General features: G+C 39.6%; 2 protein-coding genes across 3 annotated transcripts; one reads left to right on the plus strand and one right to left on the minus strand.

Moving 5' to 3' along the window:
- Nucleotides 1-35,760: 35,760 nt before the first annotated feature.
- Nucleotides 35,761-446,525, plus strand: DSCAM (DS cell adhesion molecule). 2 transcript variants are annotated; one of them, XM_059818552.1, is made up of 33 exons: nucleotides 35,761-35,788; nucleotides 45,729-46,046; nucleotides 51,237-51,383; nucleotides 258,983-259,129; nucleotides 264,705-264,983; nucleotides 267,228-267,503; nucleotides 269,968-270,264; nucleotides 271,058-271,333; nucleotides 283,976-284,254; nucleotides 294,192-294,311; nucleotides 297,952-298,125; nucleotides 330,436-330,632; nucleotides 333,697-333,793; nucleotides 335,235-335,363; nucleotides 341,880-342,047; nucleotides 345,940-346,010; nucleotides 353,037-353,277; nucleotides 354,943-355,089; nucleotides 356,852-357,007; nucleotides 365,377-365,510; nucleotides 383,530-383,683; nucleotides 390,066-390,183; nucleotides 391,019-391,182; nucleotides 394,570-394,668; nucleotides 395,226-395,414; nucleotides 397,770-398,060; nucleotides 403,365-403,541; nucleotides 410,194-410,224; nucleotides 415,875-415,990; nucleotides 418,757-418,906; nucleotides 422,692-422,889; nucleotides 426,327-426,629; nucleotides 446,185-446,525. In XM_059818552.1, exons 3-33 carry the CDS (start codon nucleotides 51,281-51,283, stop codon nucleotides 446,523-446,525), a joined length of 5,622 nt encoding a protein of 1,873 aa, XP_059674535.1. In that variant the 5' UTR covers nucleotides 35,761-35,788; nucleotides 45,729-46,046; nucleotides 51,237-51,280. The 2 variants fall into 2 exon arrangements, with proteins under 2 accessions (XP_059674535.1, XP_059674545.1); XM_059818562.1 differs by lacking the exon at nucleotides 35,761-35,788 and adding an exon at nucleotides 434,250-434,257 and having other exon boundaries at nucleotides 45,737-46,046; nucleotides 446,247-446,525.
- A 36,928-nt stretch (nucleotides 446,526-483,453) lies between these two features.
- PCP4 (Purkinje cell protein 4) lies at nucleotides 483,454-484,508 on the minus strand. Its single transcript, XM_009816471.2, has 2 exons — nucleotides 484,472-484,508; nucleotides 483,454-483,581 (listed from the first exon to the last, which is right to left on the minus strand). The coding sequence occupies exons 1-2, from the start codon at nucleotides 484,506-484,508 to the stop codon at nucleotides 483,454-483,456; spliced, it is 165 nt and encodes a 54-aa protein (XP_009814773.2).
- Nucleotides 484,509-556,301: the final 71,793 nt, after the last annotated feature.

A 556,301-nucleotide genomic window follows, 5' to 3' on the forward strand; every position in this document is an offset into this window, starting at 1 on the left:
GCCACACTATTTCTGATACAGGCCAGGATGCCGTTGGCCTTCTTGGCCACCTGGGCACACTGCTGGCTCATATTCAGCAGGCTGTCAATCAACACCCCCCAGGTCCTTTTCCACCAGGCAGCTTTCCAGCCACTTGTCCCCAAGCCTGTAGCCTTGCATGGGGTTGTTCTGACTGAAGTGCAGGACCTGGCACTTGGCCTTGTTGAACCTCATACCCATTGTTGAGCCTCGGCCCATCGATCCAGCCTGTCCAGATCCCTCTGCAAAGCCTTCCTACCCTCAAGCAGACCAACACTCCCGCCCAACTTGGTGTATGATTCTGTCATCAATTTTGACCTACAAACCACAAATTTAACTTGCACCCGCATACTTGTCACCTAAGCAGCAAATGTAGAACCGACCCACTTACCAGTTCTGGGAAGTGGGAGTCATGCAAGCAGTTGCTCTGCTGCCTGCCAGTCGGCTGACCGGTCTGATTGGGGTTACCAGATTAGTCGGTGGTGATTCAGCCCCAGCACACAGGATGGTGCTGCAATGAGGGAGGGGGTGGGATGCTCTGGCAGGCCACTTGCTGCTCTTCTGAGATGCAAATTGCAGTGGGACTGCGCTCAACTAGATAGGACATGGCAGCCGTGGCTACCACCAGCAAAACTCTGTGCTATTGCTTACATGCAATGTCTTCTTCCAACTTTTCATCTGCTTGGCATTAAAATGGACACATCTAAATCATTCTGCTCATTTTTTAAATATGCTTGTGTTTTAATGTGAACATCTCAAAAAGTATGCACTGTCTCTGGTCGCATGTTCCTGTGTGTGACGCTTGTTTCTGAAAACTGTTTTGGTAGACTTGGAAAAAATCCTTTTAACAAAACGATATCTTTTTCTAAATTGCTGATGTTGTTATACTTAAGCATATTTTGCTGCCTTTTTTTTTTTTTTAAGTTTGTACTAGTAAAAATTCTTTGCAGCTTCCCAGTCTCAAAATGTGGCAAAAAGGTATATGTGGACAGCTGCAGAAAAAAGAGGAAGATAGGGTAAAACTACACTGTACTTTTGATTCACAGTAGCTCTTCTATTGGCTAATTCAAGTTATACATAGAATCATAGAATCATTTAGGTTGGAAAAGACCTTTAAGATCTTTGAGTCCAACTGCCTAATTATGTTGCCTGAAATTGCTGTTAATGTTGATGAGATAAATGTATTTATCAAGGGAAGAATAGGCTCTGTTTTAGGTATATAAATAGTTGAACGTTTTAAATGTACATTACATGATTTGTAGAGGCAGTATCATGTCAAAAAGACAGGGTGGATGAGGGATGGATGAGTTTTCTGGCACCTGTAATATGCTACCATTTTAATTCTTTCTAAGAGCGATTCTTACTAACCTGAAGTTGTTACCGTGTGATGGAAAGTCACTGCTCTGCATCCTTATTTGTGGTCTTCTCACAGCCTGTAGGCTGTGTGCCTATGTGGGCGCGTCCTCAAGAGCAGGGCAAGTGGGAAGTTGCCCCTGGTGATAAAAAAATACCTCTTTTCACCAAGTAATCTAGCTCTTGATGAGATTGGGCATTTGAGGAAGCCTATGGTATCACTTGTATGATTGCATCATAGGTGCTTGCAAATATACCATCTCTCTAAAGGAAACTTCACTGATTTGCTTTAAATGTTGTTGGGCTTTAAAACAATGGAGATTTGAGTTCTTAAGTAGAAGTAAGGAAAAGGACTGATTGGAGTGTTGTGACATTTTGAATATAGTTGGGGGGAAGGATCTGAATAGATACTGCCTTTTTTGTTGGGGAGTGGATTTTCTTCCAGTCTTCCCCTGACACTTTCCTCTCCTTTTCTTTATAACTGTAGAATTTGAGCTAGTATGAAGGATCACCTTTTTTCAACACTTAAAAATCAGGGAGAAGACTTAACAACTGCCAGTTGTGGTCCCATCTGTATCTATTTGGACTGCAGGTCAACTGTATGATCTAATTAAAACAAACAAAAAACCCCCACAAACAAACAAAAAGGCTTTTTCCTGTAAACTTCTCTAGTGAAGGTGCCCAGACATGAGGGAGTCACCCCTTCCTTTCTACAGGTGCTTTCGTTTCGTAGTAGCACTGGACTGTGTTCTGCAAATTTTGTTCCATAAACAAAAAAAGCTAACGATGCTGTTGAGCCTTTCTCTTCTGACAAAAAGGACATTGACTTCCACCCCAGCCCTGGCTCCCCTTCCCAAGGAACGTTCTCTCTTATTTTTTTGATTGGGAGATTTGTCTGAGGCCAGTGTTCAGAAACAGTAACTCAATTCCACAACATAATCTTCAATTCTTTTAAAAAGTCAACACTTTAGATGAAATAGTTGTTAATTCTGTTATGCAAGATTTAAATTTTTCTTTCTGGTATGATTTACACTGTTCTATTAATTATTGCCATTATCTGTTTCATCATTCCTCAAAATTCAGCAGGATTGCAACAGTGATCCGCTGGGCTAGCGTTAGTGTTGGACACTACTTTGACTTGCCCCAGCAGTTAATGAATGTTTTGCCTGGGTGCTTTCTGAGTTTCAAAGATGCCTCCACTAATTTGGATACTGAAAGGTGTTGTACAGGGGGTCTCCAAGTGTTTATGACTGTTCAGTTCATGGTGTTATTTTAGTCTATTTCTGCCTGAAAGTGCCTGTTAAAAGCTGAGACGTGTAATGTGGTGTAAGTCAGGTACCAATATCACAAGAGAGTTTCTTCTTTTCCTTTCTTTCTATCCTGCTCTCCATCCTTCCCTTTTTTTAAATGCAGGCGAAACAGGAGTGGCCAATGACCTTGAGTTGTCCCCTTGTAACCAACAGGATTATGTGTATCACATACAAGTCAATATAAAACCTTAATCCACTATATAGGGCTACTTGCCAGGGACTCACTGTGAGAAAGGGAAGCATAAGTCTTCTCCCCTAACAAGGGAAGCTCTTCAATGTTTCAGGGTGGCTCCTGCAGCTGCTGGTAGAACAAGGGGTTCAGAATCAAACTCTAAACCTGTGACAACAAAAATACCTGCAAATGGTAGGAGAGCACTTGAAATCCCTCCAGCACTGTACACCATCACCAGGCAGACTGCCAAAACCACAGCTTTTTAACTAAACAAACAAACAAAAGAAGCCCTTAGGCCATGGAACAAGAAAGTTTGTGCTTCTAACAAAGAAAAACAAAAATTGTTTTTGGAAAGGTAGGGTTTGTGTAACCAACCGAATTAAAATATTGTAGTACCTGAGGGCATGGGAATCCCTATGGGTTGTTTGCTTCAAGCCTTATTTACATGAGGAACTGTAAAACTATTCTTGACCTACATAAAGCATCAACCGTAATAAGCCTTTATTTTAGGAGGAAGATTCAATAGGAGATTGTCTGCTTTGAAAACATTTCTAATATGGTGAGGGAAACATCAAACAAGATTACATCAAAAGGTGAACTAGAGCCCCCCTAAGGGGAGGAAGAACTGCATGCAATTCTATATAACTTTCACATTAGAAATAAACAATGCAATATAGCAGCTTTGCATAGAAGGGCTGAAAATCTTTTTTTTTTTTTTTTTTTTTTTTTTTTTTTTTTGAAGAACTGAATTGTTCTTGCATTTCAGGTATGGCAGTATGGCGTATCACTCACCTTGGGTTCAGATTTACTTGTGTCCTACAGAGTTGTGTCCCTCATGTTTTCATGGCTGCTAAAAATTCTGAGCTAGCTGTGACAGTAAAACATACGCTGTGGAGGAAAGATGGGCCCCCAAACCTGAACTGGTCTGTTTTCATTGTCCTTCATTTTATATTTGGTTTGCCTGCTGACCTTTAGCATCCTGACACTCGACTGATTCACTCTACTCAGCGGATGTGCTTAGGAGCTATACTAAAAAGGTGATGGTGGTAGGTATATAGCTGAGTTTACTCTTGTTCTGGGGAGGGGTGAGGCTTGTAAATTTTTCTTTTTTTTTTTAATTTTTCTTTTTTTCCTGTGTGTGAGATAATGCCCCCTTTTTGGGCAGCAACAGTCAGGGCTTCAAACCTCATGAGCAGCCAGTGATCCCTGGTGCTGGGGAGCTGTGAGCTCCCATGGAGGAGAGCACCTGTATGAACTCTGATGTGCTGGTGAGCTGTGGCTCTGATGAGGAACGGGGCAGGCAGTGAGAGAAGAAGCTGCAGGTTTGCTGTGAAATGCTTCCTATTAGCTCAGGTCCTGGGGCCACGGCCGTCTTGCACGAATGATGTCAGATGTGGCAGGGGTGAGGACTGGGGATGTGTGGTCTCATGGAGCCAACGCAGAAGTGGTGTGTGTGGATAGCTAATGCTTGAATCTAGCAGATGAAAAAGGAGTGAATTTCTTACAGGACAGAGAGTAATTTGAGGGGATCAGAGGGATGGCATAGGGAGTGTTCAGGTTATCGTGGCTGTTTACTGGATTTGCACTGCCAGGGTCCCTGTGGGCTTGCTGCCAGCTGGGCGAAAGTGAAGCTGAGCCCCCCTGCAGCCTGCCTCGAGCTGGGAGTGCACCAGGATGCTGCTGCTTTCCCCTCTGCTCAGCTGATTTAGGATCAAGAAGCTCAATCCTCCTCTCTCCTTCCTTGCAGCAGCTCAACCATCCTTCTGCGCACCACAGTCGCGTTTGCTGGCCGAGGGCACCTGCCCCTTCACCATGTGCTTGCAGCAGAGGGTATTGCACCTTCCATCACACCCCATGCATTAATTTTGCGTTAGTCCTACGTGACTGGTAGGCTTATTTCCTCAGAGCCGTAGCGTGCCCGGTTCACCTCCTGGTGCAAAGAGGGAAATAGCAGGCGCCAGCCCCAGTGATCACCGTTGGAGCTGCGCAGCTTTGCTGCCCCTTCCTGCTCTTCCTCTGTTTGCTATAGCTGGAGCTCCTTGTGCTGTTTTGTAAAACTTGGTATTTCTTGAGAGATACTCTTCTCTAGCTTCTATAAGACATGGCTATCTTTGTTACTCTTTTTCAATGATTATCATTAAAATCCTGATTTCCTCACCCCCTCCCCCCCAATTCAATGGTGCAGATTTTAATACATCTGTCTATTATTCTTTACATTTAAATCTCACTGGTTTTAACTGAATTGTAAAATTTAGGCATGGTATTATTACTGCTAGAAAATCTTATAAGATCTCTATATGAAAACTAGCGTGTTACTTCTGCATGCTGAGATCTTACCAGCTTTGCAGTATTTACCACTTTCTCAAAACCTCAGATTCTGACTTTAGTGATTTATACAGGAGAAATGCAGCTTTTGTTGCAGTGTTACTAGATGCCTTGGGAGAAAATGAGGTTTAACGATTTCTAACCCTTTCTTTAAAAATAATACATTTGTGAAAATTATCCAGCCCAACTTTTTGGGGGTTTCTGTTTGGGTTTGTTTTTTTTTTTTAATATTTCTCTTGTTCCATAAGTGCAGCACCTTTTATTTGTCTCTTACAAAAACCCCTTTTAAGCTGCCTTGGATTTTTATTGCACAGCATAATACTTTTCCTTGAAAAGGCCCACCTGTGTGTGGAGCACTGTAATTACATCTGCCTGTCAGCCTTTGTTTAAAAAGAGGGATGTTTCTGACCCTTAAGACCAGCGAACAAATCTTAAAACCATGATCTCTTGTTTTTAAGTGTAAAAATATTCTGGTGGTTTTGGTTTTTTTTTTTTTACTTAGGATTTTAAAGCTAATCTTTTTAACTGGGGGCAAAAGGTAAAACTGGAAACCTTATGAAATTCTTAATATTTTTTTTTTTTTAAGATGGCCCTCCTGGGATAAAGTTCCTGCCAGTTATCCTCTCAACAGCAGTGTGCAAAAAATCCCCTTGTCCCTATTTCCTTCCAGCTAGGAAAAACATGGTAGGACAGCAAGGGTGGTTGGTACTTAGTGCTGTGCTGAGGGTGGTTTGGTGCAGGCTGGTGCAGGCAGCTGCAGGCAGCTGTGAGGAGCAGCTCCCAGTGCCGCCTGCCTGGGCTGGTCTGTGCCATGTGGGGAAGTTCTGCTGCTCCTCACATCCCGTGCAGCGTGGGATGGAGCTGCCCCCAGAGCACCTTCTTGGGAGAAGAATGGTCTGGAGGACCTTCTTTTCCCTATTTTCCTTCATAAGTTCTTGCCTCCCATGCTTTTTGTAAGCAGTTCCCCTCTTTCTTTTATTCTTGTTCCTCAGGTGAAGAGAAGAAATTGCTCAATTTGCTGAAAATCAGAAGTGTCCAGGGGACAACTTTCTCCTCTTGTCCTTCAGTGGAGAGGAAAAGACTTATGTTTAACGGGGACTGATCCCAACTTTGCCTTCCTTGTCTCTACGCCTAGAGCAGCTTGTATACTTGCAGTCTGGCACATAGCTCTGCCTAATGCCTCTCACTGGAAAGGTTCTAGCTGTCGTATGTGATTTGAGAGGGTTAATGCATTAAAGTCGACCAAGATGTGAATGGGAGGTGTCTGAATCTCTAGAGCAAACTAAAACAAGAGTGACATGAGAAAAGCAGTCATCCATTGTTGCCTGATGATAGAGAAGGTTTTAAAAATCAAACACTCTAGTATAGCCTGACTGTGCACAGAGAAAACCTAATTAATTATAAATAAGGTGAATAAATAATTTAAATGTATCACTTATTTCTCCTTTATAGTTTAACTCATGAAAAATCATTTCAATTAGAAATTTCAACTCAATCAGAAATGCAGAGAGGCATGATGGTTCAAGATGGATGTGAAGTCCTTTATGATTTTCCTTCAAAAATGTGACACTTTTTTTTTTTTTTACAGCTTGGGTGATTAAAAAAAGAAAAGGAAAAAAAGATTTCTGAAAGACACAGAAACAAGCAAATTTTCCTTTGATAGGGTAACAGAATGTATTTTTAATTTATGAATTAATAAGTATGTTGTGTGCGATGTCCAATTTGTCAAAAATGTCCCGGTTCCCTTAGCATTCATGTTATATGCATGAAATAGATGCAGTTTTTCCCATTAATTATAATATCCCATTTCCTCAAGAGTAACGAAAGATGATTCATTTTTCTTCTCTGGCCCTAACTGGATCCTTGGTATTACTGATGAGGGTTTTTTCCATTCATTTTTGACCTTGTGAAACTATTTATGTTGGACTCAGTCATAATGAATGGAGTGAGAACCAGGCAGATAAGGGGTGAGAGCATTGAACTGGGGGGCTTGTGTCTCCTCTACTCAGTGATACTAGTTTGCATACTGCTCTTAATACCCCAGTGATGTACCTGAGCTCAACTTGGCTCTTCTGGAAGATCTTGAACCTTGAAAAATATGTCGCTTTTCTATAACTATAAAAATAATTTATGATGCTAATATCCCTGATGCTGATTTTTTTTTTTTTTTTTTTACTCCCTCTACTCCTATGTCTTGCTTTTAATAATTTCAAGGGTGCTATAGTTAGGACTATATTTATTTCTCCATAGATCTATGTCTTTATACATTTCTGTTTATTTTCCTCAAGTTTAAAGAGGTATGTGTGTTATCTGTATGCTGATGACTCTCTTCTCAAGCACAAAATATGGACTAATTGCTTCAGATTACTGCTTTTCCTTTCAGTAAACAGTCTCCTGTTCTGTTTTTCAGTTTCTGCTATGCAATTTTCCTGTTCAATGGGAACTATGACTATAGTACATGCAAAATACATATATGCTTACATCTGTGGACGATTGCAAGTGAGATATATTGAATGTGGTGTGAAACAAAGATTTTATTAGAACTCGACTGGAATAATGCTGAGAGGAGACCAAAATTAGCAGAGATGGAATCAGAACAGCAGCATCCTGTGACCATTATTGAACAGGGAGGCATGCATAACTATAATACCTAGGAAAGCAAGACGAAGTTATTTATACAACTGTCTTAAGGGCAGTGAGTGATTAGCATACAGACATGTACTTCAGGTGAAATTTTAGCACCAGATAAATAGGTCCTAGTTTTTCTATTGCTTTCCGGAGGGGTGGACATTTATTTCCTGATGTTTTCTATAGGGTGAGTAGCAGGCAGGTGTTTGGCCACTTTCATCTATGTCTTTCTATTTAAGATCACATATTTAAAAAGTTAGATAACAGGTTCTGTAGACCATTTGGTGATACAGTGGTTTGATTAAATGAAGCCTACAGTAAGGAAGGGGTGATAGTCAATCTGAGATCAAAATTAAGACATTTAGGTGTCTGTCTATACGTGACTGTCCACTTGCTAGTTAGTTAAGTGAAAAGCTGTGATTGTAGTCAGCCATTACAGCCAGTGGGGACCAGAGAGCTACTCAGCCCATCCTGAGGCAGACCTCAAGCTGGGGATTCAGTTGTCTAAACCTGGAAGGTTAGTGTCCCTTTCGAGTTCAGTGGCTTATCCCACCTTGCCAAGAGTAGCTGTCCTGGAAGGGGTGGGTCCTCCTGCAGGTCCTGTAGTTACCTGCTAGCTCTGTGTGGGTGTCTTATAGAGCACTAGATGATGACCTTTAGGCAGCTGAGTTATTTCCCCATTTCTCCTTCTCTCCTCCCCCCACCTTGAAGAGGTCAGCTGCATCTCTCCACACATGCACTGGAGAGCTAATTAAACAGTGATTAGGCTATGATAGGAGTTAGACTCTCAGATTTTGATGTCTAAATCACAAATTGAATTGAAACCTACAAAGAATAATACAGCTTTTAATATAAAAGAAGTCTTTTCGGTACCAGCTCACCCAAGATAAATTTGAGAGAAAGACCTGGGTTGTTCCCAGCCTGCTCTTGGGTGTTGGAATCCATCCAAGGTTGCAAAATTTTTCTTTGGTCTCCAGAGGTCTTGCATTAACTAGTCACTGATATTCCAAATAAATATTTTCATTTCACATTCAGTGCTTCTGCCGGTGTTTTATCAGATCAGTTACTCACTGCTTTTTGGGGATGGTAGTTTAGCAGCAGGAGTGGATACATCAACCATTGGTTCTGTCCTGTATCACCTTACAAAACAGAGACCTGTTTATGTATTGAGGAGTTTCAGTATTCTTAAAATGATTTTATGATCATTTTTCTATAACTCTTAGAAACAAAAGACTTAATGCAAAAATTTTTAATATTCCAGTTTCCATTTGAATTTAATCTTGTGTTGTCTCTTTATGATACACGGAAGTCCTGATGCCCAACAGGCCAGATGTGCACATCTATGTTTAATGATTTGATAAGCCTCTTCCACCTTCTTCTGTTCTGAATTTCCTGAGAAGAGCTCACGAGCATGCATTTCTGATGAAGCATTTGATGGAAAAGCATTGCGATTCCCGCGCGTGCCCCCCACCCCCCCCACCCCCAAAGTACATTTTTGTGCAGATCTGGAAAACCTAATTTTCAGCTTATAAAAGAATCAGACAGGGAATGGAGGTGGGGGTGGGGGAATGAGGTTTTAGAATTAAATTGAAGCTAAAAGTATACCGGAGGAGAAGTGCTAAAGAATAAAAGCTCTTTGCTGTTAGGCTTCCTTCTGCTCTTATGTGATCTGTTGAGGCTTTTAAATCCAAGTGCTTACTTAGTTAGTTGGAGGTCTGAGATTTTAGCATTTTCCCAAGACTGTATTATAGCCTCATGGATCACATGTTAATCACACAAATATTTTGTTTTGTGGCTAATAAAACAAATGTAACTTATGGTAAAGTTACCCTATATGTTTATCTAGTTCAACAGCTGCTTTAATGTCCTCTGACAATCATATTAGCCCATATTAATAGCTAGTGCATGAAAAGCGGCAAAAGCATCTCTTGAGTACCACTTCAGGTCATCTGTTCAAGGGCCCGTGTACCAACAGGCTGCACTGTGTTGCTGGTTTTATTCTGTGATAAACTGGCTGGAGAACAGTTTTCCCTTCATATAATAATTCTTCCGATTTCACGATGGGAACAGTTGGTTGTTTGTTGTTTTGGTTTTTTGTTTTTTTTTATGAGGAAAAATAAAGGGGAAAGGTTATTCTTCAATGAAGATTTCTATACAGTATATAGCATCATGTAGTTGAATTGTTTGTTATTAATTTGTTTGCAACCCTAGTGAGCACCCCAGTTACAGAGCTGGTCTCTTCAGTCTTGGGTTCAACAATAGTTTCTGATTAGCTCTATTTGAAAATGAGCTTCAGCTGGTAGTTTACACAAACTGATGCTCATCAGTCTTGCAAATCTGGTCAAGTAGTCCTAATATGGTGAGTCTCCAAATGGAATATTTTCAAAATGTGGTGTAACCAGTGATTTGTAGCTGTATGTTGAAATCTTGCTATTAAGAAGAAACACTGTGATATTGCTAAATTCTATAGCAGAATCTTCCAGCAGACTGAAAGAGAAACAGCAGTGCTGGGGATAGACTGACAGACCAGGACAGAAATTAGAAAAATCTCTTGTGGATTTTTATTTCTCCCTACTGGACTTGAACCAGCAACTTCAAAGTGAGGACGGAAAAGGAAAACAGACAAAGTTCTGAGGAGAGTGTACAAACTGAGTAGTTTAGGCCAAAATCTTTTCTCTAAAAAACGTTAAATGGAATGGATAAAATAAGAACGGATGAAGATTTGATCAAATTAATTAAAACACTTGGGAAGCTGGGGATAGGTATAGGAATAACTAGAATGATGTGAAGATTTCAGAAGCTCAGAAAAAAATTATTAACAAGAACATTTTACTTTATTTTCCCACCTTATCTGTTTAGTGTAGTTCAAGCATCATATAAAGAAAACCTTGAATGCCTGGAGATATTGAAGACCTTTGTTAAAGTCTATACCCAAGCTTTTAATCACTGCTATAACTTCCACCCCTTTATGTTTTTCTTTTTTTTTTTTTTTTTCTTAAAATCATGTTCTGTTTATGGAGAGGCAAGATGACCTTTGAGTAATATCGTAAAATTGTATTGAATTGGACTTTTCTCTAAGGGGTGAAGGTGAATGTTCTCTGCAGTGGTTGCATCTACAGGAGCTGCTGGACTGAAGGGAGGGGAGCTGGCTGCTAAAGAGAAGGCAGATAGTATTACTGCATGGGAGAAAACCTCTAAATTATAGCTGAGATTTCTGCTCCATTGAAAAATAGATGCTTATCTGCTAAATACTACCTAAGGTCCGTATGTCAGGCCTTCTGTGCTTGACCTCAGACCTTGCAGCAGCATAAATGCTTGGAGAGGTTATTTTTGCTGTTCTGGCTTGGGGTTCTTCCATAAGCAGTGAGCAGAGCTCCTAATGCCTCTTGAGTAATTTTATTAACAGCTTTGATGTGAGGCTGTTACATGTCAGGCAGATTTCCAGCAAGTGGTTGTGCCTGTTCTAGCTGCAGCGTAGGAGATCATTGTATATTGATTGCATGCTATTGCATATTCAGAAATAAGTTCAGTGTAGGCCAGACCCCATTAACCTTTTGGGATCTTGGAGATGAAATGCATTCATTGCCTGTTTCCTTTTGTTTGTTAATTTGCTTTGTCTTCTTTCAGAGAAGTATGTCAGCGTACTCATGGTTTAGTAGTTCTAGCAGTGAAATGTTTGGCTGAATCTAGCTTACTCGGTACATGGAGTAGTATGGACTATATCCCTACCTCCAAAACATTTCCTCCTTGGGCTTACTGAATTTTAAAAATGTTTCTTTAGTTTGAATTAAATGTAGAGATAAGCTTTTTTGTGGTTGTTTCACTTGCGACTCTGGTGTCATATTCTTGTGTGATATTTGTGAGAATGTGAAACTGGAGCTAATTCCCGTTTCTTCAGCTCCAGCCCTCTATGACAGCAGGCAATTGTATTATCATCATGTAATCTTCCTCTTGAATTTACTAGACGTGTTGTTTGTCCCTCTTGGTTGTATGGAGAGAACTTGCTTTATTTTGTCTTTAAAACTGTCTTCTAATTTCCACCCCAAATATTTTCACAGACAGCTTTGTTCTTCTACCAATATTATGCTTCAACTTAAAAATCTCTCCTACTTCTTCAGTATGCACCTCTCTGATATAATTATGCTTGGAGGAGGATAGTATTTATATCTCTCCATTGACTTCTGTGCATTAGAAATCAGATACAAAAATAATTGATCAAAATCAGATGGATTTTCTTCAGAAGAGTGTCATAGAGTAAAAAATGAATCACTGAGCATTTTATTTTACTTCGGTGTGGGATTTTCCTGGCACCTTTTGACACTTAATTTAATTGTGTTAAATATGATATTGAAATATACATGAAAATTGTTTGATAAAACACTGCTTTCTTTCAATCACACCTTTTAAAAGAATCAACTGTTTTGTTTGTGTTTATAACAATTAATATCCCTTTTTAAGCGGCTGTTTTAAAATGCAAGGGCAAACACTTATTTCATTTAGTAGCATGTAAATATACTGTTTTGATTTTACAAAAGTATCTGTCAGTGCCCTTAAAATGATTCCAACTTTTATCCTGGCATTGAGGCTCACCTTTTTAGTGCAGGAATGAATATATTACCTCAGGAAATAGGGTGGAAAATTTGCCTGTATCGCTGTATCGTCTGACATTCTAATCGCATAAGAAGCTCATCAGTGCATGTTAAGGTAGTGGTTGATTTTTGCCCTAAAATATTCCCAGTTTTACAGCTGCTTTAGTTTCCTTATCAGCCCTCTACTGTTTTGTAGTTGCACTGTCCCTGAATATGACCATTTGTTGTACACTGAGAGAACCTGCAACAGCCTCTACATGCCTTCTCCTTGCACCCTGTAAAGGGCACAGATGCTGCAGGAGCCTGTGGAAATATTCTTTAAGACAAAAAAACCCTATGTCTTAAAATTATCACTCAAAAGCTGTCCTGCTAAGATCATTTTACATCTTGGAAACATGCCCCCGTCCTTCTCCATTCCCCTGTGTCTCCACTTCAGTTTTAAAATATCAGTAAATGTTACATTAGTATCTCCCTTAAAATCAATCTTTAATATATGTGTTCATCAGGGTAAAATACAGTACCCTAAAACATTGCTAGCACTGAGTATTTACATCAGGAAAAAATGTATAAGTTCTACTTAAATGAATACTAAAAGTTGTAATATTATTTTAAGGCAAGTCACTGGTGTATATTCTTCTCTGGTACTTTCTACTTCTAGCAATTTTTGTCCACACCCTGCATTAAACTGAAGCTAAATTTTTGATAAATTTTGCTGTTAATTTTATTATTCAAAGATTAATGAAACTTAGGCATTCAAAGTAATGGGCATGCTTAAAACTCTCTATTAAGATGTTAGGCATAACACATATTCACTATATCATAATGTAACGCTTATCTCACCTTCATAATGCAACAGCATAATGGTATAATAATATTTTGTAAATCATAGTAAGGTATCTAACATCTCTTCTAACATCTATATGTAAACTGAATAACGAGTAGATGCTTCTTTTGTCTATATGACTATTTCTGATGGTATATGAGATTCTGGTTGACCTATATACGTGTCCTTCTCCTTGGTAATCAAATTTCTGTCACTGCACACCTGCCGTGTTCATCCATGGGCCTGTACTTTGCTGGGTTTGCCTGTGGAGTTAGAAGGCACTAATAAAGCATATATTTTTAAGGTTGTTTCTGGTTTAGGTAGGCGTGTAGTATTTCAATCCTGAGTCCCTCCCAGTGGCAAGAATTCATGTGGAATAAAAGATTTGGAATGAAAGCTTTTTAAATGAACATCTTTTAGTAGTTTTATATTTCTAAATCGTTGTCTCTGCACTTGAAGTAACCTAAAAGCATTTATTAATATTTGATGGCATGGTGAAAGCCCTAGGTATGTAGATTTATGCAACCCACAAATGGTTCATCTGGACTTAAACATTTTTGGTCCCTGTCCTTTAGCCAAACCTTGGTAGGTGTAAAGGCAGGGGTGATGAGACGAATGTGTCCCTTAGAAGGGGGCTGCCCATAAGTGGACTCAACCTGATGACAATATACTCCATTGCGTACTTATTCTGATAACTTGTAGGAGATGCTGGTATGAGACGAAAGGCTTTGCATTTCATTTAGTGAACAATATAAGAAAAAGTCAGGTGTGGGGGGGTTTTTTGGTATAGTTTGGCAAAACTTCTTAAGAATCTCTATAGATGTTAGCTTGTTGTCTGAATCTGCATGCTAAAGATGAGTTTGCTGTGTTTTTAACAGCTAGCAGTAAGATCTGTTAGTATTTTTGATGGGAGTGCACTCTGATTTTCTACGATAATGATTTGTAAGAAATTAGATTTGGGATCTGGGAAATTTGGGTGAAGGAAAGGTCAAGGAATTAAAACATTATTATAGGCAATAAAAACCAGATGGAATACAACATTATGCAGTGAAGAGGAATTTCTGCCAGCGCAGGGCATAGGAAAGGCAAAGTACCCAGTGAAAGAATGAATGTGGGTTTTGGCGTTAAAAAGCTAGGATCAGCAAAGCAACTGGTTTCCACATAAAGCAAGCATGAGCTACCTTCTGCCTTTGTTTCGGCCATGTAGGTGCAATAACTGATCTCAGACTGACACCTGTAGTATGTGTTACTGTTATGCACTGGCCTCAGCCATACTGCTTTCCTCCACTAATATTTTCCCATCCTGGTGAGCAATTCAATTTATAAGCACGAAACCAAAGCTGAGGTACTAACTTGCGCAGCACCCTGATCGTACTTGCCTGTAAGCACACGTGCCAGATATCCAGGCTAGCTGCCTTTCACCTGTGCCTTTCCTCCCCACAACCTCTCTTGTGTGGGGCTGTGGGACCAAGAGATACAGTTGTGCTGTGTTGTACACGTGTGTCCAGAGGCGTTAGCAGCTGGGTGGGATGCGGTGGGGCTGAGCTGTGAGATGTGCCTGGCCTGAGCATTGTGCCAGTGCTGGCCTTGCGGCTCTGTCATACACTGCTCTGGGAGAAGAGGGTAAAGGGGTGGAGGGAAGAGGGGGCACAGGGTGGGTAGGCACCCTCGTGAGCCAGCACTCGCATGCAGGCAGCACTAGCAACCAGGCAGCCTGTAGACAGACCCGTTAATCTGTTCAGCCTTGCTACCCATCAAAGATGAAAGCCAAACTTGCTGCGGGAGTGCTGCCAGACTGGGGTCATCCTCGTGCATATGGGGCTTGCACTAGAGAAGATTGCTGCTTGCCCTGGGAAGATTAGGCAAGAGTGACACAATTATATTTTTGTTCTGGCTGTGCTACACAAAATATTGCCAATTACACATTTGTCCTTGCTATTTGCTGTGATGATGAGATGGTGTGTGTTGCTGATTCTCAATGGGTATGTCTCCTTGGTGCTTCTGCAGGAAATTATTAGGACAGTATTTCTCCGATTATGTAATGCAGGTTACTTAATCCCATGTATGTGTTGTTGGCTATAATGAGACGAGGGATTAGAAGCAGCATGTGTTCCAGGATAAACGAAAAGCTTTGGACTGACCCAGAAATAGTTTATTTTGACCTTATCCAGCGATAGGAGAATTTAGGTAAAGGTGAACTTTAGCTGATGTTAACCTGTAATGTCTCTACTGACTTCTTACTTACAAAAAGAGACGAGACTTTGCTCTAACCAGTAAGAGGACAAACTCCCTAGAGCAAAATCTCTTGTTTCTCAAATGGAAAATCTATAGGCTGAAATAAAAATGTTACCAGTTTGTATACCTGTTAATTTTAAGACAGAGAGGAGGCAATACAAGCTGTAACAATGCACGCAGCATGTGCCCTTGGATTAGGTTAAAGGTGCCAAAGTGGGGCATGTGTCCCACTGGAATTCGCAGTGATACGGGCTGCCAGCTCCTTACCCTGTAACATGCAGGTAGGGGCGTCTGAGTTGGCAATGTGGAGACCTGAATGTGATGCTGTGCACAGCCATGCTCCAGCCTCCCCATGGATCTGCTAAGCTCAGATCCACACCTCTGGCCCAGGGCATGTCAGCAGAGCTGACTGCAGGGGGTGAAGCTGGATAGGTGGGGGGTGATGGATGAGGAGAGGTGCCTGGGTGTCTACTCTCCGTGCTCAGAGGCTGATGATAATGTGGGTTGTGCATACAGGTGGGATCCTAAATTGGAGCAGTGGAGTAGGCATGCATATGTATGTGGAGGCATCTTGGTGGGCTCGGTTGTTAGTTGGGAGCCTGTGGAGCGGTTGGGTTGGGTTCCCCTTCTGAGGGCATAAGGGCATGGACTTTTGTCATGAGGAGAAAGGATGAGAACTCCCTCCACCCCATCACATGCATGGAAGTTACTGCCAGTGCTGTTGAATTTGTCCTTCCCATGGTTTGTGGTACTCAAGCAGACAGAGTTTAGACTTGCCTCCTCAAAACTCAGTAATGAACCTTGCAGGAGCACCTTGTTGTGGTCACTTTCATGATGTGAGGGGGTGTGTGTTTTTGTTTTTCAGTTTAGCAACTGCAAAAATTGAGGGAAAAGAAAATCCTGTCCTTATTGGAGAAAACCCAAAATATCCTTTTTTCCCTGCTATGGTTTAACCCCAGTCAGCAACTAAGCACCACACAGCCGCTCACTCACTCCCCTCTGGTGGGATGGGGGAGAGAATCAGAAGAGTAAAAGTGAGAAATCTCATGGGTTGAGATACAGACAGTTTAATAAGTAAAGCAAAAGCCGCGCAGGCAAGCAAAGCAAAACAAGGAATTCATTCACCACTTCCCATGGGCAGGCAGGTGTTCAGCCATCTCCAGGAAAGCAGGGCTCCATCACATGTAATGGTTATTTGGGAAGACAAATGCCATCACTCCAAACATCCCCCCCTTCCTCCTTCTTCCCCCAGCTTTATACGCTGAGCATGACATCATATGGTATGGAATATCCCTTTGGTCAGTTGGGGTCAGCTGTCCCGGCTCTGTCCCCTCCCAACTTCTCGTGCACCCCCAGCATACTCGCCGGTGGGGTGGGGTGAGAAGCGGAACAGGCCTTGACTGTGTAACTGCTGCTCAGTAGTAAGGAAAACACCCCTGTATTATCGACACTGTTTTGAGCACAAACCCCAAACCTAGCCCCATACTAGCTCCTGTGAAGAAAATTAACTCTACCCCAGCCAAAAGCAGCACATCCCCTTGCTAATACGCAATGACTTTCTTTTCTTAATTGTATTTGCTATTGAGACTTGCTCCACGTGTAACTTGTCAAAACTTTGTCAAAATAGTTTTCCACATTAAAAACATAGTTCTAATTAATAACATATTCAGTAAAGTTGCATTTTTTTACATCACTTCTTTTTTAAAAGAAGTGCAACAAAAATGAGTGCAGATGAATTCTTACATATGCTTTCAGAATAAAGTTAGGTTCCATTGTGCCATCTTTAATACAAAACTTCATTTTTATTTTTTGTTTAGTTCAGAATAAAAATGTTCTGTATGGATTTTTTTTTTTTCCTTGTGAGCAAAATAAAATCTTTCCTTTATACCCTCATTTGGGGAGAAGAAGGGGTCATTTTAAAAACTGTTATTGCCTCTTCCCTTATTTAGTAACACAGAAGATTTATTTCCTGAGCAGCTCCAGGTCTCCTGAACATTTTTTTTATACTTTTTTCCTAAGATCTTTTTTTCCCCCTCCATACAGCTAATGCTTGATTATTAGTGGCCTAACTTACATAGGCAGCCAGTCTTGATTTTTAAGACTCCAAGTGATTAGCAGTTCAGTAACCAGTTTGGTGCACTGTCCCAATGGCTAATGATTCTTGGTTTTGTTTCTTTGTTTTAAATGTATCTTATTTCTTGCTTGAGTTTTGCTGACTTGCACTTTCAGTACTGTGGCTGAAATGACTAGGATCTCCTTAGCTTGAAATCCTACAGCTAGAACACATACAGTGCAGCAGTCGGGTCTCCATCACAACTTAGCACTGGATGTCTCCATATTTATTGCTTGAGCAGTCTCTTGGGTAAGATGACAAACTAAGAGTAAAAGTGAGATTAAAATATATTTGTCATTCATTTTCACAGCAAAGCAATAAGGTCATGCTTTGTGCGGGTCTTGTTTTTCAGAAGGTGTCTTTCTGAGGACTCTTAGGTACATGCTTGAGAAATGGCAGTGAAGTAAAGGTTTTGGAACTAGTTCAGTTGGCCTAAGTCTGGAATTCTGATCTCTTTTAGAATTAAAATCTGATAGAAATACTCTATGTATTTTCATAACAACTGTTCTCTCACCCCGTTTTCATTTTCACTTCCTCCCACCCCTTTTTTCATCCTCTTCTTTTCCTTCCTTTCTTCCGCTTATATCTTTCACCTTCTTCCCTGTCTCTTTTGTATGTTAACACCCCTCCTGCTTGTATCTATCTCCAATGAAGCAGCAACAGAATAAAATTGGATGAATTGTGAGTTCTTTATAGTAAATTAAATGTTAGAAATAAGGAAGAAAAGTTTGTTTAGTTTTGGTGGATGAACTTCTGAGTTAAGAAAAAGGAGGTGGAATTAAATTACATTATGTTTAATCTGTAAATTAATTTGAATATTGTCTTAAACTTGGGGCCAAATGGCTTGAACTTATTGGGGGGGATAAGCTTTTTCCTCAGTCAAAACTCTTTGCAATACTTGACCTAAGCTAGTTGAATCCCTCCACCACTGTCTGCTTCTCCCAAAAGGGGTCCCTGGCACTGTATGTAGTAAAGGCACAAAGCTGCTTTCAAGCTGGGTGGCCCCCAGCATGTACTGATGCATGGGGTTGTTCCTCCATATGTGCAGGACTTTGCACTTCCCCTTGTTGAACTGCATGAGGCTCCTGTCAGCCCATTTCTCCAGCCTGTCAAGGTCCCTCTGGATGGCAGCACGACGCTCTGGTGTATCAGCCACTCCTCCCGGTTTTGTGTCATCTGCAGACTTGCAGAGGGTATGCTCTGCCCCACCATCCAGATCATTAATGAAGATGTTGAACAGGACTGGACCCAGTATTCACCCGTGGGGTACACCACTAGTTACTGGCCTCCAGCTAGAATTTGTGCCACTGACCACCACTCTGGGTGCAGTCGTTCAGCCAGTTTTCAATCCACTTCACTGTCTGCTCATCTAGCCCACACTTCATCAGCTTCTTTATGGGGATCTTATGGGAGACAGTGTCAAAAGCCTTGCTGAAGTCTAAACAGACAATATCCACTCTTCTCCTTCTGTATACCAGGCCAGTCACTTCACTGTAGAAGGCTATCAGGCTGGTCAAGTGTGACTTCCCCTTGGTAAATCTATACTGACTATTCCTGATCACCTTCTTGTCTTCTGTGTCTGGAAATGGTTTCCAGGATTAGCTGCTCCATCACTTTACCACAGATGGAGATGAGGCTAAGTGGAATTTAGTTCCCTGTGTCCTCCTTCTTGCCCTCCTCGAGGATAGGAGTCACATTTGCTTTCCTTTAGTCTCAGTTATGTTTCCCAATTGCTGTAACCTGTCAAAGATTATCAAGTGTGGGGCCAGCCAGCCACCTCAGCACTCCATCAGGGCCCAAAGTTTTATGTCTGGTTTGCCTAAGTATTCCCTTACCTGATCCTCTTCCACCAAGGGTATGTCTTCCTTACTCCAGCCTTTCCCTTTGGTCTCTGGGGCTTGGGATTCCTAAAGGCTAGTCTTGCTAGTAGTGACTGAGGCAAAGAAGGCATTCAATGCCTCAGCCTTTTCTAATGAAGATGTCCAAATATTTGACAGCATGCCTTTTTCTGTCAATATGCAACTTCTCTTTAAAAGTAAACGTATTTTCAGGCAAATATCTTTTTCTGGAAGAGACATCTGTGTTTAGAGATTCTGCTGAGAAGAGGACACAGCAAGTGGTGGTCCTGATGGCAAATTCTTTCTTCTTGCAAAATAAAAGCATCTGGTCTGCGTTTGTTCTGGGTTTGGGTATTTTTTTGTCTTCAGTTCCCTCCTGCTGGATTTTGCACTGTACTGGAAGACTCTTGTGTGACACAGCCCAGATTTGGTATCTTTCTGCCTTTTCTGCTCTTTTTTTCGTCTCTCAAGTTGAAAGCAGCACCATTCTTTGCAGAGCTAAATATAATGAAAATGAATCATCTGTTCACAGACACTGGCTTTCTGTTTCCACTACTAGTAAAATGAGGACACATGTACTAAGGATCAGTTTTGGCCAAAGGAGAAGTGTAGCTCTAACAATATGGCACTATTATTCTATTGTGGTGTTTATTTCCTATTAAACACATTTATTCTGTTTTCTCCTAGTACCTATTTCTGCTTACCTCTTTCCCATAATCCTATTTTCCATGTAAAATCTCTACCATTTACAACTTTGCTGTACTGTCAAATGCATAAATATCTGGTTTTCTGGGACATTTGACCTCTAAATCAGTCCCTCTGTTTTTTATATTCATACTGAAAGGAGAGTTGCTGGCTTACACCTGTGAGGTAGTGTGCTATAAATATGATCAATAGTTGTTTGCATCCTATTATTTTTATTCTAGCTATATTCCTATGGACAGGATGTCAGATTCAGTGTAATGTAGTATGTTGTCTAATCAATAATAATAATGATAATACAGCTTTTTATCCTGATGGCAGCTTCATGGAGGAATTTGGAAACCATTTGTTTTCTGAATAGTGAAATGAAACCTTAACATTAACGCCAACTATGCTGCATGTTCCCTTCAAGTTTTTAGTGCGTTGTGTGTCACCTTCCATTAAGTTTAAACATGTCATGCAGCTGCACTTTAAAGCACTTTACTTGTTCCTATATTAAAAATTTGAGGCAGAAGAATATATTTTGGTCTTCCCATGCTGCCAATGGATCACAGGAAGAATCCAACTTTCCTTGGATTGTGGTCTAATTGCTACTTATTAAAAATAATGAACTATCTTACTAGTTGTACTTTTCTGCTGCAGATTTAATTAGTGTTCACCTCCTTCCCCCCCAACTCCTTTGTTAGGCTGACAGAGCTGAGAGGAGGGAAACCGAAGCAATTTGAAACCTTGTTAGAAATTTATGAAGTGCTAAAATGTTTTATTCCCAGAGGCTGGTTTGCCAGCTGTCACTGGTAAGCCATTCGCTGCCTGCCTCAGAGTGAATATGCCTGTGATAGCAGGGGGAGGCAGCAGGCCACAGCCAACATGAGTGTGTACATTGTTTGGCAGATTATACACTCTGTAATTAGCAGGAAGTAGAGTGAAACTAATTATTTTTCCCCTCAATTGGGCCAATGACATTTGAGAGGAGGACGGATGTGGCACAGTATGGGGAAGGTGCAGAGAGGCCACGGTGGTCCTCCATCTCCCCAGCCACTGCTCTGGCACCCTCTGAGCCAGTGGTGATCCCACTGCTGGCCGTGCTGTGAGGCACGGAAAGGCACCTGCACCTCTCCCTTGTGCACAGTCTGTGGCCAGGGGGAGAAAAACTGTGTATTTGCTCTGTAAACCTTTTTTTGTACTATGTATTGCTAGCACTGGTCTGCGGAAATTATCCCTTTTGACAATAGAAAAGTTTGGCATAGGCATTGCTGTAGGCAACTCCTTGAGTGATGTTGTGTAGGACAGGATGCAAGTCTTAGGAGGAAAGGTGCAATTGCTCTCATAAAGTCTGCAACGGCTCTGCACGTGAATCTGAAATGACTGATTTGGCTGAAAAGTGCACTTCCAATGGACTATTTATCTAGTAAAGTCTGTTTGTGGCAAAGAGATAAGGAGTCTATTAGGACTTTTAGTTTAGGTTTCCTTAACTAAAATGAAAATCAGTCTGTTTCCATTTTATAGTTCTTATTTGCAAGCAACGCAGTCACCCCTTACCTGCACACATAAGTTGCAGCTTGGAAACCAGATTTTTTTTTCTCCCCTATAAGGCTGACCTTTAAAGTTCATTTCTATCTGTGCATTTCTAAGGGAAGACTTTTACAAGGTCAGTTCAAAGACCTTATTGTTTAAGTGGAGTCACTTGAAGTACAGTGCACAAAAAGCATACTGCTAGAAGATGAACCACTAGAAAATGCATTAAGGGGGTGTAGAAACACAAAAATAGCTGCTGCTTTCTGCCTTCAACACTAGGTGAGCTTCAGTGTTTTAAAAAAAGTTATTGTTTTTTGGCTTTGTATTTGTTTCTTTCCTATAGCTAGATAAAAATGCTGCTTTATATTTTTAGGTTCTGGGCCTGGATTCTGTTCTCCACCTCCTGGGTCATTTGGTCTGTCCTTTAATTGGAGCAAAAAATGTGTTGGGTGGGGTTTTTTCCCCCCTTTCTTTTTTTTCTGCCCCCCCATCTTGTGTTGGTCCCTCAACTATTGTATTGATCATTTTCTTAACACGTCTAATGACAGTCCTCCAATTCCCTACCTAGGCAGATCATTTCTTTGCTTAATTGTCGTTAAAGTTAGTAAAAGCATAATGTGTGTAGCCTTATTTTCTTCCCCTCATTTGGTTTCAAAGCATTTTCTCCTCATTATGCCAAATAGGACTGAGGAAGTCATATCCAGTGAGATATTAAGACCAGGAAAAAAATATGTCTTTGTGTGTACTCAAAAAGGGAAGTCAACAATAACAAAGCATTTAAGTGTCAGCTATGTATAAGTTAAAATGCATGTTTCAAGTAGACAATACACATCCTTTAATAATGATCTATTTGTAAAAATGCATTTTTTTTAAACTAGTGTGTCTGTCTTAAAAGCATTAGGCATTTCTTCAAAGTAACAACTCTTTTGTGTGAAAATGTTAGTTTATGTTGACTCTACATTGTAAAAATCACAAAGGAGTCTGAGCTTCTGAGGCTTTGGTCTTGAATGCATCAAAGAGGCCATGCTGCATTTGCATTAGACTGATGTTTACTGGGCCTTCAGAAGCCAGAAACTTAAAGTGTGCTTAAGACCCTTGACTTCCCCCTCTTTACCTACGAGCTGTTTGTGTATGTACAGACAACTGTCATCTATGGAATGCTCTTGCCTAGTTTTCAGCTACCAGTGTTTGTGTTACAACTTCTCAACATGGCCCCTAGGAGAACCTCAAGGTTCCTCAGCAGTGTGGGTAAAACTCAAGTGTGGTGAGTCCTGCTTCTTCAGGCACCAAAATTCAGTTTTTTATCACAGTGTCTCTCAAATATCTTTAAGTGGCTTAGGGTGCCCAGACGGGGTGACCTCCCTGTCCTCCTATGGGCACCTGTGATGCCCTGTGCTCCTTGTCTATGTTTGGCCCTACAGAAGTTTGCTCTGCTATCACAGGTGGGGTGGAGCTATGATGACCGAGCAGGGGTGGGTATGCAATGGCTAGGGGCTCACCTGCCTCTGTTGTGAGCCCCACAAGGCTGCAGGAGGAAGGCAGGCAAGCTGGCACTGCTGGGTAAACTAGCACTGGTCAGGCAAGGAGTCCCGCTGCAAAACAGAGCATGTCTCTTTGTCTCCTACTTAACGCCATGCGTTCACTGTCCCTGTTGTTCTGGGCAACTGGCTGAAGCTTGCCTGGGAAATACATGGTGTTGGTACCCGCTGGCTGCGCACACACAGGGCTTCCTTGTCTCCTTACTGGTGGGAGGTTAGTGCAGCTTAAGGGACAGCGGAGAAATGAAGGAGTAGTCAAAACTGTTCTTCTGGGGAAATGGGTCTCCTTCTGGTAGCTCTCGGAGAAGGCAGTGCCACTGGGTAGGATCGCTGGCCATATTTAGGGTGCTGTGAACAACAGTTCTTGCCTGTTCTCTGCTCAGGAACCCCAAGCAGTCTACTGGTGTTGCCAGGACAGTACAAAAAAAACCAAAACCAAAACTTCCTGCTCAGGATCATGAACTAGGATCCAAGTAGAGAAATGCAAGATGGGGACAAAAAAGTGATAGTACTGCAAGCAAAGGAGACCAAATGGAGGTTGACAGCAAAAGGAAGGCTTGCTATCAGAAAAAAAAAAAAAAAGCATGTATATTCAAAAGTGTGGGAAAAAATGGCAAGAAGAAGCGAGACTGTGTAAATACTGAATGATATCCTAGCACTAGTGAAATCAATGGCAGAACTCCCACTTGACTTCACTGAGCCCTGAATTCATCTAGCAGTGAGTTTTGTTCACCCCATTTCTAAAAGAAGTCCAGAGACACAATACAAATGATTGAAAATGAAAGGACACTTCCAAGTGGTGGGGAAAGACAACAGTATGATTACAGTGCTTTAGTTGAAGAGGTGACATGACTGAGGTGAAAGATGTAGAAAATCTATAGCATAGAGAAGATAAAGTGGATTGCCTTTACTTAAGAGCCAGGAACAATAGGACACTGAATGAAATGAAAAAGAAATATCTCTTTCCTCAGTATATAGCTTACTCAGCTCATGACCACAAAATATTTTGGAGTGAGAGTTTAGCAGATACAAAACAAGAAGAGCTGTTTTTATAAGATGGAGAGAGCTGGCTGAAAAATTTCTGTCAAAAATGAAGAATGAGGTGAGGTTATAAAATATCCCTTTGTTTTCTGAGGGGATGGAGGGCAAATCTCTTAATTATTCTGACTGAGAAGATCCCAGAAATAGAAAACAAGATCAACAATAAGAACAAAACCTAGATATGGATAGGAAAAAAGACAAGTGTAAAGAAAGAAAAGAAATAAATATATCTCACCTTTTATTTTTTTTTAATTAACCAAATTATGCTTTGCATTGATTTGATGGAAATTTCTGGTCTTTAAATTTGAGTAAAGACATGAGATGATGAGAAGTTTCCTCACACTCAGCTTGTATAGGAGATTTCCCCCAAAATGTAAGTCTGTCTGGTACGAAGTATCCATCTTCACAGGTGACACACATGCCTCTCTGGTGGGCTGTTGTTATGTTGATAAGAAGGTGCAGCTCCTGACCCCTGAGGGATTTCCTGCTGGAGCTGAGGAGTCTTTCCTGTGTATGGGTGTTGTCCTGAGACCAGCCCAAGTTGATGCCTGCAGGATGTATAGGGAAACATAGTTCTTAGCACTGTTTTACTGAGTGATCAAAATTCTTGTTTTTCTGCTGAGTACCGAAGTTATTTGGAGCTTTTTCTTAGCTCTATCACCCCCATTTATTTGCACATGTGTATATGCCTCTAATTCAAATTAGAAAGTGGTCTTTAAAGAATGCTTCTGCCTAAAATGCTGGGCTAGGGTTTGTGAGGATGCGAGCTGACTGCGATGTTCTGTCATTTTTAGTCTCCAGGATGCTTGTTTTGTGCCTCTCTTGCTATGCTTGCCTTTGCTTTTATTTTTCTTTCGTCCCCCGTTTTGAGCATTCCCTGTACTCCATCCTGCACTGTTACTTGCAATAACATTTGCATAATGCTCTTTGTACAGTACTTAGACCTTTGTACAGTTAAAATCTTAGCCTAACTTTAAGATTAAATATATTTTAGATGATACCTTAGGTGACCATGCTCATAAATAAAATACACTTAAAATACAATCAAATTTTGTGAGAAGTTTTTGAATTACTTCACTTTCAGCACCTCAGTTATGTACTGAGGCAAAATGTTTTTTTTATTAGTGCAGAATGAGAATGAGGGTCTCATTTCATCACTTGCTCAGCAAGACAGATCTGGTATGATTTGCTACCAAAAGGGTGGCACCAGCGGCCAGATGGTGGAAGGGTTGCCACCAGTGGCTGAGCTTCCTGGAGCAAAGGTACACCTGAAGTTAGGAAGTAATTCAGTGTAGACATTGCAAAGTGAACTTTAAAATAGTTTACTTGGTAGCAGAATGGCTCAGTGGTTGCAGAGTAGCCACAGCATAGGGGAGCTCCAAGCAGCTAAATCTACTTGAGCATGAAAGCATGCTGTACACACGGTTGTGCTGCAGCAAAACTCCTGTTGCTATGTGAGATGGCTTAAAATGAGTTTTGCATGGGCCTGTGTAAAGCTGCAGTCGCAGCAGTGACTGCAGTGTAGGTACGGAGCTGTGCTACTCCTATGCTTTGCAAAGGCTGATGCTGCCCTGATCTAGGGAGAAGGGAGCTGCACTTTTTATTCTTTTACATGACTAGAGGTGCTTGCCTGTGTCAGACTGGGCAGTGCCCATAGTGGAATTTGCAACTACCTTAATTCTTCCAGTAAATCCTCACACAATTCGTATAGTTTTTATCCATCTGCCTCCCATTCCCCTCCTTTACATCAATTCTAGAGTCTTTATGTAGACCTGAAAACAGTGTTGCTTCTGAGTTTATTTTATCCACTTAGATGGTTGCTCTCAGACTGCTTCCTGTGAAGGAACTTTCTGGTGTCTACTGCAGAAAGTTATGATGTCTGAGTAGGCCTTCATCCTCCATAGGGAAGCCCTCCTCTTATGTGATTAAAACATACAGTTGGAATTGTAATAAATATTGTGCTGAAATAAATTGTTCTGTAAAGATATGTTTCCTTTAATAATGAGGTCTACAGCAAACCAACTGAGATAAAAACTTTTTTATATAGTCGCCTCTCTTATTTTGTCCCCAGTTTTAACATCAAATATATTCTTGTCCTTTACACGGTTAATGAATCATCCTACCGTTCTGCTGAAAGTTAATACACATATGCTTTGCAGAAAACCTGTATAAAATTCTAGCATTTACAGAGAGTTGGCAGAATGTAGTTGCTAAATCTGTTGTTTTATTAATATTCTGAAATCCATACGAACTGTTTAGGCATACCCTTGCTTTCTGTTATGAATGTTACCTGTGCTTGCTATCAGGATAAAACCAAATTTCAGCCATATAAACAATACCAATGATCATATTGCATACTGTAAAACTGTACTTACATGTCAACAAAATATAGATAACTTAGAGAGCTTTTCCTGCTTGCACAGGTCTCACTGGGAAATTCGGGCTATTTTCTTTCTGATCATTTTTAGTTTCCTACGTCTTAAGATCTATTCTCTAAGTTTAACATTTCAGATGAAGAAGAGGCTCATGACATCATCTGAGGATAGGTTGCTGGGAACTACAGACTGGGGCTGACGTACCATCCCCAAAGTAGTTCTAGCGGTCGTCAGAAATTTTATTTGTGCATTTTAAAAAGAGAGAAACTAATTATGCTTTTAACAACAGCATTCAGTTAAAATACTCAGTTTGGTGTAGTGCTTATGATCTGTGTAGCATGATTTACTTGCCTTTTTCCCACCAGATCGATCGCATTTGTTAGTGAGATATATATGCACAGTATAAAGATCCCAAGGGCTGGAGCCTGGAAGAAAGAAGTTATTGCCAAGCTTCTTAAGGATAAGAAATACAGAATTTAAGACCCTTTTAAAATCCCTGTTGAAACTGTCGTATCACTGAACAATGAAAGCATCAGGTTTCTATATGCAGTATATCTGCGCGGTATGATACATCCTACTGTTGTGTTGTTTTAAGTAATGTGAAAAATAGTTCTTGTGTGTATGTGCATCTTGTTCAGGATGGGGAGGTGCTGTGCTGATGAATCATTGACTAGAAAAACCTAAAAATACCTGCTCGCCACTGTTGTTCTTGTTCTACCCTTCTGCAGTCATCTGTATTCTCAAAATTTTATTCTATTTTTTTATTGGATAATAATATTCTAAAGGAAATCATATGCAAAAGTAAGACTGTTCCCCAGGGTGACCTTTTGTTTAATTCAAACATAGAATCACTTTATTTCCCCACTTTCAGGGTTAACATTCTGGGAGGCTGAAAAGGACACCTAAGCTCATGAAAACTGATACAAAGGTCAATTTATCCCCTTCCTCCCCACTGAGCCTTTCATGTAATTAAATGTGCAGTGCTTGAAGCTTACTCTACCTGCTATTCTTTTTTTGTCATCTTGATTAAACATGACAACAGATCAATGGGAGAGTAAAATCAGGCCATTGAAAATATGTACAGGCTTAAGCCACATGTTTGGTTTCAATATGGAATAATAAAGCAAACCAAAATGTTAACAATCTTTTCAGCAAAATTCTGAAACTAGCTGTATGCTATAGTACCTGACAATTTAGCTGGAAATGTTTAATTGAGAATATTTTGAATTGGACAAATCTGGATGTGAATTGTATATGTTATGGGATGGGGTCGTTTGGTTGGGTGGCATTTTATTTTATCTTATTTTTTATTTTTTATTTTAAAGCTGGGAACCTTAAAACAACCAAAGAGGGAGTGACATTCTCTACTGGTAGCCAGAATATCCCAAGTTGTGGCTGATGCAAACAAATTATGGAGGGAATATAAACTATCAGTTCTCTTGTGGTTCAACTATAGAGAAGAAAATAGGGTTAAGGCCTTTGTGGGGGAGTTGTGATTATGCACCTGTATGTCTGTGGCTTCTTGCACTGTCATGTCCAGCCATGCAGCACTGCCGGTGGGCCATTAGTTTGATCTAGCAAAATAATCTTTGTGTTACCAGGCATTGTACATTTGGCCATTAATTTTCCTGTTTTAATGTACCAGGTGTTTGGAGTGTACTCCTTTGCAGGTGATAAAGCAAAGTGAAAAATTCCAGACTTTTTGATGAGAAAATTTAAGTATTTGTACTTTGTTCTGTTTTTTTAACTCTTTCCTCACCAACTCTGTCACTAAGGGGGACTATTATGATTTCTTCCTTTCTTAATTTACTGATCAGCTTATCTTATCTGTGTGTTCAGTTCATGCAAGGAAATGGCTTAAGGTGATCATAATTAATAATGGCAGATACCTTACCACTGTTCACATTATCATTCCCAGAATGGTGGAATAGAGATATTGTCTCTGTTTCAAGAAGCATGGCTTTTGGGGGGAGAAAAAGATATTCCAATTCTCCACTCCCCATTTCAAGATATGCAGGAAAGGGGAAATTTCTGAAAAATCTGGATGAAGAAAGGAGAGACAGGGAGAGGTGAAAAAAATTTCTCAGGATTTACCCTCAAAATTGAGGTGACTGACTCATGTGCTCTTGTACATCAAGAGCTCCGTGTTCGGACATGCAAACAGGCCCTAGGGATACCTGTGGTATTAGTCTATGCTCTGAACTCAACTGATGCTGCTGTACAGTCTGATATTTCTAAAGATTACATAAGGTGTTTTCTGATTAACATGTCCTTTGTGTTCTGTCCCCTTCACATAAAGTTTTGGGTGAAATGACAGCTTGGAAGTCGGTATTTTTTTGTCATTGAGTTTTCATGGCCTTCTCTTTTATTTACTTTGTTCTTCTCATGCTGCTTTCTCTATGCTGTATTGAAATATTAGTAAAACCACTTTCAGGAATTGATCCCCTGGGAAATGCTAGTCATAGAAATACTTGCTATCAAGAAACCTATTCAAGTCAATGAACTTACTGATGGTTGCAAACCTACTGCCTGCTAAAGTCATGATGCTGGACAAAATGGATTCCTATTTTAATTATCCTTTGAACTGGTCATAAAATAAAAGTTTAAAAGCAGATAGAATTTCTCCTTGCTTTCTTCTGTTGTCATGATGTGCTGCTTATCAGGTCTATAGGGGCAAAAGAGTCTTATTCTTCCTTCATCTGCCTCCCCTTTACCCCTTTAATCAGGGTTTGTAAATTACTGTCACATCTACTTGTGGTTACCCATATATACTAGGTGTGGATTTGTTTGTGTGATGGGATAGCAGGCTCCTATTGTAACTTTCTAGTCTTAACCTTGTTACTTACAGATACAGCAAGTTTAAAAGGATAAATATTGGAATCTTTGCCACAACACGACCTCCTCACATCCCATGTCCACTGCCACTGCAGTTGGCTTGGATACTGTGTTTGCAGCAGACTGACCTGCTGAAGATACAAGAGAAGGCTGATGTTTTGTTAACCAGTTGGGTCAAACATATGGTTAAAAAAAAAAAAGGGAATATATTAGGCAGTTTAATTCCTGTTCGTATTCCTGTTCCAGCACAAAATGTCATTAAATTGTGATAGTGATTACACATAATGACTACTTGATACTTTGATTTTGCTCAAAAGATCTCTTTTATCTCATCATTATTTACACTTTAAACTCTGCTTCAGAATCTACATTGCTGTCAATTTATATGATGCAGATACTTAATTAGCACTGATTAGCAGCAGGAGTGTGTGTGGGAGAAGCTATTTTGCCACATACAGTCATTTTATTAAGCCTTAAATATTATGATTTAATGTGACTGATGAATGAAAAGGTGTATTTGCAGCTTGTTAGGGTTAGCTTGGTTGCACCAATTTGAGTGCTGTCCATGAAGCTGATGAGTGAAAGGTGGTTGAATGCTGTGGTTGGGAAAGGTGCTTCCTCACTGCTTTTGCCCTGGTCTGGCATAGGATGTAGAAGCTTCAACTGTAACATTATAAGAAATGCCAACAACACAGGAAACAATAGGGAAAGACTGGCTCTAAGTAGACTGTTTTAATAAAAGGCTGAACAGTAGGACCCTATATTTAGCCTTTTCTTGTAGGCTCTTGTATCATCTGCCCAGCCTCAATAACTGAACTGAAAAAAAAAAAATGGTTTTGAAAGGAAGGAATAATATCTATGGGAGGAAAGGGAAATCTCTAAAGGTAAGTTGGGGCATGATATATACCAAAACAGGACAAGGAAACAGCTGATTTGAAACTTAAAGATAAAGGGAGTTGACAAGTGTGGAAGAACACATGATTCATGAGAACTTGTCTTCCAGGGCTAAAATGTTGAAGAACATCCATGTTCAATCCTTCAATCTTGGACAAATGGTGATAAAGTCAAGGTGAAAAACAGTGAACCTAAAAAATTCCCAAATAACCCAAGTATTTGAAAATGGGCATCTGGGGCAAAGCAACTCAATCCCTAAGGAATTGATACTAGAAAATTAATTTAAAATAATTTTTAAAACTTCTGAAAGGGCCAGGCATTAGATATAGTCTTTCCTGTACACCCCACATGAATGTGGTTGACCAGGAGAGTACACAGAGGTATTAGAAGCATCCTTCTCAATGTGTGTTGTGTCCCAACATGTAAGAAAAAAGTTATTAAACCTTATGAAGTGAAATGTCTGTTCACTGTGAAGAAGCAGATCAAAACAGATCTTGAAGTAGCTCACCTTATGCATAAAAGATTAGGTGTACCTGATAAAAGAGCAAAGAAGTATTTATGGAGCTAAAGCTGTTGCAGAAAAGCCACATGAATTCTCTGCACTGAGCTCTCCTTGACTTTCTGTTATGATACTCCCACCAGCAGAGATGTGTTAAGGTTGGGATTGTCAGTCTCTGGTTGCTCTGTGGTCCCAGGTGTAGTGTACAGAAGATCCAAAACTAGACATGTCAGACCTACTGCACGTGAGTTGCAAGATCTGTCTGCAGTGGCAGTTCTCAAGATCTAAACTGCCTGCAAATGGGTGGGTTTCACAGGAGCAGTTTTTCAGTCCATGGCTGGGAAAAGTGTGCTAGATTTTTGCTGCACAGCTTACCTAGAAAACCCAATGACTCTCTGCACCTTGTGTCTCAAGCATCATTGCAAATGGAAGAAATTCTAGAAGGAACTAATCCATTGAATGCCAATGAATTGCCAGCCATGGATGAGATTCCTCCAAGACTTATAAATAAAAATAGATCTATAATTACCTGGAGAAATGGTGACTGCTGTAACCTTTTGTTTATGTAGACTTAGAATTGCTATTTTTCTTTGGGTAGTTAATGTCAGGGGTTTTTGTTGTTTTAAAGGGCTGCGGTAGACAACTGTAGGCTAGCAGGTCTTAAGAAAGAACCAAGGTTTTAGAACACGTAGGTAAATGCAATATACTGGGAAAAGAAGTCTGACACAGCCTTAGTAAAGGAAAGCCATGCCTTGCAAATTATCACAGGTTTTTTTGAGGGAATTGAAGCAGCTGGGCAAGGAGAATGTATTCAGTATAACATAATTAGATCTTTAAAAAGAGTTCATCAAAGTGTCATATCAAATAGTATGAAAGAAAGATGCTATGGGCTAAGAGGGGTCCTCATGTAGATTAATGATAGGCTAGGAAAGAAATAGGAAACAAATAATTGATTTTCATGCTGGAGAGAAAACACTGTCAGGGATCTGTGCTGGTTTATGGGTTGTTCAACATATGCATAAATGAACTGAAGAAGGTTATAAATATCAAAGTCTTCTGATGGAACTGTATTCAAGATAGCCCAACTTGCACATAAGTAGAACTGGAAAGGGTTATGAAGTTCATGCAATAATGTGGGAAAAAATGGCATGTGGGGGAAGAAAATGCATGCAGAACACTACAAACAGAAAAGGTAATTCTAGTTAGTTGTGTAATATTGGACTTTAAATTAGCTGTCACACCTAGGAAAGGATTGTGACAGACTCTTCCCTAAACATCCTTTATCAGCCAGTGTTGGAGCAGAGATGATGGGTATATGGACATTTGGTATAATATCCTGTTCTACTGTTATGCAAAAAATGGTACTGATTTTTTTTTTTTTTTTTAAGAAACTGAAGACTTAAGAATTCTTTTTCCTTTCACTAGGATTTATATAAAATATTGTCATCCTACTGCCAAAAGTGATAACAAAATAAATGAGTCCGTGCAGCTATTCTTAAGGGTCGGTCTTTGTAAACTATCCTGCTAGGGAAGCTGGAAGGGAACAGATTTGTTTAGACTGAACTTTAGAATGTAGTGAGAGATACATATTGCTGTTACTTTAGTATTGTAAGTTTTAAGCAATATTTCAGTTGGGTCAGTCCCTCACTGTAGGTCATTGATGCTACTTACTATACTTTTGCATACATTTATCAAAAAGCTTCTGTAGACCAACTGTTTTAGTGTTATGTAATTAGAGAAGACAAATACATATGAAAGCTGAGTCCACAATGTAAAGATGATAACCTTACATAGTGGACTGGTAGATATTTATAAGTTCAGCCATGATGCATATTACTTTATCTAATGATATTATAAAAACTAAGAAATTTGCTGCAAAGAAGGTGCAAGGACTTTTTTTCTCATTGCACTTGAGTGAGGAAGTGATGTGTTGTTATTTATATTTTAAATTGCTGGAAAACACAGGAAAGGCCCAAGCACAAATTATTACTGGTATTTAAGTGTTCAAATTTCACTGAAGTTCAAAGAAAGCTGGGTTTTGCTATTGTTGGGTTTGAGGCTCATGATTGCCTTGATGTGGTACAGGAAGCTTGATGGGGGGAATAAAACGGACCCCAGGAATTTCCACATCACAGTTCAGCGTTTCATGTGCTTATTTTTCATGTAAACAAAGAGGCCTTCAAGGCAAACTAGTCTTGTATTTTGTCAAGAGTATCTAAAATGTTATATGTGTGTTATACACTCATTCTGTAGCCATCTTCATAGTATTTTCATATATATTTCTATTCCTCAACTGATTAGCATGCTGAACTTGCCGTTTCCAAACTCTGAGTGTTATCGTGGGATCATTCAGAATGTTAAAATATTTGTAGAACTGATTTTTATGTTGGTAGTATCTATTCTCCATTTTAGATACTATACAAAAATTGAGGGATGTTGTCATTTTAATTTATTTTAGATATATTTAAGTTCTTCTTAAAACCTTTCCTCCTCCAGCAAAGCCCAACTTCCTGAGATTTTTACCTCTCAAGTAAAAGAAATTTAATGGATTGTGTATGTTTTGGAAAACTAACATTTTCTGTGCATGCTATATTGTATGAATTATATAGTAAACCCACGACAAAGAGAGTACTAGACTGCAGCTGTTCAAGTACTGAGCATTCCATAAGTTATAGTTTGTTTGGTTTTGTTAAGAAACAGAATTAAATCCTGAAAACTTGTTTCAGATCTGCCTTTTTTTTTCCTCCAAGTGGTAGATAGACTGAAAATCTAGTTTTGTTTTTGATGGTTTTTTAATTAAGGTTACAGTAATTTGTCATAGCTGTGATCTTCTATAGCAGTAGCCATGAATGCCAGTACATTTTGCTTTCTTCCATTTAGTGAAATCTAAACAAAAATTAGTACATCATGGTGATCTCGGAAGGAGTTTAGGAAAAAATGTGAGCAATAACCAAATGCTAATGATGCTTCTTCTCTTCATTATGCCTTGTTGGGTTGTAGTATTTCAGCTACTTAGTGCCTACGTAAGTACTGGTTTTATTTTGATGCTTACTAGGGCCAAATCACTTCAGGAATGTTTCAGCAATTTCATTATTATAATAGTATTATGTACAAGTTCCGCTTTCTTTGCGGAAGGGTGACTATCTGCTTAGATCTATTGGTACTGGCTGTTTGTGCTGGCCAGAAGTAATTGTTATGTGGTTTTTGTGGGGTTTTTTTCCTCCTTCTTTCTCCTCCCTCCCCCTTTTTTGAACTCTGTATTACTTGAGAGCCATCCCTCAAGCAAGACAGGCAGCTGTGCCCTCTTCACTCCGTGTTCCTCTGCTGGTGCTGCGTACGGTGCATGGGGAAGGGCTGCTTTTGTTCTGCAGTTGGGCTGTTGCTGTGACTCAGCCCAGGCCAGCATCGTCTAATATGACAGGCAACTGTCAGAAAGAATACAGTCAAATTGAGAACTTGTCCCCACGGGTGGAAAAATCTAGCACAGTTGTGAAGGAGCATTAGTGCAGCAAAATGCTTAAGATATGCTGCATGTTCTATCGTGGTTTGAAAACATATAGCAGACCAGGAAATTCAAATCCCAAGTAGCCATGCTCTTGAAGTGGTTTCTAATCCAGGCAAGGGTTTGCTCCACAGAGCCATTTCTAGAATGCAGGGGTTTGCTCCATTCAGAGTCATCCGAAAGGGTATGTATTGTCTTGCCTGTGACTCAGGAGTTTTTTTCCATTCCTGCATTTTCAGGTGCCCTAACTTGTTCTGCTTCTGCAGACTTGTGGAATAAGGACTTTTTCTTGGTTAAATCACTTGCAGTTAAGTTTGAGATGAAAGGGAAAGAATCATGGAGGGGAGGTGAGGAGCAGTAAACATGCTTCCTGAATGGAAATGCTCTTATACCACAGTATTATATGGTGTGTGATGCAAATGATGCACCACACTAATATTACGTTTTGTCCTTGATGTGCTAGTGGCGGTGGTGGTGACTCAGGACCATTAAGACTACAGGTTTTGTTCAACATTTCCTAATTAGGAAATACAGTAGAGTTCAGTACTACTAGACTCTTTAGTAGTGTCTGGAAGAACTCTGTTTTTTAGGCAGTGCTGCAGAGGTTGCTCTGCTTATACCCATGGCCCTGGTGGGCAGATTTTGCTTTTTCCTTTAGCAGGGACTAACAAGTGAGAAAAACGGTGTCTCTGTTGGAAATAGCGTACCACAAAGCTTTGACCCAATTCTTTCTCCATTTTCTTTTAATGCCAAGGTATTTAGCAATCTTTCTGTGTGACCTCTTACAGTAAAACCTGGTACTTCGTATGCTGATGGCTGTCAGCATGTGTTTCAGATTCTCATGCTTGTACTTACTGGATGAGCTTGCTGATGGTGTCTGGGTAGAAGCTGTGCAGGCTCAGCCAAACCCCAGACCTCCATTCTTATCTTTCTTTCAGGGCAATATTGTTTCTCCCAATGCTGAGTCCATCCAAGGAGAACATACTTTTCCCTCCAAGTGGCTGAGCATGGAGGGGGAATGGGATACAGCTGGGCATCATCCAGACCTTTCCTTCTGTTTTACTTCTCCTTTCTCTCCTCTCATAGTTTTCTGATGGAGCTTTCTGTGGTACAAGTTCAACTCTGCTTTGGATTTATAGAAACTTTTAACAGAGTCAACTTTCAGCTATGATATCAATGTTTACTTCCAGGCTGTAGATGCAGGCACCAGCTGAATTTGTAATTGTTACTACTGAGAGCTCCTGAAGGCTTCTTGAGGGCGTGAGAGGAGTTAGCTGACTTAGCTTTTGTGGGCCACTTTTGAGGACACTCAGCAATAATCATCATGTGGTATAACAGAACTGAGAGGATGGGGTTTACAAATATTTGACATTTTGGGGTTTTTTTCCTTCTCTAGTTTCCTATAGCTTGGTGGTTGGAAGGCTTGCTTGGTCTGGTGGGAGACTAACTCTGGCAGTAGCGCTCACTCACTCACTCACTGCAAGTGGAGGTCACCCACATGAAAAATCAGAGAATAAGAACCCATCCCAGAAGGGTGTGCTGGCTGTTTTCTGCATCCAGATGAAAGATCTGGCAGGCTCTGGCTTGCGTGAGTATTAGAACATTCATCTGGGGTGTGGGAAAGATGACAGAGAAGTGACCAGATTGTGGGACTCATAATGTAGCTGACTGCTCTGGTCTAAAATATACCCTCATTTAATTTTGTGAAGCATCCTGCCACTTAATTACTTTCACTGAAAATTTTGATCTGATTTACTTTCATCTTTGTATGGAAGAGATATTTTTGAAATTTTGACTCTTTCCTGCACAGGCCCAATGAGAAGTATGCTAGCCTTTGCTGTTGTTTAGTTGTAAAATTCTGTTGTCCTATTAGGATGTGATGTAGGTGGCCAGCAGGACACTATAAGACAGCATTAGGTCAGCAGCAGCATTTGCAGACAAGCTCCAGACTGAAAGCTGTTAGATCTTAGCCAATGAATCCTTGCAAGTAATGACTGTTTATGGAAAAAGTGATAATTTTGTAAATAAGTAAAAAAAAAAAGCTATACAAATATTGATTAATTCAGTTTTTCAGAACTCTGTGACACAGCTAATTATCTTTATTTCTCTTGTTCATAAAATATTTTTGTGAGAAAAAAATAAATCCAAGACTCTTCTCTCATTTCTGTCTGGTTGCTTTTGGTGTTCTTGCAATGTGTTCTTTATGATAGGAATGAGTGGAGTTGAGGTTATGCATCGGCTCTTGCTTCAAGAAGCAAAGATGCACATTTTTTGCACCCAAGTTGACGATTATTTATTTGTCTTGTTTTTCAGTTTCTCTCTATTCACTTAAATAAGGGAAAAGAACCTTACCTACACATCTTACTCTGATAGTTTGTAGCCCAAACTGGAATGCTTATCCCATATGAATATCTACCCTTTCATTCAATCCATTATTGAACACACAATTAAAATTAAGCATTTAAATCACAAACAGATTATTCCTTTTTAGCTCGTTAAAGGCTCTAATCAATTGCATCTATTGTATTTACCACTCAGCATTTGTCTGTGCACTCAGGTCTCTACAACGCACTCCACCAAAATCCACACTTCTCTGCCTTCCAGAGATGCAACTTGTTTGTGAGTTCTGCTTCTTTTTATGGTTTCACCTGAGGACCTTTTCTTTTAATTGTGGAAGCCTGCTTTGATTTAATGGAAGTTTCTGTCCTGTGAGAATGATAATGTAATGCTGTGTGCTTTTTTCTGTAGTGATCATTTTTTTGTAGGCAGAAACAATTGCATATTTAATTATACTCATTAGTGGTTCTGATTTTGAAACTGATTCAAATGAATACCCCTTTGCAATAAAAGGTTGAGCACTGGTACATTGAATCAGAGTAGCAATTTGAAAAAGCATAATTTATTTTTTTGTTCCTTTTGGTGGACACATCGTAATTTTATACTGTTTAGCCCTAAAATACTGGCTACCATTATGCAGCACACTACTTGGGAAGCAGTTCTGCATTGGGAGATTACATACTGTGGAAAGAATTTTGGCTTTCTGTGTGATACTGATTACGCAATCATATACGTTAAAACAGTGCAAAAACTAACCAGCTCATCTGTACTTGTAGTAGATGATATACTTTTGAATTTTTTTCCCATTGCTTTGTACTGCAGTAGCAATCATAACAATTTACAAGACTGCTTCAACATCAAAAAGTCAAACATCCAAGAAATGTTTTTTACTTCAAGTTTTTATTTTACCATATGTTAAGCCAAGTCTCTGCAATGACCACTCAAAGTAGGCACCTGCTAGAGTGAAGGTAGTGAATAACTCAATTTCTTTGTACAGGACAACTTTGGAATGCTATGTTTTGCAAGTTAACACTCTCCTGATTCCCTTAGAGCTTTTCTTTATATGAGGAAGACATAAATAACTGATAACGGGCCTGTCCCAGGCTTTGTCCAGGCTCTCCATCCTAGCTATAGTGCCAACCCTTTCTTGTTCCCTTACGCTCTCCCCTCAGGAGGTGGGAGGAGGAGTTCCAGGGTCAGAGGGAAGGCCTCTGCCTGCAACTGCCCCTCATCTCCTTATTCCTGGATGCCATTTTCCCATCGCCTCTCTCCTGGGGCACCCTCTGCCGCTATGCCGGCATGTCAAGTCTGCGAGGAATGCCTGGCAGGGAGCATTCAGGATTCACTTTGCCATCGGGCTTCTTCAGGGTCTCTGAAAGCCACCACAAAGAGAAAGCAAGGAGCGTTTTTGTCAAATTCGGAGATTTCAGGTTTCAAAGTGCCACTCTGAGGTGCGCTGGGTGTCTGCCCTTTCCCTGTGGTGACTGAGGCCCCTGCAGGTGCTGGGGCCCCCTTTGAGCCCAGCAGGTCAGCCTGTCGAGGACGACTAGCAGCTCACCCATGAAAAGCTCACGTTCCAACAAAAATCAGAAAAAATTGTTTTGTCAGAGCAATGGATGCTTCATCATTTGCTGCTGGAAGATGTATTTTCTGGGGGAAACAAAAAAAGGTTTTTCTGCCCATTGTTCTCATGAACACCTGTGATCTGACCAGTGCAGAATTGTCTTCGTTTTGTAGGAGATGACACCTGCAGACAAAAACTTGGGCTGCTTTTCTGCTTTTCTCAGCAGTTTACAAAAAGTAACATTGATCAAGGAGATCAAACTGGCTAACAGCAAACAAATGTTTTTCCCTTGACTCTGTTGTTGACTTGACTTAAAACTGTTGTGGGTGGTGGTGTTTAATTGGTGCTTTTGTATTAATTTTTACCAGTGTAGTAGTTTAATATACTCATCTCTTTGGTAATTATATTTGTAATCTCAAGTCAGTTTGTGCAATTGATTTCATTTTGTTTTCCATATTAGAGCTATTTTGTGTTGATTTTAGCATTGTCTCATAATCTTTCTTTAGTGTTGTTTCCTCTGTTCTTTTAGTTCTTTTTAGTAAGATTTACTTTGGAGTCTGGTCAAAGTGTCTTTATCCAGTGCTGTTTCCCTGTTCTTGAAGATACCCATCTTGCCTCAAACTGAAACTTATTCCTTGTGTGAGTTGTGTTTTACCCTCCCTTCCCTCAAATAGTGAGGGATAGTCAATCCTTATCGATTTAGAGGGGCATATGAAATTCCTGTCTGGAGTCAGAATCAAAGCCAAAATTGTAAAAGGGCATTTGTTTTGCCCTTAGTCTAATAAAATTTATAATATTTATCAGCCTTGTATGTTAGTCATTAGATAAAACCCCTAGAGGGAGACGTGATCACAGATGGATTATTGTAATGCCACATCACTCTGATCTTTTCACAATAGCTGAAGTAATTTCTCTAGGTCACTTTGCATAGCCTGTTACTTGATAATTGAGTAGTGATAACAATAGTATTGTTTGTAGGTGTCTAATCAGTTTTTTCTTCCTTTAAAATAAGGGTCCTTTTTTTTAATTTGGCAAGGGGAGACATATTGGAAGAAAGGAGAAAAGGCCTATCTAGCCTTTTTTTTCCCCTTTTTTTTTAAATCTCAGTCATGGTGATACATTATGGATTCTTGGAAAAAAATCATCTTAAATAGTGATATATCTCACTACCATTGCACCCTACCACTCACCCAGACTGTCTTCCTCTGCCTGTGTTCTGTACTGAGTAATCTGCATATTTGTGATTGCATTTGTAATGCTTCTACTACTGGTTTGAAAGGCACAGCAATGCACTCTGAAATGTTTCATTTATCAGTTCTCTGTGTGTGTTTATGCAAAAAAGATTATCCTAGCATACTATATTGTTTGGATGTCAACAGGGTAATTAACCTGTAGTATGATCCTGTTAATTCAGTTTCCTTAAACATAATTTATTGTTTAGATGTCTTCAGCCGTTTTCTTACAAATGTTTTGGGGTTTTTTTGATTGCTTTTTAAATGAATTCCATTAAATTGTCTTACAAAATATTTGTCTTTTACCTTACAGTGAATAATCAATATTTTATTTTCCATTGGCAATGAGGATTTCAATAATTTTCACTGACCATAAGGAAAATGGGGCTTAAATTCTGTTCTTCAAATTTCTCAATTGTTTAGTTATATTTGGGTCCCAAAATTTCACAGAGAAGTTCAACCTCTAAAAAGCAAATGCATATTTTAGTAATGCCAAGTGGAATATTGTCCTGTAGATGTGCATACTTTTTTCTTAGCTTTAAATAAAATAAGATGCAAAGGCATTCAAATGAAGGATAAACTCTACCTTTAAGGTTTTTAAGGGTTATGATCAAGATGATGTTTTCTTGCCTGCTTCCTACACTGATTTCAGGCCAGTGAAAAAGGAGCTGTCTCACTGATACCAGATCTCTCATGAGATACAGGATCCTGAGGAGTTCCTTTAAAAATCCCTCCTTGAATGTTAACATCCTTCTGACTTCCACCAGTCTTGTTAACTTTTTTCCCTTCCCTTCCATTTTAGCAGATAATCTCTCTTTTCTGCCTTTTTTTTTTTTCCCTCCTTCCCACCCACCCTGCCCTCTTTTGGGGGTGAATGGGAACATCTTTGTCTTTTGCTATAATTCTACTATTGCTTTTTATGTGCCACCTCCCCCACCAAAACAAAATGAAAACCACAAAAAAAGCCTTGTTTTTAAATTTTCTGAAACCTGGAGATGTATTATGGAATTGCTGGTATGAGGACTGGCAAAGGATGTGATGCTTTTAGGCTAATGCATGTGCCAGACAGACTGGACTCACAGTAGAAGGACCTGTAACTGTAGACAACAAACAACCACCCAGAAGCTAAAAATATTGGGGCAGCTGAGCTAGCCTTCTCCAGTTAACCAAGGTCTTCAAGAAACATGGAGAGCTGTCCTAATCTCTTTCTAACTGGTGGAGATGAAGGACCAAGTGAAGTGAGTGATTTGCCCCACCAAAGTGGGATCTAAACTGCCTTAAGGCTGTTTTTGTCATCCTACATTAGCTGTGCAGGAGGCTCAGAAAAGCTGCTCTCCTAACCTAGGCACAATGCCTGGGGTCTCTCAGCAAAAGGCATCCTCCAGAAGGCACACAGGCTGTTGATATTTTTTTATTTTTCTTAAACTTTGATTAGAGCTTGATGCGTTGATGAGACTATCTGGTTTCCTAGTCACTTAACTGCTCAAGGGTCGTTTCCTAGTCACTTAACTGCTCAAGGGTCTGTCTCTTATCCTGCTTTGCACCTGCTTTACCTGGCTGAGAAGATGCCTGCAGCAATTTTTCCCAACTGTCAGCTTTTGCTGGAGTGTGTTGTGCCATCATGGTACAAAGCTGTCCCAGGTGTCTACCATTCCAAGCGCAGACTGCAAGAGTCGGCACCTGGAAGGAGCTTTCTGAAAAAGGGGTGTTCTTGGATCACTGATTTCCAACAGAGGCAAAGTTTAGACTTTATTCTATACTCTCCTTTTTTATTTTTATTTTTTTAAGTCTTTATTATACTCCTTGGGTTTGCTTCTAGGTTGCTTGTGTTCACGTTGCTGGTATTTAACAGTGAGAAACTTAAATTTTTAGGTGACACCTTATACGATCTATTAAATCTAAAGAAAATACTTGATTGTTGCCCAGTTCATCAATCACAACGTCACTGAGGAGAAAAGGAGAGGAAATATTAATGTCCAGGGCTGTGGCAAACATGACATTCCACTATAAGACAGTTAAGGCTGTTTCTATAAACCTGCTGTAGTGCAGGAGAGCAGGCAACTGCTTAATTACATAATTTATATTTTCTACTTTGATTTTTATTTTATCTCAATAATCTCAGTGGTCTCTTTGCTCCAGACTTTCACTTTGATTCATATCTTTTATTTTATCTATATAAATATTTCATGCTGGATTTGATTAATCAAAGGGATAAGAAATAATTTTCCCTTTGTTTTGAAATTGTTATTCATTTAGGACCAAATTTTTTCCTTGCATAAGCATTACAGGAATAGTATTTAGCCTTTGAAAAGGACACAGAAGGTAATTTAAATATAAAGATAAATCAATTTTTCAGAGGCATTTTATTAATATTTTTGAATATGTTGAGTTGTCTGTTGCCCAAAGGTATCTCAGCTCTTCCAAGAACAGAGGAGAAAACTGCGTCTTCAAGTGATCAGTTGCAGAATACGGAAAGAGGGCTTTGGAAGGATGTGAGGCATAAAAAGTTAGCTTCAAAAATTACAAACATGTTATTTAAACTTGCTAAAACATGAAAGAGAATATGATGAAAAGGAAATGCACAACACCAAGCCTGTGTACTGCATTCTGGCACCGAGTTCAACAGATATAAATTTTTCTTACGTTACATGCAAACTCCATGAAACCTTTCACTTTTGGCCTCATTATGGTAAAAGTCCTCCTTCCCTCCTTCCCTCCTTCCCTCCTTCCCTCCTTCCCTCCCTCCCTCCCTCCCTCCCTCCTTCCCTCCCTCCTTCCCTCCCTCCTTCCCTCCCTCCTTCCCTCCCTCCTTCCCTCCCTCCTTCCCTCCCTCCTTCCCTCCTTCCCTCCTTCCCTCCTTCCCTCCTTCCCTCCTTCCCTCCTTCCCTCCTTCCCTCCTTCCCTCCTTCCCTCCTTCCCTCCTTCCCTCCTTCCCTCCTTCCCTCCTTCCCTCCTTCCCTCCTTCCCTCCTTCCCTCCTTCCCTCCTTCCCTCCTTCCCTCCTTCCCTCCTTCCCTCCTTCCCTCCTTCCCTCCTTCCCTCCTTCCCTCCTTCCCTCCTCTACCTAACCTGAGATTCAAGAAGTGTCTCTTGATCTGATAAACTGTTTGTGTGCTCCTGTAACGACACAGTTAAGGGCAGAGGTCTTTGCCTCATTGCCCTGAAAGTGCTTGCAACCGCAGACTGTTTGTCACCTTGTCATTTCAGTTGGGGTGTCCACTGAGTGCTGCTGAGGTTCCTCCTGTTTCCGTCAAGTATTATTGGTTTCAGTAATAATAAATCTTATTCAGGAACAATCTTTGACTTTCCATCCCTTGGACTGCTAAGTGATGTCATGTCTTTGAAAATGCTGATGTCATACCTGTCCAGGCCAAGTGTAGTCAGGCTCAAGTGCAAGCCATTTCAGTTCTGGCTTAGAGGCGTTGTAGAGGTCCCTTCCTGCAGAGCAGACTGTGAGGGCAGCCCTGTGCCTGTTTGCTTGGGCCCTCGCAATTTTAGCCATTGTTCTGGAGACAAAATACTTCAAAAGCCTTGTTTTCAGTATAGCATTTAGGCAGTCGGTAGAGCCTGTCTAATTTTTTTTTTCCTTCTATGCTTAACTTTTTTTTGGTTCTTCAGGTATTTTTCTTCACTGTTTTATATCTATAACTTTCACCAACTTTCCCTGCCGCTCTCCCTTGCAAATTTTAGTCTGAGCTGGCTTCTGCTTACTGTAAAATATGGTATTTAGTTGGATCATATTTTACCATTAAGTAACATATAATTACATATTGTCTTTGACTTGTCTCAGTTTCAATTAGGTTTTGATATATCACTTGTTCTGTTATTCAGCTAATCACTTTCTTCCTATGGAACATTGCAGAGAAATATCTTTTTAATAAAAGATTCTGAAATCCCATTTTTGTTGTTGAATGTATCCAAGTAGCTTACACATTTTTTTTTCCACCGCAAAACACATCTGGATTGTCAGCATTGTGTATATGTGTATGTATTATAGCACTGCAATTATTTTCCAGGGATCTTCGTGTGTTTGTGTCTGCCATTAAGATGAATGTGTACCAGATGCTGTTTTAAAATGAAGCACTATTGTATAGGCTGATGGATGGAAAGTTTGTCAAAAGTAGTGAAAGCTTCTACAGGGGATACAAAGCAGCTGGAAAAATTCATTGTTATGTGCTGCTGGTATGAGTCTCTAGTTCTGCTGTGCTGCATTTTGATTAGAAAGTTAGATTCTATGGAAGTGTCAAACATAGTTCCTAATATTCTCTATTTTTATGGCATTTGCAATTTGGTATTCACCTCTTTATTCTCGGCCAGCAAATCTACTGTTTTTACATGAATGTCTGTTAAGAAGCAGTACAGCATAATAAAAGTTGGCATATGTGAACTGTGTTTATTACTTCTGTGTGAATGTCTTGTTGGCCAATGGAAATTAAAATGCCCTGTTGATTATTTCACTTGTATTTGTACGGAATAGCTTGTACAGCAGATGAACAATGGCAATTTTTTTTTTTTTTGGTTCTCTATTATGTTACCAACAATACTGTTCTCTGCTTCAAAGTACAGCTATAATTAGAAATGTGATTATGTAAAAGTGGCACCATCTTATTCAGCCGTGCTTCTTCCTGCGCTTAGTCCTATTATGCCTATTTTTGCTTTCCAGATACCCAAGTTTCTCCTAGGGCTGCGCCAACTAAGAAGAATTTGTTTCTTGCAAAGGACTTTATTCTGTACTAGCACCTATCTCATCTACACGCAGGGACTTGTCAGCTCCAGTGCTTGAAATTTCTTCTTTCTGAATCTCCCAGTGCCTTTCCTCCTGCTCTGTGATGCCCATTTATCTGTCTGCCTCCTGCACACCAGACATCTTTCCCTATTGCTTTAGGAAGTTCTCTCTTACCTTTTTCTTCCTATGAATTCCCAGAACCAGTTCCGCTCTCTTTTGAGGTGGTCTCCTCTGTTGGTCAATACCAAGATGCTATTTAGAAGATAATGTCTTCCCATCTTACGTCTCCTCAACATGTCAAAAGAGAGATGGAAACAATAGTCCATTTTGTGCTCCAAGCTACCACAAGACTAAGTGGCAGAGGTAGAGGAGGCACTTCATGACTTAGCATTGTGATTGCAAGTTATTTCTACAGGATAATAGCATCCATCTTGTGCAAATGAAGGCTAATCTTGAAATCTGTCTCACTGATGCTCACTTGGGCCTGATGCACTATGGTCACCTTTTCAAAAACTTACTCCTTACCGGACTTGCTTTAGAAAATCATGTCAGAATCTACTGCATTCAAGATATAGTGAAACACACAAGTTTCTGTTTTTGTGTCAAGCAAAACTGGTGGTTTTTACAAGTGAGCAGTATATGCAAATGTACAGCAGAGTTGTGGTATGAGTAATGTCTCCTACTGTTTATTGGAAAACAAAAATCATGCCTTATGCTGATATGCTCTCAGACAAGGGAGGGTTAGGAAGGTATTTTGGATGAAATGTTGGGGAAGCTTCAAGCTACCTGGAGCCTTCAAGCCCTCTGGGTAATAGCTGAATAGCCCATGGCAGAAGTGTTCAGAAGAATGAGAGCTAATCTTGTGCTCTGACCAATACCAACATTTTTGGTGTTACAGAATCGGCAGTTTAAGGTTGGGAGGGGGATTATAGTCACATGGATAGCAGAATGAAGATTACCATAAGTGTGCTTTGTACCTAGGTTTAAAGGTCTTTGTTAGAAAGACCTATAAACCAATGATCGAATTATATAAGGTATTTAATAAGTTGTATCAGTATTAAGTATAGGTGTGTATTATTATTAAGGAACTATGGGGATTTTTTTCATTGTTTCTCAGTTCTTTTTATTACTTTACAAATCATTTTACCATGGAAAGACTGTAAAAATAAATTTATAAATGCTAACAGAAGCTGCTTGTGTTCCAGGCAGAAATTTAGTTGCTAGAAATTTCGTGGAAGTAGATTACTGCTAGATTTTTGCTGGCCTTACAAAGAACACTGCATCAGCAAATGCAAAAGTGATGAGATCTGTTTCAGTTTACACTACAAAGAAAGGGATTTCCCATTTTATTTTTGGATGTAAACCATTTAGTATGTTTAATCTGGTGATATTTTATTCTAAAATGAGAAACATTTTATTAGAGTTTGCATTAGGATCCAGATGTTTTGATTACCTTCTCTAGGCATTGCGTTTGATTTTGTGGCAAGTAACAGTCAAATTGTTTTATGCGTAGCTGAAATTTCTTAGGTTTTCAAGGTCTGTTCTTTTTCTTTTTTGTCTTGCAGTTTTCAGTGAAGATCTACATGCCAGTCTATATTTTGTCAATGCATCTCTGCAAGAGGTAGTGTTTGCTAGCACCACAGGGACATTGGTACCCTGTCCGGCAGCAGGGATCCCCCCTGTGACGCTCAGATGGTACCTAGCAACGGGCGAGGAGATCTACGATGTCCCAGGGATCCGCCACGTCCACCCCAATGGCACTCTCCAAATTTTCCCCTTCCCTCCTTCAAGCTTTAATAACTTAATCCATGATAACACTTACTATTGCACAGCTGAAAATCCTTCAGGGAAAATCAGAAGTCAGGATGTTCACATTAAGGCTGGTAAGTATAGTCTTTTATTGGGTTCAAATGGGCTTGAGGAGGGAGGAAACTTGGTTGTTTCACACAAAGAGTAGTAGCAGCTGCGAATCAAAGGAGAATGGCTAGAAGTGTAACCTCTGAACTCTTCACAGTATTAAGTAAAATAGTGGATTCTTCCCTCTCTTCCCTGATTTGATTTATTTTGGTGGTGAAAAGTTAGTTTTCCAAAGATCATAATCAGTTGAGCTTCTGCACAAGTATAAGGAAAAATGAACTGATAATGAAATCATTAATCAGACCATGCTTACTCATTAAAGAGCTGTGAGAGAAAAAGATGCAGTCTTTGGATTTTGTATAGGGGCTGGAAGAAATGAGGAATGCTTGCCTAATCACATCCCTTCTCATTTGCTTGTATTCAGTTGTGCTTTGTTTTGAGAGAGAAACTTGTGTCCTGTGTAACGATTCAGCAACTGATGTTGGTCCATAGGCAGTGCTTTCTGTTTAAGCTAGAAGAAGCAAATTAGCGTAATAGTTTTACGTCTGTTTTCTATACTGACTGTGTGCAGACTGGGTCAGCCAGTGGAGAACTAGAGTTCCTAGATCTGGGAACTAGGCCTTTTGTTACAGAACATAAACATGATTTCATAGTTTTTGAAGGTTTTGTCTACCCCCTTCAGTTAGTTAAAGTATTCAAACAAACAAACAAAAGCTAGTCTGGGAGCTGACCCTTGGCTAATGCAAAATCCTTATAACCTCTTTGTTGTTATTGGAACTATGTTAGTCTTTTCTCAGAAGAGAAGCATCTTTCCTTTGGAGATATGCCTTCACAGGAGTTTACGTAGGGAAAACCGTGAACAGATAGTAACTAGATTTGTCTGTGACTCTCTTTTTAAATAAGAGAATGTATTCACTTAATGATAAATTAATATTCAGAGATCTGTAGTTTGTAGACAATTAGAAGGCAAGAATAAAAAACAGCTTTCCATGAAATTCATGTCTCATTAAAATTTTAGTCTAGAAAAGTGGGTTTTCTTGCACGAGAAGTGACTAGTAGGAGCAAGTTCACGTTATGTATATGTAGAGTTTCTATAATGGTCTATGCTTCTGAAAAATTTTAGTTGTCCACAGATCAAAAAAGTTTGAAAACCAAAGATTCGTAAGAATACATAGTATCAACTTTATGTTTGGAACTTGGTTCTGGTTTTTGTGCTTTTGGTTTTACTTTAATGGATTTGTGGACAAGTTGTCTGGCAGAATTATATTTAGAGAGAACATAATATATTTTTGTCCTTTGTGGATTTGTTAATATATCTCAATTTTGAGCATCTTTTGGGTAGCATTTTTTCCAGTATTAGTTTCCAATTTTTCTATTTCTTAGATAACATAATGTAGTGATGTAGAAGAGGCTAACTAATGCTCTGAACTGGTGTTCATTTAGCTGTAAAAGCATATGATATGGATGACAGGATGCAGCTATGTCCATTGCTCAGCATTGACCCATTTACCCATGGAACCCCAAAACAAGTCTTCCTCCTCTGCTTGAAAAATAAACTTCACAAATGGAAGAAGGACCTGAATAAAAGCCTTTGCAGTAGGTGGCTGTTGCTGCTTGACTCATAAGCTAACAAGTCTTTTTGGCCAAGTCAGAAATGTCCCTTTTACCCCTAACCTTCCCGTTTTAGCCTTTTACTGCAATCCGTTCATTTCTCCATATGATTCAATTTCTCAATTAATCTGAGATTTGAATAACAAGTTAAACAAGTCCCCTTCGTTCATATGAACTGTCATTGTGCCTGATGGCAGACAATAGCTGTTAGTGAGTATCTCTTCCAAAGGCTTGTGTAATCCCCCAATCATAGGAAAACACAGTTTTTGAGAGAGTCTTCTGTGCATAACAGTATGTGTGTTTTATGTTCGGATGATAAACTCTGTGCTGCTCAAATACAAAGTGATAAACTTCATTCATTTCTGTTCATGTGAAATCCATACACTGTTTCAGACTGGCCCTAATTAGCATGGTTTTGGGGAGGCTATCGTGGTTTAACCCCAGTCGGCAGCTAAGCACCACACAGCTGCTCAATCACTCCCCTCTGGTGGGATGGGGGAGAGAATCAGAAGAGTAAAAGTGAGAAATCTCATGGGTTGAGATACAGACAGTTTAATAGGTAAAGCAAAAGCTGCGCAGGCAAGCAAAGCAAAACAAGGAATTCATTCACCACTTCCCATGGGCAGGCAGGTGTTCAGCCATCTCCAGGAAAGCAGGGCTCCATCACACGTAACCGTTACTTGGGAAGACAAACGCCATCACTCCAAACATCCCCCGCTTCCTCCTTCTTCCCCCAGCTTTATACGCTGAGCATGACATCGTATGGTATGGAATATTCCTTTGGTCAGTTGGGGTCAGCTGTCCCGGCTCTGTCCCCTCCCAACTTCTCGTGCACCCCCAGCATACTCACCGGTGGGGTGGGGTGAGAAGCGGAACAGGCCTTGACTCTGTGTAACTGCTGCTCAGTAGTAAGGAAAACACCCCTGTATTATCGACACTGTTTCGAGCACAAACCCCAAACCTAGCCCCATACTAGCTCCTGTGAAGAAAATTAACTCTACCCCAGCCAAAAGCAGCAAAGGGGCCTTTTCTAATCTCTTTTCTTCATCTCCTCTTCCTTCCAGTGCCTTCCAACAGCAATAGGGTTTCCTAGGAATACAGAAGCAATCAGTGGAGCATCCTATCATAGCACAGTCACGGAAAGACTAATATAGTTCTGCCCATTCTCACAGTTATCTTGAGAAAGTCTGAAGCTCATTTGCCTGCTTCCCCTATAATATGGGCAGCAGATATAAAGGTTCCAGCTCACAGATAATTGTAATTGTAGTTTTGCATGTAATTTTGCATATAGTGCAACACACATCCTCAACCCCCAATTAACTATATAACCCCCACACCTAGACACCCAAACCCAATCCTCTTCCAGGCCACTCACACATAGGAGTAAAGGTGCATGTCTCCATTTCATCTTCAAGCTTTCCTGTGCAATCATGGCAGGGAAGAATATATCTTTTTAGCAAAGGCTGAAATTTTCATATAAATTCATGACTGAGGGACTTGGGATTTTAAAAAAATAAATCAGCAAGTCATTCATGGGAACTGGCAAAACTATGATCTGGAAGTAACTGAGGGGCCTCTGAAATCACAATAATGTAAACTTTTTAAGCAAAGAAATGAATAAACCTCTTTCCAGTTTTTGTCCCCCACGTATGGTTCCTGTGTTTGCTTTTACTAAAATGACCAACTGGGCAGATTTTCAAAATGGCCAACTGCTCCGAAAACATACAAATACATTTAGCAGTGTGTTAGGATATTGCTGCTAAACACGACTTTTCTGTAAATGGTAGTTGGAGCATGAGCATTAGACAAAAGTCAGCCTCATTAAGATGATCTATGTGCCATTCCCTCCAGCATAGAACAAGATAAGGGGGCTGTTTTATCACAGGGCAGGCAGTGTTGTAAAGTCACTGCATTAAAGGTGCCTATAATACCAGTTCAGCAGTTATAACAGAGTTAAGAAACTTAACTTTTGATTTAAAATAAATTATTGACTTTTTAAAAAAACTTGTGGTGTCTATTTTATCATAAAGATGGGTTTGCTTCGATTTTAAAAAAGATATTTAATTTATAATTAAATTTATTTACTTTTAATTAGAGTTCCTAATTGTTATATTGCTACAGTCTTGTTTAGGATGGAGAACTGCAGTCTTCCTTTTTGCAGTGGTAGCACTGTACCTGAAAACTTGATGCTGTTTGCATTTGTGAAAACTACAGTTACATTTCAGTACTCTACCTTTTTTTCTTGAAATACATTTTAAGTGGGCCTGACATTTAGAAATTCCAATCCTCCTGGTGTATAGAAATACTTTTGGAAACTGCAAAGGATTTACTGACTCTTCAGTCTAGAATCAATGTGGTTAAATGTAATTGGTAGAGCTTGGTATATGTTAGTGGGCAGGATAGGTAGGTAAGAAATGTCACTGTAATGTGGCAGTTCAGCATTGCTGACTTGGTTACACTGCTGCACTGGGGTTGTTCTTCCCAATAAATTTTACCCTCAGGCATATACATGCCTCAGACACACACATCATTTTCCAATACGTTCATCCCTATTTTCATTGAAACGGTTTGTCACTTCAAGATCCATAACTTTGTTCGCCACCTCAGGATACATAACTATGTTGGCTGTGGTCATTTCTTTTTTTGCACCTTGACCTTATGGTCCTGTTGCTGCTTGTCCTTCCTGTCTTACCCATTTACTCCTTGTAGTAGACATCATCTGTTTCTTCTCTGCTCTACCACCTTCTCCATTAACTGTTGCTCACAGGATTTTTCAACCCTCATTCTTTATTGAATTGTTTCAGTGCCAGGGTCTTCCTTCCTTCCATTCTCCTACCCAGTGCAACTTCATCTCATCCCAGCAATACTAGTTTTATGTGAATGATTTCTCCAGTTGTTCTTTTTTTGCTCTTCATCCATTAAATTAATTCTTCCAGTTGCTAGACCAATCATATCCTGGATCTAAGTGCCCCCATGCTGTTTTTAAATACAACTCTGAATCATAGTTTCTGTTCTCTTAGCATCAACTTATTTCTTTTGGTGCTGGTCAATTGAATGCAGCTCTCACCTTACCTACTATCATTTCTCTGTGTTTCTGAGACACCTTGCTTTTTCTCTGGCTGTCACCTCCATTGATTTTCTCCTTTGGTTCTCACTTCTTCAAAATCCTAAATGACACTGACCTACTCTTCTACCTTCTGGGTGTCTAATTCAAACACAGTACTTGTATGTACTTTATACCTTTTAATAGAGCAGAAACCAATTTGTGATGGGAAACGTGGCTTGAGAAACTAGACAAGAGAAGACATAGCACCATTTACCTATATAAAGACGCAGTTCTTGCAAAAGTCTTTCTCCTTGTCCCCAGAATTAAGTAGGGGAAGAACAGAGATATATGGTAAAATGCAGATTTTGAGGAAACGAAAAGATCTGGGAGTGCTTTCATATTCATTTGTGGTCAGCCTTGCAAAACTGTATCATTTACTGAGACAAAAGAATTCACAACCTGAGTAACCTTCTTGGGGGAACTTTGCAAGGCTAACTGAGGAAGTGGATGGGATGTGTGGTTACAACTTGTGTAACAAAACCTCTTTTTCTGTCTTCAGTTTTACGGGAACCCTATACAGTCCGTGTGGAGGACCAGAAAGCCATGAGAGGCAATGTAGCAGTGTTCAAGTGCATTATCCCCTCCTCTGTGGAGGCATACATCACTGTTGTCTCATGGGAGAAAGACACAGTCTCGCTTGTCTCAGGTAGGCTGTTATGGCTTTTTTTTCCAATTGCCAGTGGCAGCTATGGTTCCTGTTTTTTTTTTTCCCCCAAATGCCTGATGTTTACTTTGAGTCAATTATAGCTGAATGGTATGTCATCCTTCCAAGTAACATATTTCACATTAGCATTGCTGCATCCCTATGACTGTGTGTGACATGAAGGTTTTAGACAGTCCTGCTTTTTCTAGCATGCTTGAGGGGAAAATAGCATGGTTTTTTGTTTTTATATCAGACGTAAAACCAGCTTCCTGGTGCTGTGGCAATGGATTCACATTTTAACTTTGATAAGGAACTCCTATGTGCCAGAGAAATTTGAGTGTCATAAAGCATGTGTTGGATTGTAATTGTTTCTCAGTAGTAATGTTACTCATGGATTAGAAGAAATCCAGAGTCTAAATTTGTTTGGTTATGTTTAAATGAGGTATGTAATCGATATTTATACTTTCATAACATTTTAATCTCAAATATCTTCATGATAACACTGGAGGTTTAAGCACACGGTAAACTGTGCTGTAAGCCGAACATATTGAGGTGAAACAATCTATTCTGAAGCATTTATATGCATTAATCTATTTACTGACAAAGTGAGGAAGAGTGAGGCATTGTTCAGGAACTACAGGGAATTCAGACAGAGAGTAGCCAACATTTTAAAGCATAAACACTGTAAGAAATTCATCGGAGAAAGTATATGTGGGAAAAATATTTTCAGTATAGTACATATCTAAATTATATATTACACACAGTGCAGCTGTTGTTACACATACCAATGATTTATGTGTGCAGAAATTTGAAATATATTGTTCCAGTGTAATGCAGAATGGAAAAAAAATAGTTTGAGTTAAATGTTGCTGCAGAGTATAATTAAGAATGTGTTTGTGTTTATGATCCTACAACGTGTGGAAATGTTTTTGTACTTCTCAGTATATTAATAATTTTTCCTTTCTCACAAGTGTGGCATTGATGGAAATATCTATGTTTCTATATGACTCACATTATAGATTTTATTTCTCTGTGTTTTATTCTTTACATAAGCTTGTTCTATTTTTTAAAAAATATATTTCAAATAGCTAAGGTAGATATCTAAATACCATGTAACTGATTATCATTTGTCCTATACTACTGGTGCACTGTTTAAGCTTGGTAAATCCACTTCCTTGTTATGCTCTTGGATTTTGATATGGTGTATTTTTTTGTCATTGAGCAACTGAAACTGAGTGTGTTTCCACAAAGAGGTCTGTAATATCTGTATTGTAGGACTTACCAACACTACAGCCAATATAGTCAGGTCAGAGTTGTATTTAAATACTCAAATAAGCTTTCCATTGTTCTGTATATAATGATACAGGACTGTGCTTAAGATTATCTAAAATATGATTAAGATTGCCTAATGCAACAGTGGATGGATGTGTTTACTTTGCTTCATCTTAAAATAGGCTACTACGTGGTGCACATACAGCTGTACATGTGAGTATTGGCTGGAGGAAAAGAATGTGTATACCTGTGTGGTTAATTACCTTATTATTTTTTTAAGTTTATTCATGCTATATTATAAGAAAACATGCATATTTTATCTCTCAACATAAACTGTGTCCTCTTAATCGGTGTTTGGTTTTTTTTTTTTTTTTTTCTTTGACTTGAGCATTAGTACCTAGGTTCTATGTGATATCTTTGAGTGGCTCAACCCTGCCCTTCACGCTGGAATGAGGAACAGGGCACACAGGTCTCTGTAACCCCTTTAGAGAAGAAAGTGTGGCATTTCTGCAGACCATCATGGCTGTTATTTTAAGACAATTTCATTCTGGTTAGTCTATATTGATTTTAGCTGCAAAATTTTGGGGGATAGAAGTGTGTAAATGGATCTAAATTTAATCTTTTTTTTTTTTCCTTAATGCAACTTCTGACTGTAGTTGACTAGGCTACAATCATTAAATTAAAAACTTCATCACTTAAAACTCAGTTTCTAATTATCTCCCAATCCCTTAATTCAACAGTTAGAATTCTAAATAGAAATAAAACATAATTCATTAAAACTGATGCTATTAAAAATCTCAGTTTATCATGTTGGATCACATCACAGAAAATATTTGTTTTCAGAGATGAAATCACAGGTTAGATTACAGGTCGATGCTGCCTGTCATGCAAGGGCAAAAGTGAGGCAGGAAAACATTGCTCCAGTTTAACCACAATGATTGCAAGATTTGTTTGTTCATTATTTATACTCTTTAACTGCAGCTTAATAGTGAGAGCATTTAAAATCCAGAACCCACATGTATTTCATAAAACAATTGCCTTGAGTTTTACCCATAATCAATTTTGCAATAATCTGGCCATGAACTCAAATGGTAGATATTGATCAAGCCTGTCTTCTTAGAATGCCAGTGCTGATGAATAGGATGCAAGACAGAACATGACTATTGAGCTGGTTTTCACTAATGAACAATATTCTGAAGAAATGCATATGCTTGCTCATACAGCCACTGCTAGCATGGGTTTTTTTCTGTGTTCTAGACCAGATTAATTGGTATGCTTTTTGTCTCACAGTTTAATATTGGAAAACATCAAGTTCTGATTTGTTTTGTTCTTGTTTCACAATATAACTGATTTATTGGTTACTCATTAACGTCAGCAAAAATGAGAACCATCTTGAGGGGAAACCTCTACTGTGAAAGAGCAAGAATATAAAAAGATATACACTTCACAGTGTGATAATTATGATGGTTTGAGGTGGACAAGGCTTCTGTGGGGAAATTAGACAGTGTTTACTTGAAAAGAAAGAAAAAAAAGAGAAAAAGGAAGGGGGAGAGAGAGAAAAAAGATGAGAAGAACTGAGATGATATATCCATTTCAAATAGAAGACACAAGTAGCTCAGGAAGCTTACACCTTAAAGGAGGGAATGGGAGACCCCCTGTGACAGAAAGCAGGGCAGCTTTTAAGTGGGGAATCTCTATATGCAAGTGGTCCAAGAGAAGCTTTTTTTTTGTTTCCCTGAAAGGCTTAAACCCCAGTGCAATACTTTCAAGTACAATTTAGAGTAAATATTTCATGTACTTCTCTATCTGTAGTCCCATTGTGACTACAAGGATAGAGAGATCTGTAGATGAACCAGAATCCTTTATTTCAGCTGTTACTTACTGTTGGAGATATCGGTTCTCTTTTTACACAAATTCAGCATTTTAAAGAAGAAAGCAAAGTGGTTTTACTTTTATAATGTAAAAAAAAAAAATCTAGCTTTTTAGAAAGGGTGTTTAAGAGGCGTATTCCTTGATTTAAGACAGTGAGATTTTTTTGCTCTTGCAACAGTGTACTATCCTGGACATATCTGGTTTTGTCTGTATGTTTAGTTCTCAGAAAGCACAGTGATGTCCATAGTAATCTAAGTGTGTAATAAATATGGCTGGGCAAAAGCATCTTCTGCTTCCTGGCTGCAATTTTATGTCATGCCTCCAGGTTATTTGTAAAGAAATTGGGAGTTGAAACATATTAAGACATATTGCTAGAGCGTTTCCAAGGAGTGTCCACGTAGGTCAGACTCCCTGTTCAATAAAGGGGAAGGTGCCCATGTCTGGAGCCAGAAATACTCAATTCTATGAAGTTTCCATGTGCAAGGACAGCTGTGGACTGAAAAGGTATGCATGTGCTTGTCTGTCTGTCAGGGGAACAGCTAAATAATTGGGGTTTTGCTTCTACACTTTGACTTTCAATGTGACAGCAAATCTGAGGCCAAAAACTTTTTCATGGTGTCCTCTAGGGGCCAAGGTAGTGGGAAAAAGATTTTTAAAGCAAGGCAAAGCTAATTATTTGGATGACTCTATTCTGGGGAAAAGTAGAAAACCCCAACTTCCAACAACAAATACACAGAAATCTTTTCATACTGGAAAGATCCATTTTGAATAATAATTGTTAGATGAAATATTCAGCCACCTCCACTAGATACAGGTGTGTTACAAACTCTCATGATAAACAAGGACAGCAGCAGACCTCTGCAGTTATCAATCTGCTACAAATGCATAAAGTGTATCTTATCTGTCCATCTGCATCTTCTAGTAAAAGCAATCAAACTTTCCAGTGGTGTGTGTCTTGCCTAACAATCTCTGAGATGCTGGCAACATAGAAGGACTAATGGTAACTCTGAGCAGTCTTAAGGGGCTCACAAAGTGCAGGTTACTGCTGTACCAAGCTCTACAGCTGTAACTTCAGGATCTTTTTTCTGAAGACCCCTCTTTTCTGAGGAATTGTATACTGTCAGTTGACTTGAAACTGAGTCTGAAATTCATGTGAATAATAATAAGTAACGTAATGATGTGCAGTTTTCTCTTGTATCAGTAACCAACCCTTATGCATTTTCATTACATGACACTAAACATAAAAGCTTAAATAATCCTAGAATGTTGTATGACTGATAGCTGCCTATGGTTTGCTCAAAGGTCAGGTTTCCTTTCCTCCTTACTGCTTTCCTCCACAAACCATTCCCAAAGAAAGACCCTTTTGGAATCAGCTTTGTGTTGACCTTGTAACCATTGAAAACAGCCTAGGCCCTGCGGGACCAAAGAATGCAGCAAAGTATGTTTTTGTAACAGCCATAAAAACAAGGAACAATAGTATAGAAAAGTGCCACAGTACAGATTGTGTTTCTGCTGCTGTTGAGCAACTGCAAGGCAGACAGGAGACAGGTTTGGTTCATAGCATTTCTTCACACACAGAACAGTGAAGCTGGACTAGAAGGGAAGGTAAAGACAAAATAACTGCTGATTCTGCTCTGCCTAGGTGAAAGCAAAGAACAGAGTCCATTCATGTGTTAATTAGCCCCGGAGAGAGCAAAGGATGGGTGTGGTTATAGGGGAACGAGGTCAGAAAGGGATTATTAAAAATAAAGGTCAGTGTAAGGGATCAGCAAAGAGACAGAAAAGAGGAGAATGAAGAGCAGATGGAAACAAAGAGAAAGGCTGAAGAATTAAATTTAGTCTGTCACTACATACTGTACTCCTGTTACGAAAGCCTCCTATCCTGATGCTCATAACTACGAGGGATTTCAAGTTTTTCCATGTATCTGAATAGCTTAGTGCCAAGAGCAGGATCATGAATAGGTTCATACCCCGACCTTTCTGAATTCCCATTTTCCTGTCTAATGACATACCATGCAAGAATCTGTCTGATTTATGCATAGAGTGTGACTGCTTACAAAAGGTAGAAAAGGAGACAGATAATAACGACTGTGCACAATGGCATATTTAAATCTGCACTGAAAGAATAGCAGCTTTAAGGGAAAGGTGTGTAAGCATGAATGAAATGCAGTTCCCTGAAGGGCTGTGACTGATGTGCAGATGACAGCTGATGAGCCTTCCAGCAGTATACCTTCCATCGGCCAGAAATTAGACACACTGGACTACAGCTTGAGAAGTGTCACTGATGTACGATGACCTACATTTGATGTAATGAATTGCATTATTTATTTACACACAGTTCCTCAAGTCTTGTCTTTAAAAGGCTCAGGGGCTCTTGGATCTTTTTCTGCACAAAGGGCTTTTCTGAACTGCTGCGGTTGACAGTAAGCAGTCAATGTTTGCCAGTAGTTATCACGTGGTGGCATCTAAAATACAGCACTGCACTTTTCATTTGTGCTGGGGTTTGGAGAATACAGCCATGAGGTTTGTACATAGTGGGGAAAAAAAAAAATCTCTCTCTTTATGGAGAGTGGTCCTGTGTGCAGAGTCCCGTGTTCAGAATTAGATTATTGCTGATGATCACAGGGATTAAGTCCAGCCATTTGATTGAGGCTGTGTGTGGTAGAGATGAGCTGTGATCTTTCTTGTTTTGGTTTGATGTCGGGGCTTAATCACAGTTGCCAACCAGCAAGCATTCAGCAGACACTTAACCTGTGCCACTGAACGCTCTAAATGCAAGACTTTTTCCGGTTCCTGGTGGAGTGGGTGGAAGAGTACAATTTTTTATGCTTAAATATTAGCAACATATATAAAATAAAAGAATTCTGAATGTAAACTACCTTCTACCAGAAATATGTCAGTGAGATTTGATTCTGCTCTTCAAAGTTGTGATAGCACACAGAAAGTAAAGCAGTCAAACCCCTACATTTGCTGAGCTTCCTTGACTCCCTGGAAAGCTAATGTGAGTAGTGTTCAGCAATGCTCAGTTCAGACTGCAGGTTTGCTGTTAGAGTAACATGCCTTCTAAGCTTCTTGAAGACATGTAAAATGCATTTGCCCATCTATAAAGACAATACATTGCTTCCTCACTTTCCCTTTCAACAAGGTTATTTTCCTAAGGGACCTAGGAAAAAGTAATTTACTACATTATTTAAGAAATGTCTAGTTATCTGAATTTTTTCTGCGAGCACTATTCTTTTAAGATGAGTGTCTTACAATCCTAGAAAGTGGAGGTGGTAAAAACTTAGCACTTCCTGCTTGTGCAAACATGTTTCGCACTCTCCTTTGACTCATTGTAAACTAAAATTGTAACTAAGCAAGGCAAAGTACTTACAACTGTTTGTTGGATGACCTTTCCTCTGGCTATTCTGCAGCCTATGCTCTGGGTTTGCTTCCTACTCTGTTACACCGGAGTATTTTGATCAGGAGAATCATTCTAAAATTATGGCTGTGGGATCAGTAGGATTGGATGCAAGGATTTCAACAGCTTTGTGGGATGCAGGTGTTTAGAGTGACTGGAAGGGATGAAAACAGAAAGCACCTGATCCACATGTCAAAGAATCACATTTTCATAGCACAGAGGAAAGTGAGCAATATGATTGTAGTCAAAGGAGTGGTTTCTGATCATTTAATTAGCACAGGGAAGCATGCATGTGAAACTGAGGTGTTAATATCAGAGAGACTGTTGTTTTCCTGTAGAGGGAACTTGCGGATTTTTCCTCAGCATGACTGGACATTTGGGATGCTCTGAGGTTGTAGAACATTGGTGGCTGTTTGTGAGAGATGGAGGTGGAGAAAAATGTATTTGAGTGGGGTGTCTTGGTGCTTAAAGTGCAGAACGCCAAAATTTGCTGTCTTACTACATCCAGCAATTTTAATACTAATAGCATTCACAAAAAGTAGCAGTGTTTTTGGCATTTCAGTAATGAAGCGTGGCTAGGAGACAAGTGTATGGCAACTTTTTTCCCCCTTCTGTTGCTGCTTTGTTTTGGATAGCCCTCCATTTCCATCAATTGGAGGGATCCTTTCCCTCTACTCACTTTAAAACCCAATAAAACCCCTCCCAACAACCCCCCAATCCTCTTTATTTTTTTCTCAACCCTTTATTTTTTTTTCTCCCTACTTATACAATTAAAGCACATGAAAAACTTGATTGCATTCAGCCCCCCTTCAGAATCGCTTCTTGCATTCTTGTGAATTAAAAAGAGAGAGAGAAGGAGGTTGTAACTCTGCTTTCTGTGTTAAGGTTTCAAATATTTGAGTTTTCTTTAATATATGCCTTTCTTTCTCTTCCCCTCTCTGTATCCATGAGTGTGGGTACCTATCACGTCTCTCTATGAGCCTGAGGGGTCTGTTGGACCATGCATAACATTATCCAATCTGATGCCCTAACTGTTCTGTTTTACCACCTTGTTATTGATGTTGCCAGTCATGAAGAGGTTTCTTTCAGCATGGTTGAATTCAGTGGCACAGTTAGTCTCTTGCTGGAAATATCTGTGTCACATTATTTTCTCTCCAGATGTACTTGAAATTTCTTTAATTTTCCTGGGGTGAATCCCATTTTATCATCTGCCCAGCTTTTTCTAGCCCCCTTCAGTTCCTGTAATATTAATTTTCTCTGGGGTTTGTAAAACCTTCAAATAAATATGGCCTGCATTTTAATTAACTTGATGTTTACCAGATCTTTATTAAAGGTGAAATAAGAGCAGACTGACTGCTAACCTTCACAGGTGTTCACTCAACGTTTTTCCATTTTGTCTTTGCTCTTTGCTTACAATTCTTCAGGCAGTTTTTGGTTCATATAATTTTTCTTGAATTGAATATTTGAAGCAATGTTTTTATTGTTTTGGTTTGATATGTAGGATTTTTGGGGGTCTGATTTGTAGACAGCAAGGCTCAGTGTTATCATATTTGATATCAAAGAGCTAGGAGCAGGAACATACTTCGGTGAACCAGTGTGCTGCTTTTAGGTCTAATTTTATTATTTATTTTAATTTTTACTTTTTGAAATAGTGGTTGTAGCATCATTTTCTTCCTTATAAATCTTCTCTGCTAGTGGCTTGTGATCTTGTCACCCTGAATGGCAGTGGATAAATAGATAAGCACATTAAGCACTGTATGCTTGAGGTTTCCCATCAAAACTCTGTCTAACCTGAGCAAACAGCCAATGAGCTCTGACAGTTTTGATATGAGGGTACAAAATTGGTGCATGAGATTCATTTTAATGAGTGCGTGCCTCACTACTCAGAATGTTTTATACCATACAGCTTTTGCCTGTGTACGTGGCTTAGCTGCACTCTGAGAGGGGTAGAATGTCAAAATTTCCACCAGCTGCAATTTTTTTGGTTATTTTTAATACAGCAAGGAGATACCTACAGATGACATCTGGAAGAAACAGATACAGTATTTTCCAGTGCTGTGTGTTGTACCAGGTAACTGATTTCAACTAAAACATCATTGTGGAGTACAGTGCTATTAAGTAGATAAACCTGCAAGTTTTTAGGGCTGTAGATGGCCATATAGATGCGCCTTGGGTTTGTCTTCCCTGTCGAGAGCCCAATTTTAATTGAAAGGCTCATTAGAAGAATGATTCATTAGAAAAAATTGGAAGTACCTATCTGATAGAGCCTCATTTTGTTTGCTGTGACATCAGCATCGTATCTCTGTTGCTTCACCTGGGTTGCTAAACTGTAAAGGCACATTTTAATAGCAAGTATGTTTTCTCTTTGGAGAAAGGTTACAATGAAGGCTAGGTGATCTTTTAGTTAGAATCAAGTGAATTTTTAAAGCCTGTGATCTGGTAGGTGAGCTCAAGCTGTGTAACTGCACTGGGGTGACATAGGGGCAGATGCTCTGTCCTGCTGCAGAAAGGTGGTGGATGCAAAGGCTAAATATTTTTTGTTGTAAACAGTTGCTATACCAAAAATGCCTTTGGTTTTGCTAGAAAACTAAAAGCTACTGAATTTCTGATAAAAGTGAGAGTACAGGAGAAGAAAGATTGAACTGTTTAGATGTTCTTTCCCACTATCAAAATTGCATTATAATTGTAATTACGGATATTTTTCACAGCAAAAATAGCCTACCAGTTTGTTAGTTCATGTTTGTTTGTTTTGAAATGAGCTCTGCATGTTTTTACCATGCACTCAAACGCTGTTTGTGTTGAATGCGTTGAAATGTTTACTGCAGGCCATGGAGACTGACGTGATACCATGCTTTCAACTGGTAGAGGAGTGTGATCCACACAGACCTGTCAACAAAAGCAGGTCAGCAGGATTGAGCAAGGAAAAAAGAAAAAAAATCAATAAATCTTTGAATTAATCATGCAGCTGCCAGAGAGAATTATGGGTGCATGAAATGAAGCATGTAGGTATATATCTATGGCAACTTATTCTTTCCTACCTCATTGTGTCCTGTTCTTTTCTACGCCTGCAAGTTTTCTTTCCCCTACCGCCATCTGAACGGCTCTGTGTTTACTCAGATACTTTCATGGAATACTCACCGTTCATTTTAAAGTAACTAATTCAATATGGATCACAGAGATCCCTCTTCTCTCCCGGCACTGCCGGTTTTCTCACTGACTGTTGTGCACACTCAATATGAATTAATATAGGAATTTCACCTCCACATAAAACTAAGATTGCACATCTTGTGCAGTGAATTGGACCGAAAGCAACTGCTGCTTCGGTGAACAGAGGAGTTAAAAATTCATGCTGCGCTGCTGATGTCTCAGGTGAGCAGCAGTCCATGTTGAGCCCTTCTGCAACAGTGCGGTTGGGGGATGAGCCCTGACCTGGACAGGGCTAAACCCACCCAACCTGGGCCACATCCCCCTCCCTGGGGCTGGTTCCCACCTCTGCCTCACAGGCAGCTGTGGTCAGTAAACATTACTATCAAGAGGGAGCGTTTCACAGCCTGCTCTCCGAAGCTGGGCAGCAATCACATGCAACCATGGAGAACTAAAAGGGCAGCTCAAGAGGGAGGAATTTGACACTAGGGACATGCTTGAGAGGACTGTGAGGAATTATGAATTAAGAGATGCATTCTGTGTACATCTTCAAAGCACGGAGCTGAAACCACGGTTTTGTTCTCTCCTTCTCCTGAGAAGGATTTATCCTTCATTGCGGTGCCCTGGAGGGGATTGTTCTGCATAGCTTCCCCATGCAAAACTTGAGTGTTTTACTGCTGCCCCGCTTCTGGGTCTGGTAGTGAGGAAAGATGCTAAAATTAATGCCCCAGCATCTTTAAATCTTCATCTGCTCTGAAGACAGTGCAGAGTTCCCTCCTTTGTGCCCAGCTTGACTCTCCAGCTGCAGAACTTGGTTGTGCACCACGGCAAGGATGTCTCCTTGGCTCTCTGCCCGGGGATCAAGTCTGGCTCTCTTCCAGTTGGGGAGCAGCCCAGTACTGGATGCTCACTTTCACTGCAAATTCAAATTCATTTTCCTCTTTTACCCATGGCTTTCTTTGCAAATAGATAGTGATATTCATTAAATCCCCGAGAACAATTACCCTGCTACTTGTGGAAGGTCAGGGCAAGCTCTGTTCAGGGATTATGTATTCCAGCAGGGAAAACAGAGCTGACATACAGCACTCTTGTTTTTCAATAGCATGTCTCATGAATTTTTTTTTTCCTAAACATTTTTCTCCCTTATCCATTAAAACAGAGAACCAAATTGATGACACACTCAGAAAATACATTTGGGTTCAGCTGTGGAGCTGATTTTTTTAATTTTTGAACTAACAAAGAGACAAATAGACTATAATTTTCTAGGGGCAGAGAATTTTTTTTACTGCCCTCCCTTTGTAAAATGTCCTGACCAGCTGTATCTAGTTAAATATCATTGTTTAGTAAACCCACATTTTATTCTTTAAAGAGACATAACCCATACAAAAGTAATATCTTTTTTTCTCCTGATATTTTTCTTGCAACTGATCCTCCAGGCAATACCTGAGTGATAACGATGGAAGAAAATATTTATTTCTGTTTTTTAGACTTACATTTGTTTTGTGTCTCTAAGAGTGTTTTGTCTGTATTGAGGGCTGAGAATCCTTCCATGTACTCCACTTTCTCTTCTGATTTTTAACTGTTTTTCACAAAACACTGACAAGAAAGGCATTTGTTTAAAAACTAAAAAGTATTTTTAAGATGAAAAAGAAAAAATGGCACCAGCTGAAATGCTAAATATTGCTATATGGAAATATACAACTATAGTGTAAGTAAAACTGATGCTTTAAATGTACAAAACAATATGCAGATTTTAAAAAATTAATAAAAATGCATAGGTATATTCTATACAAAGAAATACTCATTATAGTCAGTGTGTTTTGAAAGCAAAACATTTCTGTGAAATAAATTGTCAATTTGGAATTTCGCAAGAGTGCAAGAGGCTCAACAAGAATAACAATTTTTACATGTATGCACAACAATTTAAAATACTTTGAGATTATAATGTATTTATCTGAAACATTTTGCAATTCATTCTGAATTATAATAAAATATGGAAACAGCTGCTGATGTGAAGGGAGAGGTTAGGAAAAAGAAAAGACTGGAAAAAAACAGGAAAAAACAAATGCTAACATTGTATTGTATTTAAATGTGGAAGTCTTCTGGAATAATCCAGAGAAATAAGGGGATTAATCATCTATGTAATCCTTTTTGTTCTGCTTATATGTTTTTTGAATTCATAAATGTGCTGGATATCTTGAAATCTTTTTTGCTGAAAACAAATAAGACATGGATTTTCTTGGAAAAATTCAGTTAGAACAAGAGAAATAAAACTGATCTTTTCAAAGTGGATGCTTGTGACTTGCTGAAAAGCAATTTCAGGGCTGAGAAGCAAAAGCGCACCCATAAATAAGAAGTGATAGGATAATGCATGCTGTGTCACAGCATCCATTCAGCACTTTTACAGAATGAGTGAGAAAAAGAGAACCCCTCTAAATGTCAGTGGCCCAACAAGATTTTGTGAGATGCTGTGTGCATTTTCAAAAGGGATTTAAGGAAAAGAATTTATTAACTGGATTTTGCTTTCCTTCTCTTTCATGCGTCTTCTCCTTTCTTGCATGAGTTCTATTTATTGATAGTAATTCTTTGCATCCTTATCAATGGTTTTTCATAGCACTTTCTAGAACTGGCTTTTTTTTTTAAGTGCTAAAGAAATCAGGTGTCTTGAGCCCTGTAGAAAATCAGGGAAAGCTTTATTCCAGCCTGTTTTGACATATCTCTTCCCTTATGACAAACCCAAACCCCTTTGAGTTAACTAGAATTATTACCCTCATTTCACATAGAGGGAAACTGAAAAACAAAGAAGCTTCAGGATTTCCTCTGTTTCTCATGGAGGCTGCTGCAAACACTCAGGCAGGATCTCCTAAAACATAGTTCTTTACTTGGGAAGAAACAGAAAGCATGGATCCAAGTACTGGAATAGGAAAAGGCATAGAATTAAGTGTGAAGGAAGTTTAGGAACCCTTGATAATTTGGAGGGGATGTTTTATATTCTCATTAAAAACCCAAATACTGCATGTAGTCAGTGCTTCAGATTTCTGTTTATGGAGATCTTATTGCCTTGGACTGGAACTCCCTGTGTGACGATGTAGAAGGTGAAGCTCAGTGGGAGAGGTGGGCTTGGAAAGCATTGCTTGTAATTGTAGTCAGCTAAAAGAAGATGAAATGCTTTGCCTTCGCTGTGTCACTTTAGATTTATTTTCTTAACTACATATGATACCTAATAATAAATTGTTGTAAGGAAACCACAGGAACATAAGACCATAAACTTAAATGCCCTAGATTTGTCAAAAACAAAAAACCAACATTTTGTGTGGTTTTAATCAATAAAAATTAATTGCATTTAAAATCAGAAATGTCTTCCTTCTTCCTGTTTCTCTCTTGTGAGTGACATCATTTGCAGGAGCCTTGTGGAATTTAAGGTGTATCTGAGTTATTTAGGCATTTTTTCTGTCAATTACTTTGTTAGGAAAATGTGTACTTGTGTTGGATAAAAATTATGTCTTCCTATTGAAAAAGTCATGTTTCAGCCAAAACAAACAAAGAAATAAAAGTCTGCAAGGGATGCAGAAAATGCCAGAACTTTTCCTTTTCAATATTTTCAAAATAAAGTATTTTCCTGTTTCAATTTCAAAGTGAAAACTGTTCAAAAATTACTCATGTATTTTTACAGGAAAAAAAAAATTATTGGGATAAAAAAGTTGCATGACTTTTGGTTGATTGTTTGGTCCTATTATCAATCTTAGCAGTGTTTTTTTGATGTGCTCCTTATTTTTCACTTTCCTCCATGAATTCCTATTTTAGGAAAAAGAGTAGTGAATATTTTGGTTTAATTAACATATGGATGCTAACAAACTCCTCCATAAGATCCAGATAGGATACTTTCTGTGAAAAAAAATTGCCAGAGTTCAGAAAAATTTTGTGTGCGGCCATTTAACTGCACCATTAATCTGAGATGTTCTTAAATAAAATCAATGCTATTTTTGCATTTCCCTAATGGGAACCTATTAAGCTAAGCACACAGGCATTTTTAAGCTCAGACACATTGCAGGGGCAAGATAGTATTGGATTCAATCCAGTGTATTAATGAGGACCACTGAAATACATGATCCTGTGTCTGGGCAGTTTGGTTACTGGATTTGGAAGTACTTTGGTGCAATGTCATGTCGAGATTCTAGTCTAGAGCATAATTTAAGCCATTCCCTCTGTAATACTCCACCCAGTATCTCTTTGCCTACTTCACAGTTATTATGGAGCACCTTTTAATGCTTCTGTTCAGGATTCTTGCATTCTGGAGTTCATAGATGCCCATAAAAAAATTCTGGGTTGAAACTTGGCTTCCAATGATTTTAATTTGAATGATGAACAATCTATTAGGCTATTGAAGATTTACTGTCTTTAAAGTCAATAGGGACGGGAACTGCAAAGCAGTCTAGGAAAGACTGGCTATATGAGTGTATACCATGTGAACAGAACGGAGCAGGAAATCAGAAGAGTAGGGGAAGAAAAAGTGGTTTAGATTTATTCTGATTTGGGAAGTGCCTTTTTAGAACAAGGAATAGAGCAATCAATTTCAGAATGGAACAGTAGCAAAATGTGTAGAAGAGATACAAGACGATATACTGCCAGCAAAAAAAGAGCAACTTTGTGCTTCTCACACTGCGCTAGGTTATCTCATTAGTTTTCTGTAATGTCACCCTAGAATCATTGGAAAGACACCTAGGAGAAAGTAATCAGGCCAGGCCTCAGCATAACCGGCTGCCTCTGACACAGTCCAAATCTGTCTCTCTATTCCAAAAAGAAGAGAGAGTGTTTTTTTCCACTTCCAAAATATCAAGGGAGAGGTCAAACCGGGAGTGCTGGGGGCTCAGAGGAGCAGGGGATTCAAATAGAGTTGTTTTTCAGTTAAAATCTTTTCAATGAAAACTTTCATGTTTCAAATTTTACATTTTCACACTTTTGAAAAAAAATCCCTGCTTCCTTTTTATCTCCTCTCCCACAGTGTCTTTCAACATTTTTGTTAGCACAGAAGTCTGAATTTAAACAAAGGTATTTGTTGTAACACCACCCCCACCTTACATCCCCGAATTAAGGAAATTTTAAGAAATTGCATGATGTCTGCAAATGAGAAGAGAGGGTTTGTAAAGAAGAAGGGGTGGGAAGAAGACACTGCACACATATTCTGTTGCATTCAGTAACTGAAAGCTGGAGGGGAAAGTTGGGACAAAATCAACATATTATCCAAATTATCTCCACTGTGGGTTTGTGTTGTGGCTGGGGAAGAGGCAGTGGCGAACAATGCTGGATAGGGGCCGAGGAGAACTTTCTGTGAATTATTTCCTTTACTGAACTTTGGTAGCCCTATGTTGTTGCTTGATGGTGTCAGATTGTGTCTTCTGGGTTTAATTATTTGGAAAATCTTTGACTTCCACACTTAGGTTAGAATTCCTAGGCAAAGGGATTAGGATGCCATCCCCAACCAACATGGGATGGAAAAGGAGGAGCTAAACATGAGGTTCTGTCCCATTTTTTGGCAACTTTTCACCCAAAATGACCAGCATACATGTATTTAAAAATTCCTAAAATAATAAAATTCAGTTAAAAAATGCTGAAACTAGTACATTCCCTCAAAATACTGCATTGCTTAAACAGCATAGACTCAAGCAACTGAGTCATGAGCTGTGTTAAAACACTTTAAAAAGCTGATGCAAAGCTTTGTTACTTGCTGCTCTGCTGAGTCAACTTATTTCATCAATAGGGCTCAAACTGATAAAACATGTTGGTTTGATCTTCCTCTAGTTGTTATGACCCCTATCACTTAGAGAGAGTTGGTAACACTGTTATTGCTATTCATAGGGATCTAGTCAGCCAGGCATTGGAAATAATCATTAGCATTTAGGGGAAAAGGTGTTTAACATTGTTAAGTATAAGAAATGTATCAGAACCTCATGTGAAGCTCTACCTGTTGATCACGGTAAACCAAGAGCCAGCAGTGGGATAAAAGCAGGTTCCAACTATTGCTCCACTGTGTACTTCAAGCACATGTGCTCCCAAACCCTTGAGAAAGGATGCAGCAGTGCCTCCACGTGTTCTCCAAAAGGTGTCTTCAGCTGCCTCCTAGCAGCTGGAGGTTTGGCCCTTTGAAAATGTTGAGCCCAGGACTCCTGAGCAGAAACCACATAGTTGCTGTGGTCGCTAGGAGTACGTAGGACTCAGGCCCTCTGCAGAACTGTTTTCTGATTTATGTTTGTCTACTTAGGCAAATTCCAGCTCTTGCAGGCAGGAAGCTGAATTAACTGCGAAGAGCTCACCCTTGAAAAGTTTACGGCCTGCTGTCTTTATGGGCCTAGCACGTCATAAAATATAGGGTTTGCATTCCGATGTGCCATCTAGGATGGTGGCTATGTGAGGGATGTTAAACTTGAATATGGGGGTGATTTATGGATGGTAGCATGGCATTTATTCTGCAGCCTTGGGAAGGGTGTGCACCATCCTTGGAGGAGTGTTTACCTGTGACACAGCCCCTCCAGAGCATCTCTAACAGCCACAGGTAAGGGTGCAAAAGGCAGATAGAGTTGGATGCAGTTCGGCATCTGTTGCAGCTGGCTACTTGCTTCCTGCTATCCTGCCCTGTAACTTTTTCTTGCTCCAGTGTTAGGTGGAGTTGCATCTGTAAATACCAAGTTGTTTTGAAGGAATCCTTTTCATTGATTTCTTGCTGAGGGGTTCAGTTGAAGCCTGCATCTCTGAACATCTGGCTAAACTTTGGGAAATTACTCTATAATATGGAGAGCAAAGCAATGGACTGAATTTTGATGAAGAGGTTTGCCAGTGCTAATGATAGAAGGCCCAACTGGCTGAAGAGCCCTGCAACAGACCAGCTGTAGCTCAGTTAAGCAGCAAGTAACATGGCCCTCAAGTGGCCTGCATTGGCTAAAATTTGAGCTCCCATGCCTGGTTTTTTTGGTCCCTTGTCAAGATCCAGAATAACTATGGGGCCACAAACTCTTGTACTGCTTTCATGTTGAGTGAGCTGTCTCAGATGCCTGCACTCTTGGGTCCCCATATAATAGCAGTGGGCATGACTCAGTTTTTCTAAAAATAAGCACTTTTTCACTTGATCTGCTGTAATTACAAGGGTGGCTGTAAAGGTATCTTAAGACACTTTAAAAAGCTAAAATGTAGTCGGTACCCCTCCCTCTCCCCCTTGGACACTAGTGCATGTAAGTCCTTGGGTGTATAAAATGTTGAATTTGCAGAAACGTGAAAATGTTGTTTTGATAAATCACAAGCATCTTTCAGTGGCTCAAAGAATATTAAAATGTCACAGTGAAGCAAATCAGCATTCTCATTCTTTATTCTTGTCTTTGAGGATACACTTTGCAAACTATGGAGAAAACTGATAATTATGTCTAGGAATTAGGAAAGTCGGAATATTGCTGTACTGCAGTGAACAATTAATGATATTTATCTCTCGCATAAGGCTTTACCATTTTCCTATACAAATCTCTTCTTATGCAGTAAGCAGTAATTCAGTAAGTGCTATCTTCATTTTGCACATACAGAAACCGAGACACCGCGTGAGCATGAGGAAAAATCAAATCTGCCTCAAAGCTTTTGCTAGATTTAAGTTCTGTACGTAGGCATTATCTTGGCCCTCCTTGTACAAACTTTAGGCCACATGTTCAAAAATATTTCTCTCACTAAGTTTGTGTTTTATGTTTGATTTAATAGAGCTCTCTTAATTTTGGCTCTTTTGGGATTTTACTTTGAATACTTTAAGAGATGAAAAAGTAAGAAATTATCCATTTTATGTTCATACTTGTTTGCTCCCAGCTATGAATTTTTATAATATTTATCAATCTACCTAAACATTACAAAATGCAATACAAACAAAGCAAGGAATTATAAAACAGAAGCTTAACTGGGGGGAGGAGGAAGTGAGCAAATTAAGGAAAAAATGGAGGTATACTGATTTTTTCCATGTGCTTATTTGACTTGAAAAATGTCAAGCTTAAATCTACATTTCAAGGTTTTGTGAACGCTGTAGAAAAATCCTGAGCTCTTTGAGGCAAAGAGTAACTTTTATGTTTTGTCAGCACTGTACTCTCTAAAGATGAATAACTACTTGTTTCGCATAGCTCCATTTAGCTGTAGCCTAAAATCTGTTTTAGGAAACAGTAAGCTGCCAGAGCGAAGCTTGAAGCCATTTAAGGTATTTGATATTGGACTTTCAGCAGGAATCTCCTCCTTACACACTTTCATTATTTTTTTTAAATACTCACAGTACCCAAAATAAGAGAGTTATTATTTCAGAAGACACAAAAGAGTAACTCGTAGTCTAATAAATGTCCCTATATATATATTTTTTTTTTTAATCAGCACTGACCTTTTGAAGTAATTATCTATGATTTAGAGAAGGAGGACCTGTGAAAGAGCTCAGACACTGACGATTTAAGGGATTAAATGACTTGCATTTATAAAAACAAGCACTTTACAATACTAATTGAAAGAGCTACAGCAGAAGCAGGAAGCGATGATTTAAACTTTTTGCAAGTTGGTAAACATTCAATGCTGATGGCTTTTTTTTTTTTATAAATGGTGTTACATGTTTCTTGACATTGTAGGTGACGTGACTAGTGGCATCCAGTTTAGATGAAATTATTAGTCTATAGATGGCTGTGCTTCTCAAAGAGCCTTAACCTGTAAATAAAGACAATAAATCAGATCTATTGATTAGCCTTCCACCTGTTAAACATCTTATGTAGAGCTATCCTGGCTCCAGGTTGAAGATCTAGCAATGCATAGATCAGCAAATGGCAATTTTTACTGCTGTAGCTGTTTGGCATTGGCCCTCCTATTCTAAACGGGTGACACAGCTGCTCGTTTCGGGGCATGTGGCTCCTTTTTTTATGTTTAACCTGCCTATCTGAGGAAAAGCAGCATGTTCCTTCAGTGAAGAATAAGGAGCCTTTAGGGGATACTTGCGTAACTGAGGTAAATATGTGTCCCTGTAGACAAGCACAAGACTCTTCCTCAGAAATTCTCGTGATGACAGATGAAGCTCACTTCTGTGAAGTGAAATTCTGAAGCCTGTCTCATATCTTTCAAGTGGAAAGCACCTAGATCAGGAAGCTGTGGTGAAGAAAATTGCCTGGTTGAGTTGGAATTTACTCTTTACATACCTTATTCTAAGTTGACTGTCTGATGTTCCAAAAAAAAAAAAAAAAAAAAAGATTCTCTTCTCTGAGGAAAGAATATTGTTTCCTTACAAAAATAAAGATGTGGAATAGGAAAGAGAGAAAGACACATTCAGAAAAGTGGACCTCAACTTAGTGGTAGGCATTTTATTCCTCAAGTAATACTGCCAGTTCATGCATATGGGAAGTCATAAATGGCATTATGGTTGCTTAACTGTAGGTTTTGTATTACCATTGTCTGGTAAAGCTTTTAGAGAAACTCTGCTGATGACAATTAGGGAACATGACATTTTTATCTATAGTATTCCTAATCTAACAGATTTCGTTGTCTTGATTTCACACCTAATTTCTGAAAATATTGTGACTAGACAGGACTATAAAGAGCACTATAATATAATACCTGTTGACAGAGCTGATTAAGACTGAAAACAGAGGAAAGTAAGTACCCTAGTATGTGTCAGAGGTCACTGAAAAAGCTTATTCAAGGCTGCTGATATAAAGCAGCTAGATACTCTGCTATCTATGGATGTTTTGAAAAGCGAGTTGCTCTTTAATGGAATCCTCTTTTCATTGGACTGTCACCACTGACTGCTCTATTATGTGTTCAATTATTATACATGTAAAAAAATATGACTTGTTCTGAAGAATGATAGTTAAAAAAAATTGAAACGATGAAAGTTTGGAAAAATGTTGTAGCTGTTACACAATATGCTAGCTGACTTTCCTATTGTGAACCAAAGTAGTTATTGTAGAGGTCCTATTTTATGCAAAGGCATAGTTCCCTTCTTTTGGCTCAAAGGATGGATAATTTCTATTTTAAAAGGGAAAGATCCACTTGACCTCTGTAATCGTTTTGCATTGGAAAGACCAAATCATCCAGATTTAGAGCTGTTACTACCGCTTCCTCTTTCACCAATGTGTGCATTCCTCCCTTTTTACATTGTGTGCTGTATTTTAGTTTGTGAACAACCAGACTTCACATTGATAGGAAAATTCACATTAATTACATACAAGAGTGAAGAGGAGGGCAGAAAAGAACAATAGGATTACATATACTGAACATTGCAGCAGACAAGTACCTGACTTGACTTGGTGCAATGTCATGCTAATATATAACCTTGATGATGGACCCCATGTAGCCCCCTTCTTACTGGAAATGTCAAACATTTTTTCCTGTGTAAAAGTCAGGTTCCCTATTTTTGTTTTGCTCAATTTCATCAAAAAATATGTATTATAAAACCTCCTCAGGTGCTTAATATTTGTGTTAAAACCATGGTTATTAATCGGAGTGAAAATTAATAGAGTGACCTCATTTTGCAAAGCTTCTCAATAGTTTTGTTGTGCAATGAAAATAATTCCAGCAGTATTTTCTTCCTGTAGTAAGCATGGGGACAGGTATTGTTATTCACCACAGTATCCTGATGAGACAAGTAAGTCTCTAGGCTTCAGCAAATGAGGCAACTGCCTAGGGCAAAGACTGCCAGAAGGGGCTAAATGTCCTTGGCCACACTACATGTTTTCCCACAGCACGGATGAGTCTTGGGAGGGGTTAGGAACAATTTGCATTCCACCATCACGTCCAGCAGTAGGGATCTGCAATGCACACTTTTGCTTTTTATTGTGTATCGTAACAGTGATCACTTGAGGTGTTGCTGCATGATGGGATGGTCTGGATCAGGACCACGAAAGAAATTTTTCTGGACTCCACCAAGGTCTCAGGCGTGTTATCTTCTGCAGTTCCTCTGGGAATCCTGTATTTTTTTGTCCTACCTCTAAGGAGCAAACACAACGTGCTATTGTGTCTCTCAGCTCAGCAACTGCCTGCCCTTCGGGAAGGGAGCTGTTGTATTGCTCTCTACTGAGCAGACTTTGAGAAAAATTACCTGGCATTCCTTACTAAAGATTGAGTACCATGGGACTGTGACCTATGCATGCGTGTGTGTGTATACACATATAGGTGAAGGGAAGGCAGAGGAGAGAAAGATGAATGGGAGTGTGTTCCTATTAATTGCTCCTGCTCCTCCTTGCTGAAAAAAGTCTACATGGAGAGATGCTTCAGCAATAGGTGACTGCACCAGAATATGAATGGGGACAATATGGTCTTTATGTTGCCCTTTGTAAATGGATTATTGCCTTCTGGCTGTGGCTTACTGTCACTAGTGTGTTCTGCTTGTAAGCAGAAGGTTGTGCCTTCCAATCAATTGTCTAAAAATGGAATATATCTCTCTTGTGTATCCGTATTTAAAAAAGAGATCCTGGCTGGTTTTATGCAGACAGAACACATACAAAGGTAGACGGTGGCTTCATATAACACAGTTATCTTTGAATTTTGCTTTTAAACAATGCAGGCAAAATTTGGAGCATATTTCAGTGCGGAGGTCAGAGAAATGTGTGTCTCATCTAATGATAAGCAAAGGACATCTGGTTATACCATCCATCAGTCTATCGCCTACAGCAAGAGATATTCAAGTTTGACATGTCTGTTTTGGGAGGAGGAGGGAGGAGAGGAGAGATAACAGACTGTTTTATCAAAATGCAGGACCTGAAGTTGTTGTTTTTCTTTGTTTTGTTTTGTTTTTTTTCCTGAATCACTTTTAATTGTATTTACTGTGTTCACTGTTTGTGGATGCTACCCACAAATCTGATCATGGAACACTTCCCAAAAGGTAATATTAAATTAAAATAATTTGAACATTAAGAATGTTTGAACACTATTTTTTAATATCATTCTAGCTTTAAGTTACAGAGGATTCTTTAAGTGTGAAGTTCCTTCTCATTAATATTAAAAAAATATCCTAAAAGATAAAACTCATTTACTTACACTTAAAGATATTGACAATGCTCCCCTAGATTTGAACATGGGTCAGTATGGCAGTCTGGCTTGCTTGTGATTTAGAGTTGCTACTGTATTATTGATTAATTCACAATATTCATATCATGTTGCTAATCCCAATGAAAATAAGAAAAATTGGGAATTAAAAAATAGTTCATCGTTTTTAAATAATATTGTGTATTACAAAAATATATTATTTTCTAACATTCTGATATTTTCCCCTGGAATCAGTTCATACAGATTTCTAATTTTTTTTAAAATGTGAAATGGATATTAAGTAGTCTTTTTTCTGGGTGGTTTGTTTTTAATTTTTTTAGTTTCCTTCACAAAATATTCCGGTAACATGCTACATTGTGACATTTCTTTCAGATTATGTTAGTTACATCCCTTTTAAAGTAGTCTTTTGACACCAAGGAAGTTGCTTGTTGCCTCGGTTGTGTTTTCTTTTCTTTCCTCTTCTCTTCAAATGAAGAATACTTTTAGAACAGGCTTTCTGGTTTTATATCTAAATATCTTCGAATGCTCCTGATTTATTTTATGGAGCTGCTTATTAAAGCCTGCTCTATGTACCTTGTCTGAAAGCGACCTTCTAGAAAAGGAATGTGTTTAGTATATGAAGAACAGCTGACAACTTCCTGTGATCCTTTTTTGATTATAGACTTGTACTTGTCTATATGGTCCCACTGGTGACCAGAGAGTTGGTCAAATTATTGTGGTATAGGTATGAATAACTGGAATTTGGGCAAATAAAGACTTGGCTTCCTTGTAATCTCTAAAACTCTTCTTTTTTTCACTTTCCAACGCTGATAAAAAATGAATATATGTGAGTGGAGTTTTTCATTTAAAGATTCAAAACTTTATATTTTTTCAGTTATTAAACTTGAAGTATTAAGTTTTATTTCTGTGTATGAAATCTGAAATAAGTCTTTCAGGAAAATTAAAGTAGATTTACTGTTGGGATTAAAGATTTGAGAGAGGAAAATATAGAAGACATTATTTTTATGAAGATGAACAGCAGAAAGAAATTGATCCTTCAAAAGAAGAAAGTAGAAAGTGGTGGGATTTTTTTCCTTTACTTTGCTTTTAAGATTACGTGAATTATTAATAAACCTAAAATGGTTCTGCCATTGGAGATTCTGCCTGTTATGGATCAGAGCTAGAGCAGTTATTCCTAATGGTGAAGCCCAGGCTCTATACCCCTAACATCTGTGAGGGTCAGGACCCAAAAAGACTAGCCACCACCCATCTCAAAGGTCAGGAGAAGACCTGGGGAAACAGCCACCACATCATTTGTGGAGCCACCAGAGAAGAATATCAAATTGTAACTTGGGCAGAGCTGCGGCTCCAGCGCAGCACACTGTTGGGCACCCATGGTGTTACTTGCTCCATTGGCAAACGCTAGCAGGATTTGCTCATCCACCAATCTTTCTGGTAAGGGAAAGTGAGAAGTCTGTTCCATTCAGAAAATTGCCACCAGGCCAGCTCTTGCTATCTTTGTGGATTGAATGAAAAAGTATAAATTTGTGAAATATATTTCATTTTGTGTATTCACTAGGCATTGCTAAAGAGGCGTGTGTCACCTATGTTAGACTGAAACCCAAGAAATTTGTAATACTGACGCTCTGGAAAAGTCCTGTGCTTTCTGTGTTATTGTCCAGAGTGCCTATGCTGTATAGGCAAGGGAGTATCAGAAATCTTTCTCCTGGATATACTGATTGGAATTACTGAAATCAAGAAGAAACTTTCCCTGCATGGTGATGTTCGGTTACAGATAGCATCAAGTATGTGATGTGGGCAAATGGCTTGCATATAGCTCCTCTGTGGGCAGTTCACATCGGGTCAAGGGGCTGCCAGCATGGAAAATCTATTGTGTTCAGTTTTGTGGAAGGTCGCATCAGAAATGGATGTCATTGGTTTTAAGAGAGATTTTATTATTGAATTTTAGCTGTAAAAGCATGTCTGCATATATAAGTGAAAATTTTCTTCCGAAGCTAAAACTTTCAGTGCCAAACCTGTCTAGCTCATGACAGAAGCATTTTTAAAGATAACTCAGTTTTTTACAGCTAACATTTGTTTCCTGTCTGTATTTTGGTGCGAAGGGCAAAGATGAGTTTGTACTTGCACATATAATAGAACCAGATGTGGAAATGACTGATTTGTTTCTTAAGTAATAGGTAAAACAAGTCTGTAACTGGGGTTTTTATTGCAACTGCATGAATAATTGAATTTTTTTCAGTTTGGCTACAAAGCCAAATAAATGCTTGTTTAGATTATTGTTTCTTTTTTAACAATATGAATCAAAATTGGCTTTTTCCAATTTTTCCCCTGGCTGTGGGATAGAAAAGACAAAATGCTTCCTGTGAGTAGCACAAAGTGTTTAATTCACACTGAAAAAAACCCTTTTTTTGCCCTATCAGCGTATTTTTAGCTAAAGCAATAAACTACAAAGGATTAAATTTGAACACAACTGATTGATCTTGGTATCTAAGACATAGAATGTATTACTGTATATTATGTTCTTCAGAATTGCACTTCTTTTTTGCCTCAGATCCATTTTGAAACCTTACGCTATTTTGAACCATACATCTACTCTGGTTTCTCTGCACTAGGTGGTAAGCTCCTTAGGCAGATGTCTGTCTTTTTTTTTTCTTCCTGTTTTTTATAGCCCTGATGGAACAATTAATACTTTTCTGTTTGTATTGTAATGAGCACCTAGCACTGTCTGCTGTGGGAACAGTTTTATAATCATAAATACTATGGTCTCCTATTTCACAGGTGTAAAAATTATAATAAGCAAAGACCAGAGTTAGCCTGTTTTTTTTCTATTCAGCACTTGCTACTGAGACAGGGATTTATAAAATCCCCCTAAAATATAAGTAACTTAGTTTCTGCCCTTCAGAGCTTAATTGCTGCAGTTTAAATGCAAATGTTATTATTTCTTTTATATTTAAATGAAAATTAGCATTTCAATAACAGGTGTTGTTGCTTGGGAAGTTGGGCTTTCCTTTTTTCCAATGTCTAAAGTTACAGAACAAAAATCTTGAAGGTTAGAAAATAGGTATTGGAATCATCCAAAAACATTACTACTCCGTGTAGGTAATGAAGTCACAGGCTTTATGACTCATATTTTGTGAAAGAAGAATGGTTTTCATAATACAATGTGTTTCAAAATATATGTAGCTCACATTTTTTCACTTTCAGGTTTAAGCTGCTGAAAGTACAGCTTTTGCATTGCTCAGGATGTTACTAAAGTGCAAAAAGTTGATGATGAATTAAATAGCGGAATATAGGGGGGGTGTGGTTGTTGGTAGGTGGTTTTGGAGGACTTTTAAAAAACATTATGCATTTCTACATGAGTGAAGATAAAACCCCTCCAGGTGGAAAAAAAAAAGTGGAAAACATAAAGATATGCTATTGGAGAGGTCATATAACTGTCGATAAAATTTAGCCCCAAGTGATATATCATGGACTAAATTAAATGACTTGCAAGCAAAATTCCACTTAGTACTTAGAAACCTGCAAACTCTGGGTCAGTCTAAGATAGGTATTGGGGCTGGATATTAGAAATTGGAGAGCTTCTGAATAAATTAAAAACATCTCATTTCCAAGGGCAAATATTTTTCTGACTTCTGTTACTTATTTAATCAAAAGTAGTTTGCAAGCTACTAACGTATGTCCAAAGAAGGGCAACGAAGCTGGTGAGGGGTCTGGAGCACAAGTCTTACAAGGAGCCACTGAGGGAACTGGGGTTGTTTAGCCTGGAGAAAAGAAGGCTCAGGGGAGATCTTATCGCTTTCTACAACTATCTGAAAGGAGCTTGTAGCCAGGTGGGTGTTGGTCTCTTTTCCCAAGCAACAAGCGATAGGACAAGAGGAAACTGCCTCAAGTTGTGCCAGGGGAGGTTTAAATTGGATATTAGGAAAAATTTCTTCGCTGAAAGGGTTGTCAAGCATTGGAACAATCTTCCCAGTGAAGTGGTTGAGTCACCATCCCTGGAGATATTTGAAAGACACATAGATGTAGTACATAAGGACGTGGTTTAGTGGTGGACTTGGCAGTGTTGGGTTAACGGTTGACTTGTGACCTTAAAGATCTCTTCCAACCTAAATGATTCTATGATTCTATGAATATCTAGCTACTCTTCTATGAACTCAAAAATAGCCGTATCTAGTGTGCTTATAATAAATGCAAAAAGCTTAGAGGTACTTCATATTTAAGTAGTGCTGTTACGTTGTCACAAAGGCAGAACTAATTGCCACAACAGCGGCAACTCAGGATTTTGTTTCAGTAATGGAAGTAAAAGCTGGAACCTCCAGGACCCAAAGAAGGTCCCTCAACCTCACAAGTCTCCTAGCTGTCTGGGCGTGTGCTTGGCATGCCAGAGCAGTCCCGGTTCCCTCTGACTGAGGGCAGCACTCAGAGGCACTGGATGGTGACAGATATTCGGTCGGAAGGAAGGCCTTTCCTCAAACCGTGGATCACCTTTAGCATCATGTAAGTACCTGATGCTTTCTTGCCTTAATTAAGCTAGTTCACGTGTTGCAGTTGCAGTTTGGGTTTCAAAAGAAGAGCAAATCATCACCCAAAGCAGACTTTTGCATGAACATCTGTCTGTGAAAGTCTGAGGAGGAGTCTCTGAAGGATGCGTGGAAGCAGGGATTAGGGCAAAAAAGGATTGCAGTGCCCAAGGGAGGACAAGACTCTTGCAAAGATGATCATGGTGTTTGACTTGAAGGTATCTGGTAAGGAAAGAAAGCTGAAGCAGGAAAATTAGCTCCAAGCTTTGGATGAAGGATGTTGCTGGACACTGACCAGAGCAGTTTCAGTTGGATGCAAGGTGAGAAGGTAGCAAGGAGAGTATCTGGGATGAGGACAGGAAGAGAGAAACTCCAGCCATGATTGTAAACAATGAATTTGGAGAGCTTTGGGATGAAAAGGTCTCCAGATGGAGAGAGCACTGGGTTGTGGAGTTTACTAAAATGTAAGTAAATTATCCGTAATTTTAAAAGGTGAGCCTGTGCTCCCACACAGAGTGGATGGGCAGAGGGTGGATATTTTTAGTGCATTCAAAATAAGAAAAACAAAGTTTTTGTTATCTTACCTTCAAAAAATTCAGTGTTTTCTATGCTCTGTAAAGCCCCTTCTATGCTGCAGCTGTTGCAAGCAATTAGTCAATCCCTCATTTCTGACTTAAGAAATTCTTGCTTCGTTGTTCAAAATTATAGCATTGTGGGGTAAGTATACTACTGTGGTAAGATCACCACGGTAAAATAGACGTACAAAAGTTAATAATGCAGATGGCCTTAAGGCAGGCCTCCTTTTAAAATAAAATGCTGGTGCCAAAGCATATCAGTTCTGTTTGGTTTGATGGAGACAGTGACAAAAAAAATTGTACAGGTAGAGACACTAAGGAGCTTGCTTACAGACTTAAATTTGACAGACTTTTCTGAGGGTTGTTCCTACAGTGAAATTTGTATCTTTAGTAATGTTCGTGGAAACAAATACTGCTCCTGGCTTATGTTTACTACTCAGTGCAAATATAAGTCAAGAAATATATGAACACATTTGAGCTTGTAAATCTCTGAATTTTTAGTGAAGACAGTTCTTAAGCCCTTTGTGCAACAAAAGCTGTCTGGAGCTAGGAAGTAACTTTTTTTGTGTGTGTGTAGGAAAGCTGAAAGAAACTATGGTTCATTAAGAAAAATTTCATCATGCACAGTAGAAACCAAGGTTTAGGAAAAAGCTCAATGCTCTGTAGAGGATTGAAGATTGAGATCCCTCATTTTGCCTTGTGGAACCATTCTTCCTCTGCTAGAGCTAACACTGAGACAACACCCATTATTTTTCTCCCTTGCACTGCTACCATTGTATTTTAAGAATTACTGATAATGTTGTGTGTGTTTTGCATTTTAGACTTGTAGAATAAATAATCCCCAAGGAAAGATCAGTTTTCTTCTGCATTTCTTTTCCCCTGAGCTAACCTTCTATTCTCTTGTTCCTGTTGATGTGCTTTTTGAAATAGGAAAGTGCAAGGATGCACCTCACAGACACCTTGCCAGCAGCTAAATCTTGCTGGACTTAGTGCTGGTCCCTTCTGAAATTATAGGATTTATGGCTAGTTCTTGCAAGTCATCTCTCTGATGTGTAGGCATTTGTTGGGATTTTTTGTTCATTCAAAGTTGTGATCTGGTATGTAATTATTTTCTAAAATTGCCTTATCTATAATAATGTAAGGAATAGTTTGTTAGTTACATTCTAAATGAGAAGGTTTGAGTGATATTCATAGGAATAGAAAAGTAGCACTAAATATTTCTTAATTTTTGTACAGTCAATCACTTTTTATGTTAATCTGGCTGAAAGATTTTCTTGGGAAGGTGGGTAAAGAATGGCATGTTTCAAAACAAGTAAGGTGGAAATAGTACCTTAGGGGAACAACAAATTCAGTTTGTTAACCACAGGTTAATGAAATGCAGATTCAAATCTTACAGTCCCTGTCCCTTTCTAGGACCTGAAGTGCCTCGAAGAGGTTATTTAGATATTTACTACTTAAAAGCATTTGCTGTCTGGAGAAGTATGAGTCATGGACTTAGGATTGGATAGAACACTTTTACTAGTTACTGTGGAGAAATTGAGCCTAAACTTTTTGGACTATGGGCCAGTTGCCAACCCTTGCAGACAACTGCATCCTCACCAAGTGACTTTTCCTTGAAATCACTTGTATAGTGACAAAGTTTTTCTGTTCCACCTGAAAGAGAGAGGGTGCTGCCAGGGGAATATTCTTTCCTGGCATCCTCCCAGGCCGTCATCTAGTACTGGGTCAGAGGAAGAAGTCTTATGGATCTATTCATTCCCTCCTCTGCCTCCTTCCCCCTGCTTTCTTCCTGCAACTACTCTTCAGGATATTTGGTTATTGTCTGTCTTTATCCACTGAAGTTTACATAGGTTAAATTTAGGTATTCAAGTACTCTTCAATACCACCAATGTTTGGCCACCTTTGGTCACACTGATTTAACTTATGTCTCCATTTGTTTCTCAACTTTCTGTTTCACTATGTTATTTACTTCAGATCCAGTGCCTGGATCCTGGACTGAGCTTTCTGCCCTTCACAATCGCAGGTTCACATCAAAGTGTGTTACTCTGAAGCTGTCCCCTAGCGAGTCTCCAGCCTACACTTTGCTGCCTTTCCAGGGTTTTCAGTGGCAAATGAGTGTCATACACTCTCTGTTCCCACCCTACCATAATATATAGTGACAATGTATCTGCACACCTGGTTTAATTGTTCTGTCTTCAGACTGAAATGATGCATCCAGTCTGGGACTTTCATATTGTCCCCTTTCACATTAATTCCTATGTCCTGGCTAACATTGGCAGCATCTGAAGCAATGGCAAAAACTGATGAATCACTAGGAATGACATCATACGCCCTGTTTGACCACTCTTTTAGAAAATTTAACTTATGAGGAGTGTGTGCCCACTTGCTATTGTTCCTGGCAAAGAAACACATGTTCTTTGACCCCTGATGCTTTGCAATCTTTCCAATTTGTGCTTTACTTGCTGTTTTTTGTGACAGCCAGGTAACATGCAGTGCAGCTGCTGTAGAACTTTTATGCCATACAGATATACTGCATTTTAAACTCTCTTAATTCCCAAATGTATGTTAATTCTTTCCTTGGCTGCTGCTCTAGTTCTTCCATGTTATAGTATCTGTTGATCTGTCTTTTTTGATTTTTGCTTACATCTGTGCCTCTGCACATCTTGTAGACCAATCTCCTGGGAAACATCTTCTCTTTGTTCATGTTTTAGTCTTGAAATCAGTACTTGAATGTAGATGTATTTTACAGATTGGCTATTTTGCTATAATTAATCTTCATGAATATGAAGATTCATGTAGTATTCCCATGGTGTCCTAGAGTTAGGTTTAGAAATAGGATTCTATCTCATCTTACTGTAGCCCATTATCATGTCACTTTTGCTAAATTGTAGCATCATATTGATTCTCAAGAAATGCAGAGTATGTACTTGCTAATTTTTGTTTTTATTTTTCAGCACGGGTAGATGGGCTGTGATGATTGTTTGCTGGAGAGTTGGGAGAGAAGTTTGCTGGGGGAGAGAAAAGGAGGAAAAAAAGGGTTGATGAAAATCTTAAAGTCACTTTATTTGCAAATTTATCATGAGTTTGGGATTTAATAAAACCTGTAATGGTAGATAGTGTAGTTTACTGAACAAAGCCATTGATTGGAAGTTTTGAGACTTGATTATATTTTTAGGACTATCCCTGGCTTTCTGTGTGTTTGTTTTGGGTAGAGGCTCTTTACGTCTTTGCCTTTGGCCTTGGTTCCACCTTGCTATCTTTCTCTATTTCCCCTCTTTTTTTTTTTCTTTTTTCTTTTTAAAGAGTATAAGATTCTCAGAGCAGGTACCACCTTTCATTACATGTGTGTACAGCATGCAGTACAAAGAACACCAATCTCATCTAGCTTTTAGGCAGCAGTGTCATGCATATGCTGATAATACCGGAAAACTCAAAAGTATGTTTGTAAAAGTGATTCTATGGTTTCTATATAATGGAGTGGTTATTAGTTCATTGACTGCAGTGGAAGAATAAATAGAAATAAATCTAAGGAAACTGGACACAGTGCTTAAGGCTGACTGAAAACCTCTGAGTTCCAACAAAAGCTTGCTGGATTCTTGTTAATGGTAAAATATAGGTTTATTATTGTACTTTGCTCTATTTCTTTGCCTCTATAACTGTTTGCTTTGCAATTTGCTCTTGCTGTAAAGTATTAGTGATTATTGTTAGCTCTGACTTGAAAATTAAAGCGTTGCAATACTTAGTTCTTTGGAAAATTATCGCGTTAAAGTTGGCTGAAACCTGGACCATGTATTAAGAATGGCATTTAAGCTTTTATAAAGCAAGTGGCTTACGTGACCAAAGGCCAGTTTTATTGTTTTACCCAGCGCAAGATTCCTTCAGTCAGGTCCCGGGACATTTCTGAATATGTTGGGCATAAATTTATCCTCTGAACAGGAATGAATCAAACCCCAAGCAAAAGCCTGCTTTGGTATCATGTTGACATAAGAAAAAAGGTGTTTTCTCTCTACCAAACTTTCAATGAAAATATAGCAATAACGAAGAAAGAGGTTGAGAAATACTCTCAAAGTATTGTATCATGTAAAAGTGAAGGAACAGTGTTGCATTTTTTAAATCCAAGTATACATAGCTATGCATAAATTTCTTTTTATTCTGCTTTTCCAGATTGACTTAGTGACTTCAAATTTGTCCTTCAGCAATTTCTTTCAACCCTCTAAAGTTAACTAGAGTAAGAATAGGGAACTTTCCCACCCTTAAACCAATCTGCTTTTTTTTCCCCTCAATTATATTTCTGACTCAAAATATTGCTATAACTAGTTAACAGATAATTATATATAGTTCTACATAACTTGCTGATCACTTTCATAAGTTTCAGCTAGTTTATATTCCAGATATTGTTCTAGCTTTCAGCAAAGTGCAATTGCAGTGCACGATAGGGAGGTCTCGTACTAATCAGATTTACTTATTCCCTCAAAATATAGTATAGAACATTAATTTCATGGTACTTCAAAATGTATTAGCCAAGTGCCAATTTCATTCTGAATCACAGAAAGGCTGATCTGGGATTAAAAAAAATAAAATACAAACCCTGAAAGATGGCAATATTATTTTCAGTTTTATGGAAACTAGGTCTTGTCAGAAAACTTGATCTTGCTCTTTTTTCTCTCTTTTTTTTTTTTTTTTTTTTAAGTTTTTTGAGATTCAGAAATATGCTAGAAAAGGAGTACTGTGATAATGGACTGTAACATTAAGTAATTGACTTACTGCCGTGGAAGTAATTAAAAACATTTATCAGCATACAAAAGCTACACAGAACTTTATTAAATAGATTACAAAAACAACCCCCCGGCCACATGACATACCTCAAAATTAATATGTTCTGTGGGTCTCTTCTTGGCATCGTGCCTGTCAATATTTTTATCTATCACCCAAAATAAAACATGAAATGGTTCTTGGCAAATTGCTCAGGCAGCACAAGGACCTGCATGCTAGGCAATGAAGAAGGAAAATCTTGTACTGACAGGGTGGCACTTGATAACATAGGATATGCTGTGCACAAGCATTACCCTGAAAGAAAGTGAGCACTAGCTCCAAACTAGGCTTAAAAGGTATTACAGTATTCCTGCATCTGTGAGGACAACCTTAAGTGTCAAGTAAGGAGGGGCAGAGCTTAGGTGTCTGCTTCCTGCTCCATGTCTTAGGATGGCCCAATGAATGGAAGCTAGTGAGGATTTGCCCTGCTACCAGCCATCAGACTGACCACATTTGGAAGAAGGAATAACAATGATGTTCCAAATTATGCAGAACATCTCAATAGACTAGGCTTCTTTGAATGCTTTGGCTGCTTTAACATAACTGAACACAAGATCATCCTGTTAGGAACAAAGGATGTGTGTCAAGCATATAGGCTGGAATGGGGTCTCACTTGGAAGGTGCTCTGGAGTGGTGCGCATGCAGCCTGCCCTGCAATGGTGTGGTTAAACAATTAAGCTGCCATGGGATTAAGTGAATATTAAGTAGAATTGAGGACATGATAATATTTTTGCTTTTAGCTTCGTGAAACATGCAGCTGAATTCTGTGTTCTGAATGATGAAATGTCTGAGAGAGTTTAGAAAATGGTCTGGGTTCTGGAAAAACTATCCCAAAATGAAAGACTGAAGGAACTCACTCTTCAGCTTCTTACTGATTATCTAGGCAGAAATTATTTACTCACAGCTATTTTTCACGGTATTGGCAATGGCTAGAAGGTGTGTGATGATAAAATGCAAAAACTGAAGCTAGTTACAATGACAGAAAGAATAAATGCAAGGTTTTAACAATGCAAACAATTCTTTAACAGTTAGCATTTATCTCAAGGTGGAATGACTTGCAGAAAGATGTGCTTTAGCACAACCAGGAACGATGAGCTTGAATCACTGGGGTAAAGTTATGAGCTGTGCTGAGACAGATGATTATTTCTGTTCTTCAGAGCAATGGGTCTCTCTTTAAATGAAAACAAAAAAGAAACCTGGTGGTATCCGTGCGCTCTCCAGGGTACTGAACACGAGAGCCATTTTTGTCATGCAATATGAAAATACTGCTCAAAAACTTGAAATGCAACGTCAGTTTAATATAGGAGAAGTGCACATTGAAAAAAAAAATAATGATAGTTGTATCACCCTCCCATGGGTTAGTGTATTTGCTTCTGTGACTGTTTTGTTTGCTGTGAGACATGCCCCACCCTTCCTCATCCCCCTGCCTTCCCAACTTCCTCTGTGCATTAGGATATTTGCTTCTGTGTAACCATTTGTTTATTCATTGGCCGAGCGTAGACAGATGCATAAATTGTGCAAAAAACTAATTTCAAAATAATAGCCTTATTTCTGTCCTAGAGTGAACAACTTCTCAAGGGCTGATTTTGATATATTATTCATGTCAGCTGTAAAGAAAGTTTTGTGGAGAAGAGATCATCTGATCTGTCACGCTATATGAAAAATAGTTCTTCTTGTGATGTGCACTAGTGTCCTGGAGGGGCGGAGCTGGGACTTTTCCACTCATTCTGCTCCTCTGAATGTAAATTCTAAACTGTATTTCAGAAGTACTGCCTACCTCTGAAAAGATGTTTTTCAGACAGTAATTTCTGCATGCAAGCTGGATTGCAGAATGAAGTCTGCAGAATGTTACAGAATACAAGTATTCTACAGTCCTGCAGTAATTTGCCTTGCCTTCTTGGGAAAGTAATAATTTTGTTCTTTTCAGAAAAATTTGTAAGAAAAAGTTCTTTTGCTGAGTTGTGATCATACATCAAGCATATTCTGTACTGCTTATATTTGCCTTTTAACTCTGCTGTCTCTCTTTGGCTTGGGAAGTCACAGTATCTGAGAGCCCAGAGAAGGTCATGCTCTGTACATTTGTCAGGCTTGATTGTAATACCACGCTTCGTTTTCGACTTTTCTTTACCCTGAGGACAGACAGGCGGAAAGACCGTGTTTAATATCACAATTAGCTTTCCTGAAGCAATCATGCTGGAAGAAAGATACAGGCAATTGATGGTAGTGATATTGTAAAAATAAACTGCCCTGTTCTCTGAAAAAGTGTGTGTAGGAAACTGCAGGAATTGTTCAGACCATCTTTTTGCACTGAAGTACATAATAGTGCAATTTAGTTCAATCTTGTCAGCTTGAGGAGGTATTAAAAAAATAATGCTCCTCCAGCTTTTTTGACAGCCCAGTGACTGATAGAATAAGTGACAATAGCTTTTTGCTCAATGCACACCAGGGAATGCCTAGAAACTTTGTGAAAATAGACAGAAACACAGTGGTATCAGGTGGGTTAAGGGAGCTGAAGGGACTGGTGGTGTCACTGGGACGTAAATGGAACAAGTAGAATTAAGCCTGTGGAACAATGAAACCAAAAGTAATGAAAACAAAAAATAATGATGATTCTTGGTTGCAGGTGACCAACAGCATGAGGACATGATATAGCGGCCCCAGTTTGATCTAACTGGTTTAGACAGTTCAGAATAGCAGTAAAATAAAGAAATAGATAGGCTGTCTTCATAGCTGCTGAGCTTATGATCCTACAGCTTAATGAATATATTTTCCTTATGTTGCAGGTATGGGGTGAGGGCTTAAAGAAAGCAGACATTTTACCTGAAAAGAATATGGAACTACATTTAAAAGTGATTGCTACAAATTGAAATACTAGAATTTTGACAGAATTACTTCAAGGGATTTTGTTGTTCAGGCTAACCATTTAGGCCAATGAGGTAGTTTCTGTCAAGAACTTTCCTGGTTTCACGATATTTATTAAACTCAGCATGCAAATGTGTACTGAGTTGTATTACAAGACTTGATATGTGAATGTGACAGTTTGTGTCACGTCGGTACGTAAGTGATGTTATTTTCCTTCTTCCTTGGATGGAAAGGGGCAAAGTTTAGTCACATAGACCTAAATACATCCATCAAAATGGAAGAGTTGGATGAGCAGGATTGATATAGCACGGAGACAGCTTAGATTTTCTAAAAATAAGACTTAGACTGGGTAGGAATACCTCACAGACCAAAAGTAGATCTTATTCTTGTAGGATTTTCCAATGTATTTGAAATCTATGTGGAAAGGACTATAGAGCTTTTATAGACATTTTGCAATACCTCTGATCAGGCAGCAAAAAGCAGTTTTCTTTTCAGTTCATGCCAAACCATACTTCCACTCTGACACATTCTCAACACATTGCCATGGAGTTTGAAACTGAATAACTCCTATGATCTGGTTACAACCCTAACAAATCTCTGAAGTGCATTAAAGAACATTTTGCACTGCTCAGTGTTAGGAATGCATAATTACTCCCTAAAATATACAAAAGCTGCACAGTCTCTAAACAAAATGGATCCTCATTCTTTACTGGAAATTATAGTTTATATGCACTGTGCAAAGTCTTTTTGTCATTGCATTACCTATTAAATACATGAGGTCACTGAAGTGATATGAGCTTTAGATTTGCTTATAGAACCGTATTTGAACTTTTGTCCCTGAACTGCCTGCAGATGTTCTCGTATAATAGCTTAAATAAAAGTATAAAATCTAAGCTGTGTGTTGGTGGAGGTTCAGTAGCATTTAATTGATAGGCTTAAATGACAACTCTACCTGTTCTTCAGATGGCCACCACTGGAAGCATAACTCTATCTGATGTCTTACGATGTTCTTGGTAAAATACAATGTTGATAGAAAAGGTCTGATGGTCTTGACAAAGCTTGGCTAAAAGCAACTGCCTGAACAGACTGCAATTGTTTGAAGATGTAGCATCTTGCCACAGGGAGGTGAAGAATTTTTCAGTATTTATAGTTGCTTCAGGTATACTTCACTTTCCAGGTATACTTCACTTTCCAGGTATACTTTCCTCAGACTTTATCACAGGGAATAAATGCCTGCACCCTTCTAGAGACAGCTGATGTATGCTGAGTTGTTAATGCTAACTGAGTTACATAAGGCTGGTTCTTTATCATCCAAGACAATGAACTTTGTCATTGATGCCAGGGAGAGCTGCTTTATGCCAAACACCCTGGGCTGGGGGCAATGGCTCACAGGCCACTAAAATGTGGGGTATTATTTAGCATGTGGCTCCCCGCTACTGCTGTCGGGGGACTGGCACTGAGGTGATTTTAGGATGGCAAAGGGTGAAAGAGGAGACCAAGGGAGGGAGGGCAGGGGTCCTTGGCTCCAGGAGGTATAATGGACGGGTGGGAGGAAAGGTTCTGGGGCTGAGGTCCTGCTTTGGAGTGATGCAGTGTTGGTGTGCAGTGGGAAGGGGGTACGGTGCACTGGGTGAAGGGTGTGGTTTGGGACTCTAGGGACGACACGTCAAGAGGGTGCAGAAAGGGTTGACTGTCAGATAAAATTTTGGAACATTTGTAGAGGAAGTGCCTTGGCTGTCCCTATACATCCTTATGTGGTACTTGGTGCTTTCTATTTTTTCCTTTTCCTGTGTCTGCATAATGGTATCACGAATAATTGTCCCTGATGGGATATTAATGTTAGCAGACTAGTTTAACAGATCTCCTATTTGTACTTTGGTATTTCTGGGAAGTCAACCAGATTCACTCTTGCTGACAAATACTTACATAAATTCACCCATAAATCCACAACGTTCTTATCTTCTACCATCAGTTCAATCAACGCACATTATTTACTTGATAGTCAGCTTCTTTTTCCCCCAGTTAACCTTGTCCGTCTTACTCAAGTCTTTCCATATAGAGTATATTTGAAAGCTGATGTACTCCGTACTGGGTAGGGAGTACATGGAGGTTCCAATTCTATGCATCATACAGATTATTTTTATTAAATCAGCCATGAATATCAATAATCAAAAGAAAGACAGTTTTCCAATTCTGTGGACTCCTCATCTGGGTCCTCAGCTATATAATCCAGTATCTGTGTTCAATTTCCTAGGCACCCATTGCCTTTGAAGCTAAGAATCCTTTCAAAGTTTTGCATCTTTATCTAATGTCAACCTTTCTACCTATCCACAGCCCTGTGTAAAATACGGAATACACTTTGCCCTTTAAAATGGACTTTGTTTAGTTTGACTATCTTTATGTTTCTTCAGGCACATATTCATATCTACCCCAACTAATTAATATGACACCATCTTATGCCCATACATGCCATATTTACCGGGTGAGGCATTAACATACCAGTTTCCAAATGTTGGACAGAGAATGGTGTGAGTCATTCAGAAATAACAGATAAATAGCTATTGTGTGGCTTTGCTGATTCCAGAATACCACCTTGCTTTCATTTTTCTGTTAAAGTCTGAAAAAGGTGTGATATCTCACTTCTTTATCTGCTTTAGATCTGGCCTGTTCTACCAAATTTTGTTGCCGTAATTTTTTTTTTTTCACTGCAACCTTACCAAATCAATTGCAAGCAACATAAACTATGTAGAAGCATCTTCCCTATTTTTCTCCTTTCCCCCAAAACAAGCTCTCCTGTGACTGTCAATCAGTGGTAAGGTACCTGTATGGATGAGTTTTGGTAACAAGGCTGTGAAGCCAACCAACAAAAGCTGTGGCTATGAGCATTTCTAATGCATTCCTGTTTAGAGAAGGACATTATGAAACCAAAGATTAGATCTTAGTTAGACCATGATTCTGACTTTGCCTTCCAACTCTTTTGCACAGGAAGTGTGACTAAAATTCTGTTTGTACTTGCCAGGGAAGCTACCTGTTCACCCACAATTATTCTGTTTTAACCTTGAAGAGGAAATGAGCCAAAAATATTTTTATATATATATATTTTCATGAAAAAGTCTCCATGAAAAACCATCTAATGGTAATTTCTTTTTCTTTTCTGAGACAGGGCTCATAATTCAGTTTTGAGAGGCAGCAAGTGAATCAGCAGAAACTGTCTTCAGCTTTTTCTGGAATAGATGCTGCACTTTTGACAAAGGACCTTATTTTATTTAATTTTACTGGAAAGCTCTCTTCTCAGGTTGCTTTTTGTACTCCAGGGCAAAAGTAGCTAGTTGTTTATCTAAGAACATTTCTGCTTATAATCCCACAAAAAAAAAATAAAATGACCTTTAATACTCAGCTATATTTCATAGCAGTGAATAGTGTGAAATGCTGATCGCAGGGAAAATGTACGGAGAATCATCATCTGGTTCAGAGCAGCTCAGAAAATCTGGGTTCCATTCCCAACTTTTCCACTGGTCTTCTCTATGACCTTTAGGTAGGCAGTTAAATAAATGGGACACAAGTGCCTAACTTCCCTCCAGCTATTTTGAAAACCTTGCTGGGTGCCAGCCTTTATGTCTAGGTGCAAAATAGGATAATGTTTCTGAAAATGTGGCCACCACCATGTGGCTGATTTCTCTTTGGGACTTCTGTCTGTTCCTGTCCTGCATGTGCTGGCTACTAATAAGTGGAATAAAAAAATGCCTCTCGTCTACATTTTGTCCTATGCCTAATTATTTCTTTTTCTTTTCTGATAGCAGACAGGGGAATGAAATGCTCTTGTGTGTGACAGTGGACTAGTTCATAATGAAGCAAGTTTTTCAAAATACACTAGATTTTGACAATTTTCCCAGAGAATTGCATATTAAAATGCTACTAGCTGGCTGAAAAGCGTAAGTACTGTATTTGTCAGAAATTTCTGACAGAACAATGGTACAATATGTGACACAGTACAATTAGTAACATCAATAATTTTATATTAGCTGTTATACTGGTGTCTGGTTTAGAGCAGCTATTACAAGAGTCAGCTGGCAAGGCAGCGTCTGTTCAGTTTAACATTCACCTGCATCCCGTCATCCTGCTTGTAAATTTATCTCTCTTTTTTTTTAAAGTAATATTTTCTCCTCCCCATTCTTTTTGTGTAACACCTATTGATATAACCCGTACCTGTTCCAAAACTTACCCATGCATCAATTTTTGCAGTCCATAAAATCAAAAACATTTGTTGCTGTCTTCACCATTGTTTAGCACCTGCCTGATCTTCACTGTTACCAAAGTTCTAGGTGGAAGACAAAAAGGGGAGAAAAATGTTAAAATGGACAAGGGAAGCAAGCAGATTAATTCTTTATGAAAGAAAGGACATTAAGTGGTTATACTTGGAACACATCTGTTTTACATTTGTCAACTCTATCAGAAACTCTTCTTATGTTAAAAAAAAAGGTGTTAAAAAGACAGCTTTCCTTTGCTAACCTTCCCTCCATCACAGTGGTAACATAGTCTCTGTAAAACTCATTTCTTTGGTTTGTTTTTCCTCTTGGCTTCACTTCACTCTGTGCATTTCTAACTATGCATTTTCTAAAGAAGCTGTAGAACAGGCTGGCAAAGATTTCCTTTGATTCCTCTTGGTAATAAAAACTGGAGCCTACTGATGAAGCTATGCTAAGTAATTGACCTGTACTCAGTATGACTAGTCAGCAAGTGGGTGTAAGGAATTAGAAGTGTTACCTCCTGCTCTTCCTTCAGCTGCAGTGAAGGTCTGCAATGGTCCGTGCTCAAGGGAAGGGACCATGGGAACAGTCAGACAGTGTTTCTCTATGTAGTATAAGAGAGAAAAATTACATGAGGAGGTATGAGGGAAAAGGAGTTGTATCAGCTCAGCAGGGCAGGTGAGTGCCTTTTCTTTCTGAGTGTGGAGACGGAAGTGAGTTATAAATGTCCTTTGACTTCAGTGGGGACATAATTCCATCCTATTTTTGTTAGTTAAACATTGCTATTCACAAGGAGGCCACTTACACTTGAACCCTGGAAACTCTCTGTGCTAATAGTGCCCTTCATTCATACATACACTTCAACTGAAATGAGTTGGCTTCCTTAAGGAAAAAAAAAGAAAAAAGAAATATCAGTCTGGAGTGGCAAACAGGATTGGGCTCAACTGTCTTTCCAATTCCAGCAAATTATGTTGCTGATATTAATTACTCTTTTAAAATACAACAGATATGTTTAGATGTATTAGTACAAGAACTGCTGCAGACACATGTACAGCACAGTCTGAGCTTAAAGCTGTTGAAACCCTTTACAAACCAGCTTCTTAACTGCATGTTGAAATATTTATGGGTAGGGCTTTTATTTGGGATGATGAAGAGAATTTAAAAGTTAAGACTAGCAGTAACAATCCTATTTTGTCTGTAGAGCAAAGCTGAATAGCTAATTGTACCACTAGCAATTATGAACAGGTTCCAAGAGGAAAGATCCTTTTTCACTTTAATCCCTCAGCATAAAATTGGAGAAACAAATATAAAAGAATGACAGTCTCCTCAACCAGTAAGTCATACCAGAACATTATCCAGATCTTTGAGGAGTATATTAATTTCTTCAAGAAGGATTTCTACTCTTTCATGTTGTTGGTAATTAAATATTGTTGGTTTGCATCCAAAGGGACTTTTAAAGACCATATAGTTCAACCCCCCTGCCATAGGCAGCAACATTTTTCACTGGATCCGGTTGCTCAAAGCCCTGTCCAACCTGGCCTTGAACACTTCCAATGATCGGACATCCACAACTTCTCTGGGCAACCTGTTCCCCTGTCTCACCACCCTTATCATAAAAAAATTCTTCCTTATGTCCAATCTAAGTCTAACCTCTTTCTGTTTAAAATCATTGCCCTTTGTCCTGTCATTTACAGGCCTTGGTAAGAAGTGTCTCTCCATCTTTCTTGTAAGTTCCCTTTAAGTATTGAAAGGCCACAATAAGGTCTTCCTGGAGCTTTCTCTTCTCCAGGCTGAACAACCCCAACTCTCTCAGCCTGTCCTCACAGGAGAGGTGTTCCATCCCTCTGATCATTTTTGTTGCCCTCCTCTGGATCCAGTCCAACAGGTCCAAGCCTTTCTTGTACTGGAGACGCCAGAACTGGATGCAATACTCCAGATGTTGTCTCATGAGAGTGCAGCAGAGGAGGAGAATCACCTCCCTTGACCTGCTGGCCATGCTTCTTTTTATGCAGCCCAAGATACAATTGGCTTTCTGGGCTGGAAGTGCACATTGCCGGCTCATGTCCAATTTTTCATCCACCTGTACCCCCAGGTCCCATAAAAGGGATGAAACTAAGCAAATCCCATCAACCAGAGGTATCTTGGCACCCAGGAAAGTCATGAGGGAGAGTTGAGCTTGAGTTTACTGGATCTACCAAAAGTTTTTAATAATCACCTTCATTTACTGAATGTACAAGTAACTGTGGGATGCTTTTCCTCTCATTAATTTTATTTTAATTTTAAGATGAAAACTTGAATACCCTTTAACTTAAGACACAGTCTTAATGGATAATGGTTAATAATTAAAGTTAATAAAGCACATTAATAAAACAGATGATTAATGGTGTTACCTTGGATCAATCTTTGAAAGAAGTTGGCAGTGAAATTACATTGGTCGTGCATCTCTAATAATTGGAAAAAATATTTTACTCATAGCTGAGTCAGAACTGGGGAATATATATGCTTTAATAGTGGAAGAATAATTTGTTTAGTTTGCTCAGCAAAGAAGTTGGTGTTCTAGCACAGTCAGCAATAACCGGTTCATAAATACTTGCTCTGACTTTGTGTGAGTGTTGCATAGAAGAGTAAAGGGAAATTTAACTGTGTTGTGCTTCCACTGGAGTAAACATTATGTGTAAACGTTACTTGGTTGGTGACCTCCTGTTTTCTCCGGTCATGCTTTTCTCTGTAACAAACTGCTACTCATTCAAGTTTTCATGTTATTTAAAGCACTTTTTCTCATATTTGGAACTGAGATAAGCAGTCACATTTTGATAGTTTGGGTTAGGTTGGCTGGATTTAGGCTTTATAAATGCTGTATCAGTGTAAATGTTTCAATCAGAAAAGGTGAACTAACCTACCTTAAAATGGTCTCCAAATAAGCTATCATTAAACATCTAGCAAAAGATTCTATTTTATTGTAAAACAGGTTTTTAACTGTCTATTCTCATTCATAATTTATCCATGCATTAGCTTTGTTTTTGTGTTTCTTGTGCTTAAAATAAAAAAACTTGCTTTGTATAATAACCTAAAGTTTCAATTTGTGTGCCATGACTTGCAGTCAATTTGCCAAGGAATAATTTTGTTTTCTCAAAACTTGTTTGACTTGTAGCACTGTTTGTAGTGGTGTGATGATAAACTGTGTGTCTATAACTTTTGTAATGAAAGTGAGGGTTTTTTCACTTTTGTAAGCTGAAATACATTGCACATTGTTGAAGTTCTTACGAAGGAACCAGACGATGGCTGCTTATTTCCCAGATGGTTTATTTATCGAACAGATTATGTCAGCTGGGTTTGGGGTTTTTTTAATTTTTTTTTTTTTTTTTTCCTAGCCAGTGGGATTCTGTGACTGCTGCTACAGTTGTAGATGGGCTGGAAGTAGAGCAAAGTAGTTTTAGGTACCTTTTTGTTTCAAAACATACATAAAATTATCTCTGTAAAAACATAGTATGTTATCTGGTGAACTGGGACACTGGAATGTAGATTTCATTTTATCTTATGCAACCCAGATGCAAGAATTGAGCATCACAAATCTCATGCAACTCAAACAACATCCTTAGTCTGGAATCATATTTCAACTTTCTGTTACATGGCCCAGTGTTATTGCTGCAAAATCTTTTAGTAAGTCTGTCTTATTGTTGCCTCTGCCTTAATATATATTAACTTTTCCATCCTGCTTGTACTATTTTTAAAGCAAAAAACCTCTGGTCAAAACAGGTCACTCCTTATGGACTTCTAAAATTCAAATTTATCCTCCAGGACATAAGTGGGATATTCTAAAAATTGCTCTGAAAGCCATGCAGGAATACTATTCAAATGTTATATAGCATGTAATTAATAATGCAGGTTCCTGTGGAGGCCCTGATGAAACACAATTCTGATGCTCTGAGCATCTCCCTTTGCAAAACTACTACATACTGGAGCAGAATAGAAATTAGAGGTTTATAAACTGAAAACATAGGCAAGAGAGATGTCTTTGGGGTCTGCCAGCTAACAAGAAGTTGGTCGTACTTATTTGAGGTTTTTTGAGGTTTACTGAATGCAATTTATATCACTCAATTATTATAGCACATTTATAAAAATTGCTATTTTTATTAAACTATCCATGTGTAGATCTAACGAACAGTGTCTGAAATCTGGGCTTCAGCTTGGAGTCCTGGTGCAAAACCTTAATTAGGGAAAATAAACCAAAAAACTTGAAGCAAATATCACAGGACACAAAAGTAATTAGAGCTCTTTTTACTACTGTGTGTAATGTATATATGTTATCAGCATACCATTGTATTGATACAGTACAATAAAGAAATGAAGCCCAGGTATAGATGTACAGGTGTGTGAGTTTACCATACATTAGTTCCAAGGTTAAGCAACTCTCAAAGCCCTAGCTTTGAAATTTTCCACACTTATATGCACATTAATCATCTGACTAGGAAAACCCTTAGGAGCCAAAGATAGAGAGTGCCAGGTGTAATTAAGCATGTGTAATTAAATATCATTAAAAGCATAGCTTTACAACTAGACAGAAATTCTTTTTCTTCTGTTAATATGAGGGAAATGCTTTTTTCCAAATTTTATTGAAAATGAGAAAAGTGAAATTGCTAGTGGTTTTATTCCTTTTAGAGCACAGCTAAAATGAAATATCAACTGCAGTTATTATGAATTTAGTATAAAAAAATGCAGTGCCCTGACCTTGATGTTATATCTTGTGTTTGGCAGAAGTGTGCTCCCAAGTGTTCAAGTAGTGAATAATACTGCAAGGACAATTTCCAGTTGCTGTTTGCTGGGCAGAAGCTTGACTTGATGTAGTGTCTTAGCTCCGTTGGATCGTGTTGGTTTCAACTGCAGAAATAAGGGACAGTTAGCTTACAGTTCCCCACCTGGTTAAAATAGCTTTCCATCATAAGACTGAATAAATATAACCTTGATGCCACACTCTTCTTTTTTTAGAAATTTCTGTGATAGCTGCATACGTAGCACTTGCCTAAATACATGAAGGCGTCAGTGCCTTGCAGTTATGATCTTGCTATATCATTTGAAGTCCTCTGTTATTGCACAGACTTTGCTCTTTCAGCCGTTTTTTCATGCTTTCCATTTCTTCGCCATTACTATTTTGTTGCTTTCTCCTGCCGCGGCAAGCTACCGCTCTGCCTCGTTACTGTAGTGACATTACAAATCATGCAGCATTGGCTTTTTTTTCCTTACCATCTCTGCCCTTTACGGTTTTTAGAGTCTCTGTTTGGTCTTTCAGATGGCCGTATAGAAGAAGGTATGTATCCAGTGCTCATTACTCTGGGGAAAGACTTGAAGATATAACTAATGGGTACTCAGAAGTGAAAAGACTTAAAAATCATATACATTCAAAGCTTATCTTACTTTTTTTGGGGAAACCTGTCTCATGGTGACCGTGTGTTTCAGGCCTTGCATATGCTGCTTCATGTGATGCCACGTGCTGTAGAGCTTATTTAAGTTCAGTTTACTCCTATGGCATAATAGAGAACCCGCTTACTTTCTCAGTTGCTGAGAAAACCACTGGCTATGAATTGTGAGAGGGAGAGGTAGCCTAGCAGCCTAGCAGCTTTGTACCAGACAAAAGGGCTGGCAGTAGGAAAATCTTCACAGCTATAAGGTTGTTCATGCCACATGGCTAATAGTGGATTTACTAGTCATGCGGAAATTTTGTTGCTTTAAAGATGCTACCATGAAATGAGGAAAATTTTTCGAGACGTTACACAGCAAATGGGAGATTACCCACTGCTGCTTCATATAGAGTTAGCAGCCTTATTTTATAATGGGACTAGTTCAGATTCTCTTAGGACTTCACTAGCATCATAATTCTTTCAACTGTGTAGGGTTGTATGTGTCAGTACCAGTGAATTTATTAGTGATGCACTTCATCCCCAACATTCAAATCCCATGCTAATTGCTGGGAAATTCATCAGCCTGTTTTTCAGGTTTGGTGCTTTGACCCTTTAGTTAAAAAAAAAAAAAATTTAAAGAAGGAAGGAGTGGTTAGAGGCTTGATGAAGAAAATGGTGCTGGAAATAGTTGAAGGGAAACAGAGGATGTCTTCACATAAGTGGTTGTTTGGACTTTGGCCTTTAGACCTATTCAATCACTGAATACATTCCTGAGGCAAAGCAGGCTTGATCTACCTCATACTCCCTACCACCTTGTTACAAGATGTGTTAAGTTTATAATGTCAGAAGGATATATTGATATGAACATTTGAATTGCTTTTTTCCTCATCCACTACTCTATAAAAAACCACATCATTATTAGCAATATCCAGGAGACTGGTGCAGGGCAGGCAAAGGCTGTGCAAGCATCTCAGTGATGCTGGGACTGTGTAAGAAAGAAAGCGAGCTGTGACCTGAACACTTCAGTGTGTTTTTCTGTATCTGTTCCAGTCTTAGAAAATTTTCTCGTGAACAGAATTCAAATAGGAGGTTGACGCTTTGCACCAGGGATAACAATACTTAGAAATCTTTCCAAGTGCCTGGTTTCCACTCTAGATACTTTGCTCTGCAGCTCAGTCTATCCACAGATGACACCCACTCGCTCCCTTCCCTAAGCTATCCCCAAAGATTGGGAGTAAGGCATGATTTGTGTAACATGAAGGTTCAGAAATCCAGAATTAGATGGGATGGGTAAGGGAAGCAAACTCTAACAACTTGGCATGAAGAAGGTCTTGCCTCCAGCCTCTTGTGTTTTCCGTACCTGCTTACCTGGGGTAACAGCACCGACGGTTCTCTGCAGCTCCCGCCCTGTGGTCTGTGATCCAGCTCAGGTGCCGCTTTTGACTAAAGCCTAGTAGCTGCAATAAATATAAACCAATTTGTGCAATAGTTTAGCAATATGGAGCAGTGCCCACTAGGGAAGCTGACTGTGAGACAATTAGTGTTTGAGCCAGACGTTCTGCAGAAAGTGGCCTTTCCTGTGTCAACTTACCCCACTTTCTCACCAAGCTCTGTAAGGCGCAGCCTGATTTCAATAAAGGTTTAAAAAGAGGGTTTGTTTGTCTTGGAGAAACTGGGGGAAGAAATGGTTGTATTGCTTTAAAGATGTAAAAATGAAAAGGCTGTTCATTTCTTTCATATTTTTCCTAGCCTGTAATTATTCCTAATCAAACTACAACAAACAGTAAACACTAAAAATGAAATAAACGCAGTGACAGTTTGCCAATAACGAGCAGAAAATGTTCCATCTGTCTAGCAGTGAGTAAAATGTGTGTAATTACTGCTCATTTTTCTTCTAATTGCTGAGTTATTAGTTTAAAGCTTACGCACAACTGGTGAACAGTGCCGACTACCCATTCTCTAATTACAGCCCCTGCTTTGCTGTGCTTGAAATCAAGAAAAGCAAAAAGCAGAAAATTTGCATTTTAGAAGAGTTGTCTGAATTAACCCCTCTGGTAAAAGCATCATTTCAGTTTTGGCCTCACAGGTCAGATCCTTGGCTGACAGAAAACAGCGCCTAGTTATAATAACTGAAGATTTGTCTCTCAGTGAAATTATCACCTCTCTTTTTTTTTTTTTCTTCTTTTTTGAAGCCTACATTTTAGTTTCTAATTTAAAGAAGATTAAAGAACACTCTGAAATGGATGGTAGGTCAAGGGAAATAATTCCAATGAGGAAGCAAAGGTTACGATACCCATGAGTTAGTAATACTTGCTTCACTTTATGCTTCTTTTTCTTCATCTGATTGTTTCAAAGTGGGTCAGATGAGGGTATGTCTATGCTTCAGCCTGCTCTTTAGCACCGAGATAGCTAAGCCACCTTTATCTGCTCTCCCTAGGCTAACTCTGTTAGAGCCAGGATGTGCCTGTGGTGACAGAGATGTGGCCACACAATCCTGTGCCACCTTTGCCTCTGTCAGGTGTCAGAATCCATCCTCCCACGGGGGCTTTGAAGTCCGTGAGGGTTGACTTACCTTTTTTGGGGACAGTTCAGTGTGAGACATGAAGGACAGAGAACAGACAGTTTGTTCATTTTCAAAAGCCTAAATATACTGTTCTTGCATGTGATTTTGATTCTTAAAAATAATGGTAGAAAATACAGAATGAGAATAGCAAGAAGACTGAGGAAGATTCAGAAAGTCAAACAACAGAGCTGTCAACCTAGCAGTTTCTGGGATCACACCTCAGAGAGATCTGAGCAGGACAGCAAATCAACGCAGACTTACTAGCCAACAGACTGAAATTCACAATGTGGGGTCCACACTTTTACTGGGGGATATTTAGGGATTCACAAATGGGCAAAGACTGAAAACTGGTGTGCTAGGCTCTTGTAGCAAACCTTTAGCCACTTGCTGTCTTTTTTGGGTCTTGTAGGATGAAGCCACAGGTGCAAATTATGAAATAAGATACTAGAAAAATCTGATGCAGAAGTGTAACAGTAACATTCATTTCTCTGTGTGAGCTCTGCACTGATATGGTTTAGGTGGGGAAATATCCCACTTCAGAAGCTCAGCACTTAGTCCTACCAGCAGTGCCTCTAAGTGGATTGTCTGTAACTGCAGAGTAGTTAGGATATCCCTAGTCTTCTCGGACACCAGTGATATCCTAGTTGTGGCAGCATGGACTTCAATGCAGATGGCAAAACCGCTTCTGGAAGCTGAGCAGGTGTGTAGGCTTCATGTTGTCTTGACCTGATTGCTATCAGCACACAAGCCACTCAGTTTAAAGCCTTCTGTTTGAATTTGCCCATAAAATAAAAACTCATCTTTCTCTAGATAGCGTTATTGCTGGTGCACAAAGTGTGAGCTAAACTCTGTGGGGAATCCAAACAGCACAAAATATGATAAAAATCCAACCAGCTGCCATGCCTCAATACAGGATTCCTTGCAGAGTTTTTAGTTCTGATCTTTCAAAACAAGCCATCTGTTTCCAAAGAGGGAGTGGAGGAGGAATGTACCCACCCACATTCACGTTCCCTGAGGACTTTTGACAATGAACTGAAATACTTAGGCAAAACTACACATCATAAAAGTTGGAGTTTGGGCGCTATATTTAAGGGTTTGTCCTAGCTGTGGTAATAGTATTTTTAAAACAGTGATGAATGATGCAAAGTATTGATTGCTTGGGATAAGCAGTCAATGAAAAAACAGCAGCTTTTTTTGCTTTAGCTGTAGCTTCTGGGTTTAGAATAGCATTTGCACATTTTCTTGCCCAGGAATAAGTTTGAGGAGAATGAATTATTCTCTTGGATACTGGCAGATGTGGATGCACAGCAGCCTTGTCTCGACTGGCATCTGTAACTCTCACAAATGTCAGTGACAAATGCTTACCTAAGAGGAGGAAAGAAAAGATTCTGTACATCAATCCAGTTTTAAGAAAAAAAAAGCATCCAGAAACCCCCAAAAAAGCCTTTTCAAGTATGCTCTGTTTTGGCAGTGAGCAGGGTGGTTTTGGTAATGCTTTAACCTTGCCTTGAGAATGGAGGTGCAGGTAGCAAGAGGTTGGGATTTGAGGAAAAGAATGGAAGAAAAATAAAAATTTATTTAAGCGTTTTTGGTCTGTGGCTAGAGAACTGAAGCTTTCCTACTTTTTTTCAGTTCTGAATAAATGTATTTGCTTCATGGGCTCACATGCATATTGTGCATAATCCTTTAGATATGCTTGCCAGCTGTGTGGTAGAGATAGGGGCTGCTGGGACTTTGCTACATTAAAAATGGTGGAGATACTTCACCAAAAAAGAGGAGAAATGAAATAATTATTTGCATAATCTTTCAAGAGTCACCTAGATTTCTTGAAAGCAGCTTAACACATTTGGAATAATCTATTAGGGAAACATTAAGGAAAAAAAAATACCCCCTTCTCCTTCTGACTATATACATTTTGATTTTTCTCTCTCGGTCTAACAGATTTAAACTGCTTTATACTCATTTTAAGAATATTTTATTCCAGAAGAATAGCTCCTATTTTAAATACTGTAGGTTCATTCTCCTCCTCCAGAACAACAGGGAGAGATTAAATTTTTTTGCAAAATGAGCTCAACAGCAACTTATTTTACCATAGGTACTGTGCTTCCAAATATTGTTTCTTTTCCACTCAGTATATATGACCTTTTGTTCTTTGTTGTACTGTTTGTGATGTTTTACCTGGAAGAGAATACCCATGTCTCTGCCAAATCTCAAGGAAGAATCACAGGACTGTGTGAACGTTATGCAGATACGTAATTTCCACTATATTTAGCTAGTCTACTTTCATACAATAAAGACTGTTTGTGTAAAGGTCTTTATTTTTGTTTTCTATCTCAAACATCATTCTGTTCCATGTTTCTTTGTCTTTTTTTCCTCCTTCCTCCTAGCGATCGAGATGAAAATTAAGTCACAGAGGAGAGGCAGATATTTTTCTGAGATATTCAGATCCCTGTGTAGTTTTGGGTCAGAACTACAAAGAACAGCTGTTCTTCCAGAAAAGAAAAAAAAACCACCAAAACCCACAACACATTTTCTGATGTTTAGGGTCTATTTTTGTGCTTGCAATGTAAATAACCAAAATTTATAGTATAAATGTCCAGTACAGCAGTGTAAATATCCAATACAAAATCAAAACCTATGTAGCTCACAGATGGTTTTTTTAATAAAAAGTTCAAACACTCTTCTGGTGCACTGATAAGACTGCATCATTCATAAATAAGGACACAATATTTTGCACAGCTTTCCACCTAACACCTCCACTTTAAACTGTGGTTCACTTGAATATTATGTTGTGGCATTATATTTGCATATTCCCTTTAAAGTAAGAATGAAAAGGGCTGGTAGGTGTTTTTTAGTCATCTCCGTATGTTCCAAGTTGAACAGCTCTTTAATAGCTGTTAAATTAATTCCTTTAGAAAGACTGCTACAAGTGGCTAAAACTGATTTGGCTATTCATAGAGTATCATTTGCCATCAGAATAGATCTACTTTCAAACCATCCTGCTTTCACAAATTAAATGCATTTCATATCTCATGGCTTTGCAGCCATGGACATCTAAATGGAAAGCTGGAGCTGAATGCACAGATCTGGCCTAAGTGGCACTGCAGCATTTGCCCACAAAGGAGCAGGCCACTCATTGCAAAGAAAGTACTTGGAACCGTGAAACAATTGTCTTGTGCATCTCCATGAGAGTAGGCCTTTCTTGCTCTCTGGAGCTACATCATGGGCTCCACAGCTTTCTTGCACCTGCTTGATTTGCCAGGGTTAATCTGTTCATAGGCTGTAGTTTTGTTTGCCCAAGAAAGTTGCATTTATCTTAACATCAAGCATTTTTATGTCAATTGGCTTGTCTGGTGTTTAGGACCGTTTGAAAAGTGTTTATTTTTGTTCTAACTGGAAGTGATTCTTGATCACTTTAAATGAAAACAAAACGAGTCTTGTATGCAACCTCACAATCCTTGCATTGGTTTAAATAAACCAGTATGAAATAATAAAAATAAAAATGATTGTAGAATTCTATGATGATATCATCCACTAAGAAAAAAACATTGACAATAACTATAGCAGTACTTTCAGCACTACTGGAGACTGGGGAAGAGTGAGGAATTTAGCGGTAGCAAATATTTTTTTGCCATTGTTAAAAAACCAAAAAACCTCCCAAAACCCCCCAAAAATTGTTGACTTCAGGCTTCTGAGATGGTGTTACAAACCATACAGTATCGAAAACAGTAATAAAAGCTATAAAATGTAGCTTTGTGTCCTCATAAAATTTTAAGAAAAATAAATTTGCAGGAGAGTTAACATCCTTTATAATACAAAGATAACTATCACTTTTATTGTAACTGTAACATATGTGAGGATGTTTGTTTAATTCCCCAGTTGTCAGACATGAGGTTGAAAATTTTTAATAGCCTCTGGGTATCAAATCTATAGCCTCAGGCTGCTGTTTGTAATTTAATATGAGTAATTTATTATGAAGAGAGAAAAAACAAGAATTGCCCAGTAGCTGTGAAAGCACATTTACATTATAATTATTAGGCACATAACAGCTTGAAAAAAGATAAAAGGAATTTTAGAGTAGCATTGGCAGCAGCAATAGTATCATCAGCTAAGATAAAGCAGAGAAATACAGCTCTGGAGAAATTACTTGTAAGGGGAGCAGTGGTTATAGTCAAAAGGTCATCCTCATCTCAGCTGCTGACTTGGTTGTAATGTAAACCACTCTTGGGAAGTTGTGTGTAACTTGGAAACATCATCTTTCTGAGCTCTCTGAGGCTGTGTGGTGATAGTTATGCATCAGAAAGAGTGGCATTTTCAGGGCATACTACTTTGACATCAGTAGACCTGGAGGTGATTTTTAATTTTGCTTTTCTTTTGAATTTTTCCACTTTCAGTAAACTCAATTTCAAAAAGTAACTAATATTGCAAAGTATGTAGTGGTCCTCCCCTGAAAACTAAACCCTATGGACTAGATTTCCCAGAAGAGCTTGGTGCTGAGAAGACCCCGAGTAACCAATCACATTTTTTCCAGCAGGAGAACAGCTGAAAACCTTGTCCATGTTAATACAGTGGCTGAATCTCTGTTGTGACTGATTATTCCCAGAGAGTTATGCTGGCATTTCCATGTATCTTCTCCACGTTTTAATGTCTCAGTAACTAAGATAAAATTACACAAACAACCATTCAGGTAGTTAAGAAGATGGCAAGTGTCTGCTTTCTGTATGTGATGCAGATTTACCTCTCTGTTCATCTGTGGCATCTTAAATAACCACAGATGCATATGGCAGCCTGAGAGTTTCTGGGACTGTTCCCTGTAGTGATTTGTCTTCTCCCCCTTATCCACCTCCCCCCCTTTTTCTTGTTGTTTCTTCTGCTAAGGACTGCCATTCCTACCTCGTAGCCCTGGGCATGGCCACTAGCATGTGTCCTCAGAAGAACCCTGAATGCTTGCTCATGGTCCTCATGCATGATGCTTTCTTGGAGGAATTATTTGCTGTCTTTCAAAAGTCCCGGGGTGCACTTCCACCAGTTGACGCAAGTTGATATTTTTGTTCTCCCCTTGCTCCCCACCCTGGTCACTACAGCAATTCACTAGTGCCAATCATTGCTATGCGTCCTGCCTTCTGGAGCAAATGTTGATACCCAAGATGCAGACTAAATTCAAGGATAGGAATATGGATCTCCTTTGTAATTGTGAAATAAAGTTCAGGAATGGGGATATTTTGCCAGTACTTTGAAAACAGTGTGTCTGTTTTTTCCCCTTGCCTTAAAATGAGAAAAGTGCCATGAGTAGGGCATAGTTGTGCTCACAAATGTGTACCTGTTCAATTGTAAGACAGTTATCCCATCTCTGGTGCACTCAGCAGGAAGGTTATCACATCTCTTTCCAGGTCACAGTGCTCTTATGGAGGCTTCACTGACCATCTTGCCAAAATAGCTGCTGTGCTAAAACTCTGTTTTTTCTGTCGCTGTGTGTACGGCAACGTGCATGTACTTGCTCCTGTCAGGGTCCTTCAGAGGCAGGCTCATAAGCTCTCAAGTTCCTGTGTGATTTCATGATTTCTTGGAAGTGTGGTGCACAATGATATGTGTCTATGCATTACCTGGCTACAACAGAAGTAGAGACTAATTCCTATCAAGGGGCTTTAAGAACAAAGGATCAAACCTACCCTTAGTGACTATCACTAAAAATATATCTCTTAATTTAATTTTATTTTTGCTTTTGACCATAGACAGACCACATTTTTTTTTAAGACTGGAAGAGCTAGAATGTGTCCATTTTATTCCTGCAGTGAATCTGTCCTTATGCAACAATGACCTAGGGGAAAGCATATCCAACAAGGTAGTGAAATCTGCAGGTACGCATCTGGGGATGGCAAGGGGACAATAACATTCAAAATTACTAGAATAAAGTAGGAGGCTGTGGCAGAAAGACGATGCATGCAATTCAGTTCAGAAAAAGTGAGAGCAATGAAACTATGAAGGAAAAAACAGAAGTAAATAAGATTTTTAAAAGATGCTCATAACAGAACCCTAATCAAGATAATGGAAGTACTAAGCAAACCCTTAAAATCATTCTCACAGATATTACACGCCACTTGTCACATCATTAAATGCAATTTGGAAATGGCTATCAGGTATACAGTGGGATCTGTATTCTCTCTGTTTACACAGAATACTCATAGGCTTTAAATAGAAAAAAGAAAAAAGCGCTGTTATTCAAGATAGAATCTGATTAAGGGAAGCAGTCCTGGCCACTGCAGACCACTAAGTACATGCCTAAATGCCTTTCTGCACTGGAGCCTTCATTCTTTAATTCAGCTTCACTTTTATGAATCATTGTAAATACTTCCATCTGCTCTGTACCTTTAATAAGAAACTCTGAATAGTAAAGCAAGCACTTTTGTCAAGAATTAAAGCATATTGGCTTCAGTTTATGTTGGTTTAATATTACTTGTGATGAAAATGAGCAGTATAGAAATGTTTTTCTTGAAGTCCCTTCTTTTCTCCAAGTTTCCAAGACACGTCTGTCTTAAAATAGTCAGTCACATTACTATATCATGCTAAACAACTGTTCTCTGTTTCTGTTAATAGAGACATGAACATATCTTGAGTGAGACTTAGAAGCAAATCAGCTTCATTTGACTGGATACTTCAATTACTTAATTCACAAAGTAGTGGAAAAGCTAGAATACATACCACAATGCAATGAATTTTTTGAAGAACAAACACACCATAAACCTTTCTAAACAAGATGAAACAGTAGAGGAGAATAGCCATTGCTACCTTCAATAACTTCTGTAGTGGTAATATTGATTTGCATTTTTAGAGGGCTGATTAGCAGAGATTTTCACTCTTTAGAGGCACCCATGTCATGTAATTTTAGTGTATGCTGGATTTAACTGAAACTCTTCCCTTCATTTGGGGTACATCTTAATGTCATAGGTGAATTTGAGTTGCCTGCTGATGTGTGACAGCCTCATTCCTTCCTTTTACAATGCAAAGAGCATCAAGAACAGGGTGGCCAGACATGTATGTTTACTTTAAGGTATTAGGGGTTTTTTCCTGGTGGCTAGCGGAGGATATGAAATTCCCTATTTACTGTACCTTGTGGATGCTCGCTGACCATATCCAGCCAGTCTGAAGAGTGCTTATTCTGAGTATTTAGTAAGTACTGATTGCCACTGGCTTGCCTCACAGAAAAAGCTTTAAGAAAGCAGACTTATTTTGAACCAGGCTTATGATGACCGCTGGCAGTACAGAGAGATTCAGCGCCGCCTGTGGGGCAAAGCCGCCTGCTTTGGTTTTTCATCACTGGTTTCTGAGGGGTGCTGCACTGCAAAGCCTCCTACCCCCAGCGCAGTGCCAGCACTGCTCTTGGAGCACGGATGCCATTGCTTGGCCACTGCCAAGCTGAGCCCTGGCAGTGGGATAACCTTCAACTGCTGTGAGGATCTGAAACCTCTCCTACGCATGGTGCTGCTATTCCGCCCACTGGCAACCTGGCAGTCCCAGATTCCCCTGGCTTGGCGCTCAGCTGATCATTTGCAGAGTGTGGAGTTTCCAAAACAGAATAAATTTGTATCTTTGAGTTTCAGTACCACTTGGAAAGAGGTCCAACAGGATATGTCTTTCGGTCTCTCCTTTCTGGTATCCAAAGTTTCTGGCTCTCTGGTGTGCTGCAGGCAGAGTTTTTCCCCTCTGTGTTTCTATTATGGTCTTGAAACTCCCTGTACACATCATTCAGAAGTTGCCTTGCTGTCTTTGGTCATTTATTTATGGCAGTGGAAAGAGACCCATAAGTACTCATACTAATCTGATACAGGGGACTTTTATAGCACTTCAGTGTCACCAAATCAGCTATTGGACTACTGGGTTTTTGTTGTTTGCCTGGTGGTGGGAAAACCAACCATGACCTTTTCATTCATGTGTGCTGTGGAAGAGTCTGGAGCCACCAATGAAGGATCTGGTCTGTTTGGTGGTATCTACAAAATATTTCTGTGATCCTCTTATTAGCATAACATAAGACTTTGTTTGATGACTTGGACAAAGATATAAGGATGGATATCAGCAGTATGTCACGCATAGAATTTGAGGTATCCCAAGGGAGGTGGAGTGTGCCTGTATCATATGGGGAGAAAGCTCTTGTATCTGAGGGCTTCTTTAACTTTTGATTGAAGTAGGTTGTAGGTCTGTGAGCATCTACTTACTACATACAGAAGGTCATTGTATTGTTCTAATTGGGCCCCACCATACAATTAACTGCAACTTTTTAGAAATACTGATGTAAAGTCTCTTGTCTGCTATGAGAAGTTTGTCATTGCTGAGTTAACTGTGTGCAGAAGAAGCTTTGCAATGGTAACCTCCATACCACTGGTTTAAGAGTGCTTGAGACTATTTTGGGGAAAGCAAATATGCTTAATAACCAAAAAGCAATTACAGAAAAAAAACAGCTGGGTGCCCAAAATAAAGTTTTAATGAGAATCAAATTGTCTAGGTAGAAGAAACTACTTCAGATATGAGAAGATTTTTTTTTTTTTAGTGTGAATAGCTATGAAAATAATTTACCTGAACTAATCATTATAGGTCAGGATCAAAATGAGACTTCAGAGTATAAAAAATAGATTTAAATTATTAAAAAAGGAGTAATTGGTGTAAGAGCAGCTTGGGACAGAGGAAGTTGACTAATGTAATGCCACAGAATTGCCATTATAGGATGACTGCTGTTAATTTTTTGATTACTCAGTAATAGAACAAGCAGTACAGTGATTAACTGGCTCATAGAAAAATAGGAAGCAGTTAATCTGAAGCAGTGCTGTCATAAAGTCCAGAAAAAATCTGAGCTGGATTGCTGCAGATAAGTAGCTGCTGCATATGCTATGTAGGGCATATGAAGTAAGGAGTAGCTTCCAGCAAAATTAATGTAGGCCCAGCAGGGACCCAGAGAAAAAGAGTTAAACAAAGAGTGCCAGGCCATTATGGTCTACCATTGTGTCAGACGTTTTAAAACAGTTGCGTAATAAGCATCTTTGTACAGTTTTCTATGCCTACCATCTTAATCAATCTTTTATTGCAGAACAGAACGGATTGTATACGCAGAGCTAATCCTTTTGAAAGTCTGCCTGTTGGGCTTTTGTGCATACTGATCAGAAGCAGCGTGACAAAATCAGTAATTCCTACCTGACCGTAGTTTCATAAACAAGTTGGAGAGAGGAAAGAGAAGATGAGTACTTAGGTTTATTTTTGCTTTCTTTTAATTTAAAGAAATAATTTACTTTGTATTAAGTAAATGTTTTGAACATAAAGTAGCTTTTTTACTCTTTCTTCCATCATTGAGCATTGTTGCTTGTACTTGAATTAAATGGCCATACATAGGTCATTGGAGCATAGTTGAGAAAACAATAGACCTCTTGCATGCTTGAGGTGAAACATTCTGTTGACAAAAAAATATTCTTGGTGGATGTCGTTCCAGCCCAACTGGTGGTGAGAATCACCTGAAACTATAACCTTGCCTGATTTATGCACCATGTGCAGTTGTTATTCTGTCATAGGCAGAGGATGTTGCCACCTTCCTCCTCCCCATTGTCATCCTCACTGGAAAAGTGCTGATAAATGTTCCTTCTCTTGCCACACATAATGGGACAATAAATCACCCTGCCCAAAATTTCTTCTGAATGATGGAACCACTGTTGAAAACATCTGTGATGCTCTCACCTGAAAAACCTGAGTTATGGGGATACAGCGGAAATACTGGCCAATGGTGGCATGGTTACTATGAAATTATAGAACATAATTCTTAGTGTCTAAATTCCCCCCAGCTCAGCGCCATAAACCTGCAGTACCTAAGGCAATACCTAAGGCCCCCAGCTGATGGCAGAAGCCAGTGAATGTACAGCCAACACTTCAAAGGACTTACTTTACCCCATTACAGGTGTCTTGCCTTGGCAGCTGCAAGTTTGAGGAGAAAGCGTACTGTTAAATGAGCCTCACGTGGTATATAAGTCAAAGTTGCAATGAGGACTGAATCTTTAGGCATTGTCAGCTTCAGAGGTGTGTTACATTGGTTGCTTAGCTGAATGTTGAATATTCAAAAAATTATCTGTTTGTCACCCAAAGTTAGCACCTGCGTGTCTATTTATCAAGCACTTATACCTATGTGCACTGGTGATAGGGCTTACTTGCACAAAACTCATTTAGAAATAGTGCAGACTGCATATTTAGCTTCGGTAATTCATATGCTTAGAGATGAATATTGGAAAAGGGGATGAGCAGGTGTTGGTGGGAGTAACACCACTCATGCACAAGTGAGAGCTTGGCTTGGAACAACCTGGAAGTGTTTTGACGTTCATGTTTTGGTGGTATTTACTTTTTATGGTCCTATATGAAAGCAAGATTAAATAGCTTTCACACTGTGAACGTTATTTTTATAGTTTGGCTTCTACATATCACCCTTCTAAACTCTAAAATTTCCTTCAAAGAGATGATTAATTTGTTGCAGATGAAGCCTCTATTAATTTTTCCTTTGTTCAAATCAGATTTCCAGAAACTTCGAGCATTCATTTTATTTCAAAATAATGCAAAGAATTCTGAAATATATACAGTACATAAACATTAACCTTTATTAACTGCTTTAACTAGTAAATAAATGGAGAAGAAAATATTATCTTCTAGCAAACTCTTTACAATATCTGTACCTTGCAACTTTTCTTGCTTATGTTTCTCTAAATCTCTAGGTATCTCTTATTGTTGAAAAAGACACTCTCATGTTTATTATTTATTCTGATTAACTGTAAGTGAATTCTATCTAGAAACACCTTCAGGGCTTATTTTCTCATTGTTGCTAGGTAAAACAGAAAATTATCATAGTGAAGAGCAAATTTCATATGTTAAGACAAAACGGTATTTTGAAGTACCAGTTCTCAACATCACACCCAATTTTTTTATTATTTTAATGGAAAAAAATAAAATTAGGAAGGGATTTTATGAAGACAGAAGTGCCTTTGTCTTTCTAAATTGCAGTCTTGTAACAGAATACATCAGAGATGGTCTTTCTCTTAACATTCAAAGTCTGTATTCATTTTACTGTTGGTCTGAGACTCTACCAACCCTGCAAAATGAAGGAGTGATCTCATTATATATTTCCTCATATCTGCTGGTTTAGTTCAGTTATTCCAAGTGCAGCCAGCAGTGGAGCAAGATTTTCTTCAATTTGCGATACCTGAGAAACACAGGTAGCGTGGTGTGATCTCCTTGAGGTAGTTTCACCTGGTGTCAATGCTCATACCCCTCAAAAAAGAAAGAAAATAATAAATATGCACTGCACTATTATTAAATAAGTCGTGCTAGGCCAGGAGGACTGATCTGCCTGGATTGCCAGGAGTTCACCAGTAGTTTAGTATTGCCAGGTGAGTGTTGCTGGCAAGGAAGAGTCACCTTCCCTTTCTGACCCAAGAGCCATCTGGGACCTCGGCGCCCTCGGGGGAACTGCTGACCCACACTCCCTGAGCTCCCCAGGGTCGTTCCTGAATTTCACTGTCAAGGAGTCAAAGTCAAGAAAACCCCCACAACCGGGCTGTATTTGCATACCTCTGGTACTTTGCTTTGAGGAGGGCATGTGTCAGTGCTGCCTCTGATGTCCAGGAACTCCATGCAACAGAACGACTGAAATGTGCTTGGGAGTGTCCCCTGCCAACACACTGCTCTCCTCTGTTCCCTGTAACTGATTTTGATCATGCATTGATCATTACGTTGCACCGTTAAGCACCAGATACAACAGTTTTGCCCCCCAGCTGCCAGTGCCAGCTGCATGTGGGATAATAACACATAAATCATGTGGAGGGTGCATACAAGCCACGTGTGGATAGATACTTTTAAAGTGCAGTTTAAATACTTCTTTAAGGTAATAAATGGAAAATGAATATAGGATGAAAATGCAGAATAACATAGAAAACTTGGTGGCCTGGAAAATTTGTATTGACTTGACACGGGGTTTTATAGAAAGAGTTCAATGTGTGGTTCATGTTGAGCCAGTTTGAGGACCCTTATTTTAGAGCTGGAGGAGAAGGTGTATTTTCTACTGTGCTGATAGTACGTTACCTGTTGAGCTGTGTGTAAACTGACCTTTTTTGGCTGGTCACAGAGCAGCTGGGTTGCCATCTGCATAGAGTAAGATGGCAGGTGATCAATGAGGGAAGAGCAAATACTCTTAGCCAGCAGCAGCAGCAGGAGCAGCAGCTAGGACCTTTCAGTTGTGTTTGCTTTACTTTCCCTGGTGTTTGTCAACAGCAGATGTGCTCAGGAAGTTTCAGTCTTGGAAACTCGACTGGAAGGGAAGACATGAGACTCATTGTGTGATTATTGATTTATAGCTTCGAATAAAAAAAATGTCCACCTTGCAAAAAAACAGCATAATAGGAGAAAAGCCAGGCTGACAACACAGCGTTCTTTATTAATGATCTATTTCTTTCATACTGCTTTTATGTTTTTATATAGAAGTAAGTCAATGTTTATCACCAGCTTGTCTTACCCTTCAAATCATGCAGTTTAGTCTGTATATCGAGAATTTCTTTACTACGTAAGAGTTATTGCTGTACATTCAATATTTTAACACATTCATATATTTTAGCTTACTAAAACCACAGAAAGCACTATTGCAACCTAAACAAAGTATGTTAAAATTAACTTATTATGGTTCCAATCCTTGCAAAAATTGTATTAGCCGATATTTTCACCTCAGAGATTCTTTCAGGGAAACTCAAAATTTTCCAATTTCCTTTTAATTATCATATAAATTAGCTATGCTTTTGAGAAGGATGGAGTTGGAGGGTCAAATTGTAAAGGTTTTGGTTATTTCATTCAGTTGTTAACATTTTAACATTAGCTACCATCCGTAGCAGAAAATGAGAGTGTAAATATTCCTGTTGAGGCATATTCAAACGCCTCAGTGACAGGTCAAGAATAAAAATCTAATAGATATTTAGCCATTGCAGGACCATGCTATAAATTACAAAATATTAAAAGGTGCAATCTTCTTTGTAGCGAGGCAAGAGTAATATGAATGCAACGATTAAGAGTACGAAATGTGAAATTGAAAAAAACGTCTACTTCAGCAGCTCATATTGCAAACGAGGAGAATAGAAGAAATGTCATCCACTTTATGGAAAAGTTGCCAGCTACGCAGGTTGTAGTACTTAAATTGCAATTTTCTGTACTGATGTGTAACCTCATTTAGAATAATCTGAACTGGGGTTTTAGGAGGGGGATGTATTCCTCTATCAAAAACTTCAACAAAGAAATAAGTTATGGAAGGGAAGCACAGGGCCTGCATCACCTTAGCAATTGCTCCTCTGCTTGTGAATATTAGAAGTGAAAGCTTTTTGCCTTGTGACCACGGAAGGAATGCTTCTATTTTGCAACAAAACATCTGGTGCCCAAAGGATCTTCTTCTGTTCCTTGTGATTCACAGCAAACTTCATGCACAATTTGTGCCCCTGACATTAATGTTCTATTATGAGTGTGAGGAAATTTCCAACTATTCACTTGGTTTGTTGGCTTTATTTTTGCAGTATACAGCTGGTTAAAGCAACAGAAATGCCCCAGATGTCTAGGAAAAGGTAAAAGGACAGCCTTGTGCCTTAGGGTCAACAACAATATAAAACTGTCACTTTCTTTCTCCTCCCTCTACCTTTCTTCACATTTTTTTCTACTGATTTCTTCCTCCAGCATCCTTTGAAACCCTTCAAGGCAACTGAAAGCTGATGGTAAAAAGGAAGCAATAGAAAAAAGAAAAAGGAGTGTGTAAGAAAGGTTTAAAAGGGATGATAAGAAAAAGAAGTAAACCCATAAGCTGGCCTGCCATGTCAACAAAAGCAAGAAGGTTGATACTACTAAAGCAGAAAACTGTATCCAACTGGAAGCTGATGGGAAGTTTGGTACAGAGAATTGTGCATGTGTGCAAACCCAGACACGTGCCACATGAAGCAAAAAGCCAGTTTTCAAAGACACAAGGGAAGAAAAAAAAGAACAGATTTAGAGATTTCTTTTTCCCCTCCTGATTTATGAAGGGTGTTATTTTCTTTTCCTTTTGAAGGTGTTAGATTCTACAGAGAATTGCAGGAGCTGGTGTGCAGATGTCATGTCACCAAAATACAGCAATCTGCAAAGCAGGATACCTCTCTGGACTGTCAGCGTGGGATTTAGCTCATCACATATAAACATCTACAGCATAAATGCCTATCACTGAGCTAGTCATCTTATCTTCTCATTAAAAGACAAGAGAAACAGACATTTCTAGGATGTGATCTATCTTTTCAAGAGTAAGACATTTCTATTTGGTTAGAGAAATCATGCCCTAACAGCATCTGTTTTTATCCATTTGGTTTCAAGCAAGCCTGGACTGAAGAGCTTCAGATGTAGACATTAACAGTGAAGACATGTAACATTAAAGGAGATGAATGCTGTTTTTACCTTTAGTTCTGAGGGGTCATGATTACCACATGAAGAAGGGATCTCCTGACTCTTCTTGAAGCGTTGTGAGGGCAGGTAAAGGGACTTTATCTCTTCCCTATTCTCTTTCCGGTCCCTGTGGGAACACTCCTGTGCACTCGTGCCAATAAGATTTTTATAGTAAACTACATTACTCCAGACAAACAAGGTACTGTGGAAAACAGAGTAGTCAGCCTCAGCCAGCCTGGTCTTACATCAACAACTTGCTTTGTCAGTAGTCCCCTAATGAATACCATGGAAAAATATTTTGTCTTCCATACCACACTCCTGCTTGGAGATGCACAACGCTCCCCTGATTGCATAGGTTTCAGTAATGGCTACAGGTGATTTAAACTGAGGAGTGTAGAGACAGTGATACTTCGTGAGCCAGCACTCTCCTTTGAAAGCGTAATTTGACTGTGTAATCCAAAGACATTTTGAGGATATTGAATTTCCTTGCTACTTTAGAACGAACTATGGGGCAAGGTGGTGGCCCCAAGCCACTATCATTACTTCAAAAAGAAAGCAGTCCAATTTCCAGAAAAATTGTAATGCATTGTGGTTATTCATAGCAGCTATTTGTTTCCTTAGAAGTAATTTCTAGGATGTGGTTTTATTTGTAAGAGAATCTTTTGAGTAAAGGAGGGGAGAAAAGGGATGTCCTGTGTCCTAATCTGTCATTGCTGTCAGTTATTTCTGGGTCAACCAACTAAACACCTACTACAGAAATGAACCGCTTTTGCTTCTTACTTTCCTATCAGTTATTCTAAACAAAACAGCACACAAACAAACAGAAAGATACACTAGTATAGTTAGGGCCTACCCATCAATTTGTGTAATCTGTGGCTCGGCAGACCTTTGGTAACTTATGCTATTTGAGGATGTGACCTGCACCTTTTAGAGTCTCTTAAAATCTAAACAAAGACTTTTATTTCAGATTTAACATCTTCTTAATTTGAAAAAGGTATTCAGCTTCAATGCTGCTAGTGAGGGAAACGTTCCTCCAAGTGTGACACCTGTGGAAAACATCAGAGAACTTCTCTGGGGCCACCTCAAATCCCATTCTGCATTCAGCATATATTTGAATCTGCTAATGACAGACAGAATACATTTTCCCCCTCTTACCCGTCCCTCAGAGGCAACCACTGATGAGTTACATTTTTCCTCTTTTAATGAAAAGGTCCTACATTAAAGACTGCCTTCTCTGTACATTTTCTTGCTTTTAAGCAGGAAATGAATTCAAAGCAACAGCCCTCGCATGCAGAAAAACATTTGTTTGCAGAGAATAATTCCTCCCTAGTGTTTGCCACATATTTATTTTGTCTCAGCACTATGAAAAAGGGTCTTGTTGCTGACTCAGAAGGAGCTCATTACAGAAAGACTTCACCTTTCAGTTGCAAAAGATGTTTCCTTGAAATGATAATGTAATGAGTGTTAGATCAGCTTTATGTAGCCGTTAGGCTATTCTTTTGATCGGTTGGAAATGCATTTGTTAAAAAGCTGCTTTATTGATTTCCTGGCTGGTTTTTATACTGTTTGGATCATCTGTACACACACATACATCACATTTTTACCACTTCAAAGTAGTTCATAAATTCACACTACTCGGGAGATTGAACATGAAATGGAGTGAACCCTTTCTATGGAGAACTCTGTTGTTCAACCTTTGATAGAAAGAGTCTTAGCTGCATGCTGAGTGTCTCCTTTAAAATGTTTTTAAAACAATCTGCCACAAAGAGAACAGCATACAATAATGAAAAAAAAAAAAAAAAAGGCTCCCAGGGATATAAACATAGTGAGGGGCTGTGATTAAGATTTCAGTAAGTCCAGATGAGAAAATATTACTGAGCTTGTACAGGCTCAATGCAGATATTCTTTCCTGCTAACCTATCCACATTTATTATTTCCACTTTGTTGTTTTTATGATGTATTAGCAGTAAAAGTTTGAGACATATTAAGTGTTAAAGATAAAACATATGCCTCTGTATAAATTGCTAGAACTATGCAAAATATCTGTAGTTAAACTTAAATGTCATGGACTTTGTTGGTCTTGGATGTCTCTTGGGTCACAGTTTTAGAAGTAAGTTATTGCATTGAAGTGTGCATCAAAATTTGTTTGATAAAGTTTTATCAAAAAAGATAAAGATATTTTATCTTTTTTTTTCTTTCTTTTTTATTGTTTTGGTTTGGTTTACTAACCTGCTAATATCCCTTTGTGATCACAAATCTGAGCAGCCATCACTGAATTACTTAGATGAGCCTTGTGAATGGAAATCTTAAGGAACTGTTTTAACTGCTGTGTTGTAATTAATCTTTGATTCCCTGTCTAAAGACACTCAAACTTCCTTTCCTCTCTCTGAATAGAGTTGCTAACCTGCATTTCATATCAATATGATGCTAGTGTTAGCAGCAAGCTTTTACACCCCTGTGAGGTCTATAAAATATAATCTACGACTTGACTACGTATTTATCAGGGCATTCAAATGACTGTGCTACTTATTTAAGTGTTTGGCTTTGGCTGTGTCCAGGGTAGGATATCAAGTCAGAAGATGCTGTCTTGACACGAGCTTTAAGTTTGTTCAAATGGTTAAATTAAAATGCCTGAACTGGAGCTTTCTACTGTTGTGAAGTTATTGAAGTTATCAGGTATGAAATTATGAAAATTAAATTACCTAGAGGACTTAAGAATATTTTTAGTGTTTTATGCATAAATGTCCACATATATGCAGCATTCGAGGAACCTTGAGCATGAGGAATAGAATAAAAATATTTAACAAAAAGCAATTAAATTTCTGTACCTGAGTCCTGTATCTATAAAATAGGGATAATAGACTGTCTTGCCTCTCAAAAGGATTGTGAAAATAAATATATTAAAGATTTCAAAGAACTGCAGTATTACGGTAATTGATACCATATGCCCAACTAAGATAGCTGGGCACAATTTATGAAGAGACAGGAGTTTTATTCATAAACTCCCAGAATCATTAAGGGTGGAAGGGACCTTTAGAGTTCTTCTGGTCCAACTCCCCGCTCAAAGCAGGGACAGCAAATCTTTCCTTTCTCAATCTAATTCTGTGAGTAGTAGGTATCTGACCTTGGAAAAGATGTCACTCTTGAAGCTCATTAAACAAGTGCTTTTTTATTTTATTCTGTTGGCTAAATTGAAACAAAGCCAGTTAGAAAATAAAAAATTATTTTCAATTCTTGAAAAGGTATAGCAAGCAATACAGAACTGAGCTTGATGCTTTGTTTCTTTAATTTGTAAAGTCTTAAATATTAAAGTTTTTACATTAATAATGACTTATTAAAATTTTTGCAATGTTAAAATTGGTTGTTTTTTTATTCTTTAATTTGAGGAAATCTAGCCTGCTGAATGCAATCCCAGAGCATTTTGACATCTGCAAGTCAGTATTTTTCACTGGAAAATGGATATTTTTCACAGAAAAATATTGCCAGTTTCTGTCCCTTTGTTTATTCCTTTTCCTCTAAAAATAATTAAGATCTCTTTTCTTCTAGGATGCTCCTTTAGTTAACTAGATTTAGATGTATAGACAGAATGAAGAAAACCACTGTTGTTTCTGAGGGAGGGGTTTTATTTCTGGACTTGTAGCAGCTTTTTAAGTAGTAGAGTTTTTCTTTATTTTACAGCATATAACTCCTCCTTGATCTCAGGAGCTGTATTTCACAGCATTTACAAAAAATTTAAGATTTATCTTTTGGGCTAGTGAAGGGCTTTTTGCCAGTCAGTCTTTAAAGTTTATCCTCTTGATGTTGCAAGGATAGCAGAGAAGGGCATCTTGTTATCTGATTCCGTATTTCTGCAGATGACTATATTCCCTTCTTCGGTGGAATGCTCATCTGAGTCTTGAAGTGAGAAATCTCTCTATCATATAACCCGTACCTGAAAGATGGCACATGTTCTGATGTACCTGTTCGGCAAAGTGGTGGGATAACATGCAGTGGTTTACCAGGCTGCTTTGGCCAACGATTATCAGGAATTGACCTCCTCAGTATATGGTGAAAGCAATTATTCAACAAATGGACAGACTCTGTCCTGTGTGTTGTGTACAGCCTGCACTTTTGTCGATGTACTGAAGGCCTGCATGCCTTCCTCTCCTTATTGATCAGAACAACAATTGATCACGTTGAATTGCCGATATTTCTGAACATGAGGGTTTGTCTTTCTCTCTTTTCATTGAAGACACCTATTCCTGTGATTAGCTTGATAAGAGATATGTGGATATGAGTTTTGTGTGTAAACAGTGCTAAGTGCTTTAGACAGCTGCCGTATTTGTCAGTAGGTGAGAAGGAAACGTGAAGGCATCAAATGCAAGATAGAGATCACTCAAACTAACCCTACATATGCTTACCAGTAATTTAGTTCTATCAAATTGGTGTTGATCTTGAGACAATTATTTAATAATTGTTTATTCCTTAATATTTTAAGACAGTGACATGGTTTTTAGATTCTGCTTAACCCTTGGCTGTCACTGAAATGTCTCTCAAAGTCACTCAAATGCTTATGCTGCAAATGCTGCCTATTCTTTTACACTGTGGATATTCATCTATCTAACCTAGTCCAATGTATTACTCATCGTCTTATGATCAAGGTAGTTTCTAGCTTAACTCTCATATAAAGACAAAACAAACAAAAAAAGCAAACAAAAACACCCAAACTAATGTTCAGTTTTAATAAATACTTTCCTGAATATTTATATTAAACTGTGATAGTTTATGAGAAAGTTATTCATCTGATGGGTGTACTTTTTAAAAATGCATGGTATACCTGTTTTGAGCAGTAGATATGTTTGTACTCTTTCACCTTTCAGGGTCTGAAGCATCACTTTTATAATTAATAATTTTACCCTTTGATCAGCTGTCAGTCTCATTTCCCTACATTTCTTTTTTAGACCATTGAGTCCTTTGAATGCTTAGTGGTCTCCATAGAGCTTTGGCCCCACGTTGCAAGCTTCGCTCTCTGTTGCTATGCCTCATTAAGCAAATAAAAATATATTAATATATTTTTAAATATATGTAATGTTCTTAGTGTTACTTTTCCATATAAACAGCTGCTTTTCTTGCCACAGGTGCGTCATGAGTGTAAGGGGAAGTATTTGATCCTGAGGTGGGATTAATGCCCCAGGAGACAATCTCTTTCTCTCTTGCATACACTGGGTAATATCCACACTGGGAAGAAGTTTTTGAACCAGTACTTCAAAGCAGAGGGGTTCATTAGCTTTGGAAATCAACTCATCCAATATATAATGAATGGACCACTGCATTCTGAGGCCAAACAGTGCTCATGATCTAGTTCTTTATTATTATTTCTTTTTAGATTTTGTACTACTGCTACTTCATCATCTTGTTTATTCTTTTCATTGTTTGAACTATGCGGGAAGTGCTGTGTGTTTCCCATTGGAATTAGAGATGCAGTAAGGCCATGTTATCTTGTTTTTGATAAAACTACTGTTGTTTTTGTTCTGACAACTGAAAATTGTGATGCGTCTGATCAGATTACAAACATCAAGGAATATTTATGAATGTGTGCTGTGACTTGGAAATACAATGGGAATGCTAAACAGAGTTTCAAGTGCGCATGTTAACTGACAGAGAGAGGGAGGGAGGAAGAATGTGAGGAAAAGTTAGCTTCTCTGACTGATGTGTGATGACTGCTAAGAAGCTGGAGGGTGGTATGATCAGCTACGAACTTGGAGGCCCAAAAGGCCCTGGATCTCAAAGGTTGCAAAGCTCTGAGTGCTCAGCAGGATGACACAGAGTACACAGTAGTGGTTTAACTGGGGACTTCATTGTCATTCCCAGACTGTGTAAGTCTCTCTACTGATTTCTGCAAGAAAAAGGTTTTCTTGATCTATATTAAGTGTGCATTTCTATTGCAAACCTGTGATAGAAGGAACCGCTATTGTTCTTGAATTGTTCCTAGGTGTATCAAACAGCAATAGTCTACAAGCAGCACTGGTGAGATCATGGCTGAAATCGCATCTTACTCAGTCTCTATGCTAAAAAGGATGTTGAAAATTAGAGCTCAGATAAAAGCTCTAAAAAAAGCTCCCAAATAATCTGACATCCTGAAAATGCACCTTACTGTGAGTAAGTTAAAGAGCAGGATCTATTTTGCTTATCAAAGACAATGTTTAGCTTTCAAGAATGATTTTACCGTGATACAAGTATATACTCAGGGAGAAACTCTGCTAATTTCATGAAAGTGCAATAAAATCTGGAAACTGCAGACTTGAACATTAGAGTGTTTACATTTGTTAATTTTTAGAGTATGTCCTATCTCAAAGGTAGCTTTGGGTGATTTAACCATTGGAACACATTGTGAAGTGTTGTGGTCATTTCCCTACTCTCTTGTCTTTCAGTCCACTCCTTGGGTAGCCTTCTAAAATATAAGTTTGGGACAGCTAAGAGGTACTGAAGGGAATGCAGAAATCACCAAGGCAAAATTTCTGTGCCCTGTGATAGGGGGGATGAGTTTAGATGTTGATAACGTTCCTGAGAAATGTTCTTATCGAGATTAATCTCTTTTTTAAAACAAGGGTGAGAATGTTTCTTACTCCACCTGGCCTTTTTCCAGTTTGCTTAAAGTAACCAAAGCTGCATTAGGGTGAACAGAATGATTGCAACTAACTTAAATGGTTGTTAGATAGGGCTCAGTGGCCACGTCTCTACTGTTAAATAAAACAGGAGTAGGGAGTAAGCTGGAGTGCCAGGCTGTCCAGTGCTGGTTGTGCAAACACTGCCTAGTCATTAGCAGGCTCTCCGGCATGATTTTGGCCAGTGCCAGCCAGATGCTATGGCTCAGAGGAGACCATATACTTCCCAGGCAAGTAGTATGGACAAGACTGCACCCGGGATGGTTCCCACCATCTTACCCTGTGTGCAGATGGCATTGGAACTGGTGGACCTCTGATACTACTCCAAAAGTACGTGAGAAATCCCATTTTACATTTGTTTCACTGAATCCCATTTATCATTTATTACCTAAGTAGTAAAATGGATTATGGAAAAAGGTTACTAAAAAAACATAGGTCCTGTGTTATTTTGGTAGGAAGCATGTTTAGATATGGTCACCAGGGCAGGTGGAACACTGCTGGTGGGCAGCATTGCAGCAGTTTGCTTCATGAGCCATACCGTGTCCTGCTGACTGAATATGACAGCAGTGCTGCATTTCTAATGCTGACACTGTTCAGGGGCTTGAAGGGGGCAGGCTTTTTCTCTATTTGTATTTCAGTGCTGTTTTTCATGTTCTGTCATTTGTGTATGATTCCACGATCAAAATGACTTGTTTTCTAAACCTCTCGCCAATAGCTGGGGCTGTGGCAGAGTGAGGCTTGTATGTTCTGGTGTATTCCATGTTCCTCGCCTCAGTTTGGCCCTTCATACAATGGTTCTTGAAATAACCCTTTGACTGTTATTGGGTGGGTTGGGCACTGGCTGCTGATGCTCCGAATGAAGGGGCGAGATTGTGCTCTTGCAGGAAATGCATAGTTTGCTTTCTTGAAGGCAGCTTTTCCCTGGGCAACTGGACTCTTCTTCTCCCTGGTATGTAACATGTGGTACAAAGCTAGCATTTGACTCCTGCAGGAGCATAGTGTGCTTAGCTGCTCACGCTAGCTGAAAAAAGGCTGTTTATTCCACTTACCTAAAGTACTGCAGTGATGCAGCTCTGTAAGTGCTGCTTGCCTGTTGGCATTTTGATAGAGATGCCTCTACCAGTTCACAGAAGCAGACAGGCAAATAGCATATTTGTGTTTGTTCAGCATTGTTCTCACTTTATTTCCTCATGGAGTCATTCCTTGCCAGATAAGAACTAGAGAAAGGATGGAAGTCTAAACAAATAATGCCTTTGGGGAGAAAAACCTTATGATTCAAAGGAGTTACCTACAGTCGGTTTAGCATGTTCTTGGGTTGCAAAGCACTGTTAATATCTGTCTGATAGCAATTCTAATATTATTCTCTCTGTTGGGGCCTTTTTTCCATCTGAAGTAGGTTTTCTAGAAATCAACACTAAAACAAAAAGGCAAAATATACCATTTCTGTAAACAGCAGAACTGAGCAACAAATGGAGCAGTGAGCAGTGGAGTTACTGCCCCTTTTTCAGTCACTAAAGTAACTTAACAAAAGACTGCAATTATATCTGTGATTACTCTTTTAAGGCATATGAGGTCTTGTTTAAATTTATGGGTTTTGACACGTGGTGAAGCTGAAATACCTCATTTAAAATGTTAAAAAGACCCCTAAAGAAATCCCAGAGGAAATAAACTAAAAGAGTGACTCAGGGAATCTGATACAATTTCACTATCCCATAGAGACTTTTTGTGTTGGGGAAGATGTTTTATTAATGAATATGTTAAATCCTGGGACAATCCCATTTTTTAACTCCATTTTCACACGTTGTTTTCAGGCACAAATATGTTGTACACTTAGTTTACCTTTGCCTTTCAAACTCATAGGATACACTTACTGGAAATAAAGAACAGAGCTCAAGGCCAGAAACCTGTCAGTATTATAATGAGGAGATGTTTTGTACTTCCTAACCCTTTCTGTCTCCAAGGGAATGTTTTCTCATCCAAGGTGAAATTTTGGAAGTTGAGTACATGTGCATGTGCACACATACATGCTAATGACAAAGACTCTGTATCAAATTCTGTTCGTTCTTTTTTCTCATTTTCCAAGCTGAAGTACACTGGATTAATAGTCAGTGTTCTGCTGCAGTTAACACTTGCTTGGAAAATAGCCACATGTAAGAATTAACTGACTCAGAAATGGGAGAAACAAAATCAGTCATTGAGTCGGTGACAGTGAATCTGATGGACCTCTGAGGACTGCTAGCATGGATGATGTTCTCTACTTGCAGGTTCAGCCTTAATGCTAACACCAGTAGGGAGACAAAATTGGAAAGAGTGTGTTGTATCTTTGCTAGCTCTTTTCCCATGTTCTGCAATCACTGGAAACAGATCTGGGTAAACAAAATTCTCAGCGCTAGTTTATCTGTCTGTACAGTCTCAGAAGCTTTGTAAAAGGAGGACAACGGCCTCTGTGCTTAATACCTTGAAGGATTAGTGAAATTAAGTGGCAGCATCCTCAACATCTCATTCCTTTCCTCTTTTTCTCAGTTTTATGGGTTTTTTTTATGTTTTGGTTTTGCTTTTGTTGGGGTCTTTTGCCATGCAAGTGTTTCGGAAAAGCATATCGTACATGTATGTATATAGCTCATATGTGTATTCAGAAAGTTGCAAAGTGGGGAGACTTCTACCATATACACGGGCATCTTTTTGCAAAGGTACCTGTTACAAATAGCCTTTATGTGAGCAGTAATGCAGTTTCATGCACCTGTATAGCAAAGTATGGCTAGTGCCAAGAAGTCATCAGATAGTACTGGGTTATATGGCAGACTGTAAACATGTTCTGTATGACAGTACTGTAAACACAGCACTTAATAGCCAGAAAACACACCGAGTACTTTGTGTGAGAAAGAAGAAAATGGTGTTGGCAAATTAACCTGTTAAATGCTGGAAAGATTAAAACATACCTTTGTAAAAAGTCAAATAGGTGTTTTGATGCATATATATTTTCTCTCGAACTTCCTAAAGAAAATAATGGTAGTGACTTGTTGGCTATGAGACTGGAAAATATGGCATATAACCATCATGCACGTGTGTATGAATTTTTTTCCCCCCATGCCACTTTTGTTTCTTTCTGTCTCTGTACTCTTGTTGTTTCCTATTAAAAGTGAATGAGCTGGGTTCCCTTGCCCTGGTAAATGGCCTGTGTAATTGCCACATGTTTTAATTTCTTTCTCTTGGTCTTATTCTTTCTATGGTAAATTTTGAGGAGCTGTGTGCTTTTCCCCATGTTGAGTAGGTGCTAAAAGAAGATAAATAAAGAAATGTCTGATTAACTTTGCAACTTCAGTGTAAAACTATTGCTGACCCAAATGTTGGAGGAATGGAATAGTTCCTCTTTCTCCCTTTCCCTAACTTGAAAAATGTTGATTCTTTTGAAGAGATGAATGCACCTCTGTTTGAATTTTTCAACTTTGAGGAAACAATTAATTGAATTGAGTGCCAACATAGATGTTTTCACATGAAACAGTGTGCGTGCACATGCCAAGAAAATCCATGAAAGTTGTAGTAGGTGGCTGAATGCATCAAAAGAAATCAGATTTGATGTACACTGAATTATAGCAATGTGTTAACTTTTTATACTGTGACTGGAAGGGAAAGAGATCTGTTGGTATGCAAATTGACTTCATGCTAAACCAAGCATCTTCTAGTAGGCAAAATTAAGCTGTATGTATGAGCGTTGTAGTACTATTCAGGTTCAAAGGGTTACTTTGAAGTACTGTGTATTAAATGAATGGAAATTGCAATGAGTAAGTAAAGAGCAAACATCTGCTGGTGCCAAGTTGTAAGGAAGGTAGGATATGCTGATATATTTTCTTAAAAAGCAAATAAGAGTAACTTTTGACAAGATGACCAGATGCTGATTAAAAATGTTCTAATATAGCCACAGAGCAACTACACCAGGAATGTTGATAGCTAGAGGGTGTTAGCAAAAGGAGCAGAATTGGGATGAGCAGCAGAGGTAGCACTTTATCTTGTTGGTGAGAGGACCTCTGCATTCAGAACGTGCTGCATAAACCTGCTGTGGTCATTCAGGCGCATGGGAAATACTAAGTGTACCTTCATGAACAGGTAATGTAGAGATGAATTCAGTGACGGGATGGAGCAAACTGTACATCAAAGGAAACTGCAGCAGAAATAAGCACAGGACCTTATGCGCCACTCTGCCTACCTCTTAAATCACAAAGAAGAAACAGAAATCAAAATGCTCCTTGGAGCTTTTCCGGATTTGCTGATGCTAAAAGTTAGAGGTGGTATAGCCTTCTGGAGTCTGAATGTTTCTATTCTGAGAGTGGCAGGGAAGTATTTCCTCTCAGTTTAACATTCAGGAAAGCTGGGAAATCTTACCATGCTGGCAACTGACTGGCCACATGAAATACAGCCCACTGTCATAGATCATATCTCTGTTTAACTCAGTGAAGTTATTTTTGGACCTGTCATGATAGCTGCCCCTTCTTGTGCTTTAAAGTACCTAATGACAGAAGAATGGCACAGAGTGCCCTGTATGCATATGTTTCAGTATGTCCGTATAACATGTATGCCTCTCTGTGCCTATACATGAGTGTTATTCTCTTGTATTTTATTTTAAAGCAATAGGTGAGGGATGCACAATGTGGGTGACATCAGTTTAATACAGTGTTTTGCTACTTCAGCTAGCCTAGAATATGCTTCAGAATTCACTTTTTGCAGAGAAAGGAGGACAGACTCGTCCAGCTGTGATTTTTAGAAGCTGCCTCTTACAGTGCACAGGACGCTGTGGGGAACGAACTTTCTGCAGCCTCAGTTCTAGGACAGAGCAGAGAGTCATTATCCCATTTAACTACCTGTTCTGACAACCAGGCGTGCCTGTCTCCTCTGGTAATAAAGATTTGGTTTTATGGCACCTGCTTTGGGAGGTAGCCAGATTACTTTCCTATTGCTAACTATAACCTCTGCATTAGTGTGTGTCACATCCAGGTATAAGATTTTGTTTCTGGAAAAACAGCAAAGCATTCTGAGACAATAATCAATTTGCAAGCAAGAAAGTTATTAGTGGGTAGTGAAGTGCACCATCTTCTATTTATTTCTGGTGTGTATCTGAGTTCATTAAAAAATGCTACAGTTCTGCTAAGAATGATAAGCCCCTTCCCTGCTTTTCTTTATTTATTTTTATAAATGGCGGTATGCCCACTGATTACAGGATCTGAGTATCTGGACTTGTTCTTCTAATAATTTCACCAACCAGCCACTCAGTGTTTGAATTTAACAGTGGCAACACAGGTTAAATAAAGCCATTATTAGATGGTTTAATCGTTTTTCATATTACTTAGTCTTGCATTTTAAATGGTACTGACAATGCAGAATATTATCTTTCATGTTTGGTGGATCATATTGCTCAAATGATGTTTCATGAGTGAAGTAAAACTGACAAGAGCATAACAAAGTACAAATAGATTATAAACCTTCACTGAGCATGAACTGTGTGTGTTGTATACCATTTTATGAAGGGAGTCTTCTTTGTTTTTACAAATGGTTTGCATGTTTCAAATTCTTTCTTTTTCCTAATGAAAAGTACCTCATGAAACATGCTTTAGGTCTAAGATCAGTGCACATTTAACTGAGAGTTAATTAAGTTAACAGGGTTTAGAAATGAACATAATGCACACTTTGGAATTTTCTTTCTGGCATGATTGAATACATTTGGCTGAAATATCGTGTAATTGGCAAGCACCAGGAAGGTGTTTTGCTCTTTTCATGCTGTAAATGAATGCTAACTATGCTCAGGGCTTTGGATGACTTAATTAGCTATTTTTTTCTGGACATCCCTAGAACTTGGGTGTGTCCAAAATGAAAAAGAATCCAGCTGTGGAGGTAGTCACAGTAAGAAGAAAATAGGTTACTGGGTTAAAAGCCAAGTTTGGGGAAAGAAGGGAGGGAAGAGATGCTGCATTTGTATGCATTTAGTTGCAGAGGAATTGGTAGGAAAATGAGACCACATAGACTAAGTATTCAAACTGTGTCTTTTTGCTAAGGGCAAATAATGCCTTCTGATTTACTCATTAAATAGAGGCTTTTTACTTGTCTTGAACCCTTAAATAGACACATAGTGCTGGAAAAAAATGTTTGACATTTCAGACAATTCTCTTTTCAGTATTTGCCATGTTCCACCATTTTTTACATTTTTCTAGCTCTGTGCAATAAGCAAACCAATAATGAAACGGTGATGCCCCGCCAAGAACATGATGGACTCTGCTATTACAAATAACAGGAGCATAGCGAGTGATATTCACTGGGCTTCTGGGAGACCTGAGGAAAGCTCTGAAGGCCCACGCTGCCTAAGGGAGCAGACTACATGTGCAGCCTGGCCTCTGAACTGGGATCAGTACTGGGTATTGGCAGTGCATGATGTGGTTAATGTCACTTTCTGTCTGTGATGTACGTCAGGGATGCCCAGCTCAACAGAGCAGGTGCCCAAAGAAAATCCAGGTTGTCAGGACAGGTCCCAGTTTCCGTCTCTTACCAAAGTCTGCTTCCTCATTTCCCTCCTGCAGTAATAACCTTATGGCAAGGTCCTGCCCCACTGACCTTCACATGATCTGTCTTCTCTCATCTTATCCATAACTGTACCAGTTTTCTTATCAAGAGGAGAGATCTAGCTTTCTTCTGGGGCTTTCTGCTTTAGAGCTGGTTTTGTTTACCCATTCACACTTTGGCCAGCTCACCTAGCAGCTAGCCAAGAGTGCCCTTCTCTTGTGTGCTGTGAGCCAAACAGTACCTGTGCCCTTTCCGGATGGGTACAGGCTCACTGCAAGGGTGTCACTGTCTATGCAGGAGACTCTCCATCCCTGGGCAGGAGAGAGCCAGCATGTGGGATGTCCCACACTGTTAGCAGGCTTCACAAACTACTTCATTAAGTCTGAGTGTTGGCATGGTTGGGAGCGACTGCATCATGCCATCGGTCTATGTGTGTGGTTATACTTAGTTTTCTGGGTGGCTGAGAGCAATTTAAAGCTGCTTTCCTAGAATATAGGGTTGTAAAGTTTGAAAACAAAAGAACAAGGCCAGTTCCATGTGCAGAAATGCTATTTTTGTGCATGGGGTCCTGTGTATTTTGTTGTTTATCGCTTCATGTTCCTCCTTACCCTGTTTATTTCTGGTTTCTTTGTGTTTATGGCCTCCCTGGCTTATTAACTGTGCAGTGCCATCTTACTTTGCTGGTGGTGACAGGCTGTCACACCGCTGTAGATTTCCCCATTACAGAGCCCTGTTAGTGACAAACACTGACTCATCACCCGGCGCTGGTCCAAAATCACAATTGGAACAATCAGAAATCCAACCTCTGAAGCTTCCCTCTGAGGACTACCCAAACTCCTTCGGCTCTTGCCCTCCTCTCTGTCTGTCTCTTCTACTCACCGCTGCTACCACAACCTGGGCTCCCAACATGACTGAATCACAGTACCTCAGCTGCAGCGAGAACTGCAGGTGTGCGCTTCGGCACCGTGTTAAGCCAGTACAACGTGGCAAGCCGTTGTGGGCTTCTCAGAGACCGTGTGACAGAGCAGTCATTAACGGATGTTAATTTCATCTGCCGTTTTCTTTTTCCCAGTTGCACTTAATGCTTCTCTCCATGAAGCTGGGCTCTCTAGGAATACCATCGTTCGCGATGTGTTAGCTGTAAGCCTGTCAGGTACTTGGAGAAGACCGGAAGAGAGCTGTAGTGGTGCATTTTGCACACCCTTAGGAAGGGTTACAGACAGGGACATTGTGGCTTGGTAGGGTGTGTTACTAGTGTTGATGCAGATAGTAATGCAGCTTATAGCAACTGAAAAAATCTGAAAACTTCATTGCATTTTGTGTCTTAAAAAAAAAAAATCAGTTGTGTCATTATTTCTTTACTGAAAGTTATGGATGGTGGTCTTACTGTAGCAGAAAACACTATATCAAGTTGATGGGAAGAACCTAGAGGAGGTGAATAATGTCACTTGCCAGGGGAACTAATTTTATTTTCCAAAGAGGGAGGAAAAAGGAAGGTCATCCAGTACAAAGGTGGGAAGAGGCAGAAATTGCGTTTTGCCACTTAATTAACAACCAGCCAATCTATAGCTTGTAGCTTTCCTGCAGACACATCACTGGGAGCAGAACCCATATATTTCAACCTTCAGACCTTCCAACACATGATGTGAGGTATCAGTGTGTGTGCCAAAACACCAGTGTAGGGCACCTGTGCTGTCACATGTGCTACCCCTAGCTGATCAATTTAATTCCTTAATTAATTATTGATAGATTCTGATGCCTCCATTGCTTTTATTTTTAAAATTTAATTGTAATTAATTATTGGTGGAATGCAATGGTTTATTTGAAAAAAAGAGGGATTCCAATAGCTTTACTTAATTAACCCTGTTATTCAGAGGGGTCTTTTTGTGAAGCATTTGAATGAATATTTCAGAAGACTTCATTTAAAGAAAAAGAAAAAACCCCACAAAACATTAATCTTATTATAAAAATGGAAGAAACACTGATGAAAAGCACTAAGAAAGAGAGGGGAGATGAATATCGGGGGAAGAGCATTTCAACAAATGGATCCTTGTTCTTCTCAGAAGGCCTGCTGCCTAACCTGCATCTGCAGACAGTACTGACTGGAGAAATGGGATGACAGCTTTTCCCTTCCCCCTCTGACTCTGCCCCTGAGGACTCGAAGATGTTTAATTTGATATGCTTTTGAGTCCTCCCTTCCTCCCTCTCAAATCTCCAGGGATATTTTATCACTCAACATTGCTGAAATTTAGATGTTGTTAACCCACTACCTCAGCTGAGCTTGTATTTCACTGCTTTCTTCATCAAAAGGTAAAGCAAGTAAAGGATTCAAAATATACACATAGTTTTTTATAGGCAAGCTATAAGCAAATATAGGTTTCAGTAAGCAAACACTTCTGCAGGCTCCAGATTCTGCTTTTCCATGGATCAGTGGGTTAACTAAAGCCTATGAGAAGGCTCTTGGTTGTGTGATGGTTGTGACAGGTATTTGATTGGAGAGGAAAAGAGACAAAAAGAACTGTCATTCAAAATGGCACAAGGTTGGTGCTTACAAAATACAAGAAAAAAACTGAGCTTAGTCAGAAAATGTTACTGATGGTTTACTACCATTTCACAACATTGGTAGGTACTAGTAAATCAGTTGGATGTTCAGCCTTTCGTCCTCAAGTTCATTTATTAATACATTTTTAAAAAAGCACAATCACCCCCTCCTGAATGAGAAAAAGAAAGAGCTAAAATTAAACCCAACAGAAAAACCTCTTGGGGTGATCACAAACACCTCCTGATATTTATAACTTTTCAGAACAATCAGCAATACCATGAGGTTCAGCGTATGGATACCCTTAATGCTCTTTGATGAGCCAATATTCGGGTGGGCATTTCATTACAGGAGGAGCTGATGGTAAACAGGGGAATGATACTCTGTAAAAATAAGCTTAATGAAGTTGGCAGAAGAAGCCCTAGTTTTGAAAAGCTGGCAGAAACTGCCCTTGCAGCAATTAAGACCTGCTTGGATGGCGGTGGAATATCAACTCCATTAGCCATTGTTTTTAATGCTGTTGCATACTGACAGGAAAGGAGAGAAAGCAGTCTGGCACACAGCGAGCTGGACCTAAGACCTGCATAAAAATGTCTGTATTGTGTGGTTTTCAGCTGTGGAATTTTGCCAGCAGCTTATTTTACCTTAAATAAAATGGAAGGTGGATGGGAATTGTATAGGAAAGTGAGCAGCAACATCGTGCCTGCAGTCCCATGAGGTACCTTGTGTGTTCAGTTCCAGTCTTGGTATTATGATTTCATAATTTCAAGTCTCAACACTCTAACGATTTTTGTCTGTTGAGAATGCATAGCTGACTCCTATAAAACCATGAGAGAAATCTGGAGATGGGGAAGTTAGGGCTTTCGATAACAGAGAAGACCTGAATAAGCACGTTACCCATGCTTTTGTGAAAACAGGTTATCAGTGACGCTCTAGCAAAGCTCGCATTTCACTGTCATCTTTTCTGTTTAGATTTAGCACATCAATGAAATTAATAACTAGTCATATGGCTATTCATACTAATGCAATACAAAGCTGAGAGGACTGAGATTCAGGTTAGCATATGGACTTTACAATTTCATTATTATTTTTTGTATTAGCTATCATATTGCGGCCTTGTTTCTAATTTCTGTTGTAGTCTCAGAAATGACACTGCCTGAGTTTATATTCACATTTCATTTTTTAAAGCTGTGTTCACAGGCTAGAAAATAATTCAATAATGAAGCTTTAGAGGCAGTACTGCTGTAGGGGAAAGGTTCAGCAGCAAATTCTACAAGCGTGGGGTCAGAACATACAATGTTTTTGAGCTTACGCTTAATTTTGGGGAAGCATAGAGGTGCAGGAAGAGATGCATAATCCAGAGACTAAAAAAAAATACTTTATTTGCCTTCCATACTTCTGTTAGGGATTGAACCTATGTGGATGCACAGGCTTCTTTTTTCTTTAATGCTCAAATGTTTAGTGTTTACTTGAATTGAAAGGTTCTTTTAGAAATGCATGGTGTGCAGGCTGCAACCAGTAACTGTGCTGTGGGGGATGCAGAAAGAAAAAACTCTGTATTTGAATTCCTCTGGTTATAGAGACTGCTCAGTGTGAGCTGGTTTAGATTTTTTTTCTTTCCCCTGGAACATTGCAATAAGGAGCCTATCTCCTTTTTGATAAGATTGACTTGCAAATGTATTAGTTTGAAGAACTAGGAATAAATGAAATCTGCAAAGGTTTCTCTTTCCTCTTAGGGTTAATTCCCTCCCCACCTTTCATTTTCATGCTGCAATATCAACAAAGTCTATACTACACTAAAATCAAAGCAGCTGGGGTAGGGGGAATAGAGAAAAACAAACACAAGGTCAGTAGTTGTATTTATTCCTGCACACATCTGGGTTTTTTCCTCTCTCTCTCTCCTTATGCTGCCTTTATATGTTTTTTAGCAGTTTCCATCAGGCAGTATATTATCTGATGCAGTGTCATTATACTGTAGAAATTGCAGCAGTTCTACAGTTTTCTAGATGTCATCCCGCCAGATATGTGAACCTACAGCAGTTTGTATTTGTTACCCTTTCTGGTGTGCTCAAAATATCTTCTAGTATTCATATACAAATATGAAAGATTGCTTCACATAGAGATGAATTGAACCAGCTTGTCATACCTATAAAAATCAATGTATTTTTGGAAAGGGTAGACATATGAGGAATAAACCAGAATCTGGGGATTCTCAGTTTCTTATAGTGCTGTCAAAACTCTGAATTATTACGATAGAAGTTATGGGTCCTAAAATGAGCATATTCAGTATACTCTCCATTTTGGTCAAAGGAGATCTCCAATTAGGAAAGGTGGGATTTGTGATTCCACTGATAATGTATACCTTTCACATACACATCACACTACATTTCTTGTTCCATGACACCTGGCTATGATTAATCACTGCTTTTCTCAAGGCTCAAAAACAAATACAAATGTCTGAAAAATAAAAGGTGTTTTCCTCTACACTTCCCCTTTCTCTTTAGGTCTTTGCAGAATATGTAAGTCTGCATTTTTTGTCAGTACTGTGTTTTCTGTTACTTTTTTACTTAATGCCAGTGCTATTATGCAGTGGTAGTGAATGCACAAACGCTGCAAAGCACCTGGGAAAAAAACCTCACCTGCAGTATGTTCAGCTAGTGGTCCCTGCCTAGCATAAAACTAGAAGCAAGCTGAGAAAAAGGAAATAAAAAACCAATGTATTTTACGGAGAAGGCAGTTTGTTACAACAGATATATCCCATTAGTGCTGTGATGACATTAGATGCCAGGATATTCCATTTTAACTAGATCATAAATTTGACTTTGCCTAAAGGATTTATCATCAGTGATGTCTGTGTCCCAGAAGTTTCTTTACAGTTTGCAATCTCAACCTCGGCCTCCCTCCTAAGACATCTTCTATCTAGAAATTGGAACTTGGTACTCTTGTAAATTAGGATTGGAGTGCAAAGCTGGATTTTTGCTGCCTCCCTCCCCTCCTGTTGACAAATGTTCTTTCTTTTAATCTAGCTAGCAGACAAGGAAATGAATTAAACATTGGCTGAATTGGTGAGCTGAGTGTTGAAATACTTTCCTTATGAAGGGAAAAAGCATTTCACCTAGCAGGTGTTTAACAGCCATCTGGTTGGTCAAGATTGAGGCAAATAAGATTATTTTGTTTTATTAAAAATTAAAGAAACCAGCAATTTTTTTTTCTTTATCATATTTTATATAGCAATTTTTTTCCTTATAAAAATCTCATTCTCCATTTGCAGCAATTACAAATGTCATTTTACACCCTTCAGGGAAAAAAGCAGACAGAGAGAGACACAAGAATAACTACTCTAAACTTAGTAATTAATCAATGTAAAGAGAAGCGATATGGCAAAATGTTGGATACTGGTAGGTTTACCTAACTACCACTACAGAACTATTGATAAAATTCTCGAATATTTATCAGAATTTTAATTTATCAAGTGAATCCCATGCTAACACTATTGGTTTAAATGCACACTTGCTTGTATAGCTGCCTAACAGGGTGGAAGTGAGGTTTATGATGGGGGCTTTCCTCTTGAGTAGGATCTCACAGTGCTTCTATAAGCCAAATGTTTGAGTAATTTCAGCTGACTGATGTTATAAGGTGCCCACTTCACAAGTTAGATTAAGTATAGACATGGACAGAGGTAGATGAAATATTCTAAATCATATGTGGCTTTTTTCTCCCCGAAACCCAACTGATTTCAATTTAGTTTCCTGTACAGATGAGCTGTTTGTTACTGCTGTAAAAATTCTGTTATTAATTTATTTTTTTTATCTCTTTACAGAAAAGTGTGCAGAAAGGCAAAATTGAAAACATGGGGTTAGAGAGTAAATTGAAGATGCCAAATTCACAGTTAATACAAAATCCTTTAATTTTGCCATAAGTAGAGCTGGATAATTTTAGGATTGTAGGTATAACATAAAAAAAATATAACTGCAGTGACCACTTTCGCAGTAGACAAGTGCAGGACTCTTCTCTTTTTTTCCGTGTGATGCTTTACTGCGGAGTTACTAGACGTACTTGCCCGCTCACAATTCAGTGGGGTTCTTTTTGGTTTGTTTTATTCTCTCATCACTTTGGCAGGTTTGACTCCTCCAGCTTGTGCAAGCCCTTCTGATCTAGGAAATCCCAAGAGATGGAAGTTGCATTGGGCTTCCCTTGGAACAAGGGCTAATTTTCACACCCTAACAATCCAGGAGAATATAAAGGATGCTCTTTGAAGCACAGCCCATCAACGTATAAGGCTGTGTGTATTAACGCTGTGACACCCTCTTCCAGACAATATCAGCTCTGTCAGGGCCTATGGCAGTCTTTCTCCCTGCAAGAAAGTGAATCAGTGTCTTACTTTTCTATGGGCATATGTGAAAGGTAGCCTCCAATTAAGATATCAGACAATATTTCAGAGAAAACGTTGATGTCTATACATAAGGGAGAGAGCTCTTGGCAGCTGAATAACAATACTTCCTCAGTCCATTGCCTTTTGAAAGGGAAGCACAACTTCCCTTTTTATCCTTATCTGAACTGTGCTTATGAGACAAGAAACATCCTTTCTGCTTTTATTTTCTCATGTACTCAGCATAATCTGATAAAAGTGAAAGAATCAAAATCCATCACCTGATGTGGAGAAGTATCATTTACTGCCTTATTGCGCTCTCCGTTTTGCAGCTGCCTAGACAGGCTTTTCCTCAGGAGCTTTTTACTTGAGTCTGGCTGGTCTTTTCCATCCAGGTGACACATGTCCCATACTGGTTGCTGTGGAGATAGTGGTCTTCTAGGCATTGCTACCTTTACGCACATGGGCTGTTTTAAAAAAAAAAGTAAAAAACTGTATTTTCTTTCAAGCATTTTCCTTGGAATGGGATTCTTTTTAAAACACATTTGGCTGTGATCCCATTCATCCTGCCTCCCAAACTATCTGGTGGGCTAAGGACCATGAGGACCAGGCAAGTATTATGGCTGTGTCCCTTAACATGTGGCCTGACATGCCAGGTTCATCCTTTTGTATGTGAAAGATTGATGCATGGTCATCCACCCCATTCCGTAGGGAAAAGGTTTGTTAGGCGTGTGACTGGCCCCTGGTAAATCACTCTTGTGTGATCATGCTCTTTACACATACAGCTATTTCCCTCAATGTTTTCCCTTCTATTGGTAGATTTGTTCTAATTATCCAGACAACATACTGAACTCTGTGCTCTTCAGCCTACACCAAGTTCTTCATTATCCAGGGGTCTGCACTGGATAGGATGTACACTATGGATGTCATCTATGAATGGATGTCTACACTCGATGTCATCTGTTCTTGCTAATGGTCTGTGCAATCCTACAATTAGAGTAGTCTGGAAAGGATCTTGACAGATCACCTGACCCATCCCCCTGCCTGAGAGTAGGATCACCTGATGTCTATGCCATTTCTGAGAGATGCTGGGCCAACTTGTGAAAGAGACACCTTCAGGTCACCTGTTCCTTCCCCATGCATCGTACTCCCAACTGAACTGTTCTTCTGAACTGAACCTAAATCCACCTTGTCAAGCCTATGGTGGATGAAGCAAAAGTTTTCTCTCTTCCACTTTCTACCTGCCTTTTACACATTCAGTGTGTTTGAAGACTGCTATTTTCTCTTTCAAAATATTTTCTTATTTAGACTAAACAACATCCACTCCTTCAGCCTTTCTTCCCGTGTCCTGTTTTCTAGACCTTCTGATGTTTTCATTTGTCTCACCCAGAATATCATGTCCTGCTTGATATATTAGTTACTTGTTGATCCAGGTCAGTGCTCTCAGCAATTTGCTAATAAATTTTCATGATACATGCCCAAATTTAGATATGTCTTCAGGAAGAGATGAAAAAGAGCAATGTGCTTATTGATGTCTGCAGTTGTCTCTGGTGGGATTTCCAAACCCTGGAATGAACATTTCTGAATGCTGTTGCTTGTACTTGTTGTGTACCTCAACACAGAACTGCTGCTGCTATGCTGCTATAAAACCATTTTCTTTCCAAGGTGGTGTTAACCAAGCAAAACTTCACATGGTACCTCCTGCTCTAATCAACCTTTGGTCAGTGGCGTTTTGGTCTCTTGGCATGTGCTGTAGACTATGTCTTCAGTACAGAATGATGAGATGACCTTTGTGTAAAATGCTTTGTCTGGTACTCTGAGAAGCATGTAAAAACATCGCTTGCCTTTCTTCTGTCATTTCCACTGGTCCAGCACCTAATGCAAAGCATTTTTCATTCTGCTTCGTTGAAATCTCCAACCTTTTGATATGAGAAGTTTCAAGATAATGGGCAGTGCATATTTTGTACTAAACTATCACAGCTGATCAAAATATTGAAGATGCTCATTATATAAGATAGCCCTGGTTTGCTTGTGCTCTCTCTTCACCCGTCTTTCCTGGTGAATGACTTGGATTCATGTTGGAGTTTAAGAGATTAATGTGTAACTGCACTGTGAATAACCCTATCTGCTGGTTAAGCAGAAGAAGCTAGAAAGGAAGCAAAGAAAAAGCATTTACTGAAGCCTTCTGGGTGATTAGGTGGGCCGTACACATTAATTAGATTTTAAACTCTTATTTTTTAGAGTCTTGGATGTTTGAGTCAAGCCTGCCATGGAGATAAACACTCTGTATCTTCAGCAAGACAGATGCTTGCTGTTGAGAGAGGGATCATGGCAGTTCAGCAGGGAGCTCTTTGCCAGTCTCTTAGGAGCAGTCAGCATTCACTTCGATGACCAGCAATCTAGCTGATAAACAGAAATAAGCAGGACAGAAAAGATTTTTAGTGAGACTGAGTTTATAGCTGACATGCACTTAAATATGATGGGGTTGTGTATAGTTTCCAGAGTATCTTCACTGAAAATAACAAAATTGGCTATATTTTGCTTCAGTTTGGCTGCTGCATTTGCTGAAGAATTCCCTTCACCATATATTTTTACACTATTTTTATTGAATCATCTGCAGAACTTAATCCAGCTCTGGAAAATAAATGGCAGATGACATTTTGGCTTTTCTTGGATATAGTGCCTTGCATCTCAAAAAGATGGTAATATTGGAACAAATAGTGTTTGGTTTTGCTGTAGCTCTGCTGTTGATAAATGTTCTGTCTTTTCATCTTGCTTCAGGAAGAAAACATGAATTAAACATTAATTGAACTGTATTGACTGCCAACATGTAGAAATCTTATTGTAGATGTTAGAGAGTGCAGAAGGCTGCAGGGCAGATTGCTGTTTCTTCATTGATTATTTCAGTGGTAAAAAAGACTTGTTGACAGAGTGCTGTTCTTATGTGAATGATATTTACTTCCCATAGTATTCCAACAGAAGTGAGAAGTATAGGAAAGACACAGTGTGCAACATAACGTTCTATATGACACTACGGGGTAGGAAATGCTGATGTCTCATTCAATTTTTCTTTGGTTCTAACTACATTAAGATTTTCAGCTTTTCTAAGAGAAAGATATTGTACAAAATTGTATCTTACTAGCTAGTGGCCGTGAATTTTCTTCCCCTTTGCCTTTTTTTTTTTTAGTGCTACAAATCTATATGCCTTTTCTTTCTTGTGGCTCTTCTCTGTGTACTGTAATAGGCTTTCCAGTACCCATAGTAACGCATATTGAAGGTGACGGGTAAAGAATCCCAAAGCTGAGATTCTTGGCCTAGATGACAGCACTAGAATTTAAACGAAACATACAGTAGACTCTGTATGAGAGACCCCTTAAGCACTGAATCAGGGGGGTGAATGGAGGATTTTAAAATATGCTGTGACTTGAAGACTTCTATAATGTATCCATAGAAGGGAATCTGAATAAAGTGATGCTTTTGCTTTTGTGGTTGGACAGCCAGCTTTTGCAAACAGCCTAAAAATAAATACGGCTCTGAAAAATTGCTAGTGCTCAGAGCAGGTGGTCATATACTGCATATAAAAAACAATGAAACCCCCACAAAAATTGCACAAAAGGTCTTTCCAGATGAAAGTTTTGCTTTTTTCTGTGGAGCTGTTACCATTAATCCCGTATGACACAGGAGCATTTTAACATAGTAAAACACAAACAATTTTCATTGTTTCCATCTGCAATACAGGCCACTAAATAATCCTTTTTCCCCTGTTATTTATTTCTTTTTAACATAAATATATAAGCATTGAATACTTGAAATTCTGAAGGAATTTTGATTTTGGTGGTACTGAACATTTTAACACCTTTTGTGTTGACAAATCCTTTAGAGCCACAGTAGGAACAAATTTTATTTTTCCATTCAAATTGCGGTCATCAACACCTTGCTTAAGTTTTAACAGTTGGTAACAAGTGAGTAATGCACCTTGTATATCTGTACATGCTTTTCATATTACTGAGGCTGGATTTTTTTGGGTTTTTTTCTTCCTCCCCTACATTTTCTGATTACATTCACTCCTTGTTGAGTTGCTGGAACACCAGATGCAAATACTTGCTGTTAGTCTCAGGCCAAGAACGATGCATGAATCAGTGGACTTAAATCTCCCTGTACATCTCATGAAATCAACCCTAAGTATAAGCAAACACCTGTAGGTATAAGAAAGATGACTTTCTACCTCCATGTTTGCATTCAGAGAAGTCCATCTTCCACGATTGTCCGTAAGGTTGATCATTGGTGAATTACTGATGTAGAAATTCAATAGTTTCATATGCCCGTAGTGCACTTGCTATAACTCTAACATACTTGTATTTTATCCAAATGACATGTGCAATAACACTTAGTGATACAAATATATTTCCACTAAGGTGCCAGTTCTACCCCATGTTCATCTCAAATTTGCTGTGCTACCTGGTGGAAATAAATTTTCAGATATTGAATATAAAGATGAAGTTTTCTTATCCAAATAAGACTTTTTTCCCTTCTGTCTTACCTTATCTCTTTTCCTTCAGGAATATGAGGATTGAGGCATTGATAAGCAAGAGCTATAAGAAAGGGCATTTGTGACGCTGGCATTTTTTGCAGGTTCTCTTATGTCTATTTTTGGATACTTCTGGCATCAGGTGCTCAGCCCTAGTGTGAAAAGGTATTCTTGACTTTGTCTGCATCATTTTGGGCAAAGAGAATGGATGCCCCTGCATAAAAAGCCAGTCATTTAATTTTTTTTGGAGAACTATATGAGATAGTTTGAATCTGAATGGCCTCCTGACTTGTATCTTTCCCTACTAGAGGAGAAAGGGCACAGATTGCAGGCAAATCCAAATGTACCAGATACAGACAACAAATTAACGTGTCAGTCTACATCCAGCTCTGCCTACATTATTGCACAGTCTCCTTCCTGAAAACATAATTCCTTTATTAAGGTTAGGTGATTTAGCTTGTATTAAAATAGAATGCATTCCAACACTACAAGTCTGAGGGATCTAGACCAAATCTGATTGTTTACTAAATTTCAGCTGCCTTAGGAAAGTGGTGAAAGATTAGTGAAGGTGAATGTGTGCTATTTTTCAGTTGTGGCCCTACTCGTTCCATCCTCTGAAAGATCAGTCAGTGTTACCAGCCCAGGTGCTTGAGACTGGGGAAGCAGACTGAGGGCTCGCCTTTACCTAAGGAGTTTTCTGACATACGGGGTTTTTAGGCAAACTTTTGCCCTTGGATGGATGAAGGGTTCTGTATCTAGAAGAGGTCTTTCCCAGCTGAGCCAGGCTCTGAGCAAGTCCGAGGTCTGCAGGTGCCCAGCGATGTTCACTACAAGTCTTCTAGAGAAATGGCTGCAGTGGGGGAAACTCAGCTCACAGGGCTCATGGTCCAATTTCTTGATCTCACCACAGCAAAGCATATTCTAGGCTTGTGTGCTTTCCCAGCAGGCCCTTTTGATCATATCTGCCAAGTAAGGGTGTATTTGTCTTTATTTGTGGTTTGAGCCAATGGACCTTCAGGGGCTGGTAAAGTCTTTGTGTGGATCTAGTGACTCCATCACATACTTCCTACCGAAGAGATGCAGGTCAAGCCAGGAAAAAGCTCTTTTGCTGTTTTAACTAGTCCCCCCAAAAAAGCTCTACAGAAAAAGGGGGTTTTCTTCTTGAGACAGATTGATGCAAAGTAGGCCTCTGCCATCACAGCTACATGTTTGCGATGTTTAACTCTTCCAAATCTGTCTGCATTCAGAAACGACTTCTGCAAGCCTGTCTTCGGAGAGCACATGCTTGTTATGCCTCAGTCATGAAACTAAATTGTCAGCTCTTATTTTTAAGTTTCACGTTTTAACATCTTCTTTTCTATATGTTTAATTCAAAGATTTCAGTTCTTAAAGGTAGCACATCAGTGCCATGATTCATACCCTGGTATTGAGGTCCCTGTTCAAAATTGTGGCCAGCCTGTCAGATTTTACACCAGAGACGTCACGTTTGTGAAATATAAGCTGAAGCCTTATATACCAATACCTCAGATTGTGCCGTACCCTACTTTACCCTTAAAAATTGGGGGCCAGGTGATAATCTAGGCATCTTGCTCATTAGCAACACCAAGTGTTTGGTATGGTGGCAGATCAAATTAGGGAATGCAATGTTACTTTTTTGACTGTCTTGTGTGAAGTAGAATGAACTGTTTTCATCTCAGTTCACTTATCAGTTTTCATGGTTGCATTTCTTTATTATTTCATGCATCTGATTTTCTATTCACTGCCATGGATTTTGTAGCATGGTAAACACAAAGACGTGAACCAGGATCAGTAGCTGGAGAAAAAGACCCCTCAATTTTTGTTTATTCTGTGCATTTTGTGGCATTTTGTGGGTTGTGTTGCGGTGATTTTACTGGATTTCATGTACGAAGGGAAGGAGGCAGCCTCAGGTGTGTATGGGGGAGGTGGATCGTTCCCGGCACCCCAGCCCAGGTGATGTGGCAGGTGTCCTACGCTGTCTTTTCCCTTTCAGTCCTTGCTCCTGGTGCACAGGTCAACGGGAGCACAGGCAGGCCGGGGTGCTGTACTGGGAGATGGGGGGGAAACCCCTTTCCCTTCAGGCTGGTAGGCAGATTTGTGAACCCAGCTTTGCTTTAACCTTTCAGCCAGTCCCAGGTCTGGCAGCTGGAGCACGGGGTCCCCAGGAGCCGCGAGCAGAGGGCTGCGGACAGCCCAGCACGAGTGGTGGCTCCGCAGCTGCCAAACCTTTGCCTCCCTCGTAGGCTGGGGTTGTGCTGCCGCCGGGGACTGAGCAGCGATGCACTGCTATTTCTTCTCTCTGCTACCATCTACCGTGTGTGGCTTTTCGTTTAAAAAGGGAAATTCGGTGTGGGCTGAAGGTAATCATGCCACCCTTTGCTTCCAGCTACCCACCTTTTTTCAGCTTTTGTACTCACACCCTTGCCATTATTTAAATTAGTATTTGTCTGATAAGTACTTTGCTTGGTCTGACTTGTAAAATGTCTGAGTTCATTCAATCAAACATTAATTCAGTCCTCAAAAGATATTTACATTATGGACTGATTGTATAGTTTGCATTAAACTAGCATACCGGCATCACCCCAACTGCTAGAAGCTGCTGCTTTTAATTGTCACCAGTGGTGACCTGTCAAAAATTGATCCTCATCTTATTCTGAAACCACAGTGACTACTTTCTAATGTAGTTACCCGTGTGAGTCCCAGAAAGGAAGATAAATGCATGATAATAAATTCTAGCATACAGAATCAGGTGGTTATCAGCACAAAGCATAATAACCTGAACTGTGCTTTTTTTCTTTTTTTTTTTTTTTTGGCAGATGTTTATGATAGAATAGTGAACTGGATTTTAAGTTCTACAGCAAATATCTTTCTGTTTGAATGAGCAATAAGATGCTGTATAACTTTGAAATCTGCAATGTATAATGTTGCTTAAATGAAAGTGTTAGGCCTTTTGAAAGTTGATTTTGCAATATCAGGAAGATAGTGATTACACAGTGATTTTTTTTTCTGTTAACTGCAAATGCTTCACATGAGATTTAGAGAGGATGATTTGAATGCAAAGTCACAGGTCTGGCTGCATTTTAGGCATGACGTGACTAATCATTTTTCCAAAGTCAGTAACTCTATGATGCAAAGGAGTCTGGAAGTCGTTGTGAATTTTGACCGGCACTAATTTTTACCTGAAAAAGCATTTCGGGCTGTGGTATTGGGCATATTTCTTTCTATTACCTTGAAGTCTGTGGGATGTGCTGTTTTAATTTGAGAAAATAAATATTTACTTTGTTTTGAGAATCTTGCTCTAATTAGTCAAGATATTTACCAGTGGTTAGCGTAAGAAAAGATGCTTACGAAATTATATATATGTTGCAGGCCAGAAAGGTTCCTCTCCAACTGCAATTCTGTGTCAGGCCATTTTAAATACATAGAGATGAATATTTAAAGCCAAATGGTATTTGCTATCATTTACCAAGCATTGTTAACGATTAATGTCCCTACCTTTGCATTTCATGGACTAGTCCTCTAAATATGTAATTTTCTGCTAAGACCCTTCAGTTGAATTCTCTAATCTTCAAGGCCTAGAAAGTGCAGAAATTTGCGGTCGGGAGGCATTGGAGAAGTGAGCACTGAAGTTGGCTGTAGTTTTCCTTGTTCAGGGATGAATTCACCACTATGCAAGAACGATTTTTTTAAAATTTATTTACTAATTAATTTAATAAGGCTCAAATGCCATCAGCATAATGCAGTGTATCATTAAATATGAAAAATGAGAGGGATATGTGCCTTTGAAACTCTTGATGGGTAGAGATTATAATAGTGCTCTTACCTTATGCTTTTTGTATAGTCTGCTCTCTGTATGTGTAGAATTGCCATCAATGTTTCTTTTTTGTGTTAGAAAAGTGTAACCAGACCCCTTATTGCAAACCGAACATGGATGGAGTTCATAGCCCAGTGGAAAACATTTAGCTTCAGTGTTGCTGAAAATTCGTTTTCTTAGTGTCACTAATCTTTTAACCTATTTAACAGTTAGAACATTCCAGAAGCTGATACTATTTCTGCAAGGAAAATGTCCTTGTACAAAGTGAATCTGCTTGTGATCAATGCTTTTTGGCTTTTTTCCCCTTTTTTTACTGGTAGCCTTAAAAAAATAGAACTACTTTTCCATTTCTTCTACTGTGATTTAGATTTTCTCTTATTTTTGTGTTTTGCTGCATATTCATTACAGTACATCTGTTTCATTCCAATGTTTCTGGGGTTTTTTGTCTCATCTTTCTATTTATTTGAAAATAAAATATGTGATCTAAACCGGCAGCATTCTTAATTGGCTAAATACATTCACTTGCTGTGTCCTGAAACACTATTCTTTGCTCTCTAGATCAGATTCATTGCAGGTATCTGCTTCTGCCAGTAACAGTTGAAAAGTCCTGATATTTTTGTGTTTTTTTTCTTCTCGGCTAGCAAGTTAGTGGTATTAAACCTGTTTTTTTTTTTTCAGGCAGCTTCAATCTGCAAAGGCTGAGCAGGTCAATCTATTGTCCTTGCTGACGGCCCAAGATGCTGCTGGCCTGCCGCACAATAGGCAGCCTTTGGGGGTCAAAGCCTGCATGTGGCTGATAACGGTGCTATTCTTGGCTGGAAAACACCATGATTAGTGAGCTTCAGTCTGCCTCAGCGTGGGACTGGAGCTCAATGGCAAATCCTAAAGAAGGCATATTCAGGGATCTCTTCTCTCCCTATCTTTTTCTTTAAGAATGGAAGCTGCAAACTCAGAAATCAAAACGCTGCTTTTTTTTAATATTTTTTTAAACTTATTTTTATTGAAACCTATAATAAATAAGAGCATGGGTGTGTGTGAAGGGAGCAAACTTCACGTCTGCTGCCTCATCTGTATGCACAGCGTCTGTACAATTCTGCTATTTCCGACAAGTAGGAGCTGTGCTTCCTGATCTCCACCCGCATGAACCCACCTTCCTCTCCCTGGCCCTGGGATGGACCAAGCCCCTGGCAGGGCACGGGCTGGGGACTGCCTGGCTGGGGAGCAGGTGTGTGGGCATTGGGCATTGGGGCAGGAAGCTGGACAGGAGGCCACAGCGTGTCCCGGCGGCCGGGGGCACCGACAGCAGGCCATTCTCAGGTGCGTGGCAGGAGGATGAGCAACAACAAGAAATGAGAGCTTCAGCCCAAGTGTGAGGAAAAACTTTTTCCCCGTGAGAACAGCTGGGCGCTGGAGTAGGTTGCCCAGAGAGGTCGTGCCATCTCCGTCCTTGGAGGTTTTCAAGACCCAGCTGGAGCAACCTGTCTCAGAGCTGACCTTGCTTTGACCATGAGGTTGGACTAGAGACTTCCTGAGGTCCCTTCCTACCCAAAGTATCCTATGCTCCTATCTTCTTCTTCCTTTAAATACCTTTTGAAAATAACCACCTTGAGCCTAACGAGTGATGGAAGAAAAAATATGTGTAAAGTGGTGTAAGTCAAAATGTGGGGAAAGACTTATTATTTCTGCAGATCTAAAATTAAAATAGAGTTTCAAGTGCTCAGATTACCTTCAGTTAGGTAGGAACCATAGAGAACCTTATAAATTGGATTTAAAACACATGGCCACTTGGTGGATGACTTAAATGTGGGAAATTGAGCCTTCCTTTAGGCTTAGAGAGCGGTTATATCATGACCCAAACAACAGAGATTTCAAGCAGAGGTGGGAACCATCTTGGACCTGTAAATTATTAATAGAATATCTGGTTAGAAATGTAAAATTTTAATGACAGTAGCCCTAAGTTTATTAAATGCAGTGCACTAAGCAAGACTGAATACAGTACCACAGCAGCATAGTATAAGCTTTCACGAATTTGAATAGGCAGAAATGAATGACTATAGGGAGCATGTGTGGTGTAGTGGAAAGAAAGCAAATGTTACAGCAACCTAGAGCACTCTACAGTTTAGTCATTGGTGTTACTACAAAAGAAAAATTCAAAAACCAGTGAGTAATAAAGTAACTCTATAGAGCGCTTTTGTGAAATCAAAAGATAAAGCAGGCAAAAATAAAGAAATATGGTGAAAACAAAACAGAAAGGGATGGTTTTGAAGTCTTATGTGGGAAAATTGGAGTATAGAAGAACAGCTTTTACTGGTGGGGAAAAAATATCAAAAGGAAAAAAAAAGATCAAAGAAAAATCACCATATTCTAGAAACCTATAAATACAGAAGTATATCCTGCAGAATAAAAATCATTCGCATCATATGAGCAAGCATGCCAGAGGAAAAATAAAGACTAAACTGAAAATCGTTTCAGTAATAAATGAAAGAGGTAAAATACTGATGGGTTTAGATGTTTAAGCTAATTAAGCACTTCAAGAAGTATCTTCAAGTGGAGTAATATGGAATACATACAAGAATGAATTAAGTGTATCTAGTGTTTTGGTCTAAGGTTATGCAAAACTGAAAAAGACAGTGTCTCTGTTTTGTGGTATTGACACATTGCTATTCTCTTCTCCACTTGCTAGGTAAGGTTAGGTAACCCAATGTCTTTGGAGGAGCGCATTCCCAAGTTCCTCATTGCTTTGACAAAATCTACAGCATTACTAGTACACTATAAAGCCAGAGAATTAAAACTGTACCACAGTGGTCAAATAAGCAGGGGGGACAATTGATGTTTGCTGCATTATTACTACTAGGTGTGTTGTAACTTTAAGATACATATAGCTTCCCTTTGTGTTATATGCTCAATAAAGCACCACCTAGAGCAGATTGCACAGGAATATGTCCAGGCAAGTTTTGAATATCTCCAGAGAAGGAGACTCCACAACCTCTCTGGGCAGCTTGTTCCAGTGCTCTGCCACCCTCAAAGTCAAGAAGTTCCTCCTCATGTTTAGTTGGAACTTCATATGACCAAGTTTGTGCCCATTACCTCTTGTCCTGTCACTGGGCACCACTGACAAAAGACTGACCCCATCCTCCTGGCACCCACCCCTTAAGTATTTATACACATTAATAAGATCCCCCCTCAGTCTTCTCTTCGCCAGACTAAAAAGACCCAAGTCCCTCCGCCCTTCCTCATAAGAAAGATGTTCCAGTCCCCTAATCATCTTGGTAGCCCTTTGCTGTACCCTCTCCAGCAGCTCCCTGTCCTTGAAGCAGGGAGCCCAGAACTGGACACAGTACTCCAGAGGCGACCTCCCCAGGGCAGAGTAGAGGGGAAGGGTAAATGCAGAATATTATTCTTGTTAAGGCTTGTGGTTCTGTGTATGTGTCAGAGGAAAGTGTACTGTATAAACCTGAGTTGGCTTTTTGTTAATGAACTTTCAAAGAAGTGTACCAGGTAGTCGGAGCCCTAGCATGAGGTATGAGTAAAGTGAACAATAAACAGGAAAGATGTAGAGATAACAGGTTATTTCATACAAGTAAAAAAATTTGGGAGGAGTTATAAAATTAGTGACTGAACAGTTTTTAGGAAATTTTGCAATCTTAGTTAAATAGATCTTGATATAATTTTTGAGAGGTCATTGAAATGGCATGAATTTAAACACTGAGGTATGTTACAAAATTTTTTCCAGTAATTAGAGAGAGGTACTTTTCCTATCAAATGAATGGACTCAAGTGCTGTTTTTAGCCTTTTTGTCTAAGATACAGTTCTGTTATGATTGACCTAGTTTTATACCTTTACCACGAGGCAGAAGCCAAAACAAAGCTTGCACTTCAATGTCCTCTGCAATCTAGTTTATGCTAACTTTAAATCAATAGATCCTTACAGTTACTGACTGGGTTGTTTTCCATCTTGAATAAAAAATCCATTAGATGTTTAACTGAAGTTTTACACCTCTGATGAGCTCTCATACAGTGTCATCTTCCTGGTCAGATTTCATCAGTTTTCTTTGTGTTGCCTGTCGAGAATCATCAAGGAATGTAAATCCAATGTTATACATGTCGTCACCATATTCTATCTTTCCAAGTTCGTTTTCGTGTTTCCAAAGCAAAATATCTGCTGAAGGGAGAAAAATAAAGTTATCTAGGAGAACTAGAAATCTTATCAAATGGTGTCTTTGGAACTTCCCTTGAAAGTTTTCCTTGAAATGTACCGCAAGTTTCCTATCTGAAGCACTTAACCTGTAAGGTATTATTGACTGGAGGAAGGAGGGAAATGTATAATAATATTAATGTTCAACTACAGTCCTATTTAATTAGACAGAAATAGCAGTACTGAGTTAAGGGACCAGCAGCTAAATGATATCTAAATTCCTGGAAAATAAAGTCTAGGAGGGAAACAAAAATAGCAAGGGAAGAAAGTATAGTATCTCCTATTGGAGCAGAAGGTGTCTGATTACCTATGATGAGGAATCTTACTGTACTAAAATGTATTTCTTGAAAAAAATCTGAGGAAAATAAATTGTGAGGTGGCTTTTTTATGAAAGCTGAAAAAAAAGCAGTCATGAAATGTTTTCTTGACTGTGTCTAAATAGAATCAGCACAAAATCTGTTCCAAGACTACAAATGAATAATTATGGTATGAATTTCTGGTTTCAAAAACTTCAGGTCTAATAGCAGAAAAACATAAGGCAAAGACCAGCTGGCATAATGTTGTTCTCCCTGGCACATTTCTTTTTACACTGGACTAATTTTACTTCTTTCTTTGAAGCTATTTACAAACAGCTACAATGAGAAGACAATGAAGTCCATAAACTTAAAAATACCATCACATACCTCTTAGTCATATCACAACCTTTCTGCCTGTCCTAAACCATATATTATATACCCTTGTGGCAGGAGGGTTGTGCAACTCTGATATAGACAATGTTCTCAAGTGAAATTCTAGCACCGCTGAGACAGCAGGAGAGATTTGTGTGGGTGTGTAGACGCTTTGAGCATAGTGGTATTTTCAGAAATACTTAACTCTATCATACTTACCTGTATCTTTGATATCTCAATACATCTACAAATATGACACTTTGTTCTGTTTCCCTCTGTTCCCAGTTGTTTCCTAAGCACAGACTTTTAGTTTTCAGGTGGACACTTTGAGCAGACAATAGTGATTTTTCTTCTGAAAAAAAAAATTCCTTTTGTACGGTCCTTCAACTGTTCAGAGAAGGGTGAAAAACAGAGCTATATGTGAAAGGAAAGCACTCACTGGTAGCACTATGAAACAGTTGCAGCAAATCTAATCTTCTCAGAATACATCTCCGCTTTATTGTTCTTGCCCTCAATAAATATTTAGGTTCAAGATACACTTCAAATTGAGTCCGATTCTGCCTGACACAAATGATTTCTTTTGAATAGCTGAGTACTTTAGGAAAAGGAGGTTATTTGCTATATGGTGAAAGGCTGCTCAACCAAAGCTGGTAATAAAGCAAAAACAGAGAAGCTCCAGATGACTACAGATCATCAAAAGCTAATCCTGCAATCATGCCCATTAAACAAATCACCGCTTGTTACTGGAGTGTCATTTCGCAGTGCAGCTGCACTCACTCACTCACTCAGGTCAGTGCAATTCAGAGCTCTAGTTGACCAGCAAGGGAGTTCTAGCTCTAGATGTCTACTTGGGTCTCTTTGAGTTTCCTGCCCCACTGCAGGGTTGTCTCAGCTGGTTTAGCTCAGTGCATGAGGCTGTGCATTGTAGCAGGCTACAGTGGAACGACCCTGCAGTGGGATTAAATGTTCAAGTTGGGTATTAGGGCAGGAACTGGTCCTGCCTTTCCAAGTAAGCGATCCCTGCTCATCACAGTCCTTGTTCTCTTTTTCCATGTAGTTACTAGTCCTCCAACAGCAGATATGGCCAGAGGAGTTTCCCATTCAACCTTCTTCCCACTCTCCCCAAGTGACTTGTTCCTTGTTCCCTCCACAGGAGATTACCCACCAGTTTAACTGTTTCTCTTGTGTGATTGCTAATACCTGAATAGTAAAAAGGCTTCCTAAAATATCTAGAGCTGTACTTTCAGGTTAGGTTTCTTCTCTCAGCTGCTCACCCCTTTCACTTTGCAGGAGAATATGGCCAGCTCTGCTGTGTGATCAGCTTTGCATGACAAGACTCTAAATACGAAATGTTCCCTTTTAAGCAATGATAAAAAAGGCTTGTTTTGGTATTAGATTGCTTTGCGATGTGACAGTCAGTAGAACCCGTCATGGACATGGCAGGGAGGGCATAAAACCATCTGATAGGGAGGATCTTCTAAAGTGGATCTGCCAACAGAGGAACTGTAATGTAAAAATGGCATTTGATATGTGTGGGAGGGAGGTGGTAGCAACATTTCAAGCTTCCAGGTCATCTCTTGTTTCTCCCTTTTTGCAGTGTGAGTTTGTGTTTTTCCTTAAAATCTCCCCAAATTCCTTCTCTTTGCCAAAGTTATTTTGTGTTGAGTCTTCATTGTTGTTTTCCTCTCTATTCTTCACAATATTTTATAAAATAATTACAGGAAAACCCCTGTAACTGAGGTTGTTCATATAGCAACAGGTACAAGAATTATAGTAGTTAAAAGAGTTATTTTAGGATAGATCCATCAGGTTGTGATGTCTCAAAACATACCTTTAAGGCAACGGCAAGGTGTATTAATTGCTACAATCATATTTTGGTAGAAAATATCAGCTATCTTTATTAAAACCTGTAATAATAACGCCTTTGAGACCACCTTGATTACTCTCAGAAATGTGATTGAAGTAAAGTCATCAAGAAAACTTCTTTGACTCATGTCCCTTTAGAGTTATTGAAAGTCTCATCTTCAGTATCTAAGTGGGTTTCAATGTTTATTTTACAGAAAATATTTTTGTTAAATTTGCTTTTTTATGAAACATAAAAACTAAATATCCATGGTGTTTCAGTTATCCCTTCCATTCTTAGGTAAGTCAAAGTGAAAACCTACATAAAAGTCACTAAAATCAAGCACCAAACTACAGGCATTATTCTCTTGTCTAAGGTGTTGGATTGGTTGTCATCTTGAGAAATGTAGTTGTCCTTTAATCCAAACACCATTTTATGCACATAATAAAAGTGATTTCTACCCAGTAGTCACATCTAGCCATAGGCTCATAAATTCTCACCAACCCCATCTTGTTGTCCCTGATGAAGGACGTTCCTTTACTTGAAGCCAAGAGCAATCAGGTATTAAAATCACTTAAAGCAGGCACTCACATGGTGAATTATGAAACAAACAACTGTAGGCATCAGAATTAACAGAGAAGAGCTGACTGGAACAGTTAAACAAAAGCAGACTTAGCACCTAAGCCTTTTCTCTGCTGTGATGTCTTCTGAAATAAAATATAAAATTGTGTGTGTGTGCCTATGTATATAAATAAATGTGTGTGTGCATGAAAATGCAATGCTTCTCAAAATATTTTAGAAAATATTTTCACTGTGAAAGACAGATGAAAGTCTTTTGGCAATTTTATTTATCTGTTAACCATTACTAAATGAAGAGTGAAGTCAGGTGATAGTAAATAATAATAATCATACTGCAGACTGATTACTAGACAACTACTCAATAAACCTGGTTTACTGCAGCAGAGAAACTACTTTCCTGGAGCAGTTATGACCACCTCTAAATCAGTTTTCTAAGTAATGTGTCAATTCAGATTCCATAAAACTGTATTGCTCCGACTCAGAACACAGTGTTTTTTAAAGATGCAGTTAAAACATGGCCAGATAGGGCTGACTCTCCCTAGAAGTTCATTGTCTTACAGTTTAAATCAAGCTTAGAGAGCCCTCATTGTCATTGCCTGAAGTTTTATTGCATCCAAACAACATATGAAGTTCTTTTAATGCTTTCTGCAGTATATTTTTCCACCCTAGATAACAACTTTCTGCTTCACTTGGAAACATTGGAAGGTAGGAGTGCTTGCTATGCCAGGGTAGTGTTTCAGAGCAGGAAGTGGCACACTGTCTGTTGTGGAAAGGGTCCGTCTTCTCCAGTGGTTTAACCAAAACTAGCCATTTTGGTCTCCTCTCTCTTATGAGCTATAGAAATAGGTGAGTAATTATATAAGGCACCTACCTTAGAAGAACATACATCCCCTTTTGGAAAAGTCCTACTCTCTCCATTGATTAGAGGTTGCCCACCTGATCATCTCAGACTGCCAAAGTTGGATGAGGTGAATCTCATTCTAGATTAGCATGTTTTTTAAGGTCGTTCTCTGATGTAACTGCATACAAGAATGCAGTTGGAAGACTTTGTTCTGAACCACTTTGCTGGTGTTTTCCAAGTCTGTAGTGTGGTCTTAGACTGACGTTGATGGGGCAATCATTTCCAAGGAATTTTGGCAAGTTGGGCTGGTCTCTTCCTTGGGATATTCAGCTGACCCAGCTCCTGTAGTCATTTTTTTGTTGCCCTTGGTCTGCCATCAGAATAAACAAACAGAGCTTCCCATACACTTGATCTGTGCCCTAGCACTCCTTAGTATTTCTTAGGCTAGTTACGTAGTCTGTCTCTTCTTCCATTTTGGGTAGGAAAATTAACAATCCCTTGCATGATTTCCCCAGCAGGTGGATGGAAAGGAATGGGGAAGAACAGCTACCCCTCTGTTTCTTCACCTCAGTAACAAGCAGTTCTTGAGGAGAGTGGACTGACACTGGTCCCCTGCTCAGAGATCTATATCCTATTTAGGGAATATGATATAATTTATTTGACAGATGTGACAGGGTCAGGGAGAGACAGAGACAGTTATTGGGAGCAGAACTGTGAGTGTATATACGTGGGGGAGGGAATTCAGTGCCCTGGAAGAAAATGCAGGAGTGTGGGGGAGAAAGGAGTGGTGGTAGATGAGTTGAAAAGGAAGGGAAAAAGGTGATTTGGGAAAAACAGAAAAGTGGGAGAACAAAAACTGAGGTAGGTAAGACCAGAATGAGCTGCTGTGGAAAAGAACAGTTTTAGGGAGGAGAAACACCCTGGGGGAAATGAGAGTTGAGGGGTAATGATATCAGTTCCTAAATTAAGGAGAAACTGACCTAAGGGTAAAATATCTCCTAAAAAAGAAGGGAAGGCTCACAAAAACACATACTAAATGGAAAGGAGAAATGAACGCAGTTAAAAGGTGACTTTCTAATTTGATAGAGCAGTTAATGCCAACATTTTACAATAACTTGAAATCTGTATTAACATTGCATGCACTGCAGAATTTTACTGTTTTGACAAAATGCTATTAAAACTGCCCCAGACAACAGTACTAGTGTGGGTGTCTGATTCTACTTAGTGCCAGGATGTTAGAGTAGGCAAAGGCAGTCCTCAAGCTTTTGGCAGTCTTTTAGGGATCCCAGTTGCTGATCGTTAAGCATCTTGAAGTTTAGACTGAACTCATACTTGACATGATATCCAGGAGGGAGCCAATTTAGAAAGCAGGGAACAGGTGCATTATGCCCAGGCTCTAGCTTCCTCCAGGCTGATAGTTTTATGCCTAGGTTGATTGTGTTGCGTTAAGCCAGTCAGGAGATAATGATGACTTTAATGAATCTGAAACCCTTTTTTTATCTTTCTTTCTTCTGTGTGGGCAGAGGTGATATTAGGAAATGAGTCAGGACTCATGAAAAAATCCCAGCTAGCACTTAGGGACTGTAAACTCAGATTAGGAGCTATTCATAGCTGCTGGGGGTGGTGTTTACATTGGAATACTAGTGTAACCAGGTAATTGGAATTGTTGTTCTTAACAATTGTTAAAAAGGCAAGCTGTATGTTTCTGATGTGCCGTTTATGTTCCTTTTCTTGGGGGTTGGGGTGTTATTTCATAATAGTTTTTAGCCATAGAAAGAGACCTCTCATCTTTTAATTTTTATGAAGATCAACTTAATTCCTCCATTGCACTGAATTCCAGAACCTAAGGGGTAAAGTTAGAAAGAATACAATATAAGCAAGTCAATTATTAAATAAATATTCATGTTATTATATTGCTCTTAAGCGGTATCTGCAAACCCTTCATTGTTATGTAATAACCATCACAACAAATACTGCAGTGCTTGTCTTGCACATCACAGTTTTATAAGATTTTACGACTTCTGTTCTGTTAGCTTTCCATGCATAAATAGTGTTTTTACTTACTTGGGTCCACAAGATCAGTCATTTTATGACCTTGAATGTCTGTGTGTCTTTGTATAGCAGAAAACAGAACAGGATCTGGCTGGCATACTTAGTAATTATAAAGATTATAAGATTTTAACAATACTTAGTTATTATAAGATTTAACTGTAATAGGTTAACCCTTTCAAAGTGTCACGAATGTCTTTGTGGACCAGCTTTCTTCTCTGAGCAGCATCTTTTATAAGGCAGGAGGGAAACACATTGCCATGAGTCAGCATGGCTCATCCTGTGAGATGCATCCAGGACTGCAGGTACTGGTTTGGAAAGGAATAAGAAGTATGAAAACCTCTGAACTCCCTCAGTGCAGCTCAAACGCCCCCTGAACAAAGCATTCACTACCTTGCTTTGACAAGCCTAAATATCTCAGTTGGCTTAGGCTTTTTTTTCTAATGGAAAATTTCAGCAAATCTTTCATTTTGAGGAGCTTCAATGAATGGAAGTTTTTTGGGGTTTTAGGTAGTTTTTTTTTCTCCAGACAGTTTTCTGTTTTACAGTCTGTGTTATTCTGCAGTCTTTGATGATAAGCCAATGTTTATCTGAATTTTAGGGGTGTCCAGCAGCCCTGGAGTAGGTCCTCTAGAATAAGTGAGAATTTTTCAAACTAGTCACTGTGGTTAGCATCTACACTGAATCCTAGAGAAATTTTGGAAGCTGGAAGTTATCAGTTATTCCTGGAGTTCCTGACCCACTTTAAGCAACCTAGACAATTTGGAAGTTCATTGATTTTGAGTTAAATGACCAGATTAATATTTGCAGGATACACAAACATTTACTGGTATTTTTAATTGCTTTTCCTCAGGGGCTGAGAGGAATCTCAGCAGTTAGGGCTTGGAAGCCAAAACTCAGTTTGGTGTTGTGCCTCTCACTTTTTTTCCTTTTTTTTTTTTTTTAATTCCCCGCTGTGGGTTGCAACATTTTCATTGACAGAAGTGTGCTGTACACATATGGGAACTATAACATTATTTGGTATGATCTGTGTAGAACATGCCTTAGCATATGGACAAGAGTGAAGTTGCTGTTTGGGTTTGTCAGCTGTACATATTTGTGAGCTGTGTTTTATTAAACAGATAGCTAACTTTTTTTTACACTAAATCGTACAAACAGTCTTTCTCATAATTCCAAATGAAAAAGAAATGCAAGAAAATAATGAAAAAATGTTTTAAGAAATAGATAAAACAGCCCTTCACTTTGACAAGATCTTCCTTGTCTAACTAAAATAAATCAGTGAAGTCTAAAATAAGTCAGTGAAGTCTAAAATAAGTCAGTGAAGTTCAATTAGAGGTATACAGTGGAACTAACAATTAACAGTGAAAAAATACCTGAATAAAAATTACTTCATATTATTCACTGTTTCATTTTGTAATAATATGTAACAGGCATGAAAAATGAAATTAATTATTAGAAGAAATGTCCTCCAGAGCATTAGAAGTTCTTTTTTTTTTTTGTTATGTTTCCTAAAGAAATGAAATTTTTAAAATTTATTTCTTGAAAATACTACTAGGTGTATAATTTTCATCTTCTATATTAAATGTGGACTAGGATCTGGTTTAAAAGTATGGAAGTATAAACTGAGGGTTGTAGCTATTTTAAAAATTCAGGAAGCTCTGTCTTGCCCGGGAGGTATGGACATAATGCACTTTTTTAGCGTATCTATACAAATTTGCCTTAAAAAGATTACTTCTCAGAACAGTTTGGCATGTCTATAGATATAAAAGAGTGCAAAAAATCAAATTAAACAGCTTTGTTTGAGACAAAGACGTTACAAGGCCACAGATATTTGCCCTGGAGGATGTGCTGCTTTGTAGGTGTACACATTGACTTTTTAGCTTCTAAGATGGAGTCTGAAATCTTAATTGGACCTATGAGTTGTGAAAGCCAGTAAGGCAGTGTGCTTAAGCAGAGCGATGAATCTCAGCAGAAATTCTGAAATAATCTTCACCTCAGTACACAGGGAAGTTATGCTATTATACCTGAAACTGGATCACTGTAACTCTTCCTTTTGTCATCTTTTCAAATTAGAAGTAAAATTAAATTTTATTTAAATTTAATCTTGTAAAGCTACCTTTGCTTAAAAAGAAATAATTGTCTGTATGCCAGGCACATAATTATTTATTGCTATATTAAAAAATGTGCACGTTTATTTTAAGTAGTAGATTATTTAGTTGTAACATCTTACTCATCTTTAAATATTTTACCAGTTATTTTTAAAGCATATTCATTTCATTCACTGCATAAGAGCTCCCAGGAGGCATGCCACTTAAAGCTTTTTCAGTTTTTGCTGTGTTTTATAGAATGCTTGAATTTCCTTTTTTCCTAAAGATTTTTTTTTATCTTCAAAATGTTATCTTTGAAAAAACTTTGGAAGATTCTGTAAAGGTCTTGATTGTTGCAGCACATTTCCTGCTCTCTTTCTCAGTTTTACAGCATTTCCTTTTTGTGAAAACAAATACATAGAATGTTAAAGAATGGAGCGGGAGAAGATAAGCAGCAGCAAGGGTTATAAGTACTGTGGCCAGCTGGGATAGATGGACCTGAAAAAGGAAGGGGTAGAGCTTATAAAGAGAAAGAATAGAGATCTAAAAGAATAAAAGAATTAAAAGAGGAGCTTAAAGACATGAAGAAAGAGCCCCAAAAGGAAGTTGCTAGTGGCAGATGTGCAGGTTTTTCTCTTCTGCAGATACAGATGTCTTTGGAAGATACACCAAGTGATGTTTTAATGAAGAGTGATGTAGTTGGCATGTAGGCAAACTGCTGACTTTGACTGGTAGATGTTATTTATTCTTCTCATGAATTGTTATTTAATTGCATAATACTACTTTCTATCCAGTGATTGAAACAAATCATGGCTAGCAAATAGAATAAATTAAAAAGAGTGCAAGCATAGCTGAATGGGCATGACACATGAAAAATTTTTGGAGCTTCTCAATATATTTCAGGTATTCATCAGGAGGAGATTGACATAATGCCGTTCACGCCAAAGAGTCTGTGCTTGAGTGACCCATTTAGTGATTGTCGTCTCCATTTCTCCCCTTCCACCCAGCTGTAATCAAATCTCTGTTCCTCATTCTACATAAATGAAATTATTTCCTTTGCTATATGTGAAGCATGGTATGCAAAACGCCTCCCGTCCTACTCTACTGGCCCAGTTTCTCCAGTTCTGGGAGTCAGTGGAGCAATGGAGGTCAGTAGTCGGTCTTCTTGCCCAGCATGAACTTTAGGAGTAAATGTCAGCAGGCCCTTAAGCTAGCAGTGGATTTCTCATGGAAGTTTAAGACCCTGATAAACCTCTTACTGATGCTGTGGCAACAATCAACATGCTGTCAGTATTTCCATTTTAGAAGAAGATAAACATAGGGACTTGACTGAAATAAAACAAGTACAGAAGTGCTGTGATCTTAGCATTCTTTAAATTTCTTTAATATAAACTGTCCATAAGAAGCTTTGTCCTCTTAATCCTCACTGGTTTTTAGACAATTTGTTGTCTTACAATTAAGTACAGATGGTTTGGAGCTGTAATGCTGATAAAAAAAAAGATGCTTAGGATTGCTTCAATTTCCGGGTTGGATTTTAACAGTAATCCATGTCTGAAACATAACAAATCTGTTTTTATCTGATCTTTAATGCTCGTTTACAGATAGCTGACATATTTCAGTGATTACAGTATGTATATAAAATAATACCATTATCATATTTAGTGAAGGAATAAATCTGTAAGAAGGCTGTATAATAGCATCCAGCTCTTAAGTTTGTGCTATTTGTGGCATAACTTGCTGCTTTAATTTAACCATGCAAGAAGGGTCTTATGACACAGGGGAGGTTTGATTTTACAGTTGGAATACCACTGTCAAGAAATTGGCTAACATGTGGGAAACTCTTCAGGATTATTTTTTAATGTGGAGAAAATAGCTGAAGACTCCCAGAATGATTCACTTGCCAACATCTTTTTAGGAAATTCTGTCTTCCTCTTCTTAAAACACAGACGTGATCAAACATGTAAGTCTTAAGGCTGTGTAATACTTTTAACTGTTTCAAAGCAGGATGGGAACTCCTGATAGGTTTCAAATATCACCTTTGCCATGACTCTATTAGATAGACATTTTAAGCTGTTAAACGAAACCCACTCCCTAACTATTTGCTCCTTTAACTGTAGACAGTCCTGTCCCCCTGCACCCTCTTTCAACAAATACTCTTGCCTTGCTCTTTATCGGGAGCTGAGCTGATAGAAGGAAAACAGCGTTTTCAGCAAGAAAATAACCCCACCTAAGACATGCCCCAAAGTTTGGATGTAGCTTTGGCCTTTTGATGATGCTTGAAGGCAGTGATTCCCAATGTTAGGTGTCTAAAGTTAGCAGGGAGGAGTAATGGAATAAATGAGAGCCCAAGAAACCACCTTCCTATATTTTTATTCATGTTGGATAACATGCTGTGCTCTATGAATATTTAAATTTTCAGCTGCTAGTTGAACTGTTAGTAGAATAACATCTATTAAACTTTAAAGTAGTGGAACATGGCAACTTTTTCCTAATCCAGAGTTGAACATTTAGTGTAGGTAGCTTCCGTCCCTGATGAAATAACTGTACAAACACAGGGAGAACATCATGCCAGATCATTTTAAAAGATATGTGAGGAATCACCTCTGTGTGATTTCTGACTGATGGGGCTATATTTTACAGCAGCAGTAAACTGTCAGTCATAGTTTCTGTGTTGAACCCTAAACCCTCTGTAGCTCTTAGCTTAGTCAAGAGCTTTTGTGTCAGCAAGAACCACACCAATGCTACTGTATTAGCAAGCTGTTGCATACACATTGCATACGTGTTCAGTGCAATTTGCCTGAGATTGTACTTCGTTTGGGCCTGATGGGTACCATGTGAGGAGGTATAAAATACCCGTGATGGTGGACGCTGATGTTGAATTAGTTCTCATGTTCAAAACATTCTTTTGGTGAAACATATGCTTGCCCTTTGGTAGAGGTGTTAAAGGCCATCTATTATGATGGAGCAAAATTGTGAGGCTTTGTTAGCTAAAGACAGCAGTGTTGTTTCATATTCATTGAAGATCTGATTCTTTAATGATTGGGTATCAAAATTTAAGGGTTATTTGATGTGAATTTACTTGTTTTTATTAACTTGAAACATCGAGATATAATGAATTTTGTTGATGCTGTTGTAAATTCTTTCATATCAGTGATTTAATAACATGTGAAACCCAATTAGCTCCTTGACTGCTTCTGGATGAGAGCAGCAGGAAGTTGCTTAGGGAAGTAGCCAGCAGAGGATAGTCCACAGATAAACAGCAACCCAGCCAAGAGCATTTTGAACAAGCTGTGATGGAGGATCCCTGCTCCCTTCGCTCTCCTGGCAGCTCTCCACACTGACAGGTGCTTAAAGTCCAGAAAATATGGAAGCTTTCACTGCTGCTCTTCAGCGGCAGCCATCCCTCGTGGCGGCCTTTCTCTGCTTTACTGTCCTTCTAGGTTGGCTGGCTCAAGGTCTCTTGCTGGCTTCCATGCTGTTTTGGGCATTCCTGCTAGCTGCAGTGTTCCTGCCCTTACCTCCAGGGACAAACACGCAAAATGAGGAAAGTCACCTTTCCCTTCATAATCATTGCAATAGTCATCTCTCTCACTTTTGTCCCCACAAGCAGATCCTGAGCATCTATTTACACCTCACTTCCAATGTTTTTCCCAACATTTCACTCTCACCCTGCTCCCTTGCAGGGGTGAGAGTGCAGGCTTAAAGAGGAGGTGCCAGGCTGCGTGGCCATGGGCAGGCCAGCAGAGGAAACACCCACACAAATTAGTCCCTTTGGTAATACAATCACATAGAAGTCTGAAAGGGCACCCAGCTCGGGAGAAACTTCTTTTTAATTTTATTTTTGTTCAGTGTTCAAAATCTGCATGCCATGGAGAACAGAAGCAATAGCTGATCTGTGTCCAGGATCCATGTATCAGGGTATCTTTGTCAGCATCAGCTGTCTTGTTCAAAGCGGTGTACTGGCAGCAGAGCACCTGTTATGATGCCATTCTCCAAATCTGGGTGAGCCAGTGAAGGATCTTCTCGAAGGAATGGGCAGAGTCTGTGTTTGGACATAATTTCTGTACATTTATGTTGTTTCAAAATGGTGATTCAGAGTTAAAACCACATACAGGAAGAGGTAGCCATGTCCTTCCACTGAAATTATCATGAATGATTTTGTCTAAGGAAAAAGAAAAAAAAGCAAATCACTTGCCTGGCTTTGCTTTCCCACAGTAACTAAACAAACCCTGCAACATGCATGGGAGTTGACAGGTGAAGAAATGCGTGCTTAGTTTTCGTTTTAGTTAGCATTTGAAAAGGAAGGAATCGTCATGTTTGTAAAACACCCAAGTGCTCTCTCTTGTGAGGAACACAATATTAAAATAAAAGCTTCAACATGAGGAAGAACCGGTTTCATTCAACTACAGTTCACACCTTCAGAGAGCCAGTACCTATTTTAAGGATATTCCTGGTTTTTGATGCTTATAAATGCAAATAACGGAAAATCAAAAGGAGGAAAATTATAGCAAAATGTTGCCGGAGGCCTGCTACCATAATAACCATACATCCATAATTCATGGGAAGCCTGCAAGAAACTGTAGCTTTCTGCTTTCTTCTGAAGACGGTGAATCTGTTGTGAACTCCATTTGCTTGGAAGCTTGCATAGTTTTCCAACTTGATGCACAAACAAAACACTATTTTCCCCTCTCTATGTTAAATGGAAGTACTTTTATTTAGTCCAGAACATTATGATTAGAGATCTTACATTCTGTACCACAGTGGAAGAAAGTGCTTTCTTGCAACTGGTACAAAAAACTTCATTATGTTTATATAATTATATGCTGAAAAGTTTCATTTTAAGCTCGGACCCGCTCTTCTTTAAAGCCACTCTGATGGTAGAGCCTGAACTTTGTTTCTGAAGCCAGGCACAAATCCCAGAGAGACATTCACAATATCATTTGCAACATGTGCTGAACAGTACCATAGAAACCACAGCCAACATCTAGGCCTTTTGAAATAATGAAGTGTCGTGATTACTACTCTGGTAGGATATGCCAAAAGTGGGTTATTTTCCGGCTAGCAGAGAAGTACGGTGAAGCAGATCACCTGGTCCATTGCTTTCCAGCTCAGTCAGGGCTGTGTATGCTGCATTGAAGTATAGATGTTGCAAGGAGCGTATACATCATATCTCCTTCACAGTGTTTGCAACAGCTCTTTGCTGATTTGCAGTGCTCTATCTCCTCCCTGTTTCTTGGTTTGCTGAGTGACTGGCACTTACAAAGATACTGTTGGGTCCTAGATTATTGTTCAATTGTCTCTCACTGGCTTTTTTGTGTGCTGGGGGCCACTGTGTATTTGGGTACAGGATCCTAAGAACTAGGATCATCTTTTCTGTCTGTAGCTGCTTTGTAATACTGCTGTGCCTCAAAAATAATAACTGGTTGTGCCAATTTTTGTAATTTCCTTCTTTAAAAGAAAGGTCTGTTTAAATTCCTGTTTCTACAGACACTGCTGAGTCTCTTAGCCTCTGTGTCTTGCCTAGTAGCTTGTCTTGTTACAGAATTAAGTGCATCTATGTTGACCCATTTTAAGTCTTGGATATTTATTTCGAGGGAATGAATTGTTTTGTAATACTACTATTCTATTACAGAGCTGGTAGAAAGAAATATGAGAAGATAATTTAGAGGAGTATTGTAGCAAATGCAGGCTGTATAGAGTGCAGTAGCTGTGTAAGGCACTTACAGATGATGTAACTGCATACAAGAGGCTCTTGTTTCAGTGATTTATGTCTGCCTATAGGTAATGATGTAGGATAATTGAGCACAAGAAATAGCAAAGGAAAAAAGTTTTCCACTTTTTAAATCCTCTTTCTAGTTTATATCAGAAATGAGATTTATAACTGAGATCTCTAAATTCAACATGTCTTGCTGCCAGTGAGACGCAAATCAGAGCCTGGCTTCTGCAGGCTTCAAAGCTGGGCAAAAAACAAGACACTGCATCTTTAAGAAGTGCTTATTTGGCATTTACTTATTTAGTTAAAGATCACTGCCAGGCAGAACTCCCGTGGGAGGAGTGGATGGCTCATTGGGCCTCATGGGGAGGGCGGTAATTAAACTCTGAAGGCAAGCAATGATGTTAAGCTAAAAGCTCATCTTTAAATAGTAATACACTTGCAATGTAAAGTGGAAGGCCCTCGGGTGCCTGTTGACATAGCGTTAGGAGCTGGCACTTTTTTATATAAAAGCTAAATTGAAGAAACTGTTATGAGCTCATCTGCATAAAGCAATATGATTCTGCCTGAGGGTGTGGGCAACAGGGAGTGATTAGCAAAACGTCTTTTTCCCTGCTACTCTGTTGCTCTGCTAACATGCCACTTGTCACCGAGAAATCTTAGATACCATATGCCAACCTGCATCTACAGAGACCCCCTTGCTGATTGCACATTGAAGAATTCCTTTTCAACACATGAGGAACTGTCAAAAAGCATTTCTGAGACTGCATGAAACATGCTGGAAAGAAAAATCTCATGTTGCCTTCCCATTTCTTCCTCTTGTGTTGCATCAAGCCTTTCCTAGTCACAACTGTAGATGTGAAGCAAAACACGTTTACAGAGAAAGAACTGGGTATTCTTTGCTGACCTTCATCTCCTCCTCATCCCATGTGGGCTGGACTTGCTTATACAAACTAACCTTCAGCAATTTGAGGCTCTGGTTCCCATAGAGAAGTATGAGCCAGCTTGATTTCCATGGAGATCTAGATGGGGCATTCGCTTTGCTTAACAGCAGTTTGAATTCCTTGTAGCTATGCCTCCTGGGGCAAGGAGGGGGTGCCCAAAGGAATCATATTAATAATTAAGAGAAAATGAAAATCAAGCAATAATATAATTTCCTGACATATCAGTTGCAGAGCTCAATTACTTAAAATAAATGAAATAAAGAATACCATAAACTTTTGTTCGAGTGGCAATTTTTTCTTTTGAGGTAAAAATCACTTTTTCTGTCTTAACAAAACAACCCTAATTTTCTTTCTCAACATTTTGATTTTCATATCTGGTTCTGAGTGAAAGATTTAATTAGTATGTGCAGTATGTGCACATCAAACTCTTCAGAAACATATTTTAATGTAACATTTCAATATCCTAGGTAAGTGTTCTACCTGTAGTTCAGAACAGAAAAAAAAATGTAGGAGTGTTTTCATTTTCAGGTTATTTTGGTTTTCTTTGAGTGAATGTACAGATGTGGTAAAATGCAAGGCTCTCTTAAGTCTTCTCTTCACAAAAGGTATCCTGGCGGTTATTCTAGAAATTAGCCTGTGAAGCCATGGAATTATTTACTCAGGATTGCTGCCATTATTGTAAAATGTACCCTATCTGTCAGCTATTGTGCAGATTTTAATATAGACCTGGGCTGTCCAAATGGTGGCTTGCTAGATGACTCAGTCTAGACTCCAAATTATTTTGGATGCATCCTAGCAAACTTGTACCTGTTCACATGTTGTGCCTCACTGTGCTTGTGCTTGTGCTGTGGAAATGCTGAAGTTGGTCACTTCTAGTTTTTGTTACATGGAAAGAGACTGGCTTTATTGCACTGCATACTGAAGGTAATTTCCTAAAAACAGTCCCTTGGACCTTTGGAACACCCTGTTTCAGAATACAAGGAAAACCACTTCTTTACTTGTGTGAACATCCTTGCAGTTGAAATACCAAACCCAGCGTGACTCAGTAGTTGAACAATGATGCCTGGACATTCATCATTAAGTCATTGATTCTCATACAAGACTGATAGGGAGTAAAACCTTTTCCATCTCTTCAGTACTAGGTGAGCAGTCTAAAATGATCGCATAGAGATCCTGTCCCTAATGACAAGATGCCTATATCTCAGATACATACATGGCTTCTACTCTTGATGATTGTTCCAGTAATAAATCCAAATACTGGCAGGATGCTGAGGACAAACTAGGCTTTCATCTTTGAGAAGTTTAGTTCAAGCGTTTAGCACCAATTCAGAGAATTCGGGGCATGAAGTCAGTCTGAAAGGAATATGAAAGAGAATCCCCTCCTCCTAAACCAGACTGAAACATAATGATGGGTTAGATTTGGAAAGCTGGTGTAGCTATCGTGCCAATGCTGTTTCTAGCCTATGCATAGAGAGTTTCAGTGCCCTAGGCTGCCTGTATGCTGAGTGTGAGGGGGAAGGCTTGTTTATTCTTATTCCCCTGTCATGCCACTCATGACAAGAAGAGACATGAAAAGCTTAAGGGGCTAATCAGTTTTTAGGCTCTGACCCATATTTAGAGTTAGCAGTAATTATGAAATATAGGAATTCTCATGTCTTATTATACCCATATAACCCCATGGCTTCCACAATTGCTCCAGACTTAACTCTGTGTGAATGAGAAGTTAGCAGGCGCTGCATTTTTGAAAGAAACTAAACTGGAAAGGAATGAAAATGAAATGTGGGTGATGATGCAAGTGAAAAGGTTTGGGGTTTTTTTGGTTTGGTATTTTGAGTTTTTTTTTTTTTTTCTTTCTTTTTTAAGCTGTGTGGGGTACATTGGAGGTAGCTAGGGAAAGGAAGACAAGTGCACAGGCTGGCTGCCAGCACTTCCAAAAGATAAGATCAAGTTGCTTTTGTCAACATGGTAGAACAGACCTGATAACCTGCTTTCCACTCTGAAACATGAGAAACACCTGCATCTCTTGACCTCTAATGCGTTCACATGTTAACAAGGGTCCATTTTGCACAGTCAAAGCTGGAAAAAACAAGCAAACATACATCCAATCCAATTTCCAATGAATGTGATTGCTGCAACAGTAAGATTCCCCATTTTGTGAATCTATAAAACTCACTTGACTGTAAAAAGTGTGAAGACAAAAACTACACAGTCATGTGGACTTATTCTCTTTGCAAGGTTCTTTAACTGTACTTTTATCTTTTCCCTGTGATATGGGGTGTGGGCTGAACAGTCCTGAAGTAGGACCCAAAAGTGCTCTCAAACATGACAAGGAGGTTTCTGCTTCATTTTATGCTATAGAACTGCTGATTTCTTCTTTGGGAAAACTCTAGGAAGAGGCAGTTTCTGCTGTGGCTTTTCTCTGTGTTCTATTAGACTTGATTTTAGAGCAGATTGAGAAGGGCATCTGCTCATAGTGCTTGTAAGCTTAGGACATTATATTGAAAGAAAAATATCCTTTAATGTATCATGAGGCAAAGCTTAAAAAAAATCCTGTTAGTGTCAGTGATGGTACTTATTTCTCTTGTTCTCCCTCTCTCTGTTCTCCTTTTGCTCTAGCGGCTTTGACCATTGATGCTAATTAGTACTGAAAAGGACATTTTTGGCAAGGCTTTTAAATACAGCTTTTATCTGCTCTAGCAACAGACAAAGTTGGTTTTAATGGTGTTTGACATCTAAGAGTGACTGCAAGGTCTTTTATCTGTTGATTTTTTTTTTCCTAAAGGATTTCCTTATTCTTCTAATTTATTAAGAAATCAGATGTACTTTTATTCTCAGCATACTTCTATACTTGGCTGAAAACATGCTGTGTTTATGTGAGTGTATGATATTAAAAAGCAAATGAGAATTGTATCAGTGATGCACTGAGTGTTCAACATCAGGAAATTTCCTTTTATTAGTTTTACACTGCATATTCTGTTGAGCTACTGCTTTTGACATACATATCTTTTAAAATGATGAAATGGTGTATTTTCTCCTTTTAAAGGTTTTAAGACAATTCCTCTCAGGACCATCTAGTTATTGGCCTATATAGTATAGTTGGTATACAGTTGCAAGAGACTCATAAGAAATAGTTGATCCAAATGATTACTGTAGGTATTTCCTACTTGCCTATTTGCAGTGGTATTTTTGCCATACATCACTGTAACTGTTTTCTTTAGAGGGGTGTTTCTGTGTGGATATTGATTTTGGCCAGGCAGCATTGCCAGTTGTAACTGCCGATGTTAGATTATAAGTACTGCCATTGGATAAAAATTTCTAGAAACAGTAGCAACAAAATTACTACAGCTTTCAGAAATAATGAACTGACTAGGTATTTAACATGAATCCTGCTCACAGACATCTTTCTGTTTCACGATAGGTGTGTTCCAAATCTAGGCAATCTACTTCTGCTGCCCCAAACCATTAATTTTTTCTGCTTTTAATCATTTATATTGTAAACTGCTAGAACTCAGCTGAACAGGATGTAGAACACAGGATGGAAAGAACATCTCCTGGTAAGATACGAGACTTAGATTCAGTTCATGTGGAGGTCTAGACTTGGTTATAGGGTGGCAATCAGTAGTCTGTAGAAATAAATGCATTCTCCTTTGGCCATCTTCCTCTTTCATTGTTTCCCGTAATTCTTCGAAATTGCTAGAGCTCATGTTAAGACTGGATTTTGGGAGGCAGGGTAAGTGCTTTGCATCTCTACTAGAGAAGGCAGTTCTGCAACGTGTAACTCTCAAGCTACTTTCAAACTCTTTCACTCTCCGTGTGTCTCTGGCGTTTAGCTGCCCAAACCAAAAGCATGCGATGTCAGTGCAAATCCTCATGTGGACTTTGGTGAACTTTTGGCTAGGGTTCTTGGCCCTCCAGGGGTTATAGCCATCTGTCATCAGAGGATGATCTAACTTACACTGGCAAACTGGCCCAAGGAAAGGAAATCTAAAGATGAGCTTGCTTTCATTTTTTGCATTTCTCAGCTGTGCAGCATGCTCTGCCACAGCCTAGAGGTATGATTATGGCCCTAAATGTTGGACTAAATCATGGATATGGCATGTCAGCAAATCTCAGGATTTCTTGTCCCCCGATTCTCTGTGTGCAGATCTGACTTTTGAGGCTGGTTCCACTGAAATAGTTTTCAGTTAAATTCTATTATTTTCCCATGAATACTTTTTTTTCAAAGCAGTTAAGCAAAACACACTTCCCTAGCTCTGCACTGCCTTATTGAAGTTTCAGCTTGGATGTTTCCCCATAGGCCAGGCTTGCTTGATCACCATATTTCTAGGAAGACAGCAGAGATTTATTTTGGTCAGCAGATACAGCTGGATTAGAAAGCTCTGTACAGGAAATATAAAGCCATTCAGCTCTCAAATTTCAGTTCCCACAAAGCAGCATGTGGGCCCTGCTAGAACGAGAGCTACATTACCCCTGGGAAGTGCAAATCTTCAAGGAATTTGTCCGTAGGTGAGAATGATGATCCAAACCTCAGCTTCCATAATACCTGTTCCTTTTTTTGAACTGACAGAAAACAAGAGTCAGTAAAAATAAAAATTAAAAAAAAATGTTTTGGGAATACTGAAATGTTTCATTTTGGTTGGGGCCTTAAAATGACATATTTCAGATTCTAGAGCCTTTTTTCCATGAATACCTGTTCAGTGAAGAACATGGACGTGCCAGCATTTAGCCCCATACAACATTAAGAGATGCTGAAAAGTGATAATCTGTGATGTGCTGGAAATTCAGTATTTTGCTTACTATCAGAAGCTGGCTGCTTTTTGTTGGTTTTAATTTTTTTCATTTTAAATGTGTCCATATTAAATGTGTGATACATCAGGAGCACATGGTAGCTGATGCACATGCTAACTAATAATTGGCATGGTGTACATAATTGTTCACATACTGAATTAGATATAAAATATTCCCCATATGAAATGTAATTACTGTGAATCAATAATCAATGTGAAAATAACTGTTTTGCCTTTCTGTATGTATAGCTTTTCTTTGGGTATGAGAATAATATAATAATCAGCATTTGCCAGATGGGACAATCGCTATATTCTGGAGTTGAAATCTGTAGCAGTTAACATCAACTCAGGTGTTAAATGAATATTGGGTTGTTGCTTTTGGGAGCAGCAGAATTTGGGATAACGCTCTCTTATGAAATTCTCTCATGAAAGACCTTTAAATTAAGCTTTTTGAGCCCAATGCAATAATCTAATGGAGTCACTGAAAAGTCTCCCATTGAGTCAAATAGGCTTTGGGCCAGTAGCTTTCAGAGCAGCAGTCGTGTATTGGAGTTTCTCAGGAGTGTGGCAACTAAAAAAATTCTCTACTGTCGGATTATAGAGCCAGCTTTTCATCTAGCTTTTGGTCAGGATCATATTTCCAAACAGGTGTCTAAAGTGTTCCTATCAAATCAGGGTGCAGAAACATTTTATATGCCCAGTGCAGGTGCCTGCATTTGAAAATTTGGTTCTAAGAGTCATTACTCTTTGATTTGTAATACCTTATATATACCAAATAATTCTCTTTTAGGGTGATTCTCTGCAGTCAGAATTATGATATCCAGTCAGGAAAAGTCAAAGAATCAAAAAGGACAAGTGTTTGAATGTCTTTTTACTTCCTAGTTCTGCTCATTAAAGCCAAATATTCCTTCTGGGTGAAAAGGAAACAAAGGAAGAAACCTTGAAACTTTAGGAAGTAAAGAGATCTCCTCCACTTCCAAATATCATCCATCAGCATTTTTACTTGTAGTTTCTGCTTGGGTGATTTTTGGGCTTTTTGGGGGTTTTGATTTTTTTTTTTAAATACAGCAAATATGTTCTTCCATCACTTCTGACTTCCTGTCTTTTTTTTTTTTAAACCCTGCTATACTAAACCCATAAACACATTTGGTCCCAGAAGGAACGAGACTATATACGCTTTTTTTCCAACTTTCTTTGTGGGTTGATAGAATTTTGTCTATTTGTATTTCTAACATTTACAGATCTGCCAACTCGTCATTACCATTGGGAGATACTTTTATTTCATGCTTATTTTAAGCCCTCTTTGAAGAAGTTTCTCTTTACATATGACCGCAAATATTGTTATCCTTTAATCACAGTAGCCTGATGGACCACTAAGCTTGAGATGGACCTTTGAACTTGTCCCTAAACGGTTGCAATTTTAGATACAATTTGATTCCAGGCATTTCCATGGATTACATGGTAATGGAATTTCAGTACCTGTAGTAGTAACGTAGAATAGACATTTATGGGCAAAAAGGTCTTCAGCGTTCCAAAGGTCTGTTGGAGTATGGCAGTAATCTGATTAATTTTCAGCTATTTTTTCAAAGGGATAAGGAATTTTCCTGTTAAGTTTTCAGAGCTTCGTTTTCAGAAGCGTTGTTCTGCCTCGTTCAGAATAAAGTAATTGATGTTCAGAGCGTTTGCCTATACAGTCAACTGGAAAACACAGATACCTCATGGTCTTCAAAAAGATTGACTAAATTGTATATATTGATTATTTAAAAGGGTTGGAATTAGAATTTCAAGATCTCTTGGAATCACCTCAACACAAGAGAGAATGAAATGCTAAAAATATAGAACATTTAAGCAATAAATTTAAATAATGAAGAGTATGGAAAGAGAGGAATATAAAAAGACTTTTACAGGCATTAAAGAACCTTTTGCAATTGTGGTATGTAATTTCAGGTAAGTATGTGTATCAATTCCTGATTTTCTGGATCTTTGCCAGAACTCACTTGAGTTTTTAGTGAACCTATCAAATAGAAGAGTTCTAGACATACATTATGCATATACATAAGTTCATATACAAAATAAGAGGGAAATGAAATATGTGTCTGGAAAAGAATCTTACTTTTAAAGTTTTGTTGATTATTTCATCTTACTGATAATACCTAATATTATTCTTAATAGCAATGAAGTTATTGGCTTTATCTAATATCCAGGATTTCTGCATAAAGATGAGAGTAAAACTATTTTGTTTCACATTGATAAGAGATGGAATATAGCAGAATAATCATTACTATCAGGAATGACTGAAATAAAAAACTTCAACCAACTTTTCCCCAGAGCTAGGATATTATTTGAAGACTTTTTGTTCTCTACAACGCTACTGTGGTCTTATCTCAGGGCTCTTTCAAATGGAGTTCCACTGTTTATAGGAGGTAATAAAAGAAAGTACAAAGCATGAAGACCACTCTCATATGAATCAATGCAATTAACATGAAAGAAAGAAAACATAAAACATGTCCTCTTTTTACATTTATATGAGGCATACATTCTCAGGACCCACAGACCAGCTTCTTCCAAATGTGCAATGCCACTAATAGCTACAGAAAATAGGAGGTGATGGAGGGAAATATGTGAATATTACCGGGTACTTAAGAGCTTTTATTGCTCTGTGAAATGCGACGCCCAGTGATTTCCTGGAAATCCCACCAAGTGCACAGTTCTGTTCCCAGCTTATACAGTCTCTGGGAAAACGTCAATGGGTTGCAAGGTGACCTAAGTTTCGTCATGTATACAAAGATCTAAGTGTGTTATGAAAATTTGGGATGTCTTTGCATTTGTAGCAGGGCAAGGAGATAATCCTGAAATTGGAAAGGATCCTTCTAATGTCTTAATGAAAGGCTGTTCAAAATTGGCTGAGCTGTAATCTGTAAAACTTGCCATTTGCAGTAGATGTTATACTCCACAGAGCTTCTTAGATCCTTGCTGTTAAGAGAAAATTAGAACCTTCTGTTTGCACTGAACATGCCTCAACCACACTAAGCCTTTGCAATGACACACCCTACAGACAATGGTCTCAGGTGTTTCCCTGCAACTTGTTAGAGGTGTCAGAGAAAACCACTGAGGTGTTCATGATGAGGCATTGCCCCACGTTTGCTGTAGATTGTCCGTAGCTTTTGCTTTTTTGTTATGTCTGGCCTTCCTACAACTTTGGCAACAATCCTTACAAGAGATAATACGTGCCTTATTGCTTTTCATCTAATGCTTCCTAGATCCAGTCATATCTGTTTGCAGTCTTACCTAGAGCTTCTGGGGCCATTCCTGCTGTGCAATGAAAAGGAGATTGCTTAAGGCAAAGACAGGAGGTAAGTGTAGCAGCATTTAATGGTGATGAAGAACTTGAGGACGTGAGGAAAAAGGAAAGAACAAGATTACACTGGCTTTTTCATCTCTGGTGTTGTCCAACTTCTGGTTGCCTGCTTGCTTTTGTAACCCAAATAAAACGTCAATATAAATTTTTAAGTGCGTTTCCCTACACAGAAAACAATACTTAAATAATAGCTTTATCATATGCACCACTTTAGGTCCCATATGAGTTATCAGTTGGGTTTTGGACATCTAGCTGCACAACAACATTGTCCTTGAAGGACTTATGTGTGAAAAAGGTGGCAGCAAAAGTGTATTTTTCTTTATAGGGCTTCAACAACTACCTGGGCATTAAGAAAATTCTGTGTGCCAATGATTTCAGAAAGGAATCCCAAGATACATTCAAGTTCAGAGAAAGACCTTTCTGCACTGGTTATAGACCTTTTCCATCCTTGTTTCTTTTCTGGTTTTGCTGCATTTTGTCCTTTTTTGTTTTGCTTGTGCCCTTTATGTGATCTACCTGCTATGACTCCTTCTGTTCTTCAGACCTCTGTATCAAGGTCAGCTGTTTTTCCCTTTACTTCCACATGACCGGTTTGGGAGCAGAGAAGAATATCAGTTACACAAACAATGGGGTGTCTATCTGACCTGCTGACACCTTGCTCCCATGGAGGGGCAGTCACAGGAATTGCCCTATTTGCCCCCAGATTACGGAACACCCAGTACAGGTTGAGTACTGGAAGCTTTTTCCACTAACTTCTACTGACCATAGAGACCTCTATTTTGGTTTAAGGACAAAACATCAAACATTTATTTTCAGTGACAAAGGGATAGTTGTACACAGTAATCCAGAAGTAACTGTATTGCAAAATATTTTTTGTTTCACAGTGAATTTTCCTATTTGTAGAGAAGCTGTCGTTGTGTTTCAACATCCTAAGACCATCTTTTTGTTTCCTTGTGGCACTGCTGTTACCTGTTTGTTTTTGTATTAGTAAGGACATGTACACAGCATGCAAAGATGAAAAAAATAAAAAAGACTGCAGAATATTTTCTTGCTTTCTTATTGCATATACACAAATCTTCTTGGGGTTATCTACTACTTCAGAACTTACAAAGAGAGTATGTGAGAGGCATGTATTATGGTGCAGAAATAAGAGAGAGAGAGGCGAGTTAGAGAGGAAGAGAAAGGGAGTTGGACCAAATCTCACGTTCTACCATTTTAGTCTCTTTGTTCCTGCATTCTTGTTGCTGATGTCATGCTGGTCTAATTTTCTTTGGTTGTCAGAGTAACTATCATTTTGGGGCATCCAGTCATATTAAATAAATAAGGATGTCAAGTGAAGGAGAGTCAAAGACACTAGACAGGAGGGAGCATTAAAAAGGCAAATGAGTCATATCAGTAAACCTGTCATGTAAACTTTGATAATTAATTTGCACCAAGGTTGAGTTTTGTGCCTGGATCTCTAAGACATTTTTATTAGACTCTAAATGGGTATCCTCATGCATCCAGTTTAGCTCTGATTTTCATTTTAGATGCTGTGTTTTAATGGGAGCCCAAACCAATGAATTTTGCCATAGGTACAAATTACAACCTTTAGTTTATTCAGTCAAGTGATATCAATTGCGTGAAACACTGCCAGAATTGTGGAAAATTGAGAACAATTAAATAACTGAAACAGAAAACATAATACCCTTCTGACTCGTCTGTAGATAGATCACAATCTCCGAAGATGTTAATAGCTATTCACAGCTTCGTTGTCACTATTATTTGTTTCTCTTTCACTTGTGAATGCATATGGTTTCAGAATGTCAAGCTTGTTCCTAAATGCCTGCCCAGGTACGATGTCATTTTAGGACAAATGAAGCTTATTCCAGAGGAGGGGAAGATTTCTCTTACTTCTGGTACAAGTAAACATGGTCAAGGACAGGGGAAAAGACCCCAAGCAGGCGAGTTGTTTATTCCCTAATTTCCTATTCAGATGTTATTTGAATTTCTGTTCATTTGGTTTAATTCTTCAAGATAGTTTTATGTTTAAGTCCCTATTAGGAATGCTAATGTTCATAACAGCTTTGAACTTTGAACCAGAGTTTTTTCGTAGTGTCATAGTGCATATATATTAAATGGGTAATATTTTATACTAGTTTGGAAATTAGGTTAGAGATGCCAAATCTTTCCCTCCTTCTCATGTCTCACAGAATCATAAATTATGTTGAAAGGGTCCTCCAGAAGCTAATCCAATTCAGCCCCCTGCTCAGAAAAGGTCTAATTGGATCAGATTTCTCAGGGACATGACTAGTCAGATCTTGAACACCTCCGACGACAGAGGTCGTAGGACCTCTCTGGGCCTCTGTTCCGATATTTAACCATCCTCATGGCAAAAAAACCCCTAATTGTCTTATCACTACACACCTCCAAAAACATGTATCTCCAGTGTCTGTGTATTCTCTGATTAGGGAGGTCCAGACAGCAATAAGGTCTCCCTTTCACCTTCTCTTCTCCAAGCTGAATGGGCCTACTTCTTTTAGCCTCTCCTCAAGCACCATGTTCTCCATCCCCCGACCTCCCCTGAGCTCACTCCAGTACGTCAATATCATCCTGGTACTGGGGAACCCAAAGCTGGTCACAGCTCTAAGGATCTAAGAAGTGCTTACTTAAATGGAGTATTTCCATCTCTAATTTCCTTCTGTGGAATCTCTCTGCCCTGTTCCCTAACACTTTGGGCACCTCTCTTGACCTTTGTTTATCTGGCAAGCTACAAGAAACTTAAGATACATTGCATTATACATTACCCATGGCCAGGAGCAATAGCTGTTGCTGCACAGCAATATGCTGTGTGTGGGTGGAGTAAAGATTTCTACCTGCTGGGAAAATTTCCATTAAAAGCTTCCAAGCATATGAGAATTTGCTGCTTTATTGCCATAAACAAATAACATCTCCTCCTCGGCAATACTGATATTAGAAGTTTGCATTTAAGTGCAAAAAGCTGAATCAAAACTTTACTGAAGTTCAGTTTTGAAGAAGCTGATGGCAAACCATGCTTTTCAGCTTTCAAGGGAACTGCCTCCAACTCCCACTACTTTCCTTTTTTTCTACTCAGCGAGAACTGTAGGTGAGTGGTTCAGAGTTTTGCTGACACACCAACACCTATAAAACAGTATGTTGTACTGATGCGTGAAAAGCACTCAGCATTAAGTTCTTGAAATAATCAATTATTTAGCAGCTCATCACATTTACTGTCCACTGAAGGATCTTTATAGCAATAATGAGGTCACTGCAATCAGATTCTCGGGTTTTTGGCATTTCATCTACGAAGCCTGCACACAGCCACCAGAAAACAAAAGACTGCAGTTTGGAATCTGGTCTAGTATCAGCAGGAGGTGATTGCTTTTTAATTCTCCCTATCTGGATACCTTCTTGTACAATACAGTGCTCTGACTTGCAAAAGAGAGGGGCCCCTGGTCATTAGAAACACTGGCTGTGTATTGATTTCACTGGCCTTGAATCAGGCCTGTGGAATGATGTTAGATATTCCCTGCTAGGTAGGAAATCTAGTTGGAAAATTGCATTCAAGGAGGTTTTGGAAGCAGCCTTTCTGAGTTAAAAAAGGAATACTCTCTAAGTATTTTATGGTGTATTCTCCCTAAAGGAAGAGATGCTTTTGGAAGAACAGCAGTCAAGAAATGAGTCCAAAATATTGGCATTTACTCCTTTTTCTGAAATTTTTGAGGATTTATCTTTTTTTTTAAGCAAAAAGGAATAACTTTCAAGGACCTATGATTCACAAATAATGTTTATTTTGCTAGACTTCTTAAGAGGGCTGCATCTAGTGTTAGTGAGACTATATGGGATTGGAGAATTATCCTCATGAGGCTGGGTAAAGAATTATTTTATATTAATTGTTAGATGAAGGGTATGAAAATCAGTGAAATTTGGGGAGGGTTTTTGAAATGACAAGGTCATTTGCAGTGTTGCTGTGTCTTCGTGCTTTTCTGACAAGGGAGGTTTGTGGATGGTGAAGTTGCATTAGCAGAGTATGCAGGTGCAGACACATGCCCACAGCTGTAGGATTGACTGTTCTTCCTTATGGTTACAACGTACTTCTGCAGACCTACCTTCATTTGTTACTGGTCCAAAATTTCTAAACATATCTTAAGGAGCTAAAAAATGGACGTTCGTGTTCTTTTTTCTTCTCCTTCCCCTGTTTCCTCTGCAATATATGAGGAAGATTTGAAACTTGGTTTGCTCTAACCTGAGATAGTTCTTGTTCTTTTCACAACAGGAGTTGAAGTATTTGACGTAGCATGGTTGATGGCTGCAGGAGAGCTAACAACAAAATGGTGTGGGAGGAGATGGGAAGTTCTTAAACTGAGAATAAAGAAGAAAAAAAGGCATAATTGGAGTTACTGTTTATTTTCAGTTTGCATATATTAAATATCAACATCTAATAGATACTCTAGAGAAAATTTTATTTGTGAAAATTTTCAGAAAGTTCCAGAGATTTTCTGCAGAATAAGTAAAGCCCAAGTCAGACTTTTCTAAGGTTAAAAATGCAAGCAGAAACAGATGTATTAGCTTGTAGTCAGACAGACTGATAGGTTGACAAAAAGTGTGATGCATGGTTGCAGTGAGAATTCTGCATTGCATGTCAACAGAGAAATATTTATTGACACTACATTATATTTATGGATGCAATACCACGGCCTGAATATAGTGCCATTTTAAAATACAGTGCTAGAACTCATTAAATACAAGTAGGAAATTTGAAATACAGTTTACTCTTAGAGATTTCTTGCTATTCACTAGTCCTTCATGTTGAAATCATAATAAATGCAGGAGGTTGGATTCAAGTTCATCACCACGGAACTCCACTAAAGCTGATGAATTTACCATAAGATTATTTTGGCCCTGAATCAGTCAAAAGCAACAAGGGGTGTTGGTAAATGTCAGCTTGAGTTTACAGGTCACAATTCTAGAACTAAAGCAAAAGCATTTATGCTGATATGGGGAAAGAGTGACCTTGTTGATAAATAAATCTGAGATAGTATGGCTCCTGAAAGAATCTGAATATTACATAGCTGTAATAAATGCAATTTCTTGTTATATACAGCGTGCTGAAATGGCCCAGGATCCTGGAAAGTCTGATTGGCAGTGAGTTACAAATATGCCCCCAAGCCTTTTCAGAAAGCAAACCCTCTTATTTGCATTATTAGATTAGAAAAAAAACTCTGGTGGCTTTAAAAATATTGTTTTTAACTAGTAGAACATGCAGATAACTTGCACAGATTTGAAAACTAAACTGTGAATAGTCATGGCTCTTGTATGTACCGGTATATAATTTCCAGACAGACATATCTCCAGTTCAATAAATAAGATGAATTTGTATTAAATTAGAGGTATACCTGAGCTGACTTCAGTTACTCAGGGACTAAATGTACAGCTTTATTCTTAGGTATTGCACATCTCGGACAGGTTTGTGTGTTCTCCTAGGGTTTTGTGGGTGCCAGTGCCCCAACCAGACAGGTTACAGCCGCACCAAAGAGGCTTAGGCATGCTGCAGTCATGCTTTAGTTTGTGCACAGGGTCAATGCGTGTACAGTGCTTTCTTTGTCCTTGATGTGTCTGGTAGAAAATTTAGGCCTCATTTGTATATTGGACTGTCATTTCATCCTTTGCACTGGGAATATAAAAGAAAATTATGGAACTCAGCAGGTATGCTCATTTATGGGGAAAAATAAAAGCAATAACCAAAACAGGAATGAAATTCTTGTCCTGCTGGAGACCATGGCATTTTTCGTGTTGAATCCAGTGTGACAAGATTTCAATCAGAATCATAAATGAGTCAATAAGAAGTTTTCTCAGAGAAATATCCTTTCCTCATCTTTCTTTCAATATTTTCTGACTCTTAGGTTAATACACAGTTGTGAAATCTTCTATCCCATTAAGCAAATCAGGTAAACATGGTTGTGTCTAACTGTATGTATAAACAAAATGATTTTTCCATGGTTTTAAGCTAAGATGTTTCTTCCGATATCTACATTAATCTTTAAGCTAAGAAGAGAGTAAATGGGAAGTGCTGGTGCATGTAGTTAAATATTTATTAAAGTAGATGTGGAACTAAATGAGGAAAAGTGAAGAAAATGCAAAGACCTGGAGGGACAACAGTGTTTAGATTTATCTAAATCCAAAGAATATTTCATCAGGAAAAAAAAGCCTCATTTCCCTTCCTTGATCAGTTTGTAGCTGTTAAAGTGCTGACAGCCAGTGTATTGGAACATCTTGTCTCTTGCCACGACAGGAGAAACAGTGGGATCTAAACTACACTAAAAAAAAGAAAAAAACAGACCAACAAAACCCCAAAATCCTATATACTGTGCCACAAAGCGCTTATCAGTTTTTAAGTTCTTATACGAAAGGCACAAGCCCTACTGGCTTCTGGCAAGACTTGTGCTTCTAATCTGTTTAGATGAAAATCCCAACCTGTTATGGATTTGTCTCTCACCAGCACCCCCGCCTCCACAGAAATGTGTATGGGCCGTATTCCTCTTAGTGTAGAAATCATATGGTAACCACTTGTGCTTAACCGATGCACTTTTAACTTCTTATTGTGGTTCGTCTGTCTGCAATGAGCATGGTTGTACTCTGCAGACATGGTGAGTTCTTGGCTTTTTGTCAAACTGAGGTAAATTCTGAGGTTTACAGCTCCTTTGCTTTTTGCTGAAGTCTTTAAACTAGTAGAGAAAATAAACATTACTTGCTGTGTCAATAATACTTGCCTTTTCTGAAATCGTCCCCATGTGAAAAAATGATTTGCAACACTTTCAGTGACTTCATACTTAGAGGATTTGAAGAGTCCAAGGTTAACATACTGTCTGATAAAACAACAATGATTTTTTGACTGGATGGAAATGTGTCCTTGACTTTTTTTAAAGATGGAGACAGGCTGGGGTGGGGAGGTCTTTCTTGGAACTGCATCATCTCAAGGCACATAAATTTCATTTCTAGGACTACTGTTGTCATGCAGTTGGAGAGTCTGTTTTTTGCATAGCTCTGTGGCTCTAGATCATATGCAAAAGTGTAAATTCCTTTATTACAAGTAAGCCTTATGTGCATTTATTATATTTTTTATAATACAGAATGTGTAAAAGAAAGCAAAGAGAACTGTCCCCTCTGTCTTGTGAAATAGGCATATCTTTGTGAAGTTTGGTCAGTATGAAAAATGCAATGGAAAATATATAGCAGTCAACAACAGACAAGGATGAAATGTCGATCTTTATTTTTCACCTATTTCCCATTTAGGAAGAGAAAATCAAGTGGTTTGTTCATAAATGACCATTATCTGAAATAGATGCAAATAACTTTTGATCTCTCTCCAAGAGGCCGCCTTGTCTTCCGTTCAGTTCTTGAAGATTCTTCCCAAACTGACTTCTGTACTAGGGCAAATACAAATATGCAAAGACAGAACAAAAAAAAAAGTTATTCTATTTCCATGGCAACATCAATTCACATTCTGCAGGTACAACAGCTGCCAGTTAGTCCACTCACTAAATTAAAGCTCCTGAAGGCTTTTTATACTGTAACATTTGGCCAAAAATAACTTGGCATGCCACAGTTTTCCCACAAACCCACAGAGAGAGTGAGATTAAACTGACTGGCAAGCAGACTGTCAACTCGTTTAGTGTCTCTATGCTAAGAGGAAGAAAAGTCTCTCTAAACATATGAGAGGGAAAAAAGGGATGTTTATGGTTGGCACATTATTTTCATGGCCTTAAAGGTAAAATATTTATGCTGTTGAAAGGAATATGAAATATCTTCTCTCTCGTTTACCCCAAGGGCACCAGGTAATTTGTTTTCCAGCAGAAAACTATTATAATTACCTACATTCTGATTTAGAATTAATTAGCATTTTTTGATGTTACAGTGACAAAACTAGGCAGCTACTTGAAATGAATTTTAATGGAAGTAAATCAGTGTCTCTTAGTCAGGCTTGGACTTTCTAGTGGTATTTTCTGAGGGAGACATAAAATTATTACTTTCATAACCATTTTATGATGAAGTTCTGTCAGTAATTAGGTATTACCACATGATACTAAAATTGGTATCACTGTTATCTGTCTTGAGCAGATCTTAATGTGAAGCAGGTGTTGTATGAGCACTTCATAGGAGTATTTGATATGAGGCCGTATGAAAAAAATGTAAGGCTTCTTTTGGCAAGTGCATAGGTAGTGTTTGGACCTGTAATTACAACTGATTAACTTAATTAAAACTGGGACAGACAATCCTGAGCTGATTTTTTAGGAACCTGTGCAAATAGACCATCATCAAGAAGGAGTTGGTGCGATGTGTTTTTTAATGGTACTCTTGGGAAAGTGACTACAGTGCACTGAAAATCAGCTCCTGCTGGAGAAAAAGTGGGCATCTTACCATTTAAACCTAGGCAGAAATAAAAGTATTCCTGAAGGAGAGTGGTTACAATCTTTCTAATTTAAATTTGTAAAGCAAATAATTTAAATTAATGATAATATTTTCTTGAGGGATTTTTGCCTTCATTTATCTCCAAAGCTCTGCAGACCTGCCAGCCAGTTGAGTTTACTGGTGGGTTACTGCTTTGGGAGGTAGCCGACCTGCCAGATGAGTTAGATTTGGGTATAAGTTAGATTTAGGCCCATGAAGCAAGCTGATTTAGCTTATGTTGGAATTAGGATTTTAAAACCTCTCTGCCCATGTTAGCAGATTTATACATCATTCTGAGCTGCCATTGTAAACTCTAAGCATCCCCACCACGAGCATGTTCAGGTAGTTAAAAGGCTACATTCAAACACTGAAATTTTCTACATCTGCAGAAGAAAAGATTGTTTACACACAGGCATAAAATTGTAGCCCCATGTTATTTTTCTTTTTTATGTATTCATCGCTGCTGGTGGATGATATTACAATATTGTACAGCGTATTCAAACCACTACAAGTGATGTTTAGTACAGTAATGTATTCACTGTGTGTTTTTCACCTTAACTGTTGAATTGCTCACTAATTTTTGGCAATGTTTGAGGCTTTTGATAATGTAATTTTTCATACATAATAATGATTAATGTAATTTCTTTCACTTTTGGCCAATTTGTTTACATTACTTTTACCTGTAACATAGCCAATAGTAGGAACCCCACTTTGATGTTTTGAAGATGCAGTGTGCACATATTGCCACCTTAACTTAAACAGATTCTCCGGGGAATCTTCTGTACTGGCATATCTTTCAGCTAATGTATTTCTTTAGAAATACTCCTTTTGAAACTCTTGTCTCATATGCCTTGGGAATGCATCCAGGAATACTAGTGTGCTTATTTTGTTTTAAGAGCTAATGTATACAGTGACCATATTTTTAAAAATTATTATTTTTTTTTTATTTGTGGCCTGAGTAGCAGAGCGTGTACCATGTATCCTTTATCTGAACATGGGGTCACTCACAAGTATGCATTAAACACAGGCCTGCTAGTATGACATCTAGTGGGCAGTCCTCACAGATAGTCCTGGAATGCTCTTCACATTAAGCAAGGATGATTAGCTTTTATCAAATCCACAAACACGGCATGTGAGAATAGTATGTGAAGAAGGCATAAACATTTCCAGGGGATCCTTACTGATGGCAGCCTGCGTAACTTCCATGACCTGCAATGCACCATTCTTCTGTCATTTAAAGGAACATCAGGTATTTCCCACCTTGTTCACACCATTAGATGCTACCATTGACCATTAGAACACACATCAGTGCAACCTGGCTGCTTTTAATGGTATCTGCAAATACAGGAGAAAGTCGGAGAAGGCAGTTTACACTTTGGTAATGCACCGTTAAAACACAGAAAGAAGAATAACAGTGAAAACAGTAAGGCTATTCATTCACCTCATTTTCATTAGGAAAGGCAATATGCTGCATTTCTGGTCATTCTGCGAAAAAAAACAACCTTGTCAAATAAAGTGTCCTTATCTCACTCATTAAGTTGAAGTAACTTGATTCTACAGGGTGCTCAGAAATATTACAGCCTCCCTTTCTGGTTCTGCAAAACCAGAATCTTCGTCTCTTTCCAACCTGTCTTTCCTATTTTCTATAGGAATTTTTATATCCTATTTACCAATAGTATTTGAGAGACCTTACTGTATTTTGTGTATTGAGTACTGGTATTTAGCCTTCCAGTGCTCTGAGAAGTAGAGGTGAACCGTGGGCTGTGCTGGAAATGATTAATTTTCTTTATAAACGTTTAAGCAATTCAAAATGGTAGTCAACTGCAGATATTAAAATGCATACAAAAAAAAGAGCTCTCTGTACTTACCAGTAATAGGAAATAAATGAAGGGAAAGCCAGTAGGAAGGAGTTCACATCTGGAATACTTGGAAGCGGAGCGCCTGATGGAGATTTAGCCCCTACAGCTATGCCTGCACCTGTTATCCCACCACCACCTCTTGCCTGGTGCTGTGCTTGGGGTCAAGTGAGGATCTTCTGCCTCTCTCTCACACAAATACCAAGTATAGATTGCCACTACTGTTGAACAGTTTGCGAGAGACTGACCTAGATTTTCTTGTGGATCTTCCTGCATAGAATGGCTTAAAGGCTGTAACCTCATCCTCTCTAGGCTACAGATCCCATCCTCTTTGAGGCAGAATGTCTGTCTGAATTTCGCTAATCTTTAACTCACAACTTTTCAAAGCCATTTTTCTCTCTTTGTTTCTTTACCACTATGCTGTTCTGTCTCCTCCAAATACAGACAAAAAAATAAATATCCCAAATCAGTGTACTTTAAAATATGTAAATTTTTTTAATGGCATTCATGGGTTAGAAATGAGGCTTAAGTAATGGGAAATGAGGTACATATAGCAATAAATGAAAATATAATTTTATGCCAGGTAATGAGAAGTTAGACACAAGATAAAGAGAATGGACAGATATAGAGATAGGAGTTTGTTCCATGAAGAACAACTGCCCCAGCATATGTGCCATTAACTTAAGAAATAAACCCGAGCAGCAAATTTAAATATATTTATTTAAAATTATTTATTTATATTTATTTATTCATATTTAACCCTAATAGCAAATTTAAGTACATTGGTCTTAGGATCCCCAAATACTGGTGTTCTATAGTCTATTCTCCACCAACCCTCTCATTTCACCTCAGAAAACATTTAATTTTCACTGCTGTTTCTTCCAAAGTTGAATATTTTTTTTCAGGGATAGTCCAGTTGTTGCTAAACTTACATGCCACATTTCTCCCATGGGTCTAATAAAATAATCAGAGCAAAATCATGATAATGGCACACATTCCCCAAAATAATTAGGAGCACAATTTAATTTAAACATAGAGTGATTGTAGGAAAGATTAAGTAGAACATATTGAACTACAGTATTCACTGTTAACAGGAAGCAGACATTTTTGGAAGTATTGAAAAAGTAATTGCAGTAATATACTGGCTTTATAGAAATAAACCAATTTTTGTTACTGATTTAATGTTATGTTTCTATTCAATACACTTTCTAATATAGTCATCATTTTCACAACAGAATGAAATATTTTTTCTTTGGAATCTATTTTTTCCACTCTTTTTGACTGCAGGAAAAGTTAAAAGGTCACTTTCTTTTATAAACTATTTATCTCAGTAATTTGTGACTTACTAAAATAATGCTGTCTGCCATTCTTAGACCCAATTCCACAAATCTCCCAAGTGCTTAGTTAACAAGATGGTCACCACATTCGTGTGATGTGAACTCATATCCACATTAAAATTTGTGCTATTAGATCCCAGGCTGGACTTGTAGACTGGGAAACATGTTCCCTGAAGCTTTCAGTTCCCTACAGTCCCAGCGTGTTAGCAGAGAGAGCTTGGGGATCTAAGTGAACTATGTAGTTGAATGTAGCCCATTTTGGTGTTTGCCCAGTCCATCCTGAACTTTGACACATCACTTCACTCATGGAGACTAAAACAGACAAGTGTAAGTATGTGACAAGACGATCACAAGAATTCAAATTCAGTTTGCAAGACTTTGCTTTTCCTTTTTGCTATTTTGCAAAGCCAACATTTTAGGTGCACATTAATCTGATCTGACCAGGAATGGAACTCCAAAAAAAAAAAGTCCAAGCATATGAACATGGCTGTTAAGCCAAGTTCTCTGCAGAGCAGTGCATTCAAAAGATAATTACAGCTGAATCTTTCTTGACCATTGACCTTTTTCTCTCTTGAAGTTTATGTAGATTTGTTTCTGGCTGAAAGGAAGAAGATAAAGACACTGGTTAAAAGCCCACAATCACATAGTATCATTAATTGCTTCTCCTGCAGGTTAAAAATTTGTAGGTTAGTACTGGTGTTTGGAACTTGCAATGACTCATTAGTGAACATATAGTACCAGCTCCTGGAAAATAAGATCAACTGTCTAAATTGAGTATCTTTAATTACTTGGAATATTCATTCTTCCTCCCCTTTCTCAAGACCAAATGCAATGTTGCTGTTATTGTTTCAGCGCACAAGTGTTGGTGGTAGAGATAAGTCTGTAACAAAGCCCTGACAATAGTCATTCATCTTTAAGATTAATGGAGCCATTCTATACATTGGTTATGTATTAATGAAACATGAGTGTGGTACATTGTAATGCATGTTTCTCCAGCAGCCTGTAAAGATATTTTGCAGCAACACAAGTCCACCGAGTGTGGTTGGTTCCATTCACTGTGAGAGACTGTCACCGGTACTCCTAATTTATATGATCTTATGTCACCATGCACATGAATGAAATTAAGGCCAAATGTTTATTATTGCCTATCCTCATTAATTACAAATATATGTTTATGTCATAATAATCAGCAAAGTGTGAGGCTAAAATATTTTTCTTACTGGTCCCTGAGAAACTGCAAATAGCACTAACAATGGTTTGGGTTTCTTTACTTAGAAGCGCTGTTTGTCACTGTCACTGGGCAGGCCCCAAGTGACCTTGCTTTGTGAGTGGAAGTCCCAGGAGAATATTTTAATTGGAGTACTCGAAACTGAAAGTTACTCTCTGACCACCATCTGTGCTTTAGCCTGGTTGCTTGTCAGCATAGGGTACTGTGATTACTATAAGGAGGTATGAAATGAAGGAAACTCAGCCAGGACAATGCTATTATAGTCAGAATTTACGGTTGTGAATTAGAGCACAGAAAAAAATAAAGTAGATGTTACTGTGAGGAAGACTGCCATATTTTCAAAATGATGGAAAAGCAATTTAGGTTAAGTCCCTTGTTTCTAAAGATTACGAAGTATTTAGTGTGAAATTCATTAACAGATTTGGGAAACAGCTACCACTTCTCTCAGCCCAAAGGATTTATGCAAAGTATTGTAACAGTAAGCAATTTTTTAAAAATCTAACTTTTGTTCCCAAAGTGCCTGACGGAAGAGGTGAAATCTCCACAACGCAACATGGGAACTTTAATTGAAGTTCAACATTTTCAAAGGTTTCTAAGGGATTTGACTTGCTGATTCTACCCAAAACCCTCTACCTAGTTTTAAAGATTATGAGAAATATAATGCCAGTGAAACAATAATTTTTTGTTCAAAGGTGATGTAGTTGTTCTTCTTTTGAAAAGATGATAAGTTCAGAAAGAGTGCTGCATGATTCAGTCACTGGTGTTATATACTCAAATCTGCACTTATCACCAATGAAGATCATTCTAAATGTGTATTTTCAAAATAATGAGAACAGGAAAACTGTTGTCTCTTCCCAGATGTCTTCCTAGAGTTGACAGATGATATAAAAATATCCATCCAGGGTTATCACCATCATCACTAGTAACAATATTTGGGGAACCTCTGTGCATACATATATAACTTGTTGCTATCACATTCATGATGGGCATGACAGAGAAAAAGTTCTCCTGTAATATGAAAATACTTTTAGTTTGTAGCTGGATGAATGAGACATCTTTTGGAAATTAGGCATGAGGAGATTTGAAAAAGGCAGTGAAAGACAGACAGACTATCCCCATATTATTAAAAATAAACATCTGGGTGTCCTTTCCCTTCACTAATTTAGGTATTCACCCAAAGTGAGACAAAGTCCTTGAATTAGGCTGAAGAAGAGTTCATTGTTTTAAAGCAAACATCCATGACACTATCTACATATGTAAACTTAGGCAAATACAGAGGTACTTCACTATATCTGGGCAAAAGTCACTGGGGAAGCTCTTCTGCTGACATTGTTTTTATCTGAATCGTGATGTCTCAAGCTTTGCAACGTCTCAAGCTTTGATTTGCTTCAGGCTTTAGAGCTGTAAGTAAAGGAGAGGAGGTTAAACCAAAAAGTTTCCTTGTCCTACAGCTTTCACCTATCAGATGCCTGCAACCTCCAAATGCCATTTCTGCAAGTATAGAACATCACAGGGTTTTAAACTGAATTGGAACTTTCGTTGGAAAAGTTTTCCATTTTAAATTTCATAGTTCTTGTAGGTATGTGACACACTAAGTGTCGAAGCTCAGATAGGTAAGACTAAAGACATATGTCAGCTCAATGAGAAAATGAGCACTTGCTTGCTTGCTTATTCTAGTTATTGCATGACAATGACAAGAGGCAGTATTTCATGTCAGAAATTTGTTAATAGTTTTCCTTTGGTAATTCAGAATGGTTGATGACTAAAGTAACTGGAATTTGCCTGTCAAAGTTATAATCCCAGCCAAGGCTGCTGTGTCTACAGTAAAGCAGAGGTAGATCAAATCAAAATAACTCACTGTAGTAAGTTACTGATGTTCTGATGTAAGCCTTCTGGGACAAAAGAAGACAGAGAAAGGGGAAAAAAAGAAGAAAAAGCAATTAGATATTGTGATATGTCAGAAGACTATATATTTTCAGAAATAGTAAAGACAGAAGGAATAAATTATAATCTAGTTTGCCCTTATGGATAGCATAAGCCATATAATTTAATGCAGATCTCGATAACTACACAGTTTAACTCAAGTATTGAAATATGTTTCCTTGACACTATTAATGTTGAGATAATACTTCCCCTCATATTTCAGTGTAATTAATTTTTAATTTACATTTTTAAAGATGTCAATTGCAGATATGCAAATATACTGAAATCTAACTTACAGCAATAAATAATGGTCAACTGATAAAACACTGAAATGAGGAAAATTTTTAGTGTTTCTTCTGTGAAAACTGCTGATATTAGGGCTGGGGAATAGTTGTCTCTTGGCTTGAGTGCAAACTTGAAAATGGAAGAGGAAAAAAAAAGCTTGGCTTTTTTTGCATCTCCCACAATCCCCTACTGAAATGACACTCAGAAAATGATCTGTTGGGCACATACTGGAGAACCAGACAGAGTAAAATGAGACACTGTCTTTCCCGAACCCTTTGAATCATGGTATTACAAAATAGGTCATGTTGGTATGAGTGTTAGAGAAAGCTTAGTGTTAATTCACATCACTAAAGTGAAACAACGGGCAATGCAGTTTCAAATCTCAGACCTGGACAGGAATGGCAAGGCTTCCCTGCTGCCTGCACTGCCACAAACAGCTAATTCATGGAGAGAAACCCAGGAGAGGAAATGTCAGCTTTGCTTTGGGCCAGAAGCATGCAAAAGCACTGTCCAAAGTGCTGTGGACATAGAGGTGCTCCCTTGCAGTGACCGTGTGGCCTGTCCATGTGTTATTGCAGGAGTGAGAGAGGCCAGCATTCACTTTGCATACACTTGATGGCAAAAAGGGAGCTCCAAGAAAAACGAGGAAGCACTTTAAAAAGGGAAACTAAAAGAGGCAGCTAAAAGCACAAAATCTTTGCAGGTGGCATGGCGACTGCTGAAAGACCACATGTTGGAAACAATGTCATCTATTAAAAAGACTATGGAAAGACTATCACAAGCTGCTGTGGTCAAGCAAGGGGGTAAGAGAGGTTGACAGAAGAAAGAAGGCATCCTTCAGAAATTTAATGTTATGTCCAAAAGAGGAAAACAGGAAATAACTTAACCTCTGGCAGTTTTTATTGTGTAGAAACATAACATGCCAGGCAACAAAGATTTTTAGTAGCAACTTGAAAAGGTATTGAGAGAAGAATACATCTACTTACAGACACAATAGAAACAGAAATTCTGCCAGAGTATGCAGAGGGCCAATAGATTAGGAACATGTGAAAGGACTGCTAAGAGAAGATAAGACTGTAGCAAAAGAACCGTAAAGGATCAGTTGCCAAAGGGGAGGTCTATGGAACAAATAGACAAAAGAATGTTAGCAAATTGCTAGCACCAGACACTCACAAGCATTCAGATACCAAAAACCCCCAAGACAACATAAGAAGTGCCAAAAAAAGCACCAACAGAAAACCAAAACTGGTGGGGAAGAAGAATTGCCGAGAAATCACCAAGGCAAAACCAAAACTGTTGAGGAGGAAGAGGATAGTTCCTCACCCGTATAAAAACCTGTCTAAAAGCAGGTCACAGTTTTAAGAGACTTCTTTGGGAAGTCACCAGCAAGAGTGTGAAAGGGTGTAAAGAATAAGGTGACAGAGGCTGCTGACAGTGTGCAGGTTTTCTGAGTAACATGAGGGAGGGCTGAGTCTGAGAATTTAAGTAACAGTGTCAAAAAAACAGGCAAAACTCAGTAATATAAATACAAAGTAGTGTATGTATGTGCAGTGTAGCAGGCCATGAGCTAAATGTTAACATTCAGTTGTCAGATCTGAGGTTATGGTAGCTCTCAGCTTAGCATTCTTTCAGGTCAAAAATGAAGTACATTTTAGGACCTGAGAAAGGGTTAGGCTCCAAAGCAACTGTTACTACACTGCTCCGTAAATCCACGATGTATGTGTATATCAATCCGTGCTGTATCTGAATGCTGTGTGCAATTTGGTTCACTTCCATCTCAGGGAAGAGGCAGTGGATTCAGGACAGATTCAGAGAAAGGTGACAGAGTTGGTTGGTATGGATCTGCTTGTGCATACAGAATTATTATATAGTGTAATACTTCTGTCTGGGAACAGGACAGCTGAGGGAGCGTATGACAGAAGACTACAAAATCCCAAGTGCCATGGAAGATGTGGTAGTGAATTATTATCGTCTTTCTCTCTCCTCCCTCCTTCTCCCCCCATAAGAACAAGCTAGCAGATTGCATTATCTGGTGGCAGATTTGAATGAGCAATGAGATGTACATCCTCACACCTCGCATAATTAAGCTGAAAAACTTATTGCACAGGATGTCACAGATACTACAAATGTACATGGATTTAAAAAGTTGTTGAACAAATTCATGGCAGGAAACATTCCATCAGGGACTACTAAATACAAAGATGCCATCAGAAGCTCAGGAGCTCCCTAAGTTACAGACTTCTAGAAAATTGGAAAGTATTCTGCTGAAATATCAGTATATGCTTGCCCTGTTCTTACAGTTTTTATTGAGCCGTCCACTACCATTTGCCATCAGAGATTGGATGGTCTGATCTAGCCTGGTTACCTCTTTTTTTTTTAAAGTGAAAAGTCTGGCTTTTATTATGATTTTTTTTTTTTTTTTTCAAAACTGTTGAAAAAAGGTGCCCCTTTATGCAGTAGATCAGATATAAAACATATAGGGCACATGGGTCCAGATCATTCCCTGTCAGAAGGTAATCAAACCCATATTGTCTACCTATTCAGGAGGAACACCGTAGTCACATAGCTATTTAGGTTCAGAGGAAGGTAAAGTGCATTCTCTGTCTCTCCTGTTAACACTTCCATGTTATGTAAAATTCTGGAACCATTAAATCCTCCTAAGTGATTTTTGAAACTACTAAACCAGAGAATCACTCCTTCCCTCTCCCCGTCTCTGCTTCAGTTACTACTTTCATATTTCAAGACTAGTGTGAAGAGACACCTTAAAAAAAGAAAGCAACAAAACCCAACAACAACAATGGATACTTATTGCAGATATGAAAGAATTATCACCTTCATGCAAAGTAGAGAAAAAAATTCAAATAGGCTTACAGGCTGTTAGTCAGGATAGTCTCCAAGGAGGGGAAGATTTGTGTTTTGAGTTTCTTCAGTCAGAGAAGAAATTGATCATCTGTGTATTGAAGTGCTCAAACCACTAAACCATAGTTTTGTGAAAATCAGCCTTTAACACTTTTTTCACTTAGTTGAAAACCTTTGGTGAGTTTCAGCCAAATTTGCAACCAGCTTGAGTCTGACTAAATTGCTTTTTTTTTGGAAGATACACCATTTTCAGAAAACCCTTGCCTAGATCTATTTGGAATTTTCTTATTCAGTGGCTCCAGGAAGAAAAAAATCTTATTTATTTTATTAGGATTAGAGAGCAAACCTAAGTTTTCCCTATTTCTATCAGGAATTCCAAAACAAAGTTATGTCAAACTCTGGTAGAGTAGTAATAACAGCACAGAAAATTTCCCTAGCATCTAAAATTTTCAAAGATGTAAACAAGGGGAGTGAGTAATGCTTAGGATTGTACATTACCACTTGTAATACTGATTTCACAGTTTGAAATTTGTCATCAGGTTGTTAAGGTTTTTTTGATTGTTTGTGTATGATCAATGCAAGGTTTTGCAACTTCATTTTCTTCAGATTGTGCTTAGGTTATCAAAATACAAATGAAAGCAGAATTTGGCTTCAGGTGAAAGAGAAATTAAATGTAATTTTTGATGAACAAATCTCAGTATAACCCAGGACATTGTCCATAGCTGTTTTGACTCTCCAAGATTAGCCAGACAAAATCCAGCATAAACCAAGGCTGTTCCCTGCCAAATTAAGTTCGATGTGGAATCATACATAAGGATCTACTGAGAAAGGAGATAGCATTTCTCTGTAATTTTCTGTGTAGCAACCCATAATATTTGAGTTTGAAATTATTTTGCTTGCTTGTTAGAAATTGCTAGAATAAAGCAAACACTTATGTACAGAGCTGGACATTGAAGTACAAACATTGTGTCATGGTAATTCCAAGGGTAGCTCTCAAGCCTCCTTACAAGGTGCTTGCTGGTGACAACCAATTTCTACAACATAACAGTTGTGATCCCACTGCACCATTTGAAGGACTTCCGCTGTTATTCTCACTGCAGAACTCAGACCTCTGTGAAAAACTTACCTAGAAATGAGACTAACCTGTACGCTGGTATACTACGCGAAGGCCAAGCACTCTTCTCAGGTTTTTGCAGGTGCTGTTTGTCTCTACCCAATAGAAGAAGGTAGTTTGTGCCTCTTTGTTTTGAAGACTTGCAGAAAGGATGCTAGTTTACTGTATGTGTAAATGCTTCCTGTTATGACAGGGTCCTGGTATCGATGGAGCCTTTCCACTAATGTAACATTTCCCTAGCATAACTGACAATTTGTTCTTCAAGTGACTTGAAATTAGTGTACAATTTATGATTGTATCTTTTATACTGGTCCACCTTGACAGGGAAGTAAGAGAATGGACTTTTCATGCTATGAGGTCTGTAGATGGGGAAAATACAGGTAGGGGAGAGTAGTGGGAGTGGAGGGAGTGTGGATGTATAAAGGCTTTACTCAGGGGGAAGAACATTTTTACTCTCTGCTTCCAAAAAGTAAACACACTGTTCTTGCCAATATGAAGGAAGTTCCATGAAAGATGCACAAGCATTAATTTCCTAAATAATCTCAAGTTACTACAATGCTTGAAGGCTTTTTAGTAAAGGAAGTCAGTAAAAAAGGGAAAAACAGAGCTTTTTTTGCATACATGAAGAGGCACAAAGCAGGATTTTCAACTGGCACTGGAGTGATGAGAGCAATCCCCAAAGAATGCTTCCTCCGGACCAGTCCTTGAATATTTAATAATGGTGAATTACCAGAACCCTTCAACCATAATGAAGGAATAAGCAGGCAATTAGAGCAAACTGCAAATCCCTTGCCCTAAAAACCTTCCAGCCTTTTAACTCTCTCTGTGCATATAGCATTCCCTTCTGATTTTTCCCACTTATTTAAAAATCACAGTGAGAAAAGGCTTTTTACCATCTCTTAGAAACACTCTCCATCCCACTCCTTCTCAGAAAGAAACTGTATTAGTATCTTCTCTTGCAAAATTCAAAGCCACTACCACTTACTGAAGTTTACTGTAGCATCTTGAGTTGATATCACAGCCATTCTCATATGAAATGTATTATATACTTCAGAAACCCACTTTCATCTGTAGAAAGTGCAATGCTTAATCCTTGCAGGATATCAGTAAAGCAACTCATGTTGTCAGGAGCACCTGAGGACATGAGCAGACAGTTATATGTTGGCCTTCTTTTTGTTAGTTAGTAGTTAGTTAGTGTTAGACAAATCTGGCAAACCTGAGAAGGCAAATACTTCAAAAATATCTCTGAAATCCTTAAAAGTGAGGAATAGGCTGAAAGATGAATGAACATTTGGACCTAAACTTGAAAATAAGCCAGAAGTTTCCTATATATACTGGCTAGTATCATCTTTTATATCATTTGAAGACATAATTGTCCAGTGCATCAGATCTAGAATATTCTTCAGTGGGATCTGACCCTCTAGACTGCAGTCTTAAGATCTACTGATATATCGATGTAGAATGGAAAATAAGCCCTCATGGCTTATGGATGTTGCTGAAATGGAAGTTAAAGCAAATAATGAGAAACTGCAACCAGGCTGAAGAGGATTTAGATTATTTAGGTAATTGGGTCAACAGATGGTAAATACAGCGTGGTATAGAAATATGTAAAATAATTAGTCTGGGAAAAAGAAACCAATCATCCAGTACACTGATGAGGAAAGAAGTGTTGATTATTGTGGAAAAGTCATTGAAATAATCAAGACAGTGCACAGCAGTAGGGAACAATGCAAACAAGTCATTAGGCTGTTGTAGAAAGAGGGTAAAGAGAAAACAGGTGATTTAATTTCTGTTTGGAAGATCTGGCTTTTACATATGGCCATAAGATTAAGAAGCAAAATCAGTATTTCCTTATAAGTGATGCTTAAGGTCTTATCTTAATAGAGATGTGCTGCACTAAGTATTCACTACTAAGAAGATGACATACACCTGCATAAGAAATTCTTGGACACCATCTAGTATTTTTTATGTGGCATTGCTCTATTGTAGGAACAATATTACGGTCTTGGAATGACCATTTAATGGAACAAACTAGCACAAATAGTAAGGGATATTATGCCATGCACAAAAGTTACTGTAGTTAAATTTGTTCTGTGTGGCTCTAATTAAAGATTTTGAGATATTCAGAATCATGGTTGTTGTTGGAAGTACCTTGTTTTTCACACTGACAGGTGAGAAGCCTCTTCACATTCAAAGAAATACAAATTAAGAGCAACAGTTTAACAATTCCTAGTATTTATACACCTCTAGATGGACTAAATTCTCCGCAGTTGTAAATTCTTGAGCTGTTGAGAAGCTCTGTAGTTTGTATTAGGCTAGGCTTGGGCACTGTGCCTTTTACCAGCTGCAGAGATGTTTTTTGAAAACACTCCTTTGACAAAGCTTCATCTTTAAAGTCTGCTTTCCTTTTGTACTGAGACTGGATGACGTGCTAAAGAGATCTGCACCAAAAGCCACTGTCAGGTTTTGAAATCAGAACCTCTTGTTTCTAGTATTTACATGCATGTTTTTAAATTACATTATTTTCCAACACGTGTCGTGTCCTAAGCCATTGCAGCTATGTGAAATATGTTAACAGATCAGGACAGGAGAGACAAGAGTATAGCTGAACCTAAGGGCAGGTCTATGGAGGTGAGTGCAAAGGTGAGCTTTTCTGTCCATGGTCTGAACAGGCTACATGCAAGTGAGACCCAAGTCATAAGTTTCGTAGCCATGATGGTTTATCTTTATAGCTAGGGAATAAGCTCTATTGAAAGGTAAGGCAGATTGTTTTTAACATGGTTCTCCACTTAACGTGGATAGACATCTCTCAAACTGTACCTGATTCTGCTCCAGCCTGAAGAAAACATGGACATATGGACTTAGATCTATCCATACCCATCTGAAAAGTCATTTCTCCTGAAAGAGAGGAAGTTGGTGAAGGTTTGTGGAAAATGAAGGAACGGAAAATGAAGGACAGGAAACAAAGGCATGCAGCTGTCGCACGCAATGGACTTACATGATAGGAACTTTGGGATGTGTGGCTCCCTCATTGTATGTATTTTAGGGGTATCGGCAAGAAGCTAACGACCAGCCATATAAAGGGCGATGAATTGAGTACCCTAGTACTAGTCCACAGTTCCAAAGGGGAAAATAACCACCTAAAACTCAAAACACCTCATTTCCTGGGTTATGGTGGAAGAGTAGGTATCAAAACAGACATTATGTTTTGCAGGAGGCACATTAGATTGCCAGCCCTGTCTTATTAATTGCTGGCCTTGATTTTTATTCCAATATCATCTGCATTATATGTTTGAAGTGAACTCTTTTTCACTAGTAATTTTCCAATACCTTACTCTAATATGTTGTTGAAATGGTTACCTCTAATTCTGCATTGCATTCTCAGGGTCTTTGGATTTCTTCATTCTGGGCTGCTGTTCTCGCAAAGAAAAAGGATGTCTCTTTAGAAAATAACTGTTGTTGACTGGAGCTTCTGGATTATCTATGATTTACAGTTATAACTTTTTATGTGAAAGGACATTTTTGAGTTCTAATTCATTCTGAAAATCATATACAGCAGTTGGCTTAAACTGCAGTTTCTGCAGCCTAGAGAAATGAAAATAAATATGAACATAAATTCCCTTTCCAATATATATTACTTTCTCTTCTCATGTGAAGTTGCATTTCACGTTGTAGTATGCAGAAAAGAAACATGGTAGATTTGAAGTCAGATAGAGAGATGGGATTATTGAAGATTTCGCAGAAACTGAAGTGATAATATTTATGATTTGAGTATTCCAAAGCCCATGCAACATTTATTAGAAATTAATTGTATCAGGCAGGACAGTCCTTTCATTAAGAGCTTGGATTCTTCATCTTAAACCAGCACACATACATGAACCTTATCTACCACCTTCCATAAAATGAAGGGTTTCTCTCCCTGCTCGTTCTGTTGATCTGTAACAGAAAAACGTATTCTTAAAGCTATTGCTGCTATTATATACGTGAATCTTTATGTTTGCAGTAACTTTTCTAGACAGCAGATAAAATTCTTTTCCCTTTCTCAATCTATTAATGCTTCCCATGAGTGTATTGCATGGGGTTATCTAAAATCACAGGGCTGACAATGTTGTTTCCTCTTACTTTTATAGACTTTAGGGAACAAATCCACACTTCCATCTTCTTCTTTAGATAAACAGTAGAATATGTTGCAAGCAATTATTTTGAAGTAACTTGTTTTATTGTTGTAGCAAAGATTTTCTAGTTCCTTTCCTGTTTGTCCTCAATATCATATTATTGCGGTTATTTCAACATGGTTTTGTAACAGTATTTTGCTAGAAATTATATTCCATCTAAAACTGGTTTGTTCAGGGCTCTGAATCTCTCATTTGATGATTATAATAATAGAACAATAAACAACTTTACACATTCCTGTAATGTGCTTTCATGTTGCAATTGCTACCAGCTTTCTTGCAGCATATTGAGATGTTTTGCATGTTTCACTGTTTTGACCATTAGGTACTGGAGCCAGAAATATTTCTACTACTTACCCTTTCTTCTTACCCCTTCCATTCTTTTGCATCTTTCTTCAGAGCAGTTGTGAATGGAGGTGTAATAAGGAATAACAAGGCCATTAATGAGACTTTGTTAATGTTGGCAACAACTCTAGGAGACTCTTCTTATTGCTTGAAATAAATTCATTTGTAAATCTGAGTACTGAGAAGATTAATACTATTTTTTAACATTTTAACATCTAGCTGCTTGCTGTTTCTCCTGTTTGGTAACTTGTCAGACTGGAGTAATAGTACTTAAATTGCAGGAGACCTCCTATCTTCTCTTCCAATGACTAACCAACCCTATGTTGCTACTTTCAACATATTTGAAAGTTGATTAGCAGCATGGTCCCATGGATAGAGCTATAGGCTAAAGCTTAAAAAATATGGGAAATTTTAGTAGCGCTGCCAGTACTGACTCCATTGTGTCAACACAGTGATTTTAGACAGCTGCGGTGTGACCTTGGACAAGTTGTCTTCTGTATAATTCAGTTTTCTCTCTATTTTCCTCTCTGTCTTGTCCATTTAAACTCTCTGAAGAAGATTCTGTGACAGACTGTGCCTATATTTATACAATGTGGATGATAATGGTTTCCTGCATATCTACTGCAATGCCTAGGAGCTACCCTGCTATAAGTATTAATTTTCTGTTTTCTTATGTTTTTAGCATTTACAGAAATAACTGTGAGCTGACTTTTTTTTTCCCCAGAAAAAGCTGTTACAGTGCAATTGTACTGGACATAGTAAAACATAAGAAGAAAATAAATAGTTTTCTTGAGGCCCAAGGTTAATGATATTTAAGGCAGAGGAAAAGCAAAAATGGCAGGTGGCAAACTTAAAGGTCATGGCATGCTCTCTTGCATCACTTGATGCATCTGCAGGTATATGAAATCCTGGGGGGCATAAAGCCTTTTAACACCCCGTGTAGCATAAGGTTCTGCAGCCTTTTGTATTCTTTCAATTCTTCTTCATTTCATAATTTATTCTTATTGTCTAATTGTCTCATGATGAAATCCTTCTAATTGTCTCATGACGAAATCCTGGCTCCCTTGATAAAGGTAGCAAACCTCCCTTGCATAAGTTTCAGTCAAGTTAGAGTTGTACAACCACTCAGTCTTCAGATGGGATATTTGGAAGAGATAAGAAAGTCAAATGGTTTTGTCAGTGCCAAAACTGTGCTATGTATGTATAGAAGGGGTTATTGTCCTTTCCAACTAGAAAAAAAACTCAGTTGTTTTAGCTAGAATATGTGGATATCTCACTCTAACATATCTTTAAAACACTTAAAAAGAAAAGTTTATGTTTTTGAAGTCTGTTTTCGAAAACATTTGTAGAATGTTTGTCCAAAGGGAAGTTCTTGTTTAATTGATGTACATGAACCTCAGAGAGTCCTCCTTGAAAGGAACATTGCCAGAATATCCTTTTGAAAAGGAAGGGGATGAGAATCACTCAGCTTCAATTTTCACATAAAAATGGGATAAAATATTTCATTATTCTACTTCAGTAACAAAGGTGAGATAAGCTGCTGTATTAATCATTAACTTCGTAACACTGAATAAACAAAGCATTGCACAGGTGGTCTAGTTCCATTGCACAATCTTAGTAATATGTTGTGTATTTGTATTAACTATGATAACGCTCCAGCCTAGTGATTGATTGGCAAAGCAGCCACAGAAAAGTCTCACCTTGAGAAGTAAAGCCGTAAACTTCAAAACACAGAGCACGCATTACATTGGTATAACATTTCATCTGAGTTCTGCAGTGTTGTACTCTGGGTTGTGCCATTGCACAAGAAACCTTAGTGCTTCGGTCAATAGAGTTACACACTGTAGTGTGTAATGTGATTCTCTTATTTACACTTCTGTAAATCAGGAATGACTTCCGTGCAGTCAATGGAGTTGTAGCAGTACAAACGACTAGAGAACTGGCACTGCAAATGTTGGCTTCATTATCTAAAAGCAAAAATTTATGTTAAAGCTGACAGTACAGCATCTAAGTCCATTAAATTACAGAAATGAAGAACTTTTACTTCCTTTTTAGGTGAACAGAGCTTTCGAAATGGTGTGATGAAACCAGGGATGGAACACTAATAATAGGAAATAATACAATATGGAAGAAATTTGAAATCCAGCAGTACAAAATGTTACATTAATTTTATCAGGCTGTAGTCTGCAATATTTATAAAATAACACTGCTTCAAATTTTTGACATGTTTGTTGAACCAAAAAACCCTCATAATGGAGTAACAAAATATTTTGAGGAAAAAAATTAGCAAAACATAAGTAGAATCACAGTTAGCAGCAGGTCATACAAAGAAATTACCACAATTTGAAAATGTTTTAGAGGCTATAATTATTTTTTGTTAATGTAAATGCTCTTGTAGCATGTTTTATTTCCCTTCATTTGGGGAAGTAAAAAGGAGAAGAAAGGCAGAAATATAAACAAGTGTGAAATATGTTTGTCTTTATATGGCTTGCTTCTGATCCATTCAGGACTCAAGATGGTCAGCAATACCTCTCAAGAAGTGCTGTTACTCATTTTTTTTTTCGGCCTTGGCCATTTTCTCACTCACAGCAAGACTTGAGACTTTCCATGATCACAAAGAGTTTTTCAGCTCACTTTTATTAAGCCAAACTTACTTAAATTCACTAGTGAAAGACCATATTTCACATATTTGTATCAGGCATAATGCCTTTGCAAGATCCTGATCATTCATAATGAGGAGGGAAATTTATAGTTCATTCTGTTCTATTTTTCTTCCTAAATGCAATCTTGTATGGCAATATAGGGATAGATTATAATTGCAAATTACTTTTCAACAAAATGATTCTTGAACATTGAGATTTTCTATGCCATAAAAGGGAATTTTACAGGCTTAAAGAAAACTGAAATTATTTTTATTGTGCTTACCACAAAGAACCCTAAGGACAATTTTCCAAAGGGATACATCTGTAAATGGCTCATAATTGAATGTTGGGATATCCTAACCTTCTTGGGCAACCTGGTCCAGTGCTGCACTACTCTGTTATTAATTTTTTTCATAAATGAGGAGTAACTTCACTGATGTCAATGGACTCCTAGTGGTACAAATGACCAATGAACTGACACTATACACTTTGTGTCTAAAAGGAAAGAACTTATGTTAAAGCTAATGTTATAGGGTCTAAGCCCATTAAATTACAGAAAATCAGTGAATCCTCTTAGAAGACATTTCTGGGCACAAGAAGTGAGAAGGTGGTGATTGACAACAGCCAGCATGGATTGACACCTGGTCAATCCAACCTTTTGTGGCCAACGTTATTGTCTTCCGTGATAAAATGGCTATATTTGTAGGTGAGGAGGGACTGTCAAATGTCATTTACCTTCAACTTTATCAAGGTTTTCAGCAATGTTTGAGAAAATGTTCATGTATCCTGGACAGGTCATTATGGTCTGGATGCATGTGCAACTGCATGGATTGCAACAGGCTGGATGGCTGGGCTTAGGCAGTCGTAGTTTGTACTCTAATTGAAGGCTAGAAATAATGGAGTACCACAGGAGTCTGTGCTGGGACCTGCCCAGTTTAACGTTTTTATCAGTGACCTGGAAGAGGCAACGGAGTGCACTCTCATCCTGTCTGCACATGACACCAAACTGGTATCAATATACTCAAGGGCAGGGCTGCCATACAAAGGGACACAGACAGGCTACAGGGATGGGCCAGCAGGAACCTTATGAAATTCAACAAGGACAAATGCAAAGTCCTGCCCCTGCAATGGACCAACCTTCTGGCAGGGCACAGGCTGGGGACTGCTTGGCTGGGGAGCAGCTCTGCGGGAAAGGCCCTGAAGGTGGAATGGGCAGCAAGCTGAACATGAAACCACTGTGTGCCCTGGCAGCAAAGAGGACCAACTGCATCCTGACTGTGTGAACAGGAACAGTGACTATTCCCCTCCACTGAGTGCTTCTTAGACCTCATCTGGATAACTTTCTGAAGTTAAGTGGTGATCTAATAGCAACCTACAGCTTGAAGGGTGGGTACAAAGATGACAGATATGTCCCAGCAAGGGACAAGGGCCACAAGCTGCACCTTGGGAGATTCACGTTGGGCATTAGGGAAAAAAAGAAAGTTAATAACAGGGAAATGCAATACAACTGTGTTGTATACAGCAATGACTATCAAATCACTATGCTAATGAGTTATTCTTCCAGATGTGGAAATTGCTACAGTTTTTCATGGTTTCATGTTAGCTGTCCCAAACCCACAGCAGAGGAGTCCTATTAGAGGTCCAAAGAAAGTTAGACTGAAAGATTAGTACTATGAAGCAGAATCCTGAATTTTGAGCAAATTCTTTTATGGACACTATTTTTGTTCAGTGTTTGCACACGGTCTGTTAAAACAGAGTTATGGTACACAACAGTAGCTCTGTGCCAGAGTGGCACTACCATTACCAATAATTATATTTCTAAATCAGCAGCGAGTATAGTTGCTCATCCACATAAAACTTCGCAGGATCAAGCCATTAGCTTAACTACAGCTGAATATGGAGAAATAGTAAGACTTTGGATGAAGACTTGTCCTTTTAAATTTATTGGGAGTTTTGTAATTTATTTCAATGGGGCCATATTTTTACCTTGCAAATAGAAGTCATTGCCAGTACAAGCACAACCTGTTTATGTCACTTGTTTTACAGATGAAGAATGCAGTGGAACAAATTTGGTATCGCAGATAAGATAAAAGTTGTGTTTGGACAAGTTACCCTCTGATAAAACCAAGCAGTTTGCTTCACATAAAAAAAGATACAACTGCAATTTCTCCATTAGCTTATTTTGCATCTCTCATTTTCTTTTCTGTGTCCCTATTTATTTCCATCTCTCTAATTCTGTCTTTGCATTTTCTGTGTGAAAGTGTTGCCTGAGATAGACAGGATGTCTAGATTTACATAGAGAAACTATTTAAATTGCAACTGATCCTGAGAGTTGTTTCATCATGTGTTTATCCAATATAGCTGTTCTGCTTTCTTTAATAGCTTCTGGGGTGAGGGCACTTGCAGACTGTACGGAACCAATTCCTTTCTTTTCTTTGAAACACAACTAGTTACATTTGGAAGAGAGAAGGAAAGTGACAGGAATCTTTTTTTCAGTCTTCTGAAACAGAAAGGTATTTTTTCATTCTGATTTCTTTCTGAAATTTTAAATTCCATTGTGATTTTACCTAGAAGAAGAAATACCTTTTTTAAAGACATCTTCATTTTGCAAATACAAGAGAAGTAAACCCAGAATTTTTCTAAGACTTTTCCTTTTGCTTAAGCAAGTTGTGACTGACTCTTCTCCTCAACTCTTAAGGGAGAAAAAAAAATAGCTTCCCATTACAGATGTCCTGGAATTTGTGATGCCCTCTGATGTCAGAGTTGTAAAGTCTTTGTGAATCCACAAGCCCCTTGCGGCTTCATAGTTTACCAGTAGTGTCTTCTGGGAATTTGATAACTTCCAATATTTTCAACCATATTTTTGATCTGGACAGCATATGGATTCTGGCTTTGATCAGCAGAGAAGTACTTAAAGGAGAAGAAATCAGTATTTAGTTTAAACTACAAAATGTATTTCTTCATCAGCTCACCTATGGACCCCAGGAAAGCAAACAGCTACTTCTCCTTCTCCCCCACCCCGATACTCCACCTGTGTCAAGTATCGTAGGGCGGTGTTAGAGCAAGTCTTTAGTATCCCATCTCATGCCATTGGCAGAACAATCAGGAAACAGGAACTCAGCCCATGTTGTCTTGCCTTTCAATGTTTCAAAACTTCATAATTCTGGCTAAACTTTACTCAACAATTTTCAGTCCTTCCTGAACTAGGACATATCAAGCCAATTTCTTACAGGAAGTTCTTTGTCAATGTCAGTTCCTAATATTTTGCTCATTCCACAAGCAAATGTGCACTATCAATTGTGGTGGCATTTAACATGGCACAGTATGATGGGAACAAATACAGCCATCACTAGAGCTCAAAGGCCACCACAAATAGATTTTTTGCATGACTTTAACAAGCTAGAAAGAATTGGAATGAATTTTTTAAAAAAGTGGATGTACTGAGAGCAAAGCCTCTCAGATCTGTTTTCAGAAGTAAGAACAAATGAGCTAGAAAGGAGGAAAGCAAGGTAGTGAAAGACAGTTTGGGGCAGAATAGACTGAGATTTCATTCAACTTTAGAGTACATGTTTAAAAGGCAGTAAGCAATGCAAGAGTAAGACTCCTTTTTTGTCATTTCTATTTAATTCAACTGTTGAAAACTAATTCTGTAAATAATAAAGAAGACTCTCCACTGTTTTTCTGACACTCGTGAAAGTTAATTTGTGCAATCTTTTCATGCTCAAGAGCAGCCTTTAAATCATGCTCTCCTTGGAGCTATTGTTACTGATGGTGATGCTGAAAACAAGATGTCTTAACATAACAAAGTGGTAGAATAAATTGGGATGTACAGGTCCTGAGTAAAGTGTTGAAGGGGTGAGGACAGTATGTCTGAAAGACAGTATGTGAAGGCAGGACAATATTTGACAAGCTGAAAATGGATGAAACCTTAGGGGGATGTTCTTTCTAATGTGTGGGATCAATTAATCCAAAATCCAGAGTAAACGGAAACTCTCAAAGCCGTTTGTTGGGGTGAAATCACTGGACAATCTAGTGGTTAGGAGATATGAATCCCATTGCCTGTAGGCTACCATCTCAAGCCTATAACTCTAAAGATAGAAAACCACTTCTAAATTATTTCTCTGGCTTATGTAAAATGTTGGTTTTCTCCCTTTCCCTCCTTGGCTCTAAATATTATGGTATTCATAGCATCAAATCAGAACCAAACCTTCTGTAAAATTTGGGACCACAGCTATATGTTCATTTCTGGTTATTAGCTAGAATGGGAAATGCTGAAATAACCAGGAAAGATATAACTGTGATTGGAAGGAAAAAGAATGAAAATCGCATGTGAAAGTATTAAAATAGACTTTGAATGACTATCCAAATGACTAATAGTTCATATACCATCTGCTGTTAATTTTTTTTATTGCTTTGTACAGGGACAAGGGAAAAGAAGCTTTCCTCCACTGGTGAATTTTGCTTAATTTGAATTAGAGAATGATAGAATTTATATTATCTCTTAAGTACCTGCATTTGGGATATTTTAAACCAGTCTATATAGGATGCTTTTATAAAGCCCTATTTTGTCCTTAAAGCCTTTGGGCCACTCAATGGTAATATCGCAAAGCAAGACAGAGGAGATATCCTTGCCTTACAAGGTGATTAACAGGCTTGAGCGTGGGCACAGACATGTTGTTCCCCATGATTCTGCTTTCTCTCCATATTGTTGGCTGATAGTCCATCTGTAGAGGAACCTTAAGGTGAGCATATAATTTTTAAGAGAAAATTATGTGGTGGGCTGCGCTGTAGCATGTTTGCTTTTCCACCACTGATCTGTCCAGATGACATGAGATTTTTGGACCTATAGTAAGATATCAAGTGCACTTCGGCTCTCCTATTGCGGAGGTATGCAGAACTGTGTCATTCCTGTGCAACAGGTGAGTCTGTTTTTCAAAACAATCTTAAACCTGGATTTAATTGACAGTCAAAATCCCCACAGCATAAAGGTATTGATGGGGTTAGACAGGGTGCAAAAATTTACTCCTTATGAATAAGGAAATCAGTGGAGGGAAAGGAAAGGGTCATGTTAGGACTTCTGAGTCATGTTACAGCAAGTAGGTCTTGCACCTTTTAACACTTTCCAAAGAGACATGCTGACCGAATTCCTTGAGCATAGCAATTATTAAGATCACCATGAAGTGGAAACCAAGGCAGTAAATATATTGAAAAGGGAATAAAAAGGAGAAAGTGCAAGTGCTGAAGTAGGCATACAGGACAGCAAGTATCAAGGTGACAGCAGATACAAGAAAAATGCTTCATTTGAATTGGCTAGCAGTTTTCAAGCAAAAATTTCTGGGGACTGAGCCCAGACATGTATGTATCCTTCCAAACCCATGCCTTATATTTGAGCCACCCAGGGAAGATTGGACATTGGGACTAGACTGAAAGGAGAAACAATGAGGAAATCTTACCATCTACTTAAGTTTCTAGATCAGTGTTTCTTAAGCTGGGTCCCTGCTCTAAATTATTAACTGAAGGGAGTGTGTAGCTTTTCACTGACGGTGCAAGGACACTAAGGAGAAATCTGCTTCATTAGTGTCCTGGAAGTCAGGTTCTAGTGTCTAACACCTATTAGCTAATGCCAAATAGCATATGGTGCTAGTTACAGTTGCAAATATAATTCAATGGGAAAGAACTGAGAGGTCCTTTAGAGTTGTCACAAGCCACCTAACCTTATAATAAAATGTTGTTGTGTGTTTTGCAGTTTGTCATTCATCCAGCTTTTTTATCATTCATGCAATCTTGTCTATAAAAATTTCAGGCACTAAGTGTGTTGCAGAATGGCAGGAACTTAACATACAAGGTGCTTCTGAAGCATCTCAGAAATACCATTTTTTTGCTCAACTCCATTGATATACTCTCAACCCAAAGTAATTAAGTAGATTAAAATATTTATATGATATGCTAGGATCTAGACCTTTTTAAGGTCTAGATTGTATTATTTTGAAACAGCATCTTGATCTGACACAGAAAGCCGGATATTCTCTTAATAATTGCATCAGCATCACAGCATCTCTGCTTTAATTAAATCTTTGCAATTAGACAGGCTTGTTATTGTATGTCATTAGTCTTCTTAATACCATTTTACCTATTATCACCTCATTTTCAAGCACGCATCTGTCACAGGGAAGCTACTTTTCCACCTCACTTCATTGCTTACTGATTTACACCTAAAAAGCTTTAGGCAGTTATGTTAACAATTATGAATTGTCTTGGTGAAAGTCTAAGAAATGGAAAAAAATGTGCTGGTGCATTGAGCTGAATATAAACATGAAGAACAGATTTTGGAATTCGGTAAGCTCTTTCCTTTTGGGGTTTGCATTGCCATTTGACTTAATTCTTTCAGAAATGTCCCTTCCAGGAGACATCTCAGTACAAACTCTTCACTGAGTTTGCTTTCTGAACACAAGGGATGCAGTGAAATTGTTACATTCATTGGCTAGAATGGTAGCTGAGCACCAGTGCTTTTCTCAGTTTTACATCTCTGAAAAAACAGTTAAGATATTTAATAACAATATAAAAAAATCTATGGTACTTTGATTTTGAGCATGTCAAATACCATGCAACTCTCCATTTGTCCTAGTGTCTGATAATCAGCTTGTGCACAGCTTTAAGATATGTTTGTGGTGTGAAAACTGGGCAGAGTTATTGTTCAGCCTGGCTCTATATTCTTTGGGTTTTATGATCTTCCAGTAAAGCTCATGGCAAAATTACAATGCCAGTTACAGAATCATAGAATCATAGGCTAGTCTGGGTTGGAAGGGACCTTCAAAGATCATCTAGTCCAACCCTCTGCTATGGGCAGGGATATATTTCACTGGATCAGGTTGCTCAAAGCCCCATCCAACCTGACCTTGAGCACTTCCGATAACGGGACATCCACAACTTCTCTGGGCAACCTGTTCCAGTGTCTCACCACTCTTATCATGGAAAATGTCTTCCCTATGTCCAATCTAAGTCTACCCTCTTTCAGTTTAAAACTTCTGCCTCTTGTCCTGTCACTACAGGTCCTGGTAAAAAGTCTCTCTTCATCTTTCTTATAATCCCCCTTTATATATTGAAAGGCCACAACAGGGTCTCTCCAGAGCCTTCTCTTCTCCAGCCTCTACAAACCCAACTCTCTTAAGACTTTCTTTATAGGAGAGGTGCAAGTGTGCAGTTGTGCTCTTATTTTATTGTCACTGTCTTCAAAGAATAGAATAAAATAGCAATCCAGAACCCACTAAGCGAAGTGCTAATAACACTTTCCCACTTGCAAATCTGTACGTCTTATTTCCCCTTGTGCAGGAAGAGTTTCTTTGGGTTTCTCTCTCCTCTTGCACACCACCTGTGGGTGTAGTTAAGTAGCACAATTTTTTTTCTGATGGAACAATTACAATAGTACAATTAAACTAATAATTAAAGTGTTAATTTATGTAACTCTCAAGCAACGTATCTTGCAGGTAGTAAATAAGCAAGATTGGCATAGACTGTAGTAGGATACTGAGAAATTATTGCCATTATGGGAAAAATAAAAATATTAAAGGTATTTTTCATTTCCTATAGTAACTGTTCAGCAATTGCATATTCTAACTGACTTCCAGTCCCAAAGAACAAGTAGTGAGCCGTGGCTACAATACTAATTTCAGTGCTACTAATGTCATCTAAGCTGTTCAGTCTCTTTATTTGTCAACCCTTCAATAATTCATGCATCTTCTAAGATTGTACATTTTGTATATCACAGTAAATTGATTCCTGGCTGTAAAAATACTTTGCTGGCAACTCCATACGTTTGAAGGGAATTCCCCTGCAGTCATTAGTCCTGTCCCATTCTCAAATCTTCACTGGGATCAGCAGCAACATGGAGCCTAAGGTGTGAATACCAGAACTGCTGAAACTATCCTGACCTCCCTTTGTGGATAAGCTGTTACTGTTGTGTCCTATTGCAGGGTCCAAGTTCATCCTCTCTAATAATGTTAACTCTATTCAGAAACTGAAGGTAGCAGGTGACCTTGTACATAATAGGTGTTTCTCTAAATAAGAATGTAAAAAATGGCCAGTAATTACCATCCTACCTCAACCCCTACTTTTTCCTCAGTAAGGCAAACTTCACTACTTTTTCCAGATATGAACACTTCTTTTTTGTTGGCTGTGTGGGATTTGCAATCTTCTGTATAATCCTATACTGTTAGGATGGTAGCATTTAATCTCTCTGTCTTTAAGGGTATAAGAAAGGCAATATTTGTAATGAGAGAAAGCGGGGGTTTTCTTTAGACCAAATGAAAAAATCAGTAGACCTGAAGAAGTACCCAAAAGCTTACCTGTTTCTTCCATTTGTTTTAGTTGATCTAATAAAGGATATTACCTTTCCTTAAAATCCTTGCTTCTCTGAGGCTCTGTACAAACACAGAGCAACATGACAGCCACATAAGACAAGGCAGAGAAGATGGTTGCAGATAGAGGGGGGGAACAAGGAAGCAGCGAGACAGTACTGGTCAACATGGTAGGTGCAGCGTGCAGCAAAAGCTAACTGCTGCTAAGTTTTGAAGGGCATCAGAGCAGAAGGGAGCCTTAGGAGGAAGGCTGAAGGAGGCTCGTGTTTGGAGATGGCTGAGGAAATCCTCCCAGGTGTGAGTTTGGGAGTTGGCACCGCAGGGCAAGTGGATACCAAAATCACCCTTCCAAGGTGGAGTGAGAGGTGATGGGGAAGAAGTGGATGGGAAATGAAGTGCCTTGATGGGAGTGCCAAGTAACTTCTGTTTGATATGACTGAGAAAGGGGAAGCCAGTGGAAGAGAAAAGTGACAGAGTGAAAGCAGCAGACAAGGAAAAGATTTCTCCCAGCAGCACTCTGATTAGATATGAGAAAGACAAAGTTATGTTTGCCAAGGCCAAAGAAAAGTAACTGCAGTAAGTATTATATGAAATGATGGGAACCTGGAATTTGGGAATCTGGGTGAAGAAGAGGCTCATGAAAGGACACACTGAAAAATAAATTAGAAAGGTAGGAAGGGAAGGAGAGCTTGGAGCCATGGAAATGAAGAAAGACAACATAACAGGAAGAGGAGCAAGGATGACTGGTTTTGCCAGAGCTGTGGGGTCAAGAAGGATGAGGATGTAGCCCTGATTTTGTGGTTTCGTTAAGATTATCTTGTTAGAAGTTAAGAAGTTAGAACAAGTCTTAAACATGTTGCAGTTCTGTGCTGCTAGCTAGCTTATTTTCCGGCTTCTGGCTTTACTGAATGTAAGTTGTCTGCAAAGACAGCATTGGATCATTCCCATTGCCCACTTCATATTGTCCTTTTTTCCCTCGAGCTCCACCATTGACAGGCATAGAGCTATGCATGGGTCTCATCCCAGCCTGTTTTCTGCTGTCCTGTTAATTAGCAGGTCCTTGGCCTTCTCCTTGGTCACATAATAGATACATCTGTGGGGTGTAGGGCCCATATATAGGTGACCCCAGGATGGAAATGTAATGGTAAGACACACAAACTTCCTGCCACGTGCTAAGGGGATTCATTATCAGCTATTGTCCATCTTTCAAGGTCAAGCTGGGAGTATAGATCTGTAGAAGCTCTTTTAATGGCATTAGAAGAGGAGAACAGTGTTTTCCCAGAATTTAGCTTTTCAGAACACATTAATGTATGCTTTCATACTGCTGATTCCAGCCTGTTGTGATCTTGGATTTTCTGATGTTTCAGTATATACTACACAGTATGCCATAGTCTTTCAGAGAGTGATTTAACAACTGTGATTATGAAATCTCTGTTTGTATGTAATATGACACATGCAGATTTAGTGGAATTCAGAAAGTAATTAAAGTAATTCAAAGCCCAGTGCCATAATGAGTATGTAAGAAAAAAACCAAAACTTATGCCTTCTCTTTGACTCCAAAAGATTTATTTTTCTGTATGTTTTTTTAAAATGTCCTCCATCTGAAAAGTTTTAAATCAAGAGAGATTAAACAACACAGCATTATAGCCTCTGTTAAAAGTTAAAATCTCTTCTATGTGCATAAAAACCACTTGCTAAATGCTCTAGAGCCATGAGTTTTAACTGTTGTAAAGAACAGGGTCTTCCAAGAAATCTGTACAATTTAAACAGACAAATCAGTAAACAAACACCATCTGTATATCAGTGCTTCAGATTGGTAGTCTCTGACTAAAGAGATTACTAGTGGTCCACCTTATTTACACAACACCTGATATATATTACAATATTTGGCCCCAAAAAACAGGGAAAAGAAGAAAAATAATAGCTTGGTTTTTTCATTTTTACAGTACTGATGGAGGCCAGTCCCTGTCTCGTTTCATTAGACTGCAAACTCTCTTTTGTGCAAATTCAATCTTTTTGTTTATAAGAGAAGAAGAACATTCAAAAACCACATTTTTTGCCTTTCTCTTTTAAACAGGCACTTGGCAGGCTGAAAAGACATTTCAAAACCCCAGAAACCCAACATTGTGAAGTGCAATAGAGCAGATATGTAACACACCCATGAGAACAATGCTTAAAATTTAAAAAGCTGACAGAACACATACTACAGTGACCCGAGTAGGTGTTATGATACGTACAAGGAAACCAGAATATAAATATGAACCACAGCCTTTTTTCTTTTTTTTTTTTTTTTTTTTTAAATAGTCATACATTACTAAGCAACTGAAATTATGTTAAAAAAAAATATCAAGAAAAACAGATGCCATTTTTGGTGTCCGGCAAAGCTTCATCAAGTTTACCCGCTGTTCCACCTTCACCACGGGTTTTAGGTGTAGGTTAAGAACTGTGACTTCAGTCTTTAAGAATGTCCTTCTTTTATAATTTCTAAAAGTTAAATTCAAGGGGATTTGACTGCTATGGTATCAATTAGAGCCTCTCTTATATTGCAATGAACCTGGAGGCTCCCAACTGATATACAAAAATGCTGATCATTCTTCAAAGGCAAGATTTGGGCCTGTCTTACATCTCTTTCTTGGATTTATTCCTCTTTTAAATTTGAAACATAGAACTAAATATGCAATTTTGCTTCTTTTTCTATCCAATGCAGTAGGAAGGAATAGGAAAATAATTAACACCTTAAATAAACCCCTTAAAAATAAACAAAACAAACCTTATTGCAACTAAGAAAATTCTACAGGGAACAAATGAGAAAACTGGAGAAAAGCTGGAGAAGTTCCATAATGTTTTAAAGCTCCATGAGGTCATAAAACTCCATAAAATGCAAAGAAAGAAGAAAATATTTTTATTGTTCATTGCAGACATTGTGCAATTTGCCATTCATTTGCCAGCAGTAGTGAAAAATACACTGACATTCTAGTAGTCAGGTTGTCAAAGTGACCTTTTTTAATGTCACATGTCACAGAATTTCATGTCACACTAAGACAACATGACAGGACAGAGCCAAGCTTTGCTAATGTCTCCCCTTCACCTTCTCAAAAGTGCTTCCTAAAGAAGAAGAGGAAGGTATGGTATATTCATTGCTTGATGATTCAATGACCACTCTAAAGAGAAAGGTCACACGACAAAACAACTTGTGCGTTGTAATTTTTTTTAAAAAAGAAGCACTATAAAATAGAACTGTTTGGCAAAACAGTTGTGGTGCCAAGAAGAAACCTGAAACGTCAGTGCTGCTTAGGAATGTCACTCAGATGCTTTATGCAATTACCGCTGTACATGTAACAAATGCAAACTAGATGAAAATGCCCTATTCCAGCTCCAGTTTGCAGTTGTTGACTGTGAGAACACAGAAGGACATGGACTGTGCAAATAACAGATCAATTTTCAGAAACGCACAGTATGGCTAACTTTATCACAGAATGTGGAAGTCAGCTTTTCTAAGTCCCACTATTGGCACTGAATGGATTACAGATACACAGATTATAAGAATTTCCATTAATGATTTTTCAGATCTTTTTGTTGTTGTATTTAAAGCAGTATGACTGAAACTATGACGTGAAGAAGATCCTTGATTTGGTACTTTATTTTTCATGTTATTCACCTCAATGTAAATGCACAGCAGAACACAGTTAAAATTAATAAGGTTATACTAGATTTTTTCTGTTCTAAATGTAACAGGCAGATGGTCATTTTTATCCATGATCACTATACCACATTATGACCAGTTCTTTAATTAGTGTAAAAGCAGTTCATAATTCATGCACAGATGCGTATTATATTTGTGTTTTCAAATGTCTGGATATAAACAGATACAGCAGAGATAGCATACTTAGTATAGTTTGCTACTGTTTTCTAAACTTAACTTGTACTATTAAACCAATTTCTCTCACCACGAAGAAAACTCAGCCCAATCCACGTAAAAAACAAAGGGATATTTTCAAAGATTAATTTCCAAAGAAAACAAGAGCTATCTGATCTTGTTGCTGGTATTTCCATCTGTACCCATATCCTCCTAGCTCTCTCCCCCAGGCCCAGCAGCTTTTGAACCTGCTGACCAATAGGGTCTCCTACATTTGACAAATACAAATGACTCCAGGAATGCTATACATCTTTACAAGTTTTGAGGAAATACAAAGAGGGGTAGAAGCCATAACCAGTGTTCCTGCTGAGGCAAAGAGTACACCATGGGTTCAACTCTCATTAGGCTCCCAAGGATCTGAATGGGAGATGGTTGCTGTCAATACCCCAATGGTGGGAAGAACTTCACTCAGTACTGATGCTCTATTACACACCAGAGAAGCCAGCACAAATAAGAAAATTAGTTTCATTGTTTTTGCTGCTCATGTAACAAATTGTCAAGTCTTGGACTGGGTATATTTTCCACTTCATGTATAACATACTTTTCTTCTTTTCCTCCATTAAAGTCAGAAAGGCCAGATTCTCAGATAGTTTAGATTACCAGTAGGAACTTCTTATTGAAAATCTGGATCTTGATTTTTTTCTCTGGAAGGGTTTGAGTTCAAGTCTGTGTTCCTTTAAATGTCTTAAAGGATTATGTAGTTGTAGGAACCCTTCCCTCAGACAGGATATTCTGTTCTTTGAGGGCAGAGACAGAGCAAAGTTTCATTCCTGTGGGCTTGAATGAAAGCAAGAAGATGATTCTCATCCCAGCTGTGCATCATACAATGAGGCAGGGAAGGCTGCTCATCATTTTCCAGAGTCATGGACCACTCAGGGGTGGTAGTGGAGGAACCCAGAGAGCAGGAAATAGCTGTGTGGCAACTGCTTGTTAACCAGACTGTCAGAGGAGCTGGACATGGTCTCTGTACCTCAATGGTCCTGACTGATCCCATGGTGGGGATAAAATAACAACAGAAAAATAAAGTAAATCTAGCATGTAATTCCTATTTCCTCTTATTCTACTTGTTTTGTGTTTTGTTCATTTGGAAAACCCTCTGATGATATATGTCTTAATTAAAGCTTGTGGAAGTCAGGCTTATATGATCTTGATGCTAGAGGAGAAAATTGGAGCCCAGCAATTGTTAATATGAATAGAGCATACAACTAGCAAAAAGCACAGAATTATCACATTCAGTAGTAGCTCAATATATTAGTTGTATATAGTACTGGTTTATACTCAAAATACTATTGGGAAACTTATTTTTTTACTATTATTATTATTAAAAAACCCCTTTTTTGAGAAGAGAGGAAGAATGCATTCAGTTTTTAATCTGCCAAGTTATGATGACTGAGCTATAGCTACCGCTGGGAGTGAAAACGGTCAAAAATTATCAAGAATCTCTCCTAAACTTACAGTCACACCATTTTCAGAGAACCATAGAACAGTTTGGGTTGGAAGGGACCTTTAAAGATCATCTAGTCCAACCCCCAATTTCTTTTCACCAGTTCTTTAACTGAAATTGTCATTTGCTGTTCCTGGTATCTGCTATCACTTCCCTTTCCACATAGCATTTTGGGATGTTTACAAATGCTTAAACATTGCCAGAGCAAAAGCATGGAAAAGTTTTTAAATTGTAACAACTGGCTTCCAGCTGATTTGCAAGGAGGGGTGCCTTCCTACATGTTTATCCTTATTCATCCTGTAATTATAGCAAACTGATTATAGGAGCTTTAAAAAACACCGAAAAGAACCCTTTGCATGTGTAGCAAATAATTTCCAGGCTTTAAAGGGAGTCAGTTTAATGATCTTGATTGGAATTTGAACTTTCATATAGTAGTTTACAATGAGAAACTCAGAAATATAGTGAATTCGGGTAGGTTTATGAGTTGAGTAATTGGCCTTATTTAAACTAGGCTTGGCTAGATACAGTTTTTAAAACAGATACTTTGTTTTTCTGCATTTTCCCTTTAGTACCTGCATTTCAGTACAGAATCTGTTTTATTTTTAAATCAGTGGTACACTCTGGGGAAACAGAAAAGCCATCATATATTTTAAAATTTGCACCAAATTGAAATAATTTGGCAAAGGTTCCGCAAGAAGACACATAAGTCTGGATCTGCTTTTAAAAATTTGATTTCAGGAATAGATGTTCTGGGATCCTGAGGGCAGATCTCAGTGGGCTGATTGATCTCAGTCCATTGGATGCCACAGTCTGAGCTGCAGATGAGAAAAGACTGGTGGTAGTGATTGTCAGGAATACCTTCTCAAGGTGATTTTTTTTTTCTTTCTTTGTGTGCTGGCAACAGTGAACAGAAAAGCTAATATAATTTAATAGTTTGAGCGTCCACAGGTATGCTATCTCTGATTTATTATGGAATTTCATGGCTCTCAGGACCATCAAGAAACTGTTCCAGGAATTTTTTTTCACACCCTTTGCAGATGGCCATGCTCTGAATATGGATATCTGTAGGACAGATTGCAAAAATACCATTTAAAAATATGTATTTCCATTAGTGCCTGTGATGAGTTGACATGTTCAAACAATGCCTCTCCATGTTAATTTTCGTCAGGTACTCAGAGCATGTGCTAAATAAATCCTGTGTTTTCCATCACCACTAATTCAGTGAAAACTTGCCCGTGAAAGATGAGCAAACTAAGCACTAAATCAGACAACTCCAACAGCCATGGCAGCCAGAAGCAGTACTGAAAAGGTATTTGTAACCTTCTACGCAGAAACCCAACAGCACTTTCAGTTAGACTTGCAAGTTCAGGGTTTGATTACAGTCTGGGCTGCTCTTATAAGAACCAGTTGCAGATGCAGCCTGACCGGTGTCCTCACAGCTGTGCCTGGTGAGAAGGGTCTGTCTTTCCCTCCTAATTCAGCTTTTCTGTGCTCATGTAAGTCTCAGCTGCCTCAGGACTTGGATATTGTACTGTACTTGAGTGGGACTTGGGATCTCAAATGGCGTAGCTTCCTGCTTGCTTGGTAATTTACCAGGTGGGGAAAATGCAGTGCCAGTTTTTTCAGTTTTTGTGTCAGTCCCAATCTGTTTCTGGATTGTATGGTTTCTCATGCGTCACAGCTAAATCATTCATATCTTGGTGATTTGAGGGGTTACTGCTCTCTCCCGGTGATAGCAGCTCAGTTGTGATTCACTGAAGTGCGCAAGGCTCTTGAATATAAAGAGGTGCAAACTGCTGACAGGGTGTTACCAGTGACTACTCCTCAGCCTCCCTCATTGTTTGAGCATTAGACCGGTATATTGGCATTGCAATTTATAAAGCCCAGATTTTCCTTGGCAGCTTTCTGAGTTTGGACAAGAAGGAGCTAGAAAATGAAGGTAAGCTCAGGTAGTATCTTACAGCATGTCTGGGATTCTTACTAGGACAATCTGTGTAGCTGTAAACCTTGTGATAGAAATCAGAATAAAAAACCACAATATGTCTTTGCATTATGAATCCTGTAAAATCACTTTTTGGCCAATAATAACCTTACTGTGCTCTCAGGAATCTGTGTGAATCTGTTTTCCTTTAGCCACAAGTGTTAGGCTAATACTTTGACTACTACCTGACAAAACTCTTTTTCTTACTAATGTTAAAAATTCAGACATGAAAGTAACCTTTTTGGTACTGCATAAGCAGAGTTTCATGAAATACATATGTACTATTCCATTTCTCTGTAATGAAAGCATTTCCCAAATAACAGTGATGTGCAAAGAAGCAATGCACTGATTTCTGCTGTGTTGTTTTGAGTAATGATATCCAGCAATTCCTTGGTGGCTGAGGCTTTGCTGCAGTCTTTTGTAAGGGAGCTTTATGCTCCAAGTTTGAGAATGACAAGAAGACTGCTAGACTCCCAGGAAAAAGAGCTCAAAGCCGTCACTCCTTTGTGTATTGGTGTAGCTTGGAGGAAGCTTTAGGCATGTCAGTAAAGCAAGCAGAATTGAATTATGCTGCCCTAAAGATGAGGGACCTGAATCACAAGAAGTGACTAGTGGTAGAAGGAAGGGGCAGATGACCTCAGAGGGTCCTGAAACAGGCCTTGCTGCAGCAGGGGAGGAGGCAGGAACAAGAAGTGTTGGTGCACCGCTGAGGTTTCCCTGCGAGTGGTCTCCCTGCACGCCCCAACATGATGATTGGCAGCATCCAGCAACTATTCTTTAGCATATGTTATGAATGGCCACTGCTTTACATTAAGTCTAAAGAGGACCCAAAATACTTGAACATTACGGTCTTGGTCCCGAAGACCTAAAAAGTAAATAAACTTTACTAATATTATTGCTCAACCATGAAGCATCATTGAATATAACAATTCTAATTTTCCATGACACACACTCAAATTGTTGGAAACAAATTCATGCTTTGTCACTTCAGTATTTTAATTCTGCAAGTGACATGAAAACATTTCTCACTCATTATAACATAACTTGCACTGTAAGCAATCATATACTTTTTAGTATAAAATGTGGAAAAAGATATGGTGATGAAATTAAACTGTAAATTTTGAACATTATTGTGATCGTTATTTTCCTCTAAAGCTATTTGGATCCTTGTTTTGGCTTATTGCTACTTTACAGAGGAAAATCAAACTAGAAATCACATACATTTCTTCCAATCCCAATTTTTATAAGTCTTTTGGCTAAGGAAAAGGGAGTTCAGAGTCAAAGAAAAAAAAAAATTCATTTACTCCTTACTTTCTGTACCTGCATCTGTGCAGGAATTTTTACGTAAACAGATGAAGGGCTGTACTGTACTTCATGTTCCCTTCCTCTTTCTCAAGCTCTTAGACTTGCAGCAGTCCATGAGAAACAGCATGACGTCATTATAATCACAGAACAATTTTCTTCCTACTGGAAAGAAACACATTGTTCCCCCTCAATGAAAGCAAATTGATGCTTTCAGTGTTGCAAATAAAATAAAATACACTTAAGTTGCTATTTATCCTTAATTACCGTAGGTCTCTGAGAAGCAAGCAAGAGATGTTGCATTTCAAAAGCAAATATCTTTCCTCAGTCTCTGTTCTATTAAAAACTGTGGGTTTGGTTTTGTTCCTCCCTACCACCTGCACAAGTGTTGTATTTGTTTGTGTGCATGTGTGTAGATTTTTTGTTGCAGTCCAGGCAGCACCAACATAGCACCCAGGGCTGTTTCAGACAACAGGACTGACTGGTCCCTGAATGTCTGTGGGTCAGGTAATCTTCACACCTGAAGCACCTAAGTAATTACCTGGGGTGACACACAGTGTCTCATCAGCATTCAGAGCCAGTGCTGAAGTAGGAAAGGGAAGGGGTGTGGGGGGTAAATCACTCCGAAGTAAGACAAGATAAAAGGGGCATGCTGAGAAGAGAAGACAGTTGTTTCCTAATTGAGCTGGAGAGGAAAATTAAATGGCCTGTGGCATGCTCCCTCTGATCCATCCTTCCTTTGCACAGAGGAATGATGCTGTACCTGGTAAGTTGTCAGCCCAGTGATTATACATAAGAACAGTCACAGATGTCTTATGTCGTAGGTGGTTAAAAAAATACTATCATCCTCCTTTGCAATATTTGCTATGCAAGCACTGGTGCTCAATAAGAGATTTATACATATGCTATGAACTTTCTGAGAAGGTTTGTTCCTTCCTCAAACCAGGACGTTTTTTGCGTGCTGTGTACAATTGGTATATGAGGTGTGAGGGGTTGCATCTCTCCTTCTCATGGGGTAGGTGAATATTATGAGGAAAACTGAGAGCTTAGCTGTTGACAAGATGATGATGTTTTGACTGTAAATTACTTACCCTGAGGCTAGCTCTATGGTTTCCTAATGGCTGTTCGAACTGGAGGTCCAAGTAGGAGTGAACCAGCTGAGACTGAAACACAGTGGTCTCCGTGGTCTCCAATGTAGTCCTTGCTAGAGCAAATACCTTTTCATCCAGCTCAGGCATGTGGGATGTTGTCACCATTCTTTGATAAAGCACAGCTTTAGCACCTCCAGTTTACAATATTGTAACTGTATTGTATTGTATTCTTACGATATGCTCTCCTTGGGCGTAAATTTATTGTTGGCCACTGAGAGGCTTTCTGCTGCTCTGAAAATCAGTGGCCTGCCTCCTGCATGAGGCAAGCTGCCTTGCCTACAAACTGCACCTCCAAGGAAAGGTTAGGTTTCTTTTCTAGATGGTGCTCAAAGAGTTCTCCAGGATTTTTAGGTGGATGAATGATCTAGAACTTACTGATTTGACTTGCTTGACTTTAAAAAGAGATTGGAGAGCTGTGTGTAACCTTGTCATTACTAAATTAGTGTAACTGTTCATTCTCTGTGAACCTGATTACTTGCTTTCTGGCTGTAAAGAGAGATCATCAAACTGGGAATACATGTTTCTTTGTGGCTGAAATTAATTTCAGCTCCACAAACACAGAACCTAGTGATACTTGAACATGGCAGTTGCTTCCTTAGTCCTTTGTTATGGCTTTGTTATGGATTTTCTAGCCTGTAGTGAGTGCGTGGGCACCTATTGTTATATGGAGCAGATGAAGATTAAGAACTTGCTGCTTGTGCAGCGTAAGAAGGGAGGGCTTTAAACCTGAAAGACAGTGTGTGTGAAAATAGACTGGCTAAAAAGTTATTTCGAAGGAACAAATAAGGCTTATTGTTTGCAAAAATGAAAACCTTCTTGCAGTAAAGACCCAGCAGTGCTGAGCTGACTCTGAAATGCAAAACCTGCAGGGAACACTGAACAGAGTGCAGAATTAGGACCTCAGTGGAAATAGCTTTCAATCTTTATTCTGAGAGTGGCCATGTTAGTTAACTCTATAATATGCTTTGTGAAAACCAAAAAGAATGATGCTGTATCTTAGCCAGGACAACAGAGTGACTAGTTTTACATGAAGTGTGAAATTAGCTTTAGTGTGTCCGAATTTTACCTCTGGGGAAAATGTGCTGCAATTGCAAGCTAGTAGGGCACAGGTCATCTTGTATATAACCATAACTACACAGGGCTGCTGTACTGACAATATAATGCAATATGCTCATATTTTTGTCCTAGCTATGAGATACTACGTTTATCTAATGTATAAGGACCCGTCTTCAATTAAAATAAACACCTTAGCTTGTCAAAAATGTTAGGGTTGTATAGATGTTGGGGTGCAGAATTTATGATAGCAGAATTCAGACTTATGATAAAGAACTGGAAGAAGTATTGAATGCAAGAACGTGTAATTTCTTGGACCACATAAATAAAAGACAGATGATATTATTTTGTTTAAATGCAGAAAACAAAATATGCCTTGACGATTGCGTAACACTGATTTATTTTCTTTGCATTGCATTCAAATTCTGCAAAATTCCCATGGAATTTAAGGGTCATTTGTTCTTTCCTTGTTTATAGGAAGTTTTGGGTAGTTAAACAAATAGGTTGTTTTGCAAACTATCGTGAGACTTGCTTCAATTCATCACAATGTCTTTAATATTTCTGTGTTACTGAAAATAATATAATGTCTACAAGACAACTGTACAGAATTAGCTGTTTAAATCAGGCTCATGTTTTAATCCCTTAGAATAGGTAAGAATGCGAGATAAAATCAGTCAAGCCACAGAAACAGAAATCAATTTCCAATTTAAAAAGACATGAACTGCTTTGAATTATGTTTCAATGGATCTTTGGAAAAGAACTGTTTTGTAATTACAAGCTCAAAACTGCTCAGTATAGTTAAATGACATTTTCTTTCTGTTCTTCCCCCCCTTCTCTTTTTCTTGGACTTACAGCTACAGCCCTTTTCTTGAAACGCAGCTAAAACATAGGAGCTCCACAATCGTCCCCATCTTACAAAAGCTATCTCTTTTTAACTGCTTCCAGCATGGTGCACCTGCAATTGCAGCATCACTCTCGGATTTTTGGGTTTTGTTTTGTTTTAGGTTTTGGTGGGGAGTGAGGAGAACAAGGAATAAACATGCTTTCTTTTATTACTGTCTCTAAACCAGCCTGCAGACCAGGCTTCATTAGGAAGCAAGGAGGTTGAAAAGAGCTGGCTGCAGCAAGTTACTTGTTGCCTAGTGACACCATCAGACCTATAAACTCAGGCTTAACTCCAGTTCTCTTAACCCTCTAGAGTCCAGAAGCTGCATTTTATTTCTGGCCAATTCCTGTTTTGATCAAGAAAGAATTCGCATTTTTTACAAAAACAGTACTGTACCACTAGATGCCAGTAAGAATCAGAGAGAGGGATGGACAGCTTGCCAGTGAAATCAAAAAATAGTTCGTTCTTTAATGTAGGACTGAGATAATTGTTTATGTCCTCTTCCAGCACAACTGAACCTGGAAATGCCATAGAAATGTAACATGTAAATACAAGTCTGAGGCTAGCTTTGCAAACAACATCCTGTCAATGAAAGACGAAGGGATCATCCTCTCCTAGGCTCTGGCTTGACTCCTGATAACTGGTAGTACATGTTTCTTTCCCAGTCATATGTGTGATAAATTGTTTTCTGTAGTTTTGTTGCTTGGTGATAATGTGCCCATTGTTGATGAGGGCAAAATCCCTTTTTCTTTTGTAGAAGTTAGAAAACTTACTCAAACCCCACCTAATTAACAAGTGGGATGTCCATTTGCTGACAATTGCCAGGGGAAGGTTACAAGGCAGAGGTGTTATGTCTATGCTTCATAAAGCCATTTTTTAAGAACTACTACCTCTGCTAGTTAGGCTGTAGGAGCTAATAGTAATTTTATAGGATGTGCTTTCATATCATAATAACTTAAATAACTTCAGGTTTTGGTATTTTTCCTGTTGACTTAGTTTCAGTTTTTCTACTAAACTGTATTTTGAAAGACTGTAGAACATTTAGAAACTTAGCAAAAAGTTCATAACTCAGCTGCTGTCTTTCCCCAAGTAAGTATCTTTGCAAGTGATTTTTAGCACTACTAACTGTTGTGGCAGTTAGATTTGGGAATTCTTTAAATTTGAAATTAAAAAATCACACTGTTAGTGTAAGTGAGGTCCTTCAATCAGTATTGGCAAAAGCAATGAGGCCTAGATCTCTCTTCTGTTGGAAGAACACATACTAGATGCATATAACAAATCACAAAATTACAGGTCCAAGGTAGAGAAATGTACTGATTGGAATTGCCTTTTACCAATCTGTTTCTGTTTCCAGAATATCTGAGTTATTCTATTATTCTTTGCTTTAAGGTAGTTGGCAATGAGGAACCCACAGGCCACATACCCTCAGTACCTACAAGGAGGTTAACCTCTGCCCTCCACCACCTTCCTCGAGCCTCCTCCTGCAGGCGCCTTTGCCCTGAAGTGTTTTTTCCCTCTCCTGAGGGACCAGAGGACTTGGCTCCCCGCATGCCTCTCCACTAACTGCTATTCTCCACCATTTCTTGCTCAGCACTTAAACAGAAAGAGGGTTTCTGAGCTTGCTAACAGGATGGATATGCATGAAATGAAAAACCTTTCCAAGGCCTACTGTGGGCCAGAGGAGCTTTCAAGTGTTCAGATATAATATATACAATCTGTATTTGGGTAGAAATAATTTGCAACTGGGTAGAAAGGATGGGGTTGCTGTTTCATTTTTTGTTTTGCTTTGTTCTCCTGAAAACTTCTTTCCCCTGTAGGATTACTCGGGAAGAGGGGGTTTCTCTGGCTTTCCAAAGTACAGAGAGGTGAATTTCTGGTCCCTATCTTACTGCTGGAAACTGCACAGCTGAGTTACACTGGTTCTGTGCCAGAGTTAAAAAAACCTCTGCTTCACCATGCCGGCTCAGATCCGAAAGATACACAGTGGCATTGATTTAGTGGTACAGCTGAGATAACAAGCTCAGGTTGGACATAGATAACTTTGGAAAACTTAAGCTGAGAGCAACAGGGAAGACAAATTTCTGAACCTACCCCAAACCTTATTGGGGGTGTGAAAATCCAAAGTTTTGGCCTAAGCTCACTGAAAAATGAAATATTTCTCAGACTAATTTTTTATAGAATTACCTGACCCAAGGGCTCTAAGCCTTCTGTAATCTAATGTATTTCACACAGATGCGGGTCAGATAGTAACTAATGGAAATTAAACATTAGTTTAATTACTTACATGCTAGTTTAATCAGTAACATGTTAGAGGTTAACATGCATGCATGTAACTAATGGATATTAAACATGAAAGAAGAGATAAACTGAAACTTCTGCTTCATTAATTTTATTTTCTGCTTTTTTAGCCTGTTCTTTTTGGTAGTGGCTGGTTAGCAATTAAAATGTGATTAGCATGTAATGGTAACTGTTAATGTGGAAGCACTGAAATTCCTTGTCCTGGTGATTGCTTTCTCATTAGCAGCAAGAATTATTGTGTGTTTTAACTGCTAGCTAAAGCTTAGGAGACATGGAACACTGAAGTTTCCTTTGAAATCATGGAAATTGGTAATTTCTGTGTCACAGGATTTGGATTTACAGAAGGAATAAAAATGCTTTTCAGTGACTAACAGGCAGTCATTAGAGAGGAGGAGTGAAGAAGAATTTCTAGGCTTCTGATGGGGCAAGGCCATTCAGCTCCATAAGGGATAATCTTCCAGTAAAAATAATCTCTGTTTTTAACTCCAGAAATCCCATGACTTCCAGACAACAGATAGCCTAGCTTGCTAGACATTCAGAAAGTCAGTAGATCACCATCCAAAGCACAGAGAATAATTGGTAGAAGTTGTATTTCTAAATGAGACATGGAAACATGAATATTGTTATGCGAAGGAATGCACAATTTTGTTTGTAGTATTGTCTTTATGGTTGGTCATCAACAGAGATAAATGAGGGGAGACCTTGTCGCTCTCTACAATTACCTGAAAGGGGGTTGCAGAGAGGTGGGTGTTGGCTTCTTCTCCCATGTAACTAGCGATAGAACGAGAGGAAATGGCCTCAAGTTGTTCCAGGGGAGGTTTAGACTGGATATTAGGAAAAATTTCTTTACTGAGAGAGTGGTGAAACACTGGAACAGGCTGCCCAGGGAGGTGGTGGAGTCACCACCACTGGAGGTGTTCAAGGAAAGTGTGGACGTGGCACTGCGGGACATGGTTTAGTGGGCATGGTGGTCTTGGGTTGATGGTTGGTCTTGATGATCTTACAGGTCTTTTCCAACCTTAATGATTCTGTGAAATTCACATTGGAATAAGTGTAGAGAAGGCCTACTGACAGGACTTAGGGATGAAGAATATTTAATAGGAAACAATGTTAAAAGAGTGTGGTTGGTTGAATTAATTAGAATAAATATGGCAGGGAAGGGGTAAATAGCATTGCCTTCTCTAAAAAGAGTACTGTGAAAACGTCAGGGAAGGTGAAAAGCTGTTTAAGCTAAAGGAAAGCATCAATATAAATTGATCCCAAACACATTTAGCCTGGAAACTGGAAGACAGCTTCCAGGCATCAGCAGAAGCAAAGTTCTGAAACAGACTTTCAAGAGAAAGCAGTGTGGATGTGAAAGAGATCTGTACGGTGCTTCCTTGGTCTATAAAAAAGATTAAATGTTGTGTTTGCCTACTAAAGCAGAAGCCAGTGATGGGTTACACAAGAAAGTCCATTCAACTTCCACTTTCTTTTGAATAATCTTTAAAGAACTGTTGTGTGAACTGAATGAAAGTGTATTGTAATGACCAAAAGGTATTTCAGGTTAAATAGCACATTTTCTTTATTTTAACTGCAAGAAAGAACATGGTAAATGTACAGGAGAGAAATTACTAGTTAAAGAAATGGAAAGAGTTGGAAACTTGACACATACAGTTTATGTCATTATTTCATAAGTAAGCTCCACAGCTATTGCAAATGTAAGATGTCACTTAAATGTTTCCATCTCAAGGTGGTTTTCTAAAGGACTTACTGACATGGATTATAGCTTTGTATGTTAAAAAAGCCCCAAGTTATTAATCAGGTAACTTCAATATTTAATTATGATTTTCCAATTAGGTATTTTGCTCTTTGTCATGATCATTTTCCCCCTTTCCTTGGCTACATGAAACATTCATTTGAAATAGGAAATACTTTTTATGTCCTAGACAAACTACAATTTAAAGTTTCTTCTCTCCATCCTGTAATAAGATATCTATAGGATATATATCTGATTCTACACTGGGTTGGTTTGTGTGTGTGTCATCCGAAGTTTTCCCTCCACAATATTTAAATTAATTACTACAGTTATCTTAGATTTTAAAATTAAATAACATTTTGAAACACAAATTTCTGTTTTAAAATGGGCCATTTGGATAGGTTCAGAACACCTTTTTTAAGGAGGAAAAAAAAGTAAAGATTAATCCATATCAAGCTTTCAAAGTTTGTTTTACAAATTGGTTTATTCCAGTGAAATACCGTTTTCATTGCAGTTGCTAACTGGCTCTATCTGTATCAGTGAACAGCTCACGTTCCTCAAATAGCTCTGCCTTTTTTTATTGTCTGGACCATCTGCTGTGCTGTGAGCAGCTACTATTTTGAGCCTTTTCCCTTTAAGTACAAGTTTAAGATTAAATTAAGCCTTTGTAAAAGCTTAAATTATTGCCAAAGCATGTTCATAACTGATGTTCTTTTGTGGGTTTTTTAAAGCATTTTCAGAAATTTCAGGCAGTAATGGTAGCACATCCCTTCTAATGGTAGCAGCATGAAGGATGGAATGATGTAATCATTCTTGAACTGTCTCTGAGGATGCATTTTAATAAGCTGGTTACAAATCATTTGTTAAAAAAAAATGTTAGCTGAAAACAATAAAACAAATCTTGAGGAAGTGTTGTGGTGAAAACCTATTAAGGAGTCCAGTTATTTGTGGCATCATTACCGTAACAAATAAAAAGCAGAGAAATTGAGGTTGGGGCAGCAGTTGTTATGCATATCTGATGGCACCTGGGTATTTGCAGGCCTGCATGCCTTCCCACACAGCTAGTAAATCATCTTTCATTAAGATCTTTGATGGATGTAGTGAATGACATATGAAGAACACATAGAGTCCAGTGCCAACTCTCTGGATGATCTGCCACTAGTAATACTGCTAATATCACAGCTTGTAAGGGGGAGTCTATCTTGCCCAGTTCAGTGATGTATGGGGATGGGTGCGCTTGTCCAGATACGGGAAGCATTATAGCCTTCTGAGCTTGGCACTTGGCCGGGACTAATATACCATCCTTCTTTTGCTCAGTACCCTTTCCAACATCTGGATGAGTTCAGGTACATGGCAGAATACTGAGCAGTGCAGACACACTTGTAACCAGGAAGTCTTTTTTACCAGATGTAGAGACCAGGTAAAGACATTTTTATAGGTGCAGTAACAGATTGACCACAATGGGTCCATTTAGGCAGAAGAGGGAATAAGACAAAAGAAACAGCATAATTCAAGCCTTTAATATGAGACACTTAAGTTTCAGGTTTGACACGTTGTATTTTAGGTCAAAACTGTAAACTGGGATTTAAGGCCCTGTGTACCCTCGTTTTAGCCTACACCTTAGTGTAGCATAAAACATAAACTTTACTTTTCGTATTTTGTTCCCCAGTTCAGGCGTAGGACTTAAAAGTCTTGATTTTTGTTACTGCTAGTTGTGTAGTCTCTCTGTGGGGTGCTTCAAATAGAGGATACCAGCCTCTGCTATTTCCCCCTGCCTTTGCACTTTCCAGCTGCACCTAGAGGTAAAGTGGGAAGACCTGTACATGTGTTCCAAGAAATTACTGGTGTGGATCTGATGGTGTATGTGAAATAGGATGGATGTTTTGATGTAAATGTTGTAAAAGTCTTTGTCTGAGAGGATATATCTGGATATGAATTTGAAAGTCAAATTAATATTTGCTTTTCATTTTTAGCTAATATTTCATGTTAAAGATGCCACATCATAAGTAGTTGATCCTAGCCTGAAACTGAGGAAAATGTACTAGTTTGCTTACCCTTGGAAAAGTGTACTAGTGTAGCTATGCAGCACTTGTATCCAGGAGAAATGCTTATTATAAATCACGGTTATGGGTAATATCCAACCCATGGGTAACATGATGTCAGCAGAATTGTTTTAATGAAAAGTGCTTTTCTTTTCTGCAAGGGTTTTACTACAGGTTCCCTTCAGATTTCTTCAGTGCATATGTGTTGATTGTCTTCTATTTGATGCATTAATCTAAAACTCAGAGAAATACTGCATGTAAATAGAGTATATATCCAGCAGTTCTTCCCTTACTTGAAACCTCAAAGATTAAAACTGTGAATTACCTAAACAATATCAACTAATGCTTCTTTTAGATGTCTATGAGCACTGAAACATAGTGTTTATTTATCCCTCACTACTTGAAAACTTAATGCATTGTGTCTTGGTTTATTTGTCCCATTTGTGAAATTGCCTTTGAATGTTTTGCAAATAAAATGCTCTGTCATTGTGATTTCAATAACTTCGTGATGCACAAAAATGTAACATAATTTTATTTATTTTCTTGATATATATAAGCCAAAAAAAAATCCCAAGTGGGCAAAATATGCTACCTAATGTGCTACTCAGTAAGTCTATTTTTAATAGACATGTAAGTATGTTAAACTACTTCAGCATTTGTCAGTAACACATGGGAGATTAGTGCACTATATCCACAAGCTCCACGGTGTGGTTTTTTTGCTAGTATTTCAGCTCTGTTAGTGCTGTTGTTTTGCTACTCACATCTCATACTGTTGTTGGTACTGTTGTTCCACCTGTACCTGTAGGTAGCAATCTGCACTTGTTTACTCTAAAAGCCTGCATCTCTTAGCACTTAATGTACTTCAAAACTTAAGCAGGTGTAGTGCATGTCAGTACTTGAGCAGGTAGCTGTTGAAGAAAATCAACACTTCTGCTGTAAGTAGAACAGTTGGGTTTATAGATGACTCAAATACTTGTGTTTCTAGATTTATACTCCTCCCGAATAATGAAACCTCTGAGAAAGCAGTGCTTTCTCAGCGCACAACTACAAGCTCACCCCATTTTGGCTGATGCTGTGGGGCTGTAATTGGAGGGATTAACCAGTCATCCGATAGCTTTGCACTTTGTGATAGTCACTAATATTTTGATTTTGCATCAATTCCAGCTACTACAGTTTCTTCAAATGCTTCAGTATTCAATTTTAAAGGTATCCTGGCAGAAGAACTTCTTCCAGATGATAGCTTGAAAACCATGATAGAATTCATTTATGTTGTTAATGCTATATATAGTCTAAGATACTAGTAATTATTACTGGGTTCTGGCAAGTTATGCTTTGTCCCATCTGAATGCATAATACTTTGGCAAGCAGTTAAGGTCTTCAAAACCAGGTTATTAGGTATTTTCTCTGCATAATTTTGACTGTGAGACAAATGGGATAGATATGGATTTTGGGGCTGTTCAGCAGAAAGCGAGAGCTCTTCATATTCCCTGTTTCTCAGGTGACTTGTTTCCTTTCTGTTTGGCTGTTGTTTTTGAGAGATAATAAACAGATGATATCTAAGTAAATAGCAATGAGTGGCTCTTGACAGCTTTATTATGGCTATTATGTTATGGTACATTAAGTTTTTAATGAAATAAAATATGGCAGATTGCCAAATTATGTGATGATAATTTCAGGAAGCTGTAAACAGGTTACTCAGTAGTTTGTAATTGCTGCAGGTAATTTAACACTCAGGAAACTTCCACCCACTGATAGTAATTAAGATTGCGTTTTGGCTATGTGCTTGATTATGAGTATATATCTGATCAAGAGAATCTCTCTTTTTCTTTCTTGTGGTATTTCACACTTAGTATTTTACTCTGCTGGGAGCAAATCTTGCCTTTTTATTTCATATCATGGAATGTGTCAGTGGAAAATATTGTAACAATATGTAATCTACCTGTGAATAACCTCGCTGCATGTGACTGGAGTTTTACTGTCAGAAAGCTGTGCTTCTGCTTAAAATGAAAATTTCCTTTATGGGGCTGCCTGGTGGAAAGCAGTCCTCTAGAAAGCACACCTTTCAGGTCTAGTCTGCCCAAAATAAAGCCTTCAGCACTCCTAAATCTTGCATTAAGGTTGTGTGCGAGAAAGCGGCCAACCCAGCAGGTGTGTAGGGATGCTGTCAGAATAATCAGAAAACGCAGGAACTTCCCACCTGCCGTGGGCCCCACGTGGAAGCTGGCTGCAAGAGGGCTGGCAGCAAGGTGCCAGAGCCAGGGTGATCCGGATGGTGCATCCCCAGGGATGTGGCTTTGAGGTTGCTGATAGCAGGGGATCTGAGGCACGCTTGAGGCTGGGGAATGGCACACCTGAGCTGACCATCACGGTACGGACCACAGCCCCAATTCGAGCCCCAGGAATCCCAGCATTGGTAGTGTTAGGCAATACCGTGCAACCCAAGTTGGGGAAGAAGGTAACTGCATTACCGCGGCAGAGCATCCTCTGCCTCCCAGACATGTGTGACTTGCTGGAGTTGAAGCCCACACCAGGAGAAACAGGGCTGCTGCGTTGCCACAGCAACGGCAGGGACCTGTCAACACCTCTCTCCCTAATAGTGACAAATAGTACTTATTACATCAGCACTAATTTCATCCGATCCCTTTCAGATGAAGATACTTAGTCCTCACTGATCAAATTGTGTCGCTGTAATTACTGAGAACAGACCTTATTAAATGACAGTGCTCCTTACTCATTGCCTTGTCTCATGCTGACGCTTATCACTTTCCCTGTTTCCCTACTTTTTTGGTGGTGCACTTGGCTGCCCTCAGGGCACACTCCCCATCCAAAAGTGGTGAATTTTCACTTAGGCCATGGACAGTGCAAGTGGTGGGTAGGAGGCTGCATCTGGTTCCTATATTTTAATACATATGAAAATATTAGCGCCACACCGTCAGAGCACGAGAAGCAAAACTGTTAAATGCTGTATGAAACAGCATGGTCCTTGATACAAAAAGAAAAAGTACCTGTCTACCTGTTTGTGGAAAGCCTAACTTTAGGTTAGGCTAACTGCTTTTAGTGGAGAGCATGTGCTGCAGTTATCTTCTTACTGCACTACTTGATGTTCCAGGTTTAACAAAAGACTTTATACAAGTGCAGCAAAACAAGTACAGAAAATTACCTAGGGAGGAGAAATTTAGACTGGAAATCCAGAGGATGCAAACCACACATAACTCATAGTAGTCTGCAAAGGACTTGGAAGTTCTATGCATGAAGACAACAATTTGTAGGGCATCAAGAAGCTCCACTCACAGATCAGGAACCCCTTGTCACACAGAAATTTGAAAAGATGTTCTCCCCCCACATGGACTTTTCAATTTAAAGTACCATTATGGTTTTCCTTCTTTTTCTGCTGGTGTTTGATGCAATTGTTTATTTCTAAGGGCAATTGTTTATTTCGGAGGGCAGACTTTGGCCTGTTAAGGAGCCCGGTGGACAGAGTCCCTTGGGAGGCAGTCCTGAAGGGCAAAGGAGTCCAGGAAAGCTGGACATTCTTCATGAAGGAAATCTTAAAGGCACAGGAGCAGGCCATCCCCACGTGCTGGAAGATGATCCGTCAGGGAAGAAGACTGGCCTGGCTGAACAGAGAGCTTTGGCTGGAACTCAGCAAAAAAAAGAGTTTATGACCTTTGGAGGAAGGGACAGGCAACTCAGGAGGACTACAAGGATGTCGTGAGGTTATGCAGGGACAAAATCAGTAGAACCAAAGCCCAATTAGGACTTAATCTGGCTACTGCTGTAAAAGATAATAAAAATGTTTCTATAAATACACTAGCAACAAAAGGAGGGCTAAGGAGAATCTCCATCCTTTATTGGGTGCAGGGGGAAACAGTGACAAAGGATGAGGGAAAGGCTGCGGTACTTAATGCCTTCTTTGCCTCAGTCTTTAATAGTAAGACCAGTTGTTCTCTGGGTACCCAGCCCCCTGAGCTGGAAGACAGGGATAGGGAACAGAATGAAGCCCCCATAATCCAAGGGAAAATGGTTAGTGACCTGCTACACCACTAGACACACACAAGTCTATGGGGCCTGATGGGATCCACCCAAGGGTACTGAGGGAGCTGGTGGAAGTGCTCACCAAGTCACTTTCAATCATCTACCAGCAGCCCTGGCTAACTGGGGAGGTCCCAGTTGACTGGAGGTTAGAAATGTGATGCCCATCTATAAGAAGGGCCAGAAGGAGGACCCGGGGAACTACAGGCCTGTCAGTCTGACCTTGGTGCCACGGAAGGTTATGGAGCAGATTATCTTGAGTGCCATCACACGGCACGTACAGGACAACCAGGTGATGAGGCCCAGTCAGCATGGGTGCATGAAGGGCAGGTCCTGCTTGACCAACCTGATCACCTTCTGTGACCAGGTGATCCCCTTAGTGGATGAGGGAAAGGCTGTGGATGTTCTTTACCTGGGCTTTAGTAAAGCCTTTGACACCATTTCCCACAGCATTCTGGAGAAACTGGCTGCTCATGGCTTGGATGGGTGCACTCTTTGCTGGGTAAAAAATTGGCTGGATGGCTTGGCCCAAAGAGTTGTGGTGAATGGAGTTAAATCCAGTTGGTGGTTGGTCACAGGTGGTGTTCCCCAGGGCTCAGTTCTGGGACCGGTCTTGTTTAATACCTTTATCAATGATCTAGACAAGGGGATCAAGTGCATCCTCAGTAAATTTGTAGACGACACCAAGTTGGGCGGGAGTGTTGATCTGCTTGAGGGTAGGAAGGCTCTGCAGAGGGATCTGGACAGGTTGGATCGATGGGCCCAGGCCAATTGGATGAAGTTCAACAAGGCCAAGTGCTGGGTCCTGCACTTGGGTCACGGTAACCCCAGGCAACGCTACAGGCCTGGGGACAAGTGGCTGGAAAGCTGCCCCGCAGAAAAGGACCTGGGGGTGGTGGTCAACAGCCGGCTGAATATGATCCAGCAGTGTGCCCAGGTGGCCAAGAAGGCCAACGGCATCCTGGCCTGTATCAGAATTAGTGTGGCCAGCAGGAGCAGGGAAGTGATCGTGCCCCTGTACTGGGCACTGGTGAGGCCGCACCTCGAATACTGTGTTCAGTTTTGGGCTCCTCACTACAAGAAGGACATTGAGGTGCTGGAGAGCATCCAAAGAAGTGCAACAAAGCTGGTGAAGGGTCTAGAGCGCAAGACTCATGAGGAGCGGCTGAGGGAACTGGGATTGTTTAGCCTGGAGAAAAGGAGGCTCAGGGGAAACCTTATTGCTCTCTACACATACCTGAAAGGAGGTTGCAGAGAGGTGGGTGTTGGTCTCCTCTCCCAAGTGACAAGTGATAGGACAAGAGGAAATGGCCTCAAGTTGCACCAGGGGAAGTTTAGGCTGGATATTAGGAAAAATTTCTTTACTGAGAGAGTGTTGAAGCACTGGAACAGGCTGCCCAGGGAGCTGGTGGAGTCACCATCCCTGGAGGTGTTTAAAACACCTGTAGATGTGGCACTTAGGGAGACTTGGCAGTGTTAGGTTAATGGTTGGACTTGATGATCTTAAAGGTCTTTTCCAACCTAAATGGTTCTATGATTCTAGCTTGCAGGTTCACATGTGATTTTTCCCCAAAGTTTGGATGGCAGGTTTGATGCCTTTCTGCTTCAGAATAAACAAAGCAATGAATGGAAGAATACTTTAGAAAAGAACGGCCTTTTGTTGTGGAGTAAACAAACTGCTGGCAAGGGAGGTTAAGTAGCATCCCAGTTAGCACTCTCATTCAGATACTGTTTTACAAAAGATGAGTCTGAACAAAGTGTAACAACTTACACAGCAAGTCACAGGGCAAAGAGAACTTCAAATAAGAATGTCCTTCACTTCTGTCATTGTTTTTAAAAGGAGTGTTACTTCTCTTTTACAGATGTCATATGACAATGAATGTGCAACTATTATTTTTCACAATGTTATCACCTTGGCATTATACAAAAACTTCAAGATTACTGTTAGTATTATTGCTTGGTCATCTAATAAGATTGACTAAATCATGCAAGACTTCTCTTTCAAATTTGCATTGGGGTTTGGTCATTTCATAGACTTCTTTGAGTCTTCTCTGCTGGACTAACTTCTAATGTGTTATGTAGTATATTTATGAAAACTTAAAAACTAGAAAAATATTTTGAAATTAGACTTACAAACTTTTGTCTTTGAACATGTGAATAATTTTTAGAGGTTCTGAGGGTGAAACAAAACAAATACAACTAATATGCTAAATTCCTTAAATATAAATGCAAAAATAATAAACAAGAAGCTATTACGTGTCCATTTGATGGACTATGAGTCAGGAAATGTGATCTTACCAATGTAATCTGTCTGCTTTCCCTCCTAGTGAATTGTATGAGGTACAGTACAAGAATTTAGATATTAGGAGAAAATGGTTTTGTTTTTTTAATTGTATGAAAAATGAGCTGGAGAAACACAGAAGATGTCTCCTAGTATAATGTAGTTTGTTATAATGGAATCAAATTTTAAAAGTTTACACTTGTTACGATAATCTGATTTGTGTTTAATTTTGAAAATCATGTGTGGGTATAGAATATACAGTCCTTGCAAGGGTTTTAGTGGTTTTTTGAAATCCAGATAACAACAACAATTTTAAAATATTAAATTGCTTAATATCTTGATTTTGTTGTCTTTCTTTTCAGACTATTAACAGAATTACCTGTGCAATTTGAAAATGCAGTACAAGCAGTAGATATGTTTCCTTGGAACTCTGTTCAGAACAGTATGAACAGTATGTAGCTCTTCTATACAAATTCCATAAGGGCAGCAAAAAACCTTGTCCCAGGAGCTAGTTTCAACTCAGTTTCTCCTTCTCTTACCCAGTGATGTCCACAGATGAAATATGGAAGAATCCCAGTATTTACCGTTGTTAATCATAGATGCTAAACCTCATTTTCTATATACGAGATATATTTTTTGAGTTGCTCTTTTATTTTGTGGTAGCTCTCTGAGCAAGATTCACATAGATTCTCTTGTAATATCTAATAATCAGTTCACAAATATGAGGATATTTTCTAGGTCCTTTGATTAGAATTCGTCTCATTTTCTTCAAAAGCTTTATTTGTTCTCCAAGTGTCATTTCTTTTCCCCTTCTGTCGGCTTTGACCTTAATCAGTTCCAAAAAGTAAACACTTCTTTTTAAATCGTCTGATCATTTCTCTTACTATTAATCTTTTCTATTACTTCAATACTTGCAAAACAAGTGGCTTAAGATATGCTAAGAGTTAAGTTTTGAATTTGAATCTTTTTTCTTTTATTACACGAGTTGGGTGGGATGTCATAAGGTTAACTACAAGCCATATTTAATGCCCATTGAAGCCAAAGACCAGAATCCTTGTGACTGCAGTGCATTCTGCATGAGGCTGGTATAAATGGGGTAACGGAGAGAACTTGATGTTTTCAAACATTTGGAAGATAGAAGCAGCTGTGTTTTGTATTAGGTCAACATTTGCAGAATTTTTATGTAGCTCATTTTCATCCATGTTAAGGGAATTCTCTTGTAAGTAAGTGTACAAATATCTCAGATTGTTGAATACCATGCACAGATTCTATGCCTACCATGCAATTTTTTTTAATCTTCATTTAATTACTGGAACATAACAGTGGTATTTCAAGGCAATGACATTTGGTCGGTCCTCTGGGAAAATGCAGCCACAAATCATCTCAACACAAGAGTAGGTCAAATGGTAATAATCAAGTCATATTCATAACTCATAGGAAATAGACTATTCTGAAATTGTTACCTGATATAGAACTAATGCCTCATTAATCAGAAATATATCAACCTAGGAACACTAGTTGTGTCAGCCAGAATTTGAATGAGATTACAGGGAATGCCATGTACAGTGTTACATTTAAGTAGACGCAGTCTTTTGTAGCCTCCTACATGCGTAGAGGACTTGTTTTCATCATGGAAATGAGGTATGAACCTAAAAGTATGCAAAAAATGCATTGTGTGAGAAAGCAAGTTATGCAGCTTTACACACTCAGATAGTTTAAATAACCTAATAAGTCATACACTGTGTTGTAAGATACCCTAAAGAGGGTTGTTTTAATTTCAAATGAGGGACTCCCAAAGTCCTCCCTGTGGTAGAACTCAGACTGCAGAGAAGGGGGAGCTTAGCTAGAGCAGAAACGACCTCAGAACTATATTATTTTTGTATGTATATACACACACAAAAAATATATATTTGCCTAAACTGGCATGCATGTAGTCCAGAGCTTGCTTTTTCTGTGCTTTGGGCAGAATGCAATTGAGCTTTTGTACACAACCCAACCAGCTACTGTGTTCGCATATGCTGAGTCTAATTTAAAATCCTTAACCTTTCAGCAAAACTTCATCTCCAAGCTCAGTAAAATTATGCAGCTACTAGTTCAAAGAGAGTGGAAGTCCAGATATCTTAGATTATAGGTAATACTTACTTTTATGTGCAATGGACTAGGCAGATGGACTGCGGGAATGCTAGTCCTGAAATCATTTATTTGGTTGGTGTTTCAGACACAGCTTTGAAATATACCTGATGTCCCTTAAATATGAAACATGTAACTTACACATGTGTATTTCAAGCCAGAAAGTTGCATTTTTGTCAAGGCCTCGGACAAATAAAAGAAATATCGCCACTACCAAAACCGTTGCCATCCAGCTTTCGTTTTAGGCATTTTGGTGACTAAAATGAAAGTAGAGCAAAGTTGTCTTGATTCTGTAGTTACATTTTGTGTGCAAGATCCCTAATTTTTCACCCATGAGGTTCTCTAAACATCTAAATTTCATTGTGTATGTGTCCAGAGTTACCTTCCATTTCACAGCAGTGAACAGTCTGGTTCCTCCTGACTCCCTCAGGGTCTTCAGTTGAAGTCCAAGCTCTTACACTTGGTTCAGGTCTTTGAACCCTGTACCACAACATAACATCCAAAGCCACTTTCACACCACCGCACAGCTGTGGCAAGTGCTCCTCTTGTCCTTAGGGACTCCTTAGTGTTGCCATGTTTTCCCTTAGAAGTCCATATATGTACACAGCATGATGCTTTCCCATTGCCGCATCTGGGGTGCTGTGAAACTTTTTTCCCAGACACCTTGCTTTTTAGGCAGCTCTGGGCTGAACAGTACTGTCTCCATGTATCGGTGGGCTCTGCTACAGGACTCTTTCATAGATTTAGGTTTTATGCATCTCGTACATCTCAAATTCTTCTGACCTTTCCTTGTAGTGCCAAAGTTGGGCTTAGAAAGAAAGACTTTTCTTAAAATGGCAAAAATTTTGAAAGGTAAATGACTGACTAGGTTTATATAGAAGTGAAATGCTTCAGAAGTGTTTTTATACAGACATCTCATCTGTATTGCATGAAGACCTTCTCGCAGCCATGCACAGGAACACATAAGGTATCTCTTCCTGTCTGTCGCTCACAGAGGGACTAGTTTACTGCAGTTTATTGCTGAAATTCAACTATCTGTATTGTGTTGGCTTTTGAAAACTCTCAAGTTATGTCTAAACTGTGTGATGACAAGAGTGTTTCTGAGCTCCTGGGTACGGGTGTGTGCCTTGGTGGCACTGACTCCAAATCAAGGTGATAAGCAAGTGCCTGTAATTGTCACCTTCCACTTGCCCCCAGTGGTCTTCCCTTGGAAAAGAAGCTCAATGAGGAACTTGAACTGTAAAATAGCATGCCACTACTGCATATTCTCTGCATAGCTTGGCGTGCCCTGTGATATAAATCCTTCAGTATAAAAGGAAATTTCATTTTAATAACATTTCAGAACTATACTAGTAGTTTGAAGACTCACTGTGGAGGAAAATACCAGCTGACATGTAACAAAATGGTAGAAAAGATGTAAAGTTTAGAACTACTGTAAGCTGAATACTATAGTCTTTGGTTTAAAACCACAGGAAGATCATTCCAGCTGTTAAGCACTGAAATAGCAAATTCTTCCATTTCCCCATAAATTCTTATATGGATGGAAATATGACATTGCTATGGACATATAGTATTAAACCGGGATAAACACTAGCTTGATCCTTTTGCAAAATGTAATCAATGAACTAATTTATTTTTCGTCTCAATAGTGAAATTGATTGTCTAGTTTTCCCATGTTAATTCTTCAGCCTTCCTATCAGTGCAGTAACTTCAGAAATATTTGTACCAAAAATTAAGCCTTCTCTAATTAAAATATTAAACTTCTGAAATTCCCACAGTATCACATTTCTTATATATCCTTGCTTAACTGTGTATTTGTTCTGAGATTTCTAGTCTCTGGCTACAAGTCAGTTTACTTGGAATATGATAATATTTTTAGTAGAAGGAGGTAAAAACAAGTCATGCTACATTTCAGGATACAGTCTTTACTTCAGGATGCAGCACTTTTACAGTCCTTTGACAACACAAGCTGCGGTGCCAGCTCTAAAAAATATGGTCCTTGTGTGTTTTAACCATTGTAGCACTGGTTAGTTTATTTATAAACCTATATTGTCTTGGTGACTAATATCTGAAAAAATTATGGAGGACCGTAAAAATTCAGAAGACCTGCTGTTTTTCCTCTTCTCTTTCCCTTTGGTAGCATATGTCAATTTAATATGTGCTTCATGCACATTTTTTTTATGGGCAGCATTTAGAAAAGACATTATGTTTGGCAAATGTGTTTTGTAAAATACATGTAGCTTCGTATATGTAGGAGAGAAATGGAAACACTGAGAGTAGATTAAAAAAATGAAAAAACACATAAGAAAACATTCTGAATATGCTGTCTGTTATCTGTATGGACAAGATGGCTGATACGTATGGTTTTATGTCACAGAATCACAGAATCACTAAGGTTGCTAAAGACTTGTAAGATCATCAAGTCTGTCCTTTATATATATTGCAATATATCATGAATTTTATGTCTTTTAATATGTATTCTAATACTGATGGAAAGTCAAAATGTTAAAAGTAGTATTTTATGCCACAGGCATGATTAAAGATATTCTATTGTTGGGGAACTAGAATTATTAATATTAATAATATTTAATACTATTTCACAAAAGAAATTACTGATTAGGTGTTTGCTAAAGGTCCTCAGCCCTTGCCATTTTTTGCTGCCTAGCCCTCAGGATAATTCTCAGAGAATAGGATCCTTTTGTTTCAGGTTCTGCATTACCTGTTTTGTGCACTGTGACATCATCCAGCTGTGATAACTGCTCACACAAAGGGTTGTATTTAAATAAGTGAGTTCTTAAATACTAAATTTCGGGATTCCATATTCATACTGCCTTCTGCCAATGCCTAATCCAGGTGTTGTAACTACTAGCATGTAAGTTAGGTACTGACAATAAGCAGCTGAAGAAAGTTACCAATACATGGCTGGTGAAACGTGGCTCTCTGTGCAGTCAGCTGAAGAGAAGTAGGTCTTTTGCTTGATTTAGACACCTGTGATGCACTGCCCAAATATGACACTATGTCTCAATGTCAGGCTAGCAGCATTGAACTGCACTCGCAGAATCACAGAATGATAGGGGTTGGAAGGGACCTCTGGAGATCATCTAGTCCAACCCCACCACCAGACCAGGTTCACCTGGAGCAGATTGCACAGGAATGCGTCCAGGCGAGTTTTGAATATCTCCAGAGAAGGAGACTCCACCACCTCTCTGGGCAGCTTGTTCCAGTGCTCTACCACCCTCAAAGTCAAGAAGCCCCTCCTCATGTTTAGATGGAACTTCCCATGACCAAGTTTGTGCCCATTACCTCTTGTCCTGTCACTGGGCACCACTGACAAAAGACTGGCCCCATCCTCCTGGCACCCACCCCTTAAGTATTTATAAGCATTAATAATAAATGCTCAATAATCAATAATTAATAACTCCCTGTGGTTAATGTCCACAGTCCTTCCAAATGATCCCCAAAGCAATTCTTGCTTATTTGAAATATTGCATTTTAAGAAAACATCTATGCTGTAGATCAGAATGCAAAATGCCCCACTCTTGGGTTTCTCAGAGGCATTCCTTTGTGCAAGGAAAAGCTTACATGTGGAAGCACTGATAATTCTCAGTAGAAAAGAAATTTGGTAAAGAAGAAAAGCTTCTGGTCAAAACAGGTGCAAAAGGCCTCAGTAACAGGGGAAAATGTGTCTCTGGCTTTCAGCTTTGTGTTTGAGTGAGTTTATTGCCATTTGTGTTGTTAAAAGCTGAGGATGCATCTCACAGACAGCTTTGACCATGCTGGAAGAAGGTTCTGCTGGTAGACCTGGAGCTAGAGCTCAGCCAGCCCAAGGGAAGCCATGCCTGGAAATGAAGGCAAAGAGCTTGCTTTGTAAGCAACCCACTATGCACATTGGTACATAGGATGTGCTCTGTGGCAAAGTGTAAACTAAGGAGCAGAAAGGAGGGGAATAAAGGAAGAACTTTAAATTGAGAGATAAGTATAGAAGATACCCACTGATAAATATTTTTACCATGACTTAGAAATATGTGCTACTTACATATCTGATTTGCTTAAAAACCATGGAATAGATCTTAAATACTTACATAGGATTACTGAAGCACATAGCTTGGAAGAGTATCCTTAAAAAAATACAGTTAAGAATAATTATGCCACAAAATTAAGATCTAGATAACTTTTTAGCACTCTAAACCTCAAATAAAGTTGTTTAGTTCAAATCTAATTCTACATCATTTTCAAACCTAGTAAAAATCTTTTTGAAAAAGAAAGAAGAGAAACCTTTTGATCTTTAAAGGGGAAAAATCATGAATAATTTCAAGCGAAGAGTCAGTTCTAGGACTGTGGGATCTTACTAACGCATTGTGAGCAGAAAAAACAGTGAAATTGGATAAATAAATTATTTGTTATAAATTATTTGCAGGGAATGGTGCATCTTCTAGTTACCTGTCTATCTTGCTGTCTGGCATTTATAATGATTTCTTCTGCTGTTGTTGCTACAGGACCTCTTCATTTTGTGAGGATTTGTTCTGGTTTCTCAATCAGTTGAAGATAAATAACCTTGGCGTATTATGTTCCAATTACAGAATGGAAAACCACATGATAGACATTGCCCACGCAAATAAATGAAAAGTTAGTAATTTGCTCAATTGTACAATAGGAGGAGATGGTAACATGGCTGAGAGCTGAATTTCTATAAGAATATTCATGAAACGTACTGTTTCCTACGTTTTTAGTCAAGAGGAAACTAAGCAGGTGGGGGTTGTTCAGCTTCCCACCCACACGCACTTTGTGAATGGGTCTGTCAGTGCATGCTGGAGAGTCATCCAGTGTCTTTTACAAGCCTGGGTAGCCAAGTCAGGCACCTAAATCCATACCTCTGTGACATTAGAAACGATGGGATTAAGTATTTTCCATGGTAATTGTAATACTCCACTCTTCAAAGTCATGTATTCATATGTCAGCATGTAGATAGCAGGACACAGCTCAAGGTATCCCAAGGATCATCTTTTTGAGTCTGGATCATGAAGACAGCAGGGTTGCTCATTGGTCACATTTGATACAGGACGATGAAGAAATACAAGGTCTAACAAGCTGATAAATGTGTGTGCATCTGAAATATACATAAATTGTGTGATTAAATGAAATATGCTTTTTGAAGAATAGAGTACTGGGATTGCCTTGAAGCTGTGCTGATAATGGCCATTTTGATTCCAAAGAACTGTGAGAAGGAAGAGCATAGATGTGGTATTTCATTACCACTTTCAAAGAGGGAGGACCATGTAAAGACAACCTGTCCTCATCTTTTTTTTTTTTTTTTCCTAGCAGATTCAAAATGGCTTGTGCTGAGGAATCTCAGCATGTAGAGATTGCTTCATAGAATAGCCCCAGTTGGAAGGGACCTCAAAAAATCATCTGGTCCAACATTTTGTGGGAAAGGGTGCCTAGATGAGATTATCTAGCACCCTGTCCAAACACATCTTGAAAACCTCCAGTGATAGGGACTCTACTATGTCCCTGATGAGACTATTCCAGTGAGTAACTAGCTTGACAACTAAGAAACCAGAAAACACATTTTATGTTTGGTGGCCAGTCCTGATTACCTCAGCTCAATACCTGTCAATGTTCCTCTGTGAGCTGTTTGTCTTCGTAATTTGGCGTGTTCCTGGAGTGAAGGCTGGGCTGGAAAGTGAGTCAACATCTAGCTAGGTTCAATTGTAATTCTCTGCAGAAAATCATACATGTGCTGAGTTTCATTTCTCAAAATCAGTGTGTGGCAAATATAAAGTGTTTACAACTTCTTTACAAAATATGGCCCTGGATGAATGTTGTTCAAGATTCATCTCATCCACTCCTGATCAGACGGAAGTAGTCACCATATACTCCATAAAAGAAGGATGTCTGGTAGATATTGATAGCACAGTTTGATTGCAGTCTAGTTGTACTTTTCCAAGAAACTGCCAGTAAATCTCTTTTGCACATACTAGCAGAACAACTACATTTGAAATACGTAATGGATAGATGTACATAGAAGAGAAATGTACATGTGAGCATATCTTTGAAAAGTTTCCTTAAATAAGGATGATTTCTGAAAAATTAGCAAATTCTGACTTGTCTTTGAAGTTTAACACTATAAATACTATCCAGAAGTGCAACGAATCACCACATAAACACAGAACCACTGGTATGGTAGATTTACATGCACTTGGGGAAAAAAGAGACACAGCTTTTCAAACAGACTAATAGCTTGGAAGTAGCTTCAGGAAGAGTGCTGGTAATCACATTTGACTGTCTGAATTGATGGCTGATGGCTTGTAAAGGGCAATGCACTGGAGTGATTTCAGGGAGCTTTTAATAATGCTTAGCAAATGATCAGGCTGCACGGTCAATCGCTTTGTAGATGCCAATATTCTTTTCCCCTTCCCAGTAAGTTCAAAGCAGAGGAAAAAAAAAAAGAAATCAAATGAAAGCACAGAATTGCATACTTAGTCAATATAATCACAGTATCCAGAAGAAAAACAAACAAACAAACAAAAAGTCAGATTTAAGGAATAAGCTTAATATAGACAAAGAATAATTGTGATTTGCACTTGAGATTTGGATGCTGCTTATGGATTCTTCTAGGATCCATTTTCTGCTTATAGTTACACTGTAGTAAGTCTTAAAACCTGCTAAATCCTAATGCATGACCAATATTAAGTAAGACGCAATCAAAGCAGTGTTACCCAGCAGAAAGGTGTTGAGGAACAGATTCCAATTTGTGCTTCCTGTCTGTGGATGCAAAGTTTGCAAGATTTTTCATGGCCCTCTTCTCTAGGGGCAAGTGGTAATGCTTGTGGGTGGCCATAACCCCTTAAAAGTAGGATCCACACCCTCTCTATTCCCTCTCATGAGATCTGAGAAGAACTTTTTCTCTTTTTCCATTCAGTTACTTTCTGAGCAAAACTTATTGGAGTAGCTGAAAATCCAAATGAAACTAGGTCAGTGACTTCTCCAGAAGATCCAAGGTCAAGAATTTTTAAAATATTAAAGATTTTTTAATGTCTCCACTTCAAGATGACTTGTAACACTCAAACCAATATTTTTAGAAGTCACAGTGCTCTACAGGAGATCAACTTAATTGTATGCATTATGACTATTCCCTATCATGCTTTGCTCTCACAGTCTTAGTTTTAACTTTTTGAGCACCCTGTTGCCAAGAGCAACATCAGAGACACTTGCTGGTACTGTATTACCTGTGGGGAATGGTTTGGGGAACAGTACTGTAAGGCTCTCAGCACAAAGAAGCTATGGTATTATCTACAACCTGTAATAACATTTTAATTTCTGATGTATAGAAGGTAAAGAATTTTCCAAGTAGCAGTGATTAGCAAATTGGAGTATTGCCATTGAATGAGGTAGATTACTCACTCACCTGTGAACTGTTGAGCCCATTTTCTTTCTTTAAAAATCAGTAGGAGACAACCTAGCTTTGTGAGTCATTATTGTCCCCAACTTATTTAGATGATGGACTGCTGGGACATTACATATTAATTTTGACTAGCACTTCATAAGATTTAAATCTTTTTATGGTCATCCATTTTGCATAGTTTACAGCTTTGTTCTGCTGATTCTGAGAGTGGAAGAGTGTCTTCTTCCAGCGGAAAGGTCCCCAGTAGATTGTCTTTTTCTCAAAAGCTAAATATGGAGGGTCCACTGTACATTTCAGTTTTAAGGGAATTGATTGTGAATATTTATTGGGTGTGAAACAAAACCAATGAATGTTGTCCAAGAATCCCTTAGGAAACTTTAGAATCACCCATGCCAACATTTTGTGTTATTGGTTTGACTGGATAAATATGATATTTTACAGTTTGTTTATATACATGCTCTATGTCTCTGCAGCTCCAAGAAAACTTGAGGAACAAGCTTCTATTTTGTTGTATTTTCCTGAGGTTTACATTTACATGTTGGAGATGAGATGTATTGAGTTCTGCTTCATCTCATGTTCACCTGCATTTCTAGCAGATGTATTGGCATTAGTTATTACTAATCAATAGGTGTTAATAGAAGGGTTGTGAATAGACTGGAAATATGTTTTAACTTTCTCTGGTGGTAAAGCTGATTTTATTAAAATAATATTGGTGTTTTTTTCTATTAATATTATTTCCTAATAGCCTGAAGCATGGGTCTTAAGGCCATGAGCAAGTTATTGCGGCCATTGGCTTCAGTCAGTGGTTTGGGTACTGTTTTTGGCGAGATGTTTTATAGAGAGAATTTTAATGAAAATCAGAGAAGGAAGAACCCTTAGAGTTTTCTTGCTAACCAAACTTGTACAAATAACCATTGAGCAAATTATTCCCTGTTATTCTAAAGGCAGATCTTCACTCAGTTTAAGTTGTTCTTACACTGTTGTACTCCTAAGACCTACACTACATTATACCATGTTATTACTGCCTCCTGGGAATCTAGCTGCTTCCCTACTTCCTCAGAATTTCCCTTCCACCCAGTGATGCACAAAAATAGTGAATTCTTGTCTTTCCACATTTCTTCATTTTCCCTTAAAACAGTAAATCTACCACATCAGTGTATATTCATTTTAGGTGACTTGGATCTTCAAAATTGGGACGTTTACATTAGCTTATTGGTGGTTTTGTTGATGTTGTTACTGGTAGATATAAAAATAGTAATATTACACTCCAAATTTCTATTTTTGGAACAGTTTGAAGGGCAAGTTGTTTTATTTGTCTATTGGTTACATTTCTTAAAGGACACTCCTGCATCTTAGTCTCCTTTATGTCTGCATAACTTGTGATTAGTATGCTTTATTTCAACTGCTCCTTAAAGGTGTCTGGAAATCAAGACAACTGCATTAAGAACAGGTGAGCCTAATACCTGTCCAGTGGAAATATTCTGGTGGCTGTTTTTTTCAGTGACACTGTGACAAAAATAGCCACAGTATCCAAGCTGTAAATTGGAAAAAAAAAAAAACCCAAAGGTTTTCACTGTGTACAGGCTCCTTTGGTGGCTTGCCAAACCCTGTAGTTTTGCAAAGTATGACGTAGTGCATGAATGGAGATATTCATTATAATCCTCCTTGTACACACACCTCACAGTATAATCTTCATGTGAAGATCTTATATTTATTTACAAGAAGTACCAGATGGTTTAATTTTCTGTTTTCAGGGTGCATCACTCTTAACTTACTGCAAATAAATGCAAGAACTATGTCATATTAGACATTCAGTTTTTCTGTTAGAAAGTGAAGCTCCTCAACCAAGTTCCAAAAGCATTTAGTCTTTATAATTCCTTGCACAGAACTGGAAAGGGGAAAAAAAAAAAACTCATGATAAAAAGAAAATTGATCTTTTGCTTTATTCCCAGCTGTGAAACCTTCCATGGTCAGAAACTCAGTTGAAGTGGGAACATAAAAGCAAAAACTAACTGTGGTTTCCATTAGAATTTATGAAAAGAATGATGTGGGTCATCATGTTCAGTTCCATGAACATAAATACATAATATTGAAGAGTTCACAGAATGTCTATTCTCAATCTCCCCCCCAAAAAAAAAACAATAAAAAGCACTCCCTAAAATGATCTTGAAACCTTTGGTATACAGAATCTAAAACCACAAAAAAAATCCAAACAACCCAGCCCTAAACAATGTTACACAATGAAGACGGGAGATGAAAAAATTATATCCTACAACCCTCCAGTGGCAGGATAGCTCTCATAAAAAACTTCCAAGTACCACAGAGGAAAGTTAAAAACCCAGAGGACCTTGCCAGTCTAGTTGGTATCATAACTCTTTATTGTTCCCAAATTAGGAGACTGTCTAATCCTGAACATGCAAACAACAGATGCCAACCAAGCACCTCAGGTTTTTTGAAGCCTTTCCACTTAGAATGTTGTTGTTTTCTGCCCATCATCTTGCTGCTAAGGAAGCAACCTGCTTCTGTCAGATGACAATAGATACATCAAAGAACAGCCTGGGGGATGAAATCTTCCTGAACCCTACAAATAATGATCAGAAGATCTGAATCATAGAATCAACAAAATATAACTCAATATGTGCTGAGAAACATTAAAAAATACCAGTTTCTTGCTTGAATTTAATGTCCAAAGCTTTACCTCACAAGCTTTCCAAACTCCCAGATCATGTTGCACAGTCACTTCCATCTCTGCCTCAGGCTCCGTCTTGAAACAAGCAGATTTCCCTACTGCTCTGTTTAGGAGGCTCTCCATCTTCTCCAAATCTTCTTCTAATCTTCTCCAAATGTCTAGACTAAGTTTTCTTCATGGATAATTCAAAGCTATTAAATCTCATTCCAGTAATGCTCTTTAAATTGAATAATTGTTCTCTCTCTTTCCCTGGTATATACTCCCAAATGTATTGATCTTGTTATTTACTGTGGTATTATTATTGACACATTTATTACTACCTTTATTTTAGTAGCATAAATAAACCAACTTTTTAAAGTCCACTCTAAATGACTAGGTTCTCTTTTTCCCTAAGCACTTATAAAGTTGATTTTTTTATTCTTATTTGCAATGTTCTTTGTGGACAAGATCAACTTGGATTACAGATGGTATCCTAAATGAGCTCTTGCCTGCATCTTATTCAATGGTACTACTGCTTCCCTGTGTCCACCAAAACTCCTTACCTGTTTAATCTTAGAATCCTATTAGGTTGTTTCATGCCTACGCGTTACTGGTAACTCACAGTTGTCCTATCATCCAACAATAAATTTATGTTCCTCTTTTACTCCATCCCTTGAAATTGATGGACTTCTATCTTGTTTCAAAAAATGGTCATTGTATAGTTAGTTACCTGCTCCACTTTCAGCTTTCTCTGTTTTCCTGAATAACTCTCTTGTCCTCCTCAAATTGAACAGAAAAATAATGCTGCTCTTAAAACCAAGGGGAAGGAACACAAACAAGGTGGATGAGGGTAGGTTCATGCAGTGTATTCTCCTGTCAGCCTTTGCAAGTAAATTTGAGAAAGACGGTAGCATATTTATGCCTCCTCTTTGGGATTATGACATTTTTATAAAGTGGATACTATGGGCACAAAATTGCATTGTGCGTACCTGGCATTGTTAATGAGAACTGATCATGTTCCCGACTACATGGAACTTCCCTAGATTTAACAGAAATTACTTCAAGCCCAAAGAGCGCAATCAAATGCCCACATGTTCAATTCTTGATTTCAGTCTAATTTTAATCTCTGGGACTCTAGAAAAATCCTGGCTGGAAATTGTGTTCCAAAAGGTTTCAGTTCTCAGGTTTATTATAAAAGGACCAAAAATAAATGAGTGATTTCATAGTTTCAGAATAAAGCTTCCCCACACTTAGGGCCAATGCTAGGAATTAATATTCACAGCAAACATCAAGGATGTTTTCTGAGAAAAGAAATTAAGCACAAAGTATTTTTCTATTGTGTTTTTGCACACATTCTTTAAGAGACGTCTGTGATCGCTTCTCCACAAAAATGTGAAGTAGACCAATGTGAAAAATATCAGGTTGGTTTCGGAGCAAAATATGGCTTTTATGTTAACATGAAAAAGACTTTTAAGTTGAAAAAGAGAACATTTATGCTTTCATAATTCTGAAAGAATGAGTAGTAGGAAATCATAAGTATCTCTACTAATTTTGTAACATAGATTAGGTCCTAATGCAGACTGAAAGCAGGAATTACAGAAATTAGAAGGAAGACTATAAAGAAGAGATGGATCTAAAATTAACATACATTCCTCATCCCCACCCCTCCAAGTCTCAGAAGAAATTTGGTTGATGGTTGGTTCACATTATGCTTGGATCAAGCTATCAGCAACTGTTGAGACCAGTTCTTGTTCTATGTGAGCAAGTTTGCCACTGTGTGCATTTTTTTATATTTGCTCCGTTCATTTTTTGAAAGGTGGTGTTTCTTTCAAGCCCCTACCTCTTTATTTTAGCATAGGTTGTTCTGATATTCTTGCGTGAATGCAATACATTTGATCTGGTCAGGAACCCAGAAGTAATGATAAAGTCAGAGAAATGGTTGCTCACACGTTCTGGGAGTTTCTTTACTCAGAGGCTTTTTAGCGCAGAAGGGAACAGATGTATCCAGCAATGTGCAGAGAGGTAATTCCATAAAATTTTGATTAATACAAATTAGAAACCAAAGACAGGTGTCTTTAGATTATTAGCTGGCTTCACATGTGGAAGTGGATACCTCTGAAGGAAGACACTGTAATGGTGTGTTCCCCAGGTGCCTTCCAGGCACACAAGTAAAGGGGCCGGGATGCTCAGAGGGAGGTGATGGGGCCAGAGTTTCAGTAGTAGTTCACTCTAATTCTACCACAGCAAAGTGTTTAATTCCTACACATCTGCAAATTCTCATAGGAAAGACAAATGTTCTTTTTTCTAAACAATCTTTTAACCTGCTTTGACCTTCCACGTTTCTGTCTAGAATTTACCCTACAGTTCCTATACCTACTTTGTAAATTCTGGATAAACTGTGGTATTTTTTGTGAATAACCTATTACTTAAATTTTCTATCTTCTATGTATTCTTAATCAATTTAGTTTTCACCTTCTGACAGGGTATGCTGTTGTACCTTGACATGCCAATTTTAAAGATCTTTTTACAATGAGAAGTTTTCCCTGTCATCCCTCAGGCCATGATCAAGACTCTTTACAAGCTCCTTTTTCATAACCTAATGTCTTTGGTTCTTAAGGCTACCACTGTAAAACCGGACTTCCAGTTCTTGATTCATTCTTGCAGCTCTTTCCTGAATCCTACCAAATTTTTACCATTATTTCAGTATAATGAGACTTACTACTTTCATATTTCTTTTCTTCCAGTTGCTTTTAGAGAAAATGTTTCCATAAACAGAGCAGACAAAGCTATACAGTTATGAAATCTTCAGATCTATTGTTCTGAACTAAAATTTTATTTGTACGCCACCTCCCTCTGGCAGGTAGTGGGACTTCACTGAATTCTACCCCCCAGCTTCTTGCGTGTGAATGATTTTTCCTGTCGTTAACTCTTGTTCATATATTATACATCTCATCTATAATTTATCATAAAGAGGGACTTTCTATTATTTATCACCTGCATGAGGACATGCATGTGCACACATGCATATATGGGATACTTTCTTACATAAAGACTAAAGATTAAGCTATGAATATTTAACTGAGGTTATAGTCTAAGCAAATATTGCTCCTAAAAGTTTTGGAAAATACTTTTTTCAGTATCTCTAATATGTACCACAGGGTATGGTGTGGTAAGAAACAAGTGATGCCTCTCCACAGAATATTATTTTAAATGTGAAGAATAATTAAGATCATTAAAAATTTTATCATCTTATTAAAGGTATGCTCTACTTCCATTTATTCCAATTTCTTCTTCAAAGCTTTTAAAGAGCTAGTATTGGCCTTAAAGATAAGTAATATTTTAAAAAGAGACAGGATTTTTTTATAATAAAGCACTGGAGACTATTTCAGTTCTATACAGTATGTGCTATGGTCCAGCGTTAAGTTGGGACTAGAATATAGTGAGATGACCAGGACTGTTCTGAACAATCATATTGTTTTTCATTTAAGTGGTGTCTATTGTTCAGAAGACAAGTTATCAAACAAGCTTTAAAATATGGACTTCTCAGTCAGCTAGCCTTCCCATGCATAGTAAAATTAAGTGAGAATTTTGTCTGAATAAGGGGAGAGAGAAGCCTGGGTCTTATGAAAAATATTTGTTATTCACCACTGAAAAGATCTCAGTTTCCCAAGATAGAGTACAGCAAGCGTTTACCAGTTAACTGTAGCAAATACTCCTTCAAAAGACAGAATCAGCATTTGACTACACATTCTCAGACCTTGGCCAGCCTCGAAGAGCAATCTTTCTTTCTCGTATTAAAAGATGTATATGAACTTTAGCAATCAGAAATTATTGGGTACCTGCTATTTCTGTCATCCAAGTATGGTGAATGGTGGTTAAACAAAGGTTTATTTTGCCACCGATACATGAGCGTTGCTGATGCAGAGAACGCAGCATCTGAGCTAAAAGGCGATGCTATGTTGAAGTCTTCCATTTTAACATATTATGTCCCTAGAAAAAATAAGTGCAGATTATGTTTGAAATGGCATTAATCACATAGCTTGCCTCTGAATGTCTGGCTGTTTGCAGCTTCTATTTAAATGGTAAATTATTCTAGGAAATGTTGGCTAAAAAGTATCTCAGAAATGAAGTGAGAAAAGGTAGCTTTTTATTTAGCTTTTTTTTAAGGTAGGAAGAAATTCATTAGTGAATAGGTGTTACCTTTGGTAATGTCACTTTCTTTCCCCATCCCTGTTTTTTCTGATGGCTGCAACTGTAGAGTAGAACTTAAAAGTACTTTTTATAGAGACCAGGCAGGCCTACAGTACAGAGTCCTAGTCACCCAAGTGAAACCAAGCCTCTCTTTTGGCACCTATCATCTCATGGGTATACTCTCCAGACTATGCCACAGAAGAAGAGCTAGCCAGGTAATAGGAAAAAACTTGTAGAAGAGTTTCAGCTTTAATATCTCATTTTGAAAGATTAGGTCAAAGCAAGTCAATGTAACAGGTTGGTCACACAATCAGATCACATCCAACCATTTACAATTAATTATTCAAGCCATTCTTTGTGCTCTTGTCAATTTGAACAGAAGAGCTGTCAGCTGTTGAGTCTCTATTGAAGACCAACCTTAGATCATTATTATTGAACTGCTCCTTACTAGACTCTGGGGCCAATGCTGCTCTCAGAAAGAAAAAGAAATGAAATGCGGTATATTCACTTTTGGATCTTCTGGATATTAGTTATTTATTTTTTCTCCTATCTTATGTGTTCTTTGCTCTGTCATGTGCTGTGCTTTGTACAATGCTCCCTTTGCTCCAGAAAGGACGTAAAGTCAACAAGGCTCAATTTACAGGGATTGCATATATGTTCCAACTTTTTAATGAAAATGCTCTAGGGAGGGAGATAATCTCTCTTGACTGTGGACATGGTGTAGAATGCAAATCCTAGGGTCAGTGATACAAACTCTTGGGGTTCTGCCTAAGAGAATTGGAGTGAAGAAAAATTGGCTTTCTCGTGGGAGATAAGGACTGTGAACTATGAAAGCAATAATGTCGACCCAAATAACAGTTGCTCAAGAGATTGAACCAATCCAGAATTTGCTTAGAATAAATGCCATACAGCTGTTAAATTTCACTACATTAATTTTCTTTTTTAAAATTAATTTATGGCTGTTCACATCCCTCAGCCATTGGCTGCATAAAAGAGTATACCCTGATTCAAGTTGAATATCAAGAAAAGAGAAGAAAAATAGTCTTAGTTCAGGGCTCTTTCTTCGTTACTTTTTTGCTGCCTGGTTTTGAAAAATAGGGATAATTATTTTTAAATGTTCTCACCTAAGTGACACTAAGTGACACTAGCATTTTTTGAATGTGCACATAAAAAGTCAAGTCCCCAAAACTGCACTGCACTTTCTCAGGCGAAAGAAGTACATTGAAGCAAATTGGGTGAATATCCTTACATTAGATGAATTTGTCAAAAAAAGGAGTACTTTTAGACCTTATGCATTTAAAGAATGCATAAGAGAGTTACATCTCTCTTGAGGCAACTGTCATGCACAAGTAAGAACAACAGACCACTGGTACATTACTTTAAATCCCTTTTAAGCCATGCTCTGATGGCTTAAATGAGACACACTTATATGGTTCACAGGTTTCATAATGCTCCTCTACTTAAAGATGTGTTTTATGCCAATGTGCTAATCCTTTAAGGACAAATTCCATGCATGCAGTTGGCCATTGTTGTTCTAAATCTACAGTTGTTCAAGAGGTCATGGATGTGTCTGACTTACATCGTGTATGCTACAACGGTTGTACTACACTGATCATTGGTACAAAGCACGCACTTTAGATTCTGCACATCTTGGATGGACTGAACATGCTGTACATGTGCAGGTATTTCTGTCGGGTCAATCCTGTTTAGGCAACTTTATGCTGCTTGCATTTTCTGGGAATGCAAGAAATGTCAATTATATAGATCTTCATGAATAAATGCTATTAGCATGGTCAAGGCCATCTGTACTAACTTCATATGATGCTGACAAGCAAGGGCACTCTGTGACCTAACATGTTCTTTAGTGGCCTGTGGAGATAAAGAAAGAGGATGACCATTCAGGAAGACTGCTTAGGGTCCAGGCAATGCTGTTCTCTGGCTGCTTTGACATTTTTGTGGTGTTGGGTTTGTTTTTAATCTAATGCTATGCTTCTTCAAAAATAAGTTTTAGAAGTGGAAAAAATGGTTTGTGTGACTTTCAGCCTAAAGTCTAATGTTTAGAATATGACTTTGCAGTAGTTTGTTCTAAAACACTTCTATTTTCTTAGCATTCATAATTTAAAAGATACAACGAAACTCATTATAGTGGCTCTTGTTGCTGAATAAATGGTACCATGCAACCCTAAAGCAGAGGTGTAAGCGTTAACAGAATAGATGCTTTTCATCATTCATAGAACTAGTTGTATCTCTAAGTACAGGAAAAGCTCAGGGAAAGCAGAAGAATGTTTAACACAGGCTTGCCTGAAATGTTAGTCTGGCAAAAGGCTATATTTTCAAAATAATTTATTCTGAGGTCTTCATTCCAAATGAGCAACAGTGCAAACAAAACAGATACAGTGTGCTTGTGAACACTCTGACAACTGAAATAGTAGAATGGTAGTATCATTTAGATCATACATAGAGCTCTACATATTCAAACTGTGTCTTTGTTGTGTACCTACACAAAGGGTTGAATAGTATCTAGCAGGTCTTCAGGCACAGGATGTAAAATGAGGAGTGTGAAAAGATGTTTTTATGTTCAAAGCCCAGGACTGGGATTCAGGATTCCCAAATCTGCCACAAATATGCAAGGTAAGGTTAGGCAAATCAATTAGCTTTACTGTGCCTCAATTTCCCAATCAAATAAAAATAAACAAATGATGAAAATTAGCTGAGAAATTTATTTGGGCATATTTGCGTAACGTTCCTCATTATCTGGACAGGCTTCCAAGTCATGATTCTCTGAGCAGTTCAGAGAAGGCAACAAAACTCCCGAAAATACTTAAATTTATTCTAAAGGAATGCTGCTTGTTGTGCTTATAATGATATTTCTCTTTGTGCTGCCAGTCTGGGGAAAGTAATAGTACACAATCAAAGTAATCTTTATGAGAAGGTCTGGAACTACACATCCTTCCTAGTTTTATCTCACATATATCTTTGAAATTAAGTTGGACTGAAATACCCTGTAATCTTGACTTGATGCTTAGCATAAATCATACTGTGAATTTAATCCATACTGCAAAGTTGTATTTACTGAACCCTTTTTATTTATAAAAAGTTAGTTTGCCAAAGATGTCAGCAAAGACCCTAACTTGACAAAGCACAGAAAATAAACAGCATGATAACCCTATCTACTTACAACATTCACAGAATCACAGAATCATTAAGGTTGGAAAAGACCTGTAAGATCATCAAGTACAACTGTCAATCCAACACCACCATGCCCACTAAACCATGTCCCATAATGCCACGTCCACATGTTCCTTGAACACCTCCAGGGATAGTGACTCCACCACCTCCCTGGGCAGTTTATTCCAGTGTCTCACCACTCTCTCAGTAAAGAAATTTTTCCTAATATCCAGCCTGAACCTCACCTGGTGCAACTTGAGGGCATTTCCTCTTGTCCTGTCACTAGTCACTTGGGAGAAGAGACCAACACCCACCTCTCTGCAACCCCCTTTCAGGTAATTGTAGAGAGCGATAAGGTCTCCCCTGAGCCTCCTCTTCTGCAGACTGAACAACCCCAGTTCCCTCAGCCGCCCCTCATAAGACTTGTGCTCCAGACCCCTCACCAGCTTCGTCGCCCTTCTCTGGACACGCTCCGGCACCTCAATGTCCTTCTTGTAGTGAGGGGCCCAAAACTGAACACAGTATTCGAGGTGCGGCCTCACCAGCGCCGAGTACAGAGGCATGATCACCTCCCTGCTCCTGCTGGCCACACTGTTTCTGATACAGGCCAGGATGCCGTTGGCCTTCTTGGCCACCTGGGCACACTGCTGGCTCACATTCGGCCGGCTGTCAACCAGCACCCCCAGGTCCTTTTCTGCCGGGCAGCTTTCCAGCCACTCGTCCCTAAGCCTGTAGCGTTGCCTGGGGTTGCCGTGACCCAAGTGCAGGACCCGGCACTTGGCCTTGTTGAATCGCATACAGTTGGCCTCAGCCCATCAATCCAGCCTGTCCAAGATCCCAATACAGTCCTCAATCAGATTCTTAGGAATTACTAGCAGTTACTTCTCTTTAAAATCAGTGTGTGGGGTTTTTTTCTTCCAGCAAAGTTGCTTATATGTGATTTATCTTGTATAATACTTAGTTGCTATTTTTCTAATATTCCTTTATGGGATAATTTCATTATATCAGGGTCTGCAGGAGTTCTTTCGTTTCATTACACAGTACGGACTAGTCTTTACATTTGTTCTTACTAGTGTCATGCTGATGCTCTGTCTCTTCTGTTTAAAACACTGCTTCATGAGTTGTTCTGATGCTATGCTGTATAGAAACCCAATGAAGGTTCTGTATGTTTCTATACTGAGGAAAATGTGTATTGAGTCCTAAAAGATGGGGCTAGCTTGTCAGGAGACTATTTTTAAATGGTAAGTGTGTGAGTGGCAGTCAGAGCTGAAAGAAGTTAAAAACAGAAAATATATGAAATGGAGCTCTGCCTCACCTATGTTGTGTGGAAGGGTAAACTAGTGACTGAAGTAGGTTCCCATCATGTTCCATAGTGGAACTTCCACTCTAAACATAGCATGTTCACAGTATGTTCAGAGTGGAAATCAGTGTGTATGAGAGAGAGCAATTTTCTAGAGGAAAAGTAGTATGCAGCTAATGGTAGGGGAAATCTTAAGAAGTATTTTGGTATTTAAAGAGCTGTTGAAAAGTGACTCCATAGACTTAACATTATTGTCGTATTCCAAGATATAGAAGAGTACATAATTAATTGCTTTTTTCTTCCTTTTAAAAATCATTCACTGAACACTGGACTCTGTCCCCAGGGGACTGGCCAAGAGTCTCCAGGGGAAACTATTTAATTAAGCTCTAATTCCTACTGGAGCTACTTCCTCCCACAGTGAATATTTTTAATATTTTTTATCCAAACAACATAGGTTTACTTTTTCAAATTGAACAAGGAAGATAATAACTCCTTCCCAAGTCATTAGCCTAAAACCAAATTAACCTGTTTAGGTTTCCCTAATTTTACACTCTCAAAATCAGTCGTTAGGTGAAAATACTGCACTAGAATGCACCATATGAGGCTTTGTCTGTTAGTTATTGCATGTACCTTAAATAAAAATTCTGAATACTCAGATGTCTTGTGAATCTTTGAACAGATTTTTTTCATGAAGGGAAGTGGGTACTGTTCTAAATTTCTCATAAAACTGTTCCTTCAGGTTGAGATGCTTCATTACCTTCACAGTTACCTGCAGAATAAATGTGGCTAAACATGTGGGGCCACAAGGCTGCAGCTGCTCTAATTAATGTAGCATAATATTGATTATTTGCAGTTAGTCAAAATAATTCTGCTGCTGGTGGCACTTGTAATTCTGTGTATGCGAGGCTGTGATTTATTCTGATCATATTGCCTGTAACAGTACGTATTCTGCATATACAATGACTTCTAAGCTGTAAACTATTAAGGTGCACATTTGATGATGGTGACATAAACCAACTGCTGTTCAAGCCAGAGGAGATGGAGGTTCACCCTTTGCTTAACAAGCTTGTGTTTAAATTTACATGGAGATAGAAGGAGAGATGGGTTATGTTCCTTTATGTTGTAAAGAGTAAAGCATAAGTTTATCTGTGCTGGTCAGCTGCAGCCTATTTACTTAGTTGGGATGCACCAGGAAAAGCCTGAGAGAAGAAATTTTAATCCTCCAGACAGGTCCATATATCATGGGCAAAGCCGAATCCTCTCTAATCAGAGCCCTTAAAACTGGCTAGTGATTTAAAATTATCTGCTTTCGTTCTAGCTGAAATAAGGAAAACAGCTTCTACAGCAGCATGTGCAAGGACTCAAATCATCTAAAACTGCTGTATTATGGCATTTTTATTTAATATCCTGGAGGACTGACAGTTAACAACAGTGGGTAGAGTACTGTAACTGTTCATGCCTAATATATTCATAAAAGATTAAAAGGGTGAACAATTAAATATAAACATTATGTGATCAGTCACATTTATACTATTCAATAATAAAGTAGTAACAATTAACATAACCTAGTCTGTGTACACAAAAATACAGCTCCTGCAACTGTTTATGCTTTAAAAAAAAGAAGAGTGTGTTTATTCCTCCTTTATAAAACTTGAATACTGCATACATAATATAAGTGAATTGGTGCAGACAATTGGCATGAAATACATTTTGCAGTCTCAGAAACATGGAGGGGGCAATAAAAAGCGTTCTGATTTGTGTAATTTGTCTAACAATCTGGTTTGCAGAACGGCCATTATCAGAGTATCCAAACTTATTCAGAAAACGATAACACTGTGCATATAATGGCACTGATACTCATATGTCTTTCCTTATTCTGTGATTACAGAAACACAAATGAACTCACGTTACAGTTGAATTTAAAGCAGCTAAAACCGTGAATACAGATACTAACAGCTTTTATAACCCACTTGATTTTTAAGCATTGTGTTCAGGCCTCATCCTCTCTGAATATGAACCCAACAACTCTTGTTCCTATGGTAATGCTGTAATTGACTCAGCAGATAATCTCTCTTAGCTCAATTATAAAGTCAAAACTGGAGCTTCGTTTCCCTCCCCCCACCTTCCTGGTTTTCTCTTCCTTGCTTTTTTTGCTTTCTTTTTTTCTTTTTCTTTCTTATATTTTTCTTTCTCTTTGTTTCTTTCTCCCTTTCTCTCTCATTTTAATTTTTTTCACTTTACGGTTCTATGTGCAAGGTATTGGCAGGTTTGTTGTCTTAGCATAGTAATATTGCATGAAAAACATTAAGAGAAATGTGGAAACTATAGCTATGGCAAAATCTCAAGTTTTATGAGACATTAAACCTTTTTGGAATGGAGAAGTGAACACCACAGTATCTAGATTTCACTAAATCCATTTTGTCTGGAGAGACGCAGAAAGACATGGTTGGAGCCTAACGTTCCTTAGAGATATAAGTGCCAAAATAATAGTAATTCTATGTTAACTGTTTTTCTCTTTAAGCTTTTCAACTTTCAAGGATTAAGTGGCAAATATTTCATGACCTTGCTCCTTAGAGAGACGGTGATGCTGATTGGACCTCCCAGACTTTGAGCAGCTCTAATCTCCACTGGCCAAGGTACAGGGTGACTGATCAGTAACAGGTTTACTTGCATCCCCTGATTCAGACTGAGCTACCATCAAAATAGATGTTTCCTGAGAAGGGACTTGGCTAACGTAGAGGAGGTGAGGTGGGTAAAGACTGACAGTGTAAGAAAAAATCTGTCTTAGTTTTGAGCTATCAGTTCTACATAAATTTTGCCAAGTTAAGAATCCATCTATGGTACAATTGGAACCATGTGAGGCCATAGGATTGGAAATGTTTATAAACATCCTTAACTCTTTGCAGAGAGATAACCTCAGTTATTTTTTATTGAACTCAAAACAGATTATTTGCCTATATAAAATAGAAAAATACCTCATGTGAGGCTGCTGGCTCGTTTTATAAATTCTTAGATCTAATTCTGGGAAAACAACCAACCAACCAACCAACCAAACGAGAAACCAGAAGGAAAAGAGAAAACTCTGTCTGCTCTGGAACTGAAGCAAACTTCAGACCTGAAAGCTCAGTCTTATGATAGAGATACATCTCTGTAAGCTTTGAGGAGCCTAGAACAATAGCTCAAATATGGCAGCAGCCTCCCTTGCCTCAGACAACTCCCTATGTCTTTTATGCTTATTTGTTTCCTCGTGTCAGGGAAAAAAATGGGAAGATCAAAGACCTTAATTCCTCATGAGCAGCATTATACTATGGTGCCATTTGAGAAGCTTTGCCACTGAATTTTTCGCCCAGAAATTGAGTCATGCTCGTGGTGACGTCTCCAGCTATCAAAACAAAGGCAAAGCCATGTAATGCAAATGTGTATTTGGTTCTTTGACAGGTGTGCCGGGAGGGTGGGCTAATTTCATTGTAATTGATTCAGGAAGTTAATTGCCCTCGGGCTGTAGGGCAGTGCTGTGGCTTCCCTCCTATTCTCCTGGAAGTCAGCTGCAGGTTGTGTCCCAGATGGGGAAAGAGGCAGTGGGCAACACACTCCAAAGGTGCCATTTATTGACTCCAGAGCTGAGGGAATATGAGGAGCTAAAAAAAATCAGTTTTATCCTCTGTAAGGTCTGCTAGCAGGGCCTGTGAGCTTGGCTACATCCCTGGGGGAGAGGCTGTGCTGCTCAGAGGAGCGCAGTCATGTTTTGACCATCTGCACCACCTACTGTGAGCAGCACCCCAGGTGTCTCATGTAGGTTGAGTACATTTTGTGAGTGGTGCTTGGAAAGGTGAAATCCTTACCTTCCTCTTTCCCTACACTGCTCTCTCCTCATCTAATCGTTGGTTTGTGTATCAAAAGCATTCGCAGGACTGTGACTTCAGGGCCCAGTTTAAGCATGGCTGCTTCTAGCACATTTTCCATGCTTAGACCAGCAGATTGTTTTGCTTTGAGGATGATGTTGTAGCAGTGCTATAAAACTGAGTTATAGCTTACTCTGTACTTTGGCTCTGTGGAGAGGTTTCTCCCCTTGCGTGCACAGGTCACGCTAGAAACTTGCTTAACAGAAGCAGTTCTATCTGGCGGAGGTGACAAGTACAGCTGATAAAAGTTTATTTGTTCTATATTATCATTTGGCACATGATTAGAACAGCCATCTGTTCTCTTAATTTCTATCAACCCAATTTAGACTGCAATAACATAATGCCGTTAGATGTGTTTCCAACAACGTGAAAATCAAATATGATTTTTTAAACCATCTTGAGGATAACATTACCCCTATTTAAAGACTAACAGCATGCTTGGGGAAAAAGGCATGATAAAAGAATAATTAATGATACAGTTTTAAAATATTCTCATTTTCATACAAGAATATTATGCACTAATTCTACAGGAAAGTGTTCACATTTTCTTATGAATTATACATGAGAACAATTTCACATAGGAAACCTAAACAGAATTATTTTAACTTATTACTCAGACCTGTAAAATTTTATTTTAATCTCTGATATTATACAGTCTAATGGAAAGCATTAAATACCTTACATAAGAGCAATTTCGTAATTGTTAATGTGACCTCTTCTCACTTAGAGAGTTGAACACACAATTGGCTAATGCAGCTCAACTTTAATGAAGTCACCAGGTTATTTAGGGCTCTAGTCAGCAGATAGTAAAATGAGAGGTAGGCTTCTAAAATGTCATGGGATTTGGGGCCCTTAGTTCAGGTTGATCAAGCCTAGGTATGACCCAGTTTCCTCCCCCTCTTCCCCGTTTGTTCTCTTCAGGGTCATACTACTTTGAAATATGTATCTTCAAAACAAGTGGTTTGGTAATATCTCAGATGAAAACATAAATTTAAAGCTTCAATTAATGACTGAAATTTAAGGAAGCACATGTCAATAAAGTATACAAACTGTTCAAACATCGGTGTAATGGCAAATGATGATACGGCTTGGTGAGTTGCATAGGGAGATCGGATTGTGTGATAAAGAGGTCTGATTTGAACATGCAGTTTTTCATACAGCCAATTCTAGTGTCAAGACAGACAGACATAGGTTGTATCTACAGAATGGGGTAAATCTATTTTCTAAGTCCATGACTCTGAAAAGGAGATCACCATTTTCGATAAATAACTAAAGCAAGTTAGCATTGATAAGAGGACTCCTGTAATTCCTGGATACATAAGTGGAAGGAAAATTTCTGTAGAGGAGAGTGGTGACATTTTGCATTCACTATGACCAGAACCATTACTGAACTTATATGCATGATCCAAACTTGAAAAAGAACTTCAAAAAGTTGTTAAGGTATTGGGCAAAGACTACAGGAATATTTCAAGATATGAATAATTCACAGTAAATTATTCAGGAAGTTCAATCTGTATAACTAATTAAGGAGAAAGATGGTTTAAGAGGTAATTTCCTCATGTTCTGTAAGTACTTAAATCGACAGAAGATTTCTGGCTGCAGAGGAAATCTTTAATGAAGGCACAGTAAGATCGATAGCTGGGGTCAAAGCCAGATAGACCACAAACAATACAATAATTTTCAAAAGTGAGAATAATTAGCCTTCTTAAAAAAGCTATAGCTTAACTTCCAGATGTGGACTTGGTGCAGGAGTTAATGGGTGAAGCATGAAAGGTGAGAATAAATGAGTTTAATGGTTTTTCTAGTCCTTGGACCTCTCTATATTTTTTTTTTCAGTCTCGCAGTGAGGCAAAGTTATGTATTAATGACAGACGGGATGTTGGAGAAAGACTTATGAGTTCCATTCCCTGTTTTTCCACTGACTTGTGTACATCAATCCACGTATCTCAGTAAGCTTCTCTGTAAAACATTTACATTTTAAATAGTAATATGTTACTATGCTTGCCCACCTCACCAAAGCAAATGGTAGTAAGGGTTCCTAACATCTTTTGCACTCTTTGAATGAAATACATACTACAGATATTGGGCCAGTTTTTCAAAGGCACCAAGCATTGAAAACCAAAAAATATGTAAGCTTTCAACATCTCTGAAAATCAAATGCTGAAATTATTATAATCAAGTTTTCAAGGCATTAATACAAACACTACTGAGAAGGAATAATAAATAGGAATTATGAGCTATATTTTGACAGTGTTCTTTTTAATTGTTGTGAAGGAGGCTTATCTGCCTTCCTCCCTTGAAGCCTGCTAACAGCCAAACAAACAAAAAGCTTCAGTTTATCTGAAAGGATGTTCCATTAAAAAAAATCCTTATTTGGCATATTAAGTAGGTGAGTCAAAAAAATTAGACTTTGTTACAGCAAAGCAAGAGCGATTAAATTAAATGCGCTTCAAGAAGAAAGCACTCCCCTAGATCAACAGGGCAATAAGAGCTTGTCGATCCCCATCCTGGTACATTTCTAAACACTTTTTGAAGTACAGAAGGCAGAACACTCAACACTTTGGCTTTGTCACAGCTGACAGCCTGTCGGTTTTAATGAAAATGCTCTCTGTTTAGAAGATGACAGAAATTACATGCATTTCCCCTTTTATTTTTCTGTCATCTTTTCTGTCTCGCGTTTTTACAGTAGAAGGAGGGGTTGGTTATTAAAGCATTACATAAGTATGCAAAATATATTAAGAAGAGGAGAGGAAAAGGAAAAGCTTTAGCCCTGCAATTATACACAATGTGTGTTGGTGAGAAATGTATACTGGGGGATAACATCTGATGTGTGACAATAACTATTTACTTTTAGTTATATTCAAAGAGGGTGAGGCAAAAGTCTCTAGATAATGCATTAAGTGAAGGTTTTATTATACAATTGCCTGAGTAATTTCCAACAGGAAGATGATCTAAGCAGTGTTAGATAGCTCAAATATGTTCATAACTTCTCTAGAAAATACAGCAAGATAACACTGAACAATTTCTTGGCTCTGCACAGCTTTCACAAACCTCTTTTATTAAGTGGCAGGCTTTTAGTAAGTGTACCCACTCTCACTGACCCAGATGTATAACTGCATCTGACGAAACACACACCCAGGACTGAGGAGGGAAGTCTTCATTTGCAAATATAAGTCAGTCCTATGAGATCTGGAAATAGTCCACAAATCTATACATATTCTTCAACCCAGCAGTAGCCACTCCATATATTTCGCCAGCTTTGATTCTAGCACCTGTATTAGCGGCAATAACGTGTCCAAGGTAGAAATACAGATGAAGTGAGCTTTCGCAGTTTTAAGGGAAGCTCTGAATTGGATCTTCTAACTTAATTTCTGTGACAGTTGCTTCATGCTTATCCTAAGAAGAGAGACAAATTTAATTATTAATGATGGCCTGTATAGACCATATCTCAAAATTGTGCAGAGGATCTGAAAATAGTGAGAGCTTTAGAAAAGCATGGAGAAAGGAATTAACTTTTAAGCTTTGGACACATTGTATGATATTAAACTTGTGCATACTAGTAGTCTCCAACAGTGTGACTCTGTAGAAATGGAATTATGTATATTTAGTGAATGTGAAACTGGATCCCAGAAAAAGAAAGCTGCATGAAGGCATTGTACAAGGAGCATATTTATTCCTCTCAGCTGTTTAGGTTCAACTTGCTTGACACAAATGCACAGCATGTGCAGATTTACTGGAGGGACCAAGATGGTCACAACCATCCCATTAGCACCTTTTTATGCGTTTGTGGTCCTGTGATGTGACAGCAGCTGAGCAGCGTCTCCACCAACATCTACCCCTGCATAGTTTGGTAATGGAGTTACATGCCAGCTTGAAAAGTCTGATCTAAGTCTTGACTGGGCTAAAGAGGACATGTCTGCACAGTATACACAGCACTGGTTCAGCAACCTGGCAGCCCTGCCAGCCGAGTGGCATTGCTGTGGGCAAGCACGTGTCTGAACTGGCTGTGCTGTCTGAAATACAGAGCTGGTTAACGCTCACACAGCTGGAAGCAGAAGCAAGAAGAGATTGCCTTTGCCATATACCCATCACTAACCCCAAGTCAAGTCCTTAAATGTGATTCCCATCTCCTGAAGCTGTCATTTTATGCTGCCTACAGACTAAGGGATACAACTGTGCTTCAATTACCTGTAGTCCTTATAATATATTTCTTGGCTAAGGCAGATTTGCTTTATGAATATTTCAGTAGTGCAGAATCTGCATGTGACACAGAAGTCAAACAGCCCGCCGTTTTCACACCAAAATTCTAAATGTCTTTCTAACCTAGATTTAGGGGTAAAGGTAAACCTTGTTGGAGGGTGCAGACATTGAGGACCTATGTGATGAGGAGATAGGGTGGAATGGGACAAGTGTTTATGTCTGAGTAATTGGGGACTGTGAAAGGAAAAGGAAGAAATACTCAGCATAGGACATTACATTATATCTAGGAGTTACAGTGTGAGAATCAATAACAACAACAAAAAAGTATTCTCTGACCAACAGGCAGTACTTCTTCTCTGTGAATCATTATGAGCCTGCCTCCCTAAGAGGCAGTAGGATTCCCCTTGCTGTGGCTTTGGAGCTGGGCTGTATGACTGACAGCAGGTAAAGAACAATCCTGTGATTGTTAGGGGGGTTCACTAAGTAATTGCCTGCACACTTGCAGACTATGCTTTCTGGTTGCTAGCAGGTAGCTGTTAGCTGCCTAGTATTTGTAGAAAACCTTGTTAGCATGTTTGGTCAAGCTAAGCTATTTTGTGACTAGCAAATACATAACTTACCAGTAATTGAGAAGCTAGGTAAAACATATTGTATGGGTTTAACTTAGTCTTATTAACTCTCTATATAATTTCCTCCAAGCATTACAACTAACATATTAAAATACAAGTTGCAAGATAGCTTTGCTTTTTTTGTGTAACCTTTTCAATGCCATATTTCAGACACCTGGCTGTGAAACTGAAATATTACCTATTCAGGTGCTTTTCCTACTACACCTAACAGTACATTTGCTTATAAGTAATTTGTGTTGAAACACAAGCCTTCTGTATGCAAGCAATTAAATGTTCAGGGGCAAATGAAGTCAATATGGCCTCTGTATAAGAAGGAACCTCCCTAGCCTGTGAACCCCTCTAGGCTGGAATACAGTGTGGTTCATGGCTGAGGAGAGTGCTCTTGCTATCCAGTCTTCCCTCCTCCTTCACATCTTCCCTTGCCGAGCACTTCTTCAGTAGCAGGCAAGTAGCTCAACATCTTCTATGCCTCCATTCTGGGGATTTGTTTTGTTGATATATGTCTTAGTAATAGCACATGTTATTTGAACAAACAAGATACTTCAGAAGGTTATATGCAGTGTGGCTTATGCTTTTCCAAAGTTGTGACCTAACTGATTCTGTGCTTGTGCCTTGACTTTCAGGAGAACAGGGTCAGCCAAGACAAATCACCAGTGTGGTTATTTTATAATTCAGTATGCATACAAGGATGAGAGAGGTGGGCTGATGTTGCTTTATTCAATATTCTCTGCTCTAAGGGTCAGTCCTGTCCTGTGACATTAAATGGTTGTTAAAAAAATTTTTTCCCATTTCTTTTAGATTGTGGTTTAAAGGAGATTGCCCTCTGTAATGATACCATTTCCTTTCTGTCTTTTCTCTGCTGGATTGCTTTCCCACTGATGCATTTGTGAGCAAGCACCCTGACTACATTTAATTATTAAAAAGTCATTGCTCAAATAGAGCTCTGAAGAAAAGGAAATATTTCTTACTGCATATCACTGACTATTAGTTCATAATGGGTTTCATCTTTGTGTATTCTCTCCCTTAATTTGGGAGCTAGATATTTTTTATAATACATAGGTACAGGTATGTATATTGTAAGAGCTACCAATTACTAGAGAAAAAATAGCGGACCTAACAAAGAAAATATATTAACATTTTCTCCAGTTTAATGGTTTTAGAAAAGCATCCATAGCTTAGACTGCAGTATTTTTTAAACGGAAATAGTGGCCAGGTGAGGCCCAAGTTTGCTATGCATTCTAACCACATTACTTCCATTTATTGTAATATGGGAAAAGCTTTAGAGTAAACATGTACCAGGCAGGTGTTAGGTTTTTTTGTGTCCTTGCTTTTAGAACGTGCACTTACAACAGAACAGAGGCATCTGTGCAGGTGTCAAATGATCAAAACTGCAAATGTCTACATATGTACCATGATGTTTTCCACATATTCTAGAGTTAATAATAAGAAATACACATTTGAAGAGAATTTCCACTATATAATTTTCAATTTGAATGAATACTAGGAGAAATACTGACCATGAACATGTCAGTCTTGTTCAGTTTTAGGGGGTAGTCACTTTGGACCTAATTTTCTTCCTGAAATGAACGTTTCTGTGCAGAATTAAAAAAAAAAAATAAAAATTGGATATTAAATAACACGTCCTGTGCTGTTTATTTAAACTCTTCTTTTAGACACAGAGTCTGTCTACCTGCTTATGCTGTGCTTCTCTAATCACAGACTGCAATACTATTAAAAAAAAAAGTCCACAGCAGATTAAATAATGTATTAACTCATCTTCTGCCAGTAGCTTGGCTGTGGAAGTACTGAGCTGCAAAGAGCTCAGCCCATCCTGCTGAGGCCTGGAGTGCATTAACCCACAGGAAACATGGACAGGGTGGGGTGGGACCGTTCCTGACACTTGTGCTGTCTAGCTTGGAGCTAGAGCAGGTGTGTACAACTTCATTGGGGTCAGCGGTGTAGGTAACATCAACAAGGCTGGTTCTGCTGTCCTTGCTTTCCCATCACACCTGAAGCAGGCTGTGGAGCAAGGCTGTGCAGTACCTGGCTCTTATGGTGAGAATCTTTTAGCAAATACATCCCATATTCTTGGGGTAAAACCTTCCTCCTTTTGTGAGTTTGTCTTGCTTTCACTGATCCCTTTAGTTTTACTTTTTATGACCCTTTCTGTCTCAATTTTCTGGTGTACCTGGACAATAAATGCCATTTTGGTTAATATTGTTTAATTATGAATGCTGTCCCAGACCGTCTTTCTAACATACACAGCTCTTCTGGTGAATTGCCATCATATCACTCTACAATATTGAATTTAACTGGATTAAATTCTGCATTGGTTCTTTACCCTGTATTTTATTCCAGATGCCTCCTGGATATTGTTTGTTGATTGTGATTTAAACCATGGCACATTTCTTTCCTTCATTCCTCATATTTTCCTTACAGATCCCTACATTTTTTATAAGGAGTGCACATGAATTAATATCTTTATATGCATTTGCAGTGAGTACTTAGTAAACTTAGACTTGGCAGCTTCTAGACTCTGGCAAAAAAACCTTCAGGATCCTCCAGCCTGTGTCGTCCATCCCCCAGTGTGAGCAAGCAGAACACAGTAACAACCTGCAGATATTTTAAACACTGCAAATTCTTGTGTCTTTCAGGACCTAGATTTCTCATCACATCCACGGGAGCCTTGTATATTTTAGACGTACAGAATGAAGATGGACTGTACAACTACCGATGTATCACAAGGCACAGATACACTGGAGAAACACGACAAAGCAACAGTGCAAGACTTTTTGTATCAGGTGCTCCTTTATATATCATGTTAAATTAAGTATTGTATACGCCTCTCTCTAGTGTGCTAAACTGGAAAGGCAGGTTCTTGTGCCTGTATGCACTAACAACCAAGTCGTCTATCAAATGGAAGATAGAAGTGGCCAGCTGTGAGCTGCTGCTGCAAAATAAAATGTCCCACTTTAAAATCCTTTTTTCTGTTTTTCACCTCCTGTTAGATATTTCCAGAGAGCCTGTAGGGTGCACCGGCATTTAGTACAGTGATTTTTAGTAGGTTTAGAGTACTTTATAAAAAGGACTGTGGATGGGATTCATCCCATTAAAAGTAGACACGTGCAGTGAAAGTATCTAGTCACCTTCACTTCCCTTTGTAACCAAAGGGGAGGAACACTTTTAGGGGTAGTGTATCTGACCTACTTCAGCTGCCCACTTCAGAGTGAGATGAATTGCCCCATGGTGCCTGTTTCTCTCTTAATCATAGCAGGAGCTCAGGACACTTAGCTCAGCTGTAGATATTTCCACTGCAGGAGTCTCAGGTGCAGCTGAGGTGCATTTCAGGTGCAGCTGAGGTGCATTTCAGCCTTCCTTTTCATTCACCACACTCTTTCCCTGGGGAAAACACTGTGTTCCAGGAGGGATCTCCAGCCTGAAGGGGTACGTGACCTGTCCCAGGCCACGCAGGGTGCTGCAGGCAGACAGGGGGGTTACATGGTGGCTGTCCATGGGTAGAACTGAGTCCCAGGGCAAACAGCCTTGTGCAGCAGGTAGGAAAATGAGAGGTATATGAGGTATTTTAACTTTTCCTTGTAATTTTAAATCATCTCCTGATTGTTTTGTGTGTGTGATGGACTATTGGGTTTCCCCACACACACACACACCAAACACTTAGGGCTGTCAGTACAGTGCTGCTCCAATCCCACCTTCTCCACATTTTGTCTTGGTGAGAGGAGGTGCCAGTTGTGAGTGAGGTGAGAAGGAGGAGCAGACCCCAGGCCTGGGTTTGGAACTTGCTTTCAAACATCTCTGTATAGGATTAGCTCTTCTCCATCTTCCCTTCCTCTCCCTCATTTGCTGGGTGGCTGTAACTGCACCCTGTGTTTGCATGTGAGCAAATCTGCAATTGTTTTACCTCATCCATGGAGTTAGCTAAGACTGTATCCCAGACTCTCTATTCTTTATCCCTGTATCCTTGCCTTACAGAAGACATGCCCACCATCCCACTGAAAGCTCCACAGAGCTTTTTCTCCTTTTCACTGTTAGTAAGTTGTCCTAAAGATCCTAACCCTAAAGATCAATCAGGGTACGGTGACCTTCACAATCTAAGTCAGTGGGATCATTCTCCTTTCGACCTTCTCCTCTTATCTTTTGGTCTTTTTGTCAGAAAAAAATCTAGTGATTAGGTCTCAGCTCTCCACCCTCTGTTTGAGATCCCTAAGGGAGACAGAGGTGGGCACAAGGTTCTGCATTAGTAACATACTTCCTGCCCTCCTCCAAAATGGTCATTGCTGAAGGATTCTGGAGCCCTCTGAACATATAACTCAGTACTTCAATATACTAATGATAAAAAAATAGTGTGATTGTTCAGGTTAGAATCACTTACCAGTCAGATCCAGGAGTTTCTTCCTTTGATATGTGTCCCCTGTGGGTAAAACTCTTGCCTCTGCTATTTCCAGCCAGATGAAGAAATAGTTCTCCTGCACAATAATCTGCCTGCTTTGGTCTTATAAATATAGGCAGGGTCCTATCCTTCTAGCTGGCTCCATAATATGGTCTGCTTCCGTATGAAATCATGCTAAGGCTGAGCCAGTGGTAACATAAATGAAATCAGGCTTGTATCTTGGTTACCACAGGAAAATTTTTAGTTATTTCACTGAACAAAAGGGGAAAAATGAAAGCTCTATTGTGTTTGTAATTCAGGACAAGCACCCTAAAAGATGTGCTCTGTCTGGAGTTCCCTTTTCTGTTTTCCTTCACAGACCAAATCAAAATAGGAAATTTCACATGTGTGCAATAGCTGGCTTTTTAAATTCAATGGGGTTAATTATTCTCTATTAGAGTTATAGTGGGCTCTGATTTCCAGTCCTGTTAGTCTACTGAACAAATGAAGCAATTATGTACAGAGTTTTTCTCTTAATATTTCTCTAACAGGTTTTCTTTTTTTCTTTACTGGAATTTATATTTTTAAATAGTGAGACATTTAAGAACTGAGATCAGAGAATCCGTGAACATAGTTGTGAAAGGTCTGCTTGCATGAGACCTACATTTTTGTCTGCCTTTCACATCCATAAATATTCTTTGGTTATTTGGGGATGAAATAGTTTGTGGTGCATATTTATCATAGCCTCTTGGCCACATTTTTAATACGAGTTAATCTTCATTATTGTTTGAAAGAGTAAGAAAGGTAATGTGCATATACTAGCAAATACATATGTGAATAATTAGTATGCCTATGACCAAAGCAAGTTCCAAATTTCATTTAGAGTAAGAATATCTCCTTAAAATCATGTGGCCTTTCTAAATAAAATTAAAACCAAGGCCATTAACGCACTACAGAATATTCCTGTAATGCCCATTATAGTGTGCTTTTCCAAAAATAATTTTGTCCAGCCGTGAATCCTAGCTCACAAAATCTTTACTGGTTTTTAACCACCACCCTCCAAAAAATCCTTATGATTTTGAAAGCATAACGAGTTTCTTGCTTTGTCCTTCAAAGAAGATCCAAAGTAGAATATTTTAGAACAGTATTTTGCCTCAGTGTTTCTGCTGTTGTCCTTGCTAGAAGTCATTTGCAGCTGACTGTTAAAGCATAGTAAAATAATAATTCAAAATTCTATACCACATATTGGAATTGGGTTATATTACTTTGCTATGTGCCTCATTGCAGGTGATTGGAAATGAACCCTGGGATTTCTTTTGTGCTTTTTTTCCTCTTCTTTTCCTTTTTTTTTTTTTCTTAACTGGAATATATGCACTGTAGGAGCTCTAAGTAGGAGTCTGTTCCAGGGACATCCCAAAGAGATGTTTTTACCACCCATTTAAATATATAAGTACAGAGTGCAAGAAAGGAGGTCACTGGAATCATATTTTGTGTATCCCTGAATATATTTTACATACCTCCCTCTATAAGAACCAGCTCAAGGCTTCTCAAGTACGTAGGCAAATCTCAGTTTAGCTGTTCCACAGATGGCACTCCAGGCTGAGCTGCTCCTGCCAAGGCTCAGTTGGAGAAGGGAAAGAGTGAAGTGAAGTGAACCTGGGATAGAGGACCTGGGGACTGTTGTGCTGTTCCTGAAGGGTGAGAAACGGTAGCTGCAGAAGGGGGCTGTGCCTCCCATGGCATCTGCTGCCGTAGCACCCAGCTCCTGGGGGCAGCCCACCTGGCTTCCTGGGCTTCTGCCCAGGCATGGGGACAAGAGGGCAGCGGGGGCTTTGCTGTCGCCATCAGTTTGTTGTGTGAGGTGGTTTTGCACTTTGCCTGGGCCCAGCATCGAAGCATATACGGTTCTCTGCAGCAAACTAGGACACTGTTGGAGTGTGATATTTACTAGCCACAACTTCTCCTTACCATTACTTTAATTCCTCCCCCAGTGGCCCCCATCCTGTTGCAAAGTCCACATGGTACTTTGTATTTTTGTACTTAAAGGATCACAGATGGGACCACATATATCCTTCACAAACTCTTTTGAAGTTAAATGCATACGGAGAAGATATAAAGCTGCTGTGAATTTTGAGTAGGAATGCACAGACAATACCTTTAAAAGTCAGTTCTACTTTTTAATTATTTAATTATTACTTTCAATTGAAGAAATTAATTTTGTGTAGGTGTAACCTTCCTAAGAGCCAGAGCTGTAATTTCTCGCATGCTTATGTTTTTAGTCATTCCTCAGTCTGCATAAAAGAATCCATGCACTGAAAACATAGGTGCCTGATGACCCAAAAGGCGAGAAAGAAGCTGGCTAATCAGTTAGTCAAATTGACATTGGCCTTCCCAAGAGCATCCTGGCAGATTATGCTTTCAGTAAGCCAGACATAAACACCATGGCAAGCTTAAAAATATAGCCCATCTTGATGCCAAATGTGGACCTTGAGACTACTGATACATGCAAACCCATTTGTTTAACTACTGGCTGGCATGTTTCTAATGAGACAGACAGTAATTTGCTGTAAACCAGATATGATTTTGCCTTCAGTGGCTAAACTTTTTGCTGGCACCTAAAGAGCAGAAAAACCTCTGTGGTCACCTTTCATTGAACCTGGCATTTAGGGTTTTATCTAGGTATTCACATAAAATTTACTTAGCCCATTTGTTTGCAATCACAGTTTTAGTTTCTGGATTGATAGTATAACTTGCATAGCGCTTCTAGCTATTTCCTCTCAAGTGTACCTTCCCAGATGTGGCTGCAGTTCATGAAGTTATATCTGAGCTAGCTTTAAATTAGCTACCTCAGGTACTGATTCCACTATCGCTTGAGTAGCTTGAATTCAGCATGAACTGCTCCTTTAATCTCTCCAGCTCCTAACAGGAACCTGCTGCAGCTGTCCTGCGAACAGCACCTGAGCTAGCTAAGTCAAAGACCCCTTGAAAATGTTAAAATGGTTGCAATCACACCTACACCCAGGCAACTATGATGGAGATATACCCAAAAAGAGATCAGTGTGTCAGATAGGAGTAAAAGGAGTTGATCAGCATGTGGAGTTTCTTTGTGACACAGAAGTCTTAGCAAAGTGGGTGCATGTGATGAGAAAATACTTAGATGAATATTTGTTGAGTTGGTGGTCAGTATTTACGTTGCAATAGCTCCAGGATGGGCTTCCGTCATGCTGCATGTTGCACAAAACTGTAAATCACATCAGCCTCTTCCTCCAAAAGTTTTCAAACTTAAAAAGCCAAAATCACAGAGTACTATTTCTGGTGGGTATGTGCACCTCTGGTGAAGGCACTCTGCTAGAGTTCTGTGAGATGCATAAATACATGCCAGGTGATACACAAGTGTGTTCGTCTGAAAGCTGCTTTTCTCAGTAAGTTGTGCACAGAAAGTTGGAGTATTAAGTTGTATGTTGATCTAGTCACGTTAAGTTCTCTTTCCAGAGAAGAAGAAAAGGCTCATCTGTCAGTTAGACTGCAAATAGAAATTCTGTGTCTTTGCCCATTTCTCTCCTGACAAAGCAATAAATCGCTCCTTTAAGTCAAAGCCTTCAGACCACTGAGAAGCATGGAGAATGTGCTAGCTTCAGTCTAGTCGAATAGTGCAGGGATAACAGTAATAAATAAGGCAACAAATTTCTGGCTCTCCATTCCTCTGATAGGGGACATGAAGGATGACCAGAGAAATGATTGCCACTTGGAAAAATTCCAGAGAGAGGATTTCCAAGTAGTCACGAGATGCTTCAGTAGTACATGCTGCTGGATCCCAGCCACCACTACTGAGCTATTACAGACTGATGGCTGGGTCACAGTAGCAATCTGTAGTACATAAAACACTGGGCTAGTGACTAAAAAAATGCAGGAGAAAAAATATTGGCTTATTGCTTAGTGAATGAAAGAATTTTAATGCTCCCATTGAAAACTGCTCTTTGTTCTTTCAGATCCAGCGAATTCAGCTCCATCTATTCTAGATGGGTTTGACCATCGTAAAGCCATGGCAGGACAGCGAGTGGAGCTGCCTTGCAAAGCATCAGGGCACCCTGCACCAAAGTATCGTTGGCTGAAGGACAACGTTCCCTGGGAGCCTGACAGCAGGTTTCGGCAGACAGTTACAGGTTTGCTGATCGAGAACACGCGACCCTCAGACTCAGGCAACTACGTCTGCGAGGTGTGGAACAACTATGGGACTGCTGAGATGATAGGGCGACTGTATGTAAAACGTAAGTCCTGGACTGAGCTAAGCTCTCAGGCCACTTCTTGCCTTGGTGTTTGCATCAGGGAAGATATTGCTGTATCTTGCTGTACCTTCTGTTTTGTTACTTTACCTTAGCAATTCTTAAACTTCTCAGAGTTGTGGAACAACAGAAAGTAGGCTCTGTGATGAGTTCGTTGGACAACTGAGCCATCAGAAGTGCAAATAGATGCAATTTATAATGTAGCTATATAATTTATCACATGGAGGATATGTAATTTAGAAGCTTGAATTGGATGCTTAAAAAGAAATTGCAAATGTTCTCATGAATAAAGCTGCCAAACTCTCATTGCCGTGACTCATGCTGTTCGGTAATATTGAATACTCATACTTCCCCTCAGCTGAGTATTCATGTGTGAATATTCTGAATGTTTCACAAATTCTACAAAGATAATTATTACTCAGAAGCACTGCACTGGAAAAGTGTTATGCTTCTATTGTTAAAAGAAAATTATTTCCTGGAATAGAAATAATACTTTGTGAACTAACGTTTCCACCTATACAGCATGACTAGCAAACTGAAAAGGGAGAAGTTTGTGAACAGTTCGGGCCATAAGAATGTCTTCACAAACAATTACACATAATGTATTTGGACAAAATAAAACCGAGATCAAAGATCAGTAATTCATGAATTATAACAGAGGAGCTTTGCTTCTAAATGTATTCACAAAAATTAGTGGAATTCAGTCTGCATTGTATGATACAAAGGCAACACTTCCAGGGACATGATGTAATGTATTGCTAGCAACACCGGAAGTATCCCCAACGCCTGGTGATACATTTTACTTAAAGATTCAGTGGTCAAACAGCCAGGAGATATCTTCTGGATCAGGTTGGCAAGAAGAAACAGCTGGGCGAAGGAGTTTTACCCTCCTCTGCAATGGAGGATGTGGTTCACGTTCTTGCATCATCATGGCTCTGAGATGGTGGTGGTGCACTTGAGTGTGTCTATTTTGTTTAATGAGTCGTTGACCGTTTTGAGCCTTTGTGGTCTTTTGGATAGGAAACATGGAGATGTTCAGTGACTTGTAACATGCATATGAGCACAGATTAACTGTTGCTCTGGACCATTGCAGGGGAAAGGTCTGTTACATACATGTCAGTTACCCAGAACGACTGAGGCCACTGACCTCTGTGGTTTTTTCCAGGCCTCTGTTTCCAATGGGCCATTAAAGATTTATTCCATACGTATGTTATAAAATGTTCTGTAAAGTGAATGAGTTAGCTGAGGAAATTTTTATGTATAAGCATGTGTATACATGTGTGCGTATGCATGTATGCAAGCTGGTTAAAAAAATAAATAGGTTGGTATCAGAGATGGTATTGCTGTTGATAGTAGTCCCTTATCTTTATTATTAAGTAAAATCAAACTATGCAAAGCATGAGATGAGATCTGCATCCAGTAATGCCAGTAACTGTTAGGTGGCAGAATAAAGCTTGTTAACCTTGCATTTACATTTATGACTTTTTTTACAACACTGTTCATCCTCTTTTTTTTTTTTCAGTATGAAACTTGCATTACCTATGTCATACTGTTTTTTAAGGCTGATTTGAAAATACCATAGTCTTCCCGTGTCGAAGGAGAAAATTTAGTGAGCCCACACACAGAAACACTTACACGTGGACAGATCCTACAGATGTCTATGAGTGCACCTATATTAAAATTTTTGTGTAGATCTTCCACTCTTAAAAGCTAATCTCCTGGTTATTGACAGTTACTGCACTTCTTCACATCAGGGCGTGATTTTGAAATATGTGAACTGGGTTCCTTTTGCAGGAAATTAAACCAGAAGATCCGCTGCAGGAATGCACCTAATTTATCAGTTCAAATGTTCACACTGAACTAATGTGAAGTTATGTCCTACCCTCCCAAAACACATGTAGTGCCATTGTTAGGCCCTCAGCACCAACGGTGTTACTCAGTAGATTTGCTCTTACTGTTCATCTAGGCATGGTCTAGAGGATTATATCACGTTAAGTAGGTTATCCCTGTAGATCTATGTTTTGTGTCATGGATATTGGTGGTGAAAGTGCTTGTTTAGAGCACAGTCATCTGTTGTTTGTTTGTAGTTTTTTTTCAGAAAGGTATGGCTGTGATTTTTATTGTTCTCCTTAACTGAGAATTAATTTGTTACTTGCACATAAATGCACATGCATACTTAATGTTCTCTATTTCCCTTTCCATCTCCCTTGTTTTGATTTAAATCTTCAGAACCACTAAAAGCCACGATTAGCCCACGGAAAGTAAAAAGCAGTGTTGGTAGTCAAGTCTCCTTGTCCTGCAGTGTGACGGGAACTGAGGACCAGGAGCTTTCCTGGTATCGTAATGGTGAAATCATCAACCCTGATAACAATGTCCGGATCACTGGCATCAACCGGGAGAACCTTATTATGGATGGCATGGCCAAGAGTGATGGGGGAGCTTACCAGTGCTTTGTGCGCAAGGACAAGATGTCTGCTCAAGACTATGTTCAGGTGGTACTAGAAGGTCAGTCACTACCTGGTTAGTGATTCTGGTCTCCATAATATATATGTCATCTTTAAGTGTCATTGTTGTAAAGTGAGGGATAGCAGACCCTAGACAGGAGAAGAGAGTACTCATGAACTGTCAGAGGGGTTTATTGTGCCCCACTGTGAGCAAAAACTATTGGAATGAAAAAATTGATTTGAAAACAAAAAACCCTTTTCTGATTTTTCTGATTTTTGACATTAGCTTTCAGAGAGACATGAGAGAAGAGGTCTCTATTCAACTCCAAACATCTCCTTCTGGGCATGGCTTTTCTGGTTGGGTGTATTGGCTGAAGGCTTGGACATCATCTTAACTAACTGACACAATGTTCCACATGATAATCAAGTGAGGAAAGTAATCGATTTGTACAGAGCCAGCTCACTAATGAGGCTGTAGTGCAGTTGTGGCATGGACACTATTTTTAGAGTCTTTATAGAAAAAGAAGAGATTACCTGCCTGGACTGAGTTACCTCGGCAACCATTTCCCGTGACTAAGAAAGCCTAAAGAGCGTATTGATAATCTATCATGATGTCGAGAGAGAGTGCAGGTTATCAGAGAGCAACAGCAGGAAAGATTTCAAAGACACTCAGGTCTCACTAGGAGAATAATGTCTGCTTTCATCTCCAAAAAAAGCCTGTCACTTGAATTAAAAAAAAAGAGGAGGAGGTGTGGCAGAGGTACATAGCGTGCACACTCACATATTTATTGGTCCTGTGTCAATTTTCTTTCAGTATAAAAAAAGCTTTTTTTTTTATTACTGTTGTTTTGTTTTCTGAGAGATGATGGTATCTAATACATAGCAAAGGAAAAGATGACAGTCAGAGATGAAAATAAATAAATAAATAAGAACTCTGTCACACAACCAATGGGACAGAAATGAAAGGGAGGGAGGGAAGAGGAGAAAATTATCAAATCAAATCAAATGCTCCTCCAGGGACGCTGAGGTCTTTCAGGAGCCTGAGAGTGGCAGTGCCTTACGTTTTTGACTACGGTGCAAGCAAGGGAATTTTGCAGCCCTGTCTTTAATGCTGCTATGACTCCACACATTTCGTGGGGAGTCTTGCATACATCATGCCAGTTCCTTCAGCTTCGTGGGTGAGATTGCATTGAAATTACAATGTAAGAATTGTGATTTCCAGGGGAGTCATCATGGTTCAAGCCTCCCAAACATACGGGTAACACACAGCAGAGTGTACAGGAAGAGGCAGTACGTAGTGTGCAAAAACAAGTAGTGCATCACACAGATCATGAGACTTGTCAGTGCTATCCTGACACCTTCTGTCCTGTGCAACACTGAAATGAGGTGCCCTTAAAGGGCTTTGTGTACAAGGTGAGTTTTCAAGTGTCTTTGGTCCCTCTCTAGGTAATAAGGTGCCTTTTCCTTCTTGCAGACACTAATATGGTAGGAACACTGAAGTTAGTGTACTTGCCCCTTGGCTCTTTAAAACCAGACAGTAGCCTACAGCACTGCTGTCCGAACTTCAGACTGGATTGCTTCCTGTGTTCTGCATACTGCTCTTGGTGTGTGGCCTTTTGCTCCCGATTACACTGAAATTCCTTCTAGATACAGCTTTGAAAGTATGATTTTCAAACGAGAACGAACATGCATTACACGATCTCAGAAAGAACTTCCTAATAGCAGAGTGTCGGCCCTCCTAAATGTTACCCCACTGAACTCTCTGGATAGGTGGTTAGTTAATCCTGCTACCTACTTACAATCTCAAAGTTTCTGTCTCCATCCATTCTCCTTTTTCACTTGCCTGCTAGAGGCTGAGTAAATTGTGACACAGATCACAAGAGAAAGCATTTGAATGCTCTCATTTCAGAGGAATATTTATCTGTAGCACAAAATGACCACAGAAAGAAACTGGCATCACTGCTGCTACTGGCAATCTGTATTCAGAAAAGCTTGATTTAATACTTTTCTAAATGGTGTATTGTGGGTCAGGACTAAACTGCATTGGCACAGCTGTGTGAAATCAGACTATGCAAGTCATGCCTGGCTCTTGCCAGCAGGATTCATCCTTAGCTTTCCAAGGAGCTGAAATCTACCAGCAGAAGAAAAATTCCAAATATGTAGAGGTTTTGCTGTATGTCTTTTGTGATGAACTGTGTATGACTTTAACACTTTTCTGCAAGAACCTGGCAGTGCATATAGCTGTGCAGAGCCCTGGTCCATCTATTCAACTGCTTTTCCTTCAGCAGAGTCAGTACCGGGTTTCTCAGAAGATGAAAAAGAAACCTGCAGTAAGCAAAGGATCATTTAAGTAGTCAACTACCAAAATTTGTTTCCCTCTCTCAATAATTAGAGTTACGTCCTGGAACACAACTCTTTGCATTGCTTCTAAAAAAGATCTTGGCTCATATGATAGGCTCCAGGATAGAGGGAACAAGCTTTACACCATGTAAGTACTATTCTCCTGCTTTTCTTTCCCTTGGCAGATGGAACTCCCAAAATAATTTCTGCCTTCAGTGAGAAAGTGGTGAGTCCAGGAGAGCCAGTCTCCCTTATGTGCAACGTGAAGGGGACTCCTCTGCCTACAATCACTTGGACACTGGATGAAGATCCCATTGTGAAGGATGGCAGTCATCGTATCAGCCAGATTATCACCTCCGAAGGCAATGTGGTCAGTTACCTGAATATCTCTAATGCTCAGGTCCGAGATGGTGGAGTTTATCGCTGTACTGCCAACAACTCTGCTGGAGTCGTCCTGTACCAGGCTCGAATAAACGTAAGAGGTGCTTGTCAAATCAGCTCCTCAAAAAAACACACATAACTCATTGTAGTGGAGAAGAAGATTGTTGCATGTGATGAAAACCAACTTACTGTTTTTCCTCTCCTTTTCTTCCCCCCTCTCTTTTCCCACCCTGCCTCTCCAGCCCCATCTAGAAAGCGTATGGTATGGTTAAATGTTGGAAGAACCCTTTGGCTTATGTTCTATAGTCTTTTTTTCCTATACTCATCTCTATTAGTTCACAGTTTCTTTACTTTAGTCCTGCTGTGCATGGGGTTTTTTTTTTTCCTTTCCTCCTTTATTTGTCCAACATTCATTGCAGTTATCCATGTATACAGTACTTTAGCTTGCATTTCTAGCTCTACATGGCATAATACCCATCCTCATGGTATTATACTTTATTTACATCAAAAAGAGAAGCTAACTTTATCAGTGTTCTCATGTGTAACAGGATTCTAGCTTTGTCTTAGTTTTAGTATTTCACATTAATTAAATCATCCTCAGCCTTTTAATTTGTAATGCAGCAAAGATTTTATCAGGCAAGGGTTAGATAATTCAAACATATACCCCCACATAATTAGTATGTATGCTGCAGGGTGAGGAAAAACTAGAGCATATAAAGATTAGGGAAACTGCTTAAGTAGCTCTTAAAAGCAAAAACTGTCAAATGCTAAAAAGTGTGTGAGCCGCATCTGTAAATGTTGTTAACGTTTGTATATTTGAAAAATTATATGCATGTTTCTTCAAGCAAATGTGCCTTTAAATTGTTTTCAAGAGTTTTCTTTTTACCTTTCTAGGGCCAGCAAGCATTCGACCAATGAAGAACATCACAGCAATAGCTGGACGGGACACTTACATCCACTGTCGTGTGATTGGCTACCCCTATTACTCCATCAAGTGGTACAAGAACTCTAACCTGCTACCATTTAACCATCGTCAAGTGGCGTTTGAAAACAATGGGACACTGAAGCTTTCAGATGTGCAGAAGGAAGTAGACGAGGGTGAATACACGTGCAATGTCCTCGTTCAACCCCAGCTGTCCACCAGCCAGAGTGTGCACGTGACCGTAAAAGGTGAGGTCAGCTCAGAAAACTAGAGCCAAGCTAATGGCTGTGTCTTTCCTAGAAACTCAGAATTGCACACATGGGATTGTGCTGCCACTTAGATAATAAGCACTTAAGAAGGTTAATCCAGACTTGTGTTTATTTTTAATGATGAGATAGATGCTAATCAGTCACTGTGTCTTGTTCTCTCTTGACTTTCAACCTCCTTCATTCAACTAGCAAAGTATTGCCTTCTAAGCGGAAGCCTTGCAGAAGCAAGCTTTCTATGAGCAGTTTTCACTACAACAACAACTAAGGCAGTAAATAATGTTTTGTCATCTGAGTTTCACTGGTGACTGTTTCTCTGCTGGATGACAAAGTTCACATTTTCATTACCCAGTGACTTCCCAGCTTTTAAAAAATAAGATGAGAATTTTTCTGTATGTGTTTCTGCCAGTAAGCAGAGACAGGAACTAAAAGCATTAACCTTGCTTTCCTGTTATCAAGGTTGCTTTTCTGAGTGTTCTTGATGCGTAGAAAGGTAGCACTGTAAATAAATGTGACTTGAAATTCTAATAGGATGCTTAAAATCTATTCAAATAGTCCCAAACAAGGATGTTCAGATGGACCTGAAAGACTTCAGCTGTAGATCAGACGAGGAATTTTTTAGCATTGTGTTCTGACTATCCTGATATTGGCAATGTTCAGACCTATTCACAAGGACACAAAAGACAGAAAACCTGATTGCAGTAGCACCTAGTTTTGAGCAATGGGGCCACTAAATAGTGCACTTCATGTGAACCTGTAGGAAGAACTGAGGTATAATTTCACTGTTCCTGAAGTTCTTAGAAACCTTTCCTGGGCTTTTTTTTGGGGGGGAGAGGAGAGACTGGAAGGAAGGTTGATTTCATATCTGTTCTCAGATAAGATACAGAGGAGAACACTAAGGTAAAATGAGTTTGTTACAGGCATCTGATCTTTTAACTCCTTTCTGTTTTGTTTGTTTAGCCCTTTCTTATTTTCAGTCTGGAGTGATGTAATTGCTAATTATTTCAAGGGATTAGGGGATTAGCTTTAAACCACCAGCAATTTGGACTCTGAAAGGCATGACTCCTTATACACCTGAGACCATCAGGGGCACTGGTGACACACTGCAGCATAAAAAGATAATTTCACCATTTCTTTTCATGTATGTGGTACGTTGCTTGACATTACAGTAATATCTCAGGTCTATTGATGCAGTTTAGGAACTGAATGCCAAAGTAGTAATTGTGTTGCTGCTGCACCAGCAGTTCACCATTGTAAATCTGATCGGCAATGCTGACTCTTAAGTGATACTGTTCTTCAAATGACTATCAAAATGAATGTAGCTAGGCAAAAAAAATCCAGCAGTCTATCCTTACAGCTTGGGCATTCAGATCATGCTAGCTGGTACCTCAGGGGCAATATTATTTTTACTTCCATTAGGTTACAATTTCAAACTTGACAATTCCTCCCTCAGAAAGCAGATTGCCAGCTCTATCAATTTTGATTGAACTGTAGCTTTTATTAATGGTTTGACTTCCTTGAAGGTATTCTACTGCATTTCTGGGTATTCAGCTGCCAGGGCCATTGGCTGTTCAGAAATCTCAAACAGCGACTGCATATACTCTGTATAACTTGCATAAACATGCGGCACATTTGAAGAGTGCCAGTGGGCTGAGCTGCCCTGCACCTGTGATACAGCCTCATCCTGCATGTGCTCCATAAGGCAGATGCATTGGAGCAGTGCAAGTTGCAGTGTCAAAAGTGATCCATGGCATATGCAAAGCATACATGTCAGTGTGGCTCATACCTATTGATCTGGAGTTGCCAAAGTTGGCTGTAAAGTGCCCTAGCTACTTCAGCATGCCCTGGCCTTGACAAGACATTATTATTTTAAAAAAAGGTTAATATCCTGTCCTAATATGCTAAGCCCAAAATGTCAGAGGTGAGCTTTGTATGTCAGACCTGAACAATTCTCAAGGTTCTGCTGTTGTAGCTGGAGGTCAGCATTGCCACAGTGGTTTTTTAGGTGGCTACGCATTGTTTTCTTCCATAACTACATAATGATTTTATCTAACATATTAGCAGAGAGTCAAAAGTGGTCTGCTGCTTCAAAATATTAATGTTTTTGCTGTTTTTTCATTTTATAGATGCCAAAGTTGATGTGATGAGTTTTCTGGCACTTATGTTTGATTCCAGAAAATACAAAATATGTGCCAGCTTGCATACAAGAGTATTAAAGTACTCTGAAATATGACATTATAAGGGGGGTTAATATCAGTGCCTAAATCTCCTTATTTATAGTTCAGCTTCTCATACCATCAGTATACTTATTTCTTCTCCAGAGAAACAGAGGGAGAATTATTGCCCATCTTCAACATGGGTCCTTTGGTTTGTTCTCATTGTTCGTCATGAACTTCTCTGAGATGATAATCTCTGCGGTATCAAAGTGTTTCAGAAACAATGCGTTCATTTTCAAAGTCCACCTGGATTATCAGGAGCCCTTTGGCAAGTGGCAACTGAAGCACAGACTGAACTTAAAAGTACCCACAAATTTTTGTGTGTTCAATTTCAGAAGCCTATAGCTTGATTTTTCCAGTTCACCTGCTGTTATATAACATTCATATGTTCAAAGCTCTGGTCCCATTGAAATGAAGTTGCTTCTGAGAGTTCTTTTTCCTTCTTCAGATCAGTCATGTCACCCAGCTTAGCAACCCTCTGGTAAAGACAGATATAAGTAATTTAATTAGCATTATCTGAGAGATCTGTGGCAAAGGTGAATACAGAATTTGGCTCTACAGGGCAACATTTGTCTGCGTTATGCATACAACTGTCCTTTCTTGTCTGCAGTCCTCTGCTACATTTACTGCTCACTTTCCAAACTCTCCAGTACATGAAGCATTCTCGTTCTGTCTTGAATGAGGGCTTGCTAAAAGCAGCATCAAATACAGGTATGCAACAGCATGAGCATGTAATGAAATACAAGAGGGCTGCCCATTCTGTAGAGTATTTTGAGATTTACAAACATCCAAATGAAAGCCAAATCTTAAGGACATTCTTTGGAAATCACTGTGAGATCTCATATAGGTGAATAGAAAGTTTCTTGACAATAACTTCAGAATTAAATCCTGGCTGCCAGAGAACCCAAAAGTGGGGCTTATAGACCCTTGCTGTGCAGCCTCCCACCTGGCAGGCTGTCAGGAAGGCAAAAGCTTGGGAGCTGGGCACTTAAGTGCTATTTGACCTTAGGCCAGCTATTTCTTTGCATTGCTGATCAGAAGAATCAATTAGACACCACATGAAATCAGTTGTCCCATTTTTTTAGGAAAAATTGGTGCCCTTGTCTGCATAGCCACCTACCCCAGAGGTCTGCAGACTCCAGATAACTCTGTCCCACAGAGATGTGGCATGCCACCCCACCACCATCCCTTGCCTGTCCCTTTTCTCTGTCCAAAAATCTGGATCTTGGAAGCTAGCAGTCCCATAAGCTGGCTGCTGGGAGCTGAGTGGATAAGCTGGCAGGAAAATACGCAGGTTTCTGCTTGGCAGACATAGCTCTGTTGGAACCGTGCCCGAGTCCTAACGGAGCTTTTTGGAAATCAATCCATCTTGGCATTATTTTTTTATATTTAGGCAAATGAATTGGCCAGTTCTGAGTTCTGACAAAAAGCCATGAATACTACTCACCCTGTAATGCATACCTAACGGGCAGAAGACTATGGCTGTACTTACTTAATTTCTGGTATTTTATACCTGTCGACCACTTGCCTTTGCAACTGTAATAACACCCTTTAAACGTGTTTTGCTTTGGCCTGGGTTAAATGCGATTTGCTTTCTAGCTTTTTTGTAAAGTAAACTGAACCCCCTTTCCTCCCCCTCCTGCAAAGTGGAAACAATAGTTACTGACATCCTCAGAAGTAATCATTGAGATTAGCCTTGCTAAGGATACTGCATAGGTCCTTGCCAAGAAGAGAATTATTCTTAGCAGCACTAGTTTCTTACTCTGAATTTGGCCCAGTTCTAGTGGTTTGCGAGTGGGGTTCATATACATCTGCCAGTAGCAGAGGACTATTGAAGTCAGACATCCTAAGGAAAAGAATATTCTGTAGAAGATGTGGGGTTTTGTGTTCATTGCTCCTAATTATGACCTGTCCTCCTCAGTCTGCTCCAGCTCATCCTTGCCCTAGTCTTGACTCTTCTGCTCTGGGTTCCAAAACCAGTCTGTCCTCCACATCTTTCCCATCTCAGTCCTCATTTCCTTGGTGCCTTGTTCTCATGACTCAAAACTAGTCTTCCCTTTCAGAGCTCCCAATCTTCCTTTCAGCCTCCAGTCCTCTCTTTCTGCCAGTCTTCATTTTCTCCATCTCCACTGGGTTTTAGTCTGTTTCCCCTTCATGTGGGTCTTTGTTCCCTCTCAGTGCTGTACCTCGCCGCCCTGCTTCCTTGTCCCAGTTTGGCATCCCCAGCTAGTTTTCCAACTCCACTTTACCAACCCCCATCACCTCTGCAATCCCACTGCAAGCCTGCTCCCAAATTCTGACTTCCACCCACAGCCCCTAAATCCAATTCTATAATTCCCTTTTGTTATCCTGGACAGCGCTTTGAGCTTCTACTCCATCGCTTGCTGCTGCTATCTGCGTGCCCAGCAATGCAGGCTGGTTCCCCACTCTGATCCCTTGGCCCCCCCATATCCTTTCTTTCTCTCTTCATTGAAATAACTTTTTTCATGCTTCCTGGGCCCAGCATGGGCAGCTGTATGAGCACTAGAGACACAAATCTGTCTGCTTTGATTTCTGACATCTCACCAGACAGCACCTGCCCCACGTGGCTGGAACTGATTCAGCCACTGAAGGTAGTGCTAAGCTGTGTTCAGTGCTGCTCGAACTCTGGGAGCTCTTAGCTGATAGTCACTGGAAAAATCTCTTCTCAGGATGTAATAACTGTGGGGGTTTTGTCTATTTATTTACTTATTTTTGCTCAGACTGCAAAATTTGGGCACCCTTGTGATGACTTTTCATAGGGACTGCAAGAGTATCTGATGCTAGTGCCATCACCTGCCGAACTTGAAAAACATGCTGCTAACGATGGGGCAGGTGGGACTTCTCAGTTTCTCACAATGCCTTTTTTTTTTTTGCTTTTATGCTAGGATCAATATATACTGCATCCTTATTTTTCCACCCTCCTGCCTTATTCTTGGAAATGGCCAAACAGTTGTAGCTGAAACTTTCCAGCTGAAATGACTCAGCCCGAGGCAGACACCTGGCCTGGAAAAATACTACCCAAACAAAAATCAAACTGCAAGCAAACGAAAATAGCCTTATAATGAGAAATGTTGGCAAACAAAGAAAGAGGTTATATTACCCACCCCATCTGTAAGTTTCGTATTTCTATTGAAAAACAACCCTTCAAGAGGCAAGATGGTAAAATAATAATAGCAGCATCTCTTCTACAGCATTTTAGTAGATCTCAAAGCATTTTAAAAAGAGGAGTGAGTCATTATCTCCATTTTTTTATTATTATGTAATTTATAGTAATAGTTTTCTCAGCTACAGTAAAAGCCATCAGTAGTAAGTGATGATTTTCTTTTCATCAGTCTCATGGGACACACTTCTCATGTAAACAGCCTGCTGCTATTCACACTTCTCTGACAGAAATTAATTGAAAAAGAAGCCCCTGAGAGGGAAGGGTGCAGCATCATTAAAATAAAAAGTGCGGTGTTCAAAAGGACTGTTTCTGATCTTGTAGAGCTTATATATCTCATTGATTTAGAAGGCTTCTCATTGCCTTATGCCAAAGTGATAACACTTCACCTGTTGCGAACCGCATAAAAGAATTGTACAAGCCTGTTGCTTTTTGGAAAACAAGCCAACCAAGCACAGGCTATTTCTAAGCAACTTCAGGTTGCAACTATTTGAATAGATTTGAAAAGATTCTCCTCATCTTTCCTGAGAAGTATCTACTTTTTTGAATATATACAATGTTATTGGTGGACTTGCATTGCAGATCAGTTCAGGGAGGGCTCATTTAGATAGTGAAAAATATGCAGGCACAAAAGGGAAAAAACATCAGGGGAAATCTTTCCAGGGTTCTTGGAAACATGGTGCATGCTGTCATCAAAAAATCTGCTAATCTGTTTATGCTTCAGTCTGTGGCATGGATTATGGCAAGTGTGAATTCAGTTTCACGCGTGTATCTAAGATGTAACTTCTTATCTGTCCTACTGACTGAACCTTGCCAATAATTTGAGTCAGAAAAAACTTTTGGCCTTGACGTCCTTCAGATAATTCTTTCATTATATTACTTTCTGCCATTCTTTCACTCTCCCACGCAATATCTTTTTGGATTCCTCAAGCTTGTTGCAACTTCTTCAGGAAGAAATACTCAGATCTCTCAAAGTGACTGGAGTTGTCATGTGCAGGAATCCTGCAAGGACCATGTGGATGAGAATGTCCAGCTGTGCAAAAGAACCTGCAAAAATCCACTTAACAGTCATTTTCAGGTCACATAATGGGCATGGGGACTTGTTATGGGGAGCAAGCAGTGGCAGCAGTCTGGTTTAAGGGTACGTGCACTTTGGTAGTGGTATCTCCAATGTGAGAACCCCAGCATCTAGCCCATAGAAGTACCTGAAGAAAAGACTAAAACAGTCTGATATTTTTTGCCGTTCAACATACAACAACTCAAGGTTAGCCTTGCATTAAAATAGCTGACTTACATTCTTTAAAAGCTCACGTGTCATGTGGATGCTGCAGTTAAGAAGTGTCTTATTTTGTAGCAGTACACTTCTAATATAGTATACTCTTAATAACTTCCTCTCTGACACTGCAGAAAATGGTCACCCAAAAATGTATGTTTAAGTTGTTTCATTACTATCCTAGTCTTCATGATGAGGAACTGGTATGTACAAATATAAAACTTTTCACTTAAATCTAAAATAAAACTCACTGCTTTTGTGCACAGTCTTATATCTTTCAAACACAATTTAAGTTGGTGTATGGATGTGTTTGTTTATGAATTATGTAAACAATGTGAAATGAGCCTTAATACTTGAACAAGAGCCTCAGGTAAGGAGTTCAAGAGTATCTGTATGTTATGCTTGGGTTTATCAAAAGCTAGCCCTCTTCTCTCTCTTACAGTGCAGCTTTATTTACTTTGGTTTTGGAAGAAGGTATGTTCTTGCCCTTTTTTGTTTGTATTTTGTCAATTATATTTGAAACACTTTCTTATATATTTGCTAAAATTGCTCTTAAAATGTTAAGCACTTTACTGCATCAAGTTAGCGTGAGCTATTAGCAGTGTGTGTAAGTACATATAGTAAAAGTGAGACTGTGCATGCACATGATAGTGCAGGTCTGGAATATGCTAGACTAATTTCAAATTGATGTGTATGATACATAGCATGCAAAAAAAAGACAGTATCAACTCTGTGGAAACAGAAGGGTGATATAAAATCACGTGCTTGTGTACAGTCCTGGGATAAAGGTGAAAGGGAAGCTAGTGTGAAATCAGTCAAACTACTCCCAGGAATGGTTTTCAGAGCCAGAGGTCATTCTCTTACAGTCCTCTCTCATCTAAATCTGGAACTTTTGGCTCTAGTGATTTAATTGGTTTCAACTTTTCACAGTATTACCTAAAGACAAAGATCACTTCAGATCATGTAGGGGCTAAACAAGGGCAATAGCTCTGGACTAGGTTCCAAAAGCATAATAAAAGTAACTGGTAAGTGCTTCTGTATATCTAGCCTACAAGTGAGGCTTTTTATCAGACAGCACTTTAACAATAAAGGTAACTGCTCATTGTATTAATATTCTCCTGCAGCTGCTAACTTATCTTCAAATCAAGAAGGTTTTCTCTTTTAAAAAATATGTAGCAAATACATCCCCTTGGGCAGGGAACTGAGCTTCCCACCATCCTAGGTTTGCAGGGTGCTTCATATGATAAGGGCATGCACTTTTCCCCTCACAGTGGAGGCTGAAAGGTGGTGGTTCAATAGAAAATGCAAAAGCATTCTTGGTTTCTACACAACATTTTACACCCTCTCTTATTTTGGAGGAGCTCTCAGCACAGCATCAGGCAGCCTATGAGCTACCAGTGTTGCACTGCAGGAAAGGGGAGCAGGGACTAAGGCAAAGGGTGAAGTCTCTCTTGTAAGCTCCCCTGGGAAATACACACCACAGCATTTGCTCTGCCACACTCAGCGGCAGTTCCTGATAAAATACCACAGCTTGTTGTGGTAAGATTTTGAAGATATATGAATACAGGGTTAATTTTGGTAACTAATGAACCTACAAATAGAGGGAAATGTTGTGCAACAGCAGAAGCATTTACAGGGATTGGTTTAGTTCTTTTTTTTTCAATGCATACACTTAGAAAGGCCAGAAGAATATAACAGTATTCCGTCTTTTCAAGACAGGATACATTAGCACACAACGAGGGAGCAGGGTATGAGGCTCGGCTCAGAAATGCCATTAACAGATAGTTTGATGAATGGCATGCCCTGCTGATAAGGCTCAATACATGCAAGAAAGAAGCAGAAAAATCCAGTGCTTCAGTGACTGTGTGCAATTGCTCAGACCATCGCCCACAAGGGATGGAGCTGTTTAGGAGAAACAATCGATGGCTGAGAAAACTTACAAATGACTAAACTGTGGCTAGGGTTTGTGCAGAGACAAAACAGTTTTGGCTTTTGCACTCCCAGTGCATGAAATCTAGGGTCAGTCACATGGCTGCCTTAAGAGACTACTTAGTTTGGTGTTTATTACTTTGCATCAGCCAATGGACCTGTGTTGTGAATGTTCATTACCAAAGGTATTTCATATTTTGGGCACAACTCCTGCAACAGTGTTGTTGCAAGAAAATCCATTAGGGAACAGTTTCTAATGAAAAAGCAGAGGGCAAGTTTCATTTTACTATGCAGAGCCACAGGAGAGGAACACCATGTTCACAAGGCTGCTGCATGAGACAGGCTATCTACAGGATACTCTGTTTTAGTGAATCATCTCAGCAGTTTCTTCCAACATAAATCCCATGGAACAGAGGGCAAAAAATTAAGGATGTTCCCCTGCTAATGGAGAGCAGCATGGAAGCCCTCCTTGCCCTCCTTTACAGTAATCTCCCAGAGGTACAGAAGACCTTGCTAGGGCACAAAACCATAATTTAAATCTTCCTGCATTAACACTAATGAGGCTGGCCCATGCTCCTCTTCTTAAATAGACACTTAATTCAAGCACTCATCAATAAAGCATTCCCAAGACATTGTACTTCATTGCATGAAGCACAGATTTTCACTCTTTTGCCTGTTGCGGGTAGAGGAAGAAACATCCCTTCCATGTACACAAGCACATATATGCATACAGTCCCCTCTATATACAGTTAACATCTTATATATAAAATAGCATAATTTAACAAAAAAATCAACAACAAGCCCTGAAGTATAGTCAAACTAAAGCTACATATGGGAAAGGAAAATACCTCAACATAACCTGAAGTATTTTAAAAACATTTTAAATACATCTACCCTACTGTAATTTTTCTCTCTCAGAGTTAAAGTCATATACATCCCTTTTATTTTTTTAGCACTGCTTGGCAAAGATACAGCTTTAGTTTACAAAAAAGTAACCCACACGCCGATTAATCAAGCTTGATATTTTCTTCTGTCAGGGATAGATGTCAACTTTTTACTGGAGAGAGAGGTGTAGAGATATATATATGGCAACTTTCGTATTTCAGAAATTGCCTGACTTCAGGTATGCTTTATTCTCTGTTTTTAATAAGTGATTTTTTGTGATTGTTTCCTTCTTCAAACCATCAGGAAGAAAATTTATCTGCTATATTAGGTCACCAGGAACTGCCTTTATCAGCCTAAACTGGTAAATACTGTATCTGAAAAACATTCCTCAATAATTCAAAGCTATCTCTAGACTATTTACTTTTTTTAAGTACTGCTTTTAAATTACACACTGGTTTTTAAAATAAGCTCCTTGTCAGGACTGCAAACTGCTACAGGTTGAATATACATTATATTTTATGAAGCGGAAATAAATGTTGGTTTCCTCTGTATCTTAAAAACCTGAGTAGAGGGAAAATGTGCTGTCTATAAATATTTTGGCCAATTTCTGAAATGCTCTGCAGGCTGCTACTTAAATTTTAGAGTTGGTAAATGCAGCCTTGCAAATCAATATTTTCTGAAAAATACTTCAATGTGACCTAATGATCTTGCTCCCTGTTTGCTTCATCAGGGAGATGGAGAGTGAAGATGCACATAATAATCCTTGAGCAATATGTTGTCTGACTGTTGATATAATTTTGTCCATGAAAGATTGGTTCAAATTTGTTACACACTCGGCAGAAAATACAGAAGTAATTTGCCACCCTGTAGCGAATTTTAGCATATCTTTCAGTAATGATGCCCGAGACTAAGAGAAGTGTTTGGGCAGAAATGTGCTAGCCAACACATTAAGGGGGTCACTTCACATGTAGCAGATATTTGCACTCATCAATGGGAAAGGTTATGTCAAAACCTTTTGACAGTCTCATTCTAAAAATTTCTCATTCCCACTTATATTATAAACTGCTTGTCAATAAATGCTAAGAGAAATTTGGCCTTTTTCTGCTGATGTACAAAGAATCTGAAATATCTCACATGAATGCGTTAGCTGCGCTAAGGTAATTAGAAGAGGCAGGCACACATTTTGCCTCACTTTGTGACACTAGGTCCCCAAGTGAAAAAGCAGCTAATTTCCAGCACTCAAAGTTCAAATAAACACAATAATTTATACCGAGTTTCTTTTTTCTGTATGCCTGATCTGCCAGATTTTCAAAACACAACAGGACAGGTTTTAGCGATTTGAGAGATGGCAGTCAGGAAAAAGCATTACAGCGTGTGAGAAAAATTGATTGCAACGGCACTTCTCACAACCGCAGACAGCGAGCTGGTCTTGGAAATAGTCACAGACAGCCTGTAAGGATGAGTTGTAGTATCCTGCGCCTGATGTTACCTCTCTGTGGCAGCTGCACACGGTCATAACTTCTCCTCATCAAACGGCATCACGGCTATGCCAGAAACAGTGGGGTTAATATCTGATTTGTGCACCGTGATGTGCATATACACACAAGCATTTGAACATGCCTTTGTGCGACACTTTTGCCCTTTGAGGGGTTGGTGTTGCTTCCTTAATGATAAACTTTCTTACTCCTGATGGAAGAGTAGCCAACATATGCGATGATCAAAGGAAATGCATTGAACTACCATAGTAATGGTCACAAATGCCTATCCCTGCATCCCAGAAATAGGGCACTGGCAAAAATGCTGTTGGGGAAGTCAATGGGCTGGTATACATTGCAACCGTTTCAAAGAGTTTTTCTGCTTCTTTACTGCTTCAGTCTGGGGAAAACACAGCCTCAGATTTGCTAAAGGGAGAAAGGACAAAAGAAATACCATTAGATAAAGCCAGCAGCTCCATTTTCTTCTGAAGCTAGCTAATATACAGCAGTATAAACGTTCTGCTGTGGGTATCCTTCAATCTTTCCCGTTAAAGATGTTCAAATGTACTACAGAGTATGTATAAGTGATCTCTCAGGCAAGAATAGGAAAATGCACTCCTATATCTAAGGTACATAACGTCTAGGAATCTTCTCTTTTGATAAATGAGTATTTAAGTACTGCTTGCAAAGTTAGTTTTATAGTCTTTTCAGGAGTGATTGATAGAAAACTATCTTAGATCAATGCCCTGGCTGTTAGAATGCTCCCCTGAGAAAGGGAGAAGATTTCAGTTCCTTTGGCTGGGTAGGTATTTGATTTTCTATTTACTGAATTGTTAGTAAATGTTCCAGCCACAACCTGGAGAAAGTGAGGCACCCCCATTAATTCTTGCTTTCTTTATTGAATCCAACCCACTGTTTCTTTTCTTTTTATTAAAAATACCTGAAAACAAAATGTTTTCTGAGAAGTGGAATTCTTCTCTATGATACAAAATAAGATAATTTCTTTCATGGTTTTTGGTTCAGCCACAGAATGGTTCAGCCAGCTTGAGAGTTTATGCCTCGTACTGGTCCTCTGTTTAGAAATCAGTTTTAACTTAAGTTGCTGTCCTGCAAGTACTGTATATGCCTTTCACTTCATACCTCTACCCAATCTTATTGAAAACTGTGACTTGAAACACTAAGAAATAAGTTCCAGGAGCAGTTAGAGAAGCTTACACTCCCTTTCATTGCATCCCAGAGCCAAACAAAGCTAGACCTTCTTCCAGGTTTATTCCATGACCCTAAGGAAGGCTCCTGCACCAGATTCTGAAAGCTGCTGAGCTTTTCCTGGACTGTCCAGGCAATCCCGCTTCTGAACATCCTGGTGAGTCAGGAGATGGCAGTGTGATTTCTTGAAGAGGTGCTCAATACTCTTGCAGGAATCTGTCAGTGGTGACTGGTGTCTCTAGAAGCCAGGGCTTTCACTGCTTGTGATCTCTGCTTATGCATTGGGTATTCAAGGCCACAGAGGTATTTGCAAAAGGTGTGATTTTTTTACCTAAACAATGGTCTATGTCTGTTGAAGGTGTTGATTTTATATATTCAGCACTGCACATCTGTTCCATTATGTTATTTTCAGAAACAAAACCTTAACTGCAATAGCTCCTCTTTCCTCTTTTGTTTCAGTTCCACCTTTTATTCAGCCTTTTGAGTTCCCACGGTTCTCCATTGGGCAGCGGGTCTTCATTCCCTGCGTGGTGGTCTCTGGGGATTTGCCCATCACAATCACCTGGCAGAAGGACGGCAGGCCGATCCCAGCCAGCCTTGGGGTGACGATTGACAACATCGACTTCACCAGCTCCTTAAGGATTTCTAATCTTTCACTGATGCACAATGGGAATTATACCTGTATAGCTAGAAATGATGCAGCAGCTGTGGAGCACCAAAGCCAATTAATCGTGAGAGGTAAGTAGACGTAATTAGTTTGAAGTGCACCAGTTAAGCGGAATTCATCAGTATTTTGTAATGACATCTGTTTGATGGGAAGTATAAAAAAGAGGAAAATATGGTAATCCCTCTCTTCATAACAGAGAGCACACAGAGCAATGAAGCACAGAAACTGATATGACTTTACCTATCTAAAAGTCTCAAAACTAATCAACAACCCTGCAGTGCACAGGGTGGATGAGGGAGCCACAGGATTTACTTCCTGGAAAATTTTGTGAGGCACAAGCCCACTCATTGGGATCAAGCCTTTGAAATGGTATCAAATTCCTCTCTGTTTTTTTTTTAGTCTGATTATCTCCTTTTTTGATTTAGATCAGCTTCTCATATAGCATTATGTCAGTAAAAAAGCAAAGCACTGATGTTGACTTCATAGAGAAAAGACTTTATCCTGTTACCATGTTGTTGTTCTTTTTCTTATTTACGTTTATTATGCAATTAGCATGATTCATTTGCTCATGCTGACTTCACAACATTTTGTGTTGAAGTAGAGGTGAATACAGTTTCAGTAAGGAAACATTTTATGTGGAAAAGACCTTTTTGAAAGATAGCTTGCTTTCAATAGCTTTTACCTTTCAAATCGCACGTTAGCCAAGTTCCCTAGATATTATGCCTTGTGATACATTTTCAAATTTACTGTGCAAAACTTCAACAAAACTAAATTGCTTCCTTTTCTTTCTGAAAGTTTTTCAAAGTGTTTTAAATTTTTGTTTTTTAAAAATAAGACAGTTATACTGTTCCCTGTCCACCATCTCCCTCTTGCTACCAAGCCATTAGACTCCTCAGAGAAAGAGGGCACATGCTGTAATACTGCAAGTGACTCTGGTTATTTCTGCCTGTTGCAGATCACTACATCTTCTATCCCCTTCCATAAGTTTACCAAGACAAATCTTAAAACCACTCAGGGTTTTTTTGCCATCTTTTCCAGGCTTTTTTTCTCCCTCAAAAACTCATTTGAAGCAAAAATTTCTGAACAGCTCTTCCTTTTAAGTCAAATCTTCCCAGTGACCTAGGACTACCCTTAATGGATTATTCCCTAGTTTTCCACTTATAGAATGCATATGCTTATTTTTTTAATGCTAGTATTACCAGAACTCCACAGCAAATAGGTCCGTTGCTTTTTCACTAGTTTTGATATGAATATTACTTCAATGATTTAAAAAAAACAACTCTTGTTTTTAATCTTGTATTATTCAGTACAGATGTCTATTACTTTCCCCATCTATCCAGTAATTCTTAAATTAAGTAGTTTAATTAACTACATGCATTTAATTATTCTTTTCCTAAGCTGTTCTGTTAGCTTTTAACCCTATCCATCATTCTAATAATAAAGATTTTCTTCACCTTCTCTTTTTCTGGAGAAGGGAAAGTTGACAACCTCCTGTCACAACAGACAGTCCACTGGCAATGTCTGCCCTACACAGAAATGCTGCATCTAATAACAGCTGAGATCGTACCTGATTTGCAGTTATACTCAGAGCTTGAAGTGATGGGAATGAATCCCTTTAGCAACTCTGTACGGGCTCCTATAGGCATTTCAACAAAACAGAGATGGTAGGATGATCTCCAGGAAAAAAAAAAAAAGTTGACATAGGTAGTACCACTGAAAACTGTCTTTCTGCAAACACAGTCTGTCCTTTTTTCAGCACTGAGATCCATGAGGCTATAACGGCTCGAGTGAGCCCACGTGTAGGGATTTCTGCTCTGCACCCCACTGATCGGGGCAAGTCCTGCCTTCCTCTAACGGCGTCTCTGCTCTCCCTGCCTTGCCTGGACCACAGCATCCCTGCCTCCTGCTGTCTGTGGGCAATTCTGCTTCTGGCAAGTCCCTGGCTGGCCTGACCTCTGTTCCCTGGACACATCTGCCTCTTGCTGCCTTGTTTGGCATTAATTTGTTTTCCCTCCTTGTCCAGGGGAGGAGTTCTGGAGAGCCTGCTCTCCCACTCCTTTCATACTGCTGACACCAACACCTCCATTTTCCCCTGGTGTGGTGCTGCTTTAATTGCACCTCCTGATGAGGGCTCTGCCCCAGCGGTGAGGTGACAGCTGTTGGGTGCATGTACCTGAAGGGCATCCTTATAAACCCATGGGCATGATAGAGAGTAGCTTTTTACTCTGTTTTACTCAGAGGCTTGGAGCCTATGGAGTCCTAGTCCTGCAACTTTTTAGGAGTTTATGAGGGCTACTTCATTCTTCCCCTCTTGCTTATCTTTCTGCCCAGCTAGTGCTCTGCAGCAGCCTCCTTTAAGCCTCTCTCCTCTCCTCTCTTCTGTCTCCATGTCAATTTCAATGGTAATGTCTTCATCAGTTTTGCGTATGCATCTGGGATAATAGTTCTCACTCAGAGGGAAATGGGAAAATATGATGTTTGACCTGAATTTTCTGCCAAAACCCTGGGCTGACCTCTTTCCCTCATATTGAACGGCTTCAACAGTCTCATTCAATATAGGTCAGAAGACAGACAGCCATCAGAGGGTCACTGTTGGTCACTACTCATCTGCATCCAACCTGACTTATACTCATTTAAGTAAAGACTTGCTTTCCTGCTGTCTGTTTCTTCAGGGTTTCTGATCCCTCCTCATCTTTTTGTTCATAGGTGCCAATAACTGAAACATAGTATTTTTCTAAATCAAATAAGCAGTTTTTCTCCAAATAAAGGAAGAAGAAATGGTGCTTAAACTCCTCTTGTTTCTAATCCACATTGTGTGATGTGGATTTCTCAGCAGTGTGCTTTAAACTTAAATGTTGGCGTTCTGGAATGTCAAGGGATGTGTTCTGGGAATATCTTACTTATGTGAAGTGTGTGCATTTTGATATGAGAGTGGACAGTGAATGGGAGAGGAAAGTAAAGGGAAATATGACCGTTCTCCACAAAGTTTGTTTTTCCGTATCTATACTCTCATTGTATTAATTTTAAAAGTAGACTTAAAAATGAGGAAGGCTATCATGTTTCCAAAATAAGTGGGAGTCCATGTCATTTTACAGTACATGGATAGACAGAAGTAGAATCTAAATCCAGTCCATTCCTAAGATGAATGAAGAAACACAGGTCAACTGCTTGTTGCTACATTTGAACTACTAGTGAGTACACAAACTTCTGCAAAATCCATACAGTCACATAAATTCTTCGGCTTTACAAGCTGAGATTTTTTCCTCAATATTTTGTCTGTCAGATTGCATGTATCTGCTATTTTTTCGCATTCATGTTTTTCTGTCAAGTTTTAAGTCTGCTAAATAAGTTTCCTATATTCTTCCTACAAACATTATTTTTCATATCTTAACTGCACTGCCATTTTGCCAGGAGTATTAAATGGCAAAAGAAAATCTGTGGGCACCTTATGGTAAATCTTTACTGCTGTTCCCATTATTTTGTGCTCTAAAAAAGCAACCAAGTGGTGATAAGGAGCCCTAAAAATACCTGGCCAACAAGGCTGGATTTTCCCTGCCTTGAGTATCAGAGGAAGATGACTGGCTTCCGCAGAGCATCACATAGGACATGGAAGACACCTGCTGAGAGAAGGAAAGTGAGAGGAGAAAGCTTTTGAGCAGCTGTGCAGCTGTGGGTAAGAAGATATTAGGGCAATCTCAGTTCGCTCTGCCACAGGTTTCTTGGTGAGGACCTGGAAATGAGACAGAGCCACATGCTCTGGCCATAGATCTGTCAGTACTTCTCTCCACAATTTATTAGCCAATTTCAGACAAATTGGAAGAGGGGAAAATGCCTCCAGTGGACCTGAAAGCCTAAAAACTTAATGAAAAGAGGTGATTGATTAGAAACAGCTTTTCTAAGTATAATACTAGACACCAGAGAATCTACTCGGATGAGCCCTTCTGCAAACACAACAAATGTTCCAACTGGAGTCTGTACTCAACCACAAGATACAAATCCATAGACCTTGATTAGTCCTAATGTTTATGGAATATCTTTTAAAAGCTCATTAATTAACCACTGGGAGAAGCCTACCATCTTCACTGCATCTAAGGACTGCAGGTAGGCAGTCCAGGTGAGTGAAAACAGGGCTTTCCTTCTCAACATCTTGTGCTCCACCAGTTCCTGGCCTGCAGTTCCTCTGGAAATGCATCAAAAATTTACAAGCTAGAAGGGTTTCTCAAAAACTCATAAAGCATTATTATTTTGATTATTTTATTTCTTGTCGCACTCTTGGTGTGCTAGGCATGCTATTAAGAAAAAGGAAAGAATAGTATCCTGTCATGAAAGCCATCCACAGAAATTAGGAAAAGATCTTCTCTGTCAACTACTTATATCATCACGCGGAATTAATTAGGGCTTTACTCATTAGGGCTGTCTTCTAAAGAGTGACTAAAAATCTATATATACTTTATCATGTGTTATTCATTTCTGTAGGGTTTCCTAAAATGGGAATGAAGTAATCATGAAATAAAAAGCAGTGAAAAAGATTTTAATTGGTAATCAAAACGAAAAAGCTCATAAAAGTATTATGAGTTCAAAATTTTTCAGATACTGCCAGAAAAGAGAATTCAAAGACAGTAGCAGGTGCATAAATCATGATTCTAAAATTCCTGTTAGTGAACACATCATAAGTTAAAATTGAGATAAGGTCTTTAAATACATAATAACCCCCCTTAATGCATTTAGTGCATTAAGTGTAAATGTGTTTTCATTTTGCGCTTGCCAGGAATGTTGAATATCATTAGATAGTTAGGCACCCGTTGAGGAGTCCCTGAGCCTTGAAACTTCCAGATAGGAAAAGAGTATCTCTCTGCTTTCTGATATTTGGTGGTGGTGCTGGTGTGATGCAGCAAATGCAGTTTGTGATAGAAAAGCGTGGGGAGAAGATTTATGGTTGCAGCTGGTGTAAAAACTAATTTACTTTCTTTGCTGGTGTTTATACTGTGGCTTTGAAGATTACTCTTGAATTATTCACTTCCTATTTAATGTTCTCATTAGACAAACCTGATCAACACAAACCACTAGGCACTGTCTCGTTTTGTGAAAGTACATCTTTTTTCTTGAACTGCATAGCAAATGGTTTCCCTAAACCAGCTAAATCGACCCCTTAGGTCCAATGACCAAATTTAATAACTGTTCATCTTTGCTAAAGTACAGTGTTTAATGATCTCATTCATTAATATATCAATGGTTGCTTTGGCTGATTAAATTTCTTCCATCATTTTGACAGTATGATCTAAATGTAAAGTACAAATATTCCATGTAAAAATGAAACATTGTATTCTGGGCCAGAAGTGAGTTTCTTAACTCACTCTAGTAGCCCACCGGAGGAGCTTGTGTTAGGAGCCTTCAGAATTGTTCTCCGGTGTGATGTACTAATTGCTGTATTTGAGAACCAGAAGCACTTGCATGGATTTGAAGTCCAGGAAGGAGTGCGTGACTTTGTCATCTGGTCCCTGGCATAAAGCATTGTCAGAAAGGATTCCTGGATTTACGTAAAGCAAAATTAAATCAGGGAATGTTAGCATGCACTCCTAAATTGATTTTAGTTAATAGCTTGTAAAGTCCATCATTGTGAGCAGCAATGACACTAGTAAGCAGTCTCTTCTTAGAGTACCAACTCGTATTTTACCATGTTATCAGGATTTTTTCGCACAAAGAAATAATAAAAGCATTTTCCTTCCCTTAAAATGGTACTATGACATTCATGTTATCTTCAACATCCTATTCTGATTGCTCACAGACTTTGTTTTCCCTTTGTGAGACCCTAAGACCGCTAGTCATAATATTGGCAGAAAACACCTTTTTTAGGTCCTTTGAGTTCAGCCGTTAAATAGTTTGCAACTGTCAACTTATTGCTCTTACACTAAACAATTCAGCAGCTCATTTCTCGTCACGGATCCATGGGCTGCATTAAATGAGAGAACCTAACAGAAACTCACTGTTAAAACAGTTTTAAATGTCCTCCTTTATGGGCTCAAGAGACTGTCCTGCTGAAACAAGGGTGATAATAAAAGTAGAGCTGTTCAGTCATATTTGTGAGCTATTTCAGAGTGTTTCACTTCTAAAGGGGCAGAGAGGGCCCACACCTTTACAACTAGAGAGAGAGAAGGAGAACTAACTGCTTTCTTTTCTCTATTAACTCTACTTAAGCATATCAGACACATTAACTTGGTTAAATTCTTATTAAGCAAATTTTCTTTAAGAGCTAATGAATTCCTGAAAGATAATGAAAAAGTGAATGTAGCTTTATAGTCTAAAGCTAGGTATCAAAATCTAGATTGAGTAGTTAACTGCATTGTCTTCCAAAATATGGTAGCACATAGCACTGAACAAGTTACTCATTTCAAATAAAATTGAGAAGCGAACTATCAATGAGGAAGAAAAATGTAAAGGTCTCCTCTGTTTGCTTTTTAATCATTCTATAAAAAGAAAAGTCCTGTGGTTTTACCTAGACAGCAATACAGAAACAATTGAAAAGTCATTGAATGAGTAGTTTTGTTTTGCTGTAGCATCTTTTCTGATTACTATTGGCAATCTTAAGACTAAGTGGCAACGGTTCATGTCTTCAAAACCAGAGCAGCAGTTGGCATTTTTATAAGTAGTCCTAAAGGAAGGCCAAAGCTTTACTGAATATGGAAATTGCTTCTATTACTGGGTGTGGTCAGAGATTTTGCCAAGTAAGGTTGAACCATTCTTTGTTTATGGAGCAGTACAAGGAGACTGTACAATTGCTAATCATACACCTGGTTCTGGAGCTTATACGTCAAAATTTCATTTCCACAGTTACTGCTCAGGTATCATTCTGTATTAAAAGTAACAATTAAAAATTAGAATACCAATAATATCTGAGCAAAACCTTACGTGTTTTTTTTATATATATATATATACACCCCCAAAATACAGTGAAATCAATATGATAAAAAGCCCTGTTCAGTGCTTGTCAGCGTTAAAGGCACAACACATCAAGAATATCTACATGAGTTCATTAGAGAAGTGGAAGGATGCATTTCAAACAACATTTACACTTGGCATCCATCCATTTTTCTCTATATATGCCCAAAGGGATTAGACAAAAATTTTAACAGATAACTGTAATGCAAATAGTATTTTAAAGGCTGACTGCCTTTATTCCATACTAGGCAGTCTTGCTTAACTTCTCCAGAGCTTTCTGCATACGCCTACCCATTTAATATAAGAAATAATTTCCTGAAAAGATTAGCACTTCTTGCCAATGTCATCCATAGCAAATGAAGAATATAAAGAAAATGTTTTTCAAAGAGAAGGGAAGTAAAACAAAGAAGTTACAAAAATTTTGTATTGTAAGAGAGATTTTAAAAGATATTATACTCTTCACACTTTTCAGTGGTAGAGGAGGCCAGTAATTATCAGTCACTCCATTGCATCATTTGTAATCACTCACCTGTGAGACTAATACAACTGAGGTGTTTTTCTGGTTTGTTGTTTTTTTTTTTTAGTCTACCCTCTTTATGGATAAGCAGTTTGTAATTGATATTTCAGAAGCTGTGAATACAAATTTACTGACAGTTACCAGGGTGAAACAAGCTGATGCCACAGCGCTGAGTTGTATAAAATCAAACCTATTTGTGCAACTAATTGTACTTTTCACCTGCTATGGAAAATAAGTACTGGGGAATCCTTTTGTATTTGGTGATAAAATGAACACAGAACAGCTAGAAAAGAGCTACTGAAGCAAATGTCTTCTCTGAGTAGATAATTAGAACAGGGTGGGTGATTGCCCAGGGCTGCTGTTGCTGAGATTTCATGTTTGATACTTTACCTATCATGAATTAACATAACATATGATTTATGTTTGTCAGTGTGGCAGCCGTTTGGAAAGCTGAAATGTTTGACAGCAGTAAATACATCTCCTAGTACAAAGGTGTCTTTTGCCTCTATTGCTGTTAGTTCCTTCTGTTTCTTCTAGCCATGTTTCAAACAGAAGTGGAGCTGCTTTGTACATATTTAGGCAATAAACAGATTTGCATTATAGCTATAGGATTCAATAAGCAAAAGGTCCAGTTAAAGGGATTGTTTACTCTCTAGAAGATGGTTCTCATATTTAAAAAAAACAGTTGTAGCTATGAAGGTGGAAAGAGAAACCTGGAGAGGAGTCTGGATTATGGAGGCACAGGGAGAAAGTCTCAAGCCATTGTGAGGTGGGTTCTTTGCACTTGGAAAGAGTATCTCTAGATGCCTCCAACTTTTAGCAGTCCTGTCCATACCAACACTGGCTGCTCAAGTTTCTCATTAAGGAAAACTTGGAACTCTCTGGTATAATGGGAAGTGTTCTTTGCATAAACTATGAAAGTGTATATACTGAAAAAACTTTAAAGTCATATGTTATACCACCGGTGCTTCTGCTGTGCTTCTGTGGTACAGTTTTTCTGATGTATAAGTTGTACTTTATTCATGGCCATTATGAGCTGTTTCCGGTCCCAGGACAAATAGTCACTGTACTGATGATCCTCTTCTGTGCTGTCTTACATTTCCTCATGCTACAGCCCTCTCCCATACTGACTTTCTTTATTTCTGGCACTTCTGGAGAGGCCCTGATGGGGCTTTGGGAAGATGGGTTGGGTCAGAGCAAGGAGGGGAGGCTGGTCCCTCTATTCTGCCTCCCCCAACTTTCAGACAAACTCGGCACTGGCTGGACCTGTGGAGCTGTGAACCCATGAGGTTGTGTGTTTGCCCCTTTGTGCATACGCTGTGGTGGGGCGAGGAAAGAAGGCAACTATTAGGATTTCTCCTTTACTGCGTTAGATCTCAGTGTATTGCTGTAATCAATTTGAGAGGAAAAAAAATCTGTCACAAGCTCAGTCACCTTACTACATTTTATCTGTAGCACTGTAAGAAATTACAAAAAGAATAACATGTGGGATAAGGGCACAAAAAATTTACTTTTTTTCTCAGGTACTTATCTCTTCATGCTCTGAACCAAAGAACAGGAGGTCAATGAAAATCTGTGACTTTAACTGACTTTAATACTACCATTAAGCACCTTTAATTTTAAATAACTTGTGTGGCTCTTTCACTATTCTTCACAGTTTTCAGCTTTTCTTTCAAACTTTTGTCAAATCTTCAGGTTTTATTGAGACATTGACATTTAATATTGGGCCTTCATGGCAAACTGTAGGTCTAGCGTTGCCACAAGTTGTTTTCTTCACTGTGTATCTGTATTTGGAACATGTAGAGCTTTTCCTTGAGATAAGCATCTCTTATTTTATTTATGTATAAATATATACGTACTTGCCTATGTCTGGAAGACTCATTGCAGTGGTTTTATGCTTCCTTACAGTAAGTCTAATAATATATATACATCGATGTACATACATCTATTTCGGTAAGATTTTCCTCTTCAAGTTAGTGCGAGCAAATTGTGTTGAACCTTTCCATGGTTATTTGGAAAGAAAAGTCCTACCAGAATTTATGGTTCAAACGCCCTCATTTTAATATGAAGTGATTTGATTGGTTTTGAAAGCTGTTATTTTTTAAGGTTATTTATGCTACATAACTTAATTCTTTTTCTAAAGCTTACTAGTTCACTGTTATAAAAAACAAACACAGAAAACTTCGGTTGTTCTTAGACACCTGTCAAACCTCTCCCTTTGTTAGAAAGCATTTCTTTTCTGGGCGTGACAGTTTGATTTATCTGTTACTCTATTTTATAACCTTTCCTATGGAGACATTTTTATTAACTTATTTTTGTATCCTATCAAGACCAGTGCTTTTGTTGTGCCTGGCAAGAAGAACATTGAGATTGTGTACAGAAAGTAAATAATCATGTAAAACCAACTTTACCATGTCACTGGATCATCAAAAAGGTGGTTTCAATTTTTGCTTTCTGCTATGAAATATTATGCCTCCTTATTTGACTGGTCTGCCATTTTGAGCTACCTGGTAAGTTGCACAAATTCTCATGGCTCCTTTTGCTTCCTCCTACAGTGCCCCCTAGGTTTGTGGTTCAGCCCAGTGACCAAGATGGGATCTATGGAAAAGCTGTAATTCTCAACTGCTCTGCAGAGGGTTATCCTGTTCCTACCATTGTCTGGAAGTACTCAAAAGGTAGGAATCCTCCTGTGATCAGTGGGGACAGATTAATTCTGATTTAATAACAGCTTACTCAACCGTAAGTTACTGGTTTAATCTTCATACTGTCAGAGGCTAGCAGGGTACAATAAGGGAAGTATCAGTCATGTTTATACTGTTCTATCATTTATTTATGCACATAGTGCTGGCTATTGTCATAGACACAAGGCTGAGCTAGATGGACTTTTGGTCTGCCTTAGAGATGTCCTGGAGCTGTGAATGTGTGCCTCTGTTAGCTATGGCCTCAGTGGGCTAGCGATGAAATGGACGGCTGAGAGAAAAGAGATGCTGCTTTAGTTGAAACAACCTCAGAACAAGGTTCACAGGCAGCATTTGCTGATTTTTTTTCCCCCCCTTCAAAATCCATGATAACATGGCCAATCATATCTTTTCAGCAAAGAAGAAAGGTCAGGTAGCATTAGCATAAGCAGTAATTCAGTATGCGCTTTACATAATGCTTTAACATTTTCTTCTCATGTAACAGAACATTAAAACTGGCCCCACTTGACCCTCAGTAACCATAGGAAATTGACTGCTTTTTAATTAAAATATGCTGCCTGCTAGATTGCGTCTTCTGGACAGTTGTATTTGGGTTGGTTTTAGCAAGAAAACAAACTCTCCAAACTCTGTATCTAATCTATATGAGTTAACTCTTTAAAAACAAAACTAGGTGCTGTTGAGAAGAAATCCTTAAGTAATGCTCCATGAGATTTTTGCTTTCCTTAGGATCTAAGTCCAAATTATATTTGAAGAAAAAGGGTGAGGGAAGAGAAATGTTCATATTACAGACTATTTTTGCCTTTATTGATAAATTCTGGTTTGTGGCAAGAAGGGTGCAGAGCTCCAAATGCCATTAATCTCAACGGTATATGGGTTTTTAATTATGAATATAGGTCACAAAGAAGTAATTCTATTTTGTTGTGTTTGTGTGCTGAAGGAGGAGGCCAAGCCAAGCTAGCTGAGTTGTAATTAATTGCGAATTGATAAGCAGCCCATCTTAATAAAGGAGAAAGGGATAATGGTTTGATTTTAGTGACACTCTACCATCAAGTGACTGTTTTTAAGGTTTTCCATTAACAGCTCTGAAGTTTTTAAGTCAAAGAAAGTTTTAGTAGGTATGTGATGTAAGCAAAGCCATCAAACTGCCATTTAATTTTTTGGCCAAAACAACTCGAGGTGAAAAGGTCAATATTTTTACAAAAGCCTGTATTTTGCCAATGGATGACTGCAATTTCAATACCTAGTCTAACTAAGATCTATAGGATATATGCTACATCTGCCTTTAAAGAGATACATTATATAATTGGTTTGTGAGCAAGGTTTGTACCAAATTCTGAAATAATACTGAGGTGAGGTCAGCAGGAGTAAAGCAATCAGATCATAGCTCATCTGTAGATACCACAACAGAGTAGAAAGGGCACCTGTACACCTGCAGGCAAGTTAGTATCATTGGCTTTTCGTGTCAGTGAAAAATGGAAGAAGAGGTTCATTTTTTTGTGCATTGGGATAGACAGGTAAAGGAAATGGACTTGCTGTTTCTAAAGAATAATGACAGCGATCAATACAGACACCCCATAATCAGCAAGAATTTGTTGTTTTAAGTCCTTGAGTCTTAAAGAATCAATGGGCACACACTGAAACACAGGAGGCTCCACCTGAGTATAAGGAAATATTTTTTGACTGTAAGGATGACTGGCACAGGTTGCCCAGAGAGGCTGTGGAGTCTCATCCTTGGAAATACTCAAAAACCATCTGGACATGGTCCTGGGCAACCAGCTTTAGGTGGCCTTGCTTGAGCAAAAGTGTCGGACCACATGACCTCCAGAGAGGTCCCTTCCAAACTCAACCAGTCTGTGAATCTGTGATTCACGAGCATGTAGTCCTCTTGCTGATTCACCCATGCAGTTGTGTGTGATAAGCTGCTCTCACTGCCCAGGAAGGAGTTTGGCTGTAATAGCAGTAACAGTGTATGTGAAGAGCAAGAAGCCTTTGCAAACTAACTGTTATGCAAAATTTTGCCCAGTTGTAGCTATCCTCAGGAGTATCGGCCCTTTCCCTTCTGTGAACACCAAATTGTCACCAGAATTTTTCATGTGAAGAAATATAAGAAGTGAGTGCTTGCATCTTTCTACTTGGGCAATCAATTGCAGACAGGTGGAGTTAGTGAAGCATAAATGTGCCTTCCAACTAAATTACAGGAAAAATGGCTTATTAAAGAAAAAAAATTGACAAAGGGGGAAGTGGGATATGCATGTGACTGAAATACTGGAAAAATCAACAATGGCAACTGATTTTTGTGAAAATATTGTCCCTTTAACATTTCTAAGTTCACAGTATTCACCACCAGACCTTCAGTGTAACTGTAAGTCCCCAAAGCAAACTCTTCAAGAATTAGAAGGATTTTTAGTATGCACGCCTGGTCTTTTTTAATATTCTAGATGTTGTATTCATAGGTTGTTATAGCTTGCTATTTTATACTAAATCATTCCCCACAGTATTTATTCATCATATTTCCTCCTGAGCTGACTCAGCCAACTGCGTATAGTAATTAATGCTGACAGATATTAACTTCATGTACAGAAAGTGGTATAAGAGAATTCCATTGAAGAAGACTACCTTATGATTTTCCTGAAAAATCCCATCTCCTGCTGCCAAAGTAGGTTATAAAACCCTTTGTGAGAAGAACCATATCTTAATATACATTTAGAGAGTCTCTAATGCTGGAGGAACCTGAATTTGTGGTGGGCCTGTGGACACTACAGCATGCTGGCAGTACGGCAGTATCCTGTTCCCTAAATCCCCCTAAATCACCCAGTATCTTATTTCCAAGGAAAAGTAGGTTCTTTCTTAAAACCAAAGTTGATACAGAAATCTTTGGCTTCCTGCCTTTTTATGGAACTTCCATTTTTACATTACCACCAAACATGGCACCTCATGCCTGACTGGTGGTCTGAGCTTTTTGTTTCTTTCTTTCTTTGTTTGGGTTTTTTTTGACAGTCTGAATAAATACTGGCTACAAGTATGGCAGAACAGAGATTTTATGCGTCATCAGTCAATCAAGCAACACAGGAAACAAGCAACACAGTCACTGATGTGGTTTTCCATGTTACCCAGGGTTTCGTAAACAAGGTCCTAGAGGTGCCTTGAGTATGCCATGTTTACTACAACAGACATCCCTCTTAGTCATAAGAAATTCATTTGGTGTATGCATTAGGGATGCATACTTGTATGACTGTTCAGCTGTAATTGTCAATAATTTATCAGCCTCTAAATGTACAACAAATGTGCCTTTTTACCCATGAGTGGTCTGAAAATCTCCTTCATTTTCTCTCTCTGCCTTTCTGGTTCTGCCACTCCTGCTTCACGCTCCTTTTGCCCCTTTACCTTTAACATGGGCAAATTATTGTCACTATTACATTCCAGAAGTCCTCTTTCCATTTAATGAATTCAGTTTTGGCAAAGAACCATTTTACTTGTTCTGATGATGTCAGAAGCCATTCATATTTTAGTTGAATGGAGCCTCTAAGAACAGGAAGCTATAGTTTCTGACTTATTTTAAAAAAACTGATATGCTTTCCTTCCAAACTAACCAATTTCCATGGGGGTCCTGCTTTAGGTGCCGGGGTTCCTCAGTTCCAGCCAATTGCATTGAATGGTCGTATCCAGCTTCTCACAAATGGCTCCTTGCTGATTAAACATGTGCTGGAAGAAGACAGTGGATACTACCTCTGCAAGGTCAGCAATGATGTGGGAGCAGACGTCAGCAAGTCCATGTACCTCACTGTTAAAAGTAAGAACTAAAACACTTCTCTGTGATCCACATATTACCATTGAGTGAAAAAGGGTTGTCTACTGCATCCTTAGTTTGGAGGGAGGTGAGGTGGGGAGGGAGGAGAGCGGTTGGTTTTGTTCATTTTAATTTAATATTGGTATTCAGCTGCATGTGGTAGCACCTGGAATTTAGTATGGTTAATAATAAAAATTGTTTAGTAGAGGGAGAAAAGGGGACTTAAAGATGAAAAGGATTAACATGTCCTTTCAAAATTTGTATCATGTCTGTGAGCTACAGCTGCATAATGAAAGGGAAGTAAAAAAATTATTTAATCAAGGGTAAAAAAACAATAACAAAGGAGAAATGCCCACAGCAACTGCTACAAATCTTAGAAGTTGGAGAAAATACGGATTAAAAAGTCCCTTAATCAATTATCAAGATAGCATAGATAGATACTATAGGTACAATTACAATAGATACCACAAGATGCTGTAACATACTATGATATATTATAGATACAGCCACAGTAGTCATTGACTTAGCCACTGGCAGATAACTTTCAGAAAATGCATCTAATTTTGTTGAATCTGGAGTGTGTACACAACTTCAACCTAGTACTTTCTGGGCACAAGAGACAAAAGCAATCCAGATTTTAGGTGCATGTTAGCTGTTACTCCTTCAAACATGAACATAGCTGAGAATATAGAGGAAATATTAGGAAAAAAAAAAGCTGTAGAGATAATATAATTTCTCACTAGAGAAAAAAGAGACTATTGACACTTCAGCATGCCAAATGTTCCTGAATGACCTATTAGACCAGTATTGAAGAAGGTCACCAAGCCATGCACTGTCATGTTTGTAGGATTTTTGAAGACTGACTGAGTGCTTTGAAGTTCTGAGATGTCAATTAGCTTGAAAAAGTTTGCCCTTGAAAGTAAAAAGATATTTTTTTTTTCTGAAAGGAAGGGAAATGCAACTTATTCTCCATTGGAGAGCTATACTTTAGACCACTAATGTTTAGATTTAGGGGTGTTGTTTGTTTGTTGTAATGTCGGAGAATGAATAACTAAGTTCTTTGAAAGGAAGAGTGTCAACTTTGTTAGATTTGCAAGCCCCAGTACCTCAGATAACCTCTCCACTCTGATTTACCACAGTGGCTTCATCTTCTGAAAAATAACATGATATCACAACCTCTCAAGCAAGTATATTAATTGCATACTTTTTCTGTGGATCAGTAGAAGTTCCGGCTTTTGTGGTTTCTGTAACTGGCCATTTTTGGGCCCATCTTCAACTGTAGTAGCAATGCACTGCTGTAATATGCTACAGAAAAACAGCTTTCCTCTGGTTGGCAGCTATGCACACTGCCTGTCTGATCACTGCATGCAGTTTCATGTGTGATAAAAGAGCATCCCTTATCAAATAAGAGCAGGAGCTTCCCTGGGGAGTCAGTTGCTGTTTGAATCTAATGAAAACCCCTCCGGCTCTGAGATAGCAGGCAACCACGTCTGCACACCCTCACACATCCACACTAACACACATACTGCTCCCAGCACAGCTGTTAGAGCAAACGCCGTTAGCATGTTGGTGCGTGCATAGAAGAGGCACAGCTTTAACTTCAGTCAAGCACACATTAAGGACAAGCTGCTTTGGAGAAGTGTGCCATGGTGGGCTTCAGGTATAGCTGGATCGCCTGTTCTAGTGGCATGGTTATGGCACATAATACTTGCACCTGGTCAGGTGGAGTGACTCCAAAGTGAGGGCCTGGACCTGCCTTTATTCTCTCTGGTACTGTATCTTGTCATTTGTTGTTATCTTTTTCTCTGTGGTTATTCTTGCTCCTTTTCCCTCTACCCTACAAGCCTGTTTCTGGACCCTAGTCCTCAGATATAGCCCTACTACTAGATAAAAACCTTGGGCTTCCTTCATGAAATTCACAGTGTTCTTAATTAGTTGATACTGCTCCACAAGGTCACCCTAAATGCCTTCTTTACACAGAGGCAGAAGGTGAGACCCAGCCAAGGCAGTTGTTTCTGGGTGACAAAGTTGATAAGAAACAGCCTTCCAAAACATAAACAGCTTAGCATCGATACATCTTGTTGTGGCTTCCTTGTGACAAATTGGTTTCCCACCTTCCTTCAGTCTGTATGAGGGTTGTCCATAAGCAGTAGCTCATATCACCTGATAAAAAAGTAGAGTGACTTAGATGGATTTAGTCACTGATCATGAAATTAGACTGCCGCTCAGAAAGAAACACATGGCAGCAGTCCCTTTACAGCTGCCTCCTTCACTTCTTGACTGTCCCTTGTACCACAGATACCTCAAGTATGCAGATGATAACCATTGATACCATCACTGCAAACTTAAAAAAATCCCTGCTTATGCACAGGTGATTCTTCTCCACGTTTCATAAAAGTTTCCACCTACTCTGTTAGTAACATTGCTGGATAAATTTTTGCCTTTCATAGATCCTGTGACAAATCTCTTAAATGAGACTGGATGCTTTACTCTTCCAGAATTTCCAGTGTCAGCTGTATCTAAACAGAAAAGGTATTGACCTTTTTTTTGACACTGTCTCCCACAGTATTCTCCTGGAGAAAATGATGGCTCATGGCTTGGACAGGTGTAGTCTTCACTGGATAAAAAAACTGGCTGGATGGCCGAGCCCAGAGAGTCGTGGTGAATGGAGTTAAATCCAGCTGGCGGCCGGTCACAAGTGGAGTCCCCCAGGGCTCAGTTTGGGGGCTGGTCTTGTTTAATATATTTATCGACGATCTGGATGAGGGGATTGAGTGCTCCCTCAGCAAGTTTGCAGATGACACCAAGTTGGGCGGGAGTGTTGAGGGTAGGAAGGCTCTGCAGAGGGATCTGGACAGGCTGGATCGATGGGCTGAGACCAATTGTATGAGGTTCAATAAGACCAAGTGCCAGGTCCTGCACTTGGGTCACAACAACCCCCGGCAACACTACAGGCTTGGGGATGAGTGGCTGGAAAGCTCCCCAGCGGAAAAGGACCTGGGGGTGCTGGTTGACAGCCAGCCGACTGTGAGCCAGCAGTGTGCCCAGGTGGCCAAGAAGGCCAAGGGCTTCCTGGCCTGTATCAGAAACAGTGTGGCCAGCAGAACTAAGGAGGTGATCGTGCCCCTGTACTGGGCACTGGTGAGGCCGCACCTCGAATCCTGTGTTCAGTTTTGGGCCCCTCACTACAAGAAGGACATTGAGGTGCTGGAGCGTGTCCAGAGAAGGGCGACGAAGCTGGTGAGGGGTCTGGAGCACAAGTCTTATGAGGAGCGGCTGAGGGAACTGGGGTTGTTCAGTCTGGAGAAGAGGAGGCTGAGGGGAGACCTCATCGCTCTCTACAGTTACCTGAAAGGGGGTTGCAGAGAGGTGGGTGTTGGTCTCTTCTCCCAAGTGACTAGCGACAGGACAAGAGGAAATGCCCTCAAGTTGCACGAGGGGAGGTTCAGATTGGATATTAGGAAAAATTTCTTTACTGAGAGAGTGGTGAAGCATTGGAACAGGTTGCCCAGGGAGGTGGTGGAGTCACCATCCCTGGAGGTGTTCAAGGAAAGTGTGGACGTGGCATTGCGGGACATGGTATAATGGGCATGGTGGTGTTGGGTTGGTGGTTGGACTTGATGATCTTACAGGTCTTTTCCCACCTTAATGAATCTGTGATTCTGTTCTGTGATTCTGTGATTTGATGTCAAAAGTGGGTAGACAAATTTTTGGTTTGGTAGTTCAGGAGTGGACAGAATAAATATTGACCTAATATTCTTCTATGACTCGCTACCTCTAAAATTGACAGACTTTTTCTTAGTGAAAAGCCACCTCAAGCTATAAACCAACTTGGCTTGCTTAACAAGACTCTTAATGCTAAGAAGGAAATGGTAGTAATTCCAGATACACATTTATTTAGTGTTTGTTGTGTGACACCTTCACATCAGAGAAGCTGGTCCAACTTCTTGGTTGAAGAGAAATTGTATGAGGAGGGAGTGCAAAGAAAAAAGATGAGAGGAAAAGAAAGAGGCTTCAGGAATACTAAGAGAAATGTGAAAAGAAAGAGCTGCTGGAGCTGATGCTGAATCAGGAACCACAGGGCTAGAATGGCAACCATGAAAGCAGAGAATCTTCACTTAGCAGCTATTATCCTTCTCCCTTTCTTTTCAAGAAATAGACGTAAAAATCATGATCAGTGATTTTTTTTCTCTTCTTCTGAATGAAGGATAAGTAGTTCTCAAATTCCTTATTCACAAAGACATACAATATCAGAAAATTATGAGAGAGATCTGGAATAAGGAAACTAGTGCTATCTTGAGAAATGACTCCTGGTGCTTGGGATGAGAAGATTTCTAAAGAATTTCTATAAGAGATAATGAACCTTTAACATGAAGAGAAGAACTAAAATTATTTAAAGGTTGCCTGGGAGTCATGAGGGAAGAGATGACTGCTTAAAATGGACTGCCTGCCTGCCTTCATCTGAATAAACGTCACACTTCCTAATTCTACTTTAGGGGCTATATATAACATGATAGAACGGTATTGTGAAAAAACTTCCTCCTGGAAAGCAAGCTTTCATTAAGGTATATATGTTTCTATGTAAATAATCTGTTGGAGGCAGTCATGTTAGCTCTGCCCCTTCCTAAATCCATCACTTATTTTCATGTCAGTGTGGAGACTGAGAAGTTTTAATCTGATCACCAAAACATTTCCAACAAATCCTGTCTGCCAAGAAAACAGAGTTGCTTCATTCAGTTTCACCTCAAATATGCTTCTTAACTATTTGCATTATATGTATTTAATACATAAAACTAAAGCCGTCAGTCAGACCCACACCTCCTTCCAGCGGGAGCATACTAATCCCAGCTAATACTTTTAATGCTAAGTTTCACCACTTAAACATTTTTTTAAAAGCTTCTAAAATTGTTATCTATGACAAGAGCTGGTGGAATAACAGAAAAAGAGGCTGTTTGGGAAAGGGAGCCTGGTCACAGTGTAAAAGTGAGTCTAGTGCCCTCTTCCTGCAGCTACCCTGGGTCTTGGCTGTGGTAATCCACCATCCTGTGCCTCTGCTGCCTCTGCCTCCTTTAGTGCCTCTCATCCACGCTGACCATAACCTCTTCCATGCAAGATTTGTTTTTCTCCATCTTCAGACAACTGATGGAACAGAGTCCCCGATCACTTTACTACTCGCGCAGAACTCACACAGAATCATTAAGGTTGGAAAAGACCTGTAAGATCATCAAGTCCAACCATCAACCCAACACCACCATGCCCACTAAACCATGTCCCACAGTGCCACGTCCACACCTTCCTTGAACACTTCCAGTGAGGGTGACTCCACCACCTCCCTGGGCAGCCTGTTCCAATGCTTCACCAGTTTCTCAGTAAAGAATTTTTTTCTAATATCCAGCCTAAACCTCCCCTGGCGCAACTTGAGGCCATTTCCTCTTGTCCTATCGAAGTTACTACTGGGAAAAAAAAAAAAAGTAGGTATAAACACAAATAAGCCCAAAAGATGCTTACGAAAAGGATTCTAATCTAGTGAAGCTGTTTCCTCCACTGTTAGGGGAAAGTTATTCTACCGTATGGCTGAAGCACTGCAGCATTTGTTTATTAAAATGGATAGAAGTCTATGCCTAGCTTCATTTGTGAAACTTCATCTGGGCAGGATAAAGGCACACTTCCCATGTGGCCAGTCAAATTAGTTTGCTTTGCTGCAACACCTGCAGTAAAGCCAGCAAGCTGTGGTGGAGAACTCGCTGTGCTCTGCTCACTAGGGTGCCTCTAAACGCTCTTTTTAGTCTTTAGGAAAATAATTCCTTGTTGAGAATATAGGAATGTTGAGATCTGCCTGATTGCTACTTTTCCTCGTGTATGAAAACAATAGCATTTATACATAGATGCTATCCTTTTGTTTATGTCCAATTTCTCGTAAAAAATGTATATAACCCACAGGATATCAGTCAGGGTGGGATTGCCTGTTCTGCATTTGCAAAGACATTATCCATGCTATGTTGTAAAGGAAGATAAAAATCACCATCTCTAACACCTTCAACAAAAGCTTATAGGAAGAACAGTGATCATACTATGTCAAATTCACCTGAGCCCAGTTATTTTGATATTTCTTAATCTGTCCTTGCTCCATTTTTCACAGTCCCATGGTCTGTAGAAAGTGTTTTCTGTGGCAAAACAAAACAAAGTCTTCTGGTCTGATTGTGTACTCTGTTTTACTGTTTTCTTCTCCTGACATTCTGCCATCTTTGAACAAAGGGATTTTTCATTTATTTGCTTCTTCATACTTATTTTGTGGTTATCTAAAAGTAGAGTGCATTTTTGTCCAATGGACAAATTTGGCCAAAATTGGTAAAAATCTCTAGCTTACCTTCTCAGAATGAAAGAGTAAGGTAAAGGGAAATAAAACCAAAAATAATTTCAGTGAACTGAAACTACTCTTGCATCCCAAGGTGTCCTTTCTCATGAGCTAGTGAGCGGTCCTTGCCTAACTTTGCCCTTACCCTCATGACAGGCAGCTCTCTCTTTCACCATCTATTTCTTGGCAAACAAAGGCAAAAACTGTGTTAAATATGAGGATGTGAACGAACTACGGTACAGCTCAGTTTAAATTCCAAGTCAGTGGTGATGGATTGTAGAACTCTCTATCTGCTTTAATTATTTATTTTCATTAAATGCACAGTCTAAAAGATGCTGTAAGAAAGCTACAGTAAATCTTGGAAACATGAAAATTCTCCCTAGACACAAGTACTTTCTCTTGTTAGTAAAACAGCCCATTTTTTTCCTAATGAGGTCCTCCTACTATGAGAAATGAATGAGGTCTGAATGCTGTTTTCTGCCTCTTCAGACCATTGGCGCAGCTTTGATTTAGGGACTTGCACTTTAATCACCCATCATGTGTCATTACCCCGACAGGCGGCAGCAGCCGCAAGATACAAGCTCCAATAAATTGCACTGAAAATCGGTGAAGCGATCCTTTGTTGATTTTCCTTTACAGCTATTCAATGGCGGATCAGCTGTCATAACAACACAGTGCCTGTGGCAACAGGGTGAAATTAAACGTGAAGTATGTTCAAGGTAGCTGGTAGGAAGCTGGAATATCCCTTTTCTTCTGTGCATTCAAATGCTTTCTACTTCTCTCAGTAATGCCAACCCTGTGGCAATTGGCTAAAACGAATTCTTTCTCTTGTAAGATAATTACCAGATGTACTGCAGTACAAATACTCAAGTGCTTTTGTATGCAAATCTTTGCAATACTCTCACATAAGGAAAAGAGGGGCGATAAGAACTTCTCTCTTTTTTAAAAAATTATTTTTCTAATTGGGTGCAAGGAGAAAAGAATATAGCAGCCCTTTTTCTTCAAGGCTGGCTGCACAGCAATGTTTCTATCAGGAAGGTGAAACAGATTTCTCTCCATCTAGCTAGCTAGCTAGAAAATGCACATAGGCTCTGCTCTATCTTTTCCATTTGTATCAACAGTATCATATTTTTTTTTTTTCAGAATAGTATAGTTGTCTCTCTCAGCTTTATTTTGCCCAAATAGCAACACTCAAAAGGAAGCATGGGTGAGGTTTATTTTCAGAAGTTTTCTTTGAATTTAAATTTTCATAGTGGATACAGAATATTGAGGCTTTCCTGAAAAATGACCAGTTTAAAAAAGTTGTGATGATTTCATCTTTTGATCTTCACTTTTCTTAGAAAGCATCATAAGAGATAGGATTCATAAGGTATGTACTCTAGCTGCTGTTTTATTTTCTTCCTTTACTGAACACATTAGTAATACTTAAACACAGCCAAAACACAGGTATTTTAACAGCGTGTCCTTCTTTCTCAATCTTAATATCTCTTGTGTCCTGTTAAATTACTAGTTTATTCAGAGAAGGTTTTACATGGCTCTCAGATTGCAATGAACTCCATGTCTAGGTTTGGCCAGCTGTGGTCAGTAGATTTCTGAGCAACAGAGATAATTTTGGATCAAGGATTACAGCTCCTATATCTCTGAACACTGCTGAAACAAGACTTGAAAATAATGTCTGCTCTGCTCTCCTCCTCTAGTTGAGATGGTGGTGTTGCAGTGATTGATACAAGCTAGACAGATAATCCATTCATAATAACCTTCGTTGAGAAAGTAAGCCCACAAATTTTGGTATATTGTATTTGGCACAATACTGCAAACCCTACTGTGCTAGAATATAAGAAATGGTAATCCTAAAAGGCTCTTAGCTGGGATGAAATATTCTGGAAATTATTCTTACTGATAATTTGGAAGGTCGTATTCTTGAAAGAGAATTTAAAATATAACTATTCAGATTTAGGCTTGCCTTCACGTGAGATGTAAATGAACACCCTTCTGGAACACAGTATGTCTCAATAACCTTTTGAGGAAAATATATGCCAGTAAGCATAGGACACCTGACAGCCAGAATTTCATGGTTACTCATCTTGGAGTTACTCATTACTTATCTGCCATGTTTAGTTTAGTAAACACTATTCCTCTTCCTAGTTTGACAGGACAAGTGGAACATCCTCAGAACTCTGATGTTCATTGTTGTCTTCCTTTCCAATTCCAGCTGCAAAGAGGTTGAGTGTCCTGCTCCTAGCTCTGCCACTGTGGCCCTCCTGGGCTCTGTGCCGACTCTAAGCCTCATTTGGGAGAGCGGACAGAGACCATCTGAGGGTGCAAGTCACTGCTTGACCCACAGCTGCTCAGCTGTCTCCTTCAGGTGGAACAGCTTTGCAAGGCACACTCAGAGCATCCTATTCAGAGGCACAGCAGTGTGGCACTATGTGGTTGGAGCTGGATTTGTTGGCGTTTAGAGGCTGTGGTGACCTTTACTGTATGAATCCGGAACTGGAAGATGGGAGAGAAATGAGTAGACATGGTAAATAAATTTGAACATTTATCTCAGAAATTCTCATCAGAACACGCTACACTTAAACAAAAAAGATTCTTCTAAAAACTTTTTTTCTAATGTTTTCTTAAAATAGTTAACTATACAAGTTATGAAATGGTTCTAAATCTCAGAGCTAGCTACACAAAACCATGCCTTAATACAAGCAGTGTTAGGACATTGTTCTGGTAGGTTATTTCTTTTTTTCCTTTAATCCATGTGGTAGAGGAGTAATGACTAAACACTAACCATGCCCATAATTTAGTAGTGATGCTTACTGGTTTATCTAGAGTCAAACAGATTTCAAATGCAACATGTATATAGGTACACAGTATAATTTTTCTTGAATATTTACCTTAGGGGGCATTTAATGCTTATAGTGTATATAACTCCCTGTATTTTCATGCTTGTCTTTTGTTAAGCCAAATAATTTTCCTGAATAACATTTTAAGATATAGATGCTGCTGTGAATATATTAGTTTCATTTGTAGGGTGGGAGCTGTATGCAGTGTGTTTGCTGGGTTTAACACTGGCTTCTGGTGGAGGAAGTGCATGCATGATCTATTGTTGCTTATTTTTACATTTGCAATGTCATCAAGAGTTGGGCCTACATCACACTAACAAAGATTAAATAAGCTTAAATCAAGAGAGCATTGTAAAGCAATAGTGGGATGTAAATTAATTTAGCAGGTATGTGCAGTACACATGACTATTTCCACTTCATAAAAGCCAGCTGTTATAGTACCGTGGTTTTCCCTTTCTCTTCTCCTTTCCCTTTTCCTTTCCCCTCATCTCTTTTCTCTGTGTCTCATCATGCCAGCTTTAAGGTATAGTTCATTTACAAAGTAACCATGTTCCAGCAGGACAAAGCCTCAGGCTCAAAGGGGACAGTATTCTCACGTCATGTCATTTTCCTTTCACACCCACTGGTGCTTCTTCCTCTTCCTTGCTGTCACCATTCTGCAAACCTCACATCTCTGCCATGACTTTCTCCTTTTTTTTAAATCCTTTTCCATCCCACATTCATTTTCCTATCTATCCATTTCACAGCTCCCCATTATTATTCTCATATGAGTTTAGGATTTGCAGAGTGCTATCTGAACAGCAAAATAGTGGACAGAGTCTTAAATTACAATATTTCTTCTTACATAACAGGGGTTCTTCTGCACTTTGAATCTTTTCAGCACAGTCTTTTTCAGCACAAGACCTGTGTTTCAAAAGCTTATTCACTGGTTTTTATTCTTGAATGCTGTCATATGACCTGCATTATCAGTCTTTAAAATTATCGTTTGTTCATTTATTATGGCTGATTGTTCATCTCTATCTTTAATTTGATGTAAAAACCTAACTTTTGCATAAAAAAGGGAAGAGCCATCGAGTTACAATAAAAAAAATTAATTTTACAATATCTTAAAAAGTGTGTAAGATATAAACTACATTTGAGTATCAAGTGACACAGATACCAAATCAGTTGCATACATTTTTCTGTGTAATTCCCCTGTAGTAAAAGAAAAATGTAAAAAAGGTAGTTTATATGCAAATATTGTATGCGTGCATAAGAAGAGTTTTTTTCTTTTAAAATATAATATCAAATGTTGTTATTAGCCAATCTTTTACAACTGCTTCCATCAGTGCAATTTTAAACTTTTTTTAAAGCAAGCAATTTTGCCTTCAAATATAAAGAAAATGTCATTTTTTGTAGTACTTTCTTTTTCTCTTCAAAATAGTTTTTCAATAATTACATGGTAGCTTTGTTCATAACCCTCTGAAAATCCTACAGTGGTACTCAGTATAAATGCCATCTATAGATTCTGTGATAATCAACATAAAAACAAAAATTAAATTTACATCTGGGAGGCGTAGAAAAGGAACAGAAAATGCAAGGTAGGAAGAAGAGCTGTCTACAAGCTGAAGACGCTGTGTACAGGAGAATTCAAAGCATTGCTTTCTAAACCCCTTTCTGCTGTGCATGTCGGGTATAATCAGAAGGAAGGATTTGCAAATGCACATTTTCTTTCAACGTCTAGATGTATTTGCTTTGTGGGAAATAGGTTTCCTTTACCTTGAATTGCATTTCTAACCATTAAGATTCAACCTCTGCATCAGCATGTGAGCTCCCATCCACATTGTATGTTCAGATATTTGTTTGGTATGTGATGCTTGAACACGTCTTAATCTGTCGTTTTTATGTTTCCTGGGAAAAAAAGGAAGCGTCCACTTATGGCTACAACAATTGATTTCTGAGTGTCTTCACGGTATAGATAACCAAAGAAGCATGGCTCCATTTTTAGATAAATCTTATTAGGATCCTGCAGGGTTAAGGAATGAATTGATTTGGTCTGTCAAACCAGCAGCTAATGAAAGAATGAGCTCTTACTGTTGGCCTAATTACTTATGATTAATCTAACCCAATCCCTTTTTTTTTTAACTGTCTCCATCAGGCCACAGAATAATTAGTTGTACATTCACTTTTTGTTTTCTTTTCCATAGTGAGTTAGAATATTTGATCAAGTAGGAATTGTGTTGTCCGGGCAGTATGCACACTTTTGTGACATGCATTTTGCCTTCTCTGTCATCCTTTATTCAGTGCTTAGCTTCCATCTGGCAAATTCCTGGTAGCCTCTGGGAAAGCAGTGTCATGTAACTGTATGGATGTATGTGAACACACAACCAAATTCAGAAAAGAGAAATGATTCTTCAGGGAGGGAATAAATGCTATACTTCCAACTACACTTGTTGACTTGTGAAACAGTATTTTCCATTAAAATTGTTATCTTGTTCAGAAATGCGCAAACCCTCTTGCTGACTTTGCAAAAGCGTAAGCAACAGTATCCATTAAGAATTTAGACGTTTGTGAAAGTTGCCCACTGTCTGCACTTAAGAGAACATTAGAACAGAGCCATCTGTGCAGGTACAAGTAGGTCCATATGACTGCTGTTGTGAAATTGTTTTAGCTGTGGTACCTGTGAGTCATATTGTTGTATTCCTTGTCATATTGCCTCATGCAAGCTGATGTGTTGTTCTCAGGCAGTCAAGCAAGTGGCCCAGCATGGGCAGGTATTGGCAAAGATGTTGTTTAAACTCCCTGTTTTTACAATTGAAACCTCTTCTGCTGAAAGCTTCCATACTTAATTTTGCAAAATATCATGTGATGCCATTACGCTGTAAAAGTCCAGTGAGATCTTTCTCTGTTCAATCTATGTAAGTTAATGGCCTCATTAACTTATCTGTGTGTGCACATGTGCATGAACACATGGACACTCACATAAATACATTGTTTGATGCTCGTCTGAAAGAAAGAAATCAAAAAGGAACAAAACCCATCCAGATGCGATCAGATGGTATAGGATTTTCCTGAATGTACTTCTTATGCTGTTTACTTAGTTGTAATGCAGCTTTCAGAGACAGATGTGAAATAATTGATCTTTGGCTGATTGGATGGAGGTGACTGATCTCAAATCTTTGCAGCAAAAACCAATCACGCATCTAGTTTTGTAGCAGAAAAATAATTTAGAGCTATAAGGGGAATCCTGCCTTCATTAAACACAATTCTTTTTGTCTGTGACATTCCTGTTAATTTTTTTACATTAAATTTAATACCTAAAGATACATTCTCCAAAAAATGTATCCCAAATATTATGTTCCTAAAAACATTTCTTCATTCTTAGAGCAGAACCCTGATTTATAAAAATAGTATGTATACAATTGTCTTTCATGTAATGAGTGACAATCTGAACGATACTTAGCAAAGCAGATGGCTATTTAGGAATTTAATCATGTGTTGCTAGGTGTAGGTTTGGGTTTGGAGTTTCGTTTTTGTTGTTTTAAAATTTGACTTAAACATTTAAGAAAAAGTTTGTGCATATATATTGTATGCCATGCTCTATAAGTATAAGTAATTAAGCTCCAGCAAATGTTGTAAGTCTTTGGAAATGAAAGGCAAAACACCAGTTGATGTCAGTAGTCCAGCTTTCAGTCAGCCCTGCAAGTTCTTTCAGTTCCGTTTCCCCATTCTGAACTTGTATTAGTTAAAATAAACTCTTAAATCATATCATCAGTGACCTAATAAGAACATTTTTCTACTAATTGATGTATCATATTGAGAGATAAGTACCTGAGAAACAATCCTGTTTTCCTTTTATTTCCATCTCTTTCCTCACAAATGACAAAAGTTTTCAAGGGATCAAAAGTCTTTTCTGAAAGTTAGCTGATATAAACTGGTGACCACAAAATGAGAGAAAGAAATAGAAAAAAGAATACCTCAGCAGAGTTACTACATAAGTACATTTTGTTGCAAATCTTCACAGCAGTAGAAAAAGCATCTGTTAGAGGCTTATTTTTCCTGACTTTTAATTACTAGTCATTGATTTTGGTAATTGCACACATGTACGTACACAATTATGCAGCAGGATTTTACTTCTGTGGTCCTATCTCAAAACTGGCTTTTAAAATGAGTGCCTGTTATTGTAAGTACTCCATAAGAAAGCAGTGCTCTGCTATTTTTGTCTTACTTTGCAATGCAGCATAACTGTTGCATTTACAACTGGTACAAGTTGGCTCTTTGCCATGCACTTAGAGCCATAAACTTACACTTTCAGCAAGGAAAATCTCCTGCTATCAGATTTTTAAGTGGTGACTTGCCAAGCTGAAATAAGGAAGAACAGACTTTTCGTAAGTGGTTGCGTATTGCTGTTGAAAATCCAATTACCATTTGCTAAATGTCCATCTCTAAGATTTAAATAATAGTTAAATGAAGTTCCTAGGTTTTAAGGAAAATAGGCATGCACCTAAATGGTGAGGAAGACCATTACAGGACTGCACAGCAATCCTGGGTGCCCTCAGGAATATTTTATATTTTACATCATGAAAATACATATTGTTATTTAATTCACTTTAGCTTAAAAAAGTATAGTTCACACTGAAGTAGATAAAGTGATGATTATTCTGGAGTTACAGAGAAAGAAGGGCTACTAGATACATACTTAGTGTTTCAAGCCTCAGAGTAAAGTTAATGATGCATATAAATCATTATTTATGCAATATACTTATATAATCTGTACACTCACGCTATAGAAACAATATGTAAGAGGCAACAGAAAAGTCAAAGAGATTGAACTTGTATAGTTATGAAGCAGTTGGACGGGAGAGGTATGCTTGTGTCTCACAAACTGCTCTCTTCCAGTGCCACAAGAGAGAAGGAACCAATAGAAGGCAGTGGTATATCTCAAAAAACAGTTTGTTGATTTTGTTTTGCAGGAACATATCCCACTGCCCCTATTCTGGAAAAGCCTAGCTAGTGCTTCGTACATCTTTGAACCCTGTTCAAAATTTGTGCTTTGGGGGCTGCTGGGAGGAGCAGGTCTGCTCACGGTTCCCTGGCTCCCTCCTCCCCTGTTTTAATCTATCTGGACGATTCAGCATGATCCAGCCTTCATCAGTTGTAGCTTCTGCGAGCAGTCTATTTTCAAACACCTTCACAGGGATCCAGTCTCATTCTAATCTCTTTAGACACATTGTAGGCGGTTTTCCTGAGGACTATGTCTGTGGCAGGTTGGAAATTTCGTTCACTCCCAACTATTTTTTGTGTCTGTTTCTGAATGCAAATATCGCCATGAAAATATTTTGTCTGCCCAAACACAGCCTTCTGAAAATTCGAATAAAACAATTTTTTGTTTTATTTTGGGATTTTGCAAGCCTTAAGGGAGAGGAGCGAAACATGGAGCTTGAAAACAATTTTGGGGTGTCTAAATATATTGGGTTTTTTCAGGAAGCTATAAGCAGTCAAAAGCAGAATTGAGTTGGCAGTGAAAGCACAACAGACATTATGCTAAAACCATGCTATGAATAACATCAGGACATCAAACAGTCAAATACATTGGCAAAAATGTGATGATGAAAATAGACTGTATTTTACCCGGTCGAGAGGATGCCCATTATAACAGTGAGGGATAGAAACTATTAAACTTACATAAGAAAGCTTCATGTGTCTGAACTGCCTTTAAGACAGTTTGCTTTCTATGTGGCACACAGACAAGGATGTAAGAAGCGTGTTTTTCTTTCTTACAGCTTATAGAAGAAAGGGGGGACGACATTAACTGCAGTGGGTTTCCTACCTACCTGTCTTCAGCTTCGTTATGTTAGCTATGTAGACTGATGAACTGTAATTGTTTCCTGGCTACCATTGGTAGGAGATTGGGTGACAAAGGGTTTTGGAGCACTGCTAGGTTCCTGTTTCTCTCATTGATCTCTATGAGAACAATCATTATGATAATGATTCTAATCCAAGCTTCTGTAATACAACTGAGTAATAAATGCTTCTTGGTTAATTTGCCTCAATTAATGGGTCACCCAGTGTAGCTGCAGCAGGTTGCAAGTAAGTAGCTTTCAGGATCTGAGCCCAAATGATTATAGGTTTTCTTTCCCTTTATAGATGAAATGGATTCATAAGCCTTACTCAAATGAATCGCTCTTGTAGTCATTAATTATAGTATACACATGTTAATGACATCATTATCAGAAGATAACATAATGTCCCAAGGACCACGTGTTACAGTTGTTTCCTGTGCAAACAATTGTGCTTGATAACACAGCTTGTCAAAAAATGTCAAAAGAAACCACATGGTGTCTTGAAATGATTGTGAAATTATCATGTGTCACAGCTATGTATGTCATAAACAATACCATCATGACTGCATTTTTCATTACCTTCTTGGGTAAGCGATACTGAAGAGAACAAACAATTAAGATTTTGAACATCTCAAGTGCAGCACATAATGCAGTACTGAATTGTTTAAAGCATACCCTGTGACTGAATTGAAATGCATTAGTCATGAATTGAGGATATGCATAGTAATAGGCAATATTAAGGACCTCGGGAGAATTTTCTCTGGGTTTTTTTTTTAATATAAACAGAAAGGAATTATGTTTTTTTAATAATCTAGTGTTTAGTTCTCTTTTAGCACCTCCCTTTTAGCTTGTATGAGGGCTGGATAGTAAGCTTGTAGGAGAGTTGCCATTGTAACTCTTATTTTAGAAAATTAAATCCTCGTCAAGTGAAAGTCAGTGACAAAGTTCCTCTGGACTTCTACAGGACCAGAAATTCACCCATGTGGCCTATTGAGCTTTAGAAGTGTGAGTGATCTCACTTACACCCTTGCTGTGATTAAGAAACAATTTCAAGCCCGTGATTGGCATGTGGTTTTGCTGTTGACAGTCACAGGAACAGAGCTGCTCCCGTTATCCAAGGCAGCAGGGCCAGCGGGTGTCTCACAGCACTTCACTGCTAAACCCTTTCTGGCTTTGCCTCTGCACAGCCCAGTTCAATAAGAAAGGCTGCCCTCCTTCTTTTTGTTATCTGTGAGTTTTGGCAGTGTTTCCATCTTTTAAAGTTTTCCTTCTGAACTATGAAAGTGTCAATTTATTGAGCTATATATTTTTGGTTTTCCTGTTTTTCTTTTACTGAACTGAGAAATGTAATTATTCTCCTTCTGGAAGTAAGCTGTACAAAATTGCCAAGAGCTATGGGTTCGACAGGCACAGAAAGGTTGAACCATTTTCCCCGGGCTGCAAAGGCTGCTTGTTACAGGGCTACCGGGAGCTTTCCTCCTCTAATGCTGCCTACTCTGTAGGGTTATGTGGGACCTGCTGGCAAACAGCTCCATAGAAGAGCTGTCTATATCATCATCTTCTAGAGCTATGCTTTTTTTAATCCACAAGGCTGTGTCTTTAGATGCTGTAATAATAACAATAATACTTCATTAGTCACGCAGTAATTTGCTGTCAGCAGCAATGTGGATGAAGGGTGCTATCCAAACTTTGTTGCTCCATCGTCTTTCTGTAACCACTGGATTTCAGAAAGTGTGTGCTCCTGATGCTGATGCTAGTTTACATGAAAAATACATATGAGTCAATGAGCGTGGCTGAAGGAAGTCCAAGATAGCTGACATGCAAATATTTTAGAAAATTTGAAGTTGAAAGACTGGTCTCTAAAGCAACGTTTTAGTTTACATTTTTTAACTCTATGGTTCTAGGTGATCCCAAAGGAGAAAGAGAAAAATATCTCAGAGGCTGCTCTTGAATTATGTCTTTCCTTACCAGTAATAATGACATGGGAACTCTTGACAGATGACCTATTTTTACACTTCCTGAGAGGTTTTGATAAGATTAAGATAATGATTCAGATTGCTTTCTGTTTTCACCTGAATTGGAGTACCAAATCTTCCAATGTTCCCTACAAAACTAATTATTCAGGTTTACAGTCTTGCAGCTACCAGCCAGCTCAGCCCTCATACATGCAATAAATTACCAGTGACCCCTTTTTCACCCCTTTGCCTCAAAGTCCCATTCTCTGCAAAAGACACCATCTAATTAAAAAACGCAACAGGGGCCTGCTCAGACAGGAAGGTAAACTTAGAGGGGGGAAAAAGATTTCTGACATTATAGGGATTTATTCTGGCAAAATCTGAGGCAAGGGACATGAGCTCTGGAGAGAGAGACGTAGGAGACTAGTGAGATTTATGAGAGGCTGGCAGAGCTGACAATAGAAACTGGAAGAGTTACTGAGCTGCCAGCAACTTTGCAAGCTTTGGAAAGAAAATCAAAGGATTATTATTTGTTAGCAGCAGTATTAAAAATGTATTTAACTGACACAGGGCTGAGAAGGCTTTTCCTTTCTTCGGTGCTGCAGATATGACTGCATTTATAATTTTTTTCACAGTTCACCAGAGTTCAGCTTCCCAAGGAGCTGTTTGTTGTAAGACTAGTTCTGGACTCTCTGTCTCTTGGTTGATGCCGCTCATACAGAACAACTGAGTCAAGTACAAGCATAAATACAGGAACATTTCAGTAACCACATAACTTTAAGAAGTCTCCAAGTTACCCTTGGAAAACCTTTGTTAATTATGAGTTTGGACCTTTTCTTTTCTAGCTGTTTAACTACCTCAAAGACAGCAAACATATGCGATGTATTATCTGTAGAAATAATTCACTGTCTAGATAATCAGGATGTATTTTTAGGAAGATTTCAACTGCACTCAGGGATGTTCAGCAATTTTGCAAAGCAACTTGAACACCTAGAAATAAAGGAAGGAACATAACATCTGTCAAAGAAGGTGAGAAGTAACCTTCTAGGAAACCTTAATTTTGCCACAGAAAATAGAGTAAAATGAAAGTATCTTATGTGTCATTCAGCAAGCCTAGCCAAAAGACCAGTCTTCTTTCTTGCTTCATTTATTTACTATTTTCTAACCAAGTGCGTGATCAAAAATGAGGCAGAAATCGGAGAAGTAGCATCACTCGCTAACTGCATAACTCTGAGCACCATGTACCCCTTGTACTAAAGGAGACCTTATCTTGTGGGAAAACAATGTTTGTGCAATTAAAGAATGTATCATCAAACGTGATCACAATAAAATAGGAGACTGTTTGGAAGTTTCAGTTATTTTGTTTATTGAAATTTTGGGTGCTTTTATTTACTATTTAAAATAAGTTTCTTTCTTAATCTATATAAGATTAATCTAGAGAGGGTATCTTACAGTTCTGTATATACTTTAATTCTTACATATTTTTAAAGTTTGCCACCAGTAGATTCTGAATACTTAGTCTTCAAAATAGACTTCTGTCATTCAAGTTGCAGGATCCAATACTAATGGAAGAAGGAACAAACTCTTTGAGTCAATTGCTGGATCTGGAGACTTGGACAAAGCAGCCTGGTTGAATAGTCCCCCATTTTCTTTCCTAGGAACTGAGGGAAAAAAACTGTTGTCCACTAGATGTCCTGAAGGTGTCCAATGCAATCAATGACCCACTTACTAGACAGAAAAGAAAATAAATTGGGGTGGAGAAGCAATCTCCTTTTATCACCCTTTTCCTTGCATAAGTAGCTAAGATGATGTGGGAATCTAGTGGGTTTGTGCCAGTTTAGAATTGTAGTTACAGCTGCTTTGACAGTGACAGCACCTACCTTTTTAGAACATCCATATTCAGTTATTAGTTTGGCATTATGCTGATATTTTTATTATTTCAATTTATCTTACTAGTAAAGAAACTGAAAAAGTCATGTAATTTTTCAGCATCTTTCAACCGTGAATTCTCAGTGAAATACTATGGGACAAAGGTGTAGCACTTTAACAACAAGGGGGTTTTCATGACAAATTTCAAAGAACAGACAGGTTTTCCACCAGTTGACAGAGACCAAAAGAGAGCTTCTCAAAACAAAATCTCAGGATGTTTTTTTACAGAATCTTAGGTAATATGATAAATCTTTCATTACAAGTAGCTACAAAAAAAGCTGGGTTTGAGTAGTTATTTGCAGAGGAGTAGCATGGCTATACAACACAAGATTGTGTCCTGCCAATCAATCATGCAGTCTGTTTTTAGTAAGAAACATAGAAGAATTCATCTATGGGAAAATTCATTAAACAAGAAGCTGACTAGAAGCTGACTAGAAATTAGTGATAATTTTACTTCATGGTAAATAAGAGATTTTTTTCCTCTGGTTCAGTAATACCATAACCTTTTTCTCCTCATGGAATGAATTAAAGAGTCAAGAATGTATTCCCAGGTGACAACCAGGAAAGCCATGTCCCTTAGAGTGATTTTAGCTTTGTGAATTTGAGCGATTGTACGAGCATTGTTTGGCTGAAAAAAAGAATCAGTTTTGAGAATTTTCATAAATTTTCATAACTTTTTTTCCTTTTCTGTCAGAATTTGCCTTTTGAAGATTTTTATAAGCGTGTTAGTCTGATTTTTTGACACGTTCAGAACTGTAATATATACTCTTTTTTCTCCTGCTTTCAGTGTTTTATGTAACGTCTAACTAGGAGATCTCATTTGATAAAAGCTCCTGGAGTGGGTGAAGTGGCAGTACCAAGTTTTAAAACAAACTGTACCATTTCTGTGCTTATGTCATAGTCTTTATAAGATAAGTAGCTCTAACTATTGCTTAATAGAGGGTTTCTACAATTTAAAAAAAAAAAAAAAGATTTATCCAATTGGTTAAGCCATTGGCCATGTGTCTAATTAGTCAGGTCATGCAAGAAATTGAAGAGCCTGCAAACCTGATAATGGAAAGCAGTCTTTTGCCTCTTAGACAGTATTTGGAATCTGCCTGGATTTATGGTGAATGAAGTAGCATTACTGTCTAAAAAGTGTTTGGTGCTCTGAATCCAGTTTCATAACAGAGACAGATTAACAAGAAGGGAAGCTTGCACATCAGCTGATGACTTTTGCATTTGTTTATGAATAAAATAAACAGAAGAGTTCCAGGTCATAGGGAAATGATAATTATGAATGACGGCTCACTGAAAATTATGATTTCGTTTCTCTGTATAATTTCAAAAGTTTTTCTGGACAGAAAAATAAAATGTTAGATATTTGCACAGACAACAGTTGAAAGTAAATGCTTAGTAATATTCTAAAAGTTCCATCCATTGGCTCCCCACCAGTAGATTTCACACATATATTATTGCCCAGGAACCAGGCTCTGAGGGACCAGTCCAGCCACAGCTGACTACAAATCCTCCCAGATGTCTCAGGAAGATGGTACTAAAAACTGAACCAGGAACTGTGGAGCTCAGAGCTTGATTGCACCCATGGTGTCAAACCACAGGCGCACTCAGGGTCCTCAGCTTCATCACAGGGGGCTGGGAAATCCTGAGACCCCCATTTCATCTGAAGTTTTCACCATTTTCAGATTACCTGTTGTGGAGCCAAGGACATGTAGGGCATCCTACTTTTACAGCTGGGAACATGAAAGCCCTGATCGCTCCTTTCCAAGCCTGAGCCACCCACCCAGTCTATTGGGCAGCACTGTGCTATAACCAGGGACCAAGAAACCCTTTTTTTCTGTGTAGTCATAAAAAGTGGAAGGGTATCCCAAGAAATAGTGGTTAGATGTGATGCAGAGAAATGAATTTCGAAGCCTTGCTTGACCATTTTTACAACTTGATGTACTTACAGCCAAGTTATAAGCTATAGTGGGATGAGTATTTCTGTCTGCTATAGGAAATATTTCATTTTAAAAGTAAAATAAAATATTAATTGAAGTAATTGAAGATGATGAACTAATAGTTTTAGTCTGTCTTGTTTTACTTTGTTTGTGTTGCTGACCTTACCCAAGCCTATATATACAGTGAAATGTTTGTCATGCTAGAAAAACAGAACATGGGGAGGGAAAGGCTGAGGCATTTAGATGCAAGGTTGTGTCCTCAAATAGGCAGTGATTGTTGACTATATTGCTTACTCTGAGTGTTTGAAGTCTCTTTTTCTCATCTTTTGACCAGTAATTGACTGCTGAGCTAAAAAACCCCTTTCAGCAATTCCTTTTGTCAAAGAGACCACAGTCTCATAGAAAGCTTTGAGTCAAAGAAATTAGCTGTTCTCTGGCAAAAAAATGACAGTCCAAAGTCCCAACAGGAATGGCTCTGAAAAGCTTCTTACCAACTTACAAGAAACTCTGAAATGCTTCATAGAAAGAGCAAGACCACCCCAACAAAACCTGAAGATAAAACCTGACTTCCCTGTCTAAGTGACTAATAAGGTTGCTAGATAATGCATAAACCCACAATATTCCATTGTAAGTGATTTTTCCTTTTATAATGTCATATAATTTTAAAAAATAAAAACAAAACCCAGAATCACCAAATCAGCACTTAAAACTCCTGGATTTCCTAAAGCCAAACTCTTTGTATGAAGATTATTTAATAAATTAGGTAGCAAGTTTAGATCTAAGTACAGGGTGTGTGTGGGTGTGTGTTTTTTAAGGATGTGATTAAAAAAGAAACATTTGACAATCTGTTTAAATAAAAAATAAAATAAAATTAATATTTGTATTGCCCCTGTAACTAGCTGCTTCATTTATCATATTCAACATCCATCATATACAATATGTCAAACCATGCTTAGAAGCATGACTTCCTTCTTACTTTGCTGGTGGTTACATTATCACCACTGCCATTTTGGCCTCTGCTTTTGGGTGTTCATTTCTATGTGGAAGAGGGAATGGGAGTTCCTATTCGTTTGAAATACAGTTTAAAGGAAAAAAATAAACCAAGTCCTTTGAACTCCTTATAATGTTCATGCTGGGGGGGGGGGGGCGGGTACTGCGGAGGAAAGTGACCTGCAGCCCTGTGCCATGTGCTTTGTTCATGAGATGGATGGCTATAATTTACTCCTGCCTGAAACACTAGTATTTACGATGCCTTTCCTTGGCCGAGGGGTAAAAACAGTCTCCAGAGAAATAGAAACATTTTTTTAAGAGTGTCTTGAAAAGAGAAATCCACAGGATAGCTGAAGGTCAAGGGAAGGTGGCAATAAGGGTTGCTTTATCTTCTTTTCCAGGTACTGAAATAATTCTCATTTGACTCCATGGAAAACATTTTTTTTTCCTCTCTTACTCACTCACACACATGCGCATATGCATGCATGCAAACACAAACACACACACCTTGACCCCAGTTATACAGGAGGACCCCAGTTATACAGCAGGACAACAGCAGGACACTGTCAACATCAGGAACAGTAGTGTAAAATTTGGCTTTAAAACTCCTTTTCAGCTGTTCTCTGGCCCACAGCTGGATGAACATATTGTCTGCTTTGAATAAGCCAAAATAACCATAACCCTGGTTCAAATTAGGGTCCACTTCCTCTGGCCTTAAGCATTTGGGTATGGGATCCAAATTGTAAACCATTGCTTTTGTCTGGAAGCTTTATTAATTGTTCAGTGCAATAGTCCCAAAATACTCAGTGGAAAGGCCTAGCCTTTAGATTTAATAAAACACTGCAATGACATGATAGCAATGAATGTAAAAGGCACCAAAAAAAATCCCCGAGGGGGTTCTAATTTTAGATTTAGTCAAAGTAAGTGAGAATTTTCCTTTCTGACTTTCTGCTGTAGGAGCCGCTGTTTATTTATGGGTAAAGGTAACTCACAGAAGTATTATCCTGAATATCTTTACTTTATAAATATTTTGTTTATCTAAGCCCTCTTTGTTTTTCTTTACTAGTATTTTCCTCCTTCCATAAGACATGTATTAAAAAAATTGTTAAGTACACAAGTTACCTATCAGTTTTTCCTAGACTGTGCAGCCTTTAAGATGGTTCCCTGCTTTTCTAGAGATGTTATCCTTTTACGGACCGACTTGAGAGATCTGTTTTCCCAGCAGAAGCTGCTTGCATGCTGAGCAGTCAAAGTAGATAATAGACCTCATAGTGGAAAATAAAAGATAGAATAGATCAGGAATCAAGTTTGTTGGGTTTCAGCAACAAGCAGAGCTAATGCTCCATAGTTGGCCAGACCATTCCCAAACCATGCCCAGATGGTCTCTGTGACAAGGGACAAATATTAGAATTTTGACTGGAGAAATCAGATTGATGGCCCTTAAAATAAATGTCTTCAGAACTTTTTATTAGGGTCTTATTCTCCCCAGCTGAATCTCCTTTCCTGTCTTTCCTGAGACATCCTAAATCTCCTCAGTTAACAGAATGTAGAATTTCAGATTAGACCCTTAGCACTTGATTCACCTGACTTCAAGCTAGACTTCTAAAGGTTGGCTGTAAAAGTCTAAGCAGCTCACCCTGAGCTCCTTCTATCTTCAATAAGAAGCCACTCATCATCATTAAGGCAAGATGAGTGGCCCTCTAGAAGGTTTTGTTTCTCCCCAAGGACTGACACAGAAGAAGTCCTCATTTGACTAGCTGAAGGCTTGGATGACTAATTTTTAGCCACCTGAAGTTAGGTTGAGATGAATCCCACTGACTGGTTCTGTGAACGTGCTCTACCTCCATGCACAGGTGAATGCTTTCGTGTATATATGCAAAGCAATAACGTTTCTGTTAGTATTAATATGCAGAATATATATGTTTATATTGTTTGTGTTAATGTTCTTATGTAGAGAATGTCTACAAAAATATAGAGTGTTGTATCTTGCTGATTTTAATACATTTGAGGTCTGTTCCCATCATCAGAGTATCAGATGTTATTGGTCTAGTTGCACCTATCTAGACAATAAAAATATAATTCACTCTGAAAGGCTAGATGAGACTAGTTCTACAGAGCTCTCTTATACATCAGCAGATAGTATTTCATGGCTTTTTAGCTCAGAACTGAGCTGTTATAGACCCAAGTCACTGTGTTTAAAAGTATACTTACTTGCATGAATGAGCAGTGAATGAAAACCATTAATGTCCCAGCATGCACTACTCACCAATACTAATTTTTGTTGTAGCCAGAGTTTCTTAGTGTGTTTCTGCTTCATTTAAACCCGTCAATACCTCAATTAGTGCTTGCTTCTCTTCCCCTGGGAGGGACATTTACACATGTCACTTCACAGACTCCAAAATCTAAAAGACTCATGGGAATTGCTGTGTCATAAAATATAACCTGATTAAAGCTTGTGTTTTCCAGTGACTTTCTGCCCCCTTTTTTTTTTTTTATTTTAAAACCATAAACTGTTTGGGTTATTTTTAATGAAAGCACACAAAAGGAAAGTTTAGAGCACAACAACTTGTAAGAAAATGAACACTGTCCCGTGTAATTCTAGTCTGGTTTTTACTGATTTGCATTCAGTAAGTCACAAAAAATTAGAGCACTGTACTTTACAGTTACGATAGCAATACCGCTCTTATTTAACATTAAAACTTGATGCCATCTTGATGGCAGAGTGAATTCAATTTAAGATCAAAGCATTGGAGAAGTTATCTAAAATTATATATTGCTAGTTTTAACTATTTAGCATTCCTGCTCTTTCCAGCCTGACTTTTATACAGGGTGATGAAAGATCATAATTGATTTGGAATAGAAAGTGGCCCAAGAAATTTATACTTAATGGATACATGTTTCTAATACTAATTTTTAGGCATCCATACTTTTCAACAATGGTGGTGATGGTAACTCCAACATTGTCCATTAATTTCTTGTGAAGGAAGATGGTCTTTGTCTCAGTCTTCATAAATCACAATTATATACATGCTAATGTAATTTTTTGTAGATCTTTGACCACTTATTTTTGTTTTGACAATTAGGCAAGCTTTGATGAAACTGATTTTCCACTGCCTCATGTGGGTTACCATCATTTGTCACAAATTTCCACAGGCTTTTACTATAACTGACTGCAGGGAACAAAGCTGTCAGCTTATCATTTCCCATTTTCTTTCTCTTCGTTATTAGGAAGTGCAGTTAGACAAAATGGGAATTGAAGCTGCATGGCAAAGCGAAAGAAAGTCACATTCATTTCAGAACCATGTCAAAGTCAAAGGGAAGACCGAGAAATATAAGCAGCTGCTGGTCTCATGTGTATCATTTGAAGACAGCAGTTTGCACTCTACAAACATAAAACTAATGCAAGAAAAGACCTCAGGAAGAGGAAAGAATTGCCTTTGCAATTTGAGAGAAAAGACCTTTTTTATTTTATTAATGTGTCTTTTGGTTAAAATTCATAGTTGTCATGCAAAATAAATCAACTCTTTTCCTATAATGTGACCTGAAACCGCTTCTGAGTGAATAAGATATGAACCCTAAATGTTCACAGCCTTTACCCTGACATATTCAATCAGATCATGAGGCGCTGGTGAAGCTGCCAAGTACGCAAGACATCATTGTCATTCTTATTAAAGCTTAGCATCAAACAAGGCCTGTTCTATCTTGGAAACACATGTTTGAATAATACTTATAATCAAAGTATCTTCATTTATATCAGTGGAATAGCTAGCTGAAATGGTATTGTAGGGTGTGCAGAATCCTTGTTCATTCCCACTCAGGGATTTATTTCTTTTTAGAATTTTTTTTCAAAGATTACCTTGTATGGTTGTCCTAATATCCTAATAATGCAGTTTCTACATACCACTCAGTCTCTTGTTTTGATATGGGATTTGTAATGCAAACTTAGGTAGCTGGGACATGGACTGGTCATGTCTGTTTAGTTTCTCTCTATTATTTATATATCATAATTCTCATGGACGTCACTCTTCACTAAATAGAAACATAAAGATGCCGTTTCTGTTGTGCACATTCTCTGTTTCCATGGTAGTGCTGGTTTTCATACTGTTCTGGCAGAAAATTATTTTGCTAATAAAACTGCTTATGAAGCTCTTGCCTATTGTCCAAAAATCCATTCATCTAACAGTTATTAATGGAAGTGTACAAAAAGCTACTAGCCCTCCTTTTAGGGCAGGCTGGGGGTAGAGGGTACGCTGATTTGTTTTGCTTTGTTTTAAAAATATGTTTAGGAATATATTTATCAATAAATTTTCTGAATTTATTTCGTATACACTGTAGAATCCTGAAAATAAAGCTGAGTAAATGATTCAGTCTGTCATACTAATTCATCAAATTTTTACTTCTCCTCTCAAATTTCTCAGGTTTATGTGTTTAAAATTATTTTTCTTAGTCTGGAACCTCAGCTGCAATTAATTTCAAAACATTTTCTTTTGGAATTTGAAATTCATGCTGTATTGATTACTTACATAATTCACCTGGTATTGTTTCTATTCAAGAGCGGCATTTCTTACACAACAAATTCTTTACTAATTCCAAGCAATATAGTAAAATATTGCATTCAAAATTCGCTGTAATGAAATATTTAAATATTTTACATTCAATTTTTAAGTATTTATCCTAAAAAAACATGTCTCTGAGGGAGGTTCACAACAGATGAACATGAGTAGGTCAGAAACATGAAGTTCATTTTCAAAATTAGTCAATATTGGTAGAAAATAATTGTCATTAATTACATGTCCATTATTTTTGTGAAAATAACTTGTATTCATAAAAATGGGATGCTTATTTTTGTGTTAACATATTTCTTTCACCCTTTGAGACATGCAGTTTGTTTTTTAGTCTTGGGCATCTCTTGAGGATGAGGACTAAGAGCATTATTTTCAGCTGCTGGAGACGTCACAGTTTTACCAAGAAACTGTGTGCTTAAATTGAAGTATTTGAGCAGTCCTATTGATTTAAAATTCTCTGCTAGATTCAGGACACCATTTGAATTCTGGAGAGATGCTACTTAAGTAAGCAAAAATGTCATTTATCAGAAAGGGAAAACTAAATTCAAAAGAAGAATTTTAGCAACACACTCACTAACTCCTGGAAGTCTACTAAATTTGAAAATAAATTAACAAATAGAAATCAACTAATTATAGTGTGAGAGCTGGTCTCCATTAAATGTAAGTAATGTATTTGCATGGGCTTTCTTTGCCTGAGCAAAAGTGGATTGAGGAAGAGGGAATTTGTTTTTGAGGTAGAAAAACCTCATTTTTCATGGACAGAAGAGTATTCTCACTGTGGCTGATGAGCATGAGAGGACATGATGAATTTGGCTTAAATATTAAACCGGAATTTTAATTATTTTTTTCAATATATAGTCATTTCAACTTTAATGCAGTTTTCTCTTATGACAGCTCCTATCCTCATTCATGATGTTATTTTTACCCATGGTTGTTTAAACTGCATCAAAGGTCCATAGTCCTCTCTTCTAGAAGCTGTACAAGAAAAACAGATGGCATTCATCTTCCCTCATTACAGCACTAGGGCGCACATCTCTGGAACTGAGCAAGGCATTGCAGGTTCCTGAATGATCAGTGTAAAGAAGAGGCTTTTGAGGGCAGAGTTCATCTGGTTAGAAGAACAACACTCTATAAGTATCTTTCTTTCCATTGAGGAAGTCTGCGATGCCTAGCTTGGTATAGATGCTTGCAAGATGAATCCCACTATGGTGACAGACATTTCCCCAAACTGCCCAGTTCGAGCATGCTCCAGTGAAGGAGCCAAGTTATGTGGGAGGACACTCTGCCAGAGCAGAGATCGTCAGACCAAGAGAAGTGGAGACATGGTAAGACATGTTGATATGCCTGGAGTCGCATCAGTGACAGAGTCCAGGACATGTCTGTTACCAAGCGTGCTCTCAAATTCTCACTGTGTTCAGTTATCTCCAGATCATTATATCATTAGATTTGTTTATCTGCTGCATCTTTTCCATCCTCTGTCTCAAAAGCAACTTGAATCTGCATTAATGTTTGGCTATGATCAACAATCTAACTCTCAATACAGCTCAAAACACATTGTACAGTGTCACATGGATTCTCCCCATTGATTGTGGTGCTGGCTGTCTTGTATTCCTCTCCTCACCACAGCCAGGTTGCTAGAAAAATACCATTTGGACACTACAGATAGCAATAGCTCTTAAACGTACTGAGAACTTCAGTCAGTCTTAGAATCATTTAAGGATGCTACAAGGATATTTAGTGTTTAATTACAAATTAAAAGATAGGGAGCCTTTTAATTTGCTTTCTTCCCACGTGGCTGTTTCCATCTATGAGGTAAAAGAGAGAAAAAATAGTTATCCCCCTTGCCCCCCACTCCCTACATAATTTTTAAAATGAATGTGAATTTTGGTTTTCTAGTAATTCATTAAGGTTTGTTCTAAAAGGATTCAAAAGTTTCTGTTACTTTGCTCAAGCTTTACCTAACTTACTATAGCCTCCTTGTTCTGGATAATGAGAATCATCTTTGTCAAGGTAATTAAATGTTTTAATTTTTATTTGCATTCAGTTCCTGATAAAACACTCAGCAGTAGCAGAGAAAAGAAAGTCAGATTTCTCAGGAAAGGTCCAGGTTCAGTTTTCTTCAAGAGTGGGACAAAAAGGTTCTTGTTTTGTCTGAGCCAGTTCCATGATTCTTAAGAATAACCTTGGCTACTGAATTTTGCACTTTGATTTTTAATGACGAAATTGTTAATACTATAAAGCAATGAGATTACTCCTTACTGGGTTGCCACAAAGAAAGGGGAAAACAATGGGTTGACCTAGGAAAAGGAATAAACAAATCAGTTTTCCAAGTGGAAGCTCAACTTTAAACAGAGAAATCTCCTAGATTAATGCTGCTAGCAGCGATATGCATACCTTGAAAATGAAAATCACTGTAATCTATGTACTGTAGCTTCTATTTTGTCCAGTTTTAACCAGTAGACCTTTAACAACACCCAGCACCACATGGCATGCTTCAGAGAAAGACATGGAGAACCCCAGAGGAGAAAGAATTGGATTAATTTGTCCCATACGGAAGCCTATTCTAAAATCCTGGAACATGATGCTATGCATTCTTTGAACATACACAGCAAATTCTCTTATATAAATACATATCATTATAGGTGTGTGTGTATAATGTATATTTGAAGAGATATAAAGGATACCCACACTTAATAAGGCATCTGAATCATCCTGATATATTTCTAAATGTCTTCACTTTTTTTTTAAGACATCCTGAGAGAATATCTCATGCATATATAGTACAGATTTAGTTTGCTTATTTACAGTTTTCTAGATTATTTTGTCAGTAAAGAGCCAGCATATTTATCTCAGTTATTTGCATCAGTAATTTGATTAAAGATAGTTGGAGGATGAAGAAATACATTGCCTAAAATATGCTTCGGAATTTGGCTTTGTTACCAGAAATCTTTTGACATAGAGGAAGATAAAAAGAAGAGCTTGTGGTTTAGGATCATTGGAGATAAATCGTAAAGAGTAAAAAATCAGCTTTGGAGAAAGGGGAAATATTTAGCTGTGAGGCATTGCTATGGCAGTAAGGAATCCATGTGGAAGATTATGTGAGAGGAAGGGAAGGATAAGCAGGGATAAAGCTATATCTGAGGAATAAAGTCATCTTTCTTTATGTGTTTTCATGCTGCTCTTATTAAGAAAGTTTGTTGGAAAAAAATTTGAGCTTCATAAGCCTGCCTCTGTTTTTTAAAAAGCAAGCAAGATCGCCGTGGTGTTTAGTTTGGCAATGTCACCCATCAGGGGACTCTTGGTAGACAACTGTTTTGGAGACGCAAAAGTGAGGAAGGAGGCTCTGAGACAGGCTCCTCGAGGTCCGTGGGATTTAAGTCGAAATCCAGACGTCCTGCTTTCTGTGGGTGCACACTGTGTGCTCCTGTCCATGAAGCAAGTGCAAGGCTCACCTGCTCCAAACACTGAGCCCTCCTGCCAGGGGCACAGGCACCCCAGGAGCTCAGGTATCTCGTGGGGAGGCACACACCACCCCTCACCTCCTGGGTGGGCTAAGTGCATGCTCCCTCCATCACCAGAGAAACTCAAAGCAAGAGATACTGATGGGAAGGAGGACTGCCACTGTGGAGAAAATCACTTAGGTCACTTGGGAACTTGGCATGGCTTAATTAGGGATGGGAAATGAGGTTGGAGGAGGAAAACATTGCTGTAGAAGTTAGGGAACATGTGAGAACCTGAGGAGGTTGCAGCAGGAAGAGGAGAGGGAAAAGTGAAGGGGACTGGAGTGTGTTGCATTGAGGAAGAAAGAGGGAGATGTGGAGAGGTGTGGCAAATGAAGAAAGAAGGGACATGTGGGAGGCTTGGGAGATTATGGAAGGAAGAAAGGTGGTGGCACAAGCTAATGATAGTAATGTGGACTCCTTAATAGCCTGCCACTCATTTGAATTGAGTCTCTTATTAATGAACAAAATGCATAAAAGGATGTGTTGGTCTATTTTAGGTGTTGCAGATGAGGGCAGATATGTTCAAGTGCACATACCTGCGCTTACAGGGCCCACAGACCTGCAGCTGCGTAGGCCTAGTATGCTAGCTTCTGTGTTTGGAAGCAACAAGCAACTGGGCACAAAAAGTGACTTTCTGAAAGTAACCTCCTTGTGGGTACTAGCACTTGGAGAGACGCCAGATCAAACTGAAGCTATTTTCATTCTCTGGAAGATGGAATCAGACTCATCCTAATTTTCTATTCTGATTATTCATCATTTCTTATCTTTGAATGCTCCACTTTGACAAAATGAATCGGTACCTAATATCCAAAGAGTTAAACAAGACGTACTTCATCACTAATACATACCAGTGCCTAAAGAGCCTCATGTCTCACGCAAGACCTTTCTAAGAGTTCTTCCTGTAATTAGATCCCATTCATAACTCTAACCCACAGCTCCACAGCCCTGTTAATTTTCAAATCTGTTTGTTTTCGTTCAGGAAGCCTTTGAACAGAAAGGGCTGCATCCTGACATATTGCCGTATCCAAGCATCAACAACTTTGGCATGTGAAAAGGTCATGCCACCAAGCATTAACATTTCAGAATAGCAATTATAGTAATTCATTTAAATAAGGATTTTTTTCTGTCCAGTAGCAACAGATGCAGTCTATGAATGAGGAAAAACCTGTGCCAATGTCATCTTCTTAAAATAGAGACCCAGAGAAGTTCGGGTGGAATGAGTGAGTTGTTCTGATAAGAAGAGGCAAATGTTCATGCATAAAAAGAAGGAGAGTGGGGCTATTGCAGGAAGCAGCCCTGGAGTGCAGAGCTTAGAGAAGGGACTCTTTACTGGGACCTCATATGCTTTGAAAGGAGTGGACAGATTCATTCAGAAGAGAGCAGTTCTATGTGCTGTCCAGGGCTTTCCAACTTCTCCCAAGCAGGGAAAGGGCCAGAACTGAAAGGCAGACTCATGGGCTTTGATTCTTCCTACTCACAAATGCCCAGATGCTATTTATTGCTGGACAAATCATATGGGATGGAAAGGACAGGCTACTGAGGACACCAAAGAGACTATCTTGTTTCAAAACCGCCATGTTTTGAGGGGTTGCAGTAAAATACTCTAAGGATTTTTTCTTCCTATTTCCAGAAAAATTTTATTCCAAAATGTGAAAATACTTGAGGTTTAAGCCTATTCTTGCTAGCAAGAAAGTACTTTTTTCAACATTAAAATCTTTTAAAGTCCTAAATGATAAATGAAGTTGACAATTATGTCCAAACTGTTCTGCACATACCTTCTGAATACAATAACAACTCAAATCTAGCTAGGTTTATTGTCAGTTTAATTATACTTTCAGTTCAGTACAATTTAACTATGCACTCAGCACATACATGGACTGTAAGCTCTTTGGTGCAGAGCCTTTTAATTTTGTACAGCTCCTGGTTTAATTGAGCCCTCATTTTGATAGGTCATTACTATAATACAAAATGGTAGAGCATATATTTGTCAGCAAATAAAACAGTAGCTCATCAGAAGGAATAAGAAATTTTTATCAGTTCTTTATTGGCCCCATACCTGAATGCTTATTACTTACAGTACCTTTATGTACTGTGAATAGTTTAATTATGTTACAAGTTGCCCTGTGAGCAGCAAAACAAATGGAACCAGGTTTCCTTTGGATTTGCATGTTCTTGTCTCTACAGCCCCACTGTCCAGTTGTCCACTCCCAGCTCCTCTCTGCTAAGTTCCCTTTGAGACCCATCTTCCGTCTTAAGAAAATTCTCTTACACAGAAATGAAAGTAAAATAATTTCTCACATTTTTGGCCATCTGGTCAAATATGAACAAGCTGAATGAGACCCAGACTGAAGGGTCAACACTGTATCATCAGACTAGTCAGCTCACTGAAGAATGACCTTTTTTTTTTTGTCTGTTTTTAGTTCCAGCTATGATAACTTCCTATCCAAATACCACCTTGGCAACACAAGGTCAAAAGAAGGAAATGAGCTGCACAGCACATGGAGAGAAACCCATCATAGTCCGCTGGGAAAAAGAAGACAGAATCATTAACCCTGAAATGTCCCGTTACCTTGTTTCCACCAAGGAAGTTGGAGATGAAGTGATCTCTACTCTGCAGGTAAGAAAACAAAGTGACACATGACTCACCTACATGCGTGAGAGTGTTGCTTGATTTGGTTTTGGGAGGGATGCACAGCTATCTCTGCCCTACAAGGTCAGAGCCCCACTGCTCGCTGCACCCGTGGCACAGCCCTGGAGAGCTGGCAGCAAGAGGAGGTAGAGGAAACCTCTGCATCCTACCCCCCAGAAAAATTAGTCTCCATCTTCCTGTGCTCCAGAGGCAACAAGAGAGTGAGCCTGGCTCGCAGCTCCCCCCATCCTTTCTCTCTCAGGAGCAACATGGCTCATGCCTTAGCCTGCCCTTCCTGGGGCACCACAGCTGTTTTGAGTACACTGCTGATATGTGTTGAGTGAGTATCTGACCCCTAGCTCTGATATGTGTCAGGCTTACCTTCGCCAAAATCATTAAGCTGTTTTGAGATAAAAATGCTGTCTTTTTAAAGTACTTTTTCTCCCTCCCTTTCACTTTGTGAGGCTTGTGAGGCCGTTTTACAGTCGTGTTAGTCATCAGATTCAAATTGAGATGAAAGTAAAAGGTACATGTAGATATGTAAGTAGTATAGCTACTGCTGCCAGTAGTATTTGGCATTTATTGAACACAGTAGCAGAAGTCACCAAGTCACCTAGCAAATGGTCATAGTCTGCATCTTCACTTCTGCTTTTGTGACAGGCAGCTGTCTGGTGGTTTGGGAACCACGCATCTCGACTTGCCCGACAAATCAGTATGTGGGACTCCTTTAACTCCTAAGTGGCTGACCTAGGTTAGGTTGATGGGCTACATGAGTGGCACTGCTGTTCTGGGGACTTAAGTTTCCCCAAGATGCCATGGAAGCACAGGAAACTCCTGTTGTTCTGGTGTCACCTACAATGGGTGGGGCAATGACGTTGCCCTCAATATACCAAGATACAGCTTTTTCCACTCAAATTCAAAATTTACCAACATGAGCAAGTTATCAATCCATTTCTTTATATTTTTACATGTGCCTTTATGAAATCTAGAAGAATTTTTTAAAAAATCATATAGATTCTCAGTCAAAAATCCTGATTTTTCCATTTTTCAGTCACATTCTTAAAACCATTTTTACCAGGCTCAAGGAAATAATTCTCTAGCTGTCTGGTGATTGTCTATATTCTAGTGTAACTCTTAAGATTACTCTTTCTTTACTAGCCAAAAATTGTGTTGGATGATATCCAGTAAAATTCTGGGTCTGCTTTCTGTGAGGGAGCTTTGTCATTGATTTCTATGAGGAAGAATAAGTTTTATGTGTGACTTTGTTCATATTAGTATATTTGTGTTACAAATAATATTTAATTATAGGATAGACCTCTAAACCTCTCTACCCTCATTCAGCTTATTAACTTTAATAAGATAATGCCTGTATGCACAACAATACTTCTTTTTGGAAGGCTGGAGACCTGCTTGGAGAATTCTCTTCTGAAGCAGTTGTGTATGGTAGTGGAGTTTCACATCCATATGTATGTTACATACAAAACCTTTGACTTCTGAGAGATAAAATGCCCCAAAAATAGAAAATGTCAGGATTGAGGTTGTCTCTGAAGCTTTTAACTCAGTGCTTTTGCATGTGTGCATGATGATGTGATCTTTAGTTGTATACTCAGCTTTTATTTTTTCTGCAGGACCCCTGCCTCAGTCAGGCATGACTTGGATTTTCTCTGGAGTTGAATTAGGGTTGAGTAATGAAAGACACTGTGTGATGCAAGGCTGATCATTGAAACCAAACTTTTCACAGGTGGCCAATAATTGTGTGTTCTTTGTTTTCTAGGTACTTGCCTTGAGCCCTTGGGGTCTGATTTGCAGAAGTACTAAGCCCTCATAGCTGCAGCTTAACTCAATGGAAGCTGTTATGAACACATGAAATGTTATTTATTGCTAAGAACTCTGAGGGGGGAAAAGAAGGCCCTAGATGTACCAAATTGGGCTCTGAAATTCTTTGGTTTTCTATCTTAAAGCTCAGCGCCACGTGCAACTTAACCCAGCTTGACAAGTTACCACATCTCAGATGATAACTCTCCAATATCCCTGTAGCAAGAAATTAATCCATTTATGTTAACTACTGGTGAATGAGAGTTGTGCTCATATTACCTTGGCTTTGCTGAGGAATAAAGAGCACATGGAGTTACCATGGCTCAGCTAATATGTGGCAACTTGTCAAGCAGCCACAAACAGGATCATATGTCTGGTTCCTTAATTCCCCATATGAAATGGTGGTAATACTCTTCAGGATGTCAGGGTTTATGAAAATAAATTCACTCATGTTTCTGAAATCGGTTTTGCATAGGTGAATGCAACAGAAAAGGCTATGAGAAAATGAATAAGTCTGTCTTCAGGGCACAGTTTGAACTGTGTGCAGTAAATAAAGTGTGGAGCAGCACACTGAATGATGACAAGAAAATGGTATTTGGAATATCTGCTCATTTAAAAAAATCCTCTTCCTATTGTATATTGAATGAAGCAGTGGTCCTGTAGAAAAATATCATTATAATCATGTATGTAAAGACTATGTATAACTTTCTACGTTATTAAATAACAAATTGAAAAGCAAGACCACCCAAAATTTTATTATGAGGCACCATGCTGTATACTACAGGGTTCACCACCCATGTTTGAACCTTTATTTCCTCCACACAGACTTCAGCCACTTGAGTTATTTTCAGAAATAACTGGAAAAATTTGGAGGCAGCAGGAGACACCATTTTGTATGGAAAATTTCAGCCAACTGTTAAATACTTGGCAAACTTATGAGTAACTGGAAACAAGACTCCTAATGAGAAGCTACAGGAATAGGTGGTGCTCCAACTCCTGACTACACATGTAGAGCTGACAGTCTGCTTCCTCAACCCAGGTGTTGCTAGTTTTGATAAGTCTCAGTATTTTGGATGCTTTACTATACATATGTATGTATATGTATAACATGCAATATCTATTTATTACTGTCAAGTAAAACAGTTTGTACAAGTTTTCTTGCACCACACAGAAAAGCTGTTGGTTTATTTTCTCTGCGTGCTGTTCAATCAATCACTTCTTTTCAAACCACCTATAGATTTTGCCAACTGTACGTGAAGATTCTGGCTTCTTTTCCTGCCATGCCATCAATTCTTATGGGGAGGATCGTGGAATAATTCAGCTCACTGTGCAAGGTAGGAAGAGGACAACATAAGGAAAAAAACACAGCTATTGTAGTACAGTAAGTGTATGCCGTCCTCAGAAATCTGTTGGGGGAGGGAGGCTCTGATTCCTAATTAAATGTATTCCTCATTGTCAAAGAAATGAGGAGCCACATTAAGATGTTCAGTCTTTCATTTTCCAGCATCACAGATTAAATCAAAATAAAGGATAAGCTCGAGTCTTTCTAGATCTGTACAAATTAATAATGAGAATTTTTCTTAAATACACTGGCTGACAATCTACTAAAGATACTTAAAACTGGCATCTTCCATAGGGACATTGGATGTGAGGGGATTACTTTTTGGAGGGATAGGGATGCATTTGTTTTTAAAGAACAAATGGGCTTAAAACAGAAGTCTGAAATAAAGTGAAAATGATCTGACTTTATCTCTAGAGAAACGTTAGACCTACTGTGGATCTTTAAACAAAATATTTCAAGTTTAATCAGTCAAAATAAATTGTAATCATTTTGCACAATGCAAACTCTAGGAACCTATGTTGCCTGGGGCTGGGGTTCCCCTCCCGCAAGGTTTCACTCAGGCAGGCAGCAGCGAGTCCTGGAGTGGCTGAGCTGACAGGATTTAAGATGCAGAGCACGGGCAGGACTCAGCCACTGGCCACTGCTTATTTCTGTGCCATGCTTGTTCCTGTGCTTGTATGCCTTTGAGCATGCATACAACAAATTTCTAGGACTTGCAAATCTCTTTCTCCCCACTCTTGATTTCAAGTAACTGCAGATGTCAGTGAATGCCTAAGGCAGTCCTGTTGAAAAATTCGGGTGGAGTTTGGGGACAGGTTCTCAGTTACACCACTGCTCATTTAAACTGCCTTGACAATTTAAAGGGGCATTAGAATGGGTATAAATGCTGTTTATTTACATGCTTAACTCCAGAGGCAGAAAAAGGCTTTAATGTAATTTTAAACTGTTATCAAATTATTCTTTTATTAAATGAAGACTTTTAAACATACTCAAAGAGATAGAAATTTTACTCCCTCCGCCCACCAAATTTAGCACTTTTAAGTTTAGTATTCCTATTTCTATCATCACCTTTTGTGTAAAAACTGTAGAAGTTTCAGTGAAACATGGTGTTCAAGGCAAAAATCTTTTCTAGCATGAGTAGTCCAATCTGGAGTGCTTTTAAGGAAATGCAACTCTATGTTGCATATAAGAAGGTTAAACAAAAGTCAATATTCAAGATTACATCAGTGACTCCTAGTTGAAAAGTGACTTTTCCTCCCTCTGTTGAGTATTCTTCAGCAGGTGATTAACTGGCTCAGGATACTAATGAGTGACTAGGGAAAATGCCATGAGAGCTTACCACCAGTAAGCTATGCTGGTGCCACACTCATTAATGCTATCTTGTTACAAGTACGGGCTTTCTTCTGACTAAAACTGTGTGTGTGTTTACTCAGAGCCCCCCGACCCCCCTGAAATAGAAATCCGTGAGGTGAGAGCACGCAGTATTGCCCTCAGATGGACCATGGGATTTGATGGAAACAGCCCAATCACTGGCTACGATATCGAGTGCAAGAACAAGTCGGGTAAGAAATAATCTTCCTCTGAACTAATCCCCACTGCTAGTCATTCATCGCTGAATTTGTATCATAAAAGATAATTCATAAATTGAAACTGCCTGATGGAAATTTTTACCATGGTTTATTTAATCTTCCACAGTAAGATTCATCTTCATTTGTTGTCTTTTTTTTCTGAGGAAAGGATGTTAAGTTTAGCAATTGCTGCTTTTCCCTTTTACCAGAGAAACCTACATGTAAGGGGGACAAATCTGGTTGTAAAGCAAGCCATTCTAGGTGGCAGGTGTTATGATGGTTTTGCTAGCTGACTCTTGGTCCCTGTTTTTATCTTTTTTCCATTGGGATATTTTTTTCTCTTCATTTTCTATTTTTCCCCTATAGAAAAATACCTGCTTTTACAAATTGTCTTTTCCTGTTGTGCTGATTTTTAGAAGTTATTTTCTGTTGATATATGAGTACATGGCATCTTTGCTGGAAAGGTAGCATTGAAAAAGGGTAGTTATGAGTATTTCTATATGAAGAAAGCTGTGTGGTAGTTTGCTGAAGCATCATGCAGAATTTTCCGTAACATACTGGAAATACTCTGAAGGATAAGACCAGTAGCACACGTTGGCAGGCCAATGCAAGCAGATACCTTTCTGCTGGGTCACCATATAGTCACACCAATGAACATCTAATAAGATGAATGAGGTAAAAGGTTAAAAAAAAAATAATACAACACCCTATGTCATGAAAATATTCCTGTTCTGGTACGTATGAGGCCCAAAACTTGTTCACTGTCTATTGAAATCTAAAAACATTCAAGTTCCATTGGAACTATGTTTGTGATGCGAGATCATACTTAAAATAATGCACATTGATAAGCACTGTCCCTGCGTCAGGCTTTGAGAAGGGACTAGATAGGAAATCACAATGGAACAATGTTTTCATATTTTAAGCATGATTAAAAAAACACTGAGAAATTATATTGTACTGGTTTATGTTGGAGTTTGTTGCACTATTTGTAACGGGATGTAGTCCATTAGTAGGAATGCTCTATGTCTGGTTATCAGTGAAACATTCTGTTTATCAAAGCAACTATAGTACATTTATAGTCTTCCCCCTTTAGTTCTGAGATGTAAAAATGTACTTGTTCATAAAATTCTAAAATTTGCCAAACGTAAAAAAAAAAAATCTACCCATCTTAACTATTTTCCATTTGCCTATGTTGCAGATTTCCCTTGTGCTTTACTTAGACAAAAATAGTGTGATGCTTTTATTACTAGGTAAAATATTTCCAAGAGTGTTAAATCATCAGTCACCGTTTTTGCATTGGCTTTGTAAATGAAATTGATAATGTACAGGTGAGCATAGTACCTGAAAGATTACAAGTAATAATTTCCCACTGAGGCTGTGGTCAGGAATCACATCTTTGGAGATGTAGACTGGGCAAGGATGCCTTCAGGGGACATATATACCTAAAAGTTTCTGGGCTTTTTCTTTTTGATTCTTTTCCTTTCTTTCCAACCACCTACCTGCTCCAGAACAGTTTTTGAAAGTCATTCTTGCCTGATAGGCTCCTTTCTTACCTTAAAACATGACTTGTGTTTCTGAGTCATGTAACTCAGCATAACCCCATCTAGGAAGATTGAGCTGCTTTCTTTTGAATGAGGCAGTGGTGGAAAGAGATTTCAGAGTTCTAAAACACCTTTGTTAGATTTAGTTCAATGTTTTCAAGTGATAATGCAGAATGCTGGCAAAGATTAAGTGGTAATCACTGTGAACTCACATTGCAAAATTATGTCTCTAATATGGCATTGTTACCGAAAATCAATAGCAAAACAGCAAATGAAGTGCCATCAGATTGGATGAAAACATCAGGATGCAACATAGCGATAGCAGTTAAAAAATTGAAAGAAAAAATAGTGGGTGGAAGAATTGTTGTGGGAGAAAATACTTCTTTGTATACGAAAAGAAATACTAGAGGTCATGTCCTAAAAGGAGCAGATTATCTTCATCTGACTGCAAACAACAGAAACGTCATTTTTTTAGAATCTGAGGCTGAATGTTTGGAGAAACTAGGATCAGGTTTTTGAATTCTTGAACGCATTTTTTGCCATTAATTAAATTGTCGAGAAGATGAAACAACAAAGGTGGTTACTGAAGAACTTGCACAGGGTAGTTGGGGGAAGTTAGAACAAAGAAGGAATTAAGACAACTTCTCACTGTTTCCAGATATTAAACGGACAGAAGAAAACTTAGGTAAAACATTCACAATCCAGACAGTAAGCTCAGGGATCATCCTCCAAGGCCAAAGTAAAGCTGTAAACTGCACAGTTGTGTTTAGTGAGAATTTTCCATCTGTGTTGCTTACCCTGAGGACTCAGAAATGGGTTTACAGCAGGATGCATCACCTAGGCATCTCAAGAAGGAAAACTGCAAAACTTTTCAGTTTCAGAGCATGTGCAGGTGACCACGTATCATGCATGGACTTCACTGTATGGTGCTGCCCTCATGTATCCTTTCTACCCCTGCTATGCCCTCAGACAAAAAAGGCACATTACTTACCCTCTGGAAGGAGCATGGAGTTGGCTCTCACATGGGTAGGTGGCATCCGTAGGGTCCAGCTGCCACGCAGGAGCAGTATGAATAGCGGGAGCTCCGCAGTTCAGGCTGTTTCAGTACTTAGACGTGGCCCTGTCCGTCCAGAAATGTGCCTGTGGCACTCAGACCTGGCCCTTCTTTGAAACCACTGATGTGCAGCCATCAGCCTTTTCCACTGGAGGTGTACCAAAGGGTTTGAAGACAGGAACAGGTATATGGGTCCTTCTTTGTGCCTCTCTCCTCATCCTTTTTATTTTTGATGTCATCAGGGAAAGCTGAGGGGCGAACTGAACATCTCTTCCGCTTAGGTCCCCGTCTGAAGGGAGAGGACTGTGGTTTGCGCTTTCTTGTGCCCACCTGCGAACCCCTGCTCCTTCAGGATGCAGGTGTCCTCACAGAGCGGGGGGGTTTCCCCCAAACCTGCCGAGGGAGCGGCGGGGCCTCCGGCGGCGCGCGGCGGCTGACTGCAGTACCGGCAGCGGCCACCGGATGGCAGCGCCCGCCCGGGCCTGGCAGCGGCGCTCGGCCACTTCCCCGAAGTCGGCCTTGAAGAGCACGTGGGCCCTCTCTGTCCTCCGCAGAGCAATCCCAAAGCTTCAGCCTTTATCTTGGGGACGGGTGGAAAGCCGCTGGGTTTCATAAAATGGTAAATCTTTCATAGATCATTGTGTCAGCGTGCATTTGGTAGACCACTGAGAAGTGCCCGAGAGTAAAGTTTTGTGCGTGGAAGAAAGGAGGCGTTAAAAATTCCCCTCTTGCTTTTCACATTTTATTTGTTTTGCTAGCCCGTTGCTGCTTGTTTTCTGTGCTTTTCCAGTCTGTCTAGGTAAGTAGATTTTAGAGCACTCTGCAACAGCAATAAAACCCAGAAAAGCCAATAGTCAATCTAAATACCTCACTCAATTAATTAATTACCACGTGGACGCAAGCAAATATTTTTAGGGTTTGCCAGAAGCAAACAATTAACTTTTTTTTCCTTCTTTTTTCTTATTAACACTTAACTTTTTCAAAACTGGAAACAGTTTTGGCGAGAAATTGACTAATTTCTCTCTGGACTGACTCAGTTTGGAGGGATTGCCTTTGTTGGTTTATTTTATCCTTCAAAAAGGGACCACATGTATCAAAATATACTTCTGAAGTCCATGCATTAGTTGTAAATAAACACTGGAAACCTACATTTAGAAGTACAGAAGACTGTGAGTTTTCATCTCTCTCTTTCTCCATGGTATGTCATTACTTAATCTACTAAGAGTTACAAGAATTTTTCAAATTTGTTTATTATATTTCAGCAGTTAATATGTACTACAGAGTCCTGCCACTCAGAGGTCAGTATTTCAAACAACCAAGTAAAAACTTAAGCAATTTGATAATATACAGACTATATTAAAATAAATTATTTTCCTCTCAGGTCATATTTAACATATTCTCTATACCAAGTGGGTCTTTTTTTAAATTCCTTTCCTGTTGGTGTGGTACACTGGAACTGACACGGTCTCCTTCTGTTCTTGTATAACATTTAACACTATGGCGTGTAACTGCTGGTTAAAATGCTGTAAAGTTTAAGAAATTCTGTAAAGTTTCAGAAAGCAAACTGAAAACAAATTGTGGCAGTGCTACCTGCAGGTAACTCCTTTAGAGCTTCTGGAAGTATCCTACTGAGGAAGCCGTGACAAACTCAGTTACCAAGGAAAAATATACTCAGGTGAATTTGGTTAGCACTTAAATGTCTGATTCCTAAATATTTTCTGTGTAAACTGAGCCACACAGAGAAGCAAACAGGCTCTGTAACAAGCCAAGCTGCAGATGTCATTGTGAAAACTTATGCATCTTTTAGCAAGCTCATATAAAAGAATTTACACAGTATGTGCAAATATTTTGTACCTGAGTGAGCTTTCTATTTTTAAACTAGTTCTTCTTATCTGCTGAGCTTTCTGCGATCCTGCCTACAGTGACCCATACTGTGAAACACTCCCGTAGAGCCTCCAGTGACATCCCCCATAGGATGCTGCAGAGGTTAAAGGAGGAACATCACCTGCAGTAAGAAAGAAATGAAGGATGGCAACTCATTAAAGGCATCAAGATGTTTTTAAAGCATAGAATCTATTACTTTGTTTGCAGTAATCGAATGCTTGGATGACAAGGAGGGGTTACTGTGTTTAGCCAATTTCCATCGTTTTTCCTATTATATGTCTGGAGAATTTATTAAAAACATAACAGGCAGATGAATAGTAAGCATGAATAATAACACTGTGCTCCTTACAGATACATGGAAACAGCTAAGAGGGTTCTGCATTCCCATTGTTTTAAACTGCTCCTGTAGCCGAACGCGAGTCAGGGAAATAGCATCAGTCCTGGAGGGTGCTGAATCCCATGTCTAAGCCAGCAAAGTACTCCAAGCTCATGCTTACTGTTCACCTATGGTTGGAGCTCCTGGAGTTTGGAATTAAACTTTCTGTCTGATCTTTGCTAGTCAAGAGCGTCCATTCCTGTTTATTAAGTCCCTTTCCTCCCTTTTATGAGCACAACCAGCCTTCTGTCTGAGTGAGGATTTCTGTGGGGCAACAGCTCCCATCTTTTTCTCAGTTGTTCCAATATAGCAATGGTACAAAACCAGTATGTACACACATACACACACATGCACACAAAAAAACCTGGTGAATCTTTGCTGCTCTCACCACCCCCTCAAAAAATGTCAAAGGAGTGCCGGTCACAAGCGGTGTCCCCGAGGGCTCAGTTTTGGGGCCAGTCTTGTTTAATATATTTATCGACAATCTGGATGAAGGGATAGAGTGCACCCTCAGCAAGTTTGCAGATGACACCAAGTTGGGCGGGAGTGTCGATCTGCTTGAGGGTAGGAAGGCTCTTCAGTGGGATCTGGACAGGCTGGATCGATGGGCCGAGGCCAATTGTATGAAGTTCAACAAGGCCAAGTGCCGGGTCCTGCACTTGGGTCACAACAACCCCCGGCAACACTACAGGCTTGGGGACAAGTGGCTGGAAAGCTGCCTGGCAGAAAAGGACCTGAGGGTGTTGGATGACAGCCGGCTGAATATGAGGCAGCAGTGTGCCCAGGTGGCCAAGAAGGCCAACAGTATCCTGGCCTGTATCAGAAACAGTGTGGCCAGCAGGAGTAGGGAGGTGATCGTGCCCCTGTACTCGGCGCTGGTGAGGCCGCACCTCGAATACTGTGTTCAGTTTTGGGCCCCTCACTACAAGAAGGACATTGAGGTGCTGGAGTGTGTCCAGAGAAGGGCGACGAAGCTGGTGAGGTGTCTGGAACACAAGTCTTATGAGGAGCGGCTGAGGGAACTGGGGTTGTTCAGTCTGGAGAAGAGGAGGCTGAGGGGAGACCTCATCGCTCTCTACAATTACCTGAAGGGGAGTTGCAGAGAGGTGGGTGTTGGTCTCTTCTCCCAAGTGACTAGCGACAGGACAAGAGGAAATGCCCTCAAGTTGCGCCAGGGGAGGTTCAGGCTGGATATTAGGAAAAATTTCTTTACTGAGAGAGTGGTGAAGCACTGGAACAGTCTGCCCAGGGAGTGGAGTCACCATCCCTGGAGGTGTTCAAGGAACGTGTGGACGTGACTCTGTGGGACATGGTTTAGTGGGCATGGTGGTGTTGGGTTGATGGTTGGACTTGATGATCTTACAGGTCTTTTCCAACCTTAATGATTCTATGATTCTGTGATTATGTGATATTTCCTTGGATTTGCTGATGACCCCAGGGCCGAGATCCTGTTATTCACAGCACCGCACTTGGAGCAGTCAGGAGTGCTGTCAAGGAAGGTGATCACTCAATTTGCTTGTAGCAGCAGACATTATCTGGGTTAATTCAGCAATGGCGGTATCTTGCTCTTTGAGATGGTTTAACTGCATGCTTGTGTTAGCAATGTTAACAACATTTTTTATTTGTCTGTTTTATTTTAATCTCTTATTAAATAGACTCTTGGGATTCTGTTCAGAGAACCAAAGATGTTTCCCCTCAGCTAAACCAAGCCACTATCATTGACCTCCACCCTTCCTCAACTTACAACATTCGCATGTATGCCAAGAATCGCATCGGCAAGAGTGAGGCTAGCAATGAGCTCACCATCACCACAGATGAAGCAGGTACGCTCTGGTTTTGTAGCACTTAAATTGTGTTGGGAATTATTGCTCCTTGACATGAGGAATCTTTACTTAAAATGCTACTTATGTTGCTGCAGCTGCATTGAAAGAAATACTGAGTTGTTCCCATAAAACATTGTGAGTTTTGCAATTTCTTTGTGTAGGCCTGTAATTAAAGCTGTTCAGTGGCATCTAGTGGTCAAAAAAGTCATTGTGCTCCAAGTTTTCAGCCTGGGGTACTGGAAATGGCCCACCTATATCTACAGTTAGGCAACTCAATCAGCAACATCCTATTTTTAGTGGTGGTTCCTTCCCTGTCAGTCTTGTGGCTTTCCTTAGATGCCCAGGTATTAGCATAGGTAACTAATTTAAGCTACCCCCATTTGAGAACATTGATCTACATGAATCATATCTTCCTTTGGTATTCCATCTGCTACCCTACCTACCACTTAGTTTTCTGATTGCTGTATAAGTCAGTTGGCTGTCATTGGCATCACCCCCCTCTTCTTTGTTGCCATGTATTCTTCTACATCACTACAGGTTTCTATACCAGGAGGGCTGTGTGGGCATTTTCACTTTGATGGCTGGAGCCACTCTTGTGCACTCGAATTGCTGCCTTCCAGTGCTGTCTTATTTTTATTTCTCAGGGCTAGCAGAAGTGGCAAATGGATAAGGACAGCACAGCCTTGTACATGCTACCATGTCCCAAGGCCTACATGTTACATGTGACAGTGGAAAAGACTTAGGGGTGAAAAGTGGAGGGCTACAGCTCTTTGTTTCAGCATTCAGAAAATGCTAAATGACCGTAAATACTTCTGCCAGCTATACGTTGCTGTTATATACAATGTACAAAGGTGTACAGTTGAGAGTAACCCAAGCAGCTTCAACACCCTTAGCCATGAAACTGGGTGGAGTTAGTCTGAAAAGTCTTGACCAGACAGGGGCTTGCTCATTTGTATTTGAAAACACATTTTTATCTTGCTAATTTTATTTTTCCTGTTATCTTATGCTGTCAGCAACACTTCCTTCTTTGCAGATTTTGAGAGGAAAACCGTAATGCAAGTGTCTGGGTGACAGTGTCCTGGCAGTGAAAACCCTACTTCCTTTTCAAGATTCATGTTGGTCTAGACTTTAAACACTCGGGGAGCGATTTTCAGTTCAACTCATATGAATACAACTGTGTAATTCCCACTCATTTTCTCTGTGGGTGAATTTACTACAGTGAAAATATACCCCTTGTCAGGAGAATAGGGTTCTGAGGGACTGTTTGAATAAGAACAGGACACAAGGGCTCACAGTGCAAAGCAGAGTAAGCAAGAGACAACATAAGCTGCATTTCTTTTTTTCTACCAGGTGTCTTTTTTCATCCTAGTGGAAGGAAAGGAGTGAAGAGTATTCACATTTTTATGAGCCTTCAGTGAACAGCTTTACTAACAGTGAATAGTTTATTTGCAAAATATTTATCATTTGATCAGGGTTTTTTTCTTGCTTTGTTAAATGAAAATGTGAAATGACTAGAGAAAACAGACTATCCAATCTTCTGGCCAGCATCATCTGTATCCCCAAAATGCCCATCCTTCCTTGTGCATATACATCAAAGTAGAGGGTTGGGTCTTGGATCTACTTTCTCATTCTCTCTTATTCGCCCATGCTTGGAATATTTCTTATGAGATGAGTTTTTCCTGACTGATAATTAAGTTGTCAGGATCAGCAGCTGGCCTTGAAATGAAAAAACAGCTTCCCCATGAACAGGGTGGAACCTTAACATCACGTTTTATTCAGTTCTTTGTAACCAAGTTTCAGAATAATTCATCCTTTTGTTGCTGGCTTTTAAGGAGCCATCTATTTGGAGAAAAAGACCAATAGCATGGAACTGTATTCAAAAGCCACTGATCTACCTAGGGAACAATTGGAAGAGAGAAGGTCAGGCTTAGTCAGAGTATGTGATGTTTGTCTCCTGGGTTTTGATTTCAGGTGGTGTGCAATGTACAGGAGCATCAGGTTTTGATCACTGTTTACTTCTGTTCTCTGCTTTTACAATAGGAAATGGAGAACAGCATGGGTGCAAGGAATGAGAGAGAAGGTAATGAGAAGGGAGCAAAATAAAGATCTAAGAAAGAAAATGTAAAAACTGAACAACTCAAACCATGCTATTGGCAAGGGGGTGCAGATTGTGTATCACATATTACAGTGACCTGAGTCGCCCAGCATTAGCTATTAGAAAGCAAACTGTAAAGGGTCTCTGTAGCAAAAGGATCGTCAAGAATGGCGTAATTTCAAAGCTTACAGACCACATCTTTCCTTCCATACAACCACAGTTAGCTCCTGTGTTGGAAAAGAGACTGTAAGTACACACTTGCACTAATGCTTGTCAGAAAAACAAAAGCATTATGGCTGTTGTTTAAAACTGAAATCAATAGAGAAAGCTGGGATATCTGCGTTTTCTTTATGTCTTTGTCACAAACTCTGTATGACATTAAGTATGTAAAATAAATGACTGGCTGGGAACAGTTAACTACTCGGGTCTGTAAAAACATTTGGGGTCTTTCAAGGAAAAGTCAAGATTTTAAGGAGCACATTTTAAAACCCATTTTTAGGATCAAATGCTTTGCTCAAATTCCATTACACTATAATGTACCTGGAGAAACGGCATTCATGTTTGTCAGCAGGGGGACAGTATCAAGGACAGGATTCGAAAAATTCATAGAGACCTCATTTTTGCCAGTGGACTTTTTCGCCTTCTCCTTCCTGTACATTAATGCAAGGGGAATGGAAATAAAGTTCTTTCAACTTTTGGAAATGTCCCATATGAAGGACAGTCAAGAACAGCACAGGATAGGGCATATTTAATAACTTAAACATATTATAGGCTGTATTCTGGGTTTCTCTGTTTTCATCAGTTAAAACAAAATGCTCTGGTTCCTTTCACTGCAGCTGTCATTTACTGTTACTCCACCTCTAACAGTCCCATCTCACCCTTTTTATTGCTTTACTTCCTTTGTCATGCTAATAAACTTAATTTAATACCTTTTACTGAGGCCATATTCTGCATCAAGGGAACCCTCTACAGCAGCTTGAGATTACTCCATTCCTTTCTTCAGATCTTTCTTTTACAATGATTTACCTTGCTGAGCTAGCAATTTACTTCACACCTCTCCATTCAATCCAAGCCAATTCTTGATCTGCTTTGTAGCTGCCCAGCTGACAAGTAGGTTCCCCTAGACTCAGGGCCTTCTTTTTTCATTCGCCTTTAAAGCATCATGCACACCCTTGGCAGTATATCAATAGCACATGAAACTCCTGCTGACTCAGGCAGGAGGTGCAGCATGCTTTTTCCACCTGGCAGGTTTTTGCCTCATTTCCAGGCTGGGATACTTATACTGTGGAAGGACAGAGGGTAAAGTGTGCAGGTTTCTGTGTATAAAATATTTGATATTTGACTGAATGCGCTCAGTCTCTAGTGAACAAAGGGGATCCCACTGGAAAGTTTGTGGCATGATGAAGGATGGCTGAGGAGCTCCTGTCTCGCCTGCTTTCAAAAGGGTTCTGCTGCCTTTCTATCACCTACAGGGTTCTGACTGCTGAAAGTATGTCTTGCCTATTTACGAAACAGAAACAACATTGTGAGTGTATCCCTAAACAAGAAAAGTCACTATTATTCACTCTTTTTTTTTTTTTGCCAGGCTGCTAAGTTTTGGCATGTGTTGTGTTTCACTGTTGGCCAGGGATGACATCTGAATAAGGAAGGTGCTAGTTCTTCAGTTTTCCATATGACATTGACTCAGTCCAAATCTTTGTGATGCTGGTGTGTTAAGTTGGTGACATACCATGTGAAGTGCTGAATTCTGTGTGCTGTGAGGGCCAGTTTTGATCCATCTCTCTTCTCTCTTTGCAGCTCCTGATGGTCCACCTCAGGATGTCCAGCTTGAGCCTATATCTTCACAAAGTATTAGGGTCACCTGGAAGGTAAATACACACAGCCAAGAATATAGACTATAACAGTATTTTGGTGCATTCAAAGAGGTTCCATTGATGGGAGTATTATAAGAACTGTGGAGCAGTAATTTATTTGGGAGAGACCTTGCAGATACCTTTGCTGACAAATCTTATATTGGCCATTAAGACTGGTGCATTATGCAAAGAAAGAACCTTCCATTGGAGAGTAATAGCAGCAGCTGCTTGCCTGTACTGATGACAATAACACTTCCTACTTCCTTCCGATTTCAGAGATAAGGCTACGTGCTTGGAAAACGAGCCCTCACAGAATTTCACTGTGGTTTGGGGCAAAATTTACCCAAACCATTGGAGCAAATGGGTTTTTTTCCCCATTGCAATGGACTTCAGGACAGAACCTTACTGAAGGCATGTCTGCACAGAGAAAGCAATGTAGTTTCTCTGTATAGTCCATGAGAATTGATGAATCAGAGCAACAGGTTTAAAAATATCAGCAACTGATATTACTTAAAAATCTGGCATATCTTGTGACTCAATTCATTTTTTCTAGTTTTTGCCCAGTGTTTTGACAACCACAGAATGTTTTAAATGCTCTCAGTATGATATCAGAGGTACTTAAACCATGTTTTAAATGGTTTTGTGCTATATACTGCTTGTACATTGTAGTGGACAGAATAAAGCTATCTAATTACAGTAGTGTAATCTCAATATGAATGGCAGTTTCCAAATTGTATTGATAATTCTGTGTATTTAAGATTCTGAAACATGTAGTATTAAGTGCTGGAGCAGAATGGTGGCATAATAGTCATTAATTTCTATAGTGATGTTAATTACTCCTGCAAATGTGGATAATATCTATTTTGCACCATGATATGGACCAAGTCAGGATAGTAACAGTGAGCTGCTGCTTATTAACCATGTAAATAACTGTGGGCTGCTTATTTTTTTTTATTATTTTTTTATACAATAAATAACCAGCACAATCCTGTGTTAGCTTTGAGTTGGTTCCTGAAAAAACAGGTTTCTATAGTGCACGATCTCTGTACAGTGCAGGTGGACATATAACTACTGAGATGTCCAACTAGTACAGAGAGAGCTCAGCTGTCAAGATTTTTTTTTTGTAGTTCAATGGTGGTTTAAAAATGGTGGATTAAAAATTCTGTTTTGATGAGACATTTCAGTATTAAGCTTCAAAAGCAGTACTCTTTATCAGACCTCTTATGCGCAGGTCACAAATACAGTGCTGATTCTTGGACCTTGTCCACATCTTAAACTTATATCAGTGTTAGTTTTCATCAAATGGTTTCCAAAAACCAAAGGCTTGTGGTCACTAGCCACAGGCTTACCTGGTGGTTGCCAGGAAACACAACCATGTATTTATAAAAGGCACTCATGAAGCATGGATTTAAACGCAGCACACACTTGGTAGAGCAAAGGAAGTAGCTATTGAAGCAATGCAGAGTGTACAGTGATTCTCAACAACGGAAGTAAAAGCTTAATGGGTCGTTTCTTTTTAAAGCACTCAAGAAGTGTGATTGCCATCGGATCTAGTCAACTATAACCTCCAAACTTCTATGCATGAACTTGTTTTTATGGATGCATGGGTAGGCACATTGAAAGGCTTTGTGTGCTTTTTTAAAGTTCACTTTGGGGGATATTTTCAAAAGCAACAAGACAAGATAGGCACCATTGGTTCACTGCTGGAGTTTATAGCTGCCATTTGCAATTCTGAAGATTTGCCATTAAATTTTATAGATGCGGATATGTGCAGGCAGCTACAGGACAAAAAAATTTCCACACTTACATTTCAATAACATCATCTAAAATATGGTTCTATTTGTACTTCCAGGCCACTTCGGGTGCAACTTACAGTCCTGATCTCTAGGTATTGTCTGGGGAATAGAAGCATGTCAAAATAGTAGTTGGAATTGTATTCTCAAGATCATGTTTGGAATTTAATTTGTGAATACTTGTCGAGTAATGATCAGTATCTAAGATAACAAAATAGTCACAGAAACAAACCATGTATTGAATATATACTCCATTGTCCTGGCAAGTCTCGTGAGCTGAGTGTAGAGATGGTTTTTCACAACTGAAGTGACTTTAAGGTGTGAGCTACCTGTGACCTTGGAAGTGGCTGCTTGTACCCATGCAGCATATATCCAGACCAGGAAAGGTGGGTCCATTCTCCCAGAACTGTGCACCCCCAGGTGAACCTGGTGCCACGTACTGTGCAGATGCTGTCTAGACATTTGAAGTTTGCTGTGGACTGCGCTGCCAGACTGCACACCCAGTCTCCAATGAATACCCAGTCTCCTGTGAAACTTCAAGATATCATTCCCATAGACCCAGTCTCTGTTAAATCTGTTAAATCTTCTAATTTATTGATCAGCAGTATCTGATGTGGTCAAGCAGCACAAGAGGCACTGTGGCAGTGAGATGCTCCTGGTAGCATGTCCTCTAGCAAAGTGCTAGTAAGGCACTGCTGGCTCTAGCCGGAGGTAGCCTATGGCCCCATCGTGCCACAGGACCCCATGAGATGCTGTTTTGCAAGCGGCAGAAACTCTGGAGGTCTGCCTATGAAAGGATGGACAGCAAAAGGCACCACTGGCACTTCACTGAAATTCTGCTCAGTGTGATCTTTGTGGTGTCAAGCTCCTGTGTGCTCAGCTTGAAAACTCTGTGCCTTGATTTGCAGTCATTTCTTTATCTGCTGGTAGGTTAGCTCATCTGATGGGTGCTAAATTTCTCTGTGGTGCTGGATATAGCTGAAACTTAATTGTTTTCCTTGACCTCGAAGCTCCTTTGCTGACAAAGGTGAAGTCACTGAGCTGCCTTCCTGAAAGGTTAGTGCTTGCATAGTCCTAACTTTACTGGAAGAATTATTTCCTGAATGACAATTTGTAACAGCTGATTAAGAAGTCCCCCAAATTAAGAAGTCCCAAACCAGGAGTGAGCTATTCACTTCCCTTGAATTACTGCAGTTTTCTCCTGGCCAGAGCAGTTTTAGTCCATTATTCAACAAGGTTCTTTAAGATGGTCCCACAAGACATACTGTAGTTCAGTCCCATGCCGAATCCTGACTTTTGGGTGTGTTCCTACGATGCACTGCTGTGCAGAAGGCACTCATGGCATTGTGCAATACAAAGTACTTAAGAATAAAGAAATACCCTATGAGATCAATCCTATATTGTCATGGAGGCAAAAACGGAAGAAAATAAACTCAGTAATAACCTGGTCATTTTTATTTTGGAGGCATGTGGAGCTTTTGCCATGAAAACCTATGATTGCATCATACAAAAGGGATTGTGTTGAGAACCATAGTTTTATTTAAAGTTGGCAAACCTCATTTAAATACAGACAGTGGCAATAACAGCAAAAGAAGCAGAGAATAACACAGCTATTATCTTTCATCTTGTATTAAGTTCTGTTTCTGCAGCTTGCTACAGTCATTAATGTTCCTTTAAAGTTTCTTTTAGGCCACTATTAGAAAATCCTAGTTAAGCAAAGTTTTATAGGTCTGTGATCTATTTAATCCCATTTCTATGTGTCCACATAGAACACCAGCTTTCAGATTGAATTTTTAAATAATACTCAGCATTTTTTGGTAGTTTAAAAGGGTGCAGAGACAATGGGAATGAAACAGGAATTCTCATTTAGAAAAGAGTGTGAAAATATTAATTATTTTTTCTTGTAGTACTTTACAAGGTAAATGAACCCATTAAATTTAGGCATGGGAAATATTCCTTCTGTTCTTTATGCATATACACGTGCACACAACTATAAAATGTCATACTTCACAAAAGTCATTGATACCCTATTTTACCAATATTGGAACTTAGGAGATAAGCAGTAAGTTCATGAACCAAAACTTACTTTTTCATAATGTTCTACAACTACTGACAAGGTTAATACTTTTCCTCATGAACACTTAGTCATGGACAAATGTTGCTTCACTGAATTTTCTACCAAAAAAAATGTGTCTATACACAAGAAGGTGTATATATCAGATATGATTTATATGTGCAAAAAGTCAATCTAAAATGAAGTATTTAGATAGTACTAACAAGGAACATTTGAAGTTTTGTGGAGCAGAACATTTATTTCAATGCTTTGTTCTGAAGTGACTTTGAGCTTGTTTTATGTTTTAATATTTCCAAGTGAAAAAACCAGAACTAGTAAAAAGTTGATATTTTATTTCAAGAAAAAATTCCCTTGACCTAAAACAGTTATAAAGATGTTTCACAAAACCTGCAAAATTTGCCATTTTATTCCAATTCAAAATGAGAAAGTATATAATTGCAGAATTCCTGGGGAAGAGGCTATCCTGGCTATAGCTTTGCTTTGAGAACATTTCAATGCATAGTAAATGTATGATTCAATTTTATCATTATTTTCCATCTGTTTTACAGTATGATATATGTGTTCCAGTATAAGTGCTATATGCTTCTGTAATCTATTATGTACAAGGTTAATGCTCACTTTTTTCTTGGTATACAGTGCATGCCTTATGATATATAGTGTACATGCATACAGCATCTTAATGTGTGCTGTATGTGGCAGTAGGTACTGTATGCCATTCACAAAACAATAAATGCACTACATTATGCGGTGTGTGTGTTTTATGCATGTTGCTTGTGATTTCAATGTGCCATGTGTGTTTATGGCAACAACTTTTGTTCAAAAGCCACCTATGGTGACTCATGGGAATGTTCCATTGGCAGCCTTTAACTAGGAGAGGCTTTAGATCTTGAGATGTGCAACAGTGTGCACGTTAATGTTTGAGACAAGAAATCTCCATGCAGACTGTTGAGGGTTTGCCAAACTGTGATGGAATCCAACACGGACGGAGAGAACTGTTGTCTTGACATGATTAAACTGGTGCCTCCACACTGATACACATTTAGAAAAGAGACAGTGACCTGCAACATTGTCTGAAAGCAGTCCTCCCTGTAATAACACTTGTTTGAGTTGTCTGGTGTTTTATCCAAATTGTTTGTCTTTTAGTCAATTTGAAATATTTAGATTATCTTAGTTCAGTTTTTTTGCCCCTTCTCATCAATGCTGACGATGCCTATAAAAATGTATGAGCTATGCAAAATGCTATGGCAAGTAACAGAATTTTAAATCCTTCAACTAATGAAACTATTTACCCTGAAGTATTTAATCACTTAAATGTGATAAAGTTATTTTCTTCTCAGATAGAATGAAACAGCTTTATCTTATGGAGATATCTGAATCTCAAACAAAAGAAACCTGACCTTAGTTTCCACCCCACAGTCCAGCTTAAAAAAACCCACCTTTTGCAATCATTTAAAGATCATGAAGCCATGCAATTGTCCAGGATAGGTAATGCACTTGCAAACAAAGTATTTTGATAATAAAAGACCTACATGTTTCTAAAGAAGTTTGGGGTTTTTTGACCACAAACCACAGAAATATTCAAACCGGAAACAATTATACTCTTAGATTCCAAAAAAGACAGTTCTAACCCCTGCAGTGTGCTTTACAAAGTGCCCAAAACCTGAATCTCCTAATTTAGTCATCTACATCTGAACGGACAGCACCACACTTGCAGAGAGCTTTGGTACCAGACGAACTGAAGTACTACAGTGGAAATTATATCCTCATTTCGAGTTTTGTTTCTGTTTCTGAAGGCAGCAGGGAGCAAAAAACTAAGGCATCTGAAGAGATAATTCAGTCAGTCAGATCCATCCAGTGATACATTTTAAATACAGAGAGGGTGCTGGTTTTTGCAGAGCAATGTTTTGTTGGTAGTGGATGAAAGGCAAAACCCACGCTGGTTTTATTAGCTCCAGTGAGACTGTAGTCCAGTAGTAGTCCAGTGGACTACAAACTCACTGAAACAGACAGGTCCTGTGGGTGGCAGAAGAGTATTTTTCTTGAGAAAGTCTTCCTCAGTAGATTTAATGGGATATAGTAATAACAGAAATTGCTGCCTCTGCTGGTTTAACTCATTGGTGATAAACTGTGTCACAAAGAGCTTTTTAATGGGTCAGTGGAACATTTGAGCTCGTGGGTATCTGGTGGGAATTTGAAAGAGGTTTGGAGGATTTTGTCGATGAATTATAATCTGTGCTTTAAAATGTTTATATTAATTATACCTCATATACATAGAAAATCAGACAGGAACCTTATCACACATTGAAATCAGTCCAGTACTATTTAAATGGAATTTTAATAGGTATTTCCATCAATAACAGGCTTTTTCTCTGAGTTGCCAATCTTTGTTTTACTCTAGACTACATTTTATATTGCAGAGTACAGAAATTATTTCCACTAGTCAGGTACAGGAAATCTTGCACCGTGACTGGGAAATAGGGTACATAATTATGGCCAACCATTTTGTACTATCCATATTCTTGAATGCCAGATATTGTACACCTTGGTTTAGTAGCTATTCAGTATGCAAATCCCTGCTTTCCAATTCATTATTGCCTTCAGCACTCATTATCTTATCATCTTTCCACACTACACATTGAATGAACAGAAGCATATTTCAAAGCACAACATAAAATTTTCCTAATGCATCTAGCTGAATAAACTTATGTGACTGCCTTCAACAGATCAGTAAATGCCTTACTAAAGATTTAGTGAGTGAATGGTAGAGGCTTCTGGCAAAAACACAATTAGTAGTGAATGGTAGGCCCGTAAGGGAAATATATCTTTATCAACTCAACTGTGATTGATTCACCTGATAAGAGAACAAAACATTATAAATTCAAATTCTAACTCAAGAATATCTCCTTATCAGATTGTTCTGTGTATGAACCATTTAAAGGTCTTTCTTTTAGCACAGGAATGCACAAATTAAAAGAAACTCCACCTGAAATTTATATATCATGGTAAAAATTTACTACTTCATGTGCAGGGAGTATTTTTGAATTGCTACCTAGAAATAGACTTGCATTCAGTAGGAAAATAATGTTGACTTTGTGTATATTTCAAAAATTTTAAGGGGAACAACTGGACTTTGGAAACATGTACTTAATGTGTAATCTTTCATTTTCTGTTTAGGCTCCAAAGAAGCACTTGCAAAATGGAATTATTCGTGGATACCAGATAGGTTATCGGGAGTACAGTGCAGGGGGCAATTTCCAGTTCAACATCATCAGTATCGATACCACTGGGGACAGTGAAGTTTATACGCTGAATAACCTAAAAAAATTCACCCAGTATGGCATGGTAGTCCAGGCTTGTAACCGGGCTGGAATAGGACCTTCTTCTCAGGAAATCATCACCACGACTCTTGAGGATGGTAGGTCCTAGGCAAACAGCTATAATGGGACATTTATTATTTCTTTATTTCTTTTTACCTTCTTACATTTATTGCTTGGTTAGTGATTATTATAGTGGGAGTAATAAAAGACCAGATTTTACTGGTGTTAGATACAGTAGACAGCTGGATGGGAAGGGACTGGCCAATGAGCATGTACAATTTTCATTGTAAGAGATGCAGAATCATCCAGGTAAATAAACATAACTCTACTAATGTGATATATTCTGCTGTGAATGATATTGACTAAGACTATAGCTTTCATTAAGAAGCCTGCTGCTCTGGTGTTTACATATTTGCAAATTTTGTGATTGCATCATAGCTTCATAATGATCTCATCATAGTTTTGAGATGCTAAGAAGTAAAACTCTGAAAGGTGAAGTGCCACTGTTGATTTTGTTGGCTTTCGTTTGTTTTCAAATGAATTGGCTGTGAAATCTAGAGCTCCTGTACTGCACAATGCTTTATCTTGTCAGCATAAAGAGAGATGTGTGTTTTTTTCAAGGATATCCAAACTAATGAGAGAAAAAACATTGTTATTTCAGACAAAATTCAACCTGTCTAATCCAAGGAACAATTTAGATTTTTTTTTTTTCAAACTGCATAAAAAGTACTTCTCAAACAATGAGAGAGAGTCCTCTAGTGGAAAAAGAGAATGATTCCATACCCAAAAAGAAGCTCAATATTTTAGAGGAGTAGAAAAACAAATAATAATCCTAAAGGATAGTGTAGGTCAGATTTTCAGCTACTGTAAATTGGCTTCAGTGTACTGAAGTCAGTGCCAGCTAGGAATCTGACTTTTTACATGGGGGAAATGGAGTAGCACACATCTAAAATTCTCAGGAGCTACAGATTTTGAGGCATGCACTTCATGGAAGGCTGGTGTTTTTCATTTACTCTAAAAGTTTCTAGGCCTAGACAGATCACTGCAGGACCTCAGAAGTGAGTATACTCATACATGCATATATTTTGTATTATAATAAATAGTATTTTTAAATTCAGAATCCAGCATGCTTACTTTTCCTGGCAACGTGGGGTTTTTTTTGTAATTACTTAATTTTGGGTCCCCCTCAGAATTAAAGACGTCATGATCTTTAAAAGCAATGCCAAATACTAAGACTGCTGTATTGCTTTGACACTAAATGGTCAACAGCAAATGCCTTAGATTTGGCTGACTTTTTTCAATTTTTCTAAATGTCAGTGAAAATATTTTATGAACATTTTTTCCAGTATTTTTTAAAGAAGTACCCGCTTTCCCCCACCACCAATTTTAAAGGGACATTAGAATTTTCCAGAAAGATGGCAATTTGGCTGCAAACTTTAAAAAATATGTTTAAATTGCTTACAGAATATTCTGCATATTTCAGCACTAGGACACATTAATCTTTCAACAGAAGCGACAAAAAACCTTTTAAAAGACCAATCAGCAAGTGTGGAAGCAGTACATCAAAAGCCATTCCAGGGAAACCAGCTGCACTTGCAGAAACATGTGGATTGTAATAAGAATAAAGGTTTTGCATTGTTAACAGTGTGTGACTGCTAATTAAATAACGGGTGGTGGGATAGCAATGAAAACTGAAAGGGTAGCCGAAGGGTAAACATTGAGTTGTATTCATCGAGTTAAAAATGGTGAATATCTTATTTCAGTGCCCAGTTGCCCTCCAGGGAACGTTCAAGCCACTGCCACATCACCAGAAACAATCTCTATTTCTTGGTCAACACTGGCGAAAGAAACCCTGAATGGGATTCTGCAAGGATTCAGGGTTATCTACTGGGCCAATCTCTTGGACGGAGGTGAGAGAAATCAAGCTATCACCAAGTAACAAGCCATATGTGGCCTTTATATCATTTACTCTCTGCTGTGAAGGCATTGTACTTCCTTTTCTCTTTGGTTTACAGAAAGCTTCATCTACCTGTGAAGGAGGCCATTTTACATAGAGCTTTAACAGAGTAGCAGGCATTGCAAAGCTTCCTGGAGGGGGTCTCGGGGAAGCCTTCTACTGTGTGTTTGCAATACTCCATAGACCTGCCATAGTACCCAAAATGACATGAGCAAATTTCATCTCAGTTACAATGTCCAGCAGGTCTGTTTTATAAAGAATAATGATATGAACCTAGAACATAACCTGCCCAATCCTTTAGTTTAGTTTAGTTTGGTTGGTTATCTGCTTGCTTAGCTAGTTGCCTACTGGAGAAGTTATTGCTTATTTTTTTACAGGATGCATTTCACCTCCACAGCTGAGGGCGAAAGAAGGAAACATTTTTGGAAAAGTCTTGTTATTTTCATGCCAGCCTCTTCTGTTGCGCTTATGTTTTGTACTCTTGGCATAATTCCTAGGGAAACAGACTCCTGAGCAGAGAATGAGCGAAATGATCAAAGGAGAAATGAGATACTTTACTAATCTGCAATTTATCACATGATGATAATTCTATGTATGGTCCTTTCTTATAGATTAAATATTAGTAGGTTTGAGATGCACATGCCTTTATTCCTATTTGCCCTGCTGAATTTTCACAGCTGTAGGGCAACGGACTGTCTCCTTTTTTTTGCATTCATCCATCAGGATCATAGTTCACTCTAATATGCAACTATCTTGCAAATCCTCGCCCCTGTTAGCGTGGCAAGGGGAACTTGGAGTGGAAATGTAACTCAGATGCCCATTGTTACTGCTGGTAATGTTAGAGTCAAAAATATTTGGAAATAAACCAATTCCTTTGTACATTTAAAAATAAAGATTAAAAATATATGAGAAGCATACATAAAAATGTAGACATGATGGACATAAGAGTAAATGTTTTCAGTGATGCCTGTAGTCTTTGGATCAGATCTTATGTGAATATTGTCAGTGTATGTCTAAGCTCCTATGTAACGTCCTACAACATGATGAAAAAAGATGATGTTCATGCAGTGCTTAAAACTAGATTTTCTTCATTTGTTCAGCTTTATTTTCTGCCCTAAATATGTTTAAAGCTTTTTTGCCATACGGGTTGTACTTCTTAGCTTGCTGCAAAAAAGATTCGTATGAAGTGCATCATCTTTCTGCAAGTAAATCTGATTTTACTTTGTTTAAATCTATTGTTAGCTGGTATTAGTCCCATCAAGTGCTTTGCAGCAGTACCTGCTACATATTTTAAAATAAAGGAGCCTTTTTTTTTGTTTTTCCCTATGAGAAATGTTTTTTCTCAAAACCAAAAAATCTTTATGAAGATAACTGACTTTCTCATTTTTGCTTTAGGGAATATTTTGCAATAATCTCTTCTTGTTATCTATTCTTTATGAAAAATCCTATTACTTGTAGACATTTTCAATTCTCTTCCTTGTATTTAAAAAAATTGCAAAAAACAGTTTGAAAATGAAAACTGGGTCTGCTTTGAATGGTAAGAAGTCAGGACATGAAGGAATTTATTTTAATTTATTATAATTCATTGCTATTTTATAATAATGAAGCATTACTTCTTTGGTACACTCTTTAATCCCCAAGATTTCCACAGTAGGTATCAATAGCTGGGAAAAGACTGAACTTGCCAATAACTCAATTTCCTTTTTATTCCATAGAGCTAGGAGAGATAAAGAATGTCACTACTACACAGCCATCACTAGAGCTTGATGGCCTGGAAAAATACACGAACTACAGCATTCAGGTGTTGGCTTTTACACGAGCTGGAGATGGAGTGAGAAGTGAACAAATTTTCACCCGGACTAAAGAAGATGGTAAGACGTAAAACATTTTCCATTCCCACTTCCACAAAATGTTTGTATGTCTCAGGCTTTCAAAATAGTGCAAATATTGTACACAAACATGCAGAGTGAGATTTCTATCTAGAGGTCTTGAGTTAGGAGTACATGAAGAGGAGTATGTGCCGACAGCTTTGAAAACAATCTGACTGTTTCCAAGACTCCAGTTCAGGTGAGCCAGAAGTTTGTAGATAACATAATGATCTGAGCAAGTTTGTATATTTTTTTTTTTTAAAAATACTTCAGGATCTTACTTGAAAATTTTGAGAGGGTTTGAGTTAATTCTTTCAAAGTGGTTGAAAATGGGGAAAAGAGAAGAGACTATTCTGGGATGATCTTCTAAGAAGATTTTTTTCAGAATATAAAGAAAAAAAAATCCTCTAAACACCTCTTCCTTCAAAAGCAAAATGAAGAACAGAAATCTCTTGCCTTTGTTCATAGACTAAAGCACGGAAAATTTAAGTTCTAATGCTGAAAGTTTAAGAAACTTTTAATCACACACATACACGCACACACACACATGAGATTTCATAATCACTTTCTTGTAACTTTAACTATGGAAATCACTTCAGGTTGCCTCAGTAGGATGCCACAGACTGATCTATTTCTCAAGGACTAGAATTTCAAATTCAGGGTGAGTTTTGTCCCTAATCTCTTTAATGCCTTGAAAACCCCATGAGATGTACAAATGCATCTTTAGATCCCTCAACACTTTTGAAAATCTGGATCAAGAATTTTTTGGCAGAAATAAAAAAGCACACAGTCCTAGCAATGAAGTTACTTGAATAATGTTTGATTGGTAAATTCTCATGTGAGTTATGCAATGTTTTTTCAAGGAAATTAGTCAATGGATTATTCTTTATTACTTATCCCATTCACTGGTCATTCATGAATATATGAATATATTTGTCAATCTTTTTATTTGTAGTGAGATTTACAAAAGTGCCAAGAGAGTAGGTTCAGTAGATTAACTGACTTGATGAATGTTTGGCAGTATTTTGCCAGTAAAAAAAATGACTTGAGAAATATTATTAATTTTTTCCAATAAAATATTAAGGGACTCATTCTAAAATTTACATACATTTTAAGGTCACCTGGCCCCAACTGTAGTTGTATCCAGGGGATGCAGCATAAATGAAAATTGGACTTCTAAAATTTTCTCTTACATCATCAAATGAGTTATTTGTTTCTTGTTCTATTTTTGTGTGCTTAATACTTTCCATTACTTTCATCAAAGTTGAATTAACAGCAAAAATAGTAAGTGAATGTCTTACAGCTGAGAAATGTGAGGAAATTTAGGCATATAGCAATGTTGGTTAATGTAGATCTACTTCCTAGACTTGCTAGATGTAGGAATCTCCAAGATCCTGCATCAGCTTGCAATAATGGCTCTGTTTAAAACTGTCTCAAGGTACCACACCTAGTCTGAAACTGTCAAGAACAATTTGCTCAGCTATAGACTTGTGTGTCTTAAACACTGAATGTTAGGTCATTCTGATCCCACCCTAAAGTCCTTTAACAACTACTTTGGAGCACCTAAGTCCTGAGTCAGATGCTCTTGAGACACCCAGTGCTTGGAGATAGATGGTTTTGTTTCAAAGAAAAATCTAAAAATTAAGAGAACTGTAAGATCACCTGCTGCATTTTCAAGTTACTTTTTGTCAGGTAGATCCCAGCATGGCAACTTTTCCCTGAATATACTCTGAACACAAAGGCTCTCACCCCAGAGCCTTCGGGCTGGGACTTAAGCCACTAGCAGACAGGGGAATTGACCCACACTGCTCCAGGACCCTAGGGACAGGCTGGTCTCAGGGAGATACAGTTCATGTCAGAGCACCCCTGAGGACAGCAAGAATGTGCTTGCTGGTCTATGCCTTTGAGCAACATTGCAGCCTGCCGCCTATGTGTCAAATTGGCCATCCAGTCCAATGTCAGGGACAGTAAGGAGCAATCTTCCAGAAACCCCTGAAAAGCCAACCTGTGGAGACAACCCCTGGCTCCTGGGTCAGCACATATGCCGGAGAAGTCACAACGGCTGTTTGGGAATGCCGTGCGCTGGTTTCTGTTGAGTTAAAAACTTGATGGGAGCTGCAAGTTACCAAAACTTGTCTGGGTGCAGATAACATCTTGTCTCTGTGTGAGGTTCCTTCAGCTTTTGGAATTGATCAGATGGCAGAAGTGGTGCCAGCAGTAACTCTGTCTCTCACTGCGCACAACAAAAACATGGTGTACTGCTCCTGAAAGGTTGCTGATATTTCCCCAAGATCATTCCTCTGCCCTAAAGAGAGACATCTCAGCCATCGCTGATATTTACTAACCTTTTCTCCAAAATTTGAAGTGGTGAGGACTCCATAGCCTCCCTAAGTATCCTGTACCAGTTAAGGATCCACCATAATGCAATCTCTTTTGCTGCAAAGTGGGTTGAGTACTTCCCTTGTCCCTGCTTGCCAGGGAGAGCGATGGATAACTTGCTGCTTTATAGCAGTATTTCCTGTCTGAAGGGTTACTGTGCCCATTGCTCCCTCTCCCAACACATATACCCGTCCATCTCCTGTGACCTGTCTCCAGTTTGCAACAATTCTGAAACACTGGAAGCCCCAATTTTTTTTTATTTTTATTTTTTTTCCTTAACCTACCTCTTCTTAGTTTGCTTCTCCCTAATTCCTGGTGGTTCTTTTGCTCTCGCCCTTTCTGAGATCAGATCAGATCAGATGTGGGAAGCACATAGACTCTGACCAAGTTTGGCTGCAGTGCAAAGGTTCACCTCTCATCTTTAATCCTCCTGGCAGTTCAGCAATAATTCACCCTGAGGCTGCATGACTAATCTTTTCAGATGTTTTCTGATGCCTCGCAGTGGTTCCACTCATTAAATCTTTTGTCCAGAAAACAAAACTGAAAGGTGTTTCCAGAAAATACAATTATTTCCTGTTTTGCTTCAGCTTCACAACTTTTTATTAAAGACAGTAAAGGTTTAGAGTGGAATACATAAAGGGCTGCAGTTAAACATAAGCCAAACTAAAGTCCCGGGTCAAAACATCCTTAAGGCTGTGGAAGTTAAATGGGAAAAGAGCATTCACATTGCCAAACTATATGTATCCAACAGGTGCCTCATTCCTCAGAAAGAACAGACATTTCTTCTCTAATTTTCTGAGGAAAAGAGGCTCCTGTAAAGGATTATTCAGTAGGACTAATTTCAGTGCACCTAAAAGACCCTGCCCTAAAGTTAGATTGCACACTCTCTCAGCATGTGAATTGCAAATAATTGCAATCTTAACAGAGCTTAGATCTGGAAACCTTATATCTCTGCTCCCAGACCACCTCTGACTAAAATGAAGACACAAAATATTCCACCCTCCTCTAATAAAATCTGTATATCTGAGATATTTTTAAGTGGCTGCCAAGCCCTCCACATCATTATTATTATGAGGCCGTATCACACCATTAATTTCTTTTCTTTTTTCATTTCTTTTGCATTAGGAGAAACTTTTCTTTGTAAAATCAATGGTGCAGCGTGTTCCACTGCTCCACTACTTCTGTTGAAAGGCAGATCATAGCCTCCTGTGACTTCTCTGTTGGTGTTCAGCTAGACACGTCAGGCCAAAATTTCTCTAGCAGGCTTGAAATCTCCAGTATAACAAAATAAGAGTAACTCAGTGAGTGAAGCAGTCAGCCTGGATGAAATGAGTTGATGCTTTGATTTCTTGTAATGTTTGATACTGATTTTAGACACCAGAGGTCAGACACCGCTGCGGATCAGTTTAGGAAATGGGAACAGCTCTAGCAAATAATAGGAAATGAGCTTTCTTTTTAATGTGATCGCATTTATGGGTTTTGTCTAGCTTCTTTTTCCTCCATTAGCCTTCAGAAAAAGAAACTGCTCTTCTTGAAGTTCTCCCTGGCAGCCAAGCAGAAATGCCCAATTTTTAAGAATTCATTGTGGTTTTGTCCCCTACCCTTTCCACTTTACAGTTTCTAATGAGCTCATTGTCCTCTTCACCTGAGGACTTAATTTCCTAAATCATTAAAAATTAAAGTAGTTCTTCAAATTCTCTTCCTTGCTGTGTTCAAAGTACAGTTTCAAAAGCTACTCCACTTTGTAGCAATGGGGGGTTGACAAATTCCCTCTCGGTTTCTGCACTGCAAATGCAATATGAGAAAACTGTCATTGAGACAATGAATTTGCTCCCCATACATGCCCAACACATGACACAGCACCTCGGCCAGCAGCAGTGCCTCTGACCTTGGGCAGAACTGGCCAGCAGAGGACATGGCCCCCAGAGCCCCCTCCCATGGAAAGCTTCCTGAAATTGGCAACTTGGCTTTCCTTTCAATGTGATCATATTTATGGGTTTTGTCTAGCTTTTTTTCTCCATTAGCCTTCAGAAAAAGAAACTGCTCTTCTAGAAGTTCTTCCTGGCAGAGAAATAAGTCAAACAGAAATGCCCAGCTTTTAAGAATTCATTGTGATTTTGTCCTCTACCCTGCTTTTTACTGAGTGTCTGGCAGAGGTTGCTTCTGGGGTTTCTGTGGTGCAGGAGGATGCATGTTTCTCTCTCGTATCAGTTTCTTTTGATAAAATGCATTCTTACGGACAGAAAGCTGTTCGTATACCACAGAAGACTTTGCTCAGTGGAGCAGTGCTGTCCTTCCAGCCCTCCTCTGCCACTGAGGTCGGCGTTCAGACCAGGGGGAAAGCTGCAGCAAGGGAGCAGCAGGGACTAGCTGCAGGGAGGAAGGAGGAATAACACTAAACCCCTTGGCCATCCTCATTGTAAGACACTGCCTGAATCCAGAGGGATTTTCCTTCTCTCCTTTCTCTCTCTGGACACCAAGCTTCCAGGCAATCGGCGTGAGAGAGACAGATGTACAGATACCATCTGACAAAGCTTTATATTTATTCTAAAATTAATAAGCATAAATCCAACGAAGTGTACATTCAGTACTCTTTGGAGCAGAGCTCTGCTTAGGCTCGTTCAGCTGGTGAGGATGGCTGTGCAGTTCATCACCTGGGCGCTATGATGGAAACTTGCCCTTGACCCCTTAATGCATTTTTTCTATTGTCAGAGATCTCCAATTTTATCTATTTGACAAACAAAAAAAGGTACAGAATACTAAATGTTCCCTTTGTAAAACTAGCAGGATTTGATAGAAATGGTGTGATTAATATGAGGCCAGTTCAGAGTGAATAAGGGGTGGACAGCACATGTGAATCTATTTTGTCTAGCATAGGTCTAAATTGTAGGTGGGATATCTACATGAACAAAGGCACTACCAGCAGCAGTCAGGAGTTTACTTTGTTTTGCTTTTCATAAATATAACAGTCAATAAGATAGTCTTGTGTGGTGCAGAATTAAAAATCTGTTATGGAGCAGGGTTCAGTTTTCTGATATATTGGTAGTATAGCTCTTAAATGCACTGTGCTCTGTGCATTTGCCTCCCTGCTGTTCAGTACTGTGAAGAAAAATGGTGATAATCTCTCTGCTTATGAAAAGGGGAATGAGAAAGTTCCTGGAGCTCCTCCCCATTATCTGGCACATCTAAATGCTGTTTCCCGGACTAGTCGTATCAGTATAATTGCCTTCTCTGCATTAGCATTTCACTTGCGCTGTCAAGAATACAAAGTGTTCTCCTCCACATGAAAGCAGCATGCTATTTCTGTGTCTTTCAAAGCCTTGCTAGCTGGAGAATGAGGCCATCTTTGATCTTAAATTTGCCAAATCTGCTCCCTGGAAGGTTGTAAAGTTGGGTAGAAGCAGTCCTCGGTTTCTCTGTGCTCAGCCCTGGTTGTCTTCTGGCTTCTTACCATTATTTTACCCCTGGTGACCGTGGAAAAAAGAAACTACAACTTCTTCAGAGACTCAAGGAACCCATGTGTAGTAACAAATGTTTCAGTTAATGCTGAGCTAACTCATAATAATGTTGTTTAGATCCAGGGGATGAATTTGAGCAATGACTTAGCCCTCTCGACAGAGGACAGTGGTGGTCTGTAAGGCATCAGATGACAGACTGCAGAATTCTTGCTAAGGAAATGTAAACACTTCCCCACGCACAGTCATTTCCACATGCACAACCCAGCAAACAAAGACGAAAAGAGGAGTAATAAATGAACATTCAGAATAATTTTGGCACCACTGCAAAAACTGTTGCCTGATTCCAGCCCCTCCACAACGAGGCAGAGAGGTCTTTGTATTAGAAAAGCTTCAGAAATTTGACTATATGACTTCCTGACTTTCTTTCTAGCCCCTCTTTCTGCTGGTCTGTATACTAGACAGAAATACAGCAGTCCCATGACAAGTAATATTTTCCACGTATGTCCATTGACTGGAAAATGCTAGATGAATTTTGAGTTAATCCCTCAGCAGTTGACAGCCATGACCAATTACCATCAGAACCTGTCCCTATAGATCACACCCTAATTTAACAATAAATTACTTTAACCTCATACATCTATTTGCAGTGATTTCCAGAAAACATTACTAACCGTAAAGGAATCCTCCCGTGGGTTAAGTAATTACCCTGGAGAGCTAGCTTTCACTTTTCAGCAGCGGGAGCAAATAGCATTTCTAATGAGCTGGGTATAAATAACAAGTTGAATGCTGTCAAGCATCAATATTTACTCTGCATTGGATAGAACTGCTAACTGAATTAGCCCCTTTGCAGCGAGGGGCTGGGTTTGCATGCAATTATAATCATGACATTCTCACTTGATGCTTTATTAGCTTTCTCAACACACTATAAATAGAAAATGCATATTCAGAAATGTTGCACTGAGTGGTGCCTATCTGACAGTTTTCTTACATCTTCCAGTAGTGCCTGTACAGATATAGAATTGAAGTTCTCCTTATATGGTTTTTACAACCTGAAGTAGCTAGCCGCAAAGCTAAGCAAATTTAGACCCCAGGCTGTCTGGCTTCTCTTTATAGGCACATTTTTTTACCACCATAATATCTACTTACTTAAATGAGGTAGAACCAAGATTAAGGATCCAACTGTGAAGATCAGTGTTCTGGACAAGGTTTTTTCCATTTGTATTGCATAATAACTGTTTTCTGTGAAAGTAAAGAAAGCTGATCAAGCATTGGAATGGCAATTTTTCTGGAAATTCTAAAATTTTGGTTGTTTTGCTTGAAATTAGAAAAAAATATTAGATTCTTCATGAACTAAAAGTTCTGCTAAGAACAGAGCCCACCAAAATGTTTCATTTTGTCTTTAATACCAGATGTAGTAATTTCCAGTACAACGTATCTATTTTAATAATTTAATATGAATATTCTCCACATGCAGTATTAAAAATAAATTTCAAACTATTTATTTTTACAGTTTTAAAATTATTTTAAAATAATTTCCTGTTGACTAAAGAGGTGGGGGTTTTTTCAGGAAACTTTAAAACAATTTATTCTAATGTTAATTGTAGCCCTTGCTATTTTGCTTAAGTACCAGCTTATGTGTAATATGATATTCTAGCATGCAAGAATTTTTTCACATTAGTATAAGAGTGTTTCCAAAGTTGGAGAACATTGTACAGTGTAACATGTGTTTGTAAAATAACATATGCTCATGAAATTAAAGTCTTTCTCAGAATGCAAGCGTGCAAAGAGATACAGTTAGGATTATCTAGCAAGATTTTAACATTTCCTATCTGAAGTTTTTTCCATGTGGTTTTAGAGAGGGGTTTTTTTTTCTGTTTTTCTGTGACAGTTTTTGATGGCTTATATAGATAGCTGCTGTAATTAAAGAAATAGATATGTGTTCACATCCTGCAGTTCCAGATAGAGGTCTGAGCTGCTGAGGGCAAGGCTGGGGGAAAGGAGACTGTGTGGCTATATGTCTGCTCACACATCACGCCACTAGCTAGACCTGGGTCACGTCAGGCAGTGCTAACTGCATGGGACTGCAGCTCATTTTCTCTCCACTTCATTAAATTCACAGCTCTACTGTGTTATTTACACAGCGAATAATCATTTCACATAAGTTATGTCTCCAAAATTGACAATTTATAACAACATGGGTTTTGGCAATTTTCACTGGCCACAGCCAACATATTTTCAAGCATGCAGGCTGGGGGTGATACTTCACAAAATTTTAACCATGAGAGGCAACTTCTGCCTCCAGGCCCTCTGAAGCAGAGCCTCTCCCCTCTTAGAGATGGGGGCACAGCCCTCCAAACCCTCTCCTCTGGCGTGGGCAGCACCGACGAGGCTGCTTCCTAACACAGGGCATCCACCTTGGTCCACAGGGGCAGAGTTACCAAAGCGGCACGCTCCGCTTTTCCTTTTTGCTCCTCCATTACGCTAGGATGACTGAGTGCCTGCCTTGGGCCACTCTAACACATCATGTTTTTCCAGTTCCAGGTCCTCCCGCTGGTGTTAAAGCAGCTGCAGCTTCAGCCTCCACAGTCTTCGTGTCCTGGCTCCCTCCCCTCAAGCTGAACGGCATCATTCGGAAATACACCGTCTTCTGCTCACACCCTTACCCCACAGTAAGTTCCACAGGGCGACCACAGAAAGGCAGCACTGACTCGTGAGGCTGAAATTGTGCATCTGCGGGTGCTCAGTGCTTGATGTTTGCTTTGCCACTTCCTTTCCTGCCATTTGTCTTTCCCCTTAGCAAGGGTGAAGGGGGATCCTGAGGTTATGGGGTGACTGAAACCCCATGGTTTTGGTTTTTCACACCTGTAGAACTTTTACAGTACTTAAAACTTATTGCAGAGTACTGACTTACAAATCATGTCAAAACTCACAGCTGAAGTGGAGTATCTTTTAAAGCATGGGTTTTTTTAGAATTTACTCAGTGACCTTTTACAGGACTGACTGCAAGCTATGTAGAGCCCTGTTGTAGCTGGAGGCATGTATTTATATACCCAACTGCTGAATCTGACTTCTGTTTTCATGTAAGTTCCTGCCGTCTGGCTTGGGTATTCATGTGTGAAGGAGTATAATGACTTATGAATGAAGATATTTGCTTGAGAATAAACTTATTTGTGCCTGGACTATTCGCCCACTCTAGGTCAACATGCTATAACTTGCTGGGAAAGTGATAAGAGAAAAATGGAATTGAATATCAAGTATCTTTCTCTCTCTGAGTCACAAAGGAATCCAGCTATCTTTAAACATAAGGGCCAATTGCTCTTTGTAAATACCCATGCATGTGTATTTTAATAGGCATTGAAAAAGTACTTATTTAGTTTTTATCCAAGGTTTTGATTTAGTTTTTAAGCAGAACTCCCCATCAAAGGTAGCATTGCAAGTTGCAAAATGTAATCTTAGTTTAATGGACGAGGAAAATATTGTTCCAGAAGTAGAAAGAGTTTGACAGAGAAATCTCTGAAAGTGCCTCAGGCTTGTGTTCGAAGCTGGCTGAGAGAGAGGAAGGCCTGAGGGTATGTCTGAATGGGACCCTGTGGGCAGATACAGCCTCACCCAGCCCACTCTTCCAGCAAGTGAACTAATTCTGTAGGTACTCAAGGGGAGAGAGGGCAAAACACACATGTCCATTGATGGCTATGCTTAAACTGATACATCCGACTATAAGCAGACTTTATTAGTCACATCCAAAGCTAAGGGTTGGACATCTTTGTTTCATTTATGGTTTGGGTCTACTGACTCCCAACTCCATTAATTTAATAATTGTAGCCATGCAAACCAAACTATCTTGAGCATACCGTTTACACGTAAAACAGCCAGAGGTTTTTGCGTCATGGTTCGTACATTTCTATGGCACACAGTGGGTTAAAGCGGTGGGAGTTTACAGAACTGGACCTTGCTGTTAGGGCTGTGGTCCGAGTGGGGACCAAGCGCTTCTCTGGGGGTTTGGAGAGAACACCAGGTGGTGCTGGTGGCTCTCGCCAGTTACTTACCGTGCACAAAGATGCAGTGTTCCTTCCTGAGACTTTGCTAGCAACAATTTTTTGTATGTTTACATCAGTAGGAAGATAAACATCCTCGGCTAAAATTTTTTTTCTCTAATACACAGTTCTCTCGTATACAAAGTTATGTTTTTAAGACTGCTTATTGTATGGTTACCTTTTGGAGTACCTCAGTCATGGACAGTGACAAGAATAGTTACTCTTTTTGCTGGTCTTGGCTGTATTTTCGTGGTGTTCATTATGACATGATGTGAGAGTATCACTGTATACCTTACCCCATGGTAGAGGCACTTGGAGGTGTTTGTGTTTTCTGTTAATTGTTAACGTGTACATGTATAGTTTTCCTGTTGTTACCTGCATGAAGGGGGTGGGGTGTGTGTGTGTACATATGAAAATATATATGTACATACACATATGTGTATATATATATGTACAATATGTATCTATGAGGACAGTCCCTGTACCACTTCTCACTAGTGTTTTGCAGATCAGCATGAGTTGTGGCTTACAGAGCAGGTCTTCTGTATGATTCCTGTGTGGCAAGTGAGGCAGTGATCACACCCAGCTGTCAGTTTCCAGAAGCCAGTCTGGACACCTTTAAATAAGTGCAAGACCTCAGGACACATTTAATATAGGACACGCTGCCCCAGCTTTACTTCTAACAATATGCTTTGTTATCTTTCATCCTTAAAAGGATTGTGAAATAAAAAGTTATTTTATTCAGAGCTAGCTTTGCAGTGAAACAAGTCTGCTGCAGAGGTGCTCGAATGCTAACACTCCTGTGCAGATACAGTCTGTATAGCCCAAGGAAGTTCTTGTATGATTCACTGTTGGCAGAGACAAGTAGTTGACAGAGAAAGTGGTTTTAAATTAGGGTGAGGAGGGGAATAAATAGAATACCTATGTCTTTATCATCTCTTCCGCCACTGTAAGTAGCAAGCGCTGTAGTTGGAGGTATAGAGCCATCAAAACTTCCTGAACAGACTTCTTCCTTCAGTCAAAGCCCTGGTCACAAAATAACTTTGCTAAAAGTCTGCCATTTAAGCAGAAAGGCAAACTCAGTTTTTAAGCATTAGTGAGGAGAAAGAGAAAAGGACAGTGGTAAATGTAAACTTAGGGGAAGGCTATATTCTTTGCAGATTGCATTTTACAAGCAGTATGTGCATGCTGAGAACAAGTCAATACAGTATACTTTAGACACTTAGGCTAACAAGGTAGTGCTTTACGCAAGAACACTGCTTTGGTGTTTAAGTCACCAACAGGAAAACAAATTAACTCTGTTGGTCGTGTTGTGCACATTTTTGTTACAAAGCACAACCCTCATATGACCCCAAGATATTAGAAGATTAAGATTTGCTGCCTTTTGCACAGTTCAGTTTGCTTTGCAAGGACAGAAGCTGTTAAAACTTCTTCTGCCCCTGTACAGAAGGGTGCAGACATTTCCTTTTTAAATATTTTGAGTCCTAAGGACAGTATTTGCCTGGGATGTTTCAAGCCACAAATATGATTGATGTGTGAAAAATAAAAATTATTCTCCACTGCAATCTATTCTTTAGCCAAGATAAAGGGCAACCAAGGATCCAATGCCATACTGTTTAATTGTTGTGTCTATATTATTGTATGGACATTATTAGGCAGAACTTTCTCTTTTTTATTCTACAAATATAGAAAAAAATATGTAAATAAGACTTAATGGGTCCTTCATTCTTCAAGTATAAGAAACCAAACATACCAGTATTTAAGTTAAAATAATTACCCCCTGTGTTAACTGGCAACCCACATTCCCAAAGTTCTTGACCCCACTTGACTCCTTGTAGGAGCTAGCTTCTCAAGACCAGCTGTAATGGCCCATGTTGGCCAGCTTCCTTCTAAGTGTGCTTTTGCCCAGCATACCGGCAGGACGCTCATCACGCTCATTCTGCCCAGACCTCAGTGAAGCAACAGGCAGCGCTATTAGCTGCAGCACAGGCTGCCATCCCTTCCCGTCACTGTAGGTTTTCCCAGTGGTGCCATAGACATTGCATATGGTTTGAATCCTAGCAAAGAAGCCAGGGTGGTGCGGCTCCTACCTGGCTGTGGGCTGAGCTGCTTTAGGTGGCTGCTTCTGCACTTGCTGCCTTGGGTTGTAGGTGTGTATTGCCAGGGCTTTTAAAAGAGCAAGAGAAAGTAAGATTTAAGTGATTTCTGAAAAAAACTCCACCAACTTCTTGATGCGTTCAGGTCAGTACACTACATAAGGAGGAATCAATGGGATTACATGAAATAATATTTAGACGACAGGAAGTGCCCGGGAAAGGTCATTGTGTCACAAAGCATGCAATGGCTAGCCAGCCTGGGAAACTGTAATCTCAGAACAGGTAAAAAGCAATGCAGAAAGAAGGCAGGAGAACGAAGATTAAGAAGCAGGATTTCCTGGTGCAGGAATGGGTGAGAAAGCATTAGAACTGACAGGGAAAGCAGAGAATGGTTAAGAGCTGAAGATATATAGACCAACTATATCATTTGGGTGTCAACAAACAGTACGGCATCACTCAATCAGAAATACATATATTAAAATCATTTTGCTTTGCTGATTAGAAAAGTGCAGTCGTTAATTTTGTTGTTGGTGTTGGGGTTTTGTTGGGGGTGATCTGGTGGACAGTCATTCACTAATAGGAGCAAACATATTAAACAGACTTCAGACTTACCCTGCTGTTTCCAACAAAGCAGTTCATTAAATTGTGCATCGGTCTTCTGCTTTCTCCATGGGATGCCTGGAGATTAATGGAAAGGAGTCATGTAAGTGGAACTGCACTACAAAAGGATAATAAATGGACACCGCTCTCCTTCTCAGTGATTTTCCTTTTCAGGACATTGTCAGTTGGTTCTTGTCTTCATTCCACTCATATTAAGATGTGGAATAAGATGACCTCGCTATTGCTCTCTGATTTCCTGATAGTGAAAGCTAAAAGCAGAACTTGTTTGGGCAACTGTGCATAGAAAGTGTTCAGATGTGAAAGACACAATGCTGCCAATGGCTTACAATGTCATAGGAGTTTTATTGGAGACTTTTCCCCGTCTAACTTAGGAAACATCTTGGTGGCAATCCAATGTGTTTCTTTTTCTCAGAGGGTTGCACATTAGCTCTGCCAGTGTTTGGTTTCCGTTTTTGTATACATATTTTGGCCAACTGGATTTCCATTTTTAAACTTCCATAGAATAATAGGATTTAGGTTGGAAGGTTCCTCTGGAGGTCACCTAGTCCACCCCCCTTCTCAAAGCAAGTTTGATTGCATCTAGTTGCTCAGGGATATGTCTAGTGAAGTCTTGAATACTTTCATGCACAGAAATCCCACAGTCCCTCTGAGCCCCAGTTCCAATATTTGACCATGGTCTTGTGGTAATTTTTTTCCCCTAGTTGATCAGTTGATCAGAATTTCCCATGTCGATACTTTTCCCACCCTGCAGCTTCAAAAAGAACTTGGCTCCATCTTCTCTGTATCATCTGATTAAGTATATCTGATGAAGTATATGTAGATAGCAATAAAGTCTCTCCTGAGCCTTCTCTTCTTAAGGCTGACAGACATAGCTGGCTCAGCCTGTCCTGTTAGGCTGCACTGTGCTCCAGCCTCCTGACTATCCCCTGACAGCCCTGTCCTGTACTTCCTTCAGTATGTCCATGGTTTTTTTGTACTGGAGAGCCCAAGGCTGGACAGAGTACTTAGATGCAGTCTCACAAGTGAGGAGTAGGGGGGAAGGATCACCTCCCTGGGCCTGCTGGCTACACTTTTATGAATGTAGAGTTGCTAATACCAGACCTGCTTTTCTGCAGACCTGCCTCTTGGACAAGGCTGTACTAGTGCACGGGGTTATTCTATCCCAGATGCAGGGGTTTGTATTTGGTCTTTTTGAAGTTCATGAGGTGCCGGTCACCCCATTTCTCCAACCTGTCTAGGTCCTCCTGAACAACAGCCCTGCTCTCCAGCATATAAACTATTACCCCCCAATTTCAGGCCATTCACAAACTTGCTGACAGTGCATTCTTGTTCTGTCTCTCAGGTCGTTAATGAAGACATTAGACAGTAATGTCCCAGAAAATGATCCCTGAGGGATGCTACTAATTATTTGCTTGCAGCTGAACTTTGCACCACTGATTACAAGTCTGAGCCCAGCAGTGCAGAAAATTTTCCATCCATTTTATCGTTCTGTTATTCAGCCCGTATTTCACCAATCTGGTGATAATGAGAGTGGGTGAAAGCCTTTGCTAAAGCCAAGGTGAACAACATCCCCCACCCTCCCCTTGTCCACAGTGCTAGTTACCTTGTCATGGAAAGCAATGAGGTTGGTCAAGCATGATTTGTCTTTGGTTAATCCATGTCAACTGTTCCTTCCTCTCCTTTATATGTTTAAAAATGGCATCTAGTAGGATTTGCTCAATAACAATCTCCTATTATTGAGATTAGGTTGGCCACCCTGTAGTTACCTAGATCCTCCTTCTTGCCCTTCTTGAAAATAAGTGTGGCATTTGCCTCTTTCCGGTGATCAGAACCCTCCCCTCATTGCCATCACCTTTCAAATACAACCAAGAGTAGCCTCACAATGACATCAGCCACCTCCTTCAGCACCCTCAGATGCATCCTATCTGGTACCATGGGTTTCTGTATGTCTAATTAAGTGATTCTTAAGTGCTCCCTAGTTCAGTCTCCCTCTCCTGTGAGTACAGCTTCACTCCAAATACTCTTCAAGAAAAGACCTGGAGGCCTGAGGGCAAACCTTACCAGTGAAAACTGAGGCAAAAAAGGCATTGAGTACCTTAGCTCTTTCCCAATTCCTTTTCTCTAAGTACCCTGCCTCGTTGAGCAATGAGCCCAAACTCCCCTTAGCCTTCCTTTTGCTGCTGACATACTTAAAGAAACCCTTCTTGCTTTTGTCCTCCACAAAAAAATTTGTGTTTGAGTTCAATCAGGATCTGCATGTTCATCCATGCTAGCCTTCTGTCATGATTGCTCAACTTTCCATACATTGCAAAAGACCATTCTTTTGCTCTGAGGAGGTTGTCCTTGAAGATTATCCATCTGTCGTGGTCCCCTTTGCCCTTTGGGACAGTTTCCCATGGGATCATTCCTCTCAGGATCTTGAACTCCAGTCTTATGGTCACAACAGCCAAAGCTGTCATAGACCTTCACATCTTCAACCAGTTTTTCCTTGTTTGTGGGCAACAGGTTCAATAGAGCATTTCCACTAGTCAGTTCATTGATCACCTCCATCATGATATGGTCTTCAGCAGTCTCCAGAAATCTCCTGGGTTTGTTGTTTCCAGTCCTATTGCCCTTCCAGCAGTTGACAATGTGGTAAAAGTCACGCATGAGTACCAAGATGTGAGCTTGTGAAGCTTTCTTCAGCTGCTTAAAGACGACTTCATCTGCCTCCTCCTGTTGATCAGGAGGTCTGTAGCAGACACATACTACAACACTACGGGTACTGGTCTGTCCTCTGATCCTTACCTACAAGCTCTCTGCTGGTTTGTCACCTGCCCCGCGGCAGCACTCCATGCATTCAAGAAACTCCTTTATACAAAGTGCAAGTCCTCCTTCATACCTTCCTACACATCTGTCTTGAAGAGACTGCATCCCTCCATTGCAGAACAGCAGCCGTGAGTGCTATGCTACCATGTCACCATAATCCCAATGAGGCTGTAGCTCTGCAACTACACACAGATTTCCAATTACTGTTCTCTAAGCTACATGCATTGCTGTACAGGCATTTGTGATGGATCCTAAATTGTGCTGATCTTACAGGGGAAAAGTGAGATCCCCTTCTATAATGTTGTCTCCTAGACACATCTGCTTTGCCCCTTTGTGCCCTTGCTTCTCTGTTATGGTAGCTCTCCCCACCCACACCTAGTTTAAAGCCCTCATCACTAGGTTAGCAAGCCTTTTTGCAAAGACACTCTTGCTGCACTTTGCCAAATATATCCCATCCCTGCTCAGTAGCTTTCATTCCTCAAGGTCCTGCAATTGTAGAAGACAAAGCCCTGCTAGACCAACCCTGCAAATCAATTGACTCCCTTCTGCTCGAGCCTTCTCCCTCATCAGAAGGTCTGAGGAGACACGACCTGGGCCCCCCTGCTCTTCACTCTCATCTCCCGAACTCTGTTGTGACTCTTGATATGGTTCACATTGCCCCTGCCAGTGTTGATGCCCACCTGGAAAAGCAGCAAGGAAAAATAGCGCAAGGGCTGGATGAGCCTTGGCAATACCTCCACACATCTCCAATCTTAAAGCCTGCCAAGCAAAAAGTTCCCAAGATATTAGGTCATGTTGGCAGATCCATGCCTCTATTCCCTACAGGAGGGAGTCTCCAATAGCTATCACATGCCTTTTTCCTTTTGTGCAGACACTAGGTTAAGGCTCAGATGGCTCTGATGAATCCTGATGGGTCTTTTTCATCTTCACCAGTGCCCAGGGCATTATACATATTCTGAATTTGCAGATCTGCAAGTGGAGCAGGACTCTTTTTCCTGTTGTCAGCAGTCACATCTTCCAGCCTTCTAGTATCCTGACCGCCACCTTCCACCACCTGCTTAAGCATGTTCTCCTGCTGTTCTTCCTTTGTGTTGTGTGACTCAGTTTCTCACCACCACATGCAGTCTTGAGCAGAGTTGCTGGGCCCCTCTGCATACCTGCTGTGATAACTGATGTGGTAATGGCTCTACCAGTCAGTCAGCAGCACTCTGGCTTCCCCCACTCACGAATGGGTCTCTTCTTGCAAGACTATGAGCCCACTCAAGCTTTCCCCATCCAAGCACTCATCAGTTAGCTTCTGAGCACTGTTATTGCCACACAGCTCCTGCTGCCCACACCATCCCCACAGCAAAGGGAAGTGTGGCACAGGTGTCTGCCGCGCTGAGGGGACGTTTTCACTGACACAGTGTGCTCCTGTCTAAGCAGAGTGGACTGGCTTCTCCATAAGTTAACAATGATGTTCTCCATTTTGCATGAAGTTATTGCTGCGTTCTCTTGGGCATGACGTTCAATAAACACGTTGTTAATACCAAACCAAACCCATAACTGTTCAGGACATTACAGGAGGGATTGTGATTCTTAAATGTGAATTCCCTTGCCTTCAATTAAATGCTTCATATCCATCTTAGTTTTCTGAGTGCTCAGTAGTCATATCTCTGCCAGACTTCTAAAGCTCTTTCTGTTTGACACCAAATCGCTTACTGTAGAGTATGAAGTGAATTTCCATGGAGCAGTGGTACCTCTGTGAAGCTGCTCCCCAAAGCCTCTGAACAAAAATGTGATCAACTCCACAGCAAAAGTCTATTTGTGGAAGACTTCAGATTGCATTTCACTTTCCAGCACGACTACACAAAGACTGACAAATATGACAAGAAGCTTACAAAGCATCCAGGTAAAATTTAAAAACCTACTTTTCTGATAAGAAGAACCAGTTTATTCTCTGCTCTTGAATCCTGGCAATAGTTTTGAAATGTTAGTTGATCAAACTGTTGCTAGTTGTGGGATTCTGCTAGGAGATACTATTTCTCCCTTAAATCCGCCCTGACTGAGGTTCAAAATGACCAAAAGCCTGAGGACTGAAAGGAGAAGAAATTCCAGAGCAAGATGCTGTTGAACCAGATGAATGGAGTGAGAATGTTCCTGCAAAGATCCCAGATGATCCTGTCATGATAAAAGTATTAGCCGGATTAGCTGCATGATGAACCAGAACTCATAGCAGACCCCAGTGCTGAAATAGGGGTGATGAATAAGAGTTATCTCATAGTGCAAACCCTACAGTCAGCCCCAGGTACCTGGCAGTGAACTGTGTCTGAAAGAATCTTTGAAAACTGTAATCTACAGTTTTGGACTTCTCCAAAGGCTTTAGAAAGATGCAAAACTGAAAACCCAGCAGAGTTTCATCTTGGCCTGGAAATATTTCTTTGAAACAGTGGGGTTTGGAAGATGGGGGAGATGAACAGATGTGAAGTAATGATGGAAAGAAGGAAACCATCTTGTATTTGGCCAAAACCCAAGTCAATTTACTTGAAAATGTAATTGGTATTGGAAACTGATCAGCATCTGGGACTGTTTGGGGCAGACGGTTATTGATCTGTTTGGTATACTTATTTTTCTGCGAGAAACATACTCTTAAGCCTTTTAGACTTCTATATTTGCTTCATTTTTTGCTTTTGTTTTAAACCCACTAAGAGGGAAAAAAAAATTACATGGTTTAACCTGCTGTCAAATTAAACAACAGGCATACGATGTCTGCACAAGACACCATTCCCATGTACATTCTGTCTGCTCAGTTCTGTGATAGGATAACCACCACCAGCAGCAGTAGCAGCAGTAGTGACTAGACTGTTCATCTGTTTCTCACATCTCTATGCACCTTTTTCTGTCAATCTGTAGAGCACCATATTGAGGGAAAAACTATAGTCAGATTCTCCAGTGAGGGTGTATTACAGTGGGTTTTTTTCTGTTCAGTAGAAAAAGTGACATGAATCAGACTCTTTCTCCAGGTTTCCTTCCTCTCTTCCACAAATGCATAGACTGCAGCCTCCCAACTCTGGTCACATAGTTTTCAAAAGGTCCCAGTGGAAAACGCTTAGGCCAAATATCTTGGTTTCTTATTAAGTCTTCTATGTTTGAGATACATTCCCCAACACAAACACATGCAGAATCTTCCAGAAAACACCTGGAGGATATTCTTTGCAATGTATTGCTGCTATCCTGTCAAAAGAATGCACAGGAGACTCTGGGACTGCCCTGTGAAAGAAGAGAGTCATCTCTGCTCTATCCCTGCAACTTGTAGACTCAAGGTGGGATGCAGTTCACCTGACTTCAGACATCTCAAAGAGAGATACCTGTGCTGATTCTGGGGTCATCAAGGCTTTCCTTTCATTAAAGGAAAGAAGCTAGATGTCTGGGAGAAGCTGGATGAATCTCCTTCCAAAAACTTCCTTTCTCCTTGTTTACTCTAGAAAAAGTATACGTGGTTATCTTAAACCAGATGATATGCATCTTAAACCAGATGATCTTTAAAGAACCAGAATTAGCTGACATAAATTCCCAGCATCCAGGTATTTTCCACACAATTCTTTCAGGCAGACACAAGTCTTGTCTTGATTTTGCACAGGATCTGTCCAAATTCTAACGCAATGTGGGGTGGCTTTGCATCATACTTTCTGACACCCAGTTCCTCTCCAGTTTAAAGACTTGAATAAAAGGTATGGAAAATTGAGCAGAAGCAATTCTAAGCCAGAAGTGATTTGTTGTTACACACTGCAGAGGCTTCAGTGATTAAAGGGATGCTGAAAGTCTCTTTAAAAGAGGGGAGAGGTAGCTGGCAGAAGTTGGCTAAGTAGATAAAGTTACTGTTGAACGGAAGCTTATTTAGAGTCAGCAGAATCTGTAAGGTTGAATTTAACGTACATGTTCATTGATTTGTGTACTACAAGCAGTATTTATCCCTGTGTCTATACAGTACATTTTACAGCATGAAGATATGTTTATTAATTCTTACTCTTTATATAGCATAGAATGAGTGTATAATTTTTGGCTTATTTTAAAAACTTATTTTGATTGCTATTTAAAATATGTCTTTTTTAATATACCACATGTACTGTTTACAGCTTTTTCATAGCTATTTCACAGCCTTGTTACCAGCTCCCAAACATAGTACATTCATTCTTTTAATTGTTTTGTCAACTTTACATTTTTTGCCATTTTTTAAATCTTATTTTTGTCATAGAGCAGATCTCAGGAGAGATGTGACAGAGTATAAATTAATTCTGATGATGTGCTGTTTTATACGATTTTTAAAAGGTCTCCTTGCAAAGCCCTACTAAAACAAATTTGATATTGATTTTTTCATAAAACTCTGGTCTTGTCTCACTACCTAGTCTCACATACAGGTATAGCAGTATAGTCTAACAATAAGTCCTTGGTGTCAGTTGCAGTGTATTCAGCAGGTTTGAATTCATCCCATTCCCTTCTGCATCATATAGGGGATAGAGCACTTGGGACCAGATGGTGTCATACAATTTCTGAGTTGACTGAAATGCTCTGAACAAACCTGGTGATTTCTTGGGGCCACCAAAGGAGGCAGCAGAACTCCTGGCAGCACAGAAGGTGGTCTCCTGATTTTGCTGTGGTCACCAGCCCGTGACACCACATGCTGCTTCCCTGATCATGAGCCCCAAGAGGCTGATGGACTCTCTGTGAGTTGCTGCAAAGGGGCAAGCAGGTGGCTCCCAAGCAGCAGACTCCTTGACTACATGGGCTACTTGGAAGTCCAGGCAGTGAGCTGTCTTCCAGGTGTAATTCCTGGAAACGGGTTTGCAAGATTTTCGTGCAGGTGGGAAGGCAGGGAGCTGCCTCTGTTGTCTCCAAAATTTCCATCTTGTACTTTCTAACATTTCAGTTCTGCATTTAAGAAAAAAAAAAAAAAAAAGAAAAAATTTTATATGGAAGCTGCATTCTGTTTTGTGCACAGCTTCTGTTTACAACAGTTATTCTCAATAATGCTGAGTGAAAAACAGATGCCATATTTCAAAACATGAGCCAAAATAGCAGGACCTGAACAGAAGCTGTTACATGACCAAAGAGGTATCCAGAGCCTTATTGAAAACTGTGGTCCAGGGTTGGTGGTTATTTGCAGTGCTGACGGTCTGTCCATCTGTGAAAGGAAGCAAGGCAAAAGCCAGCAGTCCTGGAGAAAAGTACTAGTCCATGACCTCAGGCAGTTTCACATCTTTAGGGAGTTCACTGACAGGGCACATCAGTGGTCTGTCTACTCTGTTCAGGGATGCAGAACTTGAAGTTCATTCTCTGTAAATACAGTGATGTATTGATTTCATATTAACCCAATATGCTTCCAGGTGGAAACAACTTCTTGTAACCCCCATTACTGGAAAACTTGTTAGTCCAAGAGACTCTAAAACACCATTTCCAGGAGCAACGAAGGCTTGAGGTAGAGCAGGGTAGACAATTCTGTGATGGAGTTCTGCAAAAAGATGGAGATCTTTGTGTTTTCACCTTGTAGAACTAAAAACTTACTTTAATTACTGATGAGACTCAGTGCTCTTTGCAGGCCTCATCTGGACTGCTGATTAAACAAGGGCAAGGAGCAGCACCTGGCCTCAAGAGTATGTGACGTTGACTGACATCTGTCTACACTGCTTAGCACTAGCCCCTCTAAAGCAGACTTGTTTTGAAGAGAGCTATTTAGAGTAGTACAACACTGAGCTAGAGGTCAAGTTAAAAAGTGGTGTGGATCATTGGGGTGGAGTGCTCAACCTACTCCCTGGCTGTCTCCCATTTAGCAGTGGAGATAAGCCCGGAGGATGCATGTTTATTGAGAGCAACCTAGCTAGGCGAACATAGTTTCACTGAGACAACTCAGGCTAGATATAAAACTGATTGCAGTTCTGTGGGAGGCTATGAAACAAGTGGTTCATCGTTGTGGGCAGGAAGGATGAGCACAGGTATTTCTCCTGAGTCCACTTTTGTTCAGTGGTTCAATTAGTGACCTGGATAATGAAATAGCAAGAGTGCCTATTAAATTTGCGGGAGGTATAAGGCTGGGAGAGATTGCAAGTACACTGGAGACAGAAGCAGAATTCAGACAGATCTTGATGAAGGGGAAATTGGTCTGGAAAAAGTTAGATAAAATTTAGTATGGGTAAGTGCAAGAAAATGGGTACTATGAATAACCAACTACAAAAGTACTGGGTAGAGAGCAATTGGCTAGATTCTTCAGAAGAGGATTTTGAGGTTATTGTGCATCCCAAGATGAACAGTAGCTACCTTTATAATCCTGTTGTGAAAAGCCAAATGCCATACCCTGGGATTGTTGAATACAGGTTTAGAAACTGTATTTAAGAAGGCTATGGACCAACATCAGAAAGTCTGAAGGATAACAGCAGATATTATTAGAGAAGCTGTTAGAGAAAATGTGATTTCTGGGCAATGTTGAAAGCATCGGGGTTATAAAGTTTTAAAAACATAAGGGTACTAGTGGGGAAAGGAATGATAAAACTTCATGTAGATTAAAGACTGGTGCAAAGTTGAAGGTAATAATCTATTCTCCATGTTCCTAATAGACTGAAAAAGAAGCTATGGGCTTAAATTGCAGCAGGAAACTCAAGCTAGATTTCAAGAAAGCTTTCTAATAGTAATATTATTTAAAATGGAATAGGTCTTGCAGCCTAGGGAGTTGCAAAATCTCCATTTATTTTAAGTCTTCAAAATCAGGTTGGACAAACATCTGTCTGAATTTGTGCAGATATCACAGAATCATAGAATCACTACAGCTGGAAAAGACCTGTAAGATCATCAAGTCCAACCATCAACCAACACCACCATGCCCATTCAACCACGTCCCACAATAATTGAACCTGGTTTAAAGAAGGATAGACTTGGGTGAACTCTCAAGGTCCTTCCAACCCTGTTTTTAGATTAGGTTATAGCCGTATTTTATACCTAAATTCATAGTGAAAACACACATGCCACTCTAGGTAGTATATATATGTATTTTTAATTTTCAAGATGAGGCAGCCAATATATAGGTAGCCAACTTGTATATGCTCTTACTTCACAGCACACACCACAAACCTGGGATGCTTCTTGCTTTTCACTCTTGTCCTTAAAGTCTCCATATGGCTTTCTCAGTTCACCTCCAAGTTTCCTCACAACTTGCAGAGAAAGAGGAGATAGAGATCTTCATTGCACCTATCTTACATCAGAAGTTGTGAAGATGCAGTTGTAGGCAAGGTCCAGGCTTGCTTTGACTGAATAATCTTCCAGTCCACAGTAAATGCTACCTGTTACCTTACCTCCCTGCTTGGGAATATCCCTGATTGCTTGGAAAAGGTTACAAATATATTTTCTTCTAAAGAGCCCTTCTGAAGTTTTCCCAGGCTAGGTTAAAAAACACAATACACCAACAAAACAAAAAACCAGCCAGAGGGTTCAGAGTTTATACACATTACCTATCTAATTGCTTTCTAAAGGAGTCAGAAATGCCAGGAGATGGCATACTGCTTCAAAATATACAAAGCGATGTACACTAATAGAGCTGAAGTTACATCAGAGGAAAATGATGCTCCCTGCAGTGGCTGTTCCTCAGCATCTCTTGCTGTTCCCTGGTTTGGGAAGTAGATCAACTGCACCCTGATAAAGGACTTCGATTTCATTTTATTCTTCACTGCCTTTGCTGGCTTTTTAGAGACTTGGCCCTCTCTGTGCTTCTTAGACAGTGAGCTAAAGACAGAAGAAAAATTAACCCATCTATAAGCTGAATAAAAAAAGCAGTTAGAAAAAAAATCCCTTGAGCAAACATGTTACTGCTTTTTGGGATAAAACAGCAGTATATGTTTCATACTGGCATATGCAAAGACCAATGTGTGGCAAGGTGACATTCCTTTAAAATATTTCCTATTTCAGTTGGTTAATCTTCCCTTCGCTGACAAAGCTCCCTTTTTTCTTCTTGTGTAATGAAAGTCTCTGGCATGTTAGTCTAATTGAAATGACAGGCAAAAGTTAAAAGTAAAATCGATTCTTTGTCACTAGAGCATCCCCAAGTATTTAAAAGGGAATATTAGCTGAGGAAACAGAAGGTGTATGTTAACCAGTTTGAAACCAAAATCTTTTGCTACAGCAGTTTGTTTTAAGAAAATGAAAACCATTGATTTAGTGAAGATATGTTTATCAGATTCAATTAATAAATTAATTCAATGAATAACTGAATCTATATTGGGAATAGCTACAGCTGCACGTGTGTGAATGATGTGTGTTCTCTGTGGGTGAAAGAAAGGAATTGAAGACAAGGCCTTTTAAAATGCATTAGAGAAGCTAATTCTGTGATTATTCCATCTTTGGAGTTCCAGGGAGAGAGAGCTCCTCTGTTTCGATGCAATTTTGCCTGCTTTTCTAGCTGACCACATTGCAACCAGAGGAATTTTGGAGGGTTGTTTGATTTTTTAGTTTTGTCTTTTACTTCGGTCCTCAGAGCAGGAGTGCTTAGTGCCAGTGCTATAGCTTCAAGGCTGAGGTTTTCCTTTTCTGCTTAGCTGCTCACCTTATCCCAGACATAAAACCTCAAACCAGATTTCTCTGAGCTGTCTTTAGCAATTGTATACAGGGTCTATGTCTGTCTGACTGTCCCAGTCTCTGTCATTGCAGAGGGGAGCAAAGCAGCGAGGCATTTCAAGCAGGAGATCTGCAGTATTAGGAGTGGCTTCCAAAGGCAGACATATGTCCCTTTCATAAACCATGGGGAAAAAACAGTGTAAATTTGACTGGACTGATACTTGCTAGAATGAAAGTTTAGCAATAAGGAAGTCCATAATGGTTAGCGGTTCCTAAATGCCGTATCCACGTCCCATGATAATAGGTGGTTTAGAAGTAGCTTGTGCTAGATATAGCTGCATTAATGAGTGGCACCTAAGTGCCAGAGACAGCCTAGCCTGTTTGACTTTCAAATTAACCCTAGGAAACGCTGCCTCATGAATATTAAAATTCAGCCTCCTGTGCCATGATCAATACATTAATTTTTATGTATGACCTCACGAAGATCCAGCCTGTCAAGCCACGGGCATTTGCCCAATATTCTTGTGTAAATGTCAAGACAGATGGTTCTCAAAACCTGCTGTAATATTTCACATAATAACAGAAATGTCTGCCTGCACTGACCCCTTCATATCAGAAGTGGAAACCCAGGCAAATGCTTGCTAAATGGGATAAACTGACTTAGCATTTTGACAGGAGCAATGAGATTGGCTAGAAAGTATGGCAAGGTCCCTATCTGCGCTTGTGTTGAGCCTGGATAACTGTTAGCTGGAGCAAACTAGTCTCCCCAGAAAAGTTAGTCTCCATGGAGGAAACAGGATGTCTTCTTGTAGAAGCAAATAGAGGTACACATTTGTATAAAACCCAGGGAGTTACGTCTTTTAGTTAACAAGTACATTAACTACAAATGCCTTCAGCGCAGATGACTATACCTGGGCTAGTTATATGGACGCTTCTATAGTTGGTGGGAAAACGTAGGTACGTCAAGGGCATGATTCATCCCACTGCAATGTATATGTCTCAGATAGGCCAGAATAACCTTGCCTTGGAAGTTATCTTTTCTTTGCATGGTCTTTGAAGGGAGTCAAGATGACTGGTTTAGATACAGATGTCTTCACTTCAGATTTCAAAAATGAGATGAGATTAACTCCCCTCTTCCCCTGGCTATAGGAGATGCCAGCTCAAGAACAGAGAAATGCGGTGACCCATTCAGTAGCTGAAACTGGCTACCAGTTCACACTGGAGAGGTGCTTAACGATATCTCAGAAACAACCCTTATTTATTTGGAATTCACTTTGAAGGACTACATATTCCAATGCTTTCAGGTCAACCTGCCTTTTGAAATGCTAATCAGATGAAATTGGCCTTTACCACCAGCTGATATTTGTATATCAAAGAGATTGCTTGCACACCTTCTGTCAGTCTGAATCAAGTTTAGATTACACTGATGCATTACGTTTAATGCTGATTCCTAGTAAAATCATCTTTTCTACGTCATTAACGTTCTAATTATTTTTAGCCTAGTGTTAGTTAGCCATTACCATGCTCAGTATTGCACAGGAAAGTGAGTCTTTATTATTCATTCTAATGGTTCATTATCCCTCTATTTTTACGTACAAGAATCACTAAGCCCATGTCAGAAGTAAAACTGGCTACGCTGAACATTGTAATCGTGTTCAGGGCTGACAAGGTTTCCCTTCTCCTCCACCAAGGAGCCGAGCTTCCTGTGGAGGATGTGCTGAGGTGCACAAAGCCCACATGCCCTGGAGGAATCTATATATTCCTCCACACCTTTCCTCGCACAGGTCACTTCAAGCAGACTGCAGAACATCTCACGGATAAGCAAGTACTGCTCAGCAGCTGGTCGGCTTCGCTGCAGTCCACGGTCAAGGCACTTGAGTGACAGTGCAAGAATAGACTGAACTGGCATTTCTTCCAGCACTTGTCCTTCACTGCTAATGTGGCTAAATAACTGAGATGACCTTCTGCTGGGCATTTTTGAATGGAAGTAATTCTGTGATTAAACAAAACTAGACTCAGGGGAAGTTTGAACAGTCTATTACAGGATACAGTTTTATTTCCTGATTCACTCCATTACTGAAGGAATAAGCCACCAAACCCAGGGATAAGGAACACCAGCACAATGGTTCTAGGTGACCAAAGACATATCTCGAGTAGTAAACTCCAGATTTCACAGCAGATGCAGGACTGAATCCTCTGTTGGGAAAGTTTTGTGTAAAACAAAATTGGTTCGTCAGAACTATTGATGGTAAAAATTTGTCTAATGTGTTCACTTAAATTGTTTATCCAACCCCATAAAAATAAACAGACACATAAAAGTCCTAATCTGAATAAAAACAATTTGTAAACAAAATATAGGCCCAAATTCACTGAATATAAATTGATTGCAACAGGTTATTGTGTATGCTCTGTTCACTGCCATCTGCCATCTGTTCGGAGCAATTGATACTCATTCAAAGTACCCTGAAGTAACAGGCTTTGTAGCATTCAGCTTAGCAGACTTTCTCCAAATACTGTTTATTTTAGTCTGGAAACATTTGTCTCTCCCACCACAGGTAATCAGCGAGTTTGAAGCCTCTCCCGACTCGTTTTCCTACAGAATCCCCAACCTGAGCCGGAATCGCCAATACAGCGTCTGGGTGGTAGCAGTGACTGCTGCGGGAAGAGGCAACAGCAGCGAGATTATCACCGTGGAACCACTAGCTAAAGGTACAGTGACAGTGCTTTTTAAAGCAACCCAGAACTTTACAATGCTAATTACTGTTATAATTGGCACGTGGCTTCTTTATGGCTCATTGCTTACTGAGAGTGGGATTTGTCAGGAGCAACTTCAGTTCTCTCCAAAAGTTAGGTGACAACTCTCAGCTAATTGCCCAAGCTTTTGCTGTAGTCAGCAGAGGGAGAATGGCATGCTCCTCTAGGGGGTAATTCATCCCACCTACCTCAGAAGGAAATAAATTGCATTTTGGAGCAATTTTTATCTTCTTTTGTTGGGTACAGAGGGTTTGCAGATGATCTCCCTCCCCTCCTGAATATGTCTCTCTTCTTTATCATTCTCCTCCTTGCTAATATCTCTTGTGTACTCCACAAGTACTACTTTTTGTATAAAATGGTCTGATTAACATATCTAAACTCTGAACAATTGTTCTCAACTTGCATTAGCTTTGAAGTTTGCTGCTTCTATTTCAGATATGAAGAAGGGATAATGTGCCTCAAACCCTACATATTTTTTCCCAGCTGTATTAGTTGTTCTATTAAAAGATATTGCTTGGGCTCATGAATTCTGCCTTACCTGTACTGTGAGATGTGATGCTTTCAACACTATAGCACCTTAGCTTGGAAATAGAGACCTAACGTTTTAGACAGCAAGGTGAGAAGAGTCCCATCAGTACTCAATCTCTACATGGGGTCTTCAAACTGATTTTTTTTTTTTTCATTCAAATTGGTAACAACACAGAATGTGCCAATATGAACAGTGTATTCAACAGGTCCCTAGAGTTGCAAAGGTAGATGCATTTAATTGACTTCACAGTTTTACAAGACTGCTAATTCTTCAGTCATGTGGCTAATGATGTAGTAATGTAAAATAAAGTGTCTAGGGCTTTATGATGAGATACTTTCTAAAAAAACTTTACAGAACTTCAGCCAAATGCCATGAAAGTACTTTCTGCATAGAAGAGCATGTACCATCACCATAGGGAAGCTTGCTGTTCCTGCGTACCTAGGTGGTAGATAACCAGTTTGATGATGGCAGATTAACTGTCAGAGTTATTGTGGACGAGTGATGGTGTTTGGAAGGTACTATTTCAACACGTGACAAAGCTTCCTAATACATAGAAGTTGCAAACACAGTTCCTCAGGCTTGTGATGGGAACTTGCATGACTTCTCTTTGTCCCTTCCTTAGGCTAAATATTTTGTCATACGAGATGGATATTTTTCAACAACATTGTGAGAAACCTATAGTAACTACTGTATTACTACTGTAGATCACAATGGAAGATTGAACAGTGTAAATGTGGGGAGAGTCTAGTGAAGTAAAGAGGCCTAAGTTGGAACAAGCAGGGAAATGCTTACTCCCCATACCATTGCTTACATTTTTTTTCAGTCAACTGAGAAGAGTCACCTTTACTTGCTGCTTCTTTCTGGCATTTTTTGTACAGTCTCTCAGAATTTTTCTCTTAGTAGCTACACAGTGTTAGAGGAGTGACCTGAAGGATGGCTGAAAGGCTATGAAAAGTCTGAATGTTCTGAAAAATCTGGAGCTTTTCCACTGTTGAATTTCTTGTACGATAACTGCATACTGCATTATGAACATCGGTGAGACCAGAGGTGAGATCTTAAGAGGTGGATGAGGAGTGTAAAGGACATTTGTGAAGGAAGATCATGAAAAAACACCTCAGGGAAACAGGGCAAATGTTTCAGTGTGCTCCTCCTTTTAGGCCAGCTGATACCCGTGTCTAATGAATGTGTGCTGATAGGAAACAAAAATAGGCATAAAAATAGATGCTCGAATAAGAGCAAAACCAATTAGACAACAACATGGTGCAATATTAATAGATTGAGGATGCAGGCAAACCCAGGAGTGTGCAAGGACCCCTGCACATAATGCACTAGAAGTTCTCTTCCTCCTATGCATTTAAAAAAGAGGGAAGTGTTCAGACAAGATGAACACAGAACAATGCAGAGTTTGCAGGTACCAAGATTCATAACATCTAGTTATGAGGAAATGTAGTATGGTATTGCTCTCGGTTTGCCAAAAATAGAGAAGTTACAGATTGACTCACATGTACTTCAACTGAACAAGCTTACCAGAATTACTGGAATTAATTCTGCTCCTCCAAAGATTGTTTAACAGGATCCATGATGACAAATAAGTGAACTTAAATATAGCTTGTATGAAAAAACAAGGGGTCTTTAAGAAAAAAGTAATTAATTACTTCAATATAGACAACTCAGTGAGAACAAGACTTTATTTTGAAGGATGGCAGAATGCATCCAGTGTTACAGTTAGTAGTGATACTCCAATATAAAGTTTGCATTAGATGATGCTCAGGACAAAACTCTCTTACATGCACTTAGGACTGAAAAACTGATGAATAAACCATTTGTGGAGGTTGTGATGAACACTACGAATACCGATAGATAGCAAGTTTATGAAGTTTGGATGTAGCCAGGTTAGAAATTACTATATAATGTACAAGATTTCCTGTATGAATGCATCACCGGACCTTTTATAGAGCTGGGAGAAAGTGGTGATCTGTGATAAGGGCCATGGACATACAGTGAAGAAGGATGGGTGGAGCTAATAGCCTTGAAGACCTTTCTCACCCCCCAGTCCGTCTGAAGCAAGTAACACATCACAGGGTTAGAAGCAGTTATAGCCTGATTTTGCCACAAGTCCCCAGTGCAAGAACATCCTACGGGCCATTACTGTGAAGTTGTTTGCTTCCTTTTTTTCTCCACTTATTTAACAGTAACTGCCCAAGTAATGATACCACCATGACAACTAATGAGACTTAACTTTGAATTGAATTATGTCAACTTAATTATAACCCCTTTAAGAACCCCTTTGAGAAAAATGAGAAAGTCTAGATAGGGCTTTGATGTGAAATGGATAGTCCAATTTAAATGAAAGCTTAATTCAAGTTAACATTTCTTTCTTTAGCGTCTCCGTTTCTCAGCACAGATTCTTATTCTTTGTAATTAACTGACAAAAATAAGCAAAAACCCCCAATAAACAGAAAATAACCATGGCACTAGAAGTTCAGTCTACACACAAGTAGGCTATGCCCCCCCGCCCCCCCCCCCCCCCCCGCAATTACGCTTCATTGCTGACTTGAAAGTTGTGGGTTTAGCCTATCAAATATATCTAAAAGACAGAAAACCTTGCATGCACCTTATTCCTCGTATTTCCCAACCATGACTGATGGGAGAAAGGCATTTGCCAGCAACATGACAATAACAGGACTAGACCCACAGCAGCGTGATCCTCTGGGGAGAACTCTCTGACTCAGATGATCAGTTTCCCTTGTTCTTGTAGACTACGTGAGCATTAATGTTTAACAGATTTGCCTCCTAGTCTATGTTACTTTGTGTGTTTAATAGTTTTAAACAACATGTGGGGCTCACATGATAGCACACGCACCCCATTGGTCTGTTTCTTTAATGGTTCATTATACTGGAATACACAGGATATTCTTCTGTGAGAAAGTAAATGAAAGAAACTCCTGACCCAGGGTATTCACTGATGGCGCTTGTATTTGGATTAAGCTCAGCTGCAGTGAAATGTCATAGCTCTTGATCAGCTTTCCTATATAGTTTGCCTTTAAAATTCGGTTGTGTCCTCTAGGAAAAAAAAATAAAAGTGTATTACAGCCTCTTGCAAAGAGACAGTCAGTGTAGGTAATAGGATTCATAATTTAAACAAACAAACACGCGGAAAACTGCATTAGCATAAGAGAGTGCATTGTTCTGTGAAGGAGCCTCTTTATCTTCAATTAATGCTTGGGTAATTAGCAACAAATGGGAACAGACACAGTCCTAATCCAGTGCCATGCCACCTAACGTAAGGTTGGTGGGTAGTTGGTAAGCATTTGCGTAGCCTCGATAACAAAGAGGAAAGCCTTGCAGCTGAATTGCCCACATGCTGCGTAAAGCTCCCTTGCTCAAAGGGGAGAGGTCTGTGAGATTCAAGGTATTTTAACCTCAAGAATGCCTGTTAGGGTTTCAAACCTACTGCTTTCAGGTGAATTTCACTAGACGTTTACTTTGGTTCCAGTTTTCTTTTGTTTGTCTACCTGTTAGCAGTCTCAGAACATTATTAGAAGTTAAGCTATAAAGAAAATTGGAGTTAAGAATATTCGTGCTGTTTTACCATCACTTTTAAAAGCACTCAGTACATGAAAGGAATAAGATAATGCATAGAAAGCTGTGTGTACTTTCACCAAAATAGCGTGGTATGCTTTTGTAATGTGCACTTCTGAGTTGTGGTCTGTGATCTTACCACTGGCTTAGGGTTCTGTGGGGTTTGTGTTACTTCCACACATCACTGTAAAGTGGGGGACACAGGATATTGAAAACCAGGAGCTACAACATGAATATTGTACTTTGGAGGTCTGATATCCAACCTATGAATTAAGGAAGAATTAATTGTTGAAATAACTACTAAAAATAAAGGGATATCCAAGAAACTTTGCTAACAGTGGTGCCATGTCATGCTGAAGGCTTCAGCAGGATTCCTGCATTACATATGCTTTGTCCTGAAGTAACTGGCAGCAGTTGGAAATAGCTGGATATTTAGAGTAATACTGGAGACATGGGAAAGCCAGGAGAAAAGGATGAATGGTTCATTTTAAATGAGGTTTCAGGCTTCACGTTACAGAGGGAACTTTGCATGGAACAGGAATGTGAGTTTCTAACCACCATTGCTCAGAATGCACTGCAGCTACTAGGAGTAGTCCAGATGCTTACAGATGTGTTTTGTAGATAGTCACAGCTGACAGCATCTCCTACTGCTTTTTAAAGATGGCATGAGTACCATTAGGCATCTTCTGCAATGAAGACCTGGCACCACTGAAGACAAATGAGCCTTCTAACACTAACTTCAGTGGAGTCAGCATTTCACACCATGTCTCTGGGTAGACTGAGCATTTTTTTGTTTCGTTTAGCTTGGTTAATTAGCCCATGGGTTGTGGCCAGTGTAAATCTTTTCTAGAAGATATGGCCTTAGGAGGGCCACAGTGGAAAACAAGGCTGTGTCATGAGACTTACTGACTAACCAGTGTCTTTGCATCATTCTGGTGTACCACCTCCTCAGGGCAGCACATGCTGCAGCACCCTTCTGCCAGGGCTAACCACCAGAGCTGCCAGAAGGAGGAAACCAGGGGTCTTCAGCTGCTGTTTAGCCAAGACAGGACATGTCGATGCTTGGCGTTTAGGAAAGTAGTGTTGTCCCATTACTTAACCTTGAATTTGTTCATTACCCTAAATCTTTAAACAGCTACCTCTCGTGTTTTCAGTCAAAATTTTGACCAGAGAAAAATCTCTCAAGAAGCTTAGTCTTCAACAATGCTTGAAGAGAACATAGACAACACAGTCCAAACTGATCGTATAGTCTATGAAATCTTTTCTTTTTATGAATATCTCAAGTCCCACTGCAGCCTACTCAAGTAATTACCCTTAACTCTTCAAGGCCTGTTCTTTTATGCATGATTTTTTTTTCAGATGAACTGTCCCAGTTATATTTGATGCTGGTTCTCATTTTCATGTTTTTCTAATTGGTGCAAAATGGATTATTAAGTATAAATTCTGATCAGTGTGCATGACTGAAGTAGATCAGGATTAAAAATACAGTATTTCGTGTATCTGTATTCAGTATGTGCCTTTCAAATGTGTATTTAGAGGCTAACAAGAACTCTGTTTCTATCAAGGGTCATTCTTGAGTAATAATGTACAATGAAGCTCTAACACAACCATAGTGTTCCTGTATATTATAAATGGAAACTACAAGAGTGACATTTTTGTTTATGTATTTAAGTGATATGAGAGCTGACACAAATTAAACCCACTTAAGAGTTTTTTCATATTTGTGGACTTCAGATAGACTCTTTGCAATGTACTAACACGTTCATACATGTAGGTTTATTTTGCTTAATACTATAGCTGTTGTAACAGTGATTTATCAATAATTTAGCTTTTGTAAGGTACCTGTCCACTGTGGACACTTCCTGCTGGAAGTTTGGAGAGAAGTATCCCTTGGACATAATTTTAATTCATAATTTCTACTATGAAATATATAAAAATCAGTAAAGATGATCAATAACTGGTTTTGCCTTTTTTCTCCACAAGGACTATTCCAGTCCTCCAGCTTACCTCTCTTTTAATTACTTGTCTTCCAGATACTAGAAGTATAATATTTGTGCTTAAATAAATAGCTGATATTATGAGTTAAAAGGAATTAGTTTCCTAAAAGCACAGCTTGAAACAGATTGGTTTGGTTTTCCACGTTTAATTCTGGATGTCTGTACTTCCCTTCCAAGGGCTGTATGAATGAATACCTCATTTCAATCTTTCTTGCTCTCTCTTGCTCAGCTCCTGCCAGGATTTTGACATTCAGCGGCACGGTGACGACTCCCTGGATGAAGGACATTGTCCTCCCTTGCAAAGCTGTGGGAGACCCAGCTCCGACAGTCAAATGGATGAAGGATAGGTAACCAGCAACTAAATGTATAGCTCAAATAAAGCCCATTTACTTAAAATCCTGAGACTTGTGATGTGGGTGATCCTGGATGACTGTGTCAGGAAGGAGAAGGACCGTTTGCAGGGACTGCACACAGTGACAGTAGATGAGGAGTTCAGAAATTCCTTGAACTAAAGCAATTGGCTGTTGTGATTAGAAGGTATCAAAAGGGAGGAAAAGTTACGAAGAAGAGGTAAAGGTAAACATTCAAAACGTAAAACCTAGGAGTCTTTTCTCTTCCAACTTCAGGCACACAGAATAGTTTTAGTCTGAGAAAGCAAAATGCCTGACGCATTGAATCGTGCTGTGGAGTGCAGTGTACATGTCTTGCACATATCTTGTTTTCCGTTATTCTGTTTTGATCTTTAGTTTCACAGTTTGACAGAGTCACTTGGAAACACACACAGGCACTAATTTTCATCCAAGCACTGTGTAAACAATGATACTGCAGTGCTATGAAACCATCTTGTGCATTGATACAAATAGCTATTATTTTATAAGGATGGACTTTCTGGCCAGGAACTGTATTTTACTCTTACTTTGGCACTTTTATAAAATAGCAGATAATTAAGGAAGAAGTGAATTTCCTTTTTCATTCAAATTGGGGTCAGGATATTTGTGTTCTTTAAGCAAATGGCAGGTGTTTCCCAAAATAAAATATTCCTTTGTTGTCTTTAATAAAGAGGACACCCCCCTCCCCCCCTTTTCTTTCTTTCCATTCTTAGTTGCTTCAAAAAAAAAGCCAATTCTGACTAATTTTGATTGTAACTTCTTTAATGTATGCACTTTGTTTCCTGTGAGGTAGTAACGGGACACCCAGTCTAGTGATGATTGATGGGCGAAGAAGCATCTTTAGCAATGGCAGCTTTGTCATCCGTACTGTGAAAGCAGAAGACTCTGGATACTACAGTTGCGTGGCCAGTAATAACTGGGGATCAGATGAAATAATTTTGAATTTGCAGGTACAAGGTAAGACTATTGGATTTATCTCCTAATTGTTATCACAGCTATTAATTGCTATGTGCTGGTAATGCATAGGTATGTCTGTTTGCAAATATAGGTAAAATATCAATATTAATGTGTATTAATACAATTTCATTCTTCCAAATAAATATATAAAATATTATGCAGGTCATTATGACTCAGCCATCAACATTTTATGATAGAAAATGTTTTGCTTTTGGTGGAACAATTCACACACTTGCAGTTAAGTCTCTGTATAAGCTTTTGTAGGATTGACAACTGGCTGTTTGCACTCAGTTATTTTCTAGTTCTTCACACAGAAAATATCAACTTATGCCTTCTCCTTACAAGTATTACAAGTATCAATTAAATATTGCGAAATTCAGAAAGAGCTGAAGGCCTTTACTTTAGCTTCTGAAAAGCTATCAACAGAAATTTGCCTCTGTACTGAGACCTTAGATAAAAACTTCATTATGCAAGAGCAGAATTTTATTGATGAATATGAGGAAGCATTTAAAACGAAACATCAGTACACCTTCAACTAGCGCGTATTACCAGCTACTTTTAATATGCATGTTGAAATGTATAGAATGTATCCATTATGGTGTTAACATGTATAAAAGTAATGATAATATAGGAATACACACTAACAGTACTATGAAGTAGAGCATGTGTATTCACATACCAAGAATTCACTATGCAGGAGATGTCCTTGCTCACTTACACTAAAGCAGATCCTACTAGTACTTCAATTGACTGCAAATTGTTGTACCAGAGAGAAGCAAGTAACTGAGTTGGGAATGCGGGCCATGCTGCGGCCAGTCGCTCTCCTGTCCCTCAATATGCAATCTGAATTTCTAGCGCAAATGTATGAAAACACAGAAAGAGATTGTTTCAACCACGATGCAACTCTCTCCGCATAAACCATTCCACTAAGCCTTGAAACAAATGCCATAGGGGATATTAACTTACCTTCAATCCACAGAGCCTAAAGATGCTCTTCTGCAATGTTTGAAGCATGACCACAACAGGAAGTAGGGGGAAAAAACACTGCCAAATGGAAACCTCATTTTTATATTTCCCTAAGTGCTTTTGCAATTGCATATCCTTGCTGTTACTGAACTGCAGTAACTAAAAGCAAATCAATATTACCTCCCTGAGGGACAGAGAAAGACTGGCATTTAATTTGTGGAACCACCATCTTTTGTAGGTAGGGTGAAGCTGTGATGAAAGGTTTTACAATACATCTTTCACAGTGTAGTGTGTTCAGTCTCTCTCCATGGACTCAGCCAAATCAGTCAGAGTAATGGAACGTATCTGTCTCACGTAGGGAATTTTCCTTTAGAATGTAAACTGTCTTTCTTATTTTCTTCAGCACTGCTTAGCCCTGTGAGGGCAGTAAAATCAACTTCTCTTTGAACTAGTCTGTAGCTGTAAACCAGCAGCCTCTACTTCACATCAGCACTCATTATTTTTACAATGTGATGACTTGAGCATGAACTGCAGCGGGGAGCTTTTCCTGGAGTTTCACTCTGCAGGTAGAGCTACCCCTTAAACATAGGCAAAGCAGGCAATGTCCTCTGGCAGCCAGCTGCTGGACACAACAGAGCATTTGTGACCTCTGTCCTGCCTTGCTTGTGGGCCAGTGTCTCTCCTTCAGTAACTATGGCAGGGAAATGGCAGCTCCTGCCAGCAGCAGCCACTGACACCACACTCCCTTCCCACTCTTCCAGCGGCAGTGACCACAGGAGGTGTGACTACCATGGCATCTCTCCTCCCTGGCATCTCTCCTCCCTGGCATCTCTCTTCCCTGGCTTTCCACCCCACCTTTGCCACTGTTTCTCAGATCCCTTCCCATGATGGACACTGTCCGTGCCTCACTCCTTGTTCCTGAGGCAGCAAAGCTCAATTTTGTCTATGTTTCTGAGGAGCTTGGAGTAACCTCTAGTAACATTTGTTCAGAAAATAATCCGTTAAGATGAGCCAGACACAGTGCTGCTGTGCATGACCAGAGCAGTGCAAAGGATTTGAAACAGGAACTTCCCTTTCTCCCCTTTGCAATTTCTGAACCTAGAATTGCAGATGTAAAGCATTGTGTGAATTGTTAGTAAATATTTACCCTTCAGGGCTCTAATACTAATTTGACTAGCTCTTTGGAGTTTTGCCGGCCTTTCATCTCTATTTCAGCAAACACTATCCTCCACAGCTGTACTGGTTTTGTGCCATGGTTCTGGTTACCCCACTTCACAGAATCACAAAATCCCTAAGGTTGGAAAAGTCCTGTAAGATCATCAAGTCCAAGTCCACTTGTACAAAAGTCCTAGATACGTGGTTCAGGCAGAATTCAAAGATGAGGTCTCCAGACTATAACTAAGATATGAACATATTGGCTCCTTAGTCACCTTTTATATGATAGACTCATGATAGATTTGTCAAGGTGAAGAGAAAGCTGGCTACTTTGCCACTTTCTGCCCCTGAGCATTGAGCTCTGGAAGGCCAGCCACTATACATTTGTTCAATTTGGGTTCCCTTAGACTGAGTCTAAACTGTCCCGGTCCCATTTCCAGCCCCAATTCCCTGTCCCAATTCCCAATCCCAGTTCTCCCTAGCCTGGGCGACTTGTTGGGATATAGCATGACTCCTTCTCTGCCCTTTCATGCTAGATTTTCCTTTGAAGTAAACTGGATACTGGGCAGAGGATGGGAGATGTCACCTCTGTCTTACCCCTGCACTCTGTCAGGAGCTGGTCCTGGGAACCATGTAGTTCTTATGTCCCACAGTTTAGACACAGCCGTAATGTTTATGGGGAGCAGCAGAACTGAAGTGTGTCCAGGTTCATTCAGGCTTTGCTCTCAGTGAATAGATGGTGTGATCTGGAAGAGGTACGGATCTGCCCCTGCTCACAGATCTACCTGTGCTACCTAGTTAGCACTCACAGTTACATTTGCAGAAACTCTTGTTATGCACCTTTTTTTTGCTTTTGCCATAATAGCCTGTAAACGCATGCATGAGTGGGGCATCATTTGCAAGTGGACATCTGTTTCCCACCACTAAAAATTCAGCTTCTTCCTAAAACAGATATGAAAAAAAATGAAAAATAATGGCTGGGTAGCTCTTATGCCATTTAGGTCTGACAGAACAGGTACAAAAAATTCAGAGAAAAGCAAGGGTTAAGAATTGAAAGACAAAATTATGTAGAAAATTAAATATAAAAAATGAGAGCTTGTCTGCTCTTGTCTTAACCAAGGATGTCAGCTAAACAGACACTTTGACAGAAATAATTTGCATTTTTTGCAACTCAAAACAGTTATTTGATAAATGACTGTTAGAAGGGATGAAAATCACATCTAATCATTTGATTCTATTATCTATTTTTAACTATTTCCCATCTAGTTCCACCAGACCAGCCAAGACTCACTGTATCCAAAACTACATCTTCCTCTATCACTCTTTCCTGGATACCTGGAGACAATGGTGGCAGTTCTATCCGAGGTAATATAATTCAGGTTAATTGCAACTTCTTACTAAATTATCATATGTTGATAGGATTAGTATATAATTATGAATGGCTACAAAAATAGAAAAACAAAGCAATCTGTATTGCTGACAACACTTAAAGTGCACTATTGTGGTGATAACAGCTTTCAGTAAATTGCAGTGGTGGTTTAATCACAGATTTAATCACTTTCTTCCAGCATACCCTCAGCTGTTATGACAGTTACTGTCTCTTATTTTCCAGACATGTAATCTCTAACCATTCGGTTTTGAGGGTCCAGGTTCATCATCTGGTCTTGTTACTGATTGAAGGGCATTTAGAAATGGCTATCCCTTTCTTTTCCCTTTGAAGCAATCATAAAAATGGTATTTAAGCTGTTGTAAGTGTAGACAAAATGTATCTCTTGGTATCTTTTAGTAAGGGGAGAGCTCTATGTCTTCCTGTGCATGGGATTTTTCTAGCTTTATTATGTCTTTAAAATGACTTGTCATATTACCTGCAGAATTTGTGGTTTGTGTCTGGCTTATCGTTGCCATCTGTGCTTTCCCTGCAGGTTATATTTTGCAGTACTCGGAAGATAACAGTGAGCAGTGGGGTAGTTTTCCCATTAGCCCTAGTGAGAGGTCCTACCGTTTAGAAACACTGAAATGTGGCACTTGGTACAAGTTTACCCTAACTGCTCAGAACGGAGTGGGGCCAGGACGCATCAGCGAGATCATTGAGGCCAAAACGCTTGGAAAAGGTATGTTGATTTCCATTCCCTTTGCTCACCTCAAGCTGTTGCATTCTGCTGTAGATCTTGGTTTGATGAAAAGACAGACTTGGATATTTTAATATCATTGGCTTTGGAAACATTTCCAATTGTGTCCACCCTGTGTCAGAAGAGGCTGACACTGCAGGACTTGAAGCATGTACCAGCTTCTTTATTTCTCTAATAATTTTTTTCTAAGACGGATTGGTAGATATTTGGGAAAGGGGTGTCTCCGCTATCACAGGCTATAACAATTCCAACTACTGCTGTTGCAATATGGAAATTGTTTCCTCTCCTGCCGTAAAAATTCAGGGGTTTATTTGTCCGGATGTTGAACGAAGATGGAATTTATGTACAGAGGAAATGGAGCTGATGTCTCATTTCTTCTCCAAGACGGTATTGCAGGAGCCATGCAAGTAGCACCCTTTGAACAGGATAAGTGTCAAAAATAAAGGCAAAGTTTGCATAAAGCTCTGCAAGGTGAAACAGCCAAAATTTGTGAATGCTTAGCTAACTCAGCATTGTCCCGGTTGCTCAGGGTAGTTCCACACTGCAAGTATGTGTCAGGATTAGGAGCAAATTTTGCAACAGACTCTCTTAAAGAGGCATTTTAGAAAATCTTACCACTAAGTCAACAGAGTGGAGTAGCTTTGCATAATGCTTATGCTCCTAATGATCACCTCATCTTGCATCTCTTCACTGGTTGTAAGAAATACTCTGATTTGGGAGCAGTTTTATAATAAAGATAGTTTACTGTGATAGGTACATCTGCCCTTCTTTATGCTATTCATCACACCTGTGCTGTTGCAGATCTCCCAAGCATCACAGCAAGGTGGACGTTTCATCTGACACTCAGTGGCATAGGGGAGACCTGGTATGCAGTAGATGTGATTGGTATGACTTGCTGAAGCTCAGGGGAGACTGCAGATCAGCTGCATACATGCTGAGATTATCAGTAGTCAGGGAGAATGATCTGCTGGCCTTAAAGAAAGGGACATTTAAACAAGTAGAAGTTGAGTGTTCTAGTTTTCTTTGCATGAAATGTAAGTTTTATACATGCTTCAGATAACATCGAAATGTTTCATGAGACAGCAGATCTCCCGACCTTCTGAGTTTCTCTGGGACTTGATATACATGTCTGGAAACTACCGGTAATGCATTTACAGACTGAACCATGTACTGTGTGATTTAGAATGCTGTGATCATTCTCATTTATGTGAGAGTTCCAGAAGCATCTCTATCCAAAGCTATTAACAGAGCCAGTTGAAACAGTTCATCATACACAGCAGGAATCACCAGTTGCTTTTAGATTCCTGTAGAATTTAGAAAAGAGAGTACATTCTTGTACATCTCATCAAGGCACAAGAATGGCAAAAAGACTCTCATTGGATAAGTTATCCTTTATTATATAGAATTAAAAAGCACATTGTAGGTAATTTTCATCACATTAGGTGTAACTTCCAATAGTAAAAATATTTTGTTTCTGCTAAGCAAATAGCAATAACACTTTTAATTGATCTACAATAATATTTCATAGAAATAATATTTGCTGATGACCTGCCTTGTCCACCTACTGTCATTATTTCAATTCTAAGGTGCCATTTTTACTGTCATTACTCCTGTATTACATAGAACTGTCAAAAAAACTTTAATGTATATATCAACAGAAATCAACATTTGATCCCAAAGCAGGACAAGTAAATAGAAATATCATCCCCTTTGGGGGGGGATGTTAAGTTGGATGGAAGCATCTTAACTCAGAAATACAAATTTCAAAATATATCTTACTTTCAAATATATCATGTGCAATGTCAACATATTAGTATTTTTAAAAATTTGATTTTTACTTCCAAGTTCTTCAAAATTGTCATTTTCCACAAATGAAAGCCTCCATACTCTCAAACAAAATTTTGTTCAATTCCACTTCAAAAGAAGACTACAGCACCAGTGGACGATCTTCAAGTGTATTTGCCTTCTATGGTATTTCTACATAGTGTTCTGAACCCTTTGTTTTTTGCATAGCAGTGAGCAGGGGCATTTACTGGTATGAAGTGTCTGCACTAGATTTACAAGTTGACTCATGCCAGTCCATGCAAACCATCAAGTCAGGTCCGTGCAGAGATGTATGGATATTTTTTTCACATATGGATTTCAAAATCCAGGTTTGTGAGTCTGGCAAAAATTGTGAAAAAAACATTTAAGCGGTGTGGGGCGGGAGCTGAATATATAGACATTGAGTTTAAAATTAAGGTGGATTGTCCTAGAAATTATTCTCTTAATTTTATATTTTTGAGAGTCCTATATCTGTAATAAAGCATTTCACTTGAAATATATCATTGCTTCTAGAGCCACAGTTTTCAAAGGAACAAGAGCTCTTTGCTAGTATTAACACCACAAGAGTGAGGCTGAACCTGATAGGCTGGAATGACGGTGGCTGCCCCATCACCTCCTTCACCCTGGAGTACCGTCCATTTGGGACAACAGTCTGGACAACTGCTCAGCGGACATCCCTGTCAAAGTCCTACATACTGTATGACCTTCAGGAGGCAACCTGGTACGAACTGCAAATGAGAGTATGCAACAGCGCTGGCTGTGCAGAGAAACAAGCCAAATTTGCAACACTCAATTATGATGGCAGTAAGTATATCTTTTTATTTACGTGGCTGAGATACTGATTTTACTCCAGTTTCTTATGTGATTTTTTTTTCTTGTCTGTCTTTCTTTCTTTTTTTCCCCCCATAAAACCCTTTTTGAATCTACTAGCCATGCTGACAGAGGGGTAACAGTCTCAAAGACATAAAATGCTTACTGATTTCATGACAATAGGCTGCCAGGCAGAAAAGAGGAATTGTTTATTTGTCCCCACTGAGGCAAAGCTCCAGCACCAAAGTCAATCAACCATGAGACACGAAACCATAGGACACTACATGTCATTAGTTCCAGTGGTCACAGAAGCACTTGCTAGTATTTCATGCATATCTTCCATTAAATTTTTGTCTTCCATACAATTGGTTCCTGCAGCCATTCACAGCAGTGACTGGCATCATTGATATTCCACGCAATGTCCTTGTGAGACAGTTCAAAACCCATTACGTGACACAACGGAGAAGCTAACTAGCCTGTCTTCTGGGAAAGCCTCCGGACAACATCCTCCAAGGGCAAAGCAATGGCAATGCTATTATCCCTCTTTACAGACAGGGGAAAGTGAAACTAACGGCCATGACAGATGGCTCTGTCATGCCCCGCAGCAGGGCACAGGGAATGAAGGAATTGTTGCATCCTGCCCTTCTGCCAGGGGTTACTGCCCACCCTGCAAAAGCCAGAACATGAGGGCAAGAGCAAACATGCCAATTTGTCAGTCACTCCAGCTCGTATCCTGGCATATTTATTGAAAGTGATGGTGGCCCATGTGTGCTTCTGATAGCTCTATAGTGGTAAATGGCTGTATTTCTGGCAAAAAGGCAATACAGATGGCTCCAGATGGCAATCTCTTGAATTGCTCTAGTCTGACTTGCCAGAGCTTTTCTGGAGACATCCAGTGTAAAATGTTGGTGTGTTGCCAAGGATCTTGTGCGGTATTGTGCAATCACTTGGTGATATCTGTACTGTCAGATTAAACAATAGGACTAGTGAACAAGTTCGAAGAACTGATAATTGTCCAGCAACAGCACCAAATTGTTAATTGTTCACGAGTCTGTGTTGGTAACACATCTTTCTGCCATAGTTTTGTCTCACACAAACCACCACTCTCCAGGACAATACCCATGTATGGCGCAGGGAAGAGCAAGCTACAGGGAAGAGCAAGCTACAGGGACCATTCCCAGTCAGAAGTATGGGATATGAATCAGGCAGGGTTTAAACCTCTGCATCTTACACATCCTCTAATACTATCCCAGTCTTTGCACTAGGTACTCATCAGTTGCAGATAATTAATGGCACATGCCCTCATGGCTCACTCTTTTGGAAATAGCACATCCCTTCAGGTTTTTCTGTGAAAATGTCATTTTGGTGACCTGCCTCACAGTCCTCACATTATTTCAGACACTGTAAAAGAATAAGAGAAAGATTCTGTCTCTGCACTTCGGAAACCAAGATCCAAGTGGTTGTTATACAAATGCTGCCAGGTCTTGCCTACAGAGTTAGGAGTTGTTTTACTGAGCAGTATAGGTGTTGTCAATAATAACTGTATCAAGTATTACGAGTTAATTTCTTTCCACTTTGCTTAGCCTATCGTCTTTTCTTTCCAGTATCTTTCTACAGGCAGCATCCAACTTTCAGTGATCTTTTTTTTACATCCACAATTATTGTTACGTATATATGACTGGGTCAAACAGTCTTAAGCCATACCTTAAAATGAGATTATATGAAAATGCAGGTCCAGAGCCTCAAACACCCACTGATAGCAGTAAAATCAAATGTAGGCTTACAATGAACTGATTTGAAATGTTGTCAGACTCTGCTTTTTGGTTAGGTGATGATACTTACATTGGTTTCACATACTGTGACCTGCACGCCATTTGATTTTGTGTGTTGCTGTATGACAACTTTAAAAGTGAGAAAATGAAACAATAAGAGTATTTGTAGCATTAAATTTCCTGGGCCACTGCTTCTGGTCAGCTAGAAAATTTCTCATTTACAGCATTGATGGTTTTGTTTGTCAAGGATGCTTTGCCAGGACTATATTGTGCCTTAGAGAGGCAGCATGATGTCAAATACTGACCGCAAGGTTGAGAGAGGATAACATGGCTGGAAAAGCAAATTTCAGTTTTCAGTTTTTCTCAATTTGTTATATTTGATTCAGAACTAAGATGATAATTTGATTATTATTATTATCATTAATGAAAATGAAGAAAGTCTATTCCCACATAAGGGATTTCATAAAAGAACTATTTCAGTGCTTCTAAAGCAGAGTTTGTCCCTACAGAGTCCCAGCTCCCCATTCATTTGTTCCTTGGTAAGCTGCATAGGCTTAAGGCACTTCAGGGTTGGAAAATAGTGTCTGATTAGAAATAATAATTTTATATCAATACTTCACGCAGAAATTTTTGCTTTCATAGAGAGTGAATTTTTCATCTACAGAAAGCATGCCAGTGGAAATTTTTGGCCAGCTCTGCTTTTGAGTAACCCTACCTCTACCATTTGTCCGTCTTATGATGTGAGATTAGTGCCTTCAAGCTTCTAGGGGTCACAGCCGGCCTTAGGATAAAACAGATACAAGGATAGTACTTTGAAGATTAGATAATACGTGTATGAAAGGTCTAGGATACCAAATGCTAAGAACAAGCTTAGGAGCTTTAGCAGTCTTAAGATAAAGTCTTTGTAAACTTTGTAGAAATCCTTGAGTTATGTGGTCTTTCAGTCATTTTGTTTGGAGTGTGGTAGCTGATTGTTATCTGTGATAGAGCTCCCGAGAAATATCGTGGCTAAGTATCCTTTACCTTAAATCTCTTCATGGTGAATTAGACCAAAAGGTTAATGACATATCTCCGTGCAACTTTTTTCTTTCTGTTCATAGATATTTCAGCTAACCATTTTCAGCTTACAGATTTTATGACCTTCCTGCCCCTTGTTTTTCAGAACATTTGCACTCAATACTTAAGGAGATATTTTTAGCAATGTGCAGCTGTAGCGTGTAGTGCTGCAAAGCAGCTTCCTGACTCAGAGATCAGCTACATGGTAGCCCTGACTTTAAATCAGATCAGCTTGGTAGCTGTTCTAAACTATGCTAATTGATTCTAGCCCACCAGGGGACTTCCTACCCTGAAGAACAGTTAGGACACAGGAAAACACTTGGTAGTCCTAAAGTCACAAGGTACAATGGGAGATGCTGGAAGGGCTGTAACATAGGGGAAAATGGGGTCAGAGACATTCAAATTACAACTTCTATGAAGCAGCAGTAAAGCAGGCTAACAAAGGGTGATGGTGAATTGACGCGGGGAAAAAAAGCCCGAACGTCCCAATTTGTCTGGGACTTTGTTCTAAGAAAAGCTTTGACTATTCCTCTCCTAGCCAACACCTAGAATGACAACAAATGTTGAAATGGTATTTTCTCAATGGTTTAGGTTTTGGTAATTTCTAATACAATTGCTGAATATCCACAATTGGATAATGTGAAGGACACACAAACTTGCAGTATGTTTTTTCTAATTAAGCTTGTACTGCCTGTATATAGCGTTATGAGGTTTACACTTTACTTGGAAGAGCTATGGAAAATGATAATCACTTACCTAAACACTTAAGGTTTAACTGAAATTTAGGCCACTCTTACTTTGATTTGCATCAAAGTATTATGGAAAGCAAGACATAATTTTAGGTAATATTGAAAGCAACAGTCCTTAGCCAATGGTTTGTGTGACTTCTTTAATTCAGAGCAAAATTTGGCCCTTTAGTATTCAGGAGGGTTTAGGAGGATTTAGAGACAGTTATTAGTATTACCTTCAGGAGCTTGAAGTTCTTTCCATTTCCTCATCTAATCGTTTTCTTTGCCTTTAGAGTAGTGCAAAATCTGTGATGAAAAAATCCTGCTGGGTGCTTATTCCAAGTAATGGAAAATTAGAAAAAGAAGGAAAATTATGGGGAAGAACTGCAATGAAACAGTAGAAAAATATTCAAAATGCAATTGTAAGAAAATAAATTTTCCAAAGTACCTCATATAGGTTTGGCTGGGTGTAGTTTTTCTGTTCATCCCCATCCCTTTAGGGAACTACTCTTCTAATTATATGCAACTCAAATAGCTCTTCTGAAAAAACATGGCTTAGAATTCTACATTTTCACTGTGGTTATGGCCCTCACATTGTACTGCATCATAGCACAATTTTTTTTTCTGATACTGTACGGTACATAATGAGATATAACTGTATCACACAATGTAGCAATTAAAATGTAAAAAAGGATGTGCCTGTTTTTCTATCTCACCCTCCTAACCTTTTAGCAAGTAAGTAGCCACTTTTATGTTTCAGTAGCTGGTTAAAATTGAATAGCTTCTATCGAAAGTCATCACAGTTCACAATACTTGTGTGTTTCTGCCCATTTCAAACAAATCTGCATTTTATAGCCTCATTTGGTTGCATTCAGCAGTTTAATAGTAATCAGGAAATGAGTGAGAAGCCTTCCATGACTAAACAGCCTTCCAAAGAAAGTGCTGCATTCTTCTCATGTCCTTTAGAAGTAAAGAAAAAAAGAATTGAAAAGTTCAAGTATTATATATCACCAGGAAGCCAGGTATATTCAAAATGCAAATATGTCCCAAAACGAGAAAGTGAGCTGCCTGCCGATGCCAGTAGTTTGTAGATTCATTTCCCTCATTGCACTTTCAAAATTTGATTGTTTCTATCCAGTGTTACTCTCCTGTATTACTGATGAGTATAATGTCAGACACTTTAGCAAATTAGCATCAGGTTGGCTGTCTGAATTTCATATCAATATCACTGCTGTACCCCTAAGATGTGATAGAAGAATGTTTCTGTGCAAAGGATTCATCTGATGCGTGTAGCACAAAATAAACTTTGTCAAATACGTTCCTTACAAAGAAAAGCCCAGCAGCAATTATGAATATGTCACAGTGGTGCTATTTTCCCATAGTAAAGAGTAATATACATAGGTAGTAATTCTGAGATCTCTTATAGCTTTGTAATAATTTAATATGACTTAAAATTAATTGTAATATTTTACTGTCTAATGGGCATGGTTTTCTTTCATCAGTGGATGCACCTCTTCTTGATTTCTGATAATCTATGAGTCTCTTCAGTCAGTACCTTGCTACCAGTGTGACTGATTACGTGTGCATGACCATTACACATGCAAACACAGCATCTACCCTGAACACGACAAATCCTTCTTAATGTTCTGCATGCAGCTGAAGCATATAACATGCCATATTCCCTGAGAACTCAATCTTTTGTCTTCATTAATAGGCATCTAATATCATGACACTGTTTCCAGGTACAATCCCTCCACTCATTAAATCAGTTGTGCAAAGTGAGGAAGGGCTGGCAACCAACGAAGGGCTAAAGATGCTGGTGACCATTTCCTGTATCTTGGTTGGTGTCTTGCTGCTTTTTGTGATGCTGCTGATCGTGCGGAGGAGGAGGAGGGAGCAGAGACTGAAGAGGCTGCGAGGTAAGATGAGAGCTGTGGCACTTACTTCCACATATGCATACTCCCTGAATGTGAAAGTACAAGTGGGGCTGCACGTGACCAAACTGTTCAATCCCCAGTTGGTGTCATTTTCCTGCCATACGTAACAGACATGAAGCAACAAAGCATAAGTGTTTTCTACAGAAATTCCTTCTTTTTCATTTGGTAGTTAAGTTTCTAAAAAATTACTCTTGTATCCATTGTTCTTATTTTGCATGGGGAAAGGAAAATAATTCTCATGTGTTGGTGTTTGTTTGTTTTCCTTTTTTTCTTGTTGTTTCTTTCCCTTGTGAATGGTCTCAAAATCCTAAAATCATATTTTTTTTGACCAGTAAAATCAGATGTTCTGAAGATGAGGGGATTTAAGATTTCCAGCAGATGCAAACCATGATTCCCAAATTATAAAATTAAAGTAGCCACCTGTTAGTGGGCTAGAAAACACAACCAGATATTCTCAGATTTGTTACCTCATCTTTTTCCCTATGATGTGTTATAACAGAACTATTGCAACAGCACTTCGCTGTTCACTGATCTTTCGTTGTTGCTGATCTGTACTTTTCTCTAATCCTTATTCAAATTCAGGTGTTTGCTACGTGAATAAGTTTTAGATATGTGAATTCAACTCTGTCAGTCTTCTAGTAAATACCCCTAGCTGAGCCATAGCTGGGTTTTTGACCCTTGCAGTCTGCCATTGCAGCACTTGGCCCTGTAGGTTTTGCAGTAGCACATGACAGCACACCTTACACTGAAGGTATTTGGGAAAAAGCCTTTCAAATCACACACTGAATAAATAGTAAAGTGATTTATCATCTGCGAAAATAAGTCTAATCTTTTCTAAGAGCCACCAAATTATTTAGTTATTTGTAGTTTAACCAAAACATGATCATGATATATATTAAAACCAGGGCCAACCCTATGTATTCCATCTCACCTTAGCATCTACTCGTCTCTCTTTTGGGTCTCATTTTGTCTTTTGTAATAATATTTTTGATGTTTTTGCAAAAAAAGACACAGATACAGGGCTCTTAGGCATGGGCAAATCCACAGATCAAAGAGGACAACTAGCCTTATGCTTCATACACAGCTCTGGAAATCAGGGCATCTGGATGCTTTAGCTTGTATTAGCTTCTCATTTGTATTGCTTCTCATTTGAAGCCTTTTAAGTCATTTACCTCTGTGCAGTTTTTTTCATCCAAAAAGTGGTGGGTTAAGGGTGAAGAAAGTGTTGTCTTATCTTTTCAGTAATACTGTGGAATTCCATCCAGTAACGAGCAGTATATTTTGAGCTCCTTGGCTCCAGGAAATGAAGGCTGTGCACATCTAGTTTTTCATGGTTAATTTGCAAGTATTCATAGATTCTTGAGTTACAGTCCCTTAAGGAAGACTGCTGATGACTGGCCAGTAGGGCTTTTGCATAACATAAGACCTCTCTGAATTATTTCCTCTCAGAATATAGGAACTTAGAAAAATATCTGATCTTCACTTAAACATAGACAGTGACAAAGAATTCATCAGTACTTTCGATAAAAGTCGTCAGTATTTAACTACCATTTCTGTAAAAGTTGTGTCTCACTTCTTATCTGAATTTGTCAAGCTACAGCTTGACATCCCAGCCATCTGGTCCTGTTATGCTTCTGTCTGCCGTACAGGGACTGAAGTTCTTTTTTGTATCAAATTTTCAGTCTCTGAGGATATTTTACATAGTGGGAAGCAAGTAATTTCTTAATGTTTTCATTGGTAAATTAAACAGATGAATCTTCTTTAATTTTTCTCTGTAGTTTTCCCATCATTTATTAATTTCAAGGCTTTTATCTGGTCCCTTTGCAATCTTTAGGTAGTTTTCCTCATCTGTGTGTGCTAGAAATTAGTATTCCAGCAACAGACATATCAGCATCAGATAGAGAGGTAACAGCCTTTCTTCTTTTCCTATATAGTCTTCTGTCTATATGTGCAAGGATCGCCTTTTTGGGTACAGCATTATTTTAAGAGTTTGTGTTTAACATCTTATCCATTGAGATCATCTGACAATTCTCTGATTGTGCAACAGGATAACATTCTCCATTGTATAGCTATGGCTTGTTTTCTTGATATATGACCTTATACTAATAGAGATACATTGCTAACTTGGGGCCAGCTCACCTGATGATCCAGATTGTTATGCCTTAGTGACCTGGCATTTTCATTATATTTTAGCTACCTCATTGTTGTGTCATTTTCAAACTTTTGTCAGATATTATTTCATTTACTCCAGACCACTGATAAAAGTACCAACTGTGTGATGTTCCATGGTGCATGACAAAAAGAAATACTAAACAGTGATTCTCATCTTAAAATTTTATTTTGAATCTGTTGAAACCCATGTAAAATGGCTGCTGTGTTAATTCTTTGTATCCTGCTGCTTTGTTATTAAAATATTTTGAGGTACCAAAACTTTGCTCCAGAGAAATATAAATACAATATTTTAATGTTATTTAATCATATCTCAGTGAGAGTTTTTTCAATGTCATTAATTCCCAGTGAATTTTAATCTCATTTTAAAAAAATCAACTTTGTTTGATATGGCTGATTGACCACAAGCCTATATCGATTGGCCTCAATTATTCCATCTCTTTTAATTCATTTCATCAAGCTTCATTCCATTTTTTTGTCATTTTGCTCATTGCCAAGATCAGATTGATAGGACTTCAGTAATTCATATTTCTTTTGTTCATGCTTTTTGAAGACTGGTCCCGTGTTAGCCATCTTCTGCTCTTCTGGAGGTTACTTCATATTCTAAAAGTCTTACTGACAATCAGTATTGCTGTTCCAGAGAACTATAAATTCTCTAAAAAAATCGTGTGTGCAAGTTTTTCTGATCTCCTAACTAAAAAAATGTTTTGCTCTAGTAGTTGTTGTGTTCAACTTTCACCTGAATTAGTTTTGAAATTGAAATCCTGTCATTATCACTTAACATGTATCACCTGGTGGGGTTTCTTTGAGACACAGGACTCATGTTTCCTAAATCATGATTCCACCATCGACTTTCCTCTAGTCTACATCAGAAATAATAGTTTCCACACTGGGACCTTCTAAAAGAATTTATACAAGTTACAAATGTAATTCTTGCTTTTGTGGCTCCTGAAGATGTGTATTCTTTGAACCTGCTTGACAAAGAGGAGTGGGAATTGCAGATTTCTTTGCAGTATGTTCTGCATGAAAACATTTGTATCTGTGCTTATAGACAATGGGTTTGGGGTTCCAGTTTCTGTGGTGTAAAATGTAGCACAGGAACAGCAGTCTATCCATTCTTAACCCTTTTACTCCTTGTTTTAGCATGTAGTGACAGGTAAACCTTTGTCCTCCTGTGTCACACCCAGTATGATTTATTTCTCCATGAGTACTCTGTTTAGAAAGAAAGTGTAGTTTTCAGCAAAACCCTGATTTTTGCCCAATTTAGTAGTTCCACAGGTCAGGTCACAAGAAGGTCAACTGAATGCTGGAGTTCATGCAGCCATGCAATAGGTCAGCATATATTATAACAGAGAAACCTGATGACTTACCACTCTTTCTCCTTACTATTAACCTAGCTCCACTACTGCTGTAATAGTTTTCCCATTGTTTTTAAATCCAACTCACCTTAATCCAAGCAGAAAATATCAGTGCGGCATGATAGTTCAGAAGTAGCAGCATGCAATTTAAAACTGTATCACGGCCCATGATTTCCCAGGGGGCAAGCCAAATGTCTTAAGACTTTTAAAGGCGGCTGCCCCAGCAAATGGAAGGGAGGGCAGTCGCTGGGTCGGTGCCTGTCAGTGCAGTCATGCATCAAACCCATGGGGAGGAGCAGTCTATCTTTTTCACTAAGGCGTGGGGTGATGCTTGGCTGGAGCAGGAGATCTCCCCTTTCATTCTGTCATTCATGGCCCTGTTTTCCCCACCTGAAAGCTGGGAGACGGGACGCTGGCAGGGTTACGACTCATTTTATGAAGTATTCTCAATTTACTAATCAAAAGTGTAATGTAGAAAATACACATTACAATCTGGAGTCTATACTCATTCATTTATGAAACTAGCATTTCTCCTGTATCTGATGTTTTGGACACACTTATCATATTCAGTTGCTTTTAGGCTTCTGGGTTTTGCTTTGACAGATAGATGAGATCCCTTATCTTCTTGGGACATTTGTTTTGGTCCAGTCCCACACTAACCTGTGCGCCCAGTACAGCCATCATTGACTACAGTAATGCTGCTAACCATTGTAACAATCTGCTTGAATAATTAGTACATTTAAACCCTGCTGATGGAGTTACCTTTTTTTCTGCAGGACTTCCTCATTCAGCTTTTGACATGTAACATGATCTTGCATGATGCCTCATGTTATTTTTGACTGAAGGTGCACAATCTCCTTTGCATCTCTTTGACCAAGAATGCATATATGTTAATGAGCATTTGAATATGTGCCACATACATTTAACGGTGAGAATGTAATATTTTTTCCAGATGCTGCATGGAACACAGCTATATGCTGTGCAACACCTGAGAAAATGCGAGGGAGATTGTTTGTCATTTAAGCGTGGTAAACAAATCTAAAAAGCAAACTGAATGACATTGGGCCAAGCAACCTTCAACTTTGTCCCTTCAGCTTTTCTTGATTTGTGAATTGCTTGCACAAGTATCCATGGTCTTCACTTAAGGAGGCAGCAATTGCTTCACAAAAGCTACTAGCTGAATGAAAACAATATTTGCATATTAAATCAGCCTTATTATATGTGCCAGAGGGAGAATGTGTCCATAGTCTTTTCATGATCCTACTGCTGCTAGAATAACAAGAAGCATCATAAAGTTTGCTGAAAAAAACATGACTTGGAACCACAGCTTCATTTTTTTTTGTATTCTTCAAAAGAACTGGGTCCTTTCCCGGGTCCTTAGAAGTCAGTAGCAAAACCACCTCTGACATCATTTGGGAGCAGCAGCAGAGGTAGTTTGGTTTATGACTAATGATAAAGACATTGTCATCTACTATGCAGTACCACTTATAAGAGTGTTAACAGCAAAAGGCAACCCCAAACAAAGCGAAAAATAGAAAGTCTGAGTGCCTAAATGGTGCACTGTTTGGATTAGATGGGACATCTCAGATGAAGAGTCCTTCCCTCCACCAGGAATCTGCCACGCTTTGTGCTGAAAAGGGATAGGGGAAGGTTAAAAATAAAGAAGTGGAGCAAACAGACCTAGAGGAAGCACAGAATTTCAGCTTCTCCAGTAGTAGGTGAGGAATAAAGCTTAAGACAGGCAAGCTGGCACAGTGTCAGAGAAACAGAATGTAGAAAGTAGATGGAAGGGGTTTTGTTGAGGTTTTTTTATGAATAAAAAGAGCCCTTTGTCCATTACTTTTAAAAATGAATACAAATGTAGACAGGGCGATGCATTAAGATGGTGGTTTGTTTCTGCCTGCATCCTCTGAATTTTAAAGGCAGGATATTTAATAGGATCACAAGCAAGGAAATTGTTGTATGTATAGGATACACAAGAGCTGATTAAGGAATAAAAAAGGTGAGATGGAGAAAACAAAGACAAACTCAGTAAATGTCTTGGCAGGTGCTGGTAGATTTACAAGCAGCAGATAAAAGAAGAAATTTAAAGTTTCATGTAATAGGACAGTTGCTGGAAGACTTAGAACTTGGAATTGTTTTCTTCTCAGATTTGCTTCACTTGATTCTACAAAAGGCTGCTTTGTTGCTGTGTGATATACTTAATGACTCTGGAGTCAGCATTTTTAAGTGAGTTGGCTTAGCGGCAGACTGCAGGAGAACAAAGCATAGCTGTCTATTTTTGCTGAATAATACTATGGAAATTATTATATTATGTTGATAAAGTTTTACAGAAAGCTACCTGAAGAACAGTGGGTGAACCGTCCTTCAGCTGTGTCTTTTGATCTGATAAGTACCAGAATAATTATATCCCCAAAGGATTTTATGCTAATAATAACAGTAATGACAACAACAGGAGGAATATTTCTCCTTCAGCAGCGCCTCATTTTGTAGGGCTGATCCATGTGGGAATAAGCCACCTCCTGTTTTGTGTATAGCCTGTCCTCTGAAGACCCAGTAGTAGTTTTGAATTATTGCTGGTGGAAAAGCATTCATATTTCAGAGCAAACAAACAAGTTGACTCCTTGGAGATCTCCCTTGCTCAGGCCTCCATGCAGTCATTTTTGGTTTGGAAATGGCAGGTTGGCAACTGCTCATCCAGCTTGGGTTTCCTGCCCAGAGATGGATGTCAACATTTCTGTCTTCTTGCCTTTTCTTCCTTCTTCACCTGTTCACTTGCTAACCGCGGCATGAAGGAACAGAGATCCCTGTTATTTATTAAACTGTTTCTACTTCTAATAAGTTTCTGTAGCTTTTTCTAGATAAGCCAATGGTAGCTTGTACTTCTCTAAGCATCTTTGGTGCTACTGAGGAACTAAACAGGGCTGTCTGGGCCAGAAATGCAGTTTCAGCAAAAGTAGGGACTTTTAGAGATTATTTTATTCTTGCCACTGACCTCAGAAACAACAGTGGTCTTACACATGGCTGATTCAAATCACTTACTTCCAAATAATCCATCTATCAAATAGATTTTTATTTGTGATGACATTTCTTCTATTTTCTTCTAGATGCAAAGAGTTTGGCTGAAATGCTTATGAGGTAAGAATAGATTTAATGTTTTTAAATTGAAAAATGTCTGTCAACTATGACATCATATTTAAAAAATATTATAGGGATAAACGGAGAAGTAAACCTTCAATTCCTAAATCTTTTTTCAAAGCACAACATTTGACTGGCTTCTAGGAACTAGGACACACTGTTGGTTAGAAATGAGAGGAAAAAAACCAATGTGTGGACAGTATCTGTGAGAGAATACAATGATAAAAAGCTGAAAACTCTTGTGTTAGCAGATTAAATTATAGAAGCTATATAGGTCTGTTTGGACACTTTTCCAATTCAGAAAAACATTTTCATAATATATACCAAAGTAATTGCTCTTCAGAGATTATCTGATTGAAGGCAGTAAGTGCCTGGATGTGAATAACTTTAAACTTTACAGTTATATTTATGTAATTCAGTATTGCTAGCTGCTTATACCCTAAGGTATAGAAGAGCAGGTAAATTCATTTACTATTTTTCAGTTCTGTTGCATCAGCTCAGCATCCAGAAATCTAATTCAGTTTTTGAATTGTAACAGAATGACTATTCTGGCACCGTAATTCTTTCAGAGATGGAAATTTCATATCTTCAATGTTTATTGTGTTGTCTGGGGAAAATATTGAACTTTAAAACTGCTGCATATATTTGAAAATGGGATCACCAAGGGATTATTTTTAAGTTCAAATGAGTTTTGGTTTGCTAGAAAATCTTTTTATTTTTAAGCAACAAATTTGAGAATGTCATAGATATTTTACCAAATGAACCATACTCTAAACTTCCTCACCCATGATAAACTTCACCTGCTATTGTAAGAATATACTTACCAAAGACATGGTGACAGATGGGTTTAGTGTAAATTCAGCTCTATGCCATCAGTCTGCAAATACATCTGAATAGTCCCACTGATGTTAACAAGACTGGTCATGCAGGTCAGGTCATACCCTTTCTATCTGCCAGTTAGAATCCCTGCTAGCAGCAGATTGCAGGTTTAAGCAACTTCAGGAAGTTATGCTCTGATATTTTTCGGTGTCACAGAAAACAGCACAGATTAGCATATGCAGCCAGTCTGTTCCCTAAAGAAACCCAGCACAGACTAGCTGAAACTCCTGGACGAAGATATTAAGTCCCAGTGACAACAACACATAATGCCTCTGCAAAACTGGCAAATCTCTGCCTTAACCCTGGTTAGCTTCACTAGTCTTGTTGCCACCTCTGCAAGGCCATTTCAGAGTCTCACTCCTTTGAAGCTTAGAAAACTTTATTAAACTGCCAAAATAAGTGCCTGGTTTTGACCCATTTTCCCTCTGCCAATGTCGACCTTCAAATTAAAGAGCTTCTTTTGCCCTCCCCACCTGATGCACTCAGAGAGCAGTCAGGTCCCTTCCCAGCCTTTAGTTCAGAGTTGTTTTTCTAAGTAACTCATCTGCCACTGGTTTTTTTTGCTTTTCCTTTAACCAGAATTGACATATGATAATCAAGTCAGTTTCTCCCATCTTATTTATTAACAAATAATCTTTATTTTTTATTAAAAAGTCATATTTTATATTTCTCTTCTGAAAGCGTGAACAAAGGCAAACGACTATTAAAACAGGACTTTAGAGGAAGTAGGGGATGTAGGCCTACATTTGCAGACGCGTCATAACTTGGAGCTCTCAAAGTGATGCTGTTTTGGGGAGCCTGCTCTCTACAGGCTAGATGCTCTGTCTTTCATGATAAATCTGTGAAATACCTTCAACCGAAACCTGAGCTACCCATCATCACTAGATGTTCCTGACAATTTATCATGTTAATAATCAAAGGATAATAAGCCCTCTTCAAAGCAATAGTCACATATTATAAAGCCCCTGATATTTTATATCTTTTAGATTTCACCAAAATCTGCTATGATACAAATAGCAAGAAAGAGGGTATGCCATGGGTTGTGCCTTGCTGTTTAAGTATTGGACAGAGAGCAGAAAAGATGATTCCTTGCCTGGTAGGAAGGTGTGAGGGATGGAGAGAGCTTTGTGTCTCTTTCTCTTTGAGGAGGTTTTTATGAGCATGTGTAAAGAGGATTAAGAATGGAGCTTTAGTCTTTGCTTTTTGGAAGACGCTGGCTTTGGTTGTGTAAGTCAAATGTCTGGGGAGCAGGATAAGCCCCAGAAGTTAGCAGTTTAATGGGAGCTGCACAACTTGTTGCTGATACCTTAAACTCGCAAATAAAAATCCCTGCTGCTGTACAATCACAGCTTTTTTATGTTTCTTTTGGGTGAAAGCATTGGTCCAGCCAACTTCTTTGCAACAATTCACTGTGAATCAGTATAGCAATTGACTGAGCTTTCTAATTTTGAACACAAGGTGAGAAACCTTTTCTCCTCAAATATTCCTGTCAGGCTGATTACTTACACGATTTAGTTTTCCATATGTTTTTACAACAACCAGCTTAGACATCAGGAAACCGTGAGGTAGCCTGACCCTCTGCCAAGGTCCCAGAATGACTTTGAGTTTACAGAGCACCATATTTAATCCCTTTATACAACTAGCTTCATAGGTTTAACCCTCTCCTGTGCATACAGATATTTTCAGTTACTCAAGTAAGTATTTTTTTATTAAAAGTCCGGAAAGATTATTTAAAAGGGGGTATTCTTTTAACTATGCACACTTTTTCAAAATACCTTATGCATTGTAATTTCTCTGGAAAAAGGCCCATTTATCCACAGACTTTACATAAAAGCTGTACTCAGTCAGACCCAAAGGCCCACGTACCCAAGTATCTGCCTTCCACAGTGGCCTAAAGCAGACATCTTGGTAAAGGACTACACCATATGCATACTGACTCGTTCCCCAGACAGGCTCCCAGTCTCTAACAATTTAGAACTCAGAGATTCACTGAACCAGAGGGAATTAATTGTATTATGCACAGATCCTTACAAGGTCTGACAGGTAAAGAATAGCCATAGCACCTTTTTAAGTTTGGGAATTTTATATCTGTAGGTTAAGGAAAATATAGGCAGATATGTTTCTTCCCTTTAAAGAATTAATCATTGGAGTTCTCATCCACGAGACTGTTAAAATACTTTGATGACTGAATTTTCCTAGGTTAGAAAATACTTGGGCACCAGACTTCAAAATTGCAATCCTAAAAATCTTTGCCTCGCTGCCAAGTCCTAGAGGCACTTAATTGCTGTTGGCACTTTAGGTTCTTATCACCTGAAAGTTGAGCTATTGTGGTCTACAGAAAATAATTCAAAATTCCTTGAGCCAGAAAGAGATAGCATGCTAATCAACAGCAACCCTCTTGCTGCTGCCAATTGCCTGTTCTGCGTTTGGACACTCCATGTCACCGTGCTGCTGCATACAGGAGAATTAATTAGACCAGTAAGAAGGAGGAGAGAGATCACACAAAACAAGGCGTAACTCTTGATGATTGTAGGGAATTTTCCTGAATGTAGAGCGCCTGGGTTCCAGTTCTGGCTTGAAAAACCTTCCACATATTTTGCATAAAGCTATCTCTGGAGGCAAGAATGGGATTCAGAATTCCCTCTTGGCAGGTGAGCAATATAACTGCAAACCTGGGGAACTGTCCTCCTGCTCCCTGTGGTCAAGACCTTCTAGCTCTCACTGGGATTCTGGGGTCTGCATTTTCTGAGGAAGATGTCTGACTTGATCTTTTTGTCTCCTGCATCCCTTCTGAGCAGAGGAGGGGTGCAATGATGCATTTATTAGACTCAATTATGTATTGCACAGATTCCATATGTATCTGATTGTGTGTATCCTGTAACTATAGGATTATTGATTATTAATTGAAATTGGACCTCAGAAATTCAGTTTCCTACTTGATCACAGGTTTGCTCTATAATCTTGGACAAGCCCGAAGTAGTCCAACTTTTCAAGGGCATGTATTCAAGTATATTTAGCATGCAGATAATATATTAGTCTCTGATTCTCTTAACATTTCAGCAACTTGAGTGAAAACCAATAGGAGAGTGACATGCAGAGACTTCAAGAAAGTCAGTGTGGAATTTATCTGCATTTTAGGATCCTAAATGTCTTTGAAAATTTATGTGCTTAATAAGACACTGTGACTACTGTTCTCCACTGATTATATATGGAGAAAAGTCTGGCAGCCCTTGAGTAGCTCTCCTGATATTTTGCTTCCATAATGATTAAATGAGGCACCAGTTGTAGGCTGTTTGAATGCATTTCAGCTATCCATCTGTACATGATGGCAACAGTACCACCTAACCACCCAGGTAAAGACAGAGACGTTAAAGTTTGAGACACACAGATAGAGTTAATATTGGGGACCACAAGAACAGGGAAAGACAGAAGGTGAAGATCAGCCAGGGAGGGATACCTGTGTGCCTTGCAGATCTCACTCTTGGATTTGGAGCAGAATTACTGACCACATGACAAGGAAATTCCGCCTAAAAAGGACTTTAGGAGAACCTCCAAACTTGCAATAGTTAGGTCTTGCTCACATGGAGACACAGCAGAAAGTTAAAGCAAATTGTCTAGAGATGGGGGCTCGTCGCACATGCATTCATCCCCTATGTAGGGGCCTGCACTCAAGGAATAAGTGAGCTTATCATCAAGCAGCTTAATAGTCCTCTGCTGATTCCATTAACAACAAGAATTCATTGCCAAAGGAGAATTAAACTGAGTGATCTACAGCTATTTTACACTAGAAAATGAGCCTCTACTTGGATGTTAAAGCTCTTTGAAGTGTGAGCACTTGGATCACACTACTGGCTGATTTGTTTTAACTTTCCTCAGCCTCCCTGCGTAAAGAAGTATTTGTAAATATTTCCTCTCCTCCAAAGAGTAATTACAACTAAAAGGGCAAAAAGTTCCTGGGATTTTAGTGCAGTCTGAAGGTATCTTAGTGCAAGCTCTGTACTAGAAATGATTGTAGCACTCAGTTTTATTATCCATTTTCATTTGCTTTTGGTAGACAGCTCATTTAAGAAGTCATTTTCTGGTACACAAACTTCAAAATGAAATTGTGTCAATTTGCATGATGATAGAATAATTGTTTTATGTTCTTTTTTAGGATATTGTATCAATCAATTAGAAATAATCCATGAATGTAAACAAGATTTGCAATTTCGGTCTTGGAACATCAATGGGACTAAAACCTTTATTTATTTTCTGCAATTTATTAATGGAATCCCTAGTTATTAATTTGCTTTTTCATTTATCAATTCTTGTGATATTTGGAATTTATCTAATGAAAAATAATGAAAAGTTAAAAAAATAATTAGAAATTACTCAAGACATCATTTTCCTACCAATCTGTTTGATCAGCTGTGTGTTTCTTTACTCATATTCATGAGCAATGAAAGAAAAGGTCCATCTTGCAAAGTGTTTTTACTAATTTTGTTATATGACAACAGTTGAAGGAAACTATATGAAATTTTCAGGAGATCCCTACTGATAAGAATAGACCAAATCCCTCAACATTGTGCATTCATCTAACTGCTTGTCATGTGCAGTAAATCAATACCATGCGCTTGTTCTGAAGAGGGGAAAATAAGATATATGAGTATTTTGCTGATTTTGGTTATATTATTTTTTGTTTGAGCTGGGCAGATTTAAAATGAGGAAGTTTGCAAGTATCTCTTCATTTAGGCTGAATGTTAACATGTTTGCTTCTCTTTTGTTTTTTTAGCAAGAACACCAGGACATCAGATACACTTAATAAGCAGCAGCAAACGCTGAGGATGCACATAGACATTCCCAGAGCACAGCTTCTGATTGAGGAGAGGGACACGATGGAGACCATTGGTAAACTCTTGTTGGGCTTGTTTTCACTGGTTAATGTAACATGCACTTTAGGTAGATTTCTTTTACGTCACACCTTTTCCCTACTGCACACATCAAGAAAAAAGAGCTACAAAGTAATTTGCCACATTTGAAAACTGAACTGATTTTTTTTTCTCCCCTTTGAATAATTTTCCACTGTAAGTAATCTCAGTGCAGTATTTAAAATAATGCGGGACATTAGGAAAATGAAGCTGGTAGAAAGAACCACTTGAAGAAAATGTAAATGTATACTGGGAGTTTTATGATTTTCATTTTGATTTCTCTTTTGGCTTTGACTAGACAGTTGGATCACTGGCATTACTTATAGGGAAAACGAAATTCTGAAACTGCAATATGAGTATTTAAAGATTTGCAACAGCCAGCTTCTAAAACTTACACGTTGCATATTGTATCCACCTGTTCATAGCAAATGATATTTCAACATTTTGATCAGTTTTCAGCTTTTGTGTATCTATGCAAATTTCAAATCTAAACTGTTTCACACAACAGAAAACAAGATTTCTGATGTGGCTGGGACATAGCTGAACTGTCATGAAAAACAGAATTGTTTGGTGTTGGGTTTTTTTTTCCCCAAATAATTTAAACACAAGATGTCTGAAATCTCAACAGAATAGAAATACAACCTGATCTCATGACTGTATGGGTACACACTGTGGTAAGACCCTCCAGAATGACTGATCTTGTTAGACTTCTAACTTTTTTGGATCAAAATCTGTGTAGAAGCAGCCTGTGATGGCTGAGAACATAACAGCATCCCAGGGATGGTGTGGCCGGAGAGGAAAGCTAGCTCCACAAGCTGCAAAGCGGCATCTCTGCATCCCCTGTCCAAGCCCACACTGGGGAGGGACAAGCTGCTTTAGCTCTGCACCCTGTCACACTTGCTGTCAGTCTGGCATGGGGGGGGGGGGGTGGCCTCAAGGGACATTTCACAGTTTGCGCTGCAGATTTGAAAAGGAGACCTATGCTTCACTTGAAATACAGACTTTTTTTAATCCTGATTTGAGCTTCCCAAAGTTTGCCTCTGTGACGCAGTCTTTTGTGCCAGGCTTCATCCTATAGACAGGTTTTGCTTTTGAGGTACAATTGCTGAGCAATAGGGGGTTATAGTGGAAATACCGTTAGCGCCTCAACTGTAGCGATGCGATCAGTGCCTTGGTAAGAGCCAGCTCTCCACAAGGCACTCAGAATAAGCAGTCACTTTGGCAGTCTTTGACATAGTTTACTGCCAAGAGGCTTTATTCCCAACCTGAATAAGAGCTCATTGTTTGCCAGAGACAGAGTAATTTGATTTCATAATGCTCATTCTATTTATGGCCTTCTTTGGGTAAAAAATGTTAGTTATGTGTATTGTGCAGAACTGTTTGCCTTAATGGTGTCTTGTCAAGTTAAAAAACCCCAAAAACCAGGAATGCTTAGAAGTGGATCAATCTCTGCTGACCAGTAAATGCACGGAAGCCCCACTGCTGCCAGTCCCCTTAGAAACACATTACAAAGCTATGTAGCATAGCATAGCAGGAACTTCTTGTGGCTTTTATTACTATTAGGCATGGATAAAAAGACTGTAAAGAATGCAAAAGAAAGTTTGATAGCAAATAATTGTTCTGCAAGCACAGAGTCAGTGGAAGATTTATTGCTGTTAAACCTTTCACAATCAACTGGACCAGATTCCTCTTTGGAGTGAAATAAATGCAATACAGAGATCACAACTGAGAAAAAAAGTAAGTGTTGTATAGCACTGGCTTTCTGCAGGGATCAAGGTCTGTGTAGAAATTTGTTGCATATATCCTACCCCATAGGGAAGCAATAGGCAGCAAAACCATACAGCAGTAAAGGTCAGCGCTCACCTTTTTTTCCCAGTCCTTCCCAAGGTCAGGCTTCACTTTGCACCTTTCTTTGCAGCTGCAGGAAAGCCCGCAGTCAGCTGAACTGACTATATTGTGAGAAACTTATATGACTTCCATAAAGCTCCCCAAAGCTTCTTTTACAAACCTACAGTAGTGAGCTTTGGTGCAGAGAGAGCTGGTAGGACTTAGCCCTTAGCTTCCAGAACAGCAAAACACTGGACTTTAGGATGCTTAGCTGCCCTGCAAGTATATTTCTATTGTCTTCACTATGGTACTCACAAGCTTAAAAATAAGCAGCTCTCTAAGAACAGTCTTGGGTCATGGCCATCCCTTCTACAGTATTCTGTATCTGGAGAAAAAACTGACTGGTAGAGGGTTAGTTAACAACATTAACTAATGGCCTCCTTTTGGGAAGACATGGCTGATTTCACTGAAGATATTACTGATTATGTAAATAAAAAGAAATAAATTGAATATGTTGTTGAAAAGCTCAGCTGAGCTCTCTGAAAATGAAGGGGAAGAGGGCAGTGTTCAAAAGACAGGAAAGAAAGAAATTAGGGCCAAAAATAATTACACACAAATTAGTTTTTTGGAAGGATGCTTAATAGTCTGTCTTAGGTGCACATCTCTAAGGTGAAATCATAAAGGAAGGCATGAAAATGACACTTATTCTTCAATTTTATATGAACTTTGATTTTAAATCCAGACACTCCCAAGCTGTGGTACACACTTCAGAGCTGTTTCAGCCCTGCAGAGAAGAGGGAGCTGCCACTGTCAGTTGTGGCACCCAGCTGAAAATAAGTCTGGGGACTGGCTGTAAAGGTCTTATGAAGGCAAACCCAAAATTCATTATTCAATATCTAATGGGTTTTTTTACTTGCAGATGACAGATCAACAGTTCTGCTCACCGATGCTGACTTTGGAGAGACGTCTAAGCAGAAGTCACTGACTGTCACCCACACAGTACATTACCAGTCTGTGTCACAGGCTACAGGACCACTGGTGGATGTTTCTGATGCCCGGCCAGGAACAAGTAAGCATATAAGAGAATATGTTATCTGGAGAGGAGAAAGCTATAAGAAAATGAATACTCTGCTCCTGCATTTACATCCTCATGGGGTTTTTTCTTCAGTCTGAAGGTTGAGGGAGATCTATGTAGGTCAGCAGAGAACATTTCTTATACAGTTGCATTTAGTGATTCAATATGGTAAAAATTGCATATGCATCTGAAATGTAGGTGTAATTTGAAATAATTCATACCTACCTTTCCAAACCAAATGCATGCTAGATATTAATTTCTAGAGTTTATTGACTAAATTAGCTTAATGGCTTTTAGTGTCTAATATTTTTTTTTCTCAGTAATCAATCTTTATTATATTTCAAAATATGTCTTCCCTCCTTACCTCTCCATCAGGCAAGAAATACATATCTCGTTATTGCTTTTCTGAAAAAGTTGTATTTCCAGCTTTTCTTATTATGGTAAATCACTTTTCCCAGATATAGTCATGTTGAGTTATTCTTATAGTGATTAAAATACTACCATAAATTAATACACTGCTGCAATCCATTCTTCTTAATTTCTCTCATGAATGTGTTCCATATCTATGTAAATGGAAAAGAAAATCACTAGATTGAAGAAATACTTGTGAGTTAGGAATATTACCAAAGTGTAGTTCACTAGCAGTGTTCAATTTCTAAAATCTCTTGGATTATTTCTACCCCCTGATCGTTTCAGAATTTGTTTACTTTGTGAGTTTGGTGAACATAAATGCTGAAAGCTCAGTTGTGTGTCACCTAAAATGCATATTTGAAAAATCTTCATTTCATCTTCATTTCTACCCCAGTCTTTATAAATGATAGCTGTTCTATTCCTGACCTTGCTGCTTTTCTAACTCTGACAGTGTTAATCTATGGCTAGTTATTTCCTGAGGACTAGGTTAGTACCACCATTTTTAATCTATGGAAAGGCATGACCTTTGAATTAGAAGATTCAAGATATGACATTTGTTTTATTTCTGATACCACTCTTGTCTCGCTCCTTTAGTTCATGTACATGCTGGCTAGCCTGCTCACTAAAAGCAAAAAATATCACATAATTTTCATCATGTTGGCAGATCAAGATTGTCTGAGTAAACAATGGACTCTCCATTGTTTTCCAACCCTGCCTTTTCTAATAAGGAAAGAGGCACCACCCCAAAACTGTCTGCCTATACCATACCACCGCATTTTATAGCACCAGCATCTTCCATTCCTAATCCCTTTTTTGTGTGTAGTTATGTGCTTCAGTCCACTGAAGTCAGGGGGAGACTTCCCTCAAATTACACTGGGGTTTAACTCCTGTATAAGAGTATTATCTGTGCCCAGCCCAGCTTTGGAAATAGAAATCCACCAGCACTTTTATTATGCAGTAAATATCTGATTGCAGCAGTGCCCAAGGCAGGGTCAGAGACTTTTAGGTTATGTTCTCTGGATTTAAGACACTAATATAGCTTTGATACGGGCTAGGCTATGAGATTTTGTTTAGACCCACAGCTTTCTGTGTGAATAGGGGTGCAGTGCCCAGCTGGGTGCCTCAGAGGTTATGGAACCTCCCACCTGAGCACACTCACACTAACTGATTAGCAAATACTCCCTTACAGCACTTTTTAAGTTGTTCGCTAGTTCTTTTTTTTTTATTATTATTTATTTATTTATTTATTTATAAAAGAGGTTTGCTCTGTGAACCTTTGCCTTGCTCACCTCAGCTTTCTACAGTTAAGTTTCTGCATATGGCAGCAGAGCTGGCTTAACAACTGGGGCACCAGATGTGCACTGTTTTCTATCACACCAGCAGCTCTGGAGCTCTCTGTGTCCGTACTACAGAGACCCTTATGCAGGCACAGCACAGCTGGTGCAGAGCTACTGCTCAGCACATGCTCAGCAGGATGAGCACTGACCTCCTGCGTGCTGGCAGCAGGCTCTCCCACCTCCTTGAAATTGCTGACGAAAGCCTACTGAGTCACAGGATCAGAGAACAGTTGAGGTTGGAAGGCACCTCTGGGCACTGGCTAGTCCAACCCCTCCGCTTAAAGCAAGGTCAGCTACAGCCGGTTGCCCAGGGCCATACCCAGACAACTTTTGAATAACTCTGAGGATGGAGACTCCACCACCTCTCTGGGCAACCGGTGCCAGTGCTCAGCCACCCTCACAGCAAAGCGTTTCCTGATGTTCAAAGGGAAGCTCCCATGTTTCACCTTGTGGCCACTGCCTCTGGTCCTGTCACTGGGAGCCACTGAAAAAAGCCTGGCTCTGTCCTCTTTGCACTTTCCCTTCAGGTGTTTATATACTTTGATGAGATGCCCCTAATCCTTCTCCAGACCAAGCAGCCCCAGCACCATGCCAAGAGTTTTCCCACCAGTACTCTCCTTCTGTCCTTCATGTCTTCCCTCGAAGCAGGCATGAGGCTCACTTCTGGCTACACAACAGCCACGTGCCAACTTTCCACAGCTGGTGCAAACGGTGGTTTATACTGACAGGCCAGTCATGTTGTGCCAAGTGCATTTTTGGATGTTTTCCATGTGAGGCAGCTATGTGTTGCACTACCAGGAGGATCAATTATCAATGGCACTGGGTTCATATTTTTCCACTGCTGTAGGGGGAAGATGTGAAATAGGAGAAGGATCAGACCATAGCTGGTATTTGTAAATAAATACCTTGTTTCTTTGAAGCATCAGAATACAAATTCTTACTGGGAATGCTTAGGCAGAAGCAATGCTCAGTGTCATTATCTGGGTATTGTTTTTTTCTTTAAATTGCTTCTGCTAAAGTCTCTTACCTCAAAGACTGACAACTTCACCATTTGAATGTCAAAGAACATTTGAATAGATTTGAATTTTTCATTTCTAATACCCTTTCTCTCTATTGTTAGTAATATCCTTTCAGAAACTTCGAAGAGAAATCCTTCAGTGCTGATTTAGTCACTTTCTGTTTGCCACATAATGATTTTTCTATTCCACTTGCTTTGTTAGGGACTACAAGCCTCATTTTTACAGAAGAACTATGTATTAACAAAATTAAGTAGGTCAATTTTGGTACATAGTTCTCTTTTACTCCCTTGGTCACCATATTATTTCTAGTAAAAAATAAAACATCACTGACAGTAAACAAGTAGCAGATGATTTTTAAAGTTTAAGAAATTGTATTTATTTACTAATATTTTTAAAACAGTCGAATCTTTATGAACCTGTTCCTACTGAAACTCTGATGGCACTATTACAGGTTATGTTTGGCTACTTGTTAAAAAAAATAGGGAATCTCTACCTGATTAATACCGTAATATAGTAAAAGTATTAGTAAAATGTCCAGAATAGGAAATTATATCACCACTTTTCTGAGCACATGTTTTTACAAACTGAGGGCAGGTACCTGGTGTAGGGTGTTTCTGAGGGCACATCTACACTGATAATTTACCTTAGAGTTTTCTTCAGACGTGGTGTGAAATTCCCCACCAGATCTACTTGTGCTCTTTCACATCTTTTGGTACTGAAGAACTGCTTATGTTGGAGTAAAGGGATAATGAATGCGTCAATGGGAGATTGGTGGGGTGCTCAGCTCTTCAGTTGCACCCTTTTTAAAATGTATGGTTTCATAAGAGGGTATTTCAAAAAAGCAGTTTGGTAATGAACGGCACTTTCACTGTTTGTTTTTTTTTTCCCCTCAAAGAATGTTCTGTGGAGTTTTTTAACCAACATGGTTTCAGTGGCCATCCCCTTCTGACAGCTTGTTTCCTTATCAATTCAAGAGCCTAGTGGCAAAGACGCTCTCTGTTGTCCATCACAGATCCTACCACAAGGAGGAGTGCCAAAACCGGACCCACAGCTCGCAACCGCTACGCTAGTCAGTGGACCCTCAACAGACCTCACCCCACCATATCAGCTCACACCCTCACCACAGACTGGAGGCTGCCCACCCCCAGGCCAGCAGGATCAGTGGACAAGGAAAGCGACAGCTACAGCGTCAGCCCCTCGCAGGACACAGGTACGGGGCACTCTGCAGGGCTGCGCTGTGAAAACAGCACAGCAGTACCTGCAGTAACCTTCTTGGTCCTTGATGTACTTCATCTGGTGCTTAGGTGCCATTATTTTTTCCCTGTTAGGGTGTTTTTCTGTAGGCTATTTATAAGGGGTGACACAAATGCATATAGTGCTAATGATAACAAATATTGTGCCCGTGGTATGTCATGCCACACACGCATACTGGAGTCCTTTGAAAGATATGGTGGTAATTTTTCCTGTAGCTGATGCGCTGTACTTCCTGTAACTGAAGGAAAAAGTAGGAGAATTTGCTGCATGAAATGGCATTGACCAGGAAGGGGCAGTATTAACAACCAAGAATATGCCTGAGTCATAGGTGGAATGGTTATAAGGTTAGAGCTACATTGAGGTTAGTATTTTCCTTTTCCCATTCATGTAATATGTTCATAGGGTTTATTCTAAGCAGAAAAAATGAGAGGGAAAAATCTGGGATTAGAGTCCAAGTCAAAATCCACTCATATCACTGAATACTGCAGCAGCTAGCTCTGATTTTCCTGAGAAACAGCATAGGTTTTATTCCTCTAGATGGTAAGTGGGGAGACACTGAATACATATTCTGTCTGCAGTCTTCATCTCTTCTTGATTTCTTCACATTATAAATGAAATTGTAACTGAAAAAAAAAATCTTTCTCCTCTGCTCTACACTGAACAATTGACCAAAAAAAAAGGCAAATAAATGAGTAAATGATAAGCAGAAGAATAGTCACGAAGCAAATCTAATAAAGGCTAAATATGAAGAAAGGTAAAATACTATTCAAAGGTATGCCTGACAGAAGCTAATCCAGGCTTACTCGAGCCTCTTCAAAAGGAATTGCCTACCTTCCATCCTGATTTTAGGGGAAAAGTGTCACGTGAAAAGCTATGTGTTAGAGCTACAAAACAGTAGGTGTGACTGGCCTTTCACCATGAAAACCAATATGACTGGTTTTATTCTCTCTATAAGAACAAGCATCTGACTTCCCTTACATCCAGTAATTTATAGGCTGGAGTTGTCATCTTTTCACAATTCATCCTCTTAAACTTGCAGACCCCTATGTTGTCTCCGTAGGGTCACGGCTCTCAATAAATACCTCTAGCAAGTTGACAAACTTCATCCTGATTTCTTCAGGCAGAATTATTATAAGGCTTTAAGGATTAACTCTAATAGCTATTCAGATACAAATATAAATAGCAAATGTTATCTCAGAAACCCTTTTGTAGACATTCCAGATTTCAGGTATACTTGCATGTGTTCCAACATTTTGTCACCCAAGGATATTTTCCAATGTGTGTGGCAAAGGGCAGAGAATGCAATTTGCTGTGTGGTTTAATAGATGAAATACATGCAATTTTGTAAACTGATTTCACAGTCTATGTTTTAACATGGATACTTTCCTACTCTGTGTCTACCCTTGAACACACTGATTTATGTAAGGGATAGCAAGCTTTAGATCATGCTCAAGAAAGGTTTTCTTGTGCCAAAATGTAGCTCTATTATGACACTTGGTTTCTGGGGAAAGAATAGAGTCAGTTTAATCTAAGTACTTCAGAAGTTTAGTATTTCCAAATAAACATTATAATAGACGTAGCCAAATTATGTGTTCAAGAATCAATTGAACTAATGTGCACATTTGTTCACTTTTCCAACATGGAGTTCAGATTTCTGAATCTAGTTGATGCAGTTGATATCTGGCAGAATTTAGCACTTCTTATCAAAGCAATCCAGGTTTACAAAGCAGTAGATTTAAGCTTAGGAGAAATGTATTGCAGCAGTTCATAGCTGTAATTAAGTTCTAATGTTCTAACTAGAGGCCATTAGAAATTTTCTGCTGAATCTAGGTTTCATGAAATTCACCCTGGGCTTGGATGAACTTTCATCAAATCAAAGTAGGTGTTCAAGCAGATTCTTCCTGGAATAGTCTCCCCAGGGCATTGGATATAGGAAGCTGCAGGTCCTGATCTTCATGGACCAAACTGGGACCTTTGCATGACCATCATATTTACAGACACTGCTCTATGGCACTGAGCAACTGCAGCCTTCCAGGAGTTTCCAGTTGATCAGGAGTTTGGAAAGACATTATTTTGGTCTGATTTACAAATTAAATGTGAAAAACAGAATGATGTTTCCTGTGGCGGGGGGGGCAGGGGGGGAGGGGGGGGAAGACTTGTTTAAGTTCTGGCCAGCTCGAAATCTTAAGCAAGTTACAGCACATTGTAGAAGTACCTGTCGTTTTAAATAATGCATGGTCCTTCTTACAAGTGGCAGGAGTGTTGTTCTTTGTGCACAATGAAAACTGATGCAAGGATCCTAGCACACAATAAAAAAGATAAAGATTGGCAATAACAACACAGCTGCCTCTGGCTGCTGTAGGAGTCCTATTTTTATGAATGAGCTATTACATTGTGCCTGTTTATTGAACATCACCAACAATGTCTGAAATTGTACAGATCTTGTGATGAAACACGACTTCTGCCCAAGGAAGTTTTGAAAGTCCTCTGCTCTTCCAGCCCGCTGAAGTAGAAGTGTGATGGGTGCAACAGACCAGTGATTTGGCCCCACAGAAATGAGTGCTGCACTTCCAGAATGCTTTTTAATGTATCAGTGGCCATTTACATCTTCAATAATAGTGCTTGTTTAAGAAATATTCATCTTCTTAGAAACTCATCACCAGAAAAGAACAGCTTCTAGATCATAATAGCCTGTGTGTCAAATACGAAGTCCCCATTAGCTTCAGCAGCATTGAAAAAAGCACCTGAATGACTCCAGGCTGGTAGCTACCAAACAATATTGCTTTCTTAAGACCTTTGTTCCATATGAAATGAGTTAGTATTTTACCTGGTGTCTAGAGAGACAATGTCTGAGAGACACTGCCTTTATATTTGACCTTTGTCCTCAGGACTTGCTCAAAAATATGTTATAAGATTGAAACAGATACAGAAAGACTATCCTTTCTTACCTAGACATCACCTCACAGAAATATTTCTGAGGTGCATTAAAAAGATAATGTAAAGAAGCTGTTCTTCATTTTGCTAAATCTGTTTTGTGGGTTTCTAACATTTTTAAGGCATTTCACTTTTAGAGAAATGATTTTTTGTAAAAAAAAAAAAGTAACCTTTTTCATGTATTAAAGGTTATTTCTTCCAAACCACAAATTTAATGCTAAGCCACATAATGCTGCTAGCAGAATAAGATTTCACTTTAGATTGTCTGTAATTATCAAGTAACTGACTAAACTAAAAATTGTGCAAACATTTATAGTGAAGCAGACTCATTTAAATCACCTTGATAATTTCAAGGGCTCTGCATTTTATGAAGACATACTATCAAGTTCATAGCTTTTCTTCCAAAAAGGATTGTGCCAATGTTTTCTTTCTCCCTTTATTTATGTTTCTGATGTTTAGATCGAGCAAGAAGCAGCATGGTCTCCACAGAAAGTGCCTCCTCAACATACGAAGAGCTAGCGAGAGCATATGAGCATGCAAAAATGGAAGAGCAGCTGAGACATGCCAAGTTCACCATTACAGAATGCTTCATATCAGACACATCGTCAGAGCAGCTCACGGCAGGGACTAATGACTACACAGACAGTCTGACCTCAAGCACGCCGTCAGAGTCGGGGATTTGCAGGTTTACCGCATCCCCCCCCAAACCTCAGGATGGAGGGCGAGTGATGAACATGGCAGTTCCAAAGGCACATCGGCCAGGTGAGACACTAGAGGTAACATTTTGGATCTTGGGGTGAGCATTTCACCCCATGTCTGGGCTGGTTAATGGGAAAGGGTATGTCACAAGAAAGAAAGAAAGTGCACAATATATCCTGTAACTACTTACAGAGATAATTGCTTTTTGTCCCAGATAATATAACATCAGAGTATATTCTCCCATATACAGAAAAATGAGGAACTCGGAAATTTAGGAACAGGAAGGTACTGTCTAGGCTATCAAATCCACTCCTCTACAGCTGCAGCCATCAGGCAATAGACTCTTCTGGGATAAATAAGACCATATGGGGGTACATATGCCCATCTCCAACTCAAACCACCTGCTAATAAAGCGTGTCTTACAGCACTACTTTGTGCTTGAGAGCAAAGGTTTGCTATCAGAACAGTTCATGAAGACAGATTGTAGAAGATGTACTATCCCTTCTGCCTTGTAGCTTGTCAAAGATGTAATAACCCTTTGGTGATGTTCTTGAGCTGTTATACTCTCTTTTTGACATCTCCTAATATCAAACTAGGGTTATCTAAAGGGGGAGAATAAAAAATGGAGAAAATGAAGATGGTGTAATAGCTTAAGGGATATGGAGCCTTCTACCTTCAGACAAATTTAAACCCACTCCAACTTCTTACAGACGGAAGGTGCCTGAGGGACATCCATCTATTGGGCTCAATCAAATTTCCAGTTCACAAAGAATGCTGTTTCTAGTGATATCCTAGTGCACAATAGCACAGGTAGAAAGTAATCAGTAGCACTCATATAGGTAAAAAAGAGTACTGAATAAACTACGGTCTTTTACTTAATTTACACCATAAATGGTAAAAGAGTTGTTGTGAGGACAGAGAAATGGAAAATAGAGGGTAGTGTCAGGAAAGTAATTCAAAAGCAGGACCTGACAGTGAAAAGAAAGCATAAAGGATTTTGCTACAGAAAGCTAAAAGAAGAACATGGGAAGAAAAAGACCAAGCAGAAGGTAGAAAGTTATAAAACACAAGGCAGGAAATTAGTGTATCATACAGATAGATAAGAAGGAAAATAAGCAGGAAAAAAAATAGTGAGAGAAATTACAGTTTTCTGTGTAGTCATAAAGTAGAACCACAAACCCAGGAGCTGTAGAAATAAATAAAGATAGAAATAAATTCAGGGGAGGTTTAGGCTGGATATTAGGAAAAAATTTCTTTACTGATAGCGTGGTGAAGCACTGGAACAGGCTGCCCAGGGAGGTGGTAGAGTCACCATCACTGGAGGTGTTCAATGAATGTGTGGATGTGGCATTGCGGGACATGGTTTAGTGGGCATGGTGGTGTTGGGTTGATGGTTGGACTTGATGATCTTACAGGTCTTTCCCAACCTTAGTGATTCTGTGATTCTCTAATTTTCATTTCCAACTCAAACAAAGTAAGATAAATATTTGTCCTTGCTCTGCTAAAGCAAAGCATCTGCATTCACAGCTAAGTCAATTGCAGCCGTCTCCTTCCACTCAGAAAACGTTTTTTATCATTTCTTTAACAAATAGCTTACTCTCTTCCTTTCATGTTCCAAATACATTATTTATGCATAATTAGTATTTGGAAATATTCTAATATATTCCATAAAAAGATTATTTTCTTGAGGGCATACAGCACCAAAATTTGGTCCCTGTGCTTGAGTTAAAAGCTTCCAGGGTTGGAACATCATCAGAGCCCCTCTAGTGAATTACAGACTTGTAGCCATCTTTAACTCTGTTAGTTTAAATGGCTTGAAGTTTTACCTGCTTTTCTTGATCAGCTTTAGCTTTCCTTTTCAGAAAAGAAATATATTATGAAATGAATAATCAGCTTTAATACCTTGAAAAAAATTGAATGTTCCAGTGGAGCAACTGGAATGTTGGCCCACAAATATTGAATGATACGTTATTAAAGGTTACTCTATGAAGGGTGTTAAACAAAATAGATGGGTAGAAAGAATTTTCAGTAGTAGCAGACAGACCAATATTTTTAGTGTTCAAATCAGTGAAGAAAGACTTACTGGGCATCTTTCTTCTTTCACCCACCACTTCAGAAAGTCTGTGGAAGTAATAATTCAAATACAATTAATCAAAGTAATTCTACATTTGGGAACATGGACAAGAAATTAAAAAGTTAAGGTGTTAGATTAAGTAGATGAGAACACCTGAGATGAAACACTGGCTGTGCTTCTTCAGCACATCTTTATTCTTCCCTGAAGTCAGTCTTTCAAGATAACTTTTACCTGTTTTCATGGTGCTTTGCTTTTCTTCTCCCGCAACTCGATCTCTTTCTTGTACAACATCGCTTTCAATGACTTATGCCTTCTCTTTCCTAATTTCTGATCTCATTTTTCAAACTGCCTGTAATGCTACCTATTGCAACTTTTATGGCTGCAATAAAGGTTTAGGAGTCTGCAATAAGTAGTATTTCTTTTTCAAAATAATCCCCAACAATTATAAGACAGTCTTAGAAAGACTGTAACAAAAAGTTATTTTGATAAAGGGGACATTTTGAAACTAATTTACCCAATGGCAAGACTGCAACTGTTCTCAAGAAAAGTAACGATGGAGTTTACTGGTGAAGACTTTGTCAGCTATAACTGACTGAGCTATTGCAGCACCTATTTCTTAGCTTGTTGCTACCATAAGTGTTTAGTATGAGCAAGCAAAATGTTAGACCACCTGAGGCTTGACTTCAGAAGAACTTCCTGCGAGTTTCTGGGGACATCCAAACTCATGTCGCTGATTGTTCCCTTGCTTTTCCTCAACATTTCATAGGATTCTTTTGTACCTGTCTAGTCAAGACTGCTGATCAAAGCATCTGCTTTATCCAACAGGCAGCGTTTGAGACCTCAGGTTGCTCTAAAGTGAGATAGTTAATGATTAGGAGTAGGGAACCTGAATGCTTTTTCACTGGAGGAGGAAAAGGGGTGATCAATATTCAATGATTTGTATTCTAAAGCTGACATCAACCTGCTGTGACGTTCCCAACTTCCATACCATTTTCATTCAGAAATTGAATCAAAACATTTGATCACCCCACCAGCTGGCTCATCAGATGTCTAGGCAAGCTTAGTAATTGATCATTTCTAGCATTATAACTATGAATCAGGGCTATCTTTTCAGAACTTCTACACATTACATACAACTCTAACTCTGCAATTAGTAATGCGTAATAGTGGATTGCCTTATATTCTAGCCCACTGTAAGTCTTCTAGTAGAACTTTTCCCTTCCAGTCAGCTAGTGCTGCAGATACACACTCAGGTCAGCAGTCAGAACTGCTTCTGTCTTCTGGATTTCTACACCTTTTTCCTGACATTTAGCTTACAGCAACAAGAATCAGTTTCATGAAGTCAGCTCAGACATGGGAGCTAAAAATGCAAGGATTTTGCCATGAAACAATAATGGTAATTTTATAAAAAAAAATAGAGCAATCATACCTAATGTCACAGTAAATAGTAAATATGGAAATAAAGTGATTTTGGCATACTGAATCTGAGACATGCACTGCGACTTCAGAATGATCTGGATATTTGGCATGGTTATTCTTTTATAATTCAAGCTGCCAAATGTATTGCACTGTAGTACACATCTCTACATTTCAGCTGAAGTTACTGCATCACAAAATCACAGAATGGTTGAGGTCGGAAGGGACCTCTGCTGGTCTTCTGGTCTAACCCCCCTGCTCAAACAGGACCACCTATGGTATCTTGTCCAGAATCATGTCCAGTTGGGTTTTGAGTATCTCCAAGGATGGAAACTCCACAACATTTCTGGGTGCCAGTGCTCAGTCACCCTCACGGTAAATAAATGTTTCCTCTGGCCTTGTCACTGGGCACCACTGAGAAGAGTCTGGCTCTGCCTTCTTTGCACCCTCCCTTCAAGTATTTGTATACATTGATGAGATTCCCCCTGAGCCTTCTCTTCTCCAGGCTGAACAGTCCCAGCTCTCTCAGCCTTTCCTCATGGGACAGATGCTCCAGCCCCTTAATCCAGCCCCTTAATCATCGTAGTGGCCCCTAGCTGGACTCTCTCCAGTAGCTCCACATCTCTCTTGTACTGGTGAACCTAGAGCTGGACACAGCACTCCACATGTGGCCCCACCAATGCTGAGAGAAACATCAGCTCCCTTCACCTGCTGGCAACACTCCTATTGCAACCCAGTATACAGCTGGCCTTCTTTGTCGTAATGGCACATTGCTGCTGCTTCATGTTCAACTTGGTGTCCACCAGGACCCCCAGGGCCTTTTCTGCAAAGCTGCTTTCAAGCTGGGTGGCCCCCAGCATGTACTGATGCATGGCGTTGTTACTGCATATGTGCAGGACTTTGCACTTCCCCTTGTTGATCTGCATGAGGTTTGTGTTGGCCGATTTCTCCAGCCTGTCAAGGTCCCTCTGGATGGCAGCACAATCCTCTGGTGTATCAGCCACTCCTACCAGTTTTGTGTCATCAGTAAACTTGCTGAGGGAATGCTTTGCCCCACCATCCAGATTGTTAATGAAGGTGTTGAACAGGATTGGACCCAGTATTGACCCCTGGGGTACACCGCTAGTTACTGGCCTCCAACTAGACTTTGTTCCACTGATCACCATCCCCTAGACCCAGCTGTTCAGCGAGTTTTCAATCCACCTCGTTGTCTGCTCATCCAGCCCATAATTCATCAGCTGCTCCATGAGGATCTTACGAGAGACAGCGTCAAAAGCCTTACTGAAGTCAAGGTAGACAATAACCACTGACTTACGCTCATTTACCAAGTCAGTCATTCCATCACAGAAGGTTATCAGGTTGGTCAAACATGACTTCCCCTTGGTGAATCTATGCTGACTACTCCTGACTACCTTCTTGTTCTTCATATGCCCATAAACAGTTTCCAGGATTAGCTGCTCCATCAGCTTCCCAGGGATGGAGATGAAGCTGAGTGGCCTGTAGGTTCCTGGTTCCTCCTTCTTGTCCTTCTTGAAGATAGAAGTGATGTTTCCTTTCTTCCAGTCTTCAGGCACTTCTCCCAACCACCATGATCAATCAAAGATTATTGAGAGTGGCCTCAAAATGACATCTGCCAGTTCCCTCAGCACTTGTAGGTGCATCCCAACAAGGCCCATGAATTTACATATGTCCAGTTTGCTTAAGTATTCCCTGACCTGATCCTTGTCTACCAAGGGTAAGTCTTCCTTGCTCCAGACCCTTCCGCTGATCTCTTGGACCTGGGATTCCTGAAGGCTGGTCACGCTAGTAAAGACTGAGGCAAATAAGACATTCAGTACCTCAGCCTTTTCCATATGCTGTGTCACTCAATTCCCTGCTCCATTCAGCAGTGGGGCCACATTTTCCCTGGCCTTCCTTTTGTCACCTATATACTTACAGAAGCCTTTCTTGTTGTCTTTGACATCCCTGACCAGATTCAACTCCAGCTGGGCTTTGACTTTCTTAACCACATTTCCACATGCTTGGACAGTGTCTCTGTATTCCCTCCAGGTTACCTGTGCCTGCTTCCACCCTCTGTGTACTCCCTTTTTGTGTTTGAGTTTTGCCAGGAGTTCCTTGTTCATCCATGTAGGCCTCCTGGCATTTTTGCCTGAGTTTCTGTTCATTGAGCTTGGAGGAGGTGGTCCTTGAATATCAATCAATCAGCTTTCTTAGACATGAGGCTACTTCTAGTTGTCTGTACAAGCAGCTGTAAGCTGTAGATGTTTTCTGCATCATCGTCTTGACAGCAGGCCAAAGCTTTCAAGTACATAGAGAAGGTGTTATCAAACAGTCTTCAATAAAAATTTTTTTGCATTTTTCTTAAACTTTTCAAAAGTCATAGCTACAGGAAATGGAATGGGGAAGTAAGATTTTTTAATTAATTTCTACATTCAGTGTTTTGGAAGCATGTCTTATGCATCCTTGCATAAGGATCTGATCTTTACAACTCCATAGACAGATTTTTGGAAAAAGATGAAATTATTTATAGGTTTTGCTTCAGCATCAACAAAAACATCATTATTTTTCCTTTTGTAATAGCACGTTATAAACCACCAAGCAAACTGAAATTGCAGCTTAACAACAGCTTCTGCATAGCTTCCGAAAATGACAGGATGGATGCGGACCTGCACATGGGTTTTTGTGGACTTCACAGAGCTGGCAGACCTAGTCTGCCCAGGCCTCGAAGCTGTCCCACACGTGGGGTAAATCACATCCTTTAGAAAAGCAGGTCTTAAATCCTAACCTCTGTGCAATGTTAATATTCTTCATGGTATAAAAATGATATCGATATATTGTTAGCATTGCATCTTTCTCAGCATCAAAACTCCGAGAAGTTTGGGATTATGATTACTGTTCTCCTCCCCACAGTTGTCACTAACTAGAAGTTTCATTAACAAGATCAGGTCCCCAAGGAATAGGCATACTGGGCAACCATCTCAACAGTATACTAGGTCCTTCCAGATCAAAACTGAGGCACATTTTCATATTAATATTCAGAAATTTCAACAATTGTTACCCAAAGTTTACCTGGGAGGTTGACAAATGTCCTCCAAAATTGTCATTCAAATCTTGCACTCAGAAACTGGGTAGCACAGAAATTGGAAAGAAATATGCTCTCTTCCTACCTCCCACTGTGCCATCAAAGAGTCTGTAATGTAAAAAAGTGGAAGATAATTGTAGAGGTTGAAAAAGTTTTATAATAATGTTTCTCTTTTCTGTTTTAAAAATATTAACCACAAATTGAGTTATCATAACAATTATTCTTAACTGCAACAAACATTGCAGTAGCAGTTTATTAAAAATAGATTCCTGTTATTATAATTTTAAATCTTGGTAATAGCCTCAGCCAAGAAGCCTCTTGGTTTTTTTCCTGTCTTTATTCCTAAATTGTTGTGCTTGAGAAAATAACAGCTATGAACTGGGAAATACTTTGGTATTTCTGTGCTTCCCAAGTGCTATTTATGTCTTTTTTTGTGGACAGACCACTTACTTGCATCCTCTGGCAATGGCATATATGCTTGGAAGAAATAATATATGACCAGTGGTTGAATAGGAAATATCTAGAAAGTTTTCACCAGGTCTCTTGCTATTTGCAGAAACCTCCCTTTCAGAGGGGTACTGCAAAACTCATACCCCCAGACTATATTTTTCTCTGATGCTAATCAGCACTAAAAAGAACCTTTTCAAATATATGACATTATCTTTAAGGGTTAGCTTGGCCTGGACCAGGCAGAAACTTTCTACCTGATGTCACAAAAAAAGCGCAAGATGATTTTGACAATCCCGCTTCTTTGCCTCTTTGGAGATCACATTAATATATAAACCCTGAAGGACTAACGGCATCTCAGATACACTTCCAGAAAAGATATCATTCACTGGGTATATTAGACTAGGAGATTTTGAAATCCATTTAAAGCATCCCAAGATTTTATCTCTCAGAACCTCCTCTACAAACTTTCAGCTGACAAAAGGAATCAGTTTGGAAAGAAACCTGCCTGTGGGTGGGGAGAAAAGGCAGTTGCAGCCAGGCAAGCTCTGAAAACAAAGGTTTTCTTGAGACAGATTTCACAGCCGTGAAGGTGGCAAGAACACCCCATTTCTCTGGAGGGACGCTGGGTGCTGTCCTCTGTCCCTACACCTGCACAAAGCAGGAGCACCAGTTTGCTAGACCCCCTGCTCCACTGGAAGAATTCTCCTCTTGCTGTCCTTGCACTGTTGGTTGATGCACAAGGGCAGAGCTCCATCCTCTGTCTGCCAGCCCTCCTGTTTGGCCTCTGCATCCCAGAGGAGGAGATTTGGCCGGCAACCACCGCCTTCTTGCAGCAGCCGGAGGACTAGACAGGCCTGCTCTCAGTCAAGCTCTCAGTAAGCAAGTACGGTCACTACTTTGGTCCGGGTTTTTCAGTTGGGCACCTAAGTCAAGCAGCCTGAGTCTAGCCCTGAGCCTACTGCGTATTTACTAAAAAAGATGTGAACACTGGTCTAACCTCTCCAACTTTGCTGAGTGGTCAACTTCTTTCACTATTTAAGATGCCTTAATTAGCATTCTTGACCCAACTGACAAATTTCTTGCTGCTTTGACTAATCCTGCAGACTTGAACAGCAAAGTCTTAGCTTGTAGACAAGCCTTATGCTACAGAAAGCAAATACTTTATTAAATAATTGTTTACAAGGATCCCTTAAAATAGAAGCTGGACATCACCTGCAGTGCACAAATGCTGTTTTAAACATGCAAGTCAAGACACAAATCTTCTTTTCCAGTATTCAGTCACTACAGCTAAAAATAAGCTGCTTAGCACAATAAGGAAAATATGAACCATGCAGTAATAGAAAGCACAGTATATTTCCAATGTCAGCCCTGTAACTTGAGATAAAAAGATGTGAACTCCTTTCCACTGATCTATGAGTTCAAGAGTGAAGGAGCTATTTCCCTCTTCTACCAATGCAGGCAAGTGTGACATAGTGATGGAGTCTATTTAGAGGCTTGCTTTCTGCTGAAAAGTTGCTGACAGCGCTCTATAAGCTGCAGCAGTAACTGAATCCGATACAAATTCGGCCACTGGGGATTCAGTAATGGCTGGGACTCTTGACTTAGGGCCTCCAGCTCACCTTTTGCCTCCTTTTCCCATGCCTATTATATTATTCTGCATTGACTGAAAATAGAATTGTACAGTTCCACGGTTTCCAGATCCAAAACTGATTTTCTTGAAGATATGTGGGAATCTACAGTTGACCTTTTTTGTTCAAAAATCCTACAGCAAATTAAGGAAAGGATGGCGTATGGATTGTTTTCCTTTTTTAGTTTTACACTTGCGCTGTCTGGTTTCAAATACAATATAATATATCCATATAAATATATATGTGTATATAGACACCATATATAGTGTGTATATAGAACAAAGAAATCGTCATCCTGACTCCACAACTGGCGACCAAGGTCCGGTTCTGAGAAAACTACATAAGAATACAAATCAAAATAGGAAGGTGGGAAAATAGCAAGGCAGAACAGTTGTAAGTGGGAAAAATAACTTCTTGCCGATGTTTTTAACTGTAGTAAATACTCTTAACATGTACGTTAACTTACTTGTATGTACACTTACTTACACATACGTGACAAATTCTGAAATTACTCCCCTAGATGAACATCTCTAATGTTACCATATTAAATTATCTTGTGCCTGTAACACATTCTTTTTATTTTCTATTGCTCTGTTGGAAAACTAGGAACATGTCACAAAGAGACAGACTGTGCCATTTGCTTCTTATCATAGAAATGGCACATCAATGATGAGAGTAAATTGTCTTTATCTTGTCTCAGGTTTTATTGCTGTGGAGTACCAGGAGCTTTTTCTCCTTCTGCTGTGAAAAGCTGAATGTTCTGCAGGGATGAAAACCATACAATTGTGCATTTAATTTGACATGACTACGTACTTGAAATCATTGGTTTGCATTATTTTTCTGGTGGATTTACAGAGAGGAAGGTTCCCACTGCAAGTTTTTTAACCTTGCCAGTACAATAAAAATGAACCTAAACAGGTTCAAATCAGAAGCTAAAATGTTATGAGATCAGGAAGGAAAACTATACCAATGTGAATCATGAGTTTAAATAGGGCAGCTCTTTGGTTACGAATACAAAGTTTCTGTGCAATTGTAATGTGAAAATTCCATTTTAGGTAGTGTACAAGACGCCTGAAAGCTAAATTTGATTCATTAATGAGAAAAGTAATTTAAATTATTTTTGCAACTGTCGTCTATGACTCAGTGATACTGGTGTTAGGAAGATTTTTTTTTTATTAGAGGAGAGAAACAACTGGTACCGGTTCCTCAGGGACTCTGCTAGGAGTATGTAGCAGCACAATTATCTTTTCCTGTTGCTATCTAATTTATTTGTTATTTTGATTTGGAAATTAACATTGACTTTGGAAAAATACAGTATTCCAAACTCTGCTGGCTTGTAATACTGCTGGGTTTTTTGCTTTCTTCTAGATTGAAGGTTGCATGTTAAGGGAAACACCTTTTCAAGAATGTCCATTTCCTATCTTTTTATTACCAACAAAATTTTTCTTATTAAAAGTGAGATTTTTTTAAAATTTGAATTTAATTTCATTTTCCTAAAGCTAATTTTTTGCTTCGTGGTCTTTTTTTTTTTTAATCAGCTGTAACTATTAAAATAGACTACCCATGTTTTCTGTAGGTTTGGAAGCATCAGAGTCGACTGTACTTAGTGGAGAGTTTTATGCCTAAAGCAAGGATTACATTTATCAGTAAATTTTCAGCTACTATCATGTTCTTACAGTCATAACTGCAATGTTAAATTTCTAAAGCTAAATGTTTCTAAATGTTCCAAATCAAACCAAAGATATGATGTCCACTTCAATTAAAATAATAGATTTTTAGACCAGTTCTGTTAAGACTCCGCATCTTAAACCTCACTTCTACAAAAACTAGAAATGGCCTGCTCATGCCATTTTAATTTTGAAAATGTCAAAGCATTTCACTTGATAGTGTTGAGACATAGTGTGTGATTTTTGTGTGGCCTTTCAGTCAGCCCAAGGTAATCAGAAGCAGTTCTTTCCATACAGACAAGAACTGATCTAGCCTCGCTTTAAGGTCCTTGCAATCATTTACAGCTGTTACTGCTTTAACTGGCTTGAGCACACACAGCAGGATCTGTTCATTTCCCCTGTGCCACAAGACCTTAATGTAATCAGAGATCTATAGGAGATCTATAGGCATCTGAAAATGTAAACCAAATCTTACCTGCAAGAAAGGCCACACTTCTGTTATTTTTTGAAAGTAAAGTAGAAACTGATATCTCTAGAGAAACAACCTTTTGTTTTAACAGTACATTCTTAATCTGACTGTAGTCATAGTCTTTGCCATTCATGTAAGGGCTTCTTTACATGCTGAACTTTAAAACATAGCTGTATGTACATGTGGATGTATTTCAGTATTGTTCACATTTTCATGTCAGCATCCTTAATTTAAATGTGAGAGCTGGACTTCTGGTCCCAGTGGATTAATGAACAAAAATGCAATGATGCACCTCGTCAGCATCGCTCAGGTGATTCAAACTGATGGACATGTGGAGACCGAGTTACAGTAATTCATCCATGAATTCAGCAGAGCGGCAGGGCAGCACTGTTATTGGTTTCCTTGTTGTAGCCTGACCTCCCCATAACTATTAGTAGAGCGTTATGCTTACCCATCGCCTCGGCATGGTCAGGTTTAGCCGTGAATCCATGGGCATGGTGCAGAGCCTCTTGAGGTCAACAGAGTGGCTTCCGCTGATTTCAGTGAAACATAAGTACAGTTCGAACTCCTCACCTCTCCAGCCTCTGTGCAGAATCTGGGCTACTAAGGTATCCCAGTAAGAAACCCGTGAAGGATGCCAGTTTCCATGGAGTCACAATTGATTTAACCCTCAACTGAAGTGATGTATAATTGAACAGTTTCCGTTCACTGCACCCAGGCTCAGCAAATGAGTCTTAAAACTCCAGCGTTGCTAACTAGAGGCACCTGAGCGAGGGCTTCAGCATGGCTTTCCTAGCTCAGCCAGTGGGCAGGAGAGCGCTCTCTCAGAGCATCTTTAAAAATGTATGAAGCAGCTTGCGTGACAAGGTGAAGATGGCAATGGAGAGCTCCCATACTTTACTTTTCTATCACCATTTCATTATTTATTGACAATTTTTCTGACTTTACTTTTGGAGTGCATATTAATTTACATAGAGAGATCCCTTTTACAAGTTTTTATAACTTAGACGTTGCATTAAATTGAAACAAGAAGGCCTCAGTTTTGCAGATGAGCCAGCCCTGCGAGGCTGAACATCCACGTGGCATCTCCATAGGGTCTAAAACTATCTGGCCCCTGGAGTTAACCAGTTTTTCCTTCCTTACACCACCAGCTCAGTGGCAGAGGCCCTTAAAAATATGTCAGTTCTCCTTAAAGTTACTTCTGAAAGGTACAAAGCATCTAATAGGGCTTTTAGTAGTGCAGCACTGTATGAAAGACCAAAGTTCTGTTTAGAGAAACACAAACCAAAAATGTGCTTGAATTCCTGTTTCATTAGACCTTTCAGAAGCAGACAACAATGCGATAATCAAGTCTCTTGACATTCAGTTAGACAGATACACAGTGTGTTACGTTGATGTATTACAAATTTATGATCTCAGTTAAACTATGGCAGTCACGCTTTTGCTTTAAGACACATTGATTAAGGACATTTTCTTGGAATTAGAAGGCTTAAATCTAACTAACAAAAAGAATCACCTTTATAAAAAAATGATCCACCTAAGTTGGAATCCTGATTTTCAGTCACTTAAACCCAATCTCCAGTAGGTATAAATCAATTTATCGTCTTTCTGAAATCAATATAGCTACTCTGATTTATACCAGTAGCAAATTTGGCTCCTGAACTACAGTTTTACTGATACCCTGGTGTTTCTTAAGAGAGAACTCCAACGACCGTAGTCAACAGCTACTGTTGTTTTTATTTTGTTGTGTGAAACATAGCTGGTATTTTTAATGCTTTTATGAAAATGCCAGTTTTAGGAGACTGCAACATGCAACATTTAATTAAATGTTATAGATCTTCAAATCATCTATGAGGGTGCAGTTTTCATGGAGAAAGAAGAATGAAACTTGTCAATTTAAAGTACAGCCTTGCAAGGGTGATAGGGAGTCCTGATTTGTCCATCTAGAAATTGGAAACTTGGCATATTTTTCTAAGGTGTTCTGGCTATTACCTATCTATGTGATCGCAAACTTGAGCAGCATAAAGCCGTGACTTTGTGTCATCTGCCGAAACACTGTGAGAAGCCCAGAAGACATAATGGCACGAGTCACAAAGCCACAAAAGGCAGAGCTGTGGCAATTTTCTGTACGGCAAAGGGGAGCTGACAGGCAGCTGCAGGTTGGCAGCTGAAATGCATCCAGACACCTTATTGGCTTTGTGTAATGTTAGCATTTATTCGGTTTAAAAGTGTCCCCCAAACGTTGAGCACTTCTTGGGCAGCTGAGCAGAGGTTGAAATACTCTGAAGAAGGGAAGAGCGCCTGCCTGCTCTCACAGCAGCTTCTTCACCAACAAGAAAACTGTGCCCTGCTGCCTCCCTCCCTCCTTCCTCTCCCCTTCTGCCTCTTGGCTGCTCACTAAGCCTGTAATTTAAGGGAGTACTTGGACCTTTTGCCTTTTATTCTGGATCACCTTAGAGGACTGCAGAATTATCAAATCCAATTTTTGTATTGAAAAAGTGGGCTCGGAAGGAGTCTGTGAGCTCCTGAACTTGCTGATGATGTGCTCCTTTCGACCGAGAGCAAGATGAGGTTCCCATTCATTCAAGCAGTCAGTAATTTGCATGGGGAAATTTCACCTCCATTTCCATTACTTATCAATTCTGGCTCTAGAGGGTGGAGCCCTGTTATTCAAAGCATCCTTCAGAAATTTTTTATTGTTCAGTTGTGGCATTTTACTGCAACATTCACAGGAAAATAATAATTATTAAACAAAGAGCATTGGGGAGGCAGTTCTGCACTGAATAGAACCTGAGGAAAAAAAACAGCAAAGCAAACAGGGGCATAAGTTAAAGCCTGCCTACTGCTTTGGTTCTCTTCATTTCATTATCCTCCAAGTTTCCAACAAGTATCCACCTGACCCTTCAACTGGGTGATGAGTCAAGGGAGGCACCACGAAGCTCAGCTGGATGCTGGGAGCAGCTGCTCCCTGCACCCGTCCACCTCCCCACTTCGAGGCAGGAATGACTTTGCACCTGGAAAGGAACCCCTTGCTTCCCTTTGCAGCCCGTCACTTTTCCTGGCTAACAAGGCAGGAGGGCAGAGCCAGTGCTGAGCTCTTCACTGAGGCACCACCAGGCTGAGACCCGTATCAGCCAAGCAAAGAGGTGCAGGACTGATCCTTTCTGCCCTCCCGCTTGGCTGAGCAGGACAGAGGATCAAGGTAACAAAAGAGTTGGCTCTATTGCTCATTAAGTGTGTTTATATCTGATGTTGCAGTGTGCTGTGAGCCTTGTGGGTCTGACGCTTAGCCTGTTGGTGTGGGAATGATTGCAGTGCGGTGCAGACTGTTCTGCCGGTTCAGTGCAGAATACATGGACAGAAGACGGACAGTGAGGAAGCACCAGCCGGTTTCAAACACTGACAGCAGCAATTGTAAGAAATGTCACTGCTGCTATCAGTCTGGCTTCAGCTCAATTTGCAGCTGTCTAAGAAAGCTTTGCCTGCTAGCTTTTAATGGTGTGCCAGCTTCTGAAGTGACAAGGACCTCTGAACGTTGCTTGTGCTCTTTTTTTCATCAAACCTCTCACCTTGGCATTGCAAACCCTTTACCCTTTCCTCGTTTCTAACATAAGCTTTTCCTATAGGCAGTCCTTTTACTGAAAATCAGCCAGTGACTATCAACAAAGGCTCCACTGATTTATTTACTGTGCTAGTGAGCTGGAAAACACCACTAAACTTTTTAGTCAGCAAAAACCCGAACTTAAAGCTAGCTGTCAGTAGCTCTGTCTCCCTTGCTTCCTTTCAAAGGAAAACAATATCCCATCAGTGCTTCCCTTTCCAAACTCAGGACAAGCCAAGAGAAGCCCAACACAGTGGCACTCCGTCTTTGCCAGCACTTGTACACCCCCCAGCACTGCGCAATGTCATGAAGAGTTGTATACTTGGGTCTCAAATTGATGTAACTATGTCTGCAAGGAACTGCCTGTGCTAACAGAGCTGTATGGAGTCAGTTCTGGCATGATCTCTGATCCTGTGAGATCATGCCAGAGAGATCTTTAAGAGCTTTTTTTACCCACTCGCCTATTCAAGCAAGCTGTGTGAATGCCCTATTCACCCAGACTTATTCTTACCTTTGTTAAATAAAATATCCTGTCATAGTCACCAATCCTACTTTATAAAGTTCTCTAAAATCATCTTTCAAATAGCATGTAATTTCCTTCACATGGCTATCAAAACTTGAAAATCATCAGGCAGTCATTATCACTGAGGGTATCTGTGTTGGAACATTGTGAAGACAAATGGCTTTTGCTTTAGTAGAAGTTATGATTCATGAGAAAATGCATACAGCTATCATGTGACAACCTGGTAAGAGCATCTTTTTTGCAGTCTCTGATGATTTTTGTATTGAATATAGCACAAATCCTTAGATTTTCTGGAGCAGATGAAAACAAAAATACATATAAGCTCTCTGGCATTTGAAAGAGATATGAGGTAAATCTTCACGGAGAAAGGGGTGCATCTCAGCTTGGTTTAGTTCTGCAAACAAGATAGCTATCTTGAATAAAACCCCAGAAAATTTGAGCAGTGGTATTTTTTCCTCCATGTAGCCTGTCAAATTCATCCCAGACCTTCCCATACCCCAAGCTGACCTCCAGAAGGAGGATAAAAATATCTATTTTTTTTTACAAAACTTTTAATATCATATTAGATATACTGAAATAAAGGTTGTTTTTTTGTTTTGTCCAGTGCCACATTAACTCAGAAAATACTGCCTTTTTGGCAGAATGTGTTGTTTATGGTAAATATCATAAGAAGTGACTTTTAGCATTTGTTTACAAATATTTATTGAAGCTAACATTTTCTTAAATGTACTATACTCAATAATTAATTAGAGGGTTAGCCACTCAGAAAAAAAAAAGTCTGAGGTAGCTCTGGCTGAAATTGCCACATTCAGATTTGACTGAATGTTTATTATTTGTGTGCAAACTCAGTGTTTCTAAATACAGCAAATTTCCCTTTTTTAAAAATGCATCAGAAAACTATAGTTTTAGAATGTCTTTTGTACTAATTAAGCCAAAATGCATGAATTATTAAACATGCTCTTTTGCAGTGCTCATGCACTTGAAAGGTTTGCTTTCATTACTAATAAGGCACACTCACCACTGAAAAGAGGTAATCAGAGCATCAAAGGCAATAAACCATCATGAAACTTCATAATGCTTTGCCTGAAAAAAATCATCATTCAGCTGAATATCGAGAAACCAAAAAAATGTCCCCACTGTTGTGTCCAGCAGGATGAGAAGCAAAGTCTTTCCAAGTAACTCCACAGATATGGCTAGAGGCTTTTAATCTCAAAAATACCTTCAGAACTGATGTAGGAATGGCAAAAGTGAACCCCTGTAGTTATATATCAAAGACTGTGGGTTTAAGTCAGAAACACATTAGTTCTTATAAATCAAAGGCTTTTTTATCCTGTGAGACCATTCCAATCCTAGCAAAGAAGAAAAAGGTCCATTCTCAAAATTTTTCTTTTCCAATGATTTTAATAATCTGCTTTGTTTTATAAAGCAGTTGCAGGGAAAGATGCTTCTTGCAGATACGAAGGAGCGCTGGCACTTTTTATGATAGGAAAATGTGTACATCATATCAAATAATGAGTGTTCTGTGCAAACCATGTCAGAGATTGTGCATTGTGTACGCAGCTTTGGAGAACAAGTTACACCCTCTGGTTTCTCATTACTGCAATCCTGTTGGAACTTCGATCCCAGACATTTAGAAAATTATGGTAAAATGACTGCATATTGTTTACACAGATTATTGACTATGCTTTCTTATGTAGATTTAGGGAGGAAAAAAAGGTCTTTTTTACATAGCCTGATGCTCTTAACTACACGTGAGAAATGTCTAGATAGCAGCTTGAACACCAACCTTAATCTCTGTAAGGTTCAACATTCATCTTTTTTATAGTCCATGTATATCCATTGCTCTCAAGAAGTAGCAATGTGTTAAGATACCCAAGTGTCTCTCTGAGGTGACCACGAGGGACTGCCAATGAGCCATGCTCCGGCTTCTGCTCCGCACCAGCTCCTTCCCGGAAAGTCGACCATAAAACAGAAAATGCAGTAGTAAGAGGGAATGCATGTGAAATGACCTGGCTGGTCTTCATAACACAGCGGGCATTGTGCCTCCTGGCAGCAGCCCATCACAGCCAGTGTTAGGGCGACAGACATCTTCAGGAAAAGGCCCATTGTTGCGGAAAATAGGGATGGGGGTTCAGTGCAGAAAACTGGTCCTCTTCTTTCAGGGCTGAGGGACCCCTATTTCACATGGGGTGCAACCGTGGGAGTGTGAGAGAAACCCTGCTTTCTGACCCCGGCAGTCTCTAAACATCCCTGGGAAGAGGGAATGTATTACTTTGGTATTAGTAGTTACAACATTTTCACACCTACTATTGCCATCTCAGAGGTCTGCTTTCCTGCCTGCCTTCGCTGGGGCCCTGAAAGCGAAAACCCACGCCTGAGGCAGCCAAACGAAGGCCCTCACCACCTTTGTTAGCCGGCAGAGACAGGTACACGGGGGCAGCATCACTCGCTCCTGCACTCTTGTGTCTCTCCCCCGCTGGGGAGGAGTGGGTAGCAATAAGTCTCATTATTTAGGATACAGGGATGATGCAAAAGATACAGCCACAGGGAGCAAGTGATACAAGCATTTCCCATCCAGGCTGCCTCCTCCCTGCAGCCCATGGGGAATGGTCTTGGGAGCAAACTGCCCCCACAGCTGAGTTTTGGAAGGACTTGGTACAAAAGGGAACCCAGAAGCAAAATAACTGGGGTGCAGCGTGGGTGGCCAGGGGATCGGGGTCTGGGTGCAAAGAGAGCAGCGAAGCTGTTGGGCGGCAGGGATGTACCTGCAGGCAGCTCAGTTCAATGCCTGTAGTTAAGTGGAGTGAGTTGGCACCTGCCTGCGCCTGCCAGTTCGTGTGTCCGTATCCTGATGTACTTTACATTGCTGTCTCAGCTGAAATAGGTCTCATACGCTGAATGTGTTTGGCATGAAAGGTACTGTAGGAAAATAAGGTAAATGAGTAAAACCAATTAATGTTACCACAATTCATTTTTCAAGTGGCAATCAGTATGATTATAAGCACAAACCTCCCCCTTTCTCTCCAACCTCACAAAAATGTTTCCGTGGTGCATATGTCAGCCTAATCTTGAGATACACACATCTTACTCTATGGGGACTAAATACCACGTACCATGCATTTCTGCTGGAGACGTAGCTAGAATAAAACATATGGTGTCAGACAGTGCCTGGGGGATTTCTATAGGAATGAGCAGTGATTCTGTCCAAACTTCTCAGCAATTCTCTGCTTGTGACCTGAAATTATGGATCGAGCAGATGCTGTTAGTCTTCTAGGTAAGATTTACAGTGCCTGGACTTATATGAGAAAGTAAAAAACCAGTTCTATTTTAGATCATTGGGCAGCTTTTAGCTTGGTTAGGAAAAATGAAATTGTTGTATACTGTTTTATTACAAAAAAGCACTTTCCTGGTCTACTGTTTATGCCACTGGCACAGGTCAGCCCTAATTTCTACTGCCGTAAATAGCTCATATAGACGCAGGTGTAGTAGTGCCAAGAGTCTTCTACTTTAAACATTCAGGATGCATCCTGTCCGTAGATGAGAGTATAGTTTTGATATCAGCCATAAAAAGGAAGCTATACACTGCAGAGGACTGTAAAGAAGGGGAAATACTGCTCTTGAATGTGCCTGTAACAGTACTTTTTAAAATATATATACATTAGGCTACACTGTCAAATATTTTTAGAAGGGAATGTTGTTACGTGCCTGATTGCCCCTCATTTCCTTGAAGCGACTTTATGAATACCTAACAGGCAGGGCTAGAATGAATAAGCCAATCTGATTTCTCTAGCAGGTCTAATACATGTACAGACATGTGGAAGGTGACACTCAGCCCTGCCTAACTCCAGACAGCAGGTCCAAGGCACCTGTTTGAACTCACTAGCTTTGCAAAAGCAAATCCTCTGGACTGAGCAGGCTGCCATCACCAGGCTCACATAGAAATACCCAGGAATCGGGGGAAAAAATGAATAAGAGGTTTCTTTGACAATACAGAACAGAAAGGGAGGTTGACGCGAGAGCTAGGGTGCCAGCCCAAATGCATTTTGTTGCCACAACCAGCATATTGATGGCCATAGTGGTAGAAAATCATTAGTGGTTTAAACACAGTGATGATGGATGGCAGGTGAATGTTGTTATATTAGGATAAGAATGCTTTTCTGCTTTATTCAGAAATCTCTTTAAAACTATAGCCCTAACACTCATGCATTCCTTTTAAATAATTCAGTCATTCTACTCGAGCTTGGGGGTCATTAATTGTAATTGTGAAGGTTTTCATTTAAAATGGGAAATAGGGAATAGAAATATACTGAGCCTCCCCATTTTGCAAGTTTTGACAAATGAAAACCAAGACCTTTTCTTTTAGGATTTGAAAAAAAAAATTCCTAGTCTTTTCAGTTTATATCTTCTTCATGTTGTGAGTGCATGTAAAACACATAGCACTTCTCATTATAATCATTCTATTATGAAAACAAATATTAATAGTGCATTCTTAGGGATCTGCCCAAAAGGAGTTTGTTGACCCATTACTCTTGATTCTGTAAGATCACAGTGTAGTAAATGGCTGACAAACAATATATCAACTATAAAGGCTGCAGCTGGATTGATTACAGATACTCCACTTCGGTGGCCAAATCCCCTAGCCAGTAGGTGAGCATAACACAGCACATGACCATAAGTAAGGACTTGTTTTTCACTTTTGCCTCCCCAGGTGATCTCATGCATTTGCCACCCTACCTTAGGATGGACTTTTTATTGAACCGTGGCGTGCAGGGCACGAGCAGAGACCTGGGTTTGGGGCAAGCCTGCTTGGAGCCGCAGAAAAGCCGAACCTTGAAGCGCCCCACCGTCCTGGAGCCAATACCCATGGAGACATCCTCCACAAGAGAAGTACAGTCATGGCAACCTGGTGCTGTGGCAACATTACCTCAGCGAGAAGGAGCTGAGCTAGGACAGGCAGCAAAAATGAGCAGCTCCCAAGAATCTCTGCTGGACTCCCGGGGCCACTTGAAAGGAAACAATCCCTACGCAAAATCTTACACCCTGGTATAACAAAAAGAGCATGGCTGGACAGTGGCTGTAAATATTTACACTGAAAAAAAAATCCAATGAAAGCTACCTTTTTTTTATTGAATTCCAATATTTATAATTAAAGAAGAAGATTGCCAAAATATTTGACAAAAAAAAAAAATAATAATATGAACGACAGACAGTGCAAAGACTCTCTTGCTTTTTTTCTGTCTGAGTGTGAGCTTCATCTGACTGGACATCTGAATTTTTGGGTAAAAGAGTCCAGTTTTCTGATCTTCACAAGCGTTTGTGTTTTTACTGATTTTCTACGAAGTGCATGGAGACTTAACTAAAACATTTTAACTGGAAGTTCCATCAGACAAGATTTAAAAGGGAAAAAAAATCACAAAAAAAAAAATCACCCTATTTGTGAATTCAACAGGAACATTGATTTGGAAAAACAAAAAGTCTTTTGTCATGTTTGCACTTTTTTTTTAAATTAGAAAATGGGTCCTTGATTGTTCTTTTTTTGTTGTTAATTAGGATGAGTGATGTCAGTGGAGTGAGGGGATTGATTTGGGTTTTTTTTTAATATTAATTTAATGAGACACTCTTTGCATTTTGTCTATGCGAAATAAAAGGGTCTTCTGCCTTTATTTGTGACGTCTGCTTCCGTTGCCTTCTGCTGTACTTGGTTTTCCCTAAGCGTAACAGCCGTGTCAGTACCATACTCTGAACAATGTCTTCATGTACCTTGGGCAGAAAAGGAAAGCGGGGGCCATACCTTTGGAAAAAAATTGGTGTTCACTTACCCACAGCTTTTGTGCTACCATGGGGCAGAGAGCCAGAACGGCGCAAGTCCCGAGTGCTCTGAATCACACTCACCCGGGACTCTCTGCATTCGCTTCCTCTGCCACCGGGAGGCTTTCGTTCGGCTTCAATATTTTTTGGATCAGAAGAAATGTGTTGATGTTACTTTACTTACTCCCTAGGAATGGATCTTTAGTCCATTTGGGAGCAGCACTCAGAGAAGTTAGTCGCTTATGTAAGGACTCGGGGGAAAAAAACTCAACTTTTCCCGTAATAGGAGAAAGGGGAGGAAAAAGTTACTCCAGGTCTAAGATCAACATGGCTTTCTTCAGCGGAAAAAATCTTTTAATGGGGGAGCTGCCAGCTCATATTACTTTGTTGCATCTTTTGATTACATGAGAAGTAATACTGCTTGTTTTATACAAAGCATAAATGATTAAATACTACAGTTGGTGGGTTTAACACAACAACATTTGAGTCACCTTGCTAAGGGCCTCCTTGTGTGTGTTCTGGCTACCTTTGCATGCCCTGACCAAGGGAACGTGGTGCAGAGCATCCCGGATTAGTGCTAACACGAACACGCTGTTCAGCGCTGGCTGGAAATACTAACCGGGGTCTGAAAGCAATAAAACTCCGTAAGCTTAAGCAGGCTCAGAACCTCCTGCAATTTCCCTGGCTGGTGACAGTGTGGGCACTGCTAATTCAAACATTTCTGCACTTCTCAATTCAAGTTGTTTTAAAATAGAAAAATGCAGTTATGTATAATTGTTTCATCACTATTATTAATGTAATTATGCTGTTGTAAGCGCACTAAGTTAGCAAAGTACTTAAGTGTCTTGAAATGAATCAAGTTGTACTTGCATCCTTAGCTCTGTCAAGCCCAAGTGCTAAAATTCTGGAAAGTCCTACAGAAGAAGCCGAATGAAGGCGTCCTTGAGGTATGTACTTCTTACAGACCTACAGAGGAGTGCTGAGACATCACTCAGATAAGGAACCATTTCCCATCTAATCTGCCTGTTTGACCGCTATGGCAATAAAGCACATTAGGGGGGAAAAAAAAAAGATATCAGCAAAAAAACCCACAAAACAAAAAAGCACCACCAACACCCAACCTTTTGTCTCCATAAAAAACCCTAAATAAATAATTAAGAATTACCCGTGAAGTGTTTTCAATGAGAATGAAAAAACTATGTGTTGAAAAAAGGTTGTTATTCATTTATTTTGGTTTGTTGTGTTGGTTTTTTTCCGTAAAGAAACATTTTGTTAATAAGAGCCTAATTTAAACATGCAGAAAGAAATTTCCTTTACTATTTCCCATTGAAAAACTCCACAGAAAACTAAACTTTTATTGAAGATTTCATTTTTGGGCAATTCAGTTCTTTTTGATTCCCACAAGAGTCTTTCTGGTGTGCTCAGCTTGAGCTGGATGGGGCATTAGGACTGCATTTACAAATAAAAATTTATTTTCTCAGTAGCGTTCAGGACTTTTGAGTCTCAGGCCACTTTCACCTTCCATTCATGCTTCCTTCTTGTCCTCTGAAAAAACTTGAAAAGCTTTTGGGCAAAATCAAGGCTTGATCCATTTGTTTCTGTGGCTCTTGTCTGCCCTTAAGCTCAGGGGTGGTGGGTCCTGTGGCAGTGCTCCCCACCAAAACTTGCCTTCAGCGGCAGACAAGAATGACCATGTGATGGAGGGAGAAAATACTTACATTTTAAATGCCTGGTGACTCCTGATAGTGGAAATATTCCAATATCTCCCTAAATCTACATTTGGCTGACAATCTGGAAAGTCCCAACCATCCTTGACTTAACAAGACTTCCTCCTCATCTTTATTCAATATGCTTGGTAATGTTCATCCTCCTTATGCAATGAAGATGCCTTTGGGGACCCCATTTTCAAAGAAATTCATGGCAAGTCTCCTGCTGGTTAAAATCAGAGTGGAACCGGGCTGTTGCTTAACACACGGAGGCTTGAATCTGCAGGGTGCCTGGCTCCATGCCCTGGATCCAGCCAGCTCTTAAGTATGCATAACTGTAAACATGTGTCCATCCCCTTGGCTTGAGGGTTTTATTGGCTTTTAATTTTCCAAACAGCACTGGAGCAGTAGAGCTAGTTAAACATGTAACAGAAGCTTTAAGGAAGTGTCTGTCCTACTCTCATCTAGTCAAGGTTTGGAGGTAGAGGTAATCTCTTTTCTCAGATCAATACAGCTGGGAGCAGTCAAGTCCCTGTGGGATGCACTGGTTCACAGGACCAAGATGAGAGAAAACGTGCTGATGTGCCTCTACCAGCACCATTTTAAACACTTACCTATAAGAGAACCATCAAAATCCATGGATCCTATATGTCTTCATCCCAGCACGTGATATACTTTCCCCATTGCACCAAATGCCCTCTTGGAAAATACTCATGTAGGTGAAAACAACAGTTGTCAAAAGACAACACCTAAAGTACCAGAACATGCAAGCACATCTTGCACAAAACTGTGACTCCATCTTAGTCCTGAGGGTGATAGGAGACTTTACTTCAAAAGATGAGTTTAAGAGCTAAAATTCTTCCCTGTCTTCTGTCTACTAAAAATCATACCTCCTTAGAGAGACCCATTCTTTTTCACATTCTGCTCTTCCCCGTGCCCCAACCTCAGCTAACCCTTTAATGATTCACAGATAGTAATTAACTCTCCTTTTTTGTCTCAAATCAGTTAGCAACTCCCTCACGCCTGCCTTTTCAAAGAACCCTTTTATTCTTCTTTATTCCGTTACTGTTTCGCTTAACTTGTCTGATTAACACAATTACGTTAAACTGACTACAGTTTTTCTCTCTCCTCATTTTTAGGTTGGAGCTTGCTTTTCCTATTCAGAATCAAAGACATTTTGACTGTTTAAAAGTTTGTCTTTTGGGTCGATTATTTTTTTAAGCAGGTGAGCTTCATAGCAGTGTTACTGTAGCTAAGAGGAGTTAGGAGTTATAAGCAAGGAGAGGTATTATTACACCAAATAACGTAGTTGAAAAACAAAAAAAGCAACCCTGGGCTACTATTTGGGACACACGGAGAGTGCAGAGGAGCTTTGTGCAACCAGGTTTCCTACTTTCCCAGGCAGCTGGGGGAATGATACCCACCCCTGGCTTGCAGGTGGGTGAATGGCAATATGTCTCTACCTGATTCCTTGCATTAGGTAATTTGAGGCAAATGTCTTCAGATTTTGATGCCCAACATCCTTTGCTTGCACAGTCAGGTATGTATGAAGAGGGTTTTTTGGTGGGGCTCTTTTTTTTTCTGAAGACATGAGCCACAAAGAGGTGGGATAAAGAGGGCAGCTGGAAAAGCAAACTCCTCCAGCACACCATTTTCCTGAGTAAGTTGAAAAGCTCTCCCTGAGAAGGAACCGCTCTTTTAGAAGAAAGGAAAGGTAAAAAGAAAAAAAAAAGCATACAGTTTGGACAGCTCGTTCATAGTTTTAGTGTTAGTCAGGCTATTTTAGGTCACAGCAGTTGCTTAATGGGCTCTCGTGGTCAACTATGAGGCATTCCAGCAGGGAAAAGAGAGTGCTTTTCACCATTAATTTTCTCTGGGCTTGCCTGAGTATCCCAAGGGGAACCTCACCACCTCCCCAGAAAGAAAATGCCTCTGTAGGAAATGCACCAGCCCAGCACACACCACTAGCACTGCTGGGGGGTCATATAGTGCACTTCCCTGGGGTTTTTTTATGCTTTCTGAACTATTCCTCCTTTTTCATAATTAATGCTACACTCCTTTCTTTCAGGCTTTCAGGGCAGGGAGGCGCTAGGATTGACAGAAAAAGGATCTGTAACTATTTTCAGCATTGACAAGGGCCCTGTAAACTTTCCAGCAGGTCTTCAGCATGGGAGCATTTGGTACGCCAGCTCCCCCCGCAGCAATCTCCTCCTGGCTCTGCTTTAAGTGCCTCTGCCCTCCAAGGTGAATGATTTCCCCCTTCACAGACACCACTGAAGGTGCTTGGTACTTTTCAGGCCTGATGGTAGGCGAGGAGACAAGCACCAGGGATGACCCTGAGCACGGAGATGGCCAAAGACAGCCATGGCAAGAGGGGGCAGCTTTCCTGGCTGTTGGAGAGATCATTTGAGGGTAAAATGAAGACACATCTCTCTGCTTGTCAGGAGGAAGGCTGCTGTATATATTTGTTCTGATGCTCCTGAATTAGAAACATACACACAGAATTTCTAGCCAGTGACTTTTTTTTATTAAATGGGAAATATATATACATAAAAGATTTCAAAATCTCTGGAACTGAGTGTGAAAGAAAATGATCCATATCCTTACCCTTAGGAGAGTAATGCCAAAACCAATTTCTCAGAGTACTGAAACAAAATTTTGCTTTGAGATAAATTGTGGAAGTTACTGGTTTTACATTGAAACTGCCAAGTTTTCATTCTCTGAGTCTGTCAGCATAAAAAAACCCCCACAGTTCAAACCTTTGGACTTTTACTTGAAATTTGGACATTTAATTGAAAACGAGTAAGATAATAGGTGTTTCATAAAAGGATATCACATAATGGTGAGATAGTAGAGAAATCCACAACACAATGGGAAAACAAGGTGGAAAACCTGAAAAAATGCCATCATTAAGGAAGCTTGTCACCAAAACTGTAACTTGCGATAATATGATTTTGGAATACTGCCCAAGTTCGGTTAAGCTACATCTTTGCACCTTAAGTTTTTCCAGTATGCCTTCTTTAATAGTTCCAGTCCCAGTGGGATAGCAAAATTAACCTAATTCAACAGTTTGATAGAGAAAGCAGTGGTTTCAGTGCTATTTGTAGTACAATGGAGGCCTTGGGTGGCGTGGGGCAGGAAGGGAGCATTGCAGCAGCGGGCTTGGAAATACCAAGCACGCATTGAAACGTATTGTGATAGATCTTCCACCAGCTAGAGCCTGGCTATGGTTGATCCTGCAGCTTTTCCCTAAAGAAAGCACACCAGGTTCACAGAGGGCTTGAAAATCCTCTCTCCTCCCATCTCCTTGCAGGCCTCATCCTTTCTTCCTGCCCTGTCCTGCTCTCAATTTTCAGAGGCTTTCGGTGTTGCAGAAACTCAGTGGGGCTGCCTCTGGATCATAGGGAACATCTTCCCTTCATCTCTGCTGGCAGCATCTCTGGCATCTCCCGGTCCCTCTCATGCTGTGGCTCCCACGCTGCCCCAGCCACCACTGCTGCCCCATGCTGAGCTCTTGCACCTCTGCGGCATGTGCCCCTTCCTGGGGTGGCCACCACCCTGCTTCTGTAAAAACAGAAAAATGGGACCAGGGGCTCCCCTGTGTGCAAGGCAAGTCCCAGTGCACACCATCCCCACACATCTCAGAGCCTCAAGGACAGAGAGCTCAGCTCTGATGGATAAGGCTCAGTCCAGAGGCTTGAAATCGAACAGCCATCCTGCCTACGGCACCCATCATGCCTGCCTTACCAAGGGCTGCAGCTCCCAGCCCTCCCAGGGGGCTCACATTGCTCCCGTGCCAAGAAAAGAGCTCCTGTTACACTGGAAAGGATAAATAGGCTGGTAGCATTAAGGACTTCACCTCTGCTCCCAGGTGGGGGCAGGTCTGCTGGAGCCCATCTGTGCCTTTGCACACCAGCATGCTGGTGACTGATTTAAAGAACATTAAACCAAAAGCAGAAGGCAGAGATACTTTTGTTCATGAAGAAAAGCATTAGAGGGCTGTAAGGCTCTGCCCTGTACCAGCTTCTTCACCTCTGTGTAATTGCTCCAACATTAGTAATAGTAAAATTATACACTTCCATAAAGAAATTTAAATTATATGTAACCTAAATCAATTTGAACTTTAAAACACTGAGCTCATACCACCTGTCTTTCCTATAGAACAAATTATATTTAAGCCCCAAGGTTGGGAGCAAAGGGAAAGCTTAATTAAAGTTGATAGCAGACTACATAATCACACCTGAACCTACATACAAACAGATGAAGCACCAAGAGCCATTTATTTTATTCTGCTATCCTTGCCTGGACTCTAATAAGATTTTCCTTTTAAAATGGTGACAGCTTCAGTTGCATTTCATCTTACATATCCAGAAATGAATGGATACCTTGGCAAGCTGCTCTCCACCAACAACAAAAGCTCGTTCATTAGTCTCTGACATGTTGGGCTATAGCTCTTTGCACTTCTAATTAAATCGTCATCCTTGAAGGTGAACCCTTTACAGTATTTACAGGCAGAATCACCTCAGGTGGAGGAGCCATGAATCAAAGCAATAGGCAACACAGAACTGATAAAGTGCTGTTAAAAATAACTCTGTAGTTCTCCCGTCGTTTCAAAGAGAGCCAACACAAAACTCTAGAGAGAGGGTGAAGTTAGTTTCAGGGCAGACTTCGTTTGAGGAAGACCTGGGATTTAGCAACTAAAAAAGAGTAGATGTGATGACCCAATTCTACATTTGCTCCTATGGGTGGCTTGCAACATGTAGGGCACGTTTGGGATTTAGGCTGCTCGTCACTGGCCCGGAACAGGAGTACAGCACAGCTGGATGTGATTTGCCAAACCAAACAGAGGGAGTTGGTGCACAGGGAATGGGTGGGATTGCAGGTTATTTCTGGTCAATCTGGCATTACAGAGCCAGCTGCCACCTGCCTCGTGAGTAGCTTATCTGTGATTACGGTGTGCAGACGTGCACGCACGTACCCACAGGCACACACACTCTTCGTCATCTGCACAGAGAATGTCAAGATCAGCGTGAAAGCTATCATCACAACCCTTTCACTACCACTGCATTGCACTTGGTGGTAGGGAGCAGGGAAAGATGCTGTAGCACCACAAAACAACAGTTATCAGCCACTTCCAGTTTACATCACTCTCAAGTGTTTGTCTTAGCTGTGCGTGGGTGCATACGCAGATCTTAACTTTTTATGGTCCACCTTTTAGCAAATATTGTCCTATCCAGGAGACAATGTCTCCTGGTTATTTTTATACCTTCATATTTTATTCTTTACTCCTCACAGCAAGAAGTTGAGCTTCTTAATCCATTCAGCACAAGCATACAAGTCAGAAACTTTTAGGGGCAAATGCTCAGGTCGAGGTGAAGGGTGTCATTTATACTGACTAGGACTAGAAGAAAAGAAAAAGAATTGCATGGAATCTGAGTGCTAGAAAGTGCTCTGCATCAACCTTGAAAGTACAGCAAGCCCACGATCCCCCTTTACAGCTATGAACCACTTTCCAGACACTCATGCACACAGGAGGTCCCTGGGAGCTGTATTCGGTGCTGGTCCATCCCCTCCTAACACAGCACAGCAAAACCGCATCCATTTTTCCATAGGTGGCACCCAGAGCAGGTATGAAAATGGTCAGTGTTTGCCTCCTCAAGAACATGCAGAAAACTTTATGCCAAAGCTGATAATGTTGTGAAGAATATGGTTGTTCAAAAGACTACTGCTACTAATTATGATTATTCTCAATAGACCTGTTTCAGCATAGCCTGATGATCAGGGTTCTCACTGGAAAAGACCAGGCAGTGGACCCAAAATGTTCATGACCACCTCTCATTTTCAGTAACATCCAGCATAAAAACAGCCTGGTCTCCTGCCAGTTCAATCAGCTGGCCCTAGATAAATGAGAGTTACCTGAGTCTGAGGCTCTGAAGCCAACAAACCATCTACCAAATCAAGCCTGGGCATCCCATGGTATCTGCCTGTTGGTAGCCTCTTTCTCCTGGGTTCAGGGTATAGCAGAGGATTCAACTTCTAGGTGGAGCTTTGAGAGCCTCTTCCCAACACTGGGGCAGATCTCCATCCTTTGGGTGACCTTGGCAGCTTCCCTCAATTGCCTGGAAGCAGTCCAGCCACCATCTACAGCCACAACAGGCTGAAAACAGAAAGGAAACATTTGGATCTTATTTTATTTTATTTTTTCCTTATAATATAAAGAAAGGCAACTTCCAGAACTTCCATTCTGAAGCTACACATTTCCCTTCTCTGTGCTGGATGGGAAACAAAAGCTTTTCCAACACTCACATTATCTGAAGAATGGAAAGCGGTTTTGGCCACATCCAATAATTACCACATTGACATGTTTTCTCTGTGTTGCACTGTCTGAAAAATGGAGCAGCCAGGACAAGGCTGGGCAAGGACTGGGTCTCAGCAGGCTTGACGAAATTAGCCAGTAATGAACCCAGGGTAACAACAACTTGCCTAGTGCTTCAGTGAGGGTTCCCATGCAGCACTTCTTTAGCTGTGTGTGCTGGGCCTGAAAGAGGCTTGAATTTTTGCCGTGCAAATTAGCGATTGTTCAACTGACCAGGCAGCTGAACCAACAGAGCAATCGGCTGGTGTTGACATGTTTGAACTTAATCAGAGAGCTCAAGGTCCATGGAAACCAGGGTATATCCCAACCCCTGGGGCAATTTCCAAACACACTAACAAAAAGCACAGTGAAGGGAAATAGCATGTCACCTGTATGCGAATGAAACAATTTCGAGCACATGAGCTCTGAAGCAGTGTTTAGAGGTCAGTAAAGAACATTAGCCTGGACAGCATGAGAAAAGAGCAAGTCTTGCCCATTTATCTAACAATATATTGACTTGTTTCTTACATGGTTCAGTAACAGAAACCTATCTCCAAAGTCTGCGTAGTCCCAGTAAAATACACGCTCAGGTCTGACTTTCCTATTTTTACAGTGACTGAAGTCCCAAAGGCTTTATTAGGGGTTTAGGATAAGAGAAGCAGGCAGAGAAGTGTCTAAGAAAGAAAGTAAGTAACTGGTCCACTCAGAGAAGAAAAATGACAGAGACCAAGAGCTAAGACCTTGGCAAAATTTGCCACAACTTTAAATTCGCCGGGTCTTGCCATGTAGACAAAGTTATGCACAGCTGATGTCTGTGTCAAGATGAAGCTTGACAGTGCAGTTTCTACCTTTTGCAGTTTTAATCAAAATTGAAAACTTCAGCATTTAGTAACAGTGGCAGTGTCAAATATCATTGTGGCTCTGACATTGACATGATGTCGCCTCAAAGATGGCAGAACATTAAGGTCAGATGTCTCTAGCTTTTCATTTAATCTTATTTGCACTGAGAAGATAGGACTCTCCCCTCAGAATAGGGTACAGCAACATTTCTAGTACTAAAGACTCAGGAGCTTTCTCATGGGGAGAAAGCTGCTGGTGTAGTTATTTCGTTGGCACTTCTACAGCACATATCAGGAGTGTAACCAAATAACTCAGAAGCCTGAATGCTTTATCTGCCCCCCATCATACCTATGAGGAAGGGAAGACTGCAGGGATCAGATGCTTTCTTCAAGGTCGTTCTGTATACACAAGACTTCAGCCTTCATTGGTTTTCATGCAGGACTTGATTCTGCTCAACCGAGCTCGGTGGCAGGTTGCCCAGAGAAGTTGTGGGGTTTCCATCCTTGGAGGTACTCCAAATTTGAGTGGACAAGCCCTGAGTCACCTGACTAATGCTGGCCCTGCTCAGAGCAGGGGAGGGATAATCCCTGAGGTCTCCTCTGAACTAAATTATTCTGTGATTTCAAAAGGATTTCCCATGAGAGCAGAATTGCACCTGGAGTGCCTCAGCTGTAAGGACCCACTTTCCCCTTTGTTGTTAATAGCAAAACACTGAAGTGTTTCTCTTCTGACCCTTGGGAAGGAGGCAAATACTTCAACATTTGAAAAAGAAATCCCTTTTCCCTGGTTCTTTGGTTGCACACCTTGCTGGAAGTCACAGGGAAACTCCTGGCTTTAGGTTTTAACATGTGCTACTATCCAGCCATCTACCAAGTTTCACCTCAGCTTTGCATATATATAAAGCTATAAATATGTTCCAAGTATGGTCATAATGTGGGGTCCCAAAAATCAAGTGAAAGTTTGGCCTCCATCTCCCTAAACTTTAGTTTCCTCTGATAAAGCGTGCAGGTGACTGCTACTTCATCTCATGGTGACTTCATGCAAAGAAACTCAGAAGTGTTTGTGGAGCGCTTGGACGCTGGTGACAGTGTTTATAAAATGAAACTGGAATCATGAAACCTTCAGGGAGCCAATGAACAATTTCAGCTTCAGTTCAGCCTCTGAAGAGTGAATTCTAAATAAAATACAGATCGTATAAAAGAAAATAGGAAGTAATTTCCCATTCATAGCAATAGGAGCGGGCTGAGGCAGGGGGCATATAGGCTTATGGAGGGAAAACCTGTGTCATAACACATTCCATCACGGAAGAGCAAGTACCATTAGTACTGCAGGGGTATCTAATTCCGGCATTTCCAACTTCAGATGGTTGGCTTTGCAACCTCGTTATTTTTGATGTGCTATATAGTGTGCAGAAACTTTCTGATGTTTTGCTAACCAATGACCTTGTTTGAAAAGAGCATCTATGGCATCTTAATGACTTTCAGATAACTTTTATAGCTGATGTTTTCAACCAGCAGGATACTCTTGGGGCCAAACCTAAATATATTCTGTCTGAAGAAGTGTCAATTTAAAAAAAAAAAAATCCTTTACAGGTTTACAATGAAGGCTGTCAATTACATCTCAGCTTTCCCTGGAGTGCTTGAAAATACCTGCTGAATCAATACATATATATATACACACACACATTGGTTTTAAAAAAAAAAAGGAAATTAAAAAGGCAATACTTATAACAAAGTATGTTACTCTGGAGAAATACTTGCAAAGTTGACTGATTTACAAAAGAATTCAAATATTTCCTATACTTTTAGCAAAAGCTTGCTATTTATCCCTTTTTTTCTAATACAGTATTTACTACATGATTTCTACAGACATTATTTTCCTTATGCAGATAATTTCTTATGCTATCTGAATATGTCCAGAATGTCAGCAGGTTTTTACTCCAAGACACCTTTATTCCAACACTCTTCATTCTCAAGATAGGATTTTCACAAACTAAGAGTATTGGGCACATCGGAAGATGTCAGGTATAACCTTAATTCTTCAAACAGTTGAGCAATCCCCTTAAAAGAAGATTCAAAGGGCAAACACAGAAATTTCTTTGACACATGCAGCCAAAATGCTTTCTAGTTGCAAAGACAAAACAGTATTTATGGTGCATTGCTATCATTAAAAATTGATGGTGTGGGCATGCTGTTAGCTGATGGATTTGGGGTGGGCTGTGATGGGTTTTCCTGTGTACCGTGCTCCAGAGATGGTGGCAAGGCCAGTGGTGCAAACCTGCTCCTGCTGGGACCCACTGGGCCCTTCTGGGGACACTCCAGGAGCGGTGACTGATGCTGCCCTGCACACATGGGCTCCCAAGGTCAGGTAGCACCACAGAGCAGCAGGACTGCGGGCTGTGATGGTGAAGTCGTTGAAGGCTGAAAACACTGCTGCAGGCTGCTACATGCACGTGGTTTTGCGCTGGGTTTGGGGTCTTTTTTTTTAAAACGCACATACGTTTTAAAGGTTATGATCTTTTGTGACATTTCCATTTCTCTTTTCTTGCTGGTGGTGGTGCAGCTGACAAATTGGAGCCAAAGTGTAATCCAAATAACTGTTTACTGAAGTCCTCTTTTCTCTTCTTGGCTACCTCTGAGACCTGGGCAGTGTTCATGTGGCTGCTCATAAATGCTTCTGAATGCTGAATTTGACCCCAGTCAACCCAGATAGCATCTGTCAGATGGCAAAAACCGGCTCCTGACTGACAAATAGAAGAGTAGTATAACTATAAAAATAAGGGTGTTTGTTAGGTACAGCTTTTAAAGCGTATAACATGAGAGAATATCCCATGAGACTAATCCTGACACTAATTTCCGTGTTTTATGAAACCTTTTTTTAATTATCATTACACTTTTGGGGGGCTGTTCAGAGCTTGTCTGTCCTAAAGTTAATCTCCAAAGAAGCTACAACTTCTGCAAGAAGGCTCTTTCACCAAACAGCTCCTGCAGAGAGAGATCACTGGTTCCCTTCCCTGGGTCCCATATAATGGGAACTCATGGTACAGGCCACATCCCCAGCTAGTAAAATGGAATACCACTCCTTTTGCAGCTAATGACATTATATTAATTTACACTACTAATAAAACTGGTGTCCCTCTTTTTTTTTTTTTGGGGGGGGGGGGCTGTCTGTCTACACATACAGACATGGTTTTACATCTCTATGTATAACACACACTGTTTAAGTTACAGGCACCTATGTATGTACACATGTTTAAATTAATGTATGCTTGTAATATAACCAGCATGTCTTCAACTCAAATACAGGTATTAGGTAATATTTTACTTACTACATAAACATAATTGAGGTAAAGTGTACAGAGAATAACTTTTGTTAGACCAAAGGCTGGAAAAAACAGACATGTTTTCAGGCAGATGAGTTCTTTTTCAGGTCATTTTCAGGGCTCATGTACCCCAAACTTGCCTTTCTTCCCTTTTTTGTACCAGCCACACTAACAAATAATTGCATCCTTCCCGACAGACCTTGTTTCACCTAGTAGCCTTAGCCCATCACAGCTACAACAGTGCTATGTTGGATGAACACAAACTGCTGCTTTCTCGAAGCTTTCTCATGAGCCCATCATGCTGCCCAGGCCTGAAACAGCCCTCATTTCCTATCTGTGGAAATCCATTGTTATTTTTCTGGGTTGTGTTTGGATTGTTTGTCCTATCATGATCCCAAACACTGCAATGCATAACACAGCTCCTCTGTTCGGTGAGTACACGGGGGCTTGAGATCTGCTACTGTCTGTGGTGACTGAGGAGAGAAGGCTTAATTAAATCTGTCCATCAGTAGGTGAAAGGTTTTGCTTTTTTTTTTATAATGGGAAGATACACAAGGTAATTGCCTTTTTGATTTATCACCTCCTGTATCAGGGCTGCTGGCACAAGGCACAGAGGTATTGTACTCTGGGTGTCGGGAGGAAAAGGGGAGGGAAGATGGGGGAATTTTCTCTGACAGTCCAGTTTGGAGGACCATCTGGACAGCTGCCTGGGAGCAATTCATCAGCTCTGCAAGATGAATCTCAGAAGCCAAACGCTTTTTTTATTCTGTAAGAGCTAGCTAAAAGTAAACCAGATTCTGCTGCAATGAATTATTAAAAGGAGTTCATTTAACATCACTGTCATCTGACTTAAGTACAGGCAAGGCAAAGTGGTTTCCCAAATCTTATTGACTTCCCTAAATGTGCTATTGGAGGACAAAAATGTGAGTTTGTCAGCAAAAATATCTGCTGGAGGAAACGTAACACAAAGCAAAATGAGATTTGGAGATGGAAAATAGTTAAATGGGAGCTCCTGGTGCAAAAAAAAAAAATTGCAATGCTTTAGTTTTAAGTGGCTCAATAAAGAAAAATGTGCTCTGCCAGTCCTGTGATATACCCACGTCTGTGGGGCATAAGGGTCTGCATGTGTATATGTTCTATACACAAGGTAAAAATGTATGTATGTGACAATACAGTTATGTGTGTATAGCCAACCGCCATAGGTCATCTCTGCACTCCAGAGTCAGGAGAGGTGATTCGCCCTCTTCTTTGCCCCTCTTCTGCCCTGGTCAGTATTTCAATGAGTCATGTTTCACCATCTGCCTTAGGAGTTGACTGTGCAATGACGTGCATGGTAGAGTTCATAGAATCATAGAATAGTTTGGGTTGGAAGGGACCTTTAAAGGTCATCTAGTCCAACCCCCCTTGCAATTAGCAGGGACATAGTCAACTAGGTCAGGTTGCTCAGAGCCCCGTCCAACCTGATCTTGAATGTTTCCAGGGATGCGGCATCTACCACCTCTCTGGGCAACCTGTGCTAGTGTTTCACCACCCTCATTGTAAAAAGTGTCTTCATATTTAGTCTAAATCTACCCTCTTTTAGTTTAAAACCATTACCCCTTGTCTTATCACAACAGGCCCTACCAAAAAGTCTGTCCCCATCTTTCTTATAAGTCCCCTTTAAGTACTGAAAGGCCACAATAAAGTCTCCCCAGAGCCTTCTATTCTCCAGGCTGAACAGCCCCAACTCTCTCAGCCTTTCTTCACAGGAGAGGTGTTCCATCCCTCTGACCATTTTTGTGGCCCTCCTCTGGACCCGCTCCAACAGGTCCATGTCTTTCCTGTGCTGAGGACCTCAGAACTGGACGCAGTACTCCAGGTGGGGTCTCAGCAGAGTGGAGTAGAGGGGCAGAATCACCTCCCTTGACCTGCTGGCCATGCTTCTTTTGATGCAGCCCAAGATACAGTTGGCTTTCTGGGCTGTAAGCACACATTGCTGGCTCATGTCCAATTTTTCATCCACCAGCACCCCGAAGTCCTTCTCCACAGGCCTGCTCTCAATCCCTTCATCCCCCAGCCTGTGTTGATACTGGGGGTTGCCCCAACCCAGGTGCAGGACCTTGCACTTGGCCTTGTTGAACCTCATGAGATTCACATGGGCCCTCCTCTCCAGCTTGTCCAGGTCCCTCTGGATGGCATCCCATCCCTCAGGTGTGTCAACTGCACCTCTCACTCAGGCTAGCATACAGCAGCTGGAAAGCATCAAGCACGCTGTTCACAGGTTTCAGGATAAATAAGTTCAATAACACAGGGATTTTGAGTATTCATCAATTGTTTCATTAAAGACTAAGGGAAACACTTACATACAATTGTTTTCTTTACGTAGCAAGCTAAAAAGACAATAGATGAAAATATGAGAAGGCAGCAAAGAAAGATGGCAGAAGTTATCATACCAGTCCTGCAAATGTTGCACCAATTTTTCTCAGTTCTTCCAGCAAAATTTTTATTTTTTCCAATTGTTCTTCTGTGCAATGGTGTGTAATTCAATTTCTCACATCCTTATTAGCTTTGTCAGCAAGGCTTTTAACTTCTAGTTTTCACAACCACAAGTCCCAGATCACCAAGCAAAATGAGGGTATGCCTAAAGCCCTGGCTGTGAAGTTCAGTCTCCAAGGCAAAACTCCCATTAATTCAGTATGGCCAGTACTTTTTGTAATGGATCTCACATAAAAATGTATGGGTAGCACACACTCTTAAGTGCTTTAATAAATGGATAATGATGTAGAAATGCTTTAGGGTTTCTCTTTTCTTTCCTTTCCTTCTTGTGTTCTTTAATATATGACAGCAAGTAATAGCTATCTCTAAAACAATTAATTGGAGAAAAAATAATCTGTAAATGCACTTTATAACAGAACTGTTTAATAGACAAAATTTAAAAACAGGGTCCCTGAAGGCTCTTCCAATATGTTTTGCATTACTGGTACTTTTAGGAAATAAGTAAAATATGCAAAGAACCATAATCAGTTCATATCTGACTAAAGATTTAAAGGGCTCTGTCAAATACTATTACCACAAACATTTGTTAAACCTTTTTTTTTTCTTTGAATTTCCAGCAGGACAGTCCAAAAAATGTCTGTGGAAAACTGTCACAGTCAGTGTTGGCACTGGGCTGACCTCTGTAATTGCAGAATTTCGGAACATGAAATTACTGGTAAGTTTTAAAAGAGCTTCAGGAGGTAGCAAAACGAGGTGTTTGGTAGGCACGTGCATGTGCACATGTATCTGTAACCAAGGAAATAGGTAAGGACATCCTTCTTTATTTTGAACTGTTGACTTCAGTAAGTCTAGTTATGAAAAAGGTGCTGAGTTTGTATGAATTATGACACTTCATACCAGTTGAGTGAGGTATGCTGTGTACACTAGAGCTAGGACAGGTAGATGGAAACATATGGTGTTTTTAATTTCCTTAATGTACATGGTAGTTTCCTCAATCTCGTCAAGAATCAGTGTAAATTAGTTTCCTAAAAACACTGCATTTTGCAGCTAATCGGAGTGCTTGGTTACCACAGGATTATTTCCTAAATGGATAAAATGCATATTAGCAGGAATATTCAAATGAGACTGTGAACCATTAAAGACCCATTTGTTCTACAACTAGAACTGTGGTGACTTTTTGAATAAGTTCTAGCTGAAAAGCAGTTTTCTACAGATGTGAGAGGCCAGAAATTATATACTTGCTCTAAGAAAAGGAGCAGTACATGTTGTCTTGAAGGAAAGCATGTAAACAGACTTAGGAGATCAATCTATTTTTCTGCCTGGATTTTCGGGATTGCTATTCTTTACCATTTTCAAAAAAATAATCAAATCCCCAAATGAACTTGAATAAAATTGCTTGTTCTTTTGAGTTTGATGGACTAGTTATTTTTAGTCAGGTTTAGTCACTAGAAGAAAGTTATTTTTTTTTTCTAGAGAGAGTTTGCACAGATCCTTAAGGATTTTTATAACACTTCAGAAGCACAGAAAAAACACTCTACAGCACTTCTGATGCTTTCAAAGTATTTTAAAGGTTTTAATGGAAAAACTCTACAAAATCTCACCAAGAAACAATGTTATACATGTAAGAATATTAACACTTGTATTTTAGCCCAGTTACTGAAATAATTTTTTTTTTTGCTATTTAATCCAAAATCTGATACTTCACTTTAATACACTACAAAATAGTTTAGCTGATTTTTACTGTATGTCAGTAGCTATCAATTTTGGCATATATAAGAAAAAAGGCAGTAAATGTGGTTTTTTTCTTTTTTTGTTTTATTTTCCACTAAGGCTTTTAATGGCTAATGGTGTTCCTAACAGCTTTTTCATCTTTTGTAGAAAGTTTATTCTCTTCAGTAACAAGATGCAGAAAGACAGTGAAGGAGAAGTATATAACAGACTAAGTAACTTTATATATAGAAGAGACTCTCCCTCATAACATGCTCTGCCTACCCCACATGTAACTTGCACCCAGTCTAAGAGATCGGATCACAAAGAGGTTGAGCTCACATCTGGAAGCATGCCCAGCGAAGCAAATGCCTGCCTTTTTCTCCACAGTGAAGTCAAAGAAGGAAAAAAAAATGGGTGCACTACGGATTTGTGAGAAAGACTGTGCTTAATGTAACTGATGGATAATCTGATCCATTTTCAGCCTTATTTTTGCTCTATATAAAAATTTAACCCCAAGCCCCTGATTCCTGCATACAGCTCAGGAAGGAGCAGAACTTTTTTGGTGTATGCATATATATATATGTGTGTACATATATCTGTATATACATATATGTGTATATCTACAAATGTGTATGTGTACTTTAATACAAAGCCACACATTTAAACAACAGAAGAAAGAGGGGGGCACAGGTCAGCATGCTCAGAGTAGTTCATAGTATTTGGGCCTGCAAAAATGATCCCTTTGGTTTGATACCTTGCATACCAAACAGTGTTTGCATGCGGCGTAATGCAATAGGAGTGGGCATTTCTAAACCACAGCTCTAGCAAAGAAGCATTGCACAGATTTCTGTTATACCCTGCCCTGCAAATTTTCCTTCTCATTTCCTTCTTATTTTCTGTCTTACTTTTTTTCACTGAGGAAATTTACATACAGAGGCTTAAGCACCAAAACCTGAGGTTTGCGCTTTCTTTCACACAGGCAGACTGAAAGTGCATGTTTTTCTCGTTAGATGGCTTTTATGACTTGGAAAATGGCTATTGCAATCTCAGTATGCAATTGATGCATGATGCACAGATGCAGTGCCTTGGAAAACATTCGCATTGACTAACATGTTGTTTTCCTAATTAGATGACTCTGAATACAGATCTATTTCCAGCATGGTTTTTATGTTGAACTGCACAACAAATTCAGTTCAACTGGCAGTTTAGCTTACCCAAATGCCGTCAAGAGAAGTTAACTGAAATAAATTAAAGAGGCAGTAATGTGCTCGTAGTGTTAACATTAGCATTTCATGGTCTTTAGCTAGCTCAGGCAATAAACAAACATGAATTGTGAAAAGTTTCCTGCTTATGTGGACAGAAGGGCATCTGATGGCTGAAGGCTGATAGCCAATTCTCATCAGACACCGTCACTTGTCTTTTCTGACAAGGTTTTGAGAACCCTAACCATGGTCATAAAGTACCTTGCTCTCCAAGAGACGGTTAAATGTGGGATGTAGAACAAAGGAAGGTAAAATGGGGAATGGATGTCAAAGAAAACTTGCTTTGAATAAGCTGATGAAAGGAGTAGCTTGATAGCCAGGACACAGTGTCTCTCCCTCTTAGGTTACGGATTGAAGTGATGGAGGTTTGCTGATTGAAAGCTAGCCGGCGTGGACTGTGATTAAAGGTTTTTCCCTCTGGTCATCCTTCAACAAACAGCTCGTGTGAAACACAGGCTGTAGGGAGAGCGAGACAATCTCTGTTAGGATTTCTGCTAAAATTCAGAACATGTTTTCTCATGTCACCCTACTTTTCCACCACTGCTGGAAGCAAAAATGCTTTAAGGTACCTGGTGCTGCATATATAAGATACAGCTGAAGTATGATTTTAACCACTGCCTCAAGCTGATTTCCTAGAGCCAGACAGGCAGAGACGTAAGTGGTTATGCTTTCAAAAGTGCTGAGCACCCAGCAGCCCTCCCCACGAAAGACTATTTGGTACTGATTGAAAGTGGCTCTTCTAGAAATGATCCATCATGGCAAGAAACATGATTTCTCCCAGTGATTAATGCCATGACCATAATGAGTGATGGCATAGGAAGAAAAGGGACAGTGCAGAGCTGGCAACAGGCACAGAAGTGATGGGGGAGCTGCTTGGGTTGGACAAAATGTTGCCAAAAGCTGAGCTGAGATGGGGTATGATGAGGAGAGAAAAGAGGAGAAAAAAAAAAACCCTCACTTTTCTGGAAGTCAAACTCTGTTGAATTGCTTTCATTTTGTGTCAAATTGTGTCACCGTCTTTTTTTTTTTCTGAGGAACATGGATTGCTTCAAGTATTGGGACTAAATCGTAGCAAAATGGAGTTATTTCAATCTGTGAACTCCTATGCTCCCTCAGCAATTGTGTATTGGAGTGCCATACTAGGGGTAATGAAGGAAGGGAGCTGGTTTCTGCTCTGGTTGAAGCAGATTTCCTGCCCCAGATTTTATTTCAGATGCATAGGGAGTAAGTTTGCCTCTGACAAGAAAATCCTCTAGTGGAAGGGAGCAGGTGACAGGGGTCGTGGGGCTTATGGCTCTCTATTGCCTGTGGGTGGCACATTTGACAAAAGAAAAAAATGTCCAAGGTGGGAAAATACTTCTAGTCAACAAAAGTTTCTCAAAAGAAAAAAAAAAAAGCCACTAAAAATCTGAATTTTTCCCAGGATCACTCTATGGAGTGACTACACCTACCTTGTTTTACAGGACCACACTTTATTTTATTCATGTACCAAGGGGAAGACCAAATCAACCACAAACTCCCTGCTGCAATGGTTCAGCCTGTACTATATGCCAAGACCTGGGCTTTCATCCACGGTGTCAACCTTCTAGGGGGGTCCTCAGCAAAGGTCCAGCCCAGAGCTTTGCAGACTGCCACCCAGTCTCCACCACCCCGAAGAGTGGAGACCAAGCTGCTGGGACCTCTGCTGTGCCCTACTGCTGAGCCTGTAGCTGACAGAGGACTTGAAGACCACCTAGAGAGGAGCAGAGAGCTGATACTACCCAGGGAGTGATGGTGAGAGCTTTCCCACCTTGCCACCACCACCAGAGTGGCTGAACTGGCTGCCACATGCTGCTTCGTTTCCCCCTAATGATGTCACTGCTTGAGAGCAAATACTAAGATGTTATCACAAAAAGTTTACACATATGCACCTTACTACCAAAGGGTCTTCAGTTTTTCATGACATTTATATAAATGTGCCTTCAGCCACGATGAGAACTGCAACTCTAAAGAGCAAAACTTTTAATTCTGTTCCAGAATATTGCAGTTTACTTAAACACCTGCTGGCTTTATCCTGGCAGGCTAAACTAGGATTGCTCCGGTATTTTCCTGTAGCTTAGTGTTTGATGATCAGTTTATTCCATGAATTTTTTTTCTGGCAATTAATACTAGCTGTATGCGGCAAAGCATCTGGAGCCATTTGTTAGTCCAACTCACAAGGGAAGCAGAATAGTCAGCATGACCATGGTCTAATTCTGAGACTAGATTTTATTTATGTCATCTGGTCAAGCTACATACTTTCAGGCACTGTCACTGTAAAAGTAACTGCAGTAGTAATGGTCTGTCAACTAGGCAAATTGCACCTCCAAAAAGAAGAAAAGGCATTGCACTTTCTGCAATGACTGCGTAGATGATTTTGCATAGCAGAAGAGAGAATAGCCATGAGATTTAGTACAGCTTCAGCAGAAGCCATGTCCAGTTCCTCGGCATGGTACTGAACCATAGGGGCTAATTGCAAGGCAGCCTGCAGAGCAGTTCATCAATATAGATCTAGCACAGGTTGTGAGAACAACAATTCTAAAACCGTGTTTGTTGCTTAGAAATTTAGGAATGCAGAAGGCAATATGACAGCTGTAGCATAAAAATGCAGCATGGTATAGTCCATGCTTGCTCTCACCAGTAATTAGACAATGACAAAAGGTTGTTTTCCAAGACCTTTTTAAGACACCTTAAAAAGATAGGTCTTGATAGCAATTGCATTTCATGCATTCTCAGCAATATATCAGATGTCTTTTCAGCTGAGGAAGTAAGCAAAGACTTGTTGAAAAGAGTGGAGCTTGTTTTTCTGATGACTCAAGCTACAGCAATATCAAAATGTTTCTAAAGTTTGTCTTTTGGTATACAATTAGTTGAAAGAGGAACAGGCCTGCATAAATATTTTCAAGATTGAAGTGAATTGTTAGCAGTGTTAGTAAATATAATCAGTATACTACCATAAAACTGTCTGTAGTTTGACAACATATCATAACGTGCAGCTGGTAGCACTAAAGTTAACTTTGGAAGAAACCACTCTGCCTTCAAAGTAATAGAAAAGGGAATTACTCAATGCTCATTTAGTTCATACACTGCAGAAAAAACAAAGCATGCTCTCACTAAGCCATCAGTTTAACTTCAAAATCTATAGGACAGGAGGTTTCTATCACATTTGCCTCTCTGCCAGCAGATTGTTCAAGTCGGCCTTGACTACTGGGAATTTTTGAGGCACAGGGTACTCAGCTCTGCACATGAAAGCACAAAAATCCTTAAAATGTTCTGCAGATATAACAAATTACTTTTTTATATTAGTTTATATTTGCTAAGTTGTAATTCTTAAGCCTCTTAAAGATGGTGAAGATGCAGATGGGTGAATGCTGCTTTTTTAATACTAAAAACTATGACAATCTTAAAATTAGAACAATGTCATCCTGTATGTGCTGAAGTTTGACATAATGCATTAGCTGAAGGTTAAATTACAACAAAGAACAGATGACAGATTACGTGTTCATAAGAGTAACTCTTCTATTAAAAAATATGCAAAATTATTTAATTCACTGCCGCACATTTGTTCTCAAAAAGCTGCATTCACATTCTGATTTCTGAGAGGAAAATTTTTATTCACTATTTGAACTACATTTTCTGAAGGAAGGAAAAAGATGTCTTTAAAAACTGTAGAGGTGTGCAAAAGGGGGAAACTTCTGATAGATTTGTGTTTGTACCATGTATGTGTGAACTGAAATATTAAGTAAAGAGTGTATGTGTGTTGGGGAGGGCATCAAGAATCCTGTATGAGAGAAGGTCAGGTTCTATTTTCAAACGTCTCAATTTTTCAGAATTCTAGCTTTCTTTCACACTTAATAGTTAGGGCATTTGCTGTGTAAATTCCTAACTCAAATATATCAGCAGAAAGACAACCTTGCCAGATTGCAGAAATATGCTAAATATTAAATCCCTTAAGGCTTAGGCTTCGCTCACACATGCAAAGAAGTTTCAAGAAATGATTAGGAAATACAAATAGGCATTACAGTTACACTGAACTTACATAATATCTTAAATAAGAAAGTAAAAGTTTATAATAACTGAATTTTGCATGTCACAGTCTCAGGAAAATTCAGAAATAAAAATTTCTGGGATGCTGAGGGAAACATACTTCTCTAAAGGAACCCCTATTTTTCATGTTGTCCCTTATTTTCACCCAAGAAAGACAGTACCTCTCTTACCAAAGATCTCTGTCACTCATTTCTCCTTAGCCAGATGCCAAGGCAAACACATCAGCCACCACTTCCTCTAGCTATTCCTCTCCAGGAATTCAATTAGAGAAAATGGCTGCTTGGTGAATATATGTCACATTAGCTTCCCCTGGACCTTGAACTAAGCTTCATTTGTAAAGCAGAAATAACCCACTCAGAAGGGTTCTTCAAAGAGTAATTTCTTTTAAAGGTCATGCACACACTTTTGAAAGAAATGAACACCTGTGCATGAGAAATTGTTAGAGCTCTTACGTGAAATGCAGATTTTGTATGCATCAAAATATTGTATCCAAATGCTTTTGTCTCCAGAATTTTTAAAATGTACATGTGTTTGTACCCACATGGGCAATACATATCGCTAAACACGACAGTTGCATGCGCTGGCCAGAAACTCAGCTCATATATAAATATCTCACATCTAGCATCTTTTTAAACTGATCATTTGTCCACAGAAAAGAGCTGAAAATAACCTGTTTTCCGACTGACAGTTTAGTTAATGAACTTAAGTAGATAATCCTGTAAGGTCTGAAGTTAAATACCATAGCTAAGAAAAGGTATTACCCCTGTTTATCTCCTCGTTCTGACTTCACTAAGTGTAACAGTTCCAAGACAAAAGACAAAGGTTGTAGCACAGAGCCCAGAAAATTCCCAGCTACTTAAGTTGTTCCATTACTGAAGTACAAAGACAATCATCCATCATCATGTCAACAAAGTTTTATAAGGTGGCTCCTCATTTTTTCCAGGAGAAATAGTGCTTTCTACATGACTCTGGAAACTACACTAAAAAAAAAAAAAAAAACCACCAGAAAAAAACTAAAAAAAAAATAACTTTTAACCCCAGAGACTGAGACTTGCTTCTTATTTTAGCAATGCAGCTGTTAGCAAGGTAGGTAGCAGAGATGCAGTACACTTTTCTAAAACTTCAGCTGAATGCAGTCTTTCATGTTGCACTAAGTGGGAAAATAATATGGTTATTCTGCTGAACAGAGTATTTAGAAAGAAATGTCTCTTAGATCAATTAATTTGGTTGCTTGTATGTAGGCGAGAAACAGATTTCTCTAAAATATTTGGTCCTAGTTAATCAGAGAAGCACAGTGTCAGGCTGCAGCAATGAGCTCTTTTTCCTTCTTTCTTTTCAAGTTAGAGGAAAAAAGATTCTGTAAAAATTAACAATTTCTCACTGACAATTTCCAACTAATTTTTGACTGTAGAATGAAAATCCCTAAATTGGTATGAAGTAAAGTCATAAATATCCTGGGTTATGTAATAACAGCCTCATATCCTCATTAAAAGTGATGTCTTCAGTATCATTTACTAATTTCTCATTTTTTCCAAGTTTGGTGAAAACTGGTTTGCAAGTAGTCCACCTCCAGTGCCTGGCCTCTGTTGTTGAGGGATTTATTAGATATGTTTCCAAGTCTCCATTAACTGTGACTTTCCAGTCTATTAACTATTTACATCTGGTATCACATAAGCATTTCTACCATAAGCACTGCTGTAGTGAATGTAGATGCTATATAAATAATGAAGGAGTTGAGTTATAAATAATGAAAGGATTGGATCAACTCCATCTGGAAACAGGATAAACTCCTCTCTATCTCAGGCAGGAGCTCTTTCCATAGGATCAAACTGAGGTGAGCTTCTCACTAGAGAAAGAGGCTGGATACTTTCAAGGCTGTGTTGGAAGGCAGCTTGCTGCAGCCACTGAAGTCTGCAGCAGGACCTAAATAGGCAACGGGTCAGCTTAGTTTGCCCTCCAGAAAAGGGAATTTCAGGGCCAGGAAAAGGTCCTGTTCCTCCAGAGTACGGCTTTAAAGCTGGACTCTACTGAGCAGATGTGTCCCATGTAACTGCAGAAGCTGAGAAGCATGTGTTCCCTCATCGAGCTCAGCCATTTCTAGTAGAGCAGAGACGGCAGCAAGGAGCTCACAGGAGCACGTTCACAGGCACGAAGATTACCAGGCTGCTGTACTCTTCCCCTGACGAATGCAGACGCCTGACATTCATCTTGCACTTTGCAGTCCCAGAAAGATGTCTGTAGTAGCTGTACCTCAACAATACTATTGCACCTGCCAAGAATTACAGGCACTGCTGCTCTGAGCTTTCAAGACACAGAGCAGGTTTTAGATTAATTCGAAGAGTAGTGAAGAAAATACCTGTTCCATAATATTGGTTCTCTCTCAAAACTCTCCTTGCAGGCAAATCTTGCGCAACTGCTAATAGATGCAGATATATAACAACACAGAATTTGTTTGGTTTTATTTTTGATGCAACAGACGTATCAAAAAACAATCAGATGCCACTGCAGCTATGTTTATAAATGAATGGCTAATAACTGGAAGCTGGTGCAAATTAAGTCAGATTTATTTTGCTTTATGTGAGAGCTTGTTAATAACAGTGAAATGCACTACGGAGAGAGGCACTGCTAAATCTCCCTGCTTGGCAGAAACCTCATCCATCACGGAATTGCTGCAGTTGAATATAGCACGTTTACACAGTCTGTGAAAGATTTGCAAAAGCACCCAGGAGATTAAAGTGCATAAGTGCCAATGACTTTAAATGGTACTTGCTTTTGCAAATTTCATCCCCTGAGACTTCAGTAAACTTAATAACGCACAAAAATACAGTATGAAGTGCGAACCAGCTTTACATAAGCTTGGCAAGTCTTGCTTTTGTTTTAAGTTGACTGATATTGTAAGGAGAAAACAAAAATGACTGCTTTTTCAGAAATTATCTGACTGGAAAGTAGCCTTTATAAAAATACTTAACTCCTAGGCTCACTAATACAAGTGTTCCTAAATGCCAACAGATAAGACGTTTTCAGTGGAAATCAACAGGTTAGTTTATGTCAGAGAAGAGACAAGCAAAGGGAATTAACTGGCCTTGACTAATCATCTCACCTAATGAACACAGGTGCTGAAGGAGCACATGAAAATGGTTTCACAAGAGGGAGTAACATAGTCTAAAGTGCGCAAACAAAAGTAACCTTTTAAAGTTGATTTGCATCAGAGGTCTCTGCGTATTGTCTAAAAATAATCATGTTGACTCCAGCAACCCAATCAAGCCTTATCTGTAGCCTATCAACAGAAAAGCTGTTCATCTGGGAATGTTTTAGCAAAAAGCAGCAGGAAAATCAAGAGTGAAATTTGGTTGCTAGGACAAAGAAAAAGCAACACAAGTGCGTGCCTGTCCATGCCACAATAGCTAAGGCACTCCCTGAAAGGCTCACAGCAGCTGAGAAATCAACTTTCTCTGTAAATGTGTCTTCCTCAGCCATGTGGTTTTGTATTCCTGAGATGAGAAACATTTTTCAGTGGCCTTTTGCAAGTCTGAGATCCATCACCTATATATTGTCAGCTATTTCCAAGGCAGAGAGTTAGAAGGACACTCCAGAACTGGCAAGCAGGCTGCTGCTCTGCAGCAATGTGAATTGTAAAGGGCACTGGATGATGTCTTCAAGGCTTTCTGATTAATATCCTTTCAAATGAAGCAGTAGCTTACACACACACACACATACTTTGTGACCTGTTTTGTTATCATTTAGGTCCTGCTGTGTGGGAACACAATACACCTCATGAGAGCTGCCCATGGGCTGCCTACTCTTGCCTGCAGGCACGCTGCATCCACCAGCAAGAGCAGCCTGTGGGGAGGCTGAGTTTTAAGAGACTCTCAGACAGACAGGGACTGATAAATTTTGAGGTGATAACTTTCAGTACTGGCAGTGGGGAAGCGGATCCAAGAGTTTTATCTCACCTTCATGCAGCACATCCTCACTTGTGCTGCAGTCCTGCAGCCCAGCCCCCTGCTCCACGCTGCTGGGCTGCTTGCACAGTGAGGTGGCATGCGATGCAAAAAAATTTCAAGGGCAGAAACAAAGCATAAGTTAGGCTGGTGCACCCAGGCCTGTTCTCCAGTGCTTGCTTTCCTGTGTAGCAGCTGCACACCGCTGGTGTACATTTGAGCCAGAGCTCTGACTGTGCTTTGGCACTGAAGGAAGGCTGTGCAGATGAAAAAGGGATGTTTATCATTTTCTGTTTGTTTCCTCAAAGGAGAATTTTCTGCTTCTATGCAGGCAAAAAATGTCATCAAGATAATTCCCCTTCTCACTGGATACTTTCAGGATTTCCCTTACTCTTTCTACTTTTACTCTCTTACTTTTTTCTTTGTTGCTAGTCCTAACCTTGAAGCTTTGGCAGCTATAAACTATACATGCTATTGAAAATGACTTATTTAAATTAGTCTTATTGACTACAAAGCTTGTAGGATTACAATTTCAATGTGCAGCACAGAATCAAGATAATGGACTTTTAATTCAGATGATGGGCATTAACTCATGTACATATATAAGAACGGAGCAAAAGTAGGTAGTTCTCTAATGCCAAGAAAAACTTGCATTAATGGAAAGTGCTTCTTTAACTATGAAGCAACCATTTACTTCTTTTGTATAAAGTGTATAGAATATGATGCATAATGCATGCTTTTCCCTTGTGTACATCCACATAGCAATACTGAAAAAGAGCAGAAATAGAGGAGCTAATCATCCATCTTTTTACTATGCAGCAGATGTCAATAAACTGGAGTTTGTGTTCCATTCTATTAAAATCCCAATCTCCCAGGCAATAACCTATCTTTCAATAAACACAGGTCTAATGTCCATTGAGATGTAAGCTAATGCTGAGTGGAAAATGACTTCTGTGTTTACCTACTTCCAAATTGTGTTTTAAGCATTTTCATTTACCAGATGAAAACAATTGATTGCCTTAACTTATTCTTTGTAAAGGAATAGCCTCTATGATCAGGGGAATATTGATGGCAGAAGAATTCTAATGGAATAAAATTGCTTTCCCTCTGAACAATAATTTTAATTTCTCCAAATATGATGTCTCCCAATTCATTTTTTAAGCCCTAGATGCAAGAGATGTTTTGGGTGCTCTCCAGGGACTGTAGGTACCATATGTCAGGAGAAAGTATAGAGGGCAAACTACAGGATGACTGATCAAATACTGAGATTTTTATTTTTAACTCTAAGACAGAATTTACACAGCTGTTATCCCTAAATGCCTGCCAATTGCCTTGCATAACTTGAACACATTGCAATGCCTCAGCGCTTGCAGTGTTGCCCAGGTATCCCCTAAGGACAACACTATACTGTTTAGTTTTACATAACTGAATGGGAAATATCTAAGTAATTCTTTATAACAGCAAAAGAGTGAGTGGGAAATGAAAAGCTCCAGCTTTTCAACATCAGGCAATCACCTCCCTTCCCCACCACCGCTCCCCCTCCACCCACCCCTCCTGCTGTAATTCTCTACCCACACCCTTTGCCTCCTCCTTAATGCACTGTCATTGCGTATGTCCCCTTCTATAACCCTTCCCTTTCCACTACAGCAATCATCTTCACTCACCCCTGCTCCCAAGCTTTGCTACCGTCTCCCACCAGTCTGTCTACTTTGTCCTCTTCCCCAGTTGCTGGGGCCCGACAAGCGGTGACCGATGCTGGGACCACTCTGGGCTTTAGGGGAGTGTGTTGACTCCACAACCCTGTGGCTGATCAACTAAAAGATCTAATGCTGGTGCTTATTTTTGGCCTGCCTGGTGATTTGGCAAAGAGGCTTGCCTGTTCAGGTCAGCCAGCTGCCCAGGCAGGCAGGCAGATGTGTGCTCCCATCAGCTAACGAATTACCCTGCAGGCAAGCCTCACCTCATGGCTGTGCAGGACTGGGCTGAGTTTTGTCTAAATATCTGATAATCGGAGATTTTAAAAAAACAAAGGGGACCCATGTACCTCCATGTGATATTAAAGTGGGGACCAGACACATTTCCCATATCTGGCTTGCGGGTTGTGCTGCATCACCCGTGCAGAAGTGGGGAAAACGGGACTGCACCAACCCTGGGCAGGGGCACAGCAAAGCAGGGATGCAACCAGCAAAGTCCCCACTGCCAAGAGAAGCCAATTTGCTGCCGCCACAACAACTGAGTTGGGCCACGCCAGGAGGAGGATTATAGGTATGCCCATGCTACACAAAGAAATGTGTCACTGTGGCTTGTGTGTGTGATCTGAACTATTTTAACGTGTTTGGGAGAGATGCCAGTTTTCTGCAAGTGTGTAAATTTTCCCCTTGCTGTAGTTATTGTTATTGTTGTTGCTATTAATCATTGCCACCATCTTGTGGTTATTTTTTTGTATCATTCACTATATTAAATGTGGACTTGGATCCCAAGAAGAAATGACAATGTTTAAAGAAAAACAGTGATATCATTTTGCCAAAAGCTGCAAACTAAGTACAGAGAGTCACTACACTTTGTGTACTTGATGAGGCCAACAGATCATCCCCTCATGCACCCTCCCTCTGTCACATTAGTCCTGAAGACTTCAGTGGGAATATTTATGGTCGAAACTACTACTGAATGTAAGTAATAGTATCAGTTTGGCCTTTGTGAAAGAGCATTAAATCACAACGCACTGAGACCGGGCAAAAGTCCTCAGGCATATTTCAAGAGCTATTTTTAGATATTCGGATTTTCTTATCAAATAATTAGTCATCACAAGTAAAGGCAAGATAACTTTTGAGAATAAAATAGGAAGTCATTGAAACCTTTTCTGAGCTTCCAAAAGGGGTTCATTTAGAGATCATTGAAGCCTCTGCACCTGACTGTAATAATTTAGTAATAGGAAAGCAGAAACCACCAAAAAAGTCTGAACCAATTACCATTCCTGCCTGATTTGAAGGCCAAAGAACTGCACATAAAGACATTTACCTAGATTTCTGTATCATACCAGTATAGCAGAGGTGCCGTGGGAAATTAAGAAAGGTGTTTTACAGCCAATATAGTCTCTTGTAGAAAAGAAGGAGAAAATCCTGACTAGACAGAGAGACTGCAGAGGGGCTCCATATTCATGGGAAATGATGTTCTGACTGTAAGCCAACAAAATAATGTCATAAAAAATGCCAAAAGCCATGTAAATTTGTGGTAAGAGGATCGTCACTTGTAAAATAGTCAAGATAATTATGCTGCTGTGCTTGGCACTAGTTATGTTTCATTTGGATGGATGCATTTCATTTCAGGCGCACAGAAAAATTGGCAGAGTTCAACTGAGAATAGCAAAAAATGAGGAAAAGGGGTGGAAAAGGAGACCTACAAGATAAGGTTAAGAAAACTGGGTATAGGTGGTCTGGAACAAATGAATCTAAATGGCAGGAAGGAGGATTTAGGTTAAGTACAAACCAACCTTTATAGCTTTAAGAAAAGTTCAGCCATGGAAAAAGCTGCCAAGGAAGGTTTTAGCCTCACCATCCCTAGAGATACTAAAAGGCAGGAGACCATCTGTCAGGGAGTTTAGGGATTAAAAAATGAAAAAAAAAAAAAAGCACTGCCACAATTTAAGAGTTGAGCGAAATAACCCATTTGTGACTAGACTTCAATGGACTAGAAGTGGCATGGCTTCTCTTTTTAGGGTAAATTCCTAGATCTTTTCACTGTCAAGATTGTCTTGATCGTATAAACCAATACAAGTCAATTCTGCTGATTTCAGATTGGGAAGGATATCTGCATTTGAATATTTACAGGAGATAGATGTCTAAATATTAATTTAATCATATCAATAATACACTCTCGTTTTTTTCCATCAAGCTTTGAACATGTGTATATATCTGATATTGAGAAAATAATATTTAATCTAGGTTAAATCGTAATTGAAACCTGAAGTTTATTGTATCCCTTAGAATTGGAAGGAAATAATGGGCCGGCTCAGACCCATCCAGTGACCTGGGGCTTGTGATAACCACATTCAAAAAGATTTCTGATCAGGTGAAAACTGTGGTGAGTGGTAAAGGATCAATAATGGATACAGAGGCATTTCTACATTGCCATACAATTATGGCACTGAGATGACACTGGAGTCTGAGCATCTCTTGCAGCCTCACAGCAAACTGCTGACTGTCAGGAGACACCTTAGGAAGCTTCTGCTTGCTGCAAGGCATCTGCTAGCTTGTGGGTCTTAAGGAACCATTAAGCAACCTAGCCCAAATGGCCTTCTGTGGTGATTCAGCTGAATCACTGGGACTTTATTTTGGAAGTTTCCACAGTCAGCTGCCAGGTCTAAAACGGGAGCTGGCAGGTAATGACTGAGGGTGGCAGAGGGCACCTAAGACACCTCTCAGATGCAGAGGCCTCTGGTTACGCCTACACGAGAGCATCACCATGGAGGGTGAGATGTGCACCACAGCTGTGTCCCAAACATGGGCTGTTATATCACCTGGGTGAGTACCGCATCCTCCCTCCTCCACACACACCCCTCAAGCTTTGGTTTTCATGAAGGAGAAACTCTGACAAGCTCCAGCTGGTCTTCTGAGGTGGGTGAGCAGGGACCATGGCCACCAGCAACGCTCACCGTCTCGTGTGGGAATGCACCGTGTTTCCTCAGGATCCAGTGGGCTTCAGAATGGCATTTGGGAAGGGCCAGGTGGCAAGTGAGGTTCACCAGGCTACATAAACACCTCTTGGCAGCAGCCAGCTTCATGCTGGAGAGCCTGTGCTCCTTTAAGCATGAGCCCTGAAGCAGGCTGGACACAAGGAGTCAATTACCTGAGCTGAAGAGAAATCACCTTCGGATGACTCAGTAAGTTTCAGCAGCGCTTGCCCTTCCCAGCTGTGCGCCTCTTTTGCTCAGAGGTTTCCCTGACCCTGTCCACCTCCATCGCATATTCTGGGGGATGTCTCCACTGACATACTTCGGCTGCTGTGCTTGGCCAACGTACTTTGGAGCAATTTCTAGCAGGCTGCAAGCTGAGGCGTTGCGCCGGGGCTGGAGCGGATGACAGAGCCACTGCCGACACCTGCTTCAATGAGCAGCCTGATGGGCATGCTCTGCCCCACGGAGCCTAACAGGGACCCTGCCACACCTGCCTTGGACCTGCCTAGGGGATCTTTCCAATTTCTTGGGCTCGAAACACGGCATTGATCTGCCTTGTGCTGCAGCTCGGGTGACTAAGGGCAAATAAGCCAGGGGAGGGGAATATCACATGTTTCCATGGGGCCTCTGACCTTCATATGTATGACCAGAAGCTATCTACATCCCTCTCTCCTCCCTGGGAGGGACAGTGGGATATGCAGAAGGACAGACCCCTAATGTGGACAGGGAGACTGCAGGGCATGGTAGGGCTGGCAGCTCCCTGGAGCCAGGATCGTGGGAGCTCCAGCCAGGAGCGGGGCAGCCAGGGAGCACCAGGGCAACTCCAGCCCCGGCCGTCGGATACCTCCCTTGGGATGGGCCAAAGCCAGAACGTGGGCCCAGGGGTGGGCCTGGCTGAGCAGAGCCCATGGCCGGGCAGGGCAGGGCTGTGGGGAGCTGGAGACCGGCCCTGCTGTGGTGTTGCTGTGGCAGGGACTGATGGCCCTGGGGGGGTGACATAGGGTCCTGGGCCATGGTCAGGGTGGGCAGAGCTCCAGGGGTGGACAAGGACAGTCAGGGCTGTTGGTGTCTTCATGGCCTTGACGTGACCTTCCTCCCCTTGTGGGTCTCAGCAAGCCTTCTGTAAAACTAAGGAACAAGGAATGGGATTTTTCATGTAGAAAGAACTGATTAACAATTCGTCATCTCATTTTTCATGCCTCTTTTCAGGTGATTTGTCAGGACGTTGCACGATAGAGATACCATTGGAGTCCCACTGGTGACACCCTGCTCTTGTGAGAACTGGGCACGCCATCCTACCCTTTTTGTTCCTGTCCCTTAACCAGTTGTTTTCCTGCAAGAGGACCTGACCATTTGTTCCCAGATCACTTCTCTAAGAGGCATTTATGAGAGTCCTTGTCAAAAATTCTTGAAAATCCAGGTGCACCTGGGTTACCATTACCCACCTGTTTACTCCATCAGTGACAGCCAGCAAATTTGTGAATCACAGCTGCTGTCAGGCCGACATTGACATATGACAGTTATATTATGTCATATCATAGTTTCTCTTGAGCCACCCAAGGAAGATAGTCTTTGTAAATCTCTGAATCCTCCCAGAGCCCTTCCTAAAATCTGTTATTAATCCACCACCACCTATTCCCCTGGAATTGAGGCCAGCGTTCGCAATGGGTTGAACAAGGTGGCTGCTGTGTATCTGAGCTCCTCTAGAAGATGTGAGTGAGCCTCATCCAGTCCTGGCAATCTGTTGTTACTAATTTTGTCAGTTTACTCCAAACTCTCTTCTACTGACATTTCAGTTTGAAAACAAATTTGTCAGGTTGAGTTATTACAAAAAAGACCCCTGTTGTTGGAGCCTCTGCTCTGAGCATTAATGCAAGATTCATTTCTACTTTCTGCAAGGCCTCCGCTTCCCCACATCCACACAATTCCGGTAGGCTATCAGTCCGAGAAATGTTTGAAAAAAGTTTCATTTATAACTCTGTACTTTCAGCAAGCCGCAGGTTGGCTTTGGCTTGCCTTTCTGTGTTGAACGTGATAGAATTCACATCCTTTGCTGTTTGCCTCATTTGGGCATTCCTGGGCTTTCTGATGGTGTTTCTTCACTTCTAATAGTCTCCTTTGCTGTTTACTTCTACAGGTTATTTTACGGTCCAGGCAACGATGTGAACATAGGATGACAGAATCACAGAATCATTAAGGTTGGAAAAGACCTGTAAGATCATCAAGTCCAACCATCAACCAACAAACACCACCGTGCCCATTAAACTATGTCTCATAATGCCGCGTCCACACGTTCCTTGAACACCTCCAGGGATGGTGACTCCACCACTTCCCTGGGCAATTTATTCCAGTGTCTCACCACTCTCTCAGTAAAGAAGTTTTTCCTAATATCCAGTCTAAACCTCCCCTGGTGCAACTTGAGGCCATTTCCTCTTGTCCTGTCACTCATCACTTGGGAGAAGAGACCAACACCCACCTCTCTGCAACCCCCTTTCAGGTAATTGTAGAGAGCGATGAGGTCTCCCCTCAGCCTCCTCTTCTCCAGACTGAACAACCCCAGTTCCCTCAGCCGCTCCTCATAATTTCTAAGGCTTAGGCATTTGTTGTGATCATTCAACTGTAGGTTATTCTCTTTTGGGACAATCTGACAGTAATTTGGAACAGAAGCAGTATGGATGTGTCTGGGGAGGGTGTGGGTGTATATGGTGGGAGTAATAACCCTGTTTCCTGCAAAACCTACTGCTCTGAATAATCTTTCATGTCACCTACAGGAACTTTTGCTTTACCAGCACAGATATCCACCTAATTTAAATTTTGCCTTCCATGACTTGGTTACTCCCAGCTAGGTAGTGCCAGTTAACTAGAGAGCTCAGTGAGTGTTTCAAAAAGACCCATATAATACCTGGAATGTTTAAATGTCCCCTTTTTCCTATCTTAGTGAAGCTCCTAGTTGAATCAACCTCCTTTCCTCACCTCAGCAATATCGAGATGATAGGTCTTTGAAAAGTATGAATTAGTAGTAAGAAAGGAAATTAAAAACTGCCATCTTGGATATGAACAAAGGATCAATGAAAAGCAAGGCTCAGGAGCGAGAAAGCTCTGCTTTCCTGGGAACATGAACTGAATCTGTGATGCAAACGCATTTTCATAAAAAGGAAATTGTCTGACAGGGGAAGCCACAATTAATCCAAATTTCATGCCAGTTCACTACCTCCTCATCATGTTTCACTGTATATTAAGACTGTATTTGTAAGATGCACTCTGAACTTCATATTAAAGAATAGCCCTGCTGCTGAAAGAGCCATAATTCATTTACTAACAGCCCCTGTGGCTGTGCTTCAGTAATGAAATTGTTTTCTCTGTGTCCCAACCATATGATTATTCCTGTTGTGTAGGAAATTTAAGTCCAAGGAATGTCAGATCAAATGTAAAAGCCTAGTGCTTACCCATAGTTTTTATTCAATTAAGTAGCCATTACAGAGCTCATGCTATTTCAAATGACATAACGCAGAACGCAAATGCAGTCCTTTATTACAGATATACGTTCATCTAAACAAAATGGCACCAACACAATCTAAGCCCATTACAATTTTTAAATTATTACACTAAGGCAATTATTATATGGTGAGCAGTCTCTGTGAAAGACAAGTGGGAAATCCATGGCCTCCACAAACCACACTTTGAGCACAGCAGCAGTGTTATTTGACATTTATTTGTGAAATTCCTAAATGCAGAGATACAGTGCTGCTAAAATATGCTCCTAGAGTGAACGCACTGAGCTGCAGCTTGGAGAACTCTGACATTACAGGTGATGCATGGTAAGACGTGTGTAGGGCCAGGACCTGACACAGACAGAGGTGCCTAAGGCAGGGTCTGGGCAGCACTTAGATGTTTATACCCAAACTGAGATCTAAAAAGCCCTGCCCATTCTCACCCAGACTCGCTGTGCTTATTAAGCACCTCACACGTCGTCTCTACACATCTTCTACATCACCCACAGGATCCATAAGGCTCCTCTGCTCAGCATCTCTGAGGGCTCCTCCTAACCACAACGGTCCCAGAGCTCCTATTACCCACTATCAGGTTTGGACTCCTCATTAAATTGTTGCCTTAGCCTGCATAAGGCTGAGGGCCTTCCCTTTGCAGTCTCGCAGCCCACCTTTCGGGCACAGCTCTGCACCCTTGCAGCATAGCTGCTGTGGTGGGCTCTCACAGGAAGCCATGGCCACCAGCATGAGAGCCTTCCTTTCCCTCTATTCCTACCCCTCGGTTGTAGCTTTCTGTTTACATGAGGGGACTACTGTATGACTAGAAGGACTATGTCCTTTGCCCTGGTGATCAGAATACTTCTGTGGGAAGTGGGAGAGGAAGAAATTAATCCCTCTAGGCAGAGCTGGGAATTATACCTGAATCTCTCACACCTGAAGGAATCCCAACTCCAGGCTGTTCAGTTAAAGGCAGGCAAGCTGTCACCACACCTGCCTCCATCAGCCTGGAGGTGAGGCTCACGCTGCCTTCTTGGAGAACCACTGCAAACACCGGTCCTTCAGAAAACGCTTCTGTCTCTGATTTCCCTAGGGACAAAGGTGCCTGCTGGAACCCCTCAATCTGCTGATGAAGCCAAGAAGAGGATGAGATTTTTTTACATGTCTCTGTGTACTGCATGTCCCACTTGTTCGATCTAAATAGCTCCTTTTTCTGAGTACAAGGTACTTGTTTAAACCTTTTCTGAACTTTCCTCATGCACTATATGGACAGCCAATTCCTCATGAGGTCTGAAGCCAGGCAAGATCCAGCCCGAGACTGGTCTGTTACAGTTGTAAAACAGGGAGAAAATAGAAATACTTCCCAATTTAAGACAGACATTGTTGTGGCTACTTTTTGTTAATCAAAAACTGGGCTAATACAGCGATAAAGTAAGGGGCTCATATAAAGTTGAATACAGAACAATGCAAATGGAGACAGGGAGTGTGTTATGATTTACTCATCAAATACTGAAAATAATATGAAAAGAGAGAGATGGCATAGAAATAGTTACTGATTATGTAGAGAGTGAAAAGCTGCATCAAAAAGAGAGTTTAGAGGGTCAGTTTCTACTTTTACAAATAAAAAAAAAAGCTTCCAAAGGTTTCTGGAATGGGGTTTTGTATTTTGTGTCTGATTTTTTATTTTTTGTTCCATAACACTCAGTGTGGTCCAAGCTGGGTAATTCTGCATGTTATCATGCAAAGAGGAAGGCCAGGGACAATTTCCCCATGTAAGCCACTTTATTGGTGTAACTGCAAGACAAAAATAAACTGCTCACTGCTTCCTACACCTCTTCCCCTCATGCCAGCTTCTGTCTGCAACTTTTTACTTTCAGCTCATTATGAGAAAGTAATTTTATTGTCACATTTGGCTGGCAGCTGGAATTCTCCAAATGAGGTAAGGAGGGCTGAGATGCCTGCTCTCATCCCTCAGCAAAAACCTTGTAACATACGGTGCTGTTATGTTTCCAAGCTTTACATGACAAGGAAAACAGGCATCTGGGCTGGGTTCATTTGTAACGCTGTGGTTGCTGGATTAATATGAAAAGACAGATGAAGGCAGACACTTTAATTACTTCACCCTAACTTTTTATTACAACATCAAGTAAAATGGAGGGTTACAGAGGACAATGGGCGTGAAACATCTGGGATGAAGTTACACACAAGCTCATGGTTTGTTATCTGCCAATGGGGTTTTAAATATTGATAATTTCTGTACATGCATCTTTATGTTATTTCTGATTTTCTTGATAAATCATTTCAGGATTACTTTCTTTTAAGCTGTGAGGTAGCTGCTAAGACTGGGACCCCGCTTTTTTCTTCTGGAATTTTCTGAACTGGGACTGTATCGCCACGGCCGCCCGCTCTGTCTCTGGCGCATCCATGTCTATGTCAAATTCCTCTTGAACCTTCTTCTGCCCATCTGCTCAAAGAAAACAAAACAAAACATCAACAGTTTTTTCAAACAGTGATAATCACTGGACAGTGCAGGTGAAAAACCCTGCCCCTCTGTCCTCCACAGACACAGTTGTGATGATGGGGAACATATTCAGAAAAAAACCTGGGACTAGTTTTGGCAAACACAGCTATTCAAATCCCCCATCCCCTCCCAATGGCAGAGCCTGTGACAGCCCGTTGGTAGCCAGGCACCAAGGATTGACATCCAAATGGTGCTCGGCCGTCACCCAGCATCACCCTGCCATCTGAGCAGGTCCTCTTCTGCCTGGGGAGCTAACAGTAAGGGGCAGAGCGACCCTCCTGTGCCACCCTGCAGGTAGAAGTTACTCATATGCCCATGTTTACTCTAAAACAAAGGCACCTTAAAATATTTAACAGTAAGAATTAAGACCCTATTCCTATCACACCTCCTGCAGTAGAGGAAGACATAAGACTTCCTAAGGCAAATTTCCATCCTTTTCACTTGTTTCCTGCCTCATCCCTTTCAACACGTACTGCTCTTCCCCTTTGAATCATTTATGTTCAATCTCTCTGCCACTGTGCTGCTTCCCTCACTTCTCTCTGGGCTCTGTTGTTGCCATTCGGCCTCAATCCGTGGCTCATTGCATTCCTTTATTCCCAGTCCTCAGCTTTTGGTTCAACTGCATTTGGCCTCCAGGTGGACAACCCAGCTGACTTTGCTGAATTTTGCTTCATCCGCCTACGTATTAAAAGTGCAGCACTGGGAAAACTCCTGCCCTCGTTGCCAAGATAACCCTAATCTGCCTGGACTAACAAAGTGAGAACACATTCACTCCACCAACCTCGTCATACCACTGAGTTTCTCTTCTCTACAAATGTAATTGTTAAACTCACTTATACAATTATTGTATCCCAGTCCTACAGTGAACATCATGCCAAGAGTCTGCTGTGGGAATTCACCCTTTTTGAACCACTTTGGTTTTTATTCTTGAGATTAATACCTCCAGGATGCTCATCCCCAAGTACTGTTAATGCAAATCAAGGGAAACACTTTCAATGTATTATTAAAATGAAAAGAAACTTATTCCCCACTCTTTCTCTTCTTCCCACTAGAAAACAGGGATACCATTTCATGATTTTAGCATGAGTCTTGCAGTATTTCTTGCCTTTACTTCTTGTTCTTATTCAGAACTCAATTTTTGTGTCCATTTTCCATGACCAGAATCCACTCTAAACTGGGCAAATATTTAAAGGGAAGGTTTTGACATACTTCGTACTGATTTTAACGACAATAACCAAATAAATGCAGCTACGTTAACATAAAAGAAATGTTCATTTAATGCTTTGTTTTACTTAGAAGAACATTTAAGAAGAAAGTTGAAAATGTAAAAAGAAAGAGAAAGTCTGGAGAGGAAGAATAGCTTGAGAGCCTACCAAAACTTTGATTATACAGTATAAAGAAAATTTAGGTTATCAAAATGAAGATTTTATGGAAGAAAATGAGTAATGCTAACATTATTTCACACTTCCACAGCCATTAAATCCAAGAATCTGCATGCTTTGTGTAACTATTCAAGCAACACAACCACCTTAAGTACAGAGATACAATTATTGCCTTATTTTTCATGGGGAAAGGAAGGTGAAGGTTGGAAGTGACTTCCTTATGCTCACAAGCTGTTGATACAGCCAAGGAGAAAACTGAACTGTCCCACTTTTAAAGCCGTGTTATATACTGAAACTTAGAGTGGCTTGTTAAAGAAACAGAAATATCTGTACCAGTTCCTAAACTATTAACTATAACACAACCATGCTTTGTGAAAATTTTCCTATTGCCAGATACCATCTCCTCCAACACAGTGTACACAGCAGAGAAATGGAGATTATTTTTTTAATCCAATTTCAAAAGGAATTATCATTTTCACAATGACTTAGTACCATTCAGGACAAGAGGAAATGGCCTCAAGTTGCACCAGGGGAGGTTTAGGCTGGATATTAGGAAAAATTTCTTTACTGAGAGAGTGGTGAAACACTGGAACAGGCTGCCCAGGGAAGTGGTGGAGTCACCATCCCTGGAGGTGTTCAAGGAACATGTGGACGAGGCATTGTGGGACATGGTTTAGTGGGCATGGTGGTGTTTGTTGGTTGATGGTTGGACTTGATGATCTTACAGGTCTTTTCCAACTGTAGTGATTCTGTGATTCTGTCATTTTGTTGGTATTTTGGGAGGTCAGTTTTGATTTGTTATTTATGGGTTAAAGGGAACTAAGACAAGAAATCACAGCATTTTATATGGAAACAAACCAAAAAAGGACTTTAAATCATCCTGTAAAAAACTAAGAATTTTCAGTCAGAACATGCAAATATAGACTTTTCATTTGAAATTTTTGAGTGAAAAAAAATCAGTAGCCTGATCAGCTAGCTCTAACAGTAACCACTTTGTGATATCAGTAATAAGAAAATAAAAACTGTTTTACTTGTCCATATGTCAGAATCTCTCTGCTGTTAATAGGGTCCTATTAACTTATTCTAAAGAGAAGAGTATCACTTACAGAGAAATACTCTTATTTCTTATGGAGAAATATTTTATCAAAATGTTTATACTAGTAATGTAATAGGCATTTAATCAGCTTTGAAATTGATGAGACTAATGTTTTCTCATTGCTTGATGACTTTCATTTTTATTGTAACATTCTGAGTTTTAGGTTCCTCCCTAGCCACTCACTAGACACATCTGCCAGTCTTAACAGTAGAAAACAAGTAGAGTTTATGCATCAATTTTAGCTTTTCAGTCTATAAATTACTGTCCCTTGGAAATGTCAATAGAGAAAGCTAGATGGTTGGATGAGTAGACACAATTGGTTTCATACCTCTTGATGAAATCTGGCTTGTACAACTCATTTCCTATTACAGCCAAGTCTTAGCGGTATGTTAACATGCAGTAGTGACTCAGCAATCTTATGTTAAGATTTTATAGACTTAAGAAAACACAGCAGTTAGTATAATTTTTCTCTAGAATTTCCAGGCCAATTAATCTTTGCTTGATGTGAATCATTATCACTGCCTTAAAATCAATTGTACTAAAATCATTTACCATACTGAAGATCTACAATAATTTACCATATCTTAAGATCTGTCTGACTTCCTTTTATTTTTTGACCCATCCTTGCAGAAATCAAAACCAAAATGCCTTATGAACTCTTTCTGTATTTCTCTTTTTCCCATCAGTAAGGACAAATGGTAGGATGAGAACTTTTCAGTCATGTTTTAGACTTGTAGATTAAGAAACTAGAAGTGTTCAAAAGGGCCAAGATATTTATATGGGTAATGAAGAAATTCATTGTTAGCTTACAAATGGTATATATATATATATATAAAAAATATATATATATAATGATTACACATATATACATAATGTACATTATAAAACAACATGTATATCATCTTTATATAATGTATAAGACATACCTGTATTTTCTTTCTCCCTATACCGATCTTTCTCTTTCTTTCTCTATATATGTATGGTATATCCACATTTGAATATATAGACAATATAGATGAATATATATAGAAATACACAGACATATTTGCTTAAAGAGTTTTAAGTGCTGTGTTAAACTGAAAAGAGTTGGATGGGGTATTTCCTAAATTTTGGGAGTGGATCTTCTCAGGGTTCTCCCCAAAACATTTTCTATTGATGATTGTCACGACACAGATATTATAACAGATGCATTGTCAATCTCAAGAGAGAATTAAGTGGTGTGCCTTCTTTGGCTTTGTCTATGCTAAGGGAAAAAGATTTTAGCTTTTACCATGAGTTGCTTTACTAAAAGTAGCCTAATGATTTAAAATATATCACACCCCGCTAACTACACTGTTTTTGTTTTACTGGTTAGTTAGAGTTAAGGGCATGAGTTCCAACCCCCATGGCAGGGGGACTGGAACTAGATGATCTTTAAGGCCCCTTCCAACCCACACCATTCTATGATTATATGAATTAAGAACTGACCCACTTAACTACTGTGAAAACCCAGCCTGTGCTCGGGACCTGCACAAACTAGAGATGACCTCACTGCACCTATACTGCGTTCTCTTCCTCCACCCCAGGCAGGGACGCCTCTCTGGGTAAGCGCTGCGCCTCACCCTCTGGGTGAAAGTTATCCCCGGGTTCTTGCATTACTATCAAGTTTACAAGCAATATTAACCTTAATTAGTAGCACTATTGTAGTTAGTGAATTTATCAACGGCAATCTCGAATCTGTTTCTATTGCTCTCATTAAAATAACTGATTTCGATTTTTGTGCATCTGCTCAGTGCAAGTCCTTTTGCTGGGGCTCTGATAAACGAATCAGTGAAAGACTCCGACAGACAAATTTCGAAACTACTTTCCTTTTAATGTGGCAATTGTCTCCCACTCCTAGCTTGCCTTTCACAAGGGATCACTAGCTTGGAAGCAATCTGAAAACCCGGGAAATTTTCACTCTCAGCAGGCCAGAGCACAGATAAGCACTTGCACAGGCTTTACTCTTGGACTTGCTTTTTTCATTCCTACTGGTGGGGACCAACCATTCTGTCTGATAACAAGCCACCTTTTTCTAAGCTACTTTTAGGTAGCAATAAAGGTAGATCTGGATTCCATCCCCATCCTCAGTCACACACACACACTTTTGGTGATATCTGCACTTTCTAGACTATGTGCAGATTTCTTCCACATGGATATCTGAGGATCCCTGGATTACCATAGGCCCACATGAGGAAACTAAGAGGAACAAGACCGTTGTCAGTAGACTTCGATTCACAAGCTGCTTGTGATTTTGAGGGATTCGGAAATAAAAAAGGGTTGATAAGCACTGGCTTGTACTTTCTGCTTTCTGAGGGGATTCGGTTTCATTAGCACCATAAAAAATAAACCCCCTAACCTTTCTCACTACACTCAGCTATTTCAAGGCTTTCCCTGACAGATTTCTTCATCCTTAGTCCAAATTCCCTTTTCTAGATAGTGACTCCCACTCTTCTGAACATGCCATGACAAGCCAGGGGAATGAGTATGTGTCCCTGCTGGGTTCTGATCACCGCCAACAGGGGAGATGAAAAGAACAATCCCATGCCAACAGTCATGGGTTGGCCTTAACAAAAGTCTAGTATCTGATAAGTTTTTCAAAATCATAATGTGGACTGACTCTGGCCATGTGTCAATTCAGGCAAATCTGAGTTGTGGTGGAACAACCTCCCTGAAGCACAACTTCAACTGCTCGATGAGTTCCACCATCATAAGGAGCACCCCATGTCCCAGCACCAGTCTGGTGTTACAGACTACTTTGCAGGACTAAAGACTGAGACAACTTGCAGGGTGCAGATTTTACTTCAGTATATGCAGTAGTCATCCCAGCAGGAGAGCCTGAAACAGCATCTAATTAGCTGTTTTCCAGATCTAACATCCTGAAAGCTCATTTCACATCATTGCATTTAAAAAAGATCTATTTATTCCATTTCCAGAGTGCTGTCTCTGTAATCTGATACAGTGCCTCATAATCCATTGCAAACACTGGATAGATAATGAAGCTGCCTGTAACAAGGAAAACAATCAAATTTTGCACACAAATCTACCAGCAAACTCTCAAGAAATGTGGTCCAAGTGTAATTATTCACAAATATGCCTTCAGCTATTTCTTTCATTTACTTTTCAACTATAAAGTAAAATGAATTGTGACAACACTGGAAAAAGAAAATGCTGCTTATTTCATATGGGCCAAAGGCCTAATGCAGTCTTTTGTGACCTTTGAACACAGGCTAAACAGACTAGTCTTTCCTAAAAGTGTTCATGGAAGGGCAAAAGCTGGTGGAATGGACTTGGGGAAAAGCGAACTCAGTCTTTATTCTCAGAATTTCTCCATCCTCCAGATGAAATAGAGATTACTTGTCACCTTCTGGAAAAACATTCAGCATAAAAAATTGCATGGGATGGAGCTTCTAACTGGCATTTCGCATCTTAAGTGCTATCCTCCACCCCTGCTCACCCAACCCACATCTGACAGGAATTACGGGACTATACTGAAGATGGAATGTACTCATAAAAATACTGCATTTTTCAGGGGCTAAACTGCAGCATTTGGAAAAAGACTAAATGAAGTGTGGGACAGAATCACAGTGCCCCATAACATGCCAGAAGCGGTATTTTGCCTCAGGCAGGATCATTACCTCCCACTGCTCAAAAGATCATTCAAGCTCTGACAATCTTTATGCTACTCTAATCCCAAACTATTACACCAATCTGTCCAATGAGGCAGAACAGTCCCTAATTAAAGAGGACCAAAATGGGCAGGAATCTCACAGATGTTGACATTCATGTGGAGCATTATCTTTATCTTTATGTGATGGGAAGAGTCATTTTATCTGACTAGACTCTACAAAGCAACCAGGAGGCTAGAGAAAACATATGGATGCTTAGGTGTATGGAGGCCAGATTTAACTCTTTACAAGTACCAGTTTTGAAAGCCAAGAGTTGATGTGACCATTCTTTCCCCTCTGTATTCAATTGAGGGGTGAGGAAGTGAAAGACAGGGTCTCGTCTTCTTCTAGGGGAGTCAATCTAGCCTTTTCCTTCTGTGCAAGATGAGGAAAAATAACACCATAATGACCTTATGGTTGAAGAAAGGAGACAGTCTACTTCTCAACAATAAAAACTCTCCAGTCAGTGTCCAGGGCCACGTTACCCAGCAGGCTGGCTCTGAGCCTTTGTTTTGGTCACCCTGCTGCTCCCCAGCAGACTCTCACTTCACAAAGCAGCTGAAAAGATGGCAATGTTGGAGGAGTGGATGTTGCCCAAGCCCAAGAAAGGAAGGTAGTATTCGCATGCAGAAGAGAGCCTTAATCTGACCTTGCCTCCTTTTATTCATTTCCTAGCCTTTTCTTTTGCTGAATGAAATGCCAAGTAGAGGCCTCTCCGAGATCATCAGCTCAGCAACTGTAGTTTGTTGCTGTCTGTGGTACCAGGAACAAACATCTCCCAGAGCCTTGAGTACTGCACTGGTTTTGCAACCTCACTAGCTTAGTGTATACGGCTTGCAGCTGTGGTCTGAGGAGACAGGCTGCTGTGAGGACTTTGCCTCAGCACCCCTCCAGTGATGGGGTGATCCAAAGAGAATTATTTATATGAGGAGCCTGTTATAGCACTGTGGGCCGATGAAAGCTCATTAGCACAGTACCTATGCATTTTGAGGGACAGACTCCATGATACTGCCAGTGTGATGCAATATTCCCATTGTCGTGTATCAGGATATTATTGGCCTTTTTCTTAGCTCTGCCTGCCTCCTGAGTTAGTGTCTAGGCACAAAATTCTCAGAGATCACGTTTTTCACATGCATGTTCCTGATGTCACAACAAAAAACTCTACGAAATTTTGGTCTAACTTTCCTAGATTGATGCAGTAATTTAAAGCCATTGGTTCTTGTGATATTACTGGCTAATCTCCAGTTTGGCGGTCATTTGCAAAAGACCTGAATCCCTGTGAGCCTTGTAATTGCTTGCTTTATCAACACACTAGCATAATGCTAATGCAGTATCAGGCCTCCATAGAATTACCTCAGTGTGACAGTCTTGTGGCCCCATGACCTCCTCAGCCACAAGAGGCACAATCCCTTCAGTCATCTGAGCAGCAACCATGGGACTATGAAGACAGAAACTGTGTCTTCTTTCACTTCCTATACATATCTGCGAAATGGCGTATCACTATGTGACTGTTATACAGATAATCCAACTCAAATGTTCAGCTACTTCATTTTTAAGGACAGAAATTTTCTCTAAATAGCTTAGGAACAACAAATAGTTTTTCTTCCTACTCATTAAAAATGCTGCAGGCTGAGATACTCATTTTGTGACAAGGACCACATCATCACATTTGTTCTTGTTTCTTCACTCCATAGTGAACTCAGACATTCAAAGGCCACCTTCCAAAGTCAAGGGCTGCCTGTTCTGTTTGAGTGTCAGTAGGTAGGCACTCGACAGTGAGGAGGTTATGGGTTTATACAAGGGTGTTCATCTTCCATGGTCAGTTATTTGAAGGTGGTAGGTGCTGGAGAAGTGTAACGTCCACACAGCCACCATCTCTGAAACTGAAGAGCAAACCCTGGAGCTCAGCAGTCTCCTGTGACTTCAAAAGCACAGTGTGAAGGGAAATAAAGGTTATCATTAGTGATCAGATTAAATGTAACAGCTATTTTTATCTGAACCACACCAGCTGGCCCCTTAATATCACTCAAAGCGAGCCAGAAAAGAATTAATATCTTTCAATTCAACTGTAAATTACAATTTGGTATAAAGAAGATGACTTCTTTAGGCAACCAGCATCTTTTCTTCTTCAAATTGACCTTTACTTTTGTAATGCAGTGTTGTTTTCTTGAATTTGAAAAATTAGTTTTGCTGTAGAAAATAGTGGTTGTTCTTTTATGATTTTTAAAATGTTAATTCAGCATGATGCTTTTGAAGTGTCTGATTAATCTTTTTTTTCCTAGTTGTAATAATGCTGGAGAGCAGCAATACTATTTCTGACATAAGATAAATGAAGTAGCACAAAATTATGTATATTGGGCTAACATAATAAAACAGAATGAAATAGTAATAAAATTCAGTTTACAAAAATTGTATTTTCAGCTGATTTGTAGCCAACTACAGATGAATTGATTTTGCTTAACAATTAATACAGAGACAAATACTGTTTTTCTTTAAATGCTAATATTATTTAAGCAATCATTCCTCACCTTCAAAATAATTAGTGTATCACTTACAAACTTTTAAAATGGTTTACTTTACAAATGCATAACTGATGCATAGATAATTACATAAGTGTTAATGGGGATCTACGAGGTATTCTGGGCATGAAACTAGAGGCCATAATTCACAGCCTCATGTGGAGACCAAACTTTGTGGCAGTTTAACTAGGAACATAGCAAATTAAAATGGCCATCTTAGCTGTATAATCTCATCTCTTACTAGCTAAAGCTGCATCTGAGGAGTGCTAGACTGACTGGCAAATGCAATGGAAGCCTCTGGGAGCTAAGATGAAGTGGTGCTGGGCATCAAGTGCTGGCACAGTCAAGTCCCTCTGTCACTGCAGAACGATGCCCCACCATCAGGGATAATGCACTTAGCCCTAAGTCCTCTCCTCCAGGAGAGAGTGCCATGATCCTCCTCACAAATTTAGTCCAAAGTTATGGTGCTCTCTTTCTGCAGCTGCATGCATGTGATGCCCAATGTCCCAGCCAAGTTTCAAATGGGAATTGTTATGATGTGTTTTTAATTTCCTGTGCAATTTCCAGTTCTCACTTCCTCAGTAAACACTGTGCTTTTAAACAGCTTTGCTGTTCGACTGCAGAAAGAGCTGCATTTCAGCAGCTTCAGTGCATGAAGCAAGCCGCCCTCTTGCCTCGCTAGTCAACTGCTTGATTAATATATGATCAGTTACTTTCCTATTATGGTAGCATTCAGGCGCTCCAAGTCATAGCTGGGAACCCTAATGTGGTTACAAATGCAGAACAATAAATTCTCCCCCCTCTGCTGCCCCTCAGTACTATGACCTTTGCAAAAGTGTCTTCAGCAGTAAAGTTTAAAATAACAACAGGAGAACTTCCTCAAGGCTACCTCCTAGGCTATGGCTACACCAGCACACTATCCAAGGCTACGGTATGGCTCAGGCACCATCCACAGCATCTCCAGAGCATGTAATACTTGCCACAGCTACTGTTATGGCTGGGACTCTTCCTGCCTGGCTACGGTGGTGGCATAGCATGGCCAGGACCCTACCTTGCAGGCATGGTGGATGAGAACACCTTGGGTTTTGAAGGAAAGAGAGTTTAGCCCTATTGATGCAAGCCATGCTGTGCCACTTTGCATCAAAGTCAGAGAAAAGGCTTTAGTCCATTTTATTTTCTAATAGAGATGTAGCTTCCTGCACTTCAAAACACTTTGTAGCTCTAGACTGCTAGGAAACTGACTCAAAATGTCTTGGCGCTTGCTATTAATTATGTGATGACCAACAGTACCTGAGAGCCCTTGCAAGGAAAATGCAAAAGAGGGATGTTTATCCCCCAGTGTGATACTGCCTCCCTTGTGTTGCATAATGGCCTCACTTTCCAGGAATGCTTTCCCTGCTCCCCCACCCCCTTTACAGTTTATAGGAGTAGCTAGGGAATAAGCTCAGAGAAATGGCAGTGATGACAATATGCCACACAGAAGCAGCAGAAAAGGGGTCTCAAATTCATGCACTGCCAAAGTGAGATGAGCTGGGGAAGATGGCATAGGTTACAGAGGAAAACCTGTCAATCAGAAAAAGGAGGGGAGCCAATCAAAAGAACTGTGGTATGGAGTCAGAAAGTGTTTTTCTTTACACACAGAATGAAGAAAATGAAGAGCAAGATTTTGCACTGCTCATCTTCAAAGTGGAAAATCAGGGCAGTTTCTAGGTGCCATTGTATACCAGCAGATCTCTGTTAGCAACTAATGAGAGCGCTATTTTAAGTTTTCACAGTAACTTCAATAAAAACTGTTACATGAGAGCATGGAAAGTCAGTGAGACAATATTCTCCTCTTGTAAAATCCATCACCAGGTTTTAATTACAAAGTATTTAACCACACACTCAGCACTAGACAGTGTAAGGTATAGGAATTGAGCTTTGCTGTTCAACATTACACTCTTACACAAAGCAGTAACTTCAGTATCTTCTATGCCTTATCACATGGTATCAAAAAATACTTTGTAAATAAGATTATCTGTAAGAAGCATTTACTTTACTGCATAGATTAAATGCAAGAAAAAAACAACATAAATTATGTCCAAACACTGCAACTTTTATTTGCATGAACATGGGCACCTTTATGTGCTGGTAATAGGATAACTACTTTGGCACAATCCCACCATGAAAAAGCCACTGCTTTAATACAGGTATGTACCCTGGTTTTTTAACATCTTGCACTACATGCCAGCTTGGGGGTGCTTGTGGAGCCAGTTGGGCCATTCTCAAAGTCTTGCAGATAGAAGTGGAGCTTGTAAGGTTAAAAATGCCCAAGGAAGCATCTGAAGTCCTTTGGAGACAGAACAAAATTGTCACGGGGTACCTGATCCCACCCACAGACTGAGTTGAAGAATCATGCTCTAAGAGATTCTTTTGGGTCCATATTTGGCAAAAGAAAGTTCATCACTCCTCCATAAAACCAAACTCACCCCATCATTAGAGCCCCAGGGATGTGATGGATATAAAATCCAGGCTTCTGGAACAGGTCCAAAGTAGTTCAGTCACATTCTGAGGAAAAACCAGCATACTCTGATAGACATTGATTTACCATGAGACTTGGCCTGCCACTAGATCTTAACATGCTCCTGCATCAATTGGCTTTATAACTTCTGGTCCAGCATCCACAAGTGCAACCAGATGTAATGCTGGATTGATGCAGTCTGGCCAGCAGTCTCACTAAATGTTTGGTATAGTGAAATCCTCTCACAAAAGGTACAGAATTTTAATGTCTCTGGCTCCTGGAAGGAGTTACCCAGCTGCTATCCACCATAAAGCAAAGAAATTCTGTTGCAGGAGGGTTCGAGGAAATTTCCACTGATTTCTTTTGCTTGGGCTGTTACCCAAACAGAATCATTAATTTGAGTTTACCATGACTCCACTGAACACAAAAAGCCACATTATATGTTTATTTCCCCTGCAGGCTGTTTTGCTTAACTTTCTTAGGAAGAGAGGGGCGCCTCTGGAGAATGCATGATAGCACTGAAAGAGCAGTAAGGGGGAGACAAATGAAGACGCTGTGGCGATATGGCTCTGAAAAAGGATGAGACGGAATTATATGCTGGAGGGTGTTGTCGGTGTATTCCAGGCTGTCTTGCCCAACAGCCATTTGGAAAGCCATGTTACATGTTGTGCAGAAGCTCATTAGGCTGAACATTTAAAAACTGGATTGTAGATAAAAAGCTCTGTCCAATTCCTGAGAAAAATTCACCTACCCTAACTTAGAATCATAGAATCATTTAGGTTGGAAAAGATCTTTATCAACCGTAAAAAAACCAAACTGGCAGGTGTTTACATTGGAGCTCATCAGCAGCTCCCTTTAGAAAGAAACCAATGGAGAAAAACAGGCACTCTGAGGGTGCAATTCATCTGACCTACTTGAGACAGATGTTTCAGGATAGCATGAATCTCACCCTTGAATCCCCTTCCTATACTGGCTAGTTCTCTATTAGCTATAAAAGGAGCTCAGGGTGACTAGTTCAGATGTAGATATTGATATGTAAGCAAATGAATAACATTCCCTGAGCCTGAGTGGTGCCTGAACTACGCATTGTAGAATTTCATATGAACACACTTATCTATTATTTCATGTGAAATTCTTTCTCATCAAATAAATTATTTAGCCCTTATGAAAGGTACTACACTGAAACTGTAGCAGCTAAGAAATCTTATTTGCTTCAGGAAGGAAGAAAACAAAATAGAGGCATACCTTCTCACACTACTCCATCTGTGTGCTTCCATCCCATTTCTACCAAGAAGAGAACAGCTCACCTTCAACAGAGAGTCAAAATAAACATTTGTTCCCTCTGCTGAGATTGCCAGTGAAGCTGCCAGTTGTGCAGCTGATCTGGATCCTCTCATGTTCCCTCAGGAGCTGACTGAACAGTCTGCCTACATATGTCTTTTTATAGATATATAGTTGAACAGACAAAAAACCTGTATCAGCACCTCTTTCTACCCTTTCAATTTATGTCAAGGATAGTGAATTTTTGTGCATGTATGTGTGTCTGCATGCTATGGAGACACTATTTCATGCTCAAAAGCCTTTTTTTTTAATGTGTACATCAATAAGAGTTCTTACATTTGCCTAATAAGGAATTACAGTCAACACCACAACAAGCAATATCAAATGCTTCATATGAAGAAGCAGCCAAATGACAGTTGCTGTGAGAACTATAACTGAATTTGCAAGCTACTGCAAACACCAAATCTTTGCTATGCTGTTTAGCTAATAATGAGCCAGGTGATGGCTGCTGCCAATCTGCTGAAGAGTAGAAATGGTCAAAGGAACCTTGTTTCACCTAGCATATGTCAAAGGCAGCCATTACTTGACTGCAGGACTGAGATTACATAAAGGAGAAGAAATAAAATGGGTGAGTCAGATGTACTGGATGTGCTGGAGAAGACAAGTACCTTTTAAAAGATACCGCTAGCCATGCTTCTCATTGCTGATCCAAGCCAAGGAAGGCCCCCACTGACATGAGATTATAGTCTGCATGAAATGCACAGAAAACCATAGTGACCACCTTCTAGTACACTTCCCCAACACGAATCCCCTCTCCTTCCTTCCTGGGTCCTGTGCAGCACCTGTGGGTAAGGAGGAGGCATGGCTTCTGCACTGAAATCTTAGCTGATGTGCACTCAATAGAGAACTCTGATTTTACAGGACAAGTATATGCACTTGTTCTTTAAATGCCAAAGTACACAAGTTACTGCTTCATCATTCCTTAATGGAAGAAATACAACCCACTCATACACCCTTGTCATCTTCTTTTTTTTCTCCTTCTTTCCCCTCCACTACTGTCAGAAACTGATGCTAAGGTTAATATGACTATTGGCTCTGAGACAGAACGTGAGCACAGCTCTGCTCTTCCACAAATTTCCTCTCACGGAGTAATAGAAAAGACATATTAACACATAGGACAATTTACTCTTTGGCATAAGGAAGTAAAAAATGTCAATGAATAGGTTCTCTAAAGGAGTGGGGAATGAATCCAGAAGGGCAAGGTGTCCTTGTCAGCAGCTTGTTCATTACTTATAGACAGTTACTGTAGTGTGAGGCTAAAGCCTGGAATTCTAACAAGTCAATACCAAAGCTCTGTGGAATTTCTCGTCCCTGACATTAGTGTCTGTATTTATTGAGTGAGGACTGACTGTATAGGGTAATGCAATTTTCCAAGCCTTTTCTAAGTAGCAGAGATTAATGAGCAAGGTCAGGCACCAAAGGCACTAGACAGTACTTCAAATCCCACTTCTACTTTTTTTTTTTTCCTTTCCCCCATCTCATAAAAAAATAAAATTCCAAACCTTCTAGGTTCCAGGCACTGACTCAGCAACATCCTCTTTTGAACTTGATGCTATTTCAGATAAAGTGTGGAGGGGTTGTTCTCCCATAAGAATGCAGTTATATGTTCTGACAAGCATCTGACTAAAGTGTAGATCATTAAGATTGGGTTGCAGTGGGCTTATTCTCAGGTGTGTAGCAAGGAGAAGGAGCATCCACCTTTTTATAGCCTATGTATTGATTAATCACACCTACATATCTCTTTTTTTAAATGTTGGTAAAAGGAAGCACAGTTTTCCAATAAAGTCCCAGTGAAAGGAGAAGGTAAGCCTGTATTCCTAGCTCTTTATCTATGTGAGGAGGTTATGGAGCAGGGAAGTGAAAATGGTCTCATTATCCTGACAGATGGTGCACTTAACAAACCCACACAGTACACTGAGGACACAAAGAAAGGTTGTACATGCTTGAAGCACAGTGCATTTCTGAGCTGCCAATGAAAGCAGTGGCTATGAAGTACCACACTGGCCCACCACCCAAGCTGCCTTCCAGCCCTCAGAGCTGTAATAAATTACATTTGTCACCTGGAGCATTCCCTGCCTCCTCCTTCTCCAGATGGGACTGTCATCTCTCTTCTCCCTCCCACCTTGGTCCAGCAGCACTTCCTTTTGTTTGGCAGTCCCACCTAACAAGGTTCATGCACGACCACCCCTACTAAAGTACCCTTAGTGCAGCCCCATTCACCTTTACAATATACATGGCCTCAAGATGGAGGAACAGGAAACTGAGAGCAATGGTGACCCATATGCAACACATTCCCCTGTATGCCTGTGACTGGCTTTGTGTCCCCATAGATCTCTGCCTTGTGCTGAAAAGGCTTTCAGTGACAGTGAAACAGAGAGAAATAGCATTAAGCTGCGCAGGGATTTTGGCAGGTGGTCACTACACATGTTCATTCATTTGTCGGTTGCTTTTTTGTTTGTTTTTTTAATTAAAAAATTAGGACTGGGTGTTGATCCTTTATCTCAATAAAATTACAAAAAAAAAAACCCACACAACTTCTAGGCAATGAACGAAAAAGTGCTAGCACAGTAAACATCAGCAAGGTTCAAAAAGAAATTCTTCGCTATAAATTTATAGTAAATGTTTTGTATCCTTGCAGATTTACAAGGTCTCCCCAAAACTCAGAAGGTGTTGGAGTGGTTTGCTTTTAAATATAAAATGTTTTAAATACAAAAAATGCAAAAACATTTTAAAACAGAACAAAAACCAAACTTTATTGATGTGAGGTTTTCTGGAAGAAAAGAAGGGTTCCTATTAATTCTTTTTTTTCACCTCACCAAGTTCTCACCTGGTGCCTTTTAACAACTGCTATTTAAAAACAATTTTATCAGGAAGGGTGGGCATTGATTTAGCTAAGTGCTGCAATTGCAATTAGAGAGTTATTAAGCCCAGTGCAAGATACTCTAATCGACATGAAAATCTAACTGAGGCCAGGGAATAAAGGTTTTTCTCCTGCTTCAGTTGTATGTTTATTGCACACATAAAGCTATCTTAAAAGAATATTAAGATTGCAAAGTTGAGCATGAAAAATTTAGTAAATGACAAACTACACTGATACCGTCACGCAATTAATTCAGTTAATTTTGCACAGACAACTTTAATTCCAGAAAATACTGTTTCAAATGCTTGACTTTGCAACTTTCATAGTCTTAGGAGCACATTGTCTTTCCCAGATTTAAAGAAAAAAATTATATTCTGCTACAACATATGGACACCCACATGGTTCCTCAGCACGACTGCTTGGAACTATTAGATCCACCACATAGACCTCTTGTTTTAATGAAGTAACTGATAGTGCTAGTAGCCTGTTGTCCTCTGCTTGAATCCACAAGAAATGGGATGAGTTACATATTCTGCTGGTGTGTTTCATACAGCTGAGAGGAAAGGAACAATGAGACAATGGAAGGTATGGGCTGCAGGCTCAGGGACTTCACCACTCATTGATGCCTTCAGATGTGGTGGCTATTTCTGTTCCGCCTCATCTGTATAAACTCAGGTCTAGCCCCATCTCTTCCCCAGCCTAGATCCCAGTAGAACTCAACAATGTTGTTTCTTTATTTCGTTAGTCCTAGCCCCCAAAACTGTATCAGGGCATCCCCTAACCTCAGAACTCCACCCCAGCCCCTTCCCACATCAGCTGGCTCCTAGCCTCCTCCAGTCCTCACATCCCAATTCATATTGCCCTCTCCCAGTCCCAGTTTCCATTCAAAAAGTATCAAATCCTCCCTAATACTCTGAGGTTGTAGTTTTCTGATGAGACTTACTGAACTCCCTCATCATTCTGTCCTTTGTCCTCCCTGCTCCAGCTTCTGTGACCATCTGGTTCCAAGGAAGGAGGTACACTTCTTCCTAAGCAACTGTGGTGTCTTGGGAACACAGAAGGGGTACCACCATGCTCTTTGTTTCAGTTCCTGGCCAAAGTGTAGCTTACAGAAACATGTAGTAGCAATTAAGAAAGACTAGAATTTCCTTAAGCCTTGCAAAGACAGTGTTGGTTGAGTTGTTTTAGTGCTTACTATTTGGCTCAGTGATGTTGAGTTTTCATCAAAAAAATAATTAGCTGCTTCACTGAACACATGCAAATGTAAGACTTGTCTTTCTAAACATTTATAACTTGGCCAGTTTTGAAGACAGAAAAGTCACATCCCAGATGGCAAATCTTACATTTCTGTTCAAAATGACAAAGGCTCAAAACAGTCAAAAAAAATTGTTTTTAATTGCCAGACACGCTGGCATTTTGTTCAAGCCTCATTTTTGGAAACAACTGGAATGACTTTGCTGAACCCTTCCAAAATAATTCTGCTTGAGGCAAGCAATCAACATGACAAATTTCAGCCTAAGCAATTGGATTTTGTCAAGGCTGTGTACAACTGAAAAGGGAGCTTTTAACCAGCAGAGTTCAGCAGCTCTGTTAACTGGCCTTGCCACCAGTCCCAATTGTAATAAACAAAATAAGTGTACATAATATGAGTAAAAGAATGTAAACTAACTGAAATAAAAATAAAACTTATAGATAGATGGAAAAATCTTTAAAAGGGATCGATAACAGAGTGTGAATATTCCTGTGCTGGTATTCTGAGAGTTGCCAGTGATTTCTTGACATTTTAACCTCAGGAAAAAAGTAGAAAATAGTTGAGTCACTTAAAATGATTACATGGAAGACAAAAATTAATCAAAGCTCTCCCTTATACATTCTGTGTTTGAGGATTTCTCTATCACTTAACTCTGCTATTCATTTAAAACTTCTCTAGAAAACATTTTCCCCTGTGTGAATTTAAGCTTTGACAGGCACTTTAAGTTCTGTTTGGATTTACAGACACCTCAGATTGTCAATAAAGCTGATCAGAAACAGCATCTTAGCTGACACACACAGTTGACTATCCTCTGGTCATTACTCCAGCCCGTTTTCTAATTTATATAGATTCATTTTTCTTTCCCCTACTTCTGAGGATTACAAGCCCCATGAGCTTACAAGGTTAGCAACTAGAAGAAGGACTAGAAATTTCATGCATTTCCTCTGCATCAGAAAACACAGCTGAGTTAGTACAATGAAGGATTTAAGTTAGGACTTAAATCCCTGACACTGTTAGTGTTTGGCATGTGCAGAATGCACAGTATATAGCACACCCCAGAACTAGTCCCTGTTGCACTAAAACCCACCTCGTTTTCTTCACTGCTCAAATTTTAGACCTGAATATAAACAGAACCAATTAACTATTTCTTTTCTTCTCTCTTGCTCAGGAAACCCAATATTTACTCCTTCCTTCCCAAGCTAGTATGGCAGAGAGAACAATTAAAAGCCTTTGTTTCCAGTCCTGCCATTTTAAAGACTGCTTTGTCTCTTTCTTAAATGTGGTGCTCTTCTTCCACATGTTTCTTTGCTACCTATTCACCTGGCCCTTGCTTAAATCTAGTCTGGGAAACAGTAAATGTTTTGTGAGACTGGAGAGACATGAGAGACTTTGGGTGAGGGTCAGCCATGACTCCAAATTAGAGCATTAGTCAGTAACCTTTTGGTGAATGTATATACTTTACTAAACACTCAGACTGGAACTTTGCCTGGGAAAACAAGAAGAGGGAAAATTAGGCAGTTAGAGGGAGAAGTAGCACTTGACCTAGCTGTGCTGAAGAGACATGAAATTCTCTGGGGCAGGAGAATGAATGAGGAGTGAGACAGAAACACAGCATGAGGGAGACAGTAAGAAAGCAAACCAGAGAACAAACTGCTTGTGGAAAAGATAAAAGGAAAACTTTGGTTTTTATGAAGATGGGAAGAAAGTAAGGAATAACTAACCTGACCCATCACAGCAGCCTGACCTGCCTGGCAGAGAGGACCAGTAGTTTGGAATCACCCCAGAGCATGCTACTGCATCACGTACTTCATCCTGCTCTCATGCGCACACTCACTTGTTGCCTGTGAGAATAAGGGGTCTCACTAGCAGAAAACTATCTACTTTTACAAGACAATGACTGGTTAAAAGCTTCAGTATAGTGAATGCCTCTTGGACCTTGCATAAACCAGCAGAAATCACTGCCAGAATAGCTATGGCAGTTTGCACCAACTGAGGATCTGAGTGTCTGTTTTCTGCTGCTTACCTCAATCTGTGCAACCTCTTCTGACTAGCAATAACCAGAACAATTTAGGTTTGTTTTGTGGTTTTTTTTTAACGAAATCAATCAGACTTTCTCCTGAAATAAGCCACTGGGAGGGGGGTGGAACACCTTTTTTTGAACTGCCTGAACTGAAAGTCTACATTGCTTTTTGTTTTGTGACACGCTTGGTCAAGCTTATCAACTGTTTTGTCACATCCAGACAGCATCGCTTACAACAACAAAAGGTATCCCTGACACTGGAAGAGGAGGCTAGCAGCTCTAGGCTGGATCACTCACTATCTATCTCAGCAATTATACTGAAATGTTAAGCTGTGATGAACAAAAGTCAAAGCTGTACTCAGCCTCTTACTTCTAGGCCAGAAACCTCACAAACACACAACAGAATAGAAGCAGCTGCTCTTTATCTCAGCTCAGGTTAATTAGATGCTAGTTTGTATTCTGCAAGTTCAATCAAGAGATCTGCCCCTAAATATGCTTCATGGTACTACATAATCCTGGAGAAAACTACTTACAGGCATAGAAAATTACTGTGATGTCCTAAGAGCTGTGTGAATCTTGAAATGAGGGGCAAATTTATGGTAGTTATAAAACCTTTCCATGCCAAGTTTTAAGTAAATTTGGATCTATTTATACTTTGGAGAGGAAGACAATAACTTCTCAGTGATCTTGCATAGTACCCACTCCAAAAATAATGGCAGTTGTGGATGTGCTTATATTTAGGCTCATTACAACTTGAAACTTAGAACCAAATGGAGTGGGAGTTACAAGCTCACACAGATATACGGGACAGAAACTAGAAAGAAGCAGTAGTATCCCTTGATGCAGCTGTCTTCACTGATTTTTTGCATGCAGCATCTTCTACTGCAAGAAAAAGAACTAATAAAAGGAAGAAAATAAGTATTCTAATTCCAACTCACTCTGGACCTCAGCCAGTCCACCATGTAATAGAGAAAATGCTAATGTTAGCAGCAGTAATCTTCTTAAGATGATGAATAAAGACCAAAAATCTATGCTAATTCTGCTGCATCTGAGACCAGTCTCAAGATTGTGTTGTTCCCAAGGTCTGCCTGTGGCAAGGGAGGAATGGAGGGAATAGCCAAAAATTACATTTTCTTTTTGATGTTCTTCCATAATGGAATGGTTTTTAGCTGCTTTTTTTGGCTTGCTTTTTATTTATGTGGTCCCCATTTAAAAACCATAAATACTTAACAACAGTTGTGACACTTTTCTCCAGCATAGGGCCACAGTTTCAAAGAGGTCCAACAATCAGTGCAGACTAGGTCCATCAAACCTCCTGGACAAGGGCAGAACAGCTCCAAGTCTTGCATCTGGTCCCACTGGGCATATGGCACTGGCCTGTCTGCTGGTGTGCTAAGCATATACAGTATTGTTTATGGATCCTTAATATCCAGATTTCTTTCCACTGGAGTCCAGCAGAGCTATTTCTTTCTCTTGAATTTGACAAAGAAAGGAATTTAAGCCAAAGGCTTAAGTTTGTCTGAGATGAGACAAAGTGGTGCTGATGGATAGAATGATGACTCATGATTGATTGGCAAAGCCTCTGTCTGTGCCCTCTGCTGAACAGCATCTATCACACATTGATAAAAAAGTCCAAACCCACACATCTTCCATTTGTCTTCATATCTTCTTGGCTAAAAGGAGCCAGGAATGCGTCTTTCCAGCTTCCCCTAGGCAGCACAACATGTCTTTACCTCCCAGAGGCAGACCTCACAAAAGATAGAGTTCAGTTACAAACAGATTCATTGTAAAGGTCACCAAGAAATTTTTGCTAGTGAAAAATGCAGCTGTCTGCTTTATGAACAGAATCATTAGATGAGATCATAATACACCTGTGCTTTGTACTGTCTGCTAGTAATTAGTCTGTTGGCTGCTAGACCAAGAGGTAGCTGCTTCAGGATGCCAAACAGCCTTGAATCCAGCTGCCTCAGCTCTGTCTAGACATCCTTCCCTATGTGGGTTCTGGCTCCTGGTTATTTGAGGTGAAAAGGAGGGCATCTGATTATCATCGTGCTGTATGGACAGCCATCTGTATAAGCCAGGACGGGGTATATGCACTTCCATCATACCCCTCAAATGTAACTGGAGGTCTGGTATTACATGTGCATCCACATCTCTTCTCAAAGTTACCACACCTGATAGACTGATTTCACAGAGTTGAATGTAGGATAAGGCCAGGATAATAAATGTATCTTCAAGCTTTATTAATCTCTCCCCTCCTACCCTTCTGTTTAGCTGTACCACATCTGCCACAAAGCAGAGAATCCAGCCCAGAATTTTCTCCATAGCTAATTCTTGCTTCCTGTCAAAAACTTGGGTCAGAAACTCTCTGCAGTGTCTATAGGCACCTCAGCCCCAAATTCTTAAGGGGCTACCAATTTTAATAATTAAATTATGAACACTGAAATAGAAAATTATTAGCAAAAATCATTTACATACAATAGCGCAGCATTGTTTAACTGGAGAAAACAGTGCCTATATAAAGCAGGCAGAATGAACAGAACAAACCCTTAAAAAACCTACGAAAGTAAAGGAAAGGACTGATCAAGGCTAATCTAAGCTTCAAACTACAGAATACCAAAGTCACAATGCATTCGAAGTTAATGCACCACCACTGTGCAATAAATCTAAAGATGTTTGGGTGAGGGACTCTGTCCTACATATTGCATTTGAGAGAGATGTTGCAACACATTTTCAGAAAGGACTGCTTCTGATGAACCTATGAAAGTAGAAATGACGCAGAGTAAAAAGGCCATTAGCAATCCAAAAGGCTAACTCTTAGCTGTCTGGCTATCAGTATGAGATCTGTAACTTAAATTAGAAATTGCAAGGCCAGGATAGTTACGGTTGGATTAGTACAGACTCATAATGAATTCCAAAATCCTACAATAATGTATTGTTTTTCTGGCTATTAGCCTGGATTTTAATTAGTTTGTGCTAATGAATACATTTGTACATGTCCATTTTTTATTGGCAGCTTTTAGAGGAGCTAGTAAATTGGTCATGTGGAGTGCCAGTGTTTCACTAAAACCTAACAAATAATTAATGCTTTCCCCACCTAGAGTCAACCAGCAGTCTCAGGGGTTTTTAGGTATAAATTAGAATGAAAGATGAGATACTCAAAATACAGTTAGAGTACTCATTCATCAACCGCGATTAAATAATGTTACTGTGCGACCCTAGAGAAGTGCTGAGAGCTCAGTTCCAGTCTCTGGACTACCCACAATATCTCCCAGGAGCTGCCAGAGCACCCTGCCCTATTTTCCACTGTGACTCTTGAAATGCCTTTTCCATATCCGGTGCTATCCAAGTTTCTTCTTTTTTTGAGAATTCCTCCTTGGAAAATACATATTTTTCTCAGTCCTTCCTATTCATAACCCACTGTGTTCTGGGGAAAAAATGAACCAATACCAAGTGTACTTGACCAAAGCAAATGCTTTCATCACATCCAGTATCCTAGCTAATAAAGACCTGAAGCCAGGAAATATTTGGATGTTTTCACATCCAGATTTCCATAGAGAAAGTGGCTGGAAGACCTGACATGAGGTGGCCAGGATCAGCCAGATCTAAATAGGGATGGAGTTGCTTGTGATGGGATTAAGGAGAAATTAAATGCACAGGTCCAAAACTGACATTCTGAAAAGTCCTGTGAGCATCCACTTAACCCAAGATATACAGGCTCTATAGGACTTTTATTTTAGTATTTCCCACAAATTCCTCAGCCTTGATAGAGTTGAGCAAATCAGAAGCTGTTTTATACCTAAATCAGATTAGGATCTGTAAACACCAGGCTCTCCAGAGAAGCTCATTCTTATAAGTATCATGTCATAAAAGAATACATTTCTCACGCATGTAGACACCAATAGAGCCAGGCAAGAGGAATTTCACCCCTAATCTATAGAGAGGGACAGAGTTTACTATTAATCATAACAGCTCCTGTTTGGCATAGGAACTCAAGATAGACATGGGCTGAAGTCCCACTTTGAGACACCCTTCTCTTGCATTGTACGGGCAACCTAGACACTTTACATAAGGTCCTGAAATCCACTCTGAGCACCAAAACTGAAGGTGCGGTGTTGTGCTGGTTCATGTTGTAGCATTTAATTCCTTTTTGCAGTCTTAACTGCTCTTTGTTCTGGTCAGTAGTTCAACTAAGGACCAAATTTTAATCATGTCTGTAACACTTCCACTGTTCTAAATTCTGGTGCCTGCTTACACAAGGGAGCCTGATAACACCAAATTACAAGTTAATTTTGGAGCATCAAGCTAAGTGCATTAAGACAGCTGTATGCTATAAATTAAAATCTTAAAAACCTTCAGAAAAAAATGATTAATCATTTACCGAATTACTAACAGACAAGGAACTCTTAAGTGGAAAAGCATTTTCATTTCATTTACAAAACCAAGTCTTCTGGAAAAGAAAAATAACATAAAACAAAAGTCTATCGTATGAAGTAAGGCAGATAGTCTGTACAGTCAAAAAGAAAAGTGATGTTTCTGCAACAGTAAATCCTGGTAACCGCTGTTGTGCATTGATTGTGTTCCTCTTTCATTTTTCACTTCCACTAAATTAAAAAACATACTGCTGAGCTACATCCACTTCTTGGAGCCTTTTAATCATCTGTTGTTAGAGTCTGGGAACATGTAGAGATACATCTGCAACTCATGCAAGTCAGTCTAGCTCCATGGACTTCCAGTGTAAATATGCTAGCTTACCTATGCCATTGACTCTAGTCCTGATACAGCCCCAAACCACCCTTGATGATGTAGGGACAGATTCATTTCAGAGGTAACATTATTGGTTTTACTAGGGTTATCTAGGGACTGGCTTAACCCAGGTCCTTCATTTGGGTTCCTACCAGCAGCAAAGCAGAACTAAATGTTCCTCTTCTCAGAGTATTGATGACTGCATGGTTTCAAATGAGTGCACATTTGTGGAAGTAAGCCAGAGCATGTCAGCTACGTGCCAGTCATAGAAAGAAGTCTCATTCTCCCTGGTGCATAGTCAGGCAGCACATTGATAATTACAGACTGATTTCCAAAAGAAATATTGCACTTGTCAAAGGCATAATTTCAGTTCTGCCTTTTCTCATTAACACCTGATGGGAACTCCAGCACATTTATGAGTCATCTAAAAGGCAAAAACCACCAGCGTCACTAGAGCTTTATTATTTTTTTCTTAATTTACAACTGACTTTTTTCCTAATAACCTAGCCTGATCTTTACAGGCCAGTTTCTCAGAAAGGATTAGGGCTCCCAACACCTTTCAGGTGCTCAAACACCCACTGAATTAGGCACCTCCTAAGTGCCAGGATCCCAATGCTGCAAGAAGCTGGATCCAAGTCACATTGTCGTTATTGAAAGGACAAAGAAACTGAGACAAAGTCTTACCAAACAGGGACGTAGTGGCTGTCAGCTAAGGGCTGAAACTAGGAGTCAGAAAGGCCAAACCCAGAGTGTAACAGGCCACAGCCAATGCAAATATAAAAAACCCAAGGACAAAGGACTATGTCACGGTCCTCATGGGTATCCTGAAGAGGCTTGGGCTTGGACTTAAACAGTGCTCTTTCTACCTTTAGTTTTACAGACTCCATTACAGAATCACAGACTCATGAAGGTTGGAAAAGACCTGTAAGATCATTAAGTCCAACCATCAACCCAACACCACCATGTCCACTAAACCATGTCCTGCAATGGTGCGTCCACACGTTCCTTGAACACCTCTAGTGATGGTGACTCCACCACCTCCCTGGGCAGCCTGTTCCAGTGCTTCACCACTCTCTCAGTAAAGAAATTTTTCCTAATATCCAGCCTAAACCTCCCCTGGTGCAACTTGAGGCCATTTCCTCTTGTCCTGTTGCTAGTCACTTGGGAGAAGAAACCAACACCCACCTCTCTGCAATCCCTTTTGAGGTAGTTGTAGAGAGTGATAAGGTCTCCCCTCAGCCTCCTCTTCTCCAGACTGAAAAACCCCAGTTCCCTCAGCCACTCCTCATAAGACTTGTGCTCCTCCATGTTCTCACTGAACCTGGTTTGCCTGACAACACAGTAAGCTTTGGGGTGGGGACGATGTGTGCACTATCCAACACACAGGGCTGTGATCCTCTATTAACTACTGAAACTAAGTTACAAGTGAGCATAATTCACAACGATTTCCTTGGGCTGCTTCTAATCTCAATACTGCAAGAATGCTGCAGCTCTACTAATTTCTACCTCCTGCAAAGGAATAGACTGTATAAGTGGTCATATGTAAGTATATATACTTATATACACTGTGTTAATTTCTCACATTTTTGGGTGCACTCAGTTTGACAGCATCACATGTAAGCAGGCACACAAGTTTCCCAAGTTGTATGTAGGCACTGTGTGTAAAACAAAGATCCCATAATCAAGTTATTCTCATTGCAAGCTGGAAAGAAAGATAGACTGGGGCAAAAACTGTTATTGTTATCTCTATTTTTAAATACTTGGAAGACACTCAGTTACTATCGTGGCGAGGACCATATAAGTACCTAGACAGATTCATTCGTAGCAGGAGTGTTAAGTGTTAGGGTTTTTCCATCTCAAAGTTGCCAGCTAGCTGGGACCTTTTCCTCTAAGAGAAAAAGGAAGAAATATATTTTGAAATATTTTCATATTTTTAAGTCCTTAAAAAGGTAATTTAAAAAACTGAAGTGTTCTTCTATGCTTTTACTGTTCTGCTTTGTTTTTTCCCTATGGGACTTCTGCATTTAATTTGCTCTCCTGGTACACTCTTATCAGATAGGAAACCATTCTTTTCCTCTCCAGTGCAGTCCCAGGGAGGAAAAAACCCAAAACAACATGCAAGAAAAAGCTGCATAATTAACATTATATATCAACATACACACAGACACCCTTCATGTGCATATGCTGTATTCCTTGTGTCAGTAGATGGACTTATTTGGTAGTCATGAGAGTAGTTATAAATGATACACAAAATGAAAACGCAGGGAATTCCAAAGACAGGACACTGGCCAGACTGTGAGCACTTCTGTCTCTGCTAATTGATGAAACTTTTAATACAATGCTTCTTTTTAAAAATGCTTCTGCCTAAACATTTAAAAATGTAAGCTTCTCATTACCAGATGAAGTGCAGCAGTAACACACAGTATCAAACCCAACTTGTCAGGTAACAGAAGAATAAGAGCAGTATCTGCTCTCTTACAAGTATTACTTAAGTTTAAATTAGGTATATTAGTTACTTTAAATTCCAGCAGAGGCTCCCTTCCATGAAACCAGATGGCCACTTTATGCATACAGACACGTGTGGGGCTAGGTGAGGTTTCACTACAGAAGGTGTCTACTTTATCTCAAACACAAATAAAAATTGTTTCTTTAAAAGTTTTGTTGCTAGATAAACATCAAAAGTTGTTGATACAAAAAAATTTTGTGAATAATCTTTCATTGACATCATTGCCCCAAATAAATAAGCACAGAGTATTCCTCTGGAGAGGACTTATACTTATCCCTGGCCTCAAGAATTAGAAACTCACCTAGGAGAGGAAATGAAGTTCGTGTAAAATTCCCCTCTCTTCCTTTCAGCATCCTCTCTAAGGAAGATCCGTGAACAATCTGAGAGACTTGTTATTAAAGGCTCACTCTGTCTTTAGCTGAGACATGTTGGCTGCCTGAAGAGATGAACAGACTCCTTGATAAAGAGACCAGTCTGGGCAAAGGAAGAGATACAGGCCAGGAGAGGACCTGAGACATATTTGGGTTCGTTTTGGGTAAACTTTATGTGTAGCTGTCCCCAAGAAAGTGCCTGAAATGAAACTCAGCAGATAAGGTTGCCTGCAGTGTTTTTGCCATGCATAGCTATGCCTTGAGATGGGATTTGTCTAGAACTGTTTACTTCTAATTTTCCTAACTCTCATCTGAAACTCCCAACTACCTACAGATCATGGTGTTGAGCTCGCCTTTTTACACCTTCCTCTGAGCGATCTGTACATGACCAAATGCAACTTATATAACTATGCTGAGGGTTCAAACACTTTTGTATTTACACTTTGTGAGGGTGTTATGTTATTTGATGGTGGCATATACATCTAGAAATGTTGCTGAGACACTGACTTCCTATTTTACGAGATGGAGAATGAGGTACAGCAAATAATTCTCATCTCACTTGCTAAATCCTCATTAGTACCAGCTAGGCTGTATGAGATAAGACAGAACTTGGCTCTGGACATAGATTGAAAGAAGTGGAAGAAAGACTGCATTACTGTCTAGTAGATCATATTCCATGAAGTACTGCTTTCAAGGGACAAGAGAATTCTAGCAGAACACCATAGCGAAAAGAGACAAGAAGGTAAGGTCATTTTCCTACCAACACTCAATCTAATACCCAGGAAAACTTAGTATTAATTAGTTCCATACAATACTCCCCATTCTAACTTCTGATTCATGCTGAGAGGGAGAAATATCAGAGAGGAGCAGCCTGAAAGGGTAGGTGGGTTTTTTTACATTGATTCAGCAGTGGGTTGCAAGACCTATTTCATCTTTTGCCACACAAGCAATGTTTTGAGTGAAAGACAAAATGCACAAGGCATTGCAATGCTACAGCTCAGTCACTATCCTTCCTTGTGAAAGAACATGACCTCTAGACCTGGGCAGATACAGCAAACCATGTTCCATGGGATCCTTTGAATATTTATACAAATTAGCCTCATGCGTTCCCTCCCTTTTCAAAATCTTTTTTCCACAAGTTTATTTGTAGGGCTGTTCCCAAAACCAGTACATTTTTATATAGTCATTGGAGAATATTAGTGGAAAATTAATTTTGAGTTCTTAAACAGATATTTATATTAGACCGTACTACAATGATGATCCTGGCCTCTAGCCAGGAATTAAAGCTCTATTAAGCTAAGCACTCTACATAAATAACTAAGATGATTATTCACTCTGCTGGACCTAGCAAGACACTTTATTCCTGAGTGCAGTGTGCACAGAGGGCAGAATTTCCCAAATTCCTTGAGTAGATGAAGTGGGCGAGTGGACTGTTGATTGCACTGTAAGATGCATATCCCTCTACAAGAAAAGCTTACTAGAGAGATCTCTCTATTCTACCATGCATGATTGTTTTACAATTCTTTTCCATTACTGTTAACGTTTTCTAGAAGCATTCAGATTTAAGTGAGTTTAGATTACTCCATTTTAGATGTAAGAGATAAGAATTTACTTTAACTCTACTGTTCCTTTATCCTTATGTAGAGGCATACCATGGTGTACTGTATGGAGAGCAGGAAATGCAGAGCGTTTAGTCATTTATTGGTTTTTTTGACCACCTCAAACAAGAGATCATACACTGACAAGACAAATGCTTGAGAATTAATAGAAACTGAAAAGAAAGGCTTCACTTTTTCAGTACAACTGATCATCTTGCCATGATTGTGTAGGCCTAATCTACCATGACATGTAAGGTCATGCAAAACCTATTCATTTTCGCTTCACTCAGACCCAGGAAGTTGTAGAATTCATCACATGAAAACATGTATTTTGTTATTATAAATATTTATATTGTTGAATGATAAATCTGATATTCTGAGAAAATTATTAACAAATATCAATTAATAATCACATGCCTTATGTACTTTCAGAAGAAAGGGTGAGATCTATTAATAGGAAAATGAGTGATTCTAAATGTGAAGATAGAAATAATTGGTTCTGATGCAATTACTCTCCTGCTAGTTGTGCTAGGCTGTAAGCAGTAGATTGTATGATACCAGCTTGCAAATTGCATTTTTTTTGCCATGTAAGGCAATCTGAAACAGAATGAGAAGTGACAAGTGTTAACCTACAAAGGAACTTTGTGACATTGCCAAGGTAGTAACAATAGTAAGGTAGGAACATCCTGTTTTCATTTAGGATGCATTTGCCTAAACATGATAGGGCAGATTAATTAAACCAGGTGAGCAAAAAGGAAATTATAGCTTCTTATCCCACACTGACTATTAGATAAAGTCATATAGGAGGGGGTGCATGGGGATAGTAGTCCTGTCTTCCCTTTGGATTTTCTACCATAGAGAACAGCATTATACAATAGAGTTGACAAGCTAAGTTTGTAATGGCATACACAAATAAGTATGTCTTGGCTCTCAGGAAGACTGAGGTCCTTCAAGACCCAGTGAGGTTATGGCAGCTACAGTTACATGGCTCCTATTTACAAATCGTTTTTATACAGGTGCTTCTGTATGCATAGTATTACTGTTCATTATTAGGGTGGTGTTTCTTTAAAAGTAGTCCTTCAACCAGTTTTCACCCAGGAAAACTAGTTTATGTAGCTTCTCCCAATAATATTTTTGTTATTCCCACTCTGACAACAGAATGAAATTACATAGACTTCCCTGACAGCAATATAGGATGTTGAGGATGGAAGAGCTACTCAGCATTATACAGTGCCCACTGAAGCTATCGGAGCTCTTCCATTGACTTCACTAGCCACTGATGTACCATGAGAGCACTTGTAATGCGATAGTCACTTTCCCCTTAAGACGACATGAATCACTACCCGATTTTGATCAAAACCTGTAAAAGGACAAACTACAGCTTGTTTAAAAGGTCAAGATAGACAAATGTCATCTAGGGCTTGATCAACATCCAGTGAGGTCATTGAAGGTTAACAGCAAAACTCTCAGCGTGAGTAAAAGTTACTCCAACACAAGTTATTATTCAGTATTTATAACACTGAATAAAATTCTGCTCTATTTTCATGCAGGCATTTGGATTGGGGAGATTAGAGGACTCTATTCCATCTCCCCTGCTGCTCCTCTATTTTATATAGGTGACAGGTTTTGTTACAATTTCATTACAAAAAATAATTGGTATCTATTTGTCTAAGATTAACTGCACATCCACCTGCTTATATTATACCTAAAACTATGCTACAACTAGCATAATATATATTTGTGATTTAACGATGCAGCCCTTTCCCACTCAAATTCCCCTTGAGAAAAAGAATTTGCTTTTAGAAAGGCTGCAGGATCAGTAAATCTAAGCTAAACTTGACAACAGGACAATCGTATTTGGGAAGAAATTCAAGGCAAATGAGCTCAGTTCATAATGTGCTCAAACAGTAAAGACAAAAATATGCTTCCCGTGCTGCCTGAATGGTTGACAGTTTTGCTTGCTTTCCTTTCCCGTTAACTTGAGAATGCAAATGGCTTTGCTGTCAAGGTACGTTTGTTCCCACTAATTCAAGATACTATAACAAGCCAAAATATTTCTTTTTTCCACTCTAATTTATGTTTTATCGTATTGGGAACATAGTCTATGGATTTCATTCACTGTAACATTATGCAAAGAGCCCTTATGGGAAAGTCACCTCTCTGTAATAGGAAAACTAAGCATAAAGTAGTCTCTTAATGTTTTAGGATGTGTTGCCTCAAAAGGCTCGAAAATTCTGTTCAGACCAACACGCAAAGGCCAAAATGCATATCCAAAGTAACTGCTCAAATAGCCCATCTCGGAAAACCCTTGGCTTTTCAGAAAAGGGACTTACATTCTTCCTGCTTTTCAGTAGATGGGATGGACTACCAGAACTTACTCTTTTAATTAGAACCAGATGATCAAACAGAAGCAGACAGCATATTTATATAGTTCAATAATCATCCTGTTCACAAATGTCTACAAACTGACACTGCCTCATATTCAGCTGAGTATATAATAAAGCTGATCAAAATGTTTTCCTTTGAAAAATGTTTCTGATGGTAACTGGATTTTAATCAAGTGATCATTTGTGTGTAATACATTTCTGCCTCCTATAAGAAATAAAATAAGATTTCAGTTAAAAACAATTGCTGTTTTCACTGAAAATTCAGTTAGACTTTCTTGGGGAAAAAAAAATATCAACATTTTCCAATTAGAATTGTGCCACTTAAGGGGCAGAAATTGGCTCCTGCCAGTCCCTTTGTTAAAGTCTGAGAAAAACAAAGACTTACCCCTTAGAGCAGTGGAGCATGAATCCAGATTCACTTATGTAGAGTGCCGAAGTTAGGAATCTATTCGCCATATGGTCCTTCCATGTGAGCTACTCCATCCATAGCCTACCTCTAGCAACACTCAAATGAGTTCTATGCAAGCGGTGTCTAACTTTGGTATCTAGTTATGTGCCTAAAATTAGGTGAGATGAATCAGACCACAGAAACTATGTTTATGAGCAAGTCCTTTGTAATTAGTTTACTTTTGTTCACCTTCCCCATTCACGTAGCAGCTGCTCATAATACTTAACCTAGCCTCATGGTGTCCTTTTTGCACGTACCTAACACTGTCTTGTTCTAACCTCATTGGGATCTGCACTGCCTTTTACAGAGTCCTTTGGTTTACCATAGTACGAGCTCAGAATTGGGTCTCTACTTTAGTAGATTATTTGAACATACAAATATAAAGAAAGCAATCCCACTGAAGCCCTTCCAGTTTTAAAAACACATTCAAAAGATAAGATACGAAACCAAGGCCAGTGCTACCTGACATCTATCATTACATTAACAAATATTTTGGCTCAATTTGACTCAGTATTCTCCATCAAGAAATATAGTCTACCCTTACCATTCTCACCAGATGTCTTGTCTTTTCCATTTGTAGCTCCAGTTCCTTGTCTCTGTTACAGGGAAAAAACCAAAACAAGTGGTTAGAACAAACTTGAATGTGCATTTTCCCTGTGAAATTACTAGCAGTTACAGCCTGATTTCTCCTTGATACCTTGAATAGTCATTCACCCTCAAGCAATGTTGCTTTGAAACACTACCACTCAGAACAGGAATGCTTAGTACCATTTAGGTACACCTGTATAATTATGTGTGCAACTGTACATAATTATCAAGTTAGTGATGGGTTATGTGTAATCAAGTTCCCAGCAGTGCAAATGTATGAGCTACAGTAGGACATCTCTTCAGGTCCCTGCTGTGCCTCCATTTCCATGAATCTTCTGATCTGACTTTGGCCAGAAGACCCATCTTTCCACTTTGGCCACAAGTGGAGATGGAACTTCCCACTTCAATTCACTCTGTCCAAGGAATAACCTCATGACTTTGCATGAAACAAACTGATTTAAGTCACTCTACTAAGTAACACGTGGCAAGCACCAGTGCAGTCCAAATAAATATTCACAGTGTCAGAGCTGTATCAGTGTGGTTATGCTACTAGGTAACTTCCTAGCTTAGGAAAGGTCCCTCTGAAAATTATGCTGCATCCCCCAGAGAGAGCATCTCACAGGTGGAATTAAGGTACTTTAGCAAGTATGGCAAAACTTGCATTTCTTATGCAAAATTATTCATACTTGTGTGTATTACTGAAATAGACTAAAGAATTTGTCCTCTAGGGTTGTACACATAAAAAACTAGGAGTATTAAATTCAGTGAATAAATCCAGTTGCATTCAGCTGTCAGAGGCAGCACATCCTCATGCATCAGGAAAGTTAACAGCTGCAGTAGCACTGCAAACCAAATGGTTTGTATCAAAATATGGACAGTCATTATCAATTCTCTTATGAAAATTCATATACACTTACTTATCTGAAGGTATTTACTCTAGAATATCTGGTTAAAACCTTCTCTACGGCTCCAGTTTCTGTTATTTGTCTCCCACAGCAGTGGTATTTTCAGGGTATTTGTGTATATGGAGCTAATCACAACATAAGTACAAAACCTTCATGTGTACTCTTAGCTCTTATTATAGAAGCCAAAGGGGGAAAGAAAGCTCTTCAAACCCCTCAGGAGAATACAAAAGAGCTACATGTGGTCTATAGTGCATCCATACACCAGTAGTAGGGTTTCTCATCTTCTCCAAAGCAGACTTCAGTGCATATACCTCTGCTCTGCTGGCTCTGCCTCATCTCTCACTCTGTGCAGTGAGATAGAGCATCCCTAGAGAAAACAACTCCGAGTCTATAACCACAGCTACAGCCTCCCCATACAATGGAAATATATTTGTTTCTCCCTGGAGCCTCAGAGCTAAGACAGTAGAGAAAACTTGGCCAATAACATCAAAAAATGGGATTCTAAAGGGATAAAGATCTTTTACAAAAGCGTAAGTTACCAACAGCCAGAAATCAATAAATCCACCCAACAACCAGTTTTGCTAAAGATATTAACCTTTATGCCTTTATTTAAAGTTTGGTTAATATTCCATATTTCAATCCACATTTGAAACTAGATTTTAGCGTTAATTTACTGAGACCTCCCAGAAAACCAAAATACTGCATTCTTCCTATCTATAAAATGGTAGCTATATTGCTTTTTCCTCCCCTGTTTATTTTTAAATGCTTTTTCAAGTTGTGTTATTGCCTGAGTGTTTCAGGCTGTGCTACTTAGCCTTTATGAAAGCTTCTCTTTCCTCCCTAGGCTCTACCTGTCAGGTTCAGTCTGCTGTTGATGGAGTGCTGGAATATGGATCCCCACATTTATTTCATGCCTCAGGATTTCCCCTCAGGGAGAAGGGAAAGTTGTCAAAGAAAACAAATAAAAACTTGGCTTTGGTCAATGAAGTTTTTTCTATTCATGAGGTCAAGATTTTTCTTTAAGTCTGAAATCAGTCTACAGCCATTCATTTGATTGGTGTCCACTGGACATACACAGAATGAAGCCAGAAAGTTTGCTAAACAAGATTCCAATAGGTTTTCCTTCAGTTATATACATATTTTGGTCTATAAGCACTGTGCTGTCTTCCAATTGAGTGCAATGGATTTGAAAGTGAAAATCAGTTTCTCATTAACAAGGCATTGAAACTTATGAAAAAGCCATATACAATGTGATCATCTACCTGCAAAGCCTTCAGGCTTTTATTTCAACATATTCAGTGGACCTATTTTTTAAAACATTTTCAAGATGCTGGTATTATTAGCAGCTGGAGCTATTTGCTTCTTTCATCACCTTTCATGATGCTACCACAGGCTGCAAAAAAACACTTAGCTTTTTAATGTCCTTCAGACCACAAGAGGAGTAAACATGAGGAGGAGTTATAGGGGTATCTTCAAGAAGTAATGGATGAAAGCCCTCCAGAAGCTGGTATAACAGATATTGTCCTCAGATGCAATAAATAAAATTAAATTTGATTAAATACAAGATAAACAATATTAATTTCTGGGTTTTGTTTTTAAACAGAAAATCCCCAAGTTATTGATGATATTTTAAAAGATAAAAAGTAGTCTAATGCTTTCTGTTTCCTATAACTTGTAGCCAGCTTCCTTCATTCAAAGATTGCTTCTAAAATTCCCCAGCATTTAAGGCCAGCACTAGGACAGAAGCATTGTATAAACTTTCCACTAGGCATCGAAAAAACATCAGAGCCAAAAGGAACATGAGTGCAAAACCATAATGATTATACAGTAAAACAGGATAAACAGTTTTGTTGCTATGTTGCGTAGGAGGAAACATAGTTTATGACTGCTTGGGGCTATATTAATTTTTAACTCAGTGGTTTTACAGAACATGAAAGGCGCATCATTAAAAATGTCTCCAAAATCAAAGTCACTCCCAATTTGTCAGAAGAGGAAGGAAAAAGGACCTCTGCCATATGCACAAAATCCCAGTAAGAAAAGAACAGGTTTACTTTCCTGTTAAATTCTCAGTGCTATATACAGCAGCTAGTTAATGTGGTATAAAAACTGTACTAAATTAGTCCCCTAGGTGTACAAACTAAGGTCAAAAGTGAATTTGCAACCCAGAGGACTTTAAGAAGAATGTTAAATTACTGCAGCAGCTTTTCTACTCATTATTCTAGCCCCTCCTGCACCCCCAAGCCTAATTTTTGCCTTTAATCTTACATTCTGTTCTTGTCTTGAAATAGCCTGACCTTTTCAGTTATGCTTCCAATTAGCACCTCAGTGTTCAGGATTGTAGCCAGGTGTTGATTACAGAATTTTTGGGGGCAGAGGGGTTGTTTGTTTTTCAATGAGCCACAGAAAGCCCAAGATCAGGGACATGAAACTGCCAGAAAGTTCTGACAAATGGGCCCCTACAGTAATAACATTATTCTGCTTCTTCATCTCAGTGCAGGGCCATCAAGGTACCGCAGGCTGTATCCCAGTAAAGCAGCGGCTGCAGATTTTCAAAAGTGTATTGTTTCCACATCAAAGAACAAAAGAGCATCCATAGGTAGAACTAAGAGAATAGAAATGGTGGAAAGTTTTTGTAAAATTAATAGCAGAAAGAGTCAGTGTAGACTTGACTCAGGACAAAAAATAATTTCATTGACCCATATGAAATGTTATTAGGATGTTCTGTACTCATTGACAAGAGGAACAACAGTGAAGTCTGTGCATATCCTGAGCTTTCCTTAAGTGTTGTTTTGTTACCAGGACCATCCCTAACAAAAGAAAATACATGTTGGTACAATGCAGCACAAAAATGACTGTGGGTCAGCCAGCTGTGTGCTAAGCAAGCCTTTATTCTCCACTACCATCTGTTCTCCATACAAAAGTTTCCCTGTAAGAAAGAGATAAATTGAAACAAACTACTCCATAAGCACCTTTTTTTCCATAGCCTTCTGCTTTAATTTAAGAGTTCAGCTGCTTTAGCCTTAAAATGAAAAAAGTACTAAAAATACATTTTACAGATTTATAAAGTTTATAAGCTTTCTGCAAATAAAAATGTCACTGTAAATATCTGCTTAAGGACCTTCCATGTTTTCTAAGTAAGGGAAGCTTCTAGTCAACAGCAGAACGATCAGGAGATACAGCAGGTAGAAATTTCTGTTTTTCAGGACTAAATACTTCCTGTACAGTTCCTCAAATTAGGACAATTAGGGTTGACTTTATCCAGGAAAAATGTAAGAAGCAAAGTTCTTACAGGCCGATCTTTACTTAGTGTTGGTTGGTCTTTGAAGATACCGAGAGTTTTAGACTACTGAAGTATGCCCCAGTTGAGTTTCATTAGACTATAGGCATAGTTAGATCCCAAAGCATACTTAGTGTATAACCATTACTGCCTGAAGATTCATAATGTGTTTTTTAGTTTCCCCTAGGTGGAATTTTGAGGACATGACATTAGCATGCATACTTCCTACACACTAAAGAATGAATTCAAGAAATCTGGATTAAAAACACAGACCAGAAGACCCTATCAAATGTGCAACCTACGTATTTCACGTAGCCTCCTTTTCCATGTACCTCCTATCCAGTCATATTATAGTCAGCTCCTCTCATTCTAAGAACCCAGAGTTTTCCATGCTTTTTAACACCAGGTATAAATTTGCTATTGAAAAAAATGGAAGATAACACATTCAATTTAAAAACAAGCAGTGGGCATTGAGGGAAACATCAGCTTTTGCCAGTAGATCAATACACTATGTATATATGCCACTTGAAAATAATTATGTGATGAGTTGATATTCTGAGCCTACTGAAATCAATGGGAATTTTGTAGTTGCTTTTCCTCCATGCTCTAGCAAAGAACACAAGCTGAATGTCAGAAACTAAATGAAGATCCAAAATTTAAGTAAGGGTGAGAACCAAGCAGCTATAACCTGGAATGAGTAGATACACTCTGTAGAATTCAATATTTCAATGTGATTGATTAGGTTAAACTCTTCTTTGCTGGAGATTTGTTTCACTATGTTTAACAACCTCTTTCTAATGTCATGCGTTGACTTGAAGCTATAGCACTCTGCATTTCACGCATTTAGGTGTGAAAAACATTACTCTTAACCACAACACAGTAAGTAATTTGGTAGTAAGGACAAAAGATATTACCATGCTTAAGATAAAAAGTTAAGAGCAGGAAAAATGATGCTGCTGTGACAGAAAGATTTTTATTTACTGAATCTGCCAAGGGATACCTGGCCCCTAAATAATGGGACTGGAATTTTAGCATCACTGCATTCTCTGGAATTAAGTATCAAAGGCATGAAGATGGACAGCTGGGAGAGATAAGGTGTACCACTGGCGAGCCATGCACCAATTCTGCCGTTTCACTCGTTCTCTCCTATTATAAGTCTTCTCAAAGTTGGTCATGGTCAAAAATTGGTCAAAATTGGCCAGATGGTAAATACCAAACTAACTTCTGTGACATACAGGTTCATTCACATCAGTAATAGCTAGTCACCTAAAGAACATCTGCAGACAGAACTGAAGAATCCCAGAGAGAAGCTTGAACATAGTTATGAAAACTGCATTAGAAGCTATGTAAGTAAACGTTCTTCACTGGTCTATTTGTGCCTCCTTTACAAGTTCCTCCATGTTTTTATAGATGTGGCACTGAATGTTTATGAGATGAAAGATTCCTTCAAAGCCCACATTTAAGGTAAGGTACTTGCATCAAGTACAGAACATCTAGCCAATATTTTGTCTGAAAGATGGGTAAATCTGATGTGTCTTTACTTCTGTCTTATACATCATTGTAAGAAATCACAGACCACATTTTCTGAGCACCTGACAGAAAGGAAAAATGTTTATCAACATATACTTCAGTACAAAGCAGTTCACTCCTGGTTATGACCATACATTTCTGGTAGAAGTGACTTTCTGAAGACTACCACTTTTCCCTGGCTGCTCTCACCTTAGGATCTTAGTTCCTTATGGTATGGCCTCTACTCTCACCTATGTAGCACCTTCTCTGCATGCTCCTTTACACAATGGGAATTTTCTATAGCCAGTTTCCTGGCTGTCTTGTGTTGCCAGGGCAGCATAATATTGCCAGAGCAAGAGTGCCAGAATCCATCTTTCAATACTGGCTGTGAAAATCAAACAATCCCTGGCACTCTGACATTTTCTGTAATTATCTTCATGGGTCAAGCAGTGTTCTACTTGACTAGCTCTTGATTGTCCTTAATTTTATTAAGGCTCTCCTATAGCTATTTTAATAAATTAGAACTCCACAGGTGGGCTAAGATGAACTGATGGGATTCAAACTGCAATGGCTAAAAATTGGCACAGTGAGCAGAACTGGTTTTCTATTACTTTTGTAGCCACTGAAGACACATGAGCATGCACAAACATGCACATTGTCATCCCAGAAACCACAGTAATATTTGTCAGAAATTAACAATGCTGTGGATAATGACAGTTTGTTTTCCTTCTAGACACTGTGGACCAGTGCCTGGCTCTTGCTATTGTGATGATTTGGGCAAGATACAATCTCTTCACAATTTCCTTTCATCTTTCTGTGAAGAACACAACCTGGACCGCAGCATTCATATCCTTGCATCTTTGACAGTCATTTACACTGATGCAAATTAAGTTTCAAATGCTACTTTCAAATACAGAAGGAAAGCACTATATTCAATGTATAGCTGTCCATACAAGCTGCACCCTCTGTGAAAAGCAATTTACCAAGTTGACTGCTGGTGTACTGGTTGCTGCATTTCCCCAGGAAGGAGGACATGCAGATTTAGGTATTTTACTCAGGGTGAACCCACAATTCCCATGAGACAGCACAGGGAGGCATGCTGGCAGAAAGCCCTAGCCCTCCTGTTGATCCACTGGACAACCAGATACAGAAAAAGCAATGGGAACTGCAGGAATAACCTTGAAGCTGGGACTTCAGGGTAGCTGAAAGACAGGGTTGCAGTCCCTGCTCCTAGGTTATTTTATTTGCAGTGTGGCCATTGTCCATGTAAAACACAAATTTTATTTTCATGCCTATGCAAAATGCATACTCCACCCAACGGGCAGAGTGCCTTAATCACAGGGGTGTTAGCAGAGTCAGGGCATTTGCCTCAATTTAAGAGTGTGATTTGTTCACTTTCCTCCAGACAGAGCTTTAGGCTTGAGGCAAGTTCTCAGAACAGGCACTTCTGAGTGTACACAGACAACAGAGCTTCAGCACCTAGCACACTTTCAGGTTAAATAAGCAGGCGTCTGATTAAAACTGGTAGAGAGAATCACTGTCTGGGATATAAGAATGCACTTACAGTGCTGTTTTTAAATATTCCAATAGCACAGAGAAGAACTTTCACTGTGCCCCACTTTTGCCAATGCTGGGCTGTAATTTATAAATCAGCACAGTGAGAAACTGCTGATTTTGTATTCAGATTCAATATAATGTTCTAAACAGAATATTTACACAAACACCAAATGTAATCAACATAATTAGCACAAACAGTAGCTTGCTTAATACTTAAGTTATTAGCATATTTTGAATTAAAACATTATTAAGCAGATATTTCTCCAAAGACATTGTAATCAAAATTTTATTTTTTTCTGAGGCAGGGATTAATGGAATCTTTGAAGTTAATTTTGAAAGCAGCTGCAAGAATGTATTTCCCAAATCCTGTTAATTACCATGCCAGCCATGAGAAGTAATCCCTCTCTTTTCTGCAGGAAATGGAGTATTTGATCCTGCAAGGCTTACTTACAGGGTAACTCATATGTGGACAAGTAGCTGCCTTCAATTCAGCAGAACTACTCATATGAGTAGAGTTAGAACCTCAATGTGGTACTGTGGAATTCTTCCAAACCGCACGTCCAGTTTTGTTTAGCAAAGGGCAAAAGAGGGTAAAATCAACTACAGAATAAGCCTTCTCACACCCCTTGCCAACAAATTACCTCAGCTCTCATTTGGACATGGGTGATACAGCCTGTATCCTAATTACACTGGAAATTGAAAAAGAGGAAACATCAAGGTGACCAAAGAGGAATATTTCAATTACATAAAAATAGTTTAAGCTAGATGGCATAAATGAAAAATTACTGAGGCTTTAAGGTGGTCTCTTCCTTTTTTCTCCTATTATTTCTTATCTATTGGTAGCATCAGACCTGGCACTACAGTTCCAGAAAGGGCATTTTTAGGCAGGAAACCTGCCTTAAGAACTCCTACTTCCCAGTCTAACCCAATCCAGCCACACCTTCCCGTCCCCAAGGCCTCATTTGTTTGCATACAATTGTTTGCAAGGTCATACTGAAAATAAGAGCACTAAAATTATTGAAGTTAAAAATAACCCTTCAGCAGAGCTATGTTGAAAACAATCATTGAAATGATCCAGCTAAAAAAATACAGAGTTTAGTTGTTCTGTTGATCATTTCAGTAACATAGTTGACATCTCTGATCCACAAACAGTTGTACAAGGGCAATAGAGCAGGCAACAGACAGTACCGTGGGGAGGAGGCACTGCAGTTTTGTTCTGGGAACTGAAAATCTGAGCAAGTCAGTGCTTTATACCACAAAACATAGCATGCTGTATCTCCCTAGAATGTTGCATTACCTCCTAGCAATCTTTACAGTGCAATGGAGCAACACTGGTACATCTACACAGCCTAAATTATAAGCCTTGACCACTTGTACAGGCAATACAGACAGTTGATGGCAACTGAGCATGGCATCTGATTAGAAGCAAATCAGAACCTTGGGGATCTGGGAAAAGCATTTGAATTCAGGTGGTATCTTGGGTACCCTTTAATATTAGCATCCCCAGATAGGAAGAGTGCCCTAAGCCAATTAAGGGGTCAGAATCCTTGCTTAGGCATAATATAGATGAATATGGATGACATTTTTGTAACAAATATTTACTTTATATTTCATTCTTCCAAACCCTTCTAAAGTTTAGGGTAATTGAATTTGCTGAGCTACAAACCCAGCTGTAATTGAGTTAGAGGCTGTCTTCAAGGGACAGCTTGGGTTACTAATGGCAAAAGCCTGCACTGACAAATTGCTTCATATCTGATCATATTGTCTGTCATTATTAAAACAGGCTGCTTCTTCCCAGACTGCAAAAATGCTGGCGTTTTTTCTGTTGGCTTTTTTGGTTTTATTTCCAGTTGTACAATTAAAAAATTGCTCTCACCTTCTTCCTATTTCCCTACATATTTCAGAGGTAAACAGCTGTTATTACAGTCTGTTAGACTGCACTAGTAACTGGCCAGCCAGGTTTTTAAAAGGTATTAATTATGGCAGTTTCAAGTTGCCACGCAAAGGAACATTCTGCCCTCACCCTAGGGCAAAGCCTTCTGATTTTCAAAACAACAGCAAGATGAACTGACAAGGATATTTATGCATCACTTACTCTACCCCTCAAACCCCCGGGCAGCCAGTCTGGTCACAGAGAGCAACCCTGAGCAGCCCCAGAGCCATTTGTAAGTTATGACAGTAACTTCTTTAGGGCTATTCCAGTAGCAGGGGAATCACTGGACTGAGAGCATGCTGCAGCCTTGGCAATGCACCCTGCCCAGGGGCTGCACAAAGAGATGACACAAACCCATTATCTCTGGCTCTGTGCCACAAGGAGATTCATGTGAAGGGAACCCTGAATTGGCTGCTGAAGCTGTCTCGAAATGGGGCCTCGCTTGACAGAGGATTTGTCCTGCATTGTTCAAATCTGTATCAGAACTGACCCGCTGAGACTTTGGGGTAGCTGCTGTGTTCTAAGTGTGATGCAGTTCAGAGCAAAGCTGTCTTGGTACTATGAGTCTAAACAGCAGCCAAGCTGTTTAGAAACAACCCTGCCATACTAAAAAGGAAAATGGACAGGGTGATGCACAAGGTCACCTTGATTGCCAGGAATCAGGGACAGCAATCAAATACATTCACATACAGCAAGCAGAAGAAAAGCCAGGTCACTAGCACTGTCCAAGATCTGGCCAAAAAATAGGGATTTCCACAAATCACAAGCTCCCAGGCCCCTGCAGCTGCTCAGTGAAATTGATGCTGCTATCAGCTTCATTGTTAGTAGCAGCAAAGAAGAAAGCAGTTTTCACTGAGCAGCTGTAGGTAGTTCCCAGGGTCCCTGGCCCCAGGGCAGACCCACCAGGTTACCTGCCCTAAGACTAAACACTCTACAGTTCCTGGAGTGCCCTAGCTGTGGGGTAAGTCCAGGGGATATGTGGTCAGGCAGATTCAGCAAAAGCTCTCCCACATTGTTTCAAACACTCTCCCTCCACATAACTCTGTTTTTCAATTCAAGTTCAATTAAAACTTGCAAGTAGTCAGTCATTCCTTCTGTCTTCAGTCTCCCCTTATGTATCAGGCTCCGTTCTGCACTTTATGCCTTGCATATGAAGTGAACAAAAATGTTACCCAACTAGACATTTTCACCTTATTCACACAGGAATGTGGCAAACCATCATTCAATGCCATTAAAGGACTAATGTAGTCCATCCTCCCGAAAACAGTCATGCATTCATTTTGTTAATATTCTAACATACCCATCCCATGACTAGACAGAAAATAGGTTGCTTAGAAGTTTCGTGCAGAAAGCAGATAACAATGTTCACTTAGATCCAGCTGTGTGCTGCCTGACACACTACAGTCAGACAAAAACATCTGTTAAAGGCTTACATGGCATGACTGCAAAAGATATTGCTAGAGTTCAGATATTTTGCAATTTTTTTTGGCAGTTTACAACATTAATGCTAGATCCTTTGCTACCAATGTTTCTGCATCTGCAGATCCATCCCATAAGTCCAGTTTCAGAATGGAAATGCACCAAGCTTTTAGTCCAAGCAAAGAATACAAGGCAGTGCTCAGAACAAAAGCCCTACGAAACAAAGAGAGGGTCTCCTGTAATCTTACTTGAGAGGTTAATTCAGCTTGGCTTGGATGTTAGTGCTGTCCAGTAGCTTGCAAAATATGCTGAAGGAAAGAAGTGATAGTTAGTCTGACTGGCAAACTAAAATTGGCATGAAGCTGGCCTGCCTTAGCCATTTGGCTGCCCCACTTAAACTGCGGCACATGTGTGCTGGCAAACACATTTTAAAGCATGTGAAGCCAAGAATGTGTTTGCTCTCTTTTCCAGTGGTGTGTATCTGTCAGATCTGAGTGGAGTAGTGATATGTAAGCAGCAGCTATGAAGCCACATGTCTTATTTTTCTACCATGTCATCTGCAGAAAGCTGCCTGCTTAGCCATCCCCTCTTGCCTAGCATGCTCTTCCTCCCCCTCATTCCTACCAAGTTGATGCTTCTAGTTCGTAGCAGTTTCCAACTTCTGTCTCTCTTTTACCTCACATTTTACTAATACATGTTTGGAATTCAAGGAACCAGATTTCAATGTTGTTCAGATTTTTTCCTGAATACCACATAGTATCTCTTAAGTTCAAATAAAAGGCATTCTTCGGAGTATTTCAATTAGTGTTAAAATTATGTGCTTAAAAAAGTCAACATGCAGAGTATTCAGTATCTTAAAACAAAAATAATTAAATCTGAGGGTTTGAAAGAGAAGCATATTTTCTACAAGAGAAAAGGAGAGAGACAGCAAGAATCCCATAACTTGAAACATTCAGGCTAGGGAATGAAAAGCCCTAGAATTCAAATGGAAGACATGGTAGTGATTTTTGAGAATCATTTTTCTGTCTCTGTCCCTCTCCCCTACTGCCACATCCAAACTTGGACTTTAGCATTTTGAAATGTGTTTTCATGTTTAGCTAGGCATTACACTCCAGTTCATCTCAGGCAGGCTTTTCTCCATCAGATTATATTGCATCTGTCTGATGAAGTCTGCACTCACCTTGTTTGGAATTGTTTGGTCCCTTTTAAAGAGAAGTCCACCTTGGACATCCAAAGCCCAACTCCCCCATCCCCTTGTAGAACAGAAGATCACTTTCCTCTGATCAAACCAACCTCACCCTACTACCTATTGAGGGCTTTGCTGAAACATACAGAGCTTCTCAGTGAAGAGGCAAAGGTACAGTAGTACATGGGTAGCGGCACCAGTCAGGACAGATCAGTTGAATACATCTGGCTCAGAAATAACAATTCACTAAAGCCAAACTATTTGTGGGAAAGTGCTACGATATCTGTAAAAAAATCCCCACAAATCACTGGTCTTCCTTCATATCCCAAGTGTTACTAGGAAAAGGTCCAATATTACCAAAATTCAAGACAAAGATGTCTTCAGATCTATTCAGCTTTTCCTCATTTGCTTAGTTACCCACTTGCACCAATTTAGGAGTTAGTTACCATGACCTTGATAGCCTTTGCCTTGAAATATATCTTCTCCTGTAGTCAGAAAGCTGCCAACTACTATTTCAATGCCTGGTAATCCCTCTAGTGTTAGATTCATAACAAAGAAAGCATCACCAAGGCAGACTGACAGCAAGATGCCCTGACAAATGGTACCTGCTGGGTAGCAAGGCTTATTTGCAGGTCACAGAGGGCAGAGATGCAAAGCATCCCGAGGTATTACCAATGGGTACTGTTTGCTTTCCAGCACTCTGCCCAGTGACTCTGAAGCTGTGCAGATCCCTAATTTCCTTGAAAGTTCTCCTCCACCCCCTTCAAAATTGAGGTACTTTCTGTGAAAAACTGCTTCTCATGTGCAATCCTACTAGTTCCTACTGGAGATGCTGACTTAGCAGGGCTGTTCCAGCTATCTCACTGATTCATTCCAGAAGATCCTGCTAACTCTTGTCAAGATTAACAAGCTTTAACATAACATGGAATTGTCCTGTTTCCAGGGATAGCCCTAGTCAGTGCTAGCTTGGGCATTTCTGAACTGTGCTCCATCATTCCCAGAAAAGGTATACCTGAAATCCCTACAAATACATCTACACCAGTGTGTAAAGATAGCCAGGATCCCTACAGGTCTCTTCACTTCTAGGACACTCATGTAGTGCTGTGATCCAACACAACCTTCCCCTGCTTAGTGCACAGCAGTGCATGCCACTTCCGAGTTTAACCATTATAACCCGAAAATTTGGTTCAGGTTTCTCTGGTTCTACTATTGCTGTTTTCTAGTCCTGCTGGCACTATCCAGCAGCTGGCTCCACAGCACAGCTAGAATTGAACCTGCCAGCCAAGGAGCAGCAAATAAGGCTGGTGACAGAACAGCTCAGACCTTTCTGTCAGGCATTGGGACACTAAGACTGTGTTAAAGACACTAAATATACATTTGCATACATTTTGCCATAGTTATAGCTTTGTCTCTCCACACATTAGAAGATCTGAAGCCCTCATACCTGGTGCCGCCCTTCTCATCAGCTTGCTGCCCAGGAATCTTTGAAGTCTCTAAAGTCAGACAAGAAGGACACTGCATTTCACAGGTTTTTTCCTTTTGTTTCTTACTTTCAGCTTTAAAAAAAGGTATCTCTAACATCATTCTGTCTACTGTCACAGTACTCACAGTATCAGCTGCACCAGTTTCGGGTCACATTTCATGCACTATATACTAAGGTGATAATGTAAGAACACTCAGTGTCTGTAAAACAATACTTTTCTCTTCAAGAGGAAAGGCAGTTCAGCTGTAACTAATATTCAGGGCATGTAGGCAGACAATTTTCATTTCTTCTGACTGAGCTTGTGCTTCTTCCTCCAAATTCCATGTTAGTGCATAAATAAGGCTATATCCCACTTAGTATGAACTGATCAGGTGAGATAGCACCAGCCAAAGACCTGGCCTATGTGACACTTGTCCAATTTACCTATAAGTAGACTAGTCTGGTCTCAGAGGGAGCGGATGTGGAGAGTGGGGATAAGTTGTTACCTCAAATCCTGTCATTAATAATAAGTTTCACAGTTGCAACTCTTCTGCAGTTGCTTACTCTGAGCTTATTCTATCAAGATTTCCATTCTTTTTCCTATTAAGAGAAAGGTAGCCTATATAGTCTCTCTCTTCTATCTCTTTCCATAAAAGAAATAAATACTGTTTCTCTTAATTAAAAGCAGAGGAAGAAGGGGAAAAAGGATTTTTTAGTTACGATTTGATCTCGTTCCTACTTACCTACTATGTCTTTTTTATTTAGAAACCCAATGTCAAACAACTGAAGAAAAAGAAACAGAACACCTTTTCTTAGAAAGAGGGAGAATGCATGTTATTCATCTTCATTAGAAGATCCTATGCCTTGCAGGGAAGAAAGCATTACATGGCTCACTGAATGTAAGGCTCTGTTGCAACTGACAGGCTGAAGAAAGACATAGCTTTCCTCTAATGCATGCAGCCTTCTTCTCCCAATGAAGGGCAATAAAGCTGGTGAAGGGTCTGGAGTACAAGTCTTATGAGGAGCAGTTGCTGGGATTGTTTAGCCTGGAGAAGAGGAGGCTCAGGGGAGACCTTATCACTATCTACAATTACCTGAAAGGAGGTTGCAGAGACGTGGGGGCTGGTCTCTTCTCCCAAGTGAGAAGTGATAGCATAAGAGGAAACAGCCTCAAGTTGCACCAGGGGAGGTTTAGATTGGATATTAGGAAAAACTTCTTCACCAAACGGGTTTTCAAGCCTTGGAACAGGCTGCCCAGGGAGGTGGTTGAGTCACCATCCCTGGAGGTATTTAGAAGACATGTGGATGAGATGCTTAGGGACATGGTTTAGTAGTGGACTTGGCAGTGTTAGGTTTACGGTTGGACTTGATGATCTTAAAGGTCTTTTCCAACCTAAATGATTCTAGGATTCTATTCTAAGAGGTAAAACATGTAAACACTAAGACACATTTTCCAAGTCATCCCTACAAAAAAGCAAGACAGACAATAGTAAATAGTGGCCTGGAAATCAAATATTTTATTCAAATCAACAAATACCCAGCAACCTTTGATAAAAAGGCCACCACTGTTCCTGTTGAAGTTAACTGCTACTACTTCATCATTAGCATGATCTAGTTAATGTAGAAACTGCTGGAAGATGACTTATAAACCTGCCACCACATTACAAATGTAGGGATATTGGACTAGAAACTAATATGCCTTTGCAACCTGAAATGATATTCTATTATCAGTTACTGCCATATGAAAGTTGGAGTTTTGTTTTACAAATGCAGGAGGTTTTGCTTTAAGTTACTCTTTTACAAGGAAATGTTATCTGAAGCATACAATCAAAGCTAACTCATTTATTAAAATGTTGTGTTGTTTGAATCTGTTGGCATTCTATACATTGCATGAAAACCAGTGTGCTTCTTTCTAAAGAGTATGTCTGCCAGTTTCACCAATTAAGATCAATTTCCAACATCACTTCTAAGTGCTATTTTAGAAGATGCTTGATCCCACTGAAACCACACTGATGGAAGGAGTAGGCAAAGTGACAGATCTAAATCTTATTGTTCTCCCTTCTTCCTCCTCTTTTGAGCTGCAATTTACCACTCAGTTAATAAATAGATGTGAGTCAAAATTAAAAATTGATGTTCAATGTGTCTTATCGGTCCCACCCCCATCCTGTAAAAACTGCAGGATTTCTTCCTCCACCCTGCCATGTTCTTGCTGCACCTTAGACCTGCATAGTTTTGTACCTATTGTGGGCATAAACTCAGTGAGGGCAATAGTTAACAGTTGGGGGTCATGGCAGTATCTGCAAAATGCATCCAGAAGGGCCCCCCTAAGATGACTGGCTGGCTCAGACACCCCCCAGGACTGCAAGCACCACACAAGAGAACAGGAGCTCCTCTAAACATGGCCTGTTTTCCCCCTACAAACACCAGCTCTTTGGTTTAGTGCCATCAGGACTATTGGTGTACAACCCTCACTTCAGTGTTTAAATACATCTGGTTCTAAGACCCTAAACACCACTTCAGTGGAATGGTTTCAACTGAATTCAGGAAAGCAAGCCATGGAAGAACCCCAGTTTTCCCATTTAACTACCTGAAGCAGCTAATGTTTCCCACTCCGACATGTCCCTCTCCTGCTCTAACAGCCTCCTGGTAAGCACACTTGTCCAGAGTGACAGAGACATATTCCACGTTCTCCCTCAATCTGGAGGGAAGAGGAAACGCTGTGTTGCTCCACCAGCTTAGGGGCATGCCCAAACCACCAGGCCATGGGGTATTACTGGTTTTGAAAACAGCCACAGCAGGGACTGCCTTGGTGATTAGTGTCTTACACACACACCTCAAGGGCTGGTGAAGCTCAATTTTCAGAAAAATATCTTTGACCCCAGTGTTAGGCCATGTCAACTTTCCAGTGAAGCCTCCATCTTTGCCAGGTTGGCTGCCGGGGTACCTCCCACTGAAGGTGGTCTGAGCTCCAAAACAAAGATTCTGTACTCCAGGCTGCAGAGGACAGCTGTCTGGATGAGCATATCCCACATGACAGCTCATTGCCCCCATGAATGCCCCGCACACCCCTATTACAGCACACACAAGCACCCTTCATGATCCTTTTGAAGGTGGACACAACATAGAAGTTGCTGCAGGATTCAAGAGCCCAGAGGCAACATAAGGCAAAGGGAAAGAGCTTGCTGTAGCTCAAAGAAGAAAAAAGCCCTGGTGTTCTTTGCATTCAAAGCCTGACCAAAACCCCTATATTTATGGAGAGATCAAGTCCCCAGCTCTTAGCCTCCCCAACTATACCTAAGCACTCTACAGAGTCAAACCCTAACAGCTCTCTTCAATCTTATGAATTTCATCTGCCTGGCTGTTTAATGCCTGTTTCAAAAGGAAAACTAGAATATTCTTGCTACTGTCTGACAGTTAGGCTGCTCCTCCAATATATAAAGCTGCTAGCTCAAACCCTGCCTTAGGTGGTGCACATCAGCACCCTGGCAATCAGTACAGCACTCCACTCACATTGTGTAAGGCTCTTCCAGTGCAAGTTTCTCTTAAATCACAGGTGCCTCGGGCATGTGGGCTGATTAGGTAGATTTTCTGAATGGCTCTCCTAAAGTCAGACACCTAAATAACACGTTAAAGCTGAACTCCTCCCCTACACCAGCAATACCACTCCAACCCTTTAATATCAAATCCAACAAGGCAATCTCTGCTAATGCTATTTTAAGCTCCTACTCCTTACATATGTGCTTCATCCCTGAACCACTGGAACAGCATCCAGGGCTGTAACACCATATTGTTTAAGTGTACACCTTCCCAAGTCCAGCCCTGATTCCTGGTGACAGCCAGAATCATTCAACACAGGAGAAAAGAGCGGCAGTCAATGTTGTGAAAATGTTTGTGTGATGAAATGCTTTTTGTGAACCTTCATGCCATGGGAATACCATCACCATGGCCAGACATCATTTGCAACATGTAAAATAGTTAAATGGTTGATAAGATAACAGGATTCCCTGTGGTGAATCAAGTTTATGCCAATTGTGAGTCTAGAGGCTCACTGGTAAAACTGCTGGCTGTGAACAGCAATTTGGCATTGGTCTATGAGCCCATTATCCAAGATCACTTCCCCTAGTTCATCCTACGTGACCAGAGGTCTTTAATGGAAGAAGGGCTGCATCCCATGGGTGCTCACTGACAGTAGCTGATATTTTCCAGCATGGCTCTTCTCTCTAGGCTCATTAAAAATAACAGAAAACACCTACAGACCTAAAGAAAAGGCTCCTCAGTTATTTGAGGACAGATTTTCAAAGCTACTTCAACACCTAAAAATCCATTTCAGTTATGTAGTGACATTCCTGAGAAGTTCCCCATACAGCTAAGTGATCTATCTGCCACTAAAACCAAGCAGCAGGAAGCACTAACCAAGTTTTGCAATGCTACTAGGTAAACTCTTATACCTCAAGTTCCCTGTAACTAGTTACAGGGCCAGATTTCTGCCCAGCAGACAGAGCATCTTAAACACATTTTCAGACAAGTATTGTAGAGGAAGAAGTACAAGGTTTTTCTGTAGAAAAGTTCTTTATCCTTCCTGAAAAAAATAAGTTAGCTGCTAGAAAATAGAAAGTACTATAGTCAGATGAATGGCTGCTTCCTGCTCAGCCTTCTCCACCAGGAGAGTCGTAATCACCACCCATAAACAGGAAATAAGTTAATTTTGCTTGAAACAGTAAAATAAGCATCCATGCAAAGTCTCAGCAAGTAACTTGAGGGATATGAAAGCTCTCTTCAGAGATTTCTGCAACTGCATTTCAAGCTCCACTCAAATCCTGACAAATGTTAAAATAAAGCAAAAAACCTTCTCACCCTCCCAACACCATTCTATTTGGGATAATCTTTTGATGGCTCTAGTTGAGCCTCTTTTCAATCACCCCATCCTCAGATTTTCTAGCAGATTAAAACAAAGAAAATAAAAATATTTTTCAGTTACAGCATTACAAGTGAAATCCATCAAGACTACCATCCAAATACAGCAAACAGATGTCCAAGGAGCTTGCTTTCTGCTAATCTTTTTTGCCTCAATTTTCAACAACAGTCTTTTGTGGTGAGGTGGTTTGAGGTGGTCCAGTTGCTTTCATCTGCCTTTTGGAAAGCAAATCATCTTTTGAGTAATAGCTGACAGGCAAGTAACAGCAAGGAAGCTTTTCTTCATTGGAGCTGTGAGTGACAAACTCTCCAATACTGTCAGTTGAATGACAGTGACAGTAGCACTTAGGACACCAAGTGCAGTGCTAAGTGTCATACACACAGGGCTTAGTGCTGCGCCAGAGAAAGAGACATGTTCCAGCTCTGAGGGTTTGCTAGGAATACTGTTCTGTGAGGCACAAGGAAATGCATTATGAATAGAGAACCCCTATGCCAGTATTCAGGATGATATTAATGTTCTTCGGGACTTTTAAAATCCAAAAGGCAAGCAATCCAATTCAAACTATGAAGGGGCAATTACTGAGCAAATACAACCCAGCACAGGGCTATAACAAAAGAGTGCCTTGTACAGTCATAGTAAGTACAGCAGTATCACCCAATCATTACTCCTCACTAGAAGGTTTTTCCCCCCAACACTAACTTTAAGGAGTAGAATAGCATTGTTGCCTCTCACAGAACACTTCAGCTAGCTTAAGTGGCAAAGTGACTGCAAAAAACACCACACTGCATGAACTCTATCCAGTTGATATAAATACAGGCAGCAGCCAAGAAGAAGTCACCGAGAGCCTCGTGCATTACACCTGGACAGCCTGATCCCTGCAAGCAGCAGAAAAGCATGATGAGGATTTCCTCTGCTTTCCCCATTTGGCCTAACCTTCAAGCCAAGATGTAAGCTTCTCCTCATAAATCCCTGCACCAGAGACCATGCTACTACACTGCTTTTTGTCTCAGGTTTACATCTCATCTAAAAATAGAGCTCGGTGTAGCACCTGCACAGCAACTAGTCAAAACTTATTTGGTGTCACTCAATTTTACTCTTGCCATTAAGACAGGAATACCCGTTTGTTAATGAAGCAGCAGGTCTTTTATAACAGATAATAGCCTCCAAAAATAGGTGCTGGGTAAGGCATAGCTATAGGTATCGCTACTGATTCCCAAAGAAAGAGTTGCACTAGAGAACGTGGGATCTGCCAGCTGAACCTGCCCAGCATTTGACTGACTACACTATCAAGTAGTCATCATGCCTGATGACACTTGACAAAAACACTAGTTTGCCCCAGAGAACTTTTCCACTGAAAAAACCACAAGTGAAAATTTTCAGCTTATTTATTTACAAGGGTACAAGTGATCCTTACATGTTTAGCACTGTTTACATTTTTTCTTAATTGTAATCCTTCCAGGACACTATAAAGTTTACATCAGCACCCAATTACAAACAGGGCATTTTTTCCATGAGCTCTACCAGATAACTTTCACACAACTTACTAAATCCTTCTTTCTGCATGGGAAAGCATTAAATACCTCTTTAAATTATTAGGGTTTTTCATAAATGATTCTCCACTGTTGTGCATGGTCCTTCACAGGCCAAAATATTGCCTCATTTTATGCTCTGAAGGAGCACAGACACCTGGGGAGATGTGTTTATCAGAAGACAGGGTTTGACGGAAGCTACCTATTTCAGACTCCCCACCCAGCAAAGGGACACCTCTCAGGTCCACCGGCTCTGCCGGGAAGTGCAGCACAACCTCACCGGGTTGCCAGCCCGGGGCGCACCCGGCCTTCCCCGGCTGCCCTTCGAAAAGTGACGGCGACGCTCAACGCCAAGCGCTCCCCGCACGGGGCCGCGGCGGTTCCCCCCAGGCCCCCGCCGGCGCTCCCCGAGAGCCCGCCGCCCCCTCACCCCAACGGCCGCTCACCTCGCTCATGTCGCGCGACAGCGGCAGCCCGGTTCGCAGCAGCCCGCCCGGCACAGCGCTCCCGCCGCCCCGCGCCGCCCGTTAAGAAGCGGCGCCCCGCGCCCAGCCTGGCCCGCGCCAGCCAATGAGCGCCGCGCCCGCGCCGAGCCCCCGCGCTCCCATCCGAGAGGGCGCGGCGCCCCCTGGCGGCGGTGGCGGCGGCGGCTCACGCGCGGCCGCCGGTGCCCGGGCCCCGGCGGGCCCTGTCCCGCACAGCCGGGAACCCGCCTCATCCTCCTCGGTGGAGCGGGCAGGGCGGAGGTCCTGCCGCAGGAGCCCGGGTGCACGCTCGCCCTCAGGAAACACTGGTTCCAAGCACCGGGGCTGCTGCTTGCCCCGAACGCCCGGCACGAGGAGCGCTGCCCTTCGGGATCATCCCCGCAGAGGAAGGAGAGCACCTCCGGGGGGGGGGCAGCCAGTTCAGCCGGGGAGCTGGCGGCGGACTGCGCCCGGTTCGGGGGGGAGCGGCCCTTCAGCCAGCGTGTGCTGGAGACAGCCTGAAAATGCGAATGAAGGCGCGCAGGCTGGGTTAAACAGCCCGGGTCTCGCGGCTCCCTGTACCACCGGGCTTTGTTCCTTTCCGCTGTGGGGCTCGGCAGGTCACGATGGGAGGCTCGCTGCCATTTCTGTCGAAATATATAGCATTTCTTCACATAACTGCTGTCGCAGATGTATGGAAAAGAGTCCTTTTGCTAATTTTTCTGAACAAATAATTAAAACAAAACCTTGGAAAGTGTGCTGTTACACTCCAGCATCCATCTTTTGATGGAGCACAATTACTATATTTGGCAATACACATTCAGATGCTCTGACTCATGTATCTGTGAAGAAATATAGATTCAATTTGCTCTGGGAATGCATTTAACTCCCTCAAATTTTTCTCAAGTCAATAAAAAAGTTACTGCATTATTTTGGAGAACCCAAGAAGCTTGCCAAACCTTTCCACCTCCAGGGACTACCTTGCAGCAGCCTCTTGTCTTCATCGAAATCGATGTTCAGGTCCAGCCTTAATAGAGACAGTGAAATTTTGTGAGACCTTTCTGGAAAACGCCTTTCCCCTTTGAGTTGCAGAGGCATAGGTGCTGCAGCTTCACCTTCCCGTACCACCCATCAGTAGATGCGCAGCGTCGGAGGGGCACACGGAGCCCTCCTGTTGCAGTCACTGCTGCCACAGCTTTCAGTCTGCTCCTGACTGAATGCCTGCCCAGCCCTTGCCTGGCTGTGCGCTCCTTCCAGTGCCCTTCCCCAGCAGGAGCGAGCTGGGCTTCTCCACCTGAGGATGAGGAGGCTCCACAGGCAGTGGAACCAGGAACGTGTATCCTGGGAAGAATATAGGGAAGCTGCCCAGATGTGCAGGAATGGGATCAGGAAAGCTAAGGCACAGTTGGAGATGAATTTGGCAAAGGTTGCGAAGAATAGTAAGAAGGGCTTCTACATATATGTTGTCCAGAAAAGGAAGATTAAAGAAAAAGTACCTCCCTGGTAAATAAAACAGGAGAGCTGGTGACAACCAACAAAACAGAAGGCTGAGGTACTAAACAAATTATTTGCCTCAGTTTTCAATGGTAATCTCTCTTCCCACATCTCTCAAGCCCCTGAACCTCAAGGCAGGGACTGGGGGAATGAAGTCCCTCCCATCAAAAGTGAAGATCATGTTCGAGACCCGCTGAAGAATCTGAACATACACAAGTCGGTGGGACCTGACAAGATGCATCCCAGGGTCCTGAGGGAATTGGCTGATGTAGTTGCCAAGCCACTCTCCATCATATTTGAAAAGTCATGGCAGTCAGGCGAAGTCCCTGGTGACTGGAGAAAGAGAAACATCACACCCATTTTTAAAAAGGGTAAAAAGGAGGACCCTGGGAACTACCAACCAGTCAGCCTCACCTTTGTGCCCAGTAAGATCATGGAACATATCCTCCTGGAAGATATGTCAAAACATAGGGAAGACAGAGAGGTGATTAGAGACAGCCAACATAGCTTCAGCAAGGGCAAATCATGCCTGACTAACCTAGTGGCCTTCTACAGTGGAGTGGTTGCATCAGTGGACAAGGCAAGATCTACGGATGTCACCTACTTGGACTTAAGTAAGGCCTTTGATACGGTCCCCCACAATATTCTTGCTGCTAAATTAGAGATACATGGGTTTGACGGATGGACTATTAGATGGATAAGGAATTGATTGGATGGCCACATCTAAAGAGTTACAGTCAATGGCTCAATGACTGAGTGGAAACCAGTAATGAGTAGTATCCCTCAGGGGTCTGTTCTGGGACCAATACTATTTAATATCTTCATTAATGACATAGACAGGGGGATTGAGTGCACCCTCAGCAAGTTTGCAGATGATACCAAGCTGAGTAGTGCAGTTGATTCACTAAAGGGAAGGGATGCCATCCAGAGAGACCTCAAAAGGCTTGAGGAGTGGGCCCATGTGAACCTCATGAGGTTCAACAAGGCCGAGTGCAAGGTCCTGCACCTGTGTCAGGGCAATCCCCAGTATCAATACAGGCTGAGGGGATGAAGGGATTGAGAACAGCCCTGTGGAGAAGTACTTGGGGATACTGGTGGATTAAAAATTGGACATGAGCCAGCAATGTGCGCTTGCAGCCCAGAAAGCCAACCGTATCCTGGGCTGCATCAAAAGAAGCATGGCCAGCAGGTCGAGGGAGGTGGTTGTCTCCCTCTACTCCACTCTCGTGAGATCCCACCTGGAGTACTGCATCCAGTTCTGGGGTCCCCAGTACAAGAAAGACATGGACCTCTTAGAGGAGGGCCATGAAAACGATCAGAGGACTGGAACACCTCTCCTGTAAAGAAAGGCTGAGAGAGTTGGGGCTGTTCAGCCTGGAGAAGAGAAGCCAGGGAGATGTTATTGCAGCCTTTCAATATATAAAAGGGGCTTGTAAGAAAGATGTAGAGAGACTTTTTACCAGGGCCTGCACAGGGCTGTGGACATGGGGTGTGAGGCAGAACGGGAAGAAATGTGGAGGGGGACAGGATAGGGCAGGGGTTGATAGCAGGAGGGTGGAAGATGCGTGGTTTGCCTCTTGCTTCCTTCAGGGTGCTAGGAAAGCAGAGGAAGCTGAGGGCACGAGTTGAACATGGGCATTGGAGACCTCGGCCGCAGAAGGAGGTGAGTTGTCTCTGAAGAAGGAAGACTGCTGCCTTTTATTTCGCTTAGGCTCCCAGGTTAGCAAGACCCAACCTGCCTACCTCTGTAAATCCATTCATATCCAGGACTGATAAACATGTTGTTGTATCAGCTTAGAAACTTGCTGCCCTGGCTTCTGGGCAGGAATAAAATGCTATGTCATGATTTATCCTTGTTCTGGAGAAACTTGGTGGCTCCTGACAAGGTAAGAGCCAGTGCAGTCCTCAGTTGCTGATGTGATTACTAGTCTAAGCCAGCCACTGGGACTTCCATGATATTGATTTTGAGTGAGGATATCTGGGATCACAGTTTTGCAGGAAAAAAGAGGGGTGGCAGCATTATGTGAACCCATGCAGCATTGATCCAGCAGGAGGAGGGGGACTTTCTTTTGCCCTGTTAAACACAGTGACGTATTTGCAGTTTGTGTCATTATTTGAGTAGTATTTGATCTTCTTTAAGCTGAGGCAGGATGCTGTGTTTGCAGATATGCAGTTTCTTTAAAAAACAGTTCACAGCACAAGGTGGCTGGAGAAGAATCAACTCACTGCATGCATGGATGTATGATTTTTAGGTTAAGTATGAATCCTACCATTCACAACTGGGGATACAATGCTGCAGGGACTCTACTTTTTATGAATTTGAAGCCTGAATAGGGCTTCACCCCCTTTTCTCTGGGTTACTAGTGATAACAAAAGAGGAGGAAGACCCCACTTAAAATATCATCTTTGGTCGTTTTTTATTATGCTAATATTCCCAGGACCTCCACCAGCATCTGCCATTTTTTAAAAATTTACATTAATTGCCCCAGATCTTGTTGTGAGTGGACCAAGGGGGCAATAAGTGTGGTAAGAGTTCATTACATGGTTAGCAGTTTGTTCTGCAGCTTCAGGCGGTGTAAGAACCCAAAGTAAATATGATGAAGCTCAGCCCCTGAAGAAGCATTTTTATTATGTGACAACATTTTCCAGTAAAATGTAATTGTGAGTACATTGCATTACTATTCGTATTCTGACAGGAGTGCCGTTGGTCTGTCAGCTTATGGGGACAAGGTACAATGCTAACACAAATTATTAAAGGGGTACTTCTGACCAAAGGCCTCACAATTACCTGGTAAGTGATACAGACCGCTGAGAGAAAAATCTTTTCAGTTCCCATTGACACTCATAGGAGTCCTATTGGTCTCACTCTTCATCATCAAAATAAATGTGTCAAATTCAAGCAGAAAATCCCATGGTGATAATTCAGACTGTACTCCACTGTGCTCAGAGAAGCATGTTAGCAGAGAAGGCTCTTTGAACTAGATTCAGCAGGGGAACATATAATGTTTTTATTTTCTCACCTGTTTTGAGGAGTTCACAGCTTCCAAGAGAGGCACACTGGAGAGCACACTCACCTGCATCTGTGGAAGCCCAGAGGTCCCATGGCACTCAGCCCCATGTCCTCACTGCAGCGCCCACCTGCTGCAGGACTTCCTTCTTCGGTACCTGAGAGCAGGACGGATGTGAGCTGGCATTTTGAGGAATGAGCTGCCCGGATTAGCTAGTGGGAGAAGTGGAGGAGGGTGGAAAACCCTCTCTTCTCAGGGCCTGGTGTTAAATTTGAGTTCATAGCCAGGTGCCAAGTTTGCTCTTTTCAAATACAGCACCAGGCATGGTCTCTTCTTCTGGAGCAATGATGCTGATGGTAATGGCAGTGCCCGCCATGCAATAACTCTCTACTCTGAGGACAACTTGCATATATTGCAGCATGCAGTCACAGTATAAGATGCATAAGCCGCCCTCAGACAGGTTCCTGAGTGAGCACAGGACTCCCCTCTCCCCAATGCAAACCCTTGCCATGCAGAGATGCATCTGTGTTCTCTCTCCCTCTCCCTCTGAACAAATCTTGTTCCCTGCCTCCCAGATCTGCATATCATATAGTGGAGAAAACTCCCACAGCCAGCCAAAGCAATCCAGATGTAAACTGGGGGCTGAAATGCCTATGTGCCTCTCCTACTTCTTAGAGTGGACCTACTGAAATTAGTATCTCTTGAACATACACACACACAGACACACAGATACATCCTAATCTTGGGTACAGCCTGAGCTCTGACATTCTAATTTATGAGCCAGCTTAGTTTGACATATCTTGAGTTCTGGAAATGCAGCAGCAATTTGAATTTTTCAGAAGGAACTTACAATAAAGATAACCCTAATATTTGTTTTATTTATATGCTGTCATTTATGCTGCCTGATGGCACCAGGTTTTAGTTTTGAGGTACCCCTTTGCTGGCAGCCTTTCTAACCTATGGCAATCCTTTAACTTAAAGATGCCTCAAAGCCCAGGTTTTACTTAAGTGCACAGCTAAGTAGTGATACTTCTAGAGAAAATGTTCTAAACTAATCTATTTTCAAGAGCTGTTATATTCTGAAAATTGACTATTAAAATACCACCTTCTTATTCACCATGTCTACACTCTGTATGTGTTCAATCTCATCTGCTGGCATATGACTGCAATTTTACTGCCTTTTACTCCCACTTACCTGAAAGACTCAGCAGAAAGGAGAGCATCTGAGCTGGATCCTGAAGCAGAAAGCATCATGGACTTCCAAGGAGTTTCATCTGTGCAAGGGGACTCAAGATGGCTCTTCTCTGCAACACGGAGCAATGCATTATTGGAGAACCATGTGTTGCATATGTGTAACGGAAGAGCTAATTGTATGCTCACTCTTTGCAACAGGCAATGACACACAACTGTACAGCCTTGCTTCACTTTAAATCCCTCCATTGAAGGCATCTGCTAAGTGAAGTGGTTTTATTAGAAGTCTGGTTAGCTGCAGAATTGCCCCAGAAGAGACAGTAACAGAGAGTGTAGGGGAAGATGACAGCTTAGGCTGCTATATCTTTCAGTCAAAATTTGATTCAAATAAAATCAAACCCAAAATAATCAAAATAAAAATATGACTATGCCTTGAAAGGTGCTCCATATTCCATCAGAGGGGAGCCACTCTGTTTGGTAGAATATATTTGAATTTTGACTGTGACTGCAAAATCTGAAGTTTCCCAGCACTTGAGATAGGTACACAGAAGTGAAACCTATGCCTCTTGCCGGTTTTACACTCTATGAATTTTTAAAGAGAATGAACAATTTCACACAAACTTTCTGAAAAAAAGAAAAGGTCCATGCTGCAGCTGAAATCAAGGATGTTGATTTCAAATGGGAAGCTTTAATTTCAGAAAGATGTGTGCCTTTGAATACTGGAAAATAGAAGGGGATCTGGAACATGACCTTAATTACAGAGAACATGCCATAATTATAGGCTTTGGTTTGCTCCTTGATATTAACAGATTTAACAAACATAGGCCTAGACACTGTATGATGTATGACTGGTCATTCATATACACCAGCTAATTTGGCCAAGTAAAAAATTTAAAATGTAGAAAAAAGGCAGTTTCCACAGGCTTAACTCCCATTAGTATGTCTTTTTACCTTTTAATTCAGAAGCTAATGGCTGTGGGTAGATAAGCAACAAAATACCTTTGAAGATCTGGGCCTTAAGGCCTTTGTTACAATCTAAACTTTGTTCCCATGCAAGAGGAATGAGTCAATGGTTCCAACAAAATCTTATTGCTGTCGGTGTCACAAAAATATCAAATATAATTTGGAAAAATTGAGTCTTTTCTCGGGAGAGTTGCATGACATGACTTACTGTACAGTGTGAGTCATCTTCTATCCTAAAAAAAACCCCCACCCAAATATAAGTGTTGATTCTTCAGTCTGGCCAAACTTTGGTGTAAAGAAAGCCATTCTCAATTTAAGTCAAATTCCCTAAACCTTTCAAAGCCTCAAGAGTGCTGTGGGTTTTGACTCTTTGGCTCCATTTTGGATGTCAAAATGTATAGCATTCAGATGTTACTTGGCACTTACCCATGGCAGTTAACTTTTTAATTAAAAGGTAAAAAGACATAATAATTATCAGTTAACAATTTTCAATCTCTGTACAGACAAAGGAATTAATGTGATTAAAAAGATTCACAACAATTATAACCTGCAGTATGGAGAGATAAGGAAGTTTAAAGTATACTCCTTCCCTTACTTCAGTGACTTCTGGGAAATTAAGGTTAAGGGCAAATTCTCCATGCTCAGCATCTCTTTCTGTGCCCTTTGGATAAAAAAAACAAGGGAACCATTTCCCCAAAATTCTCAGTGGCATCTTACAGAAATAAAGAATTTCTTTCCAGTACAAGCCGAGAGTATTAGGTCTGCATATATGTATATATGTATGCATGTATGTATGTATGCATGCTGCATATGTCAGGGTAAAATAAGGCTTCTAGTTGAGTCTCATCGGCTCTTGACCATTGCACAGGGGTCAGGGTTCAGGGAGCCTTTTCCCCTTTGTGTATTCCCTAAATGCTTATTCAGCTCAGAGAATGGATCTAGAAGGCTCCCAGCTTCAAAAGGGACGAAGTATATTACAAAGGTAACACCACTGCCAGTATTAACCTCTGCATGAAGCTCATGGATCATAGCCTTCTCTCCTACTCCAGCTGCAGAAAGCTGGTTTGACCCAAAATGAAGGGTAGTGTTACAAGACCGCTTCCACTGTACGCCACCCAGCACTGCTGCTGTGACTGCTGGAGCTGCTGGGTTTTTTTTTTCTTGGTCTCTATAACATCATAAAGCTGAAGTTCAGAAGGGTTTCTGTTGTGTTTGCTTTTCATCTTTAGACAGAGCAGAGGGTTCAAAACAACCTCTGATCTTTGTGTCATAGCACAAATTTTGCCAGACATCTTACAGGAAAAAATAAAAAGTTAAGACATTCAAACCCTTTCTTTCCACTTGCCCTGGAAACCTTTTCAGTGCTGTATTGATAGTAATTGCACATAACATATTCCAGTAAAAGGAAGTTAAAGTCACCAGGTCAAGTGATCCATAATTAGCGGCTGCCAAAATGAGGATACCAATGCAAACATACTTCATCTCTGCACCTCCCTCATGCAAATACATGTTGGAGTTCCTCACTTTCTCAGAGGGCAGGAGCCTGCCTCTGCTGCGCCAGATGGACCAGGTTAGGGCATGGATCAAGACTGAGCAGTTAGCTGGAGAGGGAAAACCTTATCAGTGCCAGGACTCACAGATAGGAAAGTCAATAAAAAGACGAAGGATTTGTCCCTATTGCTAAACATCCTTTTAAAATATATTTGTGGATCGATATGTGAAGCATTGGAGTTCTCAGCCTTAGCTTCCGGGGTCTTTTGACCTTTCCATACCTCTTTTTTAAAAGGAGCTGCTTAGCATCAACATTGTATATAATGTTGGCTGGAGGTAGGAAGCACAGTATGGACTTGATACTTCAAGAAGTCCCTTCTAGGCCTATTTCTTACATTAGGTTATTCACAAAATGGGATCTGTTCCACTTATGAAGGTAAAGATATTCACTTAATATTCAGAAATTGAGCTAGTCAAACAAAACCTAAGATCAGCACTTTTTAATTTCTGAGCCGTGAAGTGCAACAGACTGAGACAGATTGTGATGGCTTCTAGTAATTTAGTAATGGGCATGCTCAGAGACCCAAAACCAGGCACTTTAACACAGCCTGTTCTGTGCCACTGAGTTAAATCTTTCCTTTTAGCAACGGTTAGTTTGCTGAGAGGAGTATGAGGCATGGAAAGGAAAAGAGACGTAAAGTATGTGAGAAAAAAACAGCTAAGCGTGTTCAGCATCTGAAGACCTAGCTGATGAATAGGTATAGCTAATTTGGCTGGATCTTTTTTAATGAAAATATTTGCATTTCTTCTGTTAAGAAATTTAAAAATGGAGATGGAAATAAAAGCAACTCCTAGCTGACTGATGGGAATGGATGACTCCTCACTAAAAGCATCTCACTTTTAACAGAGAAGAAATGCTTAGTTCTGTTTGCTTCATCTTTCTTCTACAGTATCTGTGTTACCAATAATAACACCTCATTTAGCCATTTTCTGTGGGCTAGTGGTAATGGTTGATGACTTTTTTGAGGACCCTGTCCACCTTCTATCCTTGCTGCAAAGTGCTCTCTCTCTGACCCAGTATCTTTAATTGAGGTGTTATTAAGTAAAGGCTCTCGTAAAGGTCAACATAACTTTAAAACAGATTCATGAACACAAAAGAGACGTGGTTCTCTATCCTGACTCACTGCAGTGCCATTTTATTCAGGACAGACTTTTCCTTGGTGGTATTTCCAAAGCACCATCAGAAGGTGAGCTTGGAGGGGCTGGGCTCTTGGGGTTCTCTCTGCAGACCGTGGAAGCACAAGTTTCCCTTGAGGGAATTTCAGGACATCACTGACCACCCTAATTTGTGTCCTGGCAGAGCATCTCTCTCTCTTTCCCCCCTGCCCCGCCTTTGATTTTCTAGTTAGATGAGGGAAAGGAAGGCACCCTAAGCTATTTTTTAGCCATTATGGATATACCCCTAAGGGCTGACACAGAAACCCTTCCCCTAAAAAATGACAATCTTCTATGCACGGCAATGGGGAAGGGGGAGAACAAAGCCAAGCTGTGGGATCCCCCAATTCCAGCCTCACCGTCTGTGTGTCTGGCACCGAGCAGCTTTTACAAATATTTCTTCTTATCCTCCCTCTTTAAAATGCAAGCTAGGTCACATGTAGCTTGTTTAACACTTGCTGCTGCAAGAAATCATGTTACTTAGGACTAGGAAAAAAGCAGTTAGATTTAATGCATTCTTGTGCAGCTGGTTTGACCCTGTGCAGCTCTAATGCAATGAAGCACAGAGGGGTCTAGCATTTACCCTGGTTAAAACAGAAGTCCAGTACTCCCTCAAATGATCAGAAAGAAAATAATTTTGAGACAATTAGAAGTAGTTCAGGCACTATAGTGGAATTGGCAACACAATGAAGTACTGGCTATGGCCCTAATGGATCTGATCTCAGCTGCAAAATGCAGTAGTAGTCCTGGATTTACATTTTTTCAGGCGTTTTGTTTTTATGAATAATAAGTAGGTTCATTTATATAAATTACTCAAAGGAGTTTGTGAAGGTCAGTGGAATCTAATCCCATGTTCTCTTAAATATTTAGTTTATCATCTCTTTGTATTTAAAGTTTCAGAAGCTGAAACTTTAATGATGTTATGTAACTGTAAACAGATGAGTTCACCTGATATTGAGGAAGGGAAGGGTATTGAATAACAAAACCCTTATTCAGGAAAGGCCAAAAACTTGCTAGCTTCTTTTACAGAGGGCATTGCCATTTTGGTGAGCATTTATCTACCTTGTTTTATGTTTCAAACAGATCCATAGAATCAAAGAATAATTTAGGTCAAAAGGGATCTCTGGAGGTCATGAGGTTCCCCAGCCCAGTGCAGGGCCAGTATCAGTGAGATCTTTATGTTGCCCCAGGAACAACTATGAAATACAGCCCACATAAGAAAATGTAGTGGAACCATTTGATATAAGTTTCTGGACGCCATGTGCAAGGGATTCTGACCTAGAGCCTGGAGGTTTTGTGTGTGTGTATTATCTTTCTCAATAATGCATTGCTATGTTACCAGGTGGCTTGGAATTAGATATGTAAAAATATTTTTATACAAATTTCAGATGAGTAAATAGGGCTTCCATGTATACAATAAACTCACTGTAGTTCCACTCTCTAGCACATTTTCTGTCTTTGCAGGAATATCTCAGCGGTCCTAATGCACACTATCAGGGTCCCCGCTGCCATCTGGTCACAAGTTGTTCCTTGGGTGGAGAAGTAGCCTGTGTAGTTACTTGGTTGTGGAGATATATCAGAAAAAGACTGTGCCAATCTCCCCCTGCACGTGCCTCTTAGTGGTGCATCTCTAGAGGCCACAGCACTTCTTGGGCTTGCAAGTATGCTCAAGTTTTCTGGGAGGCAGAAAACCTTTGAATCCAGGGCCTGAGGACAAGGGCTGCCTAATGTTGGACCTCTCTTACCCTGCTGCGGGAAGAAAACCCTGCCAGTCCTGCACTAGCCTGTATGGGTGACTCAGGATCTTTGATGAATTCTGAAGCTTTACTTCCTAATGGGATTTTCTGTTGTTGTTTGTTCTTGAGAGCTCAATTTGATGAGGCACTGATCAGGGCAAGGACTGCGAAGTAGGTGAAAACGTATTTTATACATATCGTCAAGCTCTTGGGTGATACCCACTAACACCTCATTAAGCAGGATGGTTGATTACACACTCAGTTCTGCATCTGTAAACAGTTTGCTACTTATCTGCTTAGACCACATTTAAATTCAGTATTAAAAAGCAGTGACAAAATACTATCGCTAATCTATGCACCATATATCAGCAATATATGGGGTTCAGTTGGAAAAGACAATTATGATTAGTATAAAACTGGAAAACAAGTAATGCATGATTTGACTCTTGGGAGAGCTGTTAGCAGTATAGGCCAGTATCTTGCCTCAGTCACTCCAGAGGATCTTCAGTGCGGTGTCTTTAAACAAAATGGTCTCAAATGAATGAGGTTTGGTTTACAATAGCAGCAAAGACATGAGAGTCAGCTTCTCTCTGCTTTCTGCTGCTGAAATGTGTCTTTCCCTCCCTGTCCCTGTTCTGCTTCTTCTCTCATTGCTGCAAAAGAGGGGGAACTATTTTGGACTGTGACCAAGAACATTGCCAGAATGTTTCTTGCTAGTTTCAATTAATATCATGCAAAAAGATGTGCAAGCACATAAACATCCCAACTCAAGTCCATTTCCATACTAGATGTTTAGTCCCCTTTTGTCATTACACACATTTCTAATTTAAAGGATGACATGACTGATGCCTAGAGAACAAAGTAACCATTATGTCCTTTGGAGTTTGTGTGTTATAAATTATCTTGGTCATAAAGTACATTAAAAAATGTACCTGGCTATTGAGAACCGCCATACTCGGCACACTGAAATGCCAATTCTAACCCAGGGGAAGGAACCATTAATTGGGTAATGAAATTGAAACCATGATAATAGATTTATTACTTAAATTGTTGATTATGCCAATTGACCTTTTAGTTAGATTTTTAAGCCTTCATAAAGTCCTCTTGCTCCTTGACAGGAAAAAACCATCAACCCTGTGCTAGCAATTATAATCATTTGACAACTGTGTTTGCGAAGCAGAAAACACAGTAAAAGAAGTGAACTGAGTTCAATGAACTCTTTCCTATGAGGTCTCCAGCATAACATCAACTCAGGCAGCGTGAGCTGAACACTCTGTGCACCTGCGGTAGGAAAAACACTATAGTTACAGCCTAGCACTTACATGTAAATCATTGCAATTACAGGCCATTTAGTTGATGTTTTGAATTAACTTGGTCAATGACCCACGAGTGTATCTGAAGGCAGTGCTTCCCCGGAAGATAAACACGCAGAAAGTGAGACATGGGATGCACCGTCACTCACTTGCCCACTGTGAACTTTTATCATTAAACAGCTACAAAGGGCACAAAGGAAATAGGTATCTGCTAGGCAAACCTTACCCTGTGGCAAAAATGATAAATATAAGTGACTTAAGTAATGTAACATTGGTAACCATAGCTCGTGGCTCTTCTTACAGTTTCCATTTCAGAGCACCTTCAATGACTTCATAATCATCTGACATTAACTGTATCTACACCTGCCCTATTAAAAGGAATTAGCAGCTGAAATTAAGGAAACTAAGGCTTTGTAACTTATTAGGTATGAAGCTGCTGAGTGTAGCAGTATAGCAAGAGAAGAAAGAAAACAACCCTGTTTTGGTGGATGATCTTCCCAATATGCATTAGAAAGTCTTCATTAATTATTTCTGATTGGGTTCATTGCAATAATTGAATTGCATCCGCCATGTAGGGCAAAATTTGTCAGCAGTCTGGCCACTGAGTGTAAAGAGATATAGATTTCCTTCCTTATTGTTTCTGCAGTGCCATGCGGCTGCTCGCAGAGCTTCACAGCCAGCTGAAAGGTCGAGGCACCTGCTCTGAGGCATTTGGGTTCCTGATTAAACGCGTAAAGCTATGAGAAGTGACAACAAACTGAGGGCAGAGGGAGAGAAAAAAAACATCTGCAAAGAAGGGGAAAAAGGAAACTTTTCTGGAGGGAAATAAAATGTTATTTGTAGTAGTGCAGCTTAGGCATGCATAGTTCAGAGGTGACTTTGTCACAGCTACTCAGCAGGAAAGCACTTGCATTGAAAAGGTTTCTGGACACTTAAGCAATTTTCTTTAGGCATCTGCTTAGGGACAGTACCACGGTGCGACAGGACTGAGTGACTCTGCCCTTCCTCTACTGATAATCACAGGTTGCTCAGAGAGCACAGATTGATAAAGACAAATGTTTTTTCTCCCTTTTCCCTATACGACCACTTGCTAGACTGTTTGTGCTCCCATGTTCTGTGACAAAGCAAGCGGCTGCCCGGCTTCTCCGTTTGGGTAAAGGACGCTCCCACCTGTGTCCTGGGAGTGATATAGGGCAGCGGCAGTGCTGTGGTCGTTGTGGAAAGAGCCCCTGCGGCAGGACCACCCAAGGGCCATGCTGTGCCTTCCTGCCTCCTGGTGGGACCGCGCTTAAATCTGGAAGTAACTCTGTTCCTAAATGGCTGGATGGAGGCTCCTTGTTATAATGTGCAACCAGTGGGAAACTACAGAAGGCATCCTAGCCACTTAGTTTGTGGTGTCTATAAAAACCACTTTTAAATCTGCCCTCAAAATAATCTTTCTTACGACCTGAGGAATCCCTACAGCTGTTTGCCAGGAAACTGAGGACTTCTACGCAGCTCAGAAAGGGCCTCGCAGCAGCATGCGGTGTCAGGAGCCGCAGCATGGGGCTGCTCCACCAGACAGGCACGCTGCGAGCTGCCGGGGACAGTGGGGCAGGCAGGGGCCAGGTCCTCACCATGAGGGGCACAGCCCCGTAGGACCCAGGGAAAAAGAGCAGAGCAGCTCCAGCAACTGTCACCAGGTCAGCCGAAAGCCCAGGTGACCGCACGGGTCCGGGTCCGTAGTGGCAGGCTGGTTCAAGGCGCAGCCAGCAAGAGAAGCCGGGTCAGGGCCGGTGAGGTGCAAGGGCTGGGCAGGGTGCCCGCCTGCGGGGTGGGTGAGGGAGCTCCCGAGCCAGGGAGCACGGGGTGCACGAGCAGAGGCCCCGGATGAGGCTTCTTGTGGCTCTTTCTCACAGCTCAGCTGTTTTCACAGAAGTGTGATTGGCAATTACGCAGCATCACCATATTAGAGCAGACCACAAACAGAGGAGCTAAACCCTTAGACGTGTGGGGTGGAAGAGGCTGCGGAGGAGGATTGCAGAGAAAGATGGCCACGGAGTCTGCTGACATACTCAGGGCCCTGAGAAGCTGCTTATGAATGCTATCAAAATTGCATATGAAAGCTAAGTTATTTCATTACATCTCCCAAGACCTCAGCTATTAGGTATCAGTTCAGAGCGGTGGAAATACGTGTGCTACCACAGCCGCCTCCTCCTTCACCTTGTACTTTCCAGCCCTTGCACCTCCCAATGTTCCATCGTCTTTAGTACATGCATCTTGTAAACACATTGAATACACACAGCTAATCTTTATATGTCAGGAAAAAATTGTAAAATATGGAAGCCTTAGAAGGAGTATGTTTATTTGTAATTCTCGATAGTCCTACCTAATATGAAAGGTCTTTTAGTTTTAAAGTAGACTTACCCCACTGAAATCAGCAAAGATTTTACATGAACAAAGGGAACAGAATCTTGACTTGTGGTTTTATACAAAGTTATAAAATTTCCTCAAATTTGCTTGCACAATACAATATAGAATGTTACAATTCTTTTCAGGATCTGAAGGTGAAAGGTAATCAATAATTAGATCTTATGTTCATATTGCTGGTATTTCAGTAGATTATACTCAGGTGATGTTTCTTCACCAAAACACTGTGACACTGTGCCACAGGAGCACAGTGTCACAGTAAAACATTGCCTCATGCTTTTAAGTATTGCACGATTCAGCTATAGCCCCAGTATGACAGAATCCATGACGTAATCATCATATATAATTTTAGGGAAAAAAGGGTTAATTTTATTTTAACCTGTTTTGCAGTTCTTCAAAGTATATTGCTCCGTTCTACCCGGGGAGAAGCACACTGCCCTGCCACCCGATGTGATCAGCAGTCCCATCCTGGTTACTCCTCTGTGTTTGTCCCCTGCTCTGGCAACAGATAAAAGGAGTAGGGGAAAGTAACTGTTCCTCTGCCAGCTCTGATGCCTCCCCAATGAATTTTGATGGCTTGGCATAGACACTGCATCTCTCTCTGTCCTCTTTGAGTTGTTCATTTCGCAAATGGAGACTATGAAAGAGTGATCGAATTTGAAGTCTTTTCTGAGCTCAGGTTGAGGTACTGCCTCCTCACAGGCAGCATCAGAGGGCTTGGCTCATAATGTAGATCTTAATGAGGATGTCTTTAGAGGATCAGGGAGCAGCCTTGCAACTTTCCAAGACGCAGATGTCCACAAAAATGGCTGCTTGTATTTTAAAAGAACAGTCTCTATTTTACATAGTTTGAGTGTGTTTGACTGCTCTATACTGAAAAACAACACAATCCAGAGTACATAAGGCTAATTTTCAAGCAGGAATTGCTGCCCCACCACTCTTTTGGTGTGGACCAGCAATCATCATGAAGATTACTGGCTTCTGCATAGGTGCTGCAACATGCAAGAGAAGTGCTGAGACAAACCTAAAGGGCATAGTGTTCATTTTAACAAATTGTATGGCTTTGTAGTAAAACCAAATAAATGTATTGCCTCATCAAGGGGGATTCATTGCCTGTCCTTTGGAAGGATGGTGGGGTAACATCTAAATGAAACTCTGTGTCTCTGAAGAGTGGTATGGAACAGTACCAGCATCTGGCAGCTCGTAGCACCTTGTGAATCTTTACTCCACTGGGAAAGAAAAATACAGTTTGCCACCATCTCTGAAAGACCGTCAGCCATGGGGCAAGAGGTTTGACCCATGAGTCTCCCTTCATCCTTTCACAGTAGGTCTAAAATGGGTGGTAACAACACTGGTGTTTGCAGCAGAGACACCCAGGGTGCATGAATACATGGTTCAAGCAAGCGGAGCTGAGACCACAGCATCGGTATCTGACTGCAAAGTCATTGGGACTAAGGGGATGAAGAGCACAGATGAGCAGATCCAAGGTCAGAGCAGCCCCTGGGCTTTTTGTGATGGGAAGCTAATGAGTAGGAGGCAGAGCTGAGATGGATCTGGTTGGCTTCTCTAATAAAAACATCTCAGTGTTGTTTTCCCTGGATTTTGGCATTCTTTCCCCAAAAACAAAAACAGAGTGTTTTGCTGGAACATGATTTAAAAAGAAAGCACTTAGTGTAAGCCTCATTTGAGGGAGTGATCATACCACAGTAGAAAATAAACAATATAAATAACATCTGTGTGACGTGAGTTCTGCTATGAGACCTAATGCCGAATGACACTGGAAGCTCCCAGACATTAATTCTCTGAGCTGAAAAGGAATAGCCTATTGCAACATTCCTCTGAGCCAGCATATATCCATATTAATTTAAGTAACTATCTGTGCTTATCTAGCATAAATAATCCATGATTTCTAGGGTAATGTAAAGGAGTTGTTACCAACCTGCACTTCCCAAAGAACAGAGAAAAGGGAGAGGAATGAGTAAAAGAAAACTGAATTCCCCAGGGCAGAAGGGCAGGAACCTCATTCAGCACTATAGACTGCAGCAATGCAGAGCGCTCCTGTCAAACCCCACCTTCACAACAACACGGCTAACTTTTCCACTGGCTGAGGGGGTTTGGTGCAGACATGTTAGTGTGGACCCAATGTGGCTTCTCTTTCTTTCTCCAATTTTTCCCAACAGCAGTTTAGGAAGGTCACCTGAGATTTGCATAGTGTCCTCCTGAAGTCCCAGTGGGTGAGATGGAAATACACAGCTCTCAGCGAGTGTGCACAGGCCGGAGAAAGTCTGCAGGTAGAGGTAGTATGTTTTATTGGATCAGCTGGTATTGCTGGAAATGTCAGGCTGGAAATTCAGGTATGCAAGCCCTTATTCAGGTCTGAAATAGAAGCAGCAATTTTCAGAGCTGAATACAAGCTGAGAACAAATGCTCAGATGTTAATTAAGTATGTATCAATTAGGCCTTTGTTTAAAAAAGGGATATTTGGTAGCTGTGGAGAAGAAAGGATGGTAAAGAGGGAAGAAAGTGAGAGACAGAGAAAGTTAAAGTTAAATGAAGCTGCTTGTCATCTAAGGGGAAGAAGAGACAGGTAGTTTATAGCCTGGGGAACAAGAGTCAATCGTAGTGAGTAGGAGGAGAATCTAATCATAAAAGTCACATCTACTGAGAGCGTGCTCCTCCACATCAAGTGGCTTTATGAATTTCAGTTCTCAACCTCATCTTTAGAAGGGGTTTTTGGAGGCTGTTCTGAAAGAGTATTCAGATGCCAAAAGTGCTTTGGGAGAAATGTTCCCCTGTTGGCATCTAGGGGGTTTTTTTTTATTATAGCTTGGCCACGTGAGACTATTTTGGTGTATACTGATTGCTCCATTTTAATTACACAGTTACCATGAGGCCACTGGATTAATTTTATTGTATTTCTGGGAATGTGGGTGTGGGATTTGGAGAAATTGAGGGAGGGAAAGTTGGGGGTGGGCTCCTTTTTAGATGGGTAAGATCTATTTGAGTGGAGAGGAAAGGGTAATGAGCTATCTGCAAGACTTTGAGGAGACCATCCTCTGGTTTTACAGGAGCTTCGGCTGGGGAAGCCTGTAGGAAGCTGTGTCCTTCCTGCCTCATGCAGGATCCTTTTGAGGAAAGAGGCAGTGAAGCCAGTAATCAAAGATTTCCCATCTCTGTCACTGGGAGGCCCAAATACTTGAGAATGGTGTATTTTAGGTTAGCAGCACCACGTATTATATATTATATCAAATAAATATTGAAAATAGAGGTTCTATTCAATCAAATCAGTAAGAAACCAAATGCTTAGTTAGTATTGTGAGTACCCTTCAGTAAGAGTTCATCTGTTGATTCTGCTCAGCCCACACAAACCTGAGGTGTTTTTTTATTATAAAAAGAAACCTCCACATGAAACCAGTGCTATTTTTCAGTGGCTTTGTATTAAAGGTAGCCTGAATTTTTCTGTGAAATATAAAACCGATGAGACAACTTTAGGAAACCTTACTGTAGAATGAAATACTGTTTATCTCCAATGCATTTTTTCCTGCATATACATGTATGGAATTCAAATCAGAACATTTTGTAAGGAAAAGTGGAAGGGTTTTCTACTATCAAACTGTGTGCAGACTGTGAGTAGTAAAAAACTAGATACTTCTAGATTACTAAAATGTCCCTCAAGTCATAATTATAAATCAATATGCATGTGTACAAAAGATTGGTGTCTCCATAAAGTGCCTGAAATTCAGTATTTTTAGTCTATTGTGTCTTCTGAAAGTGCCTGCATATTTTATATTCCCTGTGTGCTAAAAATTCTCTCTATATTTTATGTATTGTTGTTTGTGGAGCTCTATTTGCAAACATAAGTAAGTAACAGCTAGTACTGGAGATGATATACAAGCTGTATAACATGCCTGAAGAAAACAAATCTGGAAGCATACAAATGCCCCCAACTATAAATTTCAAGGACACCGTAAGAATTTTTAACGTAATGCTAACGTTGTTAAGAGTGTACCATAGCTGTGTGGGATGCATTTTTGTAACTGGCAGGAAGGAAAATAGCTCCAGACTCTGGTTAATGTGCACGTTTCCATGGTTGTGGTACCTATTTGTGCAAAAAACCTTCATTTGTTAGAGTCAGTGGGATGTGCAGTCAGCGGGGTGTAATTCCTGTTGCTGCTGTGTGTTGTCCACTGGTAACCACCTGCTGGCAAATGGTCCCCGAGGTAAGTGTGGCACGCTGGACTGCTTTCCAGCTCCCAGGCAAGATGCACAGCTGGAGGGTGACCCGGCTTCACGCCCCTGGTGTCTGACTGCTACAGCTTGGAGCTGTCAGCAGGGAAGGGCACTCCCTCACTCATGGTTCGAGATTAGGGGTCTCACATCAGCTCATTCACTCACCAGCAGTACCGGGAGGTGCTTTTGCCCAACCACAGCCTGAAAACCAATTTGGGAAGCACTGCTGGTGTCCTCTGAAGAGGTTCAAACACCAGGTAGCACAGTGTGGAAATCTCAGTGGGGACTCCCCAGAATGGAAGCACCATATTAGTGACACAGGAGTTTGTCTTTTGGCTCAGAGCATGTGTCCTCTTTCCATGGCCTCAACATAATAATTTTTTTTACTAATGTGGGAGGATATAGATTAATTGGAGGAAGGGTTTTCTTCAGTTCTAGGTTGGCTGCTTAATATGATACCAAATAATATTGAAGCTAGGGGCTTTGAGATGAACACCAGAGTATAGTTCAATTCCTTTTCAAAATATGTTCTAATAAATCAACATTTTCTGCTGGGAAACTACTGCCTCCATGCAGTTTTCATTTTTGTACCGCAGGGTTACTTTTCTGACAACTATAAGGCTTGTTAACTATGCACATGCACAGAAAGCCAAAGGTCCATGGTTTTTATCCCGAAGCCACAGGCTGGTGTAACCCTAGGCCTGTCTCTCATGTGCCATGGACATTCCTCTAATAAAATGGATTTTTGTTTGTGTTTAGGTTACATTGAGCTGCAGTAGTAACTAGGAGATATCAGCAATACTAATACTTGCATCAGAATAAGGTAGATGTTTCTCTCAGTGCATGGTTATTTCAAGGAAAAACTCAGATATTCCACAATGTAAATTGTTTATATTTTCTCTGCATAACACTCTAGCTATTTACATCCCATGCTGTTGGTACAATTGCATTCAATGGGAATGCATTTCAAAGCTCCTCCTTAACCAAACAAGACAGCTCTGTATACAATTGCATATGGCAGACCATGAATTGGTCTCAGCACTTGTTCTGACAGACTGACTGAAAATGCGACTAGCAGTGCAAAATCTGTCACAATTTAATGAGATGCCAAATGCTAAACATGAAAAACAACTTCTTTTTCCTGAGATCAGCTTTCAAATTTCTTATTTTTGTTGCACAGATTATCACTGAAAGTAATTCTATGTAGCAGCTTCTTTCAGCACTCAAAGAGCACCTGCATTGGTTCATACAAAAGATTAACATGCAAAACACTGAATAATTCAGAATGCTTTGAGTGGGTAGAAAGACGAGTACACTGAAAATAACTTGTTTTTCTGGAAGAAGTTTGCCTTTTGTAAAAAACTAATAAGCCTGAGCTTTTTATTATGAAATACAAAATTTCAGACAAAACATTTCAACTAGAAAGCATAATTTTTAGATTAGGAATGCACATATAGGGTTCATGTGCCAGACCTTCTCTACTGACAAGTTTGCCTAGCTAAAGTGCCTTTCCCATTGTCATTATCAGCTCTATCCCTGATGAAACAACAGGGTCCCCGCAGGAATACCAGCAGCCACCATTTGCTGTGACCCAAGTCATTTGGCTGCCAAACTCAGCCCACAAGTAGAACAGAGACATAAAGCATTCAAACAACAACTCTTAAAAGTCAGGAGTTTCAAATCCACATTTTTCAGCTTAAGATTTTTGCATTTCAATCAAAATGAGATGTTTTTGGCACGTGGGTGATTGGTTTTTATTTAAAACTGGATTGGATTTAAACATTGGATTTAAGACAAATACCTTTAACAAAGGAATGTATTGAAATGAAGCAAATTAATTTCTGATCCAAGGATAGTTTTGTTAGAATTTTGAAACAGCCCTCATGAAAACATCCCTTGGTTTTATTACAGAACAGAAATTGAAAAATATTGTTGATCTATAAGCTCCAGATGATCAGCTGTACATAAAGTACATAAAAAAGCAGTAGATATTGTATTAACCAGTGTTATTATTAACCAATTCTTCTGAACTAATAAATCTGTTGCAGTTCCAGTCCTTGATCTTGCTGTGGATAACCTTTCTGTCTGAAAGGAGTTTTGCTGATTTCCTTGGGACCCAAAGCATGGATTCTTGTTCTTGTGGAGTCTCATCAAATT

The sequence above is a fragment of the Gavia stellata genome, chromosome 1 (assembly GCF_030936135.1).
Source record: "Gavia stellata isolate bGavSte3 chromosome 1, bGavSte3.hap2, whole genome shotgun sequence".
Taxonomy (NCBI): domain Eukaryota; kingdom Metazoa; phylum Chordata; class Aves; order Gaviiformes; family Gaviidae; genus Gavia; species Gavia stellata.

What these genes read in the sequence shown, in the direction of transcription:
- PCP4 (XM_009816471.2), bottom strand. Translation starts at nt 484,508, where the DNA reads ATGTTCACTGTAGGACTGGGATACAATAATTGTATAA. An exon ending in GGGATACAATAATTGTATAA is followed by an intron (nt 483,582 to 484,471) that starts GTGAGTTTAACA and finishes TTCTTTGAGCAG; the next exon opens with ATGGGCAGAAGAAGGTTCAA.
- DSCAM (XM_059818552.1), top strand. Translation starts at nt 51,281, where the DNA reads ATGAGAGGCAATGTAGCAGTGTTCAAGTGCATTATCCCCTCCTCTGTG. An exon ending in GGCCAATCTCTTGGACGGAG is followed by an intron (nt 355,090 to 356,851) that starts GTGAGAGAAATC and finishes TTTATTCCATAG; the next exon opens with AGCTAGGAGAGATAAAGAAT. An exon ending in GCTCACACCCTTACCCCACA is followed by an intron (nt 365,511 to 383,529) that starts GTAAGTTCCACA and finishes CTCCCACCACAG; the next exon opens with GTAATCAGCGAGTTTGAAGC.